The following is a 479,226-nucleotide window of genomic DNA, read 5'->3' as shown; positions in this document are numbered from 1 at the left end:
TTCATCTCATTTCAAAATTTTTAATATACAGAATGAAGATCTCTGTGTATTTTTATGATAATATTTTTTGATTGCACATTCTTTACTGGTGCAAGGTGGGAAGAAGAGAGAGCTAGCAGCAGAGCATTATGGGTGGTATGACATTGGAGAATTTGCATATTTCAAAAGCTACAGTTAGGATGTAGAAAAAATCCTATACAGCCCAAACAAATTTATTCAGTGATAAAATTGAGACGGAACAGAATGTAGTTGAGCGAGTGTAGTAGTTTGGTGATGCAAGATTATTACCAAATATTCGCAGAATCAATCACGATACGCTACTAGCAAAAATGAACTATCATGGTTTCGGTGAGGTGGCAGTAATATGGATCAGATCTTGTCCAAGTGATAGAAAACAGATCACCAAACTTGGCATTCTTTCCAGTGGCTCCAGAAACAACGTGGTGTCCCTCAAGGTAGTTGGTAGTCTTGGCCCAATTTTATTTAACTTGTACACATTTGATTTTGCAGATTGTATGTATACAAATTTATGCTACACATAATATGTAATATGTAATACATTCATTGAATACTCACAATTGTAATTTACTGGACATTCCAATCACTAAACTGGAAATAATAGATTGCTTGTAAGAATAAAAGAACTCAACTTTAAGAGTAAAAATGAGTGGTTGGTTTTAAATCTTATTTACAGTATACACGAATTTTTAAATGTACCTGTGTCAGACTTGTTTCGTTGTTAGTATTAAGCATTCTTGTTGTGTATTGTATTGATTTATTTAATTTAGTACTTGTTATCTATCACCTATTTAATCTCTCTTACAAATTAAGTTATGAAATTGTTGATTTTAACTAAATTTTAATGTATCTATCTTTAGTTTTAACCTTTCTTGTTATTTTACCCTGTTATGTATCTTAATACTTATTTTAATGTTATATTATGGTCAGATTGTTGTGCCGTTTTTATGTTTATTATTAGTTTTTGCATTTTTGTTGTTTGACTGTTTTTATCTGTTTAAGGCTTAAGTCATTATAAATTGTTATTGTTGGTAAGGGTATTCCATATGGTTTTATTAAGGTTTTCTCAAATTTTACATTGTAATTGATTATGACATAACACATAATTCAGTGTGTTATTTATTTTTGACAACATCTATTGCATGTATAATGCTTAATCAGGGATGCTACAGGTCAGGGAAATCAGGGAAGTCAGGGAAAAGTCAGGGAAAAAAAAACATGACTGGAAATCAGGGAAAAGTCAGGGAATCCGGTCTCAAGTCAGGGAATTTCGATGTTGGTCAGGGAAAAATATAAAATCCCTTTACACAAATAAACTTACTGCCGCCGCGCCGTATTTTACTTCTGTGTTGTAAAAGATCATTTAAATCAATCTTTTTGTACGTATTAAACTGTGTTCACTTTATTTTTTGCTTTTTTATATTTGCCACCCTGTTAGCCTCAACATCAATTTTTTCCACCCATTAATTGCCAAAAACCTTGGGGATTGCGTCGAAAAAAGTCAGGGAAAAATGAAAAATTGGTCTGGAAATCAGGGAAAAGTCAGGGAATTTCATTATTGGACTCCTGTAGCAACCCAGTTAATGATGAATAAAGATGATGATGATGATGTATGCAGATGACCGTCAGCTGCATTTGGCATGTGAATCTGAAAAAATGGAGTCAGCGATTAGATAAGTTAATTCTGATCTAAAACATATTTCCACTTGGTCAGTTAATAATGGTCTGAAATTCAATGCGATCGAATTCACAGTCTTTTTTGTTGTCCACATGATCTAATGCAGACCCTTCATAGAGAGTGGGATTGCAGTTGTGTTCGATGGCAAGGGTTGACTCTTAGTGATAAACCCTGTGACAACCTCTGTGTCATGGTTGTCCATGTTTCCCACTTTTCCTATTGTGCTCTTGGAGGGCTCTGTATGGATTCAGAAAGCTGCCGTCTGAGACTCCAAAGCTTCAACTCATGGATTCATTATTTCTGTCAGGTCTCTGCTACTGCTGTCCCACATATGGAAACAACACATCTTGAGAGAGGATATAAATTGTCTTGAAAGACATCAGAACTCAGCAAAAAGGTTCATTTTCAATTTCAAAAGCATTGACTGTTTCCTCCTTTTGAGGGGACAATTAAAATGCTATCCATGGAAATGGTATGCAGAATGCTGATTACAAAGCTCTTATTCTTAAAGAGCCACAGAACTTAAACGAGATGCTCTTATACCGGCAGGAGTCTCCGAACGCATCACCTGACAGAACTGTAATCTCCATTTTCCCAAAGTGAAGCTTAAGATCGGGAGGAAGGGCTTTTCGTACTTCAGCCCCAAATTACCTCCTTTTGGAAGTAAAATGTGTACCTTGGTGTGAACAAAATTACAATGTAAATTGAGAGATTCACTCACAAGAAATTACACGTCTAGTGAGGATAATGTAATTTTTCATTTGTTTTCCTCATTATAACACTATTACAATTTCTTTACTTTTTAGTGTTGATTGATTTTATCTATGTGCATTTATTTGAAAAGCAGCTATAAGCTGAAGCACGTTGGCTAAATAAAGGCATTTTTATTTATATAGACTCCAAAGGGGGCTGGGACACAGTGAGAAGAACACCTATGTCAATCCTTCATAAGAATATGGAAGAAGCGAAGTGATAAGGAAAATTAAGAAAAGTTGCAGTTTAGCAAACACACTTGCATTATTGAAGGAGTGTTCCACATTTCTTGCTTAGTGAGCAGGAAGGATGAGGTTGCGATTGAGCAAGTTAGTAATGTTTTTTTAGCCAACTTAGCCAACACCATATACTCGCAGTTTAAGGTTAGCGGATTCCCTTCAGTCAATATGATACGGAGTAGTTGGTCCCTTACATCCCTGAGTAGTTTTGAGGGAAAATAATTATTGAATTTGTATTGTATATAATTTAAAATACCTTTATTAATTGGTAAAGTCTTCTACGGAGTTATTGATAAAGAATAATTTGTTTCGTACATTCAAACTTAGTCGCTGTCTGTTTAAGATTAAATTTACTTTTCATTTTCTACAATTAAGTATGTTAAAATATTTGTAATACAAATATGTAAAAAGATGCATTTGCTAGCCAAAGTGAAAGAATATCTTATTTTACCAGGCGAAGTTAGGGCTAAGAAGCCGTCTCTAACACTTAACCTGAACAAACGGCTTGAAGGTGACTTCCGAACCACCACCAATGGTCGGGCAGGCGGGCTGCTTGCAAGGAAAGAATCGCTCACCGGTCACCCATCCAAGCAGAGCCACGCTTGACGTTGGTTATCTTTTGGTAACCGCCGTACCCGCTACACTGCACCATTGGCAAAGACTGATCATTTTGCCAGTCTTTGAAAATGAAAAGAGCTATTGTAGTAAAATTGTAATCAAAATAGTTTGAATATTTGTGTTATGAATCTGTCAAGTGAAATTTACGCATAAAGGCAGGTTGATTTCCTTTTTCAGAAATAATATAATATGCGGCACACCTTTGGGAAGCATAAGAACAAAACATTTGTAATGTATATTAAATTTGGACTTAAATTTTAACAAAAAAAGGAAATGAGCAAGAAATAAAAAATTAAAAGTTTTGTGTAGTACCATGAAACAAAATTTTTTGCAGATTTTATTTGTAATTTTCTCACACAAATGGCAGAATATAAGACAAAACTATGCTCACTGTTAAAATTTAGAGGTTGATTAATTACAAGAGCAACGCAATTTATCTGGACTTGTGCACAGGAATCCATAGACTGAGAAATCAACAATAGCATCTGTAATAATATCAAAATAATGACCATCAATTACAACAATTAATAACAAAATGAGTAAATTTTAACATACGAGATAACAACAACAATTAATTACAGATTTGCAAGCATTTAAGTCAAAACAAAATGTAACAAGTTAACAAAGATGGATTCATTAAAAAGGAAGGAGGAGGGTACTACAACGCAAGAATGCGCTGAAATAACATAAAAAGTGTTTATTCGTTCAAAACACATTTTACGTTATGAACACGTCATAAATACAATAATTAGTTAAAACAATACTTGTTAAAATTAACATTAGTACCAAAAAATTAATCATATTGACATTTATTATCAATAGTAAATTAATATCAATGCCCAAAATTCAATCATATTGACGTTATTCAAAGTATTAGGTTGCTATGAAAAGAGATCCTTAATCGTGTATGACATTCTTTCCAAGAAGAATGTTTTTAATGAAAACGCAGGTTCTGGATTTGCATCCTTAATATCAGTGGGCAAGGTATTATAAATGATCACGTATAGGTGATAAGGCCTACTTTTTTCATACCCCATGTAGTGGAATGCCTGTGAACTGCCAACATGTTACTGCCTTTGTATAGTATGAGTGACAAGACCCACTGACAGTGAATAGGCTAGGGTTCTTTCTGGCAAAAATGCAGCACTTTTAACCCACCAAGCCCACAAGGGTCAGAACTTTAAGTGATTTAAAATGGGTTCTGCATGACTGTTAAGCTTTAAAACGGCTCTAATAAACTATTTCTGCATTATAAAGATTCTAATGCATCATGTCTGCATCCTAAAACTTCTAACAAAATCCTTGCCATTTGGTATCCTCCAAAATATTACCCCATATTGCAGTATAGATTTTACTTTGGAGAAGTATACGGTGAGGAGTATCCAGAGACCACAGCTGGTCTAGAGCAAAGCACATGGAGCGAAGATGCCAACAAACATGTTCCATGTGGAAGTCTCAACTGAGTGTCTTGTTCACGTAAAGACCCAGAGGCTTAGTTAAAGAGTGATGATTTAAGGGACTATCGTTAGGGATAATAGTGCAGTCTAAGTTCACAGGTGATCCCTCTCCAAACCAAAGTGTATATAAAATCATTTGCTACAGTTTAGAGATAGTCTATTACAAGTAAACCAATTGTAGCACTCCTCTATACTCAATTTTGTGAACTGGGTGACTGAAGAGTATGATGACTGAGGTACCTGAAGCGTGCAGTCGTCAGCGTACATGAGCATTTGGACCTGTTTAATATGTAGATGCAGATCGTTCATGTAAATCACTAAAAGAAAGAATGGAACCCTAAGGGACTCCATGACAAACTCTAGTATCTGACCGTGTTTTTATCACTTGCAGGTTGCACAACTTGCCTCCTTCCAGATATGTACAACTTGAAGCAAGTCAAGGGACCATGCTTACCATAATGCTCAAGTTTGCCCAACAAGGCTTCATGTATAACGTAATCAACACCTTGCTGAGGTCAAAAAGGCTTAAAGAATTACTTCTCTGAAGGAAAGAAACCAACTTTTCACAAATTAACTCTTAAACTTTAGAAAAGAGGAACTGAATCGAGATAGACATTGATTTGGAAATGGGTTTTGCTGCCTTTGAAAGGTGATGGAAAAAACCCGGATATAAAAGAAATATTCATTAAAAGAGTAAAAAAAGGGCTATAAAAGGAAAAGATTTTTTTAAATATGGAAACTGAATGTCATCCAGTCCAGAAGAACTGGCATCCCATAGCAACCCTACCTCCCTAGACCTCGGCCACAGAAACCTCAGAAATGTAAATGCTGTGCAAGCTAGAGGATATGGACACTGTCATTCCGTCAACATCAATCTGTAATAGTTTTATGGCAGTATTTGTAAACTATTCATTTTAAAAATCAACATTTCTTCCTGTTTACTTAGAAGCAGTGCCATTCATTTCAATTTCAGAAACACTATTTCTTTTTTAATGTTTTCTTTACTCTTACTTACTCTCTTACTCCCAGGGCCATTTATAACGGAGGTGATATTTAGCCGCACCAACAAAGCTCCTCCATCTTGAACGGTCCTCCGCATCTTCCTCTGAAGCGCCCACCTTCTCCATATCAGCCTTCACCTGGTTCCACCATCTCACTTTCGGTCTCCCACGGGGTCGTCTTCCTTCTGGGTTACGTACATTACCCTCCTCAGTTTGCATTTCTCTTCTCTTCTCAAAACATGGCCTGCCCAACGAGTCTTCTGCACTTTATTTCTCCTATTACATCATCCGTACTATTGTAGAGCTCCCTGATTTCTCTATTATGTTTTCTTCTCCATACCCCTTGTTCATATGATGGCCCATAAATTTTACGTAAAATTCTATTCTCGAAAACTAGAAGCTTTTTCTCATCCTTCTTATTTAGCCTCCACAAAACAAAAACACAAAACTAAAACTAGAATATACAAAATGTTTTCTTTACAATTAAACATTTTCATTAACTATGTTCCATTTGGTTTTTCAATATGTAATCTGAGTTCTAAATTTTTTCTTCAAATAAAAACTTGGTTTCTCTTCTTTTATTAATGCATTGTACAAATGTTTTGTTGACATGTTTTTCCAAATAGCATTAATCCTTTTGGAAGCGATGAAGTTTTTTAATTTTGGTTTTTGTTACGTAATTTTGTGTGATATCTAGTGTTGTTTAATTTTTTTCGTTACTATAGTGAAAGCACTTCTTTAGTGGCATTTAAAAAGGTTTAAAAATTTATCAAATGCATATTGTTAATCAAATTAGCATTACACACCTCAAACCATGACTCTTGGCTAACTTAAAATGAAAACTATTAACATTTACATCTGAAAAAGACCTTATATGCTGGTGATAGACCTATTTCAAAATTCAAAGTTATTGACTCTGAATTTGAGAATCTGTAAGACATGGTCTGAAAATGGTATTTTAGGAATGCCAAAGTGCGATATTTCATCAGGAATGTTTATAACCACATTATTTATGGTAGATTCACTATGATTAGTTACACAGGTTGGGTACTTCATTAGAGTCCTTAACCTAAATGCATAAAATAGATATATGAGAGCTTGTGTTTTACTACATTGTGGATTTAAGAATTGAACATTGAAGTCCCCGTATAACACATATCTGTAATTCAGACCCTGTACTCTTATTAAAATGGAATTGATAGGTACTGAAATACCCGCACACTCAAGAAGCATTTTTAATAATAGATAAATAATATTAACTTTAATTTAGGTTTGTGACCTTCTAAAGACCACACTAGCAAGATTGTAATTAGCAAAGTTAATCAGGTACTCAGTTAAACTTAGATTCAGCCTTGTTGGTCATACTTTGGACGTTAAAATGTAAAACATACATACTTTTAGGAACACCTGTACGCTCTCTACACTGTGGTGTGCAGTTTGACTGTGATGGATTGAGTAGGCTACCAGATTATTAGCTGGAGTAAAAACATTGTCATGGCTTTCTAGGTTAAACTTGTTAGTTTTATATTTACCTTAGGGCTATATTTTTGTATTAAAGTTTGTATTTACACACATGTACAATTATATTATTCAGCCAATCGCTTAACTTAGAATTTACAATTTGTTTACCAGCAGAATTCATATGGCATCCACTTTCTATAATTATAGTGCTTTCGGTGGAGAAAGTGGTTGATAAGAATGTAGGATACATAATTACTATAGGCTAATTGAATAAATGACATACCAGGTTATTTTATTGCTTACTAAATGAAATGAGGTGCTCCAATTAGCATAGGGGTTTCTGTTAAAATAAGACTCGCTGTGCATATAAACAGTTGAGATAACTTATTAATAAAATGCATACAAAACCCAGCAGGGATCACTTTTGGCTGGTTTATACCTTTCAGTTGAACCTATCACTGGGCACAGCAGAAACCGATGTGTCACTTAAATCTGGGCAGCCTTATACATGTCCAGGAGCGGCACATCACTAAGCGTAAATGTCGAGATTCTGGGGTTCAAGGGCAATTCAATAGGTCTAGTCTACTGCGGAAGATGACGGTTGGAGTTGGTGGGGTTTGTTCCCTAAGTACCAGAAGTTCTTGCTAGCCTTAACAAGTGTGTGCCACCTCCTGCCTCCTTTGACTGGATAGACTGGTTCAGAGCTGGCCTCCCCTTCTTCCAAGGGGACATGACTTTGAGATTAGTGCCCTAATTCTTCGTCATGAATCTCTATAGGGGACGGCCCCCTACCTCCTAACCTTACCCATCCTGAATATATATATTGTAAGTTTTTGTTTACAAATGTTACATTTGTACGTTCAACATCATAACATTAATATAAGTTATAACAAGATAAGTGATACATAAATAAATTTCAGAATTTTATTAGGACAGCAATACCGATTACTTGATGAATTGAGTATAAAAATATTTATTATGTATTTTTAAAAAACGAATGCAAAAAAATAGTACACTGCTACTTTAGAAACTGCTATATCTAGGGTTCAGGAAGATCGATGTAGAGAGAGATAAACAAATGGCACAGATAACTAATTCCCGGTACTTGGAATGGGCCAGCTTATCGCAGACAGCAGGTGTGCATGCAATCTAGCGGTCAGAGTTTGCGATAAAGATGCCAGCCCAAGCTTTAGAGATTCTTCAGTATTAAATAAAAGTATGATTACTTTATTTTTATCATTTATAAAGTACGGCAACATGAGTTATTTCAAAGACACACAAACAAAAAAGCAAAGTATCCATACAAATTATAATTATGTTTTTGGAAACAGAGTAAACATACCATTTTACCAGTTAAACATCATACCGTCTTGAGATAATAATACTATTAGACTTAAAAAAACGATGTTTGAAAATTAAATTAGCAGAGAACTTCAACTATCACATCGGTATAGTCACAACCATTTAGCTTAGACTATCGGTACCCGTTTTATACCAATAGCGCAGCGCAGGGACGAATTTATCACTAACCCAGTTTCTAGGGGCGGACAACTCAAGGGCGGGCCTTGCCGGCTGGTCCGAACTGTCTTGTCGGCGCGGCGGCGGCTACTGAAAACGGTAGTCGAGGAGCGTACCCACTTTGTTTTTTGAATAGTTCACACATTAATGCCAAACAAACACTAAAAATTGCTAAACAAACGGTCTCACTAGTTTTTGGTGTATTTGTTTTAATGGGTGCCACTAGCGATCAAGCGGCACCTACTTTGTTTTTTGCATATTTCGCACATTAATGCCAAACAAACTCTGAAAATACCTAAACAAACGATTCCTCTAGTTTTTGGCGTATTTTGGTTAATGGATGCCGCCAGCTTCACACAGCTCTACTTACCGCTAATTCAACTACTTCTTGTGGAAGATCATTTGCCTTTCCTGAAGCAACCTTGTTCATTTTTCATCCCATCATTGAACTAGAATCGTACAAGCATACAGTTCTCAACTTTGCCCTGAAACTATAATTTTCTTTTTACTGTGTACAATTAGATTACATACAATTTATAGATTACCACAATGATTTCAAAATATTTCATTTTCAATAGGTTTTAATAAATGATGTTCTAAGTAACCCATATATTTTTTTAAAAAAAATCTTTTCTAAAAAAGGTCGTCTAAATACGGAAATACGAGAGAAAAAATTTTCCAAATACTGAAAAACGGCCATTTTTATGTTTATAATTTAAATACCAATTCTGAATAACTCAATCATTATTTATGATAAAATTTTCCAGAAGTTGACCTATTATGTGGAATTATTTCAAGTGATGTTTATCGCTTTATCGCCAGCAGATGATAAATTTTCACATATTTAGTCAATGTAAAATACTACTGTTTTACAACAATACTTTTCAAATTATCTAGAATCCACTGAAATTGTTTTTTAAGTTAGAGTAATAAATTTAATAATCACTTAAATCTAATAAACAGATTAATTTACTTTTTGAAAGTAGTTTATACATGTGTTGTGTTGTACAAATGCTTGGCAGGGAACCAATAGATTATGGTGATAATAATGCCAGTTTCTTGTAAATCTTAGATAAAGAATATTACCAAGGTTATTGTTGGTAAAACAAGTAAACAAAACAAATAAAAATAATTCTAGAATATTAAGTAGTAATTAATAAAGCAAACTAATTCATTGTTAAATTATTCTTTCTCGAATAATAAAGATTATAACTGTAACAGCTTTTGATGTAATAAGGTATAAAACACGAAGCTCTGATACTAACTCTTGGTACTCAAGGGGAAAAACTTTTCAAATATTCTGTTAAAATTATTTATTCATTCCTTGGTGTACAGTAAGGTGTAATATAAGGATGAGTTTATACGTTGATCAAAATTACTTCATTAAACTTAACTGTTCACCCTTAATACTTTTCTGCAGATTAATATTTGTATTACTAATAATTCAGTGCTTATGCCCCAATTGATTAATTTCCCCCCGTATATTGTACATTTGTACCTGTTCCAGTATTATTTTATATATTGCACACCTCGCCCAAATTTCGTGCATTATTCAGATTTATTCAGACCATCCACTTTTTGCACAATTATTTGGCTCATTTAAATCAAGTACTTACATTGAACATAAATATGATGATACATTAGCTAAGTACAAGTATGAAGAGGGGAAACATGATAATTGGCTAGTCACACTGCAGCTCTGCTCTATTATGATTCTTGTTAGTGTGGTTTAAGCGTTATTTGTTTTGGTGGGGGGGGGGGGGGGTGGGGGGGGGGGGGGGTGGGGGGGGGGGGGGGTGGGGGGGGGGGGGGGTGGGGGGGGGGGGGGGTGGGGGGGGGGGGGGGTAACGCGATCGCGATAAAACTAAAAAACTTTTGTATTTTAGTTGGTTGTTTACGTCTCCTAACAAGTAGTACAGTAATAAGTTAAAAAGGTTATTTTAGGTTCATGGTATTGGCCTATGGTATGATTATAGCACAGTAAAAGGATTGTTTATAGAGGTACTAAGGAAAAAAAAAAATAGAAATCGTTTCGTTCCGAGACTCCCGGCACTCTTCGCGTAGGAACGTCTCGTCTCGTAGCGAGATCCTCGGCACTAAAAGGGTTAAACCCAAGGCCCCGGTACTCAACTTAGTGTAGAGACGGGTTTAACAAGGTTAAGCTCGGCGGCCGTGTCACACACTACAGTTGACTTCTTATCTCGGCTTGATGTGACACACTAACCCCATTAAGTTGCAGCAAGCCTTTTGACCCATTTGACACCGTCCACCTCCGGGGATCGCCATCACAAGTGTAAAGCCTCTTATCTTCTCCTATACAACCTGCCAATACTGACTTCTTTCTTATAAACTGGTCAACGTTTTTTTGGCATTAATTCTAAGCCTGCTTCGTGGTGTCTTAGCCCTCAACTGTGTAACGCGATGTACAAATATTTTACAAAAAATACTATGTAACTAATTAATTAGTATATTATTGTTACAATATTAATTTATTATGAACTCTCCTGTTACTTATTTTATATTACTAATTATTTCATTCTAGAAAAAAATTAAAATTTTGATGTAAAATCTAAAAAATGTAGGAGTGGCCTTTAAAATGAACGTTTTTAAGAAAAAAAGATAGATCGGATTTCCTTTTTAAACTCATAATTCCTGCCCATCAACTCATGGACCTGTGTGCGAGGGATCTTTTGCGTAAAAGTATGTCCTTTTTTAGCAGGTATGAAAAGAAATTTAACCAGTTTTTACTACTCTGAAAATTTGTCTTTAAATGCAAAATATACACGACAAAACTTGTTTTCTATACAAATTAACTGCTCTCTCCACAGAACAAACTGATCCAAAATTTAGCCAACTCAAATAGACAAAAGTTTCAAATTATAAATAAATGGAGGAATTTATGACACTGGGATGGCGATGACTGAGGGACAATTTTATATTGGACCAACCAAAAGAACAATATAAAAAAAAACACGATTTAAAGAGCATAACACGCAAAACATGGAAGAAGTTGAAAAATTTTCTGTAGCAAGCACTGCTTTGAATCAGAACACAGAACATCCAATTATTACAGGGACCTAAAATTGGTAACATGAAAAACCAAAACCTATGTAACTTAAATGCTTGGGACCCACTACACATAAACATAAATAAAGAAAATATTGATAAAGAAGGCTCCATTGAAATTACAGTCTTCAAAGTATCTGTTTTGTATTAATACATATTACTATTTAGTAATTAGACTATTGTTTAAAATTACATGTACAGTAACAGAGGTATGATAAGTAATGTTCGGTAGCAAGCACTTGATTAATGTGTGCAGTAAAGCCATACACATTTTTATATAATTTTAGTCCTTTCTTATATCAAAGGTTTTTAAAAGTGTTTCAAATCCCCATGAGGACAGAAATAAAAGCATGTTTGAATCACGTCAGCCTGCAAAATATATAATGGCAAATGTGAAGGTGGAATGATAATGCCTACAACTCAATACTGCTGTCAGGCGCTCAATGGATACAACAACAATAGATAAATAATAAGACCTGACTGTTACTTTGATACCTTCGACGCCGGATTAAAAAGGCTAATTTACTCGGCAGAAGCAATAACCCACTTTCCTGCCCCTACCTCCCAACCCTTTCCCTCAGCGCTCACCTTCCTTCCTGCAGGAAAAATAACCATCCCTCACCTGTTTTATCCTCTTTAAACATTGAACAACCTCAAAAGGTTAATTCACCACTATTTTAATAGATACTAATAAGGCCAATTTGTCTTATAAATATCTAGTAACCACATCTGCTGATATCCCAACGATAGCAACGACTAATTAATCATTTAAAAAAGCTTCTAGAATGGAAATTAATAATACTAATTCTAATTCATTAGTGTAATAAGTTAAATTTACTTTAAATTATCAGTGTTGTATTTAATATTTAAAAAATTCATTTAATGTTGCCTTTCTAAATGAAGGTTATTACATTTATACCACAACCTAACAATGTTTGACCCCCTATATCTCTTGTAATAAAAAATAACAAAATCACTACTCCAAAAAATGAATTCTTACATCCCTCAATGAAAAAACACCGAAAGTTTGTTTCCCGTATTTTTATTTATTTAACTTATTTCATAAGTGAATTTAGGTGGGCAATCCATTATTAAACTGCTTGCAAGCATTAAAAGTATGTTTGATTGATACGAAAATCCCAAATGTTGTGTACGCAGTTGAGTTAGTATTATTTACTGTTTTTTTTTTTTTTCAAAGATAATGTGAAGCCATTTGTTTGGTTTACAGTAATTTGTAATACGTTTAGATGTAAAAATTTTAAGTCAATATTATAAATGAAATCGAGCTATGAAATGAAAACTACACTTATAAATCAGACTCAGAAATACATATGATAGCAGTGGAAAGTAGTTTTAAAATATTGGAAGTTATTAAGTATTTACAGGGCAGTAAGTAGACAATAGGAAAGCCATATTAAACTTCATATCAGACCGTAAACAGGCAGAGTACTCTGTCAAATTGTTCACAGCCCATTGATTCTGGTGGTGCTCGTATAAATTATGAATGATGGGGATATTAAATTGGCGGCCTTTCCAAATATTCATTTATTCTCGCACCTGGATTGGGTGATTATTATTTCTATTCAAAATGCAGTTCGCCCTCCTATACATTTTACTACCTACATAATATCGTGTACTGATGATGTAAAACAACGTTTTAATTTCATTTTAAGGCATATTAAAAAAATTAGATAAATTTTGTGATAATTAAAAAAAATAACGTTAAAAACATTAAATCATTGAAAAATTATTAGAAATGTTCAGGACAAGTTAATCTAAGAATTAAAACCAATAATATAAAAATGGTGGGGGCCGCCCCGTTTCCTTGCCCGCCGTCCCATACTTTTTTGCCTCGACCGCTACTTACTATTTGGCCCTCGTAGCCAGTTTTCCAGTGGTTGGTCGTTCAGTACAACATTAATTATACAAATGGTTTATTGATTTCATTAAGTACACCGTTTAGGTATGGTGTTAAGGCATGGAGTTTGATACGCAACATTTAAGGTTGTTTGGAAGTGTGCCATAAAACGCTCCTGGCATAATTTGTTTTATTTTAAACCTTCTGATTGTATTTATGTGTTAGGCTATTTATATACCTGAGAAAGAGATAAGATTTGCAGGACCTCGAAACGTAATGTTATTCATCTCTACCTTAGATACAACTCAGACGATGACTCCGGAAAACTAATGTTTACTGTCATAATTTTTATCCACTGTCCAAAGAAACTCTCAAAAAATAATTTTTTACTCGGTGGTCGAAAAGGAACTTATGAATACAAACAAAGATAAGATCCACTGGATCCCTATGGATGCAAAGGGCAAAAACAAAGGTAAGATCCTTCACAGAGAACTTCACTCCTATTTTTGAAGTAATTAATCTCCCTTGTCAGAAATACATGATCAGGTCAGGAATTCAAAATATAAATTTTTAAGGGGACCTTCCAATGTTTGTACATTGGTGAAAATAAATGTCACAAAAACTGATATGATTCAGATTTCCAAACTAACCTGTGCTGGAAGCTTCAAATATGATGGGCTGCAGGAATAATGATTTGTCTAAAGACGAGCATTGACGTCATTGGATAATTTCTGTACGTACCACCATTGAACATATCCCTTGAATGCCAAGGTTTTGGAATGATTACTTACTAGAACATTTGAATGTGTGATGGATTGAATACAGCTAAAAAATTAATTTTGGTGACTTACTTCTTAAAATTATGCAACAGATGCTCCCAGTTATTATCATACTGGAGACCAACTGTAAAATGTTGGCAAATGAATTTAAGGGCAGCAAGACCATTTTCAATAACTCTATAACTTGTAACAGACGTTAACCTAAATTTAGACCTTTTACTCAAGACCCACTTGACTTATAGATAGCTGATATTTCGGTACACTTATATAATTAGACTCTTTCACCCCCAGACTGTATATGTAGAATCTCGTAATCTTTTGCTCTCTAAAAATCTCTCGATATAACATTTTTATGTTTGTAGAGTTAACTAATAACTTTAAAGTTAACGAATGAGTCTACTTCTCTAATAGTAAATGTAATAAACTAATATACTCCACTAACAAGTGAACAGTTTGCATGCCCAACCGTAAACATATCTAGCAAATTGCATAATAAAATGTATTGTGTCCTATAATAAACATTGCCATTAAACAATATGAGCAATACCAATTACAATAACAACTTAACAACTTGGAAGAATTGCATTATACACAACACCCCCCTGGCACTATAAACTAAGTGCACGATAAAGTTACTTACTACTTTAGTTTCTACCAGATACTTATAACAATTTTCCCGACTTAATGGAATCCATTATGTTCCAAAGAAGCTCACACTCAACTCACCAAACATCACCGTATTTGATTAGTCGTCAGTATTATTCTCGTCATTCTGTTTGATATCAATCATAGCTATCAGAAATTATTTGTTATACATTCTAAATGCAGATTAACTCGACTTATGGGGCGTTCTAATTAAACCGTTGTGTAATTATTGCACACGTAAAAAATTATATATTATGTCATGGCATGACTTCTTTAAAATGGTATAGAAATTCCTTGTTCAACATTTTATTTGGTCTGGTTGTGTTGAGTCCCCTCTACAAGTCTACAAACAACAGAAAATTTCATTGACCAAGTATTAGCAAAGGGGGGTAAACATGATTTTGATTTCTACCCGAGTCTCTTCGTACGAACTAACATAATAGACATAAAAATTTGCAAGAAGCTCAAATTTTTTATAAGCAAACATCGATGTTTTGAGTGATAGTGCATGCCCACTCCATTGGGAATTTGCTGATCGGTAGTGAACGTTGTACACTGATCCAACTGGAAACAACATCATACCACACCTCAGCACGTGAGACAGTTAGTCGCACACCCTGCAGCTATAGACACTGCACACCGTGGTGGGCGCACCTTGTCTCAATATGTCCATGTTCAAGACTCCCTTGTCCTGCATGGTAACCAGTGCCCAGAGAGGACGTGAGGCTGAGGGACCCTGTGGAAGTAACGCTCGGGAGAGAGTCTCCCCCTCAGCATGTGACTATCACCCTCGAGCACTAGCTCCTCTACTGCGTTCAAGTTCTACAAGGTGACACCCGAGCTGTAACATGGTTCTTCTCCCTCAGGAGGTCGCCCCGCCCCACCCGCGTCCTTCCCGCTCGAGGGAGTGAGCTCGATGTGAGGTCCAAACATCTTCATTCTCTAACATGGGTAAACTTAAAGTTAAAAATTACTGCAGTTTAAATTGCAGAAGGACAACCCTTTAGCATGATTTGTATTTTTTCCGACTTTAAAAAACGAAAAATTAAAAATTTCGAAAAAATTATTAATGCTATTTCTGTCAAGCCTTGTTTATATTAAACCCACTTAAAGAATTAACAATAATTTTCTTAACCGATTTTAAAAACATAGTTTGAAGTGTAAATGAATGTCAGCATGTATACCTAATTATTTGTATAGACAAACGTTTACAGCTCGAACAAGATTTTTAGAAGCTTCTGAAACCTTTAATATCATCATCACCCTGATTAACAGTCAAAGATGCAGAAGTAAATCGAGGAGAGATTTCATTTAGGTCCCGCAAGAAGTAATGATTCTGAAATTGTTTTTGTAATACTAAAAAATATACAGTACATAAAATCACGATCTCGACGCAATAGGACTGTATTGGATGCCATTTGGAATGAAAAATTATAGAACGTGTGAGTGTATAACTACGAACAGTAGTTAAACGTTTTCAATGTAACAGGTACAAAAATTAAAAAAGTTACAGGCTTTATAGAACCGAGGTAATCATAAAACAAAACAAGACTAACAATATTACTTGAGCCAAATTTATAAATACAAACGTACTTTTTTCATATCTAGACAGCGACAAGCCCTATTGCAGAAATGTGCTAACCTAAATTTTCTATGGCAAACGTCTAATAAGTCAAAAGATAAACGAATGAGTCTTACTTCACTAATAGTAATTAATAATCTAATAAACTCCACTAAGAAGAACAGTTTGCATTGCCCAACGCCGTAAACATATCTAGCAAATTGCCATAAGAAATGGATTGTGTCTATAATAAACATTGCCTTACAATATGCAATACCAATTACAATAACAACTTAACAAAGCTTGGAAATGCATATACACAACACCACCTGCACTATAACTAGTGCACAAAAGTTACTTACTACTTATTTTTATACCAGATACTTTACAATTTTCCGACTTAAAGGAATCCATTTGTCCAAAGAAACTCACTCACACAACATCACCGTATTTGATTAGATACGTTCAGTATTATTCTTCGTCATTCTGTTTGATACATCATAGCTCAAAAATTATTTGTTATAAATCTATATGGCAGGATGTAACCGACTATGGGGCGTTACTAATTAACCGTTGTGTAATTATAGCACACGTAAAAAATTATATATTATCAATGGCATGGACTATCCTATAAAGGGTAAAAGAAATTCTTGTTTCAACATTTTATTGGTCTGGTGTGTTGAGACCACTACAAGGCTACACTATATTTCATTGACAAGTATAGCAAAGGGGGTAAACATGATTTAGTTTCTACCCGAGTCTCTTAGTACGAACTAACTTATAGAACATAAAAATTTTGCAAAAGCTCAAATTTTTTATAAGCAACACTCGAGTTTTGGTGATAGTGCATGCCACTCCATGGGAATTAGGCTGAGCGTTAGGAACGTTGTACACGATCCAACTGGACCACCGATCAACCACACCTCACACGTATACAGTTAGTCCACACCTGCAGCTATATTGACACTGCACACGTGGTGAGGCGCACCTTGTCTCAATATGTCCATGTTCAAGGACTCCCTGTCCTGCAGGTACCTCAGTTGCCTGAGGGACTAGCTGAGTCCTGTGAAAAAAAAAAACAGATACGCTCGGAGAGAGTCTCCCCCTCCGCTGTGACTTCACCCTCGAGCACGAGCTCCTCTATCTCGGTCAAATATTCTACAAGGGAGACACCGAAGCTTGTACAGGTTCGTCCCCTCAGGAGTCGCCGCCCACCCGCGTCTCCCGCTCGAGGGAGTGAGCGTCGATGTAGGTCCAAACAACTTCATTCTCTAGTCCATGGGTATACTTAAGTTAAAAATTCAGCAGTTTCAAATGCAGAAGGAACAACGCCTTTAGCATGATTGTAATTTTTCAACTTTAAACGAAAAATTTTAATCCGAAAAATATTTCATGCTATTTCAGCAAGCCAGTTAATATTAAACACATAAAGAATTAAAAATAATTTCTTTTACCGATTTTAACATAGTTTGAATGTAATGATGCAGCAGTGGTATCCTAATTATTTGTATAGACAAACTTTTACAGCTCGAACAAGTTTTTAGAAGCTACTGAAAATTTAATATCATCATCACTCTGATTACAGAGTCAAAGATGCAGAGTAAATCGAGGAGATTTCATTTAGTCCGCAAAGAAGTATTGATTCTGAAATGTTTTTGTAATACTAAAAATATACAGTACATGAGAATCTCGACGCAATAGTACAGATATTGAGATGCCAAGTGGATGAAAATTATAGAACGTGTGATTAAACGTAAGAACAGTAGTTAAACGTTTCAATGTAACAGGTACAAAAATTATAAAATGTAACAAGCTTTAATAGACGCGAGGTAATCATAACAAATCAAGACTACAAATATTACTGAGGGCATTTTTTAAATACAACGTACATTCATATCTAACAGAGCGACAAGCCCATTGCAAAATGTGGCTACCACTAAATTCTATGCAACAGTCTAACGTCAAAATACAAACCGCATAAAAGACTCTTACCATTTTTAAATTATTATAACAAGCTGCCTTTAAAATGTGTCGTACAGTACTGTGTAACGTACGCTATTTATTTCCGAGATTGTCAATACCATTTAGGGTTAGAAGTAAGAGGACCAAAAGTTTTCAAGACTCCAACACTGAACATTTTTGGTAGTCAAACAACTTACATCATTATTAAGATTTGAAGATTGGCCTGAACGGTGGAACTCATTGCTCTTGGGTTGATGTAAAACTTAGATAACCTCGCATTGGCATGTGAACAATTGCAGGATGCCGTGAATGTCTACAATTTGATCGCACACTGTTGTCCTGGGAATAATCTAAGTATACAAGTTAGCAGCCAAGTGGAAAGAAAAAAATTTACAAGATTACAGTTTTAGTCTATATCAATGGTGACAGTTTTGTTATTCAATCAGTATTTTAAGTATCAGGGTTTCAGAGGTCTATTTACTGTTTTATTTTGGTGAAGATCCTTAGCTAAATCTTCATTGCTAATTAAAAACATGAATTTTAATCAATTACTCACTCCTTGTGAATAAATATTTGAAATATAACAGATCCTCGTTCCAACAGTAGCACTGTGACCCTGACACATGTAATCGCCACATGACCGGTTTCTCACCAGTGTGAGGTCTCAGCCGATGCTCCATTCTTCCACACTGGCATTCAGAAAACTCACGTCACCATAACAGGTACAGGCAATTGGATTCATAAGATCTATGTCTTGAGAATTGTGACCATGTATGAAAAACTTGAAGTTTTTACTACAATAACGATAGTAAAGCTCTCAGAAGATACCACATTTTTTGGATTTCAAATATCCTTTCACGACGAGAATGAAGATGAAAAATTAATTTCGACATCCCCTAACTACATGTAGTTTCTCCAGAGTAGACTGAGTAAACATTTCACTAAATCATATCTCAAGCAACGTGTGTTGTCTTCAGAGGAACCTTGGCTCTTCCGGCAGTGATGACAGAAAAATCCAGATACAACATGGGCGTGAAGATTCGTGCCAACTGTACTTCCCCAAAGGAGGTTACCCCACCGGCTAATCTTACATGGTACATAAACGGCCAAAAGGTTAGTATTTTGTTTTGTTTCCAAAAACGGAATAGTCAGGAACGTTTAAAAATACATATGCTTTGTAACACAGCAATTAAATACATCGCAATTACCATTAATAATTTGAAATCTTTCTTGGAAGCACTTCCCTTTGTATGATAAGATAATAACTTCTTCCTTTTATATGATCCCAAAAATGTTATTCGATGTTATTGCTATGTAATGGTTTGTTATTGGATGTTGCATGGACAATTTTATTGTAATGCTTATCAATAATATTACGTTAGATGTTAATGTACGGTTTTTATATTATTTTATCTTGTTATTATTTTTATTGTTACTGCTATCGCATTGTTATGTTTCACGCAATGTTATTTTTTTCATTTTTATTATTATCTTATTGTTAGTATAACCTAATCTAGCATTGATATAGATTTTTACTAAGCGGGCTTTAGTTGGACGTGGATGTGTTATGTGCACGAGATGTTAGTTGCTAAGCATGATTAATGTTGTTGGTTATTATGGAAATGTTGCACAAATCTTTATGTTAATGCTTATATATATATATATATATATCTATATATTATATATATATAAATATATATATATTATAGTTATTGTTATTGGTTCTTGGTTTTAATTATACGTGTGTGTGTGTGTGTGTGTTTGTGTGTGTGTATATTGTCATTTATGATTATTGTTATTTATATTACTTATAGTATTGTCATTGTTTGTATACGCTGTCTCTCTTTTTACTTGGGATACCTCTCATGCACGATGGACTATTGTTTAATTAATGTTGTTGCCTGCTACCATTCGTGTAATATATAGTTTATTAGTGTAATTTGTTTTCTTCAAACATTGAATGCATATTGTAATGTAGTTTGCATGTAATGGTTTTACGTTATATCAATAAATAATACATGATGGACCTTAGGTCCTCCACACTCCGACTGTAGCAGTTCTATATCATACGGTACAAGGAGCGCGGACAGAGGATCCAGAGACCGCAGTGCTGCGACTAGAGGTGGAAGCCACGCCCCTTCTATTCCCCCGATGGACGGACTGCGCCTGCGCTGTGAAGCTGCGCAGTTCTCGCTGTACCAGCGCATCGCTCAGCTCGACCTGCTGGAGGACACGCCAACGACTTGCACCCGTCTTGGGTCCCACCCGCGACACATCATGGTAACTATCAAAACTTATATGAATTTCTATTCTTGAAGCCTATGTATTTTGAAAATCTGTACATTCTTTTAGATACGAATAATCTTTGATAAAGATTGGGATTTAAGAGACATTGAGAAGCTTTTGTTAACTGATCTTGACGTAAGACAGATAAAGCTGTGTAACGATATGTAAGGAAGAGTTTTTCGTGTATATTTATTAAAATTATAGCAACATACTCTAATTCGGAAACTTATTATCATAATGTTTGAGTAGGAAATGTATTAGATTTGCCGTAAGCTTTCAAAAGTATATTCCATTCAGACTAAACGTATATTTTCCTTAATGAGAGAGTAGCTACTGAATACTCCCAAATTATCAACACCACTTTCATACCTCCAACAAGACATTTCAATGAAAATAATATTCACACATCAATGTTAGCTGAATAGCTACCTTATAAACGTCTATATTTTACAAAATTGGATTATAAAATTAATTAGTAGCCGAAAAATAAAAACAATATTCTAATAAGTCTGGAATTAAGAGATTTAATAAAATAATTGGAGTAGTGAGTCAAGCGTGATTATAGTGCAGTAATATATTAAAACAGTTTTCTAGAATCAGACTTTTACTTGGTGGATTTAAAGAAGTTTGTTTTGACAGATATAATGGTGTTTTTGGTCGTTGAACTAAATGTGTAAAGACATGTCTTTGTCTAAAAATTTAGTGTTAAAAATTATGAAAAGATTCATTAAATATTAAACCCTTTAACTGCAAAAATCTGAAAAATCATCCAGCTTGGATGATTTTGCAACAATCTGTTTCTGCCAAAAATGCTGCATGTAAGGACCATTCATATTTTCATAACGACAAATTTTGCAATTTTAAACCCTTTTTTGGCGAAACTGATTAATGTATAATACCGGTTAAACTTAAAGTACCAACACATATCCGCAGAAAATTTTTATTTGTAACAAAAACGGCGTCTAATAAATTGTGTAACACACTGCAGAGATTTAACTTTGATTTTTGTTTGATTTCAGAGGCAAATGCAGGAATGACCATTTGCCTGGACAGTAATATTCTTCTCTTCCTTGCAACGCTATGGGCTAATGCTTTGATGCTTACAGAATGCTTGAAAAGATAACAAGCCTTAAACGTTCAAGCCTGAAATACGAATAAGCAAACGTACATTTGTGCCTGAATCTACATTTAAGTACTTTAAGTACTCAAAATGTATTTTCGTTTCTTTCTTTTATTTCAATCTTCCTCATACTATTGATATTTATGTACATTGTGAGTATATGTATGTAAATATATGGAAGCCTGAACAAGGATTTAGCTGTAATATATTTGAAATCTAAAAACTTTTATTTGCCTCTTTGTAATAGATAATAATCAGATTAATTAGAAATGTTGTTTGTTATTTTTTGTAAACATGTTATAACACTATAAGTATTAAATGCATGGATAAGGCAAATGTAAATTTAAGTTAATTGTAAATTATAAAGAACACGAAAATAATTTTTATGTTTTAGAAATGAAATTGTAACTATTGGTATGTTTCCAAACAAAACTTTGTATATGAAGCATAAAAATAAAGTTGTTTTATAAAATTTTGGTGGTCTTTTAGTTTACCTGAAAAACTATCTGGAGAAAATCCTAATTAATGATATTATTTATGGTATAACACTTTGCAATTCTTTGTTTATGTCGTATTATTATTAGAAGGTGAAAATTTTGAAAAAGATGATTATAGATCAATGTCGATATGGAAAACCATATAATCCAAAGCAAACATTTGGTCTTTCGAAAAGTTTTCCCTGCCCAAACAAACAAACCTCTTACAAACTTTGTTGTTTTAGTGGAAAGCAATATAATTTATTCAAACTTTATTTTTAGTACTTTCAGAAATGTATCCTGATTTAATTGTGGTTGTTTTAAGATAAGAAACAAGATTTAGTAAATTTTAATTCTAGTTTCAAGAAATGCTTTATATCAGCGTATTAAATTACCACAACCTAATATCACGAATCTTACTATTTAAAAATAAACACATAGTATATTTGTACTAATTAAAAACGATTTATGACGCTTTTGACAAAACCAACAATAAGTGCTTCATTCCGTATTGCACTTACAATTGGTAAAATATGTTACTAATTGTGGACATTATTTTTGTATCCTATTGTATGTTAGTTCTACTTTTAAATCTGTATTTTATATTTTTGTTACATTAGACATAAAACAAACCTAACTATAAATACTGCTAGTAATTAGATTATCAAAAATTTGAAAAAAATTGTACGGCATTACATTAATATGTACATTTAAATCAAATGCATTTAAGTCAAATCAGAAATTTAATCAATTGGTTTGTGTTTATAGCTCCAACTATTACAACTAAACTTTACTTTTCGAAGGCACATTTTCCGGCGATTATTTTGACTATTATTTCGACTTTTCATAAAAAGCCATCTTTCCAATTCCAGCATATTACATGAAAACTGTTACACTCATAATCTCTTTTGTAGGTTACGGAAAGAAACTTACATATAGTTGTAATTTTAATGAGCGTATTTCGGTACGCTTCTGTCAACGTCAGTTACGCCAGCTTATGCCTATAACATAGCGCTTAACAAGTCAAATCACGGATTTGCTTTTTCAGGAAAGATCTACTCCAACATCTTTTTAGTATTCACTCGGTTACTATTCTCTACAGAGCGAGTATTGAGTAAAAGATCTAGGAGTGTCTTTTTTCACTTGGGACAGAATATGAGTAAAACAATTTTAATCATCGGATGAATTGAAATGATACATCACTTTCTGTCGATGAATATACTTTTTTAAGTTTTTTAGATACTCCCAAAAAATATAGTTTGAATTTTATTTAGAAATTAAGAATGAAAATAAAACTAATATTTCCATAGCAATCGTTTTTTTTTTTTAAATAGTCCTAAACTTCAATGAACAGAAATCATCTGTAAGTAGTAGATAATCATTATTATCTCAGCGCTTGAATTATATTTACAAAATTCTCAAAATCCATTCTTCACAAATCGCTTCAAAATGTAATTCCACACGGTTTGAGTACAGTTTTTATTGCTTGCTCAACGAAAATTAGCAAATGCAGTGTTGGGCATGGTGTGGGATAGACGAAATTGAAACTATCACTTTTAATTCTCTTTATTATCAATGTTATAACGAATGGATTCGACCAAATTTTCAAGAATGATAGAGAAACATTTAATATTTCAATACTTACCTTTGTCCAACTGTCTGTCTGTCTATTCGTTCCGTTAGCTTGTGAAATAATACTTCAAAAAAAGTTTTCCATAGCCTTGAAACTTGGTCTAAGGAAGAAGGTTAATTTTAGGGTTAAAAGGTTATAGGGCAGTCCGTCAACCCGTCTGTGCAATAATTCGTTTCCTGATAGAAAGGTCTCAGAAACTTGAAGCCTTTTCGAAAACCCCTGCTGACCTTCGGGGTCAAAAGGTCAGAGACCAGTCCGTCCGTCTCCCCTGTCCATCTGTGTGATATCTATTTTGTTGCGATATATTTGGTCCTTCGATACTCTTGTTGTATCGGTTTATTAAACAAACCGAATCGTATTATATTTTAAAAATATTATATTTTGAATTCAACCTTTACATCTAGATTGCATAGAAATCTTATTATTTTCTCGAAGTCTTTCACGCCGTTTGAAATATTAAAGCACTAGTGTAATTATTCATGCATGTAGTTTAAGTACAGAAACTTTAAATTGTTTAATATAAATAATTATATTACTTAAAAGTTCTACAAGTATTATTACCTAAGACTTTAATCAAATTAGAAGTAAAAACTCCACTCCTGCCCCATCTCCTCAACCCAGTTTGTTTGTCTTAAACCAAAGTGTAAGCTTGATGGATGACTTCACTCTGTCCAAGTTTGAAGAGGCATTGCCTGAGAAGCCATCACGAGATTGGCTGTTTCCATGGCAACAAATATTTTCCATCTTATTCATAACAAAATCTTGAAACTCGCGTAAATCTCAGTTAAGAACCACTCGTTACCAAGTTGTAGCAATCTGGGTCTCGATAATCCGAAGTTGAAACCCTTAAAAGTTTTTAAGCTACACTTCAAATAATGCAACTCATCTAAGAACAGATTTCTCTAGTTATAATATTAAACTAAACCCCTAGTAAAGAAAAGATTTAGCTTATCATAGCTTTTCAATATTTAAATTGTAAGTAAAAGAATTACAACCCATGAATGATTGATTAATTACGAAAATAAGTACAAATAACTTAATTAAAAAATATAATAACAACATACTAGAAATTATTATGACTAATATTGATGAAGTATGTATGTAATTTAAAGTTCAGATTTTATAACTAATCTATTTTTTCTTTAATTATAATAATTGTAACACTTAAAATTTTTCTTGGAAAACCAGCAAGTATCTATACTATCGATGTGTTTGTTTTTTTTTGTTCACTTAAGAAAAGAAGGATGAGAAACCTTAACGTTGAACTTATTCATAAATGGACCTTTGCGCTTTTTTTCCCGGTGGCATGATTTAAGGATGTGTAACAGTTGGGTAGTGGCTATTGAGAGCGTGATATAAACTTTATACACTGTTGGTTGAACTTATTCATAAATGGACCTTTGCGCTTTTTTCCGGTGGCATGATTTAAGGATGTGTAAAGTTGGGTAGTGGCTATTGAGAGCGTGATATAAACTTTATACACTGTTGCTTAATATATATTGTTTATGTGTTGTGTATAAATATATTGTATCATACATATTTGGACTTTCATTATGGAATTTAATCAAAAAAGGCGTTTTAGTAATTCAGTAAATTTGATGACATTTTTTTTATGGACGCAATAAAGTATTGCACATATAAAGTTACCAATTCCAGTATACAATATCAGCGATTGAATATTGAAATATGATTTTATTAACTTTGATCAATGTATAGAAACTTTTAGAACTTAGAAATGACACTTTGACTAAAACATCGTGTAAATTTAAAATTATGTATTTATAGTTTTATTATTATTTTATTATAATTACTAGTGAAACATAAATAATAAAAATAAAACATGAAACCAAGTCGTGGAAATATCTGAACTTTTTGTACTATAAATACTGACTAAGTAAGCATTTTAATTAAATAATTTAGGTCCCTGCCCTGCATATTGTTACAACACACACCCTCATCGCATTTTAATAATAAAAACTTAATTTTTAATAATAAAATTGTAATCCGTCCTAATAGATAAATTCAAACTTTGCCCTTTTATAACATTGTTTGTATTTTTATTAAAATAAAGTGATATCATCATAATGTTTTGTAAACTTTTCATAAAATAAGTTCTACACGTCTTAAATATCTTCCACTTAAAAAACCTAATACAACAAATTTGAAGTATTAGGACATGTTAAATCGGCCAAATCGCGTTGTTAGGCGTTAACATACTGGTGCCAAAAATATAATAGCAACGGGTGAAATTTCTACATTTTACCAGTTTAAACCTATTACCTTTTTCTAAAAAAAAACCATAGCAATATCCTCAAGGCCGAAAGTATTTAATCTCTTTTGTGTGCACCAAAAATTTACAAAAACAAAATATTTTCTGCTCGTCAGAATTATACTTAAAAATTCTCTTTCTTGGATTGGACCAATGAGAACCAAGTCTCAAGTCCCTAGGAGCTATATACTATACAGCCTATATATTTATATCAATAGGTACCACAGAGGCGGACAGACGGACGCTAGGATTTCAAGTCCGGCTAAGTCTCTAATGATTAATAAGTGATGCTTTGTGCTAAATGTTGAAGAACATTTTATCTTTGGAGCTCACAAATGCATATGCCCTACATACGGGTACGGGTGTACTTTGAGTAAACATAAAGTTGATCGCATCAACTCATTTTCGTTCTAAAATTTACAGTAAATATCAAGAACGATGCCAGAAAATAATTTGGGGGGGGGCGTGGATCCAGACAACTGATATTTTCCCACAGTGGACAGAGAGTAAGGCTCCATTTTGTTCCTTTAAAAGGTTCCTGACCCGTTTTCATTGTTGAGAACCATCTTTCAACCCCCACCACACGTCAGTAATACTGAATTAATATAATAATAATCGTTTACTAAAAACGAAAAAAATTTTAAATTAATTGAAAAAAAATTAAACGCTAAAGGGATCTGGATCCCTTGGACCCCGTCGCAGCTACGTCATTGGTAAATATGTCAAGTTTTACATTCAGTTTGGAAATTAGTTAGCTATAGAAGACATATCTTTAAATCTCAAGTGTTCAAAAACCCATATTTTATTTGTTTTATTTTGTTTTATACAATGCGTAGTGTATTTATTGTACTATCTAATTGTGTACTCAAGTCTTGTACCAAACCCTTATCGATCTACATGTCAACTCTGTATGATAGCCCTCGATACTGGGAATGTGTGCTTTAATTTACTTTTCTCTATGCTAAGTATTTGGAATTATACATATTACAAAAACACTTCAAATTAAGTACTTGTGACAAAAGGTCGCTTGAAAGTAGCATTTACTCAGTATCAATTCAATTGTTTTCTTTTCTTAAAGTTTATTTTTTGACGATGGAAACAATCAGGGGGTTTTCCGGAAATTTAATTCATTGTATTCAATTTTGTATCTTGTTCAGTGATACAAGAACACAACCGTTTCGAGAACTGCAATCTGATCTCTTCCTCAGGTGGACAACTAGTAATACATAACTACAATCAAGGTTAAGAGTAACAAGTGTTGTGACACGCATAGGTTTAGAAATGGCAAAAAGCATTGTGTGTCAAGTACATTTACACTATCTCTAAAACATGCACTTATTAAAAATAAAACACTAACTATTAGAACTAAACTAAAGGATACAAATCTAGTAGGTCAAAATTGACCCAGCCGGCACTGAAAACTGATCAAGACCTGATCAGTAACTGCGATCGTCACGGCAGATTCGTAATGGAGGACAATAAGCAAACGGTATTGGAATTTTTTATTTTTATTATCGAGTTATTCTAGATGGAATTCACGAAACCATATCGTAATGAACAACCCAGTTTTGTGTTTTCACTTCATGTATAATTTAGTCAAGTGGTTTATAGCACACCCTGTATATTAGTAAATGCTAGTATAGAAGGTTGCTGACGAATCTATATCAGCAGCTGATAATTCGGGAACGCTGAATGAGTTCCTTTGTTGTGATGATCAAAGGATCAAACGATAATAATGCCTTTAGGATCTTACGGTCTAAGGATCAATAACGACCGCGTTTACAAAGGATATAACTGGCCATTAAAGACCAGCCATGTTTTGCTATGTGTATTCAATTTTATATCCACAGAAGCATGATATTCAGTTTATTTAAACGATTTTGACATTTCAATGTCCAAATACATGAATATAAAATATTAATTATACTACATAAGCCTAGTAATTCTGGCCTATGAGCCGAGCTGTTGTTTGACATAATAGTTAAAGTGCAATCTTCAAATAGTACACTACTAAAATGTAGTACTATTACATGTACATTTCTTAGTTAAATTCAGTCCTTATTACTTGAATCTATTTCTTTAACTGAGTAGCTAAAATATTAGTCAAATGAGCATAATGTATTTTAATTAACAAAATGTAAAGGTGAAGAACCGATATTCAGATTATATTACTGAAGTATTGATAGTTTTACAATAATTAAACAAAATATTTCAAAACTATACTGTTCTGTAGACGGACGTATGTTTACAGTGCAAATAAATTTAAATTTGATATAAAAACACACAAGTGTTCCGAGGATGTAAACTGATTTTGTGCGAACAACTTTACAATTAATGAACCATCAGTATAAAACAAGATTCCAATTTGTCAATGTAATAATCAAATCTGCTGCGAGTAAATGGAAAATCTATTAAGAATATATTTTGACGTCACTTATTAAATTCTAAAATATTTTCGCATACATTTTATCCCATAAATGTTTAATAAATCAATTATTATATAATTGCCTTTGTAGCAAATATTACACCCGTATACCAGTTTTGGTCAGATTTTAGATATCATTATTAAGCAATATTACTAAAAATATTGTATTATTAAAGTGTATTATTTAAATAAAAGAAAGACCTTTTATTGCTATTTTTCCAATTTGGAGTATTTTTTTTATTGTCTAGACTATATGCCGTTTGATATGGGTTTACTTCCTAGAAACCTGTACTCACTTTGAGTAACACATCCCAACTGTCTTCTGATATAACATATTTAATCATCCCTCTACTTGCTCCCCCCAACCCTAACCTCAGACAGTATATCAGCGGCAATGTGGGCCGAAGAGGTTTGTTCAGAGCCCATAAACAATGTCAGCAGTGATGCTAAACATTGCCTTAGACTTGCCCACAAACCTCTCAGAATTTTATGTTATTCGGCATTTATATAATTATAAAAATACTTTTTACACATTAATTAAATTATGTTTGTAGTATTTTTTCACAGATAATGATTTTTTATTCTCTTGGACACTCATTGAACGAAGCTATGCTGTAAGGGATAAATTAAAAAAGTCGTTACTAAAACAATGAAAAGGATTTAAATGAAAAGAATGTTCAGCACAGGTCTTAAATCGCCTGATTTCTTATAAATGGTCATGTCTGAATTTAAATCCTCACAATTAAATCATTTTTTGAGCGTAAAATTGTAATGTTGTATTTATGTTTATCTTTAAAGACGTAGTTAAAAAAAAATAGTTTTACTGATATCTAAGTGACAGTGGAGTAAGATAGATGGATGTAAGTAATATATCATTTGGGGTAGTAGCAGACTTAGTCTTCAATTAGAAGTACTTAAATGTTAACTAAAAATATTATCCAAAATACGTTTACCATTAATAAATTATTTAAAAATATTATTTTTTTGAGTAGCGATTAGTGATGAAAATCCTATTTGAGTTACAGTGCAGTATTCAAAAAAAAATTGCACATGTTGGGTACTCTCTTAAGAAAATACGATCTTGGTTGGCGGCAACAATGCAGTCTGCGGAAGTGAGAGATGTTGATTGATGTTGCCGCTGCGATGTTTGTTTGCTACTTTTGTCTCAAATCCTGGGACTTGAGCTTCCTCGACAGTAAACGTAGTGTAATCTTCATTGCAGTTATGAAAATGTTTCTGAATCTTCTTTATCTTGATAAGGAATATGCCATACATAAATGGCATAGCATCCATACTAGAGCTATGGATTTTAACTCTGTATTACGTCGTATTTGATATATCGTGAACTGTTTTCATACTGAATAAAAAACTTACTAATAAAAACAATCATTTTCATTAATATATTTTGTACACCTAGTAGACTTTGTGTTGTTTACAAATTATGCTTTGTAATATTGGTTGCTAAACACTTCTGATTTTGTATACCTGTAATTTGAATGTACATTCATATACATATATATTACTTGTATTTTAGGGATTTCTAGAAAATGTTTCAACATACTGTCACCGCATTATAGTATTTATATACTTTCATATTATAACCATAAAAGCATCGTATAAAAACATTATTTTCTATGAAAACAACTATTATTTATTTTTTTCTATTTCTTTAACTTAACTCATTCATTTAAATTATTTGCTGTAGAACTAGCGTCATTCATACGACTTAAGTTTATGTTGCCAAAACATGATCAAACACAAAAATGCAATCAGTATTTAAACATAAATCAAAGTATTTATACAACTTAGTGAGCTTTCTGTTTTGATAAACCGAATATGAAAAATTAATACAAAGTATTAAATAAAAACAGGGAACAGGGAAACAAGGATAAGAGGTCATTGACAATATTATTTCCGTCAATAAATAACTAATGTTCGGATATGTGGATCAAGACAAGTCACGCGGTGACCACTGCCATAGACATAATCTCTGTTGTTCATTTTCTGTCAATAATTCCACTGATTACATTATCTTCTTTCAATCTTTTTTCTAACTTTATGTCTTGTAAAAGAAAACACTAGTCAATACTGTATTGACGATTTCAAGTTAGCTGTGAATATTTAGGCAACAATTAACTGACTACTTCGTTGTTGTGGTTATAAACTGTTTTAATACGAATGTAAATTTCAGCTCCATTTCATCTTCTATTTATCTTTAGATGGACGGTTATTACAAATTCTAAGATTTAAGTATATAACGGAGTCAGATTTTCAGTTATTGCACTAAGCAGAAATTGAAAAGAAGCTGATCTTTATGAATACTTGCAATAAAAAACTTTATTCCATAAATAATAGATTATAAATAATATATTTTTATTGCATTATTCTGATTATAACAATGGTACACTTAGTTTTGTGGCAACCTGTAGCAAATTATAAATTACAATAAAATACTGATTTATTGATTTACTATAAAACAAGTTTTTGATATATAGTTTCATACGTTATTACTTGTTTTATTAATCTAAACATGAGGTGTCAACACAAATGAATGAGCAATAAGCATGGTATTTTTACATATTAGCAGGCTGAAAACTTGATACCTTGCTTAATGGTAGGTCTTGTAAAAGGTTTTAATGAAGTTAATAATAATGAAGTTTTCGTAACAACTGTCATTATGGATTTTAAATATATCTATGATGTCATCATTGAATGAACGTCAGCGAAGCTAAAAACTCTATTGTGTGGTAAACCCTATTTTATGTCTGTCTGGCATATGATCATATGGAGATTGGGGCTGATCAAATTTTTCCAAAGTTAATTTGTTACGAAGTGCTACCATCAAAATAAATTCGTAGTAATAAAATTAAGTAACCATAATAAAACAATTTATGCAATTTGTTTTTATGTATTTTTTTCATTCAACCACCATTTTGGTTATGTGAATTTGAGAGAGTTGTAAATTTTAAATATCATCATTGGTATTCTAAATGAAAAGAGTAAAAGGTTTTTTAAATTATCAGCCAGTAAAATATCCCTGTTATGGATGTTTATACGTGCGGGACACACTGTAGGCTACATTCATTGCAGTTGGAAGAATATGTTGAATTTTAATGTGATCTAGGTTGTTATTTTCATGGCTATAGTAAAAAGATCACGATTCCCATCAAATGCATTTTGTTCTTTATCAGCTTGGCTAGGTACTGTAATAAAAATAGAACAGTAAAATTTAACGTATCAACAGTTTTTTATTCAATAATTCAGTCGTGTTACAGACTTCATAATGTACTTTAGTCAATATAAAAACTAGAAAAAACGATTCAAAATTGTCCCCAGCTTCTATGTTTTCTTGTGTAAACACAAAGCGAAAAGTGGCTTGTTGATAAAAACCTGCGTTGTTTGAACGGTCTTTTACATCATTGGACAAACAGCATAAAACAGGTCCCGATCTGCAGCCGTTGAATCCACAAACATTGCCTGCTGCTGGCGAAAATAGTGATTTCCATAACCAAACCCTTGTCAACTGCACAATGAATTACATTCCTGCTTATTCGTGACCCAATGGCTTCTAAAGTCTGTTCAGAATTTAATTTAATTTAATTTATATTGTTCCTTACACAATTTTTTTATAATAAATTTATAAATATGTAAATATATTTGTAACTATAAACCTAAATATAAATTTACTATGTAAACTCCCAAATAAAAATCGAAATGACCTAAATCGGTGGTTTGAATATATAAACAAAACAAAAAAAAATTTCCACAAAATCTCTAATTTTGAACCGTAAATTGATAAACTATGAGTAAAATTATGGTTCATATTTCGTGGTAATTTTATTACAATGATGTAGGTTTGCCCACGTAAGCGTTCCATTTATTTCAGCTAAAATTGCAAACCAATTACATTATCTTACACATAGGCTGTTCGTGGAGTGATGGATAGGATACTTAAATTTTCCAGACAGTTTTAATCTAATTCTCCTAGACTGACGTTGTAGTCGGTTCTCAGTCAATCGACCAGAGACAGCAACTACTTGTGTATTCTATCAGTGTAGACTGTTTGTCTGGGCTGCTGCTCTTGTATTATTTAAACTGTTCCTCTCCTGATTGTTTTTGGGCAAATCGGAATCTCTCGGCCCTGATTGTGACTTGTTTGACTGTTTCGTTTATTACAAGATTGAAAACTTTAGTTGTTGGTAATTATTCGAATCGAGTTATTTATTCCAAATGAACGTTTTGTTGTATATCACTTAAAATAGTGTTTTTGTCAAATAAAGTTCGGGTAAAGAAATGTTCGATCAATACGTTAGCAGAAGTTTTATTAAATGCCTTTCCGATTACTGGTGTGTGAGTGAAGTACAATAGAAGGCTCCCCCCCCTAGGAAAGTTTCTGTCACAAGTACAGGAACATACATGGTTTCTGAAAATCTTTACTACACAAATATAGAGTTTACGTATAGAAAATAGAAACCATTAATATTTATACATTTGAATTCCTCTTATAAAAAATCAGCTTATTACAATCGTCCTCATGGTAGTACCAAAGAAAAATGTATAACTTCACCGCAGATGACCCTAGGGCCTTAAAACAAAACACGTTGTGATGTTATATGTATGTTTTCTGGCTTGAAGAAACTATTACTGTCCCAAAAATCTGAATCAAATTATAACTTGGTACAAAAAAAGTATCCTTTAGATACCATGGCAAGCTTGGTACGTCGTTTAGTTTCAATTATTTGTAATTATTTATCAGGATTTATAATCTTTATTTTACTTGCATGAAAGATAATAATACTACAAAATAACCTGCACTTATTTTACAATGTTTTTTATAATATATGGTGTTTTGAGACGTGTTATTTTTTTCTAAATGCATTTTTTATAGTTTCATTAATAAAGTTATAACATTATAACATTTTAACATTAAAGCCATCACTAACATTTATTTAAAAAACTTTTTTTCTAAAGAACTTTTGAGGAGAAATTTTACTAAAAAAAATCATGGAAACAATGTTTGAAATCAAAATGGTATATTAAATTCTTATACTTAGATTTAATAAATAATAATTAATGTAATAACTTGTAATAAAACAAGGAATTAAGGAAAAACTAAAAGTAGCAGTAAAACGCTAAGTAAAAATGTGTTTCTTTTTTCAAGAACTAACCGATCCTTTAATGACAAAACTTTAAGTAAAAGTAAATGAACGAATAGTGACTACACTATTAAAACATCAATGTAAAACTATTGTCTTCAATAAAAGAAACTCGTTTTTTGATGATCATAAATGTAGGTACATAAATATGAAAAAAGACAGTCCAGATACGAGTTGGTAGTATGAATGTGCAAACATGGGGAATACTTTGAATCACATGATTCATAATTAGCATCAGTGTTTTTGTTCCCTAAGAAGAACTAGAAGCAATCGGTGTAAACTTAAGATGTGCAGAAATATCTTGAGATAACCGTCAAGGAACCGTTCTTGGGATTACGATGGGGTGGCTCTCTGTGCAATAAACACAAAGATTGAGTTAAGATAATGAGTAGTTGAAATATCTTGAGATAACCACCAAGGAACCGTTCTTGGGATTACGACGGGGTGGCCCTCTGTGCAGTATAACACAAAGATTGAGTTAAGATAATGAGTAGCTGAAATATCTTGAGATAACCACCAAGGAACCGTCTTGGGATTACGACGGGGTGGCCCTCTGTGCAATATAACACAAAGATTAAGTTAAGATAATGAGTAGCTGAAATATCTTGAGATAAACCACCAAGGAACCGTTCTTGGGATTACGGCGGGGTGGCTCTTCTGTGCAATATAACTCAAAGATTGAGTTAAGATAATGAGTAGCTGAAATATCTTGAGATAACCACCAAGGAACCGTTCTTGGGATTACGACGGGGTGGCTCTCTGTGCAATATAACACAAAGATTGAGTTAAGATAATGAGTACTTGAAATATCTTGAGATAACCATCAAATAACCGTTCCGTGGATTACGACGGGGTGGCTCTCTGTGCAATATAACACAAAGATTGAGTTAAGATAATGAGAGTAGCAGAAATATCTTGAGATAACCATCAAGGAACCGTTCTTGGGATTACGACGGGGTGGCTCTCTGTGCAATATAACACAAAGATTGAGTTAAGATAATGAGTAGTTGAAATATCTTGAGATAACCACCAAGGAACCGTTCTTGGGATTTACGACGGGGTGGCTCTCTGTGCAATATAACACAAAGATTGAGTTAAGATAATGAGTAGCAGAAATATCTTTGAGATAACCATCAAGGAACCGTTCTTGGGATTACGACGGGGTGGCTCTCTGTGCAATATAACACAAAGATTGAGTTAAGATAATGAGTAGCAGAAATATCTTGACATAACCACCAAGGAACCCTTTTTGGTTTGAGATTACGACGGTGTGGCTTTGTCTTCAATATCACATAAAGACTGAGGTGATGGGATGAGATAGGGAGTGACAGAAAGATTGGGATAACCATTAAGGAACATAAGAACCTTGGTTTAATATTAACGACGGTTTAAGCTCTTTCTTCAAAGATAATGACTGAGATAATGAGATGAGACGATGCCGGACCCCAAGGAGTTGAAAGACTTTAAATTAAGTTTTTTTTTTAATATTTACAACCTCACCTGCAGAAACAAACTGTAAACGGATCGTCATTGCATAGGTTGCATTTACAAATGCTGTGGAACGTTTCGCGTAGGCTCTCTCGAGAAACAAACTGAACGATTGATCACCGGAAGTTACTGGGGAGAAAAGTGAATTGCGCAGGGAGGGTCAAACAAAGGCCTCATGAAAAGCACAGCGGCCTGAGTTTGAAGCGTTAAGAAACTTAGCGTAGTGAATATTACACAGGACAAAGCAACGTAGCACTAGCTCCTGTGTGTTGCAAGGAATTGATGACTTAGTATTGGAAACACTGGAGATCAAAAACTCCTTGCTTGATAGAAATGACTTCATATTCATATTTGAAAAGTGGTAAATCCATTTGCTGAGTTACAACAGCAGATCTAACAGCTAAAGTAGTAACACCTATTCTACTTAGCAGTAATTTTAAAGATGATATATCTAGATATATTGCCATTATGAGCGCAAGGCTAAAGAATACCTGAGTGAATAAGAGAAATTTTGTGTGGAAAATGAGCAGTGAGTGTATGAAATACTAAACCTTAGACGTGTTTTACTTGACAAATCATTAACCATACATACGTCAGTCCATTAATTAAAGATCCTAAAGTACGTTTCAGGTAACAGAGTTTTAACTTAGGTTGCATGCAAAATTTAAAATCTATGGCTCATTTCATTTTCGAGATAATAATAAATGCACCATTATCGAACTCAGTGTTGTCTATGTAGAAGATATGAAGATTTAAGCAAAATTTCAAGCAAATAGGTAAGTTAGTTTCGATATATCTTATGAACAGAAATACAGATATAGAGACAGAAATTAAATTTGTCCAGCCCCTAGTGAGATAAGCTTCGCTAACGCTCAGCCAACCAATGATTAGACCATCACGAAAATCAACAATGTCTGTTTGACTGGTACTGGTTAGTTACTTTAGTTTTGTATCTTATGTGTTGTACACTTCACTTCCAAAACTAGTACGGATTCCAATTCCTGATAAATCCAACTTTTCTTGAACATTAAACATTTCATAAAGTATGTACACTACCAGCTGACAATATATGTGTTTGAAAGTTTGATATTTAATATCAAAATTAAATTTCAAACAAAGATTGCACAGCTTGTCAAAAGGGAAGTTCCAAATAAAAGCATACATAATGCTGAATTAATATATAGTCCGTTTGTAGAATAGCTATGACTTATACATATAATATAAATTAGACTGAAACTGCAAGAATAGCTTATTACTGGGATATTGAAAAAAAAACTTTCTTTATTTTAATATTCTATATGATCAGGTTGTTTGAAACATTATTCCCAGTTTTTTTCATTGATACCTGAGTTTAGAATCATCAGGTCCACTAGTCTTCATTGATACGACAAAAAAAAATGACTGAATGGATTATTGTCGTTTCTGTATTTTTAATTTTGTTCCACGCCATCTATTTCATCTCAAATTAGCTTAAAATGTTCTAATTTAAACAGTTTTCTTCACTGATAATGTATTCAACAGTCTTAAACATACATATGTATTTCAAAGGCAAACTTAATCCAGATTTTTGAAAAATTATTAATAATTACTTATAGAAAATAACCTCTTTCTATATAATTGGGCCGGTAAAAAATACTGAACACTTATTTATTGGATTACCAGCCGAATAAGTTAAAAGTATAAACAGACTCAAACAATGAGGAACACCATAAATCCGGAGAGGGTAAAGGTTTGCACAAGATGTAGAGATAACAATCTCTCATGGAACTTAAACACTGGAATTATCTCTGAGTTAGAACAGACACAAACTCTTCCCTAACCTACGGTAAAGATTGACACAGGATGTAGAGATAACGATCTCTCATGGAACCCTAAACACTGATGATATCGTGAGTTAGAGATATAGAAACTCTCCCCTAGGCTACGGAGTAGATTGTCACAAGATGTAGAGATAACAATCTCTCATGGAACTTAAACACTGATAATCTCTGAGTTAAAGAGACACAAAATCTTCCCTAACCTACGGTAAAGATTGACACAGGATGTAGAGATAACAATCTCTCATGGAACCTAAACACTGGTGATCATCTCTGAGTTTAGAGAGCCATAGTCCTCTCAACCCACAATACGGTAAAGATTGTCACAGGATGCAGAGATAACAATCTCTCATGGAACCTAAAAAACTGATGATCTCTGAGATTAGAGAGACACAAAATCTTCCCTAACCTACGGTAAAGATTGAGACAGGATGGTATGAAGATAACAATCTCTCCATGGAACCTAAACACTGATCATCTCTGAGTTAGGAGAGCCCATAGTCTCTCAACCCACAATACGGTAAAGATTGTCCACAGGATGCAAGAGATAAACAATCTCTCATGGAAACCTAAAAACCTGATAGATCCTCTGAGTATAGAGAGACGACAAAAATCTTTCCCATAAGCTACGGTAGAAGATTGTCACAGGAGTGCACAGATAACAATCTTCTCGTAAGTGAACTTAAACATTGATGAATCTCTGAGTTAGACAGACAAAACAATACTCTCCCCTAATCTACGGTAAATGATTTGAGCACAGGATGTCAGAGATAACAATCCTCTCATGAAACTTTAACTTGACATGTCGTCAAAGAGTACTTTGAGTATAGAGAGGACCAAAAAACGTACTTTCAATTTTACCTTTCCTTTGTATGTGCAGCGTTTTAGATATCTGACGCTTGTCCCTCAGGGAACTTGACATACTAGGGAATCTGGGAGTTATTGATCATACGGAAGAGACAGACCACAATCTCCTAAGCACGGTGTGAGCTAACCAGAGGAGTCTATCACATTGTAGTACACTTCCAATTGTGTACCCTGATTGAGGAAAAATGAGAGACTAAAACCACTTACAACCTATTTCATAGATTTCTCCTGATGTACGAAAACGATGTAAATGTTTCCGTTTTGAGCTCTCTTCGTCGTCGAACTTATCTTTTGGATATCTTCAAGACGATCATTGACTCCAGAATTCCGGGGAGTCTAAGTCCTGAGACAGCATTGGATACCAAGATGCTGCAATAAAAGAGGAAGGTGAACTGAGAGGCTAAAACTTTAGAATTTAAATTGGAAATTAAACCCTTCCGTAACCATGGCTAAGTTTATGTGGCGAGCGTACTTTTCCAATTCTGATAATTTCTTACCATCCATTTTTCCATATCCGTTATCTGTTTTATTTATATGGATATTTGTTGCGCGAACCTCGTGTGAAATTAAATACAATTACAGAATCTAAAAAGTAAAAATGAAAATACTTCTGTAAAAATTACATTTAGTATATATCCAAAGTAATGCAAACAGTGATATCCCATTATTTCTTACTTGAGACCCCACCTTAATACACACACCATTTTGGAGGAAAATATCACTCTTATCGGTGTTACTATGAAATAATTATCACATTATTAATAATCCATAATCATAAAAACATATTATTTTACAAAAGGAAGACTGCTCTCATTTAACAGCAATGTCATATACACTATTAGCCCTATAATATAATTACAGCCTAATATTCAGTAATTTTATATAATTCTAATTTTAAAATTCCAAACCTTAAACAGGGTGAGGCAAATAAACCCACCCTTACGAGTACGTTATAGTCGGGCCCAAACCAAACGAGTCGGAAGGTAGAAGGGGGGGGGAATTTATTTCAGTAACAAACTTAAAAACTCGCCCCCTATCTTCCAACCCCAACAGGATATTTGGAGAAATAATATTTGTTAAATCTCTAAAACTTCCCCAAGAAGGGTAGGTTTTTGGGGGGTAGGGGTGGTTTTTGGACAAATTTTCAAATGTAAAGGGTATGGTGTGAGCGTATACGCTCAATTTAAAGGCACTTTCTTCACTGAATTATTTTGATAAGCAATCTCATTATTAATTTTCAATGGAACTATCGTCCTTGCCGCTACATATGTACAGGTAGTACACCAAAAAGTTACCCAGAAAAAAAATCCCTGATTTGTGGGTATAATTTATGGTGCAACTACCTTGCACAAATGTAGAGAGACTATATTTTTATTGAAAACTATATAATGAGATGGCTTATCAAAATAATCAGTGAAGAAATACCTTTAAAATGAGGTATAGCTCAACATAACCTTTACATTTGAAAATTTTCCAAAAGCTACCCCTTACCCCCAAAAAACAACCCTTTTGGGAGTTTTAGAGATTTAAAAATAATTTCGCCAAATTCTTTGGGGTGGAAATAGGGGGTTTAAGTTGTTACGAATAATCTACCTCGTTTTGGTTTGGCTGCTATACGTTACTGTACGGGTGGTTTGCCTCACCCTGTATAAATGTTGGAAATTTTAAATGAATTATATAAAATTACTGAACTATAGGCTAATTAAATTATAGGCTAATAGTGTATATGCATTGCTGTTAAATGAGAGACAGTCTTCCTTTTGTAAATAATATGTTTTTATGATTTTGGATTATAATAATGTGAAATATTTCAGTAAACCGAAGTGATATTTTCCTCCAAAATGGTGGTGTATTAAGGTGGGGTTCAAGAAAGAAATAAGGAACACTGTTTGCATTATTTGGATATAACTAAATTTAATTTTTACAGAGTATTTCATTTACTTTTTATCTGTAATGTATTTAATTTCCCAAGGTTGCGATACAATATCATAATAAATAAAAAGATAACGGATATATGGAAAATGGATGGTAAGAATTATTAGAATTGGAAGTACGCTCCACATAACTTAGCCAATGTTAGGAAGGGTTAATTCAAATTAAATTTAAAGTTTAGCTCCAGTTCAACCTTCCTTTTATTGCAGCATCTTGTATCCAATGCTGTCTCAGACTTGACTCCCGGAATCTGGAGTCATGATCGTCTGAAGATATTCAAAGAAAGTCGACGACGAAGAAGCTCAAAACGAAACATTTACATCGTTTCGACATCAGAGAAATCTATAAATAGGTGAAGTGGTAGTCTCATTTTCTCATCAGGTACACAATTGAGTGTACTACAATGTGATAGACTCTGTTGCTCCACCGTGCTTAGAGAATTGTGTCTGGTCTCTTCCGTTGATTCATAACTCCAGATTTCAGTAGTCAAGTCTAGAGACAGCGTCAGATACTAAACGCTGCAATAAAAGGAAGGTAAATTGAAAGTACGTTTTTTGTCCCTCTAACTCAAAGTACTTTGAGAATATCAAGTTAAAGTTTCATGAGAGATTGTTATCTCTGCATCCTGTGCCCAATCTTTACCGTAGATTAGGGGAGAGTTTGTGTCTGTCTAACTCAGAGATCATTCAATGTTTAAGTTCCACGAAGATTGTTATCTGTGCATCCTGTGACAATCTTTACCGTAGCTTATGGAAGATTTTGTATATCTCTAACCTCAGAGATCATCAGTTTTTAGGTTCCATGAGAGGATTGTTATCTCTGCAATCCTGTGGACAATCTTTACCGTATTGTGGGTTGAGAGGGACTATGGCTCTCCTAACTCAGAGATGATCAGTGTTTAAGTTCCATGAGAGATTGTTATCTCTACATCCTGTGTCAATCTTTACCGTAGGTTAGGGAAGATTTTGTGTCTCTCTAACTCACAGATCATCAGTTTTTAAGTTCCATGAGAGATTGTTATCTCTGCATCCTGTGACAATCTTTACCGTATTGTGGGTTGAGAGACTATGGCTCTCTAACTCAGAGATGATCAGAGTTTTAGGTTCCATGAGAGATTGTTATCTCTACATCCTGTGCCAATCTTTACCGTAGGTTAGGGGAAGATTTTGTGTCTCTCTAACTCAGAGATCATCAATGTTTAAGTTCCATGAGAGATTGTTATCTCTACATCCTGTGACAATCTTTACCGTAGGTTAGGGGAGAGTTTGTGTCTGTCTAACTCAGAGATAATCAGTGTTTAAGTTTTCATGAGAGATTGTTATCTCTGCATCCTGTGACAATCTTTACCGTATTGTGGGTTGAGGGACTATGGCTCTCTAACTCAGAGATGATCAGTGTTTAAGTTCCATGAGAGATTGTTATATTTACATCTTGTGCAAACCTTTACCCTCTCCAGGTTTATGGTGTTCCTCATTGTTTGAGTCTGTTTATACTTTTAACTTATTCGGCTGTTAATTCAATAAATAAGTGATCAGTATTTTTTACCGGCCCAATTATATAGAAAGAGGTTATTTTCTATAAGTAATTATTAATAATTTTTCAAAATCTGGATTAAGTTTGCCTTTGAAATACATATGTATGTTTTAAGACTGTTAATACATTATCAGTGAAAAAAACTATTTAAATTAGAGAACATTTTAAGCTAATTTGAGATGAAATAGATGGCGTGGAAACAAAATTAAAAATACAGAAACGACAATAATCGATTCAGTCATTTTTTTGTTGTATCAATGAAGACTAGTGGACCTGATGATCTAAACTCAGGTATCAATGAAAAAAACTGGGAATAATGTTTCAAACAACCTGATCATATAGAATATTAAAATAAAGAAAGTTTTTTTTTTCAATATCCCAGTAATAAGCTATTCTTGCAGTTTCAGTCTAATTTATATTATATGTATAAGTCATAGCTATTCTACAAACGACTATATATTAATTCAGCATTATGTATGCTTTTATTTGGAACTTCCCTTTTGACAAGCTGTGCAATCTTTGTTTGAAATTTAATTTTTGATATTAAATATCAAACTTTCAAACACATATATTGTCAGCTGGTAGTGTACATACTTTATGAAATGTTTAATGTTCAAGAAAAGTTGGATTTATCAGGAATTGAATCCGTACTAGTTTTGGAAGTGAAGTGTACAACACATAAGATACAAAACTAAAGTAACTAACCAGTACCAGTCAACAGACATTGTTGATTTTCGTGATGTCTAATCATTGGTTGGCTGAGCGTTAGCGAAGGGGGCTGGACAAATTTTAATTTCTGTCTCTATATCTGTATTTCTGTCTATAAGATATCTCGGAAAGAAACTTACCTATTTGCTGGAAATTTTGCTTAAATCTTCATATCTTTACATAGACAACACTGAGTTCAATAATGGTTTGCATTATTGTCTGTCTGCTCGTGGGATATCTCGAAAATGAAATGAGCCATAGATTTTAAATTTCGCATGCAACCTAAGTGAAGTCGGTTACCTGACACGTAGTATGGGATCTTTCAGTAATGGACCTGACATGATCGCTCTGTTAATAAATTTGTCATGTAAACACGTCTGAGGTTTAGTATTTCATACACTCACTGCTCATTTTCCACACAAAATTCACTTATTCACTCAGGTATTCTTTAAGCCTTGCGCTCATAATGGAAATACTTAATATATCTAGATATATCATCTTAAAATTACTGCTAAGTAGAATAGGTGTTACTTCTTTAGCTGTTTTAGCTGTTAGATCTGCTGTTGTAACTCAGCAAATGGCTTTACAACTTTTCAGATATGAATATGAAGTCATTTCTATCAAGCAAGGAGTTTTGATCTCCAGTGTTTCCAATACTGTCATTAATTCCTTGCAACACACAGGAGCTAGTGCTACGTTGCTTTGTCCTGTGCAATATTCACTAAGCTAAGTTTCATAACGCTTCAAACTCACGCCGCTGTGCTTTCATGAGGCCTTTGTTTGACCCTCCCTGCGCAATTCACTTTCCTCCCAGTAACTTCCGGTGATCAATCGTTCAGTTTGTTTCTCGAGAGAGCTTACGCGAAACGTTCCACAGCATTTTTAAATGCAACCTATGCAATGCCGATCCGTTTACAGTTTGTTCTGCAGGAGAGGTTGTAAATATTTTAAAAAAAAAACTTATTTAAAGTCTTTCAACTCCTTGGGGTCCGGCATCATCACTTCTCATCATCTCAGTCATTATCTTTGAAGAAAGAGCCAAACCGTCGTAATATTAAACCAAGGTTCTTATGTTCCTTAATGGTTATCCCAATCTTTCTGTCACTCCCTATCTCATCCCATCACCTCAGTCTTTATGTGATATTGAAGACAAAGCCACGCCATCGTAATCTCAAACCAAAAAGGGTTCCTTGGTGGTTATCTCAAGATATTTCTGCTACTCATTATCTTAACTCAATCTTTGTGTTATATTGCACAGAGAGCCACCCCGTCGTAATCCCAAGAACGGTTCCTTGGTGGTTATCTCAAGATATTTCAGCTACTCATTATCTTAACTCAATCTTTGTGTTATATTGCACAGAGAGCCATCCCGTCGTAATCCCAAGAACGGTTCCTTGGTGGTTATCTCATAATATTTCAGCTACTCATTATCTTAACTCAATCTTTGTGTTATATTGCACAGAGAGCCATCCCGTCGTAATCCCAAGAACGGTTCCTTGGATGGTTATCTCAAGATATTTCTGCTACTCATTATCTTAACTCAATCTTTGTGTTATATTGCACAGAGAGCCACCCCGTCGTAATCCCAAAGATGGTTATCTCGATCGGTTTAATCGTTCCTTGATGGTTATCTCAAGATATTTCTGCACCTCTTAGTTTACATCGATTGCTTCTAGTTCTTCATAGGAACAAAAACACCTGATGCTAATTATGGAGCATGTGATTCAAATTATTCCCTACGTTGTCATTCATACTACCAACTCGTATCTGACTGTCTTTTTCATATTTATGTACCTACATTTATGATCATCAAAAAAACGAGTTCTTTTATTGAAGACATTAGTTTTTACTTTAATGTTTTAATAGTGTAGTCACTATTCGTTCATTTACTTGTACTTAAAGTTTTGTCATTAAAGGATCAGTTAGTTCATGAAAAAAAAAACACATTTTTACTTCAGCGTTTTACTGCTACTCTTAGTTTTCCTTAATTCCATGTTACAAGTTATTCAAGTTATTACATTAATTATATTAATTAAATCTAAGTATAAGAATTTAATGTACCATTTTGATTTTAAACATTGTTTCCTATATTTTTTTTAGTAAAATTTCTCCTCAAAAGTTCTTTAGATTAAAGTTTTTTAAATAAATTTTAGTGATAGCTTTAATGTTAAAACGCTATAATGTTATAACTTTATTAATGAAACTATAAAAAATGCATTTAGAAGTTCTTGTTCAAAAAATATACCACGTCTCAAACACCATATGTTATAAAAACATTGTAAAATAAGTGTAGGGTATGTTGTAGTATTATTATCTTTTATGCAAGTAAAATAAAGATTATGAATCCTGATAAATAATTACAAAGAATTGAAACTAAACGATGTACCAAGCTTGCCATGGTATCTAAAGGATACTTTTTTGTACCAAGTTATAATTTGATTCAGATTTTTGGGATAGTAATCGTTTCTTCAAGCCAGAAAATATACATATAAAATCACAACGTGTTTTGTTTTAAGGCCCTAGGGTCATCTGCGGTGAAGTTATACATTTTCTTTGGTACTACCATGAGGACGATTGTAATAAGCTGATTTTGTATAAGAGGAATTCAAATGTATAAATATAATGGTTACTATTTTTATCCTGAAACGCTATTTTTGTGTAGTAAAGATTTTCAGAACCATATATGTTCCTGTACTTGTGACAGAAACTTACCAGAGCCTTCTATTGTACTCTACTCACACACCAGTAATCGGAAAGCATTTTATAAAACTTCTGCTAACTAACGTATTGATCGAACATTTCTTACCCGAACTTTATTTGACAAAAAAACTATTTTAAGTCAATGCAACAAACGTTCATTTGGAATAAATAACTCGATTCGAATAATTACCAACAAACTAAAGTTTTCAATCTTGTTTAAACGAAACAGTCAAAACAAGTCACAATCAGGGTCGAGAGATTCCCGATTTGCCCAAAAACAATCAGGAGAGGAAACAGTTTAAATAATACAAGAGCAGCAGCCAGGCAAACAGTCTACACTGATAGAATACACAAGTAGTTGCTGTCTCTGGTCGATTGACTGAGAACCGACTATAACGTCAGTCTAGGAGAATTAGATTAAAACTGCTGAAAATTTAAGTATCCTATCCATCACTCCACGAACAGCCTATGTGTAAGATAATGTAATTGGTTTGCAATTTTAGCTTAAATAAATGGGCGCTTACATGGGCAAACCTACATATATATCATTGTAATAAAATTACCACGAAATATGAACCATAATTTTACTCATAGTTTATCAATTATGGTCCAAAATTTAGAGATGTTGTAGAAATTTTTTATTTCGTTTATATATTCAAAACACCGATTTAGGTTATTTTGATTATTATTTGGTGTTTATATAATAACTTTATATTTAGTTTTATAGTTACAATATATTACATATTTATAAATTTATTATAAAAACAATTGTGTAAGGAACAATACAAATTAAATTAAATTAATTCTGAACAGACTTTAGAAGCCATTGGGTCACGAAAAAGCACGGATGTAATTCACTGTGCAATTGACAAGGGTTTTGGTATGGGAATCACTATTTTCGCCAGCAGCAGCAATGTTTGCGGATTCAACGGCTGCAGATCGGGACCTGTTTTATGCTGTTTGTCCAATGATGTAAAAGACCGTTTCAAACAACGCAGGTTTTTATCACGGCCACTTTTCGCTTTGTTTTACACAAGCAAACATAGAGCTGGGGACAACTGTGACTCGTTTTGTCTAATTTTTATATTGACTAAAGTACATTATGAAGTCTGTAACACGACTGAGTTATTGAATAAAAACTGTTGATACGTTAAATTTTACTGTTCTATTTTTTTATTACAGTACCTAGCCAAGCTGATAAAGAACGAAATACATTTGATGGGAATCGCGATCTTTTTACTATAGCCATGAAAAATAACAACCTAGATCACATTAAAATTTAACATAATCTTCCAACTGAATGAATGGATGTACAGTGTGTCCCGCACGTTTAAACATCCATAACAGGGATATTTGCTGGCTGATCATTTAAAAACTTTTTACACTTTTCATTTAGAATACCAATGATGGTGTTTAAAATTTACAACTCTCTCAAGTTCGCATAACCAAAAATGGTGGTTCAAAGAAAAATACTAAAAAACAAAGTGCATAAATTGTTTCATTTTGTAAACTAAATCAATTTAATTACTACGAATGTATTGTGATGAAAACATTTCTTAACAAATTAACTTTGAATATTTGATCATGAAACCCATTAATTCTAATGAAAACCCATCTATCTTAGCGCTAACCCAACCTAATAACACAATGTATGTAATTTCATATACAGGGCGTTTCAAAAAGGACTTTACAACTTTGAAAATTCATATAAAATTTATTAAACAAGGTACAGAGCTGGTTTTGGTATAGTTTTAAAGGAAAAAAAGTTCAGGTTTTGACTCCTGTAGTCCGCTAGTGCCTAATCGCGCCGCACAAGCGCTAGTGACAGTTACGTTAAACATGGCTGCCTTCACTGGACCGGAGCGTGCTAGTTGTGTGTTTTGGTTTGAAGAATCGAGGTCTGAGACAACAGTCCAGCGTAATTTTCGTACCAAGTACGCTAAAGATCCTCCTAGTAGGCCTACAATTTATGAGTGGCATAGTTGTTTTGTAGAAACAGGGTGCTCAGTGAAACATAAAAAATCCTCAGGTCGTCCAAGCACATCTGACGAAGTCGTTGAGCAAGTGAGACAATGTTTTGTAAATAGCCCTACGAAATCGACCCGGCGTGCATCTCATGAGCTGCAATGCAAGTACCACATACGAGGGTTTGGCGTGTGTTAAGAAAACGTTTGCACTTGAAACGTTTAATTGCTATTGCTATTAAAATGTTGTATTGCTTTTTTTGCCCACTATTCCGCTTCTGTGAACATGACGGAGTGGTAAATTTTACTCACCACTCTTGATACTCTAGATGGAAAAGTGTAAAGTTACAAAACGATTAGATAGTAAATGAACATCTCATGAAAGCTTAAACGTGTAAATCTTCGTCGGACACACTGCATTGGGTAATTAGGCTACATGTGTATATGTATATGGCATGTTAAAACTCCATATGATCATATGGCAGACAGACAGAAATAGTTTTTTCTACATCATCGAGTGATTATCTTCGCTAACGCTCACTCTATGGTGGTTTCATAAATGTATTTAAAATTCACATTCAGAGTTATTACGAGAATTCATTACCAAAAATTAGAACCTTTTATAAGTTCTACCATTACGCAAGGTATTAAGTTTTCAGCTCTGCTATGTAATATGTAATAATACCTTGTTTGCGCATTTGTGTTGATAACTTGTGTTCAGATTAATAAAACAAGTATTAACGTACTTGTTACTTGTTAATACTTGTCAAAACTAAAACTTGTTTAATAGTAAAGAACTTGTAACTAGTAACTCGTTCATAAAGTTCAATCGTCAAGTTCAAAATCACTATCATTTTAGTACGGTTACTGAAATCTGATCCTGTTATATACTTGACTCTTAGAATCTGGAGTAAACTTCTATCTAAAAAGATAAAAAAAAGTCGGCGATGAAGAAACTCAAAATGAACTGTTTTCGTTGTTTCGACATCAGACGCACATTTTTTTAAGTGCAAACGTACATTTAAGACTAAAAATTAAGTGCAATATAGTAGAAGAGGTGTTCTCATTGCCTTTTGCAACGATTTAGGGGGTTCGTTTCAGATCTCTTGAGATGAATGTTGATTCCAGACTCCAGGAGTCAAATCTGTCTCAACGTAGAAGGTAAAATGGAGCTGACCTTGACAATCGTATCGAACAGTTTTATAACTAGGACAAAGAATTCATCAGTTAATTGTTTCACAGCTAACGTGTAATCATTAATACTGTATGGACTAACGTTTTCTTTTACAAGACCTAAATATTAGAGAAAATATTGAAAGAAGATGATGGAGAATCAGTGAAATTATTGACAGAAAATAAACAACTGAGATCATCTAAATGTCCTGATCCACATGTATGAACATTAGTTGTTCAGAAGTAAATTTCCATAACCTCTTATCCTTGTTTCCCTGTTTATTTAAATACATTTGGCTTATGAAAACAGAAATCTTGTTATTGTTTAAAGTTTATTGTTTGTTGTAAAGTATCTAATTATATTTTTTAATGAAGATGAAGTTAAAGATAACAAACTCCTTGTAAATAATTCAAGATCAATATATTAGCTAAAGCTCTGTCAAGGGTTGTACGTACACTGCCTTTTTTGAGGTCTTTAATGCTTCATAAATAGTGTTTATGAAAGTCAACACAATTATAAAATAATTTCATTGAATTATTAATACTAAGTTGTGTAAAATACTTTGATTCATGTTTAAATACTGAACATTTCATTTTTGGTGATCATATTTGGCAATATAAACTTAAGTATGCATTAAGGTAGGTATGTAGCAAATAATTTAAACGAATGACTGGTTTGAGAAATAGTAAAAAATAAAAATATTTGTTCTCATAGAATATAACTTTCCGTATACAATGGTTATATAAAGGTATATAAACATTGAGTCTTTGAAATTATAATGCGGAGACAGTGTGTTGAAACATTTTCTACAAATCCGTAAAATATAAGTAATACCTATTTATATGCACATTTAAAGTATAATAGGTTTACAATATCAGAAGTGTTAGCAACATATATTATCTAGTATAATTTGTAAACAATACAAAGTCTACTAGATATAATACGAGTATATATATATATATATATATATATATATATATATATATATATATATATATATTTGTATTATTAAAATGATTACTTTTGTTAGTAAGGTTTTAATCAGTATGAAAACAGTTCACGATATATCAAGTACGACGTAATAAAGAGTTAAAATCCATAGCTCTAGTATGGATGCTATGGCATTTATGTGTGACATGATCCTTATCAAGATAAGGAAGATTCAGAAAATTTCCGTAACTGCAATGAAGATACGCTGCATTTACTGTCGAGAAAACCCAAGTCCCAGGATTTGAGACAAAAGTAGCAAACAAACATCGCAGCGCCAACATCAATCAACATCTCTCACTTCCGCAGACTGCATTGTTGACGCCAAGTAAGAACGTATTTTCTTTAAGAGAGTACCCAACATGTGCAACTTTCAATCCTTGTTTTGGAACACTGACCAGTATTCCAATCAGGATTTCATTACTAGTTACTACTTCATAAAATATATATTTTATAAATAGCTAAATTAAAATGGTAAACGTATTTCTATTAATATTTGAAATTAACATTTAACTACTTCTAATTAAAGGATAATTCTGCTATTATCCAAAATGATACATTACTTACATCTATCCATCTTACTCCACTGTCACTTTGCTATCAGCAAAACAAATGTATATTATCTTTAAACTATGTCCTTAAAGATAAACATAAATACAACATTACAATTTTCAGCCCAATACGTGCTTTAATTATAATGATTTAAATTAACACATGGCCATTTATAAGAAAGTCAAGCTTTTCAAAACCTGTGTTGGACTATCATTTCTTATTTTAATCCTTAAAATTGTTTAATAAATGAAGTTTTTTTTATTTACCCCTTACAGCATAGCTTTTGTTTCCATGAGTCTCCAAGAGAATAAAAAATTATTATCTGTGAAAAAATACTACAAACATAATTTAATTAATGTATAAAAAGTATTTTTATAATTATAAATAGAAATGCCGAATAACATAAAACTCTACGAGGTTTGTGGGCAAGTCTAAGGCAATGTTTAGCCTCACTGCTGAAATTGTTTATGAGCTCTGAACAAACCTCTTTAGCCGCATTGCCGCTGATATACTGTCTGAGGTAGGCTTGGGGGAGCAAGTAGAGGGATGATTAAATATGTTATATCAGAAGACAGTTAGAATGTATTACTCAAAGTGAATACAGATTTTTAGGAAGTCAAACCTATATCAAACGTCATATAGTCTAGACAGAGTTTAAAAAAATACTCCAAATTTGGTAAATAGCAATAAAAGGTTCTTTCTTTTATTTTAATAATAAAATTTAATAATACAATATATTTTTAGTAATATTGCTTAATTATAATATCTAAAATCAGACAAAACCGGTCCACGGGTGTAGTATTTACTATATAGGCAATTTAAAATTTATTTATGAAACATTTGTAGGATAAAATGTATGCGAAAATATTTTAGAATTTAATTAGTGATGTCAAAGTATATTCTCAATAGATTTTCCGTTTATTCGCAGCAGATATGATTATTTAATTGACAAATTGGGCTCTTGTTTATACTGATGGCTCATTGATTGTAAAGTTTTTCGTACAAAATCAGTTTAAATCCTCGTAACACTCTTGTTTTTCATAGCAAATTTAGATTTATTTGCACTGTAAACATAAGTCCGTCTACAGAACAGTATAGTTTTTGAAATATTTTGTTTAATTATTGTAAAACTATGAATACGCCAATAATATAATCTGAATATCTGCTCTTCACCTTTACATTTTGTTAATTAAAATACATTATGCTCATTTGCCTTATTTTTTAGCTACTCAACTAAAAAAATTTAATCAATTAATAAGGACCGAATTTAACTAAGAAACGTACGTGTAATAGTACCACATTTTAGTAGTGTACTATTTAAAGATTGCACTTTAACTACTATGTCAAACAACAGCTTGGCTCATAGGCCAGAATTACTAGGCTTATATATTATAATTAATATTTTCTATTCATGTATTTGGACATTTAAATGTGAAAATCGTTTAAATAAAATGAATATCATGTTTTTGTGGATATAAAATTAAATACACACAGCAAAACATGGCTGGTCTTTAATGGCAGTTATATCCTTTGTAAAACGCGGTCGTTATTGATCCTTAGACCGTAAGATCCTAAAGGCATTATTATCGTTTGATCCTTTGATCATCACAACAAAGGAACTCATTCAGCGTTCCCGAATTATCAGCTGCTGATATAGATTCGTCAGCAATCTATACTAGCATTTACTAATATACAGGGTGTGCTATAAACCACTTGACTAAATTATACATGAAGTGAAATACAAACTGGTTGTTCATTACAATATGGTTTCGTGAATTTCATCTTGAATAACTCGATAATAAAAATAAAAAATTCCAATACCGTTTGCTTATTGTCCTCCATTATGTGTTTGCCGTGACGATCGCAGTTTATTATCAGGTCTTGATCAGGTTTCAGTGCCGGCTGGGTCAATGCTGACCTACTAGATTTGTATCCTTTAGTTTAGTTCCAATAGTTAGTGTTTTATTTTTAATAAGTGCATGTTTTAGAGATAGTGTAAATGTACTTGACACACAATGCTTTTTGTCATTTCTAACCTATGCGTGTCACAACACTTTGGAGAGACTTGTTACTCTTAACCTTGATTGTAGTTATGTATTACTAGTTGTCCACCTGAGGAAGAGATCAGATTGCAGATCTCGAAACGTTGTGTTCTTGTATCACTGAACAAGATACAAAATTAAATACAATGAATTAAATGTCCGGAAACCCCCTGATTGTTTCCATCGTCAAAAATAAACTTTAAGAAAAGAAAACAATTGAATTGATACTGAGTAAATGCTACTCTCAAGCGACCTTTCGTCACAAGTACTTAATTTGAAGTGTTTTTGTAATATGTATAACTCCGAATACTTAGCATAGAGAAAAGTAAATTAAAGCACACATTCCCAGTATCGAGGGCTATCATACAGAGTTGACATGTAAATCGATAAGTGTTTGGTACAACACTTGATTGCACAATTATATAGTACAATAAATACACTACGCATTGTATAAAACAAAATAACACAAATAAAATATGGTTTTTGAACACTTGAAGTTTAAAGATATGTCTTCTATAGCTAACTAATTTCCTAACTGAATGTAAAACTTGACATATTTACCAAGGATGTAGCTGCGACGGGGTCCAAGGGATCCAGATCCCTTTAGCGTTTAATTTTTTTCAATTAATTTTTTAGTAAACGATTATTATTATTATTATTATATAATTCAGTATTACTGACATGTGGTGGGGGTTGAAAGATGGTTCTCAACAATGAAACGGGTCAGGAACCTTTTTAAGGAACAAAATGGGGCCTTACTCTCTGTCCACTGTGGGAAAATATCAGTTGTCTGGATCCACGCCCCTCCCCCCCAAATTATTTTCTGGCTTCGTTCTTGATATTTACTGTAAATTTCCACATCGAAAATGAGTTGATGCGATCAACTTTGTGTTTACTCAAAGTACACCCGTACGCGTATGTGGGCATATGCATGTGTGAGCTCCAAAGATAAAATTTTCTTCAACATTTAGCACAAAGCATCACTTATTAATCATTAGAGACTTAGCCGGACTTCTTGAAATCCTAGCGTCTGTCTGTCAATCTGTGCGTTAGATTTTGATATAAATATATAGGCTATATAGTATATAGCTCCTAGAGACTTGAGACTTGGTTCTCATTGGTCCAATCCAAGAAAGAGATTTTTTAAGTCTAATTCTGACGAGCAGAAAATATTTTGTTTTTGTAACTTTTGGTCCACACAAAAGAGATTAAATACTTTCGGCCTTAAGGATATTGCTTTGATTTTTTTAGAAAAGGGTATTAGGTTTAAACTAGTAAAATGTAGAAATTTTGCCCTTTGCTATTATATTTTGGCACCAGTATGTTAATGCCCAAACAACACGATTTGGCCGACTTAACATGTCCTAAATACTTCAAATTTGTTGTATTACGTTTTTTAAGTAGAAAATATTTAAGACGTGTAGAACTTATTTTATGAAAAGTTTACAAATAACATTATGATGATATCACTTTATTTGAATAAAAATACAAACAATGTTATAAAAAGGGCAAAGTTTGAATTTATCTATTAGGACGGATTACAATGTTTTTATTATTAAAATGCGATGAGGGTGTGTTGTAACAATAAGCAGAGCAGGGACCTAAATTATTTAATTAAAGTGCATACTTAGTCAATATTTATTGTACAAAAAGTTCAGATATTTCTTCAACTTGGTTTTATGTGTTATTTTATTATTTATGTTTCACTAGTAATTATAATAAAATAATAATAAAACTATAATAATACATTATTTTAAATTTTTACGATGTTTTAGTGTCATTTCTAAGTTCTTAAAGTTTCTATACATTGATTAAAGTTAATAAAATCATATTTCAATATTCAATCGCTGATATTGTATACTGGAATTGGTAACTTTATATCCGCAATACTTTATTGCGTCCATAAAAAAAATGTCATCAAATTACTGAATTACTAAAACACCTTTTTGATTAAACTGCATAATGAAAGTCCAAATATGTAAGATACAATTTATTTATGAAAAATACATAAACAATATATTAAACAACAGTATATAAAGTTAATATCACCCCCTCGATATCTTCTACCCCAACTTTACACATCCTTAAATCATGTCACCGGAAAAAAGCGCAAAGTTCCTTTTATGACTAGGTTCAACGCAAGGTTTCTCATCTTCTTTTCTTAAGTGAACAAAAAATAAACACATCGACAGTATAGACACTTGCTGGTTTTGCAAAAAATTTAAAGTGTTACAGTTATTATAATTAAAGAAAAATATATTTGTTAAAATATCTGAACTTTAAATTACATACATACTTAATTAATATTAGTCATAATAATTTCTAGTTTGTTGTTATATATTTTTTAAGTTATTTGTACTTATTTTCGTAATTAATCAATCATTCATGGGTGTAATTCTTTTACTTACAATTTAAGATATGAAAAGCTATGATAAATCTTTACTTTACTAGGGGTTTAGTTTAATATTATAACTAGAGAAATCTGCTCTTAGATGAGTTGCATATTTGAAGTTAGCTTAAAAACTTTTAAGGGTTTCAACTTCGGATTATCGAGACCCAGATTGCTACGAGTGGTACAACTTGGTAACGAGTGGTTCTTAACTGAGATTTACGCGAGTTTCAAGATTTGTTATGATAAGATGGAAATATTTGTTGCCATGGAAACAGCCAATCTCGTGATGGCTTCTCAGGCAATGCCTCTTCAAACTTGGACAGAGTGAAGTCATCCATCAAGGCTACACTTTGGTTTAAGCAAACAAACTGGGTTGAGGAGATGGGGCGGAGTGGAGTTTTTACTTCTAATTTGATTAAAGTCTTAGGTAAGAATACTTGTGGAACTTTTGATGAATTTACTATTTCCAACGTAATTTTTTATATTAAGCAATTTAAAGTTTCTGTGCTTAAAACAAATGCAAAAACAATTACATTAGTGCTTTCATATTTTGCAAACGGCGTGAAACACTTCGAGAAAATAATAAAGTTTCTATGCATCTGGGTAGAAAGGTTAAATTAAAAATACTTGTAAGCTACTTTAAAAATATAACATGATTCGGTTATTTAATAAACCTATATAACAGAGTAACGGAGGGCCAAATATAACGTAACGAAAGAGAGATCACATAGACGGTCAGGGAGACGGACGGACTGGTCTCTGACCTTTAGACCCCAAGGTCAGCAGGTTTCTATAAGGGACCTATTAAAAAGCTTCAAGTTTCTGAGACCTTTCTATCAGGAAGCGACGTATTGCACAGACGGGTAGACGGATATACTGACGGATTGCCCTTTAACCTTTTAACCCTAAAATTAACCTTCTTCCTTAGACCAAGTTTCAAGGCTATGGAAACCTTTTTTGAAGTATTATTTCACAAGCTAACGGACGATCAGACATACAGACAGTTGGACAAAGTTAATTATTGAAATATTAAATGTCTCTATCATTCTTGAAAATTTGTCGAATCCATTCGTTATAACATTGATAATAAAGAGAATTAAAAGTAATAGTTCAATTTCGTCTATCCCACACCATGCACCAACACTGCATTTGCTAATTTTCGTTAAGCAAGCAAAAACAAACTGTACTAAAATCGTGTGAAATTAAATTTTGAAGCGATTTGTGAGGTATGAATTTTGAGGAATCCCTAAATCTTATTCAAATACTAATATAATAATGATTATCTACTACTTACAGATGATTTCTGTTGATGTCTTTAAGTTGAGGACTATTTCAAAACACGATCGTTGTAGAAATATTAGTTTTATTTTCAATCCTATTCTAAATAAATTAAAGTTAAAGTTTTTAGAGCGTCTAGTAACTTTCCCAAAGGTACATTCAACAACAGAAAGTTATGTATCATTTTAATTCATCCGATGAAATATTGTTTACTCATAGTCTGTCCCAAGTGAAAAAGACACTCCTAGATCCTTTACTCAATACTCGCTCTGTAGAGAATAGTAACCCAGTGAATACTAAAAGATATTGGAGTTGGTATTTCCTGTAGAAGCAAATCCGTGATTTGACTTGTTAAGCGCTATGTTATAGGCATAAACTGGCGTAACTGACGTGACAGAGGCGTACCGAAAGACGCTCATAAAATTACAACTATCTGTAAGTTTCTTTCCGTAACCTACAAAAGAGATTATGAGTCTAACAGTTTCATGTAATATGCTGGAATTGGAAAGATGATGACTTTTTATAAAAAGTCGAAATAATAGTCAAATAATCACCGGAAAATTTGCCTTCGAAAAGCAAATTTAGTGTAATAGTTGGAGCTATAAACACAACCAATCGATTAATTTCTGATTTGATTTAAACGCATTTGATTTAAATGTACGAGTATATATTAATGTAATGCCATACAATTTTTTCATATTTTTGATAATCTAAGTCCTAGCAGTATTATAGTTAGGTTTGTTTTATGTCTAATGTAAAAAAAATATAAAATACAGATTTAAAAGTAGAACTAACATGCAAAAGGATACAAAATAATGTACACAATTAGTAACATATTTTACCAATTGTAAGTACAATACGGATGAAGCACTTATGTTGGTTTTGTCAAAGCGTCATAAATAGTTTTTAATTAGTACAAATACTATGTGTTTATTTTAAATAGTAAGATTCGTGATAATAGGTTGTGGTAATTTAATACATTGATATAAAGCATTTCTTGAACTAGAATTAAAATGTACTAAATCTTGTTATTATCTTAAAACAACCACAATTAAATCAGGAACATTTCTGAAAGTACTAAAAATAAAGTTAGAATAAACGATATTGCTTTCGACTAAAACAACAAAGTTTGTAAGAGGTTTGTTTGTTTGGGCAGGGAAAACTTTTCGAAAGACCAAATGTTTGCTTTGGAAATATGGTTTCCATATCGACATTGATCTATAATCATTTTTTTTCAAAATTGTCACCTTCTAATAATAATACGACATAAAACAAAGAATTGCAAATTGTTATACCACAAATCATATCATTTATTACGATTTCCTCCAGATAATTTTTCAGGTAACTAAAAGACTACCAAAATTTTATAAAACAACTTTATTTTTATGCTTCATATACAAGTTTTGTTTGGAAACATACCAATACTGTAGTTACAATTTCATTTCTAAAACATAAAAATTATTTTAGTGTTCTTTATAATTTACAATTAACTTAAATTTACATTTGCCTTATCCATGCATTTAATACTTATAGTGTTATAACATGTTTACAAAAAATAACAAACAACATTTCTAATTAATCTGATTATATCTATACAAAGAGGTAAATAAAAGTTTTAGATTTCAAATATATTACAGCTAAATCCTTGTTCAGGCTTCCATATATTTACATACATATCTCACAATGTACATAAATATCAATAGTATGAGGAAGATTGAAATAAAAGAAACGAAAGAAAATACATTTTGAGTACTTAAAGTACTTAAATGTAAGATTCAGGCACAATGTACGTTTGCTCATTCGTATTTCAGGCTTGAACGTTTAAGGCTTGTTATCTTTTCAAGCATTCTGTAAGCATCAAAGCATTAGCGCATAGCGTTGCAAGGAAGAGAAGAATATTACTGTCCAGGCAAATGGTCATTCCTGCATTTGCCTCTGAAATCAAACAAAAATCAAAGTTAAATCTCTGCAGTGTGTTACACAATTTATAGACGCTGTTTTTGTTACAAATAAAATTTTCTGCGGATATGTGTTGGTACTTTAAGTTTAACCGGTATTATACATTAATCAGTTTCGCAAAAAGGGTTTAAAATTGCAATATTGTCGTTATGAAAATATGAATGGTCCTTACATGCAGCATTTTTGGCAGAAACAGATTGTTGCAAAATCATCCAGGCTGGATGATTTTCAGATTTTTGCAGTTAAAGGGTTTAATATTTAATGAATCTTTTCATAATTTTTAACACTACATTTTTAGACAAAGACATGTCTTTACACATTTAGTTCAACGACCAAAACACCATTATATCTGTCAAAACAAACTTCTTTAAATCCACCAAGTAAAAGTCTGATTCTACAAAACTGTTTTAATATATTACTGCACTATAATCACGCTTGACTCACTACTCCAATGAGGGTATTTTATCTTCTCTTAAATCTCTTAATTCCAGACTTATTAGAATAATGTTTTTATTTTCGGCTACTAATTAATTTTATAATCCAATTTTGTAAAATATAGACGTTTATAAGGTAGCTATTCAGCTAACATTGATGTGTGAATATTATTTTCATTGAAATGTCTTGTTGGAGGTATGAAAGTGGTGTTGATAATTTGGGAGTATTCAGTAGCTACTCTCTCATTAAAGAAAATATACGTTTAGTCTGAATGGAATATACTTTTTGAAAGCTTACGGCAAATCTAATACATTTCCTACTCAAACATTATGATAATAAGTTTCCGAATTAGAGTATGTTGCTATAATTTTAATAAATATACACGAAAACTCTTCCTTACATATCGTTACACAGTTTTATCTGTCTTATGTCAAGATCAGTTAACAAAAGCTTCTTAATGTCTCATAAACCCCAATCTTTATCAAAGATTATTCGTATCTAAAAGAATGTACAGATTTTCAAAATACATAGGCTTCAAGAATAGAAATTCATATAAGTTTTGATAGTTACCATGATGTGTAGCGGTGGGACCCAAGACGGGTGCAAGTCGTGGCGTGTCCTCCAGCAGGTCGAGCTGAGCAATGCGCTGGTACAGCGAGAACTGCGCAGCTTCACAGCGCAGGCGCAGTCGTCCATCGGGGAATAGAAGGGGCGTGGCTTCCACCTCTAGCCGCAGCACTGCGGTCTCTGGATCCTCTGTCCGCGCTCCTTGTACCGTATGATATAGAACCGCTACAGTCGGAGTGTGGAGGACCTAAGGTCCATCATGTATTATTGGATAATATGCAAGGAATAATTTATTATCGTACAGTGAAAAATGAAGTGCTTGCCAAGAAAGATACTACACTAATATCTAATGGTACATGTGATGTATGTAATTGCTGTGTTACAAGTATTCATTTATTATTGCATTCCCAACATAAACATTCCTGATTATTCCGTATTTTGGAAACAAACAAAATACTAACCTTTTGGCCGTTTATGTACCATGTAAGATTAGCCGGTGGGTAACCTCCTTGGGAAGTACAGTTGGCACGAATCTTCTCGCCCATGTTGTATCTGGATTTTTCTGTCATCACTGCCGGAAGAGCCCAAGGTTCCTCTGAGACAACACACATTGCTTGAGATATGATTTAGTGAAATGTTTACTCAGTCTACTCTGGAGAAATACATGTAGTTAGGGGATGTCGAAATTAATTTTTCATCTCGTCGTGAAAGGATATTTAGAAATCCAAAAATGTGGTATCTTCCTGAGAGCTTTACTATCGTTATTGTAGTAAAAACTTCAAGTTTTTCATACAATGGTCACAATTCTCAAGACATAGATCTTATGAAGCCAATGCCCTGTACCTGTTATGGTGACGTGAGTTTTCTGAATGCCCGTGTGGAAGAATGGAGCATCGGCTGAGACCTCACACTGGTAGAAACCGGTCATGTGGCGATTTACATGTGTCAGGGTCACAGTGCTACTGTTGGAACGAGAGATCTGTAATATTTAAAATATTTATTCACAAGGAGTGAGTAATTGATTAAAGCAATTCATGTTTTTAATAGCAATGAAGATTTAGCTAAGGATCTTCACCAAAATAAAACAGTAAATAGACCTCTGAAACCCTGAATACTTAAAATACTGATTGAATAACAAAACTGTCACCATTGATATAGACTAAAACTGTAATCTTGTAATATTTTCTTTTCCACTGGGCTGCTAACTTGTATACTTGGATTATTCCCAGGACAACAGTGTGCGCTCAAATTGTAGACATTCACGCATCCTGCAATGTTCACATGCCAATGCGAGGTTATCTAAGTTTTACATCAACCCAAGAGCAATGTGTTCCACCGTTCAGGCCAATCTTCAAATCTTAAATGATGTAAGTTGTTTGACTACCAAAAATGTTCAGTGTTGAGTCTTGAAAACTTTTGTCCTTTACTTCTAACCCTAAATGGTATTGACAATCTCGAATAAATAGCGTACGTACAGTACGAACATTTAAAGGCGCTGTAAAATTTAAAAATGGTAAGTCTTTATGCGTTATGTATCTTTGACTTTAGACTGTTGCATAGAATTTAGGGTAGCACATTTTGCAATAAGGCTTGTCGCTTTCTCGATATGAAAGTACGTTGTATTTAAAATTGCTCAGTAATATTTGTAGTCTGATTTGTTTATGATTACCTCGCGTCTATAAAGCTGTAACATTTTATAATTTTTGTACCTGTTACCTTGAAACCGTTTAACTACCGTTCGTAGTTAACTCACACGTTCTATAATTTTCATCCACTGGCATCCAATACAGTCCTATTGCGTCGAGATTCTATATACTGTATATTTTTAGTATTACAAAACATTTCAGAATCAATACTTGTTTGCGGACTAAAATGAAATCTCCTCGATTTACTCTGCATCTTTGACTGTAAATCAGGTGATGATGACATTAAAGTTTCAGTAGCTTCTAAAAACTTGTTCGAGCTGTAAACGTTTGTCTATACAAATAATTAGGATACACTGCTGCATCATACACTTCAAACTATGTTAAAATCGGTAAAGAAATTATTTTTAATTCTTTAAGTGTTTAATATAACAAGGCTTGCAGAAATAGCATTAATATTTTTCGAATTATAATTTTTCGTTTTAAGTTGAAAAATTACAAATCATGCTAAAGAGTTGTCCTTCTGCATTTAAACTGCAGAATTTTTAACTTAAGTATACCCATGACTAGAGAATGAAGATGTTTGACCTACATCGACGCTCACTCCATCGAGCGGGAAGACGCGGGTGGGCGGCGACTCCTGAGGGACGAACCTGTACAGCTCGGTGTCACCCTTGTAGAACTTGACCGAGTAGAGGAGCTCGTGCTCGAGGGTGAAGTCACAGCTGAGGGGGAGACTCTCTCCCGAGCGTACTGCCACAGGGACCCTCAGCCTCACGTCCCTCAGGCACTGGTTACCTGCAGGACAAGGGAGTCTTGAACATGGACATATTGAGACAAGGTGCGCCACACCACGTGTGGCAGTGTCATATAGCTGCAGGTGTGGGCTAACTGTATCACGTGCTGAGGTGTGATATGATCGTGTCCAGTTGGATCAGTGTACAACGTTCACTAACGCTCAGCCAAATCCCATGGAGTGGCATGCACTATCACCAAACTCGATGTTGCTTATAAAAAATTTGAGCTTCTTGCAAAATTTTATGTCTATAAGTTAGTTCGTACGAAGAGACTCAGGTAGAAATAAATCATGTTTACCCCCTTTGCTAATACTTGGTCAATGAAATATAGTGCAGCCTTGTTGAGGACTCAACACACCAGACCAAATAAAATGTTGAACAAGAATTTCTATACCCTTTAAAGAAGTCCCATGCCATGACATAATATATAATTTTTTACGTGTGCAATAATTACACAACGGTTAATTAGAACGTCCCATAGTCGGTTACATCCTGCATATAGATTTATAACAAATAATTTCTGAGCTATGATCGTATCAAACAGAATGACGAGAATAATACTGAACGACTAATCAAATATGGTGATGTGGTGAGTGAGTTTCTTTGGAACGTAATGGATTCCATTAAGTCGGAAAATTGTATAAGTATCTGGTATAAACTAAGTAGTAAGTAACTTTATGTGCACTAGTTATAGTGCAGGTGGTGTTGTGTATATGCATTTCCAAGCTTGTTAAGTTGTTATTGTAATTGGTATTGCATATTGTAAGGCAATGTTTATTATAGACACAATCCATTTTCTTATGCAATTTGCTAGATATGTTTACGGTTGGGCATGCAAACTGTAGACAACTTTTAGTGGAGTATATTAGATTATTACGTACTATTAGAGAAGTAGACTCATTCGTTAACTTTTAAATGTTATTAGTTAACTCACAACATAAAATGCTATACGAGATTTTTAGAGCAAAATATTACGAATTCTACATATCCAGCTGGGTGAAAGAGTTAATTCTATAAGTGTACCGAATATCAGCTATCTAAGTCAAGTGGGTCTTGAGAAAGGTGTAACTTAGGTTAACGTGTACAAGTATAGAGTTATTGAAAATGGTCTGCTGCCCTTAAATCATTTGCCAAATTTTACATTGGTCTCCAGTATGATAACTGGAGCATCTGTTGCATAATTTTAAGAAGTAAGTCACCAAAATAATTTTTAGCTGTATCAAATCCAAAATTGGTTAGTATCCATCAAAAACCTTCAAGGGATATTTCAATGGTGGTACGTACAGAAATATCCATGACGTCAATGCTGATCATTAGACAAATCATTATTCCTGCAGCCCATCATATTTGAAGCTTCCAGCACAGGTTAGTTTGGAAATCTGATCATATCGTTTTTGTGATATATTTTCACAATGTACAAACATTGGAAGGTCTTAAAAATTTATATTTTCAAACCTGATCATGTATTTCTGCAAGGGATTAATACCTTCAAAAATAGGAGTAAAGTTCTCTGTGAAGGATCTTATCTTTGTTTTCTGCCCTTTGCATCCATAGGATCCATTGGATCTTATCTTTGTTGTATTCATAGTTCCTTTTCGACCACCGATAAAATTATTTTTTGAAGTTTTTTGACAGTGGAAAAATTATGAAGTAAACATTAGTTTTCCGGAGTCATCGTAGAGTTATAGAAGAGATGAATAACATTACGTTTCGAGGTCTGCAATCTTATCTCTTCCTCAGGTATATAAATAGCCTAACACATAAATACAATCGAAGGTAAAATAAACAAATTATACCAGAGCGTTTATGGCACACTTCAAAACCATAATGTTGCGTATCAACTCCATGCCTAACACCATACCTAAACGTGTACTTAATGAAATCAAAACAGTTTATAATTAATGTGTACTGAACGACCAACCACTGAAAACTGGCTAGAGGCCAATAGTAAGTAGCGGTCGAGGCAAAAACAGTATGACGGCGGGCAAGGAAACGGGCCCACCTTTTATATTATTGGTTTATTCTAGATTAACTTGTCCTGAACATTTCTAATAATTTTTCAATGATTTAATGTTTTAGTTATTTTTTTAATTATACAAATTTATCAATTTTTTAATATGCCTAAAATGAAATTAAAACGTTGTTTTACATCATCAGTATAATATTACGATATTTACGATATTATGTAGGTAGTAAAATGTATAGGAGGCGAACTGCATTTTGAATAGAAATAATAATCCCCAATCCAGGTGCGAGAATAAATGAATATTTGGAAAGGCCATTAATATCCCATTCATAATTTATACGAGCACACAGAATCAATGGGCTGTGAACATTTGACAGAGTACCTGCCTGTTTACGGTCTGATATGAAGTTTAATATGCTTCCTATCGTCTGCTGCGCTTAAATATTAATACCTTCAATATTAAACAACTTTCACTGCTATCATATGTATTTCTGAGTCTGATTTATAAGTGTAGTTTTCATTTCATAGCTCGATTTCATTATAATATTGACTAAAATTGTTACAAAATTTTTACACTAAACGTATTACAATTACTGTAAACCAAACAATGGCTTCACATTATCTTGAAAAAAAAACAGTAATATACAACTAACTGCGTACACAACATTTGGGATTTTCTTATCAATCAAACATACTTTTAATGCTGCAAGCAGTTTAATAATGGATTGCCCACCTAAATTCACTATGAAATAAGTTAAATAAATAAAATACGAAACAAACTTTCGTGTTTCTTGAGGGATGTAAGAATTCATTTTTTGGAGTAGTGATTTGTATTTTTATTACAAGAATATAAGTCAACATTGTTAGTTGTGGTATAATGTAATACCTTCATTTAGAAAGGCAACATTAAATGAATTTAAATATTAATACAACACTGATAATTAAGTAAATTACTTATTACACTAATGCCTAGAATTAGTATTATTAATTTCCATAGAAGCTTTTAAATGATAATTAGTCGTTGCTATCGTTGGATATCAGCAGATGTGTTACTAGATATTTTAAGACAATTGCTTATTAGTATCCATAAAAGTGGTGAATTAACCTTTGAGGTGTCAATGTTTAAAGAGATAAAACAGGTGAGGGATGGTTATTTCCTGCAGGAAGGAAGGTGAGGAAAGGGTGGGGGTGGGCGGAAAGTGGTAATTGCTTCTGCCGAGTAAATTAGCCTTTAATCGGCGAAGGTATCAAAGTAACAGTCAGTCTATTATTTATCATTGTTGTATCCATAGCGCCTGCAGCAGATTGTGTAGGCATTATCATTCCACCTTCACATTGCCATTATATATTTTGCAGGCAGTATTCAAACATGCTTTTATTCTGTCCTATGGTTGAACACTTTTAAAACTTTGATATAAGAAAGGACTAAAATTATATAAAATGAGTATGGCTTACTGCACACATAATCAAGTGCTCTACCGACATTACTTATCATACCCTGTTCTGTACATGTAATTATAACAATATCTAATACTAAGTACTAAGTGTTAATAAAACAATACTTTGAGACTGGAATTTTCAATAGAGCCTTCTTTATCAATATTTTCTTTATTTATGTTTATGTGTAGTGTGTCCCAAGCATTTAAGTTCATTGGTTTTTTTACTCATGTTATCAATTTTAGGTCTTTAATTGATGTTCTGTGTTCTGATTCAAAGCAGTGCTTGGCTACAGAAAATTTTTCAACTCTTCCATGTTTTGCGTGTTATGCTCTTTAAATCGTGTTTTTATTGTTCTTTTGGTTTGTCCAATATAAATTGTCTCAGTCATCGCATCCAGTGTCATAAATTCCTCATTTATTATAATTTGAAATTTTGTCTATATGAGTTGCTAAAATTTTGGATAGTTTGTTCTGTGAGAGACAGTTTTATTTGTATATAAAACAAGTTTTGCGTGTATATTTTGCATTTAAAGACAAATTTTCAAGTAGTAAAACTGGATAAATTCTTTACATACCTGCTAAAAGGACATACCTATACACAAAAGATCCTCGCACAGGTCCATGAGTATGGGCAGAATATGGTTTAAAAAGGAATCGACCTATCTTTTTTTCTTAAAAACGTTCATTTTAAAGGCACTCCTACATTTTTTAGATTTTACTCAAAATTTTAATTGTTTTCTAGAAAGAAATAATTAGTAATATAAATAAGTACAGGAGAGTTTAAAATAAATTAATATGTAAAAATAATATACTAATTAATTAGTTACATAGTATTTTTGTAAAATATTTGTAATCGTTCACTTGAGGACTAAAACACCCGAAGCAGCTTAGAAATAATGCCAAAAAACGTTACCAGTTATAAGAAAGTCAGTATTGGCAGGTTGTATAGGAGAAGATAAGAGGCTTAACTGTGATGGCGATCCCCGGAGGTGGACGGTGTCAAAGGGTCAAAGCTTGCTGCACTTAATGGCTTAGTGTCATCCGAGATAAGAAGTCAACTGTAGTGTGTGACACGGCCGCCGAGCTGAACCTTGTTAACCGTCTCTACACTAAGTTGAGTACCTTGGGCCTTGGGGTTTAACCCTTTTAGTGCCAGGGATCTCGCTACGAGACGAGACGTTCCTACGCGAAGAGTGCCGGAGTCTCGGAACGAAACGATTTCTATTTTTTTTTTTTAGTACCTCTATAACTTATCCCATACTGTGCTGATATCATACCAAAGGCCAATACATGAACTAAACTAACCTTTTTAACTATTACTGTACTACTGTTAGGTGACGTAAACAACCAACTAAAATACAACAGTTCTTACGTTTATCGCGATTTCGTGAATTCTTTTCTGAAACCTTGCGTTTCAGTAAAAAATAATCTCTAGCAATTAACTATTGATGATTTTGGGTTATTTTTAAATGCTCTTCATCGTGAAAGTAATGAAATTTAAAAATAAAGTTTCTTCATAATATGGTTATTTAACCTCAAACTTGTTTTTTATTTTGTTTCCGTGGAAATATTGCTGTATAAAGCCATATTTTAATTTAAAAAATTATATAAATTGGAATGTTAAATAGTTTCTGGTACATAATTCATTTATCTTTAAAAAGAATTAAAAAGAGCTTTTTATGATCAAAATTCAATTTTTGATAAATTTGTTTTTAAACCTTGCGTTTTCATTCAAAACCCTTTGGCACTTTTCGCATAGTCACACAAAAAATAACTCGACACTTTTCAACATGGATGTTTTATCTCTTGCACTAAAGGGTTAACCTCTGATATAGGCCTACAGCTGTTTTATTAATACTACTACGTTTTATCTATCATCGTATATACAGTTATACTCCTATAAAAACTGACCAGTATTTCAGCAACTGATTCAGGTCATCAGAATAACAAAACATTTGGAACATATGTGTCAGAAACTTATTCGTTTTTAAGGCACTGACATTGAGTACACATGTTGTGTGTACCGTTAATTACATAGAAGTAAAAATGTTTCGTAATTTAGCTTCAAAATGCCAAAAATTGTTAGCTACCGAGTTTTGTGAAAACTGAAGGATTTTAATAATACATAAAAATGATAACAGAAGTAAAATTTAAGCACGAAATTAATGGTAACAAATTTGTCAAAATTGTTCATGCACTAATGGAGTTATTGGTTTTTTTCTCAGAAAATGATATTACAGTATTCCAATACTGTATTTGATTTTAAAATTAAATTTAAGTATATTTTTTAAGTTGCCATCAATATAATCCTATAGTAATATCTTTCTGTAATACATACTTACGATCAGTAAGTATGATATACTTTGATTTAAATCTGTATTTTGTCCAACAATAAAACAACTTTTATTTCAACAATAATCGTTAGAATTTTATAAATTACATATATTATAACAATTACAAAACATTTATTTTAATATCATTATAAGAGTAAAGTAATTAAGTTTATCCTACAACACGTACGGCTGAGGCTTGGAGTGATTAACTTTTGATTATTCAATAAAGTTAATATAAGTTAATAAATTGTAAATTACATAAACATGCGGTGGAATTTTAATTTGTAATATAAATTAAACATAGTACGAATCAAACAAAGTTGAATGGTATTGTAAGTATTGGATGAGCGTTAGCTAAGCTTTTTAATCGAAGTGTTGAAATGATCATGAACACAAGGAAGATATGTGTCACAGACGTGTCATTGTTCAGGACGCTATCTAACGGCCTGGCCTAGGAACTACCACTGGTAGGACTCAGCACATCACTAGCGAATTCTGTTGGCTGGTCCTAGTTACTAGCCTGAATAAAACATGGATCTGGATCATTTTCAACCATTGTTTGGATACGGAACATATATTTTCATTCTTAAATTCATAGCTCTTCAAGATTCAAGATCTTTATTCGTAAATGCAAATACATATTTACATTACACGTCAAATACTAAGAACTATATCTAACCAAACAAATCTTTTACACAGTAATACAATTTATCAGGAAACGTGTCTAGTTTTGCTTAAATAAACGTAAATTTTGCTCATTTTTAATATCCAATGGTAATTTATGCTTTTGCACCAAAGTGGTATGGACCCCTCTCAAATGCGCTGGTACTATGTGCAGCCACAGATATCAGCTCTCTTGATCTGGTCGGATAGTGATGGTAGTATCCATTGCTTACAAAAAGCTTTGGATTACCCTTAACAAAAGAGCATAGATCGTAACCCACCAGACCCGCCATAGTCAGGATTTTTAATTAACCGAAAAGAGGTTTACAAATCTCGAACCTCCTACGTCCTGAGATGATTCGCAGACACCATTTCTGGAAGACAGACACTCTATTGGCGCTAGATGGACCCCAGAACATCAACCCGTACCTCACAATCGATTCAACGTGAGAAACATATACTGTCCGTAGAACATCTTGGCTACAGACCTTGGCAAATCCCGAATCTTCGAATCCTTTTGCAGACCTGTTCCACGTGGCCACTCCATGTGAGCCTATAATCGGTAATTAAACCCAGACATGTTACTGAAGTTTCTTGCTTGGCTTCCACGGTTTCCAGTTTGATAAGACCCTAAATATTAAACTGGTTTGTGTTCCCAAGATGAAACTGGATGATATTAGTTTTGATGATGTTTAATCTAAGTTTATTTAAAATGAGCCACTGATTTAAACTTTGCAACTGGATGTTTGAATTCGATATAGTCAAATGTTGGGATTTATTGGACACATGAAAAGGACAATCTCAGCAAACATCGTAACTTTGAGGTCTGTTGAAATTTTTGGAAGATCAATTACATAAATAAAAAATAATATAGGATCAAGAATAGAGCCTTGAGAAACACCACAATTAATGGCTCCATACGAGGAAACTTTATTTTGGCCATCTAAAATTTGGACGGTTTGATTCCTATCAGACAAATACGATTACATGAATTGAAAAGAGTTACCTCTAACTCCATTTATTTTTAGTTTTTCAAGGCGAATATTGTAATCAACGGAATCAAACGTTTTTCTTAAATCACAGAAAACACCAAGGGAATGAAGTCTATTGTCCAAAGAAAACGCTAGTTCATTTATAAAATTAAAGATGGCTGATGTAGTGGATTTCCCTTGGCGGAAGCCATGCTGCTGAGTAGAGAGAATGTTGTTGATTTCTAAAAAAGCCACAAGTTTTTGAAAGACTATTGATTTAAGAATTTTTCAGAGGGACGACAGAATTGAAATCGGTCTATAGTTTTCAGGTAGATGTTTACTCCGGGATTTGTAGACTGGAATGATTTTACAAATTTTTAAGAGGTTTGGAAATATACCTGAAGATAAACTAGAATTACAAATGTGAGAGAATACTATACTTATAGAAGCAAAAATTGTCTTTACTATTATGCAAGGAATCTCATCCACTCCAGCAGCATGTGTACTCCTCAGCCGCCTCACCGCCGTTTCAACCTCTGAAACTGATACCTCGGAAAGATACATACTATTCAAGTGTGCGGTGATACCATCCACAAGGTTGTAAGCCCCACTAGGCTGTGATAGGTGTTGCAACAAATTTCTCATGAATTTGAAATAGGAAATTTAGGTATTCTGTAATCAGGTCAAAACAAGAAACGGATTCAGATACAGTAATGTCAAAATTTTACAGCACATACTATAGCTAATGCTTCGAGGTGTGGTATGTTTTTATTTTTTTTTAAAGTAATTTCACTAATATGAATATAGACGAGAATATAGATGAAAATATGTTATTTCCTTATATTAAAATTAACTAAAAAATTTAATTTATCTTAGACGTAAATGAATAAAAAAACAAGTCCACTCACTGAAATTATAATGTATGTACATACTGTGCAATCTCACATTTTTAATCTTCAAAGGTTTTTATTTGAGACTGATTACACAATCACCTAGTTTAAATGCCTGTGTTTTCAGGTGGCGTGATTAAAACAAATACCCTATTTACAAATACCTATTTACCCTAATGAGCTATGAAATGAACTATTTACAGTTCAACTATTCATTTAACCAAACTATTTTCAAAACCCAAAATCGGTTTTACTACCTAAATAATATGGTTCTGTTACAAATATGAGGTATATGTGAAGGCATAGAAATAAATTTTAATGACTAATACTACTGAAGGTGTCTGTTCACGCACCTGGTAAAATTGTGGAGCTTCCGGGCCTGCCATGGTAATATTTATTTTACCATAAAGAATTAGTGGATAGATTTGTCACACAAATCTCATCGTTATGATAAAAGTAATTTAATATGCTTTTTATAAATCACGATAACAAGACTACTTTGAAAATAATGCAGAAATGGGTAGGAAGTATGTTATTGAATAGATGTATGCAGAATTTAACTGGGAAAGCGTTACTGTAGCCTTACGCGAAATGACAGCTCAATCTCGTACCTATTATCGAAGGGTGTCACTTGTTTATGTAATAGCGTCTACAAATAACGACAGTTCATAGTATTAGTTATTTCGTGTCACCAATCACCAACAGGTTGGTTCGTATTAAGTGCTACAAATCGACGGTGAAAAAATGGATTATCGTAGAATAGTGAAGAAATTCCATACGATATATTCTTGTTTACCAATATTTTTTTGAACTTTTAAGTATGTACAGAGTGTGCAAAAATCAGTTAGTCCTGGATTTCCACCTTCGCACACTGAATACACATTTCCCTTTCACTGTTTTTGACATAATGTTACGTTCGTACTGATTGCGTAAAAGTGTGGTCCTAACGTAATAATGCGTCGCGCAAATACGAGTAGTTCTGACGTTTTCTACTAGATGTCAGCACTTCCTCGGTCCTCTGTCATGAGTGTTTGCACTTAGATGAGTTCGCTGTAGTCGTACAGTGCAGACAAGTCCAGCGTGTTGTTACATGTCATCCTTCCTGGAGTAATTTTATGGTTTTATTTCTAGTGTGCATCGTACCACGTATTATCCGACGCACAAATAGACGATTTCCTTAGTTTACCTGACGACATGAACACGGATAAATAAAATTATTTAGTATATATATATATATACACACAGTGCTTTTTTGCATAACATATCTAAACTCTGAAAAACTGGCTCTATAAAAAACAACAAAACATTTCAGCAAAACAACATACGTTAAGGTACAAAAAGAAAAGTCAAGGATTAAAGAAGCATAATTAATTGCTTCACCAAAACATGTTATAGTCCAGAAGCTGAGAGCCTATTTTCATATTTGTTTTTTAAATTAAGAGTAAGAAATTATTTTTTTTAATATTAATGTGTATAAAAAATTGAATTTTCTTACAAATAAACAATCATTCCTCTAAAAGAAAGTAATATACAGAGTATAAAGTGTTACATCAGTAAACCTACTGGTTTTGTCTCCAAGTGTACCTGAACAATCCATTTATAACATGGGCAATACAGAGAATACAAGGTCCCCTCAAGCCAAGAGTTGTAACAACGTGGTCAGTGGTCAGTTATATCAGTCACAGAACATTTATACTCGTACACACATCAACCTGGAGTCTGGCCAGAACAGCTGTGTGTGTTAGAAACTAAAGTTGGCGGGAACTCTTCTGATTGGCTGGTCAAAGGTCACGTGTCCCTACAGCCTTGCTGAGTATTGATTTGATAATCGATATTAAAATTATCTATTTATTCGATTGTTGTAAGGATTCCAATATTTTAAACAAATAAACGAAGCATTTGGAAATATTATTTATGTTCTTTGGAATAACTTAGGTTTCCTTAAAACTCTCGATACTCGTGATTTTTCAAGGCCTTCGATATCACAATAATATAAGTATTATTTTGAGACTTTGCTACCTCATTTAAAATATAATATATGTCGTCATAGCAATTAATATACTTACTATGTTGACTAATATTTTAAGACTTGTTGTTTTGATTATGTAACAAAATCCCCATGGCCACTAAAATATTTGGAATAATCGCATTTGAGTAACCAACAGGTTTGTTAAACAATATTTCGATTATTTCTGAATTAATTGAAATCTTTTTTTGGAGCTTATGTTTGTGTTATATATGTTATTTGATACTAAAAAATATATATTTAAAAAAAGCAAGTAGTATTTATTCCTTTCAAACTGAGTTATATTTTGAACCATTTGGTAGTTCTTTTAAGGATATAAGTTTATTAAGTGCAAGATATATACTTACAGAATTATGCATTGTAATTCCAGCTTTAACTAATGTAGAGTTAGTTGTTGTATTTTTTTAAATTCCATAAATCAATCATGGAAAAGAAGGTATGTTTTTATAATTTGATAGTTCTGTTTATTGAAATACAAAATCTATAGTAATTTATACGATTCATCCATATCATTACCACCACATGGACAAAATAATGAAATATACCGTTAAATTATTATTTCGACTATTGTTTAAATATTTAAATAATCGATTCGGGAGTTTTCATTATAAAATCTGCACCATTATCCTGACTCGAGTCTCATCACTATATTTGGGCAGAACATACGTTATTTCTAGGATAGTTTATTGTAAATGGTAAAAATAATATGAATAGGAATTTGAAAAACTGTCCATGAAAATATACTGATGGATGGAAATGATATTTATTGTTGTGATGATATTATTTATGATGATTATAATAAATGCGAAAAGTGCGTTATAATACAATGTTATCATATAATTCATCACTTCATGACTTTCACGTTTCAATACCAAAACGACTTACAGGAGTGGAGGAAACTGTGATTCACGTAGTTAGTTATATCTGGCCGACCTTACCATTCCACTCCACATTGGACCTTCCATTTAATTATATGTCCTTCAATTATTTATTTACAAATACCTCATTACCAAACTTATTTTATTTTATTTGATATATTTTCAATATTTTAAAAGTTTAGTTTAATTATTACAATAAATTTGTATTGGGTTAATATGATATTTTTATATTTGTATAAATAATCTTTTGTGATTTGTGACTGTTAAAATTAAAACATTGTACTTTTATTTCTTGAAATTGTGACAAATCATTTATTTTATTTGCGAGCTGAATTGAGTGTTTATTATTATTAAGGTTAGTTTTACATTTACACTAATTTAGTTTATATTTTCTGTTTATTCGATCTGCTTTTGGATGTATGTTTGTGTATTTGTAGGATGATTGGGCTGTCCACATTGTCGCTACCGCGGGTATCGCTGGCCGCCGACTCTGTCTCACAACACTTTTTCACCAGTTTCTTCCTCCCTATTCTAATTCCTTTAAGTTAGCGCATATAAATGCTCAGCCCCTCATTGGTCAGTTTATGATTATTTAGTTTCTGAGACTTGGCTCAAACTCAGTGTACGCGATAACAGTGTTGAGCTCGTTGGTTATAATATACGGGGGTTAATTTCAAAACTTTAAACTCGTATTTAAAGATTTATAACCCAAGTATCAAAATTCTTTAAACAGGAGTGTATATTACTAATTGGGGAACAAAAAAATTATTTTCAAAATGTGGGTGCTCACCCCCATTCTTCCATGCCCCCGTACCCAAAGCCAAAATTTTGAAATGGTAACTAATACCTTGTGACAACTCAAATTGAAGCTCATAAAAAATTAGGTATTTTGGTAAAACAAATTTAAGTCGGCCAAGCCGTTTGGTATCAGCAGGCAATAATGTAATTTCTTACACAACAATATTATTAGTTTACAAACTACTATACTACTGTTAATAACACAACACCATTACTTACTGAATGCAGTGATGTTGCCAAAAAGCAAAAGGTTTTGTGTAATAATAACAATAGTTACTAGTTCGCTATCAGTATTTGTAAGTAAACAGGACAAGCAAGTGTCTTATCATTATTTTATCTTTCTTTTCTGTTTATTGCAATGATCGCCAACAGAAGTGCGGTGGAAGTGTCGCTGCTTATATCAAGCACCTACCTTCCTACGATCATCTTACACTCGTCATACACCACGAGAGAAGGGTGGCCGCAGTATATGCTTCTGGACGTCTATATTAACGGAACACACATCTTACTTGCAGTATGTTATAGAGCTCCTAATTTAGGTTTTCTTCCTGAATTCGAACATGTGCTTCTGAACACATGACACAAAAAACGTTTTAGCCATCCTACTCTTCAAAGGGGGACAGAATGACTCTTTGGATAACAATCGCCCTATTTCAAAGATATCATCTTTCAGCAAATTATTTAAAATCTTATATAGTTTGATACCATTTATTAATAAAAACTATATTATGTCTGATAGACAGTTCGAGTGTTTTTTTTAAGAAAAATCTACAATTGGAGCAGTTGCTGGGTTGGTAACACAGGTAGTGAACAGTGTGGACCAACGTGAGAGAGTGGTAGGTGTGATGATGGACATCTACAAGGCTTTTGACTGTGTCAGTCATTCGAAATTGCTGGATGTTTTATGGGGGTTGGGGCTAAGTGACGGAGCTGTGAGATGGCTGGGCTCGTATCTTTCTCAGCGAGAACAGTGTGTGGAGGCTATGAACCAACGATCGGACTGGCAACCAATATCACATGGAGTGTCACAAGGCTCTGTGATTGGACCTATTCTCTACAATCTTTACATTAATATTCTGCTGAAATTAGTTAATTACAAAATATCACAATGTACGCAAATTACTATAGTCTTTTCAATATTTTTCAGACATATTTCAATGCTTAAATAACAGAAATTTACATTTTAGCTTACAAAAAACTTGTTTAATTGAACTGTCTCACGTTCAAAAATGAGATTACCCATGCATACATATTCATGACGAATTGGTAGCTCAGGCTCATGTTGTAAAATATCTTGGAATTCAAATAGATGAATGTTTAAGGTGGAAGGCTTATGTAAATGTTGTCTGTAACTCGGCTTCTTCAATATTTTTGCTCTCGCAATACGCAAAATATAGGAATCAATATCTGATGAAACTTATCTACCACACACTGATCGAATCCCAAATGAGATACGGTCTGTCTATGCCTCAGCATCTCAGGAGCTCTGTTTAAAAGAGTATTTGTGCTTCAGAAACGTGCGGTTCCGTTGATAGCTGGACTCGGGAGGAGTTCGGATTTAAATATAATTGCATTTCCTGCTTTGTACATTTATGAAACCATTTTCCCAAATTCAAAAGCAAAAATACATAACATGACAACGTAACAGGTACTTTAAATTCATAAGCACAACACTAGAGCTGGTATTAATTTACATCAGACTCCTCCATCGTTCAGCTTTAGCTGGCAATTTACCGCACAATGCTGGAGCGAGGTTCTTCTCTTGTTTACCCCGAAATATAAAAAACGAACCCATAGAAACAAGATTTCAAAGTCAACTGAAAGGGTTCTTGATCAGTGGAGAGTTTTATTCGGTTGGGGATTTCTTTGACAAAAGTTTAGAGATTTAGCGTGTTTTTGTCATTTGAATTCTTTTGTTGCAAGTTTTTGTTTCTTCCTGCGTTAACTGGTCTGTAACTTCGATTCAATATTTTAATTTTGTATTTTTCAATCCCTTTATTTTAAAATGTTTTAGATACTTTAAGATTTTTAAGATTTGTTGAGTTTAAGTTTAGTTTTAGTACAATATTGTAAAGTAGATTAGTTTATAGATCGTATTTGTACCATTGACTTTGACATACACAATTATGTGTCAGCAAGACAATAAATTAAAGTAAAGTAAAGTACACACAGACTCGGCCCTGCTATTTACGACCAAACTTACTTAACGACTATGTTTTACTCTTGAAATATGACTTTGCTACCACTTTACCATACTAATGCTGCTAACACTTTACTTGTCATCATCGCTTTTACTGACCCGTGCCATGTTGCATACGACGGACAACTTCCTGTCCTCGGCCTTTCAAAGCACGGTATTATTATCTATGCTTATAAACTCCACCCGCCCAAAGCGAAGGCTAAATCTATCAATTATAGAAATTATAGGAACATGGATCATGCTGCCGTTCTTGCTGATGTTGCTTTACTCCCTTGGGAAGAGGTCACCTCAGCTACCAACATATGTGATATGGTTTTAAAATTAAATCTTTTCTTATCCGTTTATACAATCGACATGCACCAATTATTATCAAACAAATTACTAAAGCTCCTACTCCATGGATAAATGGTTTTATCAAACGGCTTCAGAAACCAAGAGATTCTGCTTTTCGCGTAGCTAAGCCCGCTCTGGATTAGACTGTCTACAAACGGCTTAGGAATCACACTCAGCAACAAATTAGAAATTCCAAGGCTCGATTTTATCACACAACTCTGTTCGACCGTCAATCTACTAAATCGTGGTGGACTAGGGTGAAAGACATTGGTATTGGAAAATCTAAAGATTGCTCACCTCTACCCTTTAATTTAAACGCAATAAACGATTACTTTGTGAATTTTACTGTTGGTGTATCTGGAGCTCGTGATTATACCTCCGAGCTTGATTGAGCCTGCGATTATGAGAATGGCCAGCAATGCAGTCGGGGCCGACCACATTTCCCTCCGCTTTCAAAAAGATACTCTGCCAGTTACTTTGCCTGTTTTAGTTAGGATCTTCAATCAATCCCTACCTTTTTCTTGTTTCCTGATACATGGAATAAGACATAGTCTGCCCTTAGAAAAATTCGCTTAATCCCCAGACACCGGCCGATCAGTTTTCTTCCCTGTCTTTCTAAATGTCTCGAAATAATAGTACATCTGCAGTTCACCTATTACCTATTATCTTATGAGTCACAATATCCTGACTCAATTTCAACCTGGATTTCGCTCAAATTATAGCGCATCACCACTGCGTTATTGAAAATTACTGATGATATAAGTTTAGTAATGGACAATAGGCAAGCAACAATTTTAAAACTCTGATTTTTCAAAGGCCTTTTACTGCGTTTATCATTCCCTTCTCTTCATTAAATTAAGGAATTATGGTTTTTCCGATGGTGGTGTTAATTTCGTTCACTAATATCTTACAAGAATACAACAATGTGTGAAGAAGGGGGTTAGAGCATTTGGCTAGAGGGTTGTTGCATGTGGCGTTCCACAGGGTTCTGTTCTGGGTCCTCTCTTTTTTCAATTTACATTGACAACGTAACATCAATAATTACATTCAAATTTGCATTTATATGCCAACGATTAACAAATATATAGACATTTTCGACCTGATCATAAACACATTTGTGTTTCACTAATGAATGCTGACATTGAATCAATTGTTTCTTGTGCGAAACAACATCGGTTGAAGATAAATGAAGACCGAACTAAAAACCATGGTTATAGGTACCACAAAAATCATTAACTGTATTGTCAATGTTCCGAAACTTAAACTAAACCGTTACGAACTCGAATACCAAGACAGAGCTAGAGATCTTGTGCTAGTTATGAACACACATTAGAAATGGACTTGATCAAATAACTGCAACTTGTAACAGAGTATTTGCCAGCATTCACTGTTTTTACTCTATGCTTGCCACTCAACGTCAGTGTTACGTTGGTTAAGACTCTTGTGTTTCCTCCTTTCAACTATTGTGACACAGTGATAAACGATATGACTGTTGAGACTTCGGTGAGCCCAAAACTACTGTATATGGTTTATTTTCAATCTAGGGCAATTTGAGCGCGCTTCCCCTTATTTCCAACAAGTGTCTCTCCTGAAGGTTGTACAGCTTCGTGAGTACCATATCCGCACTCTTTTACACTCGATCATCAAGTTAAAGTCTCCTAGTTACCTGAATAACAATTTTAGTTTCATATCTGATATCAGTTCACTGATCAATCTTGCCGTTTATGGAACTCACTCCCTGACAATATCAGAAACATTGAGAGGCGTGCTCGTTTCAGGGCGATAGTTGGGACTGGTTGCGGATCGTGTAGGGTTGGTGGTTGGTGGTACCTGGGTTGTTAATAGTTGAGCAAATGAGGTTTTGCATTATTAATAGTCTACTAGATTTGATTAGATAATCTGAAAATATTTAAGTTCTTATTATATTGTGTTGTATCAATGATATTGATATTTCAGTACAAATAGCTTCGTTTATAATGCTCTACATTTCTTTAGTACAGTTTTAGTTAGAGAATGTTATTAGTATTGCTTGTATTTTTCATATAATCTTGAGGTTGAGTGGAAGAGAGGGCTAAACAGCCTTAACTCCCCCACAAAAATAAAGACATATTTAATTTAATTAACTTAATAATAATTGTAGCTGAGGTACATTTGTTTTCATTAATGCTCTAAATGCGTTCAGATTGCAACAACTTATAACGTAACATCTTACACATGTAGTTTTAAACTTAGTTCTTAAATTACAATTATACGTCTGCACTTTGCAGGAAGAAATGTGTTCTTCGATGTTCACAATGTCACTCGAGTCAAAGCAGCCTTGCCCATCAGTATTTTTCGAATACATTGAACCTTTGGAGAGCTCTTTAAACGGTAGAGTTTGTTGAGTTAACACAAGGTTTTAGTTCCGCCTCGCTACGTCGTCGATCGCCCGAATACGAGTTATCGATTTCAACTCAGTGAATTGTTGAATGCGTGCCTGAACTTTGTGTGTGGCACTAAAAGTGGCAAATTTGCATCACAAAGAAATCTTTCAACGCGATGGTGTCATGGTGTTTATCTTTGTCCTTCCAAACTGTGTATTGTTGGAGACAGAATTTGAATTACTTTGTGTAACTTCATTTGTTTTTGATCCAGAATTCGGGTTCTATATTATTTTGGAGAATCTAAACCAAGCCGAAATCTATCTCATCCGACATGACTAACTTTGAGTACGAACAACGAACATAAAAATGTTGAATATTGGCCGAGTACAATCAAATTTCACTGAAAACACTTCCTCGGTCTCAGGAGAAACCGACTTCAAAAGAAGACGAATGTTTAAGCTAATGACAAACATTTAGAATTAATGTTAAAATATGGAAATGTTAAAAAAAATTAAAAGAACCCTATACGGAATAAAAGTATTTTCTTATTGATTATTAGAACGTTTTTGAAATTACATGTTTGTGACTCTTTGTCGCACTTACAAAGTAACCAAACATTCAATTTAACGCTTTTAAACAAACACATGTGAGGCAACAAATGTAAGGGATGGACGTTATCAATCTAAATTACTATTTTTGGGTTTCAAAAACCTATATTGGAGTTATAATACCTAGAAGAAATATGTCTAATAATTATAAAAAGTGTTTAAAAATATCCTCAAGTTAACAAACAAATTTTGGAATCCAGTCTGTTTTACATTTAAAATTCAGTTTCTAACCCCCAAACTGTACAACTTAAAACATAGCCTAGAACTTAAATGTAAATTTTCACCCAGCGGGATCACTCTTAAATGGTATACCTATTGAAGATTTAACGCTTAGAGAACATTATAACAGTTTTGTTTTAAATATAGGCGGCCCTAATTCATGGAATGTAAAATAAAATGATGAACATAAACATGTTTAAAACATTCTTCATTCTAACTTGAAAAAAGCCTACAGCCAGACATATATGTATTTAAGTAACAACGCTGTTACAACACATATGTTACAATCTCTTACAGAATTTCAGTAAATTTATTTTCTTGCGTACTATGTAAGTGTGAATTTTTTAGAAGGGACTGGCTATTCAATTCTACGCCTACAAACCGTGATTCTGCATGCCTTGCCTTCCATTCCATCTTGAGATTAAACGGACACTTTTTCAGATTCTTTTAAAGATTAAAAATATTCTTTTTAGGAGGCCAAGCAGAATGAACGATCAAACGTTCATCGTGTATTAACTTTTACGAAATCAAGCAGATGCAGCCAATGTTAATATTAGGATAATGGGGGGGGGGGGGGCGCACACGATTGTCTGCCAATAGCTCACTCAACCTACTTATAAACTAACCATGTAGCTTGTGATAACTTCATATTGTTATATATTCTCATTTTTCTTTGACTATTGTTAGAAAACTTATCGAAAAAATAATTAGCTGAGCGCTAGTGAAGCCTATCACTCGAGGGGCTGGAAAAATCATTTATATTTGTCTACCCGCACAACATTTAGAAAACGAATTGTGCATGAAGCTTCATTTCTACTGAGTTCGATGATAGTGAATGTCACTCCATTTGGCTGAGTTAAGTGATTATTTTTATATTAGTCTTATGGGTTACCATTATCGCAAGTTTCAAATAGACGAATAAATAAATTTGTAAACAAAGTATACTCAGGTAGATTTTAATGTAACATATAAATACATGTAGCCTAACTATTTCAACATCTTAATTTTTAGGTAAGTTGAAACAGTTAATGAACAAAATGTGGTTGTATCATGTGACAAGATATCTCTATCTTATATATAAGATCCCGCGGCTTCGCATGCTTTTCGTAAGCTTTGCCCGTGTATGAGCACTTCTGGTTCAAGTGAACTATATTTCCAACGCCGATGTAGAGTTTACCTTGTTGCCACAATCAAGAAAATCTGTAAAAAGTGTATGTTTCTAGCCATTGTACACGTACATGTACTTGATTATTAAAAGATCTAACACTCAAGCTTTAAGTTCAACCAGAAATTTATTTTGAAGACAAATATACATCATAACTTAGCGCCTTCAAACAGTGTATGGCTGTTTAATATACGTAACTGTCTCGTAATTGCAATGGGTGTTTAATATACGTAACTGTCTCGTAATTGCAATGGCTGTTTAATATACGTAACTGTCTCGTAAATGCAATGGCTGTTTAATATACGTAACTGTCGCGTAATTGCAATGGCTGTTTAATATACGTAACTGTCTCGTAATTGCAATGGCTGTTTAATATACGTAACTTTCTCGTAATTGCAATGGCTGTTTAATATACGTAACTGTCTTGTAATTGCAGTTTATAGTGTGCAGGCACTTTGATAACTTTTATATTTTGCAGCGCCGCCTGGTGGTGATTTACATCAATGGGCATAGCATTCAAACCTTCTCCGTGAAAAAAATTCATTTTTATAATGATCGGTGAAACTAGTTTCCGAGTCTATAAAAGACACAGGCTACAAATATTAATTTATATATAAATATATATTATATATATACATATTATATATATATAAATATATATATATATATACATATTATATATATATGTATATTACTATATATATATATGTATATATATATATGTATATGTATATATATATAATATGTATATATATATATATATATATATATATATATGTATGTATATGTATACATATATACATCTTGCCATAAAACTTCATTTCTACATAGACAGAATGAGTTCTATGATGGTGCATTGCAAACTATGGAATTCGGTTTAGCGTCTTTGAAGCCTACCATTCAATGTCTGTGTGCCGGGGAATATACAAAGTTTCTATGCGGTTGTCGGTCGTTCTATCTGTCAATAATAATAATATAAGCTATATACTAGAAATTTTACATTAACGCCTAACGCGACACAGTATGGGTTTACTTCTACCTTGTTTTAAATAAATATACAGTACAGTAGTTTAGGATGTGATCAAAATTTTGGTTAAATATCCTGTAGATGGCTGTGATTCTGAAAGTTAAAACAAATGATAATCAAAACAGAAATGCTGTAATAAAATTTGTAGTTCATCACAGACGTAGCAAATCAGTTCATCAACAACCAAGTCACTTAACCGCTGTCGGTCAAGCCCTAATATTGAGGTCAGCGTTTTGGGTTAACAGTGCAAAGTATCGTCGTAACACTGGGAACGCTAGAGGCGGCACCAATGCTGGAGTTGGGAGAACATTACACATAGCATATAAATTAGCCGTGCTACTGTCTGTAACATTTACTAACTACTGTACCGACTGCCAATATGCCAATGGCGCAGTGGAGCGGGTACAGTGGTTATTGCAAGATAACTTAATCATGCAACGTCGAGCGTGGCTGCTACAGTTCGAGGACTTTAGCTGTGCCCGTGACCTTGAGCGTGTGGGTGATAGGCGGGAGGGTTTGGCGGGGTAGCATTATGCGCTGCGTCCCGAAAACATTTCCTGTGACTCATGGGTAAAACCCTCCTTTCAGGAATCGTATTGGCCCAAATAACTCATCACACTCGCTAAAATCAGTCTGTGTTGTAAAAGTGCTGATTGTGGTGGAATTGAATAATAAGAGAAAACCAAATAATGGGAATAATAGGACTTATCCTTGTTTTTCAGTTGTTATAGTGCTGTTTAACGTGTTTTTGAAAATTACTTATTTGTCAATTTTTATCTGCAAATCAAAAAATCGTGAGTGAGTGTAAGTCGTTAAAGAGATTGTTGCGCCTTCATCTCCAGCGGCTAGCACGTAAACGCAACCCGCCACACAGATAGCGTTTGTTTATTGAGAGGGTAATATCTAGGCCCTACGAGCACAGCTAAATTCCTCCAACTTTACTTGGATGGGTGACCGCTGAGCGATCCTGTCCTTGCAAGCAGCCCGCCTGCCAGGCCGTTGTTGACGTTTCCTCTCAGCATTAATACTAAATCGATTAAATAATAATTTAAAATTAATGAAAATTTAATGAGTGATCAAAAAGTGTTTCCTGTCTTCAGGGAAGATATCTTGGAGAGGTGTGTCTCTGGAATTGAAAAAATGCATCCAGCTAAAACCGGTTCCACTACCTTAAATTTGATGTTATTAAACTGAAGCGGAAACAATCAGTTGATTTGATATTATAACACGTTTATAATATGGTCTAATATACAAAGCCTGAGCTCAATATTGATTTTTAATGTTGAATGTTTTCCCGGAATACCAAAGTGTGGTTTGGTGAGTTGTGGTAACAACAGATCATCGTTAACAACAATATTTCCGATTTAATCATTATAATCACAGCTCCGAAATTAAGTAATCTATTATTTTAAACATCTGTGAAAACGATTTACTACGAACTGAACTGTTCTAAATTGAACATTAATAATAAAGTTTATAAGTTCTATACCCCAACAAATATGCGATCAGTAAAATATTTACCCGTCCTGTTATAGAAAGTTTTCTTTTAGTCCATATACCAAAGGAATTTTAAGGACTACAAAATTTTCAAGTTATATGTAGTTCGGTAATTTTTTGTGGTTTATTAGGAACATATTTATTTGGAATATTTTGTATTTTAGAAATACTCATCATTTATAAATATTATTACAAATTCGGTATTACAAAATACTTCAAGACAGTTAGGTGATGACGTTTTCTTCCCAGAAAGAGTTTATCAACTTTCTCGTACACGTGGTCAGTCGGCTGTGTATGTCATAAACGTCTTAAAGCAAAATGGAGAGTGTTCGTAAATAGAGAAATAGGTCACTCCCTAAAACCAAAAGTAAGACAAAATGTATGTACCGTATACCTTTTTTAAATTATATAAATTCTAAATTTTTAATTAATTTTTGACCATAGAAAAACGTGTAAGAGTGCTCTGGCGTGTACAAGGATTTCCAGAAACTTATCCATTACACACACAAATTATTCTGTGATGTAAAAACAATAATGAAGATTAAAATATATATTTATTGATCTGATAGTAGCCTAATTTATTCCTTTCAATATGAATACGTCTAATAGTAAAGTTGAAGATTGGCCCTTTTCTCACATTCCCCAATAATAATGAACAGGATATGTTTTTAAAGAGAGGTCGATCTTTTAAGCCTTATTCTGCCCGTGCTCATGGGCCACTGGCCTTTGCGAGGATCTTATCAAACAGAATGAGGGGAGAGTCGTTGCAGTACAAGGTCAATGGTACTGATAAAAAGTGCTACGGACACAGACAGGATTCAAACCTTCGTTATCTTTAACTCAGACTCAAAGTCTGACCTCTTAGACCGCTGAGAGAAGCTGAGAGCCAATTTGGATTGTTTTAACACACAATTTGGATATTTTTAATCCATAGAGAAATTTACCTTAAGTTCATTCGACCGCCAACCATGATAGTTTTGGTGGTGTTTGAAATAAGAAGCTATCAAAAGGGTTAAAAATAAGAAACCATAATTTTTTCTTCGACTATATTTTTTTAGCTTGACACACTTAGAAGCGAATTACAAACGGACGAATAGCTGTATCATTGTCAGATAGCTAGATAAAGAGGCTGAAAGTTACTACTTCAAGTGTCTGTATATGGTTATATGCGCTGATTTAACACGATTATTTATGTGTCTCACGGTTGTTTTAAGTACCTATGTCAAGTCAAGAAAAATACGATCTGAGATAAAAATAATAATTTTATATTTTTAACCCTAGTAATACCTTCTTATGTCGACCCCCACCAAAATTAGCTTATCTTACGATCAATTTCTTTCTTAGAAAAAGTTCTTCTACCGATTTCAAAAAATCCAGGTTATGTGGTTATACAGTGCAATTTGATTCCTAGACTATTAGTAGGTTATCTTGAATTTACATCAGACTGATGGAGAATATGTAGTAATAATCTTATCGGCATTTTACTTCCAACTATTTTTTATACCAGTCATACTTGACTCAAACCTAGTAATATGAAGTTCCTCCTAAGAAAACTAGTCATTCACTTGGTGAGACTTTGTTGTAACACAAACTTGTCCCACTGTGTTACAATGTTATAGCCCACGCCATAAAAGATTGAGAACCAATGCTCTCGAAGGGGCGTTAAACAAAACCAATCTCACTGGAAGCTTTACAATAGCACAGTACTCAAGCACAACACTTACCTTGAACGATCAAGAGCAACAGTAGAAGAGATCTCATCACATAAGTGAACGAAGCGTCACGAGCTTCACTTGGTCGTGAAACCAGAGCCATGTGATTGGATTGTAGTTCCGATAACTAGATTGCGCTCGATAATTCCATTTCATTTAGATGTAACGTCTTATAGATTTTTACATTTTTTAAAGCTGTGCCTACTTAATAAATCACGGTTTAGCAGTATTTTCGATAACGAATTTAGTGTGAAAAAATCAAGTTTTCAACAATCAAATTATGAACCTAAAACTGAGGATTAACCGAAAATACGTTTATGAGCTTAATTACGTGCACGTGTTCCCGACATAAAACAGTTACTCATAATCGTGTTACAATTAGTGTTACAATGTCTCACGATGCTTACTTTACGGCGGATTAAGATGAACTGAGTGCTACACGACGCGGCAACAGCTCCCTCCCACCCCCTCCCACCACCCTACTACCCCCACCGCTCTATCCTACACTCGCTGATGTTGCTGTAGGTTATTGGGTTTTGGTGCGATTTATTAATTTTACGACTAAATTGACCGAATGGTAGTGGATTGTGTTAGAGTACGTGTCAATTATGATTCAAAACTATAAATGGGCTAGTTGAAAAAGTCAGGGAGGTGAGTACATAATGCATCGACTAGGAACACTACCAAGCAGGGTTTTGTGAAATCAATTGAATAATGTCCCTTGCAACAGAACTTGATTGTCGGCGACGCTAGTTTTGGTAGGAATATACAGAATTGGTTGGAATATACAGAATTGGTAGGAATATACAGAATTGGTTGGAAAATGTGCAGAAACTGTGGGAGCTAATTATATACATGTAAAAATAATGAAAAAGTTTATATAAACATGGGTTTTCAGAAACGACGTGTCTTACAGTTCTCGGACATGTTTATCAGGTCAAAACACCCAAGAAAAGATCGAATTCGCTCCTTAATTTACCTCACCATAATTTCAGGGAGACCTCGTTTTACATGGTTATAATTCGGTGAACAGAAATACGGACGAAATCTTTCGCTAGCCGTAACTCGCTAACGAAGCATTTCTGGACCCATGTTTATGTAATTGAAGTCACTAAAACGAGATAATATCTTGGTCTTCTATTAAAAATAATACAATTTAAAACGTTTGTGATAAATCTAAACCTTGCGGAAGTCCAAGTCATGAATACAAGTATCTTGAATAACCCTGTATATAAAGCCATACAATTTTCCACAGTTCATAACTTTTTGTATCGTGACAACCTTAAAACATCATCAGTAGTAGTCAAATCGCAGTGTCCTAAAGATAATTTAATGCCCATTTGGCTGATAAAGACGGCTGACCCCTGGTACAACTAATCTTTGTTTTAACCGTGTAAGGTTATAAGTATGTGACATATGACACAATCTGATATTTGATACTGTTATTACTTTCTATCCCCACCTGTTTCGATTTCAACTAAAGCTAACGTGGCTGAAGATTACTTTTTCCTTAGGAGAAATTCATCTATCGATAAAACGAAAAGTCAGGTTATGTTCATATGCAAAACAAATTGTCTACCATCACTCGGTTTTGACAGACAATTCTGTTTTTTTAACGTCAAACGATAACAAACATTTGAGGCGGCAATGACTAACAGTAACAATTAGCCTCTACTCCTTATAATATTTCTGAAGTAGCATTTCTCATAGTAAATAGCTCAAGACGTAATATTGGTTAAGAAATAATTAAGCTTTTTTGTCCCTTAGTTTAGTACGTTTTTCTGCCTCCTAGGTTGTTTATTTTTCATTTGTCCGTACTGAGAGGACGAAATGAATAGTATAACAAATATTGAAATGGGTTTGGTAGAGATTTTTATCTTTGGTATGTCACAGTGCAGTCAAATTATAGTGGAAAAGGTCCTTATACACTTTTAAACCCGACTTTCTATTACTCTAGAGACTGGAAAAATGTAATTTCTCTGTCTGTCTGTCCGAATGATATCTCGAGGACAAAATGGTCTATAGACTTGAAAGTATACACGAAGCGTTTTTCTATATTGAGAAAATCGCGTTCAACGATGGCGTGTGTACTCCGTAGGACTATGCTTCTCGTTAGCGAACGTTTGTATACTCTATGTTAGCCAACATAGAGTATAAAAGAAACTATTCTTGAGTTGTGTAGACTTCCTAGCTCACCGGAAATGAGATGTTCTAGTTTCCGGATGTAACTGTGGCGCCAATCTCAAATTTCATAATATGATAATGATCTTATTAACAACTAATAAATTGATTTGCTTACTTTGATGTGCATATGTTTTGCACCAACATGAAATATTATTGTTGTGTTAAAAACTTGTAAATGTTCATGTTATGGTGTAGAGCAACTGAGTAAATCCCAACTTTTATATGTTTAGCTGCTAGTTAAAAGTCTAAGTTGTTGATTTCATTTATTAAACCCTTATGTTACTTATAATTGCAAAACTACATATTTTTATGGCTTAATACAACGAAAAGGAAACTATTAAATGCAAGTAGTTAAATAATATGATTTAACTTACGAGTATACTTACAAAACACTTAATTTGGTAATTTGAAAGAAAGGTGCACTGCCCGATTGATATTTTCTAAGAGGAAATGGATAAGTTTAAGTGGCGATCTAAGAGTTCATGTGCTTGCCCCCTCCCCTTGTTTATCGCATCATTTCGTAATTGCGTGTACGTAATTCTTACAAAATCTAAAAGAGAGATTCTTACTACTTTGGCTGAAATGCTTCATTTACGAAACAAATCCTCTTAGAAAACAGGCGTACAGTATAGATTCGTTGTTTTGCAATTTCTTCATTGTAACAAGTGACAAGGCAAACATCTTTTCTTATCTCATATGAGGATGACGGAGATTATTAAGTAAAACATTCACCTACGGTTTGAATATTGTGGTTGTTAAAATTGTAAAATGAAATAGTTATATCTCATCTATTACACGCTGAAGAAAGAAACGGTATGAATATAAAGTTATCAGGTTATTGTACACGAGTTATTCTCACAGTTTTATCGGCATATCATAAGGTTTTCAGACGATGGTCATTCCAAGTTTTGAGAAGTATACGATAACATCGAAGCAAGCAGTATATGTGAATTCGTTTGCAACCATTATTTCCAACCGATAGCAACCGTGTCTGGTACGAATGTATTAAATACACTCACTAGTTCTGAAGAGGACAGTAAAATTTTTCAGAATACAAGCTGGCATAATATTCATCCATTTTTGTAAATACAATTTTTCGTTCTGTTACAAAAAGACGTTATTAATTTAAGTGCCATGAAATCGGAAACTTTTCGATTGATACAATAGCTTCTTTGTATACACGTAAAGTCTTTAAAATCCTGCATTTTAGAAACTATAAAATGCTTATATTCGAATAGATACACCTTCCCTATTGGAAGGGTGTGGAGGGGCAGCGAGCAGTGGGGAGACTGATGCCGCGGTGTTGCCGCGTTGGTGCGGGCACTGCAATTATTTTTAAATTTTAAAAATTATTTTAATTTTCTGCGGTCTTAAAAATTATGTTTTTATATTTTTAATGTAATATTACCCTGTCAATTGCTGAGGAATAATGCTAACAACATTATAAGAATTATACTTAAAACTAATAAATAGTCTTCAATTTGAAACTTACAGATCACAGCCTGTCTTGGTGTTTAGACTTATTCCTACTTCGCTGGAAATTAAACTTACATAAGTATTTCGGAATAAAGTCTGCACTTTCTAAAAGCGTTACTCATGTTATGGTTTTTAATTCTCTTACCTATGAGTATCTCGTACGTTATAATTAATTATAAATGATTTCTATTTCGATCTGGTTCTGGGATTGCTGATACAAATCTCGGTTAAGCAGTCCATTACAATCTTATGCGTCACGCGTTCGCACTGTTACAGCATTGCCAAACGCACACTGAAATAAATAAACTAAAAAACACAGTGTACACCTACACACAAAAACACATAACACTAAATTAATTAATTAAAAGTTCACCTAAGCAGTTCGTTAAGGTTAAAAAAGTTAAAAAAATAAAATAAAAAATGTGTGGGAAGACATAAAACTACGGCCGAATTGAGGATCGTGCACGGACTGGTTTGTTCATGTACATGTCCCTGGTTAACGCATCTTCCTCGTTATCTGTTACGTATCGTTCAAAAAGACAGCTTTGTTTGTATTCCTATTATTGTCCCGTCATAAATGGGATGGTTCCTAGCGGCAATTCTTCCATTAAAATATTATTTTCACTTGTACAAATAGCCTCTATATATTTCTGTCTCCTAATCTATTTAATCTTTATACAGTACAACAAAAATCTGGAATATATCTTAATGAATTCGTTTAAAAAACGCGGGTTATAAGTGGAAATAACACTAGCAACCAATAATTGCATAACAAAATTAAACCGACAATTGATAAACCCGATATTTACCCCAGGTCACTTAACTTTATTATCGTACTGACACATAATTAATTAATTGTGTATGACAAAATCAATGGTACAAATATATATAAACTAATACGAGTATATTTTGCATACAACAATACTGTACTAAAACTAAACTTAAACTTAACAAATCTTTAAATTCTTAAAATATCTAAAACATATTTAAATAAACAATCTTATGTCAAATATAAAATCGAAGTTACAGACCAGTTAATACAGGATAAAATAAAGGCCTACAAAAAAAGAATTCAAATAACAACAAAAACGCTAAAACATCCCAATATTGTTTATCAGAGATGACATGATCTGAAATTAAAAAAACATCAAAACCAAATTCATATTATTTAAGTAATACAATACACGCCTATATTTTAAAGTAAAATATATGTAATATATGGGTTAGGTATTGCATATATATGTAAAAGATATGTATCTTGAAAGCCCAGATTAGAACGCACAAATCCTACGTAAAAGGATGTGTCTCTTAGCTCTTAAGATATAACCATTTTCCCGAGCCTTTGTTATTCTCATTGAAGCGGCATAATTTTTTTTAAATTCTTTTGTTATCGAGCAGTTTCCAAAAGAGTAAATTTTTGCTTATGTTTGCCGTTCTTGTATAGCATAAAATAAGAATAATAATATGCTCTCAGACGGTTGTCAAACTTACAATGTTTAATATTATTAGCAGAGGCGGATTTGAAGATTTGCCGCCCCTGGGCTATCCACAATTTGCCGCCCTCCCCTCCCTCACCACCACCAACAACCATGTAGGCTTACCTTGGTACCGCGGTGGGTTGACGCGACGTCGGCGGCAGCGAGGCGGCCACGCTAAGCTTGTAATAAATCTCAAATAAAATAGGTTGAATTGTCAACATTGAAGTAACGCTTCTTATAGTTGCAGTTATTGTTTTTACCATACAACATGATATATCACAACATTTATCAACTGGCAAATTTTAAAAAAAATATGTAAAATACGAAATAAATGTAATATATTAAGGGAATGATTGTGTAAACAATTCCAATTTACAAATTGTTATGTTTACAAATTCATTACAGGTAATTTTTTCACATATTTTTCGAAATATACTTTTCGAATAATTTATTTTGTACTTTTTTACCAAAATTTGTCGCCCCCTAAATTCTGCCGCCCTGGGCTATAGCCCATTCAGCCCATATGTAAATCCAGCTCTGATTATTAGCATTTAACTTATTTCGTGTGTAGTGGGGGGGAGGGCTCCCGTACGCCAGCTTGCCTGGGAGGTACGACATTTTCTAGTGGTAACCCCTCTTTAGGTTATTCTAGATACGCCTATGCTAGGAACTATTCTATTTATGACAGGACAATAACAGGAAAACGAACAAAGCGGTCGACTCGAGCGAGACCTAGCTGATAACGAGGAAGATAAAGATGCATTGAACAGGTGTTCACGAACAAATCAACTATTAATAGTCTGTGCAACTCGTCCGTTCTGTTATGTCTTCCTCCAAGTGTTTAACTTTTTTAACCTAAAAGACCCACCAAGGCGTAGTTTAAATTAATTAATTCAGTGTTGTGTTTGTATGTTGGGATTTACTGCGTTCATTTATATATTTTAATGTGCATTTGACAATGCTGTAATCGTGCTAAACGCGTCACTCATAAGATTGTAATGTATTGCTTCAAGTTGTAAGTACATAGCCTACATAATATAAGAATTATAACTAACTCATGTATGTTTTTTGGGTCACAAAATATTATAAGGTGGAAACAGTTTTATATTAAATGGGCAAGTGTGTATAGAATTCTGTTGTGTAAGTGTTAACCAGCCCAACATCTAGTTGCGTAAACAATAAAGATGCTTAAGAAATATGTTATAAGCCACCTTTCAGTATTTCCTACATTTTATTTAATTGATCTTATTAAGGAGGGCTAAACATTCCTTTATAGCCCATGTTAAAAAGCCTAAATTTAGGTACACCTATTTGAGATAAAGAGTTGAACTTTTTACAGGATTTTTCTACGCTCCTCAGCAAGTTATGGTGAACCAATTATATTTTCAACATAAAAAATAACAATTATTCCATACCATTTTTAGCTTTTCATAATTATTTTAATTTTGTGTTTCTTTTATGTTTTTACTTATAACAGTAATAATTGGTTCTTTGAATTTTTTACATGCCACAATAAACAATTTGTAAACACTTGAAAGATATATCTTGAACGGTACCTAATGTTGAAAAAAATGGAACTTTCGGTAATCACTGAAACAAACCTTTATTTACAATTCCAATGTAATTTACAAGAGTAAAAATAATGATTACCCCTCCCCCTCCCCACCGACACTTTCAGCAAACATCTTCCTTCTCTTTTCCTTGGACTCTGGTCATCTCTCGGGTTGCTCTATTCACTTTATGGGTTCGTATGTCATCCGCATCTTATAATGCAGCAACATTTATTGTTACATTTAAACCAAAATCACAAAGTCTTGGTGCTTTTAAAACTTGTAGTCTGTTTATGTTCCCATCATAAGTGTTAGCAGAGCATCTTAGTTCTTAATTCCAAGATTTTTATTTCCTACAAAGGTATTTTTTGGAATTCTTGTCCATAACGCAGTGTTTTGATTCATTAACGTTTTGCGTTTTGCTATATTCTCATTTCCGAAGCAAATCAGGATGGGAAAAAGCTTGAAAAGTAGGCTTTATGGCCTCTATTACTGCTAAGGGGATGGTCCTTTTGTGGTTGTAAGTTTTATTTTCTGCTTGGGCTAATCTACAGTTACAGCTGTAGCTGGGATTACTTTCAGTTGATAGATGGTAGAAATAAATTACCCATACAGCTTTCTTCACTTTTTCTAAGTTATCGACATTGTTCCTAATTGCATTTCCATAATAACTTTGCAATTCATCAATTGTTTTATCTAGGAGTCTTCCAGACCCTTTGATCGGTTTTCCATCAGAAAGCAAATTGATTCACATATTTTGTATTGTTGATTTACACCAGCATTTATTTACTCCTCACTGCAGACAGCTGTTTTAGACAGGGTAGCCAACACATGTAAGAAGAAAAAAAACATTGGTTGTTCAGAGTATTTAAAAGAAAATACTCTGAACAAAAGCCAAATACAATAATAATTCCAAGTGAAGTGGCTCAATTGTCAAGTGAATCACTTCAATTACTCAACCCACTTTGCCTCTTCATGGGCAAAAAACGCATAAGTACGGTTATATTTAAAAAATTAAAATCCTTAGAAATGTCCAAAATTAAAAATGTTATGAACAGTGTTATTTTTAGGAAGAAACGTACTTCCAACAACTAAAATAACAAAATTTAATGCATTTTTACGTTTAATACCCCTCAAGGCAATTAAAAATTACATTTAAGTCTTGTGTAATGTCTTCTGAAGAATGCAGATTTCCAATCTTGTGTCCCATGTCAATGTTTTATACCAAATTTATATTTACAAGCATAATTATTATATAAAATATACACTTACTCATGTATGCAAAAACATGACTGAAGTGAAACATTAACACATATACACCATTTACTTCATGCCATCAATTCAGAAGTAAATCCTCAATGCCAGAGTGATTTTGGACTGAATTATTCGCATCAGTACTATAATTGCAAAATATAAAATTGATATACCAATGGGATTTCAGCTTTATTGTTACATTACGTAATAGATAAATATTAACATTTGTTTTCTTAGAAATTGAAACAACTTTGCATTTTTTACGGTTTTAAAGGACAAAGAATATGAAAAGTAGCTTACTTTAAAAAAAGCTCTGTCCAGATATCTTTCATGTTAAATTTATATTTTTATTACTCACAAAGAAAATGATAATGTATCAGATGCAATGGTTTTTAACTACCTGAAAAAAACTTATCAAGAATAGAAGTAACTCCCTTATTGGAACAGAACGGATTAGTTTTTGAAACCACATGTCTTATTTTCTCTATTTGTCTTTTTCTCTAGTATGCTAAACAATTCTAGAAAATTAAATGTTTTATACTCAATAATTTTTTATTCTGTGAAAATTAAATTGATTTGTCTTAAGTTGGCGTGAAGTGAAAGAACGAGGATACTCCTAGAATGTTCTCAGATGGATTAAGAAATTCGTCATTTAAAGGCTACATGGTTAAAAGATTGGCCAGATGATGTAACGAGCTCCTCCAGTTTGTTTTCAATGGGGTGATCGTGACAGGCGGAGAGAAAGAGTGGGGGCAGAGCCGAGCAGTACCGATAAATCCCGAACATTCCTGACAAACCCTGTACATGCGGCTGATAGCGACCTCAGTTCGGAACGGTTCTGATTTCTATTATCTTACGAATTAATGAGTCGTTTTATATCCGAATTAATGAGTCGTTTTATATCCGAATTAATGAGTCGTTTTATATCCGAACATAGGCCTATCTGCAAAACATAGAAATTATATCGAATTAATTATATTAATATTGAACTTTCTTTATAACTCCAAAGATACTTTACAAAATGTGAGATGGTGCACAACGAATAAAATGTCATAATCTAGAATAGAATAGAAAAATTATTTATTTTCTTGAAAATATGTACAATAGTAAAATTATATAAACATCATTTATACCTTAAGCACAAACACAAACATTGCTCCTTAGTTGTAGACACAATTGACATGAGAATAAAAATAAAACAATGTTACTTTTTATTAAAGAAATATGAACATGTCTTTTTTTATTTTAATACAGCTAGGGTACATCAATAAACAAAATTCAAGAAAACAAAATAGGACCTCAAAAGGCAAGGAACTGCCTGTGTAGAGGCTCCAACTTTCTTTAGAAAAACAAAAGAAAACAACACTCAAGCAAATGAAATTAACAAATAAATTCAAATACGATAAATCTACCCATTTAAACTAAGCTTTAATAAAACAAATTTGAATAAAAAACACATTATATAATTTTCAAGGTCTAAAGCTAATTCAGTATACATAAAATGCCATAAATATAAATTATAACCATATCCAGTTATCTTTTTGTGATATTGGAATATATTCAAATTAATAGGACAAATAGGTTGCAGTATTGGTTGACTCATATCTCCTTTCTGTGGCATGTCCTTTGATATCTTATCGTATTTTCTTTTGAGAACTTTAGTATTTGAAACACTTTGTTAAGTATTCATATTTTAATAACCTCAAATTATTACGATCAAGTTTTAACTTATAGCAATAGCAATATATTTCTCTGTCTGTTTGTTGGATATATAGAGAATGAGAAATAAGCTATAGACTTGAAATTGTGCATGCAACTTCGACCAAGCCTGATAAGTGTCATTTTGTGTCGTCTGGCGTACGCGATTATAATGCTGATCTGATCTATAGTACATGGAAATTATCGAATAATTTCTAACTAATGGTAATGTAACCTACAAATTATATTTATTTGATTAAGGCAGTTGGAAAATGCAATGAACCAAATATAATGTTACGAAACAATTTTATTGGTTTACATTTTAATACGAAAGATGCAATTAAAAAACTCAACATAATTGTTGATTTTGTGTTTGGAGACCCTGAAGATAAATTCTTTAACTACTATGCTAAGTAGGGCTCTTTTTAATCCTCCTGGATGTTTAATCCACCCTCGAATGTTTTATAGCTACGCCACTGAATGTAAACGAAGTTACTTTGTTACATTAGACTTCCTTACGTCTTTTTTGGTATTTCGATACTCCGTTGTATTGGTTTATTTGTATGTAGACAAGAGTAATTGCCTGCCATTAATTACGTTGTAAAATCACGGTTCAATGAAATAAATTTAATTGCGCTGCATCCTGCAGCATCCAGCTTTGAAAATGTAATATATATATTACATTTATACATATACATACATATACATATTACACCACCAGGCTCTATTAAATTCAGAGGAGTACAGAGGGAGAACGCGCGGACTGCTTATTCCACTATTCTAATACGCGGGCTATCTCTAGTTGGCAGGAGGGGCCCCTCCATCCCCACTTTTTCTCTCCGCCTGTCACGATCACCCCATTGAAAACAAACGGGAGGAGCTCGTAGATGATGTAGACAAGACTTTGGAATGATAGAGTGAACAGTGAAAATAAAACTAAATGTTTATGTAGATAAACAAACATTTGATAAGAAATGTGATAACCTATTATTGTAGAGCGCTTTTGGTTTATTACACATACATTTCTCGCCAGATTTATAGGGTATAAGCTGATAATTGAACGCATTTTTTTCTTCGAAAATGTTGAGTGGGAAATTAGCCCTTGTTACAGGTTGGTACTTAACCTATAAAGTCAGTGTTAAACTGAATGTTTGCATATTCTCTACCAGTTCTGCTCCTTTTTTTGCTGGCAAGGACATTACTCTAATATTAAATGCAGTGACAATTAAGTTAATGTTATGAATAAATTAAACATAGTTTCTTATTTGAATAGCTTGAAAATAGCTATTTAGATTTGTAACAAAGACAATATTTAGAATTATTTTCGGGTAGAGTACGAGTATTCAAAATAATTAATCAGTATCGATTGATCATATCGATGGTTATGATTAAGTAGTATCGTTTGCCAATTTCGATATAAAAAACCGGGTCCGCTTATCGTACCCTACCCTATTTTGTTAGTTAACCCTTTATAGGTTATGGTTGAAATATCAACCACCAAGAACTTTCCAGTAACGCACACCTGATTATATGGAATGTTTGATGGAACGCACATGGTTGAAATTTCAACCACCTAATAATAAGGTTCATTTTTGAGTGACATGCTGAAGGAAAATGGGTTCTATGTCCACAGTATCATTGTATTAGGTAAGGAACATCGGTGCCATTGGTTGAAAGGTTCAGGTTTGAACGTGAACCCATATTATATCATTGGCCTGTTAAAAGTGGTTGAAATTTCAACCAGTGAGCGTTTGAGCCTGCAGCTTCTATCATAGGCGTAATTTGGGGGTGGCAAGGGGTGGCAGTTTGCCACCCCAGAATTGTGGAGCCCGGTATTTTGCCACCCCAGAATTTTGAAGTAAATGTCTAAATAATTTACATATAACTTACTTAAAACTGGAAAATACAAGTCTACCAATAGGGAACCTTTTAACTTTATCAATTCTCCATTAATTTTGCTTAGTTTAGCACAGAAAGATAGCACGTCTTTTAAAAACTTGTAAATCATAAACTTAAAATGAAATATTGGTGTAGTAGAATTTACGAAATGAAATAAGGAACATTAAATGCGTGAAGAGCGAGAATGAGCAATGTAGGCTGCTTCTCGTCTGCCGTCTGGAAACGGCAACTCTGTAATACACAGTTGGCGAGGGAGATTTGGCAACAGGGCACCTGTTGTAGTATATTGTCTTTACAGCTAGAAGCAGACAACGTCTGTCGTGTCGCCTGCCTACTTTAACCTTACTCCTCAGTAGATGTATTCGATTAGTGCAGTTGCAGTACGATGTGAATTACATTTCAAGTGAACCGTCGTATGATTGCATGGACTAAGAGATGGTAAGTTTAGTTCAGTTATTTTCTTATTTCGTAGGTTAAACTTAGGTGTTGGTCAGTTTCTGGAGTTTCCCCATCTTTGTTTACAATCCAACTAGGCCTAATGCTGAAAAATAGAAAATCTTTTTACTGACTAGATTTCAATAAATGGCCCCCAAAAAACATAACCTCAACTTCTAACTTTATTAGTTCTGCCAGTTAGTTCTGCATTGTTACGGTTATGGTTTTAGTTGTTTAAACATTTTATAGGTGTAATTGGTTGGTATAGGAGAAGTTTTTGCATATATAAGGGAAGTAAGCTTGTTTTATAGTACGGTATGGAATACTAGGTTTATTTTTGTTGTTTTGGCCACCTAAATGCTTTTAACCGATGTCATATAACCTCACATTTAACGCAACACTACTTTAACCTATATATGTAAAAATAACAACGATACCATCCAATCACCTGAAATTAAGTAATTTCAGCTTATACCTCTAATTAGGTTATGTTACTGTCATTTTAATAACTCCCGCACGCCTTCCTGTGTTTGACAGCTGTTTTTGCAATGCCGTGGCTGTCAGGCTGCAGACGTTTGTGTCGAAGAGCCAATGACTAAAAAGGTCATACAAAATAATTAGTAAACATCCAGATCTTTTATGGTCTTGCAATTATTTAAAATACATGTTTTACAATCAACTCGTAGAGTAAGGCACTAAATGAACTTTATCTTTAGGCAAAAAAAGATTATGTGTAATAAAAATACCAGATTAATAGCAAATTTTAAACTATTTCGAAACCTGGTAATGTAGGCAGACTTGGGTTTTCGTGTACGCCTACAGCTTCTTAAGTACAGTTTACAGTATGCAAATAAAAAGTATGACTGTTTTACTCATTGGCTGTTAGGCTGTGTTTATTCCGATACAAATTTTACACAAAATTTCCCAAAATTACAAAACAAAACTTTGGTAGATAAATCAAAATAAAGTAAAAATGAAGAATAATGGTTTTCTTAAAAACAACCGTTTTTGAGATATCTACCATTTTGTTTTTATTAAATTTTTATTTATATCTCGAGAATGTTTTGACCGATTTAACTCAAACTTGGCATGGTTTTTATCTAATACAATATCCATATTCAGAAGAATTACCAATTTAATTCAATCATTAGTTTCAAAATGATTGCCATTTAAAATTTCTTAACCTAAATTGTATGAAAACCATAAACTTGAAGTCAAATGTCAGGGCATCTTTTTTTGTTAGCCCTTTCAATCCCCTATCAAATGGTACGATGTCAAAACAAAGAGATGAGAAATAGTGTCACACACAATAGCGCCCCAAAAATCAAAAAAATTGTGCAAAGCCTATGCATGTTATATTAGACTTGTATTAATTTTAGGTTTAGGACTCTGTGTTCTAGTAGCATTTTGCCATTATTTAAATGTTCTTTTGCTATTTCTTAATGGGGTTTTTTCAGGCTCAGAAGAACAAAAAAGGGCAGAGTTCGTTGCTGTCCTACTTTAGCTCAGGCCCAGCAAACAAAAAGAAACGGTTAGAAGATGAACTACCAGAAGGAGTTGTTTTGGAACATGAACCAGAACCGGCTGTAGTAGACGTTTTAGATTCGTCATCGGCTCAGTTAACAACCACAACTACAAATGAAGATAACCACAACTACTCCTACAGATGAAGTGCAGAGTCCTAGCTGTTCCTCTAGTTCATCTGACCAATTGACAATCACTGTAATTAATAAACGTGATCCTGCTCATGGCCCAGGTTTGGCCTAAGGCGTTTTTTTAGGGAAGGCTCATTCCAACCACGAGAATTAAATTTCCCTAAAACGGATGGTAGGAAATTTAGGCCAGAGTGGTATAAAACTGTATCCTTGGCTGGAATACAGTCCTCTAACTGACAAAGCGTTCTGTTTTGCCTGCCGTTCGTTTTAACAGCCCAGAAGAAAAAAATGGCAGAAAATGTATTTACACTCAGTGGGTTTTCCAAATGGAAGAAAGCTGTAAAAGTATTTGAGAATCATGAAAAGAGTAACTCGCATCGAAGTAGTAACACTAAACTCAGTTCTTTAAGAGAAGCCGACAAAAGTGGCACTGTTATTGAAAAAGTAAATCAAAAGTATTCAGAAGAAGTACAAGAAAACAGATTGTACTTAGAGGCTTTGTGTGAATCCCTGATATTTTGTGGGAGACAATTTATTGCTCTAAGAGGTCATGACGAATCTACAGATTCAAAAAACAGAGGAAACTTTTTGGAGCTGATGAGGCCTTCGTTCCAAAGATAATAGTTTAGTAAACAAATTCTTTGTAGAGCATCGCAAAAATTTTCAATATACTTCAGCGACTTTTCCAGAATGAGCTTCTGTCCATAATTGGGGAACAAATTAAGTTGCACATTGCCAAAGAAGTTAAAGATGCAAATGTTTTTGCCATTATAGCTGATGAGACCCAAGACATAGCAAAGCACGAGCAAGTAGCTATTGTCTTGAGGACATGTTAATGATAAACTAGAAGTTCATGAGTCGTTTGTGGGGTTTTACCGTGCTAGAAGAACTGATGGCGATACACTGGCAAATGTACTTAAGGACGTTTTGATTTCACTGGACTTGAATATTAAACATCTGCGTGCTCAGTGCTATGATGGGGCCTTCGAACATGAGGGGTCCCTACAAAGGAGTGGCAGCTAGAATTATACAAGAAGCCCCCATGGCAAATGTACATTCACTGCAATGCACATATATTGAACTTGTGCATTGTAAGCTGTTGCACAAGCGTGAATTCAATAAGAAACACCTTCTTTGTGCTTCAAAGTCTTTACAACTTCATTGAGAAATCAACTAAAAGACATGCTGTTTTTGAAAACATTCAAAAAAGTGCAAAAAGCTTTAGTGGTGGAACAGCAACATTGAAGTCTTTGAGTGATACCAGATGGGCTTTGCCGTGTCGAAGCAGTGCGTTCTTTGTTAGATAATTTTGATGCCACTCTTACGACACTACGAGAGATTTCTGAAACAGACCCTGACAGTGGTGGACAAGCCAATGCTTTGTTGAAAAATATGGAGGACTTCAACTTTGTATTTGACCTTCTATTACTCAGGAGAGTTCTAACACAATGTGACATACTGTCAAAGACCCTTCAGTCAAGCAGTGTGACCTATGAAGTTGTGAAATCTGTAAAAAACAGCACACTTGAAGTTTTGCAATCCTTCAGAACAGATGAGTTTTTCACCAAGTTGTTCAATCACTGCACAGAAAATTGCTGACACGTGCGGGTTTAGAGCTGCCGAGTTGCCAAGAAAGGGCAAAATTCCCTCAAAAATCGGGGGTGGGAGTAAAGCTCCATTTGAATCTGTACAACAGTACTACAAAGTTTCAATCCTCTGGCCAGTTATTGATATCCTAAGCGAGGGAGATAGAGGCCAGGCTTCAAGAAAACAACCTAGATGTACTTAACCACTTAAGCAAAGTTCTAGGTGGAAGTGATATAGACACAGCCAGTGTACAGTATGTGTGTAAATACTATAGTTTAGACTATGACATTCTTCTGTCTGAAACTAAACTGTTTTAAACAGAACGGAGGAATCAAGAAGCAAAAGTATCCAAGAAAGAGCTGACGTTTTTGTACAAACATCTTTGAAAAGTGTGTTCCCTATGCTTTTTGAACTTTTTCGTTTGTACTATACAATTTCCAATGAACTCGGCATCGTGTGAGAGATCCTTTTCATGCTTAACGGCGGTTAAAGACATATACTAGAAACTCTATTGGCCAGTGAGAGGTTGTCTTCGTTAGCCCTTTTGGCTATTGAAAGGAGTGTAGAAATAGACATTTCAAAAGTAATTGATGACTTCAATTCAAGCCAGAAGAGAAGGCCTTCATTTTGTTTAAAACTAACTTGTGGATGCAGTCTGGTTACATAGAATAAAGTGAAATTTGTTTGATCATGTTTACTTGATTTTTCCTTTTATAAAAAACAAACGGGCTGGGCACACATAAATTAAAATTGGGCACACTTTTGAGTTGTGTGTGAACAATAATTACCTCACTTGTGGACCTTGTGGTTTAGTTAATAACTCAATTCATTAAAAATTATTGTTTTAGGCTAAGTTGTTAGCAGTAAAATTTTTGTAAAAATAGCTTGAAAAAGCTTAAAATACTAACAAATTTAAAGCCAGTTTCTTTACAATTTTCCGGGGGAGGGCCCCGGACCCCCCCTCCACCTGGGGGGTATTCCATACCCCCCAGTAGATCTTGCCACCCCAGTTAAAAAGCTGAAATGACGCCCATGGCTTCTATCGAGATAAGGGCAGTTCATCAGGAAATTTTTAATCTGGTTTATATAACAGGTAATTATTTATAACATGATATATTTTGATACTTGTTTATGGTTAAATTGTCTGCCTTTTAACATGTATATCTAGAGTTTTATCTGAAACTGTCAGTATGAAAATTAAACTTATATATTAAAAATTACTCTAACCTCAAATACATCAAGGTTTTCAGTGGTTTATAAATTGATAATTTCTTGATTTTCTTTTGGCAATACATATACCAATGAACACAGAAACATGTGTATTTACAAAATATAATAGCAATACAAGTTAAAATTTTTTGGCTTGCGAGTTATTTCCCCTAAAATAAATTTTTGATTAATTTATTTCTAGTTACAGTCCCGTAATACTTAAATATTTTAATTAAATGTTTATTACAATATTTTTATACGAAAGTTTTTATTTAGTATAGGGAAGTTTTTTAATCCAAGCAAATACTTGAGCATAGCCTAGATGAAACAAGGTTTGTTTTAAGGGACGTACTTCTTTGAAACAATACCTCCAAAATAAGCCTACCAAGTGGGGTTTCAAAATATGGGTTTTAGCTTGTAGTGTGGCAGGGTCTATGCTCTGTTTTGAAGTTTATGAAGGGAAATCAACCACAAGAGGAAGTGAGGAAACTTTTAGGAGAAAGTATTATACTGAGATTATCAAAGGCTTTTGAGGGCCTGGGATACTGCCTATTTTTTGACAGATTTTTCTCAACCATCCCATTGTTACAAAAACTGCCAGCTAAATTCTCGTTTATTATTATGTGGTACCATTAGAAATGATAGACAGTTTCTTTCCAGGAAGACATGTAAATGAGGTATTATTGGCAGATGATGTTGGCCTTCATTTTCCTATACCTACGCCAAATCGCCATTGTGCTTGATGTAGTACTAAAGAAAAGCCTATAGAGGTGGCAAATTGAATGCGAGAAGTGTAAAATTGCTTTGTGCATTAATTGTTTTGCGCTCTTCCATAAAGACCAATGAATCTGTCAGAATAATTAATTACAAAAGTGTAAAATACTACAGAACAAGTCAAAGTTTTTTATATTTATAAAGAATGCAAAAACATGTTAATTTTCTCAATTTTTTAACCTTATAAAGTTGATTATGGCTTTCTGTTTTAGTTTCTCTTTTTAGTAAATAAATAATTACTATTAATCCTTCTATCATTAAAATAGGTTTTATTTTGAAAAGAATACACGAACTACTTATCTAACCATATTTTTTTTTGTATTATTATAAAACACAACTTCTTTTAGTTAATCTTTATTATATTGTATTAATATACCATTATAAGGCAATTATTATTACATTATATCATAATAAATTATGTATTTTATACACTTCATGTGTGTCCTAATATAGTTACATGTACAAATAAACAAGAATCATCTAACTCAAATAATTTGATTTTTTTTTGGTAATTTTCTCACACAAATGGCAGAATATAAGACAAAACTATGCTCACTGTTAAAATTTAGAGGTTGATTAATTACAAGAGCAACGCAATTTATCTGGACTTGTGCACAGGAATCCATAGACTGAGAAATCAACAATAGCATCTGTAATAATATCAAAATAATGACCATCAATTACAACAATTAATAACAAAATGAGTAAATTTTAACATACGAGATAACAACAACAATTAATTACAGATTTGCAAGCATTTAAGTCAAAACAAAATGTAACAAGTTAACAAAGATGGATTCATTAAAAAGGAAGGAGGAGGGTACTACAACGCAAGAATGCGCTGAAATAACATAAAAAGTGTTTATTCGTTCAAAAACACATTTTACGTTATGAACACGTCATAAATACAATAATTAGTTAAAACAATACTTGTTAAAATTAACATTAGTACCAAAAAATTAATCATATTGACATTTATTATCAATAGTAAATTAATATCAATGCCCAAAATTCAATCATATTGACGTTATTCAAAGTATTAGGTTGCTATGAAAAGAGATCCTTAATCGTGTATGACATTCTTTCCAAGAAGAATGTTTTTTAATGAAAACGCAGGTTCTGGATTTGCATCCTTAATATCAGTGGGCAAGGTATTATAAATGATCACGTATAGGTGATAAGGCCTACTTTTTTTCATACCCCATGGTGGAATGCCTGTGAACTGCCAACATGTTACTGCCTCTTTATAGTATGAGTGACAAGACCCACTGACAGTGAATAGGCTAGGGTTCTTTCTGGCAAAAATGCAGCACTTTTAACCCACCAAGCCCACAAGGGTCAGAACTTTAAGTGATTTAAAATGGGTTTCTGCATGACTGTTAAGCTTTAAAACGGCTCTAATAAACTATTTCTGCATTATAAAGATTCTAATGCATCATGTCTGCATCCTAAAACTTCTAACAAAATCCTTGCCATTTGGTATCCTCCAAAATATTACCCCATATTGCAGTATAGATTTTACTTTGGAGAAGTATACGGTGAGGAGTATCCAGAGACCACAGCTGGTCTAGAGCAAAGCACATGGAGCGAAGATGCCAACAAACATGTTCCATGTGGAAGTCTCAACTGAGTGTCTTGTTCACGTAAAGACCCAGAGGCTTAGTTAAAGAGTGATGATTTAAGGGACTATCGTTAGGGATAATAGTGCAGTCTAAGTTCACAGGTGATCCCTCTCCAAACCAAAGTGTATATAAAATCATTTGCTACAGTTTAGAGATAGTCTATTACAAGTAAACCAATTGTAGCACTCCTCTATACTCAATTTTGTGAACTGGGTGACTGAAGAGTATGATGACTGAGGTACCTGAAGCGTGCAGTCGTCAGCGTACATGAGCATTTGGACCTGTTTAATATGTAGATGCAGATCGTTCATGTAAATCACTAGAAGAAAGAATGGAACCCTAAGGGACTCCATGACAAACTCTAGTATCTGACCGTGTTTTTATCACTTGCAGGTTGCACAACTTGCCTCCTTCCAGATATGTACAACTTGAAGCAAGTCAAGGGACCATGCTTACCATAATGCTCAAGTTTGCCCAACAAGGCTTCATGTATAACGTAATCAACACCTTGCTGAGGTCAAAAAGGCTTAAAGAATTACTTCTCTGAAGGAAAGAAACCAACTTTTCACAAATTAACTCTTAAACTTTAGAAAAGAGGAACTGAATCGAGATAGACATTGATTTGGAAATGGGTTTTGCTGCCTTTGAAAGGTGATGGAAAAAACCCGGATATAAAAGAAATATTCATTAAAAGAGTAAAAAAAGGGCTATAAAAGGAAAAGATTTTTTTTAATATGGAAACTGAATGTCATCCAGTCCAGAAGAACTGGCATCCCATAGCAACCCTACCTCCCTAGATCTCGGCCACAGAAACCTCAGAAATGTAAATGCTGTGCAAGCTAGAGGATATGGACACTGTCATTCCGTCAACATCAATCTGTAATAGTTTTATGGCAGTATTTGTAAACTATTCATTTTAAAAAATCAACATTTCTTCCTGTTTACTTAGAAGCAGTGCCATTCATTTCAATTTCAGAAACACTATTTCTTTTTTAATGTTTACTTTACTATTAACATTTTCATTAACTATGTTCCATTTGGTTTTTCAATATGTAATCTGAGTTCTAAATTTTTTCTTCAAATAAAAACTTGGTTTCTCTTCTTTTATTAATGCATTGTACAAATGTTTTGTTGACATGTTTTTCCAAATAGCATTAATCCTTTTGGAAGCGATGAAGTTTTTTAATTTTGGTTTTTGTTACATAATTTTGTGTGATATCTAGTGTTGTTTAATTTTTTTTCGTTACTATAGTGAAAGCACTTCTTTAGTGGCATTTAAAAAGGTTTAAAAAATTTATCAAATGCATATTGTTAATCAAATTAGCATTACACACCTCAAACCATGACTCTTGGCTAACTTAAAATGAAAACTATTAACATTTACATCTGAAAAAGACCTTATATGCTGGTGATAGACCTATTTCAAAATTCAAAGTTATTGACTCTGAATTTGAGAATCTGTAAGTCATGGTCTGAAAATGGTATTTTAGGAATGCCAAAGTGCGATATTTCATCAGGAATGTTTATAACCACATTATTTATGGTAAATTACTGTGATTAGTTACACAGGTTGGGTACTTCATTAGAGTCCTTAACCTAAATGCATAAAATAGATCTATGAGAGCTTGTGTTTTACTACATTGTGGATTTAAGAATTGAACATTGAAGTCCCCGTATAACACATATCTATAATTCAGACCCTGTACTCTTATTAAAATGGAATTGATAGGTACTGAAATACCCGCACACTCAAGAAGCATTTTTAATAATAGATAAATAATATTAACTTTTTAATTTAGGTTTGACCTTCTAAAGACCACACTAGCAAGATTGTAATTAGCAAAGTTAATCAGGTACTCAGTTAAACTTAGATTCAGCCTTGTTGGTCATACTTTGGACGTTAAAATGTAAAACATACATACTTTTAGGAACACCTGTACGCTCTCTACACTGTGGTGTGCAGTTTGACTGTGATGGATTGAGTAGGCTACCAGATTATTAGCTGGAGTAAAAACATTGTCATGGCTTTCTAGGTTAAACTTGTTAGTTTTATATGTCACCTTAGGGCTATATTTTTGTATTAAAGTTTGTATTTACACACATGTACAATTATACTATTCAGCCAATCGCTTAACTTAGAATTTACAATTTGTTTACCAGCAGAATTCATATGGCATCCACTTTCTATAATTATAGTGCTTTCGGTGGAGAAAGTGGTTGATAAGAATGTAGGATACATAATTACTATAGGCTAATTGAATAAATGACATACCAGGTTATTTTATTGCATACTAAATGAAATGAGGTGCTCCAATTAGCATAGAGGTTTCTGTTAAAAAAAGACTCGCTGTGCATATAAACAGTTGAGATAACTTATTAATAAAATGCAAACAAAACCCAGCAGGGATCACTTTTGGCTGGTTTATACCTTTCAGTTGAACCTATCACTGGGCACAGCAAAAACCGATGTGTCACTTAAATCTGGGCAGCCTTATACATGTCCAGGAGCGGCACATCACTAAGCGTAAATGTCGAGATGCTGGGGTTCAAGGGCAATTCAATAGGTCTAGTCTACTGCGGAAGATGACGGTTGGAGTTGGTGGGGTTTGTTCCCTAAGTACCAGAGGTTCTTGTTAGCCTTAACAAGGGTGTGCCATCCCCTGCCTCCTTTGACTGGATAGACTGGTTCAGAGCTGGCCTCCCCTTCTTCCAAGGGGACATGACTTTGAGATTAGTGCCCTAATTCTTCGTCATGAATCTCTATAGGGGACGGCCCCCTACCTCCTAACCTTACCCATCCTGAATATATATATATATATTGTAAGTTTTTGTTTACAAATGTTACATTTGTACGTTCAACATCATAACATTAATATAAGTTATAACAAGATAAGTGATACATAAAAAAATTTCAGAATTTTATTAGGACAGCTATACAATCTATGAGCAATACCGATTACTTGATGAATTGAGTATAAAAATATTTATTATGTATTTTTAAAAGAACGAATGCAAAAAATAGTACACTGCTACTTTAGAAACTGCCATATCTAGGGTTCAGGAAGATCGAGGTAGAGAGAGATAAACAAATGGCACAGATAACTAATTCCCGGTACTTGGAATGGGCCAGCTTATCGCAGACAGCAGGTGTGCATGCAATCTAGCGGTCAGAGTTTGCGATAAAGATGCCAGCCCAAGCTTTAGAGATTCTTCAGTATTAAATAAAGTATGATTACTCTATTTTTATCATTTATAAAGTACGTCAACTTGAGTTATTTCAAAGACACACAAACAAAAAAGCAAAGTATCCATACAAATTATAATTATGTTTTTGGAAACAGAGTAAACATACCATTTTACCAGTTAAACATCATACCGTCTAAATTTTATTTTTATTTTCTTTCAACGGTCAAAGACACCACTTTTTAACAATAAACATAGTGCAAGGTCTTGAGATAATAATACTATTAGACTGAACAAAACGATGTTTGAAAATTAAATTAGCAGAGAACTTCAACTATCACATCGGCTATTACATTGACTAAATATGTGAAAATTTATCATCTGCTGGCGATAAGCGATAAACATCCCTTGAAATAATTCTACGTAATAGGTCAACTTCTGGAAAATTTTATCATAAATATATGATAAAACCATAAATATAATAAATATATTTATAAATATAATAGATATAAATATATATATATAAATAATATATATATATATAAATATATTATAATTATATATATAAATATTATATTATATATATATATAATATATATATAATATAATAATATATAAATAATTTATTATAATAGATATATTTATGATAAATATCATAAATATATCGGTATAGTCACAACCATTTAGCTTAGACTACCGGTACCCGATTTTATACCAATAGCGCAGCGCAGGGACGAATTTCTCACTAAGCCAGTTTCTAGGGGCGGACAACTCAAGGGCGGGCCTTGCCGGCTGGTCCGAACTGTCTTGTTGGCGCGGCGGCGGCTACTGAAAACGGTAGTCGAGGAGCGTACCCACTTTGTTTTTTGAATAGTTCACACATTAATGCCAAACAAACACTAAAAATTGCTAAACAAACGGTCTCACTAGTTTTTGGTGTATTTGTTTTAATGGGTGCCACTAGCGATCAAGCGGCACCTACTTTGTTTTTTGCATATTTCGCACATTAATGCCAAACAAGCGCTGAAAATACCTAAACAAACGATTCCACTAGTTTTTGGCGTATTTTCGTTAATGGGTGCCGCCAGCTTCACACAGCTCTACTTACCGCTAATTCAACTACTTCTTGTGGAAGATCATTTGCCTTTCCTGAAGCAACCTTATTCATTTTTCATCCCATCATTGAACTAGAATCGTACAAGCATACAGTTCTCAACTTTGCCCTGAACTATCATTTTCTTTTTACAGTGCAAAATTAGATTACATACAATTTATAGATTACCACAATGATTTAAAAATATTTCATTTTCAATAGGTTTTAATAAATGATGTTCTAAGTAAGTAACCCATATATTTAAAAAAAATCTTTTCTAAAAATGTCGTCTAAATACGGAAATATGAGAGAAAAATTTTTCCAAATACTGAAAAAACGGCCATTTTGATGTTTATAATTTTAAATACCAAATTCTGAATAACTCAATCATTATTTATGATAAAATTTTCCAGAAGTTGACCTATTACGTGGAATTATTTCAAGTGATGTTTATCGCTTTATCGCCAGCAGATGATAAATTTTCACATATTTAGTCAATGTAAAATACTACTGTTTTACAACAATACTTTTCAAATTATCTAGAATCCACTGAAATTGTTTTTGAAGTCAGAGTAATAAATTTAATAATCACTTTAATCTAATTGACAGATTGAAAGTAGTTTATACATGTGTTGTGTTGTACAAATGCTTGGCAGGTAACCATATGGTGATAATAATGCTAGTTTCTTGTAAATCTTAGATAAAGAATATTACCAAGGTTATTGTTGGTAAAACAAGTAAACAAAACAAATAAAAATAATTCTAGAATATTAAGTAGTAATTAATAAAGCAAACTAATTCATTGTTAAATTATTCTTTCTCGAATAATAAACATTATAACTGTAACAGCTATTGATGTAATAAGGTATAAAACACGAAGCTCTGATACTAACTCTTGGTACTCAAGGGGAAAAACTTTTCAAATATTCTGTTAAAATTATTTATTCATTCCTTGGTGTACAGTAAGGTGTAATATAAGGATGAGTTTATACGTTGATCAAAATTACTTCATTAAACTTAACTGTTCACCCTTAATACTTTTCTGCAGATTAATATTTGTATTACTAATAATTCAGTGTTTATGCCCCAATTGATTAATTTTGCCCCGTATATTGTACATTTGTACCTGTTCCAGTATTATTTTATAGATTGCACACTCGCCCAAATTTCGTGCATTATTCAGATTTATTCAGACCATCCACTTTTTGCACAATTATTTGGCTCATTTAAATCAAGTACTTACATTGAACATAAATATGATGATACATTAGCTAAGTACAAGTATGAAGAGGGGAAACATGATAATTGGCTAGTCACACTGCAGCTCTGCTCTATTATGATTCTTGTTAGTGTGGTTTAAGCGTTATTTCGTTTATTGTTTTAATAAGTGATATGTGTATAAACTGTACGTATTTCTTTACATAGTCAGTGTAAGTACCGCAAAGCTTGCATGTGACATTTGAACAAGGTCGTCTTATAATCGTAGTATTGCACAGAGTCGGTATGTCAAAAACAAGAAAGCCTGCTACCCAGTCATAACAATGCTCTTCAGAAACCTTAGTCAATGGACGATGTCGATTAAATCAAAATTAAAAATAAAAAATGTTGAAACAATATGACCGATATTAAGGGAGAAATTGTTCATGTTAAAACACAACTCATTAAAACATACCACTATCAAAAGAAATAATAATTTTAAAAACTACATATTTAACACTTTATCGATTACGTTGTATTTTTTCATTAACTTTTTTTCATGATATGAGTAAATTTCATATAGGTGAATGTAGGATAATTGAATGTCGGATAATATGTAATGTCGGATAAACGAGAGTCGGATAAGCGAGATTTTGTTCTTAATTCATGTGTATTTTACAATGAATATGAATTAGGTAAATTGGAATCAATTTATAATACAGATCGCTGCAAATTCAATTTAATCAAAGCTATTAACGGACAACTTGGCCAGACGGCCTTGTAGCGTGACCGCAGTACAGAGATCAACCGGCTGATAATGACCCCGACTGTGTACAGTACAGAGGAGGTGGAGTCAATGACTGCTGTGCGTTGTTGTACCGGAGCTAAATGATAACGACCGCCTGTTATCAGTGGGGTATTACACATTTGTGGTGTGGGAGTGAAGCTATTGTTGTATTAGTGATTGCATGTTATATGAAAACTTAACATGGTTCCTGCATGTTGCAATTAAATGACATACCTATATAAACAAATATGTTGAGTAGGTTATGTTAATTGAGAACTAAACATTTTAGAATTTAGATATACTGTTTTAATGTAATACTACGTATTTACAAAAACAGAGTTTACACATTTAATTAATTAGTCTTAATAATCCAAAATGTACATGTTTTTCAGTACAAATAAACATTTATCTTCCAGAAAACTAAGATGATGACGTTTAGTACAATATTGATCCTGTAAAAGGAGAAAGAAAATTACCTAATAACTTTCAATACAATATTAATTGATCTTTTTTAATAAATGTACCAAAGTATAAAGTTTTCAAAAAAATATTGGAAAGGGAGAAGACCCTACGACTCATTTTATTGGATTTTCTCACAATATTTGATTCATGGATTGAAGATATAGGATAGTATCAAATCTTTTGTGAGTCATAATTTTATATCCATTCATCTAGAATTTGGGAATTTACACCAGCTAAATTAGATTTTTCCACAGTTTAACAAGAAGTCTATTTGTCTGAAGTCCTTGCAATCCGATTTTTTTTTAAATTTTCATGAGATTAACTGTATTATTGTACTGGAAGACAGGACCTATAATAAATGAGATAGTCGAACCGTGCTTTAACACACCCACACTAATACTGTCTGAGAACTAAGCACTCCAGAAGCAGTGTGGAGACAGACAGCATTGTCTTTGGTGAATCCCTTCCATTAATCAATGCGATCTGGGTGGTGACATGCAGCTGGTTTGGCACCCACCGTCAATCTATTCATGTCGTCAAACTCGAATTATGAATAATGAAGTAGCGTGATGAATGGCACAATTAAGGTGCAGGCAGAAGAGTTTCGGTTATCCTACATGAACGCGTGGTCATGACGCCCCGGATAAATAAAAATCTCGGATAGTATTTTTTTAAATCCAATTTAAACTAAAACAAAGTTACTTCAGCTTTTAACGATTTAAACAGCATATTAATCAAAAATAGTTGTCGTTTAACACTTGTGTGAAAGCTGAGTTATTAACATGATAGGTGAAGTAGTAGTCTCATTGTCTCATGAGGTACACAATTGAAAAGATACTAGACGCTGCAATAAAAGGAAGGTGAACTGGAGCTAAACTCGAAATTCAATTGAATCAACCCTTCCCACCATAGCTACGTGTAGAAAATTCGGTTGCTACACTGTGCTTAGAGATCGTGTCATCGTAGTTCACTCAGTTGTGTACCTGATGAGACAGTGAGACTACCACTTCACCTATTATAGGTGTCTCTGTTGGCGAAACGATGGGCATTTTTAGTTTTGAGCTTTTTCCTCGACGACTTTCTACGGATCTCTTCAGACGAACGTAACTCCAGCAGTCAAGTCTGAGACAACGTCAGATACCAGACGCTATAATAAAACTGGAGCTAAAGTCGAAATTCAATTAAATCTCGTGGTTGCTCATTTTAAAATATCATACGAATACGTTTTAAGGGCAGAAAGTTAGATTTTTTTAATTTTACGTGATCTGCAAAATCGTGCAATTTAATACAAGCTGTATTATCCAGTGACAAACATCTATTGATTTTCAGGTCGCAGAAGTTTATTCCTGTGTTTAAGGGCTCTATTTTTTATGAGAACAAAATACGTGATTAGTATTTAGAGCAGAAGTGCTGCGCTAAACGCTCAGCGAATAATTGTTACACATGTATTATACAATAACGTAGAGATGATTATAGATACTAATATGAAATTTGTACAGTATTTATATGAAGTATGAATGGAATGATATTTTATACTAAAAATAATTTCCTTAAGCCATAAATAGTTGAAACATGCTTATCTCTAGAGAGATAAAATTCACTTACATAACGTACTAAAATAGATTCACAGTTTTATCTTCAAACGTTTATCTTTGGGCCTGACTACACAATTGATTTATTTATTGGAAAATGCCAACACAGGAAGGTACCCAATTGCTTTTTAACACTATATAAATAAAATATATAGTGGGGGTTTATCAATAGGGAGTGCCGATGGCCGAGCGGTCTAAGTCGTTGGACTTTGGGTCTGAGTTAGAGATAGCGCAGGTTCAAATCCTGTCTGTGACCGTTGCACTTTTTATCAGTACCATCAACCTTGTACTGTATCGACTCTCCCCTTTATTCTGTTTGATAAGATCCTCGCACAGGCCAGTGGCCCATGAGGACGGACAGAATAAGGCTTAAAAGGATTCGGCCTCTCCTTAAAAAAAAAAAAAAAACCAATCACAGACTTCTTTGTACCACTGAACACAAACTGTTTACAACAATGACGATTCATTTTAACGTAGTATACCGTTACCCTTTTCTATGTATTCTGTCTTCAAGGAAGTTATTTTATTGATGTGACTCTCAAATTTAAAGAAAACGATCCAATCAAAAACAGCTCAAGCTGCATACCGTACCACCATTGTTAATAAAAATGTGCGGTATACGTTACGTATTTTTCTACTTTAAGACTAAGAAGTTTTATTTTTATATTTGTCTGAACAACATAAAAATATATTTGCGAAAATTGTGCTTGGAGAAAGTGTGAGAGTCCTTCATTTTTGTATGCGTTTATTTAGTAAATAAATACTTCTGCTATACAACCAAATATTTTTACATATTTTTATAAAACATTTATCTGCCCTTTTTAGTAGTTTCATCACAATAGCTGCTTAGGTATACTCAAACTTCACATTCAGATTAAATGGACAAAAATCTTTTTTAAAGGAGATGCATATCCCCTTTTCAGCCTTCTTCAATACTATTTCTTAAAAGGTCCTCTTGGGGCAACTATCAACAAGATCAACGGTACTGATAAACAGTGCAACGGTCTCAGAGGATTTAAAGAATTTGCATTCAAGGATATCAGATAAAAGGAAAACTTTTAACTTTCCAGGGGAAATTCGGATTTTACTGGACCTAAATAGTCAGTAATATAATAAATGTAGCTGATAACAGAATATATTTCGCTAAAATATGTATAAATATGTATGGTATACTGGTTATTTGGCTTTTCCCCGCTGTAAAATATGAACGTCAAGCTGTCGGCCTAAACGCCAAATAGCAGTCAACCCGTTTATTATTTACCACCAGCTGTCGATTTCACTGGAATATTCTATCTTTTCTCCATACCAGAACTCCTATTCAGATTCAACTTCCCTTGGTATTGAAAGGGAAATTGACAAAGAAGTTAATAACAAAGTACTTAATGCGGCTTAAAATTTAGTTACAATTTGAGTGGCCGTTTAGTACTAGTTATTTTAATCACTCAGTTATTTTATTGGCTGAGCGTTAGCGAAGCTTATAACTCTAGGGGCTAGAAAATAGTAATTTCGGTTCATCTACAGCGCGCTGCTACATGGTGAACTGAACTGCAAGGACGTAGCCAGCGAGGGGATCCAAGGGGTCCGGACCCCCCAAATATTCGATTATTTCAATTATTTTTCTAGTAAACGATTATTATTATTTAAATAATTCAGTTTTACTAACACGTATTGTTGAAATATCACTCTCAACATATAAACGGGTCAAGAACTTTTTAAGTAACAAAATGGAGCGTTACTTTCTGTCCACAATGGGAAAATATCAGTTTTCTTGACTCTCCAAATATTTTTCCTAGCTACGTTCTTACTGAACTGGTTTTCGTTGTGGTCTTAAGCTTACGTGGAAGTAACAAACTAATTTATAATTTCAAAACTAATGTTCACGTTTTTTCCTCAGTTCTTTAAACTAAACATTTATGCATTGTATAAACTGATTAAATATTAAAACTACCAGTGCAATATACCCTTGTCAGAAATTCCTTTTATGGAATTAAAACCACTTTAAAAATTAAGTTTGTTCAATTATATGCTACTTCAATTTAAGCTTAAACATATGACATTAAAACACACATCGTGGGGGCTCCAGGATGTCCATCTTTACCGTTTGTGTAACACATATCCCCTGATCCCAGCCTAGCACCTTTATCCAGCCTTATTGTTTATCTGCAAAGTTTCAGTGTTATATGTTACAATTTCAAAAGATACACAATTTGTGTATCAACAACACACTCTTCATACAATCTGTACAAAATGTACCTTGCGGACGAGTGGGTAGCGATACTAATATCGGATACAGTTGCTAACATGGGTACTTTGTTCCTTCATTTAATTACACTTCCTTCAAAATCATTCATTAGGATTTGTTGAAAAATAATCCTTCTAACTGCTCTACTCGTGTAGCCAGTATATACAAATTTAATTTGTAAGGAACAGCGTAATTTTATGTATTTGGAGTGTTTTTTTATGACCTTCGTAGAAATTGCATTTAGTCTAATTTTTTATTAGCCATCATGCTCGGCTAATAAGCCATCATTAAATGATTGGCTTCATGATTCTTTAATGGTTCGATTGAATATAAATGATAATGAAAACTCGAAACGTCTTGCAAAACTATTCGGTGTACAATAAAACTTACTTTAGTTACGTAGCCATAAATACAGGACGTTAGTTCAAGGTCTTATTCCTAAGTTGTATTCCTATCGATGCGTTGGGTCTGTAGGAAGTGAGACTATGCCAATATCGATATCATTTGAGCGCCGTATTTGCACATTTCCTCAAAGTACACCTTTTTATCGCAAGCACGAGAGTAGATAATTACCACGAGAAAAGGAAAGTAGTATTGTCGTGCGGTTAAGTTGGTAACACTATCATATCAGCGGTTCAGTAGGTCGACCTGCTTCCGGCCGCTACAGTTTCGCTCGAGGACTTCAAGTGGCTGTACGAAAATGTGATAAGTTTGTGTTATTGATCGTTGATTTGTGTTTCGCTAATTGACAGTGTCTTAAGTGATAGTTATGCAGTTAATTCCATCAACCGTGGATGAAGAAAGTAACTGTTTACAGTTCTGTGAGTAAATATATATAGTAAATATATTAATAGTTGTCTAAAAATGTTAAAAATTTAAGGTCAAGTTTCAACTAAGTAGTTTTAATGTAATATTATGGAAAGATAGAAATGAAAGGAATATTAGTAATTAACTACTGTAGGTTTTAAAATAGCATCGGATTCGTTTAAAACAGTTGTAATGAGGTCCTTTTACAAACGTTAGTAATGTGACAAACGAACTAATATAAAATACGCTCGTATATCACATTTGTATAGGAATCCTGAAAGGATAATGCCGGTTGAAAGAAGAACGTTGGAAAATTAAAACTTTACTCACAATGCTTTTCTTATGAACTCAATTAATTTACTTTCCCTAACGTAGGATAATTGCTACAAAATGATTTCACAATTACAATTGTTTGCTATTTTTACAAATAAAACACAGATTGTAGTATAATCTGCTCTATAGTACCCATTCCAATTTACTGTAGTAAAGTTCGAGTCTGGAACATGTAAAATGTAAACACGGTTATTATTGGAAATAATATCAAAACTTATTAAAAACCATAATAGTTTTAATTTATTTATAATAGTAAATTAATATTTGAAAAAGTTACTGTAAGTAAAGTTAAATATTAACTTTTTGTTATTTACTCGCAATTGTTATATATTTGTGATGTTAACAGTTTTGTTACTTCTATTTTTTTATTCGTTACTTCTATTTTTTCATTTGATACTTCTAATTTTTTTTTACTGTCATGCACTATTCTAAACTGGTGATAACCCTTGAGAGAATAAATAAACCATACGAGTGGTAGGAGAACACACCAAAAATATATTCTCAAAAATATAAAGAAGACAAACTAAAAGATGTGACAAAGGAAATGAACTTTATAATTTACCGTATCTTATTTAAAACTGATACGAAACTAAAGGTTATGTGAAATAACTGTTTGAGCTAAAAAAACTAAACAACTCAGCTATACGTCACAAAACCACTTGTCAACACATTGTTTAAGTCGAAAAAAACTGAAAGAGTACTCGTAGTAAAAAGATAAATAAGGCGTAACCAACAAATTTTGAGTAAAAGTAAGCAAAGACATCACGAAACAGGTTTCACTGCGATTGTATAAAAACTTCAAGTTCTTATTTTAGTTTATACGATGTCCTATATTGTACTCAGTGTTTCATCAAGTTTATATATTCTGTGATTTTCTAGTTGTCCTCAGGTTTACCCATAAGACCAATCTAAAAATGTTTATTTTACTACGAGACAAATCGTTGCAAGCCAGTGGCAAATAAACTGTTGTTTAGTGCGCTTAGACTAAGATATGTTGTTTAATCTTCGCATGGATACAAGACTAGTTTCTTGCGATCAATTTACTATTAAAGTGATTAATTGACATCTCTTTACACCATTAATATACAATAAAACACAAGCAATGATGTCTTCTACTATAACAATTAGCCAAGTTCTATTGAATGCTGATCATCGGCTAAATGTTGCCTACATAGACATGAAACTGCGTAGACATTGTAAGGCCTAGAGGCCAGATATCTTGCGGACAGACAGAGACACAGAAATGAAAATTTTGTAGCCCCTCGAGTCAAATCCTTCGTTAACGCTCAGCTAATTAATATAGATAATAATCTTACGTAACTCTGCTAATGTGCTTAGTTTGTTTTAGCTAGGAGAGGATTTAACAATCTATTTCATGTTTTTTCGTATGTTCATTTTTAAGACGAGTGAGGGATGATATTCACTATTCTAAATGTAACCTACATAATCAAATATATATCAAAACACGCGAATAGGAAAAGCTCTGTTATAACCGAAGAAAAACTGAAATGAAGCTAATTACATTTTTCTTCTTTGTTTAAACTACATTTTAAATCGTGTAAAATTTAACATGCTTTCTTATTTCAAATGTTTTACACTAATTTTTTGTCTTTGTAATGAAAGTAAAGTATTTTCCGCATGTGCTCATAAGTATGCGATGTGGCCAATTTGAAATGTTTCTAATTTGTTTTGCGTAAATGGTTTCTATAGCCTTTAAATAATATAGAATACGGTTTTATGTCTACAAATTCGACGTTCGATCTTATAAGCACCAAATTATGGTAAAAAGTTTATAAACTATTAAAAGTGATCGAGTCATTTCTCATTATACTTTTTGAAAATTAATCTTATTTATTATTTATACGTATACGTCGTACAGTGAGCGTTTAATATATTACATTTTTAGTTGAGATTGTGTACATTAGATAAGGTAGGCTAGTTTTAAATATATAGAGTGGTACATTTTGTTACTATGAAATGTGTTCCCAATGTATATTGTGTTACTCAATGAATAAATTAATATTTAAAATAAGGTGATTAACGTATAAATTATACATAAAAAGGTGATCATACGGTATGCAATTATTATCGGCTTATTTGAATGCAATCAACATCCGGCAAAGTATGTTTTTTAAACTGTATCATTTCACACATAAAATCAAATATTTCTAAACTAATCTGTTTGGATAAGCTAACCTAACGGTTAAAAGGTTCGTCTTGAGCTTCTTCGTAGCCGACTTTCTTTAGATCACTTCAGACAAATATGACTCCAGATTCCAGGAGTCAGGTCTGAGACAGCGTCAGATACCAGACGCTGCAATAAAAGGAAGGTGAACTGGAGCTAAATTTAACATTCGAATTGAATCAATCCTTCCTACCATAGCTTCGTTCTAATTAATTAGTCGCTTGATCAAAATGCATTTTCTACTTCAAAACATAATTTATAGAATCCTAAAATGCAATGCAATAACATATTAACGTATTAAAATTAATTTTAATGCTATAATGCAGTTATTAAACGACTTTCTCGGACTTAAAATTAATAAAAGTTAAAATTTGTCAACACAAATTGTAGTATGCAAAAACTTGCAAATGGAATTTATTTACAAACATAATAACCTGGTAAGTGGCAATCTAGGAGATTGCTGATTCCTTTAAAAAAATATTTGTATTGCAAAAAATCAGTTTAAGCAATGTGAAAAAGCTATTTTTCAAAAGTAATAAAATGCTTACATTTTTACTAATTGTTCATTAACAGGTAATATTTGTTAAAAAGTTCTTCTTTCACGATTTTACACATCCAATACTACCTATACTATTTAGAAGAAAATAACATTAAAATAAAGTTGCAGAAAAGGTATGTAAATATAAATTATATATATATATATATATATATATAGGAACAATATTATTATAGCATTAGTTACCGAAATACACACACAAAATTAAAGTTCTAGGAAATAAAAAAAAATTTGAATTTCTTTTGAAAAAAATGCTTATTTAATCAAACAACATAATAATGTAAGTACATTTCTTTGGTTTTAGTAAAGTAATCGGTGGCATTTAATAATTTAAATGCTGTCACGGTAATATTTTTTGTTCTTAAAATAATGGAATTTAGTGTTTTACAGTTCTTAGTTACAATAAGTGTAAACAATGTGAGGCATGATTAAGATAACATTATAAATCAAAAACAAAAACTGACACACTTAAAACAATTATATATTCAAATTGTTGTAAAGATTTACATATTTATAGTCATCCAATTTAATTTTTTCCACATTATACTTGTATATTTCCAACTGATACTTTTGAAGTGATAAACATACTAACGTTTTTTGTCACTGTCTCATCACAAGGTGTCCACAAAAGTTTCAAAAATAACCGCAAACCAATTGATGTCAATTAAAAGACAGGCGACTAGTAAATTAATAAATGTTCAATCGATTACGGTTCTCGAGATATCGAACAGACAAACGTAGGGGTTTATACGATTTTTATTCTCTTGACTAAAGTAGCCCGTACGAAAATAGCTGATATTGGCTAGTGAGTCTGAATCCCCCTCCTCTACACAGTGCGCCCAACACTGTTGCCAGTTTTACGCGAATGGAAAATTACTGATCCGCCTCAACATCTGTTGCAATAATTAAACATCACCAGATGTTACCGTAAACAAATTTGATTTCCTTCACCTGTTTTTTTTTTTTTTTTTCAGAAACAGTTGATGGTCAGAATTGTTATGGCAACACTGCCTCAAATGTCATCGGGCTTTTTTGGAGCGGGCTGCTTTCTGTTTCAATTTACGCTCAAAAAATTTGTTAATCAATTAAATTAACATACCTAAATTAAATTTTTATCAACTTTATCTAAGCGGTTGACGATTACTCTTTTAAATTATTGAGAAATACATATGCTTGAGCGGACTGATTTCTGATTCCGTTTAAGCTCAACTAATTAATACATTAATCAATTTAATTAACATACATTACATTTTTATCAACTTTATCTAAACGGTTGACGATTACTCTTTTAAATTATTGAGAAATACATATGCTTGAGCGGACTGATTTCTGATTCCGTTTAAGCTCAACTAATTAATACATTAATCAATTTAATTAACATACATTACATTTTTATCAACTTTATCTAAACGGTTGACGATTACTCTTTTAAATTATTGAGAAATACTTATAATTGAGCGGACTGCTTTCTGATTCCGTTTAAGCTCAACCAATTAATACAGTAATTAATTACATTAACATACATTACATTTTTATCAACTTTATCTAAACTGTTGACGATTAAATCTCTTTTCAATTGAGAAATACTTATAGTTGAGCGGACTGCTTTCTGATTCTGTTTATGCTTAACCAATTAATACATTAATCAATTAAATTAACATACATTAAATTTGTATCAACTTTATCTAAGCGGTTAATTAAATTCACATACATTAAATATGTACAAATTTTAAACGGTTGACGATTATTCTTTTAAATTGAGAAATACTTTTCAACTACAAATCTAATTCGACAGGGCGAGGGAAAGGACACACACACGGAGAGCTAATCTAGAAAGGTGGTACTTAAAAAATAACGAGACAGTTTAAAGCCGTAGTTGCAACTTGAAGTAAGTGCACTTTTAAAAGAAGGAGTAACATTCGTGCACTTTAGCTATTGGATAAGCCTCAGCCCACGTGCACGGTTTTAGTGTTCTCCGTAACTGGGAAGTAACAATGAAACCGGTTTTGCACAAAGGGCTTTGTGCAAAACTATTGTTAACGAGTTTAAAAATTACATGCAGCCGTAATGACCTTCTAAATAGGTTGTGTGTTGTTCGGTTTAAATGGTACTCAAGAGTTTTAAACTGTTCCGTAATTATCGCATAAAGATAGTTTGTTTGTTACACAGCACTTTGATGCACAGTAACGCTGGAACAAGGAAGCCTTATTGCAGTTGTTTGTAGCATAAGATACAATTTGTTAAACGGTGGCAATATGAAATTACTCAACATTTGTATTTCTGTGAGATTTTTGCTGTCGTTTTTATGTTTTTAAAAGTAACCAGCTCCTAAAAGGTGTAGTTGTGAGAACCAGCGTAACAATTCTGAAAACGTGACACCGAAAGTTTAACAAACAGATCGACGGAGAAAAGTTTTTGCATTATGTGAACGGGTGTTGAATCGAAAAAGGCCGATCTAGGATTTCCAACCGTATAAAAAACATATATTTTTTTAAACCGCTTTATTTTTGTGTGTATTTTGGCCATTAATACTGTAATATTGTTCCTATACTTAAAATTTGTTTTTATACATAGATTTTCTGTGACTTTTGTTTTTAATATTATTTTTATATACGTAGTACTGATATTTGTATGCGCTAAGACATGAAAGATAAATAATGTATTAACAAATATTACAATTTATTAATGTATGAATATGTCAGAATTTTGTTACTTTCGATAATGACTTTTTAAATATGGTTCCAACTGATCATTTTGTGATATGAATAAGTTTTTCACAGAGAATTCGCAATCTTCCAAAAATACCACTTAACTGATGAGATTTTCGTAAATAAATTCCACTTGCAAATATATTGCATACTAGAATTGTGTTGACAAATTCTAAGTTGTTACTAAACGAAAGTCAAGAAAAGTATTTTTATGACAGTGCAGCATTAAAACTGTCAAGACTACCTGAAAACGTAACCTTTCTGATTGGTGACATATGGTATTTTGATATGCCTTCTTGTTGTGTGGGTGGCATTTTTCTGTTACTGTTAACGGTGAAATCCAAAAAAGCTGAATGATTCTTATAAATAAAAACTCCAGAACTCTCTTAATTAATTTGAAAGCAAACACTCCAATAATACCTTTCGTGTTGAAGGAGCGAACATATCATCAGTCCCACATAAAACGGTGAGACTACCTTGAACACAAAAGGCCTCACAACAATAAAAATGGTATTATTGGAGTGTTTGCTTTCAAATTAATTGAGAATTCAAATCAGAAAGAGCTTCTAGAAGTGTCCAAAACTCCTGTTAAATTAACCACATATTCATGTTATGTTATCGACTTAAAGAGCAACAGTATTTTTATGTTGAAGCTTACTTTAAAACTACACATAGATTAACTGACATAAATTATTTTGTTACTTGAAAAAATTTAAAGTCGAATTAGATTGAAGTTTTTGTGTTAGAATCTTACTATTCATAATAAAACAATTGCATAATTACTTCATTACTACTTTCATAATAATGTGATAATCTGCAAATGGCCGAAATTGGAGTACGACAGTTTGAGGTTATTTTGTTGAATGTAGGTTTTTAGTCAAATTAAACTTATTAGTACTTACTTGATAGAACAGTAGCTACTTCACGCCACAATTTGTTTATCACTCCTCTCTTTCAGTGGTGTGTGTTTTGATTGCCAAATTGTCTGAAGTGAAAAATCGTCAGTAATAACCCAAATGCTGACGCTCCTAGTAGCGTTTAAAAACAAATAGGTTTGTTACAGAGTTGGTCACGCCAGATCGCTTAGTGCTCTTATTCCATATGTTACCACGCATTTGATATTTTCGCGGCGTATAGCCTCGCTCTCTGTGTATTTTTCTATTCTATATTTTTTGCTGTATCAGATATTTCGTGTCGCAGCAAGAACGTAGCCAGGGAAAAATTGGGGGTGGGGTGTAGGTAGGTAAGTGATATTTTCTCATAGTGGACAGAGAGTAAGGCCCCATTTTGTTCCTTGAAATGTTCTTGATCCGTTTCTTTGTTCAGGACGATCTTTCAGTAGTACATTTCAGTAATACTGAATTGTATAAATAATAGTAATTGTTTACTAAAAAAAGTAGACAATTTTGTGGGTCCGGGCCCCTTAGACCCCCTCACTGGCTACGCCCCTGTGTACTTCTATCCTAAGACATCGGACTGTAACCGTAGGAATTTTTAACAACACCAATGACCTTGTACTGATTGTCTCGAATCTCCGCCTTATCCCGTTTGATAGTATCTTCCACAGGACAGTGGCCCAAGAGGACAGGCAGAATAAGGTTCATCACAGAAAACGATAAAGAGATAAGTGGGGTAAGGTGATGTTCCTCAGATTACTAACCCAATCAGTCAGGGCTGGGTTTACATATGGGCTGAATGGGCTGTAGCTCAAGGCGGTAGAATTCAGGGGGTGGCAAACTTTAGTAAAAAAGTAAAAAATAAATTACTCCAAAAAATAAAAATATGTGGGAAAAATTATTTGTAAACATAACAATTTGTTATTGTATTGTAGTTCCTAAATATATCTTTTATAATTTGATTGTCCTTAATCCAACTGAAATCTTTCGGCTTTATTTTCATTATTTTTGTCATTTGATTAATGTTGTGACTTCATATTTTGCGGTAAAACAATAACTGCAACTATAAGAAGCGTAACTTCAATGTTGACAATTCAACCTATTTTATTTGAGTTTTATTACAAGCTTAGCGTGGCTGCCTCGCTGCCGCCGACGTCGCGTCGACCCACCGCGGTACCAAGGTAAGTCTACATGGTTGGTGGGGGTGGGGGGGGGGGGCAAATTGTGGATAGCCCAGGGGCGGCCAATCTTCAAATCCGCCTCTGATCAAAGTAGAAAGATACTTAGAAGATAACATCGGGACATATTCTTTAGCCTAATCCACTAGCCCTCTTCGTTGCGTGGGACTGAGTATAAACTTGAAGAATCATCAGGTAGGCTACTGATGATTAGTTAATTCCATGGCTTTCTCCGCACACTTGGTAATTCTCTAATGCCTCGTGGGTATTACACCCCGTCCTCCCACAACCTGATCTGTCACTATCACATCGACGCCGTGTTGTTGACAAGGCGGTCGCAGGTAGGCCGTTATCACAGTGATAAGGCGGCCGGGGTGCGTGCGTCAATCAACAAGTGTGTGTTAAATCAATAATGTGTTGCGCCGGGCCGGCCATGTTGGGCCGCCTGCGCGCGCAACCTACTCGGGCAGTGGGCACAAGTTATCGCGGAATACGGACATCCGTGTCATCCGTGCGTGCTCTGCGAGATGTGATTGTCCGCCTGGCTTCCACTAAATCGGTAGGTGGGCAGAGATAAGTTATCCTTCGTTATCTGTCATTGTCCAGAGAGTTCTGAGAAGTCGCGGAGATCTTCCTCCGAGGGTTAAACGGTCGAGTTGGTATCTCAGCGGCCAACCTAAACAAAACAGATGTTTGCCTCTAATAGTTTACCATATTAGTTTACCTCTCCAAAACATGTTTTATCATATTCAGCAGCGTGTTCTTAGGTGGAAACCGGCGTTGTTCTTAAGAATTATCCTTCCACCTCTGAAGGACTTAGAGTTCAAGTGAGTCTATTTTTAGACAGGTCGATCCCACCACGCTAAGCCAGGTGAAGGATGTCTCGAGAATGGTTTAGGTACTTTTCAGGTGGCCACTTCAGCGTGTAAAAAACCCCCCAAAAAATTAAAAACGAATTAATAACATTTAGTGTCTAAAAAGGTTAATGTAACATACCTTTAATTGTTCTAATTATTTTTCGAAATAATTGCATCAAATTGCATGTTTATTTTAGACATTTTGAGGGAAATAAATAATTCTAGAGTCTGTTTCCAAAATTATTGATGTCGTCAATACGCAAAGCTTTCTACAGATAGTTGGACATAAAATATGTAACGATCAATTCAAACTGAGACAGTGATTTCTGGAACTCTTATGATTAGCTATCCATCAATATTAATACAGAGTATATGTGTTAAAACAAGAGACACGTAATTTTAAGCTAAGTTTGGCTTGTAAGTCAACAGCAGAAGTGGGACAAATCATTTCTTGTCACGCAAGTTTTCACACAACGCGATGCTATTTAAGGGAGGAGGGAATATAGTGGAGGTTTTGGTATTATTAACTATATTCCTATATTCGTGTATAACACCAATACACAATGATTCTATATATATATATATATATATATATATATATATATATATATATATATAGGTGTAAAATGTATAAATGTTAAAACCATTAAAGTATAGTATAAACTCTGATATAAAAGAAAATTAATTATTAATTAGTTTTATCTTAAATTTTCTTGTAAAACGTCCATAAACATACGTGCTGTTGTGTAATCTCCATAGCATATGGTATAGATTAATGAATATTTTCGAAATTTTGATTTATTATACATTAATTTTGATATTTTAAATTCAGCATTGCACTCGTAAAATAATAGACCTACCCGTAAAATCACCGTTTGTGAATGAAGTATTAATGAGATTTTATTACCGTTACAGTGGTAGACCAGGTATTGAACCTTGCGGTGGGCAATGTTATTGGTGGTTTTTAAGTTTACATCAAAGCTGTAGACTATTTTAAATTTTACGTGTTATTTAAATTTGACAATATTTAATTATAATCATGAAGAAATAAGTTTTTAAATATGAAAAACACCAAAAATTACGTTTCTTCTTAATTGATATATTTTAATAGATAGGGCTTAAAATATACATTTTCAAATATATTAAAACAGAGAAAATTCGACATTGAATGATTTTCTGGACGTCTTAAAACACAATAGCACATGCACATATGTGCGTGAAGGAAACTTTTGCGGTTATTACATATTGGTTTCACAGATTGCAAATTTCTTTATAAGTGTTCCAGAGTTAACCCTTTAACATATAACTAACCATTTGTGACAATTTAACAAATTAAAAACTAGCATTCTTAAAAGTATTAACGATAACAATTAATAACTGATGAAAATAACAAACCATGACTAAAAAAGAAATTTATTTATGTAGTATTATTTGAATTTTTTAAATGAATTAAATTCTTTACTATATTACTATAGTACTATACTAGCTTTAACAATAATGGACTTTGTGAATATGCGATACAATAAAATGTCAAATTTAAACAAATCATAAAAATGTGAGAAAACTTTAAAACGACATAAAAATGTAATAGCCGTTCTCGCTCACACGGTATCTCATCCAATGAGACTAATCGCCGTCAGAGGAGGTCTTTCTATCTGGCGCTGAAAGAAATGGTCCCTGAGGGATGATAAGACAACACATACCGTCTATCTAGACTTTGATATTGTTAGTCAGAACACATTTGCCAGTTGGAATATCTACTGAAAACTGCAAGTTGATTGTACGTTATTACTAGTCTACCATTTCGATTTCTTTTTTAGCAACATAAACAAAGATGATCGAGATATTATTTGAGAAAACTTTTGCAACAAAATCGGAATTTTTAAGCGTTTCTCATCCCTGATTTTAAAAGAGGCAATTAAGTATATTAAATAATCTGGTTCTAGAAAGGGATAGAATACGTTTATGTGTTTGTTAATTAAGCAGCAGTAATGTGTTTGATTTAAAACTTGTAGTAGTAAGAGTACGGAAAACCAATGACTTGAAAAGCAATTGTGAAAAGGTAAACAATCCACGTCTTTAAGTGATTTCATTTAAGCAAATACTTTTTTAAGTAACTTACAACAAAAGAATGTAGCTATGATGAGAAGGGTTGATTCAATGTGATTTTGAGTTAGCTCCTGTTCATTTCCTGTTAGTGCAGCTGTGAAATCTGACTTGCTTAAATTGCTAAAGCCAAATTCACATAGCCCTTCGCATGGAAGCTCCTTTTGGATAGAAAACTCTGTTGCTCTGCCATACCTTGAGATGTCTAAACACAGTAGTGTACTAAACTGTGCATCTGATGGAACAATGAAAATACTTATTCACCTAGGTTACACAATATTTTATGGTCTGGGTGTCCCTGATATCGAAAGATTGCACATAGTTCGCTTTGAGCTTCTTCATCACCGACTTATTTTGGATCTCTTCTGACGAACGTGATTCCAGATTCTTGGAATAAAGTCTTGACGCTGTGACTGAGAGGAGGGTGAACTGGAGCTAAACTAAAATTCATATTAAAATCAGATAATTTAAGTGTAATAATGATGGTTGGTTCTACGCTTTTCACCTTACGGTGTGTTTCCATTAATTTGTGTTACATTAATGATGTAAATTTGCTTTTAGCAGTTCTATGTTTTATTTTAACGTTAGTAATTTATCACGGTTCAGTTTCAGTACATGATTGTCAATCCACAGAGCGATTCCTTCAATCTTCTTTACTAATTAGAAATATTCTTAGTAAGATCTTCTTATTATTACATTTTTCATATTCATTTTCTTTATCGATTCTTGTATATCACGATCTTGACTGTTAGCATATGAAAAGTGTTAATATTTGTAAGAATAAGAGATGAAGGCACATTGTGCAAGTAGAGTAATGAACAACTACTTAATCAGAAGTGGACCGAATTCGGAACCTTGTGGTATTCCAAAATTTACTTTATTCCGATCATATGATATCTTTACACATTGTTCATTGTCTTTAATAATATTTTGGTATGGATTAGAGATTAGTTAAATTTGGAAAATGTACACTTACAAATTATTTTCTTAAACAATAATTGTGTTTGAGTGATATTCGTGATCACTGATTTAGCTTAGATTTAGGTTAATATTTTGGTATAGATTAGAGATTAGTTAAATTTGGAAAATGTACACTTACAAATTATTTTCTTAAACAATAATTGTGTTTGAGTGATATTCGTGATCACTGATTTAGCTTAGATTTAGGTTAATATTTTGGTATAGATTAGAGATTAGTTAAATTTGGAAAATGTACACTTACAAATTATTTCCTTAAACAATAATTGTGTTTGAGTGATATTCGTGATCACTGATTTAGCTTAGATTTAGGTTAATATTTTGGTATAGATTAGAGATTAGTTAAATTTGGAAAATGTACACTTACAAATTATTTTCTTAAACAATAATTGTGTTTGAGTGATATTCGTGATCACTGATTTAGCTTAGATTTAGGTTAATATTTTGGTATAGATTAGAGATTAGTTAAATTTGGAAAATGTACACTTACAAATTATTTTCTTAAACAATAATTGTGTTTGAGTGATATTCGTGATCACTGATTTAGCTTAGATTTAGGTTAATATTTTGGTATGGATTAGAGATTAGTTAAATTTGGAAAATGTACACTTACAAATTATTTTCTTAAACAATAATTGTGTTTGAGTGATATTCGTGATCACTGATTTAGCTTAGATTTAGGTTAATATTTTGGTATAGATTAGAGATTAGTTAAATTTGGAAAATGTACACTTACAAATTATTTTCTTAAACAATAATTGTGTTTGAGTGATATTCGTGATCACTGATTTAGCTTAGATTTAGGTTAATATTTTGGTATGGATTAGAGATTAGTTAAATTTGGAAAATGTACACTTACAAATTATTTTCTTAAACAATAATTGTGTTTGAGTGATATTCGTGATCACTGATTTAGCTTAGATTTAGGTTAATATTTTGGTATGGATTAGAGATTAGTTAAATTTGGAAAATGTACACTTACAAATTATTTTCTTAAACAATAATTGTGTTTGAGTGATATTCGTGATCACTGATTTAGCTTAGATTTAGGTTAATATTTTGGTATAGATTAGAGATTAGTTAAATTTGGAAAATGTACACTTACAAATTATTTTCTTAAACAATAATTGTGTTTGAGTGATATTCGTGATCACTGATTTAGCTTAGATTTAGGTTAATATTTTGGTATGGATTAGAGATTAGTTAAATTTGGAAAATGTACACTTACAAATTATTTTCTTAAACAATAATTGTGTTTGAGTGATATTCGTGATCACTGATTTAGCTTAGATTTAGGTTAATATTTTGCGAACATAATCGCATAACCAGATTTATTCAAATTTGTTTCAACTTTGGAACGATCTTTTATAAAAACTAAAAAAGCTGCAAACTCGAATCCTTAATAAAATGCTATTTCCTACAGATATTGATAAAATTGAATCGTAAGGATCTTTATTTGGTTGTTATTGAAGTTAAAACATTACAACGCTTATTATTTTTGGAATAATAATGCAAGTAGGGACAGTTTTAGTAAAGAATCTTTGAAATAATTTTGAAACTTATGTAATATATACTATCGATCCACTGCTTCCTCAATGTAATCTTTATACTGTAACTATACTGTAACATCATCAATAATGTCTTCTGCTGCATTGTTTTCTTTCATAACAGTTGCAGATGTTTCAGCCGGCAAGCCTGGTGATTATTGGGAAACTTACGTTTTTTCTTTTTGTTTCTTTTACTTAAAACGAATGAATGATGTTGTCTCTTTCAAGAATATAAGAAGGAAGGGCTCCAATAAAATAAGGGACGTAAATATATTCTATTGAGTCCATCTCATTTGCACCGAATACAGGAATATTTCCAGAAAACAGGAAACAGGCATGAATTCCAAATTTAACTCGAGACAGTGAAACAATACATGAATTTACCTATTTCTTTTCATTCATGTTAAATCAAATCAAATCAAATTTATTTCAAAATTTTTACAAACAAGCATGGTACACACACGTAATACGAATGAAATTAGTCCCACGTTGGCCACAGAGGCTTGTGCGTGTTGACGAGTCTGTCACTAGATGCTGTGCACAGCGGTATGATAGTTATTATGTTTGTTAGTGTATTATGATAGTTATCATTAATAATAATAATAATAAAGTATTTTATACATTTTTTTAAAAACAATGATTATATATCAAATCTAAAATAATCTGTGTAATTTGTTGGCCACAGACAGCTTTAATTATGCCACAATACCCAATAGTCTAATTATTTTGTACAAAAGATTATAAAAAATAAGGTCTGTTATTTGCTATTGTGTAAATTATTAAATTGAACAAAATTAATTACTAACGATACTTGGTTAAATTTGGGTTATTGGAAGTGTTTAAAACCATCGGAGAGGCGAAACGGCGCAAGACGGCCATTGCAACAATAGTGGAATAAGTTTGTTACGTGTAAGTTAGTCCAGTGATGTAGTATACTTCAATACTAGTTTGCAAAGTGAGTTATGTTTTTAAATTCCATAAAATTCTATAATAATAATTTTGAATGAATAATGAACAACAATATTCATCATAATGTATGTAGTAAAAAATACCAAATTAAAAACAGTTTAAGTTCAACGAAAACATTGTTATTTTAAACTTGCTCATCCCGAAAACTAAAAACATAATTTAATTTAAACTAGGACAACAGCAGCTGTTTAAATGTAATTTAATGACTATAAATACTACTCACTTATACAACAGTGTTTTTAATGCCATATTTTGAAAGATATATTTCTTCACTGTATATTTCACCACAAAATGTAAATTTCGGTATATAAAACTAATAAGATTGCCTCCTATCATACCAGTCCGCCTATATCACTCACGCTCATCCATCATAGTGTAGGTGGATGATGTAACGACCGATTCATTTGAACGACATTGAGAAGGCAGCGCTAAAGAGATATTAAATATTTGAAACCACTAAGTTACAACGTGGCCAAAACATTACACTCTCTCGTATCCATATGCTCTCTTTTAAAGGTTCTTATTGACGGTGAAAGGTTTGATAGGATAACAGGATTTCTGACATTTGCCATCGTTATATGTTACAAAAGGTATAACACAACGTTTCGAGGATTGGAATCTATCCTCTTCGTCAGGTGGGTGAGGTAGTACATACAAAAATAAAGAACAGAAAGAAGAAAAGAAGGGAAATAAAAGGGTTCAAACATACCTAGAAGCTGCTTGGAGTCCAGTCAGGCGTTGTCACTGCAGAGAATGCAAGTCCCGAGCACAAGTCACGAGTACGAGAAACATAATCACACATCACACCGGCACGGATGAAAGTGGGATAGTTGTATATATGAAATAGTGTGCATGGGGTTGTCGCACAGCATGCTTTTTTATTCCTGCCTTATGCGTATCATAAGCTTTGTTAAGATTTGATAATTGTTAATTGTAAGTACATTTTAGAATATTTTCCATCTGAGGAAGAGATCAGAGAGCAGATTTCAAAACGTTGTGTTACTGATGTTTTCTATCACTAAAAGTTATAAATTTCCAAACATTTCGGTTACCTTCAAAATTCTTCGATTGCCAAAAACGAACTGAAAAAGACTTTATGTTCCAATGTAAAGGGAAGTACATGTCTGAAAACGTTAAAAAACCAATGCTTTTCAGTTTCACTAAACAAGTGAAACATTATCTCCTGTCAACTATAGAAGAAAAGTTATTTTCTCAAATTTTAAAAGAATATTTATGTAATAATTTTAATATATACAATACGTTGGTTATAAATATACACGACTAATCGTTTTAAACAATAAATGATTAACATATATTTTTAGATTTCTTAAAGAAACGCTCAAGAAAAAACATTTGTTTCAAGGAAAACATATTAGCAAAGTTCAAACCTTAGTAGTAATAAGGAAAAACAATTTCAAGTTTGTATTTTTATAACTGACTCCTTGAAATAATGTAAAACTCATATAGTCGAACTCATGTTAGCACATGAATGAACATGTGTGTGGTCTACATGATGGGTACAGTAACAATTTTGTTTGGACATTGAAGAGAAATGTTTTTAAATTTTGGCTACGTTTTAAACTCAAATTCTTCTCTTTTTAGTGACACTAATGTGGTAGCCTATCCTCAACGATGTTTACAACGTGTTTTAACTAAACAAGTGAAACATTATCTCCTGTCAACTATAGTAAAAAAACAAGTAATTTTCTCAAATTTTTAAACAATTTATAAAGAGAATATGAGACTTGGGCGGCGTGGTCGTCGCGAGAGTCAGTCGCGCTGCAAGCGCGACAAGATACAAAGATGTTTGTTTTGAGTAGCGCTACATCAGCGACACGACAGAGCGGCTTAAACTACAGCTGACTGAGTCTTCGTCTGGTGTTGGCAAGCGCCGCCCTGTCGCGTCTTACATTTTGCCGCCAACGGATACGTACAGCATACGTGTTTCTTGCCCTTCATCTAGGACGCCACCTAACAGATAATTGTTTAATGTACATTGATCGTATACACGAATTTCTTTTTATATTTCTGGCAATGCAAAACAACTTTTCCATATTGTGTGTTTGTAAAAATAGTTTTAATGCGTAATATGTATCGTGTGTAGGGTCTGGCGGTGATGATAGAACACTGCATTACTTTGCCACATTTTTTTGCAGTTTAGTCAAAACATCTCGATAGAAGAAAAGTATGAAAAGCCGGTTTCGATGTGTCTAGCGCCGGGTGAATGGAAGTTCGCCTTTAGTGGAGTGAGTACATGAGGGAGTTCACCAACTGGAACAAGTGATTTGCCTATCAGCTGATTACAACTACTTAGTGTAAACCAGGGGCGTCGCTAGTTGATGGCCGGGGGGGGGGGGCAAGCTGATATGGAGAATGAGAAAAGTAAGATAGTGGTCGACAGATTAGTTTTTTGATTCGGTTAATTAAAATATTATTTTAACCCCTCTCTCCTGCTTTATCATTAGCATAGAACAGACCGTAGTTGAGTGTGGGAAATAATAGGAATGGAATTAGGTAATTTGTTCGAGTTTCGACGTACGGGAATGATCGATCAAGCAAGTCAAGTCAAATACTTTGCTAGCCTTACATTTTGTAACTTTGTTTTAGAATCTCTATGGGAGGGGGGGAGCTGCCCCTCCTTAGCGACGCCCCTGGTCTAAACGTGAATAACATCTGTTGATAGGACTTAACCAATACTGTGTGTTCACATTCCAAGTAGGCCTACAGTTAAGAGGTTATAAGACGCATAATATGAATCTCTAATGCCGTCAATCAATTCAGTGTCGCACGCGCTTTCAACTCCATTTCTGGGCGAGCGAACATTAAATCGGACCACTTAAAAGAGCTTTCATATCCATAAGGTTTGTTAACATAAAGTATCAAATGTTTTCACTACTCCTATAAAAGAGGTCAATTTTAAAATTTGGAATTTAAAGAGTAATACTAGTTATATTATATATATCGTGTTTTATATAACTTGGACTGGACGTTGTAAAAACATTTGTTTTTATTAACTGCAAACTGTTAACTATTCCATTTTTAAAAAGCTTTAACGATGGCTGATTTGAAAGAATAACATGACCTTCCACGGTATATTTGCCTTCAAAAATAGGCAAAGTTTCGAGCGTTTTGAATCTATCTACCTCTTCAAGTGTTATACAAACTTTAAGGAATACGACTAAGCAAGGACAAAAAGTAAAAATAAATCGAAGCATTTTGATGAACATGCTCAAGTTTACCAACAGAAATAACTGTACATCGAAAAAATACCAACTATTTAAACCTGTACATCCAGAATAATCAGTAGCATGAGGACAAACCACAACACTGCACAAACCAGACTTGCTACGGCACTACAAAGTTGAGACACTGCGGAAAATCGATATCGGCACTTCCAGTAGAACGTGGAGTGAGACAAGAACAAAGCTTTTTATGGCGTAGTACTATTTCTGTTCTTAGTTAGACTTTGGTGCATTCATCAAAGTAATTAGATTCCTTTTTAATTTTTTGTACTTGTTTAACCTTATGCCGGTTTTGGTTTATTAACACCTGAAGAAGACGGCAGATTCCAATCCTCGAAACTTCGTTCCATTTTGAAGCGTATAATATTGATAAATGTCAAAGTTACAGTTACTCGATTAAACTGATGATGTGTTAACACAAGTTAATGTTTTTTACTGGGTTTTGAAAATGTCAAAATTGTGTAGTTAAAGCCAAATACAGCGGAAACAACGTGACAACCGGCGATAGGGTGTAATCAGTGGAGCTGCAGTAACAAAAAGCTGACTTTCCTCTGGGTGCTGAGTCCCCTAATTGCTAGGGGTTGCTATCTCCCCACCCTCCTAGTTTGTATCGTCATCCCCAGATTATTATCAGGATAGCACTCGCCTTTACACGTTTCCAATTTCCAATCCAATACAACTACAGGAACCAAGCAGTTTATTTTTCAACAAAGAAATTGAATTAATTTTTAGTTACAGAATCTTTTGAGTTGGCCCCTACCTCCCATTTTGGGAAAGTGGTAGGTGTAATTTTAAAATACGAAAGACACCCTCATGTGATATAATTAGGTGTATATATGAGATCCTAAATTCTCAAATTTTTTAAAATTTAAAGTGCAGAGGCGAATTTGAAGATTTTCCGCCCCTGGGCTATCCACAATTTGCTGCCCCCCCCCCCCCCCCACTAACCACGTAGGCTTACCTTGGTACCGCGGTCGATCGACGGCAGCGAGGCGGCCACGCTAAGCTTGTAATAAAACACAAATAAAATAGGTTCGTTGCAGTTATTGTTTTAACCATAAAAAATGAGATGTCACAACATTTATCAACTGATACAATAATAAAAAAAACATGAAAAAGTCTACAAATTTTAAACTTCAACTTCAAACGATACCTTCTAGTTCCAGAGGCCCAGAGCTATCGACTGACTACTTGCGGGCGAATACTGTCACGTCCCGGAACATACCATATTTCATTAATGTTAGGACTGCGAAATAAATGGAATGTATTAAGGGAATGGTTGTTTAAACAATTCCAATTTACAAATTGTTGCGTTTACAAATTTATTACATATATATATTTTCACATATTTTTAACTTTCGGAATAATTTATTTTTTACCTTTTTACCAAAATTTGCCGCCCCCTGAATTCTACCGCCCTGGGCTACAGCCCATTCAGCCCATATGTAAACCCAGCCCTGAGTGCAGGTATACAAGTACTTTTGAACTGAATTTGAAAGTGACGGCGTCAATAAAAATATAGTTAAAATTGTATAACGATATTCTGGTATATTTATATTGTTCTCTGTAAGAATTCATTGTTTGTTTTTGCGTGTTCCTGTGAAAACAATACCAGCACACGTTAGGACAGTAGTGGGGTGGTAAGCTTCGACGCTTAGTCTTGTTAACAATGCATTCAACAAGTCCCCGGTCAGCTGGGATCGTTAGAGCAGATTTTCACAATCGGATTGTCGCGATTATCTCAGAGGATCGTGCACGATCGAGCGTTCTGTCGGTAGAGGGAATTTGTGTTATTTTTTCTCTAATAAAAAACAACTGTTATTGAATTAGCCGTAGTTATTTACAATGGTTACATCTGCATAAGCCACAACGGTCATTATTGCTTTGTATCGCATAAGTGGATCGTGGAAAGTTAAAATTTACTTTATTAGTATGTTAATGTGATAACTATATAGTTATATAATTATATAATTGAAACCCATATTATTTTGGTATATATTATTCCTTGGGATTGACTGTGCAGGGAATAAACTTTAACTGCTTCACCATTGGTATGTCAGAAACGATTAAATTTAGAGAAAACTTTTAATATGAGTTAAAATTTAAAGATTTAGCCGCTTTTTCTCCAATACGGTGGCCAACTTTAAATATCTTAAAAACATCCTTAATTTTCTTACAAATTTCTTTAAGACACAATATTCTAATACATCTTCATTCTTGGAAATTTCATTCAGAATTACTCGCTTGGGAACTGCAACCTACAATTAATAGATTTTAAACAACGACACGCTTGACATAGTTAGAACGGTTGTGGAGTAATTTCAAACGTAATAAAAATGCTCAAGATATAATTGTTACATGAGTTATTACAATCAAGCCCAGAATCAGTAATATATCTATGCCATTAACAATATTATATGTATATATATATATATATATATATATATATATATATATATATATATATATATATACAAGGTGATTCAAAACTAAACGGCAATCTCTCGGGAGCTTATTCTATAGCTAAAAACAAGTAAAAAAGTTCATATAACCATATGCCCGGAAACGCTTCGTTAGCGAGTTACGCCTAGCGAAAGATTTCGCCCGGATTTCAGAACCCTTGGTGAAGTCAGGCCGTATAAAAATGGTAAAGGTAAGTTACAAAGATACAAATACGATTGTTTTTTATGTTTTTATATCTGAAAAATTTATTAAAATTCGTCCCAGAGCTGTAAATGCAATACTTTCAGAGATATCTTACGTAAAACACAAGAATTGGTGCAAAGAAATAACACATTTTTGTGTTTAACGTAAGATTTCCATAAATGTTAAATAAATGTCTTAAGATTTTAAGAATTTTTACTTATATTTAAGAGATTCATGTGAATTACTTAGGAAAAAAAATTAATAATAGGTATTGAAATTTAGCTTTATTTAAAAATAAAACAGACGCACAAAAATGCATTTTATCTGCATAAAAAATATTAACTAATATTTAGGTTGTGAGTAACAGATGATCATTTATTCAACACTTTTATCGTCATATTTTCTTTGCAAAGGATGGCAATATCAGCTGATCAACAATTATGTTCATGAAGTAATATTTGAATAACCATTTTTTTTTTATGTGGTGTTGGCGTGAAGATTGCCACTATTTGTGAGATCCTGTGATGATTATTTGGAAATATTTTATACAAGTGTATAAAAATTTTTTAAATTTATTTTGATAAAAATATTTTATTAAATATTTTTATAAAAGTGTATGTAATTATCTTAGTAAATAACTATTCTAAATGTGTGTTTAGACTCGCTATGATGACGGTTCTGATAGAGTAAAGCCCTAAACAAGAGTTTGTAGATCTGCCACTATTCTAAATGCGTGTTTAGACTCGCTGTGATGACGGTTCTGATAGAGTAAAGCTCTAAACAAGAGTTTGTAGATCTGCCACTACTCTAAATGTGTGTTTAGACTCGCTGTGATGACGGTTCTAATAGAGTAAAGCTGTAAACAAGACTTTATATATCAGCCACTATTCTAAATGTGTGTTTACACTCGCTGTGATGACGGTTCTGATAGAGTAAAGCTCTAAACAAGAGTTTGTAGATCTGCCACTATTCTAAATGTATGTTTAGACTCGCTGTGATGACGGTTCTGATAGAGTAAAGCTCTAAACAAGAGTTTGTAGATCTGCCACTATTCTAAATGTGTGTTTAGACTCGCTGTGATGACGGTTCTGATAGAGTAAAGCTGTAAACAAGAGTTTGTAGATCTGCCACTATTCTAAATGTGTGTTTAGACTCGCTGTGATGACGGTTCTGATAGAGTAAAGCTCTACAACAAGAGTTTGTATAGATCTGCCACTATTCTAAATGTGTTTAGACTCGCTGTGATGACGGTTCTGATAGAGTAAAGCTCTAAACAAGAGTTTTGTAGATCTGCCACTATTCTAAATGTGTGTTTAGACTCGCTGTGATGACGGTTCTGATAGAGTAAAGCTGTAAACAAGAGTTTGTATATCTGCCACTATTCTAAATGCGTGTTTAGACTCGCTGTGATGACGGTTCTGATAGAGTAAAGCTCTAAACAAGAGTTTGTAGATCTGCCACTATTCTAAATGTGTGTTTAGACTCGCTGTGATGACGGTTCTGATAGAGTAAAGCTCTAAACAAGAGTTTGTAGATCTGCCACTATTCTAAATGTGTGTTTAGACTCGCTGCGATGACGGTTGTGATAGAGTAAAGCTGTAACCAAGAGTTTGTAGATCTGCCACTATTCTAAATGCGTGTTTAGACTCGCTGTGATGACGGTTCTGATAGAGTAAAGCTCTAAACAAGAGTTTGTAGATCTGCCACTATTCTAAATGTGTGTTTAGACTCGCTGTGATGACGGTTATGATAGAGTAAAGCTCTAAACAAGAGTTTGTAGATCTGCCACTATTCTAAATGCGTGTTTAGACTCGCTGTGAGGACGGTTCTGATAGAGTAAAGTTGTTAACAAGAGTTTGTAGATCTGCCACTATTCTAAATGCGTGTTTATACTCGTTGTGATGACGGTTCTGATAGAGTAAAGCTCTAACCAAGAGTTTGAAGTATATCTGCCACTATTCTAAATTGCGTGTTTAGACTCGCTGTGATGATGGTTCTGATAGAGTAAAGCTCTACACAAGAGGTTTGTAGATCTGCCACTATTCTAAATGTGTGTTTAGACTCGCTGTGATGACGGTTCTGATAGAGTAAAGCTGTAAACAAGAGTTTATATATCAGCCACTATTCTAAATGCGTGTTTAGACTCGCTGTGATGACGGTTGTGAGAGAATAAAGCTCTAAACAAGAGTTTGTAGATCTGCCACTATTCTAAATGTGTGTTTAGACTCGCGGTGATGACATTTCTGTTAGAGTAAAGCTCTAAACGAGAGGTAGTAGATCTGCCACTTTTCTAAATGCGTGTTTAGACTCGCTGTGACGACGGTTCTGATAGAGTAAAGCTCTAAACAAGAGTTTGTAGATCTGCCACTACTCTAAATGTGTGTTTAGACTCGCTGTGATGACGGTTCTGATAGAGTAAAGCTGTAAACAAGAGTTTGTAGATCTGACACTATTCTAAATGCGTGTTTAGACTCGCTGTGATGAAGGTTCTGATAGAGTAAAGCTCTACACAAGAGTTTGTAGATCTGCCACTACTCTAAATGTGTGTTTAGACTCGCTGTGATGACGGTTCTGATAGAGTAAAGCTGTAAACAAGACTTTATAGATCAGCCACTATTCTAAATGTGTGTTTACACTCGCTGTGATGACGGTTCTGATAGAGTAAAGCTCTAAACAAGAGTTTGTAGATCTGCCACTATTCTAAATGTGTGTTTAGACTCGCTGTGATGACGGTTCTGATAGAGTAAAGCTCTAAACAAGAGTTTGTAGTATATCTGCCATTATTCTAAATGCGTGTTTAGACTCGCTGTGATGATGGTTCTGATAGAGTAAATTTCTACACAAGAGTTTGTAGATCTGCCACTATTCTAAATGTGTGTTTAGACTCGCTGTGATGACGGTTGTGAGAGAATAAAGCTATAAACAAGAGTTTGTATATCAGCCACTATTCTAAAAGCCTGTGTTTAGACTCGCTGTGATGACGGTTATGATAGAGTAAAGCTCTAAACAAGAGTTTGTAGATCTGCCACTATTCTAAATGCGTGTTTAGACTCGCTGTGATGACGGTTCTGATAGAGTAAAGCTGTAAACAAGAGTTTGTAGATCTGCCACTATTCTAAATGCGTGTTTAGACTCGCTGTGATGACGGTTCTGATAGAGTTAAGCTCTAAACAAGAGTTTGTAGTATATCTGCCATTATTCTAAATGCGTGTTTAGACTCGCTGTGATGATGGTTCTGATAGAGTAAATTTTCTACACAAGAGGTTGTAGATCTGCCACTATTCTAAATGCGTGTTTAGACTCGCTGTGATGACGGTTCTGATAGAGTAAAGCTGTAAACAAGAGTTTGTATATCTGCCACTATTCTAAATGCGTGTTTAGACTCGCTGTGATGACGGTTCTGATAGAGTAAAGCTCTAAACAAGAGTTTGTAGTAGATCTGCCACTATTCTAAATGCGTGTTTAGACTCGCTGTGATGATGGTTCTGATAGAGTAAAGCTCTAAACAAGAGTTTGTAGATCTGCCACTATTCTAAATGCGTGTTTAGACTCGCTGTGATGACGGTTCTGATAGAGTAAAGCTCTAAACAAGAGTTTGTAGATCTGCCACTATTCTAAATGCGTGTTTAGACTCGCTGTGATGACGGTTCTGATAGAGTAAAGCTCTAAACAAGAGTTTGTAGATCTGCCACTATTCTAAATGCGTGTTTAGACTCGCTGTGATGACGGTTCTGATAGAGTAAAGCTCTAAACAAGAGTTTGTAGATCTGCCACTATTCTAAGCGATGATTGTGTGTTTAGACTGCCTATTCTAAATGTTGTGATGACGGTTATGAAGAGTAAAGCTCTAAACAAGAGGTAGTAGATTCTGCCACTTTTCTAAATGCGTGTTTAGACTCGCTGTGACGACGGTTTCTGATAGAGTAAAGCTCTAAACAAGAGTTTGTAGATCTGCCACTACTCCTAAAATGTGTGTTAGACTCGCTGTGATGACGGTTCTGATAGAGTAAAGCTGTAAAACAAGAGTTTTGTAGATCTGACACTATTCTAAATGCGTGTTTTAGACTCGCTGTGATGAAGGTTCTGATAGAGTAAAGCTCTACACAAGAGTTTGTAGATCTGCCACTACTCTAAATGTGTGTTTAGACTCGCTGTGATGACGGTTCTGATAGAGTAAAGCTGGAAACACGACTTTATATATCAGCCACTATTCTAAATGTGTGTTTACCACTCGCTGTGATGACGGTTGTGATAGAGTAAAGCTCTAAACAAGAGTTTGTAGTATATCTGCCATTATTCTAAATGCGTGTTTAGACTCGCTGTGATGATGGTTCTGATAGAGTAAATTTCTACACAAGAGGTTGTAGATCTGCCACTATTCTAAATGTGTGTTTAGACTCGCTGTGATGACGGTTATGATAGAGTAAAGCTCTAAACAAGAGTTTGTAGATCTGCCACTATTCTAAATGCGTGTTTAGACTCGCTGTGAATGACGGTTCTGATAGAGTAAAGCTGTAAACAAGAGTTTTGTAGATCTGCCACTATTCTAAATGCGTGTTTAGACTCGCTGTGATGACGGTTCTGATAGAGTTAAGCTCTAAACAAGAGTTTGTAGTATATCTGCCATTATTCTAAATGCGTGTTTAGACTCGCTGTGATGATGGTTCTGATAGAGTAAATTTCTACACAAGAGGTTGTAGATCTGCCACTATTCTAAATGCGTGTTTAGACTCGCTGTGATGACGGGTTTCTGATAGAGTAAAAGCTGTAAACAAGAGTTTGTATATCTGCCACTATTCTAAATGCGTGTTTAGACTCGCTGTGATGACGGTTCTGATAGAGTAAAGCTCTAAACAAGAGTTTGTAGTAGATCTGCCACTATTCTAAATGCGTGTTTAGACTCGCTGTGATGATGGGTTCTGATAGAGTAAAGCTCTACACAAGAGGTTGTAGATCTGCCACTATTCTAAATTGCGTGTTTAGACTCGCGGTGATGACATTTCTGTTAGAGTAAAGCTCTAAACGAGAGGTAGTAGATGTGCCACTTTTCTAAATGCGTGTTTAGACTCGCTGTGACGACGGTTTTCTGATAGAGTAAAGCTGTAAACAAGAGTTTGTAGATCTGCTACTATTTTAAAATGCGTGTTTAGACTCGCTGTGATGACGGTTCTGATAGAGTAAAGCTATAAACAAGAGTTTTGTATATCAGCCACTATTCTAAATGCCTGTTTAGACTCGCTGTGATGACGGTTCTGATAGAGTAAAGCTCTAAACAAGAGTTTGTAGTAGATCTGCCACTATTCTAAAATTCGTGTTTAGACTCGCTGTGATGATGGTTCTGATAGAGTAAAGCTCTACACAAGAGTTTGTAGATCTGACACTATTCTAAATGCGTGGTTTTTAGACTCGCTGTGATGAAGGTTCTGATAGAGTAAAGCTCTACACAAGAGGTTGCAGATCTGCCACTATTCTAAATGCGTGTTTTGACTCGCTGTTATGACGGTTCTGATAGAGTAAAGCTCTAAACAAGGAGTTTGTAGATCTGCCACTACTCTAAATGTGTGTTTTAGACTCGCTGTTATGACGGTTCTGATAGAGTAAAGCTCTAAACAAGAGTTTGTAGATCTGCTACTATTCTAAATGCGTGTTTTAGACTTGCTATGATGACGGTTCTGATAGAGTAAAGCTGTAAACAAGAAAGTGTAGATCCTCTACTATTCTAAATGTGTGTTGAGACTAGCTGTGATGACGGTTGGGATACAGTAAAGTCGATCAGGCCGGTACACCGAGCGTGTAATCAGAATGGATTGAGTTTGCAAGTTTTCAGAGCCTCCCCTTCACCCCATTGTCATCGTGGTTGCATCGCTCGCTATCAATTTATTCCCGACAATAGATTTGCGCGACGAGGGCTTGCGAGGATGACAGGGTTTCATAGCCCTCTTGTCAATCATTTGGGGGATTTGTTTCCTTATGGAAGTTTTACTCTCGATATTTATGTTTTCGCTTCAGCTGCGAACTGCGTTGGTAATACTTTGTAATTATTCTCAAATTGTGAATCAATATGACAGTTTATAACCTTGAACCCAAACTGATTTAACTCTAATGATTTTGATTTCTTTACATTTCAATTTCAAATATTTATCTCTGCTGTGATAATGTAAATGCTTTGATATATAATAGTTATTAATTAAATTCATTTAGTGTAATTTTAAACTGTTGTTTACACAATCATTATACAAAGATTCTTCACAGAATGTAACAAAGCTTACATTCTTTGTTTTTATTTTGTTTATTGACGATGGAAATTTTTGAAAGTACAACAGTACTTCGAACATTAACCATCGTTATATGTTAACAATATGTGTAACACGACATTTCGAGGATTGAAGTTTACCCTCCTCTTCAGGTGAGAAGACACTTAGAACTCAGTAGCTTTACTGTAACAACTTATACCTATCATTCAACTCCCTCGCTGTATAAGAAGCGATCGTGTAGCTTAATAATTACAACTTAATTAATTGAAATGGTGTTGTGAGCAAGCTATGGTCATTGTTTATTTTAATAATTGTGTATGAAAGTTTAACACACTAAAATAATTAAATAGTTTTAACAAAAAACTTTTCTTTGCAATAAAAAAAACAGATGTTTACAGTGATAAATATACGTTACACAGTAATATTCTAGGAAACAGATTAAATGTCTAGAAATGTGATATGGGATTAGTTATGTATTCGATGTAAAAGATTGGATGATTTACATATTTTTTTGCTATGTAATATTTATGTAATTTTACTTCTTCTTTATTTATTTTCTTCTAAATAGAAATATTTCGTGTTTTATTTAATGCAGGTGAAGTAAAAATTCCTTCTTGGCAGAATTGGGAAGTAACGTTGATTGCTCAAGGATACTAATAATGACGTGTTCACATGACCTTCATGACTTGATTAAAAAGGTTCCCCTAAGTGGTGGGTTAGCAAACGAAAGATCATCAACCCATCAAATCTGATCAACACTGGTAAAAATCCTAACAAAAATAAGATGAATATATTGTTTATACTTTTCATTGGCAGGACAATTTTGTTTATAGTTTGATCAAAAATAGTCGATTATTTGATGAAAAATATCTAAATTGCTCACAATTAATATATTGACTAGGCTTGATAAAATTTTATAATGTGATTAAATGGTCGATCATTGTCCATGATGATTGATTAAAGTTGGTCCAATTTTAAAGACAAAAAATGTTTAATTGCAGTACGTTTTTACGTCACCGCCCTGTGGGTAGTTCTCAAACTACTAGACCTGATCCTGTGAATATATATTTAATGAAATTCTGATCAATTGAGATCGAAGATTTTCAAGTGGATACAATGCAGTTTCTTGTGAATTATGCTGATTTCTCCTAGTTACTAGCTTGGATATGCACCGTCTCTGCTCAGCACGCTAATGGAAGTATAATTGTTTTGGGATTTAGCATAATCTTTGGAGCGGAAATTGTTGAACCTAGTCAGCTCGTAGTATACTCGTACACGTCACAATTACTTTCCTCGCATAAAGCATTCCATTTCAAACTCTCCCTCACTCTGTCAATGACATGACGGCCCTTTACTCAACTTAAAGTATGCTTGAAAGCGTTCTAGAAGTTTACATTGGTGCCCTAATCACTTGAAATGTGAAGTTATTTACCAGCGAAAGTGCAATTAAGGATACTTCAGTACTGCTTGACAAGCTTTTGTTGATTCCACTTTAATTATCAATAATTTAAGAATTTAGCGTTACTAAGAAAAAATCGAACAGTGTTTACCTATTGATATTTTTAAACTCACCCAATTAAATTTTGATTGTTTATTTATCAGAGTTTTTTAATTATGTTTGGAAAAATCGTTTCTTCTGTAATTTATTTTCAGAGACGTTTAATAAGCGATCAGGTAACAACCTATACAGTTGTTGTTTCCTTTAAAAAAACACTTTAAAAGTGTCAAAGTTTATTTTTTTCTATCTGAATAATAATTACATATTTATAATATAAAATTATATATACATTTTTGTATGTAAATTTTTTAAATAGTGCGTATTTAATATCTAAAAATTTCTATTTATTATTTTTGCTGGAACAATTATTCACAATAATTGGTTTGTGTATATTTTTAAAAGTACCGCACGAGAATAAAACTGAAAATTCGTTAACACATAGCCTACTCTATGTCGTACACTAACTCTATAAAATATAACCAAAGTCCTAATTCCTGATCGAGCAGTGTAATTAATTCTTTAACAATCTGTTTTTCGTACAGGCATTGCTACTAACACATTTATTTACTCACAATTAAAAAAAAATGTTACTATTCTAGAGTATAGGATGAAGTTAAAAACCATATGTGGAATTAACAAAATTTAAGTAAATATGGTAATCGAGCAAAAAAATGCGAAATAAATATTTAGTTTATTAGGAACATTTTATTACGAAAAGTATTGTGTGAAAAGCAAAAACAGACTTGGGAAGCTATTATTGTGTTATAAAAATTCAAAACCTAGTCTTTTGTGATAGAAATTTTTTTTCCAAAACAGAAATTAATCGTTAGAGTTTAAAACGATATCAAAAGATTTTAAAAGACTAAAGTTATTAAATTCTTTAATAGGTACTAACTTTTTTAGCTAATTACATTATGTATAACCAACTGCAACATACCAAAATAGCAGGCATATCTCGTCAGCCATCGTATTGGAGATAATGAGCCTAAGAGTCGACATTTTAAGTAAAAATATACATCTTTCTTTCGTTTTTATGCTGATATACAGGTCACATTTGATACGTGACTGTCGTTTGGTTTAGAGTGAATTTAGCAAATGTATAGTTTGAGAACCCTTACCAAAACAAGCGCGGTTGACGGTCGGTTTATTTCATAGGAGAACTGATCCCATCGTTTAAAAAAAACAAGATTGAGTCCTTATACAATGCAAAAAGTTATCGCATCGAGATAAAGAGATTAAGTGTTGAAATTTTTAAGTAAAACTGTGTAATGTATTTCTATTGTTTTTTATGCTGTTACACAGGTGACCTTTGATACGTGACTGTCGTTCGTTTAGAGTGCAGATAAAAAAAGTATAGTTTGAGAACTCTAAGCCAAAATAAGCGCGGTTGACGATTAGTTTATTTCTTATAAGAATTCATCCATCGTTTTCAAGAAAAATAAGATTGAGTCCTTATAAAACGCAAAAAGCTTATCGTATCGAGATAAGGAGATTAAGAGTAGACATTTTAAGTAACATTGTATAAAATATTTCTATCCCCCGTTTTTTATGCTGTTACACAGGTGACCTTTGATACGTAGACTGTCGTTCGGTTTAGAGTGCAGATAAAAACAAGTATATTTTGAGAACTCTAGCCAAAATAAGCGCGGTTGACGATTAGTTTAATTTCTTATAAGAATTCAACCCTCGTTTTCAAGAAAAACAAGATTGAGTCCTTATACAATGCGAAAAGCTATCACATTGAGATAAAGAGCCTAAGAGTCGACATTTGAAGTAAAATTGTATAAAATCGTTCTCCATCGTTTTTTAATGTTGTTTACACAGGTCATACGTGCCTGTCGTTTGGTAATGTAACAAAATATATCTTTTAAGAACCCTTGCCAAAACAAGTGCGGTTGGCGGATAGTTTATTTCGTAGGAAAATTCATTCATCGTTTGTAAAAGCACAAGATCGAGTGCTTGTAAAATGCACCTTGGCTTTCGTCTCCCGGACTAAGATATTGGAGCGCAGCGACTAAATCCAATATGGAACATAAATTGAGACATTGACATACATAATTTCATAAACATAATTTGAATCATCAAGTAAATCGACTTACTAAGTAAACTGTAACTTTCAAACACTATAACATCAAAGTTTGTGCATCAAACAAACAACGTACAATACCACCCGGCAGAAATAATTATTTAAGGTTAGAATCAGCTGTTTAAATAAACTAAAATTCACAGCGTTGCTGAAGATCGATCAGTTGTCTCGCGGCGCCTTCACGGTTATCCCCGCTCCATCAGCTGTCTCCCGCTTTAGGTAAAGTTAGGTTATGTTGCATTCTGTTAAATTATTTGTGTACTAATAATATTGTATCGGTGTGCACTGTCATATCTACTGGTTAAAAACGTTTTAGTACAAATACAACACATTCAGTTTCACACAATTTATAGAAAGAAGTCTTTTCATGTGAAGATCTGTTGTAAATTTAACAAAGGTTGCAGCATGGGTCGTAAAATTTAATCCAGTTATACTCAAGGTCAAGTAACACTGATTCAATAAAATGTGAAACTTGTTTTCTGTTTTTGATTATTTATTGTTGTCGATTTTATGTACATGTGATAAAATGCATTTTAAAATTAGCACTTGCTTGAGATATGTTTCCTACAAGAACAAAGAAGTTCGTTATGTTTGATGTGATGTTTTTACTTGTATTTCCATCGTAGTATAAATAAATAGAAGTTACAGGTCAATGAGGTACTTTGTAATTTACAGGATATCTGTTTCGTTCAAGATACGAGCCAAATTATTTTATATTTTAGTACTTTTAAACTTATTTTACATTAAAGTGTTATTTGTTTAACAACCATAATAATACATTTAATAAAATGTAGTGGTATTCTTCTTAAATAATGACAAAAAAATATTTTTTCTCATTTCATACTTAATGTGAGTGAATTACTTTTGGACTTTTGGGGAAGCCTAAATATCCAGAAGTAGGTTTTTGGGGAAGTCTTTTTTTGCAGCTAAAACGCTGTAAAGCTCTAAACAAGAGTTTGTAGATCTGCCACTATTCTAAATGCGTGTTTAGACTCGCTGTGAAGACGGTTCTGATAGAGTAAAGCTATAAACAAGAGTTTGTAGATCTGCCACTATTCTAAATGCGTGTTTAGACTCGCTGTGATGACGGTTCTGATAGAGTAAAGCTCTAAACAAGAGTTTGTAGTAGATCTGCCACTATTCTAAATGCGTGTTTAGACTCGCTGTGATGATGGTTCTGATAGAGTAAAGCTCTACACAAGTGGTTGTAGATCTGCCACTATTCTAAATGCGTGTTTAGACTCGCGGTGATGACAGTTCTGTTAGAGTAAAGCTCTAAACGAGAGGTTGTAGATCTGCCACTATTCTAAATGCGTGTTTAGACTCGCTGTGATGACGGTTCTGATAGAGTAAAGCTGTAAACAAGAGTTTGTAGATCTGCCACTATTCTAAATGTGTGTTTAGACTCGCTGTGATGACGGTTCTGATAGAGTAAAGCTCTAAACAAGAGTTTGTAGATCTGCCACTATTCTAAATGCGTGTTTAGACTCGCTGTGATGACGGTTCTGATAGAGTAAAGCTGTAAACAAGAGTTTGTAGATCTGCCACTATTCTAAATGCGTGTTTAGACTCGCTGTGATGACGGTTCTGATAGAGTAAAGCTGTAAACAAGAAAGTGTAGATCCTCTACTATTCTAAATGTGTGTTGAGACTAGCTGTGATGACGGTTGTGATACAGTAAAGTCGATCAGGCTGGTACACCGAGCGTGTAATCAGAATGGATTGAGTTGCAAGTTTCAGAGCCTCCCCTTCACCCCATTGTCATCGCGGTTGCATCGCTCGCTATCAATTTATTCCCGACAATAGATTTGCGCGACGAGGGCTTGCGAGGATGACAGGGTTTCATAGCCCTCTTGTCAATCATTTGGGGGATTTGTTCCTTATGGAAGTTTTACTCTCGATATTTATGTTTTCGCTTCAGCTGCGAACTGCGTTGTAATACTTTGTAATTATTCTCAAATTTTGAATCAATATGGACAGTTTATAACCTTGAACCCAAACTGATTTAACTCTAATGATTTGATTTCTTTACATTTCAATTTCAAATATTTAACTCTGCTGTGATAATATAAATGCTTTGATATATAATAGTTATTAGTTAAATTCATTTAGTGTAATTTTAAACTGTTGTTTACACAATCATTATACAAAGATTCTTTACAGAATGTAACAAAGCTTACATTCTTTGTTTTTATTTTGTTATTGACGATGGAAATTTTGAAAGTACAACAGTACTTCGAACATTAACCATCGTTATATGTTACAATATGTGTAACACGACATTTCGAGGATTGAAGTTTACCCTCCTCTTCAGGTGAGAAGACACTTAGAACTCAGTAGCTTACTGTAACAACTTATACCTATCATTCAACTCCCTCGCTGCATAAGAAGCGATCGCGTAGCTTAATAATTACAACTTAATTAATTGAAATGGTGTTGTGAGCAAGCTATCTTCATTGTTTATTTTATAATTGTGTATGAAAGTTTAACACACTAAAATAATTAAATAGTTTTAACAAAAAACTTTTCTTTGCAATAAAAAAAACAAATGTTTACAGTGATAAATATACGTTACGCAGTAATATTCTAGGAAACAGATTAAATGTCTAGAAATGTGATATGGGATTAGTTATGTATTCCATGTAAAGATAGGATGATTTACATATTTTTTGCTATGTAATATTTATGTAATTTACTTCTTCTATATTTATTTTCTTCTAAATAGAAATATTTCGTGTTTATTTAATGCAGGTGAAGTAAAAATTCCTTCTTGGCAGAATTGGGAAGTAACGTTGATTGCTCAAGGATACTAATAATGACGTGTTCACATGACCTTCATGACTTGATAAAAAGGTTCCCTAAGTGGTGGGTTAGCAAACGAAAGATCATCAACCCATCAAATCTGATCAACACTGGTAAAAATCCTACAAAAATAAGATGAATATTGTTTATACTTTTCATTGGCAGGACAATTTTGGTTATAGTTTGATCAAAAATAGTCGATATTTGTTGAAAAATATCTAAATTGCTCACAATTAATAATATTGACTAGGCTTGATAAAATTTAATAATGTGATTAAATGGTCGATCATTGTCCATATGATTGATTAAAGTTGGTCCAATTTTAAAGACAAAAAATGTTTAATTGCAGTACGTTTTTACGTCACCGCCCTGTGGGTAGTTCTCAAACTACTAGACCTGATCCTGTGAATATATATTTAATGAAATTCTGATCAATTGAGATCGAAGATTTTCAAGTGGATACAATGCAGTTCTTGTGAATTATGCTGATTTCTCCTAGTTACTAGCTTGGATATGCACCGTCTCTGCTCAGCACGCTAATGGAAGTATAATTGTTTTGGGATTTAGCATAATCTTTGGAGCGGAAATTGTTGAACCTAGTCAGCTCGTAGTATACTCGTACACGTCACAATTACTTTCCTCGCATAAAGCATTCCATTTCAAACTCTCCCTCACTCTGTCAATGACATGGCGGCCCTTTACTCAACTTAAAGTATGCTTGAAAGCGTTCTAGAAGTTTACATTGGTGCCCTAATCACTTGAAATGTGAAGTTATTTACCAGCGAAATTGCAATTAAGGATACTTCAGTACTGCTTGACAAGCTTTTGTTGATTCCACTTTAATTATCAATAATTTAAGAATTTAGCGTTACTAAGAAAAAATCGAACAGTGTTTACCTATTGATATATTTAAACTCACCCAATTAAATTTTGATTGTTTATTTATCAGAGTTTTTAATTATGTTTGGAAAAATCGTTTCTGTAATTTATTTTCAGAGACGTTTAATAAGCGATCAGGTAACAACCTATACAGTTGTTGTTTCCTTTAAAAAACACTTTAAAAGTGTCAAGGTTTATTTTTTCTATCTTCTCTGAATAATAATTACATATTTATAATATAAAAATTATATATATACATTTTTGTATGTCAATTTTTTAAATAGTGCGTATTTAATATCTGAAAATTTCTATTTATTATTTTTGCTGGAACAATTATTCACAATAATTGGTTGTGTATATTTAAAAGTACCGCACGAGAATAAAACTGAAATTCGTTAACACATAGCCTACTCTATGTCGTACACTAACTCTATAAAATATAACCAAAGTCCTAATTCCTGATCGAGCAGTGTAATTAATTCTGTAACAATCTGTTTTTCTTACAGGCATTGCTACTAACACATTTATTTACTCACAATTAAAAAAATGTTACTATTCTAGAGTATAGGATGAAGTTAAAAACCATATGTGGAATTAACAAAATTTAAGTAAATATGGTAATCGAGCAAAAAAATGCGAAATAAATATTTAGTTTATTAGGACATTTTATTACGAAAGTATTGTGTGAAAGCAAAAACACAACAGAAACAGGAACTTGGGAAGCTATTATTGTGTTATAAAAATTCAAAACCTAGTCTTTTGTGATAGAAATTTTTTTCCAAAACAGAAATTAATCGTTAGAGTTTAAAACGATATCAAAAGATTTAAAAGACTAAGTTATTAATTCTTTAATAGGTACTACTTTTTAGCTATTACATATGTATAACCAACTGCAACATACCAAAATAGCAGGCATATCTCGTCAGCCATCGTATTGAGATAATGAGCCTAAGAGTCGACATTTTAAGTAAAAATATACATCTTTCTCTCGTTTTTATGCTGATATACAGGTCACATTTGATACGTGACTGTCGTTTGGTTTAGAGTGAATTTAGCAAATGTATCGTTTGAGAACCCTTACCAAAACAAGCGCGGTTGACGGTCGGTTTATTTCTTAGGAGAACTGATCCATCGTTTAAAAAAAACAAGATTGAGTCCTTATACAATGCAAAAAGTTATCGCATCGAGATAAAGAGATTAAGTGTTGAAATTTTAAGTAAAACTGTGTAATGTATTTCTATTGTTTTTTATGCTGTTACACAGGTGACCTTTGATACGTGACTGTCGTTCGGTTTAGAGTGCAGATAAAAAAAGTATAGTTTGAGAACTCTAGCCAAAATAAGCGCGGTTGACGATTAGTTTATTTCTTATAAGAATTCATCCATCGTTTTCAAGAAAAATAAGATTGAGTCCTTATAAAACGCAAAAAGCTATCGTATCGAGATAAGGAGATTAAGAGTAGACATTTTAAGTAACATTGTATAAAATATTTCTATCGTTTTTTATGCTGTTACACAGGTGACCTTTGATACGTGACTGTCGTTCGGTTTAGAGTGCAGATAAAAAAAGTATATTTTGAGAACTCTAGCCAAAATAAGCGCGGTTGACGATTAGTTTATTTCTTATAAGAATTCATCCCTCGTTTTCAAGAAAAACAAGATTGAGTCCTTATACAATGCGAAAAGCTATCACATTGAGATAAAGAGCCTAAGAGTCGACATTTGAAGTAAAATTGTATAAAATCGTTCTCTCGTTTTTTAATGCTGTTACACAGGTCATACGTGCCTGTCGTTTGGTAATGTAACAAATATATCTTTTAAGAACCCTTGCCAAAACAAGTGCGGTTGGCGGTTAGTTTATTTCGTAGGAAAATTCATTCATCGTTTGTAAAAGCACAAGATCGAGTGCTTGTAAAATGCACCTTGGCTTTCGTCTCCCGGACTAAGATATTGGAGCGCAGCGACTAAATCCAATATGGAACATAAAATGAGACATTGACATACATAATTTCATAAACATAATTTGAATCATCAAGTAAATCGACTTACTAAGTAAACTGTAACTTTCAAACACTATAACATCAAAGTTTGTGCATCAAACAACAACGTACAATACCACCCGGCAGAAATAATTATTTAAGGTTAGAATCAGCTGTTTAAATAAACTAAATTCACAGCTGTTGCTGAAGATCGATCAGTTGTCTCGCGGCGCCTTCACGGTTATCCCCGCTCCATCAGCTGTCTCCCGCTTTAGGTAAAGTTAGGTTATGTTGCATTCTGTTAAATTATTTGTGTACTAATAATATTGTATCGGTGTGCACTGTCATATCTACTGGTTAAAAACGTTTTAGTACAAATACAACACATTCAGTTTCACAATTTATAGAAAGAAGTCTTTTCATGTGAAGATCTGTTGTAAATTTAACAAAGGTTGCAGCATGGGTCGTAAAATTTAATCCAGTTATACTCAAGGTCAAGTAACACTGATTCAATAAAATGTGAAACTTGTTTTCTGTTTTTGATTATTTATTGTTGTCGATTTTATGTACATGTGATAAAATGCATTTTAAAATTAGCACTTGCTTGAGATATGTTTCCTACAAGAACAAAGAAGATCGTTATGTTTGATGTGATGTTTTACTTGTATTTCCATCGTAGTATAAATAAATAGAAGTTACAGGTCAATGAGGTACTTTGTAATTTACAGGATATCTGTTTCGTTCAAGATACGAGCCAAATTATTTTATATTTTAGTACTTTTAAACTTATTTTACATTAAAGTGGTATTCGTTTAAAAACCATAATAATACATTTAATAAAATGTAATGGTATTCTTCTTAAATGACAAAAAAGTATTTTTTCTCATTTCATACTTAATGTGAGTGAATTACTTTTGGACTTTTGGGGAAGCCTAAATATCCAGAAGTAGGTTTTTGGGGAAGTCTTTTTTGTAGCTAAAACGCTGATGTCTGAAAACTAAACTGATCTCAGTAACAGTTTCATTTATTTCCTTTGTATTATAAAGACTACTGTAAGAGGCTGTTAAAAGTTCGAGTTGAATAGAAGAGAATAAAATTGATTATCTACGCCTAGGCAAAGTAGATTGTGAATGTGAGAACCCACTTATAATGTAGACAGAAAAGGTTAAAATTATTATTGTTATTTGGTGCACTGTTAAGTTTGTTTAGTCACATTAACACATTTAACGTCTGTTAAAATATTAACTTACAGGAATGACAACCGAATCATCTATTTATTCCAGCCATTGGACTAAAAATGGTACAACTGGCTGTTTGTTAGGAGGGAATGGTGTAAATAAATATCAGTTAAACACGTTATAAATTTAATACTTAACCATAAAGAAATGTTGGAGCACTTCAGAAGAATGAATATGAGATGCTAATATGCTTTTACGAGTCTGTTTACTAAGTGACAGACTCCTGTACTAGAAAGCTCCAATGGTGTTAAAAAACTTCAAGCGATTTTATGGTTTTCATTAATTTCTATTCTACGAGCTTAGATTAGTTTCAGTTCATTATTTTCAAATGTACATCGTTGAACACAGTGAGTGATGTGTTCCAAATTGAGAAAAGGGATTATTGATACCAGTATAACGTTTTACGTCATTAAAGTATAATTTATGTGTATGGAAATTATACAAAATTGTTACTAAATCATGGAAATATATGGACATAAGTTTAAATAACAAGCCCAAAACGTGCACGAAATATGAATTGCTTCTATAATAAAGATATAACAATTTTACAAAATTTGGTACTAGATATCGGTCGATAATTGGATGTTGAATTTTATCACCTTCCATGAAGTTTTTGGGAATACTACTCCTACCACACGTACATGTATGATTTGTAATATTCTGTCACTTTGATAGCATCGTTATTAACACTGTTTCCAGGTCTTGCATTTACCTCGTGGTTGCCATATGAAACAGACTAGATGTGTAATTTGCCTGTTCTCGCACTAGATAACGAGTTTGTTTTGCCTAGGAAAGACACCTCCAAGCGGATTTAGTTACTTCCATGTAGGGTTAGGGAGGTGGTCCCGGGTTTGTATCCTCTGTGAATTGTACAGGTAGCTATGGAGTCTACTGCCTCCAAAGGTGGAATTTTAACATTTCAGATGCGTAGCTCAGTGGTTCAGAGAATGCTTTTTCTTGACTGCAGTCACGGGTGGTGCCCTTGAGTTTCACTAAGAACACCTAGAGGTGAAACTCTATACACAGACAAAACAATAAAATAATTAATTAGCTGTTATCAGGATCGGATGTTACATACCGATACATAATCTGTTCTTTAGTGTCATCATGAAAGGAATATACGATCGCGTAAATTTAGCATCATTATTCTCTATATAATCTAATCGGGCATTTTCTTCAGGTGTCACATCTTAAAAACGTGCAAAACTGAAAACAATTGAGGCATACCACCGTATAAAACATCACAGTCAATGTTGACAACAAAGAAATTGTGCGTTGAAACATAAACATATACTTAAACGTTGCACCAACGAAGCGCAAACAATATACGAGGGGATACTCCAAGCATAAAAAACATGAACACTTGTTCAGAATGTTCAGGATAGTAATCTACTGTAGATTGTGAAGGAAACAGGATTTTTCCGGACATTAACCATCGTTCAGTGATACAAAAAAATCAGTAACACTTCGTTTCGAGATCTGCAATCTGATCTCTTCTTCAGGTAAATAACTAACCTAACACATAATTACAAACTAGGTTAAAATAAACAAAACATACCAGAGCGTTGTGACACGCGTAAGTCCGGACGCAAAATAACCTGTTTCCTTCACAATCCATCCATCGTCAAAAACAAATTTCGGACAAAGTAGTTTAGGTTGTTCTGTTATATGATGTAGACTCACTGATGAGTTAGAATTGACGAGAAAAGACATGCGTCCTCTGAGCCAGGGTCATTATTAAAATAAATGTGTGTTGCAAAAAAACATTTTTTAAGATTTGACATGGCTAAACTACATTCAACTAATCGTACAACTCTTGGTACGATCAGAGTATCTAATTCTGTTCAAGTCAATTTATTTTAAACATTTGATTATTATAGAAACCTCCAACTTTACAATAAGCCGTCAGACAGAGGCGGATTTGAAGATTTGCCGCCCCTGGGCTATCCACAATTTTCCGCCCTCCACCCCCCCCACCTTACTCCCGGAACATACCATATATCATTAATGTTAGGACTACGAAATAAATGGAATACTAAGCGAATGATTGTTTAAACCATTCAAATTTACAAATTTGTATGTTTATAAATTCATTACAAGTAATTTTTTCACATATTTTTAATTTTTGGAATAATTTATTTTTACTTTTTTACCCAAATTTGACACCCCCTGAATTCTGCCGCCCTGGACTATAGCCCTTTCAGCCCATATATTACTCCCTGCCGTCAGATAATTATACTTGGTTGTGAGAAATGTCATATATTAAATTTCTGATATAGTGTGATAAAACGAATACTACTAGCCTCATTTCCAGAGAGGTCAAGAGGGTTCACCCTCCACCACCCCTCCCCTCCTCCCTACCCACAACCCACGCCACCCTCGTCACTTCCTCCACCATCATTACTGTCAACTGTTTGTCAAGGAGGAACTTCCCCTGGATGATGACGTGGAAAGCGGTTTTATAACTTTGATGGATTCAGCTTATGTATTCCTTTTTCTTTGAATTTTGTTAGTTCTTATTGCAACGAGGAATAGTTGAGTCTTAACGGGATTTAATAAGGAAACTTTTCTTCTTTATTGCTTATTACCTCTAAACTTTCGTAGACTTTTTAATGACACGCAATTGGTACTTTTTTAACTTTTGAAGTTATTAATCCACCAATTAAAAATTTATATTTCATTTAAAGAATATACTTGTCGAGTTATTTTTGTAATACCTGGTAAAGGACCCAACTTCTAATCCTTCTTTTCGTGAGTTTCTGTCATTAATTGTTGACAACTTTGTTAGTATACAGTACACGTCCTTATCAAGGAGAAACAAGGCAAGGACCTGCAATGATAACAGTCTTTATGACCTTGTATTGATAAAAACTGCCTGCCTCAGGAGGCTAACTCATATCTGTGACCTACATTAGACTGTTCGAGGATGAGGTAATTAATGTGACAATGCGAGCGTTTTCTCGGTTTACACAGTCTTAGGTTTTTCTCAATTCATAACACGACAGTTTGAAAGTTTGTGAAAGGATTACGGACGGATTAAGGCAAATTCTGTTTGTTATTTTATGTCAACAATTCCAGTTTGATTATTCGGACATATTCTAACTGGAAAAAGACTCTTTCCACTCGTGCATTAGTGATTCCCCTTATTCACATGGAATTAAGTCCAGTGGCAAAGGAAGACAATTTGTAGGTTTCGGACATTTACCATCGTTATATGTTACAAATTTCCGAAAACATATTAAATTTTTTAAACCTTCTATCGCTGTGTTGTGTTGTATAAATAATGAATCATTAAGGCCTTAATGCTATATAGGTCAACATGCTTAACAAAACACCAGCAACGCTGTACCAAATATTAAATCCAAGGATGAACCGGCAAGAGTGACATGAACAACCAAGGCAACAGACGCTGCTGTCGACGTCAAAATGTGTGTTCATAAAGAACGGCGCGACAAGGCGGCACGTCATCACTTGACGAAGACTGAGGCCGCTGTTGTGGATACCACTCTGTCGGGTCCCCGGTATACCGCTACCAAATACAAACCTGTTTGTGTCTTGAAGTGCTTGCAACACGACTGACACTCGCGACGTTTGGTATTGGAACTAATTTAGGACACTCACATTACTTACAATGTGTTCTGTCGCTCTTGCCGGTCGCGTCGGTTATGTCGCTCTTGCCGGTCGCGTCGGTTATGTCGCTCTTGTCGGTCGCTTCGGTCATGTCGATATTGCCGGTCGCGTCGGTTATGTCGCTCTTGCCGGTCGCTTCGGTCATGTCGCTCTTGTTGGTCGTGTCGCTCTTGCCGTCCAGCCAGGACGCCGCCTTAATACGGCAATGCCTCGATCAATAAACTCTAAATATATAAAATCTGATAATATAGTGCATTTTAAACTGAGAAATTCATAAAACACATGTCCAAGACTGGTTGTTTATAGAAAGTATTATTTTTATTAAGATTGTTTCCATATTTTCCTTGCGATAAGTCTATTATTTGGCAGATAAACGAATTTAAATATTCCTAGTTTTTAATGTTTGATGTGTATCATCGGATTAATTTCCAACGTTTTTATGATGTATAACACAAATTCATTTTTGTTCCTGTTAAACATATGTCGTATTATTTCATTTTTATAATATTTTGTGCTCTACTTCAAACTACAATTTTTTCCAAATGTAGAAGGCGTGTAGTATAAAAATCAAAGTCTTTCTATAGTACATAAATTAGAATTAAGGGTATGGGAATAGGAAAATATCACTGTTCCCTAATTTATATGAGACAACTTAAAAGGCTTAAAATGGTGCAATAGATTTCGGGTATACAAAATATTTGTTATGTTTATATCCACAGCTATTTATCATAATTGCCCTGAATTAAAAAAGTTAGAAATTGCACACTCCACATGAAATAGTTTTTATTTATTTACGACTTAAGGATATTATATTTTAAAATTCAATATGCCTAGTTTAAGAAAATAACATCTTTTGAATATTTTTAATTAAAGAAGCATAATATTTATAGATGAAAAATCACGACATTTCCTGAAAGTACAATTTATGTACATGCTATTAAAATTTAACATTTAAGTCTTCAGCCCTATTTTATTTGGGCCCGATTTCAAAATTCTTAAATATTTTATTTAAAAAGGCTGTAATTTTATGAGGAGTGGTTAATATAGTTTCTTTACTTTTTCTGTATTGAGGGAAGTTTTCATAGAGAGATATGAGTTTAACATAAGAAAATATTTTCCAACCATAAAATCGATTGCAGCACCTTACTGCTATTTCTTTGTATTAATAATTAATAAGGTTTGTTTAAACAATTAATTTGGTAGGATATTTTCCTTTGTAGCCCAGATTTTGAAATTGGACTTTGTAGCAGCATGAGGCTCTCTGAGACTAAAATGGAAAGTTCCTACATTCATATATTTTGTTCCGAACCTGCTTATGAGAGAAGTACCACCATAATCAATCAAAGTAAATTGCAATGAGAAACGATATTGGAAGACTTTAGCGGTTAGAGGAGGTAAGTATTTGAAGGAGATCCACGATCGCTTTAATAGTTTAATAGAGAACTGCCCTTCTTCGCGCTAGAGTTGAAGGTCAAGTACTCGGCTCAACCCTTATAATATGATTGTAGGTCAGTACTCAGCGCAATCAATGTGCCGGATCCAGAGACAAGCCCTTGCTAGATCAGACTGTATATCGACCGAGGTCTTGACCTTCCACATTTATTAGTCTTAGAACCACCAAACCTGCAGGAACAGGACGAGAAAGTACAGTTACATTTATTCAGTGTTTCCAAAGTGACGATGAGTGTACTTTTTGAACATAACACTTAATACCTTTGTTCGCCTCGCATAAATACGTATAATTACTCACCTAAAAAAGAACGGTAAGATTCTTTCTTCACAAAATTTTAAATTTTGAAGACGACTCTTGATTTTTAATAGTGTAAGAACTAGTGATATACTCGTACTACGGTGTATGGATGCTCGTTTAATATAAATGGCGAGAAATGAATTTTTGAGTACCTTGAAAATAGTGATATAATTCCTTAAGCCAAAATATACAAAAAATAACTCTTGTTTTAAATCAGTGGGATAGCGAAAACAATTTTTATACGGGTAGTATCCCTAAAATAAGACTTTTAAAAAGTCCTCCTCATATGAGATTTTGACGTGTGTGGACATTTTGATTTATAATTGTGTATTAGCAGCTGCGTTTCAAACGACAACACTTTGGGCAGTGTTTGAAAATGCAAAAAGCTGGCTGGAATTAATGAGAGTAACTTCTTTAAATAAACAAAAAAGAAGGATGAAAATGCTTTTCTTTTACTTGATTTATTAGTGATTTTAACTAATTATTAGCGCCACTGGTATTTGAAACATGTGACAGTACAATCGTTAATTTTAATTCTAATTTGTTGTTATGTTCAATGTAAATGTTGATCCATTTATCAATGTGCTTAGTTTTTCAACTTTTAGTTGGAAAATATTTAGGAACACAATTATATAAATACAAATTGTTTGTAAATTTATTGCTTTTATGCTTTTTAATGTATGATATATCAATTTATCTACATAAGGTGTAAGTTAAGTCCTGATACGCCTGGATATATTCAAAGCGGATTGAGATATCAATGTTCAACCTTCACCATACTTATTACATTACTTTTTTAGATTTTTTTAGGGTAAAAAAATTTCACCCCCTTTTCAAAGGGGTAGAAGGGGGTAACTTTAACTTTTTAAATTGCAACCACAGTGGAAACACATGAACAAAACATCTCTTCAACGATCCTAGTACAAGTTAAGGGCAAATAACCCCTTACGTTGTAATTACATAGAAAAATACACTTCTTACTTACCAATCTTTGCAAAAGGGAGGGGGAGGGATAAATATTTTTATCCTTCAAAAAGTCCAAAAAAGTATTTTAATAAGTATGGCGAAGGTTGTACATCAATATCTCAATCCGTTTGGAATATATCCAGGCGTATCAGGACTTGATTTACACCCTGTATACATTCTCACATGTCACTAAAATGCGTAATCACATTCGAGGATTATGAATTAAGGATTTCTGGGTTGGAGTTTGAGGATATGTGTTTGGAAATTACTTAAGTTTTTGACCCCCCATAAAGAACAGTAGGGCTTATTCTGTATGTCTTACATATTTACAGAATGTAGGCCCTACTTAAGACAAACAATAACGGTTATCCGCTTCTGCTAAGGACTACGAGAACAAACAGATAGTATGGAGTTCAAAAATAGTCATTTTATTTTGGTATTATCGGGAGGCCACTTTTTTAGACTAACAAATAGTAGATAGGGACAGAATTGTCCCCTCGCCGACATCCTTTTTGAAGTCAGAAAACAAGAACCGACCGTCATAATGACATTTAATTTTCACAGTAAAATGTTGCCAATGGCGCAGTGTAGAGGGTACGGCGGTTATCGCAAGATAAACAGATCAAGCAACGTCGAGCGTGGCTGCTGCTTGGATAGGTTGCCGCTGAGCGATCCTGTCCTTGCTAGCGGCCCGCCTGCCCGGCCATTGGTGGTGGTTCGGAAGTCACCTTAAAGCCGTTGGTCCCCAGGTTAAGTGTTAGAGAGGGCTTCTTAGCCCTAACTTCGCCTGGTAAAATAAGACATTCTTTACTTTACTTTTTACAGTAAGTCAAATAAAGTCTGCTCTTCCGAATAGTGTAGTTTGTTTTAGGTACACTCTAGTAAAAATAACGGCCTCCGCATAGTACCAAAGTAGTATAATACAATACAATAGTCGACTATTCAGAAGTTAAATCATGTTATTGTTTCTAAGCGTGTATAAAACTGTATACCTTCTGTTCCTTTTCCTGCAGATACAAAGTGAGCTAGAATTATAAATCAAACCTTACAACGCTAAACAATTTTAAAATAAAATGTATAACTCGATGAAATTCCAATTTAGCATCTACAGTGTAATCTAGAAAAATATTAAGCTACAGCTATGTATTGAAATCCGACAACTGGCGATTGTGCGTGAATGGGTTTTTAAATGACGTATTTTTGAATCTGCCAAAAAATGTAGGCTTTAAAGAACCAATGATAATTCTCGCCGTGCGCTGTGCATTTTTGAACATGGCACTGCTATTTTGTGGGCATTTCCCTACTTAAACCGGTAAAAAATAAACAAAATCGCACATAACTAGGAAATTTAAATACTAATCAAACAAATTTTAAAATCTTTTGTAATACCCTCTGGGCCCTACTAAGTAGCAATATTACTGCGCGTTAAAACTGTTAGTTACTGGAAATACTATTAAATAAGCAGGAATTTAATGTTGTTTGTAAGATAACTGATATAGTGTAATGTTATTTAGCAAATAATATGTTTTGAATTTTTTTACTTAGAAAACTGTAGAGCGTTTAGTTTTGTTGTCGACAAAGCTACATTATGTGCAAGGGCGCAATACGTAAGTCGTTTAGAGGATTTCACTTTATCTTGAATCAGATCTTATTTCTGTAATATTCTTTGATGTCTTCGGCCATAATCCTTCTCCATGTGTATGGTCGACCAGTAGACACGTACAGGTCACAGGCATGCCCAGGATATACATGCGGTTTTAATTACATATAAATCTGTATTTGCAGTGTTACAGTAATTAGGAATCTTGTATTACAATTTAAATACGTATTAATTAGGTACGCAAATTAAACTTATGAAAAATGTTTTATCACCTTTCTATTTTCTGTTTTAATATAATTAAATCTATATTAGCCTATCAAAAACAGTTTTCTTTCAGTGTCTCAAGATAATAATTACAGCGGAAACATAAAAAATATCGGATTTGTCAACTAAAGTACAAATGTAACGATCATACTAAAATGAAAGGCTTTCAATGTTCAAAGAATGGGTGGTCCATTTTTCAACTTTCAACAATTTTTATTAGAGTTACAGTTATATAATCGTAAGAGGCATTGGTTGCTTTCTACACCAGGCACTTCCACTCTCATGCGCAAAATCAGTTTCTTCTCTCATTTTATGACGAAACAATGGTGTGTAAACTTCTACTGAATTGCTGGAAAAATACTTTTTCTTCTCCTAGCCACTAGAGATAGTCCCTAATTCCATTCTTCCTTTTCTTGTTGACCAAACTTTAGTTCGTTGATGTTTCCACTAGCCACCGATACTCAATTACCGAAACAAACCAACTGCGGCCGGAAGCCAAAGTTCCTTGAAGTTCCAAGAAGCTACAGTGTTAGCAAGTTTGCTTAATGATCCTGATGATTTTGTGACCACCAGACTGTTAGTAAGCCATCTATTCGAACATGTTTTGAAACAGACAAATATTAATATCTAAGCTATTTTTAAAGTAGTGGTATAATATACTTAAGTACCTGTTAATATCATTGGTAGTTAATTCATTTACATAATTTATTAACTTTAAAACAAAGTAAAGCGATCTTTGCTGTGGTGGTTTTACATTTGGACAGAGAACATAGCCAGGAAAACAGATTTGGGGGGGGGGGGGTGATTCTGACAAGTGACATTTTCCCGTAATGGACATAGAGTAAGGCCCCATTTTGTTCCTTAAAATGTTCTTGACCCGTTTCTTTGTTTAAAATTGGGGCGGGGGGAAGGAGTATATTTTTCCACAGAAGTTATTTTTCAGTCTACGACAATTATATAATGTAATATAGTAGCTGTCTAAATACATATATTACAGATAGACATTGACTTTTAAAGAGTTTAAGTGGTTTTGAAGCGATTGGTTTATAACTACAACCAAATTTTGCATAATCAAACACCAGATGGCTGTGGATGATAAAGGTTTTACTTGAAAATACTCAATTTTCAAAATAGGAGGCAAGGTTCATAAGTCAGAATGCTACTGCTAGTCAATCTCTCCCAGTGAAGTGTTTTTAAAACTCGTATACAAGTTGTAAAATATTCATATTTAAATGTTTTATTTGGGCTTGATTACGCCAAATTATTGTTCTACTTTAAATTCTCCAACTTCAGCATTTTTTCTGTTTTCCTTCTTCAGAGAAGTTATCTTCAAGAGCAATGGCTTAAAAAATCGGTAGCCACAAGTTAATTTATATGTGCTCAACGTTCCAATATTGGCGCAACCGAAAATTCCAGTAATTAAGTATTTAAGTATTTATCTAGTATACTGTATATCTCAATGAAAGTAACAGAGAAAGGTACATCTCGATCCTAATTATAGGATCAATAGAGCTTGGTTTCCTAAATGTAAATACCAGGCACTTCCCTAAAGAAATTTAAAACAGCTTAATAGTCACTAAATATCACTTCAGTACTTCATTCGGCTTTACGCATTACATCGATTTCACATTCATATGACAATTCGTCTTGCACTGTTACGGTAATTGCGAAATTTGTAAAACCTTTATACAGGCTTTGGACTACGCGCAAACAATACACAGTGTAGCAGCTGTGGCGCTAGTGACGTGCGACTGTCCGTGCAGCCGCATACGCTGCTAGGAATGACAGACAATTGATTCTTTTACTCGTGCTGCGCTGCACATTTCGTCGGGTGTTTGTGCTGTGTGCGGGAACTGACAGAACTGCGGGGGCTGCTCTGCTCCAGTTGTCACGTCTGCTGGTGAGTTACTGCGTTTCGTTTTACTGCAGTTTGTTTTTCTAAATAAGACCCCTGACGGAGCCGGGTCCAGGCGACCTCTCTCACACGCTAAACATCTCACTTTAAACGTCTATAACATTACAATATTCACCTATATTACCTCGGAAATATGTTTTACCGTTTGGCTAGAATACCTATGTATTTGAGTAAAAGAAAAATATTTTAAGTGTTGTTCTGGATTGCATAGTAAAAACATATTTTTGGAGAAAACGCAGTTTAAAGTTTGAAATTTAAGCTTTCTCCACTTTATCTTATCATTATGCAAAAACAATGAAAACTACTTTTATACAGCATTTGTTATATGTCTCTTGATGAAAGGCATACTAAAAATTCAGTGTTTTACTGCAGTTTGTTTTTTCTTAATAAAATCGCCAAAGGAACCGGGTCCCGACTACCTCTCTCACACGCTAAACATCTCACTTAAAACGTCTACCACATTACAGTATACACGTATATTACCTCAGAATAGGTTTTTACTGTTTGGGTAGAATACACCTGTCTGTATTCAAGTAAAAAATATTGTATGTGTTTTTGTGGATGGTGATAATAAAAAATATGTAGAAATCACGGTTTCAAGTTCAAAAACTTTTCTCCACTTTATCTCATCATTATGCAAAAACAATGACAGTAAAATACTTTTATACATAATTTCTTATATGTGTCTTCAAGAATGACATAGTAAAAATTGGGAACTATGAGTTCCCAATGTTTAAAGGAGCAATTAATTTGTTTGTAAACCCTTACGAAATCGGTTATTAGCTATTATATTGAAATTTGGAAAATGCTCTATAGTACGATACGACGATTACTGACTGTCTTTGCTCGTGAGTGAGGTGCAGATCCAGCGAGTTCTAAAGTCACAAGACTGAATTCTAGGCATTATGCACCCGGCCCGCTGCGTTTGCCGGGAGCGTGATACATTATGTCGTAATAATGAACATCTACGGCCTTATGTGAAATCTTCAACGGCTGGAACTAATCATTTACGTGTAGTTAGTTGGTTTTTATCCTTAGAAATTCTAACAGGCAAGTAATGGAGTTGATAGTGGACTTGCAAGAATTGTTGTAAGAGAATCAAAGAATGTCAAAATTAATCTGTAAATATTGAACAATATGTCATTAGAGAGCTTCTTCCCCATGCTTTACAGTACACAATACGCACTGCTAAGGTTGAACTTTACTTCATCGATCTTCACTTTTTGAAATTGGCTTGTTTTCATTGGTGTATGGGGTTATTTTTAAGCCAGTGGCACCCTAACTGCTTGCACTAAACGTTTTAAGGGAAACCAGCCAAAGGCCATTTGCAAACCTAAAACCATTAAAATGTCACTCTATTTGTTAATAATATTATTCCACAATTATTGTATCTTTGCCATGGTTACCCATAAAATCAATGTAAAAATGTTCTATAAAGCTCATCCAAATTGGATGGAGTAACTTGCACCATCATTGAAATTGATGTTGTAAATATAGAATTGAAGCCTTTAGTCTAGCATGTCAAGTCTAGCGGTCAGTTCGTTGTCGAGATATTGTGCGAGCAGACAGGCAAAACTGCCAATGGCGCAGTGTAGCGGGTACCATGGTTATCGCAAGATAACCGAGTCAAGCAAAGTTGAGCTTGGCTGCTGCTTGGATGGGTGACCGCTGAGCGACCCTGTCCTTGCAAGCAGCCCGCCTGCCCGGCCATTGGTGGTGGTTCGGAAGTCACCCGTAAGCCGTTGGTCCCCAGGTTATGTCAGAGAAGGATTCTTAGCCCTAACAACGACTGGGAAAGCTAAGAAATATTTACGTTACTTTAATTTACAAAAATGCTTTTTTCTAGTCCTTTGAGCGATAAGCTCTGCTACCGCTCAGCCATAAACGGAACTGGGAAGTAAGTTTACAGGTTATGTATTGAGTAAAGATACATACCCCTGCTGTGCTGTCTGTTTGGTTGTGTTAATTTGACAAAACGTTTCAGGACGGGCATCAGCACATCCACTCCGCTCCAGATATACGTCGTTGCCGTTGCCATGGCAACCAGGTCGCCAGGAGATGAGGCAAATATTAAGATGAGACACAGAGAGAGCTAGAGTCTCAACTTTAGTGGCATAAACTTGATTCGAGTACTGGCAATATTGCAGCAGTAGAATTATTACTTTGTTTAAAGTTTATTATTGACGGATCATTTGTAAAGGATAATATCCCTTACTACACATCAGGATAAAACTTACTGCGACTGTCATATCGAAATATCAAACTGGAGTTACATCATTAGTTTTGACGATCAATTACTGCGCCAATATATAATGACTCCAATGAATGTTAATAAACTCGGAACACTTTCAACAACTTTCAAATTTCATCGTCTTGATTAATGATGGAATAGTCGTTATAATATATAAAAGAGTTTCCAATTAATTAAAAATTATGTTTGCAAACATACATTATCACTTGTAATGATTCTAAGATACCGTACACACCTGGAAATCTAGAGGTATAAACACATCAAAGAATAACAAAATAGTAAGTTGCCTGATCACTAAAACAATTTTCCGTTTTGGTATATGAAGCCTATTTGTTTATTACAACGGAAATACAACGGATATTCCATTCTACTATAAGTACATGCATATATGTATAACTACCAGATTAAGGTTTATGGATGCATACAGTAATACAAATAAATAAATAATAATTGAGCAGAAAAGATTACAATGGTAAAAAATATGTTAAAGTATTTAAATAGTTACTAGTAAATAAGCAATGTATAAACAGAACAGAAAAAGTGGAAATTATAACATAGTCATCATAGATAACAATGTGTACATACAATAAAACAATGATAAATTCTATTAACATAACAAATTTATAACAATATGAATATGCAATGGAACAATAAACAAAACCAACAATCATAAATATGTAAATATATCAACATTGAAATTTCAATATAGTGTTAGTTTTTACCAAGTAACTTAAATCTATCCATTCCGTTCACAAACTTTGATTGGCAGTGACCTTGAAGTCTTCGGACATTTTTAAAAGTGTGCAGGAATGTACCGCTTGAAATTGCTTTGTCGTTGTTAAAAATACCTGTAAGTTTCTCTATGTACGAACTACTTGAGAAACAAATTTGGTGAAATTTAAACGATTTTGAAGTTTTTTGTTTTGTTTGTTTAGTGTGTCCATGACGAATTTATTCAAGCCATTTTTAATGTCTGTAGCTTGAATAATTTGTAAATTACTGGTTTGATCGTGCTCATCACTATTTGCTCATTTTACTGATGACGCCTCCAAACGTTGGCAGTGCCATCGTATATCTTGTTGAAGGTAATCCTAAAAGGTTTTGTCGAACTAACAGAATTAAACAGACACCACACCAGGGGGTACTTTAGTCGTCACATAATATGTAATATAAACCCACTTCCCCATTCTCTTTTAAATTATGAGACACATAAAACGGTGATTCCATTTCTGACTTTATCGACGGTGCGGCGTTAAAGTAGCAACAAAGCAGTAACTGTTGCCCTGTTCAAGTAACAACTGTGCAGTGACCGACTTCTATGTGTACATAATTCATTATTAGCAGTTGCTAAAGATTGCTAAATAAATTAGGCAATGGATGCTGTAAAACGTGAAAACCCGTGAAGAAAAGAATGAGGTTCCCAATTAGAGGGTTTTAAAACTTATGTAAAAGCATGATACACTCATTTAGAGTTAAGTCCAAAACTTATTAGGTGTCTCTATCATCAGACGAGTGGATTACATACAAATTGTATAAGGGGAATAGAACCTCCCCCCCCTTAAATAGTTCTGTAAATGTACAAATTTACTTATAAAATCAATCCAGCTTATTTGGAATGAAGGGTAATGTTTTACTTTGAATTGCGCCCATGTAATTTATTTAATAGATTTATTCCAAAACCCATGGTGTGGTCTGCTCTTCATCCAGATTAATTGCAGATTCATCCCCCCCCAAAACCTAGTCCTAGTCACGTCACTGTAAACCCCAGTTATTTCAACATTTTCGCTTATTTACGTGGCCTACTAGATATATAAACAGATTGATTCTGACTTATTAGACGCGTCTATTTTATGTTTCATTATAAAGCGTCACCTTCTTGCATATTAACGACCCATAGTAAGAATCAAGAAAACAATTATGTAAGATATAAATATCATCCATCAAAACATGTAATTTTACTTTTGAAAATGAACATATGGATCCTGCCTTATCCAGCACGTCTACATCAGAGCCCGGTCAGTAAAAAATTAAAAGCTTTCCCTTTGCAAACGTACAAACCATTAAGTGTACCGACTGGTGGAGCCTTTGTCTGACTAATGTCCAGCAGTGCCCTACAGCCCATTCATTACTTGTCAGTGAGAAAAACAACCAAAGGAAAGTCGGTCTATCGATTGACCATCTGATATGCAGCCAAGTCTGGAAGCAAATGTTCATTACTTTACTCTTTCAGTGCCGGTGGTCTTTTGACAAATTTACTACAGTGTTTTATAATTTTAAATGTATTTGACATTTATTAAGTCTTCATTGGATGTAACATTTCAGAAGTTGGTAGTATGAAGTTTCATTGATATGTTACTAGTTGTCGTGGAAATATTGATAACGACAGCGTTACGTAATATGTTTGTAAACTTGAAGTAATTTAAAGTAAAAATACGTAAACACAGATTTTCTTATGTAAACGGGTGTTTTTAATTTCTAGACTGCAGTAAACAGTTTCTGTATGTGAAATTCCTTCCATACTTGTATTCTGCCCCAACGGAGAAGACAGCTTTATAATAGGGAATAACTTATATATGTTCTACTTTTGTAAGGCGCACACATATACAACTATAAAAAGGCTGCATGTATTCATAAATAAATTCCTGTCCTGGGTGATTCCACATAAACTATTAGTCCACCTTATTTGCGGCTTCTTATAGCTCTTAGCTTGACTCATCATTTTAAATCAGCCATAAATAAATTTGTCACGTTTTATAATAAATAGTAAAGTATTAATTAATTTAATAAATTTTTTTTTCGTGCTACTTTGATAAATTACCTATCTTGGTTATTAATCGGGATATAATTTATAAGAGTGAAAGATTTCTAAAATTAAAATTATAACAGTTTGAGTTACAGTACAATAAAAATTAGTATTTATGTCACTTTAAATAATTATGAATTATCGTAAAGGTTCATAAGAAGATTTAATAAGCATGTTTAAAATATAATAATAGTAATTACTGCAAGAAAAGTAACTATTTTAGGTCCTTTCGATAGTTAAAATTTCGTTTTAAAAATTAAAAACTTTTGAACTCTATACACAGGTATTGTCGAATTAAGTAGCGTTGTAAGTTCAAAAGTTTGTGAGTAAATCAAATGAACTCTTTTAGAATAATTTCACTAAAGAAAGTTTTAAGTGTTAACAATAAAATTAAGGAATAACATTTTCCATTTAGTATTAAAAGTTTTAATAATGCAAAATGTGTTATTTACAGTGCAATAGTTAATCACCAATTTATCAATACAGTACACTTTAGGGAAATAACGACTACTTTCTTAATAATGTCCTGGAAATGTAATCAAAATGGTTCAATTTGTCTTCAAACTAATTGAATTAAAAAGGGTCAAGTCAAGTCTCATTAAAAAAAAAATAGTTTTTAATAAGAAACACGAAGAGCTGTTGACAAAAAAATGATTTAAGGGCAAAGCGCTTAGTAATTTCTGTATAGAGTAAAGGAATTGCAAATTTCTCATAAATTGAACTTTTTTATCATTGAAACAAACAATTTAAATCTTTATATACATATTTGTATACATTACATACAAACTGACTACTTGTAAAGCTTGTGGTTTTCTGTGACTATTTGATCATTTAATCAGTACATTGAAAGTCACACGAACGAATATTTATGACTTTTTATTTTGTTTATGGAACTAAAAGTATATTTTTATATACATTGTATACAAACTGACATTTTGTAAACCTGATGGTTTTCTTTTCTGTGACTCTTTGATCATTCGATTAGTACATTTAAATTAACAACAACCAATATTTATAGCTTTTTATTTTGTTAATGACAAAATAAAAAGTCTTAAATATATATATAAAAATAATCTTATGATTTTCAATGTACAGATTGAATTAAGAATAGCCAATAAATGCATTTTAATCATAACTTTGATCATTCACAACTTCAAATGACTTCCATTTGTGTTTGAATCAAAGTTTGAATGATCGCATTATCAAGATGCGCGCTCACGCGTTATCAGTGTGCGTTAGTGTGTGTGTGTGTGTGTGTGTGTGTGTGTGTGTGTGTGTGTGTGTGTGTGTGTGTGTGTGTGTGTGTGCGCGCACGCGTGAGCTTGCGTGTGTACCCGTATGTGATATGTAGAGATCGTGCTCATGAGGTGACCGGGTCAATGATCGATCGAGCGATAGTTTGCGTGTGTGATCATACAAGCTGTCTTGAGCGTTGATCCGTTATGTTTCGGATTCAAAAATAAGTGATTACGTATAATAATGTCATTACATTTTTGTGTACTTCGTTTTTCTCCATGCCAAAGCTTAGAATTATGTGAGAGCGCCGATGACTCCCGTGTAGTTAGAGAATCTGGGAAGTAGAGAAAAATTATTTACGGAAAAACACGAAATCGATATTGGTCGGCATTATTTAAACATTCCAACCGCTAAAGCGATATTTTTAATGAAATTTATTCCATTTTACAATCCTCAATTATGGATTAATTCACGAATGCACGAGTTTTCGATTCGTCATACATACCATTACAATAGCATGTAAGAATAATCCAACCAAGGTTTTATTCAACCATGACGGCGTGACAACCTTTTAGTTCAGCAAGAAAAGCACGTAACAGAAAACAATTACTTGTTGATCAAGTACTTACTGGTATGTACATGGAATTGATACATTCTGTGTATGAAATTACACTGTAATCAACTCGACACCAAAAATGGAATGAAGCAGTAGAAGAAATTATGAGCTTCTTGATTAGAAAGCAATTACTTTCTCATAAGAGCTGAGAAGCATTCTTACGGTAGAGAAGCATTCCAAGCATTTCTCGTCCTCAACTTCATTAAGTACTTGAGCTTTGCAAGCTCTTATTTTCTTAAAGACGGTCACCGTTAGATAAATCTGTGGGATACATTTTGAACTTCTGATAATTATAAAAATGCATTATCATAGTTCCTCTATTCAAATTACACCGAATGATGTTAACACGATATTAAATTAGAATAAAATTCTTGAAATATTTAGTCCTATAAACTGTGGACTATCACTTTTAGTTAACAGGATGTAAAATCAAAAATGACAATAAAAATGCCTGGTGAGTTGAAGGTTAAAGATATATATTAACCAATTAACGATCCATGCGACAAAAGTTACCAAGAAGGCTTATTTATTATAGACTCCCTTACAAAATAGCTTTCTACAGTGAAGTGTCTTGTTAGCTAATTTTAAATGAACACATTGTACAGTACGAACACCTTTATAAATCTATAGAGACGCATTTAGAACTGAAGAGTGTAGCAGTTGATGACCATTATCTTTAATTAATTACCCAATAACAGATGACGAGGCGTAAAATTTTACTGGAATCCCAAGCGGCGGATATTTCAGTGTTGGATATGTCAGCACTCCGCTGAAGTTCAGCTTCCAGTGCTTACTCAGTTCCCCAAAGAGCCAAAGATAACTTTCACACCTTTGTAACACTCGTTGAACGTCATATTACAGAAGGAACTGAACTCCAATTAGAGAGCCGATCAACTAGCGGTCGAAGGTACTGAACTTAAGTTTCAATCAGAAATAGCACGGGTTCTATACCTGATTGTTCCCGAAAGACATTTTATTAACACTTTTGACCTTTTTTGTACCGAATCTTCCCTTATCATGTATTTGGGATGATGGTTGCAATTCGCTTAAGGTCAATTTTTACAACACTTATTAAATACCGACTCATTTACGGTTCGCATGTTAATGTCTATTTTTGAAAATATATATTCTCGTAAACATTTTTTAAATGAAAAACTTTTATAATTTGGAAACCTTACAAAACATATTTACAAGTGAACATATTTATTTCTAAACCGTGGAATATGTTTAGCCGCAAATCAATAAAAATACTGTTTGTGAAAGTATTCGCCTATAAGCCTCAAGTTTCTAAAAAAAATATTTTTATGGTTTTTATCATGAAATACTCGAGATAAAAAATCTGCACAAATGCGAAGTACCTTCAGTTTAAAATGTTTATTTGTTGAGAATGGTTACTTAAATAAAATTATCCACCCTAAGTGTAATTACCATGTTTGTACCAAGATTAGTTGGGCTTGGCTACAAGTTCCGGTAATTATTATGTTTCCACTGTTTTCTAATCGTTATTGTACCCTGCACTTTGTATAGCTGCATTATTTATACATTTTGTGGTTTCAAAACCACTTCAGAACAAACATCGTTACAAAAACTTTTAAATCTTTTTCCTTTTGCTATACAAAGCCTAATCACTGATATATAACTACTTATTTTCCAAACGTTCAATAGCCAACATCTCGAAACCTTAAAAGATATTATACGTGTGTAAAAATAAAAGAATCCAATGAACCAGGTGTGTAATACCAAGAAGAAAACAACTCCTCTTTTATATCAAGAGTTCTTACCTGTAACTAGGGTTGTCAAGATCACAATTTATTTCCGTAGATTAGCAAAGTCACTTATCTTCAAGATGTCGTTTTTTCAAATGCTACTCAATTTTCAATTTCAACTTAAAATATTAAATGTTTTATGCCTTGAGTTATAAAGTTTATTTAAATGTCTAAGAGCAAATACAGCTGTTTTAGTAAAACATCCACAACGGCAGGGTAATTAAAGTTCTACGCATTTCAATTATCAATTTTACAATTTTGCAATTTAGTTTTAGAAGATGCATATTTTCGGAGATTGTATAAGTAAATATGCGTTTTATTCCAGTTATATATCAAGTAATTTTTTTAAAGTTTAAAATATTTAAAGACAGTTTGACCATTCGTGATTGGATGAAGGAGCACATTTCGTGCTTCACTGCTTGCTGTGTAGTTCTTGGGTTATGTACTAATAACCTATATTATCCTATGTTAAAATCCGTTGCCACTTACAGAAATATTTATAAACAGTAATATAAAATATGTCGTAAAATTATTGAATATGTCACACGAGTAAACTAATAAAAATACCATATACTTTAAATCAAATTGATCAAAATGAGGACATATAAAATTTATATAAATTGTAACTCTAAAAATCTTTAGCTACTAAGCTACAACGAGCTGGTTTTATTGCACAAAATTTCTGCCCCGCAGACCTCATATGGATTTATGGTTTATTCTCTCGTATAAGGAAATGCGTGTTAAGACGATCTGGCAAATTGGATCAAGTCAGGTGATCATCTAAAGTATTAGCAATGCAACACACTGCCAGTTTTGCCTTAAGTCTTTATAAAATTAAATTTTCTCCAGATGATATAATTTTGAACATAATTGGTAATAATAATATATCTTTTATTTTTAGTAGGTTGATACATATGTGTATTTTTGTTTCAGTATTTTTTTAAACATTTGATATAAAGATTTACATAATCTTTACTTTACATGTTTTTCCTAACTTATTTTGGGCGTCTTATTTACATACAAAAATCCTGAAAAAGAAAGGCAATTTCCCTTCCTCTATGATGTCACACGTTCATATTTAATTTGAAACCGACAAGATATTCATGTACGTCAGTGTATTAGAGTATGATATTAGTGAAGATCTAAAAATGAATTATTACGATTTCATCTTTAACACCATTTCACAATAGCGATACCACGGTTTTAATGCATAAGGTTCAATTTAAACTCGTGGATTCTGCAAGTAGGTGGAGTTCATTTAACCACGCCCACATTCAGAAATAATAAACGAAACCCATATATTCCACAAAACTAAGGATGTCTGCGCCTGAGTGTTGTGTACAGTCGGAGCGTATATTACTGACACCTGTGGGCGATGTGTGGGTGTGGGAGCAGGAGTGAGGGGTGAGGGGGGGGGGTGTTATCAAGGGAGACTGAGAGAGGAGGACCTATAGTGTTATAGAAACCCATATATTCCACAAAACTAAGGATGTCTGCGCCTGAGTGTTGTGTACAGTCGGAGCGTATATATCTGACACCTGTGGGCGATGTGTGGGTGTGGGAGCGGGAGTGAGGGGGGAGGGGGGGTGTTATCAAGGGAGACTGAGAGAGGAGGACCTATAGTGTTATAGAAACCCATATATTCCACAAAACTAAGGATGTCTGCGCCTGAGTGTTGTGTACAGTCGGAGCGTATATAACTGACACCTGTGGGCGATGTGTGAGTGTGGGAGCGGGAGTGAGGAGTGAGGGGGGGGGGTGTTATCAAGGGAGACTGAGAGAGGAGGACCTATAGTGTTATAGAAACCCATCTGTGTCCTAAATATATGTATAAGTTATTGTATTCTGACCACTGTATGATCTCATATCGGGGGGTCGAACTTAGCAGTTTACGTTACTTCTTAAGGTGTGTGTAGGACAAATACACACAAATTAAGTAAATAAATAGTTCGTGACATAAAATAAAGAATTCGTTACAAATAAAAAAATAACATTTTTACGAGGTGCTTTTTGGGCTTTGTTTGTGTGTGTTTTAATTCTGATGACAAATTTCCAAGTCGATCAATCAAGGGTGTCTTTTTCAGTAGAGTTTAATTTTTTGAGAAGAAATATATTTTTATGCCTTGTTGCCCTGATCATGAAATATATATATATATATATATATATATATATATATATATATATATATATATATATATAATATACATACGTCAATGTAGAGTTTGCCTTGTTCCTTCGATTAAGAAAATCTGTCAAAATGTGTATATTTATGGCAAATGTAATTCACTCCGATCTTGGTATTTTCTGTCTCATAGTTGATTTTGCCTTGGTTCCTGATCAAGAAAATGTATATACCTACATTAGTTTGAGAAGGGTTCTTCTGTCAAAAGATAACTAAGACGGGTTTTATAACAGTCTTTAAATTCGTAGTATAAGTTAGATAATAACTTTGTCAACAGTACTGCCTAAGCAAGTCGTACTTATGTTTGCTAAAATGTACTGTTAAAAGTACATTTTTATTCAAACGTTTATTCTCTGAATGCTATATTACTCTCAACAGAGATTACAAAAATTGTTAAATAAGAATTATCGTTCATATCAAGCTTACTCTATGCTTTCACAATATAAATGCAAGCAGATTTAAAATAGTGGTTAAATTAAATAAGTACATGGTTGTGCTGTCATACACCGTTTTTACACAGGACAGTTTTTTTACATCTAACAGGCAATTTCAATTATTATTTCGCAACTTTTGAGACCGAGATAGGATTTTTGCCACTTTATAGGCCAGTGAGGCGTAGCTCGGTGCTTTCGAAATATTAATAAGCCTATTTTCATTCCAGGGACCCTAAACTTTCAGTACAATCGGTTGAATAGTTTCCGCATGGGAACAGAACAAACAAACAAACAAACAGAGGCACTTTCACATTTCTAATATTATACTGTATAATAGGATATAGTGTAGTAATAATAATAATTGGCTCAAGCATTACGGATCATTCACTGTAACCGGAATAAGGGCGGTTTGAGCTGAAGGGGTGTCTACTATGTGTTATTACAGTGCCTTAATTGTTGAAATCACTATTTTTATTTTGAGTATTTTTCAAACATAGATTAAGCTCGCAGTATAAGAGAAAAGGAAAATAAAACGAGAGAAGTAAGACAGAAAAGGAATGATGGTAAGGCGTTGGTGCCCACGGGAATGACTCCTATCATCTCATATGTCGCCCATGTGGGAGAAATGGTAGGATTGCCTGACCAACGCATGATACTTAAATCCTTTAAATTTATGGAACTACTACCTGCTTCTTTATGCTACAGACCATAACCTTAATGTTCTAAGCTGTAGTATACGCACTTCCTAAATTTTACACACAATTATCTCGCGATATTTGTATCTTTATCGATTAAGGAGAGTTTTATAATTTTTTATTTATTGCGATTATTTATTATATTTTAGTTGTTTCCTTTTAAGGCATCTACGCCGACGGCAGAAAACACGTTCAAAACTTTTGTGATATTTCAAAAGGCATTTTAGATAGGAATAAAAAACTATTTCGTTAACACGCCTTAGAAAGACGCCTCACTATAATGATGTGAACTTTCCCGTACATTTGTCAGTTATGACTTTACGGAACGGTATTTTAAATCAATTATATTATAATTTAAGAAATGTTTGTTTTTTAGCAAAATATCACTGGAGGAACTATATTTTTATAAATTATGTTTTGGCAGTCACTTTACTGATCTTTTGTTTTGTACTGTTAAAAAGTTCCATTAATATTATCACAACATTTCTGTGTGCCTGATTATGATATACTTAGAAATACTTCAATTATGGGCTAAAATTCATTGTATGATTCAAAGTATTTCTGTGTCTGTCTTTATATTCCCACGATCCCCCAAGAACCAACTGACATCCACACTTAAAATTTTGCACGAAGCTTCATTTGTATAGAGTTCAATAAGGCGCAGTTCACACCATGGATTTTGCCTTAGCGTCAGAGAACAGTTAAACTCTGGTCTGATGGGTAACCATTATGATAACGAAAAAATAGAACAATAAACAAATTTTTTTTTAACTAAGTTGAGCTTTCTGACATTTTAACGTGATGAAAAAGATATTATATATAGTAAATTTCTAAAAATCCGTCAATTTAGCATCAAACTTAATTGTTTATAGGCTCAGCGTCGTTGAAGTCCAATTTCTATCATGTCTGCGGAGGGATGTATGATTGTATGCCTGTCTGTCGGCATACCTTCACAAGAATGAAATCCTACCCGTAGAATTGAAATTTTGCATGCAATGTATTACGAACTAAAAAATAAATTTTCTTCGGGTTCGGGTTTGTGTTTACATTCTGATGGCAGAATATTTTTTTTTTAATATTTGTTCCGAAATTCTCATGGCAGGCGAAACATGAATTAAACATTATTGTTATCTTTTAAAGATCATTCATGAAAAAAGGGTGTTTCCTATGAATTAACGTGATTTGCGGTATCATATGATAATCATATTTGAATATTATATATTTAAATCACCGGTAGTTTATAATAATTAATGTACCTGTATTTAATTTTCAATGTTAATAATACTGGACGAGTACAAATTTGAAAAGGTTTTAAAAACGAAAAGTGGAAAATTGGAAGTCATTTTAAGGAGTTTATTGTAAACAGCCTTCATTTTTGTAATCACCTAAAAGTCGTCTTAAAGTTTAATGTATTGTAATTAATAATCATTTAAGAATAAAATAGGAAAAGGCTTGGCTGTACTGAAGATAGAGGAGAAGAAAATTGCTAATGAAAAATTTGATTGAATTTTAACGTTACAGTCGTGCGTGACTTTTAGAAAGCACAGAGAATTAGTGCTTAGAATGTAGAACAGAGAGAAAGAGAGAGTAACCGACTTGCTTGCCTGTGCCTGGCAGCAATTACGTGATAAGATGATTAGAAGGCAGGAGGAATGAAAAGGAAAGGTCTCACCTATTATTTGACTGTGTATTACCTTGAGTTGTTAGGCACGGAGGAACTTCAAGGTGTTGTTAAAAGGTCAAAAATGAGTGGTATCGTTTCGATAAGCTGTATCGTTTCATTGCCATGATTATATTTTTCCTCAAAGAATAGAAATGCACTACATTTATTTAAAGCTTGGTATAAAATAGATATGTATAGCCACGGTGATGCTGTCATACAACATGTATTTTATATTCATTTTAATTTTAGAAACTGCAGTTTTGTTATGTAATTTTTATTCCAAGGTTGGCCGACATATTTACAGAAAATCCTTTACTCTACAAGGGAAAATTGGGCTAGAAATTAAGCACTTGTTAGAGTTTACGTCTGTAAATAGTTCGATCTACGAGGTAAATGAACAGCTTACGCTTCCCCAACGGATTCTTAAGTTAGAAAAAGTGTATAAAACAACTGACAACCGGGATCTAGTTAGAACAACCGTTCTCAGAAGTTCACATCGTGGGTTAAACTTTTTCAAGGTTGTGTATCAAACCGAAGTTCTCGCTGCGCTGAAAGTTATGCATATCACAAGACTTGCTGGGTGTAATAGAACATCAAAAATACTTTGCTTCGTAAAAACTGTATTTTAGCGATTTATAATAATAATCCCTATCACTCAAGAAGATGGAAAGATTTAATGTCTGTCGGTCCTCACGAATCTCGAAAACGAACAGAGGTATAGACACGGAGCTTCATATCTATACAGGCAACACTGATTTCGATGATGGTGTATGTCACTCCATAGGATTTGGCTGAGCTTTAGTGAATATCTTTATATTAACCTTATGGGCAACGGAAAAACTAGCGCAATAAATACATTTTTAAACAAACTGAGTCCAATCATTCGCTATATTACATTTTATTCGTAAAGTAAAAGAGAAAAGGTGGAAAGTTGGTGTTTTAAGTCGGACTTTTGCGAACACATGTAGGACCCTACCTAGCCCACCGGAACTTTTATTACTTGAACACTGCTAAAAACAAGGCAGTGAACAAAAATGTGCATATCCCATGAAAGATTTCATCTGTGAATTTTAAATTTCGCTGCAAATTCATTTCTAAATGGACAATGACTTCTTTGATGGTACATGTCCAACCGTGGAATTTGGCTGAGCATCATTGAAGCCTATCATTCAGTAGGCTGACACAATTTCTCTTTTAGGCTTTACAAACTGTTTATCTGTCCGCAGGACATCTACTAAATGAAATATACTAAAAATTGTGCACGAAACCTCAGCGAAAGCTACGAAACGTCGTATGATGTACTTTTTTTTACTGGGGCAACAACCTTTCTGGATATCCAGGCCTCAGCCAATATTCCCGATCCCAGCTAAGGAATTTAGAAGAAATCCAATTGTTGCCTCGTTTGATAGAACATGAAAATAAAATTTTGCCCTGTATGCATGGCGAAATGTTCCTAAGCATTCAAGAATTGGGAATTGTCCTAAATGGGTAAATCCCTACTCCCACATCTTTTCTCATATCCATGCAACCAGACCAAAAGGGAAACTACCACCAATATTGACCGGTTAAAATCAGCGTACGGGGAGATGTTGCGGGCATCCCGAATCGGATGTTGGTCTGACACCTCCGTAGATATTCCTGCAGAGCAAAAAATCTGACTTTCCTGACAACCACATTACAGATAAACAATCCTATAATGCTAAGTATTGTACACTGTCTGCCGATTTAATAGTATTTTCTTAAACTGTTATCTCTCTAAATAATTTGAGAGTTTACTTTGAAACCGTCATCCTCGACTGATTATAAGAGTGACATTTAGAAAGGATCGTATTTATAATGTATGTCACCTATACGGCTCACTAATGTGTGCAGAGCTTAGGTCTGGTTAGGTCGAGGGTAAAAAGGTACAAAAATCTAACCCGACTCCCACTGACGCCTTAGCTCGTCGAGGATGTGGGAAGGAAACGGAAAACTCTCTTTACTTCCTTTACTTTGTAATGCAACTTTCGAGGTTTTCCTGTTTTTAGGTAGTGAATTTTCAGACGTAACTTCCCTCTAATAGAGGTGAATGAGATTTGCAAATGCGATAACTCGGGAAACTATAGTGTACATCCCACAAGTAAATATTGTGGGAATTCACAAGCACGAGATGAATCTCCCTCATTAATATGGCTCTAAAATAACAGCTCCAATTAAAGTCAAATGAAACCTTCCGAAATGCATTATTGTTGCCCATTTTGAATTTAATTTTCAAATTAATTAGGTATCCTTACAACTGTCAGGTCTAAAATTATTCCAGGCGTTTTCGTCTCTGGTTATCTCCACAACACGTAACGAATGACAACACTTGATTGGTTTAGGATTTTACGGATGTGAGGATACCTAATTAATTTGTCAAAACCTTTTTTGTAACCAACTTTCACAACAGATAAAAGGAAAAACAAGGATGTGGTCTAAGATGGATAACCTCCTTCAAACGTTACCAGGATGACATCCTGTGCTGCGAGATTTAGAGACTAGTGCGTCACGTTGTGTCATTTTGATTTAAAGCCCTGTATTACATTGCGTGAGTGCGTTCCGTCACCCCCCCCCCCTCCGCGCCATAAATATTGATGCTCTCCAAGCTTTACGATATCAGTGCGTGTGAGGAGGTGACAAGGTTTGACGACAGGGTGAAGTACGAAGTGGTAACTCCGCCAATAACAGAGGCTGTTGGTGTAATGCGTTTGCGTTGTTTTGTTAGAAGTATAACCTCTCAAGAAATATAGAATGTCTTGTTCTACCAGACGAAGTTAGGGCTAAAAAGCCCTCCGTAACCCTTAATCTGGGGTCCATTGGCGGCGCAACAGTTGCAAGGACTGGATCGTTCAGCGGTCACCCATCCAAGCAGCAGCCGCGCTCGACGTTGCTTGATTCGGTTATGTCGCAATAACCGCCGCGATTACCCGCTACACTGCGCCATTGAAATCGTGTTGTGGAAGTAGCGATAATACACAATGACTACATTATCAACTTAATTTTAAAAATATAATATTTGAAGATTTAGTATTCTCAAAATTATACAAAACAATATATTTTCAGTTTACTGTTTATTGCGTTTTAACGTCTATTGTTGCACGTAATGCGACTATCTAATGTGTTTTTTTAATATTGTTTCTACTTGTCAATACAAAATCTTTGACATATTTATACATCTTTGATATATTTCTTTTGAAAGTATGGCTAATAAACGATTCCTCCTACAGTAGCAAACGGCAAATTAAGATTAATCTGGTAAATAACAGGATTACAATTACTAAACATTCGGTAACAGTGTAGAATTAAAACGAGAAACTTATCCAAATTCTTTTCAAGTAAATAATAAATTTAATGTTGCGTTTGCACATTTTATTCAATAGTCTAAGTAGAAAATAACGTCTGATTGGTTGGGGCTGCCTGTAAAAATATTTTTTTTTTTTACGCAACCGATTGCCAAAATTAGCGAACTTCTGGCTGCCTGTTAACGAATCTGTGACAAAGAATATACTACGTTCATTTTCAAGTACGCTAATTAGAATTCATACGCATGTCCACTACGAATTGTTTACACATAATTTTTACGTACGTTCCAATTGCAACTGTGGTTTAAAAAGTTACCTCCAAAGGATGGTCTTGACAATGGTTTAGATTTTGAAAACTATTCGATGTTACACCAAAGGCTTTCCCCATTGATCTAAATACTACAACTATTTGAACCGTATAGCAACATAGTTTTAAAATGGCAAAACCATGTTATATTTAAATTTGGCTAGTTATATCGAATGAAAGGTTTGTCTAAGATCGATTATGCAATAATATGTACTTTCGGAATGTTAGTATTTATGAAAGAAGAGTAACTGTGTTTGTATATATTACACATATGTAAAGTCAAATGATATGTCTATTTAATGCACAGAATTATGTATTCATGAAAGTTAGATTATCATATTAAGGAAAATAAAGTATATTTTGGGTTGAATTCATCATGTGAGGATATGAGATAAAACTGATTTTCTTCTCAAAGCAGGAAGGGTATAACTTGGTGGTAACATATCAAAGCGTAATATGCCAATAAGATTGTTCCTTAGTGATCCTTTCCATACAGACATACAACCAACGCTGTAAAGCTTCACTGAGCAAATCTGACTCATAGTTCATACAATAATACATATAATGTAATTGGTTCTGTTATGTATACAGTTAGAAACTCCATTGATTCATCTACATCACATAGTTGTTTGACCAGTGCTATATTTTATATAGTGTGCTCCCCAAGCATAGCGTTGCATAAAAATATTGCGTTTCAGTAAAAAATATGTTCAGTTATAAAGAAATTCTTAAAGTTAACAGAAATATATTTAAAAATGCTTAAAATATCCGTTTCGATATTCCACACACATTCAGTCAAGAATTTATGACTCGTTTACAAACATAGAAAGCATAAATATTTTAAAGATTAAAAATTTAAATCCCCCTCAATGATTTTAAATGGAATAAACCACAAATGAACTAAGAGTTTTCCATTAAATGTTTTATTTTGTCTACGGGGAACAAAACGACTTTCCACTCAAAACTTTTAAAATTTCCCTGATAATGTGAAAACGGCTGGTGTATCGCATATCTCAAAAGTTCAACCTCCAATTTAACTTTTAAACGGTTGGTTATTTTTAAATCTTCTTTGGGTATATGTCTTTCACCCAAATATATTTCATGGATTCAAAAATTACCTCTCTCTCCAAAAAATGGTGGTGGAGACAACTGAAAAATTTTAAAATGATGAGCATAAACTAGGAAACGAAAATAAAACTACTTTCGAACTACTCTAATTGGGAATCATTTGAGTAAAGATAAAATTACCTTTATTACAATTAGAGATATTGAGTTTTCATCATTCTGTTTTAAACAAAACCTTTAAAATGAGGTTGCTGTTAAAAATGTTTATCTTTTCCGAAAATTGGGGATTGTAAAGGGAAGCAAAAGATGTTTTTTTATATTAACCCCATCGTGTGGTGTCTCATTTAAAAAGGTGTTTGTAAAAGAAGAATGTTGAAAGTTAGAGATCTCTAAGTTGAACTTAACCAAAGTAGTCACCGTTTGAGGTTATAATGTTTTCTATGTTCAAATGGTGAACGATTTAAACAGAGTGGCCGGAAAGTTCTTAAGCCATTCAGAACGACGAGTCAAAATCTTTAATATTAAATACCATTAAATGGTAATTCCTTTTACAATTTTAGTGTCTCCCCACCCCTGTAAAAAGTAACTTTAAAATCCGCCAAAAACGTCATCAGATTACGTTATTACACATTCTCAAGGGATATTTGGAAATCCTCAGTCGCTCAAACTTAAAGTGGAGAGTATTGAACTTTTCATACAGCCAGTATAATGAAAGACACTGTATACTTTGTCTTTATTTTCTTACTATAAAAAGTGTTTTAAAATATTATTTTACACCAGAAATGAGATAATGGCACAATGATGTTATGGGTACTCTGCTTAATTGAGTTGTAAGGAATCTCAAAGTGGAAAAGCCTTGTTACAAGTCTGATGGAGTTTTCGTGATTTCTCTATCTAACACGCGGAGTCAACTCATTTAATAACCGTTTGATCTGCCCACACCCCTGCACCACTCGAGCCTCTTTCAATGGAAATTCAATTAGCGCATTGCCTTATTTTTATAAGTAATAGCTTTCAAAAGGGATTTTAATTAAACTGTTTACGTTTTATGACATAACCAAGCCAAAGTTCTTTTGACCAGTAGCAACCTATTTTATAAAAATAACATTAATATATAAACAACCAAATAATGAATTTGTACTCGAAATTAGCTAAAAAAGTTAAAGTACCATTCTAATGATTTAAAAAAAATATTATAATTTAAAGTAATAAAATAATTTTATCTCTTGTAAATGCGTAAAATTAGCCATTGCTTTGTGAAGTAAGGTTGTTGAATTAGTAAATATAAGCTCTACAAATTTATTATTTATATCATGAAAAGGCAAAACAAGTGCTTCACTGACTTAGAAAAACAAATTAGTTTTACACTTGAGGTAAATATTACAAGAATAAGGCTCTCATGGATAAAATCAGCCCAAAAACCTAACATGTCTGGCATTAATCCAAACGGAAACAAGAATTGTTCGATCATTAATACAAAAAGGTAGATTTCCTTCGAAAGTAATAACATTTTGTGTTTTGAAACTTAATATATAACCTAAAAATGTATTAAACTAAATATTTGTTAATAAACAATCTTTACAAATGTTTTGTTTGAAGTTTGTTATTGGCCATGAATAATTTGGAAGAATAATAATATTCCGGACATTTGATATCATTATATTTAAAAAAAATATATAGTACACTACGTTTCGAGAATTTGAATCTTAACATCATTCTCAGGTGCCAAAATAGCTGAAAATACTACGTAATACGATTAAACATCCACAAAAACACTAAAAAGTGTAGCTCCAGGTTACGAATGTAGCTTTGAATTTCATAGTACAGTACTGATGTAAAATACATTGCAAACAGTAGCGCACCTAAACCACATCCTTGAGGGACACCACAAGTAACAGTTTCCAGTCCAACAGAAAGTCTGCATGATGACTTCCACATCCGTATTGGGTTTTTTATTAATCTCACTTTTGCCAATCTTCCTTCCCGCTTCCTTCTTCCAATGCTAATGATTGCCTTTTATACTGGCAACGTATACTATTAAATGTAGTTGTGACAATAATAATTGAAATGCCGTAATCTTAAATAAAATTAGTAACTTTTAAGGATACATTAACAATAGTGATCAGCCTTGGGCATGAATGCGTGGATCCATTCATAGAACATGTTGAATGGGCCTATTACAACAAAACAGTCCAGTTCATCATCTAAATTTGACGTCATCGCATTGTCAACAGCTAGCTACATCACGAGTACAGACTGACAGCAATGTCACATTTGACAGTGACATCTCCCGGGTTGGATCGTGTTAGTGCCATGGCGTGTGGAACTGCCTGCTCACACGGACAAACTTGGTGGATCAGTTTAGTTTTTTCTGAAATTTGTCGTTACCATTCTGTGACAACGAGTTCTGACATAGTGTGATAAGATAAAGAATCTCTATCCGGTTGGTGGGACGTAGCTTTCACCGTTTCAAAATGTACGTGAGTTATCTTATTTTTACGTATTGGAAGTCATATGTTGTAAAATAAAGACAGAATTATATATCAATACCTGCAGTTGAAAACTCATAATTATATGAAAGAGATATTATTTTGTGTAACTTGAAGAAATCTTTTAACAATTTATGCTGTGTGTAAATTGTATGTCAAGGATTATTATTAGATTTGTGTCGAAGCACTACATGTTATTCTTGATAGATGCAAAGATTCGCAATTAAGATAAGAAGAGGCCTCCTGAAATTAAGATTTGTTTTTTAATGTTTTTTCGAAAGCAATTTTGTTTTTATTTGTGTTTTTGAGGTGTTGAATTAATACCTATAAATGTGTTTATCCCCTTTTGCTCCAAAAGCATGGTAGAAAGCTTAGTGTGTCTGGTTAAGATTTAATCTGGAATATTTTTAAAACAAATGAATATCTTCAGTTTGTTTCAAATCCTTGGGGTTTTATACTATTTCTGACTGCACTACAAACATAATATAGTTTGTACAATATGAAGCTCTGAATTTAAGGACTCCTCCTCGTTGGTTTCAAAACACACAATTTAAAATACACAACATTTACGTCACGTCAGTCAATATACAAGTATTTCATAATCTTCCTTTTTCAATCTATAATCTTCAACATTTACAAGAATATTTTGATTGCCTTCTAAGAACACGTTTGATGTAGACCCTGGAAGATTCCTTCCTTGAATATCTTTACGTAAATATAGGTCACTGTATAAAATATAATACTGTAACTTATTAAACCCGACGATAGGTATTTAGTTACAATTTAATGGGAACTTCCCTTTTCTGATACAAAGTTATGAATTCGATTTAACTCTCTACTCTGAAATAGTTCAAAATATAATTATGTAAAATATTTAATAATCTGACAATACTTAATTTATTCAGCGTAATATGAGACAAAAAGAATAATTCAGTAGAGATGAGAAATATAGTAACTGAATTATTATTAAATATGATGAAAAGCAATTTATAGTTTGCAATTATAGCTGAAAAGTGGATTTTCAATAAAATATCCTTTATACATTTTCATCAATGTCTTTCTTTATGAGACAATTTCTTGACAATGTGAGACAGTTATTGATCTAAGACCTGGAATTCCCATTGCCTTTATGTTTGTCTAGTCGTGATTGATCCTGAATCTGTATTGATAAATCAATATTTTTAAACTATATCTTGTTTGATTTCCATTCTCTACGGAAAGTCAGTTTTCAAAGACGCTGCTTAACACATTTTCTCTAGTAGTGCTCATTTTAGCCTTTAAATAATATAAGGTCACACTTTTCTATGTGACCTGATTTACTATTGAGAGTGTTATGTTATGTTACCTTATAAATGAAAGATAATATAAAATAAAAAACCAATATAATTAATCGAGTTCAATATTAAACTATACAGAAGTATTGAATACAGTATAAATGTAAATAATCTGTTGAAGTAAGTGATTTTAACTTGGGTAGTTTCAAGTTAGGCGTAGATGTTGCAAAGTTTAAGACGTTCCATCATCTGTGATGTATAAGAATTATCTCGAGGCGTTTGTAGCAAGAGATACTTCATGTGTAGAGAACTTGAAGATTTATGTGGCAAACTTCGCGTACGTCACATGTATTTTATTTTAAATTTTATATTTTTGATTAAAAAGTAATATTATTTTATTGTGGCCCCAGAAAAAATGTATAGCATTTAAAAAAATTAAAATTCAGTATTATCAGAATTATAATGAGGACGAATCTTGTAGTCCAGCTCATCCCAAAATTTAGGAAAGGGCTGATCTTACCGATCCTATTCTATTCAGTGACTTTTCAAAATTGTATATTAACATACCGTACAGTAAATACTATTTAAAACGGAGTCCTACTGTGTGAGTATCATTTTAATGAATTGTACTGATTTTGCTTTCAAAGGGAAACGGTCCAAACCCTTTTGCAAATTTGTATTGACCTCCCCGGGAATCGAACCCGTGACCTCTCGATTAGAAAGCCGAAGCCTTACCCCTAAGCTACGTAGAAGGGGTATTTTTAAACGATTTTCTTGACGTTTGTCATAAACCCTCTTCCTCCTTAAATTTTCTGATGATTTGCCTAATCAGACAAATCGGGCAAGTATAAGTAGGTTTTGGATAATTGTTAACAAATATTTTTGAGAGATATTGGTTTAAAACAATTGTTTTGTAGTTAGTTATCTTAGGATTTAAATATAGTAGTTGTCTGTAAAAGCATTTTCCTTGTTTAAAAATCATCATTAATAACAATTAGTTTTGAGCTATGACTTGACAGGTAAGGTCAGAAATTATTTTATTGATAACGGAATAAAAAATTGCCAAAACGAACTATTAGTGTAACAATTTTATTGGTACGCAATATATCGTTTTTATCGTTTATCGGTTGTTCTCGATTCTGAACATTTCAGCAAAAGAGGTATTTTGTATTGACAGAATTTTCAGGATACGTAGAGGGTTAGTTATCCTTCCTAGACACTATGAAACCATCATCGTGAAAACGAGGCTAGCGTTGTCTAGCTTCTTCCAGGCCAGGAAGACGAGGAGAAAACCCTCTCCCCACATCTGCTAAAGCTCTGGGACTAAGTCCTACTCAACGCAGCCATATTTGTTCGCAGTGGACCGGACTGCTAGTTGATGGAGCTGTTCCCTAATACCATTGCTTCGTAGTAGGATTGCATCCCTCTAATTTAGAGGTCACGGATTTAAATCCCTGGTATGTTAATACAGATGTACAGAATTACAATATTACGAAACTGTTATTTATATGGCTTCTTTATTACAGACTACCATATTTATTTTATAAATTTACGATATCTTCTCGTTTAAGTTTTTCTCGGTTATTTATATAGTTTCCTTTAATAATAAAGGAAACTATTATTAAAATAATTTTTGTGTATGGAATTTTAGTTATAAATATTAAGTTAAGTATATACTTATATCCCTTCGAATTCTATTTTATGTTTGGTTGTGCAACAATGTTCCAAATGGCTGATTTTTGCATACTCAGACATTTTTTTTGCCTATTTCTCGTGAAGGTGTTACATTTTTGTTTCTCCTATGTAAGCTTAGCCACAATCACTGTATATTAGATGTTTTGAGAGCCTAGGTGTACACAGGATCTCTAAAATGAGTTAGAAATATTTCAAGGATTAAATTGTGTCGTAGTGGTGTGAAATTGAAAACTTAGATATAAGTCATTTCATCCGCCACGTAAGCGTGAAAGGTAAATATTGAGTTTAACTAACAATTACCCCAGACTTTACTTCCCAAAGTTGGATTATTTCCACAGGTTTTAAACAATCACATTAGTGTGCTTTTATTTAATTTACAACAAACCCAAATAAAATAATTAAAGTAAAGCAAATTAGTTTACAAGAACAAAGGAAAACACTTATAATTAAGAAGATACTCAGGTTGACTCGAGAGGACTTCTTTCAAACTGTAAGATGTCTGTCTTAATTTTGACCGAAGTGTCAGGTAGTTTTCAGGAACGATGTATAATTTTAAACCAAAGTTAATGTTTATGTTTTAAAAGATCCAGTCTACAATTGTATATAGGCAGTACATCTTGTGTTATAGTATTTAAGGAGAGATATGGAAAATGTAGGGTTAATATAATTATAAAACACACTCTACACGGTGGTAAACAAATCTGGAAGCGAAGCTCAAGACTTTGGGTTGTCTGGTCAAATATATTATATACTGCTTCTCCCTCCTCGAGGATCAAGCCAATTCATAAAAACATCCTTTGCAGAAAAAAAATTATATCTAACTCTGAACATTGCGGGACTCCATATTTTCTATATGCAGCTTGACTCAGAATCCGAGAAGGAAAGGTTATTGAATCGAGCTGTTTTTAGAAGGTCACTTTTTAGGATTGTATTCCAAATTTAAATCCAAATCAACTCCAATTTATGAAATGTTACTAAGATTAGTACTGTTTAAATTAAAGTTAGCTTTCGTAAAAATAAAAAGCGACTTTATAAATTTAATATGAAGTGATTCAGAAATATATCGAAAACAAGCACAATACAGTTCGGTATTCCTATAAAAAAGAGGTAGAGTACCTTAAATTATTTCCTTTCCTTTATTTGTTTTTCTGGGCTGGAAAGAGCCTTTTCCTGTTGTACTGTCTACTACTGCGCAGAACAGATTGGAGCAACATACAGACTTAGAACTCAGAGATTGTTCTCCATTACCATACAACAACCCTTGCATCTCAACTTGTCCTTGACACATCCTCGCCCTTTCAGCCCTCCCCCAACCACCCTCTTCTCTCACACATGACAACCTCAGGTGCTAATAACATAAGACATAACACATCTGTGGGATTTTACATTACGGAATGATAAATTTTGATTTTTAATTTTTGGACACATCTTACATTAAAATCCTCAAATTTGAATTGAATCATTTTAGAATAACTGTTTAAAACTATCCGCTCAGTTAGATGAACTGTGGTTCAATTTCCTGTATCTATCTATGTGACCGTTCATACCTGCTGGTGGAAGATCGCGCTTGCACTGACCAATCCCTTATATTACCAACAAGTAATATTATTACGGCACCGTCACATCCTTCTTAACATCTTGTCTTTGTCTGTTAGTCCGACCATTCGATAACTCTTGATAGATAGAGGTTCTAGTTACTTGAAACTTGGTACATAGGGGGTACGGGAAGTCACTCTAGGGGCCAAGGAAGAATTCTGTTGATTTTGTTCACAAAAGTTCAAAGGGCATCTAAGTTATCCGGGAAAAGGGTAAAGTCGTTTAGGTAAAATATTTGGTTATACTATGTCGGGTCTTCCGATATTCCGATATATCGGTTTATTGTTACAGCGTCGGACTAAGCTGTTTAGCTACTTACAAAATGTACTCTCCCTAGGACACGAGTAACAAGTTAGGAGATGTAACAGGCTCATCTGAGGTTGCATGCAGAATTTCAAGACTACAGCTCTTTTCATTAGGCAACATGTGATGCTAGTCTTATGTCGTACATTAAAATGCCATACAATTGTACTCAGTTCCTTTACACTTATTTATTCTACGATTTTCTCGTTTCCATCATGGTTATCCATTAGAACATTGGTAGAAAACTGTTCACTTACGCTCATCCAAATCCCGTGAAGTGACCTGCACGATTTTTCATCTCGATGTTGGCTCTCAATGAAGCTTAATACAATTCAATTTTGTTACCGACTTTTAACATTGACTTAACACCATATATATTTTTTAGTTTTATTCTATGAATATCACATGTACAAAGTTTGTTTACAAATTTATTTCTTCGCCTACCTACTTTTTCGTTGCCATCATGGTTAGTTAAGTGGCTAAGTTGGTTATGGTTAGTTAAGTGGTTAAGTATGGTTACGTTCCGAGCAAATATATTCGCTGTCGCTCAGTCAAATCCCATTGAGTGACATGCAACATCATTGAACTCAGTTTTGCTCATTTAGAAAAGATATTTTTCGACATACTGTGTGGACTGACAGACAGACAAAAATTAAATGTTTCCAGCTACTCGAGCTTCGCTAAAGCTCGGCCAATAAACGAACATACTGAGAAGCCGAGGAGGCTCTGTTACTTTGCCCTACTTGGACCAATGCTAGTGTAATTGGTTGCTAGTGTAATTGATTAATATCCTAGTAGCAAATTTGGCTTGATCATGATTTTTATATAGCTCATGGTTATAATGACGAGAGAGATTAAATTTTGTGATTAAATGACGCTTTTCTATGTTAATATTTTATTAATGTTACGCATACTTCAACATTTTATCGATGTAGGTTATGTATTTTAACTTTCAATAAATACTGTATTCCTATTTGTTTTGTGAATTCGAAGTGTCCTAATTATAAAGTGTTAAATCTTTAAATCTAGATGCACAATCGTTATCATACCAAGACCAATCTAAAGTTTTCTTAGGTTTTAAATTTCCAGCAACGTAAACGGAAAGAAATGGACAAGGATGAAAATAGTAAGAAAGGAATGACGGAAAGGCGCCGATACTCACAATATCCCACTCCCACACTGGTGACGGCGGGGTACCTGGCCCCATGCTGTTCCACAGTTTGGGTTGTTATTCTGATCCACCTACACAGGGTGGAAATGCAGCACACCATGTATCGCATAAAAGGCATCCCGGGGTCTGGGATTTCATTCTAATTTCGACTCCATCACAATTTGTTCTTCGGATTTCCTGCGGAAAACAGACATGCAAACGGACAACACAGAAAGAAGGGGGGTTTTCATTCAACCTCTTAAGTCCTAGCAAAACTTTCAATTCCGTACCTATGTCTGTTCTCGAGATATCCTGCCTAGCCAAATTCCATAGGTGGAGTTTGTTCTTGTTCTTTTTTTATCTAGGTATCGTGCGAAAGACGGATGGACATAAGAATAATCCTTTGTTTGAAGATTGTTTTTTCCACGATGGAAGGATTGTGAAGGGAACGGGATATTTCTGGACAATTGCCATCGTTCAGTGATACTGAACTGCGATTGTATTGTATCACTGAACGATGGCAAATGTCCGGAAAAATCCTGCTTCCATCAGAAGAATGACGTCAGTCCCAAGTCTATGTCTCAATCCACTTTCGAAACATACTTTGGAAAATTGAACTTCACTGACGTTCAGCCAAATTCCAATGGAGGGACAAACCCGGTGTTGCCAATATAGAATTTAAGCCAAATGCATAATTTCAAGCCGGTAATTCCGTAAGTTTTTGTAATATCTTGCAGACAGTCAGGCAGGACAGAACCCCCTGAGTGATGGTTTAGCTAACGCCATTAAGCAGTTTCTGTTTATACGAACGTTTATATAAACGTTTATAGCATGACCAGTTTTTTTATAGTATATGACGTAACGAGTTCGATTTAAAGTGGAATCCTATTTAAACATCTAAGGTGGTTTTTAACACATATGCCCTTGCCGTTATCTCATTACGAAAAGGCCATTAGATAAATTCATTGAAACACTAGCCATTAGTTTTTTCACGGGCTAAATACTTTCCAGAATCATGGTTTTTTATGATGTGTCAAAACGCTTGTTAAAATTTTGATTTTTATATCCGTTTTTTTATTTATCATATTGAAAATGTAAAAAGATGATTGTACCTTTAAAATAAAGTGTTTACAACCAGACACTTCAGTTACAGTGTGTTGACCCTATCTTAAGGTTTCAACTCGCTTTGTTCGAAAACTCTTGACCCAGCTTAACCCACAATTCAGTGATGCAATGTGTATGTATTAATTAACTAACGTAAATCCTGTTATGTAATCAGTTGATTACACAAAGATCCAAGTGTAGAGAGAGAGAGAGAGAGAGAGAGAGCGCTCTCATCTCACTTCATCTGAACCGTATTGCCTTTTGCAGCTGTGCGTATTTCTTTTGGGAGCAATTGATTTGAAAAGGTGTCTTTAATTTTTCTTCCTAAAATTTGCTGATACCCATTAAGAAGCCAACAGGGCGTTAATTAAATCGTTAACGAAGTCGTCCTTCCATCTTCCGGCCTTGTGTGTGATATCCTCGATAAAAAAGGTCTTAGAAACTTGAAATGTAGGACTTTTGTCCAAGGACGATTTTGGGGTCAAAAGGGTCAGAAACATCAGAAACATTCCGTCTACCTGTCCATATGCCAGGTTCCCAAGCAGTTGTTTTGACTCTCTAGTGGTGTTTAATTGTAAAATCCAAAGTTTAAAATTCTATTCAACACTACTAGAGGTCGTTAAGGAATGAACATCCTTGGATCACGAAAAGTCATCTTTCCCCCTTAAAATGTTCCATTACCAATTTAAGTTAAGTCAGAACCGGTTTGTGTTTAAGCGGCAGTTCTTAAGCTCAGATAAGCGTAACAGTACATACTCACTGTACGACTTGTGGACTGAAAGTTGAGCCTCACTTGCTAATATATTACACTGGTATGTTTTAAAATGAGTAATATTTCATTCATCTGGGATATGCTTAAGTATATTATTCTGTCTGAGCTCTGATTATTAGTCAAAAGTTCAATTAATGCAGTATTAGAAATATTCTCAATAAGGTGCGTCTATCTGCATCTAATAATGCTTATATTATAACTAATATTAGTATCACGAGGACAAACCTTGGTTTTAGCCTATTTGGCGTTTTATTACCAAAGAAGAACGATGTAACGCACTGTAAGAATATGTTACAAAATGCTGAAAAATTAAGTTACAAATTTTAATTGAAAAATCACTTCTAATTTGAGTTATGATTTTAAAGGTTTAGAATATGGTTGAGTTCTAAACTACTGAACACTACTCGAACTCTATTTCGCGGTAATTAATTTATGCAGTAACTAGCAGTTACCCGCGCCTTCGCACGCAAGTTAGTTGGTTTTGCACCTGTATGAGCACTTCTCGTTCGAGTGAATTATATTTCTTATATAAATATATTTCCGACGCTAATATAAAATCAAGAAAATGTTAAAAAGTGTACATATGTGATCATAGTAATTTAGTTCGATGTTAGTATTATTTGTTATATTGCTGATTTTGCCTCGTTTATGTTCAATAAAATGTATACACAGCTCTGAGAACCCTACTTTTGTCAAAAGACAACTAATTTAGGTTTTACAACAGTCTTTAACTGTAAAGTAAAGGTTAGACCACATTGTCTCTTACATAATATATGCTCTGCTAGCAATTACCCGCTTCTTTACACGCAATTTAGTAGGCGTTGCACGTGTACGACCACTGTTGGTTCGTGTGAATTATATTTCCAACGTGGATGTTGATTTTGCCCTGTTGCCACGATTAAGAAATTACGTCAAACGCTAAATAAATACGTTCAGGAATAAATAAATGCTCAACCCAGTGGATTGTAACTAAAGCTGAGCTTGTGGCACTGCATTCCTTATGAATACAGTAACACCGCGATACGATGATTATAGGGCAGATATAAGTACAGCCAGCACGTTTTGTTTTTGCGTTATTATGAGCTTGAGTTATTGCTACCGGAGAAACAATCTAAGTGGTTTATAAAGGTTAACCTCATCATAGTTTCTTCAAGTACTCTGACCTTATCACTTTAATAAGTGCTCTGTATCACTTGCCAATGGCGCAGTGTAGCGAATAAGCTGTTATCGCAAGGCTGAGCGTCATTGAACCAAATGTTTGTTATCACTTGGTATGATGAAAAACTTTATCTTTTGTTTGCCGGGAGGATAGTAAATAAAAACGTATTTTGTGTATGATATTAATACAGCATTTACCGCAATATTTCTGTATTTGCCAATGGCGCAGTGTAGCGGGTACAACGGTTATCGCAAGATAACCGGATCAAGCAACGTCGAGCGTGGCTGCTGCTTGGATGGGTGACCGCTGAGCGATCCTGTCCTTACAAGCAGCCCGCCTGCCCGGCCATTGGTAGTGGTTCAGAAGTCACTTTTAAGCCATTGGTTCCAAGGTTAAGTGTCAGAGAGGACAACTTAGCCCTAACTTCGCCTGGTAAAATAATATATTCTTCACTTTACTTTAATAACTGAGTAATTAGTGCAATTTATTTGTTAAGCATATCAAACTGTACCTTTAACTTGTGCACCAGTATGGAATTGCCTTTTATTTTTGTCATGAATTTTAACATAAATTGCATTTAATATTGTTATAACATTATAACAGAGTTATAACAGTTAGTTGACAACATCTTAGAACTCTGATTTACTACAGATATCATCAGCTAAAAATAACTCCGCTTCCAGCCTTAGCGCGTGAGTTTAAAGCTGGGCCAGAAGGGAACGCCCAAATACTATTTTTAGTATTAATCCTACATCGGGCGGAAGTGAGATAACTAACTCTGCTGTGTAAAAATAGCAGGGGCGTTAAATAGTCCTATTCTGTCCTGATTCAACGTAAATGTAAATTACCTTCGGCACGTGTTCAGATTACAAGAAGTCTCTTTAAAAGGGAGATGTGATATATATATATATATATATATATATATATATATATTGTTAAGTTTACTACTACGCACAGGGTTGTAAGACAAAATATTCCACTTTTTGTCCAGTAGTTAGAGATTCATATATTCCACGAAATCACTTTAAGAGCCGGGGCTGTAGTGGTTGCCATTTTGATTTTAGCCACACAAGAACAACGTTAACCCTCGTGCTGTTTACCGATCTTATTTTTATTCGTACAATTATGAGTGAAGTCTCATTGTAAAGGTATAATTAACAAGTATCCAATGAATTGTTTAATGTATTTTAGTTGTTATTCAGATAAATATCTCAAAATGTTTGCACTTCATTGAGCATTTTTGCATATTGGAAAATTATTCATTTCGCAGGCAAAACTAAAAATCTTTTGGATATGTATCAAAGAGATCTTTCAAATGAGATACCTTCCATAACGCAACGATCAAAAGTAAGTGCGTCAAGGTCAACGTGGTTTTACATAGTTATTATGGGAAGGTTGTTTAATTGCATCTAACTCTTAAACACCTCTGTACAGATTCGTCCAGTAACCAGCATGCTTCCTTATGCAAAATCAGAGATTCTGACAAATTATATGTTAATAGTTAAGTTGAAATACGTACTAATATGTATAAAATTATTTTTTATTATAAAAATTATTTTTTGTAATAATATTTTTCAAAAATAAAGTTTGTTACAGCAACAATCTATATTGTAGGAGCCTTGACCGTAAAAAGTGTCAAAGTTATTATTTGAAGGATGATAACTTTTGACACGACCTTTTTAGCACTCATACTGAATTAATTGCTTGAGTTCACATTTTGATAAATTTCATGTATTACGGAATACTTAGTTTGAAATAATCAAAACATTTAGATGAGGCTATATTTAAACACTTCCATTGAAATTAAGTTGCTTTCGTCCTAAAAATTCCATTAAGGGGAGCACGAGTATTGTATCTTTCCCATGTTAATTATGCATATTTTGAGCACAGCTTTCTCAGACACCTTTAAATGTAATTTAACCAAATTTTTACCAGGTATTATAGACGTTGAAGTACATGGATTTAAAAGAATATGTATTAATATTTTTGTATTATTTTTTTTAATATTACAATACTTTTTTTGAATTTAAAAAAATATTTAATTATTTCTTTTGAACTGAGATATATTTCCCTGTTTTAAAGACCCTAACTTCGTCTGGTAAATAAGGCATATTTACGTTACTAGACTTTTACTTAACTATATGTCCGCAGGACGTCTTGACATGAGCTTTAGATTGCATGCAACTTCAGCAAACCCTGTTACGTGACACAGTGTTAATTAACCTTGTTAATTTGAAAACGTTTTTCTTGATAGTTCCATGATTTTGCAGTTATGTTAGTGTTCGTGTGATAGTAGTAATGTCTCATTGCTAATCGCGGTTTGTAATTCCAGGTTCTGACTTTCTACGATATTTAACAATAATAGTTTGTGTAAGACACGAACCCATGTCAAACGTGTACTAACATACAAAGGATTTATAAAAGAACCTTATTCATACTGAAGTTCAGTTTAATTACTTGGACAGTTCATTAAGCAAATTAAGTTTCAAACAGAGACGAACTTTGGCTGTCTTCGAGCATATAAACAACGGCTGTGGAGGAGGAAATGAAATTTGCCCCAGGCAACGCTCCGCGCGCCGCTATCGTGCAAATATTGTTCTTGTTCGGCCTCTCGCCATTACAGACATAGCATGACTTGATTCAGAAACCATAAGCTGTATTCCAGAAATTGATGTAAAGCAATCACAATAAATGAGGCTATAATAGTTATACGTTTGTACTTTTTAATATAACTTCTCTCATGTAATTTAGAAACCTACCTGGCAGTCTTAAAAGATTTTAATTTGATTGAAATAATTTTTAAGTTGGACTATGACAATCCGAAATTGTACTTGATATAATTATATAGTATATCAATCCATTTTTTTTATTGGCGATTATTGCATTAGTTTTTGTGAAAAACAACGAAAAGTCTAATTTCACCGCTATTATGAACTCTGCTTTAGTCATTTTTATTAATATTAAATAATGTTGTTGGTTATTTAGCATTTTTTTTAGCTTTGGAGGTGGAACCCTAGAGTTAAATCCATGATATGTACAATTATTCTTAACACCTTTGGGTTGGATCGATGTTAGCTGATATTGGCATGTGCGTTCTATATGATGAATGTTAACCGAGCGTGGATTGCGAGACAGTATGACTGAGTTCTAAATACATTTAATTGTAAATGCCTTGTGATCGGATATATTTTAACCACAATAATTGACATGAACGTTCAATGGAATTAATCATAATGCAGAATTTTTTTTCGAAAGAGGGCGAAGCGGCGCTCTAAAAAGCCGGTACCTGCTAGAGAGTGATTCTTAAAAGAGGTTAGGACCTGATAGAAGTCTGGAGCTGCTAAAGAACGAGAGGCTAGGGTCTTTCAGACTGATGTCAAAAATTTCCAGAAATGGAAAGCTACCAAAGGCCTGCTGGAGACCTGGGGCTGGCCGTGAGGTACCAGAGGTTGGAGCCTCCCAGAGGACGGGTGTCTTAAAGTACGAGAGTTCCCAAATGCCGGAAACCTCCGAAGGTGGAAAGCCGCCAGAGGTCAGGAGGTTCTAGAGTCCAAGAGGTGCCACAGGCCAAGAGATCTTAGAAATCCCAAAATCAGATACCCTACAGAGGCTGAAACCTCTCAGAAAACGGGAACTTAGAGCTTTACTATACATTCCTAGTGAAGGTATCACAACCGCTCAGCCAAATCCGCGAGAAGAACATGCACCTTGCAAGAAGTTTCTTGCAAAATAATTTGTTTTTGAGATACTCTGTGTTCAAATAGACATAAAGTAATTTTTATCAGTCATCTGAGTAATAGTCTTCACCAACGCTCAGCCATTTTCATATAATATTGAGTAATTATAGAATTGATTTAATATCTAATACACTCACTAGAGTTATTAATAAACGACTACTGAGTACTGTTTGTTTATTTATAAATAAAGTGAACCACGAAGGCTTACGCGTAATAGGATTTATTTATTGACAAAATCAAATCAATCCAACCTTACTTCTCATGAAAGCTTGTGACAATATTTATTTGTTGCCGCTGCAGAATGATATTAGGGAGTCTTGAGCAAACACCAGGCTGAGATTATCCCAGGCGAGCGTTCCTTGTAAAAACACGACTTTCATTGATAACAACCACCCAGTTCTGGGAATTCTGCAAGCGAAGTCTTGGGGATACACACGTGTGAGCATTATTTCTATATTTAATCTACGTTGTTTATCTCTAGTTCTGTTAGTCACGGAGCCGTTACGCAACCTCACTTCCATTACGCTGCAGTCACATTATATTCATAATTTGTTGGTTGGTACGTTCAAACACAGACATGGATCTTGCTCCTCTGGGTATGTAAAAGTTTATTTTCAATGTAATGCAGGTCCGGACAGTGCAACATACCAATAACCTGTACCGAATGGACGAGACATATGCGGTTGGATACCGCTAAGGTCATGATAATGAATACTCGATTTTCAAAGTTTACTTATATGTTTAATTGTTGAAAATAGACACAAAAGCACCACTTCTAGATGTGAAAAATGAAATAATGTATTCCCAGGTTTCTGACAAATAGAGTGATAATGAACTGAATGAAATCATGGGTGTGGGCTTAATGGTTCCAATCTTCTATGGGAATTTTGCAAATGAACTTAATAATTATTAAAACTTTAAAATTGACTCTCTTCACGTGATGACGACTCACAAGCGCGGTCATCAGCATCTTGGTTCGACATTGCAGATGTAGTCAGGAAAAGTGAAGATTAGTAGATTAGAAGTTGTACTCGTAGTTAAAATCAAACTCAGACACTTGAAGTTGAAATAAGAGACTCGAAGTTAAAATAAGAGACTCGAAGTTTAAATCAGAGACTCAATTGAACTTACCTAAAACAAAATCACAACAGTATTAGCCATTTATCGAGACAACTTAAGATTCATGACAACGTGGTCTCGTCAGAAGGACATCACCATAATATTATCAATATTAATATGCCCAATAAAAAAATCAACCGAGGTAAATTACTTAACTATTTACAACTTTACTTTATATTACATCCAAAATCAGATGTCTGGCATGAAAGGGCAAATTTATAATACGGAAATATAAATTTTATTTATGGACATGGCGCGCGAGATGTTACTCGGCAGCAGGAGCGGCATCTACAAAGTCAAATCAAATCAAAATCAAATCAAATTCTTTTATTGCAAGGACAACATGTATGAGTTGCATAGCAAACGTCAATATTGTACGAGTAATTCTAAAATTTTAAACATTCATACCACATTACCTCATTCAAACATACAGTTTTACAATCACGCATCTTTCATTCCTGGCCAATGAAACCCACTTCAAACATTGGAGTCAGTCATTCCAATTGTGTGGTCTCCCAGTCGAATTCAAAAAACTCATCTGCATTATAAAATGCATGCGACACCAAAAGGCGTTTGAGACGAGCTTTGAACGCCTTGGGCGTTGGGGTAGTTTTTATAGAGTTGAGCAGTCTGTTGAGGAAATTAACACCCGCTTGCGAAGGCAAGTGTTCACAAACTACCGTTCTGTGTCTTCCCGTACGGTAGTTTTCTCTGCCTCGTGTCTCATACATGTGTATGTCCCGGCCTCTGGTTAAGGCACATTTGTACATACAAAACATGGTTGTTTCTAAAATGTAGAGACACGGCAACGTCAACAGCTGCAATTTCTTGAAAACCGGCCTGCACGACTCTCTGTAATTGATTTTTGCGATGATTCGAATCGATTTTTTTTGAAGTCTGAAAACTCTCTGGAAGTTAGTGTTTGCACACGCTCCCCACAGAACCAGGACCGTAGGACAGATGGGGATAAATCAAGCCGTAATACGCCGTTATCAGTACCTGACTCGGGCAGTATTTTGCTAAAGACCTCAGAACGAAAATTCCATGAGGAAATTTTGGCACAAACGTGGTCAATATGATCATTCCAGGTCAAACCCTCTATCAAGGTGTATTCCCAGGAATTTTGAAGAGCAGACTTTCGTCCAGTGTGGAGTCCCCCAAGAAAACTGCGGGTTCACTAAGGTTTTCCACCACACGCAAAGAGAAATTCAAAACATTTGATTTGATGAGTTTGCTGTGAGATTGAGGCTGTTGAAGTTGTTGGACACAGTTGTTGATGTCAACAAAAGCCTGTTGTTCTAAAACTTCACTGGATTTCCCACTGAAACAGAGAGTCGTATCATCAGCATACTGCACTAGTTTTCCATGCCGAAGTGATGATCCTATGTCGTTGACATAAAGCAGGAAAAGCACAGGACTGAGTTATGGATCCCTGTGGGACACCACATTTCAGTTTTATTGGCCTCGACAGTTGATTTGAAATTTGGACAACTTGGGATCTGTGGCTTAGGAATGAGCTAAGCCATTCAAAGGGGCACGCCTCGAATGCCATGAGACTCCAGTTTGTCTAGCAGTGTGTTATGGTCAACGCAGTCGAATGCTTTGGACAGGTCAAGAAACACACTCATTGTGTGTTTCCGATTTTCTATCCCCTCCACAATCATATCAACAAGACTAACAACTGCGTCAGTTGTCGATTTGCCCTTTCTGAACCCAAATTGTTCATCAGAGAGCTGATTGTATTTGTCCAAAAAAGAAAGCATTCTTATGAGAAAAAAGTTTTTTCAAATATTTTGCTCAATACTGGCAAAATTGAGACAGGCCTATAATTATTGATAGACAGCGGATCGTCTTTCTTAAATATTGGGACAACTTTAGCGACTTTCAGGAGGGAGGGGAAAACTCCACTTTGGAATGAAGAATTTATCAGTTTGGGTTAATGGTCTCACTAAGTGCTTGAAGACACTTTTAATGAGCCATGTTAGACATAAGATTTAAATCGTTTGATTTTTTGGCTGGGAGCTGCTGAATAATTCGTTTAAGCTCATCCTCAACAACAGGCGCCAACACCATGGAGTCTGTGGGGCTCTGTCTTCGCGAGGGGCGTACTTGAGGTTCAGATGGTCGAGGACTCAGCCCACCAGCAACGGTTGCGAAAAACCCGTTAAACTGGTTCGCAATCTCAGTTGCATCTTCCTCAAGTTTGTCCCCAATTTTAAATTTTGATTTGCTTGTGAACTTTTGTTTTATTGTTAATGATGCTCCAAGTTGTTTTTTGAAATGTTTTTGGAAGAGATAATTGATTTAGAGACATCATATGCTTTTGCAGCTTGGATCACTTTTCTGTAAATGCTTTTATATTTCCTAAAATAAATTTTGAAGTTGTCATTTTGAAGTATTTTTATTAATTTCCGAGAAAAAACTTTAATTTTTGTCTAGAAACCAAAATGCCTTTAGTGATCCAATGTTTGTTGTTTGATTTTTTTTTCGCCAACACTAATTTTTCTGGTAGGGCAGCAAGATGTTAAAAATGAAAATTTAGAGTGTCGTTAAACGTTTTGAATTGGTGCTCTACAGGATCAGATGAATTTAGAAAATTCCATGTCTCTTTTAGACAGGGAAGTGTCGAGGTGAGCGATGTTTTCTGGCCTTACGTCTCTTACTGTTTGGTGTACTTTTGGGCTCCCTTTCTAATTTTATTCCACTTATTATGACCTCTTGGCCATAGTGGTCGGAAAATCGCTGTGTTTACCACAGACACTGCGACACTTTGAGTGATTGGAGATGACGTTGTCGATAGCCGATTTAGTTGTAGCCGTAACTCTCGTCGGAGTGTTGACAAGCAACTCGAGGTTGAATGACCTCAATAAATCGACTAGTCGAATGGTGGACTGATGACTTTTGTCCAACGCGTCAATGTTAAAATCCCCCATTACGACGAATTTCTGGACGTTTGGTTAGTCAGTTTCGTAAGTAATTGTTCGAATTTTGAAAAGAAAGTGTCCTTACATCCGCTGGGAGACCCTGTAAATTCCGATCACTAACAATTTAGATTTGTTTGTTTGCAAATTGATTCCTACTGCTTCAAAGTCTTTTTCGGCCTAAATCTTGGATCGGAAAGGGGGTGAAACATGAAATTTTGTTTTCAGAAAAATTGCAACGCCCCCTCCTTTGGAGTGAGGTCGACAAAACGCGCAAGCCAATTTGTAATTTGGAATTTTGTAATGTGCGAGATTTTCCTCGTTAAACCAGTTTTCAGTTACCCACAAGGAGATCAGTTTTTTTGATCCTCGCACATGAGTTGGATTTCTTCCATTTTGTTGGTTGCTGATTGTGCATTTTGGTGAAGCAGTCTTATTTCAATTTCTGGGTGATTATTTGAGATTTGCCGATTTTGTTTGTTTTTGTTTGTCAATTTGGTCCCTATGAGTTGAAGCGGGGTCCCTAAAAAACAGATTCAACATATGATGTTGATGGTCTATATTGTCCTTCAGGCACTGTAGCAAGAGGAGCCATTCTCACCACATCCGCGTAACTATCGAGCTGGAAACAGGTGACCCGGGGCGGAGGTGAGAGCTGACCAGCGGAGGCGGCGGTGGTGGGGGTCTCTGCTGGGGTGGCTGGAAGAGTGTTGGAGCTGGGAGCCGGTTGAGTAGGGGGCACTCCAGGCTGTAGCCCTATCCTTGCACGTGCCGAGAGACTCGCCAGATGGTCCAGAGTAAAGCTCGGCCAGTAGACACTTGCCGTTCTTGAGTTCTTGAAAAACTTAATACGCTTGCCAATTATGTTATTAATACGCCAAGAATTTAGTCACAAGAACATCTGATATAACTTATAATAACCAGTAACGAGTAATAGGATTGCGAAAAAATATATATTGTATAAAATACAACTAAATAACGGTACAAACCAACTGTATAGTAAAAGTAGACAATATATTTGACCCCTGAGGTTTAGATGATGCAAACTGAAACGCTGTTACATAAGGGTGTATTCGTATGCAGTTGTTAAAAGTAATAAAGAGTAATGGTCCCAAGTAAAAACACTGAGAGACACCACAAAGAACACCGGAAGGTTCTCTCGACATTTGTTATCAGTTTACGGTCCACGAGATAACTTGCTATGTACTTGCAAGTGAAATTCAATTAAATATATTAAAGAAATACTCATTACCCAACATTCCCAAGAATCGAATTTTTATCCATTTAGTAGAACAACGTGGCAACGCTGACATGGGGACAAGATTACCGACCGTATTGCAAGAAATGGCAGTAGTTTATAGCGTAATAGAAGAGATCAGGTTTGTCTGAATTTTGATTGGTCCAAGACAAAAAATGCTCTGGATATAATGGCGCTATGCTCAGGGATATTATGGTTACGCCCATATGACACAAAGACCTCTTATACAATCAGCTGCGTCCAGGGATGATCCACCTATACAGTACCCTTGTCATAGGAAACCTCGAGGTGGATAAACGAAACAGCATGACACTTAGAGACATTCAGTTCCGTATCGTTATCAGTAAACCACATTTTAATGTTGGCAAGAGGCTGTAGAAGAGTTTCTAGGTCAGTTGTGGAGATAACACGGATATAACATCAAGCATTTAGCTGTTAATATACTATTAAAGCTGTTGATAAATATAATAAAGAGTAATGGTCCCAAGTAAGAACCCTGAGAGACACTAGAGAGAACAATGCAGAGGTCCCTTACACTTGGTTGTCAATTTATGGTGAACGAGATAAATTGTTATCCACTTCAGGAATCGTCCACCAATTCCGTAGCCCGCACAATCCAATTTAATTAACTGATACAACAAAAGTATTCTACATCTCTATTAGGATTGTCGTGCCGGAGCTCTGTCAACATTTACCCCTACTTTGTTTGTATATACATTACAAGAGGTTTTATAAATGGTTTCCTGACACTAAAAACAGAAATATCTTAAAATAAAAGATTAGAAGGATATTTCCGGTTCCTCATCAAAATTATACATCTCTGTGTGACCGCAAGTTGTTCAAATACAGAATACTACACTCCGCCCTACGCGATAATACCGTATTGCAGAGCCAACTGCACGCGGGAAAAATAAAACCACCCCTCTCAATATCCCGATGAGCTGGATAAAGCAAGCAACATTTTTTTTCTAATTTTTATTGACGTAGTGGATATGTGGTACCAAATTCAGTTCACTATCGAAAACTATTGCCAGGCATTTTTATTGATCCAAAGGACCAATGATGCCACAGCCGCAGGACTCGGAGTAGGCTGAGGATCACCGCAGGATTGCAGTCCGAGGCTTCTCTAACCCGGGTCACAATCAATTCAACAAATATATTTTAAATATTTCCTTTTTGTTAAATTTATAGTAAAGGATATTGTGATTAGTTTTTTTATTTTTGACAAATCTAGGGAAGCGTTTCGTACGCCTCCGCCAACGTTTAGCGAGAGGATGCCACAGCCTTGTCATCAGCAAACATAAACAATTTACTAGTTATACCAAAATTACTTATATTATTGATATAGATCAGGAACAAAAGTGGTTCAAAGATACTTCCCTGAACCACTCCATATCCCACGTTTGTTAGGTTACTATGTGGACTATGTCAAATCATTTATTGACTGTGACATACTTGAAAATGGAGATTTGAAAAGTTAAATCTCAGAGCTAAGCTGTCGACTAGTGGCACATACAGTCTTGAAACTAGAAACATGCCGATTTAGAAACTGGTTTGGATATGATACAGACATACTCTCGTAGGGCACAGAATATGAAGTAGATTTACATTTGTTGTTATAAAATGCCAGTAGGTTAATTAAAGAGAGGGTCGCATTTATAAAAGAATTCGCTGTCAAAGAGAGGCAAGGAAAATTCAGTTGTTATTCATGACATTTAAATCGAGCCGTTCCTTGCCGTCCGTGTTTATTTCTATAGAAGAGGATTTCTTCAGTGACAACTGAGTTCAACCAATTTTTATGAGTTAAAATCTTGATTGAGTTACAAGTACTTAGAACAGTTGATACTCTGTTTGATAAAATTATTTAAATATATACGGCATTTTTGAAACTAATCTTAAAACTATTATGGTAGACTATGTATTAATTAATGATAAATTTGATCTGTTTAAGATAAAATGTATTGTTTTCAATTTTATCCTCCAAAAATTATATATCAAATAAAACAAAAGATGTTCTTAACCCTAGACTTACCGTATTCCAGACGGATTAATGTCACATACTTCATATTCTATCCTTAGTTCACAAAATAAGAGGTCACAAAATCCTAAATAGTTTTGATAAGAATACAAACACACATTCAAACACACGGTGATGAACACACCAAGACTGGTATCAAGAATTCTCTCTGTAATAATCATGGATGTAATGTTTCAGTGGGACACCTGAAGAAAATAATCAGATACCTTATGTTGTGACTCTAAATGATGACACATGCCCTTAATTCTGTTTTCCTTTGTGGTCTACCCTGAAATTCTCCTACAAAAATAAAAGAAAATGTTTTTGGGAGCTCTCGTTGTGAATAATGAAGTCACATTTTTCTTCACGTACTAACTTGTATGAATTAACTTGGGAATCTAACTTTTACACGATTAATGAAGTTTAGGTTAACTCGTCTTTTGTTTGGCGCAGTGAACCATCAGTCCAACGCTTTCACTGACTTCACTCCTGAATTTTGGAGTCCACGTTCGTCTGAATGGATCCAGCAAAACTGAAAGAGTAGAAAGAGTACGTTAACAATTACAACTTTGTACTTGCCATGATTTCAGTATTTAAAACATACTTTCATCATAAAACGTACATATGAGTTCTAGTTATTTACCTGATTCATCGTTATGCCATCGCACGCCTCTAGGCCATAAAAGAAGTTTGTCTGGTTTACCCAGCAGACATCCAGTGTAATCTAGATGAAGGAGTGTACTCACTGTCTCATCAGGTGCTCAATTGAGTGCATTTCGATGTTTTAGTCACGATCCCAAAGGACGGCTAAGAAACCGCGTTTTCTACACATGAACGATAGGAAGATTCGATTCAATATCAATATTGTTGTTCCATTTAACCCTGTTTTTGGTGAATGTGCCTAATGTAAAATTCGCATTGAATAAAACCACCCCACCATATTTATGTCATTTTGTAGCTTAAGCGATAAATAATTTATATATTCATGGTATGTTTCAGTAAAATAACGTAATATCAGCAACATATACAGGGTGTAAAAAGTCCCGCTCTGGCTTGTTAACTCCCGAACTATTACAGGTAAAGCATTAAAACTTGATACATCACTGCATCTATAAATTTACTTTTTGAACTAACTACAGTTTTTTTGTCATTTTAAGGGGATGGTCCGCAAGAAGTCAGAAGAAAATCTAAAATAGGTGAATAGTACATATAATTAAAGGTAATTATTAGTAGAGTAGGATGCCGCAAATCCGACCAGAAAAGGTTCACTCTTTAAAAAATTACACTGGTTTAAATTTGAAACATTTACAATATAGGTCCTGTTCTAGATGGTTTAATATTCTTGTCTTGGCTCAGGTTGTGAAAGTTAAACTTAGTTACTTAAAAAAGTACATTACTAGTTGCAGTAATGATGCACCAAGTTTTATTGCTATACCTGTAATCGTTCGGGAGTTATGAAGCCCGCGCGGGTCTGTATATCAACATTTTCCAGTAAAATAATGTAAGAACCCAAATAAGGTGTACCAAATGTACTATTGTGCTCAATATGTATTGCATCCAATCCTGACATAACACTACTGCTCAGTCAAGAATGCTACAACTGCATAAAGTTTGAAGTTGTGTGGGTTAATGTTTCTCAGGAATTTAATATTCCTCTACTTCAAACAGGAATGCGTGACAAAGCTCATACTGGATCAGGAATTGCACACGTTTGACATTAGCGTCTAAAGAACTTTATTTATCTTTCTCTAGAAAATATATGTATTCAGCTGTATTAAGGAGTAACATTTTCCGTATTTGCTTTGCAACTTTGATTAAATTACGATAAATTGAGGAGACTGTACCGCAGGCTAGTTATAGAAATGGGAATGCGAAATTTAATGAATCCACAAAGTCGATGGCTTCGGAAAGGTAATTAAACCAAATGAAGGCCAGAGCTATCGGTGGCTGGCGAGCATCGCGCGTTGGCCACATGTAATTAAACCTTACAGCCTCTCCCAACTCGCCGGCAACGTGCGATAGTTGAATCCCAGTGTTGATCACGTCATTCAGGACATTTGAAGATATGGCCCCTCGGATAGCGCTAGTCACGTGATTCAGTGCATCGATTTACGACGCAGTAAAGCTGCGAGGTGGCATCGCAACGATCTCTCGAATCATTTATGAGTATGAGATGATTTGTGCGATATCGTTGGGGTGGCGAGCAGGTGGTGGAAACCAACATCGGGGTGGCCTTTGCATTTATACATCATTGAATATGTTTAATGTAGGATTCCACCACACCACGTGAAATGTGTCACATGCTTTGCTGAGGATGTGTACAAAATTATTTTCAGTCTATATGTGTCAGTTTGGTTAAAAATGTATTTATTCCGCGATGTTCTCTTTACCATCATGGTTACCCATGAGACAGATGTAGACGTGTTTAGGGAAATTGGAACCATTATCTTATAAGCAATCAAACTTCGTGCAAATTTTCAAGGATGTAGGTTAGTTCGTTCTCAAGATACCTTGCCAAAAAGACAGACAGGCAGAACTGAATTTTTCACACCCACTCGAAAGATAGGCTTTCTTACAGCTTATCCAATAAGTACGATTGTATTTTATATACTGTCATTGTTTGAAAAAGTCTAAAGTACTCTGAAAATATTTCAGGATATATCCTAGAAATCCATACTTTTATATATTGACGCCATTATTCTGGTATTTAACGATTAGTTCCTCTATCTCCTTCAATATTCTCCTTAGTTTTTTCTTTAAATTATACGTTTGACAGCTCCAAAATTTGACTAAAAATATATACATGTAAATTTTGTATAAAAAGGAGAAGCCGATCCCCTTTTAAGCCTTACTCTGTCCGTCCTCATGGGTCACTGGCCTGTGCGAGGATATTATCAAACAGAATAAGGGAGCTGAGTCGATACAGTACAAGGTCGATGGTACTGATAAGAAGTGAAACCGTCACAGACAGGACTTGAACCTGCGTTATCTCCAACTCAGACTCAAAGTCCAACGTCTTAGACCGCTCGGCCATCGGCACTCCCATATATACCAGAGGCCGGGGCATAAATACGCAAGAGAAACGAGGTAGAGAATTACTACGAACTGCAAGCCACAGAACAGTGGTGTCAATTTTATTAACAGACTGCCAAATTCAATAAAAAATTCCCTAACGCCCAAGGCGTTCAAAATGCGCCTTAAACACCTTTTGGTGTCACAAGCATTTTATAATGCAAGGGAATTTTTAGCATTTAACTGGGAGACCGCCCAATTACATGACTGATTCTGCTGTTTAAAGTGGGATATATTGGCGAAGGATGAAAGGTGCATAAGTGTAAAATTGTATGTGTGAATTTGTGACGTTTGCTATACAATGTAATATTGTCGCTGCAATAAAACTGATTTGATTTGACTTCAATAATACTAATTTTGATTTTACTTAAATAATAAAAGTTTTGATTTTATATAACACAAGGGGAAATAGGGGCCGCACAAAAATCGTAACCTAGTGCCTCAAAATGTGTAAATCAGGCACTTGTATCACAGGGGTAACTTTATTGCCCTTTGAACTTTTTACCCCATAAGAAAAGCGTTATTGACCTCATAAAAATATCAAAAAAGATGCTTCCAGAAGTGTTATTGTGCTCAATATGTGTATAATAATCACAAAAACTGTTATTCTGTCAATAAGGCGCGACAAGTGCATAAAGAATGAAGTTGTGTGGGTTAATGTTTCTCAGGAATTTAATATTCTTTCTTCTACTTCAAACAGGAATGCGTGACAAAGCTCGTACTGCTTCAGGCATTTCCCACCAGAGTGCTCTTGAACGCTTGTAACATCAACATTGAAAGAACTTAGTTTATCTTTCTCTAAAATGTATTTCCATTCGACTGCATAAGTCATAAAATTGTTCTTTACTATTTAACAGTAATAAATTCAATAAACATTTATTACTAAACAAACATTAAAATATGAATCCTATGTAACTTTTATTTACCTCCAAAAATATTGTATATTGATTGATTCTATTTGAGGTTTATTTAATTTTTTTAAAACTAAACTAACCATTGTATTATATAGGTGCTTACGTTTTATATGTAGGTTAAGTTTTAAAGTAATGCGCTTCCTTATTAAATTATGTTATATGAGCCGTTTACGCAGCCGGAATGTCCTGTATATAAATAAATACATGTGTATAAAATAAGTAGTTGAATTCCTCCCGATCTGTTGAAAGCATCCAATAGGAAGTGGGTCGACGGTTGGCAAAACTGCGGATCGAGCAGGGTGGTTCTATAATCTACAATAATGCAGTGTAGACTCTGAGGTGACAATTTGAGGTGAAATTTATTCACCTCAACAATTCGATTATGCGAGATATCGTATCAAAAAGCATATTTGTAATTCCATGCGGTTAGAGTTCACACGGCATTGTAACACGAAACTAGTGTTAAGCGATCTATTGTTTGTTACAGCACAACATGGCAACATTGCATTATACGCAGTTGCCATCTGTGTTTGACACAGCCAGTGGTTGGTATCTCTGGAGTGAACCCTAGTGACAGTGCTAAATATCCGTTAGCCTGGCCGTGTAGTAGTGCTCATAGGAGATTGGACTCTGAGAATAGTTTGAGGTTAGGATGTGAAGGAAATGGATTTCCGTTGTATCCTGATGTTTGCGTAGATCTCTGGCGTAGATACAGACGTATCTATGTGGTCTGAACGAGTAAAATATGAAATTATAGGCTTGATTTTATGAGCTTCAAGCCAGGATTAGAATTCCCACTGTCTGTAGACCACGTGAAACTGTAGTACTCTTTTTGTTGTCATCTACACTAATATTATAAAGAGGAAAACTTTGTTTGTATGTTTGTTTGTAATGAATAGGCTCAAAAACTACTGGACGGATATTAAAAATTCTTTCACCATTCGAAAGCTACATTATGAACGATTAACATAGGTTATATTTTATTTAGGAAAAAAAGGGTTCCGTTAAGATATTTGGGTTTTTCGGACACAAGGTGTAAAAAATCAACCAGAAAAGTTACTTATTTTGCCTAAACTATAATCATAAAATGTTCTAATTAACTGTAGATCTTATAAATACGTACAAAAAAGTCCACGACACACTATATCTATCTATATGTGTAGTAAGGCACAACAACAATTTTTTTTATTTAAAAATCTTGAATTTTTTTGGACTACATTTAAACGCGTTTATTTTACTCATGTTATTAATCCTTATCAAAATAAATTATTTCATCACTAAGTACAGTTTATGTCGTTTATAAAGCTATTATTTAATAGGAGACGCTGCGAAAAGAGTTATATAGTTGGTTATAACTTTGCTATGCTTGTGCTTAATCTTTATTAATTGTATTTATTTGTAGTACTTGCATATATAAATTGCTGAAACATTTTTATAAATTCAAAAATGTATTTTTATGGTTATTTTTATTTTTTCAAATAAATTGACTCTAAACTTCACTGAAACTGATTTTTTTGTTCATAACGGATGTAACATAAAACGTAATATATTAGATAAAAAGCTTTAAATATATGATGAACAATTCAATATTTTTATGAATACGTAAGCGTAAATAAATGTTCAATGTTCCACATTTTATACGGTAAATTTTAAAACTTAGGTTTTTGGTAAACAATTAGTAATATTAGTACTTATAGAAAATTTCTTTAAGAGGTTATTTTATTTTTTAAATAAATAAGCTACATATTTTGATAGATCAGTTTTTTTGGTCGATTTTAGTAGCAATGTATAGTTGATTTTATCTAGTAGTGTACCATTGCCACAGCCTGTTTTACTACCCTATTAGCGCTGTCATAATGCACATATCACCAGAAGATTAGCGGTTCAGTTCATTGCTGATCTTGCATCTAAATTGCATTACATTTTAAGACTGTTAAGCTTAATATCCATAAAAGGTATGTTTTTCCAATCTTAAAGCATGCTGTTCAAACACTCAATATTATTAAAAACATTATGCTGTTTTAATTTAATATTATCTTAAATTCACCTTAAAATGTATTCTTCGGAATAGTGCATTATGTCGTCGGTAGCATATAATAATCTTAAATTATTAAAAAATGCATATTATAATCTTTAATATTGGACATTAAAAGTGACTGTTACAAAATGACTATTCCAATTTTTTTTCTGGAAAATTCTTTTGGAAAATATATCGGTATGTTACAATTCTTAAGAGCCAGCTGTATTAAAACGATAGTAAGTTTTTTCCCAAAAGAACGTTAACCCTCAAGCAATTATGCTCATATTTGTGAACAAATTTTACAATCTAATTTAAGATGGTCTTCCATAATTCTAACGAATAAAAATATGAAAGAAGTGCTTGAAGTTATAAAAAGTCAATGAATGTCTTAATTTACCAGGCGAAGTTAGAGCTCAGAGGCCCTCTCTAACACAACCTGGGGATCAACGGCTTAAAGGTGACTTCCGAACCACCACCAATGGCCAGGCAGACGGGCTGCTTGCAAGGACAGGACCGTTCAGCGGTCACCCATCCAAGCAGCAGCCACGCTCGACGTTTGCTTGATCCGGTTATCTCGCGAAAACCTCCGCACCCGCTACACTATGCCATTAGTTTAAAATCGTATGTAAGGGGCTAAAACAAGATAGCCGCCACTATATTCTGCTCCTAATGTCCCTTACATAGTCCATCAAAAGTTTTATTTTGTTATTTGTGATTATCAAAAATCTGTTCGATAAGCTACCAAAATATCAAATGCAGAAGTACAGCACGGAATGTACGTACTAGTTATTGCCACAAACACACACTTTATTTAGCGGTCTCTGTGTCAGTGATGTAATTGTTGGTGAGGAATCTGCTTTGTACGGGAGATTTTTTTTCATCAAAGAAAGGTTTCTGGGATCACTTATAACGAATTTCTCATTGAAGTGGTTATAGAAAGGGTGATGTTAGTGCCCTAACTTAATTTTACATCTTACTTAAATAATCACTAAAAATTCTGAAAGTTCTTAAAAGCTTGGGTTTAGATTAAAATACCCCTTTAGTGGTAACTTAGATATAACGAGTGGGTTTTGCGGTCATATGCATTCGCTCGTGTGCGGGGGTGTGTAATAAAGCTCTGTATTAGGGAAGTATATTGGAAAGCTTAAAACTTGTTTAAATTCTGGTCTGTGCACAAACAAGACTCCACACAGAATACGGTGCTTATAGGATTTGCATACACTTCGATTTGTGATGTGGTGTACACCTTTGAATATTTAAATGAGAGCTGTTCAGTCGATATGTTTAGCAATCTATTGTAGTTTACCTAAGAATTTAAACTGAACGAGTCGTTTTTATTTTCAACGGTACGCGAACTATAAAACTCTGTTTTGGTAATAATTAACCAGAATGCGTTTTTATTAACAATATTCGTTTGGCTCTTCTTGCAACGATCATGAATAAAAACAGGGTTTGGAAATGGTCCCTTCACATGTGTTGTATGTATGGGGCGATCGGTTTGAAAATGTTGGCTGACTTTAACCAAATTTGGTGTGCAAGAATAGTTGGTAAATACTAGGAAAATAACGTAGCTATGGTGGGAATCGTTGATTCAATGTAAATGTTGATTTTACCTTCTGTACACATTCATCTCAGTTCAGCGTCTGTAATATGACGCTATCACAGACTTGACTCCTGGTATCTGGAGTCATGTTCGTCTGAAGATATCATAAAAATTCGGAAACTAGAAGTTCAAAATGAAATAATTACATCGTTTTAAAATAAGAGATACCCAGGCTACAAAATATAGTGTAATGTAGGTAAACATTCAGACGACTTTTTTGGATCTATTCAAACGGAACGTGACTCCGAATTCCAGAAGTCAACTCTGCGACAGCGTCAGATTTCAGATGCTGAACTAAGAGGAAGGTGAACTGGAGTTAAACTCAACATTTACTACGATAATTCTTTTAGCATTTTTTTAACATAAAATTTATAATTTTCGTCACAAAATATTGATTTGGTTAAGAAAACCAACATTTCTCACACCACAATAGCGACTGTGTATAGAATCTTCACCATTATGGGTCATGATATATTCCACAGATGGGTCCAAACTGAACCTGCTTCAAATTTTTTGTTTCACGGGAATTATGCTATCAAACGTTTTATAATATTGAAATTGTTATAATTTTAATAATTTTTTTATTTTGTAAAATTCAAAATAAAAACCGTAGTATACGCTATACAGATGGTATAGTTTTGACGAAATTAGGTATATAAGTCTAATATTAAAAATGATGTTGGAGCTTTTTACTTCCACGATGGGCATAACGGGAACTCTTAATTGGGCATTATTTAATAGACCGTTGTGGATGTGAGGGGTTGAAAAAGTAATCTTTTCGATTCAATCGTTTTTTTTTTCAAAGAGAATATGTAAAAGTTTTTTACTAACAAAGCTTTAAAGAACAACAAAATTATATGTCTAACTAACTCCGTATCAAAAAGTTACTATCCTAAATCATACACCCGACTCTCTGTTATACGTGTTCACAGAGGACCACAGTCAACCATTCTACTATCTATATTGTTACGTTTAATCGTGACGTAATGCTGGTTTTAAAGTTCCAAGACTTCCTATCTCTTACTTGGCAATCTAGTATATAATTAAACCATGTTTGCCAGTAGTTGGTAACAAATTAATTACGAATTCCAGTAGAGAGTGTGCTTTGAAGACGAGCAAGCGCATGATGTGGGCTTAAGAGTTTGCTTAACGGGGAATCCAGGAGTGTAGGTGGAGATGTAAGCAATGGAGAACAGTAACCCTTTGAACTTGTTGTAGAACATAAGTACAAAGCCTTCAGCTATAATACCTTATCCATAAACAATCTCAAGAAGGCTATATTTATAATTAATTTAACAAGCTTCGGCCCACACACATTTAGCCTTTTTAATAAATGCTGGATTTAATTTATTATTTTAACGTTTTCCTCTATGTGCCGACTGTTGAGCAGAACCTAACTCCTACCAAATACGAAAAATCTTAAACCTCATACGCTTTAACTATTATTGTTTCATTTTTTTATGAGATTTATACGCATCGAAATGCGGTTTGAGTTTTCCTCGTAAAACTTTTAACACCCATACGACTAAATATGCATTTTTGTAGATAAAAATTCTATTAGGAATATTGAAAACAATAAAAAAGAGTTTGAATGATCTCTAAAGATGCGAAAAATCCTATCTTGGTCTCAAAAGTTGCATCACAGCATACAAACTTAATTGAAATAACCTGTTACACATAATCAACGGTTCTGTGTACACATTGTTATATGACAGCGCAACCATATGTTTAATTAGATTAACCACTATGTTCAATTTGTGTACATGTATAGCCTTGAAAGCATATAGTAAGCTTCATAATAACAACACTTCTTATTTCAACCTTTTCTGCAACCGTTGTTGAGCACAGTTTAAGAAAATATATAGATGAGAAATGGAAAGTGTTATTAAAAATATACTTTTGGCAATAAGTTTAGCAAATATAAAATATTAGCTGTTTCCCGCGGCTTCGCACGCTTTCCGTAAGCTTTGCCCGTGTATGAGCAACTCTGGTTCAAGTGAATTATATTTCCAACGCCGGTATAGAGTTTGCCTTGTTTCCAGGATCAAGACATCTGTCAAGAGTGTTTGTTTATAGGCGTTGTACATGTACATACACTTTATTATTAAGTGGTCCAACAGTCAATCTTAAAGTTCCACCAGACATTAATTGCAAAACAAAGATACATCAAAACATAGCGCCTTCAAATAGTGTTTGCCTATTTAATGTACGTAGCTGTCTCGTAATTGTAGTTTTTAAAGAGTAGACTCTTGGATAACTTTAATATTTCGCAGTGCCGCCTGGTGGTGAGTTAAATCAATGGTCACAGCATATAAACCTTCTCCGTGGGAAAATACATATAAATATAAATTTTCATAATGATCGGTCAAATAGTTTTTGAGTCTATTAAGGACATACAGGCAAACATTCATTTATATATATATATATATATATACTAGCGGGCCCGGCGCGCTTTGCTGCGCATTTCAATAATTTTTTGCAAAAGTTGCCCGCGGCTTCGCACGCAATTTCCCGTTGAAAACAGTACACTATATTCACTTATTCTTTTTCTATCACATTCTAAACATTGCTGAGATAATTGATAGTCGTTCCATCGTGAGCCTCTTGGGCGTATTATGAAGGTATGTACCATATTCCTGCCTCTATCTAGCTGTTACCCACGGCTTCGCACGCAAATCTTAAGAACCGAAGTCCTTATATTACTTAGTAAATTTTTTTTTTACTTATAATAAATTTTAGATTAAATTAGTTATATCTCCGATGCCACGATTGAGCTTGCTTTGTTGTCTCGATCGAGAGAATATGTACACACGGAGTTTTGAGAACCATACTTCTGTCAAAAAAAAACAACTAAGGTTGATTTTATAACATTCTTTATATTTGTAGCCAACGTAAGATAGTAATTATGATATCTGCATTACTCTTCTGATCAAGCATGAGCATGGTTTATATTAAATAAATATTGCAGTTAAAGGTGAATTTTTACGTCAAATTTGAATTGTATTATCTGGATAGTAAAGTCTATGTTTAACAGTGATTGCAAAAACAGTTTAAACAAAATTTGTCGTTTCTCTTAAGCTTACTCTATGCTTTAAAACTATAAGTGTAATATATGTTTACAAAGAACAGGTGATTAAAAATTTGAAAAGACGTTAACATATGTTTGCTGCAATGCATTTCTTATGGGTATTTCTGTAACCAGTGGGGCGGAATCCTGAATCGGGAAAGGGATGGGCATAGCTTATAAACCTTCTCCGTGGAAAAATACATATACGTACAAATTTTCATCATGATCGGTCCAATAGTTCACGATTCCATAAAGGACAAACATACAAACATTCATTTTATATATATATATATATACGAGGGTCAGTCAAATATAAACAAGACTTTTAACTTATACGTTTATTAAAGCTAAACAATACAATGATTACATGTTACTGCTTTTCTACATAGTCTCCCTAAACTCTCACACACTTTTCCCAGCGTGAGGATAGCTTATGGATCCCTTCTTCATAAAAGATTTGAGGTTGTGTCTTGAACCAATTGCACACAAATTCCTGTACTTCCTCATCACTTTCAAAACGGTTTCCAATAAGTGCTTCTTTGAGAGGACCAAAGAGGTGAAAGTCACATGGAGACAAATCTGGGCTGTAGGGAGGATGTTCCAATGCTTCCCAATGAATTTGGCGTAATTTCTCTTGGGTTAAGGCAGCTGTGTGAGGCCTAGCATTGTCATGAAGCAAAATGACATCTCTGATTGGCTGATTACGCCTTTTTTTCCGAAAGGCTGCTTTTGCTTGCTCAAGAAGTTGACAGTAATAAGCAGCGTTCACAGTACGACGTTCGTGTAAAAAGTCAATAAGCAAAACGCCTTTGCAGTCAAAAAAGATGGTGGCAAGAACTTTCCCAGCAGACAACCGTGTTTTGGCTTTCACAGGGCGAGTTTCGTCTTTCCTTCGCCACTCCATTGCCGCCATTTTGGATTCAGGAGTGTAGTGATGGACCCACGTTTCATCATAGGTTATTATGCGATTTAAAAAACCATTCCCCTCTCTCTCTCTCTCAAGCCGATTCAAAAGCCTTTGGCAAATGTCTCTCCGGGTTTGATTTTGATCGAGAGTGAGAAGCCGAGGGACCCATCTTGCACAAAATTTCCGAAACCCCAGATGCTCTGTGACGATGGAATGCACACTACCATGACTAATTTCCACTTCACTGGCAATTTCATCTATCGTTAAGCGTCGATCATTTTCAAGAAGTTCACGAACAGCACAAATGTTCTCATTAGTCAAACTGGTCCTTGGACGCCTATTGTGACTTTCATTTTCAACTGTTTCACGTCCGCCTTTGAACTTTTTAACCCAATCGTACACTTGAGAACGTGATAAAGTCTTATCCCCAAACTGAGTTGTCAGTCTAACAAAAATTTCACTTGGTTTAACACCTTCGTTTGTCAAGAACTTAATAATAATTCGTTGCGCAACTGCAGGTACAACCTCTTGTTCAGACATGGCTACAATGACAAACAAAACAGCACTGAGAACGCATTGTTGCAGCTTTCTCCCTCCCCCAGGCTGCCCCCTAACACTACTGCAACATGGCTACCTGCTACAACCTGGACGTTGGGTATAGTAATAAAAGTCCTGTTTATATTTGACTGGCCCTCGTATATATGTTTGATCAGTTCTGTTAAGCAGATATAAAAGGCCATGTTACACCATGATTCACCAAGCAGAATAGGTGTAAGATAAAAACTCAAAAAGTGTAAGAAGTGATCGTCCGTGGCGAAATGATGGCATTAAAATCCTCAACATTGCATTTGATGCTTCCCTGCACAACTGATTATCTAGATATTTGGTTACTTTCTCGGAGTGCAAATCACTTAACACACTCTGCTTACATATTAGTGCCCATGTCAGTAGGACAGTCCAGTCAGTATCGGATGGAGAACAAGCGACAACGTTGCGCTCAATATCGAGGCAATCATAGATTTTGAGGAAACATTTGTAAACAAAGGTCTATTGGAACATTAATTACATGTTACGTTGGAATATTGTTAATTGCAAACCCTTTCTGTTCCAGTCCAATGAGCCAGTGGGGGACCTGGGCCGTGGTGGGCTGGCTGGCGCTGATCCTGGCGTCAGCGAGGTCTGACGGCAATGTCGGTAAGTCAGCAACTCATTTTTGAACCTATTGTGTCTGATAGTAACTTCTAATCTTACATATTGAGTAAATTTACTAATGAAGATTAAAATAGTTTCAAGACTGCAGTTAGAATTATATTCTTAGTACTCACACGGGTCTTCATAATGAACGTAGGATCAAGATGGAAAATCCAGTATATATCTTTTATTCAGACGGTCTTCAATCATAACTTTTTACGCTCCAACATCCAAATTGCCAAATCAGAATGACTATTGAATCTTCAATCTATTCTTTATGACATCGTCTCAGTGCTGGAAGACCTGACCAAAACCTTGGTAGCTTCTAATCTACTCATTTTCTTAAAATAATCTGGAAATTGCAATGATCTCAATCTTGCAGATAATTTAGATTGACTAATAGAAGTTTCATCCCATGTTCTTATGCAAGATTTACCCTTTGGGTGTAATACTTTTGGAACGAATCGTATAACTAAGATTACAACACAAAAGTAACCATATTATTATCCGCTCTCCGAAAGGAACGGATATAAAATAAACAATTTTAAATACCAAATTTTGTTGACCCATTAAGAATAATTTGATTAGATATTATTCTTTATTTCTTAACTGCCATTCACTCACTCACACAGACACAATATCTTTCGTTCACCTAAATGCCATTCACTTTTGTCAGCCGTTGTTGATACACTTTATATTATATGGCTTATCATATTAGTTTTGAATTTTGATAGGATGCAGCGGCCCGTTATAAACTCTTCCACTAAGTAGAGCACCCTAGACACTGAGCTTTGAATTTTTTAATTTATTATATAACTGATACGAAAATGGTTTAAATTGTCAAAAAATTAATAAGGAAACAGGATTTTTTTTGGACATTTGCCATCGTTCAGTGATACAAAAAATCAGTAACACTACGTTTCGAGATCTGCAATCTGGTCTCTTCTTCAGGTAATTAACTAACCTAACACATAATTACAAACTAGATTAAAATAAACAAATCATACCAAAGCGTTGTGACCCGCCTAAGTGAGGAATCACAACCACCATTTTGTGTGTCAACTTCATGAACTCTAAAAACATGTACTTAATAAAAAAAACTACTAAACACAACACTAATTAATAAAACTGAACTACCGAATACAGGTCACAATATGTCTGCATTTGGGGAACGAACTACTTACGATCTGTCTCTTTTAGAGTTAGCGAAGTTGAAACATAACATGGTGGTTGTGATTCCTGATTTATGCGTGTCACAACGCTCTGGCATGATTTGTTTATTTTAACCTAGTTTGTAATTATGTGTTAGGTTAGTTATTTGCCTCAACGAGAGATCAGATTGCAGATCTCTAAACATAATGTTACTGATTTTTTGTATCACTGAACGATGACAAATGTCCGGAAAAATCCTGTTTCCTTCAGAATTCTTCAATCGTCAAAAACAAACTTCAAACAAAGACAAAATATTATTAGTTCCTTTTTTTTATCAATTACAAAATATAGGGTTATCTTTCTAATTACAATATAAAGGAAACTAAAACCCTTGTTAAGGATTAATTAATAAAGAATATATAGCTTAATTTGAGATTCCCAAAGATTTTTTAAAAAAAGCGAAAAGAAGTTCCGTCGCCAGATCACAAAAAAAGAAAGTTGTGTATTCTTCGAGACCAAAAGTCTACAGACAAGCCGGTACAATAAACTGAAGTAACTTCACAGCAGAGAAAGACGTTATTGACTTTGCGAGACTGGAAGGGTGCAAAATAAACAAAACCTTCTCCTGCCGTATGCTCGTTTAACATCTATCTGTCTGTTCGTGGTTTTGCCCCACCGTCTGTAACTCAGAAAGAGCTTACAGTATTACTATTGTGGATGATTATACGGATTATTACAATTTCGTTTATATTTAAATAAAAATTGACTTTTCGTAGTGGTGGCCAATGTCAACAATGACATTGATTGTGTGTGTCAATGTTGGATTGAAGTCATAAACAAATTGTAATAATAAAAACTTAAAACTATAAAATCCTGAGCTATGTTATTGTATGCTATGTTCTAGAGCATGAAGCAAAAAGGACATAGCTTACGAATATTATATAGATTTCTTAACAAAACATAAATGTAAAGTGCAAAATATCTTTTCTGGCTAAGAAGAAAGTGGTTTCATTTGTGACTGTCACTTCAAAATGCCAAATTATTGGTGTTTATTTGCACACTGACAGGACAATTACTCTCAAATCTGGGCATGTTAAAACACTCGTAACACTTTTAAATATTTATAAACTCCATAATATTGAAGACCAAAACTGTTATAACGATATAACTTACTTTGTGTAAAACTTTAGTTACAATAATTCTGAAACTTATATAAAACATATTCACCTATGGCGACTAATTTGTATACGTACTTCTAATTATTTTAACCACCGTATTGAAACCGTAACAGTACGTAAAATAAGGAAGAATAAGTATTGCTTGATAATGTAAAAAAGTTTGGTTTATGTTGATAAATCCTGAAATAAAATATTTTTTTAAATAATTCGCGATAAAGAACTTATTCTAAGTAAAAGTAGGTTCTGTATATACAAAATTTAACCTAGATCTATTAAAATTACGGCAATTATCTTGTTCACAAGTTTGTGTTGTATTGCGTAATCCTATATACATATATACAATTTTCCGATGATGGTAGTTTAGGATTCTGGGGTTATGATCGGAAAATGCAAAAAATCCCTCCAAAATTCTGTCATAAGGGTGATTGCAATAAACAAATTTCTATTAATCATACGTAAGGTAATCGTAGGAAGCAGTTTGCTGAACTATGTGGATTGAAGAGGGAGAACTGATAATCTTTAGCCACATTACGTGTGTACTCCGAAAATACAGAGTTTGCTGAACATTTTGTAACACTTTGTATAAGGTTTAGCTATAATACGGTTTACTTACGTACATTGAAAGTTTAATAGATATGAATTGTAGATACGGGTATCACTGCGTGAAGATAGATGGAGGTATCAGTATGTATTTCCTACCACATGTGATGATCGCCCACGCATTCCCACAGCCATAGCGATACGTTAGTTGTGACGTAGACTTGGTGGGGGTGGAGGTGAGCGTGGGATGATTTGATCCATGTTGGATAAACCAACTATTGACTTATTCAACACAAAACACCCTCCAACCTTGTTGCGTGGGTCGCAGGTTATCTGTCCCGCTCCTACCCGTATCGTATCTGACAGACAGAAATATTTAATTTCCTATTATACCTATGAGCATATATAATCCAAAATATGATCTAGTTCCAGTGAAGAGTACGATTATCAGTTGAACATAGATGGAAAATTCATGTTGGATTTTCCTTGTTCCAAAAATATAAATTCGATTCAAATTCGTTAAAGATACCACGACTTTTTTTAAAATTGCGTTTAACGAAATGTTGGCAAATGTACGCGACAAGCATATCTATATATGTAAATGAATGTTTGTCTGTATGTCCTTTATAGACTCAGAAACTATTTGACCGATCATTATGAAAATTTGTATGCATATGTTTTTTTTCCACGGAGAAGGTTTAATGCTATGCCCATTGATGTAACTCACCACCAGGCGGCGCTGCAAAAAATAAATGTATCCAAAGCGCCTGCACATTATAAACCGCAACTACGAGACAGTTACGTATATTAAGTAGCCAAACACAATTTGAAGGTGCTAAGATTATGATGTATATTTGTTTTTTAAATAAATTTCTGGTTGAAATTAAAGCTTCAGTGTTAGACCACTTTATACATAAATAAGTACATGTGCATGTATAATGGCTATTAACATACACTTTGGACAGATTTTCTTGATCGTAGCGACAAGGTAAATTCTACATCGCGGTTGGATATATAATTCACTTAAACTAGAAGTGCTCATACACGAGTAAAGTTTACGAAAAGCGTGCGAAACCACGGGGAACAGCTAGTAATGGATAAAAATTTCAGATTTTTGTATTTCATTGTAATTTATACACCATTCGAAAGGTTGACGAAGCAACGAATAAATTCCAAAAAATTAGAAAAAGGATCTTAAATTTGATTTCTTACAGTAAAATACCAGATTTTAATAAAATATAACAGTGGAACAAAATATTGGTTTATTTTAATTCGTTCTGCTGTTTTTGAAATCTTAGTTTTTGTGGATAAAGTTATGTTTATTTTTTAATGTTATATTGGTCCAGGTAAATGGTGTTATATCGTGGTCTAGAGTGGTACAGTTGTATATGTATTGAATTAGAGGAGATATAATAAAAGTTCATTTTACATAACTGGTTTATTTAACATTTTATAAAAAGAATATATATATATTTTTTATATTTTAGAAACGTCTGGTTGAGACAATATATTTTATAATCGAGATTTTTATCTTAAAATATGTGTAGTATTTATTTAATATTTCTAATCTAACCAAAATATGTTTTTACATAATATTTGACTTTTGGTACATTTACCATTTATCTAGTAGAATTGAGATGAACTGTAGGTGTGGATGAATAACACCAATCTACATACAGCATGACTAAACCACCCTCCTACGTTTGACGAACAACGTGTTTGTCGCCGCGAGCCAGTTTCAAATTCGCCGTCCTTTAATTAGTTTCCTGCCGGCAGTTTCACGTGTCCTTTTTCACTCAGATCAATACGTCAAGGGAGACGTCAATGATGGGCAACACGTGCCAGTGAACTCTACGCACCCCCCCCCCCCACAGGTTCCTTCAAGTTTTACCACAACTGCTTAAAAATTCAAGTTTTAGGTATTTTTATGAATTAGAAGTAGAATTTATTTTTAAATCAGAAGTTAAACTGCCACAATTTAAAAATTTGAAGTATAATTTCATACATCCTAGATTTGAAATACAACTGTACTGTGCGTACTCTAGTATAGATAAACTTGCTTAATCTGAGTATTTCAGGATCTACAGACGAACGGACTGATTATTTGACCCCACAATCAACGATTCCGATTACAAGATTATGTTGCTATTGTAAGCAGTGCTTAATGGTTACTAAAATTTGAATAAACTTTAGATTTCGATAACTTGAAGGTGATGTTGCTACTGTAAGCAGTGCTTAATGGTTACTAAAATTTGAATAAACTTTAGATTTCGATTACTTGAAGGTAATGTTGCTACTGTAAGCACTGCTTAATGGTTACTAAAATTTGAATAAACTTTAGATTTCGATAACTTGAAGGTGATGTTGCTACTGTAAGCACTGCTTAATGGTTACTAAAATTTGAATAAACTTTAGATTTCGATTACTTGAAGGTGATGTTGCTAATGTAAGCACTGCTTAATGGTTACTAAAATTTGAATAAACTTTAGATTTCGATTACTTGAAGGTGATGTTGCTACTGTAAGCACTGCTTAATGGTTACTAAAATTTGAATAAACTTTAGATTTCGATTACTTGAAGGTGATGTTGCTACTGTAAGCAGTGCTTAATGGTTACTAAAATTTGAATAAACTTTAGATTTCGATTACTTGAAGGTGATGTTGCTACTGTAAGCAGTGCTTAATGGTTACTAAAATTTGAATAAACTTTAGATTTCGATAACTTGAAGGTGATGTTGCTACTGTAAGCACTGCTTAATGGTTACTAAAATTTGAATAAACTTTAGATTTCGATTACTTGAAGGTGATGTTGCTACTGTAAGCACTGCTTAATGGTTACTAAAATTTGAATAAACTTTAGATTTCGATTACTTGAAGGTGATGTTGCTACTGTAAGCACTGCTTAATGGTTACTAAAATTTGAATAAACTTTAGATTTCGATAACTTGAAGGTGATGTTGCTACTGTAAGCACTGCTTAATGGTTACTAAAATTTGAATAAACTTTAGATTTCGATTACTTGAAGGTGATGTTGCTACTATAAGCACTGCTTAATGGTTAGTAATGGTTGAATAAACTTTAGATTTCGATTAATTGAAGGTGATGTTGCTACTGTAAGCAGTGCTTAATGGTTACTAAAATTTGAATAAATTTTAGATTTCGATTACTTGAAGGTTATGTTGCTACTGTAAGCACTGCTTAATGGTTACTAAAATTTGAATAAACTTTAGATTTCGATTACTTGAAGGTGATTTTGCTACTGTAAGCACTGCTTAATGGTTACTAAAATTTGAATAAACTTTAGATTTCGATAACTTGAAGGTGATGTTGCTACTGTAAGCACTGCTTAATGGTTACTAAAATTTGAATAAACTTTAGATTTCGATTACTTGAAGGTGATGTTGCTACTGTAAGCACTGCTTAATGGTTACTAAAATTTGAATAAACTTTAGATTTCGATTACTTGAAGGTGATGTTTGCTACTGTAAGCACTGCTTAATGGTTACTAAAATTTGAATAAACTTTAGATTTCGATTACTTGAAGGTGATGTTGCTACTGTAAGCACTGCTTAATGGTTACTAAAATTTGAATAAACTTTAGATTTCGATAACTTGAAGGTGATGTTGCTACTGTAAGCACTGCTTAATGGTTACTAAAATTTGAATAAACTTTAGATTTCGATTACTTGAAGGTGATGTTGCTACTGTAAGCACTGCTTAATGGTTAGTAATGGTTGAATAAACTTTAGATTAAGATTTAGTTGAAGATGATTGTTTTCTACTTCAAGCATTGCTCAATGGTTACTCAAATGTGAATAAAATTTGGATTACGATTGTTTGAAGATGATGTTGCTGCTTTAAGCAGTGCTTAATGTTTAAGTCAAATTTGAATAAATGTTGGATTACGATTACTTGAAGATGATCTTTCTACTTTAAGCAGTGCTTAATGGTTAATTAAATTTGAATAAACTTTAGTTTAAGATTGTTTAAAGATAATGCTTTTACTACAGAGCGATTGTGATTAATCAAATATGATTTAAATTTGAATTAAGATTACCTTTTTGCGATGTTTTTAAAGCCTCGCCATAAAAGCTCAGTTAAATATTTGATTTCAACTCAGACGAATGTCGCTTAGCAAAACCTGCGTAAGCTGATGAGATGTAATTACAAAATGATCCTCCTTTCTAGAATAGAAGCTTGAATACTAAGCAGGCTTTACTTCTCCGTGGCTTCCTCTCCTGATGTATAATTACCAGAACTGTAATGTTGAAATGCTTTTGAGTGTTTGACCACTTAGTAATTCTTTTGTTTGCCAAAATACATGTTTTATTATCTTCCAGTTTTCAAAAGCAAACGTAAAACAAAGTGTGAACATGTTTTATTTTAACTTAAACTGCAACGCACTGTACAATTAACGCACTGTAGCCAGCTATAATAGGGGTTTTATTATTTACTTGAAATATTCAGAAAATGTTTACCAACGTACATATAACCAAGAGTGTATTTAAATTTAGTAACTCTGGAATATATTTCTCTTTCCATTTAAAAATATCTCATATTAAAATTAAATAAGTTAAAATTAAATATCTTATTCGTATTCTTTAGGCGAACGAAAAAATAAAAATTTGAAAACACCCTTGAGCTTTTAACAATAGATGAATAAATGTCCCAACGTCACTTCGGCGAAGGAATTTTAATAAAACCTTCTTCTGTGGATACTCTGAAAAAGGAGTTGCCACAATGTATAATGCAAAAAGTTGTATTCGGAAACTTTATCCTTAGTTATATAATAAAGGTCAGTACTGTAGAATGTATTGTTCTGTTTTGTGGAAAATCTGAAGTTCTAGTCCTGAACTGTTTCCACATTATTATTATCTGTAAGTATCTGGAAATGTGCCTAAACCTGGATTCGTTCTCTGATCTCGGAGGCAATAAACTGAAACTTTAGTAACAGAACTACTGTGAACTATATCCATTGTATTGTTCTTGCTAGTTAGTGTTCTCGTCCAACCATGTATGTCTGCTAGCGCCGGGTACCCGTCCTTCTATGTGCCCTCGTTAAAAGCAAAAAAAAGAAGCAGTGAAGAAATCTAGAATTTTAGTAAGTTATCAGTTTTTGTGAATTTTTACAGTTGTGAAAACATTAGTGTCTGTATATTGAGCGGCAAGAAAGAAGGCCTTCGAGCAATGACCAATGGGAGAGTAGCACATTGTTGTCACATGAAACAGAATACCGAACTCTGACACCTCTACAATCCAACTATAATAAAGTGTTAGAGTGCTCAATTATTGAGTCCAAACCGTATATACTGGTCTGGTTCCTGTTGTAAATCGAGTATGCTGCATTTTTATTTCACGAATACCTTAAAATCTACATTTCTTTATAAAATTTCATAATCTAACTGTCCCTAAATTTAAAAAAAATGTAACAATGCAATGTTATGTTTGTCAATAGTTACGTTGTAGTTAGTTGACACGATTTTTATTCCTATTTCAAATAGCAAATTGTTTCCCCTTTTTATATTATTAACACACTAGCTGTTACATAGTTTATCCCTAGAAACATTGGTCCCTAGAAAAATATAATTATATATTTACTCAGTCTTAGTTCTCAATCTTACACGGATGGTGCGTTGATTATAGTCAAGGTATTCTGGTTCATACCTCACCAAAATATTTCTACAAATTCGTAACGATCCCGCAATATTTCGACCACCTTCGTTCAATGAAAGTTAAACGTACCAGTATCTTGGTGTACACTGAGGTCAATGTTATGGAATAATAGGAGAAGAGAGCGTAGATTGTGTTGTTTATATGTCCACGAAAATGTACCGGCATTATTGGTTTTGAATTTAATTTGGCCCCGCTCTTATATAAACTGAGCAGTGGAATGATGTAACATTCAGATAGATTAAGAAATTATAACACGATATCAGAACCACTGCAGAACTAAAAATACTGAAGTTAAATTCGAACTGTGAGATCTTAAAATTAATATTTCCAATGCTTAATAATTGCTTAGAAAATATAACTCAATAATTAATAATTTCGTCTATGTGAGCATTACAATACCGTTAGCAATATTCTCTTGCGTTTAAAAATGTTTCATTCTGTCACCGTCTTAAAAGTAAACAAGGTAGACTTGCAATTGCGCGTAATAACAAGGTTTGGAAATTAATAACTAAACACTTTGTGATATTCTAATAACTAAATTACATCCGTGTTATTTTCAGAAATTTCATCAACTACGATCTTAATTTCACTCATATTTTTAAGCGATGGCCATGATTTTACCTCTGTTCAAATGTACGAATAAAGAAATAAATTAATCTAGCACTTATTGAAGAGTGGATGTGCTAATAGGAAAGATACCGGTTTTCAATAACAGAAAAACTCTACAGTTCTTATATCCTTATATTCATTGAGTTACAGTTAACATATATACCGATATCACTCTCGAACATGAATGTAAGTTAGCGAAGTTACCACCATTTTGAAACGTGTATCTAATCAGACTGACCCACTATAAATGGAATCAACCTGGCAAACTTGATTTCTGTTTGTTGTTGTTACGATAATTACAATGTGTACAAGTTTTGCCAACCTATTTAACGTAAGCATAGCTCAAGATAGACATCGTTTAAAAGTGTAATACAAGGTGTACATCAAGTAAAGTCCAAAGTCCAACTAAAAATAAGAACTTTGTATTATAATAAATTATACCAGGTTTTTCCCCTTTATCGTTCATCTCTGCTAAACAACCACTTTATACCGCCATGCTTATGTAAAAATGTTTTACGCCGAATTCCTTGTAGACCATCTTCTATTGGACCCGAAGAGTCAGTAACTACTTAAAACACAATTTATTAAATCCAATATTCATTTAATAAATTTAAATTTCACAACTTGAGCCAAGGCAAGAATATTAAACCATCTAGAATAGGTTCATTGTAAATATTTCAAAATTTAAACCAACGTAAGTTTTTAAAGAGTAAACCTTTTGAGGTTTAATTTGATGTACTACTCCACCTATGTTCGCATTTCCTCCTGACTCCTTGCGGGACATCTTCCTGATATGATACAAATGGGAGTTACTTCAAAAAGTAGATTTATAAGTACAGTAATGATGTACCACGTTCGGGAATGATAAAACCCGTATATAGTTTGGGACTTTTTCAACACTGTATATAGTTTTAATAAGTTGCGTGAGAACGGTAAAATGTTGCATTTTGTAAGTGGATACTGAAAGAGACACTCGATGTAATTCACATTGCCACATACAAGGCAACACACTTTCCTGATCAAGCTTAACTCTAATGGAAGTGTCTATTGTACGTAAGTAATACTTCGTGATAATATGGAAGCATTCAAGAGGTATTAAAGACAAGAAACTTTGAATTAGTTCGGTTACTCATGTCTTTGAGAGGATTTACTCTATTGAAGTGTGCCTTAATTTATAACTTTTACATTAAATCTTAAGGTACAAATCGCGGCTTTTCTTGTTGTTCAAAGCATGCATCCTCTAGAATATCCTCGGAACATTTTCCAAAACCTTCACCAACACTTTTATATTATACGCTTCCTTAAATCAAGCAAAGTCCTTGTGGTTTTTTAGGATGATTTTCTTCAAGCTTTAAATACTTCATGCCTTTCAAATTATTTATCGTTAAGTTCAAGTCCTATTAATTATGTAAATTAGAGAAATATTTACGTAAATAAGTGGGACAGTTGGAGATATTTATTTCGACATAAATTGAAATAAAGTGTATTGTAAGTACATCACCTTGTTTAGACTATAGTTGAAAATATAATTGATATAAAGAACATTAATGCATAGTAGTAGTTTTAATCACTGAAACAAAAGTAGTTGTTTTCGGTGTTCAATCATGTTTTAATCATTAAAATGTTTGAGGTTAGAGCAATCAAAAACTTAAATTATATAACACAAGCTGTTCCCCGCGGCTTCGCACGCTTTTTGTAAGCTTTGCTCGTGTATGAACACTTCTGGTTCAAGTGAATTATATTGTCAACGCCGATGTAGAGTTTACCTTGTTGACACCATCAAGACAATCTGCCAAAAGTGTATGTTTATAGCCATTGTACACGTACATGTACTTAATAATAAAGTGGTCTAACATTCAAGCTATAAGGCCAAACAGAAATTCATTTGAAAGACAAATATCCATAAAAACTTAGCGCCTTCACATAGTGTGTGGTTATTATACACAACTATCTCGTAATTGTAGTTTACAATGTGCAGGCGCTTTGACAACTTATATATTTTGCAGCGCCTCCTGGTGGTGAGTTACATTAATGGGCATAGCATATAAACCTTCTATGTGGAAAAATACAAATTTTCATAATGATCGGTTAAATAGTTTCTGAGACTATAAAGGACAAACAAACACACGTTCATTTATATATATATATATATATATATATATATATATATATATATATATATATATATACGTTAGATTGTATAAATTGCAATAGCCTCATTTAATTTCAATAATCATTGAATCACAAAAAGTACTTGCTCCGCCGGGAGTCAAACTCGGATCTCTCAATGATTATTGAAATTAAATAAGGCTATTGCCATTTATACAATCTAACGTATATATATTAAAAGTTAGTTACGTTAAAAGTCTTTTGACAGGTGTTTGGTCTTCCGATCATGTTAGTTTTGCTTATTTAAACGCATATGTGACAGATACGGCCAAATACAAAATAATTGAATCGGAAAAAGTAAGCGCTCTGTGGTGTAATGGTAGCACATTCACCCGGCAAATGAGAGATCCGGGTTCGACTCCCGGCGGAGCAAGTACTTTTTGTGATTCAATGATTATTGAAATTATATATATATATATATATATATATATATATATATATATATATATATATAAATGAATGTGTGTGTGTTTGTCCTTTATAGACACTCAGAAACTATTTAACCGATCATTATGAAAATTTGTATGAAAATTGTATATATATATATATATATACATATATAGATTATTCACCAGCTGACTTTTCAGACCCCTGTTTAAGGTAACTAAAAACGATCATCTCATCAACCAACGTATCAGAAACAGCTTTTATCTTATGCAGTACGCTTATGATTTTCCACTTTATAAATGTTTAAATTCTAATGTTACGTTAGGCCGAGTAACATTATACAATGGAAGTCACGGTTAGAGAGCTACCACCTCTCTGTAGGATCGATGGTGGCAAATTAGATTTTATCGTCCTCTGGGAGAGCCATCTGAAGTGTCCTCGGTGAAGCACGGTGAGGGGAGGACTAAAATAGATTCAGTTTGTACGTTTATTGAATTATGAGTGTTTAGGACATCCTTTTAAGGTTCTGTTGGAGATCTTGGTTTCATATAAGACTTCCTGTAGGAATTTGATCAAACGGTTACATTCCAGTCATTTCACTCATAAATTCTACAATTTACCTCATAGAATTCCCTGATGGCTTTTGGAATAAAAATATATTAGAATAAACTTAATTATTTTGAAAAAAGGAACATCGCCATTAAATGTAACTCTACGTTTTTGCACGAACTAAATCCACAAGGTCACTCAGTGTGAGATCAGTATGGAAGCCTCCTCCTCATTGTCTAGTCTTCCTAGATGCTGCTTAATTACCACAGCTTGTCTCAGACGTAGCTATGGTAGGAAGGGTTGTTTCAATTGAATTTTGAGTTTAGCTCCTGTTCACCTTCCTTTTACTGCAGCGTCTGGTATCTGACGCTATCTTAGACTTGACTCCTGAATCTATAATCTATAATTGTCTCAAATTCTCAATTTTGTACCTGATGAGACAATGAACTACCACCCTTACCTATTTATAGGTGTCTCTGATGTCGAAACACTGTAAATGTTTCGTTTTGAGCTTCTTCGTTGTCGACTTTCTTTGGATCTCTTCAGACGAACATGACTCCAGATTCCAGAAGTAGTCTGAGACAGCGTCAGATACCAGACACAATAAAAAAAGTGAACAGGAGCTAAACTCAAAATGACTTGTATTGAAAATCCACTGCTTAGAGCAAAAGTTCAAATTTATCCTAAACAACAAATCTGTTCACGAACCTTGTCGTTCCAAAATACCAATCTACTATCTATCCGATGTTTCCCAGTTACCGGGATTATCAAGAGAATTCTCGTAAGATATCACACTCTCCCAAACACCTCTTTATGGGGTTTGATGCTTTCAGAACTTTCTGAGTGGTGCACGCGTAGAGTAACGCGTATTCCATATTGCATTAAGTCTGCCTCCTATTTAAATCACAAATACAAAAAAGGTGTGTTACACGTAACAGTTTTTAATTGCCTTAGAATTTAATAACCTTTCACTCCTTATTATTCTAAGCAGTTGAGTGAGATACGTCTACATCGCAATCGAAACTACGAACGGGCTTTACCTTGGAACTATTTATTGAACGAGGCATTATGAATTTCTTCAAGGTATGAGAAGATTCTTTAAAACCCTACTAAATCCTGTTTGAACCTGTTTCAGTCGGCGTCATATTGCATGAACCCGTACATTTTAGGTTAGGGAGAAATTTTGGAATCGTTATAAACCATCCAAAGATTTTTCAACGGTTATGGACATTGCGTCTATGGGTGATTACAATAGGCATGATTCTATTCTACCTAAAATATTTTTTACCACGAGGTAAAAACATAATTTATTCCTTCTAACTTAGTAATTATTTTTAAAATGGGTATCGACTTTTTTCTTTTACAACGTTACTTAAATGGTTACCACTGATTCAAAAAACTCGTACGATACAAGTAGTTACTAACGTGTATGGTAATCATTTTAGAGATCACTTAGACGGATAATATGGCGATAAAACTACATTAGGATGAGCTGTAAAAGATCAGTTCCATTCAAATTCAACTCTGAAATAGTTTCTGATCTGTTTTAACTAAATTCGAAGTATTAATTGTAATAGCTACTAAAGAAATGGTACTCTTTTGTAGTAAATGATAACTCTTAGTAATTAATTAAACATTGGTGTATCGGAGTGCACGTTTATCTGATTAGAAAAAAATAATTACTCCTCTCAGTTTTTGTTTTTGTTGTTGTGTTTGTGTTTTGTTTTTGTTTGTATCGGCGATGGAAGGTTTGAAAGGATAACAGGATTTCAAACATTTGCCATCATTATATGTTACAAAAGGTATAACACACCGTTTCGAGAATTGAAATATTCTTCTTCATGTGGGGGAAGTAAGTATTAATACATACAAAAATAAAGAACAGAAAGAGGAAAAGAAAAGAAGGTAAGGGTTCAAACTTAGCTGCTTGGAGTCCAGTCCAGGCGTTGTCACTGCACAGGATGCAAGTCCCAAGGAGGATCGCAAGCACACATCACACTAGCACAGGCTACAGTGGGACACCTGACGAAGAGTATAGAGAGTATATTCATACAACGATGCCAAACATCCGAAATCCTGTTATCCTTCGTCCTCTCAGCTGAAATAAACTATTATCACAGTTTCTTTGTTAATCAAAATGTTGAGGTAATAGTGCACAATGTAATGCATCATGAAATTGCGTCACCGGTAACAAAATTGCTCTGCATTACGTAATCCAATTTTCCATGCGGGGCGTTACCAAATTGAATCGGAACAAATGAAATGTGATTTTAATGAGATCATGTTATCAACCCAAAACTATAATGCTTGTACTTTTCATGTTAAGTTCGAATTATTTGAGTAATGCGTATCCTAAATGTGATTCGTACTCTTTTGTGAACAATTTTTTACTTCCACATTGTGTCATGTCTGTTTAATATTTTTCGCATCACACATTGCTAACATAATTCATTAAGGGGACTTGGACAAAAAAAAAATTATTTTTAACATATATTTTTTTTATATTTTTTTAATGTAGTTTGACATTTTCTGAATACAATGATATTAATATTATCACTCACAAAAATGTCTAAATGCTTCAAATAAATTTTTGAAGTTGCCTCTGCAACGCCATTGACGGCTGTATCCAGTGTTGAGCTTCCTTATAGTGCTGATTTTACTGATTTATTATTTACTTACTCTTAGGTTTTGTTTCTCTATGACCTTAGCAGTTTTGACAGATGTCTGCTTGTTTTGTTATTGTAAATTGTTTGTAACCTAGCAACATTGTTGTTCTGACAATATTTTGTTATTATTGGAAGTTGACTCAGTGTTTATAGACTTTTATTTCAAAGTGATCTTTGATAATATAATGACTAGACCTAAAGGAATCTTTAAAAAACGTACCAATAAAGGTAATATGTTTTATAAAAGGTTACCTTCAGTTTCACCAGATGAAGACTCAACAGTTAGGCCTCGGCCTACTACTCCAAAAGTTGTAGTGCCACCCAGTTCTTCTGAGAAGAAATTAGGTAGTAGTGATGACCAAGGAAAGTCGAGTGAAGAAAAGAAGGAGAGCTCTTGGAGAGGAAGAGGAGAATGATGAGCATTATGTTCCTGGAGGGTTTTAGAGCTCAAGTATTGTGAAAAATGTACTTTTTATCAAAATTTTTTGGTTTTTTTGCGTTTTCCCGAAAATTTTGATTTTTCACACAAATGACCCGTTTTTCTCTGAAAGTACTAAAGATAACAAGCTGAAATTTTTACAGGATGTTTAGTACTTATCTATGATGCTACTGATCTACAAAGAAACAATTATAAAAAGTATTGACTTATTAGGCCTCATTTTACTGAAAAATAGTCTATATTTCAGGGTTATTTTGAACTCGCTAGATAAAAAAAATCATAACTTGGCCAAACAGAGTTATAAGTTCATAAAAATAGATCAGTAGCTTTATATAGGACCACATAGTAAGTGATAAAAATATCAGGGTCGTATCTTTATTACTTTCTAAGATAATGGGACACAAAAGTACCTAATTTAACATGGGTTTATATGGAGCGTTCAAGTCCCCTTAAATTAAGCCTATAATAATCCATACATTTTAAAATTTTAATAAGATCGTAGTTAATTTTAAGGTTTTAATTTAATTATTGACTTACAAAAAAACCACCATTATTTTATTTAAATACTGGCAGTTATCCCCGGCTTCGCACGCAATTTCGTAGCATAGTTTTTTTTTTGCATGAGCACTAATTGTTCTAGTGAAATATATTTTTGACGCTAATTTTGGATTTCCCTTGTTGCCAAGATTTAAAAAATATCTCAAAAAGTGTGCGTTCATAGCAATTTTAATTTATTCCTGTATTATTATTTTTGTGCCATAGTTGATTATGTCTTTTCCCCAATCCAGGAAATGTATATTATATACGCACAGGGCTGAAAAGCAGCTAATATGACAAAAAACAACTATAATTGGTTTTATCACAATTAATAGGTCTTTAAATTTACAGTAAATGTTAGACGGTAACTTTTGTCTTGCATATTTGCATTACAGTACTGACCAAATACTGCATACTTTATGTTTACTACAATATACAGTTAAGAGTATATTTTTCCTAAACTTTCAATTTTTTATCTTTGTTTTCTTACTCTGTGCTCAACAGTTACAGAAAAGGTTGAAATAAGAAGTGTTGGTTCTATCAAGCCTATTCTATGCTTTCAAGGCTATACATGTAAATAAATTGAAAATGCTAGTTCTATTAATTAAACATATTAAGCTGTGGTATCAGATAACAATGTTTACACAGAACAACCCTTTTTATTGTTCTATTTTTCTGATTTTTGTCCGTGACATTTTTTTCGATATTTTAATAGTTATTCTGCTAATTGGGGTGGAGACGAATGCAACAAATCAGATCATTATAATTGGTACAGCCACTCTTGAAGTATAGGCTACATAGTGTAACTAACCAGACTTTGTTTTATGTATATAGACTAATACATACTAATATTGATAAAAGTATATGTGGATCCACCCCTGCTTCCTGCCAAATATAAGATTATTCGTTTGGGCCTTCATAAATCCAAATCCATCGTTCCAAATCTTACTGGAACGTAGGACCTTAAAATCGCCGTAGTATAGTCGTTTTATATGATTAGTTTAATATTGATTCGAATGTTTCAAATATTTTATGCGCTTGTCAAATGATTATGTCATAAAGTAGAATCTCGGTCATTCGAATCTCGTTAGTTCGAGCTTTCAAGGTAGTTCAAGGCGTGGTTAAAGAAAATAAATATAGAGCAACGAATAATATTTTCACTTTTACACAGCGCCATCAACTTGCAAACGCTGTATAAAATGGTGAGGATTAGGCAGGCTGTCCAATAGAGCGAATATAGTTCGTTACTTGGCTGACTTGTGACTTACGCAACGAAGCATAGTTCGTTACTTGGCTGACTTGTGACTTACGCAACGAAGCATAGTTCGTTACGTGACTGACTTGTGACTTACGCAACGAAGCATATTTCGTTACTTGGCTGACTTGTGACTTACGCAACGAAGCATAGTTCGTTACTTGGCTGACTTGTGACTTACGCAACGAAGCATAGTTCGTTACTTGGCTGACTTGTGACTTACGCAACGAAGCATAGTTCGTTACTTGGTTGACTTGTGACTTACGCAACGAAGCATAATTCGTTACGTGACTGACTTGTGACTTACGCAACGAAGCATAGTTCGTTACTTGGCTGACTTGTGACTTACGCAACGAAGCATAGTTTGTTACGTGACTGACTTGTGACTTACGCAACGAAGCATAGTTCGTTACTTGGCTGACTTGTGACTTACGCAACGAAGCATAGTTCGTTACGTGACTGACTTGTGACTTACGCAACGAAGCATAGTTCGTTACTTGGCTGACTTGTGACTTACGTAACGAATCATAGTTCGTTACGTGACTGACTTGTGACTTACGCAACGAAGCATAGTTCGTTACTTGGCTGACTTGTGACTTACGCAACGAAGCATAGTTCGTTACGTGACTGACTTGTGTCTTACGCAACGAAGCATAGTTCGTTACTTGGCTGACTTGTGACTTACGTAACGAAGCATAGTTCGTTACGTGACTGACTTGTGACTTACGCAACGAAGCATAGTTCGTTACGTGACTGACTTGTGACTTACGCAACGAAGCATAGTTCGTTACTTGGCTGACTTGTGACTTACGTAACGAAGCATAGTTCGTTACGTGACTGACTTGTGACTTACGCAACGAAGCATAGTTCGTTACGTGACTGACTTGTGACTTACGCAACGAAGCATAGTTCGTTACTTGGCTGATTTGTGACTTACGCAACGAAGCATAGTTCGTTACTTGGCTGATTTGTGCCTTACGCAACGAAGCATAGTTCGTTGCTTGGCTGATTTGTGACTTACGCAACGAAGCATAGTTCGTTACTTGGCTGATTTGTGACTTACGTAACGAAGAAATTGTGTAAATGACTGTACCGGCAATGCCTCAGTAAAGGCTACGCTGCGCTAAACACAGCGTCACGCTACATAGAGCAACAAGCAGAAGCAACAGCAGCCGGCACTGTAGCACTTCGACGCTGGCGGATATCGCTGCTCGTAAGCGTTGCAATGTTGTGTAACAAAAAAGTATTTGCAATGTTCTTTCACTGAAACTGGTTTACTGTACATAACATTAGATGGTCTTTCTCTTTTATACTTTCATCTACTGTAATAAAATGTAATCTTTCATTAATTACCCTACACAGATTGGTTATTTAACAACCTTCTTTTGTCACCTTGCTCCTTTAATTCGAGTTTTTGATAATTCGAGAAAGGCTTTGTACGGTCTACCTATAACTACCGAGACTCCACTCGTTTACGTGTATTCATTTAAAAGACAATCAAATCAAACCAAATCTTGTTTATTGTTTTGAATTGTTTATTTTTCGGACAATTTTTAAGTGAAACAAAACAAAATATCAACGCTAGAATTCAATCTGACGTACTGCAATACTTAGACTACAAATAGATTAATGTGAACAAGTTATACCAGCTTATTATGGGACATAGTAACCAGAAACCAAAACAAACGTGTTATGACTGTGTAATAGATTTGTAAATAGGAAATGCAGATGTGTATTTCCCACAAAACCGTTCAGTACCTTCTACTACTTATATTACATTATGTTTCGTAATTTGGGTGCTTCTTCTGTCGAAACGTTGTAAAAGGTTCATTTTGAGCTTCTTCGTCGCCGACTCTTTTGGATCTCAGACGAACACGACTCCAGATTCCAGGAGTCAAGTCTGTGACAGCGTCAGATTCCAGACTCTGCTCTAAGAGTAAGGTGAACTGGAGCTAAACTCAACATTAACATTGATTCAACCTTCCCACCATAGCTATGTTAGTGTATAATTATCATGTTACTGTCTCATACTTGAAGGAAAAAGACTTGAAAAGGTGAAGGAATTCTGTTATTTAGGAAGTATCATAACAGATAGGGGCACAATAAGAGAAGAGATAGGAAACAGAATATGGAAGAGTGGAAAGTTTTTCAATATGGTAAAGAAGATTGTGTGGAGTTGGAACATTGGGAAAGAATCAAAAGTATTGATGTATAAATCTTATTTCCAACCAATTTTATTATATGGAGCAGAGACGTGGACGTGGACTAAAAATGATTTAAGCAGATTGCAAGCTGCAGAAATGAGATTTTTAAGAGGGATAGAGAAGACTACAAGAAGAGATAGAATAAGGAACGAAATAACTAGAGAAAGATTGAAGGTAGTTTCACTGCAAGAGACAATGGAAGGAAGAAGAATACAGTGGATGGGGCATGTGAAGAGGATGGGAGATAATAGAATGCCTAGAATAGCACTGGAGAAGGAGGAAGGAGGAAGAAGACCAAGAGGAAGACCGAGAGGAAGATGGGAGGACCAAGTGTGGAAAGACATAGAGAGAAGGGGACTACAGAAAATACAGGTGGATGAAGAGGAGACCTGGAACGATAGACTAAAGTGGAGGAGGCTGTGTACGACGACCCGTGAGAACGGAAACGTCTGACGATGATGATGATGATGACTGTCTCATACTCTCAATTGAAAAAAAAACAAACCTTAAGTAAAATTATATAATGCAGTACTAGAAGTTTTTACACACTTAATCTTTTAATTCTATTTTCATCATTTACAATAAATAAAAAAGAATGTTAATAAATTTCTAAAATACCGATACACATTATATCCTCTTCATTGTTAGAGGTGAAATACTACAAGCCTGTATAAAACGATAAAAAAAATACACACATTTTTAAGTAAATATTAGGTATTACAACTTTTAATAGGTTTCGAGTGGATATATACGTTGAACGGAATGTATTATAACTTTTAAAGTGTAGATAATTTTGTACCTATTAACGTAAATGAATATAAACCATTGTAATTTAACTATAACTTTATGAACTAGCTGTCATAGTTTCCTTTATTTTTATGAATGGCGGATCCCTCCGGAAAATACCCACGAACACGAGTTAACTTAATAAATAAACAGTTTTTAAACATATACTGTCCATTTTCATGAGATTTGATGTCAAAATTATCATAATTACACACTTCAAATGGGTACAACTCCTCTTGGAATGAGTTCGTCCCCTTTACCTATTTTAAGGGATTGTATCTTAAAGAAGAGTGTCTTTTTTAACCCTTGATGGTTGTAATGTCCTAAAGCTATTTTATAGGAGCCGGTCGTCTTTTGAGCCTTATTCTGCTCGTCCTCATGGGCCACTGGCCTGTGCGAGGATCTTATCAAACAGAATAAGGGGGGAGTCGATACAGTACAAGGTCGATGGTACTGATAAGAAGTGCAACGGTAACAGACAGGACCCGAACATCCCTAAGACAAATTCCAACATCTAAGACTGCTCGGCCATCGGCACTCCCAAATCTGATTCACTTTTAACATGATTTTATGTTTAAAAAATATAAGAAATGTCTTGTTTTAATGATATAATCAGTGTGCATAAAACCCCTATTTAGTTTTTTTCGATATTTGTTTAGGTTACTGAGAAAAAATTAGTCTAACTGTTTTGTAGTTCATCGTGTGAACATTGGACACATACACAATTAACAAAAAATGTATAATGGTGTAAAAGTGTACTAGGTTCCAAATTGCCCTTATGGAGGAAAGCTCAAGGTCGTTTGTATACACCCGACTCTTAAGATGGTCAGATCCTTTTAATTAGAAAGTTATCCATTGATTTATTGTAGTTTTATGGAGAACTCTGCTTCAAATAATAAAACAAGTTAATAAAGGCGCAATATCTCAAATCCGTGAAATAAAGACAGTCGTAAAGAAGTCGTACGGAATCCCATTATGACCTTGAGACAAGGGCATAAACCTCTTTGGCCAAATAAAGAAAGGGTCGTAAAATAAGGACTCGATTACTGTCGTGCCGAGTGTTCCATCCAATCGTCGCAATAAAAGGGTGAAAATTGCAAACCTCCCCCACTTTCACATTGCAGACAGCTTGCATGTTGCCTATCATATCGTTTTCATTTGTTGTATTGTATTTCACATCTTTGTATTATAGGAAAGGCATTAATAATTGGCCAAACAAAACAATACTGTTAAAAGTATAACGTTTGTATAACCAATAACTAGTTATATTCCATTAACATTACAATGCGTCTTTAAATGAGTTTTCAATGTGTTAAATACTCATACAGATAAAGTTACTTTATATAATTTCTCCTGTGGTCTTGAATAATTTTGTTACAAGCTTTCTATTATTATTTTTTTAACCAGGGGTTTGTATTCAATGGGTTATGTATCTTTTCAATTCGGTTCTTTTTAACTCGTACACATAATGTGTCTAATGGCACTGCTGATAGGACTACTATATTTTAACTTTAACAATATAATTGAATTTTTAAAAATTAAAATATGTGTATTCTCAGATAGGCATAAAATGATTTGTAGGAGCACTAAAATAAATATTTTATTCGTCATTATTTTAAGTACAGAATAACAATAAGTCAAATACATCACTTACAAGTTTTGAAATCATTTATAATCTACTATTTCCAAAATGTATTACTTCACACACTGAAATGTACCATCTAATCATATCAATACGTGACGTACTAATTACAGCACTAGTGCGGTAAAGGAGGTCACTGCGTGGATTACGGCTTGTGGGTAAACATATTGTGTAATATAAAGGTGTAATGTTTCAGTAGACTATTACTTCACAAAGATGATGCTCTCTAACTTGATGGCACACTGGCGTATTACGTTGGATAATCCAAGTATTACACTCTAAGGACAGTGTAATTTAAGAAGAATGGAGGTAGAAAATTAGATTGTGTTGAGGCAGTTGGTGGCTCGCTCAGCGTGAGCTTTATTATTAGTGTTAGGGTAGGAGGCGACCACTTATTTGCAATATATTTATAGTTTTGTAGAGCTATTAGAATTTTAGTAGAAATTCCTCTACATATAAAATGTGATAATAATTTTCTTTTTTTATCGGCGTAAACATTGCGACGAAAAAGACCATAGAGCAACAAACAATTTCAGTCCTAAAATTAAATAACTTATTCAAATAAGATTATTGTAATTTACAGTAATTGTATTTACGGATTTTAAAATTTGGCCGTGTTGTTTCCGAGCTAACACTGAATTTCGGTACTTGTCTGGACTATTTTATTATTCAGTTTATTATTCCGTTTCAAAAGACAGATTAAATTATCTTTAGATTTGAATTTATGCGTCTTAGACTTTAATTTGTAATGCCTGTTTAGCCTTGATATATTTAATGGGCATATACGTATTTATTTTTTGTTTAGTTTGTTATTGACGATGGAAGGTTTGAAAGGATAACAGGACTTGGGGCATTTTCCATCGTTATAGATTATAAAAGGTATGACACAACGTTATTAATACGTACAAAAATAAAGAACAGAAAATAAAGAAAGGAAAGGGAAAAATACCCAAAAGCTGCTTGGAGTCCAGTCCAGGCGTTGTCACTGCACAGGATGCAAGTCCCGAGCACAAATCACAAGTGCGAGGATCACAATCACACGTTATACTAGCACAGGCTACAGTGGGATACTAACACGAATTTAGATATCGGCTCTTTTATCGGCACCGCGTAGTGTCATTTGAAACAAACTTTGGGTATGTTTGAACCCTTTTTTTTACTTATTTCTGTTTTTTATTTTTGTATTTATTAATACTTCCCCCACCTGATGAAGAGGATATATTAGAATCCTAGAAACGTTGTGTCATGCCTTTTATACTCTATAACGATGGCAAATGTCCGAAATACTGTTATACGTATTTAATTGTAAATATCCCAGTGAGTTGTGACTGTACTAGATACTTTAATTCACACTATCGAACAATTTCAACTTGCATGAAATGCATAACATTAATTATTGTATTTTTTAAATATATTTAAATTGGATACACGTTAGTTGGAGACACAAAATTTGATTCATCGGTGAGAAGTGGTAGAACGCTACTGACTAGTACAGGTTTCTGCAGTGTAAAGAAGTTCCCTCCAGATAGCGCCTACAAACCGAGCCATCTAATAAAAAACCGCGGACAGCGCATGCGCGTGAGTCATAACTCTCCCCCTACTCCACACAAGGTACAGTCCACACCAGACGTAGCGTTGTCACTATCATTGTCGGGTATTCTGTATTGTCAGTAGCTTGTGGACTTTGAAGCAGGCTGTACTCGTCAGGGCCCGTCATCCTCCCCTCGCCAGGCTTCACGCTAGATGGCGCGGTCTGTACCAGACGATTTCTAGGTTGTTTATCCTCAAGATTTTCAACAGTATTCACATCGATCTGCTCGTTTTCGATGGACAGCAATAGATTGGAGTGAATATCTGGTATCTGAGTAAACGGTTAGTTTAACTTTTTCGGCTTGCATATTTTCGAACTTATCTGTTAATGTGTAAGTTTGGTAACTTAGTGATTCAGATCACGACTTCGTACTGGTAGAACCAAGACAACAAAAACCTGGAAATAGCCATCGGACAAATATAATAATTGTCAAATTAAATCGTTCTGATCTCTGATCGGAAGATTTATGTCAATGTATGTGTAGAAAGGGTGCAGAAAACCAAGAAAACAGCAGGATGGCGATACCCTGGTTGTTGGGAAAACAATCCAGCAGTGGTCATATCAGGATCCTTTTTCATGATAATACAAGAAGATCATGAAATTCCTCATTGCATTTAGTCATAAAGAGACATTTGTGCTGTTTCCAGAGTGACCGTATATTCTGGTTGTGTAAGGTTGGGGGTAGAGGCCGCCTCTTGGTCGAAATCCCATAACTCGAACACTACCTCAGGCATGTTACGTGAGAAGAAGGGGAGGATCGCTCTATTCCAGTCAAATCTGACTGGGGAAGCCTCACCTTATGTTTAGACTTTAAAATAATTCAGCATTAAGGGAGCACCACCCACTCCATCGGCCATTCTCGCCACCCAGCTATACCTCTAAACCAGTTGTTTCTGCCCTATTATCTCGACATTTAAATTGTGAAGTGCCGCTCCTAGATATCAATCGGTAATTATTGCGCATCGGTTATTGCTGTACCCAGTATAAGTTCTTTTTTCAACCAGGAAAGAACTTTTTTGGGTACCTCTGAAAACTTAATATGCACCTTTTTTAACCAATTCGAAACCATTTACGAGAGGATCACAAGCCAACCTGGCGTCTTACCTACCACGATATTGAGGTAGGTTCCGTCCTAATTCGTAAGGCGTACTATTTTTAAAGGTCCATGAACTTAATAGTCTAGCTCTCGAAACATGTGATCTGTAATATTTCCGTAGTAGGTGCCTTTATCTTTACTCTTACTGAACAAGAGCTCCATTACAGCTATCAATTACGGAGCTGAAGGTGGTGCTTTGCAGTAAGGACCTTCACGGAAGTAAGGATATTGTGAAGGTCTTTTGAGTATACCGCACATCGGCTGCTGTACTGAGCAAAGGAAAACCGCAGTCCTATGAGACTATTCGACAACTACATCACAATGAAAACCTCAAGCCTCACAATATCCTCTACAACGCAAAATTCACTTTAGAATCATATTTGTGAGGCTGTAGTGTGTAAATGATGTGATGATGATGATGATACATAAAAATACTACATAGAAAAATTACAACGGTTCATGTTTTTAGGAACAGCCAATCGTATTGATGCTAAATTGGAGTCTGAATTACGTTATCTTTGCTAGGAATTAATTGCATTTAATTGAGTGCCGATTTAAAAAGGTCTGTCTCAGATATTTCTATTTTTGCAAGTTTCTTTTCAGTAATGTTTCTGCGGGTTGAAGTTAAAAAATATTTTTTTAATGCGTACAATGCTTTTAGAATATAAGGTTCCACGTGAATGCCTTAAAAGTTTGGTGAAAACCTTTTATGACCACGTTCAAACATCTTTCTTGGCTGATAACTAGGAAAACGTGACACATATTATGTTACAATTAGTTTCGCTGTTTCAGGGAAACATGATTAGATTAGTTGTAGGAGGTAATTAAAATACATCTGTTGGTGTAGTTTTCGGCTGATCGTAGGGCTGTAATCTTATATGTTTCTTTATCTCCATAGTTACATGACAAGAAAATGGAAATTACATGTAGAAACACCTTATAGCTAATCTAGACTCTATAGTAATACTTCTTCTAGACTCTAGAAATCTGTAGGCTCTAATATGTGGATTTATTAAGCGGATATATTTTTGTAAAACTGATGAAGCGTTGAGAAAAATATATATGTAATGTGTTGCAGCCTATGCAACAGTTTGACCTTGTTTATTTTGCTGCTTTATAAATTCCCAAATTGTATATAAAAATGTATGTTGCCGCCAGTAAAAATGACCCCTACGCCTAATAATCGTGATATGTCGAATATTGCAGGGGGTATTGGGGCACATAGATGTGTACCGTATCGATATTGCTTCATACCGTCTCCCTGGAGATGTTTTGGCTTCTACTGTGATCGTGACTTGACTCTCTCATGATTCTGGGCCGTGTAGTAGAAGGCTCAATCATTGAACTGGGACCTTTCGGTTGAGAAGAGTAATGTATTGGATGTAGGAGGATATTAGGACATCTTCATGCGTACTATTTTGATATTGCTTCATACAGTCTCCCTGGAGACTTTATGCCTTCTACTGTGATCGTGACTTGACTCTCTCATGATTCTGGGCCGTGTAGTAGAAGATTCAATCATTGAACTGAGAACTTTCGGTTGATAAGAGTAATGTATTGGATGTAGGAGGATATTAGGACATCTTCATGCGTACTATTTTGATATTGCTTCATACAGTCTCCCTGGAGACTTTATGCCTTCTACTGTGATCGTGACTTGACTCTCTCATGATTCTGGGCCGTGTAGTAGAAGATTCAGTCATTGAACTGAGACCTTTCGGTTGATAAGAGTAATGTATTGGATGTAGGAGGATATTAGGACATCTTCATGCGTACTATTTTGATATTGCTTCATACAGTCTCCCTGGAGACTTTATGCCTTCTACTGTGATCGTGACTTGACTCTCTCATGATTCTGGGCCGTGTAGTAGAAGGTTCAATCATTGAACTGAGACCTTTCGGTTGATAAGAGTAATGTATTGGATGTAGGAGGATATTAGGACATCTTCATGCGTACTATTTTGATATTGCTTCATACAGTCTCCCTGGAGACTTTATGCCTTCTACTGTGATCGTGACTTGACTCTCTCATGATTCTGGGCCGTGTAGTAGAAGATTCAATCATTGAACTGAGAACTTTTGGTTGATAAGAGTAATATATATATATATATAACGCAGCAGGGGTTTGGGACATCTTCATGCGTACTATTTTGATATTGCTTCATACAGTCTCCCTGGAGACGTTATGCCTTCTACTGTGATCGTGACTTGACTCTCTCATGATTCTGGGCCGTGTAGTAGAAGATTCAATCATTGAACTGAGAACTTTTGGTTGATAAGAGTAATATATATAACGCAGCAGGGGTTTGGGACATCTTCATGCGTACTATTTTGATATTGCTTCATACAGTCTCCCTGGAGACGTTATGCCTTCTACTGTGATCGTGACTTGACTCTCTCATGATTCTGGGCCGTGTAGTAGAAGATTCAATCATTGAACTGAGAACTTTTGGTTGATAAGAGTAATATATATATATAACGCAGCAGGGGTTTGGGACATCTTCATGCGTACTATTTTGATATTGCTTCATACAGTCTCCCTGGAGACTTTATGCCTTCTACTGTGATCGTGACTTGATTCTCTCATGATTCTGGGCCGTGTAGTAGAAGATTCAATCATTGAACTGGGACCTTTCGGTTGATAAGAGTAATGTATTGGATGTAGGAGGATATTAGTACATCTTCATGCGTACTATTTTGATATTGCTTCATACAGTCTCCCTGGAGACTTTATGCCTTCTACTGTGATCGTGACTTGACTCTATCATGATTCTGGGCCGTGTAGTAGAAGATTCAGTCATTGAACTGAGAACTTTCGGTTGATAAGAGTAATGTATTGGATGTAGGAGGATATTAGGACATCTTCATGCGTACTATTTTGATATTGCTTCATACAGTCTCCCTGGAGACTTTATGCCTTCTACTGTGATCGTGACTTGACTCTCTCATGATTCTGGGCCGTGTAGTAGAAGGTTCAATCATTGAACTGAGACCTTTCGGTTGATAAGAGTAATGTATTGGATGTAGGAGGATATTAGGACATCTTCATGCGTACTATTTTGATATTGCTTCATACAGTCTCCCTGGAGACTTTATGCCTTCTACTGTGATCGTGACTTGACTCTCTCATGATTCTGGGCCGTGTAGTAGAAGGTTCAATCATTGAACTGAGACCTTTCGGTTGATAAGAGTAATGTATTGGATGTAGGAGGATATTAGGACATCTTCATGCGTACTATTTTGATATTGCTTCATACAGTCTCCCTGGAGACTTTATGCCTTCTACTGTGATCGTGACTTGACTCTCTCATGATTCTGGGCCGTGTAGTAGAAGATTCAATCATTGAACTGAGAACTTTTGGTTGATAAGAGTAATATATATAACGCAGCAGGGGTTTGGGACATCTTCATGCGTACTATTTTGATATTGCTTCATACAGTCTCCCTGGAGACTTTATGCCTTCTACTGTGATCGTGACTTGACTCTCTCATGATTCTGGGCCGTGTAGTAGAAGATTCAATCATTGAACTGGGACCTTTCGGTTGATAAGAGTAATGTATTGGATGTAGGAGGATATTAGGACATCTTCATGCGTACTATTTTGATATTGCTTCATACAGTCTCCCTGGAGACTTTATGCCTTCTACTGTGATCGTGACTTGACTCTCTCATGATTCTGGGCCGTGTAGTAGAAGATTCAATCATTGAACTGAGAACTTTCGGTTGATAAGAGTAATGTATTGGATGTAGGAGGATATTAGGACATCTTCATGCGTACTATTTTGATATTGCTTCATACAGTCTCCCTGGAGACGTTATGCCTTCTACTATGATCGTGACTTGACTCTCTCATGATTCTGGGCCGTGTAGTAGAAGGTTCAATCATTGAACTGAGAACTTTCGGTTGATAAGAGTAATATATATAACGCAGCAGGGGTTTGGGACATCTTCTTGCGTACTATTTTGATATTGCTTCATACAGTCTCCCTGGAGACGTTATGCCTTCTACTGTGATCGTGATTGGACTCTCTTTTCTTTCTGTTCCATGTAGAAGAAGATACAATTGAATTGAGACCCCTAGAATTAATAGCCATGATACATTGCAAGGCGTATTGGGGTATATTGGGTTATACCGTTTGATATTGCTTCATAACAGTTTCCCTTTATTGTCTCACGATTATATGTCATGCAGCATGAGGGATGATGAGTGGTGAGGAAAAAGGAAGGAATGTTGAGTTTTGCAACGTCTACGGATGGTGTGTTTCGCTTTGACTGGTCATTTGTAATTTTTAACGATTTCTAGCTGGATATTGTGGGTCCACCCATAATTAATGACAATTTATTAGTCAATTGGTTGAGGAAAGTTGTGGGTTTATGCATGTTAGTCCACACAATATTTCAAACACCGCTTAAGTAAAATTCAAACCCAGACCCACTCGACATATATATTTTTGTAAGCTAGATGGTACTATACATTGTTAGAAAGATTGTAGAGAATATAAATGAAAAAGTGAGGAATGACAGATTGGGTGCTGCTGCAATACTCACCCTTTTGAATCACCCAACGTCTATTTAAGACGCAGTAATGTCGTGAATAACGACGCAGCTATTGTTGTACTCGCATATTTACGACGCAGCTATTGTTGTACTCGCATATTTACGACACAGCTATTGTTGTACTCGCATATTTACGACGCAGCTATTGTTGTACTCGCATATTTACGACGCAGCTATTGTTGTACTCGCATATTTACGACGCAGCTATTGTTTTACTCGCAAATTTACGACGCGGCTATTTTATATTTATGACTTAGCTACTGTTGTACACTTACGGCTCGACAGTTGTCGTATATTTACGAAAAAGCTATTGTTGTATATTTACGGTACAGATAGCTAAAGATATGTATATACCTAAAATCGCTATTTTAGTGCACTATTTTTTAATAAATTCCCAGGGAGTGCCCCTGGACCCCCTTTATTGAGAGATATTTCCATACCCACTGGCCATCCGACGGAACCCACCATAATTTTTATTTACCCCACAGGCAGTGATAGCAGAGTTAAGATTGGCTGTGTATATTGAGATATGATTTGTGAGCTGTCTTACAATTCAATTTGGTAACTTTTTTACTCTTAATACTCCTGCAAGCACATTATTTTCTTAATTTTCAAGTTTTATTTGGGAAACTTAGTATGAACTTCCTGTGTATAAACTGTTTTTTGTTGTTTTTTTTTTTTAAGAAATTGTAATTTTGGTCAATAACCTCTTCCTTTGATTTTGTTTTTGAAAAGCAACCCATCTTTGTATCAATAGTGAAATTGTTAGCACAAAAATATTTAACAGTATTTATAATATTTACTCGCTGCTCTCAAAGTATAGTATACACAGAACAGTGGAAGTCCTTTAGTTACGATGTCAAAGCGGCGCTATAAAATACGTCGCCCCAGTTCCCTCACTTTCCGAGAAGAAATCATTACCTGTGTGTCTCTATCGGGCGCTGCGTCTCAATTTTCCTAACCAATAACGATTCAATATTTCCGAGCTATGGGGCAATTCACACCTTCGCACCTCCTAGTTGTCTATTACAAGTTTCACAGTTCCTAGCTGTCTATTACAAGTTTCACACCTCCTAGCTCTATTACAAGTTTCATACTTCCGTCTCTATGTAAGAATATACGATTAGTTTTTTTCTCAACATTATTTTTTTTTTAAGGAGAAGCCGATCCCCTTTTAAACCTTATTCTGTCGTCATCATACTATAATTTTAAACTCTTTAATTAGCTAGTAACCAAAGCACATAAAATTTAATATTTTTTAGTTATTAATATGATAGCATATCTAACCCCAAATCAATTAAAGTATATTTAGCATATCTAACCCCAAATCAATTAAAGTATATCTATGCTTTTGGGATTTTTTAGGGTTTGAAATTATCAATGCCTCTTTGAGTGATTTGCATTTTTTTCTTGACAAGCACTTATTGGGATAATAATATATTCCCACTTCAAATGGTGTTCAATTAAATACACTTAAATTTAAAAAAAATTGTAACGTATTAATATTGCATAAGTCATTCTTTTTTGAGTATTTTGTGTTATGTTGGAACACAGCAATATTCCTTAATTAGCGTGGTTAAAATAAAAATACTCGTTAAACCAAATAGGAAACAACATTGCAGGTACTGATTTAATCTAATACAACTGGAAAAATAAAACATACTTTGCATGTTTACATGAAGGAAAACACTGTTTTACACTGTTTGCTGTACATATTCTTTGGGAACACGGAAAAGCGTCCCTTGCATAATGCGACATTGCAGACGTAGCAGATCATGTTGGTTCGCTTTCCTTTTACTTTTGTTAAACAGTGAGAACACCTGCGGTACTTTTGCATAAATACAGGTTGGATTTCATTCATTGGTTAGTCTAATCGGATTTTGGATTCTTGGTTGACCACTAGTACTGTGTTTTTGCGGGCTCTGAATTTGCCATTTGTGTATCCAACTTTTTTTCCTGTCAACTTTTCCAAGTAAAATTGCTAATAAGCAGATTTTCCCAACTTTATTGATTTTATGACTGAAGCTTTGCTTTCTTAAACATAAACAGTAAACCTATTTAAAATGACAGATTAAAAAAAGAAGTAAACAACTTGACCCTGCATCTATCTTGTAGACTTTTACTAGCCATGTGCTGATCAAACCGATCTACTTCTCCCATGCACTCATTATACCAACACACAGCGGTTGCGCATGATACTTTCTCTCTTCCTCTGAAACGCATTTCTTACCTCTGTTAGCTCATTTCGTAATGCTAACACCTCCATATCATCTTAAAATAATCTAGCCGTTCTGCAATGTCAGTTTCCTCTATCCAGGGCTCAATAATGTTGATTAATTTCAAATCTATTCTTATTAGTTTTGTAATTCTATTTAAATTTTCGTTTACTGAAGGTTTCCTGATGGGTTTATTTAGTTTTGTGCCGTGTGGTAGACAAATTATATTCCTTTCTTATTGTTTTTTTTTCATTCCTCATTACTTTTGCTTCAATTTTCTTTCTCATTATTGAATCAGTTAGTTTAGGATTTTTTGTTTCTGGTTTGTTGTCTTAATTAAAACTTCACTTACAGGGGTATCACAGTCACTTTTCATTGCTATGGATTATTTGAATGTTTTGGATGATTATATCAGTTTGAGTTGATTTTCTAGAAATTTTGAATGATTGTTTTCCAGTTTCTCTTGAAATGGTGATATATAAAATAATTTTGATGATGGTGGTATCTAAAATATTTGTTTCTTTTTACTTTAGTTGTAAATTTAATTGTATCCAAAAAAGAGTTTTAATAATCTAAAAATATATTCATCTTTGTTGTTAAATAAGCATATTTTGTCATCAGCATACCTTTGTGACTATTCGGACTTATAACCTATTAGTCTCTTTGTCTCGTAGTCTAACAGTGATATTGCAATTATTTATTGTCTGGCATTTAGTTTTAAGTCTGTCAAGCTAACAAAATGTAATTTGATAAAATATTTAAAAAATGAAATTAAAAATGCCTTTATTTAAACAGGCGGAGTTAGGGCTGTTAAGCCCTTTTACCGTTCAACCTACAAAAATAAATAAAAAAATAAAATCAGTAAAATACTACTGTTTGATCAATCTTAAACTTTCGATACTCTTCCAAATCACACCCACCAGTACTACCATAGCTTATTATCGGTTTCTTTTGTTTGTGATGGGGGGGGGGGAATTCCTTCATTGATTTCATAATGATCACGTTATGCGCTTATTTAATACAAGTTGACTCTCAGTTCCTATATTATAAGGTTAAAGGCGATTCTTGAATTTTATAATTTAACATAACCAAATCGAGAGGTTGTTGTCTTAAGGGACAACAGTATTGTTTGTATGGAGGTAGGATAAAAGATCTGTTACTGAAGTTATATTTTCAAAACAAATACAACAGCCCAATGAATAGCTAAGTTATCAAAGTTTCCGTGTTGAGCCACTGTGAAAGGAGGCTTATAAAACGCCTCTGGTTGTGCAATATGGAGGGTGATATTTTAATGGCAGGCTCTCCATAACGTTATGGCTCCATTTACGGTGCGAACAGTGAAGCCTCTATTTCACCTTGACGCTATCCCCGGCGTTCATTCTTTCATCGAATTATTTTAAACAGTCCTCTCACTTGCTCTCTTGCGAATGTTCATATTAAATGATAACAATTAAACCTACCTCTGTCATATCACAGTGCTATGTAAAAGCATTGTAAAAAAAAGTTAACTCTCCACTCCAATTTCGGTGTATTAGTTAGTAAGTTGAATAGGACTATCCACTTTTAAGCATTTCAACGGCCATCATCTTGAACCCTTAAGAAATATCAACTAAATTTTTCAGTCGTATAAGCTGTTAGTCGTATCACCAAATCGAGCAAGACGTATTTTATGTTTCAATAAATATGGTTTAAGAATTAGAAAAATTAAATAACCTGAGTGGATTAAAACATTTAGTTATCCTAAAAATGCTTCACCCAGTAATGATCAGGCAATCATTAGGAAGGTCTTTATCATCCGTCAAATTATGATGCCTGGTCACTCCCCATTAGATGTGCCTAGGGATCTGGTGCTTCACCCAGTAATGATCAGGCAATCATTAGGAAGGTCTTTATCATCCGTCAAATTATGATGCCTGGTCACTCCCCATTAGATGTGCCTAGGGATCTGAGCGCGCGGCTGAGACTCTACTAGCCATCTTAGAAACATTGACCTCACCTACGCGCTGTCATTGCGGTATATGATTGGTTTAAAAGAACTGAACTATCCGAACACCTTTTATTTTAATATAACCACGAGGCAACTGAATAAATCAGTAAATATTCCAGTTCTTGCATTATGGGTCACGCGAATACTGAAGGGCCTGATGTTTTTGGAAAAGACGCCCCTCTCCCCCGCTCGCCGAAAGGGCGATTGGCCGGTCTGCGCGCGCAGATCCCTTTGCCCATTTGTACCTATGTTTATTAGATTACGCTGCCACATCTAGTCTAGATTATGTATCAGTCTATCAGAATATATTGCATCCAATACTAAAATATTTCACTACTTCAAATGTTGTGGTTTTTGCGCTGTCTGGAGGCAATCGAAGAAAACTGCAACTATAAATATATTGTAGAAAACTATTTAGCACATTCTACAAAACTCTAAGAACAGTAAAATAACACTTAAATGTAGTTCATAAAAGTGGGGAAATTACAATTATATTAAAATGGACTAATACAATTAACAACAGATTTATTATAGTAGCGTTATTTATCCTTTCGAACACAACTTCTGTCACACAATCCCCATATGGGTGTAATCTATATTCCCCAGGATGTGAAAGATCTAGTGTACACTGACCTACCTTGATCTCCAGTTTTTTGTTGGATTCCATGAGTGGAAAGTAATGTTGAAATGTGTTACATGTACGTGGAAAGGTAGACACTTCTCAGATAGCGTATAATGGCGAATAATGCATAATCCAACTAATGTATCTCGGCTGTAACACGATTCATCCAATTCCCCCTCCCGCCCCCCAACTCCCTGTGGAGTTGGTCCATTTGTACTTAATCAAAGTTTGTTTGTCGAGCAGACTTGCCCCTATACTTGCTTATTGACTCGCTGGAATAAGACAAAAACATTCGGTACTAAGGTATTTGTAATGTAATCTTCCCGTAGTTTTGATTACAAAATGTATACAAAATCTATCTTGTATACAAAGTTGCATCGCTAAATTAATACGTACACGGTAAATGTTGATTTTACAAATTTTAAATACAAATTAAACCATTTCCATGTATAAAAATGTATCCATGTTCAGATTATAATATCCGTTATCTTATGAAAAAGTAATTAATCGCAAAATGTGTTGCTAAGCGCTAATCTAAAGAGCGGCTGGACCAATTCGGCTACTTCTTTTTTTGAGATTTGTTGAAGTCCGAAGAAGGTTTCATCAAGAGAAAAATTACAAAAGTTTTCCGGGATATTTAAAATTAGATAGCAATTGTAATACTCGTATTTACGAAACAATCCGAATTAAACTGACAGTGAAGAGCTGTTGAAACTTTCATCTGAAGTTCACAAACGAGCAGAAACATTGGGTTACGTTTTACGATCTGACACGCTTGTCAGACAGTTTATATAGTACATTAATCAACACTATCACCGCTATATATTATATACTATTAAAAACATAAATAATTACTGATTTCAATGGTGAAATTTGTTTTGCTGACAACCAACAGTAACGTCATAAATTTTGTCAGAAAGATCGTCTTTATCAACAATTAATATATCATGTGTATGGTTTATGATGTTGGTGTTATAGCTTTGTTTTAGGCTGTAATATGCTAAATGTTGGTATATTTAGGATATATTTAGTGTAAACATTACATTTTTTTTTGTTATTTGCTTTAAATTATTGTATCCATAGTAACAAATTTAGCGTGCCACCACTTTAAAAAAATAATAAATTGGTTAATAATTTATTTATTTTTTTGTAGTTTATGTAATCTTTTAAATATTAGTATACATTATTATTTAATATTTAATGTAAGAATTTAATTTTTTGGACATTTTAAAAAATAATCGTAACCATAGTAACAAATTTGTGATTTTTACAACATATATAATTATTATTCCTCAAAAGAACTTGGAACCAATATATATATATATATATATATATATATATATATATATATATATATATATATATATATATATAATTTCAATAAACATTGAATCGCAAAAAGTACTCGCTCCGCCGGGAGTCGAACCCGGATCTCTCACTTGCCGGGTGAATGTGCTACCATTACACCACAGAGCGCTTACCTTTTCCGATTCAATTATTTTGTATTTGGCCATATCTGTCACATATGCGTTTTTAAATAAGCAAACTAACATATATATGTATGTATATATATTCTGAAACTAGATAAAATGAAAATAAATTGGCTATCTCAGATTATAATATTTATAATAATATTACACACGTTACCAGGGACAGTCTCACCATTTTTCAAACAAAAACTTTTTCACTTTTTCATAAAAACAATATAGTATTTCACATAGATTTATAGTAAAAAGTATAGTAAAGTACGGGTATAAAATACTCTAAAATGGCCTGCTATCTGTGGAAAGAATAACTGCCAGTTCGAGGGTTAAACCATGTAATGTATTGGAAATACTATTTAAACACTGAAAAAAAGCTGTCAATGTTTGCACATAAGGTGCTTGAAACTGGTTGGCTCCCTTGAAATTGTGTTTCACATTGGAACAGTGGCTTATGGAAAACCGGGGTAGACACAAACATGCCTCAACGAGCCCGTCTTGCTCATACTAACACAAGTCTTCTGTCGTACAAAATTTATTGTAAATGAATACCTGGAAATGTTGAATGAAATTAGTATTAAGCATTTTCCACTCTTTCCATCTGCTAGGAACAGAGCAAAAGTGGTGGAAGTAGATGCTTTTGACCGAAGTAGTTTTCGATACCGTAATATTTAGATATTTCAGTGACCGCCTCAGGACTGTCAGAAGTTTAATTGGTTCGAACCAGATATGCATACTTTGTAAGAGCAAAACCTGTAGTAACAACCAGGGAAAATGTATTTGACATCGGAAAGTGAAGTGAAAAATAAGCGTCAGGTATATACCTAATTCTGTTTAGAAAATATCATAGGGTTCCATCATATTATATAATAAATATTTTCACTAATAAAGCTACACCTTTCGATTTAAAACTTGCTTGCGAAGACGTGGGTGACAGATAGTATAAACTAAAAATGAAGCCATTATCAAAATAAACTTATTTGTTCTTGCAATGTAAAACTGTCCCTTATCTCTAAAATGCTCCATATAGCTTCCTACTTTTATTCGATGTCCCCTTCTTTTTGTTTCTTTTTTTGCAATATAACATTTTAATCCGTTATCTTTCGCTTTCTAACAATCAATAGGTGGTCATCATTTTAAGGTAGGCCTAAATATTATATATTTTCAATCCCGGTTAGCCATAAATAACTAAAGTAAAAATCTAAAAAAATTAAAAAATAAAAATATTTCTGTAAAAACATTTAGTTTAATATAATTTTTCATTTAAACATTGAAATCAATCTTTTGTAACGTATTAGTAAAATTATATATAAAAATGTAATTATCGCTATTTTGTTAAAAATTCAATTGGCTATAAATATCAGACTATCTACTGTGGTAGTACTTTTTATTTTAATTAATCTCTAATTAGGAACTATTGGTTTTTAGAAATGTGTTTAGTAATTCAATAATTTTAAAACTAAATAATAAATGGTGCTTTAAAAAAATGTATTAAAAACTTACTTTTCAACCCACAGTTTCCCAAAACGAGCGTATTAAAATAAAACTAAAGTTATAATCGACGTTTGGACTAATACATCATTGCCTATACTGTTCAGAGGGAAGAAAGGTATGAAAACTATAAAAATCAAAGTGCCTATAGTGTACCTGAATGCAAACAATTCATTTTTACGTTTCAAATAATAATTTAAAATACTCTATTTCAGAGTTGAAATCAAAGGAAAATAGTCCATGTGACTTTCCCACATTATTCCTCAGCTTATATAAAGTAAATAAGAAGATAAAATTAAGCAGTGAAAGGAAATAATGATGCAAGGAGCTCTTGCGGAACTGGAACGTGCGGTAAGTCGCAAAAGGCGATAATTTGAGCAGCGTGTAATTTATCACCACCCTCTGTGGGCGTCTGATGGCAACCCGACTGAAGTCTGATAGCTTTCCTCTCGGTCTTGTATAATTGGCTACAAGAACCACTAGTATTTTAGCAGCGTGTAATTTATCACCACCCTCTGTGGGCGTCTGATGGCAGCCCGACTGAAGTCTGATAGCTTTCCTCTCGGTCTTGTATAATTGGCTACAAGAACCACTAGTATTTTAACAGCGTGTAATTTATCACCACCCTCTGTGGGCGTCTGATGGCAACCCGACTGAAGTCTGATAGCTTTCCTCTCGGTCTTGTATAATTGGCTACAAGAACCACTAGTATTTTAACAGCGTGTAATTTATCACCACCCTCTGTGGGCGTCTGATGGCAGCCCGACTGAAGTCTGATAGCTTTCCTCTCGGTCTTGTATAATTGGCTACAAGAACCACTAGTATTTTAACAGCGTGTAATTTATCACCACCCTCTGTGGGCGTCTGATGGCAGCCCGACTGAAGTCTGATAGCTATCCTCCCGGTCTTGTATAACTGCCTACAAGAACCACTAGTATTTTAACAGCGTGTAATTTATCACCACCCTCTGTGGGCGTCTGATGGCAGCCCGACTGAAGTCTGATAGCTTTCCTCTCGGTCTTGTATAATTGGCTACAAGAACCACTAGTATTTTAGCAGCGTGTAATTTATCACCACCCTCTGTGGGCGTCTGATGGCAGCCCGACTGAAGTCTGATAGCTTTCCTCTCGGTCTTGTATAATTGGCTACAAGAACCACTAGTATTTTAACAGCGTGTAATTTATCACCACCCTCTGTGGGCGTCTGATGGCAACCCGACTGAAGTCTGATAGCTTTCCTCTCGGTCTTGTATAATTGGCTACAAGAACCACTAGTATTTTAACAGCGTGTAATTTATCACCACCCTCTGTGGGCGTCTGATGGCAGCCCGACTGAAGTCTGATAGCTTTCCTCTCGGTCTTGTATAATTGGCTACAAGAACCACTAGTATTTTAACAGCGTGTAATTTATCACCACCCTCTGTGGGCGTCTGATGGCAGCCCGACTGAAGTCTGATAGCTATCCTCCCGGTCTTGTATAATTGGCTACAAGAACCACTAGTATTTTAACAGCGTGTAATTTATCACCACCCTCTGTGGGCGTCTGATGGCAACCCGACTGAAGTCTGATAGCTATCCTCTCGGTCTTGTATAATTGGCTACAAGAACCACTAGTATTTTAACAGCGTGTAATTTATCACCACCCTCTGTGGGCGTCTGATGGCAGCCCGACTGAAGTCTGATAGCTTTCCTCTCGGTCTTGTATAATTGGCTACAAGAACCACTAGTATTTTAACAGCGTGTAATTTATCACCACCCTCTGTGGGCGTCTGATGGCAGCCCGACTGAAGTCTGATAGCTATCCTCCCGGTCTTGTATAATTGGCTACAAGAACCACTAGTATTTTAACAGCGTGTAATTTATCACCACCCTCTGTGGGCGTCTGATGGCAACCCGACTGAAGTCTGATAGCTATCCTCCCGGTCTTGTATAATTGGCTACAAGAACCACTAGTATTTTAACAGCGTGTAATTTATCACCACCCTCTGTGGGCGTCTGATGGCAACCCGACTGAAGTCTGAAGTCTGATAGCTATCCTCTCGGTCTTGTATAATTGGCTACAAGAACCACTAGTATTTTAACAGCGTGTAATTTATCACCACCCTCTGTGGGCGTCTGATGGCAGCCCGACTGAAGTCTGATAGCTATCCTCCCGGTCTTGTATAATTGGCTACAAGAACCACTAGTATTTTAACAGCGTGTAATTTATCACCACCCTCTGTGGGCGTCTGATGGCAGCCCGACTGAAGTCTGATAGCTATCCTCCCGGTCTTGTATAATTGGCTACAAGAACCACTAGTATTTTAACAGCGTGTAATTTATCACCACCCTCTGTGGGCGTCTGATGGCAACCCGACTGAAGTCTGATAGCTATCCTCTCGGTCTTGTATAATTGGCTACAAGAACCACTAGTATTTTAACAGCGTGTAATTTATCACCACCCTCTGTGGGCGTCTGATGGCAGCCCGACTGAAGTCTGATAGCTATCCTCTCGGTCTTGTATAATTGGCTACAAGAACCACTAGTATTTTAACAGCGTGTAATTTATCACCACCCTCTGTGGGCGTCTGATGGCAGCCCGACTGAAGTCTGATAGTATCCTCCCGGTCCTGGTCTTGTATTGGCTACTGCCTACAAGAACCACTAGTATTTTAACAGCGTGTAATTTATCACCACCCTCTGTGGGCGTCTGATGGCAGCCCGACTGAAGTCTGATAGCTATCCTCCCGGTCTTGTATAATTGCCTACAAGAACCACTAGTATTTTAACAGCGTGTAATTTATCACCACCCTCTGTGGGCGTCTGATGGCAGCCCGACTGAAGTCTGATAGCTATCCTCCCGGTCTTGTATAACTGCCTACAAGAACCACTAGTATTTTAACAGCGTGTAATTTATCACCACCCTCTGTGGGCGTCTGATGGCAGCCCGACTGAAGTCTGATAGCTATCCTCCCGGTCTTGTATAACTGCCTACAAGAACCACTAGTATTTTAACAGCGTGTAATTTATCACCACCCTCTGTGGGCGTCTGATGGCAGCCCGACTGAAGTCTGATAGCTATCCTCCCGGTCTTGTATAACTGCCTACAAGAACCACTAGTATTTTAACAGCGTGTAATTTATCACCACCCTCTGTGGGCGTCTGATGGCAGCCCGACTGAAGTCTGATAGCTATCCTCCCGGTCTTGTATAACTGCCTACAAGAACCACTAGTATTTTAACAGCGTGTAATTTATCACCACCCTCTGTGGGCGTCTGATGGCAGCCCGACTGAAGTCTGATAGCTATCCTCCCGGTCTTGTATAACTGCCTACAAGAACCACTAGTATTTTAACAGCGTGTAATTTATCACCACCCTCTGTGGGCGTCTGATGGCAGCCCGACTGAAGTCTGATAGCTATCCTCCCGGTCTTGTATAATTGGCTACAAGAACCACTAGTATTTTAACAGCGTGTAATTTATCACCACCCTCTGTGGGCGTCTGATGGCAGCCCGACTGAAGTCTGATAGCTATCCTCCCGGTCTTGTATAATTGGCTACAAGAACCACTAGTATTTTAACAGCGTGTAATTTATCACCACCCTCTGTGGGCGTCTGATGGCAGCCCGACTGAAGTCTGATAGCTATCCTCCCGGTCTTGTATAACTGCCTACAAGAACCACTAGTATTTTAACAGCGTGTAATTTATCACCACCCTCTGTGGGCGTCTGATGGCAGCCCGACTGAAGTCTGATAGCTATCCTCCCGGTCTTGTATAACTGCCTACAAGAACCACTAGTATTTTAACAGCGTGTAATTTATCACCACCCTCTGTGGGCGTCTGATGGCAGCCCGACTGAAGTCTGATAGCTATCCTCCCGGTCTTGTATAACTGCCTACAAGAACCACTAGTATTTTAACAGCGTGTAATTTATCACCACCCTCTGTGGGCGTCTGATGGCAGCCCGACTGAAGTCTGATAGCTATCCTCCCGGTCTTGTATAACTGCCTACAAGAACCACTAGTATTTTAACAGCGTGTAATTTATCACCACCCTCTGTGGGCGTCTGATGGCAGCCCGACTGAAGTCTGATAGCTATCCTCCCGGTCTTGTATAACTGCCTACAAGAACCACTAGTATTTTAACAGCGTGTAATTTATCACCACCCTCTGTGGGCGTCTGATGGCAGCCCGACTGAAGTCTGATAGCTATCCTCCCGGTCTTGTATAACTGCCTACAAGAATTACTAGTATTTTAACAGCGTGTAATTTATCACCACCCTCTGTGGGCGTCTGATGGCAGCCCGACTGAAGTCTGATAGCTATCCTCTCGGTCTTGTATAATTGGCTACAAGAACCACTAGTATTTTAGCAGCGTGTAATTTATCACCACCCTGTGTGGGCGTCTGATGGCAGCCCGACTGAAGTCTGATAGCTATCCTCCCGGTCTTGTATAATTGGCTACAAGAACCACTAGTATTTTAACAGCGTGTAATTTATCACCACCCTCTGTGGGCGTCTGATGGCAGCCCGACCGAAGTCTGATAGCTATCCTCCCGGTCTTGTATAATTGGCTACAAGAACCACTAGTATTTGAACAGCGTGTAATTTATCACCACCCTCTGGGTGTCTGATGGCAACCCGACTGATCTGATAGGTATCCCTCCGGTCTTTTATAATTAGCTACACCTCTGATATATGCTAGAAGCGGTATTTCATTTCTATCAGATCTAAAATCGTATTATTATCGAGCTGGATGGTGTTAATAAAGTTTCTGGAAAGTTAACTAATAACTAGTTAATTAATAACTCTAGATTAACTTGTTCTTCATGTATCCTACGGACAGCTAATTTTCAGATCACCATTTTGAACTTGATGTTGCCTGTATATAAATATTAAGCTTCATAAAACCATTGAAGTCTTTACCTAATTTCTTTTCGAGATATCTTGCAAGCAGACGTAGAGGAATGATACTTTCCCAACCCCGAGAGTTGAAGTGCTTCGCCAAGGCTCAGCCAATTAGTATAACCTTAGTGCGATCAGAAATCGTATGATTTCTATTATGATAAAGCACAAAAATTTGCTGGACTCTAAAGAAATTAATAAAAATGTATTACTTTACTAACAGTAAATATTAAATTAAGAGTAGTAGGTTTTACAATTACTGAGATTTGAGTTGCCCGAAATGGAAATTATTAAAGTAACCAAATGTAGAAAATCCCATCCTGGAAGTAAAAATATTATTTAATTATTTAAATTTCAATCCTAAGTAAGTCTTAACTGTAACTTTAAACTTTCTCTGCACACAAAGTATCAAAATTGACTATTAAAACCAATGTTAATATCACGAATTTGCACCCAATTTGTTATTTGAGGAGAAAGTTTAAAATAGATACTTCCTCTGAAAGAAATTATGTTTAGTCTTTAAATACTTTCATATGTACAGGATAGATAATAAAAAGTTAAGTTAGTGAAGATTTCTTTTAAAAAACCACCTGGTTTTTTCTATTAGATGTTATGTTGAAACTTTGGAGTTAGAATTAATGACTATTATAGTCATCATTGATTAGGTCATTTCGGTCGGTTTATCTTACTCGTATTTTCACAGCCTTGAATATCACAAGTGGCTGAGCATTAGCGTCACCTATCACTCAAAACATTTCAGGCAAAATACAACTTCTGTCTGTCTGTCTGCATGATATCTCGAGAGCGAACTGACATATAGACTTGACATTTTGCATGAAGCTTTATTTCTACATAGAAAAATCGAGGTCTATGACGGTGCGTGTCATTCCATGGGATTTGGCTGAGTGTTAGTGAACTATTTTATATCGGTCTTACGGATAACCATGATGGTAACGAAAAAATCCCGTAATAAATACACTTGTAACGAAACGGAGTACGATATAAGACATAGTAACATGTGACATAGTAACAAGTGACATAGTAACATGTGACATAGTAACATGTGACATTGTAACAAGTGACATAGTAACAAGTGACATAGTAACATGTGACATAGTAACAAGTGACATAGTAACATGTGACATAGTAACATGTGACATAGTAACATGTGACATAGTATCATGTGACATAGTTTTTTTTTTTTTTTTTTTTTTTTTTTTTTATATAGAGGTTTGAAAAAAGATCTTCCAAAGACACCACCATCGCTAAACTCCACCGTCCATCTTCCGGCAGATATACGTGGGGTAGTGTGGGATTCCTGCCAGACTGGCAGACCTACCCACTAAAAAAAACAATCCTCTCCCCTCCCCCCGTAGATGGTACGGGGGGACTGGATTGGAACCGCGTTAGCATTTCATAAATCCTGTCCGTGCTGCGTTTTGCAACGCCTACTCCAGGTTACTGGTCCCTTTCTGCAATTTTAGCTTTCAGGAGGCGCTGTGCGTAAGCTTCAACAGCTGACCAATTTTCTTCTTTTTTGATCATATAGGCCACCAGGCTTGAGGGGGAGAGCCTGGTGCCTATGATCTCTTCAGTGGTGCTTCTACAGTCAATCCACTGAGCACACTCGAAGAATGTGTGTTTGACGTTGTCAATTTTTGTCAGGGCAGTATTTTGCACGTCGGTGTGGTGTGCAGGCCCATCTTGAAAAGATAAGCATTGAACTGCCCGTGTCCCGTCAATAACTGGGTCAGGAAGAAGTCCGTGTCCCCGTGCTTCCGAGAGACCCAGACATCGATGTTCGGAATGAGGCGCTCCGTCCATCTGCCTGTATCCATCGGTTCTGCCACTCTTGTTGCGTCTCGTTTTTTATTCTTGTTTTTGCCTCCGTGTAGTTGTCACAATTTTCTTTAGCGTTGTAGAGCTTGGCTCTCTCAAACGCCAATAAGTCGATAGGCGCAGCTCCTGCAATTACCAATACTGCTGCTTCGGAGACGGTGCGGTATGCGCAGGCAACCCTGAGAGCGCCTCTCCGCTGCACCGCTGCTACCTTTCGCCGATATGTTTTCTGCTTCAAGACGTCCGCCCATATTTATGCTCCATAAAGCAGTACAGAGTGAACTACCTCAAGCAGGACTCGTCTTTTCCTGGTTCGTGGTCCTATCGAGTTTGCCAAGATCCTTGATAGGTTGGATACGGTCTTACTGGCTTTCTTTCATGCACTTTCGAGGTGTTCACGATAGGATAGCTTCTCATCAATCATTACTCCTAGATAGCGTAGAGCTCTTGTTGACGTCAGAGTTGCGCCTCCTATTTCTACGGTGAATGGTTTTGGGAACCATTTTTGTGTCTAGTCAAGACGACCATCTCTGTCTTCTGTTTGGCGAGTTTCAGGTGGTGTTTTTTCAAGCCATGTTTTCGATGGCATCCGTGGTCTCCCCGAATTAAAAAACTCTGCTTCTTCGGCACTATCTACCACTATCGTAGCCGCAACGTCATCAGCAAAGCCCGTGAGCTGTACTTGTTTCGGCAACGAGATACGCAAGAGCTCGTCGTAGTCAGCGTTCCAGAGGTCGCACCCATAATTGAGCCTTGAGGCACGCCGGCTGTTACTTCATGTTCACGCTGACCCTCCGTCGTTTCCACAATCAGCTTCCTCTTGTCGAGGTAGTCGTCAATCATCCCCAGATTTTCTGGCTTCACCACAAATCTGTGCTCTAAAGCGTCCAAAAATGTCTTCCCAATTTGCGCTGTTAAAAGCATTTTTTTACGTCGAATGTAAGGAGAAGACACACCTTGCGAGCTTTTGAGGCTCCCAGACCATGCCTCTCGAGCTGCCTCCGTTACCTTCTGAATCGCGCCAATTGTCGATCTCCCCTTTCGGAAGCCATGTTGGTTTGTCGCATAACCTCCGGCAACGATCGATGTCGTTGCGAAGCCTACCTTGAATGTGCTTCTCAAGCAGTTTTCCTGCTATATCCAGCATGCAGAGTGTCTAAACGACGAAGGCGTTATAGGGGTTCCCTTCCCTTTATCTAGCAGAACCAATCTCTGCCGCTTCCAGACTGTGGGAAACGTGCCAGTAGCTAAGCATGCATTGTAAGCACTTAGAAGTATGCGTGGATACTTCAGAGCTACAATCTTGATCACTGCGACTGGAATGCCATCAGGGCCTGGCGCTTTCCCGATCTTGATGGTCTTCGCCGCATCCTGCAATTCCTTGGTGGTGAAGGGTGTTTTTTCACTGGTTGCTACATACTGTCTCTTCTCCGCGGCGGGTGTTCAGGAAACAGCTCCGCCACTATGCTGTTCATTACAGCAGGAGATTTCGGCGCTTCCGGTGCAGCTTTACCTAGTCGTTTTAGTGACAATTTGGTACGCTTTACCCCATAGATCATAATATTGAGGTCGTTGCAGATCTCCTTCCACAATGCCGCTTTACTTGCTTTGATGGCCTTATTCATAGCTCTTTTGGCCTGCTTATACTCATTCGAGTAAATACCCTGGTCAAGAGAATGTTTCGCTGCTCTCGTTGCTCGTCGACGTAGCAAGTGACATGTTTTTCGAAGATCCGCTATCTCCGATGTCCACCAGTAAGCCGGCTTGTGAGCACCCCGATCTTTCCGTTGTGGCATAGAGGCGTTGCATGAAGTGATAATCACCTTCATTGTTCTTGACACAATTTCCTCCGTCTCCCTCCGAGTACTTGGAGTAGGATTTACCTGAAGAGTAGCCATGCTCCGTGTAAGGGACGTTAGCAATGCATCTTGATCAAGTTTCCTGGCGTTCCACTTCCGCATGTGAAAGTTGCATAGCGAAGTCGATCCAGGTGCGAGTCCTATGGCGAATGTCACATACTGGTGGTCGCTGCCGCTGTATTCTTCTGATACTCTCCAGTTCTTGATAATGTTGGCAGTCCTTGGAGTCGCCAGCGTAATATCCAGGATGGATTCTCGGTAACCCGGCCTTCGGAAGGTTTTGTGGTGTTCCCGGTGTTTAGCACTACAAGGTCAAGCCAAGCTGCGAGGTCCGCGACTTCATTTCCTCGGGTGTCAGATAGGTCTGTACCCCATTCGACCGATTTAGCATTAAAGTCGCCACCGACAATGACCTCCCCGCCAGCTTAAGGATAGTGTTTTCTACGTTTGCCAGTTTTTGACGGAATACAACGATCCCCTCATTTGGGCGAAAGATAGACGCTTATAAAGTAGGTTGTTGGGGTTTTGATCCAGACGAAAACCCATTCCCACTGCCCTTGTCAACAACGGTAATCTTCTTAGGGTTTGTGATCCAGATTGCTGCCGTGCCGGAGTTATCAGCGAACCACGAACCTACTTTGGATGTTTAGGTATTGTTCGCAGATAAGGCAGTTGTCGATCTTTGTCTTCAAAAGATGCGCTGGCACAGTAGATTTTGCGCCAAGGCGCACCTATTCAGGTTACCTTGTAATACGCTTGTCATTTCTGCTCTTTCGAATATTCGGCAAGCGCAGTGCGGAATGTCTTACAAAGCTCTGGAGCCAGCAATATTGCTTGTGCTATTTTGATCTTCCTTTTCCAGTGCACATAGGAAGCATTTTGGCATCTCCGTACAGTCAACCGCCTTATGGTTAACCCCGCCGCACTTATAGCAACATTTACTTCTATCTAGCCCTACGCAGTTACGTGTTTGATGTCCAAAACCAAGGCATCTGAAACAGCGGGTCACTTTGACGACTGGGCGAATACGGCAGTTAATCCATCCAATTTTTATGCGAGCTTTGTCGAGGGCCTTGTTTGCACTGGTCTCGTCTATTTCGCAGAAAGCCGCTCGTTGTCCTCGCGGTGTAACTTTGGTCAAGTTTTACTCGTTTGATTTCTAAGTTTGTCGTGAAGTCTCGATTGAGCGCTTCACGAACGTCATTTTCCGTGGAGACTCCATCTAGATCAAGAATCTCTATCGTCGTCATTGGCGTCAGTGCTTTTACCGTGCCTATATTTTCGGTGGCCGTTCTTTATTGCAGCAGCAAAAGCTGCACTGTCCGTTGACTTGGGGCTCATTTCTAGAAGTACCCCTCCCTGTGTCGTCTGTTTGATGGCCTTTATGTCCACGCCAGTTGCCGTCGGGTTTACTTTCGCCTTGATTTCCTTAAGGAGATCGGCATATGTTCGCCCTTCAGCAGGTTGAACAAGGACAGCCTTTGTTCTTCGTTTTCTCCTGTTTGTCCTTACGATGGCTATTCATATGTTTGGAACCATCATTTCCTTGGGATTTTTCAGTTTCCTTCGGTGTGTCAACCGGATCCCGTAACCCTTTCTTCTTTGATCTTCTCCCAGTCACTACAGGCCAAGTATATTATTTCCCCCGTCAACGTTATTCCTGTCCTTGATATACGCTGCTAGCTCGTCGATTTTAGAAGCCCAGTCGCTCTACCGGTGTTTGGCGGCATCCACCGGATGGTACAGAGTTAACTCTGTCCCGGTGGAAGGCGCCGAACACGGTCCTCTCTCGTATGTTTAGTACAGCTTCGCTCGTACTCTGCTCGACGTCCATGAGGGCGTCCTCTCCTTTCTCTTCGTTATTTTTGTTGTTTAGTTTATCCATAATGTTAATAAGTACTCCAAAGCAAAAGGTCGTCTCCGAACGCGATGCCTCAGAAGTGGGGGGGGGGGTGTTCGCCCTGACAGCTACCTCCTTTGCCGCAGAGCTCATGGCCATTGGAGCGGGAAAACGCATCCGCTCCGACCAACCAACCACCTTTCATCCTTCATCGGCTTCCTCTTGCTCCCGTGGGTGCGGCACGTAGATGCCGGGAGTTACCACGCATGCTGCGCTACATGGGTCAGCCACACATCTCTATCGAGCAGTGTCACCACATCCGCTTGCGTACGTGACCCATGGTCAGATGGTGTGACCAACCTTCATGTCTGAAGGGGAGTTTTTGTTTTCTTTTTCCGCGAAAGCTATTTTATTTCACTTTTGCCCTCTGCTCCGAAAAACAGTGAGCCTTCTCCAACCCTCTTGAATACACGGACGGTAGCTGTGACTCTCAGCTCCGATGCCTAATTTGGTCCACGAGGGCTATTTTATTTCACCCTTATCCGCCGATCTTACGACCGGTTAGGACATCCCCCGATCCGCCACCTGGGGACGCGCTCGGTAGGAGTTTGGCTTCTCCCCCGGGATCATGTGACATAGTAACAAGTGTCATAGTAGCATGTGACATAGTATCAATGTGACATAGTAACAAGTGACATAGTAACAAGTGACATAGTAACAAGTGACGTAGTAACATGTGACATAGTAACATGTGACATAGTAACATGTGACATAGTAACAAGTGACATAGTAACAAGTGACATAGTAACAAGTGACATAGTAACAAGTGACATAGTAACAAGTGACATAGTAACATGTGACATAGTAACAAGTGACATAGTAACAAGTGACATAGTAACATGTGACATAGTAACATGTGACATAGTAACAAGTGACATAGTAACATGTGACATAGTAACAAGTGACATAGTAACAAGTGACATAGTAACAAGTGACATAGTAACATGTGACATAGTAACATGTGACATAGTAACAAGTGACATAGTAACAAGTGACATAGTAACATGTGACATAGTAACATGTGACATAGTAACATGTGACATAGTAACATGTGACATAGTAACACAAGTAGATATAGACTTTAAATTTGCATACAACTTCAGTGTCTCATGAATTACAGCCGGCATGATGTAACACTGCAGTTTTACATTAGGCTAAGATGATGAGTGTTCTACACCGTTTGTGCTCAAAGCTGATGTAGAACGTGTTAAGTAACAAGTGACATAGTAACATGTGACATAGTAACATGTGACATAGTAACAAGTGACATAGTAACAAGTGACATAGTAGCATGTGACATAGTAACAAGTGACATAGTAAACAAGTGACATAGTAACAAGTGACATAGTAACATGTGACATAGTAACAAGTGACATAGTAGCATGTGACATAGTAACAAGTGACATAGTAACATGTGACATAGTAACAAGTGACATAGTAACATGTGACATAGTAACATGTGACATAGTAACAAGTGACATAGTAACAAGTGACATAGTAACAAGTGACATAGTAACACAAGTAGATATAGACTTTAAATTTGCATACAACTTCAGTGTCTTATGAATTACAGCCGGCATGATGTACACTGCAGTTTTAATTAGGCTAAGATGATGAGTGTTCTACACAGTTTGTGCTCAAAGCTGATGTAGAACGTGTTAAGTACTTCTATAGAGCAATGGAGTATGAACCTTGTTCTACCACCACTGATAAATCCACTCTCAGCACCTCTCTCACTTAATTTAGTGCGCCTTTGAGACAGGTATAACTTTGTCTTGGACTAGCCCTTCTTCCAGCAACTTGTTCAAGATTGCTTTGCTTTGAATCTAATGTACATTAGCTTAAGTGCGTTGCCAATTCACAACAAATTACTATGCTAATGTAAATTCTTAATCCAATTACAATATTTGGCCCTGATATTTGCATTACTGAAGGTATGCAAAGTTTACTTCACATCAGTTTGCAGTTATAACGTGCTAAATAGTTATTATTTAACTAACGTGTACCGGTAATCTTTGTTTAGTCTTTAACTGTTACCTAACCGTTATAAGATCAGTTTAAACTTCCCGCTTGAGTCCTATTATACTTCATCAAAATAAATATTAATAAGAATTTTAATGCATGATACAAATACTTTATCGCTGACGAATACATTTGGAATAAGATTATTTGGCAACTTCAATAATAAATCAGTATTGCCTATCGGTGTTTTATGTTTTAAATACTTCTACTGTTTTATACTAAAGCATAAAAATAATGATATTTTATTATTATATACACCTCAAAAATATTTGTACATATTAACGATATTCTAAATCAATTTACTTCGATAATTATATAGACTAAGTTAATTTTACTTACTTTTGTTAATAGCATAGTAGTTGGCATAGGGATATGTTTCTTTGTGAATCTAAATAGAATGTTATTGCAGGTTTAGTAGTTAGAAGCATCTATTTTTCATCTGCAAATATCCTTTTCGTATTATATTTTCGATTATATCAACTAATTACACGCCTAAGTCCAGAAAATTACACAATAAGTTTATAATTCCAATTACCTTAAACATTGCTTACTTGTACTATATTTAACAATATAATGTAATAATTAGAAACCAAAATAGTGTCTTTATATATAGTTTAGAATAAAGGTAGATGAGAATATAAAGAGGAAGGTTTGTCTGTTGGTGACATTATAAGACGTTGTTCTATTACGATTATTTGCTGGCATTTTGGTACATAATGGAAGTTTCACCATCTTGAAAACTAGTTACTTATGGTTCTAAAAGGTTAGAGTTTAAAACACAATATTTTTGTTTTACGGAATCATGAAATGTGTAGTTCTATAAATGTATAAGCCTCGCCATTTTATATAATATTAATGGATAGTCAATATTGCGAAATTATCAAATAAATGAACAAACTGTCGTATATGTCCCAAATGAATGGAGGCTGAAATTAAATTAAACGGCCGCCACGCTGAAACTTTTAATTGAGTGGACAGCCTCGGTTAAATATAATCGTTCCAGGTTCGGTCCCAGGTGGCTAGGACTTGTGCTACAGATTTTGTTCACACTAGTAGTAAAAAGGTGTGCAGCCCAAAATAAACGTTATTTTGCACTGCTTAAAACTGTCACAGTTCGACTGTGTTGTGTAATAAACTAGATAAAAATGTTGAATTCGTATAATTGCCAGCGCAATGCAATGTTTCGTTGGCAAAGGTTGGTTACCAATTTACGTACTACTTACCCTGAGTTGGTTGAAGTTAGTTATAAACAATTTAATTGTAACTAATTCATTGAGAACACATCAACCAATACCAATAACTTTTTATTTTTGTAAGACCTTTCGATCGCAAGGATATTTTCATTAAACACACCAAAAAAGTAAATTTGTTTTTAATAATAATTATACGTACTGTATGTGATTTTAATATTAATTTGTCCTGTGTGGCGTAGTGTGTAGAATAAAATTAAATCATTACTGGAATTATACCACATAAATTTTGAAAGTAATTTTTGTAATCTTCGTGAAAGTAATATTGAATTGTATTGGTCCATCTTCTTGATTTAATAAATCTTTTTTATCTTCTTGATTTGTGTAATAGAATTCCCATGCATTTAAATATCTAGGTGTGTTAAGGTGTTTAAATAGTTTTAGGTTTTCTTTTAATATAGTGTGTCCAGTATGTATACAGTGGTGTGAGATGGCCGATTTTTCTTCCCTGTTGAATTTAATGTGGGAGCAATGTTCTTTATATCGTGTATGAAATTTTTTGCCTGTCTAATGAATTTTTATTGTAGTTATCACATTTAATTTTATATATGTCTGATTTATTGATGATTTCTTCATCATCTTTTATATTTTTAAATTTATTCTTCAAGTTACTTGATTTACAAGTGACGTTTCTGTTTGTATGTTTTTTATGATTTTTGTACATCTTTTTATAAATTTTTCCGTGTAGTGCTAATACAATTTGTGTTTGTGTCTTTATTGATGAAAAGTGTTGTCTCTAACTTTTGGCCATGTTTCTTTTTAGCTTTTAAACATACAGGTATGTTTAACTAAATCCGTTTATAGCCATTAAAAACAGCAAAGGTTTTTACATACTTATGTTCTTTTTGAAATCTTGTGTTAATAATCTATAAATCAATGAATGGAAGACTGCTCGTTTTTGTACTGGTGGATGGTTTGTTTTACAAATATTATTGGTTTTTGTGTTTTCAATGTAGTGAATACATGAAGAATAGCCAATGCAAGCTCAATCTTCAACATTTTAATTGTGTTAATCGTAATGCTGCAATCTTATGTATCATTCTCAGAGCCTTAACGGTCGCTATTTTGAAACTTTATTACAGATTGGTAACTATGAGAACAAAAGTAAAAATAATACCTTGAAATTCTGAATAACTTTTTGGGAATGGAAATGAATAAGCCTCCAGCTTAAAACGTTTGCAAAATGTTTATAAAGCCTAATTGTCCGAGTCTTTGACCATTATTTTGGGTTGAAATTGTAGAGAAATGCAACAAAACCTTTTATTGATTAACAGAGGTGGAAGAACTTATACAATAAATATATAAGTTATATATAACAAGCCACTCATATACGAGTAATAACAAAAATCGTATTGGGGTGAGTTTTGATATCAAAGATGTAATCGGTGGACAAATGCAAATATTTTCAGGAAAATATATCCAAGAGGGTGATACAATAAATTGACTTCCAAGAAATATACATGAAGGCCCCGAAATCTAAAAATTGTTAATAATGAGCTACTTCAAATAGTCCTAGTATTGAATTTTCAGAGACGCAATTTATAAAATGGAATTATCTAATGTGATCTATTTTAAAGGTATAAAGTACGTGGTAAGTACATGGTACCGTGACAAATACAAGGTAAAGAACTGCGTTACTAAATTAGTCTAGTCTATCGCTTCCATAAAGGTTACACAAAGTATTGGAGTTTAAATATAAAAATGTAATATCCAAGCGTGTGAAAATCTCCCTGAGAGCATAAAAAAGATCAACAGCCCACCCCTGTTTAAAGCTCGATTAAAGGACCTTTTAGTGTCTGAAATGTTTTACTCTGTAGATGAGTTCATGTTACGCCGCTGGGACCACTAATTTTCGTAGCTAAGTACCGATACTGAAGCCATGTATGAACAGAGAGAGAAAATGTAATTTAATGTATGTATGCATGAATCTTAGAATATTAAACTGCAAGGTTTTTAGCTTTATCTATTGACTTTTACAAATGCAATGTAAAATTTTTTGAAAGCAATAAAAATATGATTATTGATTACGCGCCGCATAAGTTCACCGTAAGTTGTCTTTTCTTTTTTTTTTAAAAAAAAAGGAGAGATCTTCGTCGTTTAAGCCTCTTTCCGCTCGTCCACTTGGGCCACTGGCCTGTGCAAGGATCTGATCAAACAGAATAAGGAGACAAGTTGATGCATTATCAACAAGGTGCATTGTACTGATGAAAACTGCTAAGGCCACAGACATGATTTCAATCAGTGCTAGCTCTGGCTCAAATTCTAAAGTCCGACTCTTAACCAGTTCGGTCATCGCCATTCTGTTTTTAAATACTGTTTGTTTAATGACACAAACAATATATTGCATTGTTAGCTAATATGAGATGAAATTAACTACCCCATCTCGAAATTAAATCCAATAATAAAGTTAAATAAATTAATGCAACGGATTATAAAAGGATCCGAAAGAATGACCGAAGAAGTGGTGTGCAGAGGAACAAACAGACCGACGGACAGTATTTTAATTTTTCTACCCTAAAATCAATAGGGTTCTTCCTTGTTTTCAATTTTGAATTCTCTAAGACCTTATTATCAAGAGTTGTCGTACAGAGGAATAGCGGACAGGCACCGGCACGATTTCAGTAAGGCCCTCTCTGGTCCGTAGTAAAGAAAGAATCATATTATTGTTTGATGGGATTCCTAAGGAAGAATCATACTATTGAGATTATTGAGAATGTTTAATGGGATTCCTTAGGAAGAATCATATTATTAAGATTTTTTAATGGATTACTAAGGAAGAACCATATTATTGAGAATGTTTGATGGCATTCCTAAGGAAGGTGCATATTATTGAGAATTGTTTATGGAATCCCTGAGGAAGAATCATGTTATTGAGAATGTTTGATGGAATTCCTAAGGAAGAACCATATTATTGAGATTTTTTGATGGATTACTAAGAAATATTCATATTATTGAGAATGTTTGATGGGATTCCTAAGGAAGAATCATATTATTGAGAATTTTTGATGGGATTCATAAGGAAAGATCATATTATTGAGAATGTTTTATATGATTCCTAAGGAAGAATCATATTATTGAGAATTTTTGATGGGATTACCAGGGAAGAATCATATTATTGAGAATTCTTGGTGGGATTACTAAGGAAGAATCATATTATTTTATGGTAAGCCTATGTGGCAAGAGTCTAGAATAAAGATTAATAAATAAATCTATTTAAAATATAATTAACACACTACCATTTTATACATTTTTTCATTGTATTTCTGACATCAAGTAACATAGCATCAAAATAAACTATAAAGAAGTAAAATTCGTAACATAATTGGTGATAAATGAAATGAACCGAAGAACATGATATGAAGATGTTTACTTCGTTGGTAAAGTCTAATTTTAGAATTACTTTTTTAATGTAGATATTTGTTCAAATTTTGGTATTATTCTATTTGCATTGTATTTAACATATTAATTGAACCCTTTTTATAATTTAAAAAATACGTAATTTTTTTAAACATAAATCTTTCTCTCTTTATATCTTTTTGAAACTTTATATGTTTTCTTCCATAGTTTTATAATTATGATACGTTTTGAAAAGATGTTCTGCAAAATTAGATTTGTACTAGTTGTGTTGTTTGATTTTAAGGCCTGTATATGTTTCCATGTATTTCTATAACAAATGTAATAGTTTTGACAATTACTGCAGTTAATTTTATAGACTCCTGAATTTTTGTAAGAATCGGACTGTGTTGTATAATTTTTTAAATTTGTATTAATACGATCAATACCGTTATTCCTTGTTTTATCATTTACGTTAAATGTAGATTTTCGTGTTGCTTTATTGAGATTGGTGCTGAAAGGTAGACAAGTGTATTTTTCTTGTTTGTTTTCATTTCTATCCAAATTTTGTTTGATTTTGTCCATAGGTCGTTTTCCCCCTTTCATCAACAGTTTTGATTCTGTACTCTTGATTTGTTACTAAATTTATAATTATTTTCATTTCAATTCAAAATTAGATGTATTTTTGATAATTCTTTGAATCTATTCACCATTGAGTTAAATGCTGCTATTTTATGAATCCAAGGCTGGTTAGAACATTTTGGAATAAAAAGGTCTATTTTCATTCGTTATTATCAAGCCGAATATTTAGTAGATATTTTGTGTTTCCTCTAATAAATTCGTAAACAGAGGGTCAACAGAATAAAACCACTGTTTAAGTGCTGACCTTAGTGTTAACCTTGGCTACTTCAAGCGAAGTAAAGACTCAGTCCAAGATCCTTTACTTGGTAACCCTGGAAGTTACCACGTTATTACTTCACTTATCAAAGATCTCTAGGTGGCGGCTCCTCCCCCTCCCATAACTCTTACACCTGTGGCTGTTGTTACTGGTGGCCACTTACAAAAATGCTTTCCACTTTTGGGTGAAATTTCTTTTTTCTGGAATAAATTTGATAAATTTGCACCTTTGTAATTAATATAATATTTCCTGAGTTTATTCTTCATGAATCCTGTAATATGATTACAGTGACTTATCCAATTCCCTATATTAAAGCATATGTATTTTAAATCAGCTAATGGTAACATGTTATGTAAATTTTTTTAATTTTAAAAATTAAATACGTTTTCTTCTATGTTTAAAATTTGGTATTCATGATGGATGATTTGAAAGTGCAACAGGATTCAAAGAATTTGCCATAATTATTTGTTACGGAAATAGAACACTGCGTTACAGGAATTAAATCTTACCTCTTCTTCGGGTGTAAAAATAATTATGATGTAAGGTAAACTTTTTAAGAAATACATAACTTGCGAAAGTAGATAGATCTCGTTGGTTTTAAGATACCCGTCACCCGTTCAATTTTCCTACTACGTAGTTCAATGTATTTTCCGAATTATTAATGAAACTGTTGCTAATTAAATATATAATGAGCAATGATGCACCTCGAAGCTTAGGCTTGTTTACTCAACCCATTACTGGTTGATGCATTTCTGGCCACATTAGCCTACAGCTACAACACGTAGCTGAACTGCAGTGTTAGATGACCGTAGTGCAGCTTAGTGGGATATTACGTAATAGATTACATTGCATAAATTAAATTTACATTAAACTGCACAGCCAGCTGTTATACTATATGGAGGTAAAATTCATTAATAATGTTTAAGATATACAACAACAAAATGCTTCTAGTGACTTCTATAATTTTGTCATTATTCTTTGGTTTAGTAGGTCTACTTTAAAAATATAATTTAAAATTAATCAAGCCAAGCTCTACTCACCTCCCACCACTTGACAATTAGATAAATTTACTGACGTTCGCCACTTTTTGTATTAAAATTTTTTTTTACATTTAAAATGTTTATTGAAAATTAAATCAGGCTATTGCCACTTACACAGATTTAATAAATGTTACACATTATCTGGCGCTGATTTAACATTCATAACGCGTATGTATACACATAATGTCTGCCGGTTGTTTTAAGCTTGCCAGGCTGATAAGAATATTGTATGAGAAAAAATTTGCATTTTATGTTTTTGATCCTTTTATTATACTCTCATTTCGCCTCTATAGGGCTGACAATACATTTTTTTAGACGAAATTACTCTGTCAATTTCAAGAAAACCAAATTGCTCTATCAATTAAAAAAAACTAATTTTGTGTTATAGAATTCACATTGGCTCCCGGTTTCTGTACTGTAAGCAATATTTTAGTAAAACTTCCTTTTAAAAGTGTTTACATGTTGTATTATAAGTAAACTACCTGTTATTTGGTGATAACATTTTAATAATTTTCACTGGCTTAAGATAGCAGTTTAAGAAACTATGATGTAGAAAGTACCAAAAACTAAATGTTATACATATATGGAGGTGAAACATTTCTGGTGTTATAAAAAAGAAGTGTTTATTTATCCTTTATTGATATAAAGTTTAGCTTTTATAAGTTAAATAAAAAATATTATTTAGTGATGTTTGGGCTTTTTCATACCGAATATAATATTAATACTAAAAAATCAAATGTCTGTAATTTCTTTGCTGGTCTCTTTTGAGAGTGAGGTTTTGTCATTCATTGTGTTCTATTCAAAACTACCTGTGCTCTTATTAAAATTTTCGTCCATCCCCATAAGTGATGAAAATTTGATAACGGCCTAAACAATAGATTTTAGCGTGTTATGGGTGTGGTTAGCATTATTTTTATCAGCAATGGTTAAAAGGTATAGAGCTGTCCTGATAATTTTTGTACACCCTGTATATATTACAAAATTAATAAAAGAATGTTTCTTGTAATTTTTTCTCTAATAAAAATTATGTGCTGTGAATTTTTTCCACCAAAACTTCACTGGCTTCCTATGAAAACATAGTGTGAGGAATTTTATATTTTTATAATTGCTGTCTCATCTTCACGACATATCCTGAATAGGTTTTGAGGACTTATTTAGAAAAATCTGATTTCATATTTGTTAATTTAACAGTTTTTAAAGGAGAGGCCGATCTCCTTTTTAAGCCATATTCTTTACCATAGCCATATTCAGGCTATGGGACGATAGCCTGTGTGAGGATCAACAAACAGAATAAAGTACGGCGCCCACTGCGACTGGACCTGGCCGGGATGGCAATATATACGAACCTAATCGAATAAACACCTGTCCACTGTGAGATCAACGAACTGTTGAGTTTCCACTGCCAATAACATACAATCCACAATTAGTTGTGCCGTAAACGGGCCTTTTTGTAAAATCAAAACATATTCAATTTAATGGACACCCGCCGACTGCGACTGGCCTGACCCAGCCCGGTCCGGACTAGTCCGGCATATTTCCACCGACTGCGACCGGCCTGACCCAGTCCGGTCCGGACTTCACCGGCATATTTCCATCGACTGCCCGGCCTCGGTCGGCTCTTGGCGACTGTGCTGCTGGCGCCGCGTGGACCGATTCCGTCTGGGCCGTGCTAGGCTAGCCGCGCCGGTCGCAGTCGGTGGAAATATGCCCATGAAGTCCGGACCGTACTGGGTCAGGCCGGTCGCAGTCGGCGCCGTACTTTAGGGGAACATTATAAACAGTACAAGGTTAATGGTACTGATAATAGTGTATTTGAACCTGTACTACCTCTAACACGCCCAAAGTCCAACGTTCTACACTGTTTAACTGTTTCCACTCTCAGTAGGTAATGGTAAAGAATCTTTCATAACACGGTGTGATGTGAATGGACCATTCGAGTTTGAGATTGCACAGTCAACCTCTGTCGGGAAACCTGAACTGCGCAAGTGGACGACGGATGTGATCGGCTAGATAATTAAGTCGTGCGTTGGTACGCCCACATTAGTACTGCTCTATAACTACATTCATATTGCCTCCGACATGTGTACGTCCCTCCCCCCCCCCCCACCACCCAACACTAACCTCTCTGTATATACACACACATATCATGCTTTCCAGAGCTATCCGACACCCTAACCCTATCCAATCACCCTCAAGGTTCGTATATAACTGGGTATGTATGTAACACGTTCCCTGCTCCATCGTGGGCGTAATTCCACACAGTGAGAGGGGGAGGGAGGGAGCAGCAAATGCTTTGAGTTGAGTTTGATTTACATACCCATACAATTTGAATAATGTCCCGGATCCACCAATAATACGATTCTCCACTGCCAATATCACACAACCCACAATTATGTTATTGGCGATGTAAAACTATTCAGTGACAGTGTGTAATTCGCTTTCTGTGTAATTATTCGAGCGCATTTGTATTTTATTGATTCAATATCACACAACCCACAATTATGTTATTGGCGATGTAAAACTATTCAGTGACAGTGTGTAATTCGCTTTTCTGTGTAATTATTCGAGCGCATTTATTATGTTATTGGCGATTCAATATCACACAGTGTGTAACCCACAGCGCATTCTTCTTTATTATGTTATTGGCGATGTAAAACTATTCAGTGACAGTGTGTAATTCGCTTTCTGTGTAATTATTCGAGCGCATTTCTTCTTTATTCATTCAATATCACACAACCCACAATTATGTTATTGGCGATGTAAAACTATTCAGTGACAGTGTGTAATTCGCTTTCTGTGTAATTATTCGAGCGCATTTCTTCTTTATTCATTCAATATCACACAACCCACAATTATGTTATTGGCGATGTAAAACTATTCAGTGACAGTGTGTAATTCGCTTTCTGTGTAATTATTCGAGCGCATTTCTTCTTTATTCATTCAATATCACACAACCCACAATTATGTTATTGGCGATGTAAAACTATTCAGTGACAGTGTGTAATTCGCTTTCTGTGTAATTATTCGAGCGCATTTCTTCTTTATTCATTCAATATCACACAACCCACAATTATGTTATTGGCGATGTAAAACTATTCAGTGACAGTGTGTAATTCGCTTTCTGTGTAATTATTCGAGCGCATTTCTTCTTTATTCATTCAATATCACACAACCCACAATTATGTTATTGGCGATGTAAAACTATTCAGTGACAGTGTGTAATTCGCTTTCTGTGTAATTATTCGAGCGCATTTCTTCTTTATTCATTCAATATCACACAACCCACAATTATGTTATTGGCGATGTAAAACTATTCAGTGACAGTGTGTAATTCGCTTTCTGTGTAATTATTCGAGCGCATTTCTATTTTATTCATTCAATATCACACAACCCACAATTATGTTATTGGCGATGTAAAACTATTCAGTGACAGTGTGTAATTCGCTTTCTGTGTAATTATTCGAGCGCATTTCTTCTTTATTCATTCAATATCACACAACCCACAATTATGTTATTGGCGATGTAAAACTATTCAGTGACAGTGTGTAATTCGCTTTCTGTGTAATTATTCGAGCGCATTTCTTCTTTATTCATTCAATATCACACAACCCACAATTATGTTATTGGCGATGTAAAACTATTTCAGTGACAGTGTGTAATTCGCTTTCTGTGTAATTATTCGAGCGCATTTGTATTTTATTGATTCAATATCACACAAGCCACAATTATGTTATTGGCGATGTAAAACTATTCAGTGACAGTGTGTAATTCGCTTTCTGTGTAATTATTCGAGCGCATTTGTATTTGATTCAATATCACACAACCCACAATTATGTTATTGGCGATGTAAAACTATTCAGTGACAGTGTGTAATTCGCTTTCTGTGTAATTATTCGAGCGCATTTCTTCTTTATTCATTCAATATCACACAACCCACAATTATGTTATTGGCGATGTAAAACTATTCAGTGACAGTGTGTAATTCGCTTTCTGTGTAATTATTCGAGCGCATTTCTTCTTTATTCATTCAATATCCAAAATCATATTATTAAACGTATTTATTGATCTGAATTTTATAAAGTGTCACAAATGTACAAACAAATCCAAAAACTAATCCAAAATTGGTCAGACCTTTATTGATGAAGGACGGAAGGGTTCCGCACACGTAAGCCAATTAATTGATTTGTAGAATTTCCTAAGAAATGTTTGTCTAGTTTACGCATGTTTTTCTGTAAACAATAACTGATGATGCATTAACCGACAAAGTGCTTTTAAACTAAATTAAAATTGTGGAAGAAAATAAAATGTCTTTTATATTAAAACCTGGTGACTTCCATCAAGCATAGAAAGTAGAAAAAACTTTCCAAAAAGAAAAATACAAAACAAGTATAACTTTTTTTGCCGTCGAAGATCTCTTAAAATGGGAATGTTATGCAGCCCGTTATTGTATAAGTGTACGAACATCATCCATTGGAAATTGCCTGATGTTTTTAAATAAATTTATATTTCATTGGAGATAAATGAAACTGTTTAACTGAAACACTTTAAATTTGAGATTTTAGCCTGTTAGGTTGCATTTTGCCAATGACGCAGTGTAGCGGGTGAAACGGTTATCGAGTGATCACGCAGGCGAGCGTAGTGCTGCTTGGATGGGTGACCGCTGAGCGATCCTGTCCTTACAAGCAGCCCGCCTGCCCGGCCATTGGCGGTGGTTCGGAAGTCACCCTTAAGTATTTGGTCCCCAGGTTAAGTGTTAGAGAGGGCTTCTTAGCCCTAACTTCGCCTGGTAAAATTCAGTACTTTACTATTATTTTTTAAATATTAATACAATTCCTGTTTTTTAAGCCGATCTTTACGTCCTCATCAGCCACTGGCCTGTGCGAGGATCTTATTAAACAGAATAATGAGGAGAGTCGGCACAAACTGAATGGTACTGATAACAGTTACGGTCACAGACAGAATTTCAATCTCAGACCCTAAGTCCGACGTCTTAGACCGTACGGAATCTGCTCTCCTAAAAATTGTTCCTTACTTGCAAGTAATTTACGATTTTGCTGATAATATGCTCTTGAGTGTGTTTCTCATATCATTAAATTAATGTTTTAATTTCACGCAATACCTCTGCTACGTCCCTTTCACTTATAGCCATCCTTTCCGGGATTCGTTGACCTTTGAACCCGCACATAAATTTTGTACATTAAGGAAGTTGCGTAATGCATTTCATTACTAGTGAGTTATAATCTGAAGTATAACACTTCTTGTTTTAAATGTCCCCGAGTTTGAATTTTGTTGCTGTCACGAGTTCATGAGTTAAATCGGGAGTAAATCAGTAGAGCTTCTAGCTTTGGTTTAACATCTGCTGACGGAAGATGGTTCCACATCGAATTCCAACTATCTCAAGATTGCAACTGTACTAACACTGTCTCGAACTTGGTTTCAACCGAGAGATTTCAGTGACAGCAAAGCATTAGTTACAATAGTGTGTTGGTGTAATAGTTTCATTCGTATACAAACAAGGTAGAAGTACGCCAGCACCACGTGCAGCATTTGTTATATAGCCCAGTTCAGTCTCTAGATTCCCACCGGACAGATACAGCATCAGAAAGTCATACAAAAAAGAACTGTACACTGTTGTGACGCTTCATAGAACTTATGCTTGTATAAATTGTTTCTAAGAATCCTTTCTTGACATACCTTACTACATTCAGATTGTCGTTTATTAAATTAGATTTCATATTAGTATTCAAATAATTTAAATTTAATCACCGATTCACAATAAGATTATGTTGTATGTTTTGGAATGTTAGGTTGCATGTTTTATATAATGATTGAATATCTATTGAGTGTGTTGGGATTCCTTAGAAATATATAATTTATTACTAGTTTCTCGTTGCCACCATTGTTACCCTTATGACCAATGTACAATATTTATTAACGGTTAGCCAAATCCATGGGTTGATTTGCATCATCATCGAACTCAGTGCTATATTATTATTATAAATGAAGCTTCGTGCACATTTACAAGTCTGTACGTCAGTTTGATTTCGAGATACTGTGCGGACTGAGAGGCGGAAATGAAATTTTTCCAGCCCCACGAATAAGAAGTTTCGTTAAGGTTCAGCCAGCACCGTAATCATTTATTATACGTCGTCACTCGTGTAATATTTTCTCAATCACAATTTATTGTTTTCAGATCCTTTAAACATAAGAATAATACTCTCATAATAAGAGACAGTGGATTTCATTATAGGAACATTTTCATTCTAAAACTATTTTCAGAATATAATTTAATTTAGCCTGTAATTTATTACTTATTTAAAAAGTTATCCAGTAACTGTATATTTCTATTAATACACCAATGGATTCATAGTTTCTCAAATGTAAGTATTTTTCTACAAGCGAATGTCTATAACACACTTATGTATTTACTAATAAAGTACTCTAGTGATTTCTGTCACTTAAAATTTCGACTATGTATTTACTGTACGTATTCCACCTTTTTTCTTTAGCTGTTGACAACCGTATAAAATGTTTACTTCAGGGAAGTTCTTTAAAATAGTAAAATTCACCTTTTTTGGTTTATAAACTTTGCACAGAAGGGATTGTGTCATTCGCAAAATTAAGGGAAGTTGAGGCAGTATATGAAAGATATGTGATCCATCATATGGAGAATTACAAAAAATCACTAGCAAAGTATCTTTCCGTTTACTAGATTAAAAAGAACACATTGTATAGTTTTATGAACACTTTTATAACATTCTTTTCTACTTTAGCTAGTTATTTGTTTGAAGTATAGAATTCTCAAAAGTGAAAATAACATGATTAATATTATATACATTTTTACATCTTGGTGAATAAACAAGACTACTAATAGTTGTATGTCATCTACAACAGACTATTGAATAAACTGAAACAAATAAAATTATTTCAATATTCCGTAAATAACAATGCAATTATTGTAAAGTGGCGCTAAATGGTTGAATAAATGCTTCAAGAATACACCATTGTGAGGTAGCGTTGTATGGGTGTCCACTAGGACGCTACAGTGGTAAGTAGTATGTAGGCTGCACAATTAGCGCGTCGGTCGCGCTGGTGCGGAGATCCGAGTGGAAACATCTGCTGGTTCCCACGCTCTACAATACAACTTCATGCATGTTACATTGTATTATATTATATTCGGCACGATATCAGCTATATAATTGTATTATTCATACTGGTTCGTTGGAATAAAGTTGGAGTGTCAGATATGAATTAACGTTACAAGTATAATATATCATGTGTAAGAACTGTTCATCACTCTTTCTCTTGGAAATATTCAAATTACATGTGGAATTCATTATCGAACTGTATTTTTAAATTAGGAGCAATAATTCATTTTTTAATTTCTCCCGACCCAATGTTGTACAGTATACGGTTATGAGCTATACATGATTTGACCAACGCCAAATTTTACAGGTCAGCCGCTTTGAGGTACTCGAATTGCACAACTATCCGGCCCAGTAAAAAAGCAAGACCATAAAACGTCTTAGATAAAAATAAGGGGCCCAACTATCTCCCCCCCCTCAAATCAAAAAGCTATATCACTCATAGGGGGATCTAACTTATCTCATTTCCAAATATCCTACTTTTACCCATAATATAACTACGGTGGGCAGTGGTATTTCAATGTGAATGTTGAGTTTAGCTCCAGTTCATCTTTCTCTTAGTGCAGCAATTGGAATCTGACACTGTCACAGACTTGACTCCTGGAATTTAGAGTCATGCTCGTCTGAAGAGATCCAACAATGTTGGTTCAAAATGAAACCCTTACATCGTTTCCACATTAGAGACACCTAGATTACAAAATATAGTGTGATACACTTTATGTGAAGAGACATTATCATTGCCTCACAGGTGCACAACTGAGTGCAATACGATGTTCTATACTTGGTTTCTAAACACGTTGGAACAACTCTATGCTCAATACCTCGGTTTGCTCCACCGTTTTCACATATTTTAAGGAGTGGTTATTTATGCCATTAAAATGATAAAATGTTCCGTACCTGTTGTTCAATAGGAAATAGCGTCCAAAGCGGCGGTATCTACTGGTGTTCCATAAAACACCATGGAACACTTTGTCCATAAAACATAACGTACTCCTAGAAAAAAATGTAAAGGTGGTTAGGGTTTTAATTGCACTGAAAACCTGGTACACAGCGTTATAAAATTAAATTTCTCAACTTTAAACGGAAATTGGCTTGGATTTGCATGACAGCAACAGCTTATGTGCTAATTGAAATTCGTTAACTTTACATGAGTTAACATTTCAAACTTTACAAGTCATCTACATTTAAGTTTTTTACAAATTTGTTTGTATTTCCGATTATTTTCTTCCTGAATTATTCACTTACGTATATTTTAGATTTATCATGTGCTGTTTGAGGGATAAAAATATGATTCTTAAAATTTCAAAGACCAACAGGTAAGTATAATTAATTGGTTCCATGTAGACAAGCAGATAAAGATTCATACATGTTTTATCGTCAGAGTTGGAGGCTTAGCTAACGCTCGGAAATGTATTTCCTGTTCATTCTAACTGAATAACTTTACACAACGATTCTGTCAGCAGTTAATTCAGGTTGAAGGCTCGCTTGACAGCCCGCAGTCGAGAAGAAGAGTAACAAAAGAACCCCCCTCTCCCACCCTGAACACCCCCATCAGAGAAATGATCTTGTATTATTCGTTCCTCCTCTTTTTTTCTGTTTCCGCCGAATGGGCGTCAGCACGTCAGCTGATTTTTGGCACTCGGCCAGCTGTTCTTTTAAGTGACTGCAAAGTTTACAGTTCCCTCGTCTTTTCTGTCGCCGCACCGATGATATTTTACTATATTTACGCTCACTTAATTACTAATTGAATGGGTAAAACTTATTTTAATCTTTGAAATAACCGATTATAACTGAATAGGGCGTATCAATAAGTTCTAGATGAAATATTAACCAGCATAAAAATTCATCGAGTAATATTTTTTTATTTTCCCCATAAGCTTAAGTGTAGTTTATTTATGAGATTCTTTGTTTCCTAAACAAAAACAGTATTTCCCCGGGAAATTTCGTTTTTGGCTGCTTTAATATACAGAACCTGCACTGAGTTCAGCAAAAACCGATGTCATTCACATCTGTACAACCCTAGAAGTGACACGTCAGCAACAGCAGAGTAAAGTAAAGAGGTTTTATTTTACCAGGCGAATTTAGAGCTAAGAAGCCCTCTCTAACACTTAATCTGGGGACCAACGGCTTAAAGGTGACTTCCGAACCACCACCAACAGCCGGGCAGGCAGGCTGCTTGCAAGGACAGGATCGCTCAACGGTCACACATCCAAGCAGCAACCACACTCGACGTTGCTTGATCCGGTTATCTTGCGATAGCCGTTGTACCCGCTTCACTGCGTCATTGAAAAATACAGAGATATTGGCGGTAAAAGCTTTATTAATATCATTGCGGAGGATAACTGTTGGAGTGGGTGAGGCTCTATTAGTGTTCAAGGTGTCTGCAAACTTAACCTTGAGGAAGTACCATCCCCTGTCCGCCTTCACTGAAAGATGATGGAGCTTGTCCCCTCTCTTCCAAGATGAAATGACTGAGGTAATGACCGTTATTATCCTTCCTCGAGGGATCTCGGAAGGAGATGGCCGCTACCCCAACCTTAACCATCCTGAACATCCTGTTTCTCCGGAACAGCGCAATGATCCTTGTAGGACAAAATTTTATAGCAGATTTTCTCACATTCTTGCCCTTAGTTGAAGATAAACAATACAATTGAATTCTATTTATATAAATAAGTCTTATTAGAACTTCAAATTTTTCAGAACTTAGGATATAGTAAAATTATATAGTGACGGCTTATATTTATGAATATATTGTTTGATGAAAAATTGAAGAGTTTATAAACGCTCCACTATCCTTAGATATTAACAGAATTCAGTTAAAATAAACTATCGTATTAATCATATTTTTGTTATTTTCAATTTTTATTCAGATCTGTGATACAATTACAAGAAGAAATCCTTTTATTAGTTTTATATTAAGTAATCCAAAGTACCAGCTGAAAATTACTTGAATTAATTAAATTGAGTAACGTTCAATAGTCTCTCACGCCTAGAAGAATAATAACTAATTAATTATTGACCTCAGAACAATATCCGGTGCAATTTCGTGGAAACAACACAAACGCCAGCTTGCGGTCCAGCGTAATCAAAGTTATTGGCAGGAGGGAGTGTAACTAATGAATTCATTGACCTCCCCTGTTTGTACAACAACTTTATTGGCTGCAGTCCTTTGATCGCTGGCGGTGTTGGCAACACTTCCGCGCCGCAAACCTTCCTGCGGCAATTGGCCGTGTGTTATTGGTACCAGTTCCACCAACATAACCACTGCAGAAACAAAATTTACCTCGATTGGCATACAAAATAGAAATGATGCCAGCCTACTGAGTGATGTATAAGCTTCAATGAAACTCAGTCAAACTTTAATGAAACTCGGACGTGCACTCATAAACTCATTCTTGTTTACTTAGAAATGAAGTTTCATTAAAAATTAAAAATATTGTGACATATTTCTCAAGATATCTTGCCACAAAATACTTTTACATTTTTGTTTATTCAGTCAGGTTTCATTGCAGTTTTAAAATAATACATTTTCCGGTGATATACAAAGGGTTCTGCAAGGCAAGAGTGTGCTGAAACCAATCTTGTCTCCAACTATTAACACTATTAACTTTCTACTCTAGTACTGTTTTCTGATAATTTAAGAATAAGCTAAGTGTGTGTATATGTTACATGTTAAAATTTCACATGATTGTATTCAGTTCTTCGAGGAGGTCCAATCTTAATAGGAATAACAACCAAGGTGACAAAAAAAGGAAAAAAAAGAAAAGAAAAAAAAACAAGCCAGCATAGCCAAGAGCTGAGACTTAAAAAAGAATAAAAAAAACTCAGTTCTTTGTTTGAAAAAATAAAAAGTTTGTTTTTGCCGATGGAATGATTGTGAAGAAAACAGGATTTTTCCGGATATTTGTCAATGTTCAGTGATACAAAACATCAGTAACAGTACGTTTCGAGATCTTCAATACGATCTCTTCTGCAGGTAAATACTCAGCTTGTTCACAAATTCTTTTCACAAGTATTTATTCTTTTACTTTCTCGTTGACATCATGGCTACCCTTAAGACGAAAGTAAAATGTTTGCTAACGCTCAGCAGCTAAATCCCATGGTGAAAGTATAAACTAATCTTAATGCAAAATTTGAAGTGTACAGGAGAGTTCGGTTCGAGATACCGTGCTGGTGGACAGGCATGAAACTTACAACTTCTTGAGTTGGCACAATATCGTTAAAGTTCGGTACGTATACAGATCTTAATTTACTAAGATGAATTCTCTGTTTGTTAGTTTACTTCCTCGCCTTTACAAAGGAAAAAAATAATTTTCTTCACTATCCGTAGGTATATGTATGTACCTTTCATGCAAGCATGTGTAGGACGTTTGTACCGGGGAGATTTACACGTGCGTGCGTGTGATTACGCGATACATGTACCTAAATGATCTGCATAAACTAAATGAATACATGTAGTTTTTCTGATGATTCTGATGTGGTACCTTTGGTCACTATATTCTCTTGACGTGTTACTATAGACACATCCTCTACGTAGTTTATTACCAAACACTATTCTGAAATGTATATATTAAGTTTTGTTATATTTTCCGTTAATCTTGCCAAATCAGGTTACCTTACGTTGACTAGTAAAGGTTTTACTAGCTTTTTATACCGGTGGCAAAAACCTCTTTGTCTTAATGTTTCAGCCAATTTCCTACAAAATTGTTTGACTTCCTGTTTATACTGGAACTTCTTTCGACTTAATGGCTCTTTCGGTAGACCAAACAAATGGAAATCACATGGTGCTAAATCGGAGCTGGTAGTACCACCTAGCTTATTTTTTCTAAGGTTTCACGGTCCATCATTAGGAAGACGTGGTTAGTCTTGTTGGAGAATCACATATGTCCGCTAAGATCTAGGACGTTCTTCTCTCTTTTTTGTCTTATCCCAAAGCATATCTGAGTAGTACTGGTTGTTTTTTCTTCGAGAGAATCACAAAAAACTAAATCTTCAGGGTTCCCAATACCGTCAACATTGCTTTTCTTACTCGTGCAATTAGTGAGTCGACCATTCTTGAACTTCTGTAACCAATTGTAAATACTTCTCAACCTTCACCATATACTTTAGTCATTCTATATTTATTATCTAGAATAATATTCTATTTATTATCTGGTCTTTCATCTTCAGGGGAGTCGGATATACAGGGTGTACATAAAGTCCTGCACGGGTATAATACTTTCTAAACGATAACAGATAAATAAACAAGATTTGGTACATCAATACTACACCTAAAAATCTACTTTTTGAAGGAACTATCAGTTTTCTGTAATATCATGGGGACGTCCCGCAAGGAGTCAGAAGGAAATCTTAAATAGGAGTATAGGTCAATATGGACATCATTTTAAAGGGATTATCTAGCAGAGTTTAATGCCGCAAACCGCACTCAAAAAGATTGATCCAGTACAAAATGGCGGCTGTTCAAAGATTTTACTTGGTTACATTTTATTAGTAGCCATAACCCCAGTAAAGGACAACTGCAACCAAACGAATACTGCAGCTAACTACTACATTATGATTGTCAGTTGTACAGAAGTGAATTATGACATTAGTTATCCTCAAGGGTTACAAATTTGGTCCTAATATATTGATAACGGGGAAAACCTGATAACAGTAACAATTAGAAATCTCAGCGACCTATGACGATCGGAAACACTTCCTGTTTTCATAAAGTGTTGAACAGTTCTCCCTACAGTTGTTCTAGAAATTGGCTGCCTCTCGTGAAAGTAGTCATTAAATAAATGGCATGCTTCCTCGTGTGATCGTCTGTTATTTCCCCAACCAACCATCATAAGAAGTGTTATACGTTCACATTCGTCAAGCGACATAGTGTAGTTGAAGAACTACAAGCAATACGACAAACTCTTTTGTACTAAAGCGCACTGATAAAATGGATGGACAGCACTACTAAAACAAGAAAACTAGAATAGCCTACTATGAATAGACTGGCAAATAGGAAAGTCCTAACTGCGACCCAAAGATAAGAGATTTCTAAGTGTTACTGTTATCAGGTTTTCCCCGTTATCAATATATTAGGACCAAATTTGTAACACATTGAGGATAACTAATGTCATAATTCACTTCTGTACAACTGACAAGCATAATGTAGTAGTTAGCTGCAGTATTCGTTTGGTTGCAGTTTTGCTTTACTGGGGTTATGGCTACTAATAAAATGTAACCAAGTAAAATCTTTGAACAGCCGCCATTTTGTACTGGATCAATCTTTTTGACTGCGGTTTGCGGCATTAAACTCTGCTAGATAATCCCTTTAAAATGATGTCCATATTGACCTATGCTCCTATTTAAGATTTCCTTCTGACTCCTTGCGGGACGTCCCCATGATATTACAGAAAACTGATAGTTCCTTCAAAAAGTAGATTTTTAGGTCTAGTATTGATGTACCAAATCTTGTTTATTTATCTGTTATCGTTCAGAAAATATTATACCTGTGCAGGACTTTATGTACACCCTGTATATACAGGGTGGGTTTTTTAAAGTGATCCAATAGCTAACTTTTTAATTACATGACTTAGCACCACACTTTAAATTTTGAACTTGCTCAATTTTAAGTTTCACTCAGGAATACACTTTCAAATTTTTTGAAGATGGTCGCCATTTTCCAATATGGTGGCCAACTTTAAAATCTTTTATGGAACACCCTGTATTTTATGTTGTTTTTAGATTCTACTCTAAAAAATAAAACCTTTTTGTACTTGAGAGTTTTTCCATATCTCTAATGGCTACGTGGACTGGAAGTTTTCATAATTTTTTCCAATATGGCGCCCAACTTTAAAATCTTTTATGGAACACCCTGTATTTTATGTTGTTTTTAGATTCTACTCTACAAAATAAGACATTTTTGCTTCTGAAAGTTTTTCTATATCTCTAATGGTTCAGGAGCTACGTGGACTAAAAGTTTTCACCATCAGTTCGAAAAAATCCGAAAACTTCCATTAGAGATATGGAAAAACTCTCAAGTACAAAAAGGTTTTATTTTTTAGAGTAGAATCTAAAAACAACATAAAATACAGGGTGTTCCATAAAAGATTTTAAAGTTGGGCGCCATATTGGAAAATGGCGGCCATCTTCAAAAAAATTTGAAAGTGTATTCCTGAGTGAAACTTAAAATTGAGCAAGTTCCAAATTTAAAGTGTGGTGCTAAGTTATGTAATTAAAAAGTTAGCTATTGGATCACTTTAAAAAACTCACCCTGTATATATATATTAATCAATGCTAATTTGGCTCAACTTAAAATATATACTCTTCATAAACAATACAAAGTAAATGTTTAAACTTTGTTTAGTAGACATTTATGTAGGTTTAACCATGAGGATTTTCCATTTGCTCTAGGAATATATTTTTTAATTCAACTCAAACAGTTGTAAAAAAATACTAAAAACCCATTTTATGGCTTGAGCATAAAACATAAATAACGATTCTCTAAATACCCCTGTTTGTTAAACCTCTGTACGAAAAATGCAACTTTCGGAAAATGCCATTAAAGTCAATACCCTCGACCATCTTACACTATACTTCAAAATTTTCATACTTTAGTGCATAGCAGATCTACTGTCTCGTACTCATCTTGCAGTTGCCTTGCTCTCAAACTTACCTTTTTCAATATCTTCGATGGCCTTTCTCGTAGCTTATTTATCCTTGACCTGTAAGACTCTTCCAACTCTTACTCAGTTTATTCCGAGAACAACAATTCCCATATGCTGTAAACCTTACAACTCATAATATCTCCATAGTTAAAATAACCAATATCATCATACACTCCAACTTGTTACATGGTTTTCATTACAAAAGTGTGTTTGGGTAAACGAGCTCAAATCGTATTATTTAGTGACTCATTTGGAATCTTTATAAAGACCTATAGTTCTGTTGCAGATAAATCCTTATGGGCTTAATTATATTTGGCTTAGCTTAGTCATCAGAATAGAGTAACTCCACTTAGAGTTTGTAAGAAGCTTTATAAATAATCCTTCATCACTAAATAATTTGTATGTGCTTCGCTAAATAATGTATATTAAATCATATTAATCATAATTGCATACTATAAGTCTTAAATAAAAACCAAAAAGTTTCAAAATAGTTTAAAAAACTAAGTTTTTTTACTCATTAGGTTATTCGACTTTCCTTCGGCAATTCAAAAACGAATTGCAAGAGTTGTTCCATCAATGTAGAATTTGTAAGTGGACTTTACATCGTTAAACGTAATGTTTATGTTATGAGCACAACTTGACATCATTTGATCAGGACTTGCCCCAGTGATGCCAACCTAAATCCTTATAAAAGTCTTTCTATCAACAGTTTTCTCCAGATCCATGTCTCTCCGTAATTATATAACGTATTCACGTTAGTGCAAGCATGGAACAACAATACAGCCCTAAACAGTGCTTTACTTGAATCTCTATTGAAAAATTGAAAAATAGGAAAATTCTTTTGTAGTTTTATTAACATTTATTTTTACATTGAAAACTATTTTCAACAACAATTTAATTAGTTATGTTTAAAGAATACATTAGGCAAAATCATATAAATTAATAAGAAATGTTATTCTGTAACAAAATCAAGTGAATACACATTTCTGACATTAGTTTATACAGGCGTCATTATACTAAATTTTACATTCCATATGAATAGGACAATATTAAAAGAAACACTGTACCATGAAACACCTAGATTGACTAGTTGGATTGGGTCCTAAATTGAATCATAATCACCAGGTAGGTAGTCACTGCTGCTGTTATTGATGTCAAAGTTTGTCTATTGATCTGGAAAAATCCTGCTGCAGAGAATTCCACGGGTGTATAGGCCAACTGTAGCAAAAACGACCTCAACTCTTCTCTTAGCTCTGAGCCCAAGTCCAGGTTCATGAGTTGGCGGATGAGAGGAGCAGTGTCGCCGGCAGCCTCTGAGACAGCAGCGCTTGAGACAGCGACCAGCACCAGGAAGGTGACGAAGTAGAAGATGGCAGATGCGATAGTGCAGGTGTTCATCGCGTCTGTCTCGCCAATACTGACCAAGAAGAAGTATAAAGATTGAGTTATGTTGATAAATGTATAATATATCGAGGTTAGTAGGAGGTAACCGTAGAAGTCGTTGGCTTGGTAAACGGTGTCGCATAAGAGATGGTAGGCACTCATGAGGGAATTTACCTTCTTTCCGGAGAGACGATCCTGCCTGATGCGCACACATTGCGGGTTCTGGTGAACAGTAGGTCCTAAGCATCGGGTGAGCACTTCCAATCTGATCCTGTCATTGACGAGCCTGAACCTTCTGGTGATGCCGTAGGCAACTTGTTGGAAATGGATTAACAGACCAACTTGTCCGCAGAATACAACAACGAAAAGGACGTTTGCCATAACAGTTCTGACGAAGAGTTCAGGATCAGCTTCCAAGTACATGTAAATGTTTGCTTCTTGTATTATTATTGTAGTAGCCGTGGAAAGGACGACTATCGGCAAGTTCACTGTTGTGCAAGTCTCGGGTGTTCCAAGTTGCAAGTCGTGGTCGATCTTCTCTAGAGTGGTGCAGACTTCCAGAAACTTAGGGTACTTAAGGGCGTAGCTGGTGAACACCACGAGTCCCGTCAGTATGGTACTCCCAACGGCCAGAGTTTCAGCAAGAACAGAGATGCTGGGCTCTGACTTAGGGAATATTGGTAAGGAATTGCCCATGCATGTCATATAAAGTTCATAACTTGTAAACCCTACTTGTAGTAAACACAGAGCGAAACCCCACCAGAACACTGCTGAAGAAAATACGAGTCTGGATGCTCCAGCAGACCCCGGCGCGTATTTCAGAGGGAAACCCTATGAACACTTGGCAATACAAAAGGGCCCTTTTTGAGAGAACACGCATTCTGATACAATGTGGTATTGCAGTGCTTAACACTGAGTTGGTGCCGTAAAGACGATTAATGTTCCGTATATCATTCAAGTGAAGATGAGATAAATCTCCTGATCTGCAAGACTTTGGAGTTGATTCAGGAAGAAGATTTTCATCCTCCAAGTGATTATAAACTGTGCCATTTGTAAACCATCAAACTCTCACGGTCGGATTCAAGTTCACTGAATTTGTGTTACAGTAGAAATCAAACAATAATACCGTTCTTATATATACCAACAAACCGGTTTTTTTTTTAACTAATATATGCGAAGATACTATGGACAGGTGTCTCTCCTTGCGAAGATTGCGCAAGCAACTACACTACTGAAATACATCTCGTAATGTTTGTTGAAAAGCAATCACAGATAGTCAAAAGCTTTGTTCCCGACACTTCTAATATTTTAGGGTACTTCACATTGACAGGTTAGACAGTAACAGGTGCAAAAATGTATTTGAATAATGGCACACAATCAAATAGCAATGACATTAGTGCATTTTGCCAAAGAGTCTAAGCTGCTCAAGTTGCAATAACAATGTACTAAGATGATTAAGTTTCTATTTTAATCGCTGAACTGTTTGCACGTATTGTTTTTATGCACAAGGTGGATGTGAATAGTGACCAAAACAATAAATAAGTAGTGGTACCATTATAGACTGGCAAAGCTAAATTTAATTTGATTAACAGGCAAAGAATACAAAACCATTACATGTTTCTATATATTAAATTTTTCATATTTTATGAATATAGTTTAACGATGGTTTTAATATAACACATAAAATTAGTAACGTTTTCGTAAAACTTTCGGTGCCTTTAACGAAGACATAATTGGCTGAGCGTTAGCGAAGCCAATTACTTTGATGTTGGAAAAATAGAAATTTTGTCTGTCTGTACGCACGATATCTATGAAACTATACCAATATATTGTTATCGATACTAGTATGATGACAATGATGACAAGTAATCACATTTCGATGCAGCTTACCTACTGAGATAAAAGGACAAGCGTATTCTACTGGATTTTGAAAACATTCGGGCCAACACATTCCACCATACCAAGTAAAACTATCCGGAAACACTAACTAGCTGTGTCAGCTGTGAACACTAGCCGAAATTCTGGGAATCCATCCACACAATCCACGTGGACTTTCACAGGCACATCTCCCCAAATGGTCCAAACCTCAGAGGCTTTCCACTCTCAACACTCGATGAATAGACTGTATGTATATAGTTAAATTGTTGATAATGAGCTGGTAAAATATGGCGTCAAGAATGTTGATACTTTAATATAAAGTGGGATAGTAAATACGTATGTACTGAATGCTATAAATTGAAAATAAATTCATAAAGGGTTTTCTCGTGGTTGATGGTAATATACGTGTTTTCTCAAACAAAAATGCACAAAAATATGTTATTCAAGGGACTAGAGCAAGCTCTAAGAATATTGACGTTTACAACCGACCGATACAATCAAACCAATCAATGTATGGACAGTACATTAAGTTTCACAGTTATAGCAATTTCTAAAATTCGTAATTCATAAAGTTATTTTATTGACTAGCTCGAGTAAAATAATGTTACGCGATAGTCAAACTTACCCATGTATTTGGATTTCTGCATTTTAAACATAGCCTTGTCTTCATGAAAGCTAACATTCATCCCCCAAATTTGCCAGTCATACATTTACAGTACTTTTCAGTTCGGTGGGTCCGAATAAGTTTGTACAAAATATTTGTAAAAGTTTTGAAGAAATCCTATGATTGTTTAATGTGATGTAAAGTATTTGTGTATTTTATATAATAGTACGATGGCTCTTTTAAGATTGAATATGGCATTATTGCCACAATTCTTGGATTCTAAAGTTATGTGCAATCAAATTTTGCACTAAGATCGACTGTTTTTGTTTAAAACTATAGTCGGAAAATAATTCAAACCCAAAACCATTCTGAATTAATTAGCAATAGAATTAATCATGGCCGTACTATTCAATAGAATTCATCTTAATTTTAGAAAATTAGCTGATTATTTGTGGAAAACAGTTGAAAAGCTTATATAAAAGAATAGAAATTATCACTGATACCGAAATAATCGAGGTTTCATTTATGTTGATATAATTACCTGAGGTTATGAATTAAACATTCAGGTGTGGGCAGATAAGCTAAGGAACGTATCTGTACACTGGTATATTTGCGTGGGCTGGTGAATACAATGGTGGTGGGTGGTGGAGGTGGGATGGCGACCGTGACGTCATTGAAGATCGACATTTCATTCACTTCTGCCAAGTTGCCGTTGCTAGGTTACATCCTGGCGTTTAGTTTTGTCAAGCGTCCTTTCCCTCTGCAACTGCAATAATTATGAATGAACGGATTTTGTTTCATAACCAATGAATGCCAAAATTTTGCTATATATCAATCATATCCTATTTTTTTTTTCTTTCTGAGCAAGAGTTATAACCCACTCCACCCAAGATGATTGCGAAGGAAAAGAAAATTCAGATGGTGGAAAATCTGAGTGAGAACAACGCAGGACACAAACCCTTCCTTGAGTTTACTCGAGAAGGAGAGCCGACTTTCTTTTAAGACTTCAAGGGCCACTGGCCTGTGCGAGGATCTTATCAAACAGAATAAGCGGATGAGTCGATTTAGTGCAAGTCCAATGGTCCTGATAAGAAGTGCTTCGGTTCCGATTTCTTTTTGCGCCATCCAACTCACATCCAAAGTCCGATGTCCTAGAACACTCGGCCATCGACTGTTCCACTGGTTTAACACACTTATTTATAAATTAAATTATTTGTGCCTTTATAAATACGTTAATATCATCGTAATTAACCGTTATCGATCTCTACGTTGAGGTTTTTTGTTCTTTTAGGTCAAGAAGCTTATAAATTGCACTTATGAATTGCATTTCATTTTATAAGAACCTTAGCGCTGTTTCCGGAGTGACCAGATATTTAGGTTGGGTGAGGTTGGGGGGGTAGGGCCTTCTATCGAGACCTACGAGGAAGGATTAAGGCATTATTCTCAATGACATGTCTACACGGAAGAAGAGGAGGCCAGCTCTGAATCAGCATATCCAGTCAAAGAAGGCAGGGTGTGGCACAACCCCCTTGAAACTATTAAGAACCTCTGGTATTTAGGGAACAAAGCCCACCAACTCCTGTAATCATCTCTCGCAGTAGACTAGACCTATCGAACTACCCTTGCAACGTAGAATCTCAACATTAGCGGTTAGTGATGTGCCGCTCCTGGACATCCATAAGGTTGCCCAGATTTAAGTGACATCGGTTTTTGCTGTGCCCAGTAGTGGGTTCAACTGGAAGGTATAAACCAGCCAGAAGTGATCCCTGATGGATGCGTTGAGGTGTTACTAGGAGGAAAACGTCTCCATAATATAAATGGCCAACCTTTCAAATATAATGAGCAGAGTAACACTGAGCACCAACAAAATTCATGTCTTCAACAATTCTATTTACAGCCATGACGAAATCTTGACTGAGTAAAGCTACATTTTTAGTAGATTAAAATTGCTGTCGTCCAGCAAGATGCTTGATTCAATCCACATCCACCAGAAGAGATTCACAAAAAGACAGCGACAAAGATGGCCAAAAAGAACTCTTTGCGTCATTTCCACTTCAGAGACACTTAAACTAAAATTAGCTCTGCTTGATTAACCCAACAGCCATCTAGTATAATCTGGTTGAAGAGGTGTTCTCATGGTCCCATCAGCTGCACTAAGCGGAAGATAAATGGATCTAAACTCAGGCATAGTACCATGAAAAGCATTGGATCTCTAAGATTGGCTTCATCGTGATGGAACACGTACAAGACAATCACATCAAAGTTAAGAAGTATGGTTTTATTGAATTCCTCCGCTTTCTCCCACGAATTTAAATGGTTTTGGTCTATAACACATAATCCACTTTAAGTGTGATAATGTTTGAGTATTTTTAAGGTTCGTTAAAAGTTTTATATGCTGCCATTGAGAAGGTTTTTGAACGTTTTATTTGTACTTTGAATTTTTGCATCCCTTATGAGTTTCCTTTTATATTTTTCTTCAGTTAATGGACTTTGTTTTGAACAAAATTTTAATAAAGATTTAAATTTTTGTTACTTATTAATAAATGTGTCAGGCGATCCAGTTATTTTTATTGATTGATTCTTAAACATTTCTAAAAAGAAACAGAAATCATTGAAATAAACATTGTGTGCTGATCGATACAGTTTTTGTCGGTACATTGAATATAGTGAAAAAGAAGTCGAAATTTTATTTTTTGATTAACTTAAATCATTATTGTCATTAGTTACAAGTACATTCATAACAAAGCAAATACTTAAAATCTGTTCTTTTTGCAGAAAAGGGTACGCGTCCAGAAAAGGGAGATCGTTATTGAACTTCTACCTCCTTGGTTAGACGAATGGAGGGATAAATTGTATTTATGTGGGACAAAACATCCTTTAGTTTAGTATTTCTATGAGGGTAGAGGATGGAGATGTCATCCACGTCTATCCATCAGATCCTCAGTTTGAATCGAGTTAAAGCCAGGGCTTTTTGGCCAAATTCTTCCATGAAGATATCGGCAAAAATGGGCAACAGAGCCTACCCATTTTCATTCTCTTAGTTTTTTCCCCTTGACGATAAACTTTACCCTCTAATAAAAAGTAGTTATATTGAGTGTATATTTCTCAGTTTCATAATTACGTTGATTGTTTTATCTTTTATTCAATGATTTTAAGTGATTCTGGAACTGGTACATTGGTGAATATGCAATCAATGACAACTAGTTTATCGGTTTCAGCCAATAGACTTTTCAAAGTTTTTAATTTTTTTATAAAAGGCAGTCTGCGGTAAAAATAGTGTTAGGACGGCCAAGAGGACATATGATATTTCCTTACTAATTACGGCGAATTCCGAGAACTAATTATTGGCCCCAGAGGAGTCCCAGGTTGTTTATTATATTAATGTTTTTATTATTGGCTAGTAACTTCTCAAAACCATATTATTATAACAGTACATTTGTTAATAACAAATCCCATATTTGTTTGATACATTACGTTCCCTTTTTAGTTCTTTAATCAGAATCGGCTTAATTTCGACTGACGACTGACATCAATTTATTTACTAATTCGGTGTACGAAACCTTGAGTAATTTCCTTTTAAAGAGACGGGGTTCCCGATGTAGGCTATTACTTTTGCTACCAATATTACTAATCCATTTATACACCTCTGACCTTTCTATTTTGTTGCAGGTTGCCTCTTCAGCCCCGCCCTGTGTATCCCTGAAGTGGAATGGTGCTTCAACGGTACGTACTTCTCTTGTTCTATGCATTATAACAACCTAAATCAGAGTTAAATATACATCTTTTAGCTATGAAACCTTATTTATTTGAGTTTGGAAATGATTCAATAATTTACTCTTGAATACCTAAGTTCCTGATATTTCCTGAACAATTGCCTGCTTAGAAATTCATCAAACTACACTGTTCATCTCTCGAATCGGAATAAAGGCAGACCTCGCGATTCCATGATTCCACATCGTTTTCTGCTTACGTAAAGATGGTCGTGTTGCTTGTAGAATATTTCATGTTTAGATGAAATGGAAAACATGAAAGAATTAACCAAAAGTCGTTTTTAAAACAACAATCTAAATTGAAAAACATTCCTTTTTTATTTTCTGGTTATCTTCAGTTGTGAGTAGGGTCTCGACTTCTCCTCACTCCTTGTCTCCACCTACCCATTCCTCAATGGCGACCAGTTGAAACTGTTCAAAGCTATCAGGAGCATTTCCTCGAGCCCTGATTCTTGTTCTTAAGACAACCCTAACTGTGTTCTGCTGGATTCAGGTCTGGTTGTGCAGGGCCACACCTTCCGCGTGGACATTCGTGATAAAATGTATGAACCAATTGAATGGAATATTTAAAGTGCAATTAACAATGTATCTGTAAACGTTTGCAGATTCATCATAAACCTTTGTTAACATTTCCCACACTTACATACATTTTATTTAATTTCTCACACAAAATTTGGTACAAATTATTTAATCAATTTTTTATCAAACGAAAATCGCTGAGTTCATAAAAGATGTCAGCTTTAGCATCTGTCACTGAAACAGTAAACAATGAATACAGCTGGAAATGTTATTATACTTCAGGAGCATAAGTACCAACGTAATAAAAAAAATCTCGACAGTCCAACTCGACTCTCCAAACCCATGAAACTAAAAATTCCCGTTACTTTTTGAGCACGCCTCGTATTCTGTGAAACACCGCTTATTTTTACTACTGTATATTTGTTACATAAATTTCTACAAAATTATAATAATGGAAATTCAATTAAAAATGCTCTTTTTCTTCGAGCGTTTTCAAATACATTTGTTTAGAAAAGTAATTTAGTAAAATTCTAAAGACTAAAAAGGTTTCATGTCCTACAACTAATACCGGTATTAAAATTTAAATGATATTTTAGGGATAACACTTATTACATCCACAACGAAAGACACATTTATTACTTATTTTCCGATATAAATGATTCTTTTAATTTTCGGGAATAATACTAGGATTGTATGCAAATTATAGAAGCACTGAATACCAGCTTTATATTTCTTTTAATACAATGATGAGCAATGATTTTACACTGCAATGAGGACCATTATACAAAGTTGTCCTGAAATAGCTAAAATCTTTCCTTCCATCTGAGACGAATGCTTGAAAAAGTTGAAAGTAGAGAATTGTTAGGCACAGAGGGGTCTCGCCAAGAGCAACGTCCCACACTGATTAAAGTCTCACGTAGATATAAGAAGGTTTCCGAGACCCCAAGTTTTGTGCACCAAAGAGGCCACCAGTTCTTTATAAATGAATTATACAGCTATTTCACTTGTAGATTGTCTATAAGAGAGGACGTGTTCTTTGTATATGTACAAAAAAAAACAACAAGACATAAACTATAGCTCATTTATTTCATTTTTTGACGTGACAACGTCTTAAATTAGGTTGCGGCTCGGAGTCACTCATGAAAAAGTGTAACGCCCGGTAACGTTACGATGCCCGTCCAGTGGGTCCGCCGCACGGGATCCGCACGTGATAAAGCAGATAACTGTGGGTCCGCCGCACGGGATAAAGCAGATAACTATGTTTATTCGTGAAAATGTGGAGTGCTTAGATTCGTCATTTACAACAACTACAACAATAAAGGTAAATAATTGTACACTGATATTTCATTATCGTAAACTATGATTGATTGATTAATTGTTAGATTGACACAAAAGTTGAGAAACTGAGTTTATAGGTTATGTCATACTATTGACAAATGTTGATAGTGTTAAGTAAATTATTAGTTTAAATCACTCTGCAATCAATCGTAATTCAGTCGATTGAGAAGAAACAGCGCGTATTGCTAGTCAAACATTTAAAATAACAAATTATAACCTCTAACCTGTCATAACAGTGCGACCAAACAAACGAACTAAACCGACCAATCACCACGCGCGGAGTTAGAATTTAACTGTGTTTAGCAAGAATTTCAAATTCCAATTTTAGTAAATGTTTTATTCAACTTTACCATTTACTTAATTAATTTCAAATTATGTACAATGTTTTAGTAAACAAAATATATTTCTATAGTTAAAATTTGTGCAATTCTTATTTTCATTCAATTCCTTGTTCCTATTGTGCAATTTAATAATATTCATATCAATAAATATTCTACCGAGAAAAAGACGTTGTCACGTAAAATCTTCGCCCGTAAAACCGACTTTACAGGCAACCATAATTTTTTTTTAAAATTCTTTTGTATTTTTTATTAAACCTGTATTTGCATGACTTGATATAAAGTAAAACAATAATTGACGAAAATCAGATAATCTTCATAGCCTCGAGCAACAAAATCCTAATTGAAACAGTAAACCTCCCCAGTTTTCTTTCCCTGAACTCGTTAGCGTACAGTTTATTTGATCGGTGAATAATAAATTCAGCAATGTTCTGGGATATTCTATGTTTAGCTGGATCTGGATTTCAGTATCAAGTACCTTATCTGCAGGAAAGTCCCTGATAACACTGCACCTGATTATGAACAGCCATATAAACATTTTTAAATTTATTGATCTTGAGTGTATAATTAAAGTGGCAACATCAAATTGCTATTTAAATTGGCTTTGCTAGTCGATACGCTAATATTCGCCATGTTAGGCCTATATCAGAAATAGAGCTACGAAAATTATCTGCAAACTCGTGAGCAGTGCAGAGATTGAGACGTTGGATAGACCCGCTGAGTAGAGAATGAACAAAATGTGGACTAAGTATCTACCCTGAAGAACACCTCATTTATCTAAACGGCACCACAGGTGCTCGTGCCCAACCTGATCACTTACTTCACACATTATCCAATTTAGATCTCTCTCCAGAAATTCCTCTACCCTTAAATCACAAATAGTGCATTTCAGTCAGTTGCGTACTGTTCCTGAAGGAGTCAAAGACCTAAGTATAATCAAGCGTAAAATTGTCCTTTGTTTTTAGCTTCGATAAAACTAATACTACATTTTTAGGAGGTGTAGACAGAACCCAGCAGGGATCCCTTCTAACTGGTTTATACCTTCCAGTTGAACCTACCACTGGGCACAGCAAAAACCGATGTGTTACCTTAATCCGGGCAACCTTATGGATGTCCAGGAGAGGCACATCACTAACCGCAAATGTCGAGATTCTGGGGTTCAAGGGCAATTCGATAGGTCTAGTCTACTGTGGGAGATGACTGTTGGAGTTGGTGGGGTTTGTTCCCTAACTTCAGAGGTTCTTGCTAGCCTCAACAAGGGTATGCCACCCCCTGCATGCTTTGACTAGAGAGGCTGGTTCAGAGCTAGCCTGCTCTTCTTCCGGGGAGACATGACTTTGAGATGTAGTGCCCTAATTCTTCCTCATGGATCTCGATAGGAGGCGGCTCTTGCTCCCAACCTTTCCCATCCTGAATATCCTGTCACTCCGGAAGCAGCGCTAAGATTATTTTAGGGCTAAGTGCAACTTAAAAGCTTTTTATTCTGAGAGAACAAAAAAAGTGTTGGGAGCATTTTTAAAATATTTAAAATGTTTCTACATTTCCAACTCTCAGATCCAACAGACTAAAACGAGTGAAGCGGTGGTAACAGCGTATCCCTTATAAAAACAACGCGAATCCCGTCATTTAGCAGATTTACCACTAAATTATCTTTCCTCGGCATTGTTTCGTGTGGGCGTTATGAGTTAAAACAAACTCAGTTAACTCTCTATCCACAGCTTATTTTGTGTGGGCGGTCAAACCATGTTTGTGTTGCTGGCCTTCAAACAACACGCATTTCAATTACGGCGGTGTTGTCATTACATTCCTCTTTTGTTGAACAAAGTACTTATCGTAATCAAATGTTTTTAAGCTACTTGTTTTCCACTGAGGAGTGGTATCTAAATTGATTATATAGCCAGTTGATCATTTAACCACAGATCTACTTTTAAACTACAGGCTCAATTGATTGCATTCTGTGCTGCTTGTTTTTTGGTTTGTTTGTTTTTTTTTTGTTTTTTTTTTTTGAAAAAAGATAAATACTCTTTTGTTTTTCCAATTATTTGAGTAACAAACATTATAGGAATAGACGAAAGATCACTGTTAAAATGTATTTATATATTTGAATTTGTATTTTAAAGGCGTACAGAAATATTATTAAATAAACAATGTTATATTTTATTAAATACTGTAACGCGCTACGCTAAATGATGTTCTACTACACTTTTTGTTTATTTTACAATGCCACTTAAAGTAAAGATATTTTGAATTCAAAAGTATCTTACGTATGTAGATGTCTAAATTTTTTATAAAATACGATTTTTTAATCATTATAACAAATGGGCAAATTTCACTAAATCTGCCATAAAACACTAGGTCCAAAGAAATACAATTGTTCAAGAAGGCATCATTGTTGTACCTTCTTTATTAATAAGAACCGGTGGTATCAGATTAAAATGTGAATGATTACTAATTTTGCACGAGGAATTGAAAATGTATTTCTTAAGTAGTATCTTCAAAATAAGTTATTAACCAATTTTTTAACATATGTTTTCTTTAAAAAAAAACCGGTTTCAAATTATGATTTGTCAGAGATAGAATTTACACAATATTTGTTATTGACTTTATACATACAATCTGGTTGTACATAGCATGCTGCGGTTAGTACGACATTTTATATTCCATTTATTATCATTTGTATAAAAGTACATTAGATGTGGAATTTTTATACCCGATTAAATTTAAACGGAAAGGTCTAAATAAAATGTCCACAAAATAAATATTTAAAAAATACGTTTAATCCTTACAATGCTAAGGTCCGATATTATGTGCATTTAATTTTGGCTTTTCCCGCCTCGAATGTTTTGCATGACATTCAGAGGAATGTAATTAATTTAGTGTAAATTTTAATAGTAAATAATGGAAAATGTTTTCTCTTCGTCTACAACTGAATTTATTTTTATCATTAGTTTCTGTTCGTATAGTAAACATATCTCTTTTAGGGTTAATTGTAAGACAGGGCCTTATGGCCCTAAATTCGCCCTTTTGTATATATAATACAAATAAAGTCATTTGAATTTGAATTTGAATTTGAATCTCTTTAAAACTGTTTGATCATTTGCCATTTTGATCATAAAATCAAAATGTGCGTTTGCAAGGCTACCAGCTGCTCTCTAGTGGCCTAAATCTGATCAAAGATTGGTTATGGAAAGATTGGACTTAGACTGAAAACGACAACCACCAGTCCCGGTATTCTTCATGATCCCCCCACAGTAGACTAGCTAGACCTGTCGACTTGTCTTGCGCCCCAATATCTCAATATATCGACATTGCGATATATTGAGATCATCAACGATCAACAACGTTCTGTATCAACGATACTATTGGATCTCTTTGTGAAAGACGTTTTGTTTCATCTACAGATATAATCAACTTCAAAAACCTGTTTCAATTTTAAATTTGCACAACATAAAGGTTGTGTTACTTTCTCTAGTAATATGACATCAAAAGCATGGCATTGTTATAACTTCTCATTACCTACGCGTCATCGAACAGCTTTACGGAAGAAAATGTCTGCCACGCAAATCCTATATGGATGCAAGGTCTATCCTCTTTCAATTTAAATTCCCAGTAAGGTTACTTCTGGCTGGTTTATATAGTTCAGTTCAATTTACATTAAGTACAGCGATAACCGATGTGTCACTTAATTCTGGGCAACCCTAAGGATGTCCATAGCCGCAATGTCGATATATTGAGATATTGGGGCGCAAGACAAGTCGACAGGTCTAGTCTACTGTGGGGGGATGACTGTTAGATTTTGTCCCTAAGTTGTCCCTCGACTCCCTAAGTGTTAAAGACAATTGGTGGTGCAGAGCTGGCCTTCCCTTTTTCCAATGAGATAAGACTGACATCGCTGTGACCCCTACCTCCAACCTTACCCGTCCAGAATAACTTGTCACTCCAGAAGGAGCGCAAAGATCCTTTTAGGACTAAGTTTGATTTCTCAATTTCTCGTCCTAAGAGAACAAAAAAGGTCAAAGCCTATACCCGCATTTGTGTAGTCAAAGTTTTAATTATACACAAGATGATTTTTAAAATTACAATACAACGAAAACAGAGTGCTTAAGGACTCGATAAAGCTTTTTTAATATCCTGTAATTAACTTTCCGCCTGTCAGTCTACGCTGTTTCTCTTGGTAGAAAGGGTGTAGAGACTTGTAATATAGTGCGTAGATTCCACTTGATCCAAGGACAAATTCTATTGGTGTTTTAATCAAAAGGTTAAAATTAAAGGTCAATTTAAATTCTAACATTTTTACATTTGACTTATGGGTAACCATGATGGTTACGAGAAAATCGCGGAGTAAAATATAGTAAACATTTTTTTTATTAAGTCGACCATTTTGCCATGTGACATAAGTTACACGTTCTCTCAGGTCCTACAATAGTCAATTGTGTTGGTTTTTTAGTTTATCATTTTTATAAAGCTAATACTAACCTAAAAGGATTAAAGGATGTCTTAATTTACCAGGCGAAGTTACGGCTAAGAAGCCCTCTCTAACACTTAACCTGGGGACCAACCGTTTTAAGGTGACTTCCGAACCACCACCAATGGTCGGACAGGCGGGCTGCTTGCAAGGACAGGATCGCTCAGCGGTCACCCATCCAAGCAGCAGCCACGCTCGACGTTGTTTGATTCGGTTATCTTGCAGTAACCGCTGTAACCGCTACAGTACGCCATTGGCTAATTGAATTGCGAATTGTGTTAATATTTTTTTCAACAAGAAATTTCCTTTTTGATTATTTTGTATAAAAACACCTATGTTCTTATATAAAATGTTGTAAAAGAAATGTATGTAATGCATATTTGTCTCCAAAAAGTTGAGTATATAACAGTACATATCGAACTAAATAAACGAATGAACTGAATGCTGAATGTACGTAGGGACAGCTTGCTTATATTGATGAAACTCGAAGTTTAATTGGATTTATGTTGCAGATGATGCATTCGGGCGATGCCTCCAAGAAAATGTCGACGAAGAAGATCTATACAGGTAATAGAATGCCTTACCTATATATTTAAAATAATATTCATTTATAAAACTATGTTTTTCCTGTCGTTTCTGAGCTCTGTAAAGGTATCATTGTAACATTCGAAACAATTTGGAGAAGCTATGAAGATGAAGGTCATGTAATCCTTTAGTTTTTAAACCAAGGACACACTTAAAACGGTTCAATAACATAAGACTAGCAGCATCATATGTCTTTAGCGAAGCTGTATAATGAATAGGCTGATACTTAAAGTCAAATCATTAAAAAGCCATTTTAGATTTTAACTGCAATTTTTTATTGACTAAAACACTTAAAATTATCCTTTGTTATGTGTGTTCGAGTTCTTCTATTTTTATTTATCATAGTTCTTGATAGATAAATGGTTAACTGTTATCTAAATACATTTAATAATAGTTTATATCTATCATTTTTGTGTGTTCGGACATGGTTTAAGTTTCACGAACATTTTGTACTAAATTGTATTTTTATTACCTTAACGTACAAATTAATATCGCATTAAAACAAAACGCGCAAACACAAACACATAAACTAAACACTCACAATATGAATAGCTGTGACTTAGGGTCGCTAATAAGTTAATTATGTTATTAATAATTTATTAAATATTTGTAAATTTGTTATCACGTGTAATTTTCATTTTTCCTTCTATATATTTTTGTACTCAAACGCTTTTAAGTAATTTGTTGTATTCATTGTTCGAATAGTGTAGTTGAATATTTAAAAAATACATCACAACATTATGAAGGTATATTATATTGATTTACCTTTATGTATTTTTTAAATTTAATATTACATTCTGTTATATCGAGCTGTCAGATCTTAGATCGTAAAGACTCTGCTTGGGGAAAATATAATACAGAAGATTTCTAATTGAGGTAAAATTCTGAAAGAAGTATAATATAACTTATATAAGTATATTATTATTTGATTAAACAAGTACTAACTAAATAAAAAATTACAACATTATAAAGTTTAAAAAATAACAATATTTAAAATTTGATACAAAAGATAAATAGTAAATAGTCTTATTTTACGTACTTTATAAAACTTCACCAGTTTTTGTCACGTACAGCGTTGACTGATTGTAGACCTGAAAACTATTAATTGAAAATATAATTCGTTTTTATGCGGTTTCTTACTTATTTTAACTGCACTGATTGTTGTAATTATATTTATTTCTTCTTAAACTGAGAAAAAACAAGACATTTTTATATACAGCTACGTTTAAAAAATACGATGGAAGAACATTAGTGAATGTTTTTTTATTTTTCATTGTTACCTACATTTTCAATACTAAAGGAACATTACATGTGGGCTACTATTGGTATTTATTTATTTTCCATTGTGAATTAGTAATCAAAACCAATTATAAATGTTTGTTTAGTCATATTTAACAACCACAGTTTAGTTTTCTTACTTCTCCTAAATATAGAATACTGTAAATAGATCATTAATTTTGTTAAACTTCCCTAAATATACGTTGTTAAACCTCTCCTTCAGTTATTTACTCTTTGGTTATTATTCTCTTCTTACGATTATATGTATTAATAGTACTCTACATTCATTATAAAATTGTGTTAGTTATTTTAAATTGAGAAGAGTAAAATTACAGGCGTAGAGACAAAGTATGAAATCGAGTATTGTTTCTCAACCCCTAATAAATTAAAATTGAAATATATTTTATTGTAAGAGACAATATTTATTAATTGTAAAATATTAGAGAGATCGTTCACGATACTAACTCTAAACTACTAATACTATTGTTTCATTCGTACAAAATCCATATACAAAATTGCATTCTTTCTTTTACACTTAGCAAATCAAGTAACAGAGGAAGTTTTTTAGTATGGGGGAATCTTGTGCAAGTTTACGTAAGGTGTTTCTCGTATTAACTATACTACTAGAACGTTTATTTCCTAACGTGACCTCGTAATAAAATATTTAATACTTTAATCTGAGCCGTAATTTCCACTGCAATTGCAACGGTTGAACCAAATTTGCAGAGCCAAAATTAATAACACTATTTAAAACACTTACAGTACCTGTGATTCATTATGGTAACATTTGATTTAAACTTTAGTTTAAAAAACTTCTCAACAATTTCATTATACTCCCGAGTTTTGTAAAATTATAATACTTTTATAAATAATCAGTAATTATTGGCTTTCCTGTGACAGGCACGAACTTAGCCCAGATGAACTGCAGGAGCTGGAAAGAGAGATGGAAAGACTGCTGAACTTGGGCTACCGCTGGAGCCACAGTTACACCCAATGTCTTCTCCAGGCCATGTTGTACGCATACAAAATCAGGTGAGACATCTTCTCTCTTTCTGGACTAATAAAGAAAAGATGGCGTATTACAGTTTAAAATGTGAAATCTCATTGTTAGTAGTATGCTAGAAAGTGCTTTATGAGTACGATATAAAATAAAGTATTGAAAAGTTCGAAAAATTCAAATTTTGGTTTTGAGTAAAAATCATCCATTTAGTAACAATCACTCACACAATAAAGTTTGTCTAATAACAAATTTCAGTTCGTCTGCTTTTTATGGAAACAAAAACCTAACTAACCGATTTTCTCAAAATTGTACGTGTGGTTGTGAATAAAACCGATATTATTTTTTAAATGTTTAAATCATATTATGCCTTAGTAAAACTTACCTGGTCTAATAATCTATTTAAACATTAGATATTTTTAGCTATTCATAACCTATTAAATGCTTAATAATTTCACTTACAGCAAGTCTGTAAATACCCAATTAATAAATAAATTATAAATTCCTTAAATTAATATGACTTAATTTTAATTTTAGATAAAATGAAATTTAACCCGTGATATAGAATCAAATGAATGGTATATTTAGACTAATTACCGTAACAGTATAATTTATTAATAGTTTTAAAAAATTTATATATATATATATATATATATATATATATATATATTTATTTATTTATTAATTTATTTCACATACAAATCGTTAATTTTGGTATAAAGGCACAATTTTTAGAAACCGTTCAACAATTTTATAAAGTAGCGTTCACTTTTCGTATACTTTCGGATTGTTCAAGACACTCTAACCTACTTGTGCCTAAAAGGTTTCTTTTTTACTTTTGGTTTTCGGTAAAAATGCCAACGAAGTGACGGTTTCACAAGAATATATATATATATATATATATATATATATATATATATATATACCTGACGAAGAGGATAGATTCCAATCCCCGAAACATTGTTATACCTTTTATAACCTATAACGATGGCAAATGTCCGAAATCCTGTTATCCTTTCTAAAAGACAAACTTGATACTGAAGGCCACTTTTATATACATTCACATTAATTTGTTTGATAAAGACTGGAAATTAAAAATAGATTTATTTTAAAACTACATTATTAAATGTTTTGCTGAACTATTTCCGTTCACTAAACGCATTCTAAAATTTTCTATTTGCATGTAATAAAAAGCTTGCAACTTTTCTCAAAGGGAATCAAAGTTATCGACACCAGGTCAGTGGTTTATTAAGTTATTGCATAATAAAGCGACTCAGAGTGGTAAAAGTTGGTAAATTTAACTTTTAGACTGTCTTCCCAAACTCATTAAAGTTGCATTAAACTCTCTGTTATTCTCTACTCTGACTCACGTGAAGCATTGCACTTGTGTTACAGGATGTACGTAACTCCGTAACTCTCAGTCACAAGGGTTAACGCACTTCCATCCAACATTTAGAATTAATGACTGAAGGGCTGAGAAAAAATGAAACTACAAGAAATAACTCTTATTTAAAATTACAAAATATTGTATCGTTTGCTAAATATTTTTATACGGTTAATTAATAATAATATATACGGGAAAATACATAAAAAATATTTTATAATATAAGCAGGACTGTTAATGCATTAGTGAATTAAAAATTAAATTTCTCAAGAAAGGATCCATTAAGGTAGATAATTATACGAAAAGCCGGCCGTTTTTCTGCAATTCGACTACGATAACTGATTACAGAATGATAGAACAGTTGACAATTAATTTCTTCAGCCTTTCAATTGGGCGGAGACCAATCATAGGCTTCGGTTATGATATGATGTAGGTTAGGGAAGGGGCGGTAATTATAGATCTAAACTCACGGGTTTTGCGGTTGTCCAATCTTTGGCGTATTATTTGGCTGTATTTCAATTTTTAGTCAACAACCGCCCTGCGTGAGATTTAGCATAAGTAGAAATTTTATATTCGAATCACGATTTTCTTAGAGTAAATTATTGTCAATAAATTAGTTTTTCTTTCTATAGGGAATTTGTGTTACTTTAATACATTCGGATGACGAAGATTAGAAGCTTTACTAAATTATTAATGGAGATTGCAAGATATGACCAATTCAAGCAAGAGTTAGTTTTTAATTTGAATTATTGTTGAATATTTTTGCAATAGAAATTTAATACAAAACAGCGTAAAATAAATTAATACATCAGGATTTAAAGTAAATAATTGTGGAGGCAATATAGTATAATTACAGTTTTAACTATCAGGATTTAAAGTAAATAATTGTGGAGGCAATATAGTATAATTACAGTTTTAACTATCAGGATTTAAATAAATAATTGTGGAGGCAATATAGTATAATTACAGTTTTAACTATCAGGATTTAAATAAATAATTGTGGAGGCAATATAGTATAATTACAGTTTTAACTATCAGGATTTAAATTAAATAATTGTGGAGGCAATATAGTATAATTACAGTTTTATCTATCAGGATTTAAATAAATAATTGTGGAGGCAATATAGTATAATTACAGTTTTAACTATCAGGATTTAAATAAATAATTGTGGAGGCAATATAGTATAATTACAGTTTTAACTATCAGGATTTAAATAAATAATTGTGGAGGCAATATAGTATAATTACAGTTTTAACTTTGAAACTGTGCCAACTGAAACAGAAAGTTTAATACAAGGACGGAGAAGTTTTCAATGGTTTTCAATTACACTTTATTTAGTTAAGCTTACAAGAAAGAATGAGTTGATTTATTTTTAATTATATTTAGAGAGACTTTCTTTAATTTGAGTTTTATAACAAAGTTTAGTTTTATTTAGATTTTTAATTTTGTATCAAGACGTATTAAATTTTAATTTGTTTCATTAGGAAATCCTTCTTGGGAAAGATTTTGGAAGACGTGGTCGTGTAACCAATAAATTGATTATTAAAGCTAAAGATTTCGAATATGGAATCAAGACTACTTTGTTTAATGCTAATTTTGATTTTAAAGTTTAATAAACTATGAATTTATAATAAATTGTTAAAATAATTTGAAAAAGTGTTCTCCTGTGTATCACCAATAGTCAACATTAAATATTTTTGTGTTTACTTAAATACTTTAGAAACATTAGTGTAGATAAACTAATCAAAGGATTTTGTACAAAGATTTTTTGTTGTTGTATTTTTGGTTTATTATAGTAAATTAAACTTTATAAGTATAATCGGGATCTTAAAATTTGTAGTTAATAATTAAACATTTCTGGTTATAAGTTTGGCGAGATAATAAAACAAGTAACTTGGCATACACCAATTTGATAATCTCCCGTTACAAATGGCTTTGAAGAACAAAAGTGAACCCATATACGAACACGTCTTCTGCAAAAGTATGGAAACATTGTGGAGAATTGACTTAAACGTTGAGTCTACTTTCCAAACTAAATGCATTTATCATAAATTCAACTATAGCACGAAATGTTTTTGAAAAGGCAAAATGCATCTAAGTTGATCCAAAAATTAAAAAGTATCCTAACATATAGTTGTTGATACATTCCTAAGTGGGCACCATATTATAAGGCTGCGCGTTTTAGCGTACATTATTACACTGCTCTTATGAGTAATCGTGATGGCAATAATAATATCGCAGAATAAATAAAGTTGTAAATACACTGAGTACAATCGTGTGAATTTGTTACGCGTAATGTAATTTTGGTAATATAATTTTAACACATGTAGCTTAACTATCCGTAAGATATCTCGAGAAACATTTCATCTGAAGGCTTTAAAATTAGCTTGAAACTACATAAACAAGAATGAGTTGTATGATGGAGCATGGATATCCGTGGGAATTGGCGGAGCGTCATTGAAGCTTATCACTCGGTAGGCTGGCACAATTTTCCTCTGTGTGGCGCTGCAGGGGGATGTAGAAATTTCTTTTCTGTGTGATTGTCTGTCTGTATGTGGCCATCCCAAGAGTGAAATCACCTGTAGGCCTCTGTCTGTATGTGGCCATCCCAAGAGTGAAATCACCTGTAATTTTGCACACACCCTCAGCGAAACGTTATGTAGCACAATGTCACTAGTCAGAAAATGGCCAGTCTAGCAAAGAATCGTTTAAATTTATCAAATTGAAGGACAACAAATCATTTGAAATGGTTGTGAGAAATTTTATTTCGTCTTTATAATAGATAAACCATTACTGAGTGGTCCACTTGTCTAATGTTTCAATAAGTAAAACCCAAACATGTTGTTTTATTTGCAATAATTTTTAATAATGTTTCATGTTGATGAATCAATGTACTACAGTTTGATAAACAGCTGAACACTGCTGATGACATGATGACACCTCGGTCCCACTATGGCCGTCAAACATCCAATCACTCTCTTGGCAGAGTATCATCGACCCTTCTCCTCATATGTCACAAACATTCACAGATTGTTTCATCCATACCATTTAATATGAAAGCATTCTAAACAAAACTTCAAAATCAGAAGAAAACGTTATAGAGGTTTTAACGTTAAAGACAAAGAATTTTAGTTTTAAAGCGTTATTTAGAATCATTATATTATAACCCAATGTGTACCTTACTATGGTAATTTTAATAGCTGGGTCAAAAACTGTCTATGCTTTGTTTGCTCTTACTAGAACAATGTAGGCGAGTGTGCAACACCATGTGTTGATGTAGGCGAGTGTGCAACACCATGTGTTGATGTAGGCGAGTGTGCAACACCATGTGTTGATGTAGGCGAGTGTGCAACACCATGTGTTGATGTAGGCGAGTGTGCAACACCATGTGTTGATGTAGGCGAGTGTGCAACACCATGTGTTGATGTAGGCGAGTGTGCAACACCATGTGTTGCGTAACAAGCTTCATTGAGATTGCATGCAATCCTGCTATCCCTCTGCTTCTTATTAAGCTGCAAGTTTTACGTATTAAAAATGGCATATTATTGTACTCAATTTATTCCCAAATTTATCGATTCTGATATTGTCTCGTTGCCATTATGGTTGCCCGTAAGACCAATGTAAACATTGTTGGAGCGCTCAGCCACATCCCGTGGACTACCATCGAACTGGGTGTTGCATATACAGAAATGAAGCTTCCTGCAAATGCGCGCAGACAGACAGGCAGAAACACAGCTTTCCAGCCTATCGAGGGGTAGGCTTCAGTAACGCTCAGCCAATTATAGTTTATATGTTAGTCATTTAAACTTATAATTATAACGTCTGTCAATCTTTATCAAGTTTGATTACATATCTGAAAGAATATTATAATTTGACAGAATATCCCTTAATAATAAAGACTACTAGGATATTGTGTAGTTACCAAATATACCTAAATTTACCATCAGAAAAATAATATTCTTTTATTTGTAACCACAGTACTAAAAATATTTCGATTTCTTGTCGACAACTAATTGTGCGTATTATTGTGTTATATCAGTTAGTAAATGTATGCGATTTATAACGTTTATACATCTATTTAAATGTGTGGTTAAATAGATAATTTTATAATAGTTCTGATAATAAACGACAAAATAATGAACAAATATACTCAACTATTTCCTAAACAAGACATCCTTCTAAAATTTATAATTATACCAGTTCAATATACCACTGTGGCAGACTTACTTATTATATTAGATACATTACTAATGTAATTGTAAATGCTCTGATAAATACTAATCACTAATACTTTGTTACAGAATGGTGTATGATCCAGAAGTCTGTAATAATTTAAAGGATCAGGATCTAGCTTCGGCTCTAAAGGCCTTTGAAAGTGACGAGGTAAGAATTGACTACAGTTTTTGGCTTGTTGTGAATAAATTATATAATGCTTGTTATGTTTTACTTATGTATGTGTTCTTTAGGAAATCTTTATATGTTCCTTTATGGTGAATTTTACGTCAATGCCATCACTACGTAAAGTTGTGTTTGTTTTGATTAAGGACTTGTAGTTTGTAACTTTCTCTTGTTCTGAGGTTTATCACTAAACGGCAATGCGACCATAAAGAGTGCAACTTAATTTTGTAAACGAACTTTTTATTGCTGTAACAGAATTACAGATAAAAGTGGTTTGATACAACACGTGAAAATGGATGCAACTGAACTTTTATTGCTGGAACTCAGTTACAGATTAAAGTGGTTTGATACAACACGTGAAAATGGGTGCAACTGAGCTTTTATTGCTGGATCTCAGTTACAGATTAAAGTGGTTTGATACAACACGTGAAAATGGGTGCAACTGAGCTTTTATTGCTGGATCTCAGTTACAGATTAAAGTGGTTTGATACAACACGTGAAAATGGGTGCAACTGAGCTTTTATTGCTGGATCTCAGTTACAGATTAAAGTGGTTTGATACAACACGTGAAAATGGGTGCAACTGAACTTTTATTGCTGGAACTCAGTTACAGATTAAAGTGGTTTGATACAACACGTGAAAATGGGTGCAACTGAACTTTTATGGCTGGAACTCAGTTACAGATTAAAGTGGTTTGATACAACACATAAAAAAGGGTGCAACTGAGCTTTTATTACTGGAACTCAGTTACAGATAAAAGTGATTTGATACAACACGTGAAAATGGGTGCTATTGAACTTTTATTGCTGGAACTCGGTTGCAGATAAAAGTGATTTGATACAACACATGAAAATGGGTACAACTGAACTTTTATTGCTGGAACTCAGTTACAGATAAAAGTTGTTTGATACAACACGTGAAAATGGTTGCAACTGAAATTCATTGCTGGAACTCGGTTACAGATAAAAGTGATTTGATACAACACGTGAATATGGGCGCAACTGAGCTTTTATTGCTGGAACTGAGTTACAGATTAAAGTGGTTTGATACAACACGTAAAATGGGTGCAACTGAGCTTTTATTGCTGGAACTCAGTTACGGATTAAAGTGGTTTGATACAACACGTAAAAATGGGTGCAACTGACCTTTTAATGCTGGAACTGAGTTACAAATTAAAGTGGTTTGATACAACACGTGAATATGGGCGCAACTGACCTTTTAATGCTGGAACTGAGTTACAGATTAACGTGGTTTGATGTAACACGTGAAAATTGCACATGTGTATGTTGACATCAGCTGGAACAGGTGCAGCGCCGAGTGTAAACATTCACTGCACACAATACACAGATGTGCACAATCAGCGTTCTGCGCATTCCCTAAAACCTTCTCGCCTTGGGCCATCAATCTTGCTGCAGAGACAGTCTGTCTGTCATTTACAGCTCTTTGTCCACAAACCGGTCTGAGGTTTGTCTGTGACGAATGAACGATAGCCGCATTGGGGTTGATTAGAATGGCGAAGATTACTTTCCTGTTGATGAAATACAATAATGATTTTACGCCAAGACTTGGGTTTATAGCGAATTGGCTTCTACATTCTGGTATTAGGTTCACCCCTGGAATATTTGTGTATGGAACAATGTTAAGTACAGTACATTCTTGACTACCCACAGGATTAACCGGCATGTGTACTGAAAATGAGCGAATGTCACAAAATTGCCAATGGAAGATTTAATTCGATTTATATAATTTGTCTACAACTTTTACAATATTTCAAAATAATATAAGCATGCATTTGTATAAAATTACGCTTGAGTAGACTAACGCTACTTTATGTACACTATAACATAGTACTTACATGACTTTTTGTAAAGTTTTTACAAAATAATAATTATAACCACTACTATTTTCCGTGATAAAAAACTTCCTCTTTTATGTGTAACTAAAGTTTCATGAACAGCGTTTTGTCTTAAGGCGATGCATCGTATTGCGTTTAAACTTGATCTTTATCTTCCTCCGTCTCGGCCTCCACTAAAATCCTATACTGCAATGACCCTGACCTTGTCGACTCATCGTAGCAGGTGTGCTTTATAACACTAATCTCATCGCACTGCGCCACGCCAGTCTTATCTGTTATCTCAAGCATCAAATGCACAGTAGATTATTACGCATTATTGTAGCTTTCAATTATTAAGAGTCCAACAGAATTATCTTGAAATCTTATCGTTATGCGTCCCTCTGTGTGATAACTCTTGATAAAAGGCCCTACAGACCTGAAACTTGGTATATTGGTTTCTCTTGATACAAGATAGACACTAATTCGTTTTGGAGTCAAAAGTTCAAAGGTCAGTCTGTCTGTCTGTCCGTCAGTGCTCTAAATCACTTCGTTACGTTTTATGGGATACTTTGATACTCCTTTGAATTGGCTGTAAAAATGACAATTTCGAGACATTTTTTAATTATTAAAATATGTATTCTTTTTATGTAAATCTTTTACTTGGAGCATTACGGATAATCCCCTAAGTGGATAATCGAGAGGAATGTTTGTATTCGCGTTTTCAACTCCGTGTCTCCTCATTAGCTCTAAATTTCGTTAGTTTCCTTTTCAAGGATATTTAACACTTTGCTATTTTTAATCACAAGTAATGATTGTAGTTCCTTCGAATGTTACCTCCTTCATATAAAATCCTTCATAGCTCCTGTTTGTACATAGTGACGGTTCGTATTTCGAATCCGAGTATAAATCTCCCATAAGTGCACAAACAAATCTTAGGTTATGTTCCATGTGATTTCAAAGTACCTTTTAAGCGATAGTTCACTATTAAGGGAGTACAGGTTCTGTAACGCCATTGATTCATGTGTACGAGTAAAGGGTATTAGAACCAAAATAATACCCAAAACAGTAAAACCTGTTTATTTTTGTATAAATATGACCTTTTCATCATCATCTAAATCTACAAAAATAACAAATTATATCGTGACACCTGCTTCCAGCAAATAAAATAGATGTGACTACTAAAATTAATGTATACTCCTGTTCAGCTTCAATTGAAAATTATATGCACGTAAAGGAAGTTCCTTGTTCGATGAAGAAGCCTTCACAGTCGCCATAAGCTAAAAACAGCTAACTTCTATTTTTTTCACACAGTACAAACAGTAGTGCTAGAGCAGCTGCACCAAAACAGTCCGATTACACATGAGGCGGTGTTGCCATATCGATGCTGTTTCCACTATAACGTTGCTATGGCATACACTGCTGATTTACATGTTGTCTACAAATCAAACGAGTGACATATGCATATTTGTTTACTGTATCAGTCAATAGCGTATGTTTATTTCGACATATGATGAGACGTATAAGTAATTGTCTACACTCGTAAAATTGGCAACAGTGTTGAGCGCGGGGTTTAAAGGAGGGATTCAGATGCACGAGCCCCATTATCAGACTCTTTTCGTGCGGGCTGCTCTAGTATAATTTCTACAACATTATAAAGCAATCAAAAATACATTTTTAGAAATATAAAACCATATTCCTTAACGTTCCTACTGTATATTAACGAATTTAAAATGACACTCTAGACCTTCAATACTATTTAGTAGCTGGTACATGTACTTTTGAAATGAATATAAAACTATTCAACTTTGACTTTTTCTTTTATTGTTAATTTTGTTAAATATGGCTCCATTATGTTACTTCCCGTCTTGTTAACAGATGGTGTTGGACCCTCAGAACGTGGCTTTTGTCAAGTTCACCCCCAGTGCCAACAACCCCCATGCAGAATTTGCTGATGAGGTCTACTTCCCGCCTCTACCCCTCGACACGGACTTCCTTCCAGTTCCACCTCCTGTGGACCGTGAGTTTCTAACTGTCATGTAACTCTGATCCATTCGTACCAAACAGTTTTTAATGATGTGCACAAAATTACAACTTATTGGTAAATATTAAAATTCAATTTCTAAAGAAAATTGGGGACTCTCTTTCATGTTGTCATGTTCTCTCCCTCTCTTAAGATTACAGTCAAATATTTGACTGACTGCAATCTTTTTGAATTTTAAGATTGACTCTTGGTGGAAATAGAGTTATGCCTCAGAGTGACAAGAGCAATTAATAGGAGTCTACAGTTTGGGTTGAAATCATGCTGCAACTGGGCTAGTGTTATTGGCTTTCAAGTGTTAGATTTTCTTGATAAAGTATTAATAATTCTCCCAGTCCCAAACAACAAGGCATACCAGACAATCTTCAAATGCATATTCCACTGATAATGAACTGCTTTAGCTACTGAGTTTTGAGTTTAGCTCCACAGTTCTGTTTCCTTTTATTGTGACGTCTTGTATCTGACACTGTCTCAGACTTGACTCCTGGTATCTGGAGTCATGTTCTTCTGAATGATGAAACAATGTAAATGTTTCATTTTGAGCTTCTTCATCGTCGACTTTCTTTGGATCTTTTCAGACAAACATGACTCCAAATTCCAGGATTGAAGCCTGAGACAGCGTCAGATATCAGACGCTTCAATAAAAGGAAGGTGGACTGGAACTAAACTAAAAATTAAATTGAATCAACCCTTCCTGCCATAGCTACTTTAGCTAACTAACTCTCTAAAGGACAATGCTAAGAAAAATGTTCAAGAGGATAACCCACATATAACTACACCTGCTTGTTCAAAAACAGACTTCCTGTCAACCATATAAACTTGGGTGATGTATCACTGGTATTTTGTCATTGATATCTAAATAATTCATTATATCTTTATTTATTACCCCAGATATTTTTATCAACATATTTCCAATATTTCTTCTCTATTGTTTCCAATTTGAGATTGACCATGTACATTCCTTTAGAATAACGTTGATTTAGTGTTCTGCACTGTTTTCAAAATATTTTTCAGGAGATGAGGAAGACTTTGAAGAAGAGGAGGAAGAGCAGCCTCTACCGCTGATGGAAGTTCCAGTGGTCCTTGAGCCACAAGAAGAAGAATCCGACTACCCCGGTGTGGGCTTCTCCCAAAGACAGTTCCCGTTCTCTCTAGTCCGCAAGAAATCTCTACCTCACCGGCGCTCTCTACACTTCAGCACAAATTACAATACTCCGGATGACTTTCGCAGAGGTTACGAGTCGAGGGACCTACTCCCTGACGGAGTTCAAGGTAAAGTTTATGATTCCCTTTTCGTAGAAGCCTCAACTTTAGATCCCACATTTAGAATACTTAGGGAACTCAGAACTTAGGATTTCATTAGCAGCAGTTGATATGATTTTGTGTGAGGGAGACAGACACATCTGCAGGGCTGGTAGGGTTCAGATTGTTTTAGTGGCATAATGATTTGGTTGAAGAGCACACCATACCGAAAGTGGTGTAGTATGGAATAAATCTAAATTTAAATAAACTAGAGAAAAATATTCTTTGGAATTCAAAGTTAAGGATTTCTGATGTATTCAAACAAAATTTACATTTTTTAAAAGCAGTTAAACTCAAAATTTTGATTTGCCGATTAGTATCAAATAAGTTATTTTGAAAAACACGTTAAACGAGATTACAAAAATTTAATAAAAAACACAAGTATATGTCATATTATTGTTATTATTTGAATTTTTCTAATTATTTAATTTGTAGTAAATTCAATAATATTTTTTTAAATACTGAAATAAATACAATTTTATAATAACAAGTGTAACATACAATGATTGTTTTTCATTGGAGTTTTTTAATCCCAATCAAATGGTCCTCCTCTTCTGGGCCACTGTCACTGATGTCTGTATCCGAACCATCTCCAACTGATACAATAAAGGATTCTATAATATTGTCAATCTGGGGTTCTGTGGCTGCAAAGTCCTTTTCGATTTTCTCCACGTGCTTGCAGTTTACTGACCACTCTTCTGCGCCCATATTTGGTACTTGTCTTCTCAAAGATCTTTAGCTTGAGGCATAGATATGATATATTCCTTTTAACAACATAACCTTTGACTTCGACACAATAATAAGTGTAAATAAGAAAATTAACTTAAAAGGAGCCTTTTCGATTTGTTTCTTGTGGTAGGGCACGTTATCGACGATTTGTAGTAAGCTTTGTTCTAAATCCGTCAACACTTTTTCCTTCATCCACTTCACAAATATTTCCCCATTCACGTTGTTATGGTAGTCCCCACTTTGGTTGCTTACTTCCAACAGGTATTAGACATGAACTCTTTCTCTCCGCCCGCACAAATAATTATCAGTCTCTCGCCCTTGTAAATCTGAACGAGTAAACCTCTATTTGAGCCATCAGACCAAGTTGGGTTAAATACGTAGGACGATGCTATATAAGACTCATCTAAATAAATTAGTGGGCGTCCTTGCTCCCTGTAGTGTCTTAATGAAATATGTTATCCTTTTCACTCAGATTTCTGGGTTTTCAATTAATAATTTTCTCTTGTTTGCTTTCTATCGCCAAATAAACCTCAGGTTCTTTAATATCCACCTCAAACTTTTCTCACAGCCCTGGAAGCTTATTTTTCCCTTGGCGCCTCCCTCAATAGTTTAGTTTTGCAGTCGATATCCGATGTTTTACAATGTGGAATTGTACACTAGTCTTCTCACTACACACTTATCGAGTCATCTAAAATAAGTAACTGTTTTACGGCGTCGGCTTGTGTAGTAAAACTTGCCTTGCTCTGGTTACTCACCTTCAATTTTTAAACTCACCGTTTATTTGAGTCACAACTCGCTCTGATACGCCAGTTGCTGGAGCAGTTCTTTGATGAGCCTTCGACAACGGGATATTAACGGTTTGATGGTCTGTCTCTTCATAAATTTATAAACATTACTCACAATTTCGAGAGTTATTCTACCTTTGTGTTTCGACTTTAGCTGATCAGACATTATCAGTAAAAACAAAGCTCTAGCAACCACCACACTCAACACCGTCACAAAACAGACTGATTTTTAGCGAGTGCGATGAGTTTCTTGCGTCAGTACGATTCAGAGAAAGGGGGCTGTCATCAATGAGTCATAGGAAATGTTTTTGGGACGCAGCGCATAACGCTACCCTGCCACCCCTCCCGCCTATTATCACACACTCAAGTCCTCGAACTGTACATAACCTGTACACTCATCTGTTGTTAAGGTTGAAGTAAAACTTTAATCATTGGCAGTGTCGTGTCCTTTATTTTACAGACGTGCATCATTAATAAATTTAAAAAATGATAAATGGCTTTTATTTATAAAGTTTGAATTTATTATTTGTAAGTATTAATTTGTTTGTTGTATCAATTTTGTTTGCCTATCACGATGATTAAATTAATGAAGTTATTCATACCAGATTGATCATTTTTTACATTAACAAGTGAATCTAGTAACTTTTAATATTTTAAAATTAAAGAGTTTATCTAACAAACAACTAGGTCATTTAAGAAAAAAGTTGGAAGTACCACTTTACAAACAATAATGGGTGTTAGTTTTTAGGATATTTTTTCCTGTCATACAACAATTCATAATATATGTTTATTCACTTTGATTTCCCCTCTAAATTTGATTACTAATCTATGAAATAGAACCTCAACCATTAAAATATGTGTTCTTGTAATCTGGACATGCAGAAATACTAGGGCAGCTGGAAAATTCATATTCTTAATATCAATCATTGAAGATGATCTTAGTAAAGATGATAGGTTAGGTAAGTCTTCTTTCTTTTTGGGGCAGAAGGGGAACTAAAGCAAACTTTATGATTACATATATTCTTGTATTCCACTAAATAACTTAAAATTGTGGTGAACCCATGGGCTTAACTGTGGAAGAATAATGGGGTTAGAACATCCCTCCCACCAGCAGAGATCTAAAAATACAAAAGCCTCATATAATAGCAATCTAACTTGTTTGAAATACAGCAGTTGATTGTTATACATTTAATTATGCTTATATATTGTATTACAATTTATTTAATACTCCCCCCCATGGTGTAATATTGTATTCAATTAAATTCATTGCTTCTAAACAAAGTCCTTAGTTAAGCTACTGCTTGATGTTGAAGCGAAATGAGAATTTTACAGGTCTGAGATGATTTTATACATAAATATTACATATCTGTTAAAATGAAGTCAAATTTCTCTTTACTTATTAATAGCACAATGTATCTGAACAGTGCTAAGATTTTAGAAAATACAGATGTGCTTTGCCTTATTTACTCGTATTATTATATTTTGTTTGTTGTTATAATAATTAGTGCATTGTACATTATTGGGATACATTATACAGTATATCTTATTTTTATTTCCAATCAAAATATTCTAGATACTGTATCAGTAAATTTTGGTCCCTTTGCTATGGTGTTCCAAAATTAAATGATTGCAAATAATGCAATAATGCTGTAGCATGCAATATTAGCATGCAAGAACCTTCTAGGACCTTACCTTCATAGAGTATTCTCCCTGCACTGCACACACCTATGCAAGCATACACGTACAAACAGACCTGTACACAAAACACACAAAGACAAAGCATATATGCCTTCACTCATGCATCTGCCTAATATTATCCAAACATGGCCGCATTCCAATACACACAGCCTCACTGATCTCATATCTGACATGTAAGAAATACATTCCACAGTATCTCTAGTAATACATTGAACATTTCATATCACCTACTGCCAACTGACAGTTCATTGATGCATTTGTAATTAGTTTTTATAATGCCGGTAAAAATGTTACATATTTGGAATTTTGAAAAAATATATTAGAAAATTAAATTATATTAAATGAATCTGTTGAGGAGTATCTGAAAGTGGTTCCAAAAGAGTACTAAGGTTATAGCCAGTTAATCCCCAAAAGAATTATGACGGTTTTAACTGAACATCACGGGCTTGTTCAAAAATGAATATTGCGGCTGTTTACGTTCTCTAGGTTTTACGTACTATTTTAACTGTGAAACGTTCAAAATAATTATTGCTGTAACGTGCTGGCTCCTAGCGACAGAGTACAATCTAAGTTTGGCAAAATTGTTCTGTCATTTAAAAATTCAAAAATGTACAGTTTTAAAGATTAGAAGGTGCAAATAATGCATTACTTTGGCATTTTGTGCTGTTTCATTATATTTTGAATAACTAAAACTAAAGAGTGTTTTTTACTCCCTTGAGTTCATTTATGATAATTTTACTCACTCTAAAAGACTCTACGTATTACAGTTACAGTTTTGATGGGAGTACAACAATTCTGTATTTAAAATAAGAACATGTAACATGACTAATGATTAAATACTGAGTCTACATTTTGTGAAGTGTATGCAGTTATTGTTTGGTATATGATTTTTAGGCAGTAAACACTTACATTTCTTCAAACAAAAAATTGTGTGGATAAATGTTATTTTGATTTAAACCAGCTTAAAAGCAATTTTGCGTGTTTGTTCACAGAAACATCGGCTTTCTCAGAAGTTTACAACACACCAGACGGCTTCAGAAGTGGGGATGAGACCAGAGACAGGCACCGTCAGACGGAGCCCCTAGTGTTGTTGGAGTCCGAGGAATCAAACCAGGTCGACCCTGCAGAGTCCATCCTGCTGCCGATGTTGAAAGCTATCGGAGATTCGTACCCGAGCCCCCGAGTACAGGAGGAGCAGGAGCGAGAGGGTGGCAGACTTCTGGAGCTGAGCGGGAGGATGGCGGATGGGGAGGGGGAGGTGGCCCGAGGCTACACTGAGGGTGGGATGGTCCTTATCCCAGACAAACATGCAGGTAGGCAGGTGTCATCAGGATCTGACAAGTTTCATCCTTTTCACAATCACAGGTTCTTTTAGAACGTGTAGATTACATTTTGAAGGGAAAATTAAGCAATGTTTAATTTACTACAAAGGTGTATTCCAGTGACATACGGTACTGCATATTTCTTTAGCCCATGGTAATAGTATAGTATAAAAATAATAGTATAGGTACACCATAACTTAATCACAAAACTTTCAATAACTGGATACTTTTTGAACAGAATTGAATGGTATAAGATAGAGAATGAATGTTAAGTTTAGCTACAGTTCACCTTCGTCTTGGTTTATGTGCAGCAGACTCGGTTGCTCCACCGTGCTCAGAGATCGTGTCAGTAACATTGTAGTGCACTCAATTGTGCACCTGTGAGACAATGAGAATGTCGATTCACCTGGATTACACTGTACGTTGTAATCTAGGTGTCACTGATATCGAAACGATGTACCGTACAGGTAAATTGTTCGTTTTGAGCTTCTTTGACGTTGGCTTTTTTCGATCTCTTCAGACGAACACAGCATCAGGTTCCAGATGCTGCATTAATACAAAGGTCGATTGGAGCTAAACTTAACATTCATATTAAAACAACCCTTCCCACCATGGAAAGTTCTTGGCCTTAAAAAGTAAGCCTTAAAAAGTTTTTGGCCTGTTTTATTTGGTTAAGAACTATCTTTCAGTAGTACATATCAACAATACTGAATTATTAAAATAATAATAATAATATATATATATATATATATATATATATATATATATATATATATAGACATTGAATCACAAAAAGTACTTGCTCCGCCGGGAGTTGAACCCAGATCTCTCATTTGCCGGGTTCATCTCCCGGCGGAGCAAGTACTTTTTGTGATTCAATGTCTATTGAAATTAAATAAGGCTATTGCCGTTTATACAATTTAATGTATATATATATATATATATATATATATCATCATCATCATCATCGTCAGACGTTTCCGTTCTCACGGGTCGTCGTATATATATATATATATATATATATATATATATACCGTATATAAATGAATGTTTGTGTGTTTGTCCTTTATAGAATTGTGAACTATGAGACCAATCATTATGAAAATTTGAATGTATATGTATTTTCCTACGGAGAAGGTTTATATGATATGCCCATTGACGTAACTCACCACCAGGTAGCGCTGCAAAAGAAAAAAAGTTTTCAAAGCGCCTGCACATTATAAACTGCAATTACGCGACAGTTACGTATATTAAACAGCCAAACACTATTTGAAGGCGATAAGTTATGATGCATATTTATTTGTCTTTAAAATAAATTTATGCTCGAACTTAAAGCTTGAATGTTAAACCACTTTATAATAAAGTTAATGTATGAGTAAAACACACTTTTGACGGATTTCTTGATCGTTACATCAATGCAAACTCTACATCGGCGTTGGAAATATAATTCACTTGAATTAGAAATGCTCATACATGGGCAAAGATTACGAACAGCGTGCAAAGCCCCGGGAAACAGCTAGTCGTTTACTAAAAAAGTAATTGAAAAAATTGTAAATTTGGGACGATCCGAACCCCTTGCTGGCCTAGTGTAAGATAGAATGTTATTATTATGTTATACAAATAAATAATGACAGCAGTTGCAAAAAAAGGAAGGATCAAATTGGTTTCATTTCTGTTCTGATCAATTTGTATGCTACAAATATTCAGTATTTTACAACAAAATTTGATATTATTTGCATGTGGATGATTTCTCTTAAATAATGGTCATTTAGCAAGAACAGAAATCAGCACAGAGTCTAGATAGAGTGTAAGATGGAAATACCAGGAACATTTAAATAGAATGGACAGTGAAAGAATAACTCTTAAAGCATTACAATATAAGTGCACAGGAACACATAGCATAGATCACCCGAGGGAGAGAGGGGGGAGGCTTAATCGCAACAGGCAAAATGTCTAATGCTTTGAGCGCAGAAGACACTGATATGAAACCTAATTAAATGAACAAATATGTGAATGTATCAAGTTGTAGGATATCTCTAAAAAAAAAATTTCATCTGTAAACTTGAAATTTTTCATGAAAGTTCATGTTCGCCTAGACAAGACTGAGTTATATACTGGTGATATATAAAATCATGAAATTTGGCTGAGCTAGACTGAAACTTATCAGTAGGCTGACACAATATCTCTCTCTTTGTTTGTTGGTGATGTACAAATTTCTTTGCTGTATGGTTGATGAAAAGAGTTATAGACTTGAAATTATTCATTGAACTTCAGCAAAGCCTGTTACAGGACAGTGGTGGGGCATACTCCTACCTTGTACACAATCCTTTGAATTTTCTTTAAAAAACTCTATATAATTTGCCATTTTCAGTATTAAATAGCGTTTACTGTTGATGTTTGAAATTGCTGAAAGACATGTGTTACTAGAGAAACTAATGGCTACCAGTCTGTGTCAAAACTAAAATAATAACTTCTTGAGGAAATAATAATCAGCTTTAATATATTATTTTCAATATTTTTATGGCTGCATTTGAATTTTATAGTTATCTTAATAATATATCATAAAAAAACATTAAGTAGTTTTATAGATTTTTTTATCCAAACAATTTTTTTTCATGTACAAAAGTAATCAAAACGAAGAATATGCCTGATAAGTTTAATTAGTTACTTTTTATGTGACAAATTTGAAAGTAAATCAACTCAAACTTTGATTTGGTTTCCAGATGTGGATCAGAGCCTGAGCGAATTCCTTGTCGGACTAAACTCGGACAACTGGGGCTTCAAGCGACCTGAAAGGCTTGACGTCAAGAAACCTGGGCCTCCATTCAAAACTAATAATTATGCTTTCAAGGTACCACATCGGATATCATTAGTTCTACTTTGTAAAAGTCCCTATTCAGGTCAGGAGCGCTTTGATAGGTGGTGGGACTGAAAGCCCACTGGGCGCTTAGTCCAACCTTCAGACTTTCCATGGCTACCTGTTTGTGTTACGCAGAATTATCCTTCTCCTACATTTGGTTTTCCGAAGTAAAGAAGAGCTTAATGTTGTGCATCGTCCTGTAGTGGAATAACATCAAAATTGTAATTGTACACATGATATTTTGATACATTAATCTTGGAAAAAATCTTATATCATGTACTCACAGCTTGAGCGTGATGCCCAATTTATTTTGAGTGTGACGCGTTTCGCTTGATCTCGGCATTGTTAAACGCACACTCAAATTAGTAAAAAAAACACAGTAAAGGTGTACACAAACAAACACATCGGCAGATTGTCAAAGTTAAAATGGTTAAAGGTATGGAAAAAATAATAAGGTATGGAGAAAACCATGATTGTAAGACTGAGTTGAAAATCGTGCACAGACAACTCACACAATAATATTGTGTTGTGAGTACATAATACAAGAGTTATACCAGCAGTTCCTGAACCATAAATAAAATATTGAAATAAAAATGTTAATTTTGGACATTGACAACAATACTATTGTTTTCTGATAATCAATATGGGACTGTGACAGCATTTTGGGTCATTTGGAAAAAATGGGGAACAGGATGTGCAAAGGTTAGGAAGCGTAGGCTCTTCAACCTATGTTTTGGTCTCAAAACCATATTACTTACTGCCGTGGCTCTTGGTACCCAAGGTGGTACTTTGCCTCGCCAACACACCACCTCCAGATCTCTCTATCCATTGCCTCTTCTTCCCTTCTTCCCAGTTTTCTTATGTCTCTTCTGATCTGGTCTCGCCATCTCAACTTGGGCCTTCCTGGTGGTCTTCTGCCCTCCGGATTGTTTACAAGGACGTTCTTGACTAAGGAGTTGTCCTCCTTCCTTAGTAAATGGCCATCCCATCTCATTCTCCTACTTCTCACCTCGGCCACTATGTCTGGGTCCATATATAGTTGCCTCAACTCTACATTATGTTTTATCCTCCACTCTCCATCTTCAAGGGTTGGCCCATAGATTTTTCTCAATAATTTGTTCTCAAATACTATCAAACGTTTTTCTGTAGTATACAAATACTCAAAACCATATTACGTGTTAGAATTTTATTGGCTGAGATTTCTTTGAATGTTAGCTTTCTAAAAGTGTTTTGCAGTCCTTGGATGACAATTTTTACTCATGTACTTTAGAACTATTTTATTTTATTTTTTCTTAAGATCTGTTACTGTGAAATGTTTTGTATTGATAATTTTAAACTACTTCTTAATATAGTTATTTTTGTTAGAAAACTTAGTTTCAAATCCGGTGACAGAAGTCTAGAAGCCAATAACAAATTTACCCTGTATAAGCACACAATATAGATTTTTGTGAAATTTTTAGAAGAATTTCCCCAAGAAATAAATTGATCATCGATGATAATAATGATCCTTCGACAATAGTTGATAGTAATAGTGGGGTCAAAATAAGAGGAGTATCAAAAGGGTTAATAATATCAAACAATACAGTAGTTTCTTAGTTAGCTCTGTACACTTAATCAAGTCTTACACAACTTAAGCAAATGTCAAAACAAAAATTAAAGTTAAATCGGTGTCAACCCTATAAAGATTGACTTTTTGGTGGAAAGTGGTAAATTTTAGTCTCTGTATCTCATAATCTTACACAGCTATAACTATTATTTATGTGGCTGACAGTTGATTTTCAGTGTTGTCGAACTAAGAAACAAGCTGTGAACTGAGGAAAAATTGATTGTTTGATATGTTTAACAATTATTTCATTTCCATTTCAACCCCATCAAAATGTGGCTGGCAATTGATTTCTTTCTGAGGGAAATTCTTTATTGATTTCACCAAAAGCTATGTTGAGTGCTTGAACAAGGCAAACTGGCTCACGGTTCTAAGAAAAATATTCATGTGGTGTGAAAACTCTTATTCTATGATTTGTATTCTATTCACTCGTAAGTAAAGTAGAAGATGGTATTGCAGACTAGATTGTAGGTATAAAAGTGTAAACTTTATGCACCACACTATTTAAATGCTTGTATTCTTTTATATAACCAGTAGTGATCCATCCTGTTCTGAGTTCTGGTTTTTGAAATGTGCCTTTTATCATTTGGCATTATTATTATTATTTTGAGCTGTACAAAATCTTCTTATAGTCACACTACCAATGTAATCTGACATAAATGTAGTTTTATTGTTCAAGAGGACAGATATTGTGTATTCGTGGTAATTTTGTTGTACAGCCACATGATAGACTCTGCTGTAACCCATTTTTAAGTTATTCATCATTGTCAGTGTAGTCCATTCCGTGCAATTTAGAAAGAAACCTTGTGTCTACTAATCTGGAGCACAAATGTTGAAAACAAAATTCAGCTAACAAGATTTAAAAATAGTAGTTTAATTAGTCATTTTTGTTAATTTTTTTATCATTTGGAATTGATTAAATTGAACTCAGTTAAAACCCATAATTTCCTATATTTCACGCTGAAAAAGTAAAGTCAACAACACACTATGATTGGTGCCATAGGGCTTTTCTGGACTAATTAAAAGTCATATTTGGCTGCTTTTAATATGTTAGTACCTGAATACAAATACTTTCATGATGAAGGCGCTTCTCAGCATTAATAATGTGTGAAAAACATACATTATCAGTTAATACAAATTGATTGTCAATCAAAAAGATGCTATATATAATAGAGCAAACAGAGCAAAAAAATCAATCTGGGTTGCCTGAAAACAAAACAAATTGCATGATACACCTTTTACGAATAAGAATCAATCAGGAATTACCTTCGATATAATTTTTAAATGCTTACACTTAAAAAACAATTATCTTTTAATCTCCTTCAGAATACCTTAAATAGTAAAAAAATGATATTCATTCCCCTCAAAACAATTTATAATAATGGAATGAAAAATAATTCATCACATTTAATGAAGAATAATTTTAACAAATATTTTGACCTCTACTAAATTTGTACAGTGTTATAAGGAATAATATATTTTTTTATTATTGGTAAAGTGTAGAAATCAATAGGATAAAATATTAGAATTTACGTTGAACTGAATGTACCGTACTACAGACTCTGGTGTTGTACAAATAATAAAATATGCAAAAAATTTACATATTCACATTGAATATCTGTAGTAATAGAAGTATATTGATAGATTATATTCATTCACCTTATTTAGAGTGTATGGACTCTGCATGAGTATTGAACATGCTCATGATGACATGAATCCCATTGGGTAAACGCGATCTTTATCAACTGCCGTTGTGTACCTGATTGAGTACACACCAGGTTTTCGTAAAGCGCGTACTCATACGCCTGATGGGGTACACATTGCTATTCCTTTCCTTATTGCGTTTTAATTGTTTGCCTGTCTTGGTTGTTTGCTAAATTTTATCCTGCGCTTAAATACATACCTCAGCCTATTGTGTACCCTGTCAGGAGCACAATTGCTTAATTTTTAAGGTAAATTCTTTTTTAGCTATTCTTGGGGTACATGGAGAAACTATATAAAAATAATTTTTTTTTCAAAATTGCAAAGCTTACATCCTTTTTGCGTTATACTTAGACGTTTAACGTAAAAATAGCTATTACATATTTTTGACATTGTTATTAAAAAAATCGACGGCGGCAAATAAAAAAGTTCAGCAATAAGTCGTTGTTAAATTATTGTGATTAATCATTTAATTATTTATAATGGAATAGCTACTTTTTGAGATTGAGTAGGTAGTACAGAGTTTTGAACAATTTACATAGCATTTGAATAGAGACTGAAACCTCTAATACTCATTTGTGTATTTCAGACCCAGACAGAAGAAAAGTCGCAGATTAGTAAAGTTAACAACGACCAAAAAGAAAAGACACCACATGACCATGGTGAGTTCTCATTGAGTTATTTATAGTTACAAGGGCGTAGGCAGCGAGAGGGTCCGAGGGGTCTAGACCCCTCCAAATTTTAAATGTTTCCAATTACTTTTTTTAGTAAACGATTATTATTACTTAAATAATTCAGTATTACTAACATGTACTGCTGAAAAATTGCCACCAACAAAGAACAGGTCAAGAACTTTTTACAGAACAAAATGGAGCCTTACTCTCTGTCCACTACGGGAAAATATCAGTTGCCTGGACCCCCCAAAAATGTTTCCTGGCTACCTTCTTGTATAGTTATAGTAAAATTAGTCAATATATCCTTCTCAGACACGATGGCTGTCTTCCACATGAATAAAAATTTGGTTAAATGATATATATATTATACCAGCAGTTTATCCGTTAAGAATTCTCAATCCAGTATAGCTAGTAGATTACCAATTAAATTGCATGTTTGTTAAAATGAATTAATTAATTAATAAACTATATTATGATATTTAAAATCTGAGATGAAAATAAAATCACTGTTTAAAGATTCAGTACGTACCAACATTTCTGGGTTTTCCTTAAAAATGTCACTATTCTTTAGTTGAGCTGTTCACAGATGAAAACAACATCTATAACAGAGGATTTTACATCTTACAAATAACGTTACATGGCTGCTAAACTTTAGATTATGGGAAACACATTTCCTACTTATGGTTGAAAAATATCATTATTTTAATTTTCCCCCTATAGGTATGGCTTTTCATTATACAGTATGAGAATGAATGAGAATGAGAATGAATGAGAATGAATGAGAATGAGAATGAGAATATCTTTATTTACAATCTTTGAGATTATAAACAGTGTCATTAAATACATTAACATCAGGAAAAGGTTTTTTGAAGATACTCTTCCAGCGTGTAGAATGGCCGGTCCTAGAAGCCATTGATGTAGTGCTATCTTGAGTTCCTTTCCTCTTTTGGACAGCAGGTGAGGTGGTAGGAGATTGTGGAGCTTCATTCCCATATATGATGGTTTTCGCTCATAAAAGCCTCAGACGATGTACAGGAAGGCTGTAGAGGTGTACATTTTCTGGTGTTGTAGTGGTGTACATCATTGGTCCTTGGAAGATTCTCCCCATCAGCGTACATTATTACTTCTTGAATGTAAAGCGAAATAACAGTGAGAATCCTCAGAGACTTGAATGCCTCTCTACAGCTCTCCAGAGGTTGTAGTCCCTGCCAGTGTTCTAATACATTTCTTTTGTATGATAAGTATCCGTTGGAGATTTGAAAGCAGTAGTTCCACCCCAGGCAGCAAGACCATAGCGCAGGTGAGACTCAAAAAGGGAAAAGTAAGTTATTTTTGCTGTTTCAAGGCTACTGAGAGAAAGAATTTGCTTGATGACAAAGTGACCAGTGTTGAGTTTTTTACTAAGATTGTCGACGTGATTAATCCAATTTAGTTCGGTATCCACTGTTACTCCAAGGAATTTTAAATGATCTTCAATACTGACATCTGGAATGGTTGGGACTTCTGATGCTCTCCTTCCAAAAAGCGATCTGGTTAGTCTGATGGATTTACTACAAGGTCATTTCCATAGCAATATTGGATGGCCATGTTGAGAGCTGTATAAGATGAGACCGCAAGGCCATCTGCTGAACGTTGGGTCAGAAATAAGGTAGTGTCGTCCGCATACATTAGAGGTGTTCAGTAGTTTCCTAGGTGTTGGGGTAGATCATTGGTAAAGAGAATGAAAATCACTGGTCCTAATACGGAACCTTGTGGCACACCTCTCAGCACTGGAAGGACTTTTGATCTGACTGCCTTTGTGATACCATTTGATGAGTGGTAGAGCTCTACTAGTTGGGTACGACCCTTTAAGTAGCTCTCAAACCAATTATTTGCTGTCCCTTTGATTCCAAGCAATTCCAATTTCTTCAGAATGATGTTGTGGCTGAGGCAATCAAACGCCTTACTTAAATCAAGAAACAAAGCTGTGGTCAATTTTCCCTCTTCAATGCTGTCTGTCACTGATTCAATTAGTTGTTTGATCAATGCCGTTGTAGTTGACTTCCCTTTTGTAAATCCATGTTGGTTTTTCATTTAAGAGATTGTGCTGAGCGCAATGGTCCAGGAGTCTTTGAAGAACAATTCTTTCACATAATTTTGAAAAATGTTGAAATCAGTGAAATTGGTCTGTAGTTGTTTGCATCATGTTTGCACCCACTTTTTAAATTTAGGGAATACTTTCGAAATTTTTAATTTTGAGGGAATTGACCCTCTTTAAAAAGATTTGTTGAATATGGCAAACCAATGGGGGGGCTAGTTCGTCAGCACAAAATTTTAATACTTTGGAAAAATTTCATCAATACCGGCTGAATTTTTTGAATTTGAGGTTTTTAATTGTATCTTTAACCTCTTCGATGCTCGTTTTGGTCATTGTTTCCATTAATGCTGTTTCATGTGGTTCCACAGATTCCAATTCCTTCTTCTCATCCGCTGGGATTTTTTGTAGTGTTGTTTCTGCCATATTAACAAAAAATAAATTTCAGATGATTGGCGACTTCTTGAGGGTTATGTGAAAGTTGTCCATTTATTTTCAGTTTTTATGTCATCTGTAGAGCTCCTGTTTTGGTTACGGGCATTATTAACTATTTTCCACATGGCTTTGGGCTTGTCGTCAGCTCTTTTCTATGAAGTTGGCGGAGGCCTCTTGTCTCAGTTGTTTTAAGCGTTGGTCATAGGATTTCTTTGCATTTGCTGCGTCTTGTTTGATGTCGAGTTCCCCCTGTTGTTTCAAACTGATGTTGTAGTCTTAGAAAGTTTTCTTTAAGCCTGCTGGCTTCTTCATCTGCAAAGAATTTAGGTTTTAATTTTCTTTCTAAGGTTTTCTTTAATTTTCTGGGGCAGGCAGCATCCAGGGCCATTGTCACTGTCCTTATGAAGCTGTTGTAGGCTTCTTCCACGGTGTCAAATTGTTCAATGTCATGCCAGTTTTCATGTTGAAGTAGACATTTTAGTTCAAGGAGGTTTTCTGTCTTGAAGGTTCGATATGTACTACTGAAATTCTCAATTACGTACTCTGTTTTAATAGTACAGACTTGAGCAGTGTGGTCTGATAGACCAGAATCGTACACGGTTGCAGTTAGTTCTTCACTTCTTAAGTTAGTACATATCCAGTCAATTGATGAAATGGTGTTGGAGGTTACTCTGGTATGTGGTAGCTCCAGCCTCTGAATGCTGTGAGAAGCCAACATCTCCTGTAATTTACCTGATCTTCTGTCAGGTTTAAAATGTCTACATTTATATCTCCCATGATTAGAAGGTTTGAACTTTCCAGTTTACTGATTTCAATAGTTTTTGAAAGAATATTAAGTGATTCGTCTAAGTTGGATGATGGTGATCTGTAGGTACCCATTATGTATAAGCAGGTGGTATTGAGCTGTGTAGTAAAAATATTGGTTTGGTAGCAAAGTGTTAGAGGATTCCATAAAGTTCAAAAAAATACCAGATGTTATCAAGGTTGTAGCCATGAAACAAATTTGGAAGGGTCAGATGAAATTGGGGGGTTTCTCCCGGTAATTTTTAAATTTAAGAAGCAAAATAGTGAATTTTGCATAAAGTTTTTATGTCTTTTAATAGATTGTATTAACAATTGATATTCATAATTGTGGAAGTACTGCTTCAGTAGACTGTGTAGGAGTAATAATTGAAATTGATTAGACTTATGTAGTAATTAAATTACAAAAACAGATGCTTTTATTGTCTGTAAAACACAGTACATAGTACACAAATACACAGTGAGAAATGATAAAAGAGATGTAAAAGAGGTTTTACAAAAGTAAATTTTTCTTGACTTCTGAGCCATTGTATGTAGTACTTCTTCCAGAGGAACTGATTTTTTCCCGTAATGGACCCAAAGTAAGGCAAGTGCAGTCAACCACTCATTCCCCATTTTGTTCCTTAAGAAGCTCTTGTCCCGTTTCAGTGTTGAAAATGATCTTTCAGCAGTACGTGTTGATACAGGAAGTGTCCCTAACACTTTCAACAAACGAAATATATGTGGGAAAACTGATTATCAAACCTGTTGAGACACTCGGTAATTAAAGCTTGTACTATAGGCTGTATAGTAAATTGAGTTTAAACTGATTTGGTAATAAAGTTAAAGTAAGAGCAATTGCAGAAGTAGTTAATTATTTAAATAATAATCGTTTGATAAAAAACTAATTAAAAAATTTGTAATACGGGGATCCAGACCCCTTGGTCCTCCTCGCTGGCTAAGTCCTCAGATGTTATGTAATTATTATTATTATATAAAATTTGTTATATAAAACAACAATAGATGGTTTAGATGGTTTGTTGTTATATGTATTGTATACAGGCAGGTAGTCCAAATGTTCTATGACAACTTGGTAATAAATTGTAATAGCTTGATTGAGAAAATGAAACTTTGCACATAAAAACAGAACCTAACTATTTTTGGAGGCCATCAATATTTGTCTTTTAATTCCTTCCCAGGGGGTTTCACCTATGAGGAATTGGTGGGAAATGTATAATGTAATCCTAATTAAATTTCATATAATTTTTACGGTGCAAACAATGTTAGAGACTGGTGTTTCCAATGATTTGTGTTAAAATGTGTAAGAAATGAAAATGATAGTTTAAAACTAATGCAATTATTAGTTTAAAATTGTTATTAAAGAATATAAATTTACAGTTAAAACAATTAATAATTATTACTTTTAAATAATTACAATTTTTAAATGTTAATGAGGGATTGAAACATAACTGATATGTATGTATACACATATAAAAATATTGAAATCTGAGTTATGATATATTCTTCACAAAGAAGACAGGAACATTAAATACTTGTTGCTTCATTAATATTGAGAATATATAAAAGTCGAGTACACAAGCCTTATACTTTTATAAAGTAAGTCCAAATTATTTAAACTATATATTTTGATATTTTTTAGTGTTTTTTCATATTTGGTAATTTGCAATGTTGGTTTTTGTGTCCCACTACTGATCACTTTTTGAAATAGTGTTTGTTTGTAGCAAAGATGATATATTACTTTAAAATGGTTAATAAATAAAACTGTTTACATATACGTTAAAATATCTTTACTTTTAAGATAGCCAATTTTAATTTTGTTATGTTAAAACGTTTTCCTTACTGGTATCCATTTCTTTAAAAAAAAAGTTAGTTTTCAGGGATATTGTCCAATTTTTCTTGGATTTAATATCCTGCATTTTTTATTGTATACAAATCTTCATAACAATGAAGTATTATTATCATAACTACTGCAGTTTTTCAAGTAATATCTCAAAATGTTGGACACAACACTTAAGTAATGCTGAAATATTATATAAACTCTATGTAAAGCATAAAGTATTTCATTGCTCTAAGCTACAGAAAGTGTGGCATAAGAAATGCTCTTACGTCAGAAACGAATACAGTATGTACTACAAATGATTGGGGTTGTTGTGGGTGAGGGGAGGGGGTGGAGGTGGCGCAGACTCTGCGCTCTTGGGGTCCCAAGCTGTCGAGAGTGGACAGCCTTATTTAAATTAATAGTGGACACTTTTGTTACATCTCTCTCGTGGTGAAAAAGTCATTACGACCGTAACTTTTAGTCCACCGTTATTAGTGTGTATAGCCCGGTGAGTTTTACTTTTGAACTGCATTGTGTATCTATTCATAATATTGTCTCTACGTGTATATAATACTTTTAGTCCACCGTTATTAGTGTGTATAGCCCGGTGAGTTTTACTTTTGAACTGCACTGTGTATCTATTCATAATATTGTCTCTACGTGTGTATAAATACTTTTAGTCCACCGTTATTAGTGTGTATAGCCCGGTGAGTTTTACTTTTGAACTGAATTGTGTATCTATTCATAATATTGTCTCTACGTGTATATAATACTTTTAGTCCACCGTTATTAGTGTGTATAGCCCGGTGAGTTTTACTTTTGAACTGCATTGTGTATCTATTCATAATATTGTCTCTACGTGTATATAATACTTTTAGTCCACCGTTATTAGTGTGTATAGCCCGGTGAGTTTTACTTTTGAACTGAATTGTGTATCTATTCATAATATTGTCTCTACGTGTATATAATACTTTTAGTCCACCGTTATTAGTGTGTATAGCCCGGTGAGTTTTACTTTTGAACTGCATTGTGTATCTATTCATAATATTGTCTCTACGTGTATATAATACTTTTAGTCCACCGTTATTAGTGTGTATAGCCCGGTGAGTTTTACTTTTGAACTGCATTGTGTATCTATTCATAATATTGTCTCTACGTGTATATAATACTTTTAGTCCACCGTTATTAGTGTGTATAGCCCGGTGAGTTTTACTTTTGAACTGCATTGTGTATCTATTCATAATATTGTCTCTACGTGTATATAATACTTTTAGTCCACCGTTATTAGTGTGTATAGCCCGGTGAGTTTTACTTTTGAACTGCATTGTGTATCTATTCATAATATTGTCTCTACTACTATTGTGTGTATATTATACTTTTTAGTTCCACCGTTATTAGTGTGTATAGCCCGGTGAGTTTTACTTTTGAACTGCATTGTGTATCTATTCATAATATTGTCTCTACGTGTATATAATACTTTTAGTCCACCGTTATTATTAGTGTGTATAGCCCGGTGAGTTTTACTTTTGAACTGCATTGTGTGTGTAATCATAATATTGTCTCTACGTGTATATAATACTTTTAGTCCACCGTTATTAGTGTGTATAGCCCGGTGAGTTTTACTTTTGAACTGCATTGTGTATCTATTCATAATATTGTCTCTACGTGTATATAATACTTTTAGTCCACCGTTATTAGTGTGTATAGCCCGGTGAGTTTTACTTTTGAACTGCATTGTGTATCTATTCCATAATATTGTCTCTACTACGTGTATATAATACTTTTAGTCCACCGTTATTAGTGTGTATAGCCCGGTGAGTTTTTACTTTTGAACTGCATTGTGTATCTATTCATAATATTGTCTCTACGTGTATATAATACTTTTAGTCCACCGTTATTAGTGTGTATAGCCCGGTGAGTTTTACTTTTGAACTGAATTGTGTATCTATTCATAATATTGTCTCTACGTGTATATAATACTTTTAGTCCACCGTTATTAGTGTGTATAGCCCGGTGATTTTTACTTTTGAACTGCATTGTGTATCTATTCATAATATTGTCTCTACGTGTATATATACTTTTAGTCCACCGTTATTAGTGTGTATAGCCCGGTGAGTTTTTACTTTTGAACTGCATTGTGTATCTATTCATAATATTGTCTCTACTACTATTGTGTGTATATAATACTTTTAGTCCACCGTTATATTGTGTGTATAGCCCGGTGAGTTTTACTTTTTGAACTGCATTGTGTATCTATTCATAATATTGTCTCTACGTGTATATAATACTTTTAGTCCACCGTTATTAGTGTGTATAGCCCGGTGAGTTTTACTTTTGAACTGAATTGTGTATCTATTCATAATATTGTCTCTACGTGTATATAATACTTTTAGTCCACCGTTATTAGTGTGTATAGCCCGGTGAGTTTTTACTTTTGAACTGCATTGTGTATCTAATTCATAATATTGTCTCTACGTGTATATTAAACTTTTAGTCCACCGTTATTAGTGTGTATAGCCCGGTGAGTTTTACTTTTGAACTGCATTGTGTATCTATTCATAATATTGTCTCTACGTGTATATAATACTTTTAGTCCACCGTTATTAGTGTGTATAGCCCGGTGAGTTTTACTTTTGAACTGCATTGTGTATCTATTCATAATATTGTCTCTACGTGTATATAATACTTTTAGTCCACCGTTATTAGTGTGTATAGCCCGGTGAGTTTTACTTTTGAACTGCATTGTGTATCTATTCATAATATTGTCTCTACTACTATTGTGTTGTATATTATACTTTTAGTCCACCGTTATTAGTGTGTATAGCCCGGTGAGTTTTACTTTTGAACTGCATTGTGTATCTATTCATAATATTGTCTCTACGTGTATATAATACTTTTAGTCCACCGTTATTAGTGTGTATAGCCCGGTGAGTTTTACTTTTGAACTGCATTGTGTGTGTATTCATAATATTGTCTCTACGTGTATATAATACTTTTAGTCCACCGTTATTAGTGTGTATAGCCCGGTGAGTTTTACTTTTGAACTGCACTGTGTATCTATTCATAATATTGTCTCTACGTGTATATAATATTTACACGTTGACTATTTTATTTTAGACCAATAAGTGGTGTTTATTTTAGTGCTTAAACAATGTTAATTTTAAAGCAGTTTAATACTAAATTATCAGTGATGAATTTTACTATATTTACTGAGTGGAAGTGTACTTTACCTGGAGCACAGTTAAATATAACTTATTTTACTGCAGACTACATAATATTTTGATTATTTTAAACACTCATTATATTCTCTACTATAGCACATGTTTTTCAACCACTCATAAATAGCCTTTTTTAAGTGTAAATAGCACATAACAAATCACTTTCATGATATAACAGTTATTTTATATATGTGGGATTTAAGACTTTGACAGTTTGGAATTTATATAGAACAAAAGAAAAATTAATTAAAATTGTAAATAACTGGTGCATTTGTCTGACTGGAGCAGTTTATTTCCTGTTCAGTACTGCAACCACCCACCATTTACCTGCACTACTCAGCTGTACTCTGCCAGCTGCTTTCCACTTATCAGTTGCCTAATTGATAGCAGCAGATTGTTCACATTATCAGCTGTCAAGTCCATCTGCTGTACAACTTGTCTGCTTACAGTGTAAACAGTTGATGGTTAAAACTCCCACAACTGACATAATATCTTTTTGCATGAATTAATAATTTGTGAACAATTATACAATGACTTATTAATTGAATTTTATATTTTTTGACAATCCAATATAAATTCTAATTTTTTACACATACACAAAGTATTTATCTCTCATTTATTCTAGTGTAATCTTAATGTGATTTTATCTTAAGAATGATTTCTCTTGAAATGGCACTGGCTTCTGAGGAAGTTGAACACTTAGCAATTGAGCTTTATGGAGAATTTAACAAGATTTACAGAGGAATGCGATCCACTCATGTTCAACAATGTATTTAAATTATTGACAAATATGCTTCAAAGCTTTGACAAAAGCGTTATTGAAAATAAATCACTTCAAGAAACACTGTCATTATTGGATTTAGAAAAGGAAGACATTCTTTCAAGTTTAAATGAAACCAAGAAAAATTGCAGCAAAAAAGATGAAAAAAATTTGGAAATTACAGGAAGAAGTTGACATATTAAGGCTGGACTCTAAAGAGAAAATTTGGAAGAACGAAATAGAACGGATATCTAAACAAAGAGCAAATGCAGAAGAACAACTTATACAAAAAAGAAGAAACTTGAAAATATATTAGAAGAAAATAAATTAAAAGAAATGAAATGCCAAAATCTTGAACACCTTTATTCAGAATTAATGCTAGATCATAGGAACCTAATTGAAGTAACCAAACTACTTGAAGAGGACTTAAAATCCCTCTCTAATACCCATAAAGAAAATCATCTGACGAATCAGGGGAAAACATTCTGTGAAGTAATCAGAAAGGTAAACATATTAATACAAAGTCTTTGAATGAGTGGCCAACCCTCCCAAATACTTCTATCACACTTTCAAACAAATATGACATTTTATCAGGGCTGATAACAATGAAACCTTTGCAAAACCAGACTGAAATCAACACACACTAAACAGTGACTACAAGAATGAAAGTAAATTAAAGCAGAAAAGGCCTATTATTAAATCTAAAACATACACAAAACAAGAAACAATTAAAAAAACAGTTTTTATACCCAAAAAAATCCAAATTTTTGCTGACAGTCATGGTAAAAAATCTGTATGACGCAGTGCAACCACTAGTACCAGATTCTGAGGTTTTTGTCAATGCCTGTCCTGGGCCCCAATAACCCACATACTGCAGAACACTAACGCAATGTGTACAGACCTCACAGACCAGGACGTGGTTGTAATAATCGGAGGGGCTAATGATATGAGCCGTGTTACCTACAGAAACCGTCGAGCTTGCACAAGTAATTCCAGGTCAAATACATCGGTTTTGTCAGCAAAATAACCATACCAACTTTATTTTTGTACCATTGTTTCAAAGACACGACCTGGAGAAAAAACATTTCATTAACAAAGAAATTGCAATTTTAAACGGTAAACTGGAGGAAATGGAGAGCTTCAATGTTATTGATGGGACTGAACTGAGAGGACAGCATTTTTACTCGCCATGGAATGCATCTGAAACAAGATGGGAAAAAAAATTGCTTGGCAGGAAGATAGTTCAGGCTATTGGTAGAACTTCAGCGACATCAAAGTCTGATCCTGACCTCTGCGGAGAATACCTACTCAAGAGCAAACCACCAGCCCATCTGTGATAGAGGTCAGCCCAAGGATAAGCTTGTAGTCAACTCTGGAGGAGCAGTCCATCTCAGCAGTATTTCAACAGACATCACCAGTGAAGCTGACTACCGTGACTGAGTCCCTACAGACACCACCACTTGGACACTCCACCAGCCCTCACCTGTCGGGAGACAATGGGACTTGTCTACAGTCTCCAACTCAAGTGAAGCATAGCTCTTTTTCTATTTCTTCACCTTTTCAGGGTTTTGAAACGCCCAAAACAGACAAAAGAGTGGTGTCTCAACAATTAGTGGATGAATGTAAAAGAAATATTACAGTAGAACCCCAAGGTAGAAACAGTTATTTTTTAAGAAAAAAAGTACAAAATGTAAAAAAACCTTAGTTGAAAATAATGGAAAAACCCCTTGTCTGTTTCAAAATTTAACAACCTTTAACAATGAATCTAGTTCACTCATTGAATCAAACTTGCACATCGGTCTTAACATTTTACAAATTAATAACCAATGTCTCCGTAATAAATTATTAGAATTAGAACACTTGTCTAAAACTTAAGCATATAGATATTATAAGCTTTTGTGGAGCACTGGTTACTAGAAGAGCAGATATCTTTATTTACACCTCAGGGCTACAAAAGCTGCAAGTATGGTGTGTCGCAAAGCCTCAAAAAATGGGGGTGCTGGTATTTTTATAAGAGATTCGCTTGAATATAGTGAACTAGACCTAAGCAAATTTTAATCTAGAGCAAAATTTAGAAATTTCAGGAATAAAATTGGCCAATTTAGAAGTAGCAATAGTTTCTCTGTATAGATCACCTTGTGGTAATATGACTTATTTTTTGATAACTTTGAACAAGCTATTAAAAAAGGTTTTGCAGCATACCTCTAAGTTAGTCATTGGAGGTGACTTCAATATACCATTCCATAAAACCACTGACACAGTGACAACCACCTTTGTAAACATCTTACGCTCTCTTAACTTGTTAGCTATAAATAAGGCTCCTACAAGAAATGATTCGTGTCTCGATAACATCCTCGTAAATTTTTCAAGGGATTGTTATGAATTAAAAGTTTTGAATGACTGCATTTTCCGATCATAATCCTCTTCTATTAAATCTAAAACTTGATAGATCATGTAGACCAAATGAGACAGTCAAATCCTCAAAAAATATGTATGCGTAAGCAAAATGAGACACAAATTTAAATTGTTTGCAGAAAGTTTGGAGAGTGAAAGGTGGGAAATAATTGATACCTATAAAGAAAAGAGATTGACATTGAAACTTTATTTAACAGTTTTTCTAAAAACATATAACAATATTTGGTATTTATCATCTCCATTAGTTAAAATTGGTGTTAAAAGCAAGCAGACAAAGAAACTTTTGTGGTACAATGAAGATTTAAAAAGAGGTAGAGAAATAATGCTAGGTTATTTTGATGTTTTTAAGATTCTTAGAAAAACTGGGTCTCAGCATATGGAAGCCGCATATAACCTTTATAAATTCTTCAAAAAAGAGTATAGAAAAAAGCTCAACCTAGCAAAAAGGGCTTGTTTTTTGAAAATCATATAGAGGGAGCTAGTAATAAATGTAAGGCTGCCTGGGAGGTAATTTCCTCAGAAACACAAAACAACACAGGTGTGACACCAACAACACTTGATCCACACCTAACTAACCAGTATTTCATACAGTCGGTGGCAGACATTCAAACTAACATTGATAACACTGACATATTGGCAACCAACCTACTGGCTAACACTATAACTAACTGTGTACCTCAATTTACTTGGTCATTAATCACCCCAACTGATGTAAACTAGGGTAGCTGCTAAATTGTCAAACTCTAAAACTTCCGACTTTTTATGGTATATCTAATTATATTGTCAAGAACACAATAAAAACACATCAGTTCACCATTAGCTTTCATCTTCAATCAATGCTTATTACATGGATATTTTCCTGATCTTCTAAAAATTTCCAAGGTATTGCCAGTCTACAAAAAAGGGGAACAGATCTCTGCCCCAAAGCTATCGCCCAATTTCTATAGTCCCCATCTTATCAAAAGTTTTTGAATCTATAATGTATCATCAACTTAATCAACATTTTGAGTCCAATAATATAATCAGTAATAACCAACATGGCTTTCGTACCAATAAATCTACAACTTCTTCTGCCGTTACAGAAATAGTCGTTGAAGCACTTCATGCTTTTGAACAAAAGGAGTCAGTTGCTTTAAACACTCATTGATTTGAGTAAGGGCGTTTCGATTGCGTGAATCATGGCATCCTCCTCGACAAACTTAAGATCTATGGTTATATCAGAAAATTCCATTAATATATTGCAGTCATATCTATCGAATAGAGTACAATATGTTTTCTGTTCAAGCTCAGCAGTCTACCACTCTTTTCTGTGGCCACAGGTGTACCACAGGGTTCAGTTTTAGGACCATTCTTATTCATCATTTTTTATAAATGATCTGCCCTCTAATGTGTTGTCTAACATTGTTATTTATGCTGATGACACCACTCTTTTTTCATCTAATAAGCAGTTTGAATACTCTGAAAGAAAACATGGATGCATCTCACAGCTTGGCTTTAAATTGGTTCACTTCTAATAGACTGATATGTAATCAGGAGAAAACGCAAAATCTGCTTCTCAGCTTATCTGAAAAATTTATGAAGATCAATCTGTAAAATTGTTGGGTTTTTCATCTTGACAGCAAGCTTAATTGGAAATCACACATTGACCATGTATGTAGAAAAATATCTAGAGTCTTGTATCTAATGTGGAAACTGAGGGATTTTGTTAGCTGTGAATATTTGAGAGTGGCATATTTTGCCTTTTTTCAATCACACATTTCCTATGGCCATTGTTTTTGTGGGTCACTCCAATGCTGTGAATGATATTCTTCTCATTCAAAAAAAAGTAGTTAGAACCATCAGTAGAAGCAGCTCTCTAGAACATTGCAAACCACTTTTTATCAATCTCAAATTCATGACAGTTATTAACCTTTACATTTTTCATATACTAGTCTATACAAAATTACATATTACAGATTTCAATACCAGACAAGATTTTCATCAACACAATACCAGGGGTAAAAACAAATTAGATCTCCCTCAGCACAGGCTAGTCAAAACCGGCAACTCTTTTAAATTCAATTGCATAACTTTTTATAATAAGCTGCCTGCCTCTGCTTACAATGACTCTTTCAATATTTTTAAACTAAAGATAAGTAACTGGCTCATATGCAATCCATTCTACTCTTTAAAAGAATTTTTAGATTCTGACATAAATATCATTTTTTGATTAGTTTGATTTGTAGATTTCTGATTTTTCTATACTGTATTAGCTATAACGTAATTAACAAACCATGTGCACACTCTTCATAGATTATATTAAACCTGTTACTTGGTCATAAAATTAGTAATAATTATAGTACAATATTGTAATAACTAATTTTTGTTGTTGTAAATATCAGTGCTGTATATTTTGACGATGCCTATTTCATATTGTTGTGACCAATGGCTAAATAAACTTCTTGATTCTTGATTCTTGATTCTTTGAATACTTTTAGTCCACCGTTATTAGTGTGTATAGCCCGGTGAGTTTTACTTTTGAACTGCATTGTGTATCTATTCATAATATTGTCTCTACGTGTATATAATACTTTTAGTCCACCGTTATTAGTGTGTATAGCCCGGTGAGTTTTTACTTTTGAACTGCATTGTGTATCTATTCATAATATTGTCTCTACGTGTATATAATACTTTTTAGTCCACCGTTATTAGTGTGTATAGCCCGGTGAGTTTTACTTTTGAACTGCATTGTGTATCTATTCAAAATATTGTCTCTACGTGTATATAATACTTTTAGTCCACCGTTATTAGTGTGTATAGCCCGGTGAGTTTTACTTTTGAACTGCATTGTGTATCTATTCATAATATTGTCTCTACGTGTATATAATACTTTTAGTCCACCGTTATTAGTGTGTATAGCCCGGTGAGTTTTACTTTTGAACTGCATTGTGTATCTATTCATAATATTGTCTCTACGTGTATATAATACTTTTAGTCCACCGTTATTAGTGTGTATAGCCCGGTGAGTTTTACTTTTGAACTGCATTGTGTATCTATTCATAATATTGTCTCTACGTGTATATAATACTTTTAGTCCACCGTTATTAGTGTGTATAGCCCGGTGAGTTTTACTTTTGAACTGCATTGTGTATCTATTCATAATATTGTCTCTACGTGTATATAATACTTTTAGTCCACCGTTATTAGTGTGTATAGCCCGGTGAGTTTTACTTTTGAACTGAATTGTGTATCTATTCATAATATTGTCTCTACGTGTATATAATACTTTTAGTCCACCGTTATTAGTGTGTATAGCCCGGTGAGTTTTACTTTTGAACTGCATTGTGTATCTATTCATAATATTGTCTCTACGTGTATATAATACTTTTAGTCCACCGTTATTAGTGTGTATAGCCCGGTGAGTTTTACTTTTGAACTGAATTGTGTATCTATTCATAATATTGTCTCTACGTGTATATAATACTTTTAGTCCACCGTTATTAGTGTGTATAGCCCGGTGAGTTTTACTTTTGAACTGCATTGTGTATCTATTCATAATATTGTCTCTACGTGTATATAATACTTTTAGTCCACCGTTATTAGTGTGTATAGCCCGGTGAGTTTTACTTTTGAACTGCATTGTGTATCTATTCATAATATTGTCTCTACGTGTATATAATACTTTTAGTCCACCGTTATTAGTGTGTATAGCCCGGTGAGTTTTACTTTTGAACTGCATTGTGTATCTATTCATAATATTGTCTCTACGTGTATATAATACTTTTAGTCCACCGTTATTAGTGTGTATAGCCCGGTGAGTTTTACTTTTGAACTGCATTGTGTATCTATTCATAATATTGTCTCTACGTGTATATAATACTTTTAGTCCACCGTTATTAGTGTGTATAGCCCGGTGAGTTTTACTTTTGAACTGCATTGTGTATCTATTCATAATATTGTCTCTACGTGTATATAATACTTTTAGTCCACCGTTATTAGTGTGTATAGCCCGGTGAGTTTTACTTTTGAACTGCATTGTGTATCTATTCATAATATTGTCTCTACGTGTATATAATACTTTTAGTCCACCGTTATTAGTGTGTATAGCCCGGTGAGTTTTACTTTTGAACTGCATTGTGTATCTATTCATAATATTGTCTCTACGTGTATATAATACTTTTAGTCCACCGTTATTAGTGTGTATAGCCCGGTGAGTTTTACTTTTGAACTGCATTGTGTATCTATTCATAATATTGTGTCTCTACGTGTATATAATACTTTTAATTTTAGAAAATATTTATCGATAATGTGTATTTTGGCAAGTTTTCAACAATTGAAAAAAAACATTTAGGTACTTAAATATTCAAAACATTCTGAGGGTGAACTCTAGACCTTTAGAGCTTACTCAATACTTCATATATATATGATATAATCTGAAGATTAAAAAAAGAATAGTTGTATTGAATTTTAATTAGTTGAAAGTAAATTTATCAGGCGGCTCTTTAAATTTCATAATTACAAAATTCGACGCTTGAGTTTATTTTCATTGATTAGTGGATTTGAAATAGAAAGTTTTATCCAATTTTGCATTACTTTATAGTAAAAAAATAAGGTTTAATGTTTTTTAAGAAAATATTCTGATTGTATAACTCAGAATGGTGACCTTGAATAATTCCCTTTCTTCTTCAATTCTTCTTGTACCATGGAAGTTTCAGTCTCAGTTGTTTTCAATTTCCTCATAAGTCAGTTTTACTCACATGTGTTGATTGAAAAGATTGAAGTTTTAAATCTGTACATGATTCTAATTGTCAGGTTAGTACATACAAGCTTACAGTACGGGTACTTTTGGTTAGTTTATGGTCTAGGGACTAAGAGCTAATTTGCAATCTATATGCACACAACCTGGATTTTCTTCAAATTTATAGAGGAAATATTCCTAAGAAAGAGTCTGATAATTTTGTTGGAGGTCAAAATAGGAGGTATCAAAAGGGTTAAAAATATGAAATGATAATTCTTTTCTCAGTTCATGTTTTTTTAGCTTGATATAATTGAAAGCAACTGTCAGACACATGAATTATAGGTAAATCACTTCAGTGGATGAGTAAGGTAGAACCCCCCAAAAGCTCAAAAAATTAAACAATTCTGTTACAAGTATAACAGCTATTCAACTTGTTTTAAATACTGCAGTTAAATATTTTACATCGAATTACTGTAGGTCTATGTAATGTATTCAAATTGAGATTCATTCCATACCCCCTCCCCCCCCCCCGGAATGGTGATCAATCACATTCGTCCCCCCAAAGCCAAGTCCTAGATACGCCACTGTATCCCCATCAGACAACTAAGTAAAGAGATAGAAAAACCTCACTTTCAGTGTCTGTAAATGATTAGCTAAAGCAGAATTAACATTTATTTACATGTCTTGCGGTTAGTTTTAAGTGTCTCAAGCAAAGAAAAATATGACTAGAGAAAAAAATTTTTGTTTCATATTTTGTAACCCTTTTGTCACCTTCCCATTTTGACCATCAAAAATGGCACAGCTGCTGATAAATTAACCTTTTTCACCATTGATTTTAATAAGAACAGATTGTGCTTGTACAATTTAAATTGGCTCTGGTCTATCATAGTTACTTTGGTTTCAAGACATCATCAGCTGGATGATCATTAGTTGTTATAATTTAAAACAAAGCGTATTTACGATGGTTGGATAAAATAAAGAATATTTAACCTACAAATGATGCAAGTACCTGTAAGTATGTTCTAGCTCCAAACAAACTACTAGGTGCAATTTTAATATTTGTCTTTCAAAAGTTTGGGGGGCTTGAGCCCTCTAGGTACCCCTTACATACGCCCATGGCCATATGTACCTGGTTTATTAAATACACACAGATGAAGATGAATACTGCTATTTAATACAATAATTATTTAAAAGTTACAATTTATAATTTGAAGTCCAAGGTTAAATGATTCAATCCTCTGAGCCCCAAGCAACCCTAAGCACATTTATTGCACAGTAAAATTGTTACCAGAGTTCATAGTGCTATTAATGTCCTTGGAATTTAAATATCAGTCTAATATCCTAACAATTTATGGTTAGTGTACACTGAAAAGACAGAAACTGCATTGTTTATGCCCAGAAATGATGTACAAAAACAAGAGATATAAACAGGAGTTGAACAGTTTTAAATATTTAGTTGCATCGTTTGTCATGAATGAGTATTTATTAAATTTATTATAATATATCCTTATAATGAAGTTAACAGGACAGTCTAATAAGCGAAACAGATGATTGTACAGGTGCGAGAGAGACAGAGAGACACCCAGAGTCTGCAGCTCAGACAGAAGCCGACATCTTGCCACAGGTTCAGTTACAGGTGAGATTATGTCAGATTTTTCTCTACTATAGAATGTGTATTAGTGATGGGAGAATTAAATACAGTGTATTCAAAAGCACCCTTGTATTCATATACTTGTCTAGACTTGTCTTACTTCCTTCCCGTAATCCATTGTTTCTTGGGTATTTGGAATTGCCCTGCCAAAATGGTGGGAAAATCCTTTGCCTTTTTGTGCCTCTTGCAAACATATCATACCCATGATTTATGTACTCCAGAAAAAATATATTTGTTTACTTGCTACTTCAGTCCCGTCTGAAAGATTCTTTTCTACTGCAGGTTTTGTCACCAGTGATCGTAGAAATAGATTGAAGACATAAACCTCAATCATATTTTGTTTTTACACAACAACATGAAATAAGCATTGATTTTTGTCATTGTTGTTTACAAATGTATTTATTATTTATTGATTGTTTTTACAATTATGCATATTGTCAAGTTTGAAAATTTTTAATTTCTTATTCCAAATTATGAATCTCCCCTTAATTATTCTATTTTATAGTCCAGATATATATAAAACATTCATATATTCACCTAAATTGTTCAACGAATACATGTATCTAAATACGAATACAGCTCTTGAATACTTTATTTGAATATTATTAGTCCATACGAATGAATACTGTATGTTTGAACTTGATTCTTCCAGAGAAATTGAGTTCATTTTTAGGTATTCAAATATGTGAATACCCAGGCTGTATTCGAATACTATTTGATTCTGTATTATGTTCTCCCATCACTAATTTTTATCTAATGAGGAAGGTAGTGAAGCATGTGGGATGCTCTCTGAGTCTGTATTTTTGATTTTATTTATAATTTATTGTCAAATACATCTAATTTATAATGTTTTATTTGATCAAATTTAGGTTGTTAACATCTTTATGCTTTGATTAGATCATTCCTTTCAAGTATTGCTTACTCATATTGAATATTCAGATATAAATTGGCTTTTTTTGTCAAGCTCCTTCTTGTATGCACCCTTACTGTTGCATTATTGTACTTGAACCAATAAAATATCTAGTCCACTACGGTTTCTTGTAAAGTTTTTTCGGAATTTAATTCAATTTGATTCTATGTTTTTATACTGTCAAGTCTGTACATTCTGACAATAATAAGTGGAAGAAACCAGAATCACTCAAAACATTGAATTATTACAAGAGTAACTTCTGCTGTCAAATTGAGAAAATGTTACTTTGTGATCGTTATGCCACAAAAATGAATCTTTTCAACTTTTTGATTGTTTAGTTCAGTTAGCATGTATCTAATACATATTGTTTCAACATTTACAAGGAGAACGCTCAAGGAGTGTTATTACATGAATCTAAAAGATGTGGACTCCATTTCTCAATAACGAAGATCAAGTCATGTCCATCACAGACCTTGCAAATTACTTCGAATATGATACATAACCAGGGCCGTACTAAGCTTTTGTGGGCCTCGGAAAAGATATTTGGCCGGACCCACCCCAGTATGAGTGTAGTGGGCTTGGCCCGGTAGTCTGAAGATCTGAGTCCCAATAAAGTTGTCCGAAAAAACCGGTCTGATTATGGCTCTGCACGTAACTGTCTTAAAAGAGGATGATGTTAATAAAAGTTAGCAATAGAGGTTTGCAGTGAAATACCTATTATGAATGATCTGGAGATTTTTTAGCTGATTGGTGTGGATTTGCAAAAGGAACTCATCTTTATGGTCTCTCTGCTTGTCATTTTGCAACCGATCTTTTGATTCTTTTGAATGGAGTTCTATAAAATCTTATGAGATTCAGAATATAACTTTTATATGGAAACCCCATTTGTTTATTCCTATTTTGGTGTCTACGATCTGATAATTGGAGGTTGTGTCATTGCAAACGGTTTTAACAATTTGTAATTTTTACAACAATTTTGAAAAGTTTTTACAGAATTTGAAGAGGTATTTTGAACTAAGACTGTATGACTGTAGACTCTTCACAGTTAATATTATGATCTAATTTTTTCAAATATGTATGCTTTACCTTGTCTTTCCTTTGACACCTAATTTCTTAAGAGACCTATTCGTTAAGTGCCAATGTCCAGAGGAAGGATTGGTGAGGTTTAAAGGTGACTTAACAAAATCTCATTTAAAACAACAGAAAATGCTAGTTTTAAGTTGATCTTGAGTTGCTCTTTACTTGGTTTTCTTTAGGAGCTTGTTCAGTCATTTTACGCTTTCAACTGCAATTGTTCGTACGCTTGTACAACCGCATACAGTACTTGTCCCCTCCTCTGTTGTTAAAGCTGTGAAGGTGTCTGCCATGAAGGGTATACATTTTGTAGGGGCATACGTAGATTTTGTATGACCTCATATACAGTGTGTTCCGAATTTTACACTGAAGTATCTTAGAAACTTTAAGAGATAAGCCAAAGATTAAATGGACAAAGTTGTGTGTAATAACAACACCAACGAATCGATGTAATTAAGCAAATTATTGGTTGCGTCGTTCACTCACTGCACTAAAAAAACTGCTTTTGTTCAAACTGTCACAGCTCTCTTAATAGTACCTGTTATGGAATGTTTTATGTATGAAATTTTAATGAAATTTCTTCTAGTTTTTAAATATCATAATAATAAATTTTACAAGACCAGCAATCATGATATCAATGGTTTAAGTACATTTTTGTAATGCAGCCACACATTTTAAACTTAATTAAAAGAAAGTAGATTTTTTACTGATTTAAAAATACCATATATGTTATATTTTCCTTGTTGGTGTCATCAAATAATTCAGTAAACCCTGTTTTTGTATGGTTATTTGAAAGAAATTTTATTATACTATTCAGATAGTTGGTAAACCTGATGGATATTTTATTGCACACAGTGTTAAGCATAGACATTATATGATAAGGTCAGTCTAAAAAGGACTATTATTGACATTATGTAACTGACTGGCGCAATAGCATGTTAGTTTCAAATTGTATCATATTTTATAATCTTATAAAATAAAAATCATCATATAAAAATAATTAAACAATTTAATACAATTTTTAATGGAACTGAGTTTATTTTAATTAAATAATAGTATAATAAATAACTTAATTGTTTTATTTATTAGGAATGTAAATTCTACTAAAACTCAGTTTTTAATTTAAACAATATTTTAAATATGAACCCTTTCCTGTATTATACACATCCTTTGATTTCAATACTGCGTGTTGCTCGTTTAGCTTGTTAGTGTCAAGTTTTGTGAACGTGCGGCCAGCAGCATTTTTAGTTAGATTATATATTGTAAAACTCAAATTCATCTTGATCTCTTATATTTAAGGTTTTTTCCTGATTTGTTTAAATCTCATCTCTCACAGTAGACAAAAATGTTCCTGACATTGATACATATGTTTTTCTATTCTACATCAATTAATTTTTCAAGTAGCACATTATTAAGCGAAATAGGCTACGTAAAAATTGTTATGTAATTAATAATTCCAGAACTTTTTAGCTGCTATATAAATTGCAACTGTACACTGTGGTACAAACAGTGTTTTGTATATCGTTGTTCAAAATGCTCTTATAGACCATTTTTGTGTACTGATCATATTGTTTCCTTAACTCTTGACTCAGTAACGATAACGAGACATGTGTTATGTTGCAGACTGTGGAGAAACTCATAGCTGTGCCTCCTCAGAAGAAGACCTACGGTCCAGACCTGGACATGACAGGCTCCCAACAGTATGACATCATAAACAACAATTTTGCCTTCATTGAGTTCAAGGAAATGTTAGTAATTTTACTTCCCAAAATGAAAATTATCAAGATCTTGCATCTAAATGATCAATAATGTTAGGATGACGGTTTTAGAAACTTTATTTTCCACTAGGCAAGGACAAGAAACTGATGGAACCTCTACTGTTAAGTACAGGTTAATCCATGAGGTCTTCTGCACAACTTTCAGGGTGTCAGAATACTCATGGTGGGTAAGGATGGGGGATTGAGGTCACGTCTTCAAAGATCCTATGATGAGCACTAGTTCAGTCATGCTATTTTGGAAGAGGAGGGGGTTTTACTCTTCCAGCCTCTACCGGTCCGAGCGGGCAGTGGAGATGTTTCCCTCCTACTACTTCCTCTTATTTCTCCCTTCTACATCTCCTTTACACCTCCCTCCTGCATCTCCCTCTTACATCACCCTCCTATTTCTCCCTTTTACATCTCTCTCCTACATCTCCCTCCTACATTACCCTCCTATGTGTCACTCCTACATTTCCTTCTTATTTCTCCCTTCTACATCTCCTTCTTTATGTCTCCCTTCTACATCTCCCTCATGTCTCACTCCTACATCTCCTTCTTATGTCTCCCATCCACATCTCCTACTTATTTCTCCCTTCTACATCTCCCTCTTATGTCTCCCTTCTACATCTCCCTCATGTCTCACTCCTACATCTCCTTCTTATGTCTCCCATCCACATCTCCTACTTATTTCTCCCTTCTACATCTCCCTCTTATGTCTCCCTTCTACATCTCCCTCATGTCTCACTCCTACATCTCCTTCTTATGTCTCCCATCCACATCTCCTTCTTATGTCTCCCTTCTACATCTCCCTCATGTCTCACTCCTACATCTCCTTCTTTATGTCTCCCTTATACATCTCCCTCTAATATCTCCCTTCTACATCTCCCTTCCTGAAGCTTGCAGACATCTTGAACACTCAACTCACTCCAACAAGAATCCTTCACAGTAAAATAGACCTTTTGAACATATTGTTCCTTTGCCCTAATAACTCAACATACAGTTAATAATATGTCACTCCTGAATGTTCATAAGGTTACCCGAATGTAAATGACAACATCAGTTTTAATTTATCCAGTGGATGTTCCATTGGTAGGTGTAAACAAGACAGAAGAAAAATTATTGAGGGAAATAATGTTCAGTTAAACAAAATTTGTTTGTTTAGTCAATAATGTTTCTTTTGTTACACTTTTGAAATGGTTAGTGTTGCTGGAGTAAAAGTAAGCATTTATAGAATCAAACACTAATAACATTAGCTAGAAGGAAAGAAAACTGTTAACAGCTGAAATTTACTGATTGTAATTTTTTTGTTATTTTAATACAAGAAGCTTAGAAAATGCACTTAGTCCTAAAAGGACATTTGTGCTGCTTCCGGGGTTATAGGTATTGTCAATGGGTAAGGTTAGAGGTACACACTGCCTCCTTTGAGATCTTTAAGGGTGGATTTTGGGTATTAATCGCAATCATGTCCCCTTGGAAGAAGGGAAACCCAGCTCTGTACCAGCCTCTCCAGTGAAAGCTAGGATTGCCCAGATTTAAGTGACACATCACGTTTTGCTGCAGCTGGTGTGAGTTCTTTTTTTTAATATATAAAAAAGGAGAGACCGATCCCTTTAAGCCTTATTCTGTCCGTCCTCACGGGCCACTGGCCTGTGCGAGGATCTTATCAAACAGAATAAGGGGGAGAGTCGATACAGTACAAGGTTGAGTGTACTGATAAAAAGTGCAACAGTCACAGACAGGATTTGAACCTGCGCTATCTCTAACTCAGACCCAAAGTTGAACGACTTAGACTGCTCGGCCATCGGCACTCCCAACTGGAAGGTGTAAACCGGCCAGAAGTGAACCCTCCTTTGGTACTGATCGTCATGAGAATGGCTCAATATATTTTCAAAGGAAAATAAACTGCAGTAAAAACTATGTACTTTTTTACTTTACGTTTAATTATGATAAAGCAAATAAATTATATCCGATATGATAATTAAAGAATGGATATACACAATTTTTGATAGCTAACTCAAAGACAATTTAGATTATGAAATAAAATTTGGGAAGGTGTTGAAAAATGCTCTTGCTTTCAAGAGTTTTGCTGAATTAAAATGAATAGATGCAGCATTTTTATTCCTGGTATTGTGGGAGTGTTTTATACTGCTAGGCTTTACTAATTGAGGATTTTGAAATATATATATATATATTTCATAAGATCAAAGAGATACAGGTTTATTATGGTCTGAATTTTACAATAAAAAAATGGTATCAAAAGATTATCTCTCCTGTTAGGTCACTAAAGCATTAGGAACATCACAGTTACAGGGGAAACATCAGCAAAGTAAGGGAAGCTTACCTAAGATAGGATTGGTATTGGATAGGGTTGAGTACAGTTTAGCAGACAGGTGTATTATTATTATTCTTCCAAACTGCAGACGCAGATGCATATCAATTGTGTATGATGTTTAAAACTTCCCTACATTTCAATCATTTAAATGATTATGTTGACTTAACTACTGAAAAGAACGTAATTGTAATTCTAAGTATGTACTAAAACCCTCAGCTGTTCTAGTAACCTGAAACCAGCTAATGCGGTTTTGAATATTAAAATAATTCTTTTTTTTCAATTATTAAGGGTATAAAATAAAATATATGACCTTAAAAAATTAAATCTAGTTATTGGAGTAATTAATTTTTAAAACAATGAAAAATTCAAAACCATTACTCTACTGCATTTTTATAGTGCTTCCCATTATTGAAATGTACTGTAAGCTCTTATAAAAACTTAAAATATAAATAAAGAAAACAGACAGGCTGCGTGTTTAAAAGAATAAAATATTTCTGAGGTTTAAAGATATTTTTCAGTGTTTTTTACTCCTTTAAAATCTGGGTAGAATCACAGGATAATACGTATGAGAATGTGTTACACCCTGGACACAATAAGTTAGGCAGACTGGTAAATATTCCCTGCGGTGCAATAGAGCTGAGTTATCTGCAAGGGAGCAGTAGTTAACAAGCACTAACAGAATTTACACTGATACATTCTCTCCATTCTAACCTGAAATATGGAGAAGTAAAACCATCTTGTTAATAATACTATAAATCTGCTTTAGTTAAACCCTGGATATCTCAATACAGTTAGACATATTTTGTGCCATGAGTAAATTCATCTATATGTTATAAAACTCTTGTCACTGAAAATTTCTATTAATGTCGTTAATAAATCAATTGTGGTATGTAAGTCACAATTTGTATGTTTAATTGGTATTGTGACACATTAATAATCTCTAATAATATTAAGAGTAAAGAGATTATCTATTGTCAAATGAGAAGTCCATCAACCAAGAAATGGAATACCACTGTAAGTTTCAGGTACCTGACCGTTTGTAAACAATTTTTATATACCACTCTGCACATTATCATTCTCTTACACCCAGTGGAGAACTGCAAATGTCGAGGTATTGGGTCAGGGATAACTTGATCCAGGATTATGGTTGAAATGGGCGAGATTACTTTAGTGTTACGAGTTGGCTGAACTGGCGGCCATCTTGATTTTATTCCCTAAGAACAATGTTAATCTTCAAACACTTTTATGACCTTATTTTTAGCCATACAATCATGGGAATCATACTTTTCATATGTATAAAAAATATAATTCATACATATCATTAATATGTAATGATTTTTAGTAAAAAAATATTTTTAGGTTAAAAAACCACATTTATGTACTTCATAGTTTAAATTTTCAAGAAGTACACACCTTAAAATAAAAACCAAAAAACGCTTAGATGTATATTAATTATATCTTTAAAATGACACATTTTCTAAAAATCTACAACAAAAAAAGGATTTAAAAGTGTTTGAAGTTTAACACTGTTCTGTAATATAATTTAAGGTTGTTTTAATTCACTACAGCTGACTTTCAAGGGATCTGTGCTTAAAAATGAGGGATTTCCCCAGGAGGGTTCACTTCTGTTGGTCAAAAACCGATGTTACTTAAATCTGGGCAACCTTATAATAGCCAAGGGTGGCACATCACTAACTGCAAATGTCGAGATATTGCAGTGCAAGGGTAGATCGATAGATCTAGTCTACCGCGGGAGATGGCTGTTGGAATTGGTGGGACCTCCCTAAGTGTTAAGGGCTGTTCCTAGCCTAGACATAAGGGTGGAACACTGACTGGAGAGGCTGGTGGGCTTCCTCTTCTTCATTACTGTAATTAATATCCAAAATCCTTACTCATGGATCTCGACAGGAGGCGGCCCCTACACCCAACCTTACCCATCCAGAATATTTTGTCACTGGAAGCAGCACAAAGGTTGTTTTAGGACTAAGTGCAATTTTCTAAGCTTCTTGTCCAAAGAGGACAAAAAAACTTAAGAGAGATAACTGTACAGGCTGGAACTGAACAAGCCTTCTCTTCTTCCAAGATTATGGCTCTTGAATGGCTTATTATGCTGAATATCCTCTCTTATGATGGCTCTACTGGAGGATTTCAGCGAAGTTCCATCCCTCACTCCTCAATTTCCTGTCACTCCCCTAAGCTGTATAGAAGACCTTTTGTTGCAATAAGGGTTTCCACAGGTTGTTGTCCTAGAAAAAAACAAACAACACGTATTGTAGTTAGTGGTTGTAGAAATAGATCCAACTGTATTAATGGGTACAATTCCTGCAATGATAGAATAGCTCGGTGAGATCTGAGTAATGATAAGCATAGCTTCATAATATTAATATCACATAATCATTTTATGTACTATTCAATATCTGAGATGCTTTTCATTAAAGGAATGCGACTATGCAAATAGAAACAAGCCTGTTTGAGCTTAAATAATAATTTACTAAATAGCGTCTACCTATTTGTTCTTAGCATGAAAAATTGTGCTTGTCGGTTGAAAAACTTTGAAACTCATGTTTAAGATGACAGATTTTAATTTGATCTGCATCCATTCAGTTATTAACTCGATTCAGAACCGGTATTCATCTCTATCTACTCTGATCATTAGTTTTTGGAGTTGGTAAATGTTATATACTGAATACAATGTTGTTATTAATAATTTTTTTAAAGTTCACCTTGCTTGTAATATATGGTTTTTATAGAACATTTTTCCAGTGGTGCTGAAGTACCAACAACACAATTTTGAAAGCTATTATTTTGTACACTTTTCTGTTTTATAAATTGTAATTTGGCATTAAAATGTCTGATTTGTTTCTCTATTTATCTACTATAAAAGGTAATTGATAACCTATGTAAATATGTGGTTAAAGTTACGTTTAATTTAAACACCCAATACATCAAATTTTAAAATAAATTCTTTAACATCAGTTTGAATGTGTGTGAAAATAAATACACGGATAATTAACTTTATTGCATTTTTCAGAATCAATACTTGGCAGCAAGGGGAACGAATTATAGAGGAGGTAGCTAAACAACTTCATGTCCCGAAGAACACCTTTGATGAAATTCGGTGCGTATAGTAACAGAAAATCAAAATCAACTCAATGGAATGAGTTGCTTAAGTTTGAGTAAATTTATTATGGAATTTACAAGTAGTTTCATTAGAAAAATGTAGTTTTTTAATTAAGAAAACAATTACAAGCTTAATTGCTGTCAACATTATTGGTTAATTTTATTTGAGCAAAACTTTTAGGCTCTCTTAAGGACTAGGTATTTCACTGACACTTTTACTTAGCTATAATTATTCAGTGTTGTGCTGGTGTCGTCTTAAACTGATCTTACAAAATCATTAAAAAAATCCGTGTTTAAGGTTGTCATTGACGAAAATAGAGTTTAGATGTGTTTCCTATATTAAATAAAGGAATAATCTGAGATTGTCGCAACAGTCTACTTCTATATTTTATATAGGGTTATTCAAAAAGTGCAAAAATACAATTGATTTATTTGCAGACAAAGAGTCACAAAATAATGACAATTGCATAAAACTCATTTATACATTAGCAAGATTTCATTGTTTAAATTTGGTTATTGACAATGAAAATTTTGAAAGGATAGTAGGATTTTGGATATTTACCATTTCTATATGTTACAAAATGTATAACAATATGTTTCAAGGATTGAAACCTATCCTCTTCTTCAGGTATGAAGAAGACCCTAAAATATAAAAAAAACTTGTAAAAATTTTCATTTGCTCTACAAATGCTCGATTTCAGTACGTTAATTATCCCTCAAATATCCAGGTCATATTCTAACTCTACTACAAACTCAGCAAGATTTCCTGTGTCATGGATTTCACTGATTTTGTTATACACTGTCTTAGCCTTGAAGGTTTTGAAGTGTAGGAGGGTAGTAAACTTTATCTTTCATGAACCCCGTCAATAAAACCGCCAGACGGCCAGCCGAACAGGTTTCCAGAGTGAGCAATCCAACAGTCCAAAGTTGTAGTATGCAGGAGCACCATCACGTTGAAAAACTGCCTTTTGAATATATTTTAAGAGCTGAGGAAGGATCCATTCTGACATGGTATCTAAATAAAAAAGCCAGGCACAGTGCTTCCAAGAAAGAAGATGGATCCATACACTTTACGGTTAGAGCACAGAAAACATTCAGTTTGTATGGATCCCTCTTGTACTCAATATACTCCCTTGTTTTTATAATCTCTATATTCTTATATCGTGGTGATTTACTAGCAACTCTGGTGTAAGGTAGCCTCATCGCTAAACATTAATCTGTCAGTGAATTCACTAATTTCAAATTGTTTGAACATAGCAAAGCAAAGATCTCTGCACTCGGGCTTGTCAGTGAACGTTAGTGGTTGTAACAGATGTGGTCTGTATGGTTTAACCTGTTGACCGGTGTTCAGAAGTAATCCTAAAGGTGTGAGGGCATGCCGACACATGTTCCCTGGTGAGTATAGCATGCCGGCACATCATAGTCAGCTGTCTTGTTAAATTGGATTTAAGGCATTTTACTCATTCTCATTCTAGCCATAAGTTTAAATCAAATTATGTTTATTGCCGTAGACTTATGCAAGTATTGACAATGTCTATTTGCCACCAGATGGTCAAGTCAAAAGTACATGTAACAATGTACTATTCTAAACACTAAATGAAATAAAAATCATACAGAGGTTCAACAGTAGCATTTACAGCAACATTGTATAAGCTTAGTGGTTTGAGACAGTTGTTCTATTACTTTTTTGTTTCTTTAAGCAGGCTGCATTAAAAATAGTTAGAAGAAGCATTAACAATAATTGTAAAAAGCAACAAGATTGTAACCAAATGTGCACAATTTTACAAAAGTCCCCAACAAATATAGAAATCAACAATAGGTATAAAATTCTTCAACAAATATAAAAATCAACAATATAAAACTTAACAATCAGTATGTAAAATTTAAAAATTAATATATAAAATTTAAAAATTTGAACAGAGTACGCACCTGTTACTGAATTGTGTTGCTTTCTATGTGACGTTTCAATGGACTCTATGACATCATATTTTCACAGTTATTTCTCGCTATGAATAAATCCATACTTTAAACTGTACCATAAGACAAAAAACTTAACCTAACGAGCTATGCAGTTTTAATGAGGGTATCGTCCTTTCTGAACTTTGTCGGAAAGTAACATTGAATACTAAGAACAGCATGAGTTCGAGCGAACTTCAAAACACAAAACAGTTTTTGTTGCTTGTGATAACTGTTTGATAAACGATTTACCGAGGACCGAAACTACCAACACAAAACACAGCCTTATCAAAACAAATTTATAAACATACCCTTTCCATTGTTGCAACGTCAGCTATTTTTATTCATGCAAACAGAGTACCAACTGTTTAGTTTTGCACCATTTCCAATATCTCCCGAATATTTGCAAAGCAACTAATGGTGTTCATCGAGCATTTGTTGTGCATATTAAAATATTTGTAATCTACATTAAAATTTGTTAACAGAACAAATTGTTTGTTGCAGTTTCCATGGTTTTGTGGCTCTTTCTCTGCAAATGAATTTTTATACGATTCTAATTCCGTATAGTACAGATAGAAAATGAGTGTCATTGAGATTATAACCTAGATTGTGGGATGTTTTGAGAATCTGAGATGATTGAGATAGCTCTACACAATATCCTTACTCCCAGCAATATTTCTTGAGCAATTAGAAAAGGACTCAAATGCTTTGAACAGATTCAATATCATGCTATACTTATGTTACTTCAAAATTTTTATTTCTTCAGTTTTCCTAGATACAGTGTAGTTCATAAATCTCTAAAATTAACTCCAGATTCTTGCAGTTAAATCTGTGAGAGTGTCAGATTCCAGACGCTGCACTAAGAGGGGGTGAAGTGGAGGTAAATTCAACATTCTCTACAGTAGAGTTGAAATAATTTACCTACTTACTTTAAATCTCTAAGGTAACATCAAGGGATATGGACCTCAAAACAACATCTAAAAAAGTTTACTAAAATTGGTTCCGCCTTACGCCGTCATCCATACAATAAATCTGTAATCTCTATCCTGCCACTGTAAACACTATTAAGTTGTGTTGTTGTTGTTAACCTTGAACAACGTGAACAGCTTGGCCCTAGTTGTAAGTTGTTTTAGCTCAATGATCATATGCAGCATACAATGTGGGTGGTTGTTGAGTGATGGAGTTATCCAACCAAAATTCAGTTCTAGCATCCACAGATTTCATTAACAGCTGTTCAATTAAATCTTGACCTTGACTTTGGTGGCTTTCCTGATGACCTTTCGTATATCTATATGAGTTTTTACTACTAAAAAGTTCAAATCTATTGTGAGAAGGTAACTTTGATCCATTAGCATTTATCAGTGGCAGTCATACATTCACAAGGTTTAGTTTCACCTTGGGCGAATATAATTGATTTGTATCTGTCTTGCTTTGATAATGTCTTGAATATTTCTCCTACTTCCAGTCCATTCTAAGGTATGGTCTCATACTATGGGGTAATTGTAGTAGGATAAATTACATTTAACTGCTCAAAAGAAAGCTGTAAGAGTTATTTCAGGGTCAGACCCTCTAGACCATTGTAGGCCCCTTTTCATAGCTCAGGAAATACCTGCAGTAATCAATTTGTATATTTTCGATTTGGTTGTGTTCAATATTCATAACTACAATACCAGGAATCGAATTAATTTGAAAATTGAATTTAACCGTCTTAGTAAAACCATGAACAGACACAAAGTAATGCCGTTAAAAGTCTTCAAAGAATTAATACCATTTGGTTGATAAATATCCTGACTTAATTTTTCAAAAGAAGCTTTATAGGTGGTTACGGGTTAACCCTTTTTACAGCCATCAGGAGTTTTTTGGAGTTAGTCAAATTGCTTTTTGAGAATTTTTTACTCTTTGATGTGTGTCTCAACTCTTTACAATTGCTTTTTTCTTGTTATTTTAAATGAGTCTATAACCTCATGTTGTTATTTATTTATAAATATTTTATTAATTGTCGAATTTTAGTTTTGTTGATCAATTCCATTGTTTTACATCTTTTAATTGTCATTTAATTGAAGTAATTTATTTTAACTAATTGGTGGCGTTATTTTACCAACTATTTCTACACCTTAACATACAAAATTATCAAATTATAAAAAAATCTGAATTTAAAATGAAATAGTTCACTACATACATATCTGTAATTTATAGTATATCTATATTTTATAAGTATATCTAGACTTGGTGTTGTGCTGCAATACTGACGTTGTTAGTACTTGTAAAAAGTCTTAAAACAATAAATTGATTGAATGGGTTTAGTTAAGTACTTTTTAGTAATATAGTACTTGTTTTCAAGTACAGAAAACTCAGCAGCATTGCATGTTTTCTGGTGTTACCAAAATGTTTACTAGTGTGAGAAACTTGGAGTTAGAAGTAAAATGAAATGAAAAATGCCTTTATTAAAGAGGCGGAGTTAGGGCTATTAATTCCTCTCTACCACTCAACCTCATGTTTTGTGTGTGTGTGTGTGTGTGTGTGTGTGTGTGTGTGTGTGTGTGTGTGCGCGTGCGCGTGCGTGCGTGTGTGTGTTTATAAAAATTGTAAAATTCAAAATGAAGAAGAAGAAGACATTCATGAAGCAGAAGTGGATCTAAGATGGATCTAAAGAGTTTGTGATGAACATCTACGAGCAAAACTTAATAGTGTTTACAGTGGCAGGATAGATTACAGATGTATTGTATGGGTGATGCTGCAAGGTGAAGCCCGTTGTAGTTGATTTTTGATATGTTATTTTGATGTCTATATCTGTAGATGTTACCTTGAAGATTTAAAGCAGTGGAGTCTGATGCTGTCACAGACTTTGCACAATGAGGAAAGTGAACTTGAGCCAAACTCAACATTCACATTGAATCAACCCTTCCCGCCTTAATTATATTATGAGTAGAACACTTGGTCGCTCCATCGTGCTTAGAGGTCATGTATAAAACATGGTAGTGAGCTCAGTTGTGCACCTGCTGAGACAATGAGAATACCTCTTTACATAGATAATATTTTGCAGTTTAGGTGTCTTTGCTGATGAAATGATGTAATGAGTTCTTTTTGGGATACCTTATTGCCAGCTTTTTTTGGATCTCTTCAGACGAACATGACTCCAGATTTTAGGAGTCAAGTCTGTGATAGCAACAGATTCCAGACACTGCACTAAGAGGAAGGTGCACTGGAGCTAAACCCAACATTCTCATTCAATCAACCCTTCCACCTTAGCTATGTTATGTGACTCTATCCATATTTGGAGAATCTCTGGCGAGCCTAAATTGGGGTTTTGGACAAATCTGAATGGGGAAACTCAAGCCCTTAATCCAGCCTCATTTCTTTCTTGCAGTGACCAGCACGTAATGACAAGATAAGACAGTTTTTACCTTTGGAGATGGTATATTACTTCCCCATACATCTATTTTTGTGATGTTCTGTCACCTTGCCATCCATTTTAAGGTTTGCAACTGAAGAAGTTTGGAGGAATCATAACTTGTGCCTTGATCAGTTTGGATTCCAGCGAAATATGATCTAGCACTAAAGGTCCTTGACTCATTGTAAACATGCCCACTAATATAGCTACACTAAGTTTAATGTTATCTAGAAGTTATATTCATTGGGAAATATCCATAAACAGATTTAAATATTTTTAAAACCATACCAGAAACTGAGTAACATGTGAAATGAATTTTAATTTGTTGAATGAAGGTAGAGCAATGTGAGATTGACCACTATGTATGGATCGCCATTATGTCTCTGCATAATTACAATGAACATTTCAATCTCACAGCTCGAGTAGAGACCTGATCTTCTACTCACAATTTTCTTAGTCTTATTTAAAACTCATTCTCATGTAGCAATCTTTACAGACGTTAGAAATAAAGCTATTCAGTACTGCCAGCAGAATCACTTGGGGATAAATCTGTCGAAAACTACTTGCATTAACTTTAGTACGAGGCATGATGAAATACCAGAAATCCCAGGTACTCTCCAAGAGAAAAAAGCAAAGTTACTAGGTATAATGTAGACATTGATCTTACTTGGACTCAAGAACGTAGCCAGGAAAAAATTGGGGGGGAGGGTCCAGACAATTTCAAAATTACTGAAAATACTAAAATTTAATAATTTTACAAACCACATTAATTCAGTATTTAAATTTTTCCGTATCATTTCATCAGGATAAACCAATTTACATAACTTATTGGAAATGTGTTTTCCTTCAGTTCCCCTTTCACAGATCTGTATCAGTCAAGCTTATTGGTCAATGGCAAATAAATCCTGACAGTCTGTAAGTTTAAAATGGAGCACTTTTGAACCAGAACGTAGAATTTTGCTTAGAGACCTAGTTCCCTTGATAGACTTCATAAAATACATATACAGTTTTAAAACTATTAGGAATATTAGGAAGTGTTCCACTTTTAAACACAATTGGTGTTTTTGACCTAATCTAAATTTTTGACATAAGGAAATAGTATAGGTGAAACAAAACCGTGAACAATAAGCCAAGAACGTAGCCAGAAAAGAATTTTGGTGGGTGGGGGGGGTCAAGACAACTGTTATTTCCCGTAGTGGACAGAGAGTAAGGTCCCATTTTGTTCCTTAAAAAGTAATACTGAATTATTTAAATAATAGTAATTGATACTAAAAAAGTAATCGAAAATTTGGGGGGTCTGGACCACTTGGGCCCCCCCTTGCTGGCTACGTCCTTGCTTGGACTCTTCACATATATAATCTCTGTAAAACACTATGTTCAGGAATCTTTGTTGTTAGAAGAATAAAGTGGATTGCAGGACAGAAGGCAAGTCATAACAGCTATTTTGTGCGATTCAAGTCTCACATGAGATATGGCATTGCCGTGTGGGAAAGAACATCCGATTATGATTTCAACAAAATTCTTGTCCTCTAAAATAAGGCCATTAGAACACTTGGAAACTTAAATACATTAGATAGCTGCAGAGAAGCCTTCCAGTCTCTAAAGATCGTAACAACTATAGGCTTATATATCGTATTAGTCGTAACACACGCAGACCAAATGACACACCAAAGGGACAACGTGTCAAAATGATTATGTCAAAATGTGAGGATGTACATTCATACAACACCAGGAGAGCAACAGACTACATTCCACCAACACACCACACTACCAAGTACAGTGTGAAGCCATCTTATATGGTGTGAGATATAAATCACACTGCCACAACATTCAAGAAGACTTAAAAAGGGAGAATCTCATAAAGGGACTTCAAAATTAGCTTCCAGAACGATCCATGTACACAATGAGGGAAGTTTATGAACAATCAAAGTAATTTTGTCCAAGCAAGATCATAAAAACACTGACGGAATTAAAAATCTTGACGAATTTGTCAATAAAGAGATATTCTTATTCTGACTTTTTACTGATTTTATTCAAAAATTCGAACAATCCATACTTTAGTATAACTGACTGGAGGGGAAATCCAATAATAGGATATGAATATACAATAGGATTTAGCAATATCTCTTCCAGTGTTTAGGAGCTGATTTTGCTGGAAGAGATTTTTAATTAGCTTCTTCCATCTTCCAGCTTCTAATAATGAGACCTTTTAACATGTTTACTGTTAGCCAGAGTGACAGTACATTTGTCCTTCACAATATTAAGCCCTTAAGAGTTTGTGCAGCTTAAATAGTTGTAGAATAAACTTAAACTTATAAGAAATTTTAATAAAAAGAAATTGAGATTACTCAAAATTTGTTTAGTGATTTTTTTAGATTCACTAACACATGGATTCAAAGCTTTAAAAATTTCGGTTGCCAATTGGCACAAATTATAATTCTGAGAGTAAGACCCCACAACATTACTGGTGTTAAAAATTAGGAAAATACATCAAATACATGACATTTTTACATACATTTATATCAGCCTCGGATTTGTGCCCTAATAAATAGGGACCCTGACTTCAGGGCTGTACCCTAGGTGTTCAATGTTTCATTAATAAGTACTCCTAATTCCATATAGTTTGAGTTTTTAATCTTATTTGTAATCCACTTTCATCTAGAAAACTAAAATTAGAAATGTGTTTTTTACCTTATTTGAATTAATTTTCAGAAGTATAGCAAAAAAATGTTTTCAGGGTGGATCGAAATGAAGTAACATTCCGTGTACTCAACAACAACAAGAACCTTAATGCCTCAACAGTCGCCAAGAAGATTGGTGAGTACTTGATTTAACTTTATATTTTCTGCAATCATTAAACCCATATATATGTATTTAACTGGAATTTTAAAATTAAGTTGATGAAATTAAGTGCACAAGTGATTCTTTCACTTCAAGATATTAAATTTTTAACTCCGGTTTGCTTCATTTTTTTATAGTGTTGAAAATAACTCCATTAAGTTTTGTGTCTGTAATCTATGTTTAAGTATTAGTACAATTGTACTACACTTTTTTGCTATTGTAAAAGCTTTCCCATTAATATTTCGTTTATCCCAGTGGGATCCTTGCTGATTAGAAACTGTGTTGATTGGGTTCAGAATAATGATTCAACCACTGGTGAGCAGCTTTGAAGCTAACCAAAGTTTACAAAATCATTTTTATCCTTGGTACCTTTCCAATGTTTCCACGATGACTTGATGACAAGATATGTTCTTCTGTGAGGAGTCTAAGGAGACTGCTATAGACATCATCTGTAACTGGAAAGCAGTTCCCCTGACCAGGTGGAAACACTTTTACATGGCTTTTCTAAAACCTTCTGAGGTGGGAATTTTAGCTCTTATGAACAAAGAGCCTCAAGAAGACCTGGGCTGTCTAGATACCAGGGTTAAGTTACAAAAGATTCACAGGGCCATGGTGCCATAGGTGTTTTCTGACCCAACCGATTCTATTGTATCGTACAACCACTTTCAGATGTTCTACATTTATGAAAGAATTTCCTATTTAGAAATTGTTAAATATTCCACAAGGAATATCCTCAGCAGTTTTGCTGATCCTCTTAATCCCACCAACCTAACATATATGATCGTCTAGTGTGTAGCAGCATTAAGCAACGATAGATAACGTGTTAAAAATGGCAAATAATCTGTTAAAGGTGTGTTGAATAAGTCTGAATTTTGTTTCCACGATTGATTTATTTAATGAAATTTGCTAGTATTTGAGTATGGTCAATTTTTACTATTATCTTTGGTTTTCAATGAACAAAATTGCCACCATCAATGAAACCATAGGCTGACAAGCACAATTATTCTTCAACTCAACAACCTTACTTGCATTAGTCTAAATTTCTAAAAAAAATATAGTTACAGGTGTCAAACCATCTAGAAACCAGACTCATAACAGTTAAGAAAGGTAAAGGATAACCCAGCAGGGATCACTTCTGGCTGGATTATACCTTCCAGTTGAACCTACACTAGACGCAGCAAAAACCGATGTGCCACTTAAATCTGGGCAACCTTATGGATGTCCAGGAGCGGCACATCACTAACCGCAAACGTCGAGATTGTGGGGTGCAAGGGCAATTCGATAGGTCTAGTCTACTGCGGAAGATGACTGTTGGACTTGGTGAGGTTTGTTCCCTTACCTCAGAGGTTCTTGCTAACCTCAACAAGGGTGTACCACCCCCTGCCTGCTTTGATTGGAAGGTGGTTCAGAGCCTGCCTCGCCTTCTTCCGGGGAGACATGACTTTGAGATTAGTGCCCTAATTCTTCCTCATGGATCTCGATAGGAGGCGGCCCCTACCCCCTAACCTTACCTGTCCTGAATATCCTGTCACTCCGGAAGCAGCGCTAAGGTTCTTATAGGAATAAGTGCAATTTATAAGCTTCTTGACCTAAGAGAACAAAAAAAAGTTCATCATGATACACAATTTTTATCCTTAATTATTATGTAATGTGTTAATGTGCATTTGGAGAGCAATTGGGCTTATGCAAAATGTTGCATAAGATGCATTTCATGGATTTCTACCAATAAGTAGGGGCAGGTTAAAACAAATTGATTCTAAGCCTGTATTTCTTTTTGAAGACATATAACTAGTAGTGAAAACTTATCCAGTTATCACTATATATATAAGTTATCTCTGTATCTGTAGTATGGAGTGTAAATCTGGTAAAAATTCACTATCAATGGCATGAAATCACATGACATTTCAAGTTACACAATTAGTTTCCATGTTTTTAGTTAGATATGGATGTATTGGTGACAAATAACCTCCCCCAGTCATCATATATAAATAATAACAGTGTTAGTTAACTTTTATCATATAAATAATCCAATATAAAATTCTAATACTTAAGTACAAAAAACAAATTTTCTCTGATTCTAATATTCAAAACATTATCACAAAGGGTTTAACTTTATTTTATGGTTTTAATTACACTGTTTGATTTCTTCCATTGCTAACTCTTAACATGAACTACAATACATTTCATAATCAAGTCTTTATGAGAAAACCTGCGTCCAAGCTGTTATGAATGTTTACAGTTTAATTCTACATCTACTAAAACCTGCTCTCTCTGAGTATACTATGAAATTCAGAAATTGCGTCATCGGCTTTGTTCACCTGTAACCTCTACAATTTAGCTACATTGATTAAGAGTTGTACCTGTACTAATTATTTCTAAAACGTTTCTACCAACAATGATATACTGTGATTGTTTTCGTTGTTTCTACAAACAAAGCGTTGTTTTCAGAGGACATCAAGTATGACCTGAAGCAGAAGTGTGGGGTCACCGTTACATCTGCTGGGATTGGAGATAAGGTAAGTTCTGTGGGACCATTAGAATTTCCCTACAGGTTTTGGTCAGATTTTGACCAACATCAAAGTGGTGCCAACTGTCGAACCGGATATAAGAGGAGACCCTTCGGAAACCGCTGCGAGACATTCTCTACACTCCAGCAAGTCAATGTGTTATCACTGTTTTGTATATTATTACATTTGCTTGCGTTGTATTTTACTCTGACTAAATGTCTTGAGCAATTGTTTGCATCAACTTTTACCAGAAACTTGGCCGTACTGCTTCAGAAACAATCTATATGATACATAAAGTGTGACAAGTCTATGGGTGATACTTGTATAAAGAGTTGTTCAGACAATTCAAAGATGGCCACATTTCAGTGGACAATGACCTGTAATTTGGCTTATAACAGTTAGATATCTACGAGTACAACATTAAATGTGTTCATGTAGCAATACGAAAGTCCCTTTGTTTGTACGTTTGACTGTGTGTTGAATGAGATAAGTGGTCTGTTGATTGTGTTGGCAGAAGATCCTGGTCACAAAATCTGCAGTTGGTGAAATTTTACACGAATATTTGAAAATAAGGTGTGTTTCTGTAAAATATATACTTTACCTGTTGATGGATGATCAAAACATTTATTGCATTGAAATCGCACACAACAATCTGGATTCATTAAATAAAACCAGTGTATGTTATAAGTTATGTTAAATGCAGTAAGTGCTAAATGCAAAATGTTACAATATATTGCTATATTACAAGTATACAGAGTGAAAATTAAGTCCTGATACACCTGGATATATTCCAAACGGATTGAGATATCGATGTAAAATCTTCATCATACCTATTAAAGTACTTTTTTGGACTTTTTGAAGATGTTAGCATTTCCTTGGTTCTCTGTCATGGGTTTTTTTCCTTGATGAGTTCGCTGTTGTCACACAGTGCAGACAGCTACCACGTATTGTTGCGTGTCATCCGTCCTGGAATATTTTATGGTTTTATTTAAGTTGTTTATTGCAAAATTCGGCCGAAAGTTTCCAATATGGCAGTCAACTTTGAAATTTTTATGGAACCCCTTTATCCCACGATTTAACATGCAATTCTAAGATTTTTTTAATTCTTGGTGTCATTTTGATATACTCAACAGCTTAGCTGCTAGGACACCTGAAAGTATCAGAAACTCTTTTTTCAGTAGTTATTGGGCATGTTTTACCTTTTGCATAAAAAATTATCCGAGTGAAAATTTTTTCAATGGAAAATCAACTACTGAATATCACAAATACTTTATCTTCTACAGAAACGTAAATAACACAAAAAGATCTGTAAGGACAATGCCAATGTCTTGCGCATATCAACACAATGCATGCGTGATATCTTTCAGTTAGACTTTGAGGTGCCCAGCTTATCCCTTTATGTAGTATCTAAATTTTGTGGTGTGCATAGTTTTGGTAAGAGGTGTCTTATACACTTTTTCTAGGTGCTAGTACAACGTAAAGGGTTTTTTTGCCAATTATTTTCGTAGAGAAGTTGCCCCCGTGTCATTGTGTAAAATGACATATCACAAGATAGGGGTTGCAATTATAAAATTTAAAGGGACGGGGAAATGTTTTTTCCTAAAACAAATCCGTATTTTATTAAGTATGGTTAATGTATGGACTGCACGTCGATATCTCAATCCGTTTGGAATATATTCAGGCTTATCAGGACTTAATTTACAAACCTGTATATGGCATTTCATCCCAACTGAATGGGTAATTTGGAACCACTTTATGACTCGTTTCTCACACGTTCCATGTCTCATGTTTTTATTTTTATCATTGCAAAAGTTAAGAAGCAGGATATTAAAAAAAAAAATTATAACTCATATTTCCATAAATAAATTAGGGTCACTTTGTACGCTATATGCCACATGCATGTATTCTTTAATACATGCTGCTTCTCACTTTAAATCTATATTAATGTTATTACTCATACATTGCAAGTTTTCATCACATATAACCTCCATCAAATTCTTCAACATCACAATCCTCATTTACAACTGTCCAATACACAATTCCATATCGTATCAAAATAAATCTCATTTCTTTGGTTTCAAAGTGGCGCAAGTGCTTTTAGAAGTGTCACTTTTGCGGAAGTAACCTCAAAATCAGATTTCCTCTCTGGGATAGAGTGTAAAATAAGTGACGTTTTGTGAAAGTCAACTTTATTGGATTCAGTTCTTGTTATATTACTTTGATATTGAACTCAAAAATGTGTGAAGAGTCACATTCGTTCTTACACATTTACTGTAGGCTATGTGTACGCTGTTGATATGAATGTATTAGGAGAAGGGAGTTATTTAAGTAATGTAGTCTTTGTCAATTAAGAAAGTCTGTGAAGTGGGGAGGGAGAGAGACAGAAGCCTCCGCCTTATAGTGGACTAGGACTTCCTGTTGCGTGATAGTTAAATATTTAATAATTACGATATATACAACAATTTTATATAAATATATACTATTTAATTATTTCAGGTATTAAGTTCAAACATTGCTAGCTCAAATTGTCAAACGAATCAAGACCAGTTTGAAAAAGTTTTCCATGTAAATATTACTTTAGGTTCAAAATTATGCAAGACTTTAAACATTAATAACTCAGAAACGAAAGGCTCTATGAAAAATGTACAAGGATAATAAAACATGGATTATTTTCAGGGGAACATATTGAGACCACTGGTTTTACGTTATGAAAAATAAAAACGGAGCATTGAAAGATTTCCTAACCACTCTTTCTCAAAATATACTAGTTTTTATGTTCCTGGTAATCCATAATCAGCCGAATATTACTTTAAATTAAATTATCAGCATTTCCTACTTTTTATTTAGGGGAGTAAAATAGTGTTATTGAAGGAGGAGCTCTTCTTATTGGAAAACGTTTTCTATTATTTTATAAAAGAAAACTCACAATCCTCCAATAATTTTTATATTTCAACACTCGTGTTAAATAAAATATTATTGGATAATTGTGAGTTTTCTTTTATAAAATAATAGAAAATAATGTTAGTTCAGTGGCGTAACACATAACATGTTGTTGGTTAGATTATTTAGTTCAATATTTAGTCATGCTTTAAACGGTTATTTCTGTATGAAGTCTGTATTGATTTGCAATTTTATATTTATAAATATTGATATTAACAGTCCTGTATATCCGTATGTTAACTAGGTGATGACATGAACTCTCTGTTATTGTTTAAAGTAGTGTTTAACCATTTTCCATAAATCTATATAAATTTCAATGGCGTGACTAGAATTTGGTTAAATATTAGAAAAGACTGGGTAGTTCTAACTAAAACGACGAAATAAAATTAAACATTAGTTAATTTATACACTTACAGACAAATGAACAGAATTATTCCGAGAAAACAAAAGATAGATTAAAGAGAAGGAACAAACCAATCGATATCTGCGATTTATAATAAGTATGCACTGTTCTGATTTCAATTAAAAAGTAATTTTGTCTCAAATAAATAGTCCTTCTTATCATGTTAAGCTTTGCTACATTCTAAAGAGGTACAAGCTAATCAAGCCCGTAGCTCTCTCTGAAGACTGGCAACTGACATGACAAGTCATTACAATTAAAGCCTCGTTTATTTGTAATACGATCTTCTAGAATACGTAAACTGCGGGGGCTCCTCATTTCCTCATAACTTTTCCTCTTCATCGGGTTTAATTTTGTGCAGCGTACGTCCGCTAACAAGAAAATAATAATTACTACAATCTCTGTGGTTCAAAGATACCATGGTACAATTGCTGAGTGTAGATGAAGTTTCAGTTGCAGTTTTGAAGGGAAAGTATTTATACGTTTGTGACGGGTCCGGGTTCGTTTTTATAATGTTTTACTTTCATTTACGTATTATTTTAAATCATTGAAAAGATTAAAAGATAAATGAGGTAACACGGCTAACTAATATACAAAAGCAGGTCTCATGGTTAAAAAGCAGACATTAATATTTAAGTTAGTTATTTTTGATATAGGTTATATGTATAAAGTGAGGAAATTAATCTGATTTATTAGTTTTTAATACATATAAAATTACTTATCTTCAATTCTCGCTAGACAATGACCAAACTTGCTCCACTTGTGAGAAAATGTCATCTCTCCGACACTCGAACTCTTGAACTAAGACGTGTATACGCTCATATACGTGTATAACTAGTTCGAATTCTCTACCCAAGACTATTTACCTCCAGCGCGTCTATGCGTCCAACAAGTTCGAATTCTCTAACCAAGACTGTTTACCCTCAGTGCATCTTTGCGTCCAACAAGTCCTAATTCTCCAACCATGACTGTTTAGCCCCCGCGTGTCTTTCCGTCCAACAAGTCCGAATTGTCCAACCAAGACTGTTTAGCCCCGCGCGTCTATGGGTCCAACTAGTTCGAATTCTCTAACAGAGACTGTTTACCCCCAGTGCGTCTATGCGTCCAACTAGTTCGAATTCTCTAACAAAGACTGTTTACCCCCAACGCGTCTATGGGTCCAACTAGTTCGAATTCCCTAACAAAGACTGTTTACCCCCAGTGCGTCTATGCGTCCAACTAGTTCGAATTCTCTAACAAAGACTGTTTACCCCCAGTGCGTCTATGCGTCCAACTAGTTCGAATTCTCTAACAAAGACTGTTTACCCCCAACGCGTCTATGGGTCCAACTAGTTCGAATTCTCTAACAAAGACTGTTTACCCCCGGTGCATCTTTGCGTCCAACAAGTCCTAATTCTCCAACCATGACTGTTTAGCCCCCGCGTGTCTTTCCGTCCAACAAGTCCGAATTGTCCAACCAAGACTGTTTAGCCCCGCGCGTCTATGGGTCCAACTAGTTCGAATTCTCTAACAGAGACTGTTTACCCCCAGTGCGTCTATGCGTCCAACTAGTTCGAATTCTCTAACAAAGACTGTTTACCACCAACGCGTCTATGGGTCCAACTAGTTCGAATTCTCTAACAAAGACTGTTTACCCCCAGTGCGTCTATGCGTCCAACTAGTTCGAATTCTCTAACAAAGACTGTTTACCCCCAGTGCGTCTATGCGTCCAACTAGTTAGAATTCTCTAACAAAGACTTTTTACCCCCTACGCGTCTATGGGTCCAACTAGTCCGAATTCTCTAACCAAGACTGTTTACCCCCAGTACGTCTATGCGTCCAACTAGTTCGAATTCACTAACCAAGACTGTTTACCCTCAGCGCGTCTTTCCGTCCAACAAGTTAGAATTTTCGAACAAGACTGTTTAGCCCCCGCGCGTCTATGCGTCCAACTAGTTCGAATTCTCTAACCAAGACTGTTTACCCCCAACGCGTCTATGGGTCCAACTAGTCCGAATTCTCTAACCAAGACTGTTTACCCCCAGCGCGTCTATGCGTCCTACTAGCCCGAACACTCTAACCAAGACTGTTTACTCCCAGTCTGCCTATAAGGTCAAGTACGTCCAGTACTCTGTCACTGTCATGCCAGTAGTCTGTTTCTGCTATGGTAACTTCGCCTTTTCAATGTTTTCAATTGAAAGGGAAAAAATAAATAGACAAGTAATATATTTCTTTAATGTTTTAATGGGTATACGGGATTCCAACTTTGAAATAACTATAACTCTTATTTGCGGGAAAATATGCAGAGAATCTAGCACTATAATCGTGTTGTGTTTGTAGCAACAAATTTCTTAATTAGATTTGATGGAAGCATGTAACTAGTTTTCCCTAAAGCATTGTCATTGACCCACAATTTAACAACAATTATACCGGAGTTCTCACTGCGTCCAATTAATACAATTGGATCCACCCTCTAACTATCCTGTTCGCTGTTTGAATACAAATATAATAACCGGCATAACACAACCGAACCGTTAACAAGCACATATATCGTTCCAAGTTAGTTATGCACTGTTTCACAATCTGTTCAGTAATAAAAAAAAACTGTACATAGGGGTAGAAACAATACGAATAATGTAATTATTTGCGTTCTTGAAACTGCAATCTGTCCAACCCTTTGAATTCTTATTAAGAGTTATGAGTACGTTATGCTATGAGTTACGTAACAGGCTTTGCTAAGGTTGCATGTATAGTATCCAGAAATTACGTAACTCTGCATCCAGGTTCATTTTCAGCCTCCGGATTCATGATCATGTTCTTATTCATGAGGCTGTTCAAATGCTCCCTATCGAAGTATTATGTAAATTTGCTGACATCTTGATGCATGATTCACAAGGCACTCATGATTGTAGAGCCACACCACCTAGTCGGGAGACTCTTGCATCGTGGTGGGGGGGAGGGTTCAGAATGAAGCACCCGCCAAAACGGAAAGCTTCATTTTCCTTTCGACCCTCATTTACTGGCTTTCCTGAACGCACCAGAAATGTAATATTTTATGTTAGTTTTAAAACTAATCCCAAGGAATTATTTATATATTTAAATTATATACTTAATAACCACAGATGCAATATCCTTATAGCTATTATGACATTTTATAAAACCAAATAAAATTCAATGCATTTCAGTTAAAAGGAAAAATTTAAATAACAATATTAGGCTAAGCAGAAATTAATATATTAAAATAATTATCTGTAAAAGTTCGGACACTTGGTATACCTAATTAAACAAAAGAATAGTTTTCATAATTATACAAAATTGAATGGTTTGTTTTATAATTGTCTATTTGGGATTTGAACTCACCAACTATGTCATTAAACACATCTATCTCCTGCTTAAATAAATTAAAAAGTCTTTATGCTTTAAAATATGACAAAATTATAGTGTTGGACTGTAGTATTACCGATTAATATATCTATGTAGTAGTAATATTAAGAATTTATTGAAATACACATTCAGTTTTAAGTACGGTTAGTTGTGATTTTCAAGTATTTATAATATATAAAACGTGTACTATTCAATTATAAAGGCATTCTTTGTTTATGATTTACAGATTCACTTATTACAAATATCGTCTGTAAATGTCTACCTTTAATCATTGTTTTAAGAACAAATGAAAAGCAAATTGAGGAACAATCTACTAAATGGAAAAGTAAAAAGCTATTTCTTTTCCTCTACTGCAAGCTATTTTAGAAACTTTTTGATGTCTTTCAGAAAGAGAGATATTTGAAATAAATGTCCAATGCAGACTCACTCAATTTAAGTGTTACTTTATGTTGCACTACAAGAGGGGCTTGGAAAGCTTTTACGTTTTTTTGTGTTTGGCGTTCCACGTTCAGTCCAGCCAGGCTGAGTACGATAGATCTTCACTATTGTGTGTCATAGGTGATTATTGTGAATGGTAACACCGAAGTTGTGAAGAACATTGCCTGGGCGTTTAGTGAAGCCTCTGCTGGGGAGGGTACTGTCTGTCTGTACGCACGATAAGTATCGAATGAGGTCACTTAGAGGGTTTAAATTTGGTGTGCTACTCTACACATACTACATAGTCCAGAACTGGGTGACAGTGTGATAATATGTGATTAGTTAGAGTGTTGAGTTTAGCTCCAGTTCACCTTCATTGTGTTGCAGCGCCTTGGCACTAACGGAGGACATTGGCATTAATCTCAGTCGTCCTTTCTGAACCAGCCTCTCCAGTCAAAGCAGGCAAGGGTTGGCACGCTGTTAAGTCTAGGCTGGCAAGAACCCTTGACTCTTAGAGAACCCCACCGACTCCAACGGTTACATTCCGCACTAGACCTACCCCTATTGAACTACCCTTGCACTCCGAATATCTCGATATTTGCGGCTAGTGATGTGCCGCTCCTGGACATCCAAGAGCCCTAAGATTGCCCAGATTTAATTGCCACATCGTTTATTGCTGTGCCCAGTGTGGGTTCAACTGGAAGGTATAAATCAGCCAGAAGTGAATCCTCCTGGGATATCTAACATCATAGTCATAAAGAAAACTGTAGCTTCCAGGGGATATCTGGGACTATGGATTGATAAGGTCTTAGATATGGAACCAACGTATCGTAAAGTATACTCTCGGAGATTTCTAAATATCGGATATTTAACCACGAACAAGTATGCATGTATCTTAATCTTGTACCCAGTGGGAACATTTTTTCTTTCTTTTGCTTAACATGATTAATTCATAAAGTGTTTGAATACAAATCAGAGTGGGTATAGGAAAATAGGGAGTAAATATTGTTGTCTTTAATTTATAACTGACTGTCAGAATGGATTTAATGCATACGACGGCTTCTGTCGAAATCACTCAACCATTTTAATCTTTGAAATATCAGACATCCCCTCTGCCCTGTAACATTGTAACTTCACCCTTGCCATATAGAAATGTTGTTTATATCATTAAATGTATCCTCTAATTACGATAATAGCGTGAACCCCTTCATAATCCTCAACTTGGTTTCATCATTGTACACCTAAGAGGGTAATAATAATTCATGTTTTTTCTACAATGTACATAAAATACAATAACATTAAGGAGGTGTAAATTTTTGGCTGAAATTAATGTATTTTGTTAGATAAAACATATTTTTTTTAATAATAAATTTGGGCTCTAAATTTGGTACATTAAGTTTAAATAAAACAATAACTTTGCTGTCAGTTTTTTCAATAATAACATAGATATACTGTATTTACTTAGAGGATTTGCTTCGTTGCAATACGTTTTTTGTAATGTTTTCTAAGAATTACTGTTTAATTTTCACAACGAAAGATTTTGACTTTGGCATATATATATATATATATATATATATATATATATATATATATATATATATATATATATATATAAAGTTTTGATCTGATTGTGGTATTCGGTGAGTATATGCAGCATATTTCGGTAATTACTACCACAAGGACTATTAAAATATTCTGATTTTGTATGCAGAATTAATTTAAAACGTGTTATGTCATGGAGGGGAAAACCTTCTTGTGCTAGGGCCCTTTTGTATTAAGAGATTTCATATTTTGTTTATAGATGCCAATATACCTTTTAACATTTAGTTTTTGCTTTTTATATTCTTGAATAACTTAAACATTAATCCACTGTTTGTTTAACCTAAACTATGTTTCATATAAAGTAGAAAATATAGTAGTTTTTATGTTCAGCCTACAGGGCAGAAAATAGTCTTGATTATTGTGCTATCAATGAAAGCAGACTTATGTACTCTCATAGGAGAGTACCTTAACAAGACACCACATTATAGGGTAACGGATTTGTTCAGGTTTATCAAATGCAGCATCCCGGTACATCGTTGCCATGGCAACTAACAAATCAAATCAAACTAGTGCAGTCAAATGTAAAACAACAAACAGTATTATTTTGTTTCCAGCTGGAATGAAGACCATATTTGCTCTCTCTTCTACACACACACACGCACGCACACACATCGAGTACCATGCTTACACTTATTCGTTGCTGAACCTACTTTTTTATAATAAAATTGTATATGAATTGTAAATACACCCAACATTGTAATTTAACATCTAGATCATAGCGAGATGTCATTTAGAGAAACTAAGAGCCACCGATCTATAAAAGAAATGCAGTTTTTTTTAATCGTGTTGAACGAATTCTACTTAACCAATTCACCTTCAGTTGCACCTTTTTTCGTTCTATAGTACGTAAGCATCTCTCTCAGGTCTGTAAATTATTACGTAGATTTTTAATTTACTCGTGCAACGGGGATGAACACTGTACGAGTATATCGCATTAATAAGGAATTTCAAACATTAACCACTATCTAAATTATATGAAAAAAACTCAATTCTAACAAACTATTTCTGAAACACTTTTTGACACTGCACAAAATTGGTAAGGACGGAGGGTTGCTATGCTGCTTTTCTGCTGATCAAATCATTTTATGCTGTTTTTAAATAGTTTTAATTTCTTGTAAATTTGGTCAAATTGTGTAGAATTTTTCAAATAATACAAGTATAATAATTTCAGCTGACCTTAAACTTTAAGATAATATAAAAAGTTTTTATGTGTTCTTAATAAATGACAGCTGATAATAAAATCCATAGCGATAACAGATTGTATTTTTTACAGACGTTTTATGAAATAAAATAATACCAATTTACAAAAGATTTGGATTATGGTTTTTGAACGAAAATTTATGCAATGATAAATTATTTACAAATATTGAAGATTACACATTATACGAAAAATAAATAAATTAAAAGGAATTTCAGAAGCCTTTCACTATAGTATATGATGTTTAAAATAACATATTCTACAAATTTAGAAGGATAATTATTAAAACATATATTTTCTGATCATTGGAGGCATCAGTTTGGCATGTTTTATGAAGCAGAACTTATAAATTATAAAATCGAAAGTATAATTTTTGTAAACAAGGAAAATATAAAAAGGTTGCAAAATTATTTTATATAATGATAGACTTTTAGGAAAAGATGGTTTATCTTGATTAAATTTTCACTCTAGAGATTTATATTAAATTTATCTGCCAAATGTCTAGTCTGGAAATTCCAAAAGGTACAAATTTAGGAGAATTGGCACTAATTAAAACAAAACATTTTGTTCTTAAAATCTACCAAAAACATTACAAACAATTTATTTACAAATATATTTTTTTAATTTATGTATTTAATTGTTTCTTGTTTGTTTTTATTTAGGAAACAAGACTTAGAAGAAAGTTTAGTTGAAACTAGAAAAAGGACATATTTAGACAATTTAAAGAACAACAAGAAAAAGTATTTAAATATTTTAGAAAGAGATAAAAACCCTAAAGAAATATAAATAAAGTTAATAGATTATTTTTCAAAATAAAGAACATATTTAAATAAAATGAAACTATAAAATATCTAATTTCTTGTTAATAATAAAGCAAGAATTGGGTATACTGGTGTTTTAGCAGAACATAATGTCTATAAAGCTGTTTATTTTATAAAAGGACCTTTTGAAATTATTTTATAGAAATAAATGGTAATACAGAAAATTTAAGGAAAGAAGTTTTTTAATTCCATATACTTTTGAAATAAATATCTTGAAGCACTGATCCAATGCGTCCTGATGATGATTTGAAGACGATTTCTAGGTAATGTTGATGCTTTTTAAGGATAAATGTCACATTCTAATGTTTTAATACAATTTAAAAACACAATCTAATCCGAAACGTTTGTGATCATTTTGCGAGTTTTAATGAAACAGCTGTTACAGTAGCTTGACTCGAGGAGGAAGGCGTGTTCGCTGATTCTCGAACAGTCTTGCCATCTTATAGCACTAAAATACCCTGAAACATTTCTTGAGTACAGGTTTTAATATTTCTTTCCGAAAAAAGTTTAATATAATGATATTTTTGTGCTAAAAATTGTATTATCTCCCTTTTTTATCTTAAGAATAATCTGTCAAAATTGGGTTGATTTTATAATGTAATTGATGAATAGATTGTAATTTGAGACTTATTGTTACAAATTGATTTAAAAATGAATGAACTATCTAAATTTTGGCTCCGAAAATGTGCTAGAATCACCATATTACTATCAACTTATATATATATATATATATATATATATATATATATATATATATATATATATATATATATATATATAAAATACTTACTTATATATTGTATATATGTTGTAAAACTTTTGAAATGGCAACATATACCTTGTGACACCTCAAATTGAAGCTCATAAAAATGCTGTATTTTGGTAAAAAAGTGAAATCGGCCAAGCCATTTGGTATCGGCAGCGAATAATGTAATTTCAATCCGTTTGGAATATATCCAGGTGTACCAGGACTTAATTTACACCCTTAGACGTAAGGTTGTTTGCCCATAACTTTTGCTAGGATCGTCGTAGAATTGTTTTTTTATCATGTCATAGCGTTTCTTTTGGCTTTACCTTTCAAATGACATGTCACAAGATAGCAATGTGAACATTTAAAGTGATATCTTCTACCCCATTTAAAAAGGGGGATATTTTAATCCTCTGAAAAGCTCAAAAAAGTATTTTGATAAGTATGGTCAAGATTTTTTTATGATATTTCAAACCGTTTGGAATATATTCAGGCGTATCAGGACTTAAATTACACCCTGCATAATATGTTGGCTAACATATTCCAACGAGATTGGCACTGACATTAGAGTGCACGTAACCTGATTAACAAGGCCTGTCTGATCCTGCTTTCGCTGTGCAATTACGTAGAGACTGTCTGCCAGTATAAAACAGGATAAAGTGCAGAGATCGGCGTTACTCTCAGTGTCCAACATCGGAACATCGGCTGTCCGTGAGAGGAGACTTCACACTCTCGCTGGACTTCGTTTATTTCCGGCCTTTATTGATTCCTCTTTCAAATATGTTTATAATTTACAATTATAACAATTTAATATTAAAACTTTTATTTTTTTATGGACGTAATAAAGTAACTATACCTAATAAAAACGATAATTCTCTTATCGATTTACACAGCTAGGATTAACATTCTCAATTTTTATAAAAATATTAATACAATAAAAAAAATTTCCCTTCCGGCCCAGTTGATAGAAACATGGATGTCCCCTATTTCTAAACGTGAAACTGAAGAGACATTATTAGTTGGGACAATACGGTTCAGTGTTGGCATGTTACTCCTTCAAACATTTTGAGACTCCATCATCTTGAGAACTTACAACGTAAAAATTTGTGTAAGCAAAACTTATTTTTAAAAACGTGGTCCGATTAATTCGGTTACATTTAATCGGAAATTATGTTTGTAAACACGTTCACTTATGACGGTTCCATTGTATACTTCTGCATTTTAAAAGGGCCACCATCGTGAAACCTGAAGAGTGGCCGAAAAATAAGTAGGAATAAATGCTGCTTGAAACTGCTTGAATACTATAAGAACATTGTCAATTTAGATTTATTTTAGGAATTACCCAACAAAAGTTTTCTCAATTGCAAATGACTATTATCACGAAATGTTTTATTCGTTAAGACTGGTTAACTAACTCAACCAAGCCGTGTAAATTATGTATTTATGTAGTCTGATTCTATCAAGAATTACGATTGTTAGTTATCTATCGTCTTCAAAATTATTCCCGCAATGCCGTATACTTGCCCGCAATCTGAAATTTTTATGAAATACCAAAAAATGCATACTAAGAAACATGAATTTAAATGACTTGAGAATTGTAAAACACTTCTGAAGTCTACCTAAAACAGTACGTGTTAATTTGACACGTATTTATTTCTCATGTTTTATATATGAGAATATATATATATGTTGAAAATTAAACACCAAATATTGGCAACCCTTTATAAATTTTCGTACGTCACAGCGTCTTTCTTCAGACGTAACATTACATAAATATTACAAAATTGAATAATTTAAACAACTAGAAATAAACAATAAAAAAGAAATTTAATTGATAATCGGTGAAAAAATACCTCACAGCTAAAATTTCATCAAAATATCAAATAGTAAAAATACAAATTTTTAGAAATTAACGAATGTTCAAACCGAAAGGAAATTTGATGAGCAGTTTTGATCCTTCTCAAATTAAATCTATTTATATTTTTATTAGTATTCAATTCGACATTACTCATGACTTTGAATTTACAACAGTTTTCAATTTTGTCCTGATTGTGTTTATATTATGAGAAATAAATGAATAATATGTGCATGATATCCCGAAAACCACACAAGAAAAACGGTTAGGTAGTGTTATAAGCATTAATGAACACATTTGATTTAGTTTCATAAATAATGGGATTTGTAATTTTTCAAGTTTGAGCAGCCTTCATAAGGGAAAATGGCGTGCCAAGTTCTCCTAGTTAGAGATATTTATAAGATAGGCTACATTTTTGTACCAAGCCAAGTTTAAACTTGAAGCATTTCTTCCGCCTAATTCTTTACGGTCGAAACATTCGTACGGAATTTTTATCTAATCAATATCTGGAAAACAGTTCGAAATATAACAGCATTGTCTATTAAAAAATATTTAGGACATATTAAAGCATGATTTATCTCTACGTCCATAAGTAACGGCAGGCGGACTGTCTTAGCTGAGAAATGAGTAAGATCAATTTTACCAATGGTTTAAACCTGTTTAGGCCTTTACAGTTTTTACATGCCGCGTTATAGAGTATACCATATGAATTTTGAAATGGTGATGGCTTTGGGATCTGTGAGTCTGTTTGGTAAAGTTTCGACAAGGAAAATTGCAGTAAGCTGTTTTCATATACGAAATCTTCCTAATAATACATCTCTTTAAATGAATATTGAAAGAAGCAACAGCACAGTGATGAATTATTTTAAAAGCCTCCCAAATCCACAAATGGAACTAGAGAACAAATGCAAACCCGCAAAGGAACAGATTAAAGCCCTTCGCTCGAAGGTATCTTAAGTGTAAGCCTCTTAGCATAGGGCGGTGGGTGGCCCTTGTATTAATGAATGGTTATTCCTTCAGGTCAGTAATTGTCATTGCCAAATATCCTTACCGCCTTACCATCCTCACCACCTACGTCATCCTGGGCTTCAATCGGGTTACCTTTACAGGGAACACCATTGTTACAATCGGTTGTGTAATTGATTTTGGAGTTGAAAAATATTTTAAATGTATAGAAACATGACATTGGAAACCACAGCAGTTTCTTACTCAGCACTTAGGAGGTACACGGCTTAGAATTACATGCTCTTGGAGATACAATGAATGTTTGTATACTTTCAACGATGGTTTGAAAAGGGGGTGTGACGTAATATTTAATATTACAAAGTTTCAAATTCGTTTTGTAATTGGTTTTACAGTTTCTGACATTCTAACTTTAATTCGTTTTAAAAATTTCGTAGTAAATGAAAACTTGGAAAATTAATTGATAACACTCTTGAGAAAACATTTAGTGATATAAAAATAGTGCACTATACATTGTAAATTATTTGTTTAGTGTGTACACACATGGAGTCGGTAACTAAAAAAGGCTCTTATTTTAATAAGTAGATTTAGATACTGAATTTAGAAACTGGTCAACCAAATGCTATACAAGTTTTGTAATAATTCATGTTTCCTCATACTTATAAAAGCAATGCGTGATTTAGAAGTTGTGGATATTTTACTCTGATAAATTTAAAGATATGAATTTTTAGACCGAAATTAAGTAGATATAGCATATAATGTGTTTAACTTGTTCATAAAGACGAAAAATGATTTTCTTTTCTAAAAAAGCTGAGAAAAAACACTTTTTTATCCCAAATGACACTCATACTAATTACTCAATGCTTCTAATAAAAAAACAAACTTATTTTATGATATTTTATGGATATTTTATGAAAATTATTTAGGAATAGTGATGTTTGGCAAATTTTACTTTCATATTTTGTAACAACTAATACCAAGTTTTACGGAGCACCGTTACAAAAAATACGACAGTCTAGTATTATTATTGTCATAAACCTGTCATCAGCTATTATTATAATAATTGATAATTAATTATTTAATAATTATGCGGCTAATCGGCTGATTATTACTTTTAATTTGTGAAATGAATTATGACTGTTATAACGGTAATTTAACGTTAATAAACTCAAGAAAAACTAAAGCTCAGTTTATACAGCTCTTCAGCATGTTAAACTGATAATAACTAAGTCTTGTTCAAACACCAACTCTTACTATCTAGTTCATTTACTTGTTATAAATAATCAGTAAACAGTTTTTACTCTTTTAATGAAATTTCTAAATTTATTTTTTAAAGAAAATATAACCAGTGGTTGTTATCATTGCCTATTGAGGATGCAGAGGCAGTGTCTACAAATTAAGGGTGGACGGACAGTCTGACCTGTGTACGGCCACCCCTTCCTCCCTTCACCGTTCGTTATCACTACTACAGTTCCCATTGTAATCTGCTGCAATCCTGTTACCTTGTTCCTCTTTATATATCCTATTGTAAATTACTCTAAAGCTAATAACATTTCACGTTTATAATTACAAAATAAATATTCACAATTTAAACTACTTTTATTATATTTTCAATGTATGAATGTTGAATATCCAGTCCGTTATTAACATAAGCAAGAAGGACTCAAGTCTGCTCTCAGACATCATAGCTCATGCAGGTTCATTGCAAGGTCAATGCTTTTCCTTTTGGTGCTTTTATGCTTCAAGCTACTTTATGTGACTTTAAAAACTATTTTCAATTATAAACTGTATTTTTAAGATTGAAATAAAAGCGCATTTATTGGTAAAGTGAAAAAAACCTTTTTATGTCTAGCTGTAATACATACAGGTACAGCTCTAACTGGTGGACAATTCTGAGTGAGACTGGGTAGTTTAACTCAGTATTGATACCTTCACGTATGTACTACGTGATCATAATTAATTAGTTACTTCCTCTTCAATAAAAATTGAATTTGATTAAGTGTGGAATACTGCAAGTCTCAATTTTAGTCCTTATGTGCATTCTCGTAATATCTGCATGGAATTAGAAAAAGTGTATTTTATAATAATTATGAAATATACAGAATAAATTATTTATTATGTACTTATCTAGGTGATAATTGATATCTGTCTTCTACTGTAAATTATCTCACGTATGACTCTATTTTTTTTAATTTTTTACCTCTATGTCCAAGAATAATTCAAAGCGTTTCTTCATTATTACTTGATATGACAAGAATGCTTCGTATTTTAGTAATAATGAATATGTACTTTAGTTCAGATAAATCTTTCATATTTTCATCGAACTCTGCAAAGTCTGGTAATGAGTCTCATTACGCACGCTGAGCAGTAAAGTAAAATAGTAAAGATGTCTTATTTTACCAAGCAAATTTAAGGCTAAAAAGCCCTCTTTAACACTTAACCTGGGGACCAACGGCTTAAAGGTGACTTCCGAACCACCACCAATAGCCGGGCAGGCGGGGTGCTTGCAAGGACAGGATCGCTCAGCGGTCACCCATCCAAGCAGCAGCCACGCTCGAAGTCAATAATGAGTTCATCGATTATGGATTCTTAGTTCTTCGATCAGCTGTTTATTATTAGCGTCAATGACAGGTTAAGACCTTCTATTACGAATTTGGAGGTTATAAAAAGTTAATATAAATATACGTAAATAGGTGTTTCACGAGATAAAAAAGAAGTTTCGAATACAAAGTCCTTTGATCCTCAAGGAACCAACAGGAAGATATATTCTCTAGTATCCGTTTGTGTATTTAAATCGAGTGGAGATTAGAAAATAAAATACTTATTATTAAGCCAATAAAAAAGTGCCATAGACGAAATAAATTAATTTAATAATATGTTGTTTTTAATCAGAATTATTACTAGCCCTCTTGTCCATATGGCTTGTCCATATTGGATGTACAAAATATGTGTAGCCCAATCGAAAACATTAATTAGGTAGGTGCAATACCAAATTAATCATATTAAGAATAAATTGAAAAACAGATATCGAGATATCGCATATTTTATTCATTATTGCAGTTACATAACTAAGGGGCTTTATTAAATGGCTTTTCTTCATATAAAGTATTTGCGTTACAAAAAATGTTGTATATAAAAGAGTTCCGACAGAGTCATTTTTACTAATCCAAAAATTGACGGTCTCCAACAACTTAGTTTGCACTATTTGTATTTCTACGTTTTATCAATCTAGCAAGAGAGCTTCAGAAATGAACGGTCGCCTAGGTAACATTTGTCAAGCGGGGATGTTTGTGGGGATATCGTTCTCAGAGGGCGTCTTTGCCACGAAAGTTGGCGGTTCCTTTTACATAAAAAGTGTGGTAATTGGATTGTTAGCAGGCACGTCGGAAACTACAAAGCACGGGATTGGCGGCGACATTTCTGCTTTTTAGGTTCTAAGCTGCACATATCGTACGTTTTAAGAATACACCAGACGTCTGATCTCGTTCTACAATGGAATGAGACAGTTCTAACTTCCAGTTTCAACTCTCTTTATTCGAACTTGCACAATATCACAATACAATGTCAATAACTTATATTTACCTAACAAAGTAAGACACCACGTGTCGCGTAACAGGTTGCGTAGCAATGGGGGGGGCGGGGGGGGCCGCACCGGGTGTCACCTTTTTTGGGGTGACACCCACCTGGTATCTCAACTTTAAGAACAATGTAAAAAAAAATAAAATAACTCGCTAACACAAACATTCCTTTTTCGGGGATTCCTTCACTAGCACTAGCTCAGCTCCATGTATAATCGGGACGCTGTCGTGGGGGATTCCCCGTCCCATACTCGCGATCTTTGACGTTTCACTTGCAACATTTCTTATTCGTTTCTTGAAGTGTGTTGTGTTTGGTTGACGTGAATTGTTAAACGTGTATTATTCTATAGTGATAGATAATAAAAAGAAAAACATATATTTTAGAAACTTAAATGCTGTTTTGTGAAGATGGAAAAGATTGATTTATTAATATCGAATATTTTACAGGTGAGATACTTTTATAATTAAATTAAGATTCATATCGAATATTTTAGAGGTAAGATTATATTATAATGAAATTAATTTCCTAGTACTCCTATGGACGAAACCTATAGGGTTATGCGAAAATGACTAATGTCATATCAGTCATGGTAGGTACGCCACTGGGCTGCATGCAAACTTTCAAATCTGTATAGCTCATTTCATTCTATAGACATCTTGCGGCCAGGTTAGACAGACAGACAATCGTACAGAACAGAAATGATTACATTCCTCCTGCAGACAAATGTGTTAGCCTTGCGTCAATGACGCTCAGCCGAATCCAATAGTTGAACATGCACCACCACAGAACTCATTCCTGTCTACGTACAAATGAGGTCTCGTGCAAAATTCAACATGTACAGACGAAAATCTTAATAAAGGTATCTTGCCCCATGATATATTCACGTTTTCGTTCAGTAAGTTAGCAAGAACGTATCCAGGTACAATTTGTTGGGGGGGAGGGGGGTGTCCAGACAATTAATATATTCCCGTACTGGACAGAGAGTAAGGCTCCATTTTGTTCCTTAAAACGTTTTTGACCCGTTTCTTTGTTGAAAACGATCTTTCAGCAGCACATAATAGTAATACTGAATTATATAAATAAATAATAGGCGTTGACTAAAAAAGTAAATGGAAAAATGAAAATTGGGAGGGGAGGTTCGGACTCCTTTCACCCTTTGCTGGCTACGTCCTTGTAAGTTGGGTTTTATTTCAGTGTTCAAATAAAAGTTTCGGCAAGCTAACGAGGATACTACTACGTAAGAGTCCGCTGAAGCCAAATATTGTCACCGACCTCAAGTATATTTTTTTTCTTTCTACTCTCTGAATAACATCCTCACTTGTTAAAATCTCATATGATTGTACACAATTCGTTTACAAATTTATTTATTCAGTAATATTGTTGTATCTGGCATAGTTACCCACTGACAGAAAAAGAAATTTTCTAACAGAACTACCTGGCTGTTCGTTAGCGAAGCCTTTCACTGATATGGCTAATGATTCCATATTTGTCTGTAAGAATAATAAAATGTGTTTGTGTTTTCAATATTAAAATGTCGGATTTCCTTAAATTTGTTAACAAATATATAATTTTAAAAATATATATTTAAGGGCAATGTGATTATTTCATGATGAGTGTTAGGTATTTGAAGCAGAATAACTTTACAATATGAACATGAATTATGACTGAGGATTGAATTTAAAAATTCTTTAGGGAAAATGTTATTATTAGCCATGTCTATTTTCTTTCATCATCTTTTATTCAATTTTCTTTAATTATAACGTTTTTTAACCCTCCTCCCTGAAGCTCCTCTGATGAGTTTTACTACAACAATTTCACATATGTATCTTTAGTAGTTTTGTTTGGATATTGTGTTGCAAAATTACATTAGTTTTTCCATTTTAAATACCTTTAATTCTTCGTAGACGGGGTGAAAATAGTTTGCTTTTTATTCAGGGAAGTTATATTGACAGACTATGAATAAAGCATTTCCAACTAAAATCCGAGTGCTTCTAATGCTTATATCTTACTAATAGATACGTGTCGCACAATACTTAATCAATCAGAGTAGACACAATTTCATTAATTAACTAAGATAAAGTAAGCTATGTTACATCACTGACTTTTCCCTAGAAGTTACGCAAGCTTCAAGAGCTAGCATTATATCCTTTACTTATACTCCCGCTGTGACGTCTTCACAGAACGAGGTAGCAGATGTCAAAGCAGCATTTTTATAAAGGGATCTTTACTTTCCTGTGATACTCTGCCATCTGGTGTAGTGTATTGTGAAAAGGTAGTATTGTTTTAAACCCGATTTTTATTCATTACTCGGGTATTTAAAAACAGGGTGGTCTCCTTTTAGCCTTATTCTGCCCGCCCTCATGGCCCCCTGGACTGCGCGAGGATCTTATCAAACAGAATAAGGGAGAGAGTCGATACAGTACAAGGTCGATGGTACTGATAAAAAGTGCTACGGTCACAGACAGGACTTGAACCTGCGCTATCTCTAGGTTAGATCCAAAGTCCAACGTCATAATTGCTCGGACATCGGCACTCCGAAAACAAAGCTTAAAAGTTGAAGTAGTATTACGTATATTACTTATAAACACTTAATACAACACAGTAATATATGTTGTGTTACTAGGTTACTGTAACACAACATGTAGTGTTACTGTAACCTAATATGTTACTGTATGTTATCAAAACCTAGTTGCTTACAAGTTATTATTACTCATGTCTATTTTCTTTTATCATCTATTATTCAATTTCCTTGAATAAAAGCGAAAAAAAAATTGAAATTTCCTTGTTCATTATCCAGAGATTTATTCTCAGCCTCTTAAGTTTAAAACCGACAATAACTATGACATACTTAGTTTCTGTTTTAGTCACATCTAGACACCCTATTGCAATATTTTGTCTGTATAACCCCCTGGTGTCTGAAATCTTATGGTCATTGAAGGGATCTTAAAAACTATAAGATATACAGCAAAGATTAAATGGACAAAGGTGTGTGTAATAACAGGACCAACAAATTAATGTGGTTAAGTTATTTAATGGTTGCATCGTTCACTCGCTGCGTTCAAAAACGGTTAGTTTCAAATTTTCAAATTGTCACAGCTCTCTTATCAGTATCGATAATGGAACGTTTTTTTCATTGAATTTATATGAAATTACTCCTGGTTTTTAATACGGTGGTATTTTTACCAGGATCAGCAAGCAGGAGGTTAGGGTTTGAGTTAACTTTTTAAAATCCAACGAGTTTTTGTTTTTTTTTTTTTAGTTAATATCAAATAGATTTTAAACTGATTTAAAAAATAACCTTTTATAATATGCTCTCTCCGTTCAGTTCAACAAGTAACTCATACAAACGCGTGATTTGTACCTACTATCGTTTCAAGGGTATTTTCTACTAGTCACATAGTGTTGAAATCAGCTGTTTAGTGAAATATACAAAATATATGCCAAGCACAGTCTAAAAATGACTGTTACTGACACTTTTTTGAATGATTAGTACAATAGCATAATAGTTTAAAATTATATCACATTTTATAATATTATAACAAAAATAACTAAAAGCCGTGAACGACGCAACCTCAACACGTCCATTAGTTGGTCTTGTTATTATGCAAAATTTTGTCAATTTTATTTTCTCTGCTTCTCTTACAATTTTCAAGATCGCTCACTTCGATTGGTTTCGTCTGCTTGTTGTACTTATTTGTTGCAAACGTTATATTTTATCGTAATTAATTGTGTTTTTAATAAATGTTTTAATGTAATTTGTGATCGCTCAGCGAAGCCACTCCCATCATTGGTTGACGAAATCCCATGTACGTGTGTACGATGAGTGTCCGTTTGTACGCATCGTGACTTATAATGGGAGAGTTTATCTCAGAGACAGAGAACTTTTAGAGACTAATACGATCGAGACTATTACATATTGACAGATAGGTCGACAGGCAATCAGACAAAAAAGAAAAACCCCCTCTCCCGGCAAACAAAAGAAACTATGTCACCTACTGGTTGATAGACTTTAACGACGCATTTCATGCAAATTGCAACTCTACAGAAGAAATATTTCTCGACATAGCTTGCCACATGATACATACAGATTTTTGTTCATTACATTGGGTACAATATAAGTGTTTAAATAATAGGTCAACACATCACTCTATATATATATATATATATATATATATATATATATATATATATATATATATATATATATATGAATGTTTGTGTGTTTGTCCTTTATGGAATTGTGAACTATTTAACCGACCATTATGAAAATTTGTATGTATATGTATTTTTCCACAGAGAATGTTTATATACTATGCCCATTGATGTAATTCGCCACCAGGCAGTGCTGCAAAAGATACAAGTTTTCAAAGCGCTTGCACACTAAAAACTGCAATTACGAGACAGTTATGTACATTAAATAACCAAACACTATATTGAAGTAATGATGTATAATTTGTCTTGAAGATAAATTTCTGATTGAACTTAAAGTTTGAGTGTTAGACCACTTTATAATAAATTACATGTAAGTGTATGATGGCTATAAACATACACAGATTTTCTTGATCGTGGCAAAAAGGCAAACTCTACATCGGCACTGGAAATATAATTCACTTGAACCAGAAGTGCACATACTCGGGCAAAGCTTACGAAAAGCGTGCGAAGCCGCGGGATACAGCTAGTTCACTATAAAATGATGTTGCATGTGTTAGGTTAGTCAGGCTACATGAGTTAGTGTGTCACGGGTTAAAAAGATTTTAGTGTAGTAGGTTTGTTAAAAATGTATGTATTCTACTATTTTCTCGTTAACATCGTGGTTACACTTAAGATTGATTTTATAATATTTACTAACGCTCAGCATGTCCCATTGGAGTGACATGTACCATAATCGAACTCTGCTTTCCTCTCAAAAAATTGAACCGCATAATTTCAAGGCTAATACAGGGTGTTTGAAAAGTATGGGTACGGCTTAATATTTTAAAAACCATAGGAGATAACATCTATAAACTTTTCACAGTGTCATATGGCTATGTAAACTATTTTTCCTTGCTATTACCATGACATGCCAACCATGGGGGGACGGCCCACAGAGGAAAACATGGAAATCTTAAATTGAAGCATGGGTCGAGTGATACCTCATTTGAAAGAGCTCACTTAGTAGAGTTGAATGCCGCAAACCGCATCTCAAAAGGTTTATCCAATCAGAAATGGCGGCTTGTTTTAGGTACACATTGTGAAGTACATTATGCGCTGCCATTTCTGACGATCGTCGTATTCTGATGCGGTAGACGGCGTTTCACTCTACAAACCAATGTGTTTTCACTGACTTTTTTTAATTAGCAAATTATGTCGTAAATTTATAACACAATAAATAAAACTAAAAAACATTGGTATTTATTGTGTTTTATTCATTGTGTTATAAATTTATGACATAATTTGCTAATAAAAAAAGTCAGTGAAAACACATTGGTTAGTAGAGTGAAACGCCGCCTACCGCATCTCAAAAGGTTTATCCAATCAGAAATGGCGGCTTGTTTTAGGTACACATTGTGAAGTACATTATGCGCTGCCATTTCTGACGATCGTCGTATTCTGATGCGGTAGGCGGCGTTTCACTCTACAAACCAATGTGTTTTCACTGACTTTTTTTAATTAGCAAATTATGTCATAAATTTATAACACAATAAATAAAACTAAAAAACATTGGTATTTATTGTGTTTTATTCATTGTGTTATAAATTTATGACATAATTTGCTAATAAAAAAAGTCAGTGAAAACACATTGGTTAGTAGAGTGAAACGCCGCCTACCGCATCAGAATACAGAATTATAGATGTTATCACCTATGGTTTTTAAAATATTAAGCCGTACCCATACTTTTCAAACACCCTGTATAAGTTCGTTTTTGAGATATCGTGTGAACAGACAGACAGAGATAAAATTTTTCCAGCCACTGGAGTGGTAGGCTTCGGTAAAGCTCAGCGAATAACATGATAAACGCACGTTTTCAAAGGGCATGGAATGTTATTGTAATCGCCGTCAATTACAATGCTAATTGCATCTGTGTGGAATCCCTGTGTTGGTTGGCATTCTTTTGTTTAATTTCCAATCCGTGATAGTTTGAAAAACTACAGTTTATTGTCCTCGTCCAAGTGGATGTTGTTGGAACGTGAATTTCAAGAGGTCCTTTGTTAAACCAAATCTGATTATAACCTCATATTGAATAAAGTCATATTGTAAATAATATAGGTTTATTGAAATACTGTAGTGTTTCATAACCAATGGGAAGTTTTACAGTGACGTAACTAAAGGGGGGATAAACTGGTGGGGGGAGGGGGCTCCCTAAAGGCCTAAGCATTCAAAAATTATACGTATAACAGCAAGCCAAACTGTTTGAAATAGAGCAGTTACATGTTTTACCTTAGAATTAGGACCATCAGGTTCACACCCTTCTTCTAAAGCCATAGTCTTGTACTGCACTAGGTACAAAGGTATGTGCGGTTTATCATAAGTTATTTGATCTACAGGGTATCATAAAAGTCCCACACGGGTTTGATATTCCCGAACGAATTAGTAGTCCTACACTTTATTAGTAGAGTACAATGCCGCAAATCCGACCTCAAAAAATTCACTCTTTTAAAATTACGTTGGTTTAAATTTACAATGTAGGTCTTATTCTAGATGGTTTAATATTCTTGTCTTGGCTCAAGTTGAGAACGTTAAACTTAGTAAATGGATACTGGACCTAATACATAGTTTTTAAGGTAGTTAGTGACTTTTCACATTCAATGAAGGATTGCCTGTAAGGAATTAAAAAAAAAAAAACATTAACGTGAGCACAGCTCAAGATGTACATCATTAAAATACGTAAGGAGAAAGGTGAATTGCAGCTATAAACTAACATTCGTATCATCATTAGCCTTTATGTTTGCTTAAAAGATTATTGTATAAAATTAGAAATATTTGAGGATATTATACTTTACCAAATTTCTAATAGTTGATTTCTGAATCCAGTAAAATCGCCTTTGATACAAAAAAGTGGCAATGCGAAAAAATGATTCCTGCTGTCATTGAACATAAGTTTTATTCACGAGAAAGGTTAAATACAATTATACACACACATATTTTATGACAAAAATAATTGTATGTTAATTTCAAGTTTAAACTAAATTTACTGCTAAACCAAAGTATCAGGACAAATGCTGTTTTAAGGGCACACATAATTAAAAGATATCAGACATACATTTATTTAAATCAGTTAAAATTTAAAGCCCTGAAATCGATAATTATTATAACATGGTAAGTATACCACACTGCGTGTCGCATAACACGCATCACTGGAGTTGGATGTGAAATTTCAAACGTACAGCTCAATTTTTTCTTGAGGTGTCCTGCGTACAGTCATATAAACAGTCAATTATACAGATACGACATTAGTATAACTCACCGGCAGTCAATAGAGAAATTGTGCCAGCCTACTGAGTGATGCTTCAGTGATGCTCAGCCAATACCATTGATGGTCATTCACAATTTTAAAAAACTCATTATTTTCTGTATACAAACGAAGTTGCTTGAAAATTTTAAAGTCTATAGATGAAATCTTCTCTAGATATCTCGCCGCATGATAAATTCATATTTTCGTTCAATGAGTTGGGTATTATATCGGTGTTTAAATAATAAAAGACTACGCATCAAGTTACCATAACATGATGCATGAGTTAGGATACGTTTACTTATACTCTCCGATTTTCTCGTCACCATCATGACTACCAATAAGATAAACGTAAAACATGTTTAATAACGCTCAGCCAATTTCACGGAGTGACATGCACCATAATTAATTCTGTTTCTTGTATAGAAATGAAGCTTCATGCAAAAATTCAAGTCAAAATTCTTTTCTTCTTTGAGATATCGCGCCGACAGACAGAAATTAAAATTTTCCATCCCCTCGAGTTGTATGCTTCACTAACGCTCAGCCAGTAAAAAGTACAGAAAATGCCGAGATAACTTTTAAAATATAGAACGTACATATGGTTAGAACCCAACCAGCTTGAACGCGGTATGAGCAGTAAACGAATTCACATGTTAATAACATAGACGCACTAGGTGTATGTTGGTGTATCAATTTGGTTATCCGTAATTGCCTTGTAATATAAGCTCAAACTTGCTGAGTGTTCAGTTAATTGTGTCGAATCTATTTTTGATCGAGTCATTTGTTGTAAATCCAAACTGTCGAAGGATTTCACCCTGCAGGTTATGTAATTGTTTAGGGCAGAACAAAATTGACGATTGACGAGTTTAAAAATAATAAAATTTACTCATCATATTAACACTTAAGACTATTAGAAAAAGTTTCGATATATATTACGATAAATTAAAAGTATATAGGGCCTACATATTTTAAGGTCTTGATTTTAATAATTTGGATTGCCTAAACGAATATCTAAGACTTCGCTTGCATTATAAACATCAGTTGTAGTATATGCCATCAAGAGATAAGAACTTTTTGTTTAATGAGCTGAATACTGCATACAAATGCTTTTAGCAAGGGATCTAATGGCTTAGTAGCATGTTGAAAGTAAGAGCAAGTGAGGTGATTTTGAATTATATCCCAGAAGAAGTGCCAAAGTATGTTCCACTGGATGCCCTTTGAGTAGTTTTTTCGTGATCAACGGTGTAATACAATTACTTTACAATTATTATTATAGTAATCGTGAGAATTTAGGATTTGATTTGTAAGAGCAAGTGAAGTGATTTTGAATTATACCCCAGAAGAAGTGCCAAAGTATGTTCCACTGGATGCCCTTTGAGTAGTTTTTTCGTGATCAAAGTTAGTCACGATCTTTTCACTCTACCCTCAACATGTTCATTTGGTGTGACCCTAAACTGGTTATGAAATTATTTGATCATTGCATCCTGCTGTAATACAATTACATTACAATTATTATTGTAGTACTCGTGAGAATTTAGGATTTGATTTTTAACTTGTTCCGACTAAATACTTACTTAATTTTCGTGTATAGCATCACTAAAACTTTCGGAATTAAACATGAACCAAAAGAATTTTGCTATAAAAACATATTGAGTTATATCATGTTTTCCAATTTAGATGCGATCAACAGGTAGGCGGGGGAGGGGGTATTAGCGTCCATACCCTCCCGTGAATGAAACATCAAAGGCACCGCATGATGTAGGGGTGGAACATTTTCTGCTGTAGACAGGTCAGTCTGAAGCACGCCGTATGATCCATGTTTCTCGACCCTTGATGAGATTTATCGTGATCCCCGCTTAATTCTAGTATACAGGGAGTTTCAAAACGCTCACTAGATCCTTTAGGATATTGTCATATGGATCAAATAGAGCCAAAAACTAAACTCAAGTAATGGTCTACCATTTCCTTTATCGTCTGTCTGTCTGTATGTTTTCAATTACAAGAATATAGTAAATAAGAAAGTGTGATCGAATTTTACAGTTTATTTTCGAAAAGGTGACCATTGCAATAATATTTCAAATAAATATCTATAAAAGAGTTAAATTTACTAAAGTAGTGTTTGATTAGTTTGAAAAATATAGTTTTTGTAATTACAAAACACATATAGACGAACAGAAAATAAAAAAAGAGTTAGGGCACTAATTGCATCAAGTTTTGACCACTTTCGGTATGGAACAATGTCTTGAGGTTTGTAGCGCGAGTTTGGGAACAATCTGTATACAAAATGAACATTTCATTTATATTGCTTAAATGTGTGTCAAATTATGATAGATCAAGATTAACGATCTATCATAAAATCATATCATATTTGAATGATGATGATATGTTAGATTTATGAAGTGTGTGATTTATGATTTATGTGTTGATTTATTTGATTTATCAAGTAACAGTTGGTTAATTTAAACTGTAAAAATACAGCTCAGCAATATTGTACAGTTTTATTTTTGAAACAATTATGAATTGAAAAGTGATAAAAATAAACTAACAAAAAATTGATCATACAAACATAAAGACGGACAGACAGACGTAAGGACTATCCTTTGGTCTTTTGACGCTGCAATACATAGCGATCACACAGACATACAGATGGACAGATAGACGTAAGGACTGTCCTTAGGTCTTTTATTTATTTATTTGTAAAAATATAACACATGTATTTTAAATTTAGAACATAAACCGAATTAGGCAATTATTTTCTCCAAAAGCAGCATTTATTTTCAAACAAAACTTGTTTAACTTATAAAAAATCGCTGATTTGTTTGTTTAAAAATATTCAGGGGAAAATGTTGTTGAATTTAAATGTATAAACAATGAAACGTTACAATTCAACTGTTGAACGTTGCTGATGTGAATAAACAATGAATAGGTTCAGAGCCAATATCTGTTTGCTTCAAAGAATAACTAACAGAACTGTGTTTGCACTAGTCAATTAAAGCGTTAAGTAAATTTCACCCTATTGCTTCTTGATGATATTGAACAGTTAAATCATATTGGAAAACGGTAGCTTATCGTTGGAGGGGGACAACCCCCCCCCCACCATCACATCATATTTGGTCCATATTTGTAAAGGTGCAAAGTAAAACTAAATGTTTGTTTATTTTTATGTAATAAACGTGCACAATGTTTGGATGTTTTTATTTATTTATTTCGGACTAAATGTTTGAACAATTGTTTAATGAATTTTATTCAAAGTCGAAATCCAGTTTAAATATTAACATCTAAATTTGAATGCATGCACGATTTATAGTATAATACAAGATTTAAACTAATTTTTAGAGTTTTCGTCTCATTTTTATGGTATTATCATTAGAAGTATCATGCGATTGATGAGATGAGATTCAAGAGCGTTTCGTCGTAGGTTTAGATTTGGGGGTAGTAAGACTCCTTAACCAACACTTGTTCTGTTTATAACTAAAAATATATAAACTGGTATACAATTAGATGTAATACCGCACAGAATTGATTTCCAACACTGTTTGAAGCGATTTAGTTACATACAGTCTCTTTTTGAGTGTAAAACCTTATTGTTTTTTTTAATACCTACTTTAGGCCAATAGCTATAATATTTAATAGCCAATAGTGAAGTGTGGCGGGTAAAACGGTTATCGCGAGAACCGAATGAAGCAACGCCGAGCTGCTGCTTGGATGGGTGACCGCTGAACGACCCTGTCCTTGCAAGCGGCCCGCCTGCCTAGGATGACCAGATGCAAATTCCTACAAGGACTTTTGAGGTTGAAAAGGAGGACGTTGAAGCAAAAAGGAGGACAGTATTAAATATTCTTAAAACTTTGAGAAACACAATCATGTTTGCATTATTTTTTTTTAATCGCACAATATAAATTAGAACTGTATTTGAGCATATTACAGTTTAATAATTATTAAAAATCTCAAATTGGATTTTTTAATATTTAAATAAAAATATGAAATATTATTAAATAATACATTAATGGATATAAAAGTATTATTTGAGGTTATTATTTTGTATGTGGCATAATATTGAATTATTATAATTAGAATTTTTCTCTTTAGTGTTTAAAATTATATTAACAATACATTTTGTGAAATAATTGGAATTAATTCATTGTGTTGATTTATTACATTATTAGTAAGCTATACTAACAGATATAAATATATATACACAAGATATTGTTACTATAATAGAAAAAATATAAGGTATTATTACAAAATGAACTCATAATGCATAAATAGGAAATCAAGGGACAGTAGCGCCAGTGCAGCTGAGCGGATAGAAGCAACAATGAGTCAGTGTCAGTGTAGACAATACTCAACATACAACTGAATCTAACAGCAGTTCACATGCCATGGCATACGTGTGCGCTGCTATAGCGTTTCATGGTCTATCTTCGGAAATCGGAAGAATTTTAATGTGATGCTACTATTTTATAGCGTTTAAGCGTTCGCCAAAAAGTCGGACATTTTACATAATTTTCAAAAGGGGCTGTCCGGCCGTTGGTAGTGGTCACCTTTGAGCCGTTGGTCTCCAGGTTGTGTTAGAGAGGGCTTCTAGCCCTAACTTCGCCTAGTAAAGTAAGGCATCTTTACTTTCTCATTGAATAACCCACGTTACCATTGAATAACCTTTAGTTGAATAATACCTTTATACATGTACTTTACTTACCTAAAACTGACCGTTGTTAAACGGTCTGAGATAGACCAATAATTGAATATACAAGGTATATTCAATTACTGTATATGTATATTCAATCACTATTGAATATACAAGGTATATTCAATTACTGTATATGTATATTCAATCACTATTGAATATACAAGGTATATTCAATTACTGTATATGTATATTCAATCACTATTGAATATACAAGGTATATTCAATCACTATTGAATATACAAGGTATATTCAATTACTGTATATGTATATCACAAGGTATATTCAATTGCGTACGCAACGCCATGTGTCGCGAAACAGGCTTCGCTAAATTTCAATGCCTAATTTACAGTCTAAAGCTCATTTAATTATTAACACAGGATTATAACAAAGATGATTGCCTGTCCTTCTCTTTGTTGCGAAAGGCATCAACGGTGTTTAGCCAAACTCCATGGTTGAGCACGCAACATCATACAAATCATTCTGGGCTATGTACAGATGAAGTTTCATGTAACATTCCGTCTACAGATGAAATCTCTCTTGAAGTATATCTTTCCACATGAAGCATCCATATTATTTTCATTAAATTGGTTTTATATCGGGGTTTAGTCATAAAAGTCAGCACACCAAGTCACCATAACGATCGTTAATGTTACGTGTGTTAGTACAAGATATGTTAATTATTATACTGAATTCGTTTTCAAATTTACTTATTCTGCTTTTTTCTCGTTACAATCACGGTTACCCGCAAGACCAATGTAAAAGTAATGCTGAGCCAAATGTCATATAGTGACATGCACCATAAGAAACTCAGTGTTCCTCATAAAAAAATGAACTTTCATGCACAATTTTAATCTATAAGTCTGTTAGTTTTCGAGATATCGCGTGGACAGACAGAGAGAGACAGATAGGTATTACATTTTTCAGCCTCACAATAGATAGTCTTCGCTAACGCTCGGCTAAAACCCCAATTTGTAAATAAATTTTGGAAATTATTGAAAGTTTCAGCATTGCATTTTAAGAAATACTGTACTCGTACACTAGTAAGAAACATCACTAGAAACAAAATTGGTGGTTTTCGGTGGGAAACCGTGTTGTAAGAACGAGTCGAAGCCAAATGCGGAAATACGATTAAGCTCCTCAAGACACTTGTGCTCCGTGGGGTGAACAGTGGTTTTGTCATTCATAAAGAAAGTAAAAAAATTTATGTAATTTTGGTAATAACATACGTAGTAACATAAAATGGTAACACTGTCAATTTTATATATAAAAATGGGTTTTTGCATTTACTACTTGAAACCGTGACAACGTTAAAGGACTGAAAATTGAATTGGGTACCATCTAATTTTTCAGATCTCTGCTATAAGGTAACGAAAAACAATCACTGTACGGTGAGATAACTTAGCCCTTATTTGTCCTGTTTGATCTTTATATTATTAGCTATTCTTAATTCCTTTTCAACAGTGGTGTAAAAGAATATGTATTTTTTTATTTCTGCATTTCTCTATTAATACGGAACAATTACAGCTGCTCTGAAAATTATTATCTTATGTAGCAAACCAGAGTATATCGTGATGAGAGCTTTGCTGACAATAAGTCCATCCTCCTTTTCTCAACACTGCCTCAGTTAGCGGAGTTCCTAATTACGTGGGACATGCCATAATGGAATTTCCTACTTAGGCCCCACTTGCCTTCTTTGATATGTGCGCCCAGTATTGATCAAATATTACAACGTGCGATGATATTTTTGTGCAAGACTTCTGATTTTAGTCCAGCACATGTTTGATGTTTTTACGTACAAATTTACAGTCAAGTATGACTTTGGTGTTCATGACCATGTTTTGTGATCTGCTAATTTTCATTCACTCTCAATCTTACGTAGAAGAATTCAGGCCCTAATTCTCGACATGTGGTGTTTCACTTTTGTAACACGTGACAGTGGTAAGTGTTCGAAATCCTGCTCTCCTTTCAAATCGTCCACCATCATAATGGACATTACACGGATGTGTGCCTTGTTGGGAGCATGTTATTTCTGGCTACTGGTGTTTTGATACTGTCAATCTGTGATGATAACTTGAGAAGTTTTAATAGACCTGGTTCCACAGTTAAATATGGGTGGCAAAGTTTATTCCCTCCCCTCCAAGTTGTCTACCACACTGTGGGCGGGGGGGGGGCAACAATATTGTGTTTCGTGATCGCTGCGGTGGATTGAATCATGAATCAAATTAGGTCAGGCTCCCAGGCTAAATGACGTACATCTCCTCTGATAACTAAACCACATATTAATCTGCAGTCAAACCCTAAATATTTTATACACGACTGTCTAGAGTTCAACTTTCGAAATTTTGACAGCCCAGTCCTAAAGCCTGGAAAACATGCTCCTGACGTTTGCTTTTGGCCCAACTTGCCCAAAATCTCATCCCTTATGCAAGTGTGAGTCCATTTTAGCGCATTTAAGGAACAGAATTTGCTAAGCCTCCGCAAAGATTTGCTTTCCTTAATTTTTCTAGGGTACATACTTTTGCCTCAGGCATCTCTAAGCACAATATGATCGTCCTAGGACAGTTCTTTATCAAGCAACATTCTAAAAGAATTTTGGAGTTACTTTTCTGTGATATCCATATCATCCATAAAAACAGCTGACCACACGCCTTGATTACATTTTGTGGCTGATTCCTTATCAGGTTCCTTTTAGCTCTTCAATCATATATGTTCTTAAACCAGAGTCGTGGTTTCAACCACAATTTGTGTTAATTTCCATGGTGGATAACTGTATTTATTTTCCATACATTTGTTGCCTTTGATGATAAAACGATCTTTTATTTATTAAGGATCATGGAATCTCTGCAGTGCCAAATTGTAATTCTTGTAGTAAAAAAGTCTCATCGTGTTAGCTAAACGGTTAGTTCTTCATCGCATCACCTCAGGACCCTGGACAGGCTTAGCATTTCTACATGCTAAAAATAAGGTTTATGTCTAGCATTCAATAAGTAAAGTATTCAAGCTAGATTTTTGCCAGACGGGATCTCTCAGAAAACATTTATATAATTAAAGCCGGTATGAGTAATAGCATGGCTCAAATTTGTTGTGTCTGTTGTAAACGATTTCTTACCAGTAATTTGATATGTATTAATTATATGTGGATAATAATAAAATAGAGAATGTATCATCTAAAATTCTGAATCACAATTTTTCAAACTATCTATAGTAACATTATTAACTAATTACTTAATTAATAAACTGTTACTACTTGAACTCAGATAATTGAAAGGTATACCAATTTTTGCACTCCTTAGTCCCGATCATATCGCACTATACCGCTTGTGCGACGCTACTGAGCCATTTCTCACGCGACCTTCTCTTTGAAAAATACCCTTGGAGTCCCTTGCCACACTTAATTATTTTTAATTTTAGAGCTTTTTTTACTTGAAGAAGATGGTAGATTCCAATCCTCGAAACGTAGTATTACAATTTTTTTGTAACATATAATGATGGCAAACATCCGAAATCCTATTATCATTTCAAGAATTCCCTGTTCTCCATCTGAAAGTCAATAATAAGTGTATAAAAATTAATCAAGTGTAGCGTATTATACTATATCGTCCTTTTTAAGCAAAAGCTACATAATTGAGTAAGTTAAAGAAAATTAAGGTACACTGTGAAGATTTATTAACTGTTTATTTTTTGTTTCTAACGTGTTTTTGTTTACTTTTTCCACATTTAGCACAGCATAGCACTTTTTTACTAAACTAACTAAAATGACTAATCCAAAGATTCAGAATAAAAACAGATTTATTGAGAATCATACAAGCTGTTAAAGAAAGTACAGGGTGACACAGAATAACGGGAATTTTAAACAATTCTAAAAAATAAGAGTGATGGAAGAAAATGGTTTTATTTGTTTTAAATGAAACATCAAAACTTGCCATTTATGAAACACTGATGGAATTTATGATTTTTTTTTAAAACAACATCCTTTAGGTGGCGTCCTCGTCTACGAATGCATTCTTGAAATCTGCGGTGGAGGTTCCTCATTGACCGCTGCAACATCTCAACTGGAATACTGTTAATTTCATCCCGAATTCTCTGTTTTAACTCATTTACAGTTCTTGGTTGAGTTGTGAACACTTTAGTTTTGAGGTAGCCCCACAAAAAGAAATCGTACACGGTCAAATCTGGCGATCTAGGGGGCCAAGAAACGTTACCGAATTTTGAGATGACACGGTTACCAAACAATACTCGCACAGCTTCCATTGACTGTCGTGCAGTGTGTGATGTCGCACCATCCTGTTGAAACCAGGATTCTTGAACGTCTGGAAAATTTTTCAATTCAGGTGTAACGAAACGTTGTAACATTTCCACGTAACGATCAGAATTGACAGTTACTGCAATCCCCCGTTCATCCTCAAAAAATAAGGTCCAATGATCCCATGTAATGACACAGCACACCATACTGTAACCTTATTAGCGTGTAAAGGGCGCTCATAAAGTTCATTAGGATTTCTGTCTGCCCAGTATCGGTAGTTCTGCTTGTTAATATAACCTGTGAGATGAAAGTGGGCCTCATCTGACATCTACAACTTGCTTAGAAATTCATCTTCATTGTTTATGTGTGTTAACACTTGTTGGCAGAATTGCAATCGCGACTGGTGATCATTTTCCTTCAACTGTTGCACTATCTGCAGCTTGTAGGGGTGAAATTTGAATTCTAAATGAAGAATTCTGCGAACACTCTCACGGGACATTTCAACCGCAGCTGCTTGCTTACGAATCGAACGGCGTGGACTCCTCAATACAGATCGGCGTACAACATCAATGTTCTGTGCAGTACGAGCACTTCTTGGTCGTCTCGTTCTTTCTTCTTTAAAGCTGATCCACTCTCTTAAAAATTATTAATCCAACTTCTAATGGCATGTTTTGACGGAACAGAATCATGACGTCCTAAGTTGTAAAAACGTCGGAACTCAATCTGGGCAGCTTTCAAAGTATCACCGTTTTTATAAAACATTTTTTAGCTAACACACGCTGTTGCCCGTTCCACTGGTCCATGGCTACTGTAATGGCGGCTTGTTTACTTGGTCACTGTCACTGTCCCGCAGTGCTGCCACCACCTCACGACTGCCACGACGCGTTACAAAAATTCCCGTTATTCTATGTCACCCTGTACAAAAACAGAAAACGTGTAAATTTTGAATTTAGTTCCAGTTTATTTTTAGCGTCCTTTTATTTCAGCGTCGAGTATCTGACAATATCTCAGACGACTCCTGGAATCTGGAGTCATGTTCGTCTGAAGAGATCCAAAGAAATTTGACAACGAAGAAGCTCAAAACGAAACATTTACAGTGTGTTGACATCAGAGACACCTATAAATAGGTGAAGTGGTAGTCTCATTGTCTCATCAGGTACACAATCGAGTGCACTACGATGTGAGTGTCGAGAAATGAATTACGAATTGAACTGGAGCTTGAAGAGATCCAAAGAAAGTTGACAACGAAGAAGCTCAAAACGAAACATTTACAGTGTGTTGACATCAGAGACACCTATAAATAGGTGAAGTGGTAGTCTCATTTTCTCATCAGGTACACAATTGAGTGCACTACGATGTGAGTGTCGAGAATTGAATTACGAATTGAACTGGAGCTAAACTCAAAATTCAATTTAATCAACCCTTGCTACCATAACTACGTTATGTGTAGAAAATGTGTTGTTTTTACCCACTGAAATCCTCTAAATATTTGGCAAAGTCAGTAACTTGAACCGTGCGTAGGGCTATGTCAGCACTTATGTGAGGAATGTATATTGTTTGAAATATTCACTTATATGCATTGCATTATAAACTATGATTCATTTCTGAAATGTTCATGTATTATTTCCTTGGGATGTCTGTTATGTAAATTTAATATACCAATTTGTATTATGTAAAATTATTTGTTATTAAATGTAAAATATATATTGATAAAGCCCATATATATATATATATATATATATATATATATATATATATAATGTTTTTTGTTGTTGTTTAGTAAGATATTGTATACAGTGTATTTGGAATTTAAATTGTGGATAAGAATTTTCATATACGCGTTTGTATTTGTAATTAATAGTTAGTTGTAGAATGTGTTTGTGTTTTTTTTTTCTTAGATTTTCCTCTCAAATAGCTTCGGCTAGAGGGGATAAAAAGAAATTACTGCGTTGTAAACAAATAGTTATTCTTCAATAAAAAGTTTTAATTTAAATTTGAATTATGTGAATACTTAAACTAGTATCGGATTGAAACTTGTTAGGTCGAATAAATAAATAAAATAAGTGAACCAAATTATATTTAAAAATATTTGTATTATGTTTCAGGTGAGCAAATATAACTAACCTCTGTGAATTGGTAATGTACATATCATGTATGCCATGAAGGCCTTTTTGCATGTTATTGCTTCATTTTTGGCATGCTTTAGTTATTTGTAGATTCCTCTTATGTTGCTCAAGACAAGCACTTGATTGACAAATCTTGACGTCGCTTTAGTGATCTTTGTGTATTCAATAGGTACATACATTTTTTTCTCTTAGGACAAGAAGCTTATAAATTGCACTTAGTGCTATAAGAACCTTAGCGCTGCTTCCGGAATGACAGGACATTTATGATGGGTAAGGTTAGAGGATAGGGGCCGCCTCCTATCGAGATCCATGAGGAAGAATTAGACATTTGCAGTGGTAGGTTCAACTGGAAGGTATAAACCAGCCAGAAGTGATCCCTGCTGGGTAAAGTAGGTACGTACATACATACATGTATACATATACACGTACATACATAAATACATGCATACATACATACGTATGTATGTACAAAGAATGTACTTTTTTAATCAATGTAACCGATCATTGACTGTTGTAGAACGCAAAGTACCTTCATATCTAACGAAATTAGAACTGCGTATTATGGAGCAAGGTTATATTCCATACTGTTAGGCACATATAATAATATTTTGTATTAAAAAATTGTTCTGTGACTTTAAAGTTGTGTCATCCAACAAACAGCGCCATCTGTAACATAGCAACCAGAACTGATAGGTGACAATGTGATTTTACGTGTTTTTGGTTATATGATAAAAATACAACATCTATATTTTTTGTTATGGTTGGTCATATTGAAAAAAATTGTTGGTTTTTATTTTCTTCAAAAATTATTAATCATGCCCAAAAATGTATTTCGCAGATCTTAGAATACTAACATTCGTACATATTTATACCAGTATTTATTGGTTATTTGTTTACAACAGCTGGTCTCAAGTTGGCAGCACTGTCGTCTATATAATATTCAACTAACAGTGTTCTATATGAATTGAATCCACGTTTATTACTTTTTAAATGCACGCTCTGGTGCAATGTATACGTTTGCTAAAAAGAATAAACTAAAGCCGATTGCCGATTAAATCGTCTACTGGAATTTTTCGCTAAATAACGTAGATTTAATTGTTTGTTGGAAGCTAAAGGCTAATTAAGTTCTATGACACTCATTCTGTAAGTAACCTAACTTTCAGAACTGTGTAACTCAAGGGCTTTCGGCAAGTTCTCCAGAGGTCCCTGGTCGTTGTTGGGGTCCAGAATGTTAGAGTTGTTTTTGACACCGGCTTCCATATTTGCTACTACAAAAAATTACTTACTCCTTTACCACGGCCAATGGCATTCAGGGGTCGATAAAGATCCGAAATACACGGCTCTGCAGACCGACTGCACCCCCTCCCCTCCGCATACTTCTTGTAAGATTGATGATTATAATATAAAAATACTGCATCTAATTTTAAATGCATTACAAGTGAGATTACAATGTGTAATCTCACACACATTAAAATCTGCAACACCAGTCCCTTGTAAAACGTTAACTTAAACCTGTATAATTCTTCGCTATTGACAAGAACACTTAGCCCGTTTAAATGAATTATTAACGTCTCACAATTACAATAGTATTACAGACATATGTCATCGCTATGCGTCATATCAATACAAAAACGACATTTCGAAAATTAGTATCTACCCTCTTCTTCAGGTGTAAAATCTTATAATATAAAATTAAGCGTACAAAAAGGTAAGTAATCAAGACGAGGCGATTACACTGATCTGAAAATGAATAGAGATTTAACATATTTCATGGATAATCGTGAAGAACATAGCTTATCACTACCATTTTTTTTTTATCTGATCGTTCTTCGCTGTGGAGGGAAGGGCGGGGCGCAGTATCGCGTCACGTGTCGCCCAACACACAAAACTACCTCGGCGAACTTTCCAATACACCAAATAATTCATATTACAAAGTCACTACCATAACAGGCACTAATCATTACGGATTAAATTAAAAATAATGAACGTATGACATGTGTATTGCCCCAAATGAAGTTTTGAAATAATATTATTATTGTAGTCCCCTTTTTAAAATTTACAAAAGTGTCAAAATTAATTCTGACGTAATATTAAAAAGCAATAATGTTACAATTTGAAAGGTTACTAAACATTATAAAATGATGCCCACACAAATTAAGTACAAAATTTATCAACGAAGGTATCCTCACTTAATACATGTTGATTTATTTAGATTTTTTTATTTACCTTTAACTACGTACCTAATAATAATTAAATGTACATAGTGCAAATAAAAAATAATTAAAATGTTATAGGTGGATCATCATGTTAAGTTATGATTAATTTAAAGGTACAGTGACTCCAATACGGTTTATTACGAATTTATTTGCGATTTTGATATTGCCCTGTCAGTGTCATCCAAATTTTTAATCCTATCTTGTAATTTTTTTAGAATTTGATCCGTGGGTCAAGACAAAGAAGAAACTTATAATATAGACATGGGCAGAAACGCTTAGATTGCCGTCTGCCTGTGTGTGTTTTAGAGATTTCAAAAACGAGAAAAGTTCAAAATTTTGCACAATTATTGTTTTTTCAGATTAAACTATTTTAGCATCCAGATCGTAATAATCGATCAGTAAATAAAGTAATGCACAGTTAGTATGATGCCGTAAACATTTAAACGATGAAAATGATGCCGTGGATCACAGCGGGTAGAGCTTTACGTCAACATCATTTCCTGATCTACATCTCAAAATAATTGGAATTAAATTCAGTAACTTTTATTAATGTGTAATAATTTTCATGTGCCAAATTAAAATTTTTAACACTACTAGTTTCTGAAATTACAAAATCTCCAAAACGCATACGAACAGATAGACGGTAAATTGTGCACTTCTCACCCATGTGTATATTACACGTTTGTTTGAACTGACCCGAACAAAAAATCCCCTAAGACCACCGGAATATGTTCTTAAACACCCTGTATAAAACTGCGTACTGGCACGTACGCTAATAATACTATCTTATACAATTATTTAATAATAACTGTCCAGGTTTGGATCAAGTTTTATTCTGCTCACATTTGTATATGGTTTTCATTCGGTAAAACTCAGTGTAATGTAACGTTTTGAATAATGTAATACATATTCAATATCGAATTACATCACTTGTTTTGGTGCAACGGGACTCCTTTATGTGGTCCTTTCTTTCGGAATGGGGTATTCAATTGCAATGCGGACAGTTCACAGGGATCACATTTCTCGCCAGTAAGAAAATAAACGTAACAAATGAAAGCGCCAATCGTTATTATCATTCACGCGCAACAGCTCTGCAGCTCAGCGTCATGAAAATGCGCCAAGATGGACAGAGAATGGCGGGAAAGGGGTGAACATGCCGCCGCCAAGCATCCTGCTTGCGAGCCCGTTAATACACTTTACTTTATTTTATTTCGGCTTGGCAACCGTCGGGCTCGAATCGATTTTACAGGCCGCTACCTGATTCGCGTCTATACATATACGCTGCCTGATTGGCCGACCGGGTCCTCTGAACGGTCGTCCAGGTAACCGGCAACAATATAAGCGCTGCGGTACACGTGGTACGCTCCATACGCGCCGCGGCGTATCCACACGCCTCAGGTATGTATACGTCCTGCCACCCCGCGCCGCCGTTGCGTCGTCCATCATCAACTTAACCTATCGTTCACTGTTTAGATATTACTTTACCCGTATAATTCTAACACCACGTCATAATTATACAATTTTAATTACTGTTTATTTACATTTTATAGTCAAATAATTTAAAATATTGTATGTGTATTTACTGTTCTGTATTTAAATACTGTAGTAACAGTATTTAAAAAATATAGATTTTATTTTTGTCAATTGTTGTTTATAAATTGATTATTACAGTAACTGTTTCTTAAACACTGCATATGTGTTACAAATTTTGTTTCCTTGTCAATTTTAAACTGTTACACTTTGAAATTCTTGTCATTTTGAATATCAGTTACGTTTAATTAAATATCTATATTACTCCTTTTTTATACGTTATACATATAAAAACGTAAATCTTATGCGTAATCGTATGCGTAAATCTTAGCGTACGCCGTGTCCTGGGGGAGCGGGAGGAGGACGTCCAAATTCCCACTGATGTTGATACGCTCGCTTACCCTTCATTGGGTCGTTAAGTAATCGGGGCCGGTTTTGTTCGCAAATTTCTAACATAAATACGTAAACTATTGTGCTTTATTGTGTGTTAGTTATGGTGTTTGTCTATAATTGATACTTATACAATCGATTTATTGCTGGATATTAAAATAGTTAGAAAATGTATTATTTAACTTTCCACGATTTATTAAATATTGCTAACCTTCAGAATTCAAGAAAACTTTGTCATCGAGGTTAAGTTTAATTTGCAAAAAGATTATATTTTGTCAAAATCTCAATTTTATTATGTTGAAGGGTGTAGATTATGCAAATTAATGCTACAGTTTTGTTGTAATAATTTCAGTATTATTGTAGATTACAACGCGAAATATATGTTTAAAAATTAAATAAAAACTGTTTGTTACAGAATGTATATTTTTAATCAAGTAACTGTTTTTGTTAAATACCAATAAGGTAGTTACAGCTAATTTTACAATCTTGACATGGTTTGACTGTAACGTCAGGAGAATATCTTGGCTACCTGGCTGAAGTATTCTCTCTGCTCCATGGTAGTATTTTCAAAGTCAATAATTTTAAATTAAAGAATTGCTATGTAAATTGTGTGTTTTTACACGGTGTAGTCATCATATGTGTTCAACGATCCCGTGAAATTATAAAAAATAGATTATTTCATTATAATTTAAATACTATTGTTCCATTCTCAGTTTACCGTAAAACTTTACAAGTGGAGGAATTCTCACGAGAATCTTTATCTATCCAATAGAACGAGTTAACTTGCAGTTAATAATTCTATTAATGCAGTTTTAACTTTAATTAGTTACAAAATTGGTAAATCTTTGTTAATTTATAATATTAATTCGCAGATTTAGGCGTAAATATGAATTTATTTTTTATTAATTGAAGTTTAATAATGAAATGAATATTCCAAAGTGTGAGGCATAGCATTGCAAGCCAGGGTGGAGGCAAATAAGCTATTGTTTAGTGGGCTTAAGCCTGACGTATAACCTATTGTTTAAATCTCACGTCAGCTTATAAGACAGTGTCTTGCGATATCACTATTGGTATTATTATCAATTGAGGTATATTTAAATTGTGAATAAATAGTAAAGCCATACGGCCAATTTTGCAACGATATGTCTCGTAATATAGATAGGTACATTGTACTATAATGTGAATTAAACTTGGTTGCCGTAAATATATTGTAATATGGTTCAATCAGTTCGTAAACTACAAATCCATCCTTGTGCTTTTACAACTAAAGACAATCTTTAATTTTAAAACGGTACCTTGACACTTTTCATTGCCATCATATCAGGTTGTAAATTATGCAGAGTATATTATAATAAAGTCCTCTACATATACAGAGTGTCCCGTAACTCCCTAGACAAAGGTTATTGCTTAGGCCAAGACAAACATATTTCACCATATGAAAATGGGTCTCCGATGCTTATTTTCGCATCTGTCTCTATGTATAAGTTAAAAGATTAATACCTGAAAAAGTAATAAAATAAAGTACCAAATTTGATTCAAATGTTTATGATAACAAGGCCAGTTACTTAGGAGAATATCATGAAATTATCTTTTGTATTATCAAAATGGCGGCATTAAAACTAAAAACATTAAAATTTGAATATCTAAAAAAACTAGAATTTTTCTCAAGAATTGCAAGAATAGCAGTTATAAAGGGTTTCACAAATCTGATATCACTAATATTATTTAAATAGAAGAATAAATAACTGATTTAGAGCAGATGTACTGTGACAAGACATGGCCCACATTGAGAGCTGCCGTTTATTTAGTTTTTGTACTCTCGGCTATTCGTTGAGAACCTCAATGTAAATCTGCTAACAGCATCAGAGACCCATTTTCATTTGGTGAAATATGTTTGTCTTGGCCTGAGCAATAACAAGTTATACCTTTATTCAGAGAGTTACGGAACACCCTGTATAAAATAAATAGTATATTAATTAATACATTCTTCAATTGCGCAATAAAATAGCTTGTCTGTGTTGTTTTAAACAAGTTTTTAATTTACAGCTCTTGTGGTAAAGAACTGGAAATTTTATATAGTAAATGAATAGGGTACCTTTGAGGATTTCATTTACTTTGTATAATAGATATTGGGTTTATTGGCCTTGAAAACGTTTTTTCGTTTCAAATATAACAAATACTATACTCACTACGTTAATGCCTTCTACTGTTTTAGGTCAATCTGCGGGAAATATTCCATGCCCTACACATTTTCAAAATTAAATCGAAAAAGAATTAAACTCTAGGGGTGCTTTTTGGGCAATGTACACCACAAAAAATCCTCGGGGGATGTTCCCTGAAGGGAGGGCAATACATATTCAATATTTTCAAATCGCTAGTCTTTTTTAATTCTTCATTGATAAGTGCATTACAATAATTTTAGTGCAAACTGAAGCTCATTGTCTCTAAAGGAAAGACATTAAAATTAAAAATTGTGTTTTAAAAAATTATAGTAATCGGGCATTTATCTTTCAGAGGATTGTAAGACTAAAAAGCTTTCATCTTAGTTAACCATTTAAGGAATGGTCCAAAAAAACTTATACGTTTTTGATGTTGTGTGAATTTCAATTTTTTTTTTATTCCCAGTATCTAAAAACGAATAAACATCTGAGATTCCAATTTGTAGGAAAATAATTGGGGTTTACTCCATTGTTAATGATTTTTCACAAAACAGAGGTTGCTATTTGACATTTTTATGTTGGTGGAAGCCTCCTACTTTGGAAAGGACACAACCTCAAAGTCAGAGCAAGTAAAAAGTATAATTTAAACTAGACGTATTCATAAAGTCTCCTACTTTTACTCAGGCCGAGTGATGCTCGAAAACCAGCGATTTGAAATATGTATTTCAATGTTATGACTTTCAAATAATTATCGTCATAACATACCAAGTTATGATATATCTCCATGTTTGCCAGGATAAGGCAAAATGACGAGTTGTACTCAAGGAAGAAATCTGTTGATCGGTGTAATTTTTAAAGGGAAGTTCGAGTTAATTTTCTTAGGAAGTTGAACTGATGGAGGAAATCGTCCTTTTTATGATTACCAGGAAGCTCCGTAATTGCCTCATCTTCCGATAACTTGGCAGCCAGTTAGTGAAAGATGTTTGCTGTTATTTTTCTTACAACGCTTAGCTACTTTGTAGCAATGGCCATATATTTCCGGTTAGAATTCGTGAACTACAATGTTTGGTTTTGTTTTGTGAGCTATCAAATATTGTTTCTATGAACAATCATCTCTGACTGTTTTAAAGTAATTTCAGTCTTTTCTAGTACATATGCACAATTAAAATTGATACCCATCATTATAACCTCACACGTTTAGATACAGTGTCTGTATTCACTTATGGAAATGACTAACCGTTTAGCAAAAGTGTCATCTGTATATTTCAAATCCTAATTTGCACTAACTTTATAATGTTAAGCTTTAAAATCGCGGTCATACAAAAAAAAACATTTATTAACTACAAAAACATCTTATTTTTGAAAAACCCATTCTGATACATCCTGAAATCTTTTGATTCTATCATTTTTGTTTCCGGTATCTCAATCTTACAACCGCAGGCCTTATAATTTAGCCCAAGACCCTTTTTAATTTATTGAAATAATTTTATTAAATTTGTTATTTCCATGAATACGTGAACATCGGTCTAAACAATGCGCCACTTACGCAAGGGCGGCCATTTTAAGTTTAGTCCCATAAGAGCAGTGATACACTTCATATGCTTTTACGGGCATACATTTTTTTAGTCGTACAACTATGGGAGTTGCCTCCACAGACCTTAAACACACAAATATTTATCTTCATATTTTTATTAATTATTCAGAAAATAATTGTTCTTCGTCGTTTAAGCATTAAAAATGTAACACTTTAAAAAAAATCTAAAAACCGTGTTTATGCAGATCATTTATTTAAAACGAGACGTCTCCCATAGTTGATTGTACAGCTAAAAAGAATGGCGTAAAAGTTCTCGCGGAGGTTTATCATTGAACTTATGGGAAAAACAACCGCCGGCTCTTTAAATAGCAAAGCAACGATCTTATCATGGCTCTATTCATTTAAATGTTGTTATCTTTAACATTTTGTTGCGCTATGAAGATAACAAAAAACCAGTAGCAGTCGTGGGACTGCCGATAGAAGTGAAAACGGAACTATTAAGTTGAGAGTAATTAACAATACGTTATAGTAGCAGTACATCTGTAATTGTAAATGTGACGCGTTTTTAATTTTCCAATTTTAAAATCCACGAAAAAATATTATCAAATAACTAGAAATCTATTTTACCACGCTAGTAAGATAAATCTTATACCGTAATAATACTCATTTCATGATGAAGAGGTTAAATATTAAAAACATAATTAAAATGAATAATGCTAAATTTTAAATACAATAATATTCGTACAAATATTAAAAATGTTTAAAAATATATTCGTTGTTTTCATTATTCATTTATCTGTATAAAAATATTAATATGTTTCATACTCACTTTTGAACTTCCCACGTGGTCAATTTAACTTTACTTACGGATAAAGTATATAATTGCAATAACAATTAAACCCACAATATTTTTAAAACTAATAAATTAGTTAAATTAACTTGGTTCTTTCGTAAAGGTATTTTTATTGCACAATAAACTAATTTATTGAGTTAATACGGTATCAGTGAGCTAATGCGCCAACTACAGTTCCGGCAGAAACGTTCACTCATCACTTCATACGCTACTACAGGCTAAACTAAACTTCCAATAAAAAAATGATAAATTACAAAAAAAATATTCATGCATTTTCACACAACTTTCTCGCTGACAAATTTTGTCTAACCAAAAAATAAAAAAAAATCCTCGCTTACTACTTTTTTCTTGTCATTGTAAACGCTATGTAAAATGTAAACAATAATCAAAATTATTACGAAATTTTTTTAATATTTAAAAATATAACCAATAGATTGCCAATATTAAGAGCTTTAATTTGACGCATCTTACAGAGTTGTACGACATTGGCTTCACTTTTAAATCGCGAGAGGAAGCCGTAAAGGTCACTGATTTTCGCAGTCTGTTTTCATACTCCGCCGGGACAGTTTTAACACAGCGAGACTGACTTTTTCATGCAGGTTAGTAGTCCGCGGCCAAGTCTACGGTTAAAAAACGCAGCGAGACTGACTTTTTCATGCAAGTTAGTATCATTAGCATGTCGGTGACGCGAACCGAGGATTTTACCCTCTACCAAAACGCTCAACGCGCCTAAAGAAGTTTTCACTTCAAAAAAAAACTTAACTGAATGAGAATTCATAAAAATAATTGTACCGTATCGAAGACTCAGTCAATGGTTCAGACAGCAACACAGCCATTGCGTTTGCTTGTGCGCTTAGGCTTACTAGAATCAATTTTGAAACTGATTTTAAATTATATATATATATATATATATATATATATATATATATATATATATATATATTATATAAGTACTCATCATGAAAAAAATATATATAAAAAAATTGGTCGAGAAATATCTTGTTCAGCCGTTAGCCACTATTTTATATTTTTATAAAAAATTATTATCTCTAAAACTATTTAAGCTAAAAGAAATCAAATGTACCACAGAGTTTTCAAAAGATAAGAGTAACATTTAAAAAAATAACTATTATTTCTTTGATATTATCAAAAGGGCGCTTGTTGAAAAATTTTACAACTCCAACGTCATTACAATTCCAACGGTATTGTTTCAACGAAATCCATCAATGGATAAGCGAGCACGACCACTGTAAAGGTACGCTTGCACACAAGCAGGGAGCGCCAAATGTCAAACGTCAGTTGAGAGGCATCAATTGAGTATTGCTGTTGCTCTTTACGTAATTCTGTAGTTTTTAAAGACTTTTACTCGTGATAAGTTGGCCCATCTCAATTCTGATATTTAGGACTATAGAATTCAACTTAAAGGGTTATTTTTATCCAGGACATAATTAAAGTAAATTTTTGCCGACAAACGTTTCTACATAATGATGACAAGTTGAGTATGATCGAATGATGACGTCATCAGTGCCGCAGAGCTCGGTCTGCTGTAAACGAGATGAGGTAAGTGTGACAAACTGTTCGATGTGTTTAGCTAACAATTTGGAGTTTGTCGTGTCTGCGTAGGAAATGGTGGGCGGGGGTGGTGGTGGGGGGATTCATCTGCGTCAACAGGTAGTGTTCTACAACCCGCGATGGTTTCATTCATAACTTCATTCAGCTTTGTGTTTATCTACGTATCGATCACAAATTATTATTATTTTACAGTGTGTGTACATTTCATGTCACACGTTTAAAGTAAAAGCAAAGTAAAGTAAAGATGTCTTATTTTGCCCGGCGAAGTTGGGACTAAGTAGCAATCTCTAACAATTAACCTAATGACCAACGGTTTAAAGCTGACTTCCGAAGTACCACCAGGCAGGCAGACGGCTTGCAAGGACAGGATCCTCCTTACAAAAGTATATACAGCACAAGAATGAAATTAACAAAGGATTAAAGAATACTTGAAAACGTTTACGTCAGTTTATCTGAGCATGAGCACCTTGATTCGCTTTGCAGACATTCAAGTGAACTTTGATCTCCTCCCATACTTTGATCAGAACTTCTGGGTTTACTGATTCAATTCCAGATCTGATTTGTTGCTTTAAGTGTTCACTATACGAACGATATGACGATGCAGATTTCCAGACAAGTAGACGGTAGCCTCGACACTAAAAACAATTCTGTTTATAAAATATTGATCCAAATCATACATGAAAGTCACACGTCTTTAGTTTTTCATCTGGTTCCTAAACATGCAATAGTTGTCGCTTTCAAGCATTAAATGTAAGTCTATCCTTCATAACTTTGTGAACTGTACACATAGGATCATTCACGTCACGTCCGTTTTTTTTTTTTTTTTTTTTTTTTTTGCCGCTAAGACTTTTCAAGACGTCTAACAAAACGACGCTTTGATCTCCTGTTTATAACGCGTTTTGTCCAACGTTCTGTTTGTTTCCTTAAACGTCTTATCCCATCAGTACAGCAGCGTCTGTCAGAGGGATTTCCATGAAACACTCGACGATACTCACGCTGCTCGGAAATCACGGTATAAAACTTTGACAACCACAAAATGTACTAAACAAAGTTACCGTCATGGCTGTATTCGTAAAAACGTTACCCTCAGGATGATAACAGTGGGTAACTCAGCTAATTAAAACGAATCTTTGCAAACAACTGTTTTAATTTATACGATGCATAGACTTGCTGTCAATAATAGAGAAGGTATAATCAATTAAAAGTGCGACATGACTTTGTGGACACTCTGTACTTTATCTATCTAACACATTAAGGGGTGGGGAGTAGGGACTGGTTGTTTTGTTAGGATGACAGTGCTGATAAAAAGTGCTATTGTGACTTTCTGGATTTGCACGTGCATAGACAGAAAGTACGAACCCTTAGACCGCGCGGCCACCAGCTGTCAGTGCTACGATATTGGGGTGGAAAGATCGGTCTTTTTTGGAATCATTTTTATTTTAAGAGGAAAATGCTGGTTAGATGTTTTTTAAGATAATCACTGAAGACGGGAAATGAAAAAATGTGCGATTGTTCAACGAGGGCTAGCAGGTATTTGAAGCAGTGTTCTAGGAGTGTTATAACCATGCTTGATGAAAAACTAAGAATCTGTTTACAACGTATACAATCATTATTCATTAAAATATGCTAATTTTTAAGCCATAAATTATTAAAGAAAATCTAAAATATATAACTAACTACATGATATAGTCACAAAATCGCCCAAATACCGTACTTTGAGTCCTCGTATTCCCTCTGGAATACTCAAAATATTTATTTTTCTGTCTTCAAAGTAAAAACCGATTAACCGCCTACCCGTGCTTAGATAGTAACCACAAACTAACTAGTAGAGCTCCGATAATAAGAGCTGCTTTAAAGTTTAGCTTTCAATTCCTGTCTTAGACATGAAAGGCAAATAATTTACAAACGATAATTTCCAGTTTTATGTCGACAAGGAAAAAATATACAGGTTTTTGTCGCAATTCATAATTCCCAAACTTGTGATCCGATTAAGTTCAAATTTCTATATAAAATAGGAACAAGTGAACTGTAATTTTTGAATTACATGGGAAAGGGTGTTCTTAAATTACCACCGTAGCATTCTCGACTGAGTGGTTGCAAATTTCGGCATTGATCTCGTTATAGACTTGATAAAATTATTATTTTTGGTTTGTAATTTTGAAAACCACTATTAAAAACGTTTAATTTGAAACACCAATTTAATTTAACAGTTTTTAATAATTTACCACGCATACTCCTGTTGTTTAAATTAGCCAACCGCCAGACTTCTGCATAATTTTAGTAAGCAAGGAAGTGTTGTATTCCTTTGTTATAAGATAACATCTTCGATATAACAGGAATTGCGGTTTTTGTACTGGACTGAGATAGGCAACACACTGTATTGCAGAATTGGTCTCCTTTTACAAGGTGGTTTAAAATGAGTAGCCTCTCCATTAATGACTGACTGATAATAATTCATATCTTTCGATCAGTTTGAGTAGTTGGAGGTCTTTGAAGTAGTTGACATTTGACCTTAAAGAGTAAAAATTGATTAAATATATGGGCTCTTATACAACAGAAATACATTGCTTTTTTAATACACCCGAAAACATTTTAGAATATACTCGTATGTTAGTTTTTTAAATAATATAATTTATAATGGTTCAGGAGGCGGAATACAATTTTTTCAGTTTAAGAACACGATATAATTTTCCGTGAAATAAACAGAGGCCAGATTGAAATTATTACGGGGGAGGGGGGTAGTAAAATGGTTTAAAATACAAAATGAAAAACCCGTCATGTTTTTTAGCTTAACCTATTTGAACCTTATATTTTTGCGTGCTCTATCAGCCCATGCTAACAAGATAAAGGTACTGATCAGTCCTTATTGTTAGTTTTAAACAGAGTTTATTAGAAAAAGATCATTTTATGAAAAATGTTCAGTGTGTAACATATGTCATAGGATTATAGATTTGATTTTTACGCGTCTCCAGCAATTTAGGTGGACTTTTCAGACCAATGACTTGCCAAATTATTTCCCAATTCCAGCTATAAAACCGGCTACCTTTGTGCAGGGTAATACTTCGTATCTCTCACAAGGGAGGCCACAAAATATATGCGTACAAGCTTTTCATGGTAGGAAGGTTATGGGGGTAAAAAGTATTTTTGTGGACAGAATATGTTAAGATTGGCTATCTTTAATTTAGTTTTTATCATTTCCGGATGAACTTCACTTATAAAATGTTAGGGCTTATTTAGGAACAAAAGATCAAAAAAGTAAAAAGGGCACTATTGCTCTAATTAAATTTAAATATGATTAATTTATCATTGTTTTTCTGATAAAAACTTTTAAAAACACATGTTATTAGTAAAATATATTTATAGACTTTTGGCGAAACTGTAATTAGTAGTATAAAAAATATTATTTTCATATAAATTTTATATATATATATATATATATATATATCATGAAAATTCTTATTTATTTAGGTGAAAATCTTTACTTTATAAAATGGTTCACTCTCACCTTTAACATAACAATTCAAAATGTACTTCGCTCCACGTAAACTAAGTGTCACTTACAGTTAGTCAACTATGAACAGTTTGGTTTATTCTGTAAAATTACTCAAAATTGATTCCAATCCATTAAAAACTATTAGCATAGCACACGTAAGGGCAGAGTAAGAGTAACTCAAATTTAAAGGAAGGGTTCAAATTTAACTGTTTGATTTCTAGTTTTCGTAGATTTTGATTAACCAAATTGATTTAGAAGATTCCATGAACTCCAACAACTTCAAGTGTTAATTGTTGAATTGAATTGTCTCTCACTCGTTACATATTAAAACCAAAACAATGTTCTTTGGCATGTAAAATAGATTTAATATTTGATACTGTTGTATATGTTTTCTAATTACAAATGCTGAATGGTTGGCTGAACTGAAATTTGTTTAGTGTACAGCGTTTCATTCTTTGGGGTTTTATACAGTTAGCTTGTAAACTGTATAGATCCCAAGGTGAACGTAGATCACTGAATTCACCAATAGCGTTTGGAATATATTAATATTATAGTCTTAATATGTAGGTCACATGAATGTCAACATTGAATAATGAGACATTTTTCACCATTGAGTTTGATGCTTGAATGTACAAATCATATTTAGTTAGAAAAACTGTAGTAGCATAAAAATCTAACGTGGTTTCATCTTTCAATTGTTCTGTATTGTTTAATCTGTTTATGTTTTAAAACACAAAATTTAGCTTAAAATATATTTATTTGCTTTATTATAACTACTCATAAAAACCGTTCTGGAAAGATTTGACATGTAAATAAGGGCTTTTTGTGCTTAAAAAGATTTCCCTGTTAGTTTAAAGCCTAAATATTTGTGTATATTGTGCACCAATGAGGAACAATGAATTTAACGAAATAAAAATTTGAAAAGAAAATTAAATGAAGATTCTTCAACAGGATGAAATGAATACCTCGCTAACAGTTAATGTAGCAAACGCATGTTATCTTCAAAATGGTGGAACATTTAACAGAAAATAGAATGGGGATTCTTCAACGGGGTAAAATGAATAACCCATAACAGTTTAATGTAGCAAACGCATGTTATCTTCAAAATTATTGCACTTTTAACAGAAAATAAAATGGGGATTCTTCAACGGGGTAAAATGAATACCCCCATAACAGTTTAATGTAGCAAACGCATCTTATCTTCAAAATTATGGCATTTTTAACAGAAAATAAAATGGGGATTCTTCAACGGGGTAAAATAAATAACCCATAACAGTTTAATATAGCAAACGAATGTATCTTCAAATTAACTGCACTTTTAACAGACAATAAAATAGGAATTCCTCAACGGGGTAAAATGAATAACTTATAACTGTTTAATGAAGAAAACGCATGTTATCTTCAAAATTATTGCACTTTTAACAGAAAATAAAATGGGAATTACTCAACGGGGTAAAATAAATAACCCATAACAATTTAATGTAGCAAACGCATGTTATCTTCAAAATTATGGCACTTTTAACAGAAAATAAAATGGGGATTCTTCAACGGGGTAAAATGAATACCCCCATAACAGTTTAATGTAGCAAACGCATCTTATCTTCAAAATTATGGCATTTTTAACAGAAAATAAAATGGGGATTCTTCAACGGGGTAAAATAAATAACCCATAACAGTTTAATATAGCAAACGAATGTATCTTCAAATTAACTGCACTTTTAACAGACAATAAAATAGGAATTCCTCAACGGGGTAAAATGAATAACTTATAACTGTTTAATGAAGAAAACGCATGTTATCTTCAAAATTATTGCACTTTTAACAGAAAATAAAATGGGAATTACTCAACGGGGTAAAATAAATAACCCATAACAATTTAATGTAGCAAACGCATGTTATCTTCAAAATTATGGCACTTTTAACAGAAAATAGAATGGGGATTCTTCAACGGGGTAGAATGAATACCCCCCATAACAGTTTAATGTAGCAAACGCATGTTATCTTCAAAATTATGGCACTTTTAACAGAAAATAGAATGGGGATTCTTCAACGGGGTAGAATGAATACCCCCCATAACAGTTTAATGTAGCAAACGCATGTTATCTTCAAAATTATGGCACTTTTAACAGAAAATAGAATGGGGATTCTTCAACGGGGTAGAATGAATACCCCCCATAACAGTTTAATGTAGCAAACGCATGTTATCTTCAAAATTATGGCACTTTTAACAGAAAATAGAATGGGGATTCTTCAACGGGGTAGAATGAATACCCTCCATAACAGTTTAATGTAGCAAACGAATGTTATCTTCAAAATGGTGGAACATTTAACAGAAAATAAAATAGGAATTCCTCAACGGGGTAAAATGAATACCTCAAAACTGTTTAATGAAGAAAACGCATGTTATCTTCAGAATTATTGCACTTTTAACGGAAAATAAAATGGGAATTCTTCTACGGGGTAAAATGCAGAAGGCTTGCTGTAGATTTTGCTGAAAGCAAACTATGAAGCTAGAGTTTTTTATAATTAACAACCAACTGTACACCATTTTAAGGAGTGAAGTCTTGCGAGGAATGTTTCAGCATTTAAAATACTTTTTCTTTGTAACCAAGTAATTGGTAATCATTGTACGCATAATTGATAACATTTCAGTTCAATTACATTTACATAAACTGTAAAATTGATTAAATATGACGTTATCTATTTAAACAAGTATTTTAATAAATTCCCGATAGAGTTAAAAGTAAGTTCAACTAAACAAAAATTTACTTCTCTCAATAACAGTTTAATTGCTAATTAGGACATCAATTTTTTCAAAGATTTTAGGTATGCTTTCTATTTTCTGTCTTCATTATACCCATAATTTTTACTAGTGTTATAACCATTAACTATTATTAACTAGTGTCGGACGATACAGATGACAGCAAATACTGTGTTAGGACTGGACCCTTCTTTTCGTACTAAAAGATTGTATTTCATAGTTTCGCTGCCACAATTAATTGTGGTAAACGAGGCAGTGTCAATTACAAGTCTGTACATGTTTTTTTATGTGATTTTTTTTAAATCTGGAACAAATCATTACTATTATTATGTGTCAGTTAGTTATCTTCTCCATTTTTAAGTGTTTAACTTTAATATGGTCATAATATTGTATAACAAATTCGAATCTTCTAAGATTCCATAAACTCCAGCAACTACTGAGTTAATTATTTAAAATAATCAATAAATAAAATTTAAATTTAAATAAAATGACATTAAAATTTAAAACAAATAATATATTCATATACCGAGTGTCTTAAAAGTCCCCCCCCCCCAATAAATTTCTTACTATCATAGATTTACTTTGGGGGTGTTTATATGACCAACTGTGGGGGTTGAAAAAATTCAAACTTTAATTTTCCACTAAATTTTATGTAGTAACATTAGAGACCTCTAGTTTGCACATTCTTCTTTTTTTTATAATACCTTTAAAATGAGTGAGGAACCAATTTCTTGGGGTTCCTATTTAAAAATTATGACTTACTCCCAAAAAACCGCCTTTTTGGGGGAGTCAAAAGTTTCAAACATAATAAACTCCTAACCTAAGTTGGTCGTATAAACATTCCCCCAAGTAAATCACTCCATCTCTAGTCAAAAGAAAGTGAACGGGGGGTGTACTTTTTAGACACCCAGTTTATACATATACATTTATATATTAATATTATTATATCAATAAAAAGTAATATAAATAAATAATGAAATAAATAAACAAAAACTGGAATCTTAATAGAATTTTATGATTAAAATATTGATTGTCTTGACCAGCACACAGTATTTAAAAAAAAATCATAAGCAATTATTATTACCATGTAAGAGAGATTTAAAAATAAGGACTGTGTTGTGTATATTTATGAAAGTACAAAATAGAATGCTCTATGTCAGTATTGATGACGTCGGAACTGGACCTTCCGATCTGGTGTGCAGCGTTTCATTTCTTGGGTTTTTGACCAGTTTGCGTAGAAACTGCATAAACCCAAAATTGAACGTAAATCACCAAATCACCAGAAGCGTGTGAAAAATATCATCGTTTCTATTAAAAGGAGAACAACTTCAACAGTATAAATACAGTTCAACATTGTACCTTATAATCAAATATAGAAATTATTATTTAATTAAAAATTGTATAATACTTTAACTGTTAGCCGTGTTATTTTTACATATTTTTAGGAAATTGCGTACTAAAAAACGTAAAATATATTTTTTTAGTAAATAAACATTTTTTATTGTGTAGGATGTCCTTTTTTTAGAAAAACTATATGTACCTATGTATATATATATATATATATATATATATATATATATATATATATATATATATATAAGTATACATATATATATATACATATATAGTATACAAGTATACAAGTATATATATACATATATATATATATATATATATATATATATATATATATATATATATATATTGTATAATCGGCAATAGCCTAATTTAATTTCAATAAAGATTTACTTCAATCACAAAAAGTTCTTACCTCGGTGGGACTCGGATCTCTAACTTGCCGGGCGAGCATGCTACCACTACACCACTAAGACCTCTCTTTTTACGATTAAATTATTTTCTATTTGACCGTTTCTTTTACATATGTGTTTCAACAACTAAAACTTAACATATGATCAAAAGACCAAATACCTGTCAAACGACTTCATTAATTTGTATGAACGGCAATAGCCTAACTAAATTTCAATAAAGACTGACTCATAAAAAGTACTTGTTCTGTCGGGACTGGAAACCGCTCTCTCTCTCTCCAGATCTGTTCGCAAGATCTCACTGCAATAAACTAGCGAATAAAACATCGTCTATCTTAATGCTAAATTTAATTTCCATTGCTAGCTTTTGGTCTTATAAAGTAATATACTTTCCGATAGGTCCCGGTGTCGGTCAGTTTTCCGAGATCTAAAGAATGATTCGGCATCAAATTTAAAACCTGACAGCTACTCATGCATAAAATAATATCCAACTGTGAAGGGCTTGTCTTATTTTGAACAGTTTGTTTTAATTCCATTTCAAACAAATAAACATGTAAATACAAGTGCCACCCTTATTTGGACACACATAAAGGTTAAGAGTAATATTATAACCTGAGAATAGTTCAAACTTATATATTTAATGTGATTAATTTAAGATTTTATCAATCTGTCAGAACCAAATTTATTTAGAAGATTAAATAAACTCTAAAAAAATCAAACATTATCTTTTTATGAATTATCATATGTTTATCACTCTAAACATATAATCTAAACATCATCTTTACTATACTCGCATGTGATGGATTTGTTTTATTAAGGCTATACTGATGTATTATGTTAATGAAATACAAATTCTCAATTATGTTTAAGCACAGGTGTCGACCGACTTGTCATTTACTATTTGACATTTGGTGTGCTCATTTCACCTGTTGGGTTTTTGATCAGTTTGCTTGAAAACTGCATGAACTCAAAGGTGAAAGTAGAACACATAAAGTCACCAAAGTGTTTGGAAAGTACCGCCAGCGCCGTCTCAATCTCTAGGTGCCGAGGAGTACAGCAATGAACGATTGCAATTCGGTATTATTTCAGCAATATGATGTCCGAATGTAGAAATAATGTATCATTTAGTTATATCAAGTTGTAATTGTCTCAATATGGGATTCGCTTGTTTCGTATTGGTCCTAGAAAATAAAGTACTTTTCCTAGATAATAGATCTGAGTTCACGTAATCTAAGTACCACTCATAATAATTGTCCAACTATGTACTTTAGGTTTTGAATTGTTCCTTAAATTAGTTCAAATCCAACCATTAAAAAACCTAATGCAGCGACACAAGACGGTAAAAGTAACTTTACCGACAATATTACGAAGTGGCTTTATATTCTCCATTTTTATGCGCGAGTTACATAGTTACTCAAATGAGCGTAAATTGTTGAGAATCGCCATGCATAAATTTTCATGCAATACTAACAAAAGATACTAATACATATATAATAAATAGGTCATTTAAAAGTTATTGGCCACTTCTGTTATTTCTAAATGGTTTGAGCAATTGAAATGAAAATTTTGGGATGTTATTGGGCATGTTAATGAGGTTTGTTGGTTTTTGATGTATCAAAAAATGTTGAGGGGCAGCCCACTAGGATGGCCATGCACGAGTTATGGTTTGTGGGGGTTTTTGGGTCAAGAAACGCGTACCTCATATCAGTTTACAAATTACGTATTCCTTTCCAAAAAGGCGTTATCACGCAAGGGGTGAAAGGTTTATATTTTATACCGCCATCATTTTACGGCGTATTTTGAATCAAATTCGGTTTTTGGGGGGTTTTCAGGTCGAGAAGCATAAATTTTTGACATTGATTTTAAAGGACACGTAAACGTTTCCTAGGTGAATGCGTAAAAAAATATTTTTTATACGCCAAAAAGTAGGCTTTGTTAACCTACATAGATCCCAAACCGTCAAGAAAATTAAGGGCTAGCCAATGACTTTTAAATGACCTTGTATATCCTACGGTTAAATTCTTATCTTCATTTTGCTTTTACGAGTGTTTAGATGATTCCATAAACTTCCAATAACTTCAGACATTAATATTTTTATTGATTTGTGTGTCATATATAATAGAACAAAGTCATTAAAATTATCTTCACCATATAAGATCTATGCCGTAATAATTAAGACTACGTAGATGTACGAATATATTTTTATAAATGCTACTTTTTAAGTATAAATGCTGAATGGTGAGTAAGTACCGGTCGTTACTGGCCTTTTTCTGGTGTGCGGCGATTCATTTCTTGGGTTTGTGCTTAGTTTGTTTGTTAACTGCATAGACCCAAAGGTGAACGTAGATCACCAAGTCGGCATCAGGCGTTGGAAAATATTCCCCCCAATCTATAGATCCCAAGGAGAACAACAGTCAAAAATAACAACTCCTATGCAGCAATGCATCTCATGTCCAAATATGGCGTTGATCATGTGATTCGTGAAATCTTTAGTAGTATAATTTTAAGTCTTTTTTAAAATTTTGAACTTAATTTCATACTTTAAAGTTTTTAATCGTTTTTAAAATCGAATTCTATGCTATTTATTTAGATTTATACGATTGCTCATATAGTCCTTTTTGAAAACTTTTACATCGAGTTAGGCTCTTCTCCTTGCCTGTACTAAACCAAAGTTCAATATGCCGTGCATGAATTATTAAAAATAATTCTAAAATCATTGAAATTTGAACAAAAATAACATGTGCATCATTCAAGAGGGTAAAATAAATACCTCCCTAATAAGTCAATGTAGGAAACAATCTTATCTTAAAAATTATGGAATATTTAACAGTCAAATGTGATTATTTGATCTATATTTTAAATCTGTTTGCAAAATATACAGCCTATGTTTTATAAATAATATCGATCCATGGATGTGTGAATGAATCGAAATCGATTCCAATTAATGTTCTCGGGGACAGAATTTATGCGCACAGAACCGATTCCCCCAGGAGGATTCGTTCTAGTATTGACTAATGTAGTATTGGAAATTGTTATTTGTGAATAATTCCTTCGTGAAGTGTAGGTTGCACGGTTATTGTTCTATCTAACGTGCAGATTAGCACACATTCATGAGTACACAATATTATTAACCTGAACGTGAAAAGTGTAGGAAGCAAACCCATTACTACTTTGGCAACTCTAAGAGAAAAGTTTACAGCTTATAACTAGCTGTCGACCGAAGCAAAGTTTGCTCTCCGCAACATTTTAGCGTCCGTCTTCAACTTGTATAGCAGATTAGGCTGCTTTACAGTAAGTACGCAGAAAGCCCTTGATTAACACTATGGCGCGATCACTTACAAATTACCAGACATTTAAGATATGCAAATTCTATGTTCTGCACATTGTGGCACATAACATACCGATGTGTTGGGGGGGGGGGGAGAGATTTGGTTGTGTGACAAAATTTATACTTTTTAACCTTAACCCTGGTCAGTAGACTCACTTTCACTGAGCACGTCAAGCATGTCTCCCTGCGTGCCCTGGGAAGGCTTAAGATTCTTTCCAGGCTCCAAAAACTACTAAAATAGTTGGCCGAAGCTTCAATTCAAGTAACCAGTCCTGCCAGTTTTTTAATACTGATATCCAGCCTTTAGTATAACAGATGAGAGAGAAATTTTAAGTCCTAACTTTGTCTCTATAAATAAAAACATTTTAAATCTCATTTCATTTCATAACAGCATTTCGAAAGAATAAAGACTGATTTAAAAAAAAAAACTCCAAAATAATCCAATCCGCTTTTCTTCAACTTAGGACAATTCGCTCATTCTCTCCCTTTCGAGACGCTGCTGGAACGTTGTGTATGGATACTGTGTGGAATGCTAATGTACTGCAAGGTTCACGAGGTTGTGTCTCAATGAGCCCCAGTACCTTCGCTAAAGGCTTTGATAAATAGAGGAGGTCTCTCAACAGGGGACTGGACTTGATAGGACTGAACATGGGATCATTTTGTACACTCCAAGTGAGTGTGGAGTTTCAGAAGAGGACTTCTTTATATTTCCTAAGTCCGAAGCTGTAACGTTACCTTTATAGATACGTAAAGTTACGGATTCAAGGCCATTAAGGAATTTTAAGGAGAGACTTCCAGATGTACTAAGGTTTACGATTGTTTAGTAACTCATGGTGACATTACCACAATTTGTTGTTATTTCGTTTTTAATAATTTACTACAGTATCTGTTGGAATGGTTGTTAGAATCTTAACGTACTTCCAAATTCGGTGAATTTGTTATTTTTATTTGAGAGTGACTTACATTGCTCTAAAATTCAGTGTAAAAAGAGGTACTTTTATAAGTAAAGGCACATTTTTTATTTAATCTGCTCCATCTAGTTAGGCTGCAGTCGTCCTGAGCAGTTACGATGTCTAGTACCTCAACCGAAAATCCACTAAGGAATTTTTTGTTGTTAGGTTTGTTATTGACGATGGAAGGTTTGAAAGAATAACAGGATTTCGGAAATTTGCCATCGTTACAGGTTACAAAAGGTATAACACAACGTTTAGAGGATTGGAATCTTATCCTCTTCGTCAGGTAGGGAGGTATTAATACATACAAAAATAAGGAACAGAAAGAAGGAAATAGGGGAAAAAGGGTTCAAACATACCCAAAAGATGCTTGGAGTTTAGTCTACGCGTTGTCACTGGGCAGTATGCAAATCCCAAGCCCGAGTCACGAGTACGAGAATCACAATCACACATCACACCAGCACAGGCGAAAGTGGGATACTAACAAAAAAAATAGATGTCGGCTCTTTCGCGTGGCGTTATTTCAGATGGCACGACGACGAGGTGCCAATTCTTCGTGATTGTGATTCTCGTACTCGTGACTCATGTGCTCAGGGGCTTGTAAATCCGTGCAGTGACAAAGCCTGGATTGAACTCTAAGAACCGTTTTCTTTCTCGTATTGTCTTCTTTCTGTTCTTTATTTTTGTTTGTATTAATACATCCCCTACCTGACAAAGATAGATTCCGATCCTCGAAACGTTGTGTTATACCTTTTGTAACATATAACGATGCTTTAGTCCGGAACCGTGTATTACACTACTTTATTTTAAGCTAAGATTATTATTTTTTAGCGTTAAAAAAGTGCCATGCCCTCTCCGGGATTCGAACCCGGGTCCCTCGGACGAGGAGCTTAGACCCAACTCCCTAGCTGCCACCGACGGCAGTGAATGCGTACTGTTTGTGTAAATCTGTGTTCACCCATTACTGTCCCTAACTCATCACGTGATCGTACATCTTAAATTAATAGAGACTTATCCAAATAATCTCACAAAACACTACGTAGCTTTTCGTTTACGATTTTCATGAGTGAGATTTTGGATGTTGCATCCATCTCATATTTAGATTATGATATAAAAGTCATGCTACTCATTTCGCTCTATTAGACTCGTATATGCAATAAAATGTATCGTATTTTTGACAGTATTGAGATATATAGCATATTTTTAATATGTAATGTGTTTTTTTGGGAAAAGATATTTTTGGTGTACCTCAAAATGTGTGATTGTAAATTATTTTATACGAAATTCACTACATGTATGCCCCTATTAAATACCTAAACCACACAACGGTTTGCTTCAGTTACCAACCTCATGTGAGTTGAACACAATGATTTAAATTTAATTTATACATCGTTTAATGCATATCTATAGAAATATGTGTCACACCAGACAATTAGTTTCAAGTAAGTAGTGGTTAACAACTGCAATTGTACAAATGCTGCTCGGTTGGTATGTTTACATTAGTTTTCGTTATCTTTTTCGTTTGTCTTATTTCAATTTAAGAGAGTGCATTGTAAGATATTTCTTGTTAATATTGGTAATGGTTTTTTCAGTGTAGCGAAATTTGTATTTGGCAATAGTCGAAATTTCCAAATGCCCGCATGAGTGTGTTAACATTTAACTAATATTGAACATCTTAAGGGGACCGGGTAGGTCCTATGCTGCGCATGTTAAATTTGCATATTTGGTGCACACTTTTCTCACAAAGTACTAAAGCTACATACATGAGATTTATACCACATGTTATATGCATATTGAACTACACTTTAAAGCAGGGAATTATCTTTTTCATTTTTATTTTTCAAGTTATGATTTTTTTTTTTTTCAAAAGTGCCTTTTTTGTAATGTTTTTTTCAAAGAAAAAAATTATAACTTGAAAAATAAAAATGAAAAAAATAAATCCCTGCTTTAAAGTGTAGTTCAATATGCATATGTAGCTGTAGTACTTTCTGAGAAAAGTGTGCACCAAGTTGCAAAAATGGTGTTTTCGAGAATCGCAAATCAAAGCAGGCCTACTTTTAAAAACACATGTAATCATACCTTTATTGATTTAAAACAGACCAGCTCCATAACTTGGGTCATCTGGGTCTTCTTCTTTGTCTTCCAATTTTCTTTTACTCGATCTTTTCTTCTGTCTTGCTTGTTTACTAATTTCAGATGCTGCTCGAAGCGAATCAAATAGCCTACACTTATCGGCTAGTTTCATTGCTGCTACTGTATTTTTCCCCACACTGATTCCACACTTTGCAAGCACTTGACACTTGGTTATCTGTCCAGATTTGAAGGTAGCAACAGCATCATAAACCCCAAAGTGAAGAGTTTTCAAACCCACAAACCCGGTTTTAGGGAGTCTTGACCAAATGACGTGGTTGACGCTTTCATTAGGATTTTGAGTATGCCCATGAAGGCACCTTTACAGTAGTGTAGGATCTGATAAGCTCTTGAAAACAGGCTTTATAAACTCCATAATAGGCTTAGGGATACTGGATCTATGAGTGTAATGTTCTCCAGTTGCAATGGACTTATTATATTTACTGCTGTGTTTTGAGTCACTGAATTTACGGGTATGGATAGACTAAACAATTTTTTTTGTTACTTTCTAGTAGCCAAATACATGTGTTATATATCAAAATGTGCGTAAAGAACCAAGCTACAAGAAAAAATATAAACAGAAAATTGATTATTTTTTTTATTTCACCTACCCCCTTAATATGTAATTGAGGCTTCTTTGCCCTTTAAACCCGTAACGAACATAAACTTCCCCTTAAATGACCCATTGACGACTTTGATATTTATGTAACGAAAACATACCTGTTGGGAATAAACAATAAAATATATCTATGGAATTTGATGATCTCGTTACGACACAAACTCGACAGGCAAGCGGTCCGAATATAATACGGCAGAAAGCTGCAAAATCATACATATGGTACAATCGCTAAAATTTAGCTGAACATATTGAAGAAAATACAACGGAGCTTTCCAGTTATATTTCAGCGTATCTTTCAAAATTTGGATGATTACGGAATTGCTTGATAAGAAGAAAATCTAAAAAGATACGGGTCAACTTTTTAGACCAGTATGAGCTGAATTGAACTTAAGGACTTTTACTTATCGCCAGTTATTGCCTACAGTTTGCGTACGGTCTGGAACGCCAAACATGACCAGACTATACAGATCGACAATTATTGAAGGTTGAACTTTGACGCTGGTTGACAAATAATTGGTAGGAATCAACCGCAATGATCAACTAGCAGGTGTCAACCGCCCGGCTGTTATCGGGTCATCGCTTTATGCCGTTAGCTCGAATCAAAATCAACCTCCCTCCAATTAGTGTTTATCAGCAATGTGTCCTTTCATTGCTATCGTATACTACTCGTACGGAAAATGTTTTTAGAATTGTTACACATAACCCAAAAATATTCCTGTATACCTGAAAATTATAAAGAATTGTAGATTTTCTCAGTCAATTACCAGTCCGGCCTGGAAAATTTGGTTAGCAATTTATCTCCAGTATCTCCAGATGGTACAAGTTATCGACGGATACGATTAGTTACGATATTTTTGAAGTGGCCACTTCTTTTGGCGGGCTATAGAATGGTGTGTGTTTTGCGCGAGGAAAAGACCATCCTTTCGCGTCACGGAACGTCACGCATGTTTTCCACATGCTTTCAAATTAGAATGACCGCTTTACCGAAACATGAAAACCCCGTAACATTAACATCTTAGCTGAACTAACAAAAGTTGATGTTAATGGAAAATCTGTTAGGAGAGATTACAAGGGAAATGTAAACCACAATAACATCCAACATTATAAATGATACGGAAAATAACTCAATCTAGTATTGTTTTACAGTGATTTGTTTTCTAACTGTTCGATCAATTTACTAATACTATTACTGATGTAAATGTTTTCCGAAGTATCCCATCGTCTTGATTTATCCCTGCTTCTTTAGACTTTCCTTGGTGATGGAATTCTTCAGGTTAGGATATTTATGCTCCAATTTAAAAGCTGTCAAAATTTACAAAATCAATTCATACTCTGCTATTAGTTGCTATGTTGACTTTAACACACGAGACAACTTCTAGCGCCAAACGATCGCTGCAATGAAACTAAAATATACGATAAAATACTGATTTGAATAAATCTACGAACTACTATTTTATTTAATAATAAATCCAATGTATAATTCATTAACTTACTACATCATTGAATAACAGTATTTACAGCTCGTCTAAATTGCATTTAAGCACGGTATTCCAGTTCACTACTAGTTTCATCTTGACTGGATTTAAAACTAATGAATGATTAAAAATAAATTGATTAGCTCTTTTCTAGCTAACGAAGCCGTTGTGTGATTTAATCTTGGAAGAAAATTAGTCTCTTTGTTGATAATAATTATAACCTGTATTCAAGTACATTCGCCTTACGTTACTTTCGCTTAAAAAACAAATAACGTAAACACAGATTTTAATATAAATTTTGCTGAAGAAACTTCGAAACAGTTACACGACTATAGACTTATAGACAGGCAATTTTGTCCAATGTTTTAAGTGAGAATACGTTTTTGGAAACGTATTTGTATATTCCATTGTATTTGTAAAAATATATTAAAATCAATAAATATATTTTATCTATCTCATTCATTATTCTTTCTAGAAACTGGCCGATTCTTTAATAAAAATATTAAGGTGGGCAATATATTTTTGATTGGGATAGTATATTTTTATTTTGAACGCCAAAACACTTTAAGATATAAACTTACTTCCTTGAAAAAAGTAAGAAAAAGCTTCTTTGTCACTCTTTAAGGAAGTTAGGCTTTTAAGATAAAAATGTACGTAATTTTGTGAACAGGCCAAAATATAAAAGGCTGGAGATAAAAATGTGATTTTCAGCGTTATGTACATAAAGTTTAATATATAGCTACATGGAGTGAAATGTTTTTAATGGTTCATGAGTTAAGGAAATTAAATTTGTAATGAAACAATGTATAAGAAAACAACATGTTTTTTTATAAAAGTTTTCTTTAGGGAATGTATTTTTGCTATAAATAAAACATGTCATCCCCTTTAAGTTAAGTTTTTCTTCTACATGCAGTACAAACTTCGTACGCTTGTCTACTTAATATGACAACGTCGTGAAGTGATTGGAATAATTTTCTACTTTTGCTGTCTTCGAAGACGCATTTAACTAAAATTGTTGTAAAAAATATTCCAATCAAAAACAGATCATACCACCTTAGTGTTTAGCTTTCAAAACCTAAACTGTTATTTCAAAAAAATATTAGGCGCACGTTGTAGCAGAATGGACCTTCAATTCCCACACTTCCCTCAACCATAAGAACAATGTCAACTTCGTGCAGTTTTATACCCTTATTTTCGATCGTATCTTTGTGGAAGAGTCTCTATTTAAAAGTATAACTAATACGCTTTCAAAACCTTTTTAATTTTGTTGTAAAGTGGATACCTTTTTATGTTTAAACTATAAAGATCAACAAAGTTCTGGATAACCTATAAAAATATCAATAAAACTAATAAACTAAAATGAGACAGACATCTTTCATAAGGTCATAATAGTCCATGAGGTTTAATATTGTTTTTATCAATCTACAATTAAGATGACAGCCATTACAAACGTTCTTTACTTACAAATGATTTGATTATTGGGAAGGAAAATGACTATTTCTTTTGGTGATAACCTTTTTTAAGAGTCTTTCTATGTAGGTAATTATTTTAACATAACTTAACATAATGAGTAACTGTATAATAGTCCAAGTTGAATTAAGCAATACGTTTTTAATTTAAAATATACATACATTAGGGAATGGAAACAGCATTTCCGTACTTATATTTTAAAGTTATGCTTTGTAAACTTTAAGTAAAACAAGTTTTTATTAATAATGTATGGGTTAATTGAGCCAAACCGGGTATGAACTGTTAATTGACATTGTCTGATCTAGGAGGGCAATGTTATAACCTGTAATGATGATCAGTGTGCACCATATAACCTAGTATCCAACAGTCGGCTTGAGTGTCATTTTGGATACATTGCAACTGGATTGTGTTACAGTGCATGTCATCCACGATGACATTCAAAGGCTTAAGTCTACACGTTGGGCAGTGAGAACTGTGAGAATATGTTTTTTTCTAGATTTTGGTTATTCCAATGTCATCTGGCCTCGTGGTGAAGATTGTTTCAAAGTCAGATAAGACGGCCTCCCTTCGTTCCATTCGACCCCTCGGAATGGACAAGTCATGTAAAATAACGCAGTCAGTATTTGGTTTTGTTTTGTTTTTATTTTAAAGTTACAGCTCTGATTTTAGCCCTAAAATACTTGAAGACAGAAAAATTAAAGCAACTTGTTTGATCAATCTACGAAGAATGGAAGGTGCCAAACCCTCAATTCACACCCTCACATTGCCAAATTTACGGCAATCGAGGGGAATATTTTGTTGGTGGGGTTGGTATGAGGATGGGCCTAATTGCTATGGTGGGAATCTGGACAATTTTATAACCAGGCCGAATATAATATGCGTTTTACAGTATGTAAATGGATTTTAGCTTTGGGGAATGTTATGTTTTTTTTTTATTATACACGATTTACGTAAATTATGTTTTTGACGTGACAACGTCTTAAATTAGGTTGCGGCTCGGAGTCACTCATGAAAAAGTGTAACGCCCGGTAACGTTACGATGCCCGTCCAGTGGGTCCGCCGCACGGGATCCGCACGGGATAAAGCAGATAACTGTGGGTCCGCCGCACGGGATAAAGCAGATAACTATGTTTATTCGTGAAAATGTGGAGTGCTTAGATTCGTCATTTACAACAACTACAACAATAAAGGTAAATAATTGTACACTGATATTTCATTATCGTAAACTATGATTGATTGATTAATTGTTAGATTGACACAAAAGTTGAGAAACTGAGTTTATAGGTTATGTCATACTATTGACAAATGTTGATAGTGTTAAGTAAATTATTAGTTTAAACCATTCTGCAATCAATCGTAATTCAGTCGATTGAGAAGAAACAGCGCGTATTGCTAGTCAAACATTTAAAATAACAAATTATAACCTCCAACCTGTCATAACGAACAAACCAACTAAACCGACCAATCACCACGCGCGGAGTTAGAATTTAACTGTGTTTAGCAAGAATTTCAAATTCCAATTTTAGTAAATGTTTTATTCAACTTTACCATTTACAATAACAAATTTTAATTAATTTCAAATTATGTACAATGTTTTAGTAAACAAAATATATTTCTATAGTTAAAATTTGTGCAATTCTTATTTTCATTCAATTCCTTGTTCCTATTGTGCAATTTAATAATATTCATATCAATAAATATTCTACCGAGAAAAAGACGTTGTCACGTAAAATCTTCACCCGTAAAAACCGACTTTACAGGCAACCATAATTTTTTTTTATTACATATCACGTAAGATAATGTTTTCTAAATCAATAACTACAGCAAGAAAATAATTTTATGGTGAATAAAATACAAATAAAACAAGTCCCTGTCATATTTTGTTTGTGTTCCGTTCAAAATTTATATTGTTATTGTCAATCGTTTTTCTATGGATATTTTTAATAAGATGTCCATATATTTGGCCCTCAAACCCTTGCTGTAATGATTATAAAAACGTATCTACATGTTTCTTGTCCTTCAGAAAATGTATTTAAGGGTTGTGATCAAAATTTTGTTCAGAAATTCAAAAAACGTTCCGATCCACGACTGCACTTCCCTTTTCGGCAAACCTCTGACGTCATGCCCTAAAGCAACCTTCATCTGTTTTTCTTTTTTACTGAAAATTAGTGCTGTATATCCTCTTTCACATAGATTCATTTGCATGTAGCTATTTAGTTTTTGTAATCACCTGCATAGTTTTCACAGACAGCCAATATTGTCTCAAGAAAAAAAATGTTGTGTGATGTTGCATTTTTTCTCAGATTTCTAGCTTGGATATATAAAACATGCAGAGTTTTTTAATACTGCTAATACATTTTTATGATTTGAACTTGTATTTTTGTCTCTAATGATCTCTTTGGTTTATAATGAATTGAATTATTTTTTTTAATAACAAGTTTTTAAGAACGGTTTCAAAAATATAGCTTTAAATTTAACCATATCAATGACATATCTCTATGGTTATCACTGTATTAACATTTAATGCTAATACTATTGTCTAAAGTCCGCTATCAAGACAGTGTTGTAAACCTTAGTGATAGCAGTGTGTTAGATGTAAGAGATTTATTTGTACTGGATAAATGAAACACTGTATGGAATACACCTTTTGTAATTCAATATGACCTTATGTAGGCTGTATTTGTGTTCAATTTTTAACAGACTAATCTTTTAACCGCAGTTAGTATATATTCAGAAAATACTTTTGTCAAAACATACATATATTAAAACAATTATATTATTCTTACGAGATTAATTAATGAGAAGTCCTTAGCCTTTGAACGATAGTGGTATATGCACATATACCGATGTATCTATACAGAGTATCATTTGAAATCTTAGTGCAGAAATTCGTAAAGCCTGATCTCAATTTTTGAAAAAATACAATAGTAAAAGCAGTTAGAAATTTTGAGACTGAAAAATAAATCATTTTTAATAAAAGGGAAAGAATCGTTCAGACTTCTTGTACAATATTCCCATGGTATTGTTGTAAATTATGTCTTTGACGATTTCCTTGGAAATTGGTAAAATATCACTTTTATCTGAGTTATTATATTATATTATACTGAACTAGTGGCTATGTCGGCCGATACCTGTGATTAGGCTTATTAATCAAAGTTTATTAGATAGTTTACGCTTATACTCCTTGGAGTTAATATTAGTCATAACAACACCGTATCCTACTGAATTATAACAGTTTAAAAATGAGATTCGAGTGGATATTTTTATCTTTTTGCAATTTTTAGGTACATTCTTTTTCGTGACTGCGTCACCTATTTCTACATATCAAACCATTCCAATCCACCAGTTATGTAATGAGAATTTTGTTTACATTACTGCACTAGTGTGATTATGAACCGTGCGAACTTTTATATTATTTTATCTAAGATTGTATTCTAAAGCCATAGGAAAAAACTGTCTGTATTAAAGTTATTATTCAACCAATCCCCTGGTCAGTATATTATAGATTAACCGCAGTTTGAGATGTTTTAAATATTTGGCATAAAACCGCAGTGTAATTCCGTCAGTCTGTCTGAACGATTACTCTGAATAGAAAGATGTTAGAAACTAGAAACTTGGAGCATCGGTTCCTCTTGGGCCAAGGAAAAGTCCTATTGGTTTTAGGGTCAAAAGATCAAGAGACAGTCCGTCAGTCTTTCTGAACGATTACTCTGAATAGAAAGGTACTAGAAACTTGACACTTGGAGCATCGGTTCCTCTTGGGCCAAGGAAAAGTCCTATTGGTTTTAGGGTCAAAAGATCAAGAGACAGTCCGTCAGTCCGTCAGAGCGATAACTCTGAATAGAAAGGTGCTAGAAACTTGACACTTGGAGCATCGGTTCCTCTTGGACCAAGGAAAAGTCCTATTGGTTTTAGGGTCAAAAGGTCAAGAGACAGTCGTCAGTCTGTCTAGCGATAACTTTCTAGAAAAGTTATAGGAACTTGAAAGTTAGTAAATAGTGCCCTCGTGGTTGTACGATAAACTCTATTGATTTCAAGGTCAAAGTCCGACCGTCCGTAGTCCGTCATGCGATAACTTATCCGTCATTTCTGTCAGGTTCTTCATACTCAGTAACATCGGTTTACCATCACTCTTCTGTCTTCTAGAGCCTTCCATAAATCTATCTAAAACATGTTTAAAACAGCTAAGCCGTATCTTTCTTTAAAGCGGAAAGGAGTCGAGAGATTATAACGTCATGGGCCCCTGCTGACGTGGCACTGTTATTGATGGACATAACAATTACTGCCTTTGATGTGGCGATCGGCATTCCCCACTGCACAGGTTTAGAAGCTTCGCTGATTAATGCGCTCCAGGTAGTTCAAGGGATTGATTGACGATTTACTGGCGAGTGTGTTATTACTACATCCCGGAACTTGAAAAACAGATTAAATTTAGTTCGTGGAAACTTGCTATTTGCGTCTGAATGGTTATCAATGGTTTTATGTAACAACAGCAGGCAGAGATGTTTTTAATTTCTTAAAGATAAGGAAAAATATTTTTCTTCCACGTGAAAATATTGTAGTGTGCGCAAAGGCCTTCATAAGAAAATTCACACTTTTGACTAGGAGAGTTCCAAAATTAATAAATTCACTTATAATAAACACTTGATTTTATTATTTATTTTTTTCTCCTGTACATTGCATGGAATAAAACGTTGTAAAACTATTGTTTAATTTCTGTTTACTAAAATATCAATGCTACATAGGTTATTTAGTAAATTATTTTACTTGCCTTTTTAGATTTTTTGTTTTCTCTCTAACATGTAATTTGAATAAAACACGATCTCTTAAAAACATTTAGCCGACTTAACAATTTTGAGGAGTCAAAAATACGCATTCGATGACACATTTGGAATAAGCATAGGATTAAATAGGCTATAAACTGGTTATAAAATCTGGCCAATTTATGTGGATGCTTTAGTATTTTTAAGCAACGATCAGCAGCTACTCAGATATGGCGTAACATTTAACCGCAGTTTAGTTTGTCTGGGTGTCATTTTAGATAATGTGCAGCGGTATATTTCTTACACGGTGCATATCATCCAAAATGTCGTCCGTAGACTAAAACTCTTCACACTACGTCATCGTCCACCTACAACTGGAGCACGGGAATCATATTTCAAGGTCACACCTCTGGTGAAGGTTGTTTCAAGGTCAGATTAGACAAGTCTGCCTCGCTGGGAAACAATTTCAGCCCTTAAATCGCTAGGGTTAACCTTTTTTATCCGGCTCCATTCTCGTGGTTTCGTGGGTTTTATGTGATAAAACAAGGTTCTCGACCTTTCTTGTCAAGGATGGAGGGTCGAGTAATTTTCTGGTGCAAGTGACTCTGGCGGAACTAGGGCCGAGCCAAGTCTAGCCGTTTTGGGAAAGTTTTTGAAAATATTGTGCCAATGATCATCTCAAGATACACACTGGTCAACTGGATATTGAGACAACTTCATCACGTTTGGCCGATCCTCCTCAGAATTTCGGTTATCGTCACCCATCATGACGTAATCGTTGCGTCTCTTTCTGCTGAAAATTCCAGCAAGAGGAGAATCCAGTGCTTTGATTTGTTAAAAGATTTTCACGTTGAAGCGTTACGAGATTGGCTTCCTTCATATTTTTGTCGGGCCACAAAAGTAGCGAAATCACCACTTCACTAGGCGCGTTCGCGAAAATATTGATGTAACTTTGGCATTTATTTTTTCAAGCTGAGATTTAGATGTACATTACAGTATATGTGTTTGTGTTTTACCCACTCGTTTAAAATTTCAGTCACCAGTATTTCGTTAGGCCAGTGGTGTATGAAGCTTAGATTAACAGCTCAGACTATACCACAGTAAACATACGTATTCATTTCCAATCAGGCTTCTGTACAAGAAGCTATGTCACAAGGAATGTTCTCCTCGTCCACTTTGATCCTTTTCCAAATGTCTTTAAAAATTCCCGATCAGACACATTATGTTCTTCTCTACCTCCACCTCCATGTGGAGTGCAGTATTAACACACGCGTTGTGCTTCTTGTTCCTCAATCCTCAATCAGGCTAAGTGGCACCCCAAGTAGCCCCCAACGAGGTCGTTATTTTCAGAAGTTTTCGTTAAATCTATTTATCATCGAGATGCCATTATCTTTACTAGTAACCGTTACAGTCAGGAAACTCTCATAAAAACCGCACATGCTGACAACAGGTAATATATACGCATCTCGTTTTCAATGACCTTTACCGAATCGTATGGATAGCACTTGTCTGCTTAAAGTAAATAAAGTAAAGTAAAGATGTCTTATTTTACCAGGCGAAGGTATGGCTAAGAAACCCTCTCTAACACAACCTGAGGACCAACGGCTTAAAGGTGACTTCCGAACCACCACCAATGGCCGGGCAGGCGGGCTGCTTGCAAGGACAGGACCCATCCAACCGCATATAGCTGAAGCTACATAACATTTTTACAGTTGTTTTGTTATATGTAGCAAATGTTATATGGCTTTGCTATATAGCTAGTTTTATTTTACTTTAGTGATATTTATGAAGGGAATGTCACTTTTTGTGTACAAACCAGGTTCCAGGAAATATCTAGCCTTTGAAAATATACAAAATTTTTACTAATAATTAAGTTTTTACCTCAAACAGTAAAAATTAATCTGAATAGTAACCGCCGTTGGAACAATTCAATACAATGTAAAACGTCTCCTTGACAAAAGATAAATTACACCCATGCGCTGAATTTATTTACTTTATCATAAACAATGCATGAAAATATGAATCTCTATTAATTCGACTGCCAAAATTCCACGTAAATCTACTTTAAAGTAGCCTAATCCGGATAAGAGTGTAACACTATAAAAGAGAGATCTTTTTTGCTTTGAATGTTGAATTTAGCTTCAGTTCACCTTCCTTGTATTGCAACGTCTGGTATCTGATGCTGTCACAGACTTGACTCCTGGAATCTGGAGTCACGTTCGTCTGAAGATATCCAAACAGAAGCTCAAAACGAACTCTTTAAATCGTTTCAGTATCAGATACACATATAAATAGATGACGTGGCAGTCTCATCGTCTCATTGCAAAATTGACAATATGCCACTGAAGTCTTTGAAACCGATTCGATTGATATTTCCTCAGAAAAATACGTACTTCTATGTAATAAATGTACAACTGAAATATTTAAATATTTTGCTCGTAAATAACTATGTTAATGTTGCAAACTGGGGCGTAAAAGCTATGTAATATGTTATTTACATGTTTTGGTAATGTTTATTTGTGGTCTTTCTAATGTATCCAAATTGAACATTAAACACAACCCGTTGTGTCGTAGAATGACTTAAAGAATTTGCTGAGTAAGAAATTTATCGTTAGCCACGCTATTCGAAATGCACAGTTAAAAATATTGAACGATAACTGTGTTTCTGATTTTGAGCATGTTAGTTATGAATCTTATTTTACTTATTTTAATCCACTCTAAAATTAACCATCAGACTCGTTTGGAAAAGCGCCATACAACCCTGGAAAGATACCGATAGCCACTTTCCGCCGAATAGCCGGTCTGAAAATTGTTTTAGCTGACTCTGATTTATTTGTTTTACATATCTGATGATTGGTTTTAAGTGTCAAGCTAATAAAAATATGATCTAAGAAAATACCTTTTTAATTTTTTTACCCTTTCGTCTACCAATCCACCAAAATTATCACATTAGATGTTAGATTTTCTTTCTTAGCACAAATTTTTCTATTGATATCAAGAAGATCTACGTTTTGTGTTCATATAATGTAAATTGGTGACTTGGCTCCTGGAATATAACAAAAACGTGAACATTTTAGTTTCACGTGAGTTGTGAACATGTCGTGTGTAACCTGTCTACCATGTAAGTGCTTTTATTCTGTAAAATACAGATATGTGTGTCCAACAAAAAAAATCTTTAAATGTTTACGACATGAAATTTCTTATTTATTAAAACCAGTAATTTTACGTATCGGTCGATTAAATTTTTTCCCCAGCTTATGTTGGTCGACCTGGTGTTAGTAATAAATGAACAATGTTATTTATTTTTATTTATATATATTAATATCGAACATATGTATAGAGTACATTGAATAAATAAATCCTCAGTAATCCCTTAAATTACTCTGTATTGGCGCGCTGCTTTTGAATGTTTTGCAGCTATCTTTTAAACATTTTGTTGGCATAAAAACCAACATAACCATGGCATGTTATATATGGTTTTATTCATAAATATTTGTAGAATATGGACATCTGCATAAAACAACTTTGTATAATTATCTTGTACATACAGTACCAAACATTAAAGCTTGTAATAAAAAATTGTAAAATTTAGGACCACCCCTGGCAAACAATGTTGTGGTTGTTCAATAACAAATTCAATATAGTCAAATTGTTAGAAATTGAATTCAGTAGATGAAAAATTTTTGATGGGGCTGAATTTTTATAATTGCAGAATATTGAAACAATGCGCGAATATTACATAGGCTCACTGTTCATTAGCTCTCTCAGATGTGAGGATTTTTCAAATAAGTTTCCTTTGGCAATGGCTCTATTTTATGGGGTGCAATGGGGCCGGACCCCCCAAAAAGTTTCAATTTTTTCAATGACTTTTTTAGTAAACTATTATTATTTAAATAATTGAATTATACTGACACGTACTGCGCAAAGATCGTTCTCAACAAACAAACGGGTCAAGAACTTTTTAAGAAACAAAATGGGGCCTTACTGTCTGTCAACTACGGGGAAATATCAGTTGTGTGGATGCACCCCCCCCCCTCAAAAAACTTTTCCTGCCTACATTCTTGCTACTAACAATTACTTCAATTAAAATACCTCATACCAGTAGATTTTAAAACAATAACATACACTTAACGAACTCTGTAAACTCGTATGTTTAGATAGAATTCGTCATAAACCAACGAAGATTAGCATTATTACTCATAGATTATACGATCTGTAATGAAACCTCCGCCTACTCGTATCATGAGTACAAGGTGGAAATACGTTGTAAAAAGTGATTTTACGGACGGTGTATCGCCCTCCCGTTGCCAGCTCATAGTAAGTTATATTGCTACCTAGTTTCCTTGTTAGAACAAGCTAATCATAGTAATAACATAATGATCTCGACTGGTCTATTTTTAGCCTTGAAACAGCTTTCACCAGCTACTGTTTTAACAAACAATGCCTACTTTTTGTTTTCAATAATTATATCATAGATTAACATATTGTATATAATACCTGACACTAAATGTTAAATGAAAACCTACAGGATTTTTTCAAGCATCTTTTTTGAGCACCATTTATTTAACTTGGTTTTCATCCTTTTTATATCATTCTTGTTTTGGTGCAAGCTCATTCTTACAATACTATTACTATTATTTGTTTACAAATTGTATAATTATTTACTTATACAATTCCTAGCTAAGAAAACAATTCATCTTTTAATAGTAAATCTATTACCATTAAAAATAATAAAATATGCCCATTTTAAAATGTTCTTAGTCACGATTTTCCTTTTGCATACTTACATTTTGAAATCTTGTAAAAAGTATTATATTATTACAAATGCTTTTTCAAAAAGTAGTATATATTAATGTACTTTTTCAACGTTAGTTAATTGTACTATAATTCAATTGTTCTTGTAGTCGATATTGAAGACTGCTGTAGTGCAATTAACAACTAAAACATATGTATTTACTGATAATGAATTATTTTGTACGTACTTTTCAGTATTACTCTATTATTACATTTGCTGTGAATTAACTAAATATGTAATACTAATTGTGTTGAAGTTTATGGAATCTTCTAATCACGATACATTGCCTGCCGTAAGTGAATCATGAAACAACGTAGATTTGTTAATGTGATCAACCATTTATAAATTTTCGAGACCTTAAGAATAGAATGTATTTCCATAAAACTATTTTAATTGTAAATTTTCAGAAACACAGTCACGCGTAAACTGTTGAAAAAGTCCAGTTCTCACGATACTGAATGAATATTGTTATTGAATGTTAGTTTTCGAAAAACCGATAGAGCCTTTAGTTGGCCGCGTCAAAGAGAGTACCAGGGTTAGTGATTTACAAGAAAAAGATACTTCAAGAGGCCTTCGCATCACGTAGCCAATCTAAAACAGTACTTAAAAATAACGTGACAAACATTTAATTTTGGGGTGAGAAGAAAATATTCCCAAGAGACCAATGTAAATTTTCTTTTTCTTTTAATTTCATCATTTAGTTGATTTTCCTTTTACAAATAATTGTTCACTAGGATACACCGATCATTTTAAATGACTATGGTCTTTTTGTTAGCCAACACTAAATCAAATAGATGCTTTATTGCTATAAAGCTTTATTGCTTTCTCAGGAATTTTGTGATCAGACCCTAAATAATTAAATTCTGTTACGTGATTCTGTTCTATCTTCAGGGATGTTTTTCTTTCGTTACATTCCGCGAAGGCCGCAGGTATTATTACATAAGATAAGATAGGAATATTACCGTTAATCGTTGAAAAACAAGGTAATTTATACTTTCGCAGAATATAAAACCTCATTAATAACGGTTTCAGTGTGGTGGTTTAGTGATAAGACTTTGCAAGGCTAGACCCCATGGCTATAAGTGCCTAAGTGATTTCCTTTCTTCGAAGTGACATGTGACTGTTAATTTGAAGATTTTAACAATTTTAAAATTGCTTCTCTTATCAGCTTAAAAACACATTTGTCAAAATCTACGTTTTTAATTGACAAAACTTGATTTTATAACCACACAGTGTTATAGATTTTGAAATGTATTCTGATATCAGATTATTCATTGATGGGAAAACACAATTTTGTTGTAATCTGTATTGATTAGTAATGTAACCTCGATATTGCGTAAGATAAAAATTTAGTATATCAAGCTTTTGTTTAATTAAAAAAACATTAAGTGAAAATAATTAATTTTTAATATTTTTACCCTGAACAAAGTCACTGTGTAAATAGTAAGTGTATTTATGTACTTTTTTCTGGATTGCCCATTAGCCGTGCTTTGAGAAATGACAATTAATAGATCGAAAATTAAATGACACAATAGGTCGTCGGTTAAGTACCGACTTGTTTTAAAAAGCATTATTGTTTCAACGCACCCCCAAATATTGTTTATATTACACAGGTTTCGCGTTGATCAACTAATAGTCTTTGAAGCCTCACTACGATCAATATTTTGCCTCTGAAACATGCGGGTTGCTTGCTAGCGGCGGAAAATAGACTCTGTAGTTATAAATAAACTACAGGATATGTTATATTTTGAGTATTCTCTGATAATAATACAAATAATCCGTTTGTAATTGAATTTTATCTATCAATAAGAAGACATACAATAGAAGATTTAAAACAATTTGCAAATAAATCAAAGCAAAACATTAACACAGTTGTGCAATTTATGCATCACCTCACAGTACCTACCATGCCGTATTTATGCTTCTTTGATTCGAATATGGTTTCGAAATATTTAAGATTGTGAACTATGTGTGTATTTAAGATATGAGGTAGAGAAATATATATTAAAATTAAAGTTCATGCCCTCGCATGTCATTTTTTACGGATTCTCATGCACGGCAGAATGGTGCGGATGACCTTGCAAGTCAAAAGGATACGCTTTTAAACATTATTCAAAATGGTGAAAGAATAGATATAGGCCTGTAATTTTCTGAATAATATTTCTATCCCTTCTAAATGTTTAGTATTATTTTTAATGGCTAGTACATGAAGAAATTTGCCCAGTAGAATTGAATTACTAAACAAGACGGTTCAAAGCACCGCCACCAAAAAGTGTATGACCTATCCAATCATCGACCGCAGTGTGACCCACATTGCTGTGACTATGCTAGAGCCAAGTGATTGTGGATTCTCGTATAAGAGGGGGTTCAGTCCCCCCCCCCTCCTGAATTTTGGACAAAATTTTAATTGTACTCAGTAGTTTCTTAAGGCAGAATTTATGAGGTCTTAAAACAAAATAATCTCCCGGAGGAAGATTCTCCAACCCCTATTTTTGGAGGGTATTTTATGCTCTCTAAACCACGAAGTGTGTCAGCACCTCCGAAATTACGTTCTATATACGTTTCCACATAGTTACAGATGCCTATGCACACCAAATGGTTTTGAAAACCTATGCAAGCCAAATTTTCTATGGAACCTCCTATGGAGGTTCTAGATCTGAAGACAAATAGGTTCTAGGTGTACAGGCAAGCCAAATCTTTGTAAATGCGCCATCCATCGGGCGTTCGTTATTAATTCCATACCAATTATTTAACGCCACTTTCAGTTTGTCGGTTAGATCTTTACTTCCCGTAAGGCAATATTTAATGCATTATCCGGAGAACCGCGGTTGCTGAATAATTACGGAGCTTTTATCACCACACACGTTGACGGCTTCAGCGTTAGGCCTACTACCTGCCTGGCCTTATTCGTCAACCGCTCGTGGCCAACATATATATTATTTATTTTGTAATGTATTAAAATAACTATATGAAATAATTTGTCTCATAAAAAAAGTAAATGAATGTAAATTAGTTTTAAGTGTGACATGATAAAGGAGAAGGATGATTAATGTAGTCCCATACCTTTCTTATTACAGTACATCGAATTTGGACTCATTTCCTTTATTTTCTTATTAAGTTTGAGTAGGAAATATAATTAACCTAACCGAATAAGAATAAATGGAACAGATAAATGCATACACAGTCAGGTATTTACAGGGTAGTCCGACCATGCGACAAGGGTTGTAAATGCGCGTGCGAGAGTACTTGGGTCGTCAAGGGTTTGTAATCCTTCAAGAATACGAGTCCGGAAAAAAGTACATATTTAAACTAACGAAGAACCTCAAAATGATAATGAGGCAATTACGAAAGTATTGGGATAGACTTGAGGAGAATATTAGAACTGCACTAATGGTCACCTCAACATTAACTTAGAGTACAGATTCGTGCATAACAAAAATCAAGTATAAACCAATCCCTATAATTGCTTTAAATTTTGTGTGAGATATTGCGTTTACATAGATAGTATGTTTAGAGTATGGGTAAGTTATTTCGTATATCATTCATATAAATAGTAACCATTATAAGGGCCAAAATAGAGCCTTGGGGAACACCACATTTTACAGACCAAGTGTTAGATTGGAAGTACCAGATGGGCTATATACATCACCTACACACACGCGCGCGCGTATATATATATATATATATATATATATATATATATATATATTATATTTATACCTCTATATATACCCACATATATAGAGATTATATATATATATATATATATATATATATATATATATATATATATATATATATATTACATCTCAAGAATCGTGGGTTAATCCTCCATTTACAGTCAAGTATCATTCATAATTGTTACTGCCAGTAAACAGAATATGTTTTCTTTATTAGTATATCAATAGTATACATATATCAATAGTATACATATAACAATTGATTACTAACTTACAATAATGCAACTTAAAAAATTATACGTAATATGCTACTTATGAAATGCACCACTGGGCAGCCTATAGTTTAAGTGTTGATAGTGACTTACACTCTGACTGCCTATTGGAAGTTTCAAAACAATCAGCGTCAAAGAAGGTATGGTTACAAATAGATATTAAAAGTTGGTTTAAGATCGCCCGAACAGGAAAACACTACCAGCTGAGTACATTCACGTTATTTGTGAATTCTAGATTTGCTGTTGTGTTTGTTGCTGAGTTTTGTGTATCAGTGTCGTTGGACTGCCAATTATTTTCTTCTGTGTCAGAATGTGTGTGTATCTTCTTAGTGTGAATGCCTTGCTTATTCTGTGTTGTACACTGTTAGTAATAGACTGGAAGTAAAAGCATATTGTATTTAAATTACGATGAGCCATAAGCATTCCATGTTTTAAAGAGTCAAAATAGGTAACCATGTTTCTGTTGTAATTTTTTACGTGCACTATTCAAAGACAATTTACCGACACACATCTCTCAGAAATATGTACAAAAACAAATCTTCTAAGAAACCTTAACTGAATAAAAACAAAACAGCGTTGAAGGAAACTAGGAAAATTATATAAGGAAATAAAATAGTGTATCAATTATTATTTATTTATTATTTATTATTACAAATTTGAATTTAATGTGTGTATAATATCATCACATTTTAGAATATTTCGTTTCAAATATGAAATTCTGGTGTAAATATTTAAAAGGATTAATTAAAGCAAATGCAGATCTACCTTATTTTAAATAAGAGTTAAGTATATTATAAAAATAGTCTCATAATAGGAATGAAGATATAAAGATAAAGAATAAATTGTTAAAATAACATAAATCAAATATTTAGAGTGGACTGCAACTTTTACCTCAACATACTTCAAACTTTATAATCAGACACAGTCTCCAATGACTTAAATATTAGTTTTAATTTATACTATTGCCTTCTGATTTTCTTTTCCTCCCCCTTTCTCTTTCTTTCTTCCCCCCTCCCTCCCCTAATGATTCATTAATGTTCCAATGGTCGAAAATATTTATTTTCTTAAATTGTCCTTATTAATTGTTATAAATTGATTTCTCTTCTGATTAAAAACAATTTTTCTCTATCATTGAAATAATTTAAATATTATCGTCTGTTCCAATATTAGTTTCGGTTGTGCCCTAGATGATATTTGTCACTGTTCAGACAACTGTATCTATTTTTCTGATGAAACCGTTTTGCACCAGTTACCAATCAACATAGCACGTCAGGTTTACAGACAAAGCAACAAGAATAATAACCTTATTTCCTTTGTTAACCGTGAGAGCGATCGTTATCGCGTTCTTTATTTCCCTAACTGATGATTAAGCTTAGCGAAGTTCCTCTTCGTTACACCCAAACGGAACCGTTGCCATGGTTACCTCTCAGCAATCCACTGGAGTGGCTGTCGACTCTTAGTAAGCGGAAACTAACACTGCTTTATTATGTAGAGTCCACAATAGCTATGTCCAGATAACAAGGTACGATTATACATTAGAAAATATGTTGCATAACAGGCTACGCTGAAGATGCACGCGGAATTTCGAGTTTGTGGCTTACTTCACTTTTGAGATATCTACAGATTGATAGGCGATCACACAGAAAAGAAATTTTGACACAGTATCTGTCCGCGCAGACAAGTGCCAGGCTTCCATAACACTCAGCCAGATCCAATGAATGGACATGCACCAATCATCGCACTCATACTTGTCAAAGCACAAACGAAGTTTTGTGTAAAACATAAAGTCTTCAGATGGAATCTTTTTCGAGATATCTTGCTGCCCATTTGGTACGATGCCACATATTAAAATTTTCATTGTGATTGAACGCAGATTTGCTTGTTCTGCTATTTTCTCGTTGCCATCATGGTCTCCACAAGACTAATGTAAAAATGTCGCTCAGCCAAACCCCCTAGATCGTCGAGCACCACCATCATACTCGATGTTTGTTTTCCGTAAATTAATGAAATACTTAGTCTAGAGATCAGTTAATTTTCAAGACACGTTCTGACAGACAGCAGAATAGACATTTGCCTGCCTCCTGAACAATAGGATTCGGTAACGCTCAGCTAATTAAAACTAATTAATTTATTAATATATTTTTATTAAATTAATTTATTAAATAAAATAAATTTATTTAATTAAATAAATTTAATTTAATTTATTTAAATTTTAAATTTAAATAAATAATTAAATTTAATATAATTTTATTTTAAATGTTATTTATTTAATTTTTTTTAATTTATTATTTTTTTATTTAATTTATTTTTTTATTTTATTTTATTTATTTTAATAATTAATTTTGTTCATATTTTCAGCGGAAAAAATAAAGGCAATTACTGTAGTAATTTTTATAATTAATTATACGAAGACAACTTAAGCATCCTCGTATTTAGCCAGGATTACAGTACTTAAAAGTTTTATTGGGCTATTTTATCAAATGTTGGGGTTTTCACCATAAGACCAATGTTGAGCCAAAGCCTCGAACAATATTATGACCTTATTCTGGGTCGTAGAAATATGCGATACTCCTTGTATCAGTTTATAGTTGCTGCAATGTTTCGAACTGGATAACTTGTATTTAGTTCCATTAAATCCAAATGTGACATCGGAATCTTATCTTCGTGTTTCAGTTGTTCAGGAAGTTTAATATTAAAAAAGTAACCTTTATTGGTCCAAGTAGAAGGGCGCCTTAGTTCCTAACTTTGACGTCGGTTCAGAATTTAACAGACCGAAAGGCAAAATATGGACTATCCGGTACACCCAACCTTTTTACTTCGTGTATTGTTCTACAATAAACAGTAATCTCATACAGGTTACTAATTTTAATCAGTGGTAAATGAATGGTTCAAACTGACAAAATAGCATTTTGTTCAGTACACAATGTGATTTTAGCCCGAATTCTTCTCTGTCTCACCAGATCAAATTGAGCAAATCAACTGAGATATTTGCACGGATCACGGGCGTTGTGACAATGCAGGAAATTTTTGTTGCCGTTTGTCACATATTGGCTGAACTTGAGTAAATGAGATTACTTGTCAGTGTGGGTTGATATTGGTTTGATTGTTTGATGTTTGTTATGGCTGTCAGCGGTCAATGGTGTTTGACTGTTTTGCGTTGTCGCTGAGTATTTAATTAATGGTTGTTGGCTCCTCTGCTGCAATAAGTACCAATCTGTGTTGCCATTGTGTGGCTATCGGTGGTGCAATCGATTTTTGGGGTTGGAAAATATTTTTTAGGTAAATACTTAGCCCTTCAAGACCTGAATACAAACAAAACGTTGAACAATATTTTTATAACTCCACCTGAAAGTGCAGACTTTTGATGCAGTCAATTCAAATCATTTTTGTAATATGGCCAAGATAAAAACTTTAGAGATAAAAAACGTGAATTTTTACATTATGTTCATGAGATTTCGATAAATTTGCTACAGACATTGTTTTATTTATACGCAACAAAATACCAGTAACATGCTGTCTCTTAAATTAGTTTAATTAAATACATAAATATATCAGTACCTGAGGCATAATTCATATACATCCTGTAGATATTTAAAAAATGCGTGGAGCCGATTTTATTTGGGACTGATTACAAGATAGCTTAGATTGCCTACATTAAATGTTTTTAATATCATGAGTATTCAGGGACGTTATCTTAAAGAGCCATGAGTTCAACATTAAAACTTCTTTTCAAACCCAAATCGAGTTCACTACCTATTATGTACTATATTTAAGGAAATAATATAAATTACAAAACTTATAATTAAACCATTTGTAATTAACACTTAAAGGGAATGTCAATAAAAACAATACTTGCTGCATTACATGACAAATGTTCATAACCTATTCATTTTGCTTTAATGTAATGCTTCGGTATTGCAATCTAGCCTTAAATCGCAGTTGTCTGACCTTTAAATTGTAAACATAAGTTGCGTTTTCCCTCCATTCAGGTATTCATTTTAGGTTTCAGATCATATGAACTTAAATTTCAATACCAAAGCGTTTGGACAGTCTGTTATAAGACTGCAGTTTTTTTTTATAAACTGCGTACAATGCATATAATTGATTTAAATTGAGTAAGAAATTTACTTTCACCGTGACAAATGCTAAAGAATTTTAGTAATAAATCTGATATACGTTGTTTGCTTTTAAAAATGTATGTATGACTTATTTCAAACATTTTACGTGTTTTTTTTTTTTAATTCGATCATTAAATACGTCCAGTGTACAATTATAATTATAAATGCTTTGCTAGAAAGTCGAAATTAATTTACTTATAATCAAATATTTAAAAGGTACTTTATTCGATCGTTAAAAAAATTAACCTTTCCTGCACAGTTAAAAAAAACAAGACAATTTTTAATTTTAATTTTTTTTCTAAATTTTAGAAATGTCTCTAAGATTCCATTAGGTCTGTAGTTTTTTGAGAATTTTCAGTGCCAAGCAATAAATAAAATTATATTTTCTCTTCCAGACGAAACTTTACTTAAAATAATATTTGTAAAAGGTAGTTTAATCGTTAAAATTAACCTGTACTGCACAGTTAGATTAAACAATAAAAAAATTTAAACATTTAAAAAATTTTAAAAACGTTTTTAAGATTCCGATAGGTCTGTAGTTGGTTAGGCGTTTTCAGCGCCATGCAATAAGTAAAATGATCTTTTCTGTTCCAGACGAAACTGCCGTCAGTGCTGAGCCTCAACGGTGATGCCGACTTCGAGTTCTTCGCCGTCGCATTCGTCGTATCCGTCATCTTCATCACCGTGGTACTCTCCACCATCCTTCTCCTGCTGGTGCGACGCTATGTTGCATCCCGCGCCAAGATACGCAACCTCACCACGCCCGACACAGAGGCCAGCAAGGATTATCAGGTAGGCTGGAATAAAATAAAATACATTTTAGTGGTCTCTAAGATTCAAACATGAGGGGGGGGACAACATCACTGCTGAGTGCTGAGTCGATGCTTCCAAGAAAGATTCGCCCAACACATCCATTTGAGATGGTCCATTCGATTTTTGGTTATCATTTTAAATTTCAAAGACATACCTGTTTATCAAGAATCAAAAAGCTTTGTTGGCATTAAATACACAAGTATACAATAGACATTGTCATGAACATAGTAAACATGTATTATGAATAAAAACCATATTACAATAAAATTATTTTCCTTTGGGTGGATAATGTATTAGTAATCTGAAGATAAACAATTTCTAGTGTTAAAAATTAAAAATTGATCAACTAAAATACACAATTTATCAAATAGAAATACACAAAAACAGGAAATAAACAATTAAGTACCAACAGTAAGGCAAAAGACCTTCTTCACTAACGCCTAAAATTCAATCAATTAATATTACCACTTGAACACATTTATAAATAAATAACAAAGTTAAAACAGATACAATATGTTTTTTGATAACAAAGTTTACAGTTTACATTAATGAACTTATATCACAGTTAGACAGTAGACAATCTTTTCAGTCAAAAACGTTAATAAAGAAGTGTAACAATGGTAAAAAAAATCAAATAAAATGTCGCTAAGCTACATCATGCTTAATTTAAAAAGTCGTCTATATCTAAAAAGTTTTTTACATTGTAGATACAGTTCATTATCAAAATTTGTTTTATGTGTTTCTTGAAACAAATTGACTGGTATAGTTTGAATTAAATTAGGTACATTATAAAATCCATTTAAGATCCCTTTCGACTAGAAAAATGGAAATATTTATAAATGTACGAGTAGTTATAGGCAATGAAGCACTCATTATAGGTAATTTTGTAATTAAGTCCACGAGAAACTGCTTAAGATAAGAATGTGGGATTTTCACAGTAGCCTACGTTATATAAATTATCATTTCAGAGAATTGCATGATTTAATAGGTTATGATTTGAGGAACTTATTCTTTTTATAAAAATAGTGTTTTAAAAATGCATATAGTTACCGTAACAGAAAATTATAATTTGATAAATATAAACATGTCTCCTTTCATTGATCTTAAATGTGTACAAGTATAATACAGTGTGTCCTAAAATTACTCTATAAAAGTTCACCATTTGATTTGGCAGGTCAAAATAACCAAGAACTTTCCTTTAAAGAGAATTTCTATATTGCTTAATTTACCGTCTTCCTACCTGTTGTTTCTTTAGGAATAATCTATGTTTTTAAAGTGAAATATGTTTAATTAAATGCAATGTTATTCACTTAGTATGAATTTGTTTAGATGCATTACATGTTGTGAAATGATCTTTAATGTGGATTCATTTCTTTATGTACTATATCCAAATACCAGTTACTAAACATAAAATCGTTAGTTTATACAATCTTATGATTATATGTTTTTAGTTTAATAGAGTTAATTTACTGAGGATAACAATGTAATAAAATAAAATATAAGAAACAACCAAAAGGCGTTTGGATGCGTAATAGTTGTATCTTAAAACGAGACGTCCATAATTTTACGACTAAAAATTGTGGCGTAAGCTGCAAGAAGTTTAACACGTTTCTTATGTGGAAAAACGCCAAACACAAGTGACAACTAGTGGCTATTTATTTATGGTGGCACAACTCGAATAAGCTCTCTAATTTTTGTTAAATAGTTTCTCCGAGACATTACATTTCAATCGCCACCTCACATGTGCATTATATTATTATTTATAATATTCACAGTGAAATACAAACTCTTATTGTGGAGATAATGTGTATATTTTAGATTTTTGCAAAATTTGAATTAAACCACTTCCTTTAGTGTCGCCTGCATGTGTTATTTTAAATTTCGTTATGTATTATACAAATAATTAATTAGAGAGGGAACTGTAGACAACAACTAGTATTTCATAATATTAAATCCGTTTTATATTATTTAAAAATAATACTAAAGGGCTGAAGTTTCCCCTCATTCTATTCCCGTGATCTGTACAGCGTTATTATTATTTATTTATTTTTACTTATCTTTCACGAAATAAATTACCCTCCTCAACATTAATGTTGATTTGGACCAATTAATTCGACGTAACGATCGAGGGGTCAAATTTCACCATTATTCCACTACCAGTTGTAACGAAATTGGGAATCGAGCTATCACAGCATCTGCGATTTAATTGGCACTACAATACTTCCTATTCATCCAGTGTGTCCTATTTGACTGTTATGGATTGTGCACAACGCACATGAACTAAATGTTAAAATTTTACGACCGCTTGGTTATTTTGAGTTTTTTTACTCCTATTGAAGAATGTAGTCACATTTTGTCCTCAGTAACTAAAACACTACAATAATAAAGCTTTTAACACTTTTTGATAGATTTTATTCGTGCAATGTACATTTCGAATCCAACGGATTGATTAAGTGCCAAAATTAATCCTTTTAAATTATTAAATGACAAAGATTTTCTAACAAAAAATTGTATTATTCGATAGACTTTTAAACAATATAAATTGATCACATATAAAATTAAATATAAAAATTTAGCCACTAAGGTAGTTAAAAACATATGACAATTTGGCTTCAATTATTTATTCACTTCATTTACCTTAACCTACAAGTACCTTATAATAATTCATTGAATTCGAAATACACATTGTACAAATAAAATCTATCAAAAAGTGTTAAAAGGTTTGTTGATGTATATTTATATCAAACACTTTTCGAGGCTACATTTCTAGTATAAAACACTACGTTTTAAAACATCGAATACAAGTACGCAGCATCACTATTGTATTTATATTTATATGACAGGTTTTAAATGAAAGCAAATAAAGCCCAGTATAGCCTGATTGTGTAACGCCGTGACGAGAAACTCTAGCTCAGCTAGTAAGTTTTCACATTTTTCTTCATACTATGGGAACAACAATAGATTAATATAAGCACGTCAGTACGCTGGGAGTACAATACACGTCCTCGCGTACATCACTAGCCGTTCTTTGTTGTAGTTTGTTATTGGCGATGGGTGATTTGAAAGGATAATAAGGCTTCAGACATTTTCCATCATTATATGTTACAAAAATAAAACACTTCGTTTTGAGGATTGGAATCTATCCTCTTCACCAGGTGTCAAGAACCTTAGGGCATAAGTTTTTATCTTTCTTAGGAAGCTTATAAATTCTTGACATCAGAGACACCTATACTATAAGATACAGTGTAAACTTTGGTTAAGAGGTAAATTATCATTATCCCATCAGGTTCACAATTGAACCCACTACCATTTTTAGTCTCACAAAGATCGGCGCCTTCAACAGGACGAAGGCTTCAGGGAGGTTAAGGGGTTTATTTAATCCCCTGTGAATCACTTGGAGGATCCAAGGACATTTTTTTCTCAAAGGACAAGGAGCTTAGAAATTGCACCTAGTCCTAAAAGGACCTTTGCGCTGCTTCCGGAGTGACAGGATATTCTGGATGGGTAAGGTTGGGGTAGGGGGCGCCCTCTGTCGAGATCCATGAGGAAATATTTAGGGCATTAGTCTCAGTGATGTTCCCCCGGAAGAAGGGGAAGCCAGCTCAAACCAGCCTCTCCAGTCAAAGCAGGCAGGGGTTGGCACGCCCTTGTGTTAGGCTAGCAATGACCCTTAATTCTTAAGAAACCCTACCAACTCCAACAGTCATCCCTCGCAGTAGACTAGACCTGTCGAACTACCCTTGCCCTAGTACCTCAGGATCTCGACATTTAGGTCGAAGGCTATGGAGTGAAGGCATACGGTTAAGCATATACAAAAATGATTTAAGTGTTACAAGTATATGGCGACAACTCAAAAAGTTGTAAGGAAAAACTTAAACAAACATTGAGGTTTAAGGGTGATTGTTAGGAGCGAGCACCAACCATGCGCACTGAACACCACATCTATAAAATCCGATCTTTCCCCGTCGGTGGTGTGTTACAGAATAAATTGTTAATTAACCAAATGTGTTACGGACTTTTGATTGATACCAAATCGCAAGTTTTCGATATCTAAACTCGCCGTACACAAGTCAAGAAATTCTTGTAATAAATATATATATATATATATATATATATATATATATATATATATATATATATATATATATATATATTCTCTTCATGTAGAAATAAAAAAAACCAAATATTGGTAAACTCTGTTTATGAATTTTCGTATGTCAGCATACTTCTTCAGATAACAAATGTGTATAAATATTTACAAAATTAAATAATGAAACTAACTAAATACAAACAAGAAAATGAACTGAAATAGAATAATAAACAGGGGAAAAATACCTCACAGCTGATGTTTCATCACAAATACCAAAGAGTAAAAAATTAACGAATGTTTAAACCTAAAGGAAATTTTGACTTTAAAACAAGTTGATGAGCAGTTTCGCTCCTTCTCAAATTAAACCTATTTATATTTTCGTTGGCATTCAATGGAACATTGTTGATGCCTTTTAATTTGTAACAATTTTCAATTTTGTCCTGATTATGTTCTCTGGAATGTACAGCGAGGGGCTTGTCATCTCCATGAACAATACTGTAACGGTGACCTGTCATTCTTATACGAAGAGGGTTAGAGGTTTTATATATATATATATATATATATATATATATATATATATATATATATATATATATATATATATATATATATATATATATATATATATATATATATATATATATATATATATACTATACCGTTATAAAAAAAAGAATAAAAATATTTCTTTGATTGTGGTTGCGAAATTCCCCAACAAATCCAATTAAAATATTGGTAGATTTCTTCTGACTCCCTGCGGGCCATCCCCCTGACATGACAAAAAAGAGTAGTTAATTCAAAAAGTTGATTTATAGGTGCAGTAATGATGTACTAAGTTTTATCGCTTTACCTGTAATCGTTCAGGAACCATCGGGCTGATTCAATGTAAATGTCGAGTTTAGCTTCTTTCTCTTAGTGAGAGTAACTATTCACCTAGATTACACTATATTTTGTAATCTATGTGTATCTGATGTCAAAACTACGTAAAGAGTTCATTTTAAATTTCTTTGTTTCCGAAATTATTTATAGTTTACCCTCTCATACTCCTCATAGTATTGTAAGATGTCAATATCTGGAAACGTATATTCCAATTCGGCAATCGTAGACCACGTTTGGAAGTGCGATAAAATACACAAATCTCACGTTTTGGTATGTTTTTAATTTGGTTTCAGTAGCATAAATGGTGACGCTTCTACTTACGTTTTTTTAAGGAGAAGCCGATCCCCTTTTAAGCCTTACTTTGCCCGTGCTCATGGGCCACTGGCCTGTGCGAGGATCTTATAAAACAAAATAAGGTAGAGTCGATACAGTACAATGTTTATGATACTGATAAAACATGCTACGGCCACAGACAGGATTCGAACCTGTGCTATCTCTAACTCAGGCTCAAAGTCCAACGACTTGGACCGCTCGCCCATCAGCACTCCGCTTTTTTATTTGTAAAGTCTTAAATATTATGTCAGATACAAGACGAGATACGAAATGGTAGAATCTCCAGCACAGTACCTCAGTTGATCAGCTTGTTTCATATACATGTTACCTTTATTACGGTTAGATTCCATACCTGGAAATGCTTGTTGATTGATGGAATGTTAGTTCTGTTACTCAACTACATCGTTTTATAACGTTCTAAGTTCATTAAGCGTTGGGGGCATATAACGGAATCTGATCTTTATTACATATCAAAGCGTTTAAAAAATATAGAATTCCCTAATGATGATCAAACGTTAGATGGTGGGTTTGATCCCCCTAAAACTCTACTCCTAGGTACGCCCCTGGTGATGGGTTATTACTAATAAATGCCATTTGATAGTTCCGCCTTTCACTTTTGACAATGCACTACACTATTATCTGTCGTGATACTCGCTTCTGTTGACGCAAGTTCACTAGTCTCGCGCGAGGCGTAATGTGTTTTACAATATTCCTGAAGAGTCGGTATAAAAAGATTGGCTCCCTCATTCTTAGGCTTGTGGTAAGTCGAATTTAACAATGTTAAGTCGAGATTCTGCAGCATTTTACTAACCGTGCCACTTTGCCCGGTTACGCAAAGGCTTGTATGTGATCAATAAATTATTGCAATGCTTTCTGAAAGTAATTTAATACACAAAAACGTCCAACTTGAAAAGGTTTTACAACATTTTAACTGAACTTGTACATAGCAATCAAATAAAATCACTTTATTCTTTTCTGTCCAAATACGTAGTGTTGTGTTTTATTTTAGTGACTTTAAGTGGTACTAAAATTCACTTTAGTGAACTTTTGCAGCAAAAATGAAATTTTCCTAAAAGACTCTGAGGTTCGAAAACCACAACTTATATCTTCCCAGGAGGTTATGGTTAGGTGAGCTTATAATATTTGTCAGCTCTACAAGACATCCGAAATCTGATCCTATATAATTTTTATATTTTATTACCTGATTGGCACTATATCGAAGGATGCTGTGTTATATATAACTAATATAACCGTGATTGTCATCTTACAGTGTGAATTCTTCGTTTAAAGTGTGTTATCGGCGATTGAAGGTTTGTTTCAAAGGATAACAGGATTTCGGACATTTGCCATCGTTATATGTTACAAAGATATAACACTACGTTTCGGTGATTGAAATCTGTCCTCTTCTTCAGGTGTACAAAAGACCCTAAGCTGTAAAAAACTAAAACCTGCAGTAATGGACTGCTACTCAAAGTTTAAATAATTATTGGGCGATACCTGACGAATTGCATGATTTACGTACATGTTTCACCTTTGTTAGTTCGGGTGTGACGTTTTTGTTTGTGCAGTAACCTCGCTTGGGTTCATTCTGTCCAGTTCATTCATTCTGTCATTCATCCGGCATCACTTAATAATAATTATTTCAACTCTGAGTGGCAATTACATTGCCGTATTTTTAGTTTTAAAATGTCTTAGGGTCTTTTGAACACCTGAAAAAGAAGGCAGATTTCAGTCCTGGAAACGTAGTTTTATATTGATCTGTAACATTTAACCATAACAGTGTCAATATTAATGCCCCTTTGAGTATTTAAAATACAAACAAGTTTTGGAGGCTTATAACAGATTTTAATCTAGAAAGAAATAGTTGAAAATCTGTGTGTACGTGAGTGTGCCAGAAAAACTTGGTTGAAAATTTGACATTTGTTTATAGTCGTTGTATTCTTTGTTTAACTAAAGAAAACAAAAATTAATACCAAAACATGAATAGCAATATGATTGAATGTGTTTAAGTTGAAAAAGGAGAGAGGAGATTAGAGGGAAAATAATATTAATCGTAATTGTTTAACATCACTTTAGAGATCGCTGTAACGATTACCTGACAAATTATCGTTTTGTAGAATTGTACTCCAATTTATTTGCTTTTAGTGGAACGAAATTTATATTTTCATCAAATTAATTGAACAATAATCGGATTTAAATTAAAACTTGCAAATAGATTTATTCTTTTGGAATAGCCAGTCAAATTTTATTAACATTGATTACTGGGTTTAAAAATGTTTCTCTACTGCAACTGGTATTTAGCAATGTTAAATTAATACACAACACCCTCTGCTTTGTTTGATGCACTGTTTACAATGGGTGGTTCAATAAAACTTGACACTTCAAACAGCTGTTTCTCCGCTGTTATTATGTTGAGATTCTTGATTGTTGCAACAATTAAAAACACAGCTGATGTAATTTCAGTAATTATGGAGCAGTAGACTTTTGTCATTGAAGCCTTCCTTAAATATAATGAGTCTACGACTGCTACGCGACGGTTATTTCGTAACCACTTCCATGTCCCTCGTCACGGAGGTGTTGTTCCTTGTAGGAATACTGTTAAAAGGTGGGTGAACAATTTCAGAAATTGTGCTTCTACATTAAAAGTGAAACCACCCAAAAGGCCTAGATACCACTGTACGTACTCCAGACAGTGAAATGTGCGTGTATCTGTTCTGCAAAATCCAAATTGGTCTACCCGGAAGCAATGTGCCGTATTAGGAGTTTCAAAGACAATATAACAACGAATTTTACATCTTGACTTGAATTTTCATCCCTACAAATTAGGTGTTACACAACTCAATCTTGCTGATCATGAATTACATGTTATTTTTTGTGGAAGACTATTACACGTCATTAATCGGGGAAACATTTTGCAGCATTTAATAATATCTAATGGCAATATAAACCCGCAAAATTGTCGCTACTGGTCAATATAGAATCCCAGGGGAATCCATTAACGACATTTACATATTGAAAAAGTGACTGTAAGGTGGTGGTGGCACGTTTTGGTGTTATTGTGCCTTTTTTTCAAATCAAAACGGTGAATGAGTTACTGCGGTACATTAAGATGATTTAGAACTTCTTAGTTCCACAGTTACAACATAAATGAGCCCATTATTGTGCCAGCAAGACGGAGCGTCAGCGCACACGGCAGATGTTGAGATGTTGGTTGTTGTTGTTGAGACGTTGAGTCATTGAGATGACTCTCTTACGAAGACAGTTCCCGGGAAATCTCTTTTCCCGTTTCAGCGATGTCGCATGGGTTGCCCGGTCTCCAGACTCACTGCTAATTTTGGTTGTGGAGCTACTAAGTATTTTAGCGAAGTTTTTCTTACGAAACCTCACACTGTTGCCGATTTAAAAACTGGATCAAAATGAGATTGCTGCAATACCAATCAATGTCCATGGTACGCCGAGTATTGACAAATTTTCAGAAAATATTACAGACATGCTGGTGGAGAACATTGACGTATGTCATATTCGATAAATGGAAATGGCATAACTACGTACATACTTTGACTACTTTAATAATTTTTAAGTACAATTGCGTGTAACGTTATTTAATTTCGAAAATTGTCAGATTATCTTTCACCACCAAGTATTTTCCATGTACTGTTTGTTCATTTAGACTAAGATGTACGCTTTTTAAAACTTTGAGTGGGCACCAGTAAGACTTCTAATAGTTTTTGCCAATATCAGGTCTCAATTTAGATAGAAACTACAGATATAAGCAGCTGTCATCTTAAGTCTTCAATTGAGGAAGCTCACCCACGAGCAGAGAGCCAATTTGCATTGCGTAAGCACACAATCTAGCGCATGAAATCGATTAACGTAATAATGTAAATCAGTGTCAGCCAACTACAGGCTGAAAGTCACCATTTTTAGCCAAATAGCCAATCTTTATCTCGTGGGCTGATTTAACTTTAAATTATGCGCCTGACCTTTGGTTTTCAGAATGGGAAACTAAATATAATAAGACTTGATTTAAATATGTCATTTGGTATTCTTAACCCTTTGTAACCCCCCCTCCCAATTACGATCTCCACCAAAACTATTGGGGCTGAGAATTTATTTTTGTTTAAAGATAAATTATTTTAACGATTTTATGTGAAAATAGGTTATGTGCTTATACTATGCAAATTGTTCCTAGAGTCCTGGTCTATACAACCTTGGTGATAATGCGGATGTACTATTATTGCATCACTAAGGTCGAATTGGATCGATTGAAAATCATTATTGAGTTCACTAGCCCGAATCGTGTCACATAATCCAATAGCGTAGTGTAGTGGGTACGGCGGTTACAGCGAGATAACTGAATCAAGCAACGCCAAGCGTGGCTGCTGCTTGGATGGGTGACCGCTGAGCTTGGCTATTGGTGTGGTTCGGAAGTAAACTTCAAGCCGTTGGTCCCCATGTTTAGCTTTAGAGAGGGTTTCTTAGCCCTAACTTTGCCTGGTAAAATAATACATTATTTACTTTACTGTACAAGCCTAAATACACAAAATATTTCCTATTTGAAATACATGAAGATGATTGTGGCTGGTTATTCCCTTGACATTTTGCCAAAAAGTCTTTCTTCGTCAAAGAAGGCCAGTTGGATTCAGGAGCTACAAGGCATATGATGTGGCACTCATGTTATAGATACACCGCTCGCAAAGAAACCTGCGCAGAAACAAATATATGAGCAGCCACGCACAGGAGGGGCCCCCTCCAGTGGTGGGTTGTGGGACAAGCATCTCATCGTCTCTGTTTTATCAGCTGTGTGGATGGTGCCTCGCTCGCGCCATTTTGTTTAAACTGTAGCTACTTACCTATTCTATAAGTATATTGCATTTTTGTGTGTAAGCCTATACAAATGTAAAATATTAATATTGCACCGACTAATGTAGCCATAAACGTTGAGGATTGAAAGGATTATTTAAAGAGAAGAACAAGCCTATAAGAAACGCAAATTGAACTTAGTCTCCTAGAATTTCTCAGACCCATACTTAGAATTATATGGCTGACTACCAGATTTGTTCCATATTTTGAATCCAAATATTTACACCGAGTATTAAAAGGGGCAGAGCGAAAAAAATTGTAACTTCCAAGTTTTAGATGGTTTTTATGGAATTAGAAATGTTACATTCAAAGCTGGTTTCTGTGTACACGCAAAAAAGTGTATGATCTTTTATCTTTTCCAAATGTTATGCCATTTTATCCCTCTGTACGGATCAGGCCAATATCCTGTCAAAGAGCTCCAACAACAACGTGCACTGTTGAAAGATCTATCAGCTCACTTTGACGTGAAAGTCTGGTTACGGAGTGTAGTGGGATAAGACCGACTTTCAAGTCTTTGTTTGTCAGTCTTCACAGGAAAAGGAGCAAGAGTAATGATTTGGTGGAGAGGTTTGTGTATGTTTTTATCAAAAGAGAATACGTAAACATACAGTTTTACATTTTCATAAAAGTTGTATACACTGTGAAAATCTTCACCTTTTGCATTTTACATTATAAGGAGTTTACCACACCGCTTGCCGCTAAACAGGCGTCGTTGAGGTTGTATGCAAATTTAAAGTATATAGCTACATGCGTTAGTATGTCACACGTTCATTCCACAATTTCTCGTTGCCATCATAATTAACAATAAGACCAATGTACAAATGTGTACAAATGTTCGCTAACGCTCAGCCAAATCACATGGAGGAATCACGTCATCAAACTAAATATTTCTTGAATAGCTCATTTCATTCTCAAGATATCCTGTGAACAAGTGACAGACAGACATCATACAGAAAATACATGCTTACATCACTCAATCAAACTAAAGAGGAAGACTGAGCAATAGCTTCAATGACGCTCAGGCATGCAGCACTGTATTACTCATGCTTCTATATTTAGTAATAAAGCTTCATGCCAAATCTACAGTCTACATATGAAGTATTTCTCCAAATATCTCGCCACATGACATATTCACTTTTCTGTTCATTGAGTTAATATTCGTGTAGATCTCCGGTGATGTAGACATGGCACTACAGCGCAAGTGTGGTGAAACCAAATAAAATCTTCGTAACTTACTTTCAACGTTGATTTCACAATATATTTTTGTCCTTTTTACTGTATGAATACAATTTTATATAAAATCCACCTCAAAGATTATGTTGTTGGGTTATATGTGTTAATATGTCACATGTTAAAATCCCAAATGGTTGGATTGTGTTTACACATTTATTTACTCTGCAATTTTCTCGTTGCCGTCATGGCTACCCATAAGGCCTATGTAAAAATATTAGCTAATGCTCAGTGAAGCCCATGGAGTGACATGCACCATTATCGAACTCAGTGTGACCTATATAGAAGCTTGAGAATAGCTTCTATATATCTATATAGAATAGAGCTTGATGCAAAATTTCAAGTCTATAGGCCAGTTCGTTTTCGAGATATGGTGTGACAGACAGACAGACACACAAATTAAATTTATCCAGCCCCTTCAGTTATAGGTTTCTCTAACGATCGGCTTATAATTAGATTGTCACACATTTTAGTACTGTTAGTAACAGTTGTACCATAGTAAACTACAGTTTCTTATCAAATCACAATTATTGTATTAAAGACGATTACAGATAGATAACGTTATATTTTAATTTTTTTGTCTACCCTGAAAGCGTCTATCAAACCTTTTAAAGCTTTTACAGATTTTTATGATTTAGAATTATAAACAATATTTTACTTATGTTAATTATTTTATATGACATACATTGAAATTTGGAAATAACATTTGTTTTACTGCAACTTCCACAATTACGTGCTGTTGAGTATATAAAATGAAGTGCGCTACGCAAACATTTAAAAAATTCCTGATTAAATTTATTGGAATATATCAAAAATAACTTATTTTTTAACTACTTACAATTTTTAAAAGCATTGATACAAAATAGTTGATATTCAACTGGAACATTCCATCCAAAACGGTGCTAATTAGTGATAAAGGATCTCGGGAACTCCCAATTGGATGGGCGACATATATACAAATCTACCTCTGTTCTCATGGAGTACATATTATAGAGCTACTGACCTCTAAGGGATATTGATATGCAGCCTAGATACTGATCTCTGTTCTACAATGATCAGCAGGTACAGTTCTACGTTAGATACTGATGTCGATGAGAAACTGATCCAACAGGTAATGGTTTTTGTGAGATACTGATCTGCTGGTATTGATTAATGTGGGGTACTACCATATTGGTACTGATCTATGAGAGATACTATCAGGTTGGTATTGATTGATTTCTGAGATATAATAATCTGTTGGCACTGATCTCTATGAGATACTGATCTGTAAGCACGGAGCTATTTGATACTGATCTCTGTTGGTGCTAATCTGTGTGAGATACTAATCCGTTGGAACTAATCAATTTGAGATATTATCTGTTGGTAATAATCACTATGAGATACTGATCTGTAATCAAACAGCTATTAGATACTGATCTGTTGGTGCTAATCGCTGTGAGATACTAATCCGTTGGTACTAATCTATGTGAGATGGTATCTGTTGGTACTGGTCTTTGTGAGAGAGTATTATACAGTTATTGAGCTCTGTGAGATTTATATTTTCACAAATATTGTATGAGTAGGTGTTACTAAACTGTTATCTTAGCAGTCCAAAAGTAAAGTGCAACTGTGGATGTGGTTACAGGAGCTGTGCCGCGCCAGGATGGCCGCCAAGCCGCCGCACGACACCGCAGCACCGACCGCAGCCTCTCACCGCATCGCCAGCCTCTCGCGGGAATCTGACAACAGTCCTTCGTCTCGCTCCAGCACCTCTTCATGGTAGGTGCTCTGCTCCACCTCTCAGAGTATAGGTGCTCAAAGCATCTATTAGCACATTTAATAACATTATTTTTCAATTACTCCCTCTTAACCGGATACCTTTCAACCGGTCACCGCTTTAACGTTGACATCCTTGTAACCAGTCGTGATTTGAACTAAACTGTGGTACTCATACAACGTTAATTCTTTTGCTTTATTTCAGTACAGTCTTGAATCCTAGAATTTTCGTAGTTTTTACGTGACCTGTTGTTATACAGCTGTATGTTATGCGCATTTTTCCAACCTATGACTGTATGATTAATTGAGTGTCCTGTATTATATATATAGGTACAGCAAGTATATATAGAACATAGGTTTCTCTATAAAGCTCATACGTATATAAATTTAGCATTCAGGAAACTGTAAAGTACAGTAATGAGTTTTAGAGCACATTGGTTCATCTAACCACATTGTATCCATTCGGACCTGCAATCTTAAGGTAGCCGGATAAGAGGGATGCTTGAAAATCTACTCTGTCAACCAAAATCGGATATTTTACATAACCTTGGTAAGATTTTGAAAAAATGTACTAAACTAGCAAATGTGTAAAAATAATATTGTATCAACCGAACACTGTGGATATCCCCAAACCGTTCATTATGTACCCTGATCAGTCTCCTGGAAGACTAAAATTGGCCAAAAAATCTGTGCCACAACTGAAGAGAATTTATGACTTCCGTTAACACCTTGATGTTTCTTGCATTGCTACTGTTATGGTGAGCTCAGGAATGTTACAGACTATTAACTAACAAGATAATTTAAGAAATGTTAAGGCGAAAAGGATTGTGAACTCCATTCACAATTTGTTTTACATGAGAAAACACTTTTGTAGCTCACAAAAACAAATCATGCCAGAAACCACTTAAATACATATCAGTTCAGTAGTCATTCATATTCACTGTCAACAACCTATTACTCCAGCCCAAAATATATTAATTGTATGAAACACCAAATACTTTACCATGTGTATACAGTCTGTTCAGAAATGGGTATCACAAACTTCTGAGGGTGATAGTTGTCATAATTTAAAACAAAAATGTCATAACAACATAAGTTGAGAAATTGTTCGTTTATACTCTAGCCACCATTTTATATTGTTTATGGAAAAAGGTTATTATTACCAGAACTAGTAAAGCTACAGATACCAAATTTGGCATACAGGTTGGGATAGATAAAAGGAAAATTAAAAACAATTAGTACGGTATTATAATTTTTTTATACTAACAAAATGGTGCCTGCTAAAAATTTGTAGAGTTGAATAACAAAAATAACCAGTGTAATTATTTCTAGATACCAACTATTTTACAATTTTTATTAATATTCCAAGGGTACTTTTTTCAATGAATTTCAACGCATAAGCGAGCATGACTACTTTAAATAATATATGCTTGCACAAGCTGATACTACCAAACATTTTGTCTTTTGAAAGGCATCAGCTGTTTTCAGCTATGTACAACAATGGAAATGAAAGTGATAAATTGTTTGTCATTTCCAAAAGAGAGAAAGCTCTGCTTTTTTCATAAGTCACTGAATTTGTTTATTTATGTAAAAGTTAAGACAAGAAAAATCTTTGCTTTAAAAAAACAGATCTTTGAACTTATCTTGAACCACTTTATGAACTGAAAATGTGTTTTCATATTCAGGAGCGAAGAACCAGCCCTCAGCAGCATGGATATATCTACAGGACATATGGTGCTGGTAAGACTGTACTTGTTTTTTAGAAAGTCCTTAAAATTAATTTTATATCGTGCTGCTGTTTTATAAAATCCCCAATGAAGTAAACTAACCGCATATATTACAGTGCAAAACTAATACACTACAATCAGTATCATAGGTAAGGTCAGTTGGAGATATAAAATCATGTTTTAATCATTATTTTCATCAAATGTCTGAATTAAAAAAATATTACAATTTTTTGATTAAAACATATAAACGAAAGAAATCAAATATTACAATTAAATTCCAACAGTGTTGAATTCTCTATAAAAACAATATATCTAATTTCTATTAAACTATAAACCTGTTGCATAAATGTGTTTTTGTATAAAATTCAAGACATACAAAGTGATTTCATTGAGTAACATAAAAATGTGACATGTCATAAAACTCTATAACTAAAATTAAGAGGGTTAAAATTCCCAGGTTCATATTTGTATTGTAGGTTAATTTTGATCATAGATATAGCTGATCAATATAACAATTTTATATCATATTATCATATTTTAAGGTGATGATGTAAACATTTGCATTGCTTCAAAATCCTCATGCTATTAAATATAATCTATTACAAATTGTTTAATAATGATATACAACCAGGAAAATGTGTAATTGATAATAATTTTAGTTCATCATTTATTTGTTTTTGAAATAGGTATCCTATTTTATAAAATTAGGCCTTGTAATTTTCACCACAACCTTTTAACTATGTTTCAACTTTTGAACAAAACATTAGTTGTTAATATTTAAATTTGTTATCCTTTGAACGATTTACAAAAAAAGTTACAGTAAAAGTATAATATCGAGGATTGTACATTCTCATGAATTAACTTTTTCCTTCCAATCTACATATCAAGGACATACATAGCCAGCAAGGGTTCTAGGCCGACCCTCCCCCCCCAATTTTCAATTTGTTCAATTACTTTTTTAGTAAACGATTATTATTATTTAAATAATTCAGTATTATTCACATGTACTGCTGAAAGATCGTTCTCAACAAAGAAACGGGTCAAAAACTTTTTAAGGAACAAAATGGGGCAACTACTGGGAAATATCAGTTGTCTGGACCTCCGCCCAAGTTTTTTCCTGGCTACGTTCTTGTAACGTATCAAAGTCCATAGTAATAAAAGTGTCACCAAGATTTTGTAAACCTAATTTGAAGAATTTATTCGTTATTATTTTTTAACACTATATTAATGTTTGTTTCTGTTTGCTCACCAGTCATACATGGAAGACCACCTGCGCAATAAAGACCGCCTGGAAACGGAATGGGCTGCCCTGTGCGCCTATGAGGCTGAACCTTGCGCTACCATAATTGCCCAGAGGGTAGGTGACAGTTTTGTTATTTTACCATCAAAAAGAAAACTAACTAGTTTTATAAGCTACATTCCCAAAATTTACAATCCTCAAAGTTTTGTGAATAAAAGGTGTACTTTTATTAATTTTAAAGCATCACATCTCATGGTGTACATGACTGGTAACTTTGTAATCAATGTCTAATAGTAAAATATACAGAGTTAAATTATAAAATCTAAATCTAAATTATTTTGCGATAAAAAAATACATGCTAAAGTATTCATCATTATGATAAAATGCTTTCCTCTGAAGCCATTTCAAAAATTCCATTCTAAATTTTGCGAGTGATTTGATTGTTATTATTTCTGCAAGTTTTATTGCATATTTTTGGCCCAATATACTGTGGAGATAATTCAAAGGGTTTGAGCCGATGTTTACAGGTTTTATTATTGCTCAGTGTAGTTATGATGTATTATTAATTATGTATTTCTTGTGTTAAGGCCGTGTATATATTGTCCTTCAAAAAAAAACTTCACTTTTGGATCTTACCACGGATACTAATTCTGATAAATAGATACCATGCAATATTAGAAATTAGAAATGCATTGTTACAATGTTTTAATCAATAAATATTTAAATTCATAGAGTCCAGTGTAGGACCTTTCCACTTACTGATTTTTTAAATTTACAAATTGTTTCAGAATGACGAGTTTTCCCATGCAAGGATTCCATGATTTAAGAGGGAAGCAAAACAAACATGATAAGCAGTCAACTGTGTTTATAGTGGTTAGCTGACTAAGAAATCTTAGAGAAAATATTGTTGAAGACAATTTTTGAGACAGGCTTTATATGGGATAGACAATTCAACTGGGTATTGCCGTTGTTTAACTTAATGTGGTTTTTTAATGTGGATTTAAATTTGATGATTTGAATTCAGTTACTTGTGTTTTTAATGTATTCTTGCAAGACCATTTACTGTGAACCAGATATTTAGGGACTCAAGTTCTTCCTTCACATTCTTCCAGCTGCAGATTAGTATTGTTTCATCCTCATATTGATATAAGTTAGCTCCAGCAATTCTATATACGCATAAATCAATAACATACTTGATAAAAAGACAAGCTCCCAAGATACAACCCTGTGGAATACCACAATCAAGAGGTTCTTTCACAGAGGCTTGTAGTAATTACCATACATTTAAAATAACTTGTTGTCTTTCTGTTACTTAAATAAGAGGAAAACCAAGTTATTTCTATTATATATTATTCCTTCTCAAAGAGACTGGTTAGTTAACTAACGTAACTCTTGTTTAATTTCTTTAAAGACATTTTTTATAATAAAAATGGACACTCCATCCCATCACACAACCTTTTTATTTTTGAGCCCATACATAATTTTTATTAGTTCAACTGTATTTATTTTTGAAAATTTAAAGATTGAAAAGTCGCTTTTTTCAGAGTGTACCAAATTGCAACTGTTTCGTTTGATGTTTTATTAGATGTCTGGGAAAAGCAATACAATAGTCGTTGAAGTTACCAGCAAGTTTTCCTATAGTCTGGATCACATTTTCTTTATGTATTGCTGTAATTTCAAAGTATATTTCATTACCTGTTTTTGCATTCCTAATTTTTTATAACAGCCCATGATTTATTCTCAGTGTTTTGAATAAATTTGTTATTATGTTTTACTTTTGCTAGTATAATTACTTTTCTAAATACCGTTCTGTAATATTTAAAATATGCTAAAAATTGAGATGTTTTATTCTATGTAGATAGATGCTTTTTCTTACTGCTGATATTTTAATTTCCGTTACAAACCCGGCTTTGTTTTGTTTTGTTGGTGATGTGTTTATACCCATCTAAAGCAGAGTGCTAGTTATGCTACTGTATGATTAAAATGTATGTATATATATATATTTATTGGTGTGATATTTCAAGTTAGAGACAAAGAGCTGTGTCTGTTGCAGCCTGAGAATGCTAAGAAGAACCGGTACGTGAACGCTTTGCCGTATGACCACGCTCGTGTAGTACTCAACGAGCTCTCCAACATCTCTGGCTCTGACTACATCAACGCATCTACCATAGTGAGTGTCTCAGATTCGTATTTACTCAGGAGGATTCACATCTGGCAGACAGGTTTATACCTTCCAGTTGGACCCACACTGGTTACAGCAAAAACTGATGTGTCACTTAAACCTGAGCAACCTTATGGATGTCCAGGAGCGGCACATCACAACCGCAAATTTTGAAATATTGCGGTGCAAGGGCAGATTGATAGGTCTAGTCTACTGCGGGGAATGGCTGTTGGAGTTGGTGGGCTTCCCCAAGTGTTAAAGGCTGTTGTGAGCCAAGACATAAGGGCGAGCCACCACCTGCCCACTATGACTGGAGAGGTTGGTACAGAGCTGGCCTCCTGTTCTTTCAAGGATCATGACTGAAATTAATGCCCAAAATCTTTCCTTATGCATCTTTGCAGAGGTGGCCCCTACCCCAACCTTACCCATCCAGACTATCCTGTCACTCCAGAAGCAGTGCAAGGCCCTTTTAGGACTAAGTACAATTTCTCATCTTCTTATGCTAAGAGAACAAAAAAAGAAAAAAGGTTTGTATTTCTTAGATACTTTTTATTTCACTCACAAAGAAGTGGTCTAATGTTCTAACACATGGGTTCATTTGGTTTGCATCCAAATGTGAGTTAAAAACTTTTTTCACTTTATGTGCAAGTATTGCCAGTGTGTGCTGTGTTTACTGCTGTATTGCTTTAGTTCCTTACTTTTAATACAAGGATGTTCTATGTGGACAGGACGCACAGGGTGACAAGAATTTGGAGACAAGAAAATGTTCATATTGACCTATTTTAAAAGTGTTCTTATATACTGAGTAACGATACAACCAGTCTCAGATGTTAATCTCTAATATCAACATAATATAAACTCAGTTACATATTTTGAGGTTCGTTCAAAATGCACAGTATTTTCATTAATTTATAGGTAACATTAGTGTTAGTGGCACTGACACTCAGATAAAACACAAATCTAAACGATGTTTACTATGGTATGTGCTGTAAGTAGAAAAATATAAATTTAGTTATATATTTATAGCTAAAAGATTGCAGCACTTTCCAACCACAGCTGGTTAAGGATTGAATTTTATAATTGTGCAATACAGTGGGTCACACATAATGGCCTGACGAGCTGAACGGCCATTAGCAGTGGCCTGGGTGAGCTGAGGGACAGTACATGGTTATAAACCCTCCGAGCTGAGAGGACAATCACATAAGTTCAACTGCAAGCTCAATGCGTTAAGAGTTTAAGAACTCACAAATGTGTATTATCTTTCCTAATTCATGCAATAGGAATGATGGAAGCTATAAGTCTCAAAGCTCAAGAATGATTGAAGCTATGGGTGCCGAAGCTTAGGAATTATAGAAGGTATGAGTGCCGTAGCTTAGGAATAATGGAAGCTATGGGTGCCGAAGTTTGGGAATCTTGGAAACTATGGGTACCGTAGCTTAGAAATTATGAAATCTATTGGAAGCCTAATACAGTACCCTGTCATGTCAATAGTTCTTTAGAATTTGCCAGAATGTTGACCATTTAATGACAAAGAAAGTATCCAGACCAATGTTTTGTGTAGCCTTGCCACCAACATGGTTTTTGTATTTGTGTGAAATGGGTAAAATAAAATTACACCCTCTTTAAATCTTATTTAAGTTTATATCACAACAGGTTTGCAGCCAATTTATTTCGTACAAAAGCTGTGCCTTAGTATTAATTTAAAGTTTTAAATATTCCGAAAGCACCGAAAGTGTTTGAAACCTTGAAGTAAGGCAATTATCAAATTTTAGTGTTTTGAATGTTCAATATACATTAATAATACCATTTTGTTGAAAATATGCGTATAAAACTGAATTGGGATTGTGATATTTTAGAAAGTACAAAGAGCCCTTGTGTTTTCAATACTATCCCTTAAAAATAGTTGTATTATGAATTTTGTCTGCAAATAGAATTGTTTTATGCTCTCCTAAGTAAATAATAATGTATTTTATGTAATAATGTTGAAAAAAACTCTTTTGTTATTTTGTATTCCACTTCACTATTTTGTAGTTGCTCAACAAAATGTCCACTTGTCTGTTTTGGATGATGCAACAAGACAGGGTATCTTATAGGATGTGTTCCTGTTGCAGACGGATCACGACCCGCGCAACCCAGCGTACATCGCCACACAGGGCCCATTGCCTCATACTGCTCCAGACCTTTGGCAGATGGTGTGGGAACAGGGCTGTGTAGTTATGGTGATGCTTACGCGACTCATCGAGAACGATGTTTCCATGTGTCATCGATACTGGCCTGAGGAAGGCTCCGAGCTCTATCACATTTATGAGGTCAGCACCATCATAGATTATTCAAGCCAGAGTTGCCTTTAAACATTCATTCATTTTCACTTAGAATATAACAACTTTTATTATATTTATTTGTATTTTTAACCCTTTAAATAGATTTTTTTCAGAGTGTTTTTGCTCTTTTTTATAGAGACAGGTGGAGTTTTTACGTAACAAATTTATTTTTAGTGTCTTTTTAAATATTTTAAAATATTATCCACTGAGTCATCCTAAGCGTCCATGTTGGCATCACACAATCCAAACCAATTGTTAATTTGTGTGTGGGATATTTCCATGCTACAACAAACACTAGAAATAAAAGCGTGAAATACTCCAGGACAGATGACATGCAACAGCACATGATAGCTGTCTGCACTATACGACTACAGCGAACTTACCGAGATTATAACACTCATGACAGAGGACCAAGAAAGTGCTGACATCCCGCAGAAAATGCCAGAACTACTTGTGCGACACGCGGTTGTCATAGAAATGCTTCCTGCACAATACTATGGCAGGCAACCGAACAAAACAGGAACAATATAATATTACATCAGTATCACACTTTTAACCATGAAAATCCATACTATTGTTAAAAAATGTATAAGCTGATAGAAAATAACAGTTAATGTTCCTGTAACTAAGTGACAATTTTTAGAAGAGTTGTCCACTGAAACTACTACTATTTTCAAAATGATGAGTAAATTTGTAAATATTATAAATGTTCACTACGTACATAAATATTTTTGTACTATTTCTAAAATTAATTAAGAATCGAATTTCAAAAGAATTTAATTTTACTTTATATCATTAAATCTAATCTAAGGAAGGTTTAAATCATAAAGTGTACACTTACTACCCAAAAAAAACTACTTTACTGGGTGCTTTCTCCACCCAACACCAACGTATAACAAGACATTTTAAGCTCAGTATTTGTCAACTGAAACCACTAAAACTCAGTTATATGTTATTCTTGATTAGATGAATGACTGACATTGATCAATGGGTGACACTGGAGATTTTCTCAGTTTTCAATATATGTTTTGTGCCTTTTTCATCTTTTCCTATTCATTAGATTGATGAAATTGATAATTCTTAACTGAATTCATATTTAACAGGATGTTTACAAAATGTTTCTAACTTAAGTATATAGCCGGCTTGATTTAAGGCAAGCTGTAACATAAATGTTATCCACTGTGAAATTTCAGACAAACTACAATAACAGTTTATTTGATCCAATAAGTGATAAAACAATTTGCTGACGAGAACATTTATTTCCGAGCCCAAGACTTATCAAACCATATCATCTTCAGTTATTATTGTGGTATGTCAGTTTATACATAATACTCAATTCCATTTACATCATTTCAAGATGTAATCCTGGTTAAAAAAATTGTGAATGACTTATAGAATTCTTAAACATAGGTTAGATTGCTTTTGTTGGCCATTGGGTTTAAAAGACAATGCCTCTTCTCTTTCCAGGTTCATTTGGTGAGCGAGCACTTCTGGTGTGACGACTATCTAGTTCGCAGTTTCTACCTGAAGAATTTGAAGACCACAGAGACCCGAACAGTCACTCAGTTCCACTTCCTGTCATGGCCCGAGGGCGGCGTGCCTGTCTCCACCAAGGCACTCCTGGAGTTCCGTAGGTCAGTACTTCACTTGAAACTTTTAGGATCTTTTGTAAAACAATGTAAAGCCAGAGCTCTTTTATACAGTTTTTCCCTAGATAGGTCTAATTCATTTTTTAATCGAGTTTTATGTAATATTGTAATAAACAAGGTATATCAGAAATAATTATTGAGTCAAAAGTTGAGTCATCTACCACATTTTTCAGCATTTTCCCATTTCTGAAAACATTTCTTTCACTCAATTTTCTGTGTAGCTAATAAGTCGTTCATCTCGTTTTGTTCATTTCATCCATTTATGTGTTTCTTTTCAAGCTTTTGTTTTGATGTGCTTACCTATTATTATATTGTATTTTTGTTGTACTTTTTGTGTATACCTAATAATTATACATTTATTAAACTAAAATCTCTAGTCCTTTGCTTTGTCTCCTTCAAATTAGAATACAGCTTGTGGTTTTGCAACCTTAGATAATCTGGTTATAAGGAATAGAATTTTTTATATATTATACCTCAGAGGTGCTGTAGTAAGCTTCTCAGGTTACATCAGGATTCCAAATTACGTCCCTCTAGGAATCCTTTGTATCATGGCATGGAGCAACGATGCAGAATATGCTGCTGAGTGACATTTCTATTGGAAGCAATGCGAAATTTGTCTTAGAACAGTAAGGTAGGAGAGAGTCCAGAAGTAACACTTTTCAAATAAGCATAGCTTACCCCAGACATTTTGAAACAAGATATTTTATTTAAACTTTTTTTAAACAGGTCTTAATTATACTAAACATTTTGGAAAGCTGGAACTTTATATTTTTATTCTATGTAACAATATATTATTTATCCAAAAAACACATACAGTAAACTAACTGACATTTCTTACTCTTTTTGGCCTGATAAATATAATCGTGAAGTCTGATAGAGTAATTTATGGACACCCTGTTTATGGAATGCTTTGATATTAATTTGTTGTGAATAATCAAACTTAATACAAAATGTACTTTTCATTGAAGGAGGAGCTCTTCTTATTGGAATACACTACTTTGTAATAATTGATGAACGAAAAGTCACAATTCTCCAATAATTTTATTTTTTATACAAGAGGTCTTTCAGCATCAAAGATGCCATCATCAGGTGTGAAATAACAATTTGAATAATATAAATATTTAACATTTAAAATTAATTATCAGCTGAGTAAAGCTTAATACAAGATTTGTTTAATTTAAAGTAAAATAAAATAAATATTAATATATGTATAAAAATTTGGGTCAAAAAGAATTTTGTTATATTTTAAAGGAAGGGTGAATTTTGAATCGGTCCAAAATCATTATTCAATATTTTATCTTTATGTTTTGTTATGTACAATGTTTCATAAGCGTCAAGTTCTTCTTGCTTATGGACTTGTTTTAATAATGTGAAATTTTTAAAAGTGTTATTTGTTTCTAATGCATGTTTGGCAATAGTTGATTTTTTAGTTTGTCCGTATTTTTAATATCTTTCGTGTTCTTTAAATCTTTTTTTAATGGTTCGTTTCGTCTGGCCAATGTAAATCTTATCACAGTCTTCACAGTTAATTTTGTAAATTCCACTTTTATTTTCATTTAAAATTTTATCATTTGGATTTCCAATTAGATTGTTTATCTTATTCGTTGTGCAAAATGTTATGTTCATGTCAACATTTTTTCTAAATACTTTTATAATTTCTGTATAAAATGGACCATAACCCATGAATTGCCAGTTTATTTTTTCTTCTTGTTCGCTTTTTAAAGTTGTTCTTGATGTTTTTAATAAATTCTTCTTTTGTTTTTTTAATAAACTGTCAATTAATTTTGTTGAGTATCCATTGAAAACTGCTATACTTTTTATATTTCTTAGTTCCTTACTTTTCGTTCATCAATTATTACAAAACAAAATGTACTGTTTGCACAAAAGTTAATATGTATTCGAATAGCTTTCAAGAACGCTATCAAAAGTGTGTTATTGGTTTCAGGAAAGTGAACAAGTCCTTCAGAGGCCGCTCTTGCCCTATCGCTGTACACTGCAGGTAAGTCTGTATCCACACGAAAATGTATTCAATATGAGAGAAAACTAAACGGTATAGTGGACTACATTATTAAACTCTGAGTATCTTATGCGCTTTAAGAAATACCAACCTAAGGTAATATTGGGTAGTATAAATCTTGTGTTTTTTATCAACCCTGATTACGAGATTTGGTGAGTAATTGTTTTAATTCCTCAAAGTTGGACGCAGTATTATAGCGACATTTTTTAATTTGTTCGGATACAGAGAAACAAGGATCGTTTAGTAATACAGCCTATTTGGAACTATTAGGGCAAGTAAGCTCCCATATCTTAATGAAGTAAATATTATTCATTAAATATAAATATTTACACAACTGTTAACAATAAATATTGTAATTTAAAAAAGGAATATTTATTCTACTTGAATCTCTTCATAATTTCATAGAAGGTTAATAAAAATGTAGTTTCAATGCTAGTAATAAAATACAAGATAAATCTTATAACATTTTTACAACTTAATATTTTTAATTTGTGATTTTCAATAACAATTATAATCAAATATTCAATTTTTTTTAAATAAAATCTGGTTTATCAACTAATTTTCCAATAATACTAGGTTGTATTGTAGACAAGGGCGTTGCCACGGTAAGGGGCTCCAAGGGGTCCAAACCCCCACAAATTTTTTATTTTTTCAATTACTTTTTTAGTAAACGATTATTATTATTTAAATAATTCATTATTACTGACATGTACTGCTGAAAGATTGTTCTCAATAAAGAAACGAGTCAAGAACTTTTTAAGGAACAAAATGGGGTCTTACTCTCTGTCCACTACGGAAAAATTTCAGTTGCCTGGACCCCACCAAAAATTTTTTCCTGACTATGTCCTTGATAGTGTAGAATAAATACTTTTGTAACCAAAGCGAGTACAATAATATGACTTTTATTTAACATGCGAATAGTACAGTTATAAATATAGTTATAGACAAAATTGTACATGCATATTCAGCGAAGCCTGTTACGCGACTTGTGCTGTGGTGTACATCTGAAATGATTAGTTATTTTTATGTACAAACATTATGAACTATTTTTCTGTTAATCTCAATAGATTCTAATTAAATAGTCTTATATTAGGTTAGAATATATGTAAATCATATGTTTCATCGAAACACAACGGACTAAGGAGAAACACTTTCATTTATGTGTAATAAATTTACATAAGATTGAGGTTTATTAAAACAGTAGGGGTATATTTAGTTTTTTATTTTTATTTTTATTTTATGGATCATGAGATGAAAATAATAAACAGAGAGGCTTTTTATGTTTTATAACGATATAGCCTTTAGCCTTTTTTCATACGTGCAAGGCAAGAATTATACCTGAAAATATTATGTTTCCAATTTTGTTAGTTCTTTAGTGATATAAAATGTGTATTTAAAGAAGGCAAAAATGCAGGTTAAATAATCTTAGTACTTTTGAGGTACTTTAATAGTGACGTTTTCTATTGTTGTTTTATGTTGGCCACTTCCAAAAATGTTTTAATGGAATTCAGCAAGATCATATAAATGTATGTTTGTCATAATTACATTTTTGTAACAAAACTTATTTCAGCCTAATTGAAATTGTTCGTAATCAACTAAAACTGTAATCCACAGTAAGATTTTCCATTTGTTCAAATTCAAATTCTCATTCTTTATTGTTACAATTTACATTAATACATTCTTGTAAACCAGCACAGCTGAAAGAATAGACGACATTATCAAGGTATAAAATATAACTTATATTAATATCAGTTATGAAACATCGTCAAAGTCAAAATTATAAATTAAATATGTGTAATGTTATTACATTTTTAAACAGTCATAAAAATAAAATGTCTAAATTTATGTATTTATACTCTTAATGTCATTAAATTATTGTATCATATAGATATTCTTCAATAGAGTAATATTTTTTTCTTTTAACATGTCTGAAACTTTTAAATTATTAACTTATAAACTTATTTTAAATTCATTTTCTTTTTGGATTTATTTAAATCCAGTAGGTAACTTATTGTATAATTTTCTTCCAAGATACTGTGGTGAACACTCAAAGTATATGAATTAGAAAGTGTAATATATCTCTATTCTTGTATTATAGTTATGATTATAGTGATTTGCCTTAAAATTGTTCCTTACAAACAATAAGCATCTCAGCACATAAACCAATAGACACGTTAATAGATTTAAATCTTCAAATATTCCTTTCATGAAGTTCTCCTTTTTGAAAATATCATAATCCTTAAATGTTTCTTTTGGACTTTGAAAATGTCTTCTAGCCTACCAGGACTTCTCAAACTTCATGCCATATTGCATGACTGAAGCAAACATAAGTTTTGTTTTCAAGTCAACAACATTTCTTAAGATTGACGTCTGGAAACAAGCAGAGTTAAGCTTTCTTTCCAAAATTTGAAAATATTTATTCCATTTTAGATCTGAATCTTATGTGGATCTCTAAAAAAATGTGCTGATTTTGAAACTTGTCGCAGCGATGGTGTTGGTCGCACTGGCACTTACTGTCTGCTGGATATGGTACTGAACCGCATGGCCAAGGGGGCGAAGGAGATCGACATAGCAGCAACACTGGAGCATATCCGAGACCAGCGAGGAGGCAGTGTTGCCACAAAACAGCAGTTCCAGTTCGTGTTGGCAGCAGTGGCAGAGGAGGTGCAGGCCACACTGCGCAACATGTCACAGCAGAAAGCAGAGCCACCCCCTGCTACACCCCCCACCGCCACCCAGCCGCCAGCCCAGTAAAATGAGGTTATTAAACAAAAATAAATTAATAGTGTTGACGGTATTTTTATGAACATTTTAATAGTTATGACTATATATACAAAAAATCTATTAATTTGACAAACTAATATTTTATATTAAATTATTAAAACTAATGAACATTCCTATTTTTGTAGTTATGTTTATTTTTAGCTTAATTTTCATAATTTATATTCGTAACCATATTCTTTTATGTTTATTGAGATTAATATATTAGTTCTTTCTTTATTATCTATAATTATGTTAATTTGTTTGATATCTAATTATACATTTTAATTGTATTTTTACTTTAGAACTTTTTATGTTTGTGAAGGTGTTTTAGGATTAAGAATTTGAGTCTCTTTAATTCGAAGTCATGGGGATGACTATTTAAATTCAATTATATTATGATAAAATTTATTTTTGTATAGTTTTTATGATTCCATTTTTTTCTATTGAGTATTGATTTTTATTTCAGTTTGTTCTTTATGTTTTTATATTCTTCTTATAAAGCTAACCCGTTTTACTAATTAATGCTTCTTTAATCATAATAATTTTCCTTTCTTTTGGTTGACAATGTCTATTGCAGTGATACTGTCTTTTTCCAGTCGATTCATGTTCTGTTCTATACGAATTTTGGAAAAAATCGTATCTTTATCTCAAATTCAAGACCAACAGTAACACAATACACTTATTATTTAGTTCTCACAGAAGTAGTGTATAATTGTTAGCGCTAAGTGTGACACTAAAAATTGTCTCTGGTTGACAGGAGGTTTGCCCTGCAGCAGGAAGAATTTGTGGAGAAGACTCTCCTGGTTTCAGCTCAAATGGTCGCAAAACACTGTAATAATGATTTAGGCCTGATGTTCAACCGTTGTTCCGTTGGTCACCCCTCACTGTCCCCTTTCGTTCACTTGTTTATCCCCTGGCGCCAACCTCCTGTTTGGAGCCATCCAAGGCCTATCTTAGGTGTTTGTCGTTCACTTTCCCCGTCGATGTCTGATCGTTTCCCACCAGTCGTCCTCATTTCTAGCCAAGAAGATTGCAGAAGCGGTTAACAACAGATTGTTTCCAGTGATAGATCGAAATATTTTTATATACGTATACATTTAACCTTAAGAAATTTTAGTTTTAGTAAGATTTAGTACAATCACATTATATTTTTAAAAATCAAAGCAGTCAGCGTACGTGCAGTACAAGTTTGGTGGTGTTTCTTCAACCATCGATCTCAGCGTAATGTCGGTGACGTGTAAAAGACTTAATGTAGTTTTATAGTTATTTCGGTTTTGTTCTGTAAATTGGTAGTTCTATTTATTTTTAGTTTTACATAATGCTTAGTTAATTTATTGCATTCATATATTTAGCTTAATTTTTAACCGCTTAAAATGTTCAAAAAAGTTTAAAAAAAACATGTAGTTAAAGTAATATTTTTAGAATTCACTTTCGATTGTATACCAGTTTTAAATTTTTATTCTCTATCAAAGAACAGGTACAAATCCAGTAAAATATTTATCAATGTAAAATATCATAAATTTTACTGTAACTTTGACTAAACAAATTTAGTCTGTGTAAGCAAGGGCAAAATACTAATTAAATTTTAAACAAAGTGATGCCTTTTGGTCTGTCCTTTTTTACTCGTTTTCCATTTTGTTATTTTTTTCCTAATTCCAACCTATTAAAATAAAAGTTGTTTTTGTTATTCAATTATATAGTTTATTGTTAAATGTAGTTAATATTATTATATTCAGATATATATTAAGTAAATGTAGGTCATGTATTTAGGCTAGTAAATACAATATTATATGCATATAGCTTTATATGTCTTACAGGCGATCTTCTTTTCCTTCTAATAAAATCAAAATATATTTTTCTTATTGTTTGGGTCTGAAAAATAAAATATATACATACCTATATATTTTAAAACATAATTTTTAGTCAAGTTAAAACGTGTGAATGTGTGAAAGGCAAGGTTAGGTTTAACTAACACTGGTTCAATCAATCAAAATTGATTATTGTAGATTTGTTAAAATAGTTTTAAATAAAACATTCAAAAAACTATTAACAACTTTGCAGGATTGGAGAGAATTGTAATGCAGTAACCATACAGTTTATTTTGTGATTATTATTATCATCTTTTGCAATGTATTTCAGCTCACTTAGATCTATTCTGATTAGAAAATGACTAAAAAGTACAAATAAATCACTTGAGAAATTTAACAGAAAGTTAATAATGTACCTGAGTGCAGTATCTTGTCAGTCATTTATTCTTGTATTCAGTAACTAACTACAAAAATATCCTATACAGTTTTGTTTTTATTTTTAACATGTTTCATAATTGTCGATTAAAGAAAATGATCGATCAGCTACAATATTCAACATATGAAATTAAAGATATTTTTAGTTATGATATGATTTTCATTGTTAAATACACACTTTTAAAACTAAAAAAATGTAACCGTAGTATCCATTAAAGGAGTATATTCTTACTGAAATGTGCATTATTAATAATAAACCGCAATAATGATCAAAGTATGATTTTTTTAAATTAAAAGGGTTGCTAAGCTCTGAGTATAGATTGAAAAGTGTTTTTCATTCGAAATACATATTTATTAAGTCAGGTTTCATTAACAACGAGTTCTGTATAATTTTTTCATGGGTTTCATTGCAACGACTAAATTACTATTTTTGAAAATGAAATAATTAAAGTAATAGTTCTGTCTTTTGCCATCTTCAGAAAAAGTTGGTATTTAAAGTTGGTTCATTCTGTAAAGCGAGAACTATATTGGTGTTTGCTTTTATCACCATATATATAGAATAAATATACATTGGTTGGATAATATTTGTAGTAGACACAAGATACGTGCCAAAAGTTTTAATGAAAAATATCAACTAGGTGAACAGAAATCAATTCTAATGTTGCTTTCAATGAGTGAGGACATCAAGAAGTTTGGGCATTTTAATCATTACAATCAGTGCTTCGAACCAAATTATTAATAGTTTCCGCAGGGTGTGCAAATAATTTAACACTTATTGAAACCACTGTTCGATTACAACAGTTATAGAAGGGTTGTAAATTAAGCAGCAGTCTGACCTAAATCCGACATTTGTCAACAAAAGGCTTACTCCAGAGCTAACCTATGAACGCTGGAGCAGAACCAGCTCTGCCCATTACAGCTATTGGGCAAATTTTCATGATTTTCAAAACTTGACAACCCTTACAACGTTGATCATTTTCCGGATAGTCAACCAATTTACTCTTTGCACGTGCTGGTCGTTCTTCGTACTTCTTCATATGTATATTTGCGGTTTCAACGAACTGAATACAAAAGAGCCCATAGCCTACTTTGTTAATACCATAATATTACTAGATGCTAATTTTTTTTTCTTATTTTAAATCTTCCTCTTTCATAAAAACATTTGGGTCAAGGATATGTGGGGGAGGTGTCAGTTTTGTTTGACACAAACATTAATTAATTCTTCCATAAAGCTCATGACATATATTTTAAGGTTATAGGATCTCAGTTACAAGTATTTAACAACTTAGTGAATTGAAGTTGTAAGTGAGATGGATAAAAATGATTCCATTAATGGTTGCTTAAGAAAAGTTAATAAAGATTGATACAAAGTTGGATTGATTGCCGATTTTTATACTACAAACACTGCTCAAAACAGTTAACCTAACCTAGCCTGTAATGTTACCAATCATAGTCAATTGAAGTGTGAGATTGTTTGAGAATGAGCCTCAACTCACTGGCTGGATGAGAAGGAGAAACACAAGTTAATTTCACATCCCACGCCGAGCCTTGTGGCTTCATTGGACCAGCCCCCAATGGAACTGCATCCCCGACCTGACCTAACCTAGCACTGCGCCTCTGCCACCATCCTAGAGCTCTGCCCACCTTAGAGGAGCCGTAATGAACAGCTCTTGCTTTCTTGGTTACAATTATTATTATTGGTTAATTAAATTAAAAAATCGTAGCGGACCTAACTAAAAATAAAAATGTTATTTTTCCACAAAAATTGTATTTAAATAATGTTAAAAATCAAGGCCACGTTTAACTTTATTGTCAACAAGAATCATCTGTCATCCTTTTAATCAAAATATTTGAACTACTCGTTTATTAAACCATTATCTTAATAATTAATTTTAATTACATAATTATCTGTAAATTCCAAATACTGTACTATACCTGGCATTTTATTGCTTACTGAATTTAATGAGAATGTGTGTTTATATTTATTTATACATATTTCCCGATCCAAAGAGTGTTCTGTCAAAATAGTAAAGTGACAGCAGTCAGCAGTGAGATTTTAACTGCATGATGATTTGCCCAAAGACTTATGCAGTTGAGAAGAATATTATAAAATATAATTTTATTAAAACTTCCCATGACTATTTATTGAAATTCTTTTAAAAGGCAGTTAGTTATTCCTAAATGTATTTGTTGGATCAGTCTGAAAACAAAAAAACTTAATTTATGAATAAAAAGAATGTATGCTGTTATCTATGAATACAAATACAGCACATTTTATATCAGTAACAAAACACTTTCATAAATATGAGCCAATAAATGTGCTTGTTTATTATTCTTATTAGACAATCTTCTATCAGTGACTTTATATGTAAAAATTTATATAAAACACTAATTATGATTCTGCCATTAAGACGTAATCAATGTTTTTTTTTTGTAAATCTGAGACCCCCGACAATGGGTAGGAAAAGGCTAAAAATATATTTTACTCTTCCTCCTTAAAAATGTACTGCTTTATTTAATTCATTTTTAAATTCAACCGTTCTGACTCAGTTAATCTGATTGCAAGTAGTCCGGCCTGTGTCATCGATCCAGGATGGGCAGATTCTCATAGGAACGTTTCTGTTTATCTGCAGTCCCGTTCTCACGAGAATTCGGATCTGAGAAGACCCAGAGTCCGCAGTACCTGACAACCCTCTAGCTCCTGTATCAGTCCTACCAACCTCGTCAAACTTGCATTACCCTCCTCATCAATAAAACAGTTTCAGTAAGTTCAAATACCAACAAATCTAACACTTTTCTTAATCAGTAGTCCTGTAACAATTTACATTCCACTTGAAGCAAATGATCTGTTATCAAATGCTCCTTAAATTAAGTTATAAAGTGGTAAATCAGGTTAAACAATGATTATATTTGATTTTCAGTTTTAACTTAATTTTTGTTTATTATTTCTAATTTAGTTTTAAGCTTAGTTTGTGACTTAAGTTATATTTCATTAGACTTAGTTTATTTAATTGTAAAAATGTTTTAAGACTGTTTAACTTATATAGGGACATTTTTATACATGGTTTTAAGGCTACAAAACAACAGCTATTTGTTATTTCTCACAAAGAAAAGTTATTTTGTACTGTCTATCTCATAAATAGAATAAAGTCAATTGAACGTACTAAAGCCAGAAATTTTCAAGGTGCTTAATCATAATAGTATGTGATCCTCACATTATATTTTTATCTATAGGAAATTAATAAATTAAATAATACTTTCTACAGTTGGATTAGGGTACTATGTCTCCGTTAGTGATGAATGGTGTTTTAAAATGTGCTGTAAGGTCATCTTTGAGTTTATTTTCGTATAAATATTGATGTGGGAACATTGTAAATGCGATCATTTTCTCATTCTGCTATACTATCCGACATCTATTTGTATTTATGAACAATTCCGAAGACATTCTAAAAGAAATTCTGGTGACAGTGTTTCCGGATGGGCATGTTGGTAGCACTGGTACATGCCACCGCCTCTCCTACACTCCTCTGTCTTAAATTTTATAGTTAGGTTTCACATCCAGAAATCTCTATTTTTGTGGTAAATGTGGCATGCACACTCCCTAGCACAGTGTTGTAGTACTGCTATTGTACCGTACTGAATATTATTTATTGAATAAAACAATGTACAACAGCATTCTATTCATTTTTTCCCCTCTTGAATCGTCTTATCTAGAAGGCACTGACATCACTGTCAAGAGATTGTGACGCAGATTTCTCAGTGCTTTGTTTGTCTCGTACTGTGTTGTTGTTTGAGGTTACGTTCTGAAGTGCAGTTGTATATATTTCGTTTGTAAATATTATATTATTTTAGTCTAGAGAATAGTTTGTCAATGTACAATTACGGATCGCTCAAGGTCCCCTTTAAGTGAGAATACCATAAGGAGAGTTGTTGAAGAAGAATACCTTGACGTTTTGTGAGCGATGAAATTGTTTCTGAAGACAATTGTAGTGACAGGTTTATTTGGGGATGATACTGACAATGAACGCGACTATGACCCTGCTGTTGACTTTGACCAAGCTGGACCAAGTAATCAATTACCTATTAGGCCTAGGCAACAACCAGTTTTTGTAAATCCTGACTCGTCATATGTGGAGTC

General features: G+C 34.0%; 3 protein-coding genes across 3 annotated transcripts; 1 reads left to right on the top strand and 2 right to left on the bottom strand.

Moving 5' to 3' along the window:
• Positions 1 to 56,887: 56,887 nt before the first annotated feature.
• LOC124366609 lies at positions 56,888 to 84,309 on the bottom strand. Its single transcript, XM_046823206.1, has 6 exons — positions 83,915 to 84,309; positions 60,610 to 60,815; positions 59,218 to 59,353; positions 58,836 to 58,969; positions 58,378 to 58,621; positions 56,888 to 57,348 (listed from the first exon to the last, which is right to left on the bottom strand). Exons 1-6 carry the CDS (start codon positions 84,003 to 84,005, stop codon positions 57,245 to 57,247), a joined length of 915 nt encoding a protein of 304 aa, XP_046679162.1. The 5' UTR covers positions 84,006 to 84,309; the 3' UTR covers positions 56,888 to 57,244.
• Positions 84,310 to 161,034: 76,725 nt separating this feature from the next.
• Positions 161,035 to 478,763, top strand: LOC124366432 (receptor-type tyrosine-protein phosphatase N2). The gene is made up of 26 exons (XM_046822981.1): positions 161,035 to 161,132; positions 214,774 to 214,856; positions 293,026 to 293,079; positions 300,299 to 300,353; positions 302,550 to 302,681; positions 308,333 to 308,414; positions 312,139 to 312,280; positions 313,316 to 313,573; positions 317,808 to 318,128; positions 320,861 to 320,988; positions 324,891 to 324,963; positions 342,762 to 342,850; positions 346,473 to 346,597; positions 351,970 to 352,056; positions 360,143 to 360,222; positions 362,695 to 362,762; positions 445,599 to 445,796; positions 458,837 to 458,970; positions 460,653 to 460,707; positions 461,947 to 462,051; positions 463,988 to 464,104; positions 466,207 to 466,404; positions 467,884 to 468,050; positions 470,011 to 470,064; positions 472,569 to 472,842; positions 473,603 to 478,763. The coding sequence occupies exons 2-25, from the start codon at positions 214,778 to 214,780 to the stop codon at positions 472,834 to 472,836; spliced, it is 3,069 nt and encodes a 1,022-aa protein (XP_046678937.1). The 5' UTR covers positions 161,035 to 161,132; positions 214,774 to 214,777; the 3' UTR covers positions 472,837 to 472,842; positions 473,603 to 478,763.
• LOC124366434 (gustatory receptor for sugar taste 43a-like) lies at positions 286,442 to 287,699 on the bottom strand. The gene has a single exon (XM_046822982.1). It carries the CDS (start codon positions 287,577 to 287,579, stop codon positions 286,578 to 286,580), a length of 1,002 nt encoding a protein of 333 aa, XP_046678938.1. The 5' UTR covers positions 287,580 to 287,699; the 3' UTR covers positions 286,442 to 286,577.
• Positions 478,764 to 479,226: the final 463 nt, after the last annotated feature.

Source organism: Homalodisca vitripennis, chromosome 7 (assembly GCF_021130785.1).
Source record: "Homalodisca vitripennis isolate AUS2020 chromosome 7, UT_GWSS_2.1, whole genome shotgun sequence".
Classification (NCBI taxonomy): domain Eukaryota; kingdom Metazoa; phylum Arthropoda; class Insecta; order Hemiptera; family Cicadellidae; genus Homalodisca; species Homalodisca vitripennis.
Note: the sequence above shows the minus strand (reverse complement) of the source record. Positions and strands in the feature narration are given on the sequence as shown.

Bases quoted from the DNA above. Each gene is read 5' to 3' on its own strand.
- LOC124366432 (XM_046822981.1), top strand. From the start codon at position 214,778: ATGAGCCAGTGGGGGACCTGGGCCGTGGTGGGCTGGCTGGCGCTGATC. The intron at 312,281-313,315 runs GTGAGTTTCTAA...AATATTTTTCAG, and splicing joins AGTTCCACCTCCTGTGGACC to GAGATGAGGAAGACTTTGAA. The intron at 470,065-472,568 runs GTAAGTCTGTAT...AACTTGTCGCAG, and splicing joins CCTATCGCTGTACACTGCAG to CGATGGTGTTGGTCGCACTG.
- LOC124366609 (XM_046823206.1), bottom strand. From the start codon at position 84,005: ATGGCTCTGGTTTCACGACCAAGTGAAGCTCGTGACGCTTCGTTCACT. The intron at 59,354-60,609 runs GTAGGTCAAACA...TAAATATTACAG, and splicing joins TCGATGGAGTGAGCGTCGAT to ATCTCTCGTTCCAACAGTAG. The intron at 58,970-59,217 runs GTACAGGGCATT...GTGTTGTCTCAG, and splicing joins AACTCACGTCACCATAACAG to AGGAACCTTGGGCTCTTCCG.
- LOC124366434 (XM_046822982.1), bottom strand. From the start codon at position 287,579: ATGACATGCATGGGCAATTCCTTACCAATATTCCCTAAGTCAGAGCCC.